General features: G+C 33.8%; 4 protein-coding genes across 5 annotated transcripts; 2 read left to right on the top strand and 2 right to left on the bottom strand.

Annotated features, from left to right (window-relative positions):
* Nucleotides 1-5100: 5100 nt before the first annotated feature.
* PM20D2 (peptidase M20 domain containing 2) lies at nt 5101-32504 on the bottom strand. Its single transcript, XM_051997383.1, has 7 exons — nt 28962-32504; nt 25385-25533; nt 20974-21116; nt 17165-17319; nt 15654-15789; nt 9058-9165; nt 5101-8445 (listed from the first exon to the last, which is right to left on the bottom strand). Exons 1-7 carry the CDS (start codon nt 29412-29414, stop codon nt 8255-8257), a joined length of 1335 nt encoding a protein of 444 aa, XP_051853343.1. The 5' UTR covers nt 29415-32504; the 3' UTR covers nt 5101-8254.
* A 40772-nt stretch (nt 32505-73276) lies between these two features.
* SRSF12 (serine and arginine rich splicing factor 12) lies at nt 73277-87705 on the top strand. Its single transcript, XM_051997392.1, has 5 exons — nt 73277-73551; nt 78972-79078; nt 80429-80530; nt 80699-80837; nt 85502-87705. The coding sequence occupies exons 1-5, from the start codon at nt 73487-73489 to the stop codon at nt 85833-85835; spliced, it is 747 nt and encodes a 248-aa protein (XP_051853352.1). The 5' UTR covers nt 73277-73486; the 3' UTR covers nt 85836-87705.
* Nucleotides 87706-103559: 15854 nt separating this feature from the next.
* PNRC1 (proline rich nuclear receptor coactivator 1) lies at nt 103560-108264 on the bottom strand. Its single transcript, XM_051997388.1, has 2 exons — nt 107447-108264; nt 103560-104655 (listed from the first exon to the last, which is right to left on the bottom strand). Exons 1-2 carry the CDS (start codon nt 107990-107992, stop codon nt 104212-104214), a joined length of 990 nt encoding a protein of 329 aa, XP_051853348.1. The 5' UTR covers nt 107993-108264; the 3' UTR covers nt 103560-104211.
* Nucleotides 108265-206735: 98471 nt separating this feature from the next.
* On the top strand, nt 206736-527168 carry RNGTT (RNA guanylyltransferase and 5'-phosphatase). Of its 2 annotated transcripts, none has more exons than XM_051997381.1 (16): nt 206736-208462; nt 211379-211488; nt 213356-213459; nt 213565-213653; nt 218417-218492; nt 222232-222472; nt 231972-232081; nt 233246-233347; nt 275082-275217; nt 289755-289826; nt 310645-310809; nt 343698-343766; nt 379726-379826; nt 413198-413244; nt 459454-459520; nt 520862-520957. In XM_051997381.1, the coding sequence occupies exons 1-16, from the start codon at nt 208399-208401 to the stop codon at nt 520863-520865; spliced, it is 1557 nt and encodes a 518-aa protein (XP_051853341.1). In that variant the 5' UTR covers nt 206736-208398; the 3' UTR covers nt 520866-520957. The 2 variants fall into 2 exon arrangements, with proteins under 2 accessions (XP_051853341.1, XP_051853340.1); XM_051997380.1 differs by lacking the exon at nt 413198-413244 and adding an exon at nt 524465-527168 and having other exon boundaries at nt 208062-208462; nt 520862-520985.
* The last annotated feature ends 23112 nt before the right edge of the window (nt 527169-550280 follow it).

The raw sequence follows: 550280 nt of genomic DNA, 5'->3' as shown, positions 1-550280 counted from the left end.
AGTCTTGTTTCTGATAAATTTTTTGTGTGTTACCCTTGGTTAATCATAACCACATACACAGACATCTATCTATCTATCATCTATCTATAGTCTGACATATATACACACAAAAATATGTGTATGTTTTTATACACACACGTACTAGACTTAAGTCTTCAAGAAAAGAGAGTCAAACTCTTCATTCAAATTATGTTGTCTGTATGCTCTGTTAAGTCCTTTTCAGTTGTGTCCAATTCTCTAACCCCATTTGGAATTTCCTTGACAAAAATTTAGTTTGCCATTTTCTTTTCCAGGTCATTTTACAAATGAAGAAACTGAGGCAAACAGAGTTAAGTGATTTGCCCATGATCATAGCTGGATTTGAGCTCAGGAAAAAGTCTTCCTCATTCCAGGCTCAGAATTCTATTCGTTGTGCCACCCAGCTGATACTTTCCATGCTAGTCAAAAGGACACATTTAGAAAGCACCTGAAATTAATTCACAAAGTCAAAAAATAAGGTTAGAAATCTCATATTGTATTTAAAAGGTGGAGGGGAGGGAATTGCAAATTTAAACAGAATCAGATCCTCTAAAGTTATCTATGCAGTGATTATTCACTTTTAAAAGGCAGTCACTATTTTAAATAGTCTTCAGCCATGCGTACAGGTAATGACTATATGATTTCACAGAAGTATTGTTTTTTACACCTAGAGTAAGATAATTTCAGAAGAATCACAGCAGAAACTAATACAGTAAACCCAATGGCATAGCTGGAATATACCATATAGTGTTTTGGTTAATCAAATACCCTGATTAATAGACACATAGCAATAACTACAATATAAGGCTATAAGCTCTTTGTCAGTAGGGATTGTTTCACTGTACTGTATTTATATTCCTCCTCCCACCCCTAACTCTTCCCTTTAATAGACGCTGGAACATAGGAGACTATGCTGAGTGATCAAAGAGTGAACAATATTTAAAGACATAATAAAATATAATTTGACACATAAACTATTCTGAACATAATTTAATCTCTCCTTAAGGGTTTAGAAAGCACTTGAGAATTAGCATTTAGGTGGCACAGTGGATAGAGTGCAAAATCAGGAAAACTTGAGTTCAAATCTGATCTCAGATAGATGTGTGATCTTAGGCACGTCATTTAATTTTTGATTTTCTCACTTTCCTCATCTGTAAAATGGGGATAATAGCCCCTAGTTCCCAGGGTGCTTGTGAAGATCAAGAGCTATTTGCAAAGTGTATACATTAGCACAATGCTAATTTTATTTTTGTTCAGTGGTGTCCTATTGTTCATGATCCCATTAGGTATTTCCTTGATAAAGAAACTGGAGTGGTTTGCCATTTCCTTCTTCAGCTCTTTATTTTTTTTTTAGAGTAATGATTTTTTTAAATTATAACTTTTTATATACAAAACATATGCATGGATAATTTTTCAACAATGACCCTTGCAAAAATTTGTTTCATCTTTTTCCCCTCCTTCCCTCCATCCCCTCCCCTAGATGGCAGGTAGTCCCACACATGTTAAATATGTTAAAGCGAATGTTAAATATTATGTGTGTGTGTGTATATATATATATATATATATATATATATATATATATATATATATGCATGCGCACACACATATTTATACAGTTTTGTTGCACAAGAAAGATTGGATTTAGAAAAAAGATACAAGTTTCTTCTGAGAAGAAAAAAACAAAAAAATGCAAACAAACAATAACAGAAAAAGTTGAAATGTTATGTTGTGGTCCATATTCATTTCCCAGAGTTCTTTCTCTGGATGTATCTGGTTCTGTTCATTACAGATCAATTGGAACTGATTTGGATCCTTTCATTGTTGAAGAGAGTCATGTCCATCAGAATTGATCATCATTTAATATTGTTGTTGAAGTGTATAATAATCTCCTGGTCTTGCTCATTTCACTTAGCATCAGTTCATGTAAGTCTCTCCAGTCCTCTCTGTATTCATCCTGCTGGTCATTTCTTATAGAACAATAATATTCCATAACATTCATATACCACAATTTATTCAGCCATTCTCCAGTTGATGAGCATCCCTTCAATTTCCAGTTTCTAGCCACTACGAAAAGGGCTGCCACAAACATTTTTGTACATATGAGTCCCTTTCTCTTCTTTAAGATCTTTTTGGGATATGAGTCCAGTAGTAGTAACACTGCTAGATCAAAGGGTATGCACAGTTTGATAACTTTTTGAGCATAGTTCCAAATTACTCTTCAGAATGGCTGGATGTATTCACAACTCCACCAACAATGTATCAGTGTCCCAATTTTCCTACATCCTCTCCAACATTCTGCATTATCTTTTCCTGTCATCTTAGCCAGTCTGACAGGTGAATAAGTGACAATCTCAGAATTGTCTTAATTTGCATTTCTCTGATCAACAATGATTTGGAGCACCTTTTCATATGACTAGAAAGTTTCAATTTCATCATCTGAGAATGGTCTGTTCATATCCTTTGATCATTTATCAATTGGAGAATGGCTTGATTTCTTATAAATTAGTCAATTGTCTATATATTTCGGAGATGAGGCCTTTATTAGAACTTTTAGCTGTAAAAATATTTTCCCAGTTTATAGTTTCCCTTCTAATCTTGTCTGCATTAGTTTTATTTGTACAAAAGCTTTTAACTTAACATAATCGAAATTATCTATTTTGTGGTCAATAATGATCTCTAGTTCTTTTTTGGTCACAAATTCCTTCCTCCTCCATGGGTCTGAGAGGTAAACTATTCTATTCTTCTAATTTATTTATAATCTTATTCTTTATACCTAGATCATGAACTCATTTCGTTCTTATCTTGGTGTATGGTGTTAAATATGGGTCAATGCTTAGTTCCTGCCATACTAACTACCAGTTTTCCCAGCAATTTTTGTCAAAGAATGAATTCTTATTCCAAAAGCCAGGGTCTTTGAGTTTGCCAAACACTAGATTGCTATAGTTATTGACTATTTTGTCCTGCAAACCTAACCTATTCCACTGATTCTCCAGCTCTTTATTAATGAACTAAGCTATTCCCAGTGCCACCTCGCTGTCCACCTGGCACATAGTAAGCACTATTTATTCGCTGTTAAGAACATCACATCATTAGACCTGGAGATGGGAGCATTTAAATTAACTGAATGTCAAGTTTTGCACCAGCTTTTGCTCTATTTACCTTTTGGTTTCTCCAGGAGTAATAGAATCTTCCATTCATAGAATGTTCAAGTTGTATTAATCTCTATGTGAAGAATGTGGCAGTTACAGGCAGGCAACTGGCAGATTCTCATATAAAAAAGAAATTTCTTGCAGTATTGAACTTAACTTTCCAAAGTCATAATGGTAAGAATTATGATTTTGTCTACAACAGTATTCCTGAACTTAAATTTCATTTTCTGTTCAAGCTCTCTAATTTTAATTTGGATAAAAATAACCAGTTTCCACTAACCTCATAAGCCTAAGCATTATTGAATTACTCAAGTTGAGTCTCTACTTTTACTTAAGTGCAGCTGAAGTCAAATAAAAAGCAACCTACTGATAAAATGCTAAATCCTCTTCCAGGATCACATGCGAATACATACAATCATATAAAATGGACTAAATGCACACCATTTGTATACTTGGGCCCATAAAACAAAGAGACTGGACAACAATAACTGCTGTGTTTTATTTGGCAGCTAGATAATGCTGCAACAGTTTCTCTTGGCTGAGTACTGAAAGTAGAAAAAGACTCCAAATCTCCATCAAACACAATTCGTCCTTTATCCAAAAAGAAAATGCTTCTCGCTCTTTCATAACCCATAAGAATAACATTCATGGGTTTTTTTGTTGTTGTTTCTAAAATCTGTGTTCATTTTAAGAAAAGTGGCTGCTGTTGATTAAGTGAATTGTCAAAGGATGAGCTTAGTTTTTATCCTTAGATTGAGAAAGAAAACACGAGCACAAGCTTTCAATAGAAGAACACGAACAGTTTCCTTTTCCTTATAAAGCATTTATTGGGCTATTCATATTCCCAAGGGAATCTTTGTTGCCTACTAAATAAGAAATGTTTTGTAACTTACCTCCATTTAAAAATTCAACATTGTGTTTGTATTACTATAACTTCAATCTAATCTCAAATTAGGAGGACATATTTTTATTTTAAAAAATATATAACTGTTAAAAGGAATAATACTGATTTTTGAAAATGAAAGAATTTGGTCCAGCATGATTCTATTCTCTCTTCCCAAATTTTCTGAAAACATGATATTCATGTTCTCTGAATGATGGTTTAGAAATAAGTCATCAGATTTCATAATGGTGAAATTTAAAATTGACATAAACCATACTTCCTATCATCAAAAAATATGTATATACATATAAAATATGTATATTACATATACATATAAAATATGTATATTATATATACATATATTCACTTACCCTTTGTATTTATTGACAATACCATAACAAAGAATATTCTAATGAAAAGAAAGGCATCTGCTATGATTAGCATATATTCTTAAGAAATGTTCTAAATACTCCTTTGCAAAAAACCTCATCAAAGATTCTCAAGTTCCACGTATAATTTGATGACTAAATTTACAAAATTAAATTACCTGAAAAGTAATACATTTCTGAATATACCTCTCCCACTATTAACTACCAGGCCAGAGTACTATGTCCCTCTCAAAGGTCAACCTTTTCTTAATTTTTTTGGTGATGCAATTGAGGTTAAGTGACTTGCCCAGGGTCACAAAACTAATAAATATTAAGTGTCTGAAGCTAGATTTGAACTCAGGCCCTTCTGACTTCAGGGTTGGTATTCTATTCACTGTACCATCTAGCTGCCCCTGGTAGGACAATCTTTAATAATTTTTATTTTACCTCATTAGCCTTATGAAAGACTGACTAGCTAGTCATAGACTAGCAATGATTCAATTCCTTTCTAAACGATTCTACACATCAGGCTCTAAGATAATTCTTTAAATGATCATGGATATGTTTCAAGTAAGCAAAAATGTTTTCCTCAAAAGTTTATATACTGGGACTGGACAATAATTCTAAAAATAACAAAAGTTCCCCCAATCAAACACATTAAAAGAATTCACACATTTTAACATTTTTATTTCATTAGAATTTTATTTAAAACTTCCAGTCAGTGACCTCTAAAATACCAGAACACAGGCCAATTAGTGTAAATATGCAATAAAAATTTACCACTGTTAAATTGCCAAAAAAAAAAAAAAAAAGGATTATCAGTAATTAACACTCTTTTTTGTGGATTATACATAAATACCATGGTTTGAATTCATTGACAGGAGGAAGACAAACACACATTATCATTACAGGTTCCAAAATCAATAATCCCACCACATATCTTAGTTTGTTTTTTTCCCCAAAAGACATTAAGTCTAAATAATTTAACCTAACTCAAAATTCATGCTAAACAGAAGTTTATTTTTGTACTTCCTGAGGGGAAAAAGTACCTTAAACCAAAAGACTGTACAAAGTTATGATTAATTCAAGTTGCAATGAAAACAGTTTTAGCCTATATAAATATGTGTGCCTTCCACATAGACTTGAAAGAGAATAAAACTAAATTTCTTTTAAAATTATGTAATGCAAAATTTACCACTAATTCATTTAACTTTCCCCTCAAATTTTGACTAAAATTTGTATAGGATGAAAAGTAAATGTTAAAAATCTCTTCACCCACTCACTTTAGAGATAATGACCCATAAATAATTTACTATTTCTCTTTTCCAAAAAGTATATGTTGCTATAGCCACAAAATTTGTAATCAGGGCCTAATAATTTATCTTATAATCTCCAGTGTTATTTCATTCCCTTGGTTTAAAAATGAGGAAGTTACAAAAGGCAGAACTGCAAAGAGCCAAATAAGGCTTGATGTCAGGAAAAACCACCTAACAATCAGAGTGATCCAAAAGTGGAACAGGCTGCTTTCCCTTGGAAGTCTTTAAGAAAAGACTAGATAACTACTTTTTGGAAATGTTATATAGTGAGGATTCTTTTCAGGTGTACATTGTACTATATCACCCTTTTCAGTCCTTTTAAAATCAAATTGAGATTCGGTAATAGTCTTTCAGCAAGTATTTATCAAATGTATAAGTCACTGTGATATAAAAACAGAAACAAGTCACATTCCAGCTACAAAGAGCTTACAGTCTTATAGAAGAAAGAATATATTAGCAAAATTATTTTATTGTACATATTTTTCAATCTTCTTCCACAACAAGGATTGTTACCACTTTACAGATAAAAATGTCAAATGACTTGTCCATGGTGACAAGTTAGAAGGACATGAATACAAGACTCTCCTGACTTGAAGTTATTACAGTATGTAAAATAAGGCATTTAATATATGTTCTCTAGATCTATTAGAAATGATTTTTTTTTCAAGTCATGTCAGGCAAACTAATTTAGAAAAGGCATTTAATTTTCCTCCTTCAAAAAAAAAAAATGCACATACAATTCAGTCAAAAAGCAGGGGGAAAAATTGATCAAAAATGGCCTGAAATATGACCTAAAATAAATAAATCTTCTATTCCCCTTATTCATTTTCCCCTAAAAATAATACTCACAGATTATTTAATTTTTACTTTCCTCTGTCCCCTAAAATGGCAAACCATAAAATTAAAGACTAACTATTTACCAAGGGAAATAAGGTTGAAGATTGGTTTGAAAAATCTGAGGATTCTGGCTTGACTCTTAGGATGAAAGGAACTATGGCACAAAAAACAAATTCCAAAGAAATTAGCTTTCAGCATGGGGGATTCTGCTTGCTAATTTCAAATTAGGTGACAAAGATGAGTTACAGTCATGCTTATGCCTATAAACTAGAACATGAAGCTCTTGGTTGTACTTTCTTTCCACATGGAAAAATGGAATTTCAATTCCACATGGGATCTGGCTCAAAGTAATCTGTCATAGGAGATGCTTTCTTTTTAAGGAAGGTGGTAGGAACAAAATCAAGAAGGAAATGAGGTGTTCTAGAATACCATTGATGCCTGAATTCCCTCTAAGTACACTGACTATGCCAATAAATTTGCTCTGCATACCCAAAGCCTTGTATTTTCAAAGGTTTCGATGTCCACACCTAAATATAAATATGTTATAATTACTATCTGCTGTTAAATACCCAGGTAGGAGAAAATGGGGAAGAAAGTTCTACAAGCCATTATACAGAAAGATTTTTTTTTTTGCCCTGAGAAAATGTAAGGTCATGAAAAACAATGGTATGACTAGAGATCGAAGGGAAATCCCAAAATAAAATCTGAGTAAGGAAAAGTGGATTGTAAAATAGGAACCACAGTTCCCATAAGGGATGATGAAGATAGGATCCTTCAATGGTGAGTACAAGCTTGACTACCTCTTATTTTAACCTCACTCAAAAGTTTCCATCTCAGTTGATAGGAAAATATCCAGCTGTATAATAAAAATCAATGGGTAAATATGCTTTTATTGATGTCTATTGTGAAAAGAAAGAGACATGTAATTCTCAAGTACTAGCCTCAGAAACCATAAACCTATAAAAGATCTTTTCATGGAAAACTTTAAATTCGGGGATGGAGAACGGACAATAGAACTTCTAGAGCTAGAAAAAATCGTGAGCAGCCCTCCTTCAGTTCTCTCCTTTTGTAAAGAAAAGAAATAGAAAGATTAAGAGATTTGACTATACAAGTCAAATATCCTTTTTTACTGATTCCATTTCAGATAAAATATTACTATCATTATACTAGATTACCAAAGACTAATAATTCATAAAATTTATAGCACATACAAGCAGCTCCATTTCCTCTCACTTCTTTTAAAAATACTCACACAGTATTAATATACATCAGATATCACTAAATAAGCCAATAAAAGGCTATTCACATATTTAAATTTTTTCTTCACAGTATATATTTTTTACTAGTTTATACCTACAGCTTCCAAAAGCATGTTAATTCTATTATATTCTTTTCAACATTCATCTTTGCAGTACCACATATATAGATCTACCTATTTGTGTTGGAAAAATAAGTTCTGGGACTACTATATTCCAATTATGTCAATTTCTAGTACATTTAAACTCTCTTGAAATACAGATCTTTGTAAATTTATTTTAGATTACATGATTTAGATTACATTAACATTTCGTTTAGATTACATTCCCCTCTTACTGTGTCACACAATTTCAAAGTACCAGAAATTTGATCCTAGAGGGGGGAAAAAGCAATCCTGTCCTACCTCATTGATGAAAGAACTCATTGTTAACGTGATTCACAAGTTGTGCTGAGGTCTTGGTTTTGATCTGTAGTATTCAGAAACTCTTCTTCTTGAAGGCTCAGTCTAAAGTCCTCTCTAACTTTTTCCAGCAAACCTGGCTTGAAAACCACATCTAGTGCCGTCATAGCCAGAGCCTTAGCAGTACGTAAAGTGTAGAATTGTGCTTCTTGGGATCCTATAGGGTGGAAGGACCAACAAACATTAAAGTGCCAACTATGTGCCTGGCACTGGGGTCATAAAGACATGGATATATCCAAATATATATAGAACAAATGAGAAAAATAAAACATTTCCAGCCTCACTGAAAATTAAATTAAAACCAACTTGACTATGAAGGAATACTTCATGAATTTGACAGTTAATGCTCAATTACTTCCCTACTCTCCATTCATAACTAGTTCCAAGAATTTTAATTATAACATAATTATACTACAAAGACAAATTTGCTTTCAGCTAGGTAGTCCAATGGACAGAGAGCTGAACTTGGAGTCAGAAAAATCTGATTCAAATTTGGCCTCATAAATAACTTTATGAGCTTTACTAGCTGTGTGATCACAGGCAAGTTCTCTGTCCATCTTAGTCTCCTCATCTGTAAAATGAAAATAAAATAGCAACTACCTCCCAAGATTGTGGCGAGGAGCAAATGAAATAATTTCTATAAAAGACTGTACAAATCATAAAATGTTATATAAATGCTGGCTGTCAAATGCCAGTAATTCTCTCCCTTCACTTCACTCCACCAGATAATATATTCATTCCAAAGTCTATTCACATCAGCAACTCTTACCTGCAGCTGCAGTATATTGCTCAGTATGATTCAGTGCATCAGAACCAATATAAAAATAAGGGTGAATTCCAGGTACCACAAAAGTAACATTTCCAAAGTCAGTGGAACCTTGAAGCATATAAAATAAAAGAGATGTATTCAGTTAAGTGTTTGAGTTATTAAATTATAATAAAAAACTCAGTTTTCAAGTTCGGACATGAAAAAGTATGGTAAAAGCAAAATATATTCATAGTGGCATATTTTTCAAAGACAAATGTTAAACTTAGTGGTGGGAAAAGTAAAGTATATTGGAATATAAAATGAAAACTATTATCACTTGACCTAGGTATTCCTAAATGCTGATCCCCAGAACCATACCCCAGTTCTGTAACATAATGCAAAGTATAGTTATTAGGCAAAAACATAGTAAGGCACGTAGATGTGTGACTATCAGATGTTTTTTATATTTCTGGGTCGATCATTTTTATTAAAAAGTAGTACTAGTTATTATCCACTTCCATCAGAATACATCCTCATACAATATCGTTGTCGAAGTGTATAATGATCTCCTGGTTCTGCTCATCTCACTTAGCATCAGTCCATGTAGGTCTCTCACAAATGGATCAGATACTCAAAATCTGTTTGTAAACTAGTTTGGTATTTTGGAACTCAAGACATACTTTCCCCATGAAAATTATGTTTTGATATAACAAATAGAGCTATGCAGAAGTGGAATGGGCTGCTTCTGGAGTAATCTCCCTCTGAAAAGAGGTCAAGTAAAGGTTCCAGAAATATTTTGGGGGGAGATGAGGAAAGAATACTACTTAGGTATGGATTGGATAAGATGATCTGAGAAGACTGTCTAAATTCCATAAGCAATAATAATAATAAATCAGATGAGTCTCAGCCTCTATTTGCTTATTTTTCATTGTATTTTCAATCCCTCGCAATGCCTTCATTTGCCTACTTTCCACTATACTCTCAATTCCCAGTTACCTTTCCTTAACTGTAAGATTAGCAGTGCTTTCACATACTGCCAAGCCCAATCACCTCCTCTCAGTGTATAATGACTCAGTTGGCTACTCCCCTTCCTCAAAGATAATGTCTCTCCACCTTAGCTTTTATGAAGATTCTCTCGTGGCTCTCTTCCATGTCTGACTGTTCTCTTTTAGTCTCCTTTAAAGAATCATCATCCTTGATGAAATTGAAACTATTACCACTCACATGAAAGAGTATTCCAAATCATTATTGATCAGAGAAATGCAAATTAAGACAACTCTGAGATATCACTACACACCTGTCAGATTGGCTAAGATGACAGGAAAAAATAATGATGAATGTTGGAGGGGATGTGGGAAAACGGGGACACTGATGCATTGTTGGTGGAGTTGTGAACAAATCCAACCATTCTGGAGAGCAATCTGGAATTATGCCCAAAAAATTATCAAACTGTGCATACCCTTTGATCCAGCACTGTTTCTATTGGGCTTATATCCCAAAGAGGTGCTAAAGAAGGGAAAGGGACCTGTATGTGCCAAAATGTTTGTAGCAGCCCTATTTGTAGTGGCTAGAAACTGGAAAATGAATGGATGCCCATCAATTGGAGAATGGCTGGGTAAATTGTGGTATATGAATGTTATGGAATATTATTGCTCTGTAAGGAATGACCAGCAGGATGAATACAGAGAGGCTTGGAGAGACCTACATGGACTGATGCTAAGTGAGATGAGCAGAACCAGGAGATCATTATACACTTCGACAACGATATTGTATGAGGATGTATTCTGATGGAAGTGGATTTCTATGACAAAGAGACCTAACTGAGTTTCAATGGATAAATGATGGACAGAGACAGCTACACCCAGAGAAGGAACACTGGGAAACGAATGTGAACTATTTGCATTTTTGATTTTCTTCCCGAGTTATTTTTACCTTCTGAATCCAATTCTCCCTGTGCAACAGGAGAACTGTTCGGTTCTGCAAATATGTATTATATCTAGGATATACTGCAACATACTTAACATATATAGGACTGCTTGCCATCTTGGGGGGGGTGGGGGGTGGAGGGAGGGAAGGGAAAAAACGAAACATAAGTGAGTGCAAGGGATAATGTTGTAAAAAATTACCCTGGCATGGATTCTGTCAATACAAAGTTATTATTAAATAAAATAAAATTTAAATTAAAAAAAAAAAAAAAAAGAATCATCATCCTGGCTTTGCCTACTACCTATGAATATATGCCTCTTCTCTATCTGTGTGTGTGTGTGTGTGTGTGTGTGTGTGTGTGTGTGAGAGAGAGAGAGAGAGAGAGAGAGAGAGAGAGAGACAGAGACAGAGAGAGAGCGAGACAGAGACAGAGACAAAGACAAACATGGAAACAGAATGACAGAGAGACAGAGACAAAGAGAGAAAGAGATAAAGACAGAGAGAGACAGAGACAAAGACAGAAGCAGAGGAAGACAGAGACAGAGAGACAAAACAGAGACAGAGAGAAAAGATAAGACACAGAGAGGAAGAAGGAAAAAGAGAGGGGAAAAAAGAAAGAGAGGAAAGGAGGGAGAGGGAAAGAGAAACAGAGAGACAGACAGATACTGTCTCCATTGATATTAACTTTAGCTCTATGTATTCAATCATCTTCATGCAGATGACCCCTAAATCTAGAGTTTTAGTCTTCAATTGTACTCCCACATTACCATCTATCAGCTAAACATTTACGTCTGAATATTCCATGGGTATCTCAAACACAACATATCCAAAAGAGAACTCATGCCCTCCTCCAAACCCATTAATCCTCTAAACATCCTATTTCTATTGAAATCACCAGCACCTGTCTAGTCAGTCATGTCTGACTCATCTCACCTCCCATATTCTTTGACTTGACAATTCCACCAACAGCAGCATGGCATGGGTGATTAGTGTGCTTCAGAATCAGGAAAACCTGGGCTCAACTGTCACCTCTTCTACTTACTCATGAGTAGCCCAGGAAAAGCTGTTTAACCTCACTCTATGAGCCTGTGGGTTCATTTGTTTCAAAAAAAAAAAGATACATGCAGACATTGGGGGAGATGTACTTAATAGATTTGATGACCTCAGAGGTTTCTTCCAGATCTAAATCTATGACTTAGGATTTTATATCCATCACTCTGGTCCACTCACCTTTTAGGCCCTCATCACTTGGCCTGGACTATTGCAATAGCCCCACCCAACTCCCAAGTTGTTTTCTAAATTGTTTCCAGTCTTTCTTCTTTGTTCCAAACTCCACAGAAATATCAAAGTGACATTCCTGAAACACAGACCTGACTAGGTCACATGGACTTAAATCTTCAGTGGCTCCCTACTGATTCTACGAAAAATAGAAAAACTTTTCATAATCTGGCTTTCCAGACTTATTCCCATTTATCCCCCTTAATGTCTTCCAGTAAAAATAGCCAACTAGCTATTCCTCATACATGACATTTCATCACCTGCATCCAATGCCTTTACACAACTCATTCCCTCTAAAATAGAATCTTCACTCACCTCTACTTCTCAGTGCCCAAATTTCTTTAAAGGAAAATGTTCAGGTAACATCTACATCAAGTTTTTTCTAATGTCCCCTAGCTGTTATTGCATTAGAGAGAAAAAAAGAGAAAGATAAAACACAGGAAGAGGGAAAAAGAGAGAAGAAAAAAAGAGAGAAAGGAGGAGAAAAGGAAGGAGGGGGGGAAGAGAGAGGAGGGAAGAGGGAAAGAAAGAGGGAGAGATGCATTAGAGCTTGAGAGCTCTACTTTGTGATGCAAGAGCATCATGCTCCAAAGGACTAAGAATGTGGATTCCCGCAGTCAAGAACAACCATCTGTGACTTCCTGGAAAAGCTTCTAATTTGTGAAAAGCTAGGGCAGGAGAAAAAGATAAAGACCAATAACAGGGATTCCAGCCTTGTATAAGGGAAGGAAAGGTGCAGAATGGGGGGGGGGGGGGGGGAGGGGGAAGAGAAAGAAGAGCTAAAGGAAGAAGCACAAGGCTTATAGTGAGTGAGAAACTTCAGTGAGATAAGGTTTGAACTTGGAAGAGAAGATGTCACATATTTGGAATAAGAAGAATGGGTCCCAGTTCAACTTTATTATCAATTAATCCAATGACCATAAATCACTTTTAAAGGGATAAAATGGATAGTTGATTGAGACAGGCCATCTTAAAAAAAAACAAAACCCAAACTACTAAAAAGCCTTAGATTTTTGTCCAATAGTCAAAAAAATCAATCAAAATTTATCATATAATCTGACCAATACAGGCAAGAAACCAGTGAAAATAGTTCATTGAAACTTAGAATTTCACTGACAAAGGTCTGTAACTAGAAGCCAAATATCTAGATACAGAAACAGATTTACTGCAGAATCTTTGTTTGAAGTAGAATAAAGGTTATGAAAAGGCTTTTGCTTTCATGTGATTGTAAAGCCATAAAGCACAATAAAAATGTCAGGATCCTATGATGTCTACTAGTTATTTTTTCTCCCTCAAATGAAAAACTGGGGAAAAGTGAGGAAGACAATTAGATTTACAAGTTTTTTGTTTTGTGTTTATTTTTGTTTCCAGTATATCACTAGAAATCCCTGAGAATTTCTGGCCTAACTTGCCAGACCATCCAGCTTTTATTTGCATGTTCCCTTGCTTACTCCTCACTCCTACCCAGCTGATTCCTATTCTTCTTCAAAGATCACTTGAAGTCTAACATCCCCCAAGAAAAAATAAATAATAATCATGACCTTGTGGACCTGTACTCTTTCTCATAACAATAGTACACAGTATGTGTATTACTTCCTGGCACTTACTATATAATTCAGCCTTTTTAGCACTTAGAGCACTTTTTAGAACTTAGTATATAACATATAATCATTATGAAGTCTATATAAAAAGAAACAAGAGAAAATGGGAAGAATAAAAAACCTACTTCCAGAAAAATTCAAAATCCTAATAAATATTCACCTTCATATTTCACAAAATTGCTATATTAATAAGTGGTACTAAGCAATATGGTAACATGTGATTTTCAGAAAGAATAATTTTAAAAAACAACAATCTAGGAAACAGAAAAAAATAACTTCTATGTAAAGATAACAGCTAAGATCATTTTACTGTTTAGGTTTCAAGGTCTTTCCTAACTCTGTATCTTTTCTAAACCCTAAAAATTAAATCCAGGTTTAAGCTTATACCACACACTATGTTTTAAGTAACTTTTTCCTCTTAATAATGTTATGCTAATTATGGTAGAAAAATTTTAAAGCAACTTCAAAGTATCTCTATATTTTTGAAAACCTGTGCTAAGTGTTATCCCCTAGCAACAAAACAATACAAATATCATCAATTCCCTATACAACTAAGTAAGTATTTATTGCCCTGGAAATGACCCTGCTTGTTTATAAAGAAGGATTAAGAACTTGTTAAAAGAGTTTTCCTTTCCTTTTTTAAGTAGTTTACAATGACAGGAATTAAAAAGAAGATTTAGAGATCATCTAGTTCTATCTTGTCACTTGAAAATTAGTTAAATCAAATGTCCCCAATGTAATTATCTGGAATTTTGTTAAAAGCCAAGTATATCGCTACTTCTAAAAATCAAATGAACTCTCTTTGACATTCTGTATTTGCCTTAACTTCAAGAAATTAACTTTAACTTAAGGTTAATTAACTTTAACTTCAATTTTTCAAATATCTAAGAGGAAAACATTCCCTTCCGTTAACAATTCATATCTTTCTGAACTCTGGGAGATGACTAAGAACCATTACATTGAATTCCCAATTCCTATATTTTAGCCTGCCTGCATTTTGGATTTCCTTCACAGGCTAATTGTACACTATTTCAAAGTCCGATTCTTTTTGTATAGCAAAATAATGGTTTGGTCATGTATACTTAATGTGTATCTCATTTATACTTTAATATATTTAACATCTACTGGTCATCCTGCCATCTGGGGAGGAGAGGGAGGAAGGAGAGGAAAATTTGGAACAAAAGATTTGGCAATTGTCAATGTTGTAAAATTACCCATACATATAACTTGTAAATAAAAAGCTATAAAATAAAAATAAAAACAAAACAAAACAAAAACAAAAACAAAACAAAACAAAAAAAAAAAAACAATTCATACCTTTCTATTTCCCAATATGCAGGAGGTAAGCTCTGGTAATAGAGAGCAGGCCTTAAGAGTCAGCAACACTTGACTCTTACCACCTCAAAAAAAAAGGTCCTTTAACCCAGAGGTCCAAAAGGATCTTTATCCTTGAACAAGTCATTTTAAAAAGTTTTTTTCTTTTTTTGCTGAGGCAATTGGGGCTAAGTGACTTGTCCAGGGTCACACAACTAGGAAGTGTTAAGTGTCTGAGGCCAGATTTAAACTCAGGTCCTCCTGACTCCAGGACTGGTGCTCTATCTACTGTGCCACCTAGCTATTCCCACTTTAAAAACTTAATCAGGGAACTGAGTTATTAAGATGAGTTGTAAAACAGTTATCTCTCTACATTTGTAGAGAAGTTTTCTCAAAAGGAGCATACACAGATGACAGGCCCAAACCAAAAGAGAGGGAGAGGAGGTAAAGACCTTTGTTAATAGCTAAATAATATATATATACACCCTTTAGAATTACCTGATAAGCCATTTGACACAGAATCTCCTGAAATAAATTCTATTCCCAGCTTCTTTCCATTTTCCATGTAAGCTTTCCAGAGGCTCTTGTTAGGAAGGACATTATAGTAGTCATGCCCTGCACCTTTTAATTCCACCTAATGAAAAGATGGTTATTAAGCACAATTTGATAAAAAGACAAAAACAGAATTGGAAAAATTTTTTCAAATCAATAAAGTTATGAGCATTTCTATTTCCAATAAACTATAAGCATCTGAGGGAAGCAGCTATGATCTTAATTATACCATATAACCTATATCCAGGATTTTGTCTCCTGCTTTGAGAACATTCAAGTATAAATACATAACTTGTCATAAAGCTGTCCCTTAGGGTTCAGACCATGGGTTCATATTTATATGTACTTACTTTTCTCATTCTTCTTAACAGTTTCCGAGGGATTTAATTTAATTAGATAATTTAATCTATCTTCCTAGTTAACCAAGTCTCTTAATTTCTTTCTTGTTGACTATCTTAACAAACAGTTTTTATTTGCATGTTCCCTTGCTTACATTGCCCTCCTTACTCTACTCTATCCAGCTGAGTCCTATTCTTCTTCAAAAACCATTTGAACATCCCCCAAGAAAAAGTAAACAACAATCATGGTCTCATAGACCTGTATTCTTCCTCATAACTATAGTACACAGTGTGTATATTACTTCTTAGCACTTAATATATAATTTAGATAACATTTCCTCCCAATTAGGCTGTAAATTCAAGATTATTGTAGTACTTAGTACAGTACCAGCATATGTATATACTGCTCAAAAAATATTTGTTGATTTGATTGATGTCAGAAATAAAATCTCCTTCTATAGAAAAAAAGGCAGATCCTTCCCCTCCCCCCATTATCTTTTTCTAAGGTCCTGATGTTTACTATATTGCATCATGTATGTAATTTTTTTATCCCATGCTTTTTTTCCCCCCTCTCTAAATCAGGCTTTGCCAATGACTTGTTTCCTCAAATAGGAATTTTACTACATAGCACATATAAAAAGGCAAGTTATATGTTTCTAAGGATAATAATAACTAATAAATAAAACTAATTTTTGTAGTTATCCTAATTGTACTATTTGATAGTCCCAAAACATCTCTCAATAACTAAGTTTTCCCTACCACTTATACTTGTTCCTAATCATGGCAAATGAGCAGCTCAGAGTCAACTAGCATAGAATATTTAAGCCTTTTTGAAATATAAACTATTTTAGCCAACTGAGAAAATATTTCTCTTTCCTATGGTTATAATATTCTTTGAAATTGAAAAAGAAAAATTCATAATAAGGATAAAATCAAGATGAAAATAATCACATAATTATATTAATGGAATCAGATAATCTGATTGTTCTCTCCATTTGTCTCTCAAATTTTTTAAAAATTTAAAATGTAGAGAAAAACCAAATCAAGGTCCTTCCCCCTCCAAACCCTTCTGATTAACATTTCTGATTAACAAATGGATTAGCTCTTAATACTTCTTACTGTGCATCCTGTAGCCAAAGCAGCAGCTTTAAAGCAATCTTCTGCTTTTTTGGTCAAAATTGGAAGCTCTTTCACTGAGGGTGTACGCAAATAATAGATTAATTCAGAGTATGAGGGGATGATATTAGGTTTCACACCACCATGTTTAATTATACCTAAAAAAAAAGTCAGGGTATTAGAGTAAAGCAAAATAAAAAGTTGCTGAAAGCAATAAGTTAAGTTATAACAGGACTAAAAAGCTTTTCTACCAATGTTCATATAAAAAGAAAGATTTAAAGTTATTAGCAACATAGTAACCCCATTTGCAAAGGATTTTGAAGACTATACATATATTACTTTATATTTATTTATTTATGTAATATATAATATTTTTATATATTATATATGTAATATATAATATATAATATAATATAAAGTACATATTTATACTTTAATTGTGATATTTTCCAGCCAATCAGAAATAGCTGAGTATAAGTCCAAATCTTCCTATGAACCACAGAAGGAGTTTATATAATATAGGATCAACTTTAAAAATCATTTGTTCTTTAATTCTAGTGAACCTTGGAGATATAATTAGTTATATGTAACTTACTGTAAGTCTATGTGAAGTTGGTGAAAATTTTATACTATTTACTCTGGATTTAGCAAAATTTTACTGCAACAAGACCAGGCACATCAACAATCAGAATGCTGGAAATGGAAAGTAATTTAGGTCATCTGATATAAACTCTTCACCATATCAATGAAGAGAAATGCAGAGGGACTTGTCCAAGATCACAGCTCCATAAAGAGTTGAGGCATGAACCTAGTTTTTCTGGCCCCAAATTACATGCTTTAAGGTCTCAAACAGCAATAAAATTTTAGTGAGGATGTGAAGAGATGATAATTATTTCAAAACCTCAGAGTGCAGTGATTATGTGAAAGTGACCAATACTGCCCACTTAGAAAACTTCACAATAAATTATTCTAAGCAATGACAGTTAGCAAGACAAAAGAAATATCAGGTATTCAGTAACCATAATTAGGCAGCATGCAATTATTAAGTACTTAGTATGTGCTAGTCACTGTGCTTTCACATATTCTATTTGTTATTCTCTGTGATATGTATCTTTTTGGATACAGTAGGAAATTTTCCCTCTAACTTAAATTCATTCACAAGCTGGTTCTAACCCACTCTTCTCTGGAATATTCTCCGAAATTCACCTTCACATATTTAATGATCTAGCACCACTGGCTCTTCTTGCTGCTCCTTCATGCATGACACCTCTCCTATTGTCCCTGTGTCTCTGCACAGAATGACTCCTGGACCTTGGATGCATTCCCTCCTCAGCTCAAATGCTCAAAATCTTTCGTTATCCTCAAATTTCAGTCCAAGTGACAAGGCTTTCCTGAGCCTCCAACTTCCTAGTGCCATGATGGCTACATATATTTATATATTGCTTCCCTTGCATACATTTATATCCTGCCTCCTCTGAGTAAGTTTACAAATATTTATATACCATCTCCCCTGAGAAATACTAAGTTTCTTGAGGTCAGGGCCCATTTCATTTTTGTCTTTATATCTTTAGGACCTAGCAAGTGCCTAGCAAGAAGTGGGAGCTTTAAAAATGATTATTTACCATCTCTCTTCCTCTACTTTCAGTTTAAATCTCTATAAGACCATAAACACATTATCTTACTAACCCTTTTTAGGTTAATTCTATATTTGGCCATTCCATCTTCCTGGTTCAAAAATCCAAATTCTTTTTTCAGGAGCCATATCTCCTAAATCAGTTGTTCATCTATTTCCCTCCTCCCCAAATTGCTGATGCCTTCCTGTGAGGCCCCTTATATCAATCAATAATAGTGATTTTAAAATATTAACTCTATCTTTGGTCTTTAAGTTATTGCTGGAATTTTTAAAGACCTTAAATATGCTTCCTCAAAGAATCTATCTCTATCCTCTATGAGAAAATTCCATATCCTACTATATAGCTCCAAGGTTTCTTCCCAGTTCTCCTTTTCCCATTTGGATATACTCCAACCTATTACAGGTGAGAGTTCCCCTCTGTCTCCTTCAGATTTGATTTTGACCTTTTGGCTCATGCTAATTATTATCCATATTTCATGTATTTGGGTACAGATATCTATAGCCATGGATTGGGTTTGTCTTTTTATTTTTCCTAAGAAAAATCTGATTTCCTCTCCAAACTGGGAGATGAGAAATTGATCCTCCAGCCTTTTTAATTTCTTCAACAAGGAGGCCAATTGGAATTTTATATAGCCCTTACTTGAATTTGGCACTAGCAGAAACACAAACAACTCTGCAGCTCACAAAAAAAATTTTTTTTTTTCCTGGAGGAAATCATTTAATCTTCTGGCTTACTGCGGTTTACGTGTTTGTTTCAGCTCTGCCAAAGATTTTAGAATAAGGGTTCATTCTCTCTCTCTAAGAAGGAGCTAGACAGCCCAGTGGATAGAGTACTGGGCCTAGAGTCAGAAAGACCAGAGTTCAAACTCATTCTCAAACATTTACTAGCTGTGTGATCCTCAGGAAGTCACTCAACCTTGTTTGCCTCAGTTTCCTTATCTGTCAAATGAGCTGGAAAAGGAAATGGCAAACCACTCCAGTATAACCCCAAATGGGATCACAAAGTCAGACATAACTGAAAACAACTGAACAACAAAGCTTTCTCTACTGACCCAGTTCTGGGATTTCATCCATATAGGAGGTTCCCATAGAACTCCTTCCCACTAGAGGAGGTTCTCATGGAAGTCCTACTAGTGCAGATCTCCTCCACAATTTACAGATTTAGAGAGCTGTCTTGGACACTGAATTTCTTTGGCTTTCTAGCCACAATTAGTAGATTACAGTCAGAACTCCAAAGCAAATAAAAGCTATAGTTCTGTTAAAAGATCTTTAAAAGGAGAAATTCAGCTTCTGACCACCACATACATATTATCTTCGCTTTTTGCTCATCTGTTTCACTAAATTTGGTCTCTATGATTGACCATATCAAATTAGAGATTAGATTAGACTGAGATTAGAGGTCTTCAGAGGGCCTCTCATTTTATAGATGAGAATGAGACAAGGGATGACCACAATGGGTGCAAGAGTCAGAGATGGAATTTAAAAACCAAATTCTCTGACTGAATAATTAATATTCTACTTTTTTCCTTTCCTCTCATCTTCAAGACATTATGCAATACTTCTGTGATACTTAGGAGGCAACTATTACCCATTTTTAAAAAAGGGAAAAGGTAGGGTTTCTCATAATTGGCAAACAAAAATTGATGGCAACTTATACACTCATCTTGACTGACAAAAATATTGTTTCCCTTAAACATTACTGCATACAGATAAAAACTAAACCACAGAAAGGTAAATAATATGAAAAGAAACAATGCTATCCAAACTAATAGTAATAATCAGCATTTACATAGCACTTTACAATTTGCAAGGTACTTTACAAAAATTAAATTTTATTGTCACAATCACACTGGAGATAGGTGCCATTATTATATCTATTTTACAGTTGAGGAACCTGAGGCAGATAGACGTTAAAGGACTTGCCAAGGGATACACTGCTAGTAAGTATCTGGAGCTGTATTTAAATTCAGAAACAATGGTTTTTTCAAAAAATTTAAAACCAGCCCATATCAATCTCTCATTGCGTGTATTTCTGAAAATAAATTAATGCTGAAAAGAACTTTTATTTTACCAACACTCAAATTAATAAACATTTAGAGAAATTAATCTTATTAAAATGTTAATTTCCAACAAAGTATAAGTACTACTCCCTGCATAAAAGAAGTATTGACATGCTCACCATGAACTCTCCAGGAGGGTTTCATTTGCTGTCTTAAAACTGACAGATTGTTGTATGCAAGAACAGCAGCATCTAATGCATTCAGACCTTCCCAAGGATAAGCAGCAGCATGAGAAGCTTTTCCATAATATTTCACAGTCACACTAGGGGAAAGTATCACTTGTTAATTATTTTCTTTATATGTAATGAAATTTAAAAAATCCAAAGTAGTTATTTTGGGAAATACCTTAGTATTGTTACTTAATAAATTCACAAATGCTATAATCCTCCGTGAGTATAAAGCGCAGAGAACCTATACTGGTAGAGGGAATTCCCTTACTTGAAGTTTCCTTTTCTCAATGAAGTCACAAGAACAAGTCCTAATCCTATAAATATCTAGAATATTACACATGAATTCTACAACTTTGTTGTAAAGGGCTGGGGAACAAGTTAAGGAAGTGGGCCATAAATCAATTAAGAGGCAATGAAAATTTGTGATGAAGAACCAAAAGCTGAATGTTATATATAATCAGGAAGTGGGCACATTTTGTAAGAATAGAGGGAATGGACGTCAGAAAAACCTCACTCATATCTGAAACTACAGGGGAATCAAAAGTATAGGTGGAGAGGAAAAAAGAACTACAATCTAAAGTGAGGACCTTTGATCGTTTCGTGGATAACTAGGGAATAGCTGAAAAGATTATGGTATACAGATGCAAAGGAATATTCTTTCACCTTAAGAAATTATAAAAGAGGTGATTTCAGAGACCCAGTCATAAGGACTGAGGCAATTAAGTAAAAACATGAAAACAATTTATATAGATACAATAGTAACATTATAAAGAGGAACAACTCTGAAGCACTTGAAAACTCTGAACAAAGCAATAACCAAAGAATGCATGAGGAAGCCCATTACGGAACTCTGAAAAAGGTGACAGTGCAGCCAGATTCTTAAACATGACGATGGTGTGGATTTGTTTTGCTTGATTACTTTTATTTATTATAAGAATATTTCCCTCTCTTTTTCTCAGTTAATTGGGGAAAGGGGAGAACATTAGAAATGCCAAAAAATAAAAAGGGCCATTGAAACTTTTTTTGGAATGCACAGAGAGAACAAAGTTTTTAAAATAATATATGAAACTTAATACTTTTCATAATGCAAGTAATGTCAAAAAGAGACTCGTGGTTTTACATAAATTACTCTTTTTGTGTTTTGCTAAGTATGAAAATGCTCTTTTTTGGTGTTTGAGTCCTGAATAAAAAAAATTAAATTTAAAAAGGGAACACACTACTTAAGTATTCTACTGTAGAAATGACTGTTAGAACATTTTTCTTTCCATTTTCATGCTACAATGATTGTCAGTAAATAGTTGATGTTTAAGAGATGTAATTTATAAATTGAATCCATTAAAATTGCTCCTGAAATTCAAAACTTCTACCAATCTTAACCATGAATTTCTCATTCCTTTTCAACATTAACATAATTATGAAAAAAACTAGTTCATCTCATATTTTATGAAAATTTTTCAACCATACCAATTGAGACAATTTTTTTTTCAGAAATAATACCTTGAAACATTACAAATTACTTATCCCACTTCTAAATGTTCTCTTACTAAGATGGGTTGTTTAGATACTATCAGAATAAAAAGGTTTTGGCAAAGAAATGCAACCATGCTGCCTGTATACTTAGACAAATTCATTTTTTACAAATTTTTAAGGGAAATTATTTTCAAACACCAAATGTGTCCAATTATATATACACACACACACACACATATATATGTATATGTATAAGACATTTAGATGTATCATTATTTTTCGCCAACATGCCTAAAGATGACATAGCTCAAGATTTTTAAGCATTTGTGTAAGCACACTATTTAAAGCTATTTCAACTGGTATCAAATTATTAGGGAAGTATTAGATTTAATCAATGAAACAGACTAAATGTCTGAATCTTTAGAAATTTCACATCATTTCTCGATTGTTTCCAAACATACCCTTAGCAAAAAAAAGCCTCTAAGTACATACTTTTTATTATGGTAGTATAAAGCAGCAACTATAAAGGCTGTGTATTCTTCAATCTTTCTGTCTTCCAATTCTAGCACAATGTTCATGAATAATGACTGAATAACAGAGTAAATTTATCCTCTCATTATCCCCTTGAAACTGAAAAACACTTGTCAAGACATTTATTTGGAAGGACATTAAAAAAAAAAAAATCACCAAAACCTTCCAGGGAAAATGTTCTAATATCAGTTCTACAGATTAACTCTCAAAATCAATGATAAAAACACCACAAATATAAATAAGAAAAAAAATACACTAGAAGCAATTTTATTTTAGCAGTAATTTTTAAAATGAAAAAGCACTAATCATCTTTGCGCTGGTGAAGGGCTCATGCTAGAGTGAGATTAGGATGGAGCTTTTCAACATGAATGTATCAAATGGAAGAGCTCAGCATTTAACAATACATTAATGCCAACTTTATTACAAAGGACATTTGAAAATGACACTAATAAATAAGAACCAATTATTATAATCTTTCAAGGTTAATCCTTGCTAATGATAGGAATTAGAGTATCTTCCTGAACAGAAATTGTACATGTTTTAAATTTAGATGTGTAACTGATGATTTGCCCAGAATAATCTTTTTTCAATTTTACTTTTTATTTTTGAACACTTCACTGTAGATGAAGCATAGATGGCATAGAAGCAGTCTGATTCAGCGTAAAATGCACTAATTTTGGGTTAAGGGAATGCTTAATAATCTAGCTCTCCATTTCATTTTCTGTGTGATATATGCCAAGTCTTTTAATCAATCTGCACCTTAGTTCCTTTCTCCATAGAGTAACGAAGTTGGATTAAATAACCTCTGACCTCCCTACCAATATATAACACTATGCTTTGTAAAGAGTTCATATTTTCTGTATTACATAGGGAAATCCAGAGAAATTATTTTTAGATGTTTGTACAAGATTGATGGTTTTCCAGAAAGTAAATACACTACTTATTATCTAACTTTTTTTATTTTTCTTTCTAAGACCTAAACAGACTTACATGAACTGATTATTATTTAATTTAAAATAAACTAACAATGGAAAATGTTTTTGTCTCAGGGCTCCTATAGTTTTAGACCTTTGCATTTTAATACTTATGGAAGCCTTCTTATAAAAGAAGCTTAGTTTTTTTTTTTTTAAAGGTAAACCAAATGCCCTTCGTTGTCAAACACACAATGAAAAGTATTAAATATAGATTCAGAAAATCTCCTATTGCTTAAACATATGCTGAATTATTTCTTTGATATAAAGTGCCTACTGTTTGTAAACTTCCCCACAAAGGACTTTCCTCTGGTGCTTCTTTGTGGCTTGGAGGTGATTGTGGCTTCCTAAATGCTCTGCCAGTAAAATAAACGTTCTGGACCTTTCTTTAAATATAGCCCCAACAACAAACAATCGGGTTTCAAAGGACTTACCTAGCTGAAGAAAGATGCTCACCACTAACAAGATCCACTTGATGGATCTTTGGCTATAGCAACCCACAAAATAAAGATTAAAATACAAACTGTCTGGTATATCTTTCTACTATAGTGACAGTGGCAGAAAATGGTACATGAGATGGAAAAACTTCAGTTCTTAGACTGATCATACATTTTAATTTAGTTGTTGGTATTTGAAAAATGGTCATTTATCATCAAGTGGACATATTGGCAGAGTACCAGAATTGTATGAATAAATGAAACTATAAAACAAGAAAGTGGAGTTAAATAGAAAGATGGATCAGACATTGTTCTTAGAGAGGAAAATATAGGGTCTGGCCAAAAAAAGACCAAAATAAGTTAAAAAGCACCTTTGTTAAATACTTGACCTACTTTAACTTCACAGCAGACAGTGCTGAGAAGTGCATGATGGATATGAGTAGACTCACACAAATACAAAAAGCTACAAGGAAAAGCTGGAGTAAAAAAAAAATGTTATTAGAAAAATGTGTGCTCAGAACAGATGGGGTAGTAAATTAGCACAAGATGAGGAAAAGCTTGGAAAATTAGTCTGTATGGTTTATTGTATGTCACAAACCAGAAAGGCTCCCAGCTCAATGGGTGGACCTCTTTCAGCAAGTTTAGGGGAGAATACGAATAAAAACTGAACAAAGTGAGGCAAGGCCTGATCACTAGAGAGAATGCCCACCAAAAATGAGATCTCTGATCTATTAAGAGTTATGTGTAAGGGAACAAGGATACAAAAAAAAAAAAAATTTTAATATAAACAGAGATTCACAGAGGCTTGCTGGCCTGCATGTGTACACATACTGCCCTCTCCAGGAGAAAACATAAAATAGAGAAAATATGAACATTTTGAAATTCCAGTTTTGCGATCTAAATATTAGTTTCAACGAAGAAACATCTATTTTCTTCATCTTCTTTACTTACTCATGCTCAGCCACATCAGGTAGGTAAGCAGCATTTTCTTGTGATGGATGAGCCATAAAAACAGCATCAAGATTTTTAAAAGCTCCAGCTTCAATTAAGTCAATTTTGCCACCTCCATCTTCTTCTGCAGGAGTACCCAGGACAGTGATCTAGAAAAGACACAGGGATCAGAGAAGCCCAAATATTTATCCACCAAATATACAGGTTCCTAGTTCACAATTCATTCAGAAACTACTTCATTGTTTGTCTTCAAACTATAAGACTAGCTTTTAACATGCAACTGTGAGTAACTTTTGATATTTAAAAATTCACACTTTAATTTATATTGCAATACAAAAGATCTCACAAGAAAACCAATTTGATGAGAAATATCAGAAATTTTCTGTCTGAAATGCTTATGATGAAAAGAGAACTAAAGCCATTTGGTTACTCAAGGTACTCTGTAAATCAAGTAGTCTTTAAAGCCTTTATTGCAACTTTTTTTGACTAAATGTTAGATATGTAGGAATAAGAATTTGCCCTGTGACTTCATAGGTATAGAGAATTCCTGCATGAAGAAAAACTCTTCCCCAGTGCAGGTCAGTACCTTATCTTCAACTTAACTATGTGGCCTAGAGCAGTGATGGCAAACTCAAATAGAAAAACAGAAAAGATCCCAGAGGACTGCATATTGACTTAGAAAACCACAGATTTAACATCTAAATTCCATTGTATTTTTTTTACTTTTTTTTCTGAGACAATTGGGGTTAAGTGACTTACCCAGGGTCACACAGTTAGGAAGTATTACATGTCTGAGGACAAATTTGAACTCAGGTCCTCCTGACTTCAGGCCTGGTGCTTTATCCATTGCACCACCTATCTACCCTTTTTTACTTATTTTGTTAAACATAGTCCTAACTACATTTTCATCTGAAGGGGTTGTTTTAGGTTCTGGCCTAATTTGGCACTTCTGGTCTAGAGCAATATAGTAGGTTAACTAACTTATCCAGGGTCACAAGGGCAGAATATGTCAGAGACAATTTGTAGTTTAGCATTAACAAGCTAATTATTTGCAAAGCGCTTCATAATTATTTATTAGTTAGTCCTCACAACAACCCTGTGAGGTAGGTGACAAAGTACCATTTTACAGAGAAAGAGAGGCCCAAGAAGTAGAGTGATTTGCCTAAAGGGACATAAAAAGACTAAGGCAATGCTAAATTAAAATTCAACTCACAAGACTTCTACTCTTATGCTATCTCATTAAGAACTTTCAAGATAGATTATTTTTAGAAGTACAATAAACAATCTCAAATACCACAGTTAGAAATGACCAATTACACAAACTTACTAATTCGTTTCCACCAGTTCAATCAGGCAGATTTATTGGTCACCAAACACCTAATTAAACAAAAAAGAACTTTACAGAATAAACATTTTACTTTAATACTTTCTCAAAAACATACAATTTTAAACAATCAGAATAAATGTCAGTGAATAATGGGGCTCCTTAAGTTCTAAAATCATTCAATCAACAAATATTTATTAGGTTGCTAGAGATACAAAGATGAAAAATGACAAGACTCTTAATCTCAAAAAAGTAAATGTAATGAATTTGAAATATATGTGTGCATGTTTGTATATATTACTATGTAAGAGATATGCTATTAATTTTTTTAAATTGACAGTTATTACTATTTGAGAACTACATGGTTCCTATAAATTATGCAAATATCATGTACCCCCTTTAAATGATCATTACCTCTGTTTTAATCCCCCAAAGCCCATCAGCTACCTTGTATTCAACTATTCTTATGTAGGTGATTTCCAGATCTATATAACCTACCCTTTCTCCTAAGCTCCAGTTCCTTATGAAGTATCCTTTGGACATCTGGCTTTAAGATCCCACTGACACCTCTACCAGGTCTAATACTGAGTTCAAAGTCTTCCTGAACACCTACTCTCCCTTCTGTTTTTCCTAATGCATTTGTATTGGCTACCCACATACCTGGAATGCTCATTCTTTCCTTTACTTCCTCCTAAGAATCCTTGACTTCCTTTGAAACTATTAACATCTCAACTTCTGCAAGAGGTCTTGTCAACCAGGATTCTTCTTCCCAGAATTTTCACTTGAAGATTACCTTCCATTTCCATCTTGTACAGATTATTTGTATATTGTTTTTACTATTAGAATGGGACTTCCTTGAGAGGAAGGACAATGTTTTTACCATTCTATATATCCCAAGAACTTACCACCTGGCACATCGTAAGAGCTAAATAACTATGTGCTCCATTCTTATTGTAGAACTTCTAATATGTTTGATTTGACAGTCTGGTCTTTTCTTGTATTGATAAAGGGAAAAGAGAAAAAGGTTGATCACATTCCATAACAATCAACCCTTCTCAAATGGACAAAGAGTTAAAAAAAGAAAGAAAGAAAGAAAATAAAAAATACAAGGGAAAATAGCCTTAAAAAAAAAAAATAAAACTTTCATATTCTCCTTAATCAAAATAAGACTGATTCAATTTTTAGCCCAAAGATGAAGAATAATTATTCATATATACTAAAGAAATAAGCCTCTTTTAATAATATTTTCTTAAATCTATTGAAAAATTTTCTGTTTAAAATGTGAAGGGGTTTTTCTAATACATGAAGACAAAAAATTTTAAAAACTTAAAGCCTGAATTGAACTATATTTAAAATGCTTCCTTATTATTACAAAAACATAGTCTATGAAGACTATAAAGTATAAGGACAAAGAAAAATCTCTCCAGTATTAGAAAGGTAGATGTCTAAAAAGATCAACAGCAGCCCACTGAGGATTACCCCTAGTGATTTGGTAGCCACAGTAAATCAAAATACAGCATCCCCGTTTATCTGCTTTACACTAACTACTTCCTTGTAAAACCCTTCGGATGATGGACTACCCCTGCAAGTAAATAAACATAGACACACACAAAAAATGTCTTTAGAACCCACACCCTCAATTCTGTTATTCAAAATAGTGGATGATATTCGAGTTTTGGGGTCCAAATACAAATCATGACTAAGAATACATGCCTAGAGAGAAAAAAAAAGCCCACAAACCAAGCCTAAATCAAAAAACACGAAGGGAGCCTTCAGTGAGGGTCGGGAAGGATAACACCACCCTTTTAAAGGATAGGAAGAGACACAGAAGCCCCCATTCCCGGTTCCCATTTAAATTTATTATTCTAACAAGATATTAAGCTTTGCTGTTTCTGTGCTACTGAAAGGCTGCAAGCTGCTAGCACCCTCTAAATTTTCCACCCTGGGATGAAGCTGGGATGAGTATTTGGGTGCAATCTATCCCAAACAGTTATCTGATGAGTTTTAATGGACTAGTTAGATCTATCTACATCTGGTATGGGAAGCGCCTTCTAAGATTCAGAGTACCACAAGTGATGGAGACGAGTTTTAAATGGAACAATACAGTGTCAATCCTGTGATACAATGAATCGGATGCGGGCCAAGGAGAGAGGCTGGCGTCCTACTCTTCCCCCACTCCCTCCAGGAAAATCACGGTGCCGTGCATACCGGGGCTGGTGTAGGACAATAACCCCAGCCCAGGCCCGGTCTCACCTTCACCGGCGGACAGCTCGGGTGGCTCTCGAGCGCCCCCTTTAGACCCAGGGCGGCCGCAGCGCCCACCTCGGCTATCAGGTTGTGGCCGCAGGCGTGCCCGATGCCAGGCAGCGCGTCATATTCGCAAAGAAAGCCCAAGTGAAGCGGCGCGGAGCTCCCGGACCCCGCGGCGGGAGACTCCCATTCCGCCCGGAAAGCCGTGTCCAGCTTGTAATGCGGCTGCACCGCCCACAAGGAGGCGGCCGAAGACTCCTGCTCGAAGAAGCGGGTCAGGGCGCCGTGGGCCCGGTACTCCTGGTAGGCGAGCTCGGGCTCGCTCCAGATCGCCTGGCTTAGGGCCCCCAGCCGTTCGGCCGCCTCGTCGATGCACTCGGCGGCGCGGCGTTGCAGCAGCTCCAGCTCCGAAACGGCGTTGCCGCTCCCTTCGGCCAGCTCCTCGCCCGGTCTCATAGCGGTCAACACCTCGCCCAACGGGGTAGAGGAAGGGATCCCTAAGAAAGTAAACTCCACTACACAACCCGCAGATTTCGCCGGGAGCTCCCGCTAGCCTCTTCTTCAACAGCCGATGGGTCCCGCCTCTACTCCGCCCCCAGGCTAGCTCTTTCCCAATCACAGCCGTTCTTCATTTCTCCCTCTCTCCTACATCCGCCCTCCGGTTGGGCCTACTGGAAAATGTAGTCAGCTGCCTTCGCTTCCTTGGGGCTTGAAACTATAAAAAGCTCACCTCCTGTCTTTGTTTTAGTCTCCCCACTGAACTGTGGATTCTAAGTACAGAAAAACCCCTCCGTTATTCGAATACAAAGAATCCAGGATTGTCGGGAAGAGTCTCCGCAAATGAAAGCAGTGAGGGAACCTCGAGTTCTTGTGATCAACTAAAAGGGACTCTAAAGCTTCCATGGGTAGATTTCAAAGGTCTGTGAATTTGGATGGGGAGAAAACGACACCTTTATTTTCATGAACTTATAACTGAAATTTAGCTCTCCTTTCAGTTGTTTAAAAATATGATTCTGAGGAGTCCAAAGATTCATGATAAAATCAACTTATCTGCCTCCTCATAGAAAGCTGATACTCAATATCAATATCTACGGTTATTAAATGCCTACCAGGTGCCCCGCACTCTACTAACCATTGAGGATACCCCCTCTCCAAGAAAAAGGCAAAAGACAGTCCCTGTCTTCTAGGAGTTTACAATCTAACGAATGACTGACTCGGTGTGGATTTGAGAGTTTTTTGAGGGGAGGGATATAGTCAATTCAGAAATTTGTTTAATTTAAATATGCATATATGTATGAAGGGTTTTGTTTTTCCCACTTTCTCATCGGAGAAATGAGGGTTGAGTGGAAAAGAAGGAAAGTGTTATTGAAAATAAAATGTAAATTTTTTTTGAAAAAGGGAGTCCATAAACTTCACCAGACTGCCAAAGGGGTCCATTTTGCACAAAAAGTCTAAGAAGTCAATTTAGAGGCTTTCTTCTCTGAGTAGGCCCTGGCATGTTGGCGATTGTTAAATTGTTAAATTTTTTCTATATACTGAAAACAGGTAGCACACAGATATTTTGGTATTACATGCTGAAACCATTAGTGATTGAGAAAACTGCCCCATAACAATTGGGCTGTGAAGCTAAGAACCGATAAGGGGGAAATATCCCATAAATACAAGTAAGTATGAACCAAAAGAGAAGTACAGAAAAAGTGCTATGAGAAATTTGAGGCAGGAGATGTAATTTCATTCTGGAAGGACTGGGGAGATAGAAAAGAGGATTGATACCATGGAAAAAGTATCATGGGTCTAAAGCATATCAGTTTGGCTTCTAATGGATAACTCAACAAATAAGGATGGCATATATGAATCATAGTATAGTTGGCTAGAACATAAAATACTTAACGGGAAATAGTATGTGATGGGAATTCAAGGCAGCTTGCTTTCTCCCTAAGGTCAAAATTCCCCAATTCATTCTAAGAGTATATCTCTAAATCTCCTGACTTTGTCCTTGAAGTATTTTTCCAGCTCTTCCCAGACTTTGTCCTTCTCTCTCCAATTCCTCCTTGATCTTAAACTTCATGAATTCTTCCCTTCTTCCTGATGTTATTTCCCCAATTGTTCTGGTAATCTCCCCAACTCTCCTAGTTTTCTGTCTCTTCCTTCTTCTGTCTATAAAAATCATCCCTTCCCAAATGATGACACAAAATCATACTTGGATTTTGTCTAAGACTTTTATTTCTTCATAAATTTATCTTTTGGCAGGAAGAAAATCTCTGTGATTCTTCACAATTTTTGCACCTCATCACTGCTCTCCTGAATCTCATCATGAGACTATATCATTGTGTAATAAAGCTATACAAGTATACTAGGACTAGTATTGTCATTATCAGTCATTTTACTCATGTCTGACTCTGCTGGAACTCATTTAAGGATTTTCTTGGCAAAGATACTGGAGTAATTTGACATTTCCTTCTCTAGTTCATTTTATAGATGAGAAAACTGAGGTAAAAAAGGTTAAATGACTTGCCAGGGTCACACAGTTAGTGTCTAATGCCAGATTTGAATTCAGGAAGATGAATCTTTGAGAAAGAGCACTGGTTATCCAGTCAGAAGATCTAAGTTCAAATTTCACTATTAATGTGTACTCCTTATATGACCTTGGTCAGGTTATTTAACCTCCTTTGACCTCAGTTTCCTCATCTGTAAAATGAGTAGATTGGATTAGATGGGCTTTTGAAATACCTTCCAGCTCTAGCTCTTTGATTCTATGATCCAATGAACTAAATACAACTGTGAATATAGGAAAAACTGAGTCATACTCCAGTCCCACCCACCTAGTAAGTTATATTAAGATCAAGATGTGGATGTATGAGAAAGAACTCTATAAACTGTAAAACTGCCATAACCTGTGCTTCAGTTTTATAGGAAAGCTGAGAGTAAAAGAACTAGATCAGAAGGAGAAAAGAGTAGATTGATTTTGAGAGGCAGTGAAAAAAGGCAAGATCATAGAGGAAACTGAAATGGTTGCCCTTCTAAAACTTGATATGATTAATGGACTAAACAAACATAATTATTTTATTGTAGTATTATATTTTATTATTGTCCCAAGTTATGAAAAATGTTTTGAGAATTGTCTAAATGATCCTGGTTACAGATACTGTATCCAGTATTTGGAGACAAAAACAGTTTCTGGGTGAGAGGTTAACAGCTCCTCTTAACCTGATGAGACTCTAACCTTGGAGGAACCCGGGATGATCCTCACTATGGGGAGAAAAGAGTGAGACAGAGAGGATTCTGCTGACAGCAAGTGTTATTAATTCTAATCTTTCATCATGTAGTCTTACCCCATGTTTAGTAACTGTAGTATCTTGTTTTTGTTAGGTCAATTATTCATATCCTCTTTTATCTGACATTAGGACTATATAGACACCTTATTCCTCTCCCTTCATAATTAATTTAATAAAGAAAAAATTCATTCAAACTTTTAATTTCTAAGAATCAACACAAATATTATCCAAGATCTACTGTATTTCAAATGATTTCTCTCAATACCATGTTTTCCTCCTTTTAAGGATATGAAGAGCTTTTGAAAAGCTATGTAACATCATTGTGATGTCCAAAGTTATCTTTCCCAACAGACACAAAACTCAGATCATATCTATCTATATTACTTGAGTAAAGCATACATTTAACTTAAAATAAGGTAAAAAATACCAAAACTAGAAGATTTAAATTAAAAAGTCTTCAGGTGATTTTTTTACTGGAAAATGATTAAAAGTTTGGATAACAAAAGGTCTCTCAGATATAATTTGTTTTGTGCACTAATAACTTTAATTGGAATCTTATGACTACTATTCAGTTTTAGATTTAACTGATGCTGAACTACAGTAATGTGATATACACAGCTGGTGCCTACATTATAAAATTGGCATAAAATTACCCAATGAGATAGTCAAGATTCTAACATCCTTGTTTTCTACATAGAGAAGCACAGTGCTTATTGGTAATGTAATACCTATGGATGATATAACTTTTATATATATCAAAGGATTCCATCAAACAATATTAACTACAAATTTCTTCCTCAACTAAACATTCAACTTAAAAACAATTTTGTTGGTGGTGTTCATTTGTGGCCGACTCTTCATGATCTCTTTTGGTAGTTTGCTTGGCAAAGATACTAGAATAAATTTCCATTTCCTCTCCAGGTATTTTTACAGATGAGGAAACTGAGGCAAATGGGGTTGAATGACTTGCCCAGGGTCTATTAAATGTCTGGGGCCAGATTTGAATTCTAAAAGAGGTGTCTTCCTGACTCTAGGCCCTGAACTATCCACTGTCACCTAGCTGCCAATTTAAAAGCAATAGAACCCAATAAAATTCTCCTAGATCTGCTAAGAGTAACTCTTGGCTCTTTATCTGTGTCTGTGGGATGACAAAGTCAGAATCCTCCCTTCCTCCACAAAAAAAAAAAAAAATCAGTAGGCTAGAATAGTAGAAAAATAATGGGTTGAATATAATAAAGATGCAATTCAATAGGAATAAATACAAAGTCATATATATGGATTTTTTAAACAAATTTCATAAGGCATGGCTAGACAATGATCAATAAATGATGTGGGGAAATGAAAGCTCAATATCAAATCAACATGTGTTGCATGGTAGCCAAAAAATGAATGTGATGTTAAGATCATTAAGAGAAACTTTTGAATCCAATCTTATCTCTCCAAAACCTCATAGCAGTAACTACTACCCAGCTGTAACTACTATGTAGTAACTACTAAAAAGTTAACTCTGAATTCTAAAAACTCAGATCTCAAGCTTTACATTATCTAAAAGACTAAACTAAATTCAGTTTGAATGATTTTTTTGCTTTTTTGCTTACTTTTTAATCTTTTAAAGATGATCTTCTAATAGAATCTATGCCCAATCATCAAATATTTATTAAATGCCTAATGCCAGGCACTGTGGCTAAATGCTAGACTTTATGGAGGGATTATTCACTAAATCACCCACTAACTTATCCCCCCCACAATGACTACACCAAACTTTTTTTCCTCCTCCAGTCCCATTGTGGTCATCTATTCATTCTCAGCAAATGAGTTAATTGCTATTTTACTAAAAAGATTACAGTAATCCAATGGATTGCATCTTTTCCTTCTTTTTCAGCTTCCTTAATACTTTTCCTCCTCACTATCTTGCTTATTTTCTCCAACTTGGTTCCTTCCTTTCATCTTACAAACATGTTCAGGTATACATATGTCCCACCCTCTTAAAACAGCAAAAATACTTCTTATTTTCTCCAACGTGGTTCCTTCCTTTCATCTTACAAACATATTCAGGCATACATATGTCCCACCCTCTTAAAACAGCAAAAATACTTCTCTTGAAACTGCCATGCCTTCAAATTATTACGTATCTCTTCACTGATAAGCTTCTAACTCAGGAGAAAATGTGGTCTAGTGGGAAGTGTGTTGGACATAATATTAAAAGACTTTGGCTTGAAGCCTGGTCTTGTACATCAGCTCTATGACCTGGACAGCTCATTTTTGTGTCACTGGGCTTCGGTTTCCTTATCTGTATGAAAGGACTACAGTAATCTCCAAAGTTGCTTTTAGCTCTAAGACAAAGCATAGTGTAGATTCATGATCACTATATCCTCAAACCCTTTCAATTTGGCTTCCATACCCACTATTGTTCAGTCATTTCATAAACTTTGTGACACTGTTTGTTATTGTTGTTGTTGCTGGTTTTTGTTTTGGCAAATTAGATTGGTCTGCCATTTCCTTCTCTTGCTCATTTTAAAGATTAGGAAATCAAGGCAAACAGAACTAAGTGATTTGGCCAGGGTTACACAGCTAGTACATGTCAAACTGAATTTGAACTCAGGTTCTTCTGACTCTAGGACCAACATTCTATCTACTGTACCACCTAGTACTTATTGCTATATATCTTCTCAGAAAACATCCTTTTGTTAAAGCTAATTGAGGTTAACTGATAAGTTGATAGTGAGGTGCTCATAATTGACAAAGATACTGAAGAAATAACTGGAAATTGATATTGGGGAGAATAAATTAGAATGGAGTTCTAATGGAAAGCTGTCAGTGGAATAAACTGGGCTACCTATAGCCATATGAAAGGGGAAAAAAGTCCAAATAACTATTAATGAAATAAATAACAAAGAAAACAACAAAAAAAGGACAATTATAAGTGTTGAAGGAGTTGTAGGGAAGCAGACACATCGATTCATTGTTGATAGACCTGTGAATATATACAACTATTCTGAAAAACAATTTGGAATTATAAACAAAAAGTTACTAAATAGTTCATGCTCTTTGATCCAGCTATACACTATTAGGCTTTTATCCAAAAGAAAGGAAAATATCTTTTACAGGGGGAAGGGGAGAGGAGAAGAGCGAAGAGGGCAGCATTGTGGTATCCAAAAATAAATGAATAAATAAAACCCAACTGGAGACTTAAAAGACTAAGTTGAGAATGACTGAATAAGTTGTGAAATATAAATGTGATAGAATATTATTTTGCTATAAGAAATGAAAAACTAGATAATGTTAAAAGACATGGAATAATATGTAAACTAATGCAAAAAGAAGCAGAACCAGAAGAACAATTTATATTATAATACCAATGTTTGAAAAATGGACAGAACTGAGAATTTTATAAATGGATGAAGAATGAAATTACCAGAGCCAGGAGCACAATTACAATAACAATTACAATAACACTAGAAAAAAACAAATACTTTAACAGTTATAAGAACTATGATCAACACAATTATCTCTCATGATTCTAGAGGAACAATGATAAAACATCCTATCCATGATAGAGAATGGATGAATCACACATGCACACACTGCATAAGGCCACACATTTTTATATGAGAGAATTTGTTTTGATTATACATATTTTTTCTTCTTTTTTTGCTTAGGGAGCATAATTGAGAGGGAAATAAAATAGATTTATGTTAATTTTTTAAATATAGAAGTGTATGTATGCTACAGATGTGGAATATTGCATACACTTGCCCATTAGTTGGAGAATGGATGAATAAGTTATGGTATGTGAATGTTATGGAATATTATTGTTCTATAAAAAACAATTAGCAGGAGAATTTCAGAGAGGCCTGAAGAGACTTACATGAACTGATGATAACTGAAGTGAGTAGAATCAGGAGAACATTGTACACAGCAATAGCAAGATTATATGATCAATTCTGATAGATGGTGGCTCTTTTCAACAACTAAGTGTTTCAGGCCAATTTCAATGATCTTGTGATAAAGAGAGCCATCTGCCCCCAGAAGGAGGGTTTTGGTTCTGAGTGTGGATCATAACATAGTTCTGAAAGAAACCAGGCTTGTTAGCTTGCATTTTGTTTTCTTTCTCATTTTTTCCCTTTTTGATCTAATTTTTCTTGTGTACCATGATAATTGTGGAAATGTGTATAGAAGAATTGTACATGTTTAACATATTGGATTACTTGCTGTCTAGAGAAGGGGATGGGGGAAAAGGGATGAAAAAAATTTTGAACACAAGGTTTTGCAAAAGTGAATGTTGAATATTATGTATGTATTTTGCAAATAAACAGCTTTAATCAAAAGAAATGTTTAAAAGGAATATTATATACACTTTCAGATGAGGTCACTGTATTATTAGTTTTATTTAACTGTTTTTGTTACAAAAGAGTTTGTTACAAACTTTGTTCCACAAAGTGGAAGTAATTGTAATGTTTGTAACATAAAAACAAAACATCAATAAAACTTTTTTTAAAGGAAAAAAAGTAATTTAGTTTGGGAAACTGCACATTCATAGGTTAAACTAATTGCATGTGGGTTTCTTTCCTTCCCCACAGTTATTTATCTGAAACTTACTTTATTAACTTTCACTTAAATCACTTCAGACAAATAGGATCAGATGCTCTGCTCTCAGTATCAGTTCCTGGAAATCAAGTTCCCAGAAAAAAAAAAAAAAAAAAAAACAAACTTCACTTTCTGACTCACCATCTTGATGAGGGAGGCTGCTACAAAACCCCATTTTTTGAATGTTTTCCAAAGCTTAAAATAAGCCTGGTTTTTTAGGGTTTTTTGATGAGTTTATTTCTACAATCATGATCAACTAAATTCAATTCAGTGCAACAAGTATCTACTATGTAGCAGGTATTGTGCCAGGGGAATTTAAAGACAAGAATGAAACTGTTACTGCTCTCAGTTGCTTATCACTGCAAAGAGGAAACAAAATATACAAATTAAATTATTAAAAAGTAATTCTGATGGAGGGGGGATAAGGAAAAACTTCAGGTAGAAGATGGTACTTGGGCTGTGCCTTGAAAGGATCTGGGCATCACTCTAAGTGAAGATGAGAAGGTAAGATTTTCCAGGATTAGGGGGACAACCTGTAATTTGCTCTTCTCCAAGTGTAGTATAAAATGTTAGGGTTTGGATCCTGCCCCAAACTAATTGTGTGATCCTGGGCAAAAATCTCTTGGCATCAGTTTATCTGTTCAATAGTGATCATAATAAAGTACCTATTATGTGCCAGATACAGGGCTAAGCACTAGGGATACAAAGAAAGGCAAAAAAGAGTCCCAGCTCTCAAGGAACTTGTGATTTATTGTGGGAAACAAGAAGCAAATACATATAGACAAACAAGCTATGTACATTATAAACAGGAAATAATTAACAGAGGGAAGTCACTAGAAGAGGGGTAGAAAAAGTTATATATAGGAAGTGGGATTTTAGTTGGGACTTGAGAGAAGCCTAATAACACCTACCTCACAGGATGATTTTGAAGAACAAATGAGATAATATAAAGCACTTAACCCTCTAAATAAAAGTTAGCTATTATCATCATAGCATTAGGATGTTTTTATAATTAGCTCTTATGTGCAGGTGGTATATAGCTCAACACACTCTAAACTAGAAATTATCCCTCCATGATTAAATGATTATTTCCTCTAATTAATGCAACTACAGTGTCATGAAATACAATAATCTTAAGGTAGGAGGGTCCTTGAATTGGTTCTCACCTGCCTCTCTAGATCTCCATGTTAAAGTTTAATATAAATATATATATATATATATAAGACCATATATGTATATATAATTTTAATCATTTAGTTGTGATATCTATCATTAAGTTATCACAAGAACCCCCATATATTCCAATAATTTTGGTGATGTTTATTGGAGTTGAAAGCAGGAATAAGTGGGATAGATAATATACAGGTTTTTATGCAACAAAAAGTTTGAGAACCATTCATTGATTCACTGCTCTCTTAAATTAAGCACTAGGTTTAGAATAACAAAGCTCCAGGGCAAAATTTACTTTTAAATGTAAAGAATAGCACAGTCTGTTATTACACAGGAGCAAAAAAGATATCCTCAAACAGTCTGCACTTTGATGCAATTTACATTTTCAGATGACCCCATCTTGCACATAGTAGGCTCTTAATAAAAGTATATTAAATTGAAATTGAATTAAAGCTGGTTATGAAATAGGAGATCCAAATAGTCACATCTTACTTGATCATACCTCAAAGAAATATATATTATAATCTCAAAAGAATCTTAAAGATCTGTTATATTATGTAATTCAGGAGATTTTTAACCTTTTTTTTTTGTCTCCTAGCAGTCTTGTAAACCTCATAAACTCATCAGAACAATATTTTCAAATGCATAAAACAAACCTTATAAACTCATCAGAATAATATTTTCAAATGCATAAAATGAAAAAAATAAAATAAGAAACTAATTATATTGAAATTCAGTTATAAAAATAATTAAACTAGAAAAATTTCAAATGTGGGCCTGGTTTAAATGGCTATATTAAACTTCTAGAATCCTTAGAGTACATAGGACTTTTAGAATTTATCAGGACAATGTGACCTCAATTAGACACTCAGTTTAAAAATGTTAACTCTTTTTGTTCTTGCTTTTATTGAGAAAAGTCTGTGCTTCTGACATCACTTCTGATCAGTAAGGCCTTACTTTTAAAGTGTTCTTGAAAAGTTATAAACAATACTTGGCTAAGACATTACATGTGCCTGAACTCACAGCCATTCTTTTTTTTTTCCTATATGTTTGCCAGTTGGTCAACAGTCAGTAAGCATTTATTAAGTGCTTACTATATGCTAATTTCCCATAACTCCCTCCAAAACTATCATCTTTTGCCATCTTTGCAACTTGGAATTTCTATTTTAATGCAGGAAGAAAACACATACAAGAAAACTGAAGTTTGTTTTTTTAGGATAAATTGGCCTTCACATATATTGAAGGTTTAAGGCCTTCATTGTCTCAGATATATGAGCTTGAGGTAGGATTCAAATTCAGGTTTTTCTAGACTCCAAGTTCAGAATTCTCTTCATGAATCTTTTAGCATTCCCATAATTCATCTTCTCCACTCCTTTGGAACTAATGAATCCTGTCAAAATCATATTTATTGTGTCTACTGTAAGTCCATACTCTCTCACTGTAAGTAGATCCTCATTGCTAAATGGAAATGTGTAGAACCAAGGATGACATACACTTAAGGATATTGGGAGCTATAGAACTTTCATTCCAATGGTTACAATGAGTGCAGAATAGTTTACACTGCCACCATCCTTGTTTGGGGCCCTTATCTCCTTTATCAGGACTATTATCATAAACCTCTAGTCTGGCTTCCTATTTTCAGTCTCTCCCTTTTACAATCCAACACAACTGCCAAGTGATTATCCAAAAGCACAGGTCTGACCATATCACTCCTTACTGGAAAACCTCTGGTATTCCTTATTCTTTTTAGAATATTAAAAAATGATAACTGCTCCTACTATATACAGCATTTATACAGCCTAGGGGATTTGAAGTGGGTCTTCTGTGTTAAGTATCATTAAAAGCTAAATTTTAAAGGAAGCTATGGATCTCAAGGTAGGAGTGAGGAAGATTTAAACTTTGCTTCTATCACTCCTTTTCTTGAATTATGCTTATCTGTAACATTACTCCCCACTCTATTTAGTCTTTCATTCCCAACAGAAAGTAAACTCCTTGAGGACAGGAACTGTTCCATTTTTGTCTTTTTGTCTTTAGCACCTAACAAAGTGCCTTGCCATGGATAAATAAGTTCACTTACCTTAACAGTATACTTTCCAGGAATATACATATTGATAATGAGGTAGTTCATGTATTGCCAGATCTAGCTCAATGTTTGGGAGGCTCCAAAGGAAAGTGTGAGAAAGGAGAGTATTTGAGGAAAGATATTCAACTACCAAGCTGAAGATCTACAAAGCCATTGTGTTGTATTTCTGTGTAACCTGGACAGTATACTACTGCCATGCTAGGACTGAATCTCTTCCATTTGAATTGTCTTAGGAAGATTCTGAAAATCACTTAGCAGGATAAGATACCAGACATTGAGGACCTTTCTCAAACTAAACTGCCAAGCATTCAAACTCTATTTAGAGATTGCAACTCTGGGATAATCATATTGTTCGAATGTCAAATGTATGCTTGTCAAAAAGACTATTTTATGCAGAATTCACACAAGGTAGGCATTCACAAAATAGTCAGAAAAAGTGATACAAGGACATTTTCAAGGTCTCTCAACTTCAGAATTGACTATATGACATGGGAGACACTGGCACAGAACCACACTGCAGAGTGTGCCCTTATTAGAGAAGATACTGTGCTCTATGAGTGAAATGAGAATTGAATTAGCTCAGAAGAAATGTGAGAAGTGTAAAGCTAGAAAATCCACCCCACATGTTCAGAGGGACTATTTGTGTCCAACCTGTGGCAGACTATTCTGAGCTGCTATTGGTGTGATCAGCCACAGTGGGACACACTGTAACTTGACTCTAACATAGTGGTATATTTTGATCTTCTTTGAGAATGAAGGACAACAACCAAAAAAATAAACACTAGTTAAATAAAATTGAATTGTCTGTCACATGGGAGAGAGATTAGATTTGTCTTGCTTAGCTCCAGAAGAAAAAAACTGGGAAGAATGAGTCAAAGCCAGGAGACAGATTTTAGGTTAAATGTAAGAAAAACTTGAATATAATTAGAATTGTCCAGAAATGATGGCCACTTGTTAGAAATAATTGTACATAGAGTATATGTTAGTATATAAAGGAATAGATGAATCCTTTGTGATTCCATGATCCATATAATTCCCTTCTATGTCTAAAAGTGCCAGGTTATGATGTCTTTTAATATTTATGTTTTGATATTTTATGGTTTGTATATTTTAATAAATGTTTCTGTCTTTTAAGAAGGCACTAATTAGAACAGAATAGACAAACCATGCACTGCAATATGCGATTATAGTAATTTTGTTTGACAAAGTTGAAGATTTAAACTTTTAGGATAAGAACTCACTATTTAAAAAAAATTGTTGGGAAAAACAGTGGAAAGCAGTATAATAGAAACTAGGTGTACATTTCTAGTCTTATGAAAAAATGCTCTAAATTACTATTGTTCAAAGAAAGTCAAATTAAGACAACTCTGAAATATCACTATATATACACCTCTCAGATTGGCTAAGATGACAGGAAAAGATAATGATGAATGTTGGAGAGGATGTAGAAAAACTGGGACATTACTACATTGTTGATGAAATTGGGAATTGATCCAAGCATTCTGGAGAGCAATCTGGAATTATGCCCAAAAGGCTATCAAACTGTACATAGTCTTTAACCCAGCAGTATCTCTACTGGACCTGTATCCCAAAGAGATCATAAAAAGGGGGAAAAGGACCCACATATGCAAAAATATTTGTAGCAACTCTTTTTTCCTGGAAACTAAGTGGAGGCCCATCAATTGGGGAATGGCTGAATAAGTTATGGTACAAGAATGTTATAGAATATTATTTTTCTATAAGAAACGATCAGCAAGATGATTTCAAAAGACCCTGGAGAGACTTACATGATAAGTAAAGTGAGTAGAACTAAGAGAACATTGTACATAGCAACAACAAAGTTATGTGATGATAGATTCTGATGGAAGTGGTTCTTTCCAACAGCAAAGTGATTTATGCTAGTTCCAATGGTCTTGTGATAAGAGTCATCTGTACCCAGAGAGAGGACTGTGGGGACTGAGTATGGATCACAAAATACTATTTTCACTTTTTGCTGTTGTTTGCTTGCATTTTATTTTCTTTCTCGTTTTTTCTTTTTTGATCTGATTTTTCTTGTGCAGCATGATAATTGTGTAAATATGTACAGAAGAATTGCACATGTTTAACATATATTGGATTACTTGCTGTCAAGGGGAGATGGTGGGAGGAATGGAAGAAGAAATAACATTTGGAACGAGGTTTTCCAAGGATGAATGTTGAAAACTATTTATGCATATATTTTGAAAACAAAAAGCTTTATTTAAAAAAATTAAGAAACTAGGTATAAAGCAATATCTTACACTATTTACCAAGGTCAAAATGGATACATGACCTAGCTATAAAGGGAGATATTATAAGAAAATTCGAATGTGAAATACATTACCTATCAGATTCATGGATTGACAACTTTATGAATAATAAGAGGTGGAAAGTATTGGGAGATATAAAATGGATAATTTTAATTACTTTTAAAGTGTTTATATAAATAAAATCAGTATAAACAAAATTAGAATGAAAGCAGAAAACTGAGAGGGAGAAGAGATCTTTCTAGAAAGTTTCTCAAATAAAGATCTCATATCTCAAATATTTAAAGAATTCAGTCAAATTTGTAAAAACACAAGTCATTCCTCAATTGATAAATGGTTAAATGATATGAACAGGCATGTTTTTTTCAGTGAAAACTATGTATAATAATATGAAAAAATGCTCTAATTTATTATTAATTAGGAAAATGCATATTAAAATAATTTTGAAATATCTCACACCCATTAAATTGGCTAAAATTGTGTGATTCAGAAGTGGTACCGGGTCACCATTTAATAAAAAAAGCTGGAGAGATCTCTAGAGGCAACGCAAAGTTTATTATACATTCTCACGAGAAGGGCGTCCCACCCATCGAGCAGACAATCAAAGGGAGGAAGCATCGTAGGGGGCAGGTCAACACTTTTAATACCTAAAGCAAATTCCCCTCCCACCACTGACCCTCATCCTTATTGGCTGAGGATCTTACATTCTAAACTTGAGAACTATCCAAGAAATTGAACTTGACCAATAAGTACATAGTTTCCCATATTTGACTGAAATAGGGAAACATTGATGTCGTGGGAGGATAGCAGGAAGGGGACTTAAGTATGCCCTTGACTCAATGCTGAAAGTCCTTCAGGCCTACTCAAACTCTGAAGTAGATGAAGCCTTACTCGATTTTCACAACTGTCTTGAAAGATCTCGCCTCATCTCATTCAAAATGAAGGCAGGAGAACATAACAAATGTTGGAAGAAATGTGGAAAAATTGGGATACTAATACACTATCTGTGGACTTGTAATCTGATCCAACTATTTTGGAGAGGAATTTGGAATTATGATCAAAGCGTTATTAAACTGTGTAATATCTAGCAGTACCATTATATGGTCTGTTTCCCAAGGTAATTAGGGAAAAAAGAAAAGATCTATATCCTTTTGTGGTAGCTCTCTTTAAGGTGGCAAAGAATTGGAAACAGGGATTATTTGTCAATTGGGGAATAGCTAAACAAGTTGGGGTTATATTATTGTGATGTAATATTACTGTGCTACAAGAAATAATGAACTGCTTGATTTTAGAAAAACAAGACTTGCATTAAATAATGAAGTGTGAAATGAACAGAACCAAGAAAATATTATATACAGTAATGTGTGGGTCAGAAACCATAAATAAAACAACTGGATAGATCTCTAGAAGCAAAGCAGTTTATTTACATTCTCGAGAATGAGCATCCCACCAATCGAGCAGACAATCGAAGGGAGGAGGCACCGTAGGGGGTAGGGTCAGCGCTTTTATCCCTAACGCAAATTCCCCCTCCCACCACTGACCCTCATCCTTATTGGCTGAGGATCTTACATTCTAAACGCAAGAACTATCCAAGAAATTGAACTTGACCAACAAGTACATAGTTGCCCATATTTGGCTGAAATAGGGAGGATAACAAGAAGGGGATGTAAGTATGCCCTTAGGGGGCTAACAGGGAGGGGATAGCAGGAAGAGACTTTAAGTATGTCCTTAAGATAGCAGGGAGGAGACACTTTAAATATGCCCTTGACTTAAAGTCCTTCAGGCCTACTCAAACTTTGAAATAGATGAAGCCTTACTCGATTTTCACAACTGTCTTGAAAGATTTCATTTTATCTCGTTCAGTAACAGTAAAATTGTTTGAAGAACAACTGTGAAAAAGCCAGAAGACTTTAGAATCATTGACAGATTGTTAGAACAATAGCACTCTAAGATCAGAGGACCACAGGATTACTGCTATATTTAGGATTACTACTATATTTTCCCTAGATGCTGTACCCTCTTCAGTATTGTTTTATATATATTTATATATCTCTGTCAAATAATGGCCTTCTCTATTGTGGGGTGAGAAGGGAAGAAGACAGTTTGGAACTTAAAATTTCACAAAAAAAAATTAAAAATATAAAAAAGATACTAATATCCTCTATCAGTTTTGTTTGATTTCTCTGATATTGCTCATGTGGGTAAGATTCCTTTCTAGATTCCCACCCCCTCCTAGTTAATAATGTAAATTACCCTTTAACTCAGAAATCCTGGTCCCTTTGAATTCCAAAAGAAGATCCAGACCTGTCCCAGCCCCACCTGGATCTGAGCCAACTTTGGGACTACAGCCAAAAGCCACTCTAGCTAAATCTCCCATTACAAAAGGGAGACACTAGAACCCCCTCTTTGCAGAGATTCCAAACATCTGCCCTCTTTATCTCTACCTTCTCCTATCTCCTTACTTCCAAACTCAATAATAAACCTCTTTTATCAATCTAGCTCTCCGGCCAATAAATGTTTTTATTGGGGACTCACACAGCTACTAGATCTCATTTACCGCCCTATCCTTACGCCGAATCCAAGGGGGTTGCAGGGGAGCTTTGCTTGACCTCCTGTACCCCAAACCTGCCACTAGACCTCAACTAAACCCTAATTTTATCTAGGTACCCCAAATCTAGACCTCAACATTGCCATCTAATCACCTGTAGCAAGTGAAAGATGAAATGACTGAGGAAAAAAAGGTTTAGACTTTCTAGCATATACCAATAATAATTAATAAATTTTGTATTAGAGCTCATCTGCCTGACCTTTCTGTTTCATCTCTTTCTTTTTTCTAATTCTTTCCTTCATCTCTCTGTAAACTGGCTACAATAAGGAATGAGGCTCCTATTTCTAATGTTTATTTATTTATTATATAATGTTGTCTTTAAATTTAGAAAACAAATAAATTGACCATTTAATATTTTTCTTCTTTAAAACAATTAAACTTAGATTGCTTAAATTTTAGGGCTTTTAAAAAATCTTCATCAAAAGCCTTTGATTTTTGTCAGTGATGCTCAATAGAAAAGGCTTTTCTACCTCTAGCTTAGAAAATAACCAAATATCATACTTTGGGACATAAGTAATATGAGAAATTGGCACTTATTTGGTTTCCACAATTGTGAAAAATAAATTGGAGAATGAAACTTAAATTAGAAAACTGAAACCCACAAGGACATTAAAGAATAATCAGGAATGGAGGTTTAGATTTGAATTCAGGCCCCAGGACTTGTCCCTTCCTCTCCTCAGGTAATCTTCCTCCATAAGAATGAAGAATATGAGCTCCTTGGGCTCTCCCTCGGAGAGGAACTGACTATATAAGAAAAGGGAGTTTCCCTCTTGGACAAGGAAGGGTTGGAAGAGTGGAGAGGGGACCAACTGTAGGAGTTCAAAGAACCAAAGGAAGAAATGCGCTGATCACATTTTGCTTAAAATTGAGTGTATTACATACCTTATGAGAAAGAATAATAACTTAGAAAAGATCTTGATTGGCCAAGATTCAGAACGAAGAAGTAGGGGTAACTAAACCCCATAAAAATTTTTGACCTCGCTTCTATAGGTGTGTTCCCATTCCACAGAATTGGGATAGGCACATCCATTCTTGCAAGGATTAAAATAAATCTTTTCTGCATTCTCAGTGAGTCAGTAACTTCATTTGTAAAAAGTACTGATCCATTTGAAAAGATAGCAAATGGTTGCAGGTAATTTAAAATATAATCATCCTTCCTCCAGCAAGCATTCACCTTTGCCCCCACATCCTACCCTATCCCAGTATCCTCCAGTCTCAGCTAGATTTTTAACATAAAAGGAAATAATTCACATATAAAATTGCACAAACTTATCACAAATATGATTTGTTATTTTACTTCCACTTGGAATTTATATTACAAAACTCTTTAAGTACAGTTTAAGTATAGCTCAGTAGTTATCAATGTTTTTTGTTCAATGAACTCCCTTCAACAATGAACTGTGAACCTTCAGGATAATTTAATAGATCACTGGTAATATGCTTTTAGGTGCAAACATGCACATGCTTGTTGTCATAGAAGAAAAATATATTTGTAACATAAGAGGGTAATTAGTGTTTAAGGTGCCATTATAGAATTTTTAGTGTGTAAAAAGCTATTAAAATTTTTTTAAAAAGAATTTTTAGTGTGAACACCTTGGGCCATTGTTGTGAAGCATTAAACAGGATCTGCTGGTATAGTTCCTGCCTCATTTCCTTTTAAGATTTTTATCACTTTTCTCATTCCATGTGTGGTTCTTACATTGTTTATCAGAGACATCATAGTCATCTTTCCTTTTCCCAGATGGTTCAGCAACTAGCTATTGTTTCTCTGGCCCAACTCCAGTGGTATTCTCTCAGGACTCCAACCTATTAAACCAGCTTTAAATTCCAAATCACAGCTATCCACAAAGATATAGATCAGTGTGTGGCAAAATGATAAGACTCTCCATACTTTCTTAGTGTGGCCCTGTATGGTGGTCAAGTATAGGCTCTGACAAAGCAGTCCAGTGCATGTTTTTTCCCATCCAGGGCAATAAAATAATGGCATTCCCATTGCTTTCAGCTCTGGGTCTTTCCTCTCATTCCTCTGTTTCCATTCACCAATTTTCAATTTCATGAGGAAACCGAAAAATGGGAAGGAAAGAGCCAGCCACATAAACCTAAAGGTTACATCTGCTTAAAGAGGGCTAATATTTATCTAAAAGGAGAAATTTTTTGAGGACTTTTCAGGTATCATAAAAGATATTTAGATTTATGAAAGTCTCCCCAAATTCTGAAACCAACATTACCTTATCAGCCACTGAGTTACTGTCTGGAATTTAAAATGGGAGTTATATTTGAAAGATTGTTTCATCAGTATAGAAATCCAACATATCCTTTCAAATCTGTCCAATTCTTTCCAATAGATTTCCAAAATCCAATTCATTAGGATGGAGACCATCTTCTTTTGGTATTTTCACAATAGTGATATAAACAACTCACAAAGATTTACTAAGCACATCATTTTTCTGATCATCTAGGTTTGCAACCTCAGAATCACTGTCAATTCTTCCCTCTCTTCCATTTTCCATAAACAATCAAAACTAAGTTTTGTTATTTCACATTTCTGACATCTACTTCTTTCAGGACCACTAGAACAGTTCAAACTCTCATCACCTCTCCTGGACTATTGCAGTAACCTAACTGTATTTCTCTACTTTGTCTTTTTCTTCAATTTATACTTCTCAAAGTTCTCAAAATGATACTTCATTAGCTTATGACCATGTTATTTACCTGCTCAAAAATCTTCTATGACTCCCTGATGCTTCTAAGGTGAAGTACAGACTACTCATCATGACATTTAAAGCCCTCTACAATCTAGTCCCAATCTACTTCTCTGGCATATTTCACATTCAAGATACCTTTGTTCTTGCCAGAACTGGTCTATTTGCTGTTCTCCAAACTTTACAATCTATCTCCTAAACTCTATGTCTTTGCAATGTCCCCAACACCTTTCTTAACGCTATCTGTTAAAAATTCCTTAACAATCTTGGCTCAAGGCAAAATTAATTGCAGTAGATTATGTATTGCTAAATAGAAGGGAGGAGAGAAAAATCTGAAGCCTTGTACTTTCCTAAATGGAATACTTATAATTATAGTCACTACATTAGTATTAGCCATGACACATGGCTTCTAAGAGAAATTCACTTTTCTATAAAAATTATTTTTCAACATTTATAGTGCTACTAGGCCAGTAGATTGTAATAGGCTGCTAAATTTCAAGAAGAACTTGATAATATGCATAAAATGACAATACATAATGATAATATATTATCAATAAGCGATATTACAAATAACAATGTGCATTAGGAGGAAATAAGGAAATTAAAGTACTCCTAAATAACTAATTTTTCATTTGCTTTAGTCTTATCAAGAATTTTAATTTTTAAGGATCAGTGGAAAAAAATGATATAATAGCATTTTAACTAGTAAAGAAATAGTTAATGGTTAAGGAAGTTAAACTTTTTTTAAAAGATAAAATTAGCTCTGTCACCTCTAATCTCAGTCTATTTACAATAAATGCTAAATAATTACTCTGTGAAATCATAGTAAAGTTGGATTTGTGTGTTGCTCAATATCATTCATGATAGCTGCTAATCCAAGAGAATTTGATCTTCAATTACCACAACAAACTTGACCTACTTTAAAGTAGATTCTAATTTGGAACTCAAAAGTATGCCTGTTATAGTCTGTCACACAAAGTACCTTTTGTGTCTCTCTTTTAATATATTTTATTGTTAAACATATGAATAATCTTAAAACTGTAGAAATTGAATCTTCACAATCCCTAGAGACCCTATAGTAACTCAATAGGTACTTGTTGACTGAAGAACTAACCTTAGTTCATTGGCACAGCAATGAGTGATTGAGTTCATGAGAATATCAATAGCAGTTAGTCATACAGAGTATGAAACCAATGAATTTATAGCTATTATGGAATAGTGTGATTCTGAAATACTGGGAATTTATAACAGAACTACTTGATAGATGTGAACATTTAAAGAATCTTGATGGTTTAGAATTCCCTTACACTCTGGAGCAGACCCTTACTATTTTTCTAAATTAGTGCAATAGCCCACAGGTGGATCTGTCTCTACTCCAATACTTCTTCCATGCAGCCACAATCCAAGGCTGTAAATATCAGGTTAACCCCTCTCTCCTGGATCTCTCTCTGATGTAAAGACAACAGCTGTAAAATGTTAGACTAATTGCCTTCTCAGCTTCTGGATCTTAGTTGCAAATCCTTTGAAAGTTCCCTGCCTCATTGACCACATTTAACACCGTACACCAAGATAAGGTCAAAATGGGTTCATGTCCTAGGCATAAAGAATGAGATTATAAATAAATTGGAAGAGCATAGGATAGTTTATCTCTCAGACCTGTGGAAGAGGAAGGAATTTATGACCAAAGAAGAACTAGAGATCATTATTGATCACAAAATAGAAAAATTTGATATCAAATTGAAAAGTTTTTCTACAAACAAAACTAATGCAGACAAGATTAGAAGGGGAGCAATAAACTGGGAAAACATTTTTACAGTCAAAGGTTCTGATAAAGGCCTCATTTCCAAAATATATAGAGAATTGACTCTAATTTATAAGAAATCAAGCCATTCTCTAATTGATAAATGGTCAAAAGATATGAACAGACAATTCTCAGATGAAGAAATTGAAACTATTTCTAGCCATATGAAAAGATGCTCCAAGTTATTATTAATCAGAGAAATGCAAATTAAGACAACTCTGAGATACCACTATCCACCTGTCAAATTGGCTAGAATGACAGGGAAAGATAATGTGAAATGTTAGAGGGGATGTGGGAAAACAGGGACACTAATACATTGTTGATGGAATTGTGAATATATCCAGCCATTCTGGAGAGCAATTTGGAACTATGCTCAAAAAAATTACCAAACTGTGCATACCCTTTGATCCAGCAGTGTTACTACTGGGCTTATATCCCAAAGAGATTTTTAAGAAGGGTAAAGGACCTGTATATGCAAGAATGTTTGTGGCAGCCCTCTTTATAGTGGCCAGAAATTGGAAACTGAGTGGATGCCCATCAATTGGAGAATGGCTAAATAAATTGTGGTATATGAATATTATGGAATATTAATGTTTGGTAAGAAATGACTAACAGGATGATTTCAATAAGGCCTGGAGAGACTTACATGAACTAATGCTGAGTGAAATGAGCAGGATCAGGAGATCATTATATACTTAAACAACAATACTATATGATGATCAATTCTGATGGATGTGGCCATCTCTAGCAATGAGATGAACCAAATCAGTTCCAATAGAGCAGTAATGAAGTGAACCAGCTACACGCAATGAAAGAACTCTGGGAGATAACTATGAACCCCTACATAGAATTCCCAATCCCTCTATTTTTGTCTGCCTGCATTTTTGATTTCCTTCACAGGCTAATAGTACAATATTTCCAAGTCCAATTCTTTTTGTACAGCAAAATAACTGTTTGGACATGTATACTCATATTGTATTTAATTTATACTTTAACATATTTAACACGTATTGGTCAACCTGCCACCTCAGGGAGGGGATGGAGGGAAGGAGGGGAAAAATTGGAACAAAAGGTTTGGCAATTGTCAATGCTGTAAAATTACCCATGCATATAACTTGGAAATAAAAAGCTGTAATTAAAAAAAAAAAAAAAAAAGTTCCCTGCCTCAGTTCCTCGAGGCCAAATGATTTTTGAACATGAGTTCCATTCGGTTGACTAGCCTAAAACTCTCCACCTTAAAAGATTAAAAACCAATTTCTATCTTGCCTCAGTTTCTCTGGCATTATAGTACTTACTCAATAAACACTATAACACCTATAATATACCAAGCACTGTGTTAAGCTAGGCATACAAAAAGGTAAGAGAACAGTCCTAGTCCTCAAGGAACTTAAAATCTAATGGGGGAGATGAAAAGCAAACAGATGTATAAACAAAATTCATACAAATAGGAAGTTAAAAAGGAGGAGGGCACTAGAATTAAGAGGGGTCTTCCTGAAAATGTGATTTTAGCTGGAACTTAAAGGAAGCCAAGAAAGCCAGTGGGGGTCACTAAAAGTGGCACAAAGCAGTGGATATGCAGTCAGGAAGATCTGAGTTCAGATCTGGCATCAGGCAGATACTATCTGTCTGGGCAAGTTACTTAATTCTGTTTGCCTCAGTTTCCTCATCTGTAAAATGACCTAGAGAAGGACATGTCAAACTACTACATTATTTTGTCAAGAGAATCCCAAATGGTATCATGAAGAGTTGTATATGATTAAAATAACAACTACAATATAAGCTAGTATTTACAGCCTTGGATTGTGCCTCAGTTCCTATCAGGCAAGGGAGTAAGACCATTCTTGAATAGATAAGGACTATAATTTATGTTTTTAGGCAGGAGGCAAGATAACAATTCTATTCCAGGGTAGTTTTGGACAAGGATGGAGTCAGTGGTGGGCACCTGGATAGTGTTTTTCTTTTTTATCTTTCATTGTGTCACAATGGTACGTAGAACTCAATTTCCAGTCTTAATGGCAAGGAGTAGTGAGGCAGCACCCAATATATCCACTCACTCTGGCAAGCATTCAAATCCTTGAATCATCTTAGAGGATCTCAGCATCATGATTTTGACTGACCCTACCTGGAAATGGATAAGTCCAACAAGACGAGAAAAGATGCAAGGTCCTATGGCAAGGGCAAGGAGAAGGAAAAACAATGGTGGACAATCTGAAGAGTCCCCTGACTCTGCTCCAGTTGGCTGGACTCAAGATTTTTTTTTTTTGCTGAGGCAATTGGAGTTAAGTGACTGACTTCCCCAGGGTCACACAGCTAGGATTTAGGACGCTTTAAGTTTCTGAGACCCAGATTTGAACTCAGGTCTTCCTGACTTCAGGGCTGGTGCTCTATCCACTGCATGGACTCAAGATTCTTATAGACAAGAATCAGACTCTCCCTGATAACCCCAGAGTTATTAACATCATTTCTTATTTAGGGCAGCACAGAAGCCTCCCTAATCCAAGAATAGCATGTCAGGTCCTCTGCAGTTCTGGAGCACCATATCAGCCAGGAAATCCAGTTTTAGATGGACAATTCAATATGAATTAGGTCTACAGTCATTTGTGCACTTCACTCAGTATCTGCTTGTAGAGATAGCAGTGGTGCTCAAAGCACTTGTGCTGGCCAATCCTCACCCATCTAGGAGGAGAAGGAAGAGTCCAAGGGGGAAAGGTGAGACCTGAAATGGCTCCTCCTGGAAGAACAGACAGGCTAGGGAACACTGCTACTAGGATACAGAAAGTATCCGGATTACTGAGCAGGGTGTAGGAGTATGCATATTTAGACCATCAACCGCAGGCAAACCATGAACCTTCAGGGGCCCAATACTAAACTGCAACATCCTTAAAGGATGATGAAATATTAATTTAAGAATATAGGGTAAAGGACTGAGGAGGAATCAGAAAGATCGTGGAGGCAGTCACAAGACTGGTGCCTGTACCTTAGAGATTTTCAAGGATGATTTTTAGTTGTTTCCAAGAACAGGTAGATTGAGAAGTGGTTCCAGGAACTGAGTCTGCCAAGGTAATTCCAACAAAATAAGGAGGTTCTAAATTAAAGCAGAGCCAGCAATCACAGTCCAACTAGGTTACAAATAATAAACCAAGCAAGGAGTAAAGATGAAAAAGGACTGCTGGGAGAGCTTCCAATTTGAACTGTTGGGTTAGGAGGGGCAGTAGTGCCTGGGGCAAAGTAAACAGGAATTAGGGATGGTATGGACTGAATGGGGTTAGGTAGGAGCAAGGTTATAGGCAGGATTACTATGGTGGCCAGAGAGATATCCATAACCTGGTGCCTAAGGTTTAACTTTTGTCAAATCTACTTTCCACCTCTCCCTAGACTGCTATCCTTTCAATCTAATTTCTAGGTGAGTTGTCAGATGAAAGTGTTTCTCCCATTCTTTCAAGTGTTTGGGGGAAAATTCACCAGCTTTCCTGGTCCCTTATATCTATTATCCTTCCCTTTTTATTTTATCAAAGGAATCATCCAAGGGGAAGTAAATAGGGCTCCAAATGCCATCTCACATATAAATCCTGAAAGTGAATCAAAGTTCCTATACATAACACACTAGTACAGTAGGGGTTTTCTACTCTGGAACTTATCTAAAGATTCCTCAAAAATTACATATTCTGAAGGAAACATTGTGTTCAATTAGATAATGCAGATACATATTATCATCATCCTTTACAGCAACTGTTACCCAAATTTTAACCCAATTTTTTCATCCTAAATCTTAAACATATTGTAATAGGGGACCCACTAAGAATTTGATAGTCATTCATCAACCAGTTCTCCCAAATCAATGGGGCTCAAAGTCCAGTAAGGTGTGACAGTCTTATCTTCTAAAACTGATTCATGCTGAGAATGGGCACAGAACTGAATCATCCTACAGGATCCCATTTTCAGGAGTGGTGTGCTGGAACTTACTGAAGCAACTAATGGGTTGAGCTAAGTCCCTGTAGCTGGTCAATAGAGTTGTAACTTGATCAAAATCTAGAATAAAAAACCAAATCTAACAAATAAAGGTTAGAATAGTCTCAGGTAGAAAGAGTGGTTCACAAGAACTGCTACAAGATGTGGAGAGGCCAATATAGATTGACTAGCAGCTTCCCATATAAGGAAATATATTTGTCTCACAGGACAGACAAATGTTAAAGATGGGTCAGCTGAAGTCCCAATAAACAAATTAGCAGTTAGATCTCACAGACATTTGTGTCAATTGTCCTTTCATTATTTTAGAAACCTGTAAGGACCTGATTATCTACAGACACAAATACCTAGTAATTCATAGATGACTAGGCTAAATACTCATTTGCCTAATTATTTAGGATACAATGACCACATATAATCAGACTGGAAACAGCAATGTATTAAATAATTGAATTGTACTAATAGTTCCTATTTGTTCTGATTATAGAAATCAGCTAAAGGAGGAAAAAGCAAGGATATGGCTAAAACATAATATAATCAAAGCTGATTCTTCAGCATATACATAACACAGGTTAAAGTATCCTTAATTCAGTTTTACTTCAAGTTATTGTCCCAGTAACTTTTCAAATGGTGCTGTGGAAAGCAATTTGGAACTATGCTCAAAAAATTATCAAACTATACGTACCCTTTAATCCAACAGTGTTTCTACTGGGCTTATATCCCAAAGAGATCTTAAAGGAGGGAAAGGAACCCATATATGCAAAAATGTTTATGGCAGCTTTTTTTATAGTGGCCAGAAACTGGAAACTGAATGGATCAGTTGGAGAATGGCTGAATAAATTATGGTATATGAATGTTATGGAATATTATTGTTCTGTAAGAAAGGACCATCAGGATGATTTCAGAGAGGCCTGGAGAGACTTACATGAACTGATGCTAAGTGAAATGAGCAGAACCAGGAGATCATTATATATGGCAACAAGAAGACTATCCGATGATCAATTCTGATGGATGTGGCTCTCTTCAACAATGAGATCATTCAAACCAGTTCCAATTGTTTAGTAATGAAGAGAGCCATCTATACCCAGAGAGAGGACTGTGACAACTGAGTATGGAGTACAATATAGCATTCTCACTCTTTCTGTTGTTGTTTCCTTGCATTTGGTTTTCTTAGTTTTTTTTTCCTTCTTTATCTGATTTTTCTTGTGCACACATATTGGATTTAACATATATTGTAAAATATTTAACATATATTGGACTACCTACCATCTAGGGGAGGAGTAAGGGGAAGGAAGGAAAAATTTGGAATAGAAGGCAATGCAAGGATCAATGCTGAAAAATTACCCCAGGCATATGATTTGTAAATAAAAAGCTTTAATAAATTTAAAAAAAAAAAAAAAACAACTTTTCAGACAGTGGAGCACTGGCTTGTCAGAAGGTGGAGCACTGGCTTGATCTACCAGACAGTCATATCTGGATTTAAAACTCCCAAATTATATCAGCTACAATTCCAAGAGATTTCACCTCCAATAACAAATCTCATCAATCAAAGCTTCAGATGAATCTGGCTCTCAAGGGCCACATATAACAATAAGAGATTCATCCCAGAAAGTTCATAGCTTATCTTTCATATCTAAATAGATGGTTTTTAAGTTCAACATTACACAAATCACTTTGCTTTAGAATGCCCAATACACAGAAAAATTCTAAATTGCATATTGTCTATAGCAAGAACATATTCAAAGGGACAAAGGCAAAAACTATTATTCTCAGAATCTCTTTAAATAGTGGGTACAACTTTAAGATTACCTAGTACAATCAATTAAAACTCATGCAGAATACAGAGTATCTGAATCTCACATAAAGGAACTTCATCAGAATTAACATTAATAACTTCCTCATTTAAAAAAAAAGTATTAATTCACCTTTCTCCAATTAAGGATTCCTTATAAACTTTTGGAAATATTAATAACAGGTATAACAATGTCTACATAAAACAAAAATATCCCAAAAACAATTGTGCATACCCTATCAGATCAGGTTAAAATTCTGCTCTAGATATTTCAAGAAAGCTATAGAGCACATTTGGTATCATATTCATTAAACAAGGAGACCATTATACACTTATATAAATATTAAATAATTTGCTGAAGACAAATGGAGACCTTGGTAGGAAAAAAAAAATCACTTTCAGAGAACTTGTGGAATCTTATGAAAAAATGACCTTGCCTTGAAGTAGCCATAGACTTGGGGGGGAAAAAACATTCAATAATTAACACCTGTATAAGTAGGCTGTTCCTTTAAATAAAAAAATGCTCTCTGCAACAGAGAGCCATCTGAGTTTGTCTTCACTTCTAAAAACTCAGCCATAAAAGATGGATTCCAAGTTGAAACACCATTCCCTTTCTCCTTCCCCCACTCCACTTCTCCTTATAATTATTTTAACTTTTTGGGTGGCAAATCCTTCTTAGGATTTAGCCAGTCAATGTGTTTTCTTTCTGCAAACAAATGGCAACTTCCTTCCATGAAGGGATTTATCCCTCCTTTTTTTTTCAATCTACTTCTCTCCCCTTTTCCAATTTGCTTTCTCTCCCCCCATCCTGATTCCTTCCTAATACTGTCTCTCCCCTTCTCCAATATGCTGTCCTTCTCTTTCTTTCCAACAAATTTCATCTTTCTCTATTCTCTCTGATTACAACATATTGTTTCCCTCTCTCCAACAATAATATCAAATAAATAATCTTTAATATTTTTTAGATTTCAATATTATAATAACCTCTACTTATCAATTTCACAATTTTCAACAAATGATAGCCAAATCAACATGACATAACCTATCAAAAAATGGATAGGAATCTCGTGTAATTTACAATAATTTCAAATTTTAACATACACACTAGTTAAAATTATTTAAACAAAATTACTAGTTTTCCATGTGATATTCTAAATAGATATTTCATTCAAACTGTCGATTGTTTCTGCAAATCAATCCCTCTTGTCTCATATATGTAATGTCACCATTTTTCTCCTTTCCTTTGTTTTCTTTTCCTTCAAAAGTTTTAAGATTCACAATATAGTTAACAGCTAAATAACTCCTTAAAGCTTAAACACATGTCTAGCAGAGCTGACAAAAATTTTAAAACATAACTTATGTTTACAATTCAATATATATTTTAGAAGGTAACATACTTCATCTAATTAGGGGATATATGACCTCTTCAGGTAAGTTATCAGAACTTTGTTTTTAACAAGCTATTTTTAAAACACATCAAATCAAATACTGCTGCAAATTTCCAGTAGTAATGTTTCAATATTGGAACAAATTCCTAAGATCTTATACCCAGAATAAATAGATTTAGCATGCACAAGTTAACAGTAATTATCTCCCACAATTTCAGAATCACAATACCACTTTAAATAAAAAAAAAAAAAAAACTAAGCCCCCAAAATTCAACAGACCAATAAGCCATATCCTTTTTTCCCCATTTAAGTAAATTTCCCTAAATTTTAATTAAGTGTTGCAAACTGAATTACCATTTGGTTACACACACACACACACACACACACACACACACACACACATTTAAACTGGCTCTCAGAAGTCTGAGCAGGCTCAGAAATTTGATTGGATAAGGAGGCTATTTTACAATTGAGTTTTTTTTTTCTTCAAAGCAATTGATATCAGGTTCTTTTGTTCTCTCTCCCTTACCTCCCCCCATTCAGAGCTGCAACCTGATCCAGATGAGGTTTTATTAACTCTTTTTTTCTAGGTTTTGGAAAAAAACTGTTTTTCTGTCCAATTTTTAAAGCAGCCAAACTTTCTCTGTTTTTCCCAAAAATTAGTGCAAACAGGTTACAATTAAGTTCAATAAAGAAATTAACATTCATAAAGCATTTTGTTTTATGTTAATTGTCTTGAAATGATCAGTTGCCAAATTCCTCAATCATTGTTCTTAAAACTTAATAGCTCTTTAAATCAACACAACAGACAGAAAAGTCACAAACAGATCACACAGATACAACATTTAACAAATACAAAGTAGGGGCACACTCTAATAGCTCAAGAGTGCCATGAGAGGAGTTTTCAGGTCTCTCCCTTCCAGAAATCCAAATTGATCATTTTCAAAGATTAACCAGGCTTCCAAACTCCAGTCTGGTGTCTTCCCTGCCTTCATAGAGAGTGCCCAGATATATTTTTCTGTGTTTTATATAGACCAAAAAACATACCCAGAACTAAATTGTGCCTAATGGCACCCAGATTTTGGCCAAATTGTGCTTAGAAAGCACCCAGATTTGTGCCCAAAGGCACCCAGACCAAATAGTGCCACATGGTGTCCCATTGGTCCTTCCCAGATTTGTATGGCTTGTCAGCCAAACATTTTCTGGGGACCCAGATTTGCTAGCAATCAGACTAGACAGAAAACTTACCCTGCAGGGGTTTCAAACCAGATTTTCCACTTAGGCCAAATAAAGGTGTCGGCAAAGAGTCCTTGCTGGGCTGGACATGGTCCCCCCATGGGGCTCTGGAAGAAACCAGAGGCCGGCTCCCCTAAAAATTCAAAACCAGCCGGCTCAAGGCTGCCTGCTGAGGCCTGCTGTTCTCTAATCTCTAATCTTGTTCTCAGAAGTCATATTTCACTGGTGCCTCCACATGAAATGCCAGAGAAACTGAGGCGAAACAGAAATTGGTTTTTAATCTTTCAATGTGGAGAGTTTTAGGCTAGTCAATTGAATGGAACTCATGTTCAAAAATCATTCTACTTTGAGGAACTGAGCCAGGGAACTTTGAAAAGGTTTTCAACCAGGATCCAGAAGCTGAGAAGATAATTAGTCTATCATTTTACAGCTGTAAGTGAGTGTGTGTGTGTATGTGAGAGAGAGAGAGAGAGAAAGAGAGAGAGAGAGAGAGAGAGAGAGAGAGAGAGACACAGAGAGAGAGAGAGAGAGAGAGAGAGAGAGAGCTGGGAAAGATAAATTAACCTAGTATTTACAGCCTTGGATTGTGGTTCAGTTCCTGTCAGGCAAGGAGTAGGACCATTCTTGGATAGATAGGGACTATAACTTAGGTTTTTAGGCAGGAGGCAAGATAATTATATTTCAGGGTAGTTTTGGACAAAGATGGAGTCAGAACGACTGGCCTCTGGATATTGTTTTTCTTTTCTATGCTTCATTGTGTCACAATGGTAGGTAAAACTCAATTTATAGTCTTAATGTCAAGGAAGGGGGGGAGGGACCAGCGCCCAACAATACAATAGAAATGGTACTGGATTTAGAGCTGGAAGTACCTTAAAGATTATCTAGTTCAAACCTCTTAATAGGATGGAGACAAAGCTAAAATCACAAAGCAACTATGAGTCATGGCAAGATATTAGAAGCCCTGTTTTCCAGAACTAAGGCCCAGCAAGCAAGCTGGACCCTGAGTTTAGCATAACAGCAATCCTTTGCACTCATCTTCAAGAACTAATGGTCTCTGAGTACAGCTTAACATCACTAGACCTAGACACGAAGCCTTAGTTTTTGTCACTATACAACTTTGCCTCACTGTTGCTGTTGTGTCTCACCATTGTTGCTATACTACCTAGTTTGACTTTTTTTTAGCCAGAAGTATATAAATTAAGGTTTCGCTTCACTGCTTTTGGTATCTTCACTAGGGATGTCTATCTGCCTCCTTGCTTGCAAACCCTTTCTCTCACTTTGAAATTTAACTTGTTTCCTGACTCTCTTCTGTAAACTGCTCTGTTTGGCTCCAGCTATTCACAGGCTAGTACAGCTGATGATTTTTATGTAAATCCATTTACTCTGACAATTATTAGAGATTCATAAATATTTAAGTCTAGTATCTAATTTTTGCTATAGAGGCAATATGACAGAGTTTTGATCTTGATGCCAAGAAGATTTGAGTTTATATTCCATGAGTCTTCCTGACGAAAGGCCCAAATCTGACATACTAGGTCCTTAATAAATGCTCTTTGATTTATTGTTAGGTGTCCCTTATACACATGCCTATTTTCAAAGATATATCATAGTCAAAAAATTGATCACTTGGTTAGAAGCTTTTCCAAACTTTACTCAAACCTTTCCAAAATGGTAAGCCATGAGAGAGTTTATGCTCTATCTGCTTAGTCTCAATAAGAATTCAGAGTTACCTTCATGCTACAACATGACAGGAGAGGATATTTTTCTGGAGGATATTCATGCTCATGAAAGCAAAATGTCAATACTTAACTATTGAAGGCCTGATACAATTTTTGTTGTTATAACTACAGTTTCGTTGAATCTTTAAAGTTTTATTCAGAAATGCTGCCTTGGGGGTTTCAAAGGTGTGTTTACTCACCTAGGCACTTATTCTTGCAAGAATGTAAAATAAATCTTTCCTGCATTCAAAAAAAAAAGTTTTATTCACCTGTCAAAAAATAGATCCAAAAATTTGGGTAGGTTTTTAACAAAGAGAATAATGTTGATGTCAGAATAAGTCCTGACTTGTAAAAATATTTAACTAAAACAAAAATTAGCATATTTCTTCACTTTTTGCATGATGGAAATATGTTTATTAATACAGATGAATTTAACATTAAACAAAATAATTATGATTATGATGTAGAACAACTTTTAAAATATAAATATTATAAAATATTGTAAAGGGCCGAAACTCTTGAGTTGATGCACTGAGGTTGGACAACAGAGCACTTAAAGCTAATTACCAATTGGACAATACTCTATAAGCATATGCTTGGAAAATGGCCCTTCCCACTATTCTGTGCTGGGATGGTATATACAGAGAATTGTAGGAGGGACTAGGGGGTGGAGTAAGGCTAGCCAGAGTCACTTTTTGGGCGGGAGACAAAGAGAAGAGATCGTGGAGATCCTGCGTCCATCCAATTCCCTTCTACCCCTAAAGACTAAGAATAAAGTCCAAGGACTTTTGCTTATCCTGACTCCGGCTGATTCTGAGGTATCTAGGGTGCTAACTTGGTCTTCACATTTGGTGTCCAACGTGTAGACCAAGGACCCTAATTTCACTGAAGAAGTCCCTGGTGACCAGGAAATAGTGTGAGTATTTTAATAGACAAACAGGGAACTTACTTTGTTAAGGGCTAAACTAGTAATCTTTTCTAGTTGAAATGAGGCAGATATTAGGAAAAAATTCTCCTCTAGCCTCAGCCCCACCCCCACCCCTGTCCCAAGCGGGGCGCTATAGAAAGCATACTTAAATTAATCAAGGGACAAGGCTTAATTATAACTTAGTTGCAGATCACTAGACTCTTGGGTACATTAGAACGCACGTCCTCTTGGTTCTTAAAGGAAGAAGATATAGGGCCAGATCACTGGAAACTAGTAGAAGATCAACTATGTGAATACTACAAAGGTAAAGGTCCTGGTTCAATTTCCAAGGCCTTAAAGAATCCTGCAAGTTATAGAAAAAAGAAAAATTTTCAGAACAGCCAGATGAGGAAGTGTGAGGAAAAAGAGGAAGACAAAGAACAGAATAATAGCGATATCACCAGAGGGCATGAGAAGTTAAGTGAGGATGAAGGGCATGGTGAAGGGCGCGGTGATTCTCTCTTTTACAAGGCAGCTTCAACCACGCCTGAACTGGTTCTTGACATGTGCCCATCAACTTCACCTTCCTGGATGGAGGGAAGAGAAGTAGTGGGAGGGGCAGTGATATCACCAGCACCTCCCACCCGCCCCCAGCAATCACCCACTCCTATGACTAGATTGCAAAAGGCACTACTTAAAGCCACAGAAGAAGGGCAGGATTTAGCTTATTTGAAAATAGTAATGTATCCTGTAATTCAACAGTTTAACTCTTTAGGTCAAGAAAGCAGAAGATATGCTCCTTTTAATATAGAAATCCTCAAAGACCTGAAAAAAGCTTGCACTCTTGATAGGTCTACATCAGCTTATGTTAAGATGTTATTACAGAATTTGGCTTATGAGGTCTTAACCCATAGGGACTGGAAATCTATAGCAAGGACATGCTTAGAACCTGGACAAAACTTGTTGTGGCTTTCTGAATATAGTGAGCTCTGTAGGATACAAACCCAACAAAATAGTCATAGTGGAGTTAATCCTCCAATCACCTATGGCCAATTAACAGATGTAGGTTCTTATGCAGAAATTTCAGTACAGATTAATTATTCCATAGCAGCATATGAGCAAATTGCTTCTGCTGCTGCTATCAAAGCGTGGGCTTTTCTCCCAAGTAAAAACGAGGGTGAAACCTTCACAAAAATTGCACAAGAGACAAATGAACCTTTTGCTGACTTTGTGGGACGTTTGCAGACAGCTGTCATACGAACTAATGGTGAAAATGCAGTAATAGATAATTATAATAAGGCAACTTGCTAAAGAAAATGCTAATGAGGTTTGTAGAAGAATTATACTAGGACTACGCAAGGATGCTCCTTTAGAGAAGATCATAAGACGCTGTGCCATAGTGAGCACAAATACCTTTTATAGCCAGGCTATGATGCAGACTCCCCAAGATCCAAACATGGGAAGACAGTGTCCCTTTTGGCAAGGGCCTTCCAGAGAGACTCGTCAATGCTTTCAAGGTGGTAAAGTAGGGCATCTGAAAGCTCAATGTTGGCATAGAGACAGAGTGAGAAAACAGGGTGGGAGTACAAGACTCAATATCTTATGTCCAAAATGCAATAGAGGCTTCCATTGGGCATCAGAATGTAGACTGATTCAGGGAAATAGGATGAGGAGCCCAGCCCCAGGGCCCAAGACAAAATATACTTGGGGCATGATGGCAGCCGATGCTATACCCAGAGAGTACCTAGAAGTTCCGTATCCAGACATGACTAATCAGCCAGGAAGCAACCTGATTGGAGAAAGGGATTACGATTGGGGAGAATAGAGTTGTATGCAGTTAGGACAACTGAGATACCCTCTAGAGAGGTGAAATCTGTTCCTTTCCAGCCTATGGATCCCTTGCTTCCAGGCACAGTAGGCTTGACCATTTCATCTCCTGAGAGTACTTATAAAACAATGTCCATCCAAACACTGATGTGGGAAACTAGGGAATGTGTAAATAATATCCCAGTCACTAATACAGGTAGACAATATGTGACTTATCAACCAGGAGAAGTAGTAGCATCAGGTTTGCTGATACAGAATCCTAATAAGCAATCTGATGATAGTCACCCAGATTCTGACTCCAAGCAACAAAATCCAGGAATATACTAGACAGCAGCTGTGACAGCCGACTGACCTATGCTCACTATCTATATAAATGGCATATCATTAGAAGGATTGAAAGACACTGGTGCAGATCGTACAATCATTAGAGATGACAATTGGCCCAGTCACTGGCCAAAGATTAAGGCAGACATCTACATGTCTGTTGTAGAAGGATCAATAGTAGCTGAAGTTAATCCCTTTGAGATGGACTTTTAAAGGTGAAACAGTTTTAATCTTTTTATACTTGAAAAAATCCCCATCAATCTGTGGGGAAGAGACATTTTACAACAATTAGGATTAAAAATGAGTACTTCGGTTTTTTAGGCAGGCTGTTCTGATCCAATGGAAAACTGATACACCAATATAGATAGAACAGTGGCCCTTAAGTAGCAATAAAATTCAGGCCTTATTAGATATAGTACAGGAACAGTTTGACCAAGGACACTTACAACCTTCTCTAAGTCCTTGGAATTCCCCAGTATTTGTTGTAAGAAAGAAATCTGGAAAATGGAGGATATTGACTGATTTAAGAAAGGCAAATGAACAGATGGAAACTATGGGAACTCTTCAGCCTGGACTTCCATCTCCTACTCAGTTGCCTAGAGAATGGCCTCTTTGGGTTATAGACATTAAGGACTGTTTCTATTCTTAGATAATCGGATATGAAAAGATTTGCCTTTTCAGTGCCCAGCGTTAACTTAGCTGAGCCTTATAAAAGATATGAATGTACAGTTTTGCCACAGGGAATGAAAAACAGCCCTACTATGTGTCAAATGTATGTTGCTACTGCTCTTACTCCAGCAACAAAAGCATTTCCAAAAGTAATGTTGTTCCATTACATGGATGATATATTGGGATGTGCACCTGAGGAACAAATGTTAGAAACATGTCTTACAAAAGACCATAGAAACACCAAGGAACTACAAATTGTACATAGCTCCAGAAAAAAATTCAAAGACATTCTCCTTTTCAATATTTAGGATATGAAGTATACCCTAAGGTGCTTACAATACAAAAACTTTCCTTAAGAACAGAGAAGCTAAACACCTTAAATGACTTTCAGAAATTGATAGGAGATACCCAATGGATGTGTCCAGTGTTAGGCTTGACTAGCTATAAATTGCAACCATTACATGATATTGCAAGGGGAGACAGTGCTTTAAACTCACCACATCAGCTTACAAATTAAGTTCAAGAGGCTTTTTGAACTGGCTTTATCCAATGTGGTTGAAAGAGTCACTCAAAAAGCCTTGGAAATATCAGTTTTTGCTACACAAGTGGTACCCATAACAGTCCATCAAGGAGACAGTGTTATAGAATGGGTGAACCTCCCAGCATAACCAGAACAAAGCCTTACTCCTTACCCAATGCTTAAGGCTAGAATTTTATTAAAGGCCATTAAGCAAGCAGTACAATTATCTGGGATAAAACCTGACAAGATATACACCTTTTATACTAATGAACAAATTAATGTATGCTGTGAAACCATGCCAGAGTGGCAAATTTTATTAGCCATGGCTCCAAATTTTACACACGGGTCTCCATTAAAGATAACCAGACTATTACATAATTGGCGATGGATTCTTGAAAAAAAAGTTTCTAAAGTTCCTCTTACAGATGCATCCAAACATAATATTTGCGCTGTATACTCTTGTGACTTCACTATAGAGTAATCAGAACCCTTTTCAGTCCACTCAGCAGAATGCAATCATTCTAGCTCTTACTTATTATCCAGGAGATATAAATATATGATTCAGCCTATTCAGTAGGTGTGGTACAAAGAATTGCCCCAGCCCAAATAAAATTTGTAGCCTCTAATATATATCAGCTCTTTAAGGAACTTCAAGAGCAAGTGAGAAAGCATCCAGGTAAGATTTATATCTTGCATGTCCATTCTCATAGTGGACTTCCAGGTTCTATTTTTGATGGTAATTCAAAGGCAAATAGCCTTCTTACCATGTTGGCCAATACTTTATTTCAGTAAGCTCAAGAATCTCATTTTAAATATCATCAGGCTGCTCCAGATTTATGTTTGCAATTTGAGATAACAAGAGAGGAAGCTAGGAGCATAATAAAAGTCTATACAGCTTGCATTCCTTTCCACGCTCCTACACTCCCTCCAGGGAAGAACCCTCATGGTTTGAGATCCAATGAAATTTGGCAAATGGATGTGACCCATTATAAATCTTTTGGTCGTCTATCTTTTATCCACGTTGTAGTAGACACTTTTTCAGGATTCACTTTTGCAATACCAGCAGCAAAAGAGACAGTCTGAGTGATCACTGAATTCCTTATACATGCATTTGCAGTTATGGGTGTGCCACAAGCAATAAAAACAGACAATGACCTGCATATACTTCTAAACATTTTGCACACTTTTGTGCACGGTATAAGATTTTATACACCACTGGCATACCTTTTAATCCCCAAGGACAGGCAATAGTAGAGAGGAGACACAAAGACATTAAGACACTCCTCCAAAAACAAAAGAAAGGGGGAGCCATAGGTAACCCTAGAGAACTTCTAAATCTAGCTCTTTATACTATTAACTTCTTGATTTTTGACAAAGATGCACTGGCTCCGGCAGACAGGTTTTATAACCCACTGGAAGGGCAGTGTCCAGTGCGAGTAGCTCCACTATCTTTAGATAATCGCCAGGTGATGTGGAGAGACCCAGAAAGTGGTGAATTGAAGGGACCAGATAGGCTAACTGCTTGGGAGAGAAGGTTTGCTTGTATCTCCACAGATGGAGAAGGAATCAGTTAAGTGCCAACGAGCCTTATTCACCTTGTCCTTGAAATGAAGCAGAAGACCCAAGAAACATCAGGTGGTTCCATTGCTGATTGTGCTTACCACTGAGGGAGACTGGCAGTTACGGCGTTTGACACATGAACATCAAAAACTGTTGGACTTCCAAACCCTCAGGAATCATTGGAATCCCTGAGATATGAAAAGATTGTTGTGGGACTTGAAAACCCTCAGGAGTTATTGGATTTTCTGAGAAATAAGACTGTTGCAAGACTTCAAAATCTGTTGGAATCATTGGATTCCCTAACACATAAAAAGACTGTTGTAGAACTTCAAAAACTTCCAGGGATCATTGAATTCCCTGACACGTGAAGCAATGGACAATAGATTGGTTTTGGACTATCTCTTGGCTGCTGGAGGAGTATGTGTGATTGTTGTTTATATACCCTCCTTTTAGTACTTCTGGAAATCTTTTACAACTCCATGTTGATTCATACTCTTATATCACTACTTGTATGTACAATTCATGTTTGTTGCACCACATTGAGCCTGCATTGGCTGTGGGGACAGTCATCACTAATAGCCTGTGCGTTTTTGCTGTGTGCTTGTGTAATATCTCCCATACTGATGGGTTTGTGCATACCTGTTTCTAATAAGACCCTTCAGCCCAGAAACTCGCTAGCAACCCCCACTTCCCTTTGGTGCTTTTCATCTCCCTTCCTGAGATGTCAAGGAGAGCATGATTATCTCCTTTTTAGTGCTTTCACCTCCCTTCCTGAAATGTCAAGGAGAGCATGATTATCTCCTTTTTAGTGCTTTCACCTCCCTTCCTGAGAAGTCAGGGAGGATGTGATCAACTCCTTTTGGGGGTTCTTACCTCCCTGAGAAGTCAGGGATGATGTGACCACCTGTATTCTAAAACAAGAGAAAGCAGGAGATGTAAAGGGCTGAAACTCTTGAGTTGATGCACTGAGGTGGGACAACTGAGCACTTAAGGCTAATTATTGATTGGACAATACTCTATTAGCATATGCTTGGAAAATGGCTCTTCCTACTATTCTATACTAGCTCGATAATTGGTGTATGCAGAGAATTGTAGGAAGGATTAGGGGGTGAAGTAAGACTAACCAAAGTCACTTTTTGAGCAGGAGACAAAGAGGAGAGGTCGTGGAGATCCTGTGTCTATCCAATTCATTTCTACCCCTAAAGACCAAGAATAAAGACCAAAGACTTTTGCTTATCCTGACTCCAGCTGATTCTAAGATATCCAGAGTGCTAACTCAGTCTTCACAAAATATGAAAAATGTTTAATTCATTCTTATTAATTCATTTCAAACTCATTCTTACACACACTTTGGCTAGAATCTTCTTAAATCAATTGATATAATTTAAGATACACTAATAGTCTTCTTGCTGATTCAACCATTCTGGAGAAAATTGGGAACTATGCCCAAAGATATCAAACTGTGTATACTAGGTCTATAACCTAAAGAGATCATTAAAAAAGGGAAAAGGACCCACATATGCAAAAATGTTTGTAGCAGCCCTTTTGGTAGTGGCAAGATACTACAAACTGAGTGGATACCCATCAGTTGGGGAATGGCTGAATAAGTTATAGTATATGAATATAATGGAATATTATGTTCTATAAGAAATCATCAGCAGGATGATTTCAGAAAGGCCTGGAGAGTCATATATGAATATACTCAGTGGGCTACTAATTGAATAAAATCAAAAGAACATCTTACACAGCAACAACAAGATTATATGATGATTAACTGTGATGGACTTGGCTCTTTTCAACAATACTGAACATTTCAACAAGTAGTTCCAATAGACTTGTGATGCAAAGAGCCATGGGAACTGAATGTGGATCACAACATAGTATTTTCATCTTTTTTATTGTTTGCTTGTTTTCTCTTATTTTATTCCTTTTTGATCTGATTTTTCTTGTGCAGCATGATAAATGTGGAAATATGTTTAAAAGAATTGCACGTATTTAACTTGGAGAGGAGGAAGATGGGAATGGAGGAAGAAAAATAAGAACACAATATTTTACAAGAGTGAATGTTGAACATCCAGCCATTCTGGAGAGCAATTTGGAACTATGCTCAAAAAGTTATCCAACTGTGGATACACTTTGATCCACTTTGATCTACTGGGCTTATACCCCAAAGAGATACTAAAGAAGGGAAAGGGACCTGTATGTGCCAAAATGTTTGTGGCAGCCCTGTTTGTAGTGGCTAGAAGCTAGAAAATGAATAGATGCCCATCAATTGGAGAATGGTTGAGTACATTGTGGTATATGGATATTATGGAATATTACTGTTCTGTAAGGAATGACCAGCAGGATGAATACAGAGAGGACTGGCGAGACTTAACATGATATGATGCCAAGTGAAATGAGCAGAACCAGGAGATCATTATATACCTCAACAACGATACTATTTGAGGATGTATTCTGATGGAAGTGGATCTTTTTGATAAAGAGAGCTAATTCAGTTTCAATTGATCAAGGATGGACAGAAGCAACTATACCCAAAGAAAGAACACTGGGAAATGAATAAAAATTGCTTGCATTTGTGTTTTTCTTCCCAGGTTATTTATACCTTCTGAATCCAATTCTCCCTGTGCAACAAGAGAACTGTTCGGTTCTGCACACATATATTGTATCTAGGATATACTGTAACCTATTCAACATGTAAAGGACTGCTTACCATCTGGGGGAGGGAGTGAAGGAAAGGAGGGGGAAAATCGGAACAGAAGTGAGTGCAAGGGATAATGCTGTAAAAAATTACCCTGGCATGGGTTCTGTCAATAAAAAGTTATTTAAAAAAAATAATAAATCCAATTCACTTGAAAAAAAAAATAAGGTAGGAAAGAATGGGATTTTCAAAAGATGCTTACAAATCAGGGAATTAATGAGCAAGAATGTTATTGTTTTACAAGATATGATAAATAGAAACAGAAAAATTTAAACAATGATAATATAGAAAGAACTAAAATATCTGAACAGCACAACGGCCAATCACAATCCCAGAGAAATACTTATGAAGCATGCTATCCAGTTCCTGATAGAGAGAGGTACATAGTTCAGAATGTATCATCTAGTTGGAGATGTGGTCTACATGAACATTTTATTTTGCTTAACTATATGTGTTCATAACAGAAATTGTGTTCCCTTTTGCTTTTCTCTACTGAAGAGTGGGATAGCAATTGAGAATAAAAATATTTGTCATAGGAACAAATAAAACAATCTTTCTTTTTAAAATATTATAGGACAAGAGAGAAGGAGCTTATTCTATTATCATAGTACTATCACAGTACTTCTATCATTTAAGTACTGCTGAAGTTGATACTGCACTTATAATGAATTTTTTTAGTTATATGATAAAGCCTGTAATTTTTTTTTCATGTTTTGCTTTTCCTGATAGTTTAAATATTAAAAAAATATGAATCTGGTATTTTAAAGAAGTTGTAAGGAAAAATAAATGGATACTTTACTCAAAAAAAAAAAGGAGTGAATGTTGAAAATTATCTTTGCATGTTATTTTGAAAAATAAAAAGTTATTATTATTTTTAAAAGTCTTCCTGGATTCATAATATTATAGCATCAGTGCCTCCCGGCTTTCCTCGGCACTTAGAAAGTCTATTTTTTCAACTGGTCCTTTTCTTAACTATTAAAACCAATGAACCAACCAACAACCTTTCCCCTGGGTGTACCATCACTTCTTAGTTCCTAACTCTCCTTCCTTCTTCTACAGGAGAAAGCACTAAAGATACAGAATAGTACTTAGGAAGCATCCATCCATATGGAGGTTTTGTAAAACCATTAGTGACTTCTCCCTTCCAAAATAATAAGGGGGTGTTTTTCTATATTACTTTTTAAGAGGAAACATTCTTTCTTCCTTTCTGGTTTCTAACTAATTTCAGAGTTATGACTAGCAATTTTCATGCCTGGGTCATAAAGCACAAAACTCATCCTCAAAGGCAGTTGAGAATTTTACCACAATACCTGAGAGACGCCCAAGACACAGGATTGTTTAGGAAAGAGACCCTCAAGATTTTGGAAAGCCAGTATAGGAAAGGACTTGGGGATGAAAATGGTAAGAGGCAGGATAAGGTCAGAGCAGACAGTATTTTACCAGGAGTTTAGCTGCTGAATGTAAGTACCATCAGTACTCAGAAAATGTAGCTCTCCAGGTAAATTATCTCTCCTCCTCAAATTTATGTAGCTTTTACAAAATGAGAATTGGATTCAGTTTTACTACAAGAGAGGTACAGCACCATCTGGTGGGTAGTTCACAGCAACGGATTACTTTCAAACTTTCCTGATTTCAATAATAGTATTTACTCCAAGTATTTTTTCCAACACAAATTTCAGTGAAACACAAAAATATGTCACTACAACAGAATTTCTTATGAGTCCTAGTTCTCTGATTGCTTACATAATAAGATAAATAAATTATATCCTTTCTAACCTTTGATTAAATAGCAGAGTATTCTTATAAGGACAGACTTCTATTTCAGATCTGAAAATTACTATTTTGTAATTAGATTACAAAAACTACATAAAATCTATAAAAATATACACTATAAACCTGATTTAGAAAGACAACTACTTCTGTCCAATAATTTAACAGTCTATCCGATCAATCAACAAGTATGTTATAAACTTTGGGAATAAGAAGAGAAAAATAAAACAGTTCTTGCCCTTCTATCCAAAAAAAAAAAAAAAAATGCTGTTCAGTTGGACACAGAATTCTTCTTGCCTGAATTTGGGGTTTTCTTAGCAAAGATATTGGAGTGGTTTGCTATTTTCTTCTCTAACTTATTTTACAGAGGAGGAAACTGAGGCAAACAGGATTAAGTGACTTGCCCAGGGTCACACAGTAAATGTCTGTGACCAAATGTGAACTCAGATCCTCCTGACTCCAGGCCCAGTGCTCTATTTACTATACCACTTAATAGTCTAAGCCATGTGCATAAATGACTACAAAAATATAAAGGACATAAATGCAGAGGCATTTGACAAGAGGGAGGGAGGCATTAGTAAGATTATTACTATTAGTAATTAAGAGGGAATAAGGAAGGTGATAAAAGACTTTTACATAGGAGCAAGTCCATCAGCTGAGTTTTGAGAGTCTAGAGGTTCTAAGAAGTGGAACTGAGAAGAAATTATATTCCTAAGTATGGAGCATAACATCCTTCAAAGAGGTATTGAGAGGAGAATAGTGTTATGTATTAAGAACAGCAAGGAGGCCATTTGGCAGGATTGTAGAATGAAAGCTTGTCATGTGTAATAAGCATGGAAAAGAGAATAAAGTCATGTTGTAAAGAGCTTTAAATGTCAAATGTTTGATCCTAAGGCTAACTGTTGTTCATTCTTTGTTTTCAAAGAGGTTCAGTGACATCACTGGTAATGTCTTGACTTGGATGTGAATTGAATTTAAGTGAGGTAGAGTTGTACAAAATTGTTGATCTCACTCTCTTCGAGTCATTCCAGTGGCAACAAATGTCAAAATTAGTGGCTATGGCCCGAGATGCAATTGATGACGCTGGAGTCTTTGATGTCTAACCAAATTCTAAGTGTTCAGCCATGTGTTCATAGTCACTGACCAAACTGTTCTAATTGGCTCATTTTACCAGGGGAAGTCTTTACATGCCTAAAGTAGACATCCCTTTCATTGACAGGTTTTGAAACCTGTCAATTACTCGCAATCTGCTCACTCAAACAAGTTTTACTGAGGTATGGTTCCTGTAAATGCTTCAACTTCTTAGAACTACAGATGAGAATTGATGTGTAGGTAGTCACTAAGGATAGGTGAGCAGCCTTGGAAAAAGCCTGGCAAGCTCTCATACCAGAAGTGCTATTCCTCCCTTAATACCATAGGGGTAATCACTGGACTCTATTGAAAAGACTGATTAGTATCTTAGGAATATCATTTTGGCAGCTATGTGAAAGATGAATTGGAAAGCAAAGAGAAGGAAAGATAATGTATGTAGAAAGGTCAATTAGGAAGCAATATTGCAATAATCCAGGGACAGCATAATAAGGGGCTGAACTAGATGGAGTGATCTGAGTAGAGACAAATTTAAGAAATAAGAAAGGAAACGAGAAGACTAGTTTAGGGGCATTAATGAAAATTAAGAGTTTGGTATGAATATTAACAACAAAATCAGAAGATATAATTATTATCAGAGATAAATATACTTATTAAAATTTAATATAAAAGTCAATTGCTTTTAGAAATGATATCTACAGAGGCAACTTTTGACATTTCAAACTGTTTTCAATTAAAACAGACATAAAGCCTATTTATTTTTGAGAAATAGAACAATATAGCAATTTCTAAATGAGAAATTACTCAGTTGAAATAGAAATGTCTAGATCATTCTTCACAATACACTCAAATTAAATATTCTCTCTCTTAGGGGAGAAATTAAGAAGCATTAAATACAATTATCCCGTCATAAAAGCTTTTATTGGATGAGACCAAATAAGTAGTCATATACATAAAAGTATATTTTGAAAGATAGCGAAACTGCATAAAACATTAACTAGTAAAGAAAATGGGTTTATCAGACAAGAACAAAATCTTTTCAGTGATATGCTCATTGGAAATAAATGTGGTCCATTAGAAGGAATATTAACTCTTCCAAATCATTAATCTACCATTTTAGTGTATTAAAGTAGTACCTCAGTTTAATTTCAGGAGGAGATAATACCAACATGAAAATTTCCAATTCCTGGTTTATCTGTGATGTTGGATGTGGATGAATAATTTCTTTGAATCTCCCTCCAGAAGCTTGGCTTTGGTGGTTGCCCAACGATGACAGTTTCCTAACCCTGTCAAAAATATTCTCCCAACGAGCCAAACCAAAACTACTACTTCATTGCCTGCTCATTTCTGCTGCTTCAAGCTCACTGTCAAGATATAGCCAGCAATGAATGCCGATTCTAATTTTCATAAAATGTCCCGACCAAGGTAAATTTCTTCCCCAAAGTTCCCAACTCACACCCAAGAAGTAGTAACAACTCAGTCTTAAGCATTATTCGTAAAATTCTCCAGAGCCCCCAAATCTCACTTAAAACAAATTTAGTCAAAACCTGAATCTGCATTTTACATGTTTTCCTTATTATTTAAGCCCATTTCCACATATATCCGACGTGGAAAACAAGGATGTTTGCCACTCATAAAAATTCTTATCTACTTGACCATTAAAGGGAAAATAAAGTTCCTTTATCTCAACACTCTTCTTGCTCTCTCTCTCTCAGAGTCACTTGTTAAACCCCCACAACATACACCCTGGTCCCTTCCACAATCTATGACTAAAAGGGATTTCCCAGGGGATAGCGTTGACGCCTTTTTTTTTCACACGAAGAGACGGGATGAAGCAGACCTGGGGGCAGGACAAGAACTGAAATGCAGGTCGCCTTCACCCTAACTTCCATTTCGTAAATTATTCCCTCCTTTGATTACAAAAGCCTTCTGTTTAGGTTTTCCATTCGACGAGATTAGTAATTTCATCGCTTCAGGGAACTCCCACCAGGAACAGGATCAGCATCTGCTCAGCCCGGGGTGCAGGGGTTAAGCGACTGGCTGGGGTCACACAGCTGCGTGAATGGAACGGACCAGCTCCCTACTCATCTCAATAACTATCTCTCAGATAAATAAACAGAACACCTCCACCACCCTGCAAATCAAATAGTATGCGGGAGGTCACCAGGACTACGGCCAGAGCCGACCGTACAATACCACCTGGTAGGCAGCGAAAAGAGCGCGGGTTCCCAGGCCGCCCCCGACCTCAATCTGACGTCTCACGGGTGCGCGCTCGCAACCCGACGCTCTCCTTTTCCCCATCCTTTTAGGTCGACGTTTCCCAGGCGCGCGCGCGCAATTCGACGCTCGTCCCCGCCACGCCCCCCTCCCCCCACCTCCCGGGCTCTGAGCTCTCAGGCCTTCACTGCACCTCCCCCTCACGCTTCTCCACCAGCTCTTTGCAGCGCGAGCCGAACAGGTGTAGCTGTTAGAGAGGCCTGGGGTTCCCAGGAGGGAGGGTGGGAGACAGTCACTCAATTAAGCCGAACAAGAGGAAGAACAGACGGCATCATGTCTCGCTACACTAGGCCCCCCAATACCTCCCTGTTCGTCAGGAACGTTGCGGATGCCACTAGGTGAGTGAGGGGCGGCTCTGGGAGATGGTGGGAGTGAGATGGTGATGGTGGGCCGAGGTCGTAGAAGAGGAAGATGGGACCCGCACCTTCCTTACCACTCCCCCTCCTCTTTTCCCCCCTCCCCCGCCCCCAATCTTTAGGCCCCTCCTCTAGCGAACTGCTTGCTGAAACGAGGCCCCCTTCGGGCTAGGGCCCGGAGCAGCCTCGGGGCCTCCCAGGCCGCGGTGTGAGGCTTCTGGGTCCGCGTCCTTCTCAGCCCCTCCTTGGTACTCCCGAACTCTCAATGGTTTAAAAAGACTCGTTTCGCTCCGAGACTTAGTGGCTTAGGCGGAGTCTCTGGGGTCTGACCGGATCCACTGTCTGCATCTCCCCGCATCCTGAGCGCTCGAGCCCGCCCCTTCCAATCCTACCCCAACCCCCACTCTGCAACCTGGCAACGAGGCTGGATTCTTTCCTTTACCCCCGCCCCCCGCTGCGAGGGATACTGCACCCCAGGCCGCTGTACCCCCTCCTTACTATAGTCTCCCTTCGGCACCCCATTTCTTTCCCCCAGCAGGCCAGGCCAGGGAAGAAGGCAGTCTCTTTAACAGTCGTATTTCTTTAAACTCCCTTTAAACTGATAGTTTTCTTTTTCCTGGATTTGCAAGTTTCGGTTCTGATGTTACCCTTGATGAAATGGAAAGTTTTAACCTGTTAGATGAGAAGGACCGCAGGAATGAGTTATTGCTTTCTGGGAGTACTGATTTAATGCTGGAAGGGACTTTGATAGGTCATTAAGCCCTCATTTTATGTTTAAAAAGTAAGGCTCAGAAAGCTGAAGAGTTTTATCCAAGATAGTGTAAATGGCAGAGCTAAGAAGTAAACCTAGAATCCAAGTGCTTCAGGTTTTCCTCTTTGTAACATTGTCCTCACACATTACTCTTCCTCTATGTTTCTAATCCTGCCGTGGTGATATGTAATTATATACCTTTTTGTATTAATGAATCACTTCAATGAAAATAACATCATTCCATCACCTTTCTTTGAACTTATCCATAAAGTGTAATCGAGTTATAGTATGGATTTGAATATAGGGAAGGTCAAATCATGTCCCTATAACATGGGTACATATAATAAAAAATAGATACAAACAAACAATATAGGGTATTATTGTCTTGACACGTTTTATAAAGGGGTTCCACTCCACCAAGCTCATAATTTTAATATCCAAAATAAAAGAATTAGTTTAGATTGAAAGAATATAGGCATTTATTTCTAGTAGTTGAAAAAAAAACTAAGTGAGGCCTAATTTGGTATAATTCAGGTATTATAACTTGGTTGATGATCCAAAATTCAAGATTGCAACTATACCCTGTGGTGGCATTGGGTCCTAATTCCTTTATTACCCTTATCTGAGTTATGTGATTCCTTCACAGCAACTGAGTTTTTTTTTTTCTTTATGATGAGTTGAAGGAAAGGGGATATCTTTGAAATTTCCTTATTTTATCTATAATTTAATAGGAATAAAATGGAAGATCTGTTCACTTATATGTTCACCTTAGAGATTAGGCTTGGTTGATTAGCATATATCTGACAGTTTTCTACTTTCCTTGAAGTTAGGATATAATAATATGAGCACAGCCTGACTGCAGTTGAACTTGTTGGTCATCTACTTTTTGAAACTTTCTTTCCTTGACTTCATGACATGCTTTCCTGGTTTTCTTTCTGTCCCACTGATTGTTCTCTCCCTCTCTTTTGAGTATTTTTTCTTTATCTTATTTTCCATTATTACAATGGCCTTCTGCCCTTCCTTTATAAAGCAACTTCATCTTTCAATTCTTATACTGCACCTCCCCTGGGTGTTCCTTTGAGCTCTGTCCTCAACTCAGTAATTCTCAAAAATTCTCAATTCAACTATCCAGCATTCAACTGTATCTCCAGAATCAGCATCTCTCTCCTCTGATTGATCTTACATTTCCAGCTATAGGCAGGATCAGCTAATATGCCAGGTACTGTGCTAAGCACTGAGGTACAAAGAAAAGCAAAATGAGATCCCTGCTTTTGAGGACCTCTTCTCAATTTAACAAATTACAATAATAAAATTTTAAGCATATTCAAAACACAATTTATCCTCTTTATCTCTAAATTTTCTGGTAACACTGTTCCTCCAATTTCCCAAGCTTTAATGTTTCTTTGCTTTCTCCTTTACATATTGTTTCTCAACAAATATTGCCATTTCTTTCTCTGAAATGTTTCTTAAAATCATATTTTCCTCTCATTTCTTACCCCAGTCCAAACCTCCAGTTTGGTTACTACAAAAATGGATTTGGTTTCTCTGTTTCTAGTATTTTTTTCTGGCTATTTTTCATTCTGTTCTTTGGAAAGCACTCTGCAAACCATAAAATTCTACATAAATGTTAACTGTTGTTGAGTTGTTTCAGTTAAGGTATTGGGTTTTTTGTTTGTTTATTTGTTTTTGGCAGAAATACTGGAATGTTTTGCCATTTCTTTCTCCAGCTCATTTTATAGCTGTTAACCATTAGCTATTATTAAAACACCATTTTTAAAGTCAGATTTCTTCATTCACAAACTAAAAAGTTGCTCTTTGTAGGGCTTTTAAGGGCTACTATAATTAAGTACTTGCTATCTATCCAATTTATTTCTCTTTGTTCCCCAGCAAAAACCTTCTACTAAGAACACTTTCTTCATCTTCCCAAATACGCTGTTTATTTTCACTTTTGCTCATACTATTTCTTACATTATATTCACCTAAATTTCACTTCTAATTACCATCTTGACTAAATGTGTTCTTCGAAGTTCATCTCCAAAAATGCTTCTTGTCCTACTTCCACCCATAATAAACTCCATATTACTATTGTGCAAATCAGTAAAGGGAAGTAACTTCTACTTTTCTCTCTATCCCCACAGGATCCCACAATCCCAAAATGAACTAAAAAAAAAAAAAAATTGGTTGTCACTTAGAGAATAATACTTTTTGCTTTATTATATAGCTAAGTATTTTAATATGAAATATAACCACATATAAATCTTGAAATTCTCAATTTGATAACCTTTAATTAGGAATATGTTGCATTTTGTGAATTGAGTATAATACTTGGCATCTAAAAACAAGATAAATTTTAATAACCTCAAGCATTCTCTTTCTCTCTAAAATCTTTAACCTCCTGATAACTATTTCTTTTTCTAATGCCTTCATATATGCCCGGGTCTTCCTAGTTTTTTTTTTTTTTTTTTTAAACCTTGAATAAATCTTATTATCCCTTCAAGCTATTGACCTATATTTCTTCCCTTTCACAGACAAATCCCATTGAAAAAACCTCATGGACTGTTCCTCAACTCTTTGCAGTTTTGGCTTCTACTCTAAATCACACTCAATTGAAACTTCTCTTTCCAAATTGTCAGTTATCTCTTAATTGCCAAATTTGATGGTCTTTTCTGTATCATTTCTCAGAATATCTGTTGCACTTGATATAGTTGATCATGTTCCTGTGTATTCTCTTTTCGTTGTACTACTTTTTCCTCATCCTCTTTTAATCTCCGACTCTTCAATCTTCTTTGCTGGTTCATCATTCATATCACACCTCCTGACCATGAGTTTCCCCAGTAGACCCTGTTGTCTATACTACTTTATTGATATCTTCATGAGCTCTCCTGGATTTCTTTATGATTGCTAGGCCTGACTTACAAGTCTGATTATCTAGTGTGAAGTCTCTACCCTGTCATTCCCTTATCACCAGATGCCTATTACATATTTTATAATGGATGTCCCATAGACATCTCAAATTCAACATGTCCCAAATATGACTCAATACTTTCTTTTCTCTACTTTTCCAAATTTACAGCTTCTTTGGAAGGTATTCCCATATTTTCAATTATCCATTTTATAACTTCAGTATTATCTTTTACTTTCTGTTTTACCATACTTACCTAATTAGTTGCCAAATTTTGCTTTCTCTCTGTAATCTTGCTTGCATCCACCCTTCTCTCTACTTGAGTAGCTATTGCCTTATTTTAAACCTTAATATCTTTTTTCTAAATTATAACAATAGCTTTATAATTGGTCTCTACTTCAAGTATCTCTTCTCTGTATTCCATCCTGAACACTGTTGTCAAAATAAATTTCTTTAAGGAAAGATTGACTATATCACTCCCTATTCAGTCATCTACTATGGCTTCCAGTTACTGCTAGGATAAAATATAAACTCTTCAATTTAGCTTTTAAATCTCTTCACAACCTGGCACACACTTTTCATTCTCATCTTTTCTTCCTCATTCACTCTGTAATATACCCAAACTGGCCTTTCTGTTCCTCACACACATTACTCCATTTTTCATTCTTAATGCCATTCATTTTCACTAGCCATTCATCCATTCCTTTATTCATCCCTGTCTCATAGATTCCTTCTTTTCCTAATGAATCAGCTTAAGCACCTTTTTTTTCTATATGAATCTTTTCCTGATTCTCTCCTATCTACTCTCTCAAATGACTTTGTATTTATTCACTTTGTGTGTGTGTGTGTGTGTATATATATATATGCTATATATACTTATATATGTGCTTGGCTGCCTGCCCCATTAGAATGTAAACTTTTGAGGAGAGATTTTTTATTCTTTGTACTTATAGTCTACTTAGCACAGTGTCTAATCATAACAGGTACTTAATAATGCTTGTTGATTAAGATAAATCTGGCTTATTACAGCTAGGCAAATGGATATGAATGACAATATTAATTAAATGGTGAAAATATTGATTTATATAAATAATTGGCTATTAGACAATCTTTTGCATGATGGGAAGAACATTTTAACATATACATGATTTAGAAAGTGTGCTTTCCTTCTAAAACGGAGGTTCCTAACCTTTTTTGTATCATGGACCCTTTTGGCAGATTGATAAAATCTTTGGACCCATTCTTAGAATAATGTTTTTAAAATCATAAAATATGTAGAGTTACAGAGAAAAATAACCAATTGTATTGAAATGCAACCTATAGAAAGACTGAAATTTCATGCAGTCTAACTGTGGGTCTAAGAACAATAGTAATTTTTAAGTAAAGATCAGCATAAAGATAGCAGATTCAAGATAGCAGCAGCAACTGTAATGTGATATGAAACTTTATATGATTTCTGTTAGTGACAGTCACAGGTACCTCTAATGTTAGTCTGTTTTGTTGTCTGATTTCATAATTAAAGGAAATACTAAATTTCAATTAGAAATTAATGAAAATAAAGAAGTAACCTTTTTTCCCCATCTAAGTTAAAGTACCTCCCGAAATCTATCCACAGGGATCCGTGGACCCCAGGTTAAGGACTCTTGTTCTAGAAGGATCAATACAAGTGTTACAACTGGATTTCTGTAAACAAACTGCTGTAACACAGTTATATTCCTATTTCTTTGCCTTATTTCTAAAATACTTCAGGCCTGAGGACTTGCGACGTGAATTTGGTCGATATGGCCCTATAGTAGACGTATACATTCCACTTGACTTCTACACTCGCCGCCCAAGAGGATTTGCTTACGTACAATATCCTTTATTTCACTCTGTGTGTGTATTGGTACATGTGTCTGCGTGTAAACATATGTCTATGTCTACACGTAGACATATATGTATTCAAGGGAAATTTTGACAAGATTAATATGTCCTAACTAAATGTATTTATTTCTTTATCTCAGAAAATCTAAAGCAGTCCACAGTAGCTGGCAAGCACCCCAAAGTTTGAATCAACCTGTTAGATAGAGTCCAAGCATAAACCAAGCAGGCAAGCCAAAAGACACCTTAAAGTTCAAGCATCAAGGAATAAAGAGGGAGGGTGGAAACAGATAAAAAGAAAACTGGAAGAGGGGAAGTCTTTATCAAGCAAAAGACAAAGCCAGCACCAAGTTGAGGCTTCGGCTTTCCTACATTTACTCAGAATTCCAGATTCAAAGCCAAGTCTGATTTGGTTGGTTCTGCAGCACTTATAAAGTCCATCTTGCAAGCCCAAAAGAGTAAAGGTCAAGGTTCAAGATCAAGTGACATTGAGGTAATTGCCAAAGTCTCTTTTTTGTATCATCTTTCTTTAGCTTTTGCTGCTCTCTGATATTTGATTAAATCAATGGATGATCTCCTAAAATTTACTTATTTGATAATTTTTCTACATTCCATTATAATTAAATGGATTGGTATTGCATAGTATAAATAGATAAGGGAATTAATTTACTGTTAGTATTATAAATTCTTCAAAATATAATTTAGGCTGTGTGTGTTTCTTTTATGTTTCCTGTATATTAACATATAAAAGTATACTTAAAGAGACAGACACAAGGATAAATGTTAGATCGTTAGATCAAATTAATTTTCATATAAAGTATATGTTTGCCTGCTTTGTCTGTGTGAAAATGTTATTATTATAGAAAGTAATTGCTCCCAAAATCCATAATCAAAGGCTTTTTATGATTGTAATTTCTGAATAAGATCTATCATATTTTGGTTTTTTATTTTAAAAAAAACCCTGATGGATTCTTTATAAGGCTGAGACCTAAAAATTCATCTTATGATACTAATCGGTATTGAAATATATTTTTCCCAAATAGCAAATTCTTAGTTGCCCATACTCGCTGAAACTACATTGATTCATATAAGCGATACTCAAACATTATTTTATTAATATAGTTAAAAATTGATTTCTCATCTTCCTATTTACATTGTCTTGAAAATCACAGGACTCTGCCGTTTCCATGGTAAAGACATAAATAATATTTGGCTGATATACTTCTAAAGTAATGAGCTTAATATTTTACTTGGTATTTCCTTTTCATTTGGCATGTGAAAATTATTTTAAAAATTATTTCATTGTATACTTTGATGTTCAAAGTGTCCTTAACAGCTAGTCATATTTGAAGATGTCCGTGATGCAGAAGATGCTCTTTATAACCTCAATAGAAAGTGGGTATGTGGTCGTCAAATTGAAATACAGTTTGCACAAGGTGATCGCAAAAGTAAGTGTAGATAAACATATAGTTTACTTGCTATGCAAAATTATAGTTTCAGGAATAATAGATTTTTTTGCTTAAAATTCTTTCATTGATTAATTAGACAAGTTAAATAGTTATTATTTAAGTTTTTTAGTGTTGAATTATTTTACAGTGATGTTCTTCAAATTCTAGCACCAGGCCAAATGAAATCAAAAGAACGCCACCCTTGTTCTCCAAGTGAACATCGACGATCAAGGAGTCACAGCAGAAGGACTCGAAGTAGAAGTTCTTCATGGGGAAGAAGCAGAAGACGATCTGATAGCCTTAAAGAGTATGTAAGGTGTAAATAGTATTAGAAGGCACCATCTTGCTATGGGGTGGAACATGGTATTTTAGACATAAATGAAATATAAGAATTTAAATATATAAAAAGTTTGAAGGCATGCTACATTAGTCATTCATTTTTAGTTTTATTAACAGAGTGACTTTAGAAGAAAGGACAATAAATATGCTGATATATCTGATTCATGCATAAAATAAACATATAATTAAACCTTATTGACTGATATACACATATTAAGTGCTTAGAAAACATTTGTTAATTTGAGATTTAACATAAACCTTTTAACATAGGTAGAGGAGAAAAGGAGCATTTTTCACAAAGTGGAATTTAAGCTGAATCTCAAAAAAAGCAAGGAGACAAAAGAGAAAGGGTAAAGCACTTTAGCGAAGACAGTTAAGATAAGGAGTTTTAGATGGACCACCAACAAGAAAACTTGATACAGGTCTTCTGAATCATAAAGTACAAGGAAGGGAACGAAATACAAGACTGGAAAAATAGAGAAGGGCCGAATTGTAAGGAGTTTTAAAATAAAAATGAAGGATTTTATATTTGACCCTAAAGATAATTGGAATAAGAGTTTATTGACTAGAAAAAAATTACATGGTCATAGCTGGACAATTTAAAGGAAGGTCACTTGGGCAGCTAAATAGAGGATGGACTTGAGGCAGGAAGACCCATCAGAAAGGTATTGCCAGAGTCTAGGTGTGATAAGTGATTGCATCCGAGGGATTGCTGTGTGAGTGGAGTAAAGGGGACACATGGGAGAGATACAAGACTTGGTAACAGGTTATGGGTTAAGAGAGGAAATAAAAAATGACACTAAGGTTCTGAGCTTGGGTGACTGGGAGAATGGTGATGTCATGACTGATTGGGAAATTAGGAAGAAAAGAGAATTTGAGGGAAAGACAGTGAGTTTGGTTTTGGGCATATTAAATTTGAGATGCCTCCAATGGGACATCCCAATAGAGATGTACACAGTAGACACTTATTTAGTGGTATTATAGAGCTCAGGAGAGAGTTTAGGATTACATATAGAGAACTGGGATTCATTTGCAGAGAGGTGATAATTGAACCCATTGGAGTTGAGATCATCAGGGGATATATAGAGGGAAAAGAAAAGAGAACCCAAGACAGATTCAAAGAGTACATCTTGTTAGTGGGCCTGATCAACATCAGTTGACTTCAACAGTGATTTCAAACTCAACTAGAAAAGGTGCCTTTGAATAATACAAAAGGAGCCCTGCAGGCCACCTATTAACTTAGAAGATCTCTCTATAAGATTAAGTTCTATTGTATTTTTGTTTGTCAATATTTGCATTTTGTTTGACACTTTACACCTAGAAGAAGATCAAAGAGACTGAAAAGGAATGGAGAGAAGGAGAGGAATGTCACAAAAATCTGGAGAAAGGAGTGATTAATAGTGTTGGACCTTGCAGAGGGGTTAAGAGAGATAAAGATTGAAAAAGAGGCTATTCTAATTAAGAATATTAATGGAAATTAAGAGGTCATTGATGATTTTGGGGAGAGTAGTTTCAGCCTGTTAAAGATGTTAGAAACTAGTTTGCAGATTTAGCGCTAAATTAGAAACATTGATTCTAGACAACCTTTTCCAAGAGTTAAGCCATAAAAGAAAAGAAAGGAGAATTTTAGGGCAGCAGCTATTAGTAATGACAGAATCCCCTGTCCCCTCAAGGAACTTACATTCTAATTGGGGAAGAAGATACAGGATAAATACAAAGTAGATGGGAGATAGAAGGAAATGGTACTAATAGCTGTTCAACAAGGTTTCCTGGAGGAGTTGGCACTCCTGAATCTTAAAGGAAGGCAGGGATTCCAGGAGTTAGAAGTTAAAAAGAATTTAGACATATTTAAAAATAATAAAACATTTCAGAATATGTTGATCTCTAATAACTCATCAGTATCACAGTTTCATAGTTAGAAGGAATCTCAGTGACCATCTATATCCAAAAAAATAATCTGTGCTATAACGTACCTGGAAAATCATCACCCAGCTTCTGCTTAAAAATCTCATTACTATAACACAAAAGTTATTTGTGAAAGAAAACTAGTTAAAAATTAATATACAAGTATTCCATTCAAAGGATTAAAGTATTAGAAAACATAAAATCTATAGTACTGTGCTTTAGAAGATAGACGTAATTCTTTTGAATGGCAAGTAGTTTGCATCATGGATAAAGCACTGGACCCAGAGCCAGGAAGATCTGAGTTCAAATTTGACCTCAGGTATTTATCAGCTATATAACTGAACAAGTCACTTAACTGTTGCCTTCCTCGGTTTCCTCTTCTGTAAAACATGGAAGAAGAGGAGGGGTTTAAAGTGGCCTACATTGTGCCCAAGCACAGTGCTCTTGGCTAAGTGTTTTACAGATATTATCTCATTTCATGGAATAATAGTGACTGTCTCCCAGGCTGGTCTTTGAGGATAAAATGAGATAATTTTTGTAAAGTGTTGTGCAAGCCTTAAAGTACTACATAATGCCAGTCATTATTATTGTTGTTGCTGTTATTAGTATTATGAAAGGGTTAATGATAATTTATCAATATTTTGCTAACAAGGAATTTGTTCTTGGTAAAATATCCTTTGAAGTAATTTATTTAGTGAATTTGTAAAGCAAAAAATAACAAGATTGTATATACTAGCTGTTGTACTATTTATTCCCAGTAACTGCCTTGAATATATTATTTGTATTATTTTTCCATTTGTATGTAGAATTCTGTGGTTTATTCTTCTGTCAGTGAGTGGCATTCATATTTGTTTTCAAGCCCTTTGAGAAAAGGCAGGTGGAGCAGTGGATAGAGTACTGGATCTGGCATCAGGAACACCTGAATTCAAATCTGTCCTCAAACTCTTACTAGCTGTGTGACACTGGGAAAATCACTTAGTCTGCCTCAGTTTCCTCATCCGTAAAATGGACATAATAACAGTACATACTTCTGAGGGTTATTGTGAGGATCAAATGAGATATTTACTAAGCACTATATAAATATTCAGCTGCTATTATGTTGGCCAAGTAGTATTTCCAAGTATAATAGCATTTAAGTTTTCTGTCTCTGTAGTTGTAGGATAAATAAAATAATGTTCCAAACTTTTTAAAGAATTTTACCAGCAACATTCCCTATACAACTTTGCTCCTAGAGACAAATATTGATTGTGTATTACCCTATTCTCGAGATAAAAACACAATCAAGATACACAAGAATAACACAGGACTTTTACTTATTTCTATAATAAGGTCTTTGTTACCACAAGAATGCAAAACACTATACAGAATTAGTTGTTCATAAATTAAAATTAATTATTTGGGTATGTATATATGTGTATGTATGTATGCTACTAAGGATGATATAAAGAGAATAGAGGAAGCATCACCAGGCTATGGCCATAACCTGATATTAGGAGAGATCTGTCTTTGATTTTGTAGTGATGCAACAGTCCAATCTGTGTAGTATGACCATTTATTGCACTTCTTTGCCCTATTTAAAAAAAAAAAAAACAATAAAACTAAGAAGGCATGACCCATCTTGATTCATAGTAAGAATATCCTTATGTGAAGAAAGTTTTTCCACTAGCCCCTAAAATAATCTGTGTGATTTCGGTTTCATTAGTATATACATAAACATCTAGTTTTGTAGCATTGAACATTTCCTAAAAAAAACAAATTCAAACATTGATTTTATTGAAATACAAAAAGGAAGACTAGTGTCAAATATGCTTATTTCTGCTGTCACTAGTGACTTTATCTTTTCAGGGAGTTGTTTCTAGCATTTCAAATTACTATGATACACCTCTATAAAAAATAACATTTAGTAGCTTAATGGAGATATAACTGTTTGTTGTTTTTCAGATTTGGTAAAGCTTTGGATACTTTGTTTTTCTTATAAAATGAGTTAAAGTACTTTGCAAAATGCAGAATACTCTAGGATATAAGCTGTTGTTTGTGTCATGCAACATTTTTATAATCCCTAGACTTGATACAAAAAGCATGCTTGATGAATTTCCTCTTTTTGTGTCCTAAAATCTTAAACTTTTCCAAAGTTGTTGGGACCTCATTTAATTAATAAATATCAAACTAAGCTGTCAAAAAAGGGAAAGGAGCAGTTAAGAATGTAGCAATTCATATTTTGCTAATTATAATTATAGCATTGACTTTAATAATATTACTTTCCTCCTAATGGATATTAAGTCTAGCACATGACTGGAGAAAATAATCTGTCCCAATTTTATGTGGACTCATAGAGTTAGAAGATTCTTCATCCACTTGCCATTGGACATGACCACATCTAAGTTGTTCCATATTAATAAAAATCTGCCTTGAAGATCCTCTAAAACTATGAAGATTCTGTTTGTTTATTTTATTAAATCCTATTATCAGAAAACTTAACATAAAAATTTCATGCTACCACTTAATCCTGTTAATATCTTTGTTCTGTCCATATTTGCTAGGGAGAAATTTTTTTGATCATTGCTTATGTTATAATAACCCTTTGTCATCTTAAAAATATAAATTGCCAATTAGCTTTTCAAAAGTCTTGATATTTAGAGAATTATTATGAGACCATGAAAATGTTATTTCATAGCCTAATCATTTTTTCTTGTAAAATATGTACACTAATATTTTGGATATTTGCAGGTCTCGTCGTAGGGGACTTTCTTATAGCCGATCTAAATCTCGATCTAACTCATTAACAAGGCATTCTACCTCAGGAAGGAAATCAAGATCCCCTAGAAGAAATTCTAGTTCTAGACGACGGTCAAGATCTGAGTCCTTACAAAAAAGGACCACATCTGTGGGAAAATCACAATCAAGTTCACCTCAGAGGCAGACCACTTCAGGGGCAAAATCAAGATCAGATGGAAGACATTTTGATTCACTAGCAAGATCCCCATCAAAATCTCCCCAAAGACACACTAATTCTGAAACTAAAGCACAGTCTCGGAGCTATCATCATAAAAACAATTGGTGAAACAGCAGCAGAAGATCTCTACACATACTTAGACTTTCATTATGAGACAGAACTTTTGTTAAATAAAAATTCTTCATAGCTATAATGTGGGCCAATATTATTTTTGGCATATACCAGTAGTAAAATATATATTGCTTTGGGTTATTAGATTTGGCCTCAACAACACTGCAGATATTATAAATAATGTTATGTTTAGTTTTGTGCTAAATGAGATTTCCTTATTGTAGTCAGGAAGACCTGAGTTAAAATCTGGCCTCACATACTTAATTAGCTATGTGACCCTGGGCAAGTCACTTAACCTGTCTGCCTCAGTTTCTTCATCTGTAAAATGGGGATAATAATTACCTACCTTCTCAGTTGTGGTGAGGATAAAATGATATATTTGTAAAGTGCTTTGCAAACTTTAAAGCACTACATAAATGCTAGCTATTATTGTTATCAATTTCATAATCTTACATACAAACCCAGTTGTTTGTTTCCTTTCCATTTCAATGTGCCTAATTTTTCAAATAACACTTTCACATGTGTGGTAAGAGTAAATTTTCAAAGGAAATAAGTGAAATAGAAGTAATTTATAAACTTATTTCATATATTCTATATTATTACCTTAAATTAAAATGCTACATATTGGTATAGCACTTTTACCTTTTCAAACTGCTTTTGCAAACTTACTTTAAGACTTCACAGAGCTATTACTTATTGATGTGGATATACATTTCATTGATGCAGATTGTAATACTTGAAACCTTGATACACTATTTGTTAGATACTGTGACCCTAAAGTTTTGGAACCTGATGATATATCTTTTGGGCATCAATGTCTCCAAATTTAATCAAGCCAGGCTTGAGATAACAGATTACCAGGGCCATACTCAAAATTTTTAGTTTGATAAGATCCACTAGATCATGTGTTTCATTGTTGTAATGTTTCCACCCCAGTGTTTTAATCTTAATACCAATTTCTGGTGAATGCCTCATTTTACAAAATATAAGATAGTTTTTGCTATTCTTGTTAGCAGTATTCACAAGGCCAAGAATTCAAAAGGAAGTATTTTTTCTTGAACTCCAAGGTAACCTTATCAAAGAAGATTGAATAAATATTGGTAGGATAAAATAGATTAATTGGCATTAAAATGACATTCAGTTCTATACAAACTTGAAATATAACTTTGTATTTCAGGAGGGATCAGATCTGATTGGCATATGGAACTTCCACTGAGGAAACTACTAATACAGATCAGCACTTGACTCTGCAACTTGCAGTCAGAATTTCTTGGGTACTGAGACATTAGGTGACTTTTCTATAATCATGCAGCTAGTATGTGGGGGACTTGTGTCTCTGGTCTTTGTTTCCTGAGGCCAATTCGATCCACTATGCCATGCTGCCTCATTATATAACAGCATGTTGAATTTAAAAATATAAAAAATGACTTTTACAAAAAAATTGAAGTATTTTGAAAATATTGTGCTATCTCCATTTTCCCAATAATTAATTTTGTTTATATGCTTTGCTTTTGCAGTTAATAAAATCAAGGGCTTTTCTAAAAAGTACTTTTAATTTACATTTTACATATGCTATCTTGGTAGTATTATTTATGATAATTTATTTTTAAATATCAGCAAGCATTAAATACCTACTATGTACCAGGCTTTTGGGATAAAAAAACAAAAATGAAAGCCCTCTGCTCTGAAGGAGCTTAAATTCTTTCAAGTATAGTACCATAATGATGTATTTATATAGCTCTGCTTGTGTGCTATGTTAAATTGCATTCTTAAACCTTTGCGAACAAAGTTAAGTATTTTTTTGCCTCGTATGCCAGTCTATGCTTTACAAAATTCTTTTTAATAAATTACATTTTTTTTTAGCAAATAGTATTCTTCTGTTCATTTTATTTTAAATAAAAATTCCTTTTTTCTTAGAGCTTTGTGTATTTTCAGAAACTTTCAGCTTTATAAAAACTGAAATGGACAAATATTGATTCACAAATTCTGTCTGAAATATCTAGCATAATTATAGCAAGATTTATTTACTATTTAGGACATAATACATTTTAGAAGTGAATATTTGATCAGTAGCTTCTTGTTCAATAATTCAGTTCTACCCAACTCATTGTGACCCCAGGGAGCATAGTATGCCAGACACTTCTGTTGTCCACTATCTTGTCCAAGATTATGTTTCCATTATTACACTACCCATTTCATCCTCTGCCATCTTTTTTTCCTTTTGTCTTTAATATTTCCTAAGATTAGAATCTTCAAGTGAATCCTGTCTTCTCATTATGTAGCCAAAATATTTAATAGCAATGAAATATAATTAAGAACTAATGATAACTCAAATACTTTATTAAGATTTTGAATAGTACCATTTTCTAAAATCTTAGTTTTAAATATGAGCCAAATAATACATAATTTTCATCTAATAATAAGTAGCCATATTTACCTTTGAGTAAACAAAGTAACCTTAAGCAGTTTTTCCCATTGCCTATCCTGTTGGTAACAAATCTCTGTGTCTTGGTTTTTATAATTGATAACCCTGTGAAAAGCATTTGTTTTTCTAGAAAAAGAAAAGATTTGTCTTGATAAGACAGAAAGGGAGAAGAGCAGAACAAAGAAAGGTAAAAAGAGGAAGAAAAAGTTGATGCCAACCAGTTGTGAATTGTGACAACCAGCATTAATAGATTTGATGGTCTTAGGCAAAAAATTGACAAGTGTGCTCCAGTCCCTTAGACAGTTACCTACTGGTTGGTTGATAACTGTTCTGGAGTTCCTGTTAACTTCAAAGCAATTTTTTTTCATAGTGCCCTAGTCAGGGATTACTTTAAATGGAAGCAGATATTTTAATTTTAATTGCTTTGCACCTTAGAAATCTGCTAATTTCTATAAAGTTAACATTTTTTGTGTGGCAGCTGCTATAATTGAGTAATAAATGAAAAAGTTATATGTGGTACCATATTTAATTGAGCAAACATTTAATAAGGGCATTTTATTTGCCAGGCACTGCATTAAGTGCTGAAAATATGAGAGGATATACATAAATACAGCAAAGAAATTTTATTTCTAGATTTTTTAGTTTTGTGACAATCTCCCTTCCCTCTTTCTAAAAATTGAGACTCTCTTAAAAATACTTTAGTTAAAGATCTTAAATATGATTCAGTTAACTTTTTGAGGTTATTAAGGAACAAAAGCTTCACAAAAGAGAACCACTAATAAGAGGCATCCCTCTTTCTCTACGGGGCTTCAGATCTGAAAATCTGTTTATTTTGCAACAGTAAAGAAATAGTTATGCAATTTTGTATGAGGGCCTAGAATATAACCTTGTTACTAGGCTAATATTTTTATTTGGGAGAGTCTTTAGCCTCTTAAATCCATGACAAATATGTTAATCATATAGCAAGAAACATTTAAAAATATGGTACTTGATTTTTTTTAGCTAAACTACATATCCCAACTACATTCTTCCAAAAATTTTCCTTAAAACAGATAATGGAATGCTTATGCCATTTTGTAGAAAATACTTTAAAAAAACCCAAACCAATAAACTCTGTTCTACCCCAGTGCCATATTTATTCCCTTCTAGCAAAGATAGTTTGGAATACTACTACCTTTAAGCTACTATTGATTCAGGAGAGGTGATGATTGATACTGCTAGTACCAAAATATGACTAGGTATTTGGTAAAATATTGTTATGTTAAAAGGTAAGAGAATGATCAGGAAATTGAATCTGTGATTATTAGTGTAACAAAATATATTTTGGAACTTTTGACACTTCTTCATAAATATTTGTCTTTGGTGTTGATTCACATCTCCAGTTAACATAATACTAGTTAACATGGCATAAGAAATATGTATAAAGATATTTCTAAAAATCTACAAAAATGGGATTAGAATACTTTTAATTAAATTAGACATTCAGGATCTGTTTCTTTTTATCCGAAATGACAATAACAACATTTATATAGCATTTGTAAGATTTGCAAAAACACTTTACAAATAACTCATTTGATTTCATAGTAACCCAGGGATATGGATGCTATTATCCCTATATTATAGATGAGGAAACTGAGGTAGACAGAACTTAAGTAATTTACAAAGAGTAACATAGCTAGTAATACCTGAGACAAGATTTGTATTCTGCTCTTCCTGACTACAGGTTCAATGCTCTTATTTGCTGCACTATCTCTTAGCATCTCTTCACTTTTAATGTATGAAAGATGACAAGAGAAAATTGGTTTACATAGGATATCCAGACCAACAGTATTGTTTTAAGGAAATTATGTACCAGGGAATTTGGATTTTGTTCAAAAAAAGGGTTATCTGAATTTCTTAAGATACTGCATAATTATGAATAATCTATTTCATGGGAGATGCCTATCATTTCTAGCTAGTTAGTGAGCTTTTAAAATGCCATGTGCTATATAAATGTTAAGTATATATTAAAACTTAATATTTTGGTGTGTGAACTGATAATACCCCAAACCCTTAGATTTTACTATCTCGTAAAGGGTAATTCTTGTTATGTATGAGGATAGTTTCTGGCTTCATACTTTGAGAGACAACCAGGAGTGAAATTCAAAACCAATTCTCTTTAAAGGAGACTGTCCTATCAATAATGATATAGTTCTTATTCCCAGAAACTGATGAAAATTCAATAATATTTTATCTAGTGCTACAGTCTTATAGAATGTAATAGGCATAGAGGGGGAAGTAATATTCTTTTGGCTTCTTATAAATTTTTGTACAACTAGGTATGTACCTTTTGGAAATAGCAATATGGATAAAATAACTACATGGATGAAATTCTTGACCACTTGATACTTGAAATTTTAAACATTGCTTTCAAAGGCAATTGAGAGTTGTTTTTATAGCAGTCTATTGTATTAAAAATTATTACAATCCCCAGTATACTTATAATTTAGTCAAATTGAGTTATGTGAAATAGTATTTAAGATTTTTGTATATATGTCTGTGTGATTATGTATACATAAAATATTTACAAGCCCAAGTTGAACTGTTTGAGCATTGTGCAATATGTTCATTTTAAAATGGAGCACTTAGTAATTTGGTATATTGACCCACATGGCATTGAAGAATAGAAGAATGCTCTTCCTTTTCTTCCTTGCAGAGATGAACTATAGGTATAGAGCACTGCATATGCTGTCAGAATTTGTCCAGATGTTAATTTTGCTGAATTTCTTCTCCCCTCCCCTTTTTTATTCTTTGTTAAAAGGGATGGTTCTCTGAGTGGGGGAGAAACATATTGAAAAGTGAAGGTCATTTAAAATGTCAATAAAAATGAATTTTAAAAGGTAATTTGGGTACTCCTCCAGTCCTTGTAAACAGGAAATGTCCTATTTTTTTGTTTGTTTGTTTTGCAGAGTACTTCCTAATTTGAATGAATAACTTGGGGAAAAAAAAGGCATTTATTAAAATGGGAAAGTAATGTGGAGAAGAGAGAAAGCACTATGTTAATTGTTAGACATACAAATAGAAAACTCAAAAAAACTCAGACTCTATTTGAGGAAGATAGCACACATAGGATGATCTAGCTGCAGGGTGAATGGAAAAGTTAAGATACTGTAGTGTATATCATCATGTGTCCCACAAAAGTGGAGAGCTTGGAGGGGACAGATCCATTACCATTGAATCTAAGGTTTGGAGTAGAGTAAGGATTATAGATTCCCTCTGGCAGGGATAGAAATGGAAAGAGTCAGTGTCCAGGTAGGAGCAGGGAACTGGAAAGGCACATTGGCAGGAAGGTTTGGGAGAGGTCAGGTGGTCTGAAGAGAAGGAAGGCATGGACTCAAAACTTTTTAAGAGCTGACTAATGCACTATTGGTGGCATTGTGAATTCCAATCATTCTGAAAAAGAAACTGTGGAATTATTCAGAGACAGTTTAAAAACCTATACTCTTTGACTAATAGTATCAAAAAAAGAAATGATCCATAAATGTCACAATATTTATTGTGGCACTTTTTGCGATAGCAAAAAACTTGGAAGCAAAATAGGCATCAAACCAATGAGGAATACTTAAAAACAATTGGTGGTAAAAGATAATGCAGTATTCTTTGTAAGAAATAATATGATGAATGCAGAAAAGCATGTGAAAACAAACTGATGCAGAGGAATGTAAGCAGAAACTAGAAAAATAAACTTTATTACAATAATATAAATGCAAACAATAGCAAAATAATTGAGATGGCATGGTATGAAATTACAGTATCCAAACTTGTTTCCAAAGAAATAGAAGCATTTCTCTTCTTTGCTGAGGTGAGAGACTATGGGCATAGAACAATCCAGGAATGTCAGACATTTTTCATTTCATTGGTTTTGCTGACCTATTTTTCCCCTCTCTTTGTAATAAGGAATGATTCTTTGGGAGAAGTGAGAAGACAGAAGTTGATACTAAATAAATTTTTTATTGAATTTTTTTGAGTGCTAACTAGAACATGAATGAAGGGCGGGGGGAGTATTAATGACATTAAAGGCTAATATAAAAACTGCCTAAGTTCTTTTTAGTCACTGATTTTTAAAATCAATGTTTTTAAGACAATTTTGACATCAGTATTTTAGATTTTAAAGTAAAATTTTGATTTAAATTTGATATAATTTGATATAATGACCTTCTATGTTAGTATTGAATGTTGCAATTTTCATATAAGGCTAAAAATATTTAGTATCAAAAGGGATTATGTAGTTCATATTTCCCATTTCCCCCTCAAAAGACTCAATTTTGAAGACTCAAAAAAGCTCATTCCTGAACCTATTAAGTAGAAAAAATTTTAAATTTTTTAATTCCAATTTTTTATTTATTAAATGTAAAGAATGTTCTTATATTGAACTAGTTACTTGCTTGTCAGGAATTAAATATAACTGCAATTCTTTGAGGCTTTTATTGACATCTACACTTGTATGTATTTTGACCAATTAAAAATAGTCTTATTTCAACAAACATTAGTTATTTTAGTCTTAAGGGAACTTCAGTAATTTAAAAGTGAACAGCATTGCTTATATTCATAATTTCCAATACAACTCAAAAAAAAAAAAAAGTGTATTTAGCACTTTAAAGTTTTCAAAGAACTTTACCCATGCTATCCCATTTGATCCTCACAACAACCCTGTGAGGTAGGTGCTATTCACATTTTACAAATGTGTAAATTGAGGTGGTGAGAGGTTAAGTGACTTGCCCAGGGTCACACAGTTCTCATGTCTAAGGCAGAATTCAAACTCAAGTGTTCCTGACTTCAGCTCCCAACACTATCCATTATACTACTGAGCTTCCAATTTAACCTCTATATAGAAACTTGCATTTTCCCTTATTGCTATAAATTTGACATCATTCTTGAAACAAACCTTACAAATGTCTGCTATATATAAATATTTCAAGGTAAAAGGTCTTATCATCCCACCTGCTCACTGGGCAGCAACATCCAAATTTTCTGATGTAGGAAATTGTCTGACTTAACCTCTTCCCACTTTTCACTTTTCTTCCCATAGTGTGTGACTGCATATGCCATGATTTCTTTTTTGCCTTGTATATATCACTGCTTACCACTGTAACTTATACCTCTCCCAGTCTTACATTCAGAAAAATCTTTTAACTCCCTTATTTATATCTTCTAACTTGTATGGGAGGAGAAGGAGAGAGAGAAAGGAGAAAGCCATACATTGCAAAATGATGTAAAGATTTTTAAAAAGTCATTATCATCAATCTCTAATGCACTTAAAAACATAAGTCCTCTTATAATCTCTACAAATCTCAATATAGTTCTAAAATAATTAGATCTGCTTTTCCTCAAGTACTGATATTTAAGATAATTACACTATTATATATGCATATAATTGCATTGTTTTTAATTACTATTATCACATTACTGTCTTCTACCTTGCATTAAAATTAACCTTCAAAATATTAAAAAAAAAAATGTAGGTTGCTATATCATTAACTTATTTGAAAACAGCTAAAAATGGAAACTTTTTACCAATTAAAAGTCAATAAGAATGATTTATAATTAGCATGTGTTAGCCTATCCCAGTAAGCAAACCCTCCCAGGATTTGCGTCAGACTATACTTTTGTTAGTTCCTCTCAAACACAATTATGTGTTCTTAAAATAAAACTATCTTGTTTTTAAAACAACTTGTTTTTATTATACTGTGAATAGTATATCATAGAATCATGGGTGTATAGGATTTTAAAATAGCAAATATGAACCATAGATGATGAGTTAACATATGAAAAAACTCAATTTTTATAGGAGCTAGATCTCTGATTTTGTTGATGTATTTCCCAGATGAAGAAACTCCTTATACTAATTTGTCTGTATCTTCTCTTCAAGTTAAAAATCTTAAGAGAGTTGTTTAAACTCTGAGAAATTGTGATTTCCTCAGGGTCACAAAGCTCCTTGTGTCAGAGGGAGAGCCCAAATCTAAGCCTTTTTGATTTCAAGACCAGCTCTATCCATTGTATCATTTTAACTCTAATCCAGGGTACACATACATTAGTGAGTGCTAATAAATCAACCTCTAATTTGAGGATTTTGCATATAACAGCAGCTGAGTGCAATGTGTCAAAATCAGTTTTTACAATTTCATTTCACATAACAAAAATTTGACAAACTGCAATGTTAGATATAATTTATTTGAGTTTTCTGGTTAACTGAATGAGGGTCAACCAGAAAACCTATTTTAGTCCTTTGGTGAAGCAAACAAAGCCTCTTCTACTTCCCTCTAGCCCACTCTTTTTGAAATAAGAAAATACTTTAATTTTAAAATATTTAAAGATTTTTAAGAGAGTAAAAGATTAAGAAAAAAGCTACAGTTTTGGAAAATGAACTATGTGGTAATATTGGTACTTTTTAACTTACTTAAGGCCATTGTTTTTCTACAAGCCCTGAAGACATTAGGGAAAAGTTTCCCTGATTACTTCAACAAATGGAAATATCTCTTAGCTTCATCTTGAATATAATAGAAAGGAGACCTCTTGAAAGAAGTGATCCAAGTGGGATTGAATAGAGTTAGAAAAATGATTCTCTAAAGCTATGCCAAAAGTTAATATCCTGCATGATGAAGCAAACTGTTAAATTGTTACTTCTGGATCCTTTGCTCAGTCACGACTGTGAAATACTTTTTGTTCAAGAATAAATTATGTCTTCTAAATGGCATATTAGAGAAATGTCCAGTGGTATGAGAAAATCCTGTCAGTTTGGACATCTCTCATTGTAAGCAGAAGAATGCTTAGATTTAGAATAAGATTAATACAAATATTCTGGTAGGCTTATTCTTGCAACAGAGTACAGTATTACTTCATACTTTTTATTTTCACAAATGTATGTCTTTTTCTGCCTTAATGGACATAATTTCTTTGTTGAATACTGCATCAGAATCATTATTCACATAAATTATTCTTGGCTCAGTAGATGTAGATGATGTTGATTAGGTTGAATGTGCACTAAAAGTTGAAAGATTTCCACTTCTCATCTTTAAGTCCTGAATATGATTTTTTAAAATCTAAAACTAGAAGGGGGTTAGGAAAGTAGACGGAGGGATATGACAACTTGAGGGTTTGAGTTACTTTATTTCCATTTAATTATAGAATCTAAGAGCTGGAAAAAAGTTTAAAAGATTCTTTAAGCCATTTGTTCCATAGAAGAGGAAATTTTTAAATGGTGATTGAATGATTGGTTCTACATCATGCAATTAGTTAGTGTTAGATGTAGAACCCAGGACTCATGACTTCTAGTCCAATGCTGTTTTTACTACAGTGCAGACTTACACATGCAAAGAATATCTCTGGCATCTCCTCACATAGATGAAGTTGAGAAGACTGCTTTCAGGAGAATCATATTGATATATGCTGGAAGTACCTTGGAGAGATGTTGGAACATGTGTTGATATTTTTTTAACTCATTCCCGTCTACTAATCATGTGTTAATGGCAGTCTTTTGGACTGGCTTCAGCTCTCTTCAAAAATCCAGCTCCAAAGCCATTTTTTTCCTCCTCTTGGCTCTTCTGCTGCTAGTTGAATTTTTTGCTGAGAAAACCTGGTGAGAGAATTTTATAAGAGCACCTGGGCACTCCCCTTCACCAGAGACTCTTCCACTTCCTGAGACTGATATGTGGCCCTGTGGGAAAATAGGACTTGGTTTTTGGTGTCTGCATTTGTTCTTTTCATCAGTGAAAATGCTGGAAAATTCTGAGCTAGTGAATTCCAAAGAATTAGGACAGTGGGCATCCCAGTGTCTCAGAATTGAGTTTTGTAGCTAGCTAAGTACTTAATGCCTGGAGAGTAAGGGGTTTCCTTTGAGACCTAGCTCAGCAGTGAATGAGGACTCATTCAGGTAGAGATTCTGCATTTGGATGTGGACTTGGTGGAACCAATGTTGTGCAGAAATGGTGCTAAGTCCACTCTCTCCAGAAATCAAGATTGTATAAAGGTGTATGTGAGTGATATGTCTATTTTTATTCTTGTTTATATCTTTCAATGCCTCATTGTGAAAGCTAACTGATGCCAAGTGGTTCAATGAAGTTGTACTTACTGTAACTAGCTATGAAGAAGGAAACAGCTAGTGGGGAATAAGCAAATAGTTTTAGAGAAGAGGTATTCCTAAACCCTTCAAGGTGACCCCTAGAACCTTGTGGGCAAATATAGTAGGCCTGAATCTGGAAGAACAAGGTCAGAATATACTCATTGGACTACACTTAATATGATACTACTTGAAGTACATTGACAGATGATCTTTTGTTAATGGATGCATTCAATTGATGTGAAAGTTCAATTTGTATGTTGAAAACCACTAGAGGGCATCAAAACTTATTTTCATTTTCATTTTTTCCCTCCAAATCTGGTTTCTATAGGAACTTGGAACACAAATGACAGGTTAGAAAGGGCATTCAGGCTCATCTAATTCAATCATCTCATTTTACAAAATAAGAAAGTGAAGCCCAGAGAGGTGAAGTGATGTGCCTTAGATCACACAAGTATTTAGTAGGAAAGCTAGTGGCTGAATGCCAAGTCCAAATCCAGTGCTCTTTCTACTATGCCACTTCAATACTGTTTAATTTGGGTGTGATTATGTTATTATATTAGATTTTAAAAGATACTTTAGACAATTATTGGTAACAATGTATTAGAAACTTGATTTTATGGAAATCTGCTCTGGAACAGTTTGTGGAAAATAGCTAGTTATTTGACAAAAATCCCACAATAGTATCCTTTCCTACTAAAGAAAAGCTGAATTCTAGTCTTTGCTCTTCCATTTTCTTGTTATTACTCAAAAGTATAGTCGTGTCACTTCTCTATCCCCCGTTTATCCATTTGTAAAATAGTATTCTTCTTACTAATGAATTATTTCAAAGTTGCAACTTTATCTTCTGAGTTAATTACTATTTAAACATTTCCCTTATATAATCTCATCTGAACCCAACTCAAATAAAAAGAATGCCTCTTTATAAGTAATCCATCATATTTCTACCAATCTTCCCATCCCATTTATTTTTATAGATGCTTAGTAAAATTAAAAACTATAATATATATGAACTTGAAATGCTTTATCTCCTATGAAAAGAGAAGCTAGCTTTAAATTTGTACAAACAATTGTGTACTAATGAAATTTGTTAATATAAATTACCATAATAGAAAGTGAATTTTAAAAAATCTTCAAGAAGAAATGAAAAACTAATTTCAATGGCTTTAATAAATAGAACCTTTCTTAACCAAACTGATAAAACTGTGTACACTTATACTTCCACTTACTTTTCCCTGCTCTATTCTTTAACTCTCTTCAATATTTAGAATTTAGCCTTCATCACTTATCTGAAATGTAACTCTCCAAAGTAGCCAATGATAGTTTAATTATCACACCTGAGGGTTTTTTCTTAGTCTTCATCCTTCATGACCTCTCTGTTGGATTTGCCTGTCTTGATCATCTGCCCCTCCTGGATAGTCTTCCTCTCTGGCTTGACACTACTGTCTCTTCATTTTCCCTTATCAGTTTGCTCCTTTTCGGTTTCCTTTTCTGTTTCATTATCCCTATTAGACCATATAATATGGTGCTCCCCAAGGCTCTGTCTGTCCTACACTTATTTCTCTACACTTTCTCTTGGTGACTTCATTAACTGCCATGGATTTAAATGTCATTTCTTTGCCAATGACTGGTCTCCTTCCCTATCAGACATTTCAAAATGGATGTCCCAGAGACATCTCAAATTTAATATTTAAAAGAGAGTTCTCTTTATTATCTGCCCTCCCTCTTCCCCAACTCCTTTCTCTTCCAAATTTCGCTATTTCTGTTGGAGATTTTTCTAGTCTCCCACATTCATAACCTCATCATTAGCTTTGACTCTTCACTCTCAAAACCTCACCCTACATGTCTCATTCAATTACCAAATCTTGCCATTTCTACCCTCAGAACATCCCTCTCACTGGACATCTCTCCCCTCTCACAGCTCTTCTCACATGCCCTAATCCTTTTACCCAGATTGTGAAAATGGCCTTCTAATTGGTTTCCCTGTTTCAAGTACATTGTTACATTTGTTGTTAGGTCATTTCAATTGAGTCTGATTCTTTGTGACCCCTTCTTCAGCTCATTTGGCAAATGAGGAAATTGAAGCAAACAAGGTGAAATAATTTGTCTAAGGTCACACCCTAGTAAGTGTCTAAGGCTAAATTTGAACTTGGGTCATCCTGACTCTAGGCCCCCTGCACCATTTAGTTGCCCTTCCTTTCAAAGTAATTTTACTTAAGCAAAGACCAGTCCATACCACTCCCTTACTCAACTCTAGAGCTCTCTATTGCCTCTAGGATAAAATACAAACTCTATTTAGCTTTTTAAAACTTTTACCACTTGACCTCTTATCTGTCCATTCTTATTGGACATTACTTTCCTGTTGTCAAACCAGCCAATTTTTCCTCTTTATTCCTTGTATATGACATTCTTAATTTCCATCTCAGTGACTTTCCCATTGGCCATTTATTCATGCCTAGCATGTACTTTCTCATTTCTGGCTCATAAAATTGCTTTCTTCCAACAAAATGTATTCCCAGTACTGCCTTCTATATTATGAACCCTTTCCTAGAGCCCTTCAATTCCTGTGCCTTCCCTACTTATATTTAACTACTTTGCATTTATGTTTTCATTCTATTTTATTCTGTATATATGTGTATTTGTATCCCCTATTAGAATGTAAGCTTCTTTTGAGGAATGATTTTTATCTATTTTTGTGTTTGTATCCCCACTTATTACAAAGTAGAACAAAGTTGATTTTTACTTCTCAGACTGATTATCTTACATAAACTTATCAAGTAGTCCAACTCTCATTTTAAAGCACTATAGTTTTCTAGGAAACTTTAGTTCACTGATAGGAATATCAGAGGACACCACCTAGGTAATTAACCCAATGTAATTTTAGCAAGCTTTAGCCCCGAAATCATAATTTGAACCTTGAAAAGTTCAAACAACTGTAAAACATATTTAGGAATAATAACGTTGAAAAGGCCTGGGAAGTGATTTTTCCTCACAAGATTTTGTCTTTATTTTTTAAGCTAAAAGTACATAAAATATTCATTAAGTTTAGTCTTCTACCTCTGAAAGCAGGAAATAAAAGTGAATTTTCTCAACTCTTCCCTTCCCCCCAAAAAAAAGATTTTGTCTTTAAAATTGTTTAAACGTACTTTGTTACTATAGTTTTTGCTACTTAAAAAAAAATAAGTTATACAAAGTAAAAAAAAAAAAATTTAAGATTTAAACAAAGGTTGAGTATGGTGGCATATACCTGCATTGTCTGCTACTGAGAATAGGCTGAGGTTGAAAGATCTTTACTGCAAGGCTTAATAAACCAGGTGTCTGCACTAAATTGGGCATCAGTATAGTTAGGACCCTAGGAAAAGAAGAGGCTGTTCCAGAATGTCTTAGAGAAGTAAACTATGCAAGTCTGCCATATGAAGATTAAAACTCCCAGGTGGCTTGCAAATGACCTCTGTACTTCAAATGTGGGTCTTTAGGGAGTCTTGTCTCAAAAAAAAAAAAAAAAAAATTAAATTAAAGCAATCTTTTACATAAAATGTTCTCACTAGGTTACCTATCATTTCTAAGCTTTTCAATGCTAAATTTAATTTCTGACTTGCTACTATGACAGTCTTTCTGAAAATAGCAATATGGAGTTTTTGGAGAACCTGTTTTCAGAGGTAAATATGATTTATGGGAGAGAATGCTAGGACATCCAGTCAGGAGACCTGAATTCTAGTTCTGACTGCCATACACAACTTCTCTAGGTCTGTTCCTTTTATCTGTAAACTGAAAAGGGCCTATTTCTTCAATGGAATGATCCCTAAAATTTCTATAATGATCTGAAGTATGGCAAATTCTAAAGAATTACAAAAGCTAAGTGGTATATTCTAAGGAGAAGCAAAGCAGAACTAAGTAAATAAGCCTAGATATTTGTGAGGCCTAAATTTAAATGTATTGGGTTTTCTTTTGAAAATGCAACTAAACTACTTAGGATTAAATTGGGTATATCATATGATGACCTAAGGAAGTAGGCATGATTTGCCTGGACAAAACTCATGTGAGACACAAAAGTTATGTTTTAATGATCTGTCAGGCTTCAGAAGGTAGATCTATGAGCAATGGTGGAATCACTCACTCACCATGTCTTTAACAAGTACCTGTTCTATACCAGGCACTATGCTAGAGTCTAGAAATTGAAGTGGAGCAGTTCTGAGCTCTATATAAGGAAAAAGTTTCGAACAATTAGCATGGTCCAAAAATTGAATGGATTGCACCAATCAAGCAGTAGGTTGTCCCACAGATTGCTCCTGGGAGATTGTATAAGTCAGGTAAAGATAGAATTTGATAGTGTGTGAGATTTCTTCCAACTGTCCCTTTTGTGATGGTTATTCACACCACAATGCAAAATACTTGGATCTAAGTGCTTTCCTTCTTTTGGGCTATTTTGTTGAAATTTTTAGTTTGCAGAGAATAATTTTTGAGTGTAGTATTTAATATATATTGAACTTTTGAACAAATATAGAATTATAGTTTTAAACCTAAAAATCAGTAGTCCAATCTGGGATCTACATTAAAGAGATGAGATTGAATTGTTTAAATGCAAATAGCTATTCTATGGCATATTCAAGAATTGGAGACCTAAGTTTTCCAATAGCCCTATAGCATAAATATTTGTAAACGGGAGCCTCAAAAGTATCAAAAGCTATCTTTGTGTGGTGAAGATTGAAACACATGCAAATGCAGATGAAATCTTATAACCTATTAATGACCAGACAAATTATATATAGGATACCTGTAAGAAAAATGCTCTTTAAATTTAAAACCTTTTGCCTTGTCTCATTTGCCCTGGTTCTTTGGCCCTTCCAGTCAGAATAACTTGAATGTCTTCTACATTTTCCCCTCTTTCATTTCCAAAATTTACTGAAGATAAACGAAGCATATTATGAGGTATAAGGTTTCATGTTCAAGAAAGAGCAATAGTTTGGGGGGGGGGGGGGTCAGGAACCTTGAGTTCAAATTCCTGCAGTGTTGTGACCTTCAGCAAGTCACTGCCTTTTTTGAGTGTTTTTCAGGCATATAGAATCACAAGGTTAGACTATATAATCTCTCAGGTCCTATGAGTTGGCTTTCATGTACTTGTTTAAGAATACTTGGAGTACCATATTGGCTTAATATAGGTCATGGCAGCAAAATATTGTTATTATACATGATACATGAAAAATGCCATTTCTTGGACACATTTTTATATGAACCAGATTTGGGGCAAGTGGATAGGATACAACCCTAATTCAGACTAAAGTATTCTTAGATATCTAATTTTTATGCTCTAAGGAAAACTATAGAATGCACTTGTATTTTTAAACATCTTAAAAGCTCAGTGTTTCAAAATCTTGTATAATATACTAGATTATGTATCAGAACCAACAGTTCGAATTTTTTAAAAAAAGAATTCTTTATTTTTGACTTAATATATCTCTTGGACCCTCTTTAAAGAAGAGATCTAATTAAACATAATCTGAAACTTGTACCTTAGATCTTAGTGCTTTATTTTCAGCTGAGTTTCCTTACTTGAAAAATAGAAACTTTATATGCTTAATTAGTAAGTGAATAAATTGCTTTGGTTTCCTAGTAAATATGCTATTAGTGATAAGTAACTTGAATACGATCTATGTAGAAAAAGTTAACTAAATTAATATAGATCATTTAAGCCAAGGCAAATGTGAACTCAATTAAGCAGCTCTAATTTACTAAAAAGTATTATTGATGGTAGCTATGTATATGACATGCTGCATTTAAGTCATATAAGTATATACAAAACTATCCTACTTTTTTAAAACTTCATAGATATTGATAAGAGTATATAACTCTAATTTCCTTCTACTTCAGATTTTGAGTTTACTTTAGTGACCAAGGTCATCTTTCAGTCCTTTTATCAGTCTCCATCATTTTACTCCTTATCACTAGCCTAAGGCTGGCAGACATATGCAAACATAGTCTCAGTAAAGTGAAACAAAATCTTATTCATATCATAGGAAAAAGAGTGGAAATAATGAATTTCAAGGCATTGTAAATTCTGAATTCACCACACATTAGGTTTTTAAAATTTTAGCCTGCAAATACCTTTTTCTCCTTTAAAAAAAAAAAGGCCTTCAATTACTGTTTTTAAAGGATTAAACACTATTCTTTAGTATAATACCACTATTTCAGTATCAGGAGAGAACTGTGACATATTCAAAGAATTATTAGAATACCTGGGTAAAGCCCAGTTTCCTGGTTTCAATGAGTTTCTCATTCTATAAATGGGAATAAGGATGTAATTTTCAGTCACAAGCTGGTTTAAGATTTCTAATATTAAGACTCTCAAAGGGTCAGTCTTTGTAAATAATAAGAACCTATACAAAATGCTATAGAATGTTCAGGAATTATGATCAAACCAAACTATTTTTGGAAAAAAATTAAGCCTTATTTTCTAAATCATTATATCTACTGCTAACTTTGTTGAAAATCTTTTGTAATAAATGCCTCTTTAGCATTCATCAATATATTTTTAAAATAACTATTTTTTAAAGAATGATATCCTCTAAGAAATAAATTTTAACAAGTCCAAATATTTGCATTGTATTTTGTGAATTCAAGAACGATCACTTTCAACTAAAGTCCACACAAGATCAAGTATAAATGTACTATATATTACTCACCACTCTAAAGAGTGAAACATTTTAAAACATATGTTAATGACCAAAATAAAATGGCTACATTAGTATGTACATAAGATACTACCTAATATGTTTTATCTTTACCTTGTTGGTTGTGGTTATAAATTATAGGAAGATTAAGTCCTCCTTGCTCAAGAAGTTTCAGATTCTTTGAACTGATGTGGAATTCTAAACAGGGTTACTTCCTAAGAAATATGTAGTTTCTCAAATCAATTGCCCTCTACTCATACCTTTTACCCTAAATCCAGATCCTTTCTCTACCTCACCCCAACCCCCAAAACTTTCAGAGTAGATTGAAAAAGGTCATGTCATTTGCATGTTTCAACTATAAATTGCTATTTCAAATACAGATCTAGCCAAAATTAAATAGTCTAGTTTGAAAAGAATCCACAACCCCACCCACATTTTTGTCCTCCCCTTCCCCTCCCTTCTCTCACCCCTGCCTCCCAAACCAGCCCCACACATTCAAGGATAGAAAGCATTCAAACAGAAAGACACAAGACTTGTTTAAAGGGGAGGCCAAATTATTATTTTAAAATTTGAATACAACCAATTTTTCTGGCATTAAAGCAAGTTAGAAATGCTTTAAAATAACTGGATCTTGACCAAACACAAAGTTAACCTTGGTAAAAGTGGAAACGATAGTTTTACCAGTATTTGTGATCAGAAAGCGGAAATCTATTTTAGAGCAACACATAAACCTCATGTTTACAATGATTGTGCCACAGAGTTAAAATTTCAGTAGTGCATTTAGTAAATTGTTCACATTTAGATCTTCACTTTGAAATGAGATAACTGTTTCTCCTTGAAAAGTTCTCAGAATACCTTGTGCAAATGCATCAGTCATCCATGTGCCTTAGCACACATTAAACTTTTCCATTTTATATATACAAAACACCTACCATTTAAGGCAGTGCAAAATACTTTCATAACAAAACTATAATGTACCTCTCAGGATATGAACAATATACACATATTACATGGTATACAGTATTTACAAAATATAAAATACAAGTTTGAATGACATTTTTAAAACTGTCTTTTGCACTTCTGGTCACAAGGCAAATATCAATTTCTGTACTGATTTTTTTTTAAGTATCCAGAACCTTGAAAAACTTATTTTTTTTTGTTTTGTACATAGTTTGAATCTGGAGACTAAGCTTGAACTTTTAAGAGAGTTTTCAAATGAACTGCCATCAGCTCCCTATTTTGGCTGGAATTTTCAAAAGTGCTCCCCATCCAATGACTTGGAGGTTTTGGAAGGACGCTAGGAGAAGGTGGATCACTAAACTTTGCCCCAGCATAATTTTCCTTTTGGCTCACTTCAGTTTGAAAAGCTGATTTCTTCAGATTCATGTTTTTGATGTTCTCAGTATTTTTAAAAGGCTTTTTCTCCTGCTTCTGAATGGTTTCCGATGCTACAGAATCCTGCCAAAAGTTATTTTCATTTCTTTTTGCAGAGCTGATCTTGGTTAGTGGTATGTTACATTTGCTTTTCTGTCTGTTAATCTTTGGTTGTTCACACAAATGTATACTGTGAACAAGTTGGCCAGGGGGAATGATAATCTTCTCAGACTTTCCCATCTTTGATTTAAAAACCTACAAAGACAAAGAACATAAAATGAATCTTATTCCAGTCTTAAGATATTCTCATTTCATTTAAATATGTACCTTTTGTTACTATCTTTGGACCTTGTTAAAAATAGGCTTCCTCATCTCAATTCTGTATAGGACAATATACCTAGCTTGGCCATGATTAGTGGCTCACAGCAGAATTGTTTAACCTAGGTTCTAATGAATTGATTTTCAAACTTTTGGCAACTCTATTTTCATATAATCGATGTCCTTAGTGATCCTGATGGAGGACAGTTTCAGGGTTCACCCCCCATTAGATTTTACCAGATTGCCAACAGGGTCCACAACATAGAGACTTCTTTTTTTAAAAAAGTAGAATATTGTGAGTGCAACTAAGTATTCCAAGTAAGTTCATTTGCATGAATTATATATTAGAGTAGAAAGATCTGGAATACAGATTCCAGCCTCAACCACTAGTTAGACTGATGTGATGGCAAATCACTTCATGTCTCCATGGTCTTAGTATGCTCATTTGACAGCACAACTACATTAAATCCCTTTTAGAGCATTTTTTCAACGGACACTGGCACTTCTTGACGACAGAGTTATCAAGAAGAGCAAATTTGTTAATACCTCATATATTAAAGATGAGGAAACTGAGGCCCAGGCAGATCAAAGTACTGGCCAAGATAACCGAAGTCTTAACTCAACCTCACATTTCATTCAAAATCAATTGTTCTTCAGGCAATTTAACTTTATTTGTGCCCCGCAAAGGCATGATAGAGAAGCAATGCTGTAACTATCCAAGTTGCTGGGAGATAAAAAGAAGTCAAATAATCACCTATATAATAATGTGATGTATAGGACACATTTTTTTTTTTTTTGCAATAGGCAAAAAGGTTAATTTCTAGTGAAAACTACTATAGAAAAATATACTAATTTGTAGAGAATATCAGCCCTATCTTTCAGGGGCACACAAATATTTATCAATATGACTACAGAAAAGCCCCTATAAATCCTAAAATCATGCCTCATTTTTCTCCATGTCATAGTCTTTATTATTTTTGTGTTGTTTTTTTTTTTTTTTAACTTTGGCCAATCTTTTGGCCAGTTCTCTTCTCCTTTCTACAATGTACTTCAATGTACTTGCCTTCCTCTATTATAAGGCATTCTTAATTGGGGCACAAAGTAGTTTGTCAACATTTGTAGAAAATGTTCAGGATTACTAAATACTTAAAATTAGAGGTACTGTGTCAGGGATTAGAAAGATAGGCTGCTCCCCACAATAGATTTACAAGGTTTAAGGAAACGAAACAATATCTCGTCTTTTCCTCATTAGAAATCGACATTTGCAATGCTTTGTTCCACTCCAGTTCATTTGTTTCAAGCTCAAATCAAATCCGTTTATCTCCTTCAGGTAAAAAAACAAAACTGTCCAACTCTTAAATTTTGTCGCCTACCTCAGTTCAAGTTATAAGTTATTTGAACATAAGACTTCGCACACAAAGATATTAACGACTTTAAATGAACGTGTTTGTGGTGCAGTGGATTTCAAGTCAGAGCGATCAGCATTCAAATGCGGTTTATCATTCACTACCTATGTGACCTTGGGCAAGTCACAGACCAAGGGAGATGTTTGGTCTAGGTGACCCCTTTAAAGTCCCCTTCCCGCTCTTAAGACTAAATGAATGATTAATCTAAGCCAAATTTTATCTTATTTCCGGACAAAACAAGGCTTAAAAAAAAAAAAAAATCAATCAGCCAATCACTCTTCCCACGATCTCCGTGTGTCTCCTTCAAAAAGCAAAAATTCTAGTTAACCTATTCTACACATTGCCTTTCTAAGCAATTCTTTAGGAAAAAAAAGTCTTGATCCAAAGGGTAAGAATTCCTAAGGAAGAGGATCTCCTGAGGGAGACTGCCGAAACAATTAACAAACTATTGCCAGCAGCTCGCTATACTTAAAAAGAGACGCCTTCCAAATTATTCTGTGGAAGATGCCAATTAAGTATCATTGTAGGTTAACAGTTTCAAAACGGGATACACACTATTAAAAAAAAAAAAAAAAGTCTAGAGCTGCAAATGGGGTGAATGTTCCTAGCCTGGCAGAAGCAAAAGAAGTGTGTGGGGGGGAGGGAGAGGGAGAGATACAAAAGAAACGAAACAAAAAAAAACCCTAATCCAGAAAAAGGGGGGGAAGGAAACCGACGTGAACGCGCCGCTCCGACCAGTACGCGCGCCCCCGCCAAAGCCGAGGGTTTGGAAACCGAAACGGAGTGGTTCCCCCCCCTTCTTCATGAGCCACCGAGCGCCCCGCACGTAGAGCGCACGCCCCTCCCGCGACCGCCGCGCGCTGATGTAATTCTCTCTCCCTCCGCCTTTCCCCAGCTACCCAGGCCCCCTTTTCTCCACCTCCCTACGCGTGCCCGGAACACCGAAAGCCCCTGGAACAACGCCAGCCGCCAGCCTTCTAAATCGGGGCTGTTGCTGGGGCAGAGCGGCTTCGCTCATTGGCTAGTTCTCATGAACCAATCAGAGATGCAGGCGCCTCTTCTGCTCCCTCCTTTCTTACTCTCCCCTCCCCCCTTTAAGCTAAAACCAAAGCAGGCGTCACGGAAACTTCCCTCCCGAGTAAACACAGATCTTCCCCCCTCCCCCCCGCTCCCCTCATTTCTCCTCCACCTCCCTTAGCTCCCAGCCCGGGCCCCTCACCACACAAGGTCGGGGGAGGGGGGAAGGGAATTAGGCCCGGCAGCCTGCAGCCCCGGAGCTCTCAGTACCCCCCATCCTGATGGCCCGACACCGCCCCACTTACTTCCTTTCTGGTCGGTTGCGCGGGGCTGGCCGCAGCAGTGCCGGACATGAGACTCCCCGGGGTGGCAGCAGAGCTCGGCTCTTCAGCCCGGGCTCCAGGAGCAGGGCCCGGGGGTGCGGCAGCGGCAGGCGCAGGGATCGGGGGCCCCTGGGCTCTACTCGGGCTGCCCCCACCTTCGAGACTCGGCCGGTGCTGCTGGTACTGATGATAGCGGCTGGGGAGCTGTCCCGCCGGGCTGGGCCGGACCTTCTTCTTTCTTCGCTTCTTAGGGGCTGCCCGGGGGTTGCAGATTCCCGGGGGCGCCGGAGGAGGCGGCGGGGGCGCCGGAGTGGGCGGCTGTGGGGTCCGGCAGCGACTGTCACCTAGAAAGTGGAGGAGGAGGTTGGGGGGCAGAGTCCGAGGATCCGGGAGCCGGGGGAATGGAGGCGGTGGGACCGCGGTCATCATGGGGAAGTGTCCGAAGTAAGCCCGGGGGGCGAAGCCCAGCGGAGCCAGGCGGCAGCCCAGGATAAGCGGCTCCCGCTGCGGGACTGAGGCGACCGTCATGGAGCTGGCAGGTGGAGAACGGTTAGGCGATTGAGAAAAAAGTAGGAGGGAAAGGCAGAAGAGAGTGGTCGCAGGATAATGGGAGGCAACTGCTGCTCTAGTGATAGCTACGAGAGTGCGGAAAGAGTGCGGAGCATTGCTAGGGAAGGGACAGCCTTTCGGGGGGCGGTGGTGGCGGCAACGGCGGCGCAGCAACAAATAGCCCCGACTTCAGCCCGGAGTGTTGTTATCAGAAACCACGCCCTGTGTCCGCCCTCTCGGAGCTAGACAGCCAAACCGAATTCGGTGGATGGGGCCACGCCCCCTACCGCCTCGCCTCCTCCTGCCTCCCGCCACTCCTCCGCCCCTTCAGGAAGAGACACAAACAACAGCCGCCCTGCTGCAGCCCTAGCACAAAGAGCACTTACTGCGCAGGCGCCTCGGCTAGGCTCCCTCCGCTCCCCGGAACAATGAAGTTCCACGTCAGCTTCCAACCTTCCTTGTCCTGGTTTAGCGCAGCTGATTTACCCTGCATATGGAGACCCCACACTTGGTTTGAGGCAAGATAAAGCAAAGTGGAAGAGCCACTCAGAATAGTTCTGGCTCTGTCACTAACCTTGGCAAAATAGCTGTCCTATGGCAGCTATGCCTTGCAAATCAGACTTTGTTCTAACAGTTTACCTGCAGATATTTCAAAGAGCTTTGTAAGATGTTCTTTTGCAACAAGCCTATGTGGATAGCTTATCCGCTTAAGAAATAATGTAGCCATAAGAAGTTTTGCCTAGAGTCAGAATAGCTCACTATGATACTGGAAAGCAGGGAGAAAATTTAGGGAAATTTGAATGACGTTAGCACCTTAACTAAAAAGGTTTTCTACCAGCGTCCAGCAAAAGGGAATTGGGATTTTCTTTGCCCTTCACAGCTGAGGTGTTGAACTGAAACTTAGCCGAAATCTAGTGTATTTATAGACAAAGTAACTTCCAAAGAAAGGCTTTTCCACCCCCGTGCAGCCTTCAAGTTCAGGGACATTTAATTGAACCCCATTCAGAGTGGGGAATACAAAAGAAATGCAAAGCATTAGTCCAGCCTTTAAAGGACTAATTGAATGAAAGGACGAACATTTCAACTCCCTTCTTTGGAAAAGAATCGAGATTCAGAGCACTGGTTTTGTAGTCTAGGGGACATTTACTTACCTCGCTTAGTCTATTGCAAATAGACTTCCAATTTCCTTTCTCTTCCCACTCCAGTCCATCCTCCACACAGCTGCCGCAGTGATTTTCCAAAGGCGTAGTAGGTCTGTTATGTCACCTTAGTATTCAATAAACTCCAGTGATTCTTATTACTTTCAGTTCCAAACATAAAACCCTTTGTTTTGAGTTTTAAGGTCTTCACAAACGGTCCCCTTCTGACCTTTTCAGTCTTATATTCTAATAATTTTCTCCAAACACTATCATTCAGCCATGCAGGCCTTTTAGCTCTTATGCAGGACATTCCCCCATCTCTGAGCCTTTGCATTGGCTGTTACACATGCCTGGAAAGTTCTTCCAAGCTTTTAGAATCCTTAGCTTTCTTTTCCTTTAAGGTGTTTTATTCCCTCTTCATATTATATGTAACCGATTTAACAAATTATAATAGTTCTCCATTAAAATGTAAATTTCTTTAAGAAAAGAAATGTCATTTTTCTTTGTGGCAGGGGCTAAGGTTTGACGCAGTTGATGAGGTCCGGCCTAGCTAGCTCGGGCCTTAAGTGAGCCTTGGGTTCTTAAATAGGTCTTTTGTTCAAGAGGATTTTCTATTGCAGTCCCACATCTGGTGGGGGGGAAGGAGGGAGGAGAGAAGGAGGAGAGGGATCTAGAAACTCAACTAGAAAGCCAAATTATATCAAATCCCAGAGGTATTTCTCTTATAAAAGATCTGCTCATACTGTAGATCTTTGTTAACTCCTTTTCAAGTTAATTTGATATAGGGCACTCTCTCCCACTTCATAGGTTTTCTCTTCCTCTGGTTAATTGTAAACTAGCCTGTTATGAGGTACTCCTACTTCATAGCATCTTTCTCCTTGTTACAGTTTTTAGGGTGCTAAATTACTTTTAGGATTAGCCTGACAGTCAATGGTGTAATCACTTTCCCCTGCTAACCCTCTTTTGGGGTTAGTCTGCTAAACTTCTCTATGGGTTTAACCCATCTTGGCAAACTTCTATTAAGTTTTCCCTTTAATGGCTTCTTTCTCCTAATTGTGATTCCACTGGGAAACTTATGCTTTTCTCTTTGTTAATTGTTAAAACCCCTTTCCTTGCTAACTCTTGTGTGCTATTCATATTATAAAATAGCAAAAATTTAAGTAATCTGTAATGGATGTCTTGCTCCCTGTCTCAAACTTTTATATAATATTCTTTTACAATTATGCTCTCCCAAATCTATTGCAAAGAAATGCCTGTTGATTGCGTGGTTGATTAATAGGTTGGGATAGAAGCTCTGAGATAAATACTTGTGTAACCTTGGTCAATACTGGACTGTGTTTTCTTATCTGTAAAAATGAAGAATCTAGACTAGTTGATTTCAGAAATCCTTTCCAGTTCTAAATTTATGCTCCTATGTATGATCCCTTCACCATACTGAAACTGTTGGCTTCCTTAATGACATTAGAATCCTGTTGTCTTCTCCATTCCAAACATCCTACTATCACATAAGGATTTATGAAGTCCTTGAAAACAACTTTCTGAATCTACTACTTCATCTTGTAATTACTCCCTCCAGGTCTTCTAATCCTTGCTGGGTGCTGGATGCTTGGAGACAAGAATCCCATTCAGCCAACTAGTCCAAACTCTCCACTATTAAAATATTAAAAACCTAATCTCTGTTTTGCCTCATTTTCTCCAGCATTACATCTTATGTAAATTTGTTTGAAATACCCCCCCTCCATCTCCTAGAGTTTTAGTTATTTCACTTCTAATTATGAGTAATTTAACATCTCTTTATGAATGAAGGTTTTAAAGCAATGTTCTTAGGATCATAGATTTGCAATCGGAAGGGACCTTAGAAGCGATTTAATCCAGCTCCTTAATTTTACTGAGAGCCAGAGGTGGAATGGCTTCAGTGAGTGGCTTGATGGAAAGGAACAAAAGATCCCAAGCAAGTGCATCAGGGTACAAAATCACATTTTAAAATATTGTGAAATTATCACATGCAAACATATAATGTAATGGATTTTGTTTCTGTGCCTGCTACTATAAAGGATATTACAATCAACCTAGCTGAGGAATCAGGGCATATGTATGATGTTAACTTTCAATTAGACAAACATTTACACTGTGACCAAACCAACATCATCTGGTACCATTCATGCTGGAAAAACTTACAAAGCAAGACCAAGGGAACAGTTTGGATTTTAGACTGAAAGAGGACAGACACAATCACTGATAAGGAGAGCTCAAAGTAAACCTTTTTTTAATCCAAATTTGATTTTTGAGATAATGATCATTAATCACAAATCAAATATGACTCAACCCTGTAAATTCTCCAGAGCAATTCCACAATTATATTATCTGTACTTAATCCCAACTTTCCCTTATGCCATTATTTGAATTTTTTTCTTTTTTAATTCTATGATCATTTTATTTATCTAAAACATTGTTCCAAATGAATCTATAAGACTTCATGAGACTTCCATGGATCAATGATACAAAAAAAAAAGTTAAGAAGCCCTGCTCTTAAAGGAACTTTCTTAAGTTCCATATACTGACAGATGTTATTTCAAATTTCAAAAGCATACCCATATAACAATTATATCACTGATAGATTATTTCTCCTTTACAACCACTTTGCGACTAAGGTAAAGAAAACTGAATGATTCTTATTTTATGTCTATGGAAACAGAGTTAGAGAATTCAAATGAAGCAAAACAGAGTAGGCAGTTCCTTTCCATGTAGAAATCAAGCATATATCAAGTGTCATACTAGATGGTGGTAGGTAATAGGAACACAAGGGAAAAAAATGAAATTTGCTTCCATCAAGAAGCTTACTTTACATCAGGAAAAATATACCAATGAACCCCCATTCCAAATGTATTTATGTATAAATACCAAAAAATATAAAGTATATGAGGATGCAGATGATCATACAAGAACAAGTGAGTCTGGGTAGAATTGTAAAAAGGAGTAATATATCAAAAGTTTGGAGAGGTGGGCTACAATCAGATGTGAAGACTTTAGCTCTCAGAGGAATTTGCATTTTATCCTAGCAATAATAAGGAGATACTGAACCTTTCAGATACGAGTGACAAGAAAAGATCTGTGCTTTAAGAATGTCAACAACTATATACATATTGAATCCCACATGGAGAGGAAAAAAGACAAAATAGGGACACCAATTGGAAGTCTACTACTAGGGTAGGCTAACTTTAGTAGCTATATGAGTGGAAATGAAATGAATATAATATACTGTAAAATTAAAATCAATACGTCTCAGAAATGAATTGGATACGGGGAGTGTGGGAAATGGAAGTGTCAAAGATGATTCTAGGGATTTGAATCAGGGTGATTAGATAACTTTAGAGAAATAGGGTAGCTGGAAAAAGAAGTGAGTTTGGAGGAAGGACATACTTTGGCTACATTGTTTAAATAGACTATGGTACTACTGGTTGTAAATATCAATTGCAAATAAGGAATGGGTAATATGATACCAAAGCTGGATATATAGATCTGGGAGTCATTGGCATAGAGACAATAATTGAATTGGCAGGAACTGATGGGATCATCAAAAAATGATTGTAGAATAAGAAAAGAAGACACAGGACAGAAAGGAAAGCTATAGCCACAGTTAAGGGGGCAGAACATTGATGAGGGACAACCATAAATAAAAGACAAAACTGAAAGCAGTTCCATGAAAACCACAAGGAAAATGAGATAAGGTGGTCAGTAGTGTCAAATACTGCAGAAAGATCAAGAAAAATTGAAGAAACACCTCCCCCACTCCAGTTGGCAATTGAAAATCTGTAGGATAAGAAACCTCCAAAATTCAGTTCCCTCAAGGGAGAAAAACTATCTTCTATGGGTGCCTTAGTCCTATACCATCTTAGAAATTTAATGGGAAGGTTTCTTCAATTTAAAATCTATTGTTTCTTGTAGAAGTAATACCTATGCTCTTTTCTGTTTCACCAAATAATCTGATAAGAACAACTCTTCAGTCCTTTTGTGACCATGAGCAGAAACTTAAGCTTTATCTCCAAAACCCTGTCTAGAACCAGAATCTAGAGTTTAGTGCACACTCCATGTGTAGCATCTTCTACTATCTTGGGATGAGATAAATGAAGTGCTTCACATCAAGTATAAATTTACTCAGGTAAGATCAATCACAGAAATTTACAGACTCAGATACTCAGATTTTGGGAGGATGGAAGAGTGTGTGTGTGTGTGTGTGTGTGTGTGTGTAAAAGAGAGAGAGAGAGAGAGAGAGAGAGAGAGAGAGAGAGAGAGAGAGAGAGAGAGCAAGAGCAGAGAGAACAGAGAAAATACATTGTTCCATTATTATTCTGTCATGGTCTCATTTGCTTTCAGATTCCTCTAACTAATGAAATATTGACAGCATTTAAATCTCACACAAATTCAAACTGTTGGTTCCTCTTGAAATCATAGATCCTACTGCTTCCCAACCAATATACTACTTTGGTGCATCTCAAAGACTACCAAGACAACACTCACCCTTGAGTTTCCTTGCCACTTTTTTGGGGAGAGGTGTAGCTAATGCAAGATTTCTTTTTTATTGAAAGGCATATTTGGTTTTTTAAAAAATCAATATTTTTTTATTTTTCCAAATACATGCAAAGATAGTTTCACCTTTGTAAAACTTTTTGTTCCAGATTTTTCTCCCTTACCTTCCCCTTCCCCCCCTGCTGCTCCAAGACAGCAAGCAATCTGATGCAGGTTAAATATGTACAATTCTTCTAAACATATTTCCATATTTATCATGCTGCACAAAAAAAAAAGATATCAAAAGGGAAAAAAATGCAAGAAAGTTTTCATTATTTTTGGAAACATTCCTAGCATAGGGATTTGGGGCTAGACTGAATAGATATTCTGTTGATTCGTAACATAAAACTTCCACAAAGCAGAGAAAGACTAAGTAAATTTAGACTAAAAGAATTCAAGAATCAGCTCATCCTAGAGTAGTCCCTGTAGGGGAAGACCGGGAATTGGGTCTCTTTACTCCTTTCTCAAATATTTGAGGAAAGTCTTCCCCAAAGGGGAATGGAATTGAGGATGGTGACTAGAGAGAAAATCATACCTGTAGGAAAGATTTGAGACCACACAACCAAGTACACAAACATAGAACCAGATGAGAGGGGGTTTCCTGCTCTTTCCTTTAGGTCCCCTGCTCAATACATCATCTTTTATACCAGACACTGCTAGAACAAACATACAAACTGCAATTAGAAAGTGTCAGATATTTTCAGAGACAGTGCAGTTTAGTAGATGGAGCATTTAGAGAACTAGGTTTTCATTGTAGCTCTTCCACTAAGCAGATATGTAATATTGGGCAAATCATTTCAAATCTCTGTCTCACATTTAATCTTTAAGACCCCTTTCAGCTTTAGTGTTCTATGAATTTACATTTTATTTACTGAAAATGTTTTCCAGCTGTTAGCAGCAACATATTATTCATCTAATATTAGTTAAATCTTCCATTCAAGGCAAGTCAACATTTTTTATTAAACACCTGTTAAAGTCAACAACTTTATTAAACCTGAACTAAGGTAGCTGTATTAGAGGAGAGCTGGTATCCAATGAGAGATGTTATGGATGTAGAAATGATGGATGTAGATAAGATTGGACTTGTAGAGTGAGGAAAAGTGAGAAATCAAAGATAATGCTGAAGTTATCAATTTGGGAAATTGGAAGAATGATGATACATTCAACATAAAAAGGGAAGTTTGGATTAGATGATCAAGGTTTGAGGTAAAAAAAAAAATAAGTTCAGTTTTGAGCCTATTGGATTTGAAATGTCTTTAGTATATCGAGTTTGAATTATCCAATGATAATTGATGATTTGGGAATGATATTCAAGAGACTTGGCTAAATATATAGATCTGTGAATCATCAACATAGAGGTAATAATGAAATCCATGAGAACTGATGAACTTATCAAGAGAAAGAGTATAAATGGAGCAAAGAAGAGGCTTAAGACAGAATCCTTGGGAACATCTACAGTAAGAGAAAATGTAGATGATGAGCCAAAAAAATGAGACTGAGAAGGAGCAAACTGTCAAGAAAAGAACTGGGGGATAGTAGTATCACAAAAATCCAGAGAGGCCAGAGTATACAGGAATAGAAGATTGGTCAAGAGTATCAAATGCAACAGATAGATTGGGAAGGATGATATCTTTTAGAGAAGGTGGTTTCAGTTGTATTATTAGATTAAAAATCACACTATAAAGGGTTGAAGAGTGAGTGGGAATAGCAAAAGTGGAATGAGTGTAGACAGCTTTTTCAGTTTTTGCTAACAAAAGTAAGAGAGATATAGAATGATAGCTTGAGGGAATGGCAGGGTCTAGTAAAAGATTGTGTGTGTGTGTGTGTGTGTGTGTGTGTGTGTGTGTGTATGAGTGTGTGTGTGTTTTAACAGGAGAGAGAAAACTTGGGTATATTTGAAAGTAATAAGGAAAACCAGTAGAAAGGAAAAGATTGAAGATTTGAGGGAGGGAGGGAAGACAATGATTAAGGATGGCTATGATAGCTCATATTTATAGTTTTAAGATTTGCAAAATGCTTTACATACATGATCTCATTCAATCTTTACCACAGCTCTGAGAGATAAATACTATTTTTATCCTCATTTTAAATATGGAGAAACTAAAACCCAAGTTCACATAAAAACATGACATTCACTATACCATAAGGAATTGGTGTAGGTGAATACTTTGTCCTATTGTTTTACCAATGTTGGAAGCTAGATAAGGTTTGGGTTTTTTTTTTTTTGGGGGGGGGGTTCTAGTTATATGCCCCTTAATTAGGATTTTAAGATGCATTTACGATTTGCCTGAGGCAGATTGGTACATAATCTTTTTTTATTAGTATTGTATGATACATGATACATTGATGATACAACATGATACATTAGTTTTATTAGTCCTAAATTTCATCACCTGTAAAATGGGGATATTAATAGCACTTACTCCCACGGATTGTAGGGACATTAAAAACAGCTAACATTTAAATAGAGCTTTAAGATTTGCTAGGTGCTTTAGTCAAGCAGTCAATAAACATTTATTAAGAGTCTATTATATAGGGGGCAACTACATGACACAGAGAATAGAGCACAGACCTTGGAGACAGGAGGACCTGAGTTCAAAATAGACAGCAGACATTTAACACTTCCTAGTTGTGTGATTTATGGAAAGTCACTTAATCCCAATTGCCTCATTAAAAAAAAAAAGATTGTTATGTGCCAGGCACTGTGTTCAAGAAAGTTTGAGGCTTCTAGGAGTTTACCATATAATGGGAAAAGATAGTATACAAAATGAAACAAAATGAGGGGCAGCTGCCACAGGGTACCCAGAGTTGGGGCATGAAGTTCATGGAGTAAGAACCAAGGCAAAAAAGCTGATGGTAAATGAAAAGTTCTGCTGGTAGAAAGTTCTGAGCCCTCTATAAAGGATGACTTAGGATTTCTTCCTCTACCTTTTTAGTTCGTGTCCTTCCTACTCAAAGCGGACCAAAATTACATCACTACATTGGAGTCAATGTACAATGTACCCAACTGTGACTGATCAGAACAATACAGATGGGGCACAAATTGTCCATTTGGAATGGAAATGTCTTTACATTTGTGCAGCTCACATTTCTTTTGAGCTTTTGATTCATTTCTTTTGATTCAGTGTTGTTTATGTAGCATAGTGCCTTCTTTGATGTGGAGATGCCATGTCTCCCATGTCTCACAATCGATTTCAAAGTTCTTCAGAAAGACCTCAAGAGTATGCTTGTATCACTTCTTCTGACCTCTGTGTGAACACTTCCCTTGTGTGAATTCTCCATGAAATAGTCTTTCAGGTAAATATATATTTGAATTCAACATGGCCAGTCCATTGGAATTGGGCTCTCTGCAGCAGAGTTTGAATATGTGGCAGTTCAACTTGAGAAAGTACCTCAGTGTCTGGTAAATTCTTTTGCCAGGAGATTTTCAGAATTTTCCAAAGACAATTCAAATGTTTTGTCTCCTGGTATGGCACTGGTATCCAGTCAGGTTTCAAATGCACACAACAATAAAATCAGCTCAATAGCTCTGGAGGCCTTCAGCTTGATAGGCAGCCTAATATCTCTTCTTTACTATACTTTTCTTTAGAGTTTCCCAAACACTGAGTAAACTTAGGCAATGCATATATCAATCTCATCATCAATGTGTACATCTAGAAAGTATATTGCCAAGGTAAGTGAACTTATCCACTGCATTCAAATTTTCATTGATTGTAACTGATGGCTCCATGTATTAATGATGTGATGCTGGCTGATGGAAAAACTGTTTTCTTGATGATGTCTTGATGGCTGAAATTAGCATAAGTCTCAGACAATCTATCCATATTTGGGGCACTTCAGCCTCAGAGACTGCACTGAGTGCAAAATCATTTTTGAATAAAAAGTCATGCACCAATTCTTCCTCCACTTTAGTTTTGACTTGTAGCTTTTTCAATTTAAATGATTTACTGTCAGTGTAATAAGGCCATTTTTGTCTTTGAGCTCAACACTGATGAAAACATCAAGCTAAAAAGCATGGAAGCAAGTTCACAGCCTTGTTTCACTCCATTGGTGACTGGGAAAGCACAAGTGTATTGTCCATTGTCTAGGACCCACGCAAGTATCCCATTGTGAAACTGATATATAATACTGATGACCTTCTGCAAGTGACCAAATTTTACCATAATTTTCCCAAAGCTCTCACAATTGATAGTATCAAAGGCCTTAGATCAATGAACATTGTGTTCAAACTTGTGTTGTGCTCCTGACATTTCATATCAGCCATTCCTCTGCCCCTTCTAAAGTCATATTGGCTCTTGGGTAGATGACCCTCCTTCAGATGAAGGATCAGCCAGATGACTTTGGTAAGAAGCTTTCTGGCAATGACTAAGAAAGAGTCTCCTCTGTGATAGTTACAAGACAACATAACCTCCTCTTACCATATAACTCAAAAGATTTTAGTTAGCTTTTGGAAGGACAGTAGATCTCTTGCCTTATAAATTTCTGCTGAAATAGAATTAGCATCAGGCACTTTGCATTCAAATAACAACCCTGGTGAAAAGGGAGACTGGTAAATGAAGGCCTGCTTACCAAAATCAGAACTGGATACTTGTTTTATTGGGAATGGTTGCCAAAATGAAGAATACCATGAAGCTGGCATAAATTTCACAATCAAATCTAATCTTGTCAATAAGCTTGTATATTTCCTTTTTTTTAAATCATAGCTTTTTATTTTCCAAAATTCAATGTTCACCCTTGTAAAACCTTGTGTTCTATATTTTTCTCCCTCCCTCCCCACTTCTTTCCTGCCCTAGACAGCAAGGAATCCAAAAGAGGTTAAACATGTGCAATTCTTCTAAACATATTTCCACATTTATCATGCTGCGCAAGAAAAATCAAATCAAAAAGGAAAAAAAGAACAAAGAAACCCCTATAAATATATATATTTCCTAAAAGAAATGAATGACAGCAATGCAATTGCCACTTGTAGGAAAGTGCTACAACAACATCAGTCAGTATGCTTCCACCATAATGAGCCCTGATGAAGAAAAAGAAAAATTGTATAAAAACCTGGAGACTTTCATCAACAATGTGCCAAAAGAGGATAAGCTCTACCATCTAGCCCTTCTGTCAGAGGAGAGAGACAGCTGAGAAGATGTGAAGTATTAACACAAGATCAAGCTTCATGCTGATGAAATTTCAGGTGTGGTTTACAAATATTATGTCATTGGATCCTCACAACAACCTTAGTAGGTAGGTGCTACTATTATACCCATTGTATAGATGAAGAACCTGAAGTTAACCTGAAAGAGGTTAACAGAGTAGACAGAATAAAAGAGATTGCCTAAGATCACATAGTTAGAAATTATCTCAAGTCATATTTGAACTCAGGTCTCTCTGATTCCAAGTCCTGTATCTACTGAGCCCTAGCCGCTTGAGATATGACATATTTTTGTAAAGCATTTAGTAATCCTTAAAGTGTTATATAAATCTTAGTTATTGCTATTATTAATTATTAAGCAACCATTTTTGAAGAATATACTTAGGGCTCTGCTAAGGCCCAAGGAGCTTAAATTTTACTGGTTGAAATATAATAAAATAAATACAAAGTAATTTCAGGAAGTGGAAAATATTAATTGACTATGGGGGTGTGGGGTGAGGACAGAGGTATGGGAAGTAGAAATTGAGCTATGCCTTAAAGAGAACTGAGATTCCAAGAGGCAAAGGAAGAACAAACCAGGTTTGAAGGACTGGCTGGAGGAAAGGTATAAAATGTTGTTAAGTGGAGATCAAGTAAGCCAATTTGACTAGAGAGAACATGGAGTAGACCTGAGAGAAAGTAGTGTAAAATCAAGCTAGAAAGATAGAAGGTAGCAGGAAATTGAAGGATTTAAGTGATAAGAAGTATGATGAATGTCTGAACTAGGGAGATCCTTGTGAATGGAACAAAGGAACATGCTTGAGATACTCGGTAGAGACAGAATAAAGAATGGAGAGTGTTTGGCATAAAAATATTGAGGAAGAGAGTAAATGACTTTTAGGTTTCTGGGAAAAGTAACAAGTTCCCTTTTGGACATGCATTTGAGATTGCCTTGACCCATGAGATCAATGGTCATGTCCAGCAGATACTTGCTAAACTAAACATTTTGAGGAACTATCTTTTACTGATATTTATCTTAAAAAACAAAACAAAACAACAACAACAAAAAAGTTCTTTTTTTCTAGAAATTGTCTTGTCATTTTCCCAGGGCTGCCTGGAACTCACATAGGTTGTTGTTTCTGTTAGTATGATGTGGTTTCACAATGAGGAAGCAATTTACATATGAATAATATTTTTACCTGGCCTTCCATTTCCTCTTTAAAACTTGACCCTCTTCATAAGTTCCTCCTTTCAGTTTATGGCAACAATTTTCTAAGTCACCCAGCCTTTAACAATTTTGAATCTTCTTGGATACTTTCTTCTCCCATATTCCAAATATCTAATCAGTTATAAAATCCTTTTAATTCTATTTTTAAAATCACATATATGTATCAATTCAATTAAGATCAATAGTTATTTAGTATCTCTAATGTGTAAGTCACTATGGTAGGCACTCAAGTATAGAAAGATGAAAAAGAACACTGTCCCTGTCCTCAAGGAACGTAAATGTGAATAGGAGAGAGAAGGCATGCATAAAATAGCATGAAATAAAGTACCCTGACAAGGACAAAAAAGAAACTGAGGCAAAGTATTACAAAAAATCTGAATTAGCAGAAATCACTTTGATCTTTAGGTTTCAGAGAAGGCTTCAGGTAACAAATGAATTGGATCTTGAAGGAAGGATAGAATTTCAAAAGATGCTGATGTGTCCAGTATATCTGTTGCAACCTATGCAAATTCACAAAACTGGTGAAGAGGGGACCCCGAAACTCTGAAAATCCTTAAAGGAAAAAATCTTCAATTCTGCCTCAGTGAGAGACCCCACCCTAAAGGACAAACAGTTTCATCTTTGTTTATCTGGGTGGGGTCGGCTCAGTCCTGAAACTCATTGAATTCAATTCAAATTCTAGCCCTCACTGAAACCCAGTGAGGAGCCAACTTGAGACTTCACCCATAGGCCCCCTTTAGCTAAATCTCTTATTATAAAAAGAGCCAAACTAAAATCCTCTCTTTGCAGAGTTTCCAAACATACCAGCTCCATGCTTGACATCCCAAGGAACCTCTGCCCACTGGAATACTCTTTTCTAGTGCCATCCTTTCTTTATCCTCACCTATTTCCTTAATCAGACTTTATGTTTCCAATCCCCATGATAAACCTCTTTTATCAATCTAGATTTTCGAGTTTGTAAATTCCTTTACAAGAAGCCTCTGTGCCACCAGAAGAGAGTCCCCCAAACTCCCTACCCTTGCGCCGAATCCAAAGGAGTTACAGGGGAGCTGCATTTGATTCTCTGAACCCTAAACCTGCCACTAGACCTCATTTAACTCCCTGACTACCAGAAATCCCCATTTCATTTGGGTTCCCTAAATCCAAACCTCATTAGTGGTAGAGAGCAGGGTGAAATAGGAAACATCTAATAGTAAGGTTTATTTAATTGCTTTTTTACATTCTGAATTTTAAAAATACCAAATGAAACAAATAGTTGCATACTCACAGTAAAACAGAAAAAGAGGTTTGCACATGAAATTGTGAATTTCTATTATATACAACTTGTTTTCTTTTTAAGTATATAATAAAATCGACATGTAACTTACAAAGCTCTCTTGCTTTGTCCTATTCCACTTTCCATTAGAGACAGCTTTGTTTCAACTCCATAACATCTGGCCCCCTCCAGGGCAAGCAGATCACCAAAAATCACATCACCATGCAGACTGACTCAGCTTTTCAATATTCAACACATTTTCATTTCCTTTAGTTACCTCTCTCTTAGGGGTGGAGGGTAAAGCAATAAACACTTTCTGAATCTTTCTTTCTAAAACTTCTGAAGTTTTTCTTAGAAAGCTCTGAATTACATATTGCACAATATGACTAATATGTATATATTTTAAAAGATTGTACATGTATAACCCATATCAGGTTGCTTGCTCTTGTGGGGAGGGGGGAGATAAAGGAAGGGAAAAAAATATGGTAACTCCATTTTTCATTTTCTGCTTGATTTTGAATAGGAATACCATGGTCCATGTAGGATACCCCTGGTAATCTCCTCCTTTTCTCACTTTTAGCTTCCTTTTGTGTATTGTTTTCCCCCTTACAAGGAGATGTAAATTACTGAAGGGCAGAAATTATCTTTTTAAAATTTGTATCCCTAGTGTTTAGAATGCCTGGCATAAAGTTGGTACTTTTCAATGAATTGCTTGATTTATATTCCTTTTGTTCTGCCTTCAATTCTCTTCTGTGAATTAAAAAAAATGCTTCAATGAGCCTCCTTTCCCCCTCTGTTTTTTTCCTATTTGAACAATCCTATTCCTAATACCCCCTCTTTTCCAACTTCTTCCTGCTCATTGAAGAAAAAAATAAAGCTTTTTTAACAGATATGCAGTCAAGTCAAACAAATCCCTACCTTTTGTAATACAGTTAGCCTATATACAAGTTGAGTCAAATAAAACAAGACTTGAAACATAGGTTATAGATTAAAGAGTATATTTTATTTTGTAGACAATGAGGAGCCAATAAATAAATGGCTAAATAAACCAATAAGAGATAAATATGGCTAGGCCCACACATTCGGAAGATCATTTAGCAAGCATATAAAGAATTAGAAAAGGGACAGCCTCAATGTAGGAAGGTCAATTATTGCAACAGTTCAAGTGAGGTATGACAGCCTGAGCAAGGCTTGTGGCCAAATAGATTTAGAGAAACAGATGAGAGTGTTCTTGCAAAGGAAGAATGGATATCTCTTGGCAAGTGATTGGATAGAGTGAGAGTGAGGAAAAGAATGGTTATACTATCAATAGAAATAGAATTATATTTCAGGGAGTCTGATTTATTTTATTTTTCTCCCTGATCTATTCTCCAGATCAGTTGTTTTACTGATGAGAAGTTTCACTTTCTCTCTCTCTCTCTCTCTCTCTCTCTCTCTCTCTCTCTCTCTCTCTCTCTCTCTCTCTCTTTTTTTTTTTTTTTTTTTTTTTTTTTTTTGTTCTTTTGATTTTGTTTCTTTCTGGAACTCTTTTAGTGCTGGAGATGTTTTGACATTTTTCATTGAAAAAGGAGTGTTTTTTTTTTTAATTCCATTATCTTCTTCTGAATATGAATTTATATTTTTGCTATCTCTATATTAACTATTTATGGTTGGGTTCTTTCTCCTTTGCTTACTCATTTTTATTTTATTTTTTATTTATTTTATTTTATATTTATTTTATTTTATTTTTTGGGGGGGGCAACTATTGGTATAATCAAGTTGCAGTTTTGAAATATGGGGAATGACAACCCAAGTCTTGGGTTCTTCTTACTGTTATTTTCTGAAGTCTGTCTTGGGGCCCCAGCTTGGATTTATCTCTCTACTCTTATGCCATGACTAGAGCCTCCAGTCACACTGTCTTAAAAATGATCTTGCCTTCTGCTTCTGCCATAAATCACTTCTACACTGACTAGGTGTGTGCTAGCTCTTTCTCCCTACAGCTGTCCTGTCCATCCTGCAATTGAAACCAGAGCAGACTCTTCTGCAAGTACCTACAGAGAAAAGAGTTCCTGCATGTCACTTTTACACTGACCATTTGGTGCTAGCTCTTTCTCTGAAGTCTCTGTGTTTGGCTTCCCTGACAGTGGAAATTCCTTCAATCTTTTACTCAGTAGTCAGACATCTCCATCTATAAAATGAACATTTCTAAGACTGAGACTGCCTCTTAACTCAACAGGGCTTATAGTTTGTTGATTTTCACAGAACTGGCCTGAAGATGTTTGCCCTTCACTTAGAACAAACTTCTGTACCTGGAGATCCATCTTTTCTGGGTCTTCTCAAATTTTCTTAGGAAAATAATCTGTTTTATCCTGTGTTTATTTCTGCTGCCGCTAGGCAATGTTCTGTCTTTTTTTGTGGAGGAAATTTGGAGAGCCAAAAGTTTTCTGACTTACTCTGTTATCTTTCCAAAATCCTCTGCCTCTATTCTTGACTGTGCACATTTATCACATTACAGAACACAGAGATATTCCTTTCATTTCCTAATTTCCCATAGTCGGCATATATATAGAAATATCCTTTGTTCTAGTATCTCTTTCTATTTCAGTTTGTCTGGCTTTACAAACATTTCTTTCTTCTCTGTATAGACAAGTTAGAAAGCTACATAAAAGATCATCACAGAGTACTTAGAATCCGGGGGAAGGTAAGTTAGGAACACCTGGAGAGACATCCTATGGATTGTTCTCTGATAGGTTTTATAGATTAACCTGGAAAATTTTCTAGGATTTGTTTATTTTACAGATGCACAGAATTTTAGTCTTGGAAGAAACCTCAGCTGTCATCCACTCTAACTCATACAAGAAAAACAATCTATGACATATTCAATAAATTATCATCTACCCATTTCTTAAAGACCCTCAAATGAGGGAGAACACATTCTATCCTGAGGCAGTACATTTCATTTTTAGGCATTCTTAGGAAGTTTTTCCTTACCCCAAGACCAAATTTTCCCTTTTTGAAATTTCTTGTCCTAACTCCTAAGTTTGACCTGTGAGGCTAATTAATTAGTCAATCAGTTAGTTTATTAGCCAACAAGCATTTAAGTATTTACTATGTCCCCGACATGGACCTAAACTGACAATATAAATATAAACAAAAAGAAAAATAGTTCCTATCCTCAAGGAGTTTATATTCTAATGGGGATTGTTGTTGTTCAGTCACTTCCAACTCTTTGGATCCCATTTGGGGTTTTCTTGACAAGGTACTAGAGTGATTTGCTGTTTCCTTCTCCAGCTCATTTTATAGATGAGGGAACTGAGGCAAACAGGATTAACTGAATTGTCCAGGGTCAAAAGGCTAGCAAGTATCTGAGGCTTAATTTGAACTCAAGTCTTTCCAACTCCAGGCCTGTATCTCTATTCATTGCAGAGCTGCCTTCTAATGAGGAACTACGATAAATAAAAGTAAACTGAAAACTGTGGATGAGGAAGGAAGGGAAGGATATTAGAAAAATAAATCTGGAATGTAACATTGATGAGAAATGAAGAGATGACTGGCCTGGATGCCCTTCTTATAGGGAAATTTTGGAAGGAGCTGTAAAGTCAGAGGTAGGAGTTGCAGGGGTTTTCTGGGGCATGGTGGGGAAGCCAGACACACTGCAGCTTGGTGCTTCTTCCATGTGATAGAACTTCAGTGTCTGAACATAATTATCAGATCCCTCCAAGTGATTTTTATTTTTGTTTTTCCTTAGAAGTTTATCTCTAGTTTTTTCTTTTCTTTTTATCTCTAGTTTTTTCCAGGGCAGCTAAGTGTCAGAGTAGAGAGAGCACTGGGCTTAGAATCAGTCTTATCTTCATATAAGTTCAAATATGGCTCAGACACTTACTCGTTTTATGACTCTGAGTAAATGACTTAATTCTGTTTGCCTCAGTTCCTCATTTGTAAAATGAGCTAGAGAAGGAAGCCAAAACACTCCTGTATCTTTGCCAAAACCAAAAAACAAAAAAAACCCTTCAAAAAACCCATGGAGTCTCAAAGAATTTAACAGCACTTTTTTTATTGGATTCTCATTTGAAAATAAACTTAAAACCATTTATGATCTTAGTTGTTTCCCTATAAACTTTTTATAAATATCTTAATTCAAATATGGCTCCTAAACTGAGCACAATACTCTAGAAATGATCTAATCAGACTACACAGCATTATGACTTCTTTAACCCTGCATACTATGCCTTTCAAAGTATCCTAATATCACTTTAGCTCTCTTTGCTGCCAAACACAGTTTTAATCCTGGATAAAGTTTAATTCCAGAATGATAAATTCATGTAATATGTTCTCATACTAATAAAAGAATATAATAATACAGCTTCTGGTCAAGTAGTTTGAGGAGTTGTCCCTCAAATGAGGGAAAAAACGGGATATTCAGAAGAATCCCATAAAAAGACTACTTCAATAATTTTTCTCACATCTATATGGAACAGATTCAATATTCAGAAATGACACACAGAATCACTGCTATGGCTTTATTATGTCTTTCATAAGGACTCTTATAAGTGGCCAGCTAATAGTAACCAGACTTGGAAAAGTGGAGGATGATAATAAACCCGTCTGGGAGTCTGAGAAATGGTAAGATAGAAAGAGAAATGTCATGGAAGGCAAGAGAGGAAAGATTATTATGGTATCAAGACTCCAGACCTGTCTTATTTGGTTGTATTTCTAGGGAACTTGACCTTACTACAAAAACATATGAGTAAACTATATATTTCAGTACCTCAAAACCATGGGAAATTGCTTCCTCTTGAAAACTTCACTGCCACAGGCAGAACAATGGGAAAGCACCTGTTCAGTTTGCAATAATGAAATGACCTATTCAAATGTTACTTGTTCCCAGAATGTTCCAGTCACAGCTCAGTCACTATACTCTCTTAAGTCATCTTGATAAGCTTTTGTTCAGTCTTTAAACTTTGTATGCCTTCATTTATCTTGTCAAATACTTTCATTTGGTTTCTTTTTGTAGTTCTTTCTTAAAAGAGTATTAAACTATTTATTCCTGTAAAATTTTGGAGAGAAACTTCCATGTTTGAAATGCTTCCTGCTTTATTGCTGTAAATAATAAAAAACTTTCTTAGTCCAACAAGAAAATGTAGAGAACTAAATCAATTCTTCAACTGAAGAAGAGAGAAGGGTCAATAGTGCTACAGAAAAATTAAATATGGTGAAGGTTGGAACACACACACACACACACACACACTTTGAATAAAAATCCCAGTTCATGGATGCCTTGGACAGGGCAGTTTCATTCAGTTTACTGGTGGGAACTGAAGTCAGAGTTAAGTGGTTCAGGAGATAGTGGAGTAGAATAAGAATGAAAACCAAATGTTTTTTTCCTGTAAATTCAATAGTGGGATGAAGAAAGAAATAGGATGATACATGTGCAAAAATGTTTGTGGCAGCCCTTTTCATAGTGGCAAGAAACTGGAAAGTAAGTGGATGCCCATCAATTGGAGAATGGCTGAATAAGTTATAGTATATGAATGCTATGGAATATTATTGAGTATTATTGTTTTATAAGAAACGATCAGTAGGATGATTTTAGAGAGTCCTAAAGAGATATACATGAACTGATGCTAAGTGAAATGAACAGAACCAGGAGATCATTATACACAGTCAATATGATACAATTTTATATTGTATACATATTATATTTATTATGTAATTATATAATATTACATATTATATATATTATGTATATTATATTATTATTATTATATGTCATACAATATTATGCAATGATCAGTTCTGATGAAGGTGACTTTCCAATAATGAGATGATTGATGTCAGTTCCAATGATCTTGTGATGAAGAGAACATCTATTCCCAGAGAGAGGAGTGTGGGAACTGAATTCGGATCACAACATAATATTCTCATTCTTTTTGTTGTTGTTCACTTGCATTTTGTTTTCTTACTCATTTTCTTTCCTTTTTGATCTTGTGCAACACAAGAATTGTATAAATATGTTTACACATATTGGATTTAACATATAGTTTAACATATATAACATATATTGGATTGCTTGCCATCTAGGGGAAGGGATGGGGAGAAGGACGGGAAAATATGAAACACAAGGATATGCAAGGATAAATGTTGAAAAATTATCCACATATGTTTTGAAAATAGAAAGCTTAAAAAAAAAGGAAATAGGGTGATAACTTGAGGAGGTTTTGTTTTTAAATAGAGGAACCTAAACTTATTTATAGGCAAAGGGCAAGGAACCAATAGAAAGGGACTGAAAAAGAGAAGAAAGAATTGATGTGCAAAAACAGTGACAATGTAGGGGATATTAAAGAATTATAAATTTAGAGATTTTAACTTTTTTTGGCATCTTGGACCTTTTTGACAATCTGGTGGAGATTATAAGCCCCTTCACAAAATGATTTAAGTACATAAAATAAAACTTATAGAATAATAAAGAAAATCAATTATATTAGAAATATATTTATATAAATAAAGATAAAGATTTACATTTGTATAAATATATGTACAGTTTTCTTGATATAGTTCATTGACCCCAGGCTAAGAGCTCTGACTAATCCAGCTCCTTAATTTTATACATTAGAAGAGTGAACTGATTTATATAACGTCACACATGTAGGAAGTAGTAGAACCTAAATTTGGGTCCAAGGCTTCTATTTCTGTGATAAAGTAGTAGAAGTGTGGAAAAAGCAGATAATGGAGGTGACCCAGAATTTGAGATTAGAGAAGGAGTAATATGAAGACTAGGGGGCAAAGAATTCTGTTGAAATAACTAACTGTCGGGTAAAAATATAAAAGGAAGTAAAAATAGAAGGTCGATAGATCAAAAAGGATGGGAAGGATCAAAAGACCTGAGGTAATTAAGGTTAAGGGATAAGGGATAAGTAATGTCCAGGAGTTGTGGTCAGATAGAGAAATGTCAGAATTCCAGATTATGGATACTTGTGAATATCAGTGACATCAAAGGTGTGACCATCCTTAGGTATGTCAAAGGTGGGATGAGGTCGCTGGTCACTTGAGTTTAGGAGGTTCCCTGATTGGGAAATCAGGGAGTTAGAGATGCCAATATATATACTGAAGTTTCTGAAGATAAAACAGGAGCTGTATTGAAGAGATAGACCATGAATCAGGTACTGAATTCTTTGAAAAGGAGGAAGAATGACATGACTAGGAATCTGGTAGATAACTATTCCTATGGTCAGGGTACAGTGATAAATCTGTTTGGAATGACTCTCAAAAGAAGAAAGCTTGTTAAGTAATGGGGGAAAGGTCTTGAAGGAGCAGTGAGCAACAAACCAGCAATACTACTTCTCTTCTTAGACCTGAATGTTGTGGGCTTGAAAGGTGAATTTGGTACTAGACAGGATTGCCAGGGAGGAATGGTCTTTGGGAAGAGCCATTTGCCATGAATTCAGGTAGATGGAAGGGCAATAAGAGAAAGAGGTTTAGTAGAAGGTCAGTTTGCCAAAAGTAGAGTGGGGCTTTAGGAGACATAATGGAAGGGAAGGATAGCACTGGCCAAAGGCACGGGAAGAGATGGGCTGAGGTAGATATAGATGAGGGAACAGGGAGTGGTGAGAGTTTGGAAAAGGAGTTTTTGGCTATACTGCCTTCAACTATGAATCACAGAAGTTCAGAGAGGAGGGGGAGAGGACATGTTAGCCAAGGAAGAAGAGAGAGTCATATACTTTTTTTTTTTTCAGATTGTTAAAGTCTTTTTTTAAAATATAACTTTTTTATTCAAGTTTTTTTTTTTTATTTTTAAAACATATGCAAGGATACTTTTTCAACATTGACCCTTGAAAAATCTTATGCTCCCATTTTCTTCCCCTTTCTTCTACCTCCTTTCCTATTGGCATGTAATCCAATATATGTTAACATGGTAAAAATATATCATATACTTTTCAGTAAGTATCAGTTCCAAGGCCTCCACGTAGGATGCTGTTTTGATTTTTTGATTAGAAAGAGGAGATGAAAGTAATTGGGAAAATGTAAGGGAAGGGGGAGGATCAGGTCCTGGATCTGTCATAACCCTACAGCTCTATCTCATACTATTCTCTTCCGAGTACTCTATGCTCCTGCCAAGCTCATAGTCCCAGTACACATCCCACATACATATCCTTCAATTTTCTGACCCGTAGACCTTTTTCAAATAGTTTCCTATGCTTAGAATCTTTTTTACTTCCTTGTTGTCTTTTTTTCCCTTTTAACCCATGCTTGTACTTCTTTTGAAAGCTCTGAAGATCTATTTATCTTTTAAACCTCACTTCTATGCAACTTTCTTGATTTCTCCAAGAATGATTCCTTCCCACCTCATTTAGCAGTTCACCCATCTTTAATGTACTTAATATTAATTATTTTTCATCATTCGATTCAATTTTGTTAAATAAATAAGAATTTATTGAACATTTACTATGTCCAAAACCTTGAGGTAGGCTCTAAAGATACAAAAAGAAAAGGGAAAAAAGATCTTCTGCTATAAATCAATTTATGTTCTTTTCAGGACAGGGAAAGCACTAAACTCAAGAGTAGGGGAAATCATGAAAGGTCTTCTGCAGAAGATGGGACCTAAACTGAACCATGAAGGCACACAGTGATTCTAAGAGATAAAGGTGCAGAACACACACACTCCAAGCAAGATGGGAAACCTGGCAATCAATGTGGAAAATGCACTGTTACATGAATAGCACATGGATTAATTCAAATGAAACATAGATTTTATAGGAATAATGTGAAGTAAATCTAAATAAGTATTCTGGAGTCAATCTATAAATGAGCATAACATGCTTTGTGAAGAGTTTCTGAGACAAAATAAAGAACAATTTGTTAATAACATAATGGGATTCCAGGAGGCATTGAAGATTCTTGAGTGGAAGAATGGTATAATCAGACCTATGCTTTGGGCAAATTATTTTGTCAGCTACATGATAGATGGAGTGGAGAGCAGAGAAGATGAAAACAGGGAAGTCAATCAGGAAACACTGAGGTGGCCCAGTGCAAGGAGTGATAGACCTGTTTTTTGGGAGGCCTGAATTTAAATCTGGCATTAGAAGTTTACTAGCTGTGTGACTCTGGGAAAGTCATTTGACTGACTGCCTTCATCTATAAAATAAGGATAATAATAATACCTATTTCCTAGAGTTGTTGTGAGGTTCAAATGAAATGCTTAGAAAGCATTTTGTAAACCTTAAATCATCATATAAATGCTAGCTATTATATTTTAGCTGAAAGATAGCAGGGACCATGGTATTCTGGATGGAAAGTGTACCAGATTTAGAGTTAGAGGATTTGGGCTAAAAGTCCATTTCTTTTAATTACTACCTGTATAACTTTGAGCAAGTCACTTTAACCTCTCCAAAATCTGGGTTTTCATCTGTAAAATGAAGAAGTTGGATTTTCTGACTTCTAACATCCCTTCCAGGTCTAAATCTATGATTCTATATATGTATATTCTAACTAATATTTATATCACTCCCATGCAAATACAGTGTCCATTTTTAATTAAGCACTTATATATACAATAGTTAAAGTAAATAGTAGGCACTAAAATACATATGTAGAACTAAATTAAATCTTTCTTTAGTGGATTTGTGATCCTATTATATAGATATGTCCATTATTGTAATCCAAACTCATTCCCTTCTTCTGCTTCATAGTATTTTCACCATTGGTTTTTCTCTAGATTTCTTAACATTCTATGGATAACAATAGCACACAGAGCTATTCTTTTATTCTTCTTTTCTTGATTCATATTAGAAGAATCTTATAGATCTTATAACTGTTACAAGTTATAACTTTGTAGAACTTATAAACTTTTAACTTTGGCTGCAGTATATCTTGTCAGACTATCTGATAACCCATATTTTTTTCTTTGAAAACAGAAATGCAAATTTGTTAAGCATATAATTAAAATATTAAAGTCTTAACAGAGTATATGGAGAGTTAATTTTGGAGGCAGGATGACATGGGTTCAAATTCTACCTCTGACTGTCACCAATGATATACTATATAATTTTTGAGTGCTCTAAGTCAAAGCAGGCAAACCTGGGGCTTTTGGGCAGCTTGGGTCAGCAAAACCCCAAGTACAGCTGGGAGATTCAAATGTAATTGGAAAATTTTTTTAAACAAAAATGCAACACAACAGAGATAGTGTTAATTTCTATTTTTCTAAGTCAATATGAGTCTGACATCATTGAACTAGATGAAATATAAGTCTATAAAGTGCAGAGAAAGTGCTAACCTGCATGAGCAGAGGGAATTTCTTCCTCATACCAGAGGAAATTTGGTATTTCCCTATATCATCAAAATGACAGGTTTAGTCCCTTTTTCCTATTAGTCATATTGGGAAAATTTGGGCTCACAATGCACATCATTGCTAATCAAAATAATCAAAATAATTAGCTCAATCAAACACTTGTTTTGCATTAGGAGCTCAACTTTAACAATTCCAAGTAGGAAATCATACCCATAAGACTCAAGTAGAGAAGATGCATACACAGAAAGAAGGGAGACAAATAGGGTTAGGGTTATAAGGTGTAGAAAACACACATGCAAGCATGATTAGACAGAAATGTGGCAACTTGCAGTGAAAATGCCTCAGGGAAGATATTGTTCAGTGGTATTGGGGTTTCCTGGCAGAAATATTAGAAAACTAGTGGTTTGACATTTCCTCCTCCAGCTCATTTCACATATGAGGAAACTGAGGCAGATAGGGTTAGGTGACTTCCTCAGGATCACACAGTATCTGAGGTCAGCTTTGAATTTAGTCTTCCTGATTCCAGACCACTGCTCTAACTACTGTGCTACTTAATTTCCCTCAGGCAAAATAGGACAGAGCAATAAAGACATTCCCCAGTATCCCCAAACACTATTGAATTTTTTTTTGTTGGGCTTTTGGGTAGATACAAAAAGTACACGTTTTTCTGAGTCTCTTAGATCTCTTTTGAAAATGGAAGACTGCATGTAATAGTATGATCAACTCTGAACGACTTAGTTATTCTCAGCAATATAATGATCCAAGACAGTTACAAAGGACTCATGATGAAAAATATTCTCCTTTTCCAGAAAAGGAACTTATAATCTGAAAATGGACTGAAACATACTTATAAAACTTTTATTATTTTTTTAAATCTTTTTTTCTTTTATCATTCTTTTTTTTTTTTTTTTTTTGATCTGTGTTTTCTTTTGCAACTTAGCTAATAAGGGAATGTTTTCCGTGACTGAACATGTATAACCTACATCAAATTGCTTGCCTTCTCAAGGAGAGAAGGGAGAGAATATGTAACTCAAAATGTTTTTTAGAAAGAATGCTAAAAATTTTTGTTTACATGTAATTGAAAAAAAAATAAATGTCAAGAAAAATGAAAGACCTCAGAAGAAAGAAGGAAATAGGGGGAGTACCTTTTGAGCCCCTCTCTAAGCAAAAGAGAAAAAAAAAGTAGGGGGGCATCCTCACACAGATAAAAATGTCCTTTCCCAAAGAAGCAGCAGATACAATTAGAAAAACAAGGGAATCAAAACAAAGCAACAGCAAAAACAAACCTACCTTGCCTCTATATAGCCTTCTGTATGGGGTGTGTGTGCATGAGTGTGTGTGTGTGTGTGTGTGTGTGTGTGTGTGTGTGTGTATGTGTGTGTGTGTGTGTGTGTGTTTGTATTTCAAACTGTAGGATATAGTGATATCTTTGTCCCCACTTACTTTCTTAGAATAGTGAAGCCTGTAGGAGTATTCTTTATTCTTGCTTATCTCATTCTTGTTCAGTCTGCCTGGCTTTGCAAAAACATTTGTTCCTTCTCTGCATGTTCAAGTTAGATAGCTGCACAAAAGATCATTTGAGGGGAAGTACTTTGGTATCTTCTTCAAGGACCATCCTAATTTACTGTAGAACTCAGTGGGGGAGAGGAACACCTGCAGGGCTTTGCTGGAGAATGTGTTCTGCCAAGTTTTTGGTCTGGGAATTAGTGCCTGAGAAAAATTAAACTTGCATAGTTTTTCTGACTTGTAAAAAATTGCTTTAATTCTGGGAAAAGTTTGGTTTTAGAGTTTTCAATTCATACAATATATCTTCATACTAACTAAGGAGAAATAACAGTAATGGCTGTGGTCAGTCAAATTTGGGGAGGGACTGTTGAAAAAAGAAAAAAAAAATCTAAAGATTAGGCATTAATTTCATAGTGCTCCTTCTCAAAGCTTTCCCAATTTTTTCATATGTTCACCTGGAACAGATTCAGTATTCAGGATGGGGCAATCAGAACTTGTATCATGGACTTAGTAGGTTTTTCAGGAAAGGGCAGTAAACCCCATAGGAGGAGATTTCTCCACTTAAAATAACTGCCGAATGTATAAAATTTTGCAGAATCTACCTTCAAAGACACATACATACATACACACATAACAGGCAGGGAAACAGACAACTGGGGGAAAAAAATTCTGCAGCAAATATCTGATAAAGATTGAATTTCCAAGATTTGCAAGGAAGGAACTAATTCAAACTTATAAGACTAAAAGCTATTCCCCAAATGATAAAAGGAAAAGGTCAAAGGATAAGAACAGATAGTTTTCATAGACAGAAATGTAAGCTATGAACATCCAAATGAAAAATTCTCCAGAATCAGTGATAATTATAGAAATGCACATTGAAATAATTCTGTTTGGCAAAATTGACAAAATAGGAAAATAACAAATGTTAGGGAGGCTGCAGAAAAAATACACCCAATAATGCACTATTTGTGGAAGGCTAGCCACTCTGGAAAGCAAATTGGAACTGTGCCTCAAAAATTACTAAACAGTGTTTACCCACTGACTTAAAGAAAGTACTACCAGATCTATATCCCAAAGAGATCCAAAAAGGAGGAAAAGGACCCATATATGCAAAAATATTTCTAGCAACTTTTTTTTGTTTGGCAAAGAATGGGGAACTAAAGTGGTTACTATAATTTGGGGAATGGATGAACCAATTTTAAGATATGAATGTAATAGGATATTATTGTGCTCTCAGAAATGACAAACGGGGATGGATTCAAAGAAACTTGGGAAGAATCGCATGAATTGACAAGGAGTAAAATAAACAGAACCAAGAGAACAATGTGTGTGATATAATATTTTAAAGACAGACATCTTTGAAAGACTTAAAAACTTTGATCGGGGTAATGATTAACCAAAATTCCAGTGGATTGGTAATGCTATATACCTTGATGTATGTTACCTACTTCCTGACAGAGAAGTGATAGACTCAAATTGAAGAATGATACATTGGACATGACCATTGTGGGAATTTGTTTTGCTTGGTTATACATATTTGTCAAATGAGTTTTTTCTTTGTTTCTTTCAGTGGGGAGATTTCTATAGGAGGGAGAATATTTAAGCTAATTTAAGAATTAAAATTTTAAAATATAATAGATGTGTTCATATGAAGTATCTGGGCGTTTGCGCTGGTCCACTTTCTACTGATTGTTTTCTATCATAATCAAAATAATTATTAATAATTAATTTAATTAATTAATTAATAACAAATAAAATAAAATTTAAATTTAAAAAATGTTCAGAGGAGAAATGAGTCCTTTTACTCATTTTTTTGATTGCTTTATTGCTCTTTATATTTTTAAATTTAATTACATTTGCTTCTTTTCTGACTATAAGGAAGCCACATAAAAATGCCCACCTAATAGCTATTTGACTGATGATATGTGATTTCATTGATATGCTAATCCCTTTAGTGATACAGATCAAACCATCAGTGTCCTCTTTTTTTATCTTTCCATATATCCTCTGCTCAGAAAAGTTTTGATAAAAACAAGAGACTGTATGGTATTATAGTTAATTGTCAAGATATTTAGCTAGATACTAGAATTCTGTTAAAAAAAAAAAAAACTCAGGCATTCTGGGAACTCTCAAAGCATTGTCAGTTTGATAAACTGTTCTATGCAGAGTGGTTGAAAAATTAAGACAACTTGCTAGTCTGCAAAATAGCTCTGTGATTTTGGGAAAGTTGCTTTAGCTCTCACTAATTTTATTTGTTTGTTTTAGCATTAGCTTAGAGGGGCAGTTTCCACATCTGGGAGTTTCTGGTACCAAGAAAATCCCAGATCCAGTGTGAGCCCTTATATCCTGCTCTAATATTACACTTGATGGCAGTGAACTTCTGACACACAGCAGTTGTGAGTAACAACTGTTTAAGTCAACTTTTGGACTTGCATTCATTAACATAAAAACACAACATACCTTCTGCAAGACATTTCCTTTTGAAAAACATTCATTAAAAAGTTTGTCATAGATTTAGAATTTTAAGAGATCTTGTTCAATAACAAGATTCTTGATTTTAAACATAGTTTTCCATGATGATGACGTATTGGAAATTTAAAATCACTCATCTGTCAAAAGAGGACAAGCTTTTCTTAAAATGAACATTTTAGAGCACAGCTTGAACTAGAAACAAATCCATTGAAAAAGAAGTAGGTCACTGCCTGTATATTTCCGGTATGAGTTAACACACCCCAGAATCGAAAATGCACAGATTGCCCAAGATTCCTGGAATTTGCACAACACTCCAGAAATCCCTTACTTGCAACATTTTTCTTTAGAGAGACTACGTCTTGGGGGTTCCTGTTGAAATACAGCATATGCTTACTCTGTGCTATTTTTTCTCATTTTCTCTTTACTAGTGAATTATTTGGCTTGGTTCTAAAGTAGGGAAGGAAGAAGCACTTTTAATCAGGAAATAGTAAGAGGCTATTTACTTTTGCTGACTTGGGAAGCTGAGTAAGACCTTGGCTATCAATCAGCTCGTTGCTTGTTTTCACAAATGGATTGGCACGTCTGCACTGTGACGTCAGCCCTCATTTAAATGCTTCAATATTCTGGCTTCCGTGGACTTTGGAAAGTCCTAAAACTAGACATGATAATATTAGACTCAGTAATGTGTGTCATTTTACTGAGTTAAGACCTTTTTGGCTGGATTATTTTGAAATCATCTTTTATTGAAAAGACTAATCATTGCTCATAACAGCATTTTGTTTTAATTAATCTTTTCTCATCAAGAACGCTTCTGTAAATTCTTTATTTTTGGAGGGAACATCACTGAAGGCTGCTAGCATACATAGTCCCTGTGATATGTTGGAAGAATTGATGGAGGCAGCTCTAATGTCAGCACTTTGTTAGGTCAGATTCTATTGGTAGGTGAAATGAGACATTGATAAGTCATTGAATAGTTTGCATAAAAGTTTACTTTGTCCTAACATAGCAAGGATTATCAACAAGGATAAATAGCTCTGAGTAACAGCTTTAGTAGACAGTTCAGTTTCATAGAAACATGTCTAAACATCAGATTATTAGGGGACAGCAATTTTCATTGTCTCAGGCACCCAAGAAATCTGAGAAGCTTAGTATGACTGGGACTTTTAAATGCTCTTACATGACCAAGAAGCCCTATCACCTATTCCATTTTTGTCTTTTTTTTGGCGGGGTGAACTAATCCCCAAGGATACAAGGGGAAGAATCTAGGTTTTTTCATATTGTACTGGGGAAGAGGAAGAAACTATATTAAAGACTTAGAATTCTGTCTTGGATTCTTACTAGCTACATGACATTAAACATAAGACCTGTCTGTGTCTTAGATTCCTTATCTAATAATAATTACAATAATAATATCTAGTGATTATTTTGTGTCAAGCACTGTGAAGAGTTTAAAAAATATTATCTTATTCAGGGGTCCTCAAACCACGGCCAATGGGCCAGATGCAGCAGCTGAGGATGTTTATCCCCCTCACCCAGGGCTATGAAGTTTGTTCATTTAAAGGCCCACAAAACAAAGTTTTTGTTTTTACTATAGTCCGGCCTTCCAACAGTCTGAGGGACAGTGAACTGGACCTCTATTTAAAAAGTTTGAGGACCCCTGATTTATATGATTTCACAATAAACCTGGAAGGTAGGCGCTATATTATTTCAATTTTACTGATGAAGAACCTAAGACTAGATGAGGTTCCTCAGTTCAGGGTCCAATAACTAAGAAGTGTCTGAGGTTAAATTTGAATTCAGGACTCCCTGCCACCTGTCCCGGAACTGTGTCCACTGTACCATATCTCACTATTAATAGCACCTACCTCACAGACTTGTGAGGATAAATGAAATGAAGCATTGTGTTAATGTTAGAGCTCAATATTATCTCATTCTTTTCATCTTTTTCAATGGAATCGAGATAGAAATGATTCTAGGTCAAGTTGCTAAACTGCTATTATTCTTTTATATTTAATGTTCTGTTGGCTATTGTACAGGTGGATATAAATGATTGTTATTTGTGATTTGTAATGTAAGCTCATCTTGTAATGCCGGAGAAACTGAGGCAGGAGAGAGATTAGAGAGTTTTTAATATTTTATTAATGGGAGAGTAAGATTGACTGGACAGGACTCTCGTCTCAGATTATCCAGTCAGACAGAGATAAGTATACTGGGACCAAGGAATCCATATTGGTCCCAGGGCTGGAGGACCCAAAGAATCCAGCGTCCAGCATACAGCTGCCAGACGCCATTCTCCAACCATGAATGAAGGAACAACAACTTCTTAAATACCTTTTTGGAGACAAAGAAGAGAAAGGGAGGGAAAGTTTTTTTTATCAGGGAGGGGAAGCCATAAAACCTAAAAATTCCAGAGACAAAGAAGTAAAGATATCATGGGTTAATCTTGGAATATTCTAAAGGAATATTGTAAATCCATAAAAGAGTCAGAAGATCTACTCTTTTATCTTGCTAATTCATAACCCGAGAGCGAATAATCCTTAGTTTTACTGGGTCAGAGACAGAACAGTTAAGGAAACTGAGACAGGGAAACTGAGTCAGGACAGTTAAAGAGAACTGTGGCATAACAATCTTTGATAGGTTCACTGAAAGTATATTTGGGACAATTCCAGTAGAAGAAAAGGTCTGCAAGATAAGAATGATGCATACTTTATCTTATTCCCAAATGATTTTGACTTCTTTCTCTATATCTGTATTTTGTATGTAGTTTGGAGATTATTAAGTATGATAACATCTATTAAAAATGTTGTCCTTAAATTTTTATGGATCAATGTTTTTCCATGACATTATGAACAAAAGTTATGTTTATGATAATGATCCAATTAGAGTATCTAAGTATCCTTTAATTCTCAAGGATATTTTGAGATCTATCTTGTAAATGTGGGGATTTGTCAATGGTTAATTTGTGAAGGGGCATAATTGTCTTTTTTTTTGGTAATCAGTAGGTACAAAATTTTTTCAACTTGTGATAATTACACAATTTCTACTATTCCTTTCCTAATATTTATTGATCTGGGTTCCTTAAGAATGATCTTGCAGCAACAATGCAGTCCTATATCAGTATCATAAAACTATTTCTATAAACAAATTGTTATGCCACAGTTTTCTTTAACTGTCCTGACTCCGTTTCCCTGTCTCAGTTACCTTAACTGTTCTGTCTCTGACCCAGTAAAACTAAGGAGTGTTCGCTCTTGGGTTGTAAATTAGCAAGATAAAAGAGTAGCTCTCCTGACTCTTTTATGGATTTACAATATTCCTTTAGAATATTCCAAGACCAACCCATGATATCTTTACTTCTTTGTCTCTGGAATTTTTAGGTTTTATGGCTTCCCCTCCCTGATAAAAAAACTTTCCCTCCCTTTCTCTTCTTTGTCTCCAAAAATGTATTTAAGAAGTTGTTGTTCCTCCATTCATTGCTGGAGAATGGCGTCTGGCAGCTGTATGCTGGACGCTGAATTCTTTGGGTCCTCCAGCCCTGGGACCAATATGGATTCCTTGGTCCCAGTATACTTATCTCTGTCTGACTGGATAATCTGAGACATGAGTCCTGTCCAGTCAATCTTACTCTCCCATTAATAAAATATTAAAAACTCTCTAATCTCTCTCCTGCCTCAGTTTCTCCGGCATTACAAAATCAGTATCACTTAATCATTTGTTTTGTTGTCAACATATTTTTGAGTTCATATTTGAGTTCATCCAAGGAATGTCTTGTGATTCCTCTTGATTTTAGCCTTTCATAGGTTTTGTCTGGAGGTTAAACCATCTCAGATTACAATCGACATAGTCAGTGGTATACATCCATCATTAGCTCTTACTATTGCTGTGAGAACTAATGTGTCTTCATTCCACCAGTATTTATGTAAGTTTTAAACCAGTTTATCATGTACTCTGAGAACATCAATCACTTTCTGCTTTTTGGATGAGCAAGTAAATATTAATTTTTCTATCACAGTCTTGGAATGATGGGCTCTTTATTTCCTTATCAGATTAGATAAATGATGATTATCCTGTGGTGATCTTGATCACTTTGGGTTGGTTTGAAAAAGATTATCAGTTGAGATAGGGAAGGGCATGAACCCGTGTTTGGGAGTGGAGGAAGTATAGAGTCGGAGCTCTAGAATCAACAAGGTAAAACAAGGACAAAAATAGAAAAGAGTGTCAAAGGTCAGGACTAAATAATCTGTGTAGAAGTAAGAGTACTTCCTTCTTTCCTGATTGTCATATTCATATGTGTTATATGTGAGAAAAGAAGCCACAGACTAATCAGTGATTAATAGAGTCATAACTAACATGGGAATAGCAGGACTTTGCCCTAGGGTATTAAACTTCTGAGGAGAAACCATTACCTGAGCACTGAATTCCCCATGGCTTGACTCATATTTTCATTGAAATGAATCACCCAATCCCTGCCTGTATCCCAATTTCCCATTGCTGTGACTCCCCTGTTTGGAGTCATCTCCTTTCTCTTAAGGTTAATAGACAGTCTCTACTGGCTATCTCCTTAATCTCTACTCTTTGTGTCCCCTCTTCCCCCCTCACTGAGCTTCTTGCCTTTAGAAAAAAAATCTCTGTCATCCTTACTGATTAACTGATTAACCACAATTCCAGAGGACTCATGATAAGAAATGCTAACCACCTCCTGATAGAGAGGTGATAGACTGGGAGGCAGACTGAGACATAATATTTCTGGGGGAGGGAGATTGAACATGGTTAATGTAGAAATTTATTTTGCTTGACTATGTATATTGCTTAAAAGGTTTTTTTTTTTTTTAATGGAAAGAGGAGGTGGGAAGAAGAGAAAAATATTTTTGTTAATTAAAAAAATAAAATTAAATTTAAAAAAAATCTTGATTCTCCATTAAACGTCTCCTGATTTAATTATAGTCTCAAAGTTGGAAGAGGTCATTTAGTTCAACCCAATTAGAATCAGAATCCTCAACATCTCCAATTACAAAGGTAATCCAGCCTTTGTTTAAAGCCTTTCAAGTGAGGAGGAACTGTTCTCCAAGATAGCTCATTTCACTTTGAGACAGCTTCAACTATTATGAAATTTTCACTTAACTCAAGTCTAAATCCACAACTCCCACCTATTGCTTTTAGTTCTGCCTTCTGGGGCAATTAGAACTAGTCTAAGGCATCTATCATTCTGTCTCTGCCACAAAGTAGCTGAGCAAATTACTTCAGCTCCCTCAGCCACTATACTTTTAAAATAAAGTGACGTGGTACAAATTGAGGCACCATTGCATTTGCAGTCAGAGAATTAGTGGTCATCTTAAGGCTATCCCTGTCCCAAATTATTCCTAGTGATAGCAGAGGGTGAAGGGTGGGAGACAGAGAGGGTATAATCTCCTTCTCCCAGTCTGATTGGCCAAGGTCAGCTCTTTGCTGATCCACAGGAAGACATTAAGTCTTTGTGTAATAACTCTGGGAGAAGCAAAATGAGTCCCAGCCCCTGGGATCTGAAACTGAGAGGCTGTTACTTCAGGGATATTTTACACTAATGGATAAGAAACTCTGTCTCTCAGTAAGGTGGGTGGGGAAGTTCCTGAGTCTCCCACTCAACTGAGACTTTCTGCAGTAGAGCCCATCATATTTCTCAACAATTAAATTCACCAAGAGAATTGGATGAGGTTCACATCAGATTACCAGCCTGAGTTGTTTCAATCTCTACTCACTAGAATTTCGTGATTGCTGTTTGTGACTCTGCCTTCCCTTTCCTCCTCCCTTTTTCCCTAGGATATCTGCCAGCTCAGTGCCTGACAACCACCTCTCTATGTACTCCCTGCCTATAGTTCATAGACATGAGTCATATGATTCAGAACTTGAAGTTGCCTTAGGTATTTTATCTCTCTAACACAGGGATTCTTAATCTTTTTTGTATTGTGGCTCCCTTTGGTAGTCATATACTCTGAAGTATATAGATTCTTTAGAATAATGTATTTAAATCCATAAATTATAAGACCTAGGATTACAAAGAAAACCCAATTGTATTCAAATACAGTTATCCAAATTTTTTTTAAAACTCAAGTTTATGGACCTCTTTTAAAACCTTTGATCTAGTCCAACACTTTTAAAAGTGTTAATTTCATTTTTATTTAAATTTTTTGCTGATCTTTATTTTTTCTACCAGTTACTCCCCCCCCCCCCACTCCCTTTTCTCATAGAAATCTCCCTTGAAATAAATAAAAATACTTAAGTCAAAGAAACCATTGCAGCAGTCATTCACCTCTCTACCATGAAGAAGGAAGTATACTTCTTTTTTGGTCTTCTGGAACTAATGTTGATGATTGTTTTTTAAATTTTTGCTAGGTTGTAAGCTCTATAAGAATGTATTTCATTTAATATTTATTCATCTCTTTTCTATGTAGGTTTTTAGATCAAGAAAGGGACTTAGAAAACATCTGGTCAAACTTGATCATTGTTTGCCCTTTGGGAGGTTGATCATTAACAATTGAGCCAATCAGCCCTCTTTGCAGTGGCCAGAAACTGGAAACTGAGTGGATGCCCATCAATTGGAGAATGGCTGAATAAATTGTGGTATATGAATATTATGGAATATTATTTTTCTGTAAGAAATGACCAGCAGGATGATTTCAGAAAGGCCTGGAGAAACTTACATGAACTGATGCTGAGTGAAATGAGCAGGACCAGGAGATCATTATATACTTTAACAACAATACTAGATGATGATCAATTCTGATGGATGTGGCCCTCTTCAACAATGAGATGAACCAAATCAGTTCCAATGGAGCAGTAATGAACTGAACCAGCTACACCCAGCGAAAGAACTCTGGGAGATGACTATGAACCACTACATAGAATTCCCAATCCCTCTATTTTTGTCTGCCTGCATTTTTGATTTTCTTCACAGGCTAATTGTACAATATTTCAAAGTCCGACTCTTCTTATACAGCAAAATAATTGTATGGACATGTATACATATATTGTATTTAACTTATACTTTAACATATTTAACATGTATTGGTCAACCTGCCATGGGGGGAAGGGGTGGGGGGAAGGGAGGGAAAAAGTTGGAACAAAAGGTTTTGCAACTGTCCATGCTAAAATATTACCCATGCATATATCTTGTAAATAAAAAGCTATAATAATAAAAAAAAAAAATTAAGCCAATCAGGAAAGGCCTCCCAAAGGGTAAACAATGATAAAGTTTGATCAGATGTTTTCTAAGTCCCTTTCTTGATCTAAAATATCACTTGAGACAAATTTTATCCTTTTAGGTGGAGGTGTCAATTTCTCTAGATTTCAGTTTTTCTTCTGTAAAATGAGGGGATTGGACTCTATGATCTCTGAACTTCCTTACAATTTTAGATCTATGATCTTAGTGATCTATGCTCTAGGCACAGGGGGCAGACAACCTGTGCAAGGGCTAATCTGTGCAAGATAGGAGATGGAATGCTGAAGATGGGGAAGAGCAAAGCCAGCTAGATTAGTGCAAGGTGAAGTGTGAATGAAGAAAAATGTGCTTGCAGGAGAAAAATAGACTATGAAAGAATTTAAATGTCAGAAGAAATTTTGATGTGAGAAAATACTCTTTAAAAGTGGATACTAGTTAGCAAGTACATAACAGCCAGCACTTAATAAATGCTTATTGAATTGAATTTCCTTGGGGCAGATCCATGGATCCTTTCCCCTTCTGATCCTTAAAGAGACAGTGCTGTCAGTCAGCAGACTCTTCACCGTCTCCCATTAAACATTTGTGGGTGCCACACTACAGAGATAAAATGTTAAAGTAAGAAGAACCTTGGTCTAATTCAATTATAAATAAATAAAGTACTTACTATGTTACTATATAGAGGTAAATCTGACAGTATTATGAGAGGGATGTGTAGAGAGAACCAAATGAGATTACTGAATAGTCTGAATGTGAAACTTTCTAGAGGAGAGAAAATTATAGAACAATATTTACAGTAATAATTTGGCAATTAACAACTCCCTATTATAACCCAACAATTAAAATTGACTTTAAATTTGGTAGCATTTAGGATTTTCCTCTCTAGCAAAAACATTAACAGCTAATGAACAAATAAATAATTCCTTTTGGTACAGAGAACAGGAATGAATGAAATAAGTGATTTTAGGATTAAAGCAGAGGGTTGGTCTTATAAAAGCCATGTATCAATGGAATAGAGTTGGTCAGTGAAAAGACCTAATCTTCTAACCTTGAAAATTCCATCTTCATTTCTCTGACCCTTAAAAGTTCCCTTATTTTCTTCCTTTCTTTTAAAAAAAATTTAAACCAGATTGGCATTTATCCAAATTTATGTTAATTAGAGATCATCAGTACTATTGACTAAATGCAACACTCTTCTCTATTTGCTTTCCAGCATGCTTATCTGGTTAAGTTTGGTGCCAATTTTTTTTTCATTAATTTCTAATGTTCTTTCCATATAATCACAGAACTCTTCAATTTCTCTCTGTCTCTTTTCTTTCTCTTTCTCTCTCTCATCAATCTTTTAAGTTAGATATGATTTTGGGATTAAAACTTTTTTTTTTGGTGAAATGACCCTTAGAAAATAACCTTCCCTCTTAAAAAAAAATCTGTTAGCTGTCTTTACATTTAGCTGCAAACTCTAAATTTTTGGGTTCCATTTATGATGAGAATGCCAATGTAGATATCACTCATTTCTTCTAATAGTGTGTTAACTTGTTGGTCTTAGACAAAAATCTTAAATAATTAAATTTCTTATAGCTAATAGATAAATTATTGTATGTAGATAGAATAAGAATGCTGATTCTGAGCATTTTGCCCTCTTTTCTACAACTTTCCCACTATTAAAGTAGAAGGGGGCTATGTAGGATGAGGAGACATCTAATACGAATAGAGATAAGTACTTCTGGGCTGGTCATAAAGCAACAATCCATACATTTTGTTACTAGCAGTTATGCATAATAAATTTGTGCATGTAATGCTAAGGTTAAAATAAAACTTTTCAGCTTCACCTAGTTCCTTCCCCCTTTCCTCTTAGTGCGGAGCTACCAAGAGCATAATGGGAATGGTAGAATTGGGAGGAATCTCTCACTTCAATTCTTCACAACTTTGTGATCTTGCTGAATGGAGTCTCTAAAATATTTGGAGGAGATGAACTTTGATAATAAGGATTTGACAGTCCAATAGAATTTTCTAGGTAAAAGAGTTGGTCCCAGATACTTATAATTAGTTCAAAAAGAAAATAAGTAAAAGATAAAAGAATAAAGTTAATTTTAGTTTGAGTATTCTGCTGGCTAAGTTTCATAATTCATAGTCTTATGCTATACACTAAAAGAATTTTATTCTTCTCTTGCCTGAGAGAGATTTACTAGCTGCAGCATCCCAACAGATGGTAGCATAGAGCAGCAGACAGCCCCGAAGAGGATGAATAACAGAAAAATAGAGATGACATCATTAGAGAACATGGCCAGGTATACGTATTGGTGATATGCACCTTGTACATTCAGGTCCTTCAAGCATTTACCCTGGTCACACGTTCTCCTTATATATGCTTTTCCCCACTAGTGGTTAACCTGCGGGACAATAGACTTGTTATATGAGGAAAAGAGTGACAAAAATCTTTTCTTGTTACTTAATTTGTCATGACAATTGAATAAATGTATTTTGTTTTGAACAAATGATTTCTCTGGTCTTATAAAATTAAATACATCATTGAGAGTTGATGGACTATGAGTCTTAGTGGCTGTTGATGGTTCATAAGGAACTTTGAATCTGGGGGGTTCAGATACAAGGAGGACCTTGTATAATTGTAGTAGGGGCCCATAAAACTTGGTCTGTTGTAATACATTCTTAAAATGCCTGTGTTCCAGGGTTCTGTATTCTTCACTGTTCATAAAATACATAAGGATTTGTCTGTTAGTTAGGATTTTTAAAATTGCAAATGCTATTTTAGCAAATGAATTGATATTGCTTAGTAGAAATGTGTCAAGGGATAATTAAGTCCTTAGAACATAACCTCTGCTATCCTTTCCCCAAAAAGAACATGTTTCAAAATCACTCCCCCTTAATACTTGTTTGGCTAGTTAAATAGCAAAAACTCCCTAGGATACTTTGTTTTCTGCTTCCCTTTGCAATTTACTGCAATTTCACTACCTTGCCTTATATCCCTAAACTGTTAGGAATAATTTAAGCTCTTTCCAAGACTGGGATAATGCTCATCTCAACCTAAATGAAGTAGATTTTTTTAGCACCATAGTTCTTATAAAGATTTCTATAGCCTAAGCAGAAATAAATGTAATAAGGGATTGGCCAATAAGACCCAGTCCTGAAAGCATGCAAAATATGCTCAGCCTGGTAACAACCCATGTGGATGTTTTTAAGCATGTGTATTGGAGGAACATCTCTCTGATTCAGAGCATGCACAGGTATTCTCTGATTCTTTTCTCTTGGCTTATTGTATGGCTAAAAGAAGAAATTCTCTCCCTGGCAGCTTTTAAGCAAGGAGGAAAAAATATTGTGTTATCCCAAATGGGGAGAAAACTAGCTTTAACAGAAACGTCAGGCACTGATACAGCTTCATTATTTCCCCACTAAACTACTATATGATTATTAATGTATGGTATATATATATATATATATATATATATATATATATATATATATATATGTATATATATATATATATATATATGTTTCTTTTATCTCTATTTTTTTTAAATCTTTGGTTAATGATTACTAGAGATGGTTGAAATAGGTTATGACCTTATGAGCTTTAAAAGGCTATAATAACCAGACAGAGATCCAGCAACTAAAATAAACAACCATCTTCCAGGAGCCATAGTAGTTAAACCCCCTGAGGAGCCAGAATTGAGTCCAAAAATGGATCAGATACCTGACAGCCAAGACATATTGGACTGAAAGCAAGAAACTGGCTTGTCTACTGATTATCCTACAATCTGAAGGGAACATGGTGGGAGAAGTGTTGGTGGTCACCATTTTAAGTGTTTCATAGTGGCTAGAATGCTGAAGTTGAAGATCTTCATGAATTCAGATATGACTTGGACACTTACTAGCTGTGTGACCTGGGACAAGTGATTTAACCCCGTTTGCCTCAGTTTCTTCATCTATAAAATGGGCTGGAGATGGAAATAACAAATCTTTCTGGAATCTTTGCCAAGAAATCCCCAAATGGGGTTACAAAGAGGTGGACATGACTGAAATGACTAAAGACCACTATTCTCCATAGGAACAGAAGTGGTAGAAGAGAGTGGGCTCCCAATTTGGGAAGTTTATGTACTTCCATATCTTCTCAGTAAGTATATATTTGTAAAAGTTAATTGGTATTAATTGGCCTATTGACATTTAGGAGTTGTTGACCAGTTATTTGATATAGTGGGCATGTTAAGTGATTAATTGATATTGGGGACAAAACACTGGAAAGGGGCTTCTGAGTGATTGTATTAGAGAAGACAACCCTTATATCTCTGAGAGGAGTAGCCAGCCTTACTCTGGAACTCAATTTGTTAATTTTAATGTAGTTAGAAGAGAGATCTAGAGGAAAGTATGACTTGTTTTTTGCTCAGGATCTGGAAATAATTATACTTTTGGAAAAAATTTAAAAACTAAAAAAATCTAAGTAAAGATACACAAAAGAATCAAAAAATAAATAAATCTTCCACCAAAACTACCAAACCTAAACTATATTTTCATATTGATAAGAATTAGACCTTTGATTTCATTGCCATTGAGAATTCCTGGATAAAGAGATTCACTTTACTAATGTGAGTTAGCATCTTCTCTGCAACTTATGGTCTTAAATAACTGCTTGAAATACTGAGAGGTCAAATAACTTGACCAGGGTCACAACCAGACTTGAACTCAAGTCCTCCTGATTCTGAAATTGGCTCTCTGTTCTCTATGCCCTGCTACCTCTAATAGCAATGGAGAGCCATTAAAAACAGACTCGAAGAATATCTTCTCAACTGTATCCTTTCCTAGCTTTTATTGGTTATAGAGAATACATTTTCATAAACCTGAATGAGGATTGTTTTATGCATTTGGCTTGTTTCTTTTTATCTCTCTATGTGATGATTATTTTGCTAAGAAATTGCACTAAATATAAGAAATATCATCAATGAGAGAAATCAAATTATTATTTTTTCCTTTATTGCCTTTTCCATTAATTTTTGTGAATCTTCCAAAGTAAACTTGACTCATTTATAAAAAAAAAAAAAAAAAAAAAAGAATAAGGCACTAAAAAAGTGCTATCTAGATATTTTCCTTTGTCATCTGTCTCAAGGATTTCCACTCTTTCCTCCTCTATTTGTCTTCTGACGACCATCTCCAAGGCTGGCCTTCGGGTAGCAGAAACAGACTGTTGCCAGGGCAGCACTTGAAGGCTTTCCAGGCTAATAGAAACTGCTAGAGTTTACACTTCCTGGCACAGTCTTTTAGAAAGAGCCCAGGGTCACCTCCATATCATGATGCAGCACTGAATTCGTACTTTGGTGGAAGTCCCTTTTCTATGGATTGCTGAAAATGTCAGCAACCAAATTTTGACAAGGCTATTTTAAGGAAATACTCGTTTTAATGAATATAAATTTTTAATATTTATAAATTATTGGGCAGAGCACAAACTGGATTTTAAAAGGCTTAATTATAATATTTAGGTGTAAATACAAGTTTTAAAAAATTATCCTTTGTGGAATAACTCATTGATCAACTTTGGCACTTTATCAGCTCTGTGCCTTCCAATTCTGAAGGATTTTGTTGGTGAGTCATTAAGTAGGAATCCATATCTGTAATAAATCTTAGTAGAACCCGATGTTCCCTTTAAAATGGATTGTTTCTAGGTGGCTAAATCAGGGAACATTATCAAAACAATAGATTTTGTTGTGGGCTAAAACTGGTGGTTTTGAAGGGAGAAAAATGTTCTCAGTCATGCTGAAAGTAAAAAAGTTGAAATTGAGATTGCTGGCAGATTTACTCTGAAGGATATTGTCATTTTATCTGATCTCTTTGGTAATTTCCGCTGCATTATTCTTGTTTCATATTTATGTAGCACACACATTGTACCATATCAACAATATTTATTTTTGATTGCAAGCCCTTTGTGCCGAAGAGGCCATTGTATACTTATTGCCCTCAGGCAATAGTTTAGAACTCATTTTTCTTTCTTTGTGGTTCTGATGTTCAAGGTTTGAGCAGAACAACTGTGGGTCTCCAAGGATTGCAGTAAACACAAAATGGGAAGAGTATCATCAGAATAGGTCACCAGAGGCCAGAGAGCAACAAAACAGAAGTCAAACAAATGTTAAGACTCAGTGACCAGAAAGTGAAAAAATTGGGAGAACAGAGACAATATATAGTAGGAAATAAAACAGATGTGTCTTTATTAAGTATATAGTAATTAAAAGATCAGAAACTGAATGTTTATTGGAATATTTTATGAACACTGTTAATTTAATAAGTAGTCACCCAGATTTGAAAACTCAGAGAAAACCTGATTTCTTTTTCCTTCATCTGCCATTACTAATCAGTTGCCAAGTCTGAACAATTCTACCTTCTCCCCTCTCATATACAATCCTACTTATAGGCACACTTCACTTCTTCCCTGAACTATTATAATAACATAATAATTTATTTCCCCACCTTTAGTGTCTTCCTATTTCTTTCTATTCCTTCCTTCGTACAGGTGACAAAATAATTTTAAAGTAAAAATTTTAAAAATTTTAAAGGGGCATTTTATAATGCCCCTACTCCAAAACTTCCAGTGATTTCCTATTACCTCTTTGATAAAATGCCTACTTTTAGTCTGGCATTCAGGACTCTCCATGGTCTTGTCTAACCTCTGTGCATTGGATAAGGTATCCACTAAATCTAGGATATACTTCCTCTTCATCTATGCCGATTAGAATAAAGAGCGCCCTTAAAGACTTTGTCAGCTTGTCACTGTCTCTCTATGGTCTCTGCTCCTTTCAGCTTAAAATTTCCTATTTTGTCTGGATATCTTCTTTGCTCCCATCATGTCCTACCTTGTATTATAGTCATGTAAGCACATATTGTATTTTTTTTCTCCTGGTAGAATATGTGCTTCTCGAGGACAGGGAGAAAAATGATTTTTTCTCTACCCACAGCATTTTTCATGTTACTTTGTATATCTTGCATATACTGGGTGCTTTGTTGAATTGAATTAAATCATAAATTACATTTATTGAACCAGATTGAGTTAGTGTGGGAGATATGTTCAAGAAGTAAGTTTGTCATTTTTGAGAGGTAAATTAACTTTTTCAAACTGCTAGGATACTACTTAAGCATTTTGGGGAGTTTTATTAACTCTTTTGAGTCACTAAGGTATCGTTAAGGATCCTAAATATAGAGTAAATTTTCATTTTAGAGGTGAGGAAATTGAAATATTGAGAGAGAACCAGACAAATTTTGCAAATCATGAAGTATTGTATAAATGAAACAGTGGCTACGTTCAGGGCAGTATGCTTAGGCCTAGACTCATTTCTGGTCATTCCCTTCATAAAATACATGCTCAACCAGAGGCTTTTGGTGGGTCAATGTCCCAAATGAGGACTGTCCACTAAACAGTAAAAGCTATCCATTCAGTAGAGTTTAAAAGGAGAGAAGAACATCTTCTCTTGTTCTTCTTCTCTTTTCTGCATGGGGCTTGGGATTCAGATAGTTCTGTCAGTGGTAGGGGGATGAGACCAGAACATTCTCTGGTTTGTCGGTAGACATGTATCTTAAGGTACAATACCTGTCCAATGGTTTCACTAGGTGTTACATGCTTTGATATTTTAAATGTCATTTAAGAGTCATAGGTTATATATCAGATTGCTTGTTGTCTTGGGGAGGAGGGAGTTGAGGGAGAAAAATTTGGAATGCAAAGTTTTACATGTTGAAAACTATCTTAACATGTATTTAGAAAAATAAAATACTATTTTTAAAAGTCAGGTTACAATTTTGTGTTTTAATCTTTGAAAATACATGCTTGAGTGTTTTGTGTCTTAAGAATTTCTTTTATAGTGAAATAAATAAATAACTTCCTTCTGCCTGATCTATATTATATATCTATTACCTTTCTAGACGGGACCTTGAAAATCCCTTTTGTGAATATATGAGCCATACATAAGCTTTAAGTGATTTCCTCCAGAATGAAATTGTCCAAAACAACAAGGAGCAAAAGCTTTGACTCTCTTTAAGAAACAGGCACTCCCAGGACTGATTGATGTCTCTGTAAGTTCAGGCCTAGGGCCTCTTAGTGAAAGTATGTCCTGTAGCCACTCCCCATACCAAGTAGGAATTTATATAAAAGTCAGAAAAAAAGCTGGTGGGCACTTGTAAGGTCATACTCATTCATAGTAAGTAACCTGGTCCTAAATCAAACCCAGATCTTCTAACTCCATATCTATTCTCTTTCTATCATTCTACAATGAAAAAAAAAAAAATAGAAATAAGAAATAAGCTTTTAGAATGGGGAATGAAATAGCCATGTTTCCACTGGTTTTTCACTTATCCAAGTTCAAAAGCTAAATATGACTACCATACTTTTCTTTTGGTTTTTAGTTCTTTGTTCATGAATGCTTTTCTTTTTTTTTGCTGAGGAAATTGGAATTAACTGATTTGCACCAGTCACACAAACAGGAAGGGTTGTGTCTGTCACTAGATTTGAACTCAAGTCCCCCTGACTTCAGGGTGAGTGCTCTGTGCTACCTAGCTGCCCCTTATGAATGCTGTTAAAGGAGGAAACAAATGTTCGCTAAGTATCCTGCAGTCTGCTAAATTCAACAAATATTTTTTTCAATAGCCATTATGTGTAAGACGTGCTAGTCGGCACTCAAGGGAAAGAAAGATAAGTGGCTCTGTTCTAAGAGAAAGAGGAATCATACTGGTTTTGCTTGCTCTTGGGAGGGGGTATGAAGAAGGAGAAGGAAAGAGAGGAACCTTTGGATTGTGTTGTAAGGAAAAATTTCCTGAGAATTAGAATGAAAGCAAAGTGGAATGAGGAGTTTTTATGGAGGTCTTTATATAGATTCTGAATGTCCATTTGAGGATACTGTAAGGGAGATTCCTGTTTAGATGCTAATTGGACTAGGTCACCTCTGAAATCCCTTCCAGCTCTGCGATTCTGTGATTCTAAGTTTCCCATTGATAGAGGTTAGGGGGAATTATAAGCAATATCTTGTTGACTGGGTTGCAAATTGTAATTATAAGGTATGTGGATTAATGCTTGTGAATAATACATGTGTTGTGATTATTATTAGAATTACCAATTAGAATGCCATTTTTGGGATGGAGGGGAGTAGAAAAAAGGAAGAAAAAATCTTGGATCTTGAAATAAATGAAAATCTTCAGTATTCAGAAGTCTAAAGAGATAACTTACAGTTCCTCTGAGATTTCAAGGCTCCTAGATAGAATTTTATGTCATTTTCCATACCAACCACCTTTCTATCCCAAAGGAGCTATGATCTCTAATTCTGTGATATGAAATAACCAGTTCACATCAGATTGCATAACATAAAAATATGAACAAAATATGGATTTCAGTATTAAAATGTGGATTGGTTTATAGTGAAATCTGCTAAGAAAAGAAAAAAAAAGTGATATTCCTGATGAGTAAAAATCACCTTTGCTGCATAATTTTAATTAGCTGTTTCTAATTTTTTATTTCAGAACAATGAAAACTACAATAGACCTGCAGGCTTATATTCAGGGAACAATTATCAGAACATTTTATTTCATTTCTCAGCTTCAATAAGATATATTGATTAGATACTTATTTTTTTGTGGTGCTGAAAACTGCACCAGACAGTGTAGGATGGTATCTATAAGAAACAGAAGAGTTTTTGTGTATAATCTTATAATCTAGTTAAAGAAACCAAATACATAACACATGAAACATCTTCAGAATAACCACAAAGCAAACATAATCACAAGATAATAGGGTACACAATGAATTAATAGATCCTGAGTGAACACAGTGTCCTCACTGCTCTGGGGATACAGGCTACAGGTGGAGGTCACTAAATACGTAATTCATGATGATGCTGGTTTTGGTTTGCAAGGAAACAGTGACAGGTGCTAGAAGAGCTGATTCCCAGAAAGCAGCTGATTGGTCCGAGGGCTATTTCTAGGCAGCCCATAGCAAGAAGATTGCCTTGCTTCCCTTGGTTACAGCAGTCTACCGAAGTGAGCATTTAATAACAGGGCTTACAGGCTTGACCAGAATTGCAATTCCCCTCTCCCTGCCCCCATTCCCCACCGCTCCCTCAACTAAAAAAGCTTACTGAAGAAATTACTGATATTTTAATAACAAATAATAGACGGGTTTAAATTTTTGCTTGAGCCATCCTCTCTCATTAAATCTCCCTATTATTATTGTGTGACTTTTTCTATAAAGTACAATTGTTTTTCCTGTTGATGATTTTTCTAATTTTATTCTCTTATTTCAATACTTCAAAAATCTATGATATTATCATTTGACCTAATAATATTTCCCCATAGTGCAGATTTCTTCCCCATCCCACTTTTGCTTCATTGATTTTTGAGAACCTAGGGAAACCTAACAAAACTTAGAACAAAATTAAACAAAAACAAATGTTTCAAGATACAAAAAGGAAAGATAATTAGATAAGAAACTGTGTATTCATGTATAGTTTAAAAATTATATATGTATTGCTTCGCAATAGTAGCAAATTGTTCTATTTGTGTCTTTTTATTGTGTCTTTCTATGTCTTTTTTCTTCTGTGCATTTAAAAACAGCTTTTATTAATGTTCTTTTTAAATGTCTATTATGTTACCTACCACAACATTCTTCTTCTTCCCCCATTTAGTAGAAGTTTTTCCCTGTAAAAAATACACACACATACACACATGTATATAGTCAAACAAAATAAATGAATGTTTCCTGTGTCTGAGAATATGGGTTTCATTTTGTATTTCTTGTCCATCACCTCTCTGCTATAAGGCAGGAGCTATGCAGCACCACTGGTTTTTTAAAATCTCAGTTGGGGGCAGCTAGATGGCACAAGAAATAGAACACCAGCAATGAAGTCGGGAGGACCTGAATTAACACTTAGTAGCTGTGGGATCCTGGGCAAGTCACTTAACCCCAATTGCCTCTCTTCCTCTAAAAAAGGAACAAACAAAAAAAAATCTCATTTGATAGTGTTTTGTTTAGAGTTCTGATATTTTTCCAAGTTCTTTCCCTGTCACTGTGCTCACCATTGACATAGTTCTGATCTTGTTAATTTTGCCCTATATTAGTTCAGAAAAGTTTTTTTTTCACATTTTTTTCTCTGTATGTGTCATATTTATTATTTCTTATGGTACAATGATTCTATCACTTTCAGCATTTCACAATATGTTCATTTATTTCTCAAATGATGAACATCTATTTTGTTTACTTTTTTGCTACTAAAGAAAATGCTGTTATAAATATTTTTGTGTGGCAATCCTTTACTTCTGTCCCTGACTTATTTGACATTTATAGCTAATAGAAATATTATTAGGTCAAATGGTATTTAGAGCTTGATAACTTTTTTGGGTATAGTTCCAACTGTTTTTCAAAAGTATTAGACCACTTCTCAGTTTTACCAAAAATTCATTAATATTCCCATTTTCCCACAATACTTCCAATAATTGCATTTTCCCTTTTTGTGTCATCTTTGTCATTATGAGAGGCATGACATAGAATCTTGGAGTTATTTCAACTTATATTTTTCTTATAGTTAGTGACACAGCATTTTCCATATTGTTGTTGATATTTCATTTCTTCATTTAAGAACTGCCTACTCATATCTTTTTAATACTTATCTGCTGGAAAATTATTCCTATTCACATACGTTTGTGTCAGTTCTCTATATATCTTGGAGGGCTTTATTGGAGATTCTAGCTATGAAAATTTTTTTCCCAATTATTTCCCTTCTGATTCTAACTGGAGTGATTTTGCTTGTGTAGAAGCTTTTCTTATTGTTGCTGTTTTTCACACAGCTAGGAAGTGTAAAGTGTCTGAGATCAAATTTGAATTCAGGTTCTCCTGACTTCAGGGCTGGTGCTCTATCCACTGAACCACCTAGCTGCCCTTAGCTTTTTATTTTCAAAATACATGCAAAGATAGTTTTCAACATTGAAACTCCATGTTCCAAAATTTTCTCCTTCCCTTTCCTACTTCCTCCCCTAGAAAGCAAACAAATCAATATATATTAAACATGTGCAATTCTTCTATACATATTTCCACACTTATCATGCTGCACAAGAAAAATCACATCAAAAAGGAAAAAAATGAGAAAGAAAAAGAAGCAAGTAAACAACAACAAAAATGGTGAAAATGCTATTCTGGGATCCACATTCAGTCCCCATGGTCCTCTCTCTGGATGGCTCTCTCCATCACAAATCTATTGGAATTTCTGAGTCACCTCATTGCTGAAAAGAGCCACGTCCATCACAGTTGATCATCACATAATCTTGTTGCTGTGTTTAATGGTCTCTTGATTCTACTCACTTCACTGAGAATCAGTTCATGTAAGTCTCTCCAGGCATTTCTGAAATCATCCTGTTGGTCATTTCTTGCAGAACAATAATATTCCATAACATTCATATACCATAACTTATTCAGCCATTCCCCAATTGATGGTCATCCAGTCAGTTTCCAATTCCTTTGTGCAGAAGCTTTTCAATTTTACTTAGTCAGAATTGTACAATGAATTTTTATAGCATCTAAGAATATTCTCTTTTTCCATAGTTGCACAAAATTATCTCTTTTTTTTTTTTTTTTGGAAATGATAGTGTTTTTTATATTTGAGTCATGTAGCTCTTTGAAGCTTATGTGATATGTTTTGCAAAATGTTTGACTATACCTAATCTCTTCTAAATTGTTTTCCAATTTGTCCAATAGTTTTCAATTCATTTACATTTTCTCATTCCTTGTTATTGTCATCCAGGTCCTGTCATAAATCCTTCTGTACTCAATGAGCTAAAGGCTATTTAGGAATCTGGATTCTTTATAATTTTTTTAGGTACCAATGTAGCATGCAGAAAGACCATACCTTGCTCTAATTGGTTCACCTTTTCTGATAATACATTTCATAAATATCTTTTATGTTACTTGTCTCTAAGTAATGACTGGTAATATACTATAGCTTACTTAGACTTACTATGCATAGGCATCTTTCTATTGTCCTTGGGGAACCTACAAATTTGATTCTTTAGATGTATGTGTTTCAATGACTTACATACATAAATCATCACCAGGAAAAAAATTCTGGTATTCAAAAAAATCAGTGTTTTTGTTTGAGAAGAGCTTCAGATAATTCAATTCTTTTTTTTAAAGGTATTTACATTTTTTTTCTCAATAGTATTTTATTTTTCAAATACATGCAAAGATAGTTTTCAACATTAATTTTTATAAGATTTTGTGTTCCAACTTTTTTCTCCCTCCCTACTTTACTTCTCCCTTCCCCATGACAGCAACAATCTGATATACATTGTCTATATACAATCCTTTTAAACATATTTCCATATTTATCATGTTGTATAAGAAAATAATCATACCAAAAGGGAAAAAAATCCACAAGAAAGAAAAAAGCAAATAAAAAATTGGTGAAAAGACTATGCTTCTATTCATATTCAGCTTCCACAGTTTTTTCTCTGGATGTGGATAGCATTTTCTATCTCTATCCTATTGGAATTTTCTTAGATCGTTGCATTGCTGAGAAGAGCCAAATCTATCACAGTTGATTATCATACAGTTTTGCTGTTACATGCACAGTTAATTCTGCTCACTTCATTTAGCATCAGTTCATATAAGTCTTTCCAGGCTTTTCTGAAATCAGTTTGCTCATCATTTCTTTTTATTGAGTTTCTGAAATGTAATCTAGTTCATTCTCTTCTTGCTATTCATTTCTGGGTCTACTTCATTATTCATCTATAATAGAAAAGATATATTGAGAGACTAATCAATCCAGCTGTATGCTACAGATGAGGGTTTTTTTAAATGAGATTTATGTTTTTGTTTCTATTGTAGATTGTTAGGTCACTCTTTTTTCAGTGGTCATATATCTCACTGAGAAAGTATTGTAGTTTCTTGGAGTCTGAAGAAAAAAGTACAATGTCCTTAAGAAGATCTAGAACCCTTCACCATCTCTAGAAAATTTCTCTTCCATTTAGATAAAAAATATAAATACATATTTTAATTTCATTAATTATTTCCTAATTACAGTTAAAATTTTCTTAACATTCATTTTTTAAAATTTGAGTTCCAAATTTTCTTTCTTCCTTTTGCTCCTCCCCTACCCCTTGAGAAGGAAAGCAATATGATATTAATTACACATGTGAAGTCATGCAAAACATATTTTCATATCAGGCATGTTACAAAAGAAAATATTAAAAAGAACAAAAAAGTGAAAACAAGAATGCTTCACTCTTCACTCAGAAGTTATCATCCTCTGGAGATGAATAGCATTTTTCATCATAGGTGTTTTGAGATTGTCTTGGAACATTCTCTTGATCAGAGTAGCTAAACTTTTCACAATATTGCTTTTACTGTATATAATGTTCTACTGATTCTGTTTACTTTACTTTGCATCAGGGCATATAAGACTTCCCATAATTTTCTGATCATATCCTGCTTGTCATTTCTTCTTCTTTTTTACATTTTAAACTTAAATATAAAATAAGAAAAAAAAAACTAGTAGGTATACTGCCATGTATACAACATGAGAGAACTCAAAATCTAAAGCAATGAATTTCAATTTCAAGGAAGTCTATATAATAAATATTATACATTATATTCAGAGCTGTTCATTTTGTCTTTGCTTCTTTGTAAGTTTTCTTTTGTTCTCTGCTGTGCATTTTATACTTTATATTTATATATTTATACTTTATATGTATATTTTATACTTTATATATAATATACTTTATATATGTGTATACATGCACACATATATAAATACCAACATATATATACATATAAATGCATATACATTTATGCACATATATGTAAGACCATACAATGCTTATTTTCACTTATCCTTTGTTTCTTTAAAGCATCTTCCTTCAAAAGATTAAATCTTTCCATATTTTTCTAAATTAATCAGCTCATCATTCCTTATATACCTTATATACGTCTAGTTTTTTTATAACCTAATAATTATGATAATAATAATGTTTTTTAATAATCTAAAACAATATTGCTTAATTGGCTGAAATACAGTGTAGTTCTATACAAAGATAAGGTCAAAATGGGTTCATGATTTAGATATAAAGGGTGATACTATAAGGAAATTAGGAGAAAAAGGGATAGCCTAACATCTCGGATATGTGAAGAAGGAAAGAATTTATGGTCAAAGAAGAAATAAGAACATTATGCGAAATGGATAATTTTGAGTTTATTAAATTAAAAAGGTTTTGTACAAAGAAAACCAATTCAGCTGAGCTTAGAAAGGTAGCAGTAAACTGGAAAAAAAATTTTTACATCCAAGGGCTCTGATAAAGGCCTCATTGCTAAAATATATAGAGAACTGACTCAAATTTATAAGTATACAAGCCATTCTCCAACTGATAAATGATCAAAGGTTATGAACAGACAATTTTCAGATGAAGAAATTAAAGCCATTTCTAATCATATAAAAAATGCTCTAAATCACTATTGATTAAAAAAGCAAATTAGGACAATTCTGAGGTACCCTTCATACTTCTCAGATTTGCTAAGATGAGAAGAAAATATAAAGATAAATATTGGGGCAGCTATATGGTGCAGTGGATAGAGCACTGACCATGGAGTCAAGAGGATCTGGCTTCTGATGCTTACTAGTTGTGTGACCTTGGAGAAGTCACTTAAACCCAAATGCCTTAAAAAACAAAGAAATAAAAAAATACTCTCCTCAAAGAGATAAATGTTGGAGGGGATGTGGTAAAACTGGGGCATTAAAACTGGGACTTGTGAACTGATCCAATTTGGAGAGTAATTTGGAACCCTATCCAAAGTACTATCAAATTGTGCATACCCTTTGATTCGGCAGTGTCTTTACTGGGTCTATATCTTAAAGAGATCATAAAGGAGGGAAAGGAATCATATGTGCAAAAATGTTTGCGGCAGCCCTTTTCGTAGGGGCAAGGAACTGGAAATTGAGTGGATATTCACAAACTGGGAAATGATTTAATAAGTTATGATTATATTAATGTAATGGAATATTATTATTCTATAAGAAACAATCAGCAAGATGAGTTTAGAAAGACCTGGAGAGATGTGCATGAACTGATGCTAAGTGAAGTGAATAGAACCAAGAAAACATTGTATATAGCAACAAGACTATGTGATGATCAACTGTAATGGACTTGGCTCTTTTCAGCAATGAGGTGATTCAGGCCAATTCCAATAGACTTGTGATGGAGAAAGCCATCTGCATCCAGAAAATAAATTATGGACACTGAATGTGGAACACAACATATATTTTCATCTTTTTTGTTGTTGTTTGCTTGTTTTTTTTTTTTCTTTCTCACTTTTTTCTCCTTTTGATCTGATTTTTCTTGTACAGCATAATAAATGTGGAAATATATATAGAAGAATTATTCATGTTTAACCTACATTGGATTATTTATTATCTAGTGGAGAAGGATAAGGGAAAGGGAAGGAGAAAAATGTGGAACACAAGGTTTTGCAAGGGTGAATGTTGGAAACCATCTTTGCATGTATTTTGAAAATAAAAAGGTATTTAAAAAAATAAATATAGTGTAGTTTCCCTATTTTTCTCTTTCTATTTTAGCTTTAAGTTTGAGATCCTGATTACTAAACCTGCTCTTTTTACATAATAAATTCTACTCCTGATCTTTATTTTATGTATCTCTTCTTTTAAAAACATTTTCTGAAAGCAATATATTGTTGAGTTCAAATTTTTAATCTACTGTTTCCATTTTTATGGGTGAATTCAACCAAGTCATTTTCTAAGCTATAATTATTTTCCTTTTTCCTTTTTTCCTCACTATTCTTCTTTCCCTATTCCTGTCACTTCTGACCTCTACTTAACATCTATCTGCTACAGTGTCCTCTTATTACTTAACCTACTCCTCCCCCCACAAGAAAACCTCCCTTATCCTCTCTTCCTATCCTATCCCCTTGCCCTCGTTTCTATTTGAATTTAGAAGACTTTTACACACTTCAACATATATATGCTGTCCCCTTTTTGTCCCATTTCTGTTGATCTACATAGCCTTCTGTATCCTCCTCCCTTATCTTAGTCCCTCACTCTATTTCTTTCTGAATTTAAAGAATTTTATACACACACACGCATGTATGTATATATACATACTAGAATTGGACAAAGGAAAGCTAATGATGGTCAAAGATACAAATAATAAAAACAAAATCAAAAGAACAAAAAAGGGAAGAGAATGCAAAACATCTTATCAGAAAAACAATGGATCTAAAAACATATCAAGGAGAAATAACATAAGAATAGTTGAGCTGCCTTCTCCTACTAACTCCTTTTGTATCTATTTTTCTTTTTTTGGTCTCATTTGTTTGAAATACTTGTTCCTTGTTAACTTTCCCTGTATAGATATACAGGACAGCTATGGATAGAGCACCAGTTCTGGAGTTCAAATCTGGCCTCAGATACTTAATACTTCCTAGTTGTGTGACTCTGGACAAGTCATTTAATTCCAATTGTCTCACCAATAATAATAATAATTTTCACTATATATATTTATATATGTATGTTAATACACACATATATGAATTATCCCATCATTCTCAGTTTAGTTCAAGTTTTTCTTTCAAACTACCCAAATAAAAATGAAAGTTACAAAAAACCTGATATTTTCACATAAAAAACAGGTATTTGTTACAAAAAACAGTGGAACTTAAGGAAAAATTCAACATATAACATCCAGATGAAATATAAAGTAAACATTAAGTACCAATTACAAGTGACTCAATAAGGTCAAATAATTTATTTTTTTGCTCTACCCCTTCCCCTATATGGCAAGCAATCCAATATATATTATACATATTAAAATATATGTTAAATCCAATATATAAAATGTATTTATACAATTATCTTGCTGCATAAGAAAAAACAGATCAAAAAGGAAAGAAAATGAGCAAGGAAACAAAATGCAAGCACATCACAACAAAAAGAATGAGAATGTTATGTTGTGATCCACAACACTCCTCTCTCTGGATGTAGATGGCTCTCTTCCCCACAAGATCTTTGGAACTAGCCTCAATCATCTCATTGTTGGAAAGAGTCTTATTCATCAAAATTGATCATTGTATAATATTGCTTTTGCAATGTATAATGATCTCCTGGTTCTGCTCATTTCACTTAGCATCAGTTCATGTAAGTCTTTCCAGGCCTCTCTAAAATCATCCTGCTGATCATTTCTTATATAACAATAATATTCCAAAATATTCATATACCATAACTTATTCAGCCATTCTCCAACTGATAGGCATCCACTCAGTTTCCAGTTTCTTGTCACTATAAAAAGGGCTGCCACATACATTTTTGCACATGTGGGTCCCTAAGAAAATAATTTCTTAAAAATCAGAATTGTACAAGTGGAACTAATGACTCCATGAAACATCAAAATGGAATAAAACAAAAGCAAAAAAGTAAGAAAAAAAAAAGAAAAAAGAAAGAAAGAAAATTTGAAATTTCTCATTGTAAAAAACAACTAACCTAGAAAATAGATCTAGGAGAGATAATATAAGATTTATTGGAGTGCCTGAAATGCACTGAAATGCATGATTAAAAAAAAAAAACAAACCTGTACAACAATTTTTCAAGAAATTATCAAACACCCTTATATATTAGAAACAGAGGGCAAAATAGAAATTGGAAGAATCCACCGAGCATCATGTTAAAGAGATCCCAGAATGAAAACTGCCAGAAACATCAAAATCAAATTCTGAAGTTCACAGATCATGGAGAAAGTATTGCAAGAAGGCAAAAAGAAACAATTCAAATATCATGGAGCTACAATAAGAATTACACAGGATTTGGAAACTTCCACATTAAAGAATCAGAAGGCTTGGAATATGATATGCAAAGGAGTTAGGATTGCAACTAAGAATCACCTGTCCAGAAAAAAATTGATATAATCTTTCAAGGGAGAAAAAGATATTTAATGAAATAGAGGACTTTCAAGCATTTAAAATTAAAAAGCCAAAGCTGAATTTAAAAAAATCTGATCTCCAAATATGAAATTCAAGAGAAACATAAAAAGATAAAAAAGAAACAAGAAAAAGAAAACATAAGAAATTCAATAAGGCTAAACTGTTTCTGTTTCTATATGTCTTGACTCTTGGCAACTTTATTAATATAAGAACAATTAGAAGGAGCATATGGAGATAGAGAATGTGAATATAAGGTGACTTTGATGGGATGATATCCCCCAAATAAATAAAAGAATGACAAAGAAAACTGCACTAGAAGAAGAAGGGAGGGAGATTGAATGGGGTAAATAATTCCACATTAAAAAAGAAGCATGAAAGAACTATTATAATTGAGGGGAAGATAGGTGGGTGATGGCAAAGGTTAAAAGTTGATCATATAAAAATTGGCTCAAACAGGCAATAACAAACAAACTCACTTGGATATAGAAACCTATCTTATTCTATAAGGAAGTTAAAAAAAAAAGATGGGGAAAATAGAAGGTGGAAAAGTTACTGATTAAAGGAAGAGTATATCAAGAAAGGTGGTGATTATAAGGAAAACACTTGTAAGGAGAGAAAGACTAGATAAGAGAAAGGAGGATAAACAAGCAAAGAATAGCTTGAAGGGAAATACATAATTATCATAATTTTACAAATAGGTTGAACTTATCCATAAAATGGAAGCAGAAAGCAGAATGGAACAAAAATGAGAATCCTATAATATATTCTTTACAAGAAACACATTTGAAGCAGAGAGATACACAAAGGGTAAAAATAAGGGACTGTTACAGAATCTATTATATTTTAGCTGAAGCAAAGAAAGCAAGGGTAGCAATTATGGTCTCAGAAAGCAAAAATATAAGTAGTTCTAATTAAAAGAGATAAAGAAGAAAACTATATAATGCTAAAAGGTATCAAGACAATGAAATCATATCAATACTAAACATATATATACCACATCATATAGCATTTAAATATATAAAGGTTAGTTGAATGAGGTACAGAAGGAAATAGATAATAAAATTATATTAGTGGGGGATTTCAACTTTCCCCTCTCAGAATTAGATAATCTAATTTAAAAATAAACAAAAAGTTAAGGAGGTAAATAAAATTCTGGAAAAGTTAGATATTTAGATAACTAGAGGAAATTGAATGAGAATAGAAAGAAATATATTTTTTTTCCCTTCTCAGCAATACATGACATCTATACAAAAATTGACTATGTATTAGGATATAAAAACCCCACAACTAAATGTAGAAAAGGCAGAAATATTAATGAATATTTTTCAGATCATAATGCAATAATACTTACATTCAGTAATGGACAATGGAAGGAGATTAAAAGTTAGAAATTAAATAATCTAATCCTAAAAAAACCCCAAAGGGATCAAAGAACAAATCACAGAAACAATTGGTAATTTCATTAAGGAAAATGAAAACAATGAGACAACATACCCAAATTTATGGGATGCAGGCAAAGGAGAGATTAATAAAATTGAAAGTAAGGTAATCATTGAACTAATAAAGCTGAGCTACAATAATAAAATAAACTATTGGCTAATTTGATGGAAAAATAGGAAAGAAGAAAACCAAATCACTAGTATCAAAAATAAAAGGGCTGAATTTACCACCAATGAAGAGAAAATTAAGACAATTGTTAGGAAGTATTTTGCCCAATTATATGCCAACAAATTTGACACTTTAAATAAAATGGATTAATATCTACAAAAATATAAATTTTCCTGATTAACAGAAGAAGAAATGAAATACTTAATCCCATTTTAGAAAAAAAGAAATGGAACAAAGCATCAATAAACTTCCTAAGAAAAAATCTCCAGGAACAGATGGATTCACAAGTGAATTCAACCAAACATTTAAAAAATAACTAATCCCAATACTATGGAAACTATTTGGAAAAATAGGCAAAGAAGTCCTGCCAAATTCTTTTTATGATATACATATGGCGCTGATAATCAAATCAAGGAGATCTAAAACAGAGAAAGAAAATTGTAGAGCAATTTCTCTAATGAATATTGATGCAAAAAAATTTAAATAAAATACTAGCAAAGAAATTGCAACAGTATGTCACAAGGATCATATACTACGAACAGATGAAATTTATACCAGGAATGCAGGACTAGTTCAATATTAGGAAAACCATTAGCATAATTTAATTTACCATATCAGTTACAAAGCCAACAGAAATCCTATGGTTATCTCAATAGATGCAGAAAAAGCCTTTAATAAAATACAGTGCCCATTCTAATTAAAAATACTAGAGAGCACAGAAATAAATGGAGCTTACTTTACTATATTTAACTATAACCACTAGTAGGCATTATCTGTAATGGGGGAAAACTAGAAACTTTCCTAATACAATCAGAGGTGAAGCAAGAATGCCTGTTATCAACTCTCTTATTTAATATTATACTAGGTATGCTGTAGCAATCAGAGAAGAAAAACATAGGAATTAAAATAGGCAACGAAGAAACAAAACTATCACTCTTTGTAAATGATATGATCTCATACTTAGAAAACCCACCACAAAAAGTACTTGAAATTATTAACAACTTTAGCAAAGTTTCAGGATTCAAAATTAACTCATGTAAATCATTAGTATTCTACATATTATCAACAAAGATAGAGCTAGAGATAGAGAAATTCCATTTAAAATAACTAGATAATATATACGTAAGAGGCAACATGCTAACACAAATTCAGGAACCTATGCGAACACAACTATAAAACACTTTTCACACAAATAAAGTCAGATCTAAACATTGAAAAAATATTAATTACTCATTGCTATGCTGAGCCAATATAATAAAAATGACAATTCTACCAAAATTAATATATTTATTTAGTACCACATTAAACAATCAAAAAATTATTTTGTAGAGCTAGAAAAAATAATAAAATTCAACTGGAAGAACAAAAGTGTAAAGATCTCAAGGAAATCAATGAAAAAAATATGAAAGAAGATGATCTAGCCATACCTGATCTCAAACCATCAAAACAATCTGCTACTGGCTAAGAAATAGAGTGGTAAATTAGTGGAATAGATTAGATACAAATTACATTATAGTAATTAACCATAGTAATATAGTATATATATAGTATATAAAGATCCAAGCTTTGGAACAACAACTCATTATTTAACAATCAATGCTGTGAAAACTAGAAAACAGGAACTAGATTTAGAGCAACATTTCATACTGTATAGCAAAATAAGGTCAAAATGGATGCATGATTTATGCAATAAGGATGATACCATAAGCAAATTAAGAGAGTATGGAATAACATATGTCAGATTTATGGATAAGAGAAGAATTTAGGACCAAACAAGATATAGATAAGGTTACAAAGTATCAAGTCAATAATTCTGATCATATAAAATTAAAGTTTTTTTTGCACAAATAAAATTGAGACAACTAAAAGTATAAGCAAAGCAGAAATCTGGGGAATTTTTTTTCTTGCCACAAGTATCTCTGATGAAGCCATCATTTCTTAAATATATTGAGAATGAAGTCCAATTTATAAAAATACAATTCATTGTCCCAGTTGATAAATGGCCAAAAGATATGAAAAGGCAGTTTTCAGGAAAAAAAAAAAACAATGAAACCCCAAAATACTGATAATTGATATGAAAAATATATTCTAAATCATTATTGATCAAAGAAATGCAAATTAAAACAACTCTGAGATACTTCCTTATGCCTATTAAAGTGGATAATATGATTGAAAAAAAAAAAGAAAATGTTGGATGTTAGAGGAGATTTGGGAAAACTGGGATTCTAATGCATTGTTGGTGGAGTTGTGAACTGATCTACTGATTCTGGATAACAATTTGGAACTATGACCAAAGGGCTATAAAAGTGTGTATACCCTTTGATCTGGAAATACCAAGTATATATCTCAAAGACATCCAAAAAAGGAAATTGTGCGAAAACATTTATAGCATCTCTTTTTGTGGTGGCTAAGAATTGAACAAATCAAAGGAATGACTATCAATTGTGAAATAGCTAAAGAAACAGGAATTGTAATATTTACAATGGAATTATTATTGTGCTGTAAGATATATAAAAATATCTTGCAAACATTAATTCTACCGATGTTACTTGATGTGAGATTCTCATCAAAAAAGTGTTGAACTGACAGACTACTGGAGGAAACAAATCATATCAATATTGTCATTCTATATTATTGTTCTGTAAGAAATGACCAGCAGGATGAATACAGAGAGTCTTAGAGAGACTTACATGATATGTAAGATATGATTTCAGAAAAATTTGGAAAGACTTAAATGAACTGATTTATAGAGAAGTGAATAGAACCAGGAAAACATTGTACACAGTAATAGCAATATTGTTTGATAAAAAATTGTAAATGACAACTATTCTCAGCAAAACAATCATCTAAGGAAATCCCAAAGAACTAATAAAGAACTATACCATCTACCTCCTGAGAAAGAACTGATATTGATTTAAGATAGACTGAAACATGCTATATTTCACTTTCTTTCATTTTTAAATTTTATTTGAGTCTTCTCGTACAAAATGACTAATATGGAAATGTTTTAGATAATTACATATGCATAAACTATATCTGATTGGTACCATTCTAGAGAGGAGGGAGAGGAGAAAGAAAAGGAAGAATAGAATCTGAAACTGAAAGTTTTAAATAAAAATGTTTTTAAAAATGTAAAAATATTTGTTGAATTTATTTGAATTTGTGGTATAATTACTTTTGTTTTTAGTCTCTATTGACCTCTAAATGACATGGAGATGAATTATTTTCTTGGTGAGACTATTTTTGGCCTCTTTTGGTTTTTAATCTCATTGTGGCAATTATTTTATATAGATTAAACTTCTGTAAGAAACAGTGATAATTAGGGTAAATATCTTTTACTTTATTTATTTTCCATTATTAGGGTCAATAATTTATTTAAATAGATCAGATTGGAATTATTTAATTGTGCACAGTTTATTTTTCTTCTATTTTAGTTTGATTTTGACCTTTGCTCTAACTAGTCAATGACTTGAGTGCAGAGATGACTGAGTCAGAAATCATTCCTGCACTGTTCAGACTAATAATTTATTGTCCATTAAGACATAGCTAATTTCATTTAGTTTATAAAATGTTGTTTGGTACTTGTCATTTCTGATATCTTCCTAGATTCTTCTGGAAGAAAGTATTCATGATATATGAATAGTATGATTCTATATACACTTGAAGCTTTGACCTCTTTTGTTTCTTAATCTTAAACTATATTTTCCAAAGTAGTTTTTACCTGTTACTATAGGACCAACCCACTAAGTACAGGTTAGTTCAATACCATTTGTTTGAATAATAGGTAATGAATTATTTGGCCATAGCAACCCATCAAATAAAGAAAACTATAAAATCCTCAGTCCTTTCTTTGCCTTATGCTTCTGTAGTTACAGTCATGGTAGAGTGAATAAAATGGGAATAGAGGATGATAAGAAATGCAAACATTAATCCTACTACTGTTATTTGATGTGAGATTCTCATCAAAAAAGTGTTGAACTGACAGACTACTGGAGGAAACAAATCATGTCAATAGTGTCATTCTTTATTATTGTTCTGTAAGAAATGACCAGCAGGATGAATACAGAGAGGCTTGGAGAGACTTACATGAACTAATGCTAAGTGAAATGAGCAGAACCAGGAGATCATTATATACTTCAACAATGATACTGTATGGGGATGTATTCTGATGGAAGTGGATTTCTTCGACAAAGAGAAGATCCAATTCAGTTCCAACTGATCAATGATGGACAGAAGCAGCTACACCCAAAGAAAGAACACTGGGAAATGAATATAAACTGCTTGCATTTTTATTTTTCTTCCTGGGTTATTTATACTGTCTGAATCCAATTCTCCCTGTGCAATAGAACTGTTCGGTTCTACACACATATATTGTATCTAGGATACACTGTGACATATTTAACATGTATAGGACTGCTTTCCATCTGGGAGAGGAGGTGAAGGGAGGGAGAGGAAAAGTCGGAACAGAAGTGAGTGCAAGGAATAATGTTGTAAAGAAAATTTTTTCAAAATAAAAAAAGCTTAAAAAAATTGTCATTCTTGTTACAAATTGAATATTATAGTTTCAGTTTACTGGTTCTTGGAGAGGTTGGTAGAGTTACTTTCACTGTATATCCAAAGGTAACAATAAACATCTTTTCAAGGGATATTTGGTCACATTGCTTTTCAAGGCACATGGTGAATATTAATCAAAACTTTTATGAAGATAATTGCAGCTCATATACACACAATGCATGTGTGTATTTCAGAGGATGAGAAGGCAGAGGAAATTCTATGAAAAAGATTAATAAGACCCTCCAGACTGAGTCAACATATACTTTAACATTCAGTGACTAAATTGTAAGGGTGAGCACAGAGAAAATTATAATGGAAAATAAAATTTTGGGGAAAATCAATATAGTGGAGTGAAAGTAAATATTTTTGTCTATTTCTCCCCATATATCTCTTCTACAACAACCTAGAAAAAGTGCCAGACTGAATTCTAATTAGGAAAACCAAAAAAAAATCACAATGAACCTTTTTCCCCCCAGACCAGAGCAGTTTAGGAAGACAAAGAAGTCTGTGGACAATAGCATAAGGGATTGACTAGGCTTGCAACCCAGTGGTAGTGGCAAAGCATATTGGATCAGGAGCATTCCAGTATCCAAGGAAAGAGCACCAGGCAGAAAGAACTCTGATCCAAATTAATGTTGGAATAGGAATCTAACATCTCTGTCATTCATTACTCAAATGCAGGTCACTTATCCTGGATGGAAAGATAAGCTGTGACTAATTGGGAAGGGGTCTTTTTGAATACTGAGGACAAAACAAATTCCAAAAACTTATCTGTGTGGCTCTGAGTCCAGAAGAAGAGGATACTGACCTAGTTCTAACCTGTAACCCACCATATAAGTCTTCAGTGGAAAAATCAGTCCAAGACTAAACTAAAAGGGAATCAAAAGTTCAGTTATTCTGAACTTACAAAATTTTCCAGTGGGTTGAGTAAAAGTTACTGAAGTCCAGTAAATAGTCTATTGAAATTCAATTACATAGAGAAAAAAAACAAACAGACCCAAAGCTGGATCAGAAATTTGTAGAGATAAGAACAGGAAATAATAAGGAGGGTGGTTTCAAGGAAAAAAAAAGGCAAGATCTATGTTAACTAATGCAAAATGAAGCGAGAACTGGGAGATCATTGTGTATAGTAACAGTAATGTTGCAATGATGATCATATGTGGAAAGACTTGTCTACTCTGATCAATATGATGATCCAAGAAAATTACAAAGGTTCAAGATGAAAATAAGCTATTTCCAGAGAGAAAACTGATGAACTATGAGTGTAAATTGAAGTATAATTTTCTCATTTTCTTTCTTTTTCTTTTTCTTTTTTTTTTTTGTGATATGGCTAATATGAATAAATGTTTTACATGATAATGTTGAGGTCTAGATTTGGGGTACCTAAATGAAATTAGGGTTAAGGTCTAGTGGCAGGTTTGGGGTACAGATTTGGCACAAGGGGGTCTAGTAGCGGCGCGTGTTCCCAATAAAAGCATTTATTGGCCCGGAGAGCTACATTGATAAAAGAGAGGTTTATTATTGGATAAGAAAAGTTAAAGTATAGGCGAAGGTACAGATAAGGAGGGCACTGGACAGAGGGTCCAGTGGACAGAGGGTCCTCACATGGTAGCCATGTTTGGAATCTCTGCAAAGAGAGGTTCCCAGCATGGCTTTTTTATAATAAGAAACTTAGCTCAAGGGGCTTTTAGGTGTAGCCCCAAAGTTGACTCAGATCCGGGTGGGGCTAGGACAGGTCCGGATCTTCTATTGGAATTCAAAGGCACCAGGATTTGTGAGTTAAAGGGCAATTTACATTATTAACTAGGAGAGGATGGGAATCTAGAAAGGAATCTTTCCCACATCAATTTCACATATATAATTGATTTATTGTTTGCCTGTTCAGTGGATAGTGAAGAGATGAGAGGAAGAGAATCTGGAAGTCAAAATTTAAAAAGAAAAGAAAGTTAAAAATATATATATATTTTAGAAGTATTCAACTTTGAAAAATTTAGTAACTTTGATCAACACAATGACCAATCATAATCCAAAGGATTCATGCTATATACAACTTATATATCTCAATAAAGAGAACCAAAGAGACTCAGAGTGCAGACTGAAGCATAATTTCTTTCTTTTTCTTGCTTTTATTTTGGAAGGGAAGAAGTTCACTGTTAACATGGAAATGTATTTTGCATGTCTATACATAGTTGTAATGGGTTTCCCCCCCTCTTTTTCAATGAGTGAGGTAGTGGAGGGAGAGGAAAATAAATTGAAACTAAAAATAAAATTGAATTAAAAATAAAAGCAATGCAAACAGGAAAAAAAGCTCAGAATTTGGGATTAATATGTCAAAAATTCAAAGTCTTTTCAATCCTTGAATAGTTACCTTTTTTCAATGAAAATATAGAGTATGGATTATTTTCAACACCTCAGAATATTTTTAGTGTGCATAGTATTTTTTTTAAGGTATTTGAATTAATACTATTTTGATAAAAGAAATATTCTTTACCCAACAGGAGAATATTTCTTTCATCAAAGTAGTATCAATTCTATCCAATAGGAGGTTACATTCTAAAAATACACACACACACACACACACACACACACACACACACATACACACACACATATGTATATAGACTTAGATAATCTCAAGGATTTTCATCCCGTTCAACAGTGACCACACTCTCAGGTAACAAAAGGATCTGTTAACAAATAAGTTGATAGAGATCATAAATACATAGAAATAGTACTGACTGTATCTGAATTGATTTTCATTTGCCACTACTTCATGTGAAAACAATTATCAAATAACTCATAAAACCAGGGGCAGAGACATCTCAGAACTTAATTGGCCTGAGCAACTTTCTTTTGCATACCGGGGCAAAGTTCTCAGAGCACAATTGTAGTACAAATTATAGGCTCAATGCTTAAGAAAAGGAACAAATTCTATGGAGTAGAAGCCTACCATCTTGGCTATTACCATCAAAAGGGTAGCAGACTTTGTGAAGATTAAACTTGTCAATTGTCTCTGCTGGTGCCATGGGCCCTACTTCCTCAGTAACTCTATCTACTGAAGACCTAGAAAACAACTATTTGTTCTGTTACAGTCCTTGACACCATCAAGTAATTCAATGGATATGATTTAATCAATGGAAATGATTCTTAGAAATAGATATTATAATCTACCTTGCCACTGCCTTTTAAAGACCACTGGACCAGTCCATCTGATTTGCAACTGAAACTTACTCTATGTATTATCTCTTTGTATTAGAATATGAACTTCTTGAGAACAGAGACTGGCTTGCTTTTTTAAAAATTAGTATTTCTAATTAGCATAGTGCTTTGCTCATAGAAAGAACTTTAATGCTTTTTTAACTCATTTGTTAAGCTGGGACATGCTTTCTTCTCTTATAATGGTTTCCAGGATTCTTTAATAATAGTTAACATTTACAAAGTACTTTGGTGTTTGCATATTGCTTTTCATGTATTATTTCATTTAAGCCTCACAGTTTCTTGAGATAGATGTTCCTATTTTTTTATTGTTGTTTTTATTCAATTTTATTTTCAGTTCCAAATTCTTTCATTTCTTCCCAGTCCTTCTGTCACCCCTAACAAGGTGAAGTAAAACAAAATCTAAAAGCAAAAGAAATTCTCATGTTAGCCATGTTTAAAAAAAAAGAAAGAGTAGAAAAAAAATAAGTTATGTCTCATTATGTGCTTTGAGTTTATCAGCTATCTGGAGGTGAATAGCACATTTTATCAAGAATGTTAGGTGCTATTATTGTCCTCATTTTACACATGAAGGAACTGAGACCCAAAGATATTAAATAATTTGATTATGATTGCATAGCTAATAAAAATATATGATTATTTCTTCTTTTACAAGTCTGAGTTTGTGTATCTCACTGATATTTTTTTGCCAATTGGGTGGGGCCCTAGAAAAACTTATTATGCCCTTTCCTGCAAGAGTATATACTCCAGATGGAGGAGTCTTGCTTGTCTGTATTTGTCTCTTGGGAAGGAACTAAGGAATCATTTTAGGCTGGTCAGATCACAAAAGGTAGACAACTCGTGATGAAACCTAAAATCAGACTCTTTTATAATAGACTGATTTTGTGTATCTGAGGCTCCCCCTATCGACACTTTCAAAAAATAACATGGGGGAAGAGAAGAGGATACAATTCTTTTACAATTACTGTTTAAAGTGGGAGATGAGGCAGATGTCTTGCATAATCCATCTCCTTGCTCTTTTCTCTTTTTTCAAAACAGAACTAGAAGGATTTAGAAAACCTCATGTTATAGATATTTTATAAGAAACATCTTGATTTTCAAGCTTTTCATCAGAGCTCATTCCTTATTAGTATACTGATTCATGTGATAGAGAAAAAGGATTAGGACTTAGCCATTGATGTATGCTCCATCCCCAAAAGAGAACTTTTCTTGTACAGGAACATATAAGGCTCTAATTTTGAACTTTCCATAGTAATGAACTATTTACTTACTAATTCTCCAGACAATACACTGACCAATCTCATTATGGACTCACTCGTTCATCTATTATCTAATCTCATTCTACATGGCCAGCATGCTCTTTTACCACAAACATCATTTCTCTTTCTCTGCTCCAAGGTCACTCCTGTAAGGTTGGTCTCCAACATTATCAGGTGAGGTTGTCTGACTTTCTTATGCACCCAACTCCCCTCCTTTTAGCACTCAAAGCTCCCAGTGATTATTTGTTATCAGGCAGAGGAAACCATCCTTCTTAATGGGTACATAACAAGCAAATAATTAAAGGATGTGAACAAAAAGTTTTTTAAAAAGACATGAAAATGTAGGCAGTCTACAATAGTTGCCTCCAGTTTCTCTCTTCTCACTTTCTTCTTAACTCCTTACAAATTGATTCTCAAACTTTTCATTCCATTGAAACTGTTCTCTACAAAGTTACCAATGCTCTCTTTATTGTCAGATACAATGGGTTTTTCTCAGCTTTCATTCTCCTTGACCTCTCTACAGCCTTTGTTACTGTTGATCACTCACTCTTCCTTGATATTCTCCTTTCTGGGTTTTCAGAACAATATTCTTTCCTGGTTCTCCTCCTGTTTGCTACTTCTTTGTCTCCTTTTGTAATGCTGGAGAAACTGAGGCAGGAGAGAGATTAGAGAGTTTTAATATTTTTATTAATGGGAGAGTAAGATTGACTGGACAGGACTCTCGTCTCAGATTATCCAGTCAGACAAAGATAAAGATATACTGGGACCAAGGAATTCATATTGGTCCCAGGGCTGGAGGAGTCCAGCATACAACTGCCAGACGCCATACTCCAGCAATGAATGGAGGAACCCCAACTTCTTAAATACCTTTTTGGAGACAAAGAAGAGAAAGGGAGGGAAAGTTTTTATCAGGGAGGGGAAGCCATAAAACCCTAAAAAAAATCCGATGACAAAGAAGTAAAGATATCGTGGGTTATCTTGGACTATTATCAGGGATATTGTAAATTCTTGAGGACACAAAACAGTCAGGAATCTACTCTCTTATCTTGCTAATTTATAAGAGATTGAGACAGAACAGTCAAGGAAACTGAGGCAGGGAAACTGAGTCAGGACAGTTAAAAAGAACTGTGGCATAACACTTTGCTAGCTCTCCTTTCAGATCACATCCTTTCACCACCTTAAGGTTCTGTTCAGATCTCTCTCCTTCCCCTTTATACTAATCTCTTTATACATAGAGCTTCACTTGGTGATCTTAGCAGCTCTTATGGATTTACTTACAATCTGTATGCTGATGATATTTATATCTATGTACGTTGCTTCAAACTTACTGCTGAGCTCCAGTCTTACATATTATACTGTCTTTAAGACATCTGGAACCAGATATCCACTATAAATTTTAAACTCAGTATATCCCAAACTGAATTCATTAACTTCATCCCTAAACTCTTCTTCACCCTTACCTTCTATATTACTATAGTGGGAATACTCTCCTCCCAGTCCTTCAGGCTAACAATTTAAGAATTACCCTGAATCCTTTGTCTACTTTCTGTTTTCTTAATAACTAGTTATACATTTTTGGAGGAATATCACAAAAGTTCCCTGATAGTCAATTTGCTTATTTACAAAATCAAAGTTGAACAAAAAATTGTTCTCTTTCAAATCCAAAAAAACTATTTCTTCCCATCTAAAAATCAACACTGTTGAAGATATAGATTTAGAACTGGAAAGGATCCTTATCTTATTTTCTTTAAAAAAAAATAGCTTTTTATTTTTCAAAATATATGCAAAGATAGTTTTCCATATTCAGCCTTGCAAAACCTTATGTTTCTTATTTTTCTCCCTCTCTTCCCAGCATCCCCTCCTAGACACAAGTAGTCCAATAGAGGTTAAACATGTGCAATTCTTCTAAACATATTTCCACATTTACTGTGTTGCACAAGAAAAATCAGATCAAAAAGGAAAAAAATGAAAAAAAAAAGCAAGTAAACAACAATAAAAGTGAAAATATCATGTGTTCCACAATCAGTCCCCATAGTCCTCTCTCTGGATGCATTACATTCATATTTCCTAACTTATTCAGCCATTTCCCATCTGAAGGGGATCCACTCAATTTCTAGTTTCTTGTCACTACAAAAAAGGCTGCTACAAACATTTTTTTGCACATGTGGGTCCTTTTCAGATCTCTGGTCAGATCTCTGATTTAGGAAGATCAATTGAACAGGTGGAGAGAAAATAGAGGCAGGGAATGACAGCTTATAACAGCCTGTATTGGATATTCATATCTTTGGATTTAGGATTGAGTATGCTTTATGACAGCCAATAAGTATACCCTAATAGAGCAGTTAAATCTATGACTGTAGATGAACCATCCCACTATATTATGTAAAATCATTTCTTAGATTTAAAAGAATCATAAATTCCAGGCTTTAAAAAGAAAAATTAATGCCTAGTTGAAGTGATCTCCTTTAAAAAATCCAGAACCTTTTGATGCAGAGATATCATCTAATCAATTTTTGAAGTATTATATTGAAATAGGGTAACAGGGAAATTGGAGGAAGATTCTCTTGCATCTGCTAAAACTACTGAAAGTAATCAATAGGAATTCTAGGACAAACATATTCTTATAGCATCTAGTTCTGTTTCTATATACTTTCACTAAGCAGCAAAACAGAAAGATAGTCTTATCATTACTTGCTTCCTCATAGCAGGAATATCTAAAGAAATCTTTTTTTGGTATTATCTCTTTCTAGTTCAGTTTGTCAGGCCTTGAAAATAGTTGTTACTTTTCTGTACATACAAGTTAAGATACCTACATATTTGAAGAGAAAGTATTTTGGTATTTTTTTTTATCTATAGTTTTTATATTTATTTATTATTTTATTTTATTATATTTGGTATGTTTTTTTTAAATGCTTTTAAAAAACTTTTACATTTTATTTTTAATTTATCTTTCAATCTCATTTATTTATTTATTTGTTCATTTGTTTGTTTATTTATTTGTTTGCTTGTTTATTTTGCATAGGCAATTGGGGTTAAGTAACTTGCCTAGGGTCACACAGCTGGGAAGTTTTAAGTGTTTGAGGTCACATTTGAACTCAAGTCCTCCTGACTTCAGAGCTGGTGTTCTAGCCACTGTGCCACCTAGTATTTAGTAAAGTAGTAGTAAAGTATTTTGCCCCTAAATACTTTAAAAAAGTATTTTATATTTTGATTTTCAGAAGATATGCATTGATAATTTTTCAACATCAACTCTTGCAAAACCTTATGTTCCAATTTTACCCCCCTTTTCTCCACCCTTCCCCTAGATGGCGTATAATCCAATAAATGTTAAACACTGTAAAAATATATGTTAAATCCAATAGATGCATACATATTTATACAATTATCTTGCTGCACAAAAAATCAAATAAAAAAGGAAAAAAATGAAAAATAAAATAAAATGCAAGCAAACAACAACAAAAAGAGTGAGAATGCTATGTTGTGATAAATACTCAGTTCCCACAATCCTCTATAAGGGTATAGATGGCTCTCTTCATCACAAGGTCATTGTAACTGGTCTGAATCATCTCATTGTTGAAAAGTTCCACGTCCATCATCATTCTTAACCATATCACAAACTGTGAGTTCCAGTTTCTTCATTTGGCAAAAAGAAGTTTGACTATATCAAACTCTTGACCTAGAGATAGACAAGTGGTTCTCAAAATTCCTGAGTTTGTGAAATCTGAGTAAAATGTAATTGGGCAATGTTCAACAAATAAATTTACAAACAGAATAAAACAAAAAGAATTGATCATCAAATTATCTTGCTGTTGCTATGTACAATGATCTCCTGGTTCTTCTCATTTCATTTAGCATCAGTTCATGTAAGTCTCTACAAGCCTCTCTGAAATCATCTTCCTGATTGTTTCTTACAGAACAATAATATTCCATAACATTCATATACCATAACTTATTCAGCCATTTTCCAACTGATGTCCAGCCACTCAGTTTCCAGTTTCTTGCCACTACAAAAACGGGTGTCATAAACATTTTTTGCACATATGAGTCCCTTTCCATCTTAAGATCTCTTTGGGATATAGGCCCAGTAGACACACTGCTGCATCAAAGGATATGCATAGTTTTATAGCTCTTTGGGCAGAGTATTTAGTATCTTTTTCAAGGACCATCCTAAATTACTCTGAGGAGTGGGGGGTGATGAACACTTGCAGGGACATTCTGCAGATTTATACTGCCAAGTTTTGGTCTATGTATTACAGGTTGAACTTGCATAGTTTTTCTAGCTTATTTTCTTTTAATATTGTTTTAATCTGGAGGCAAATTTGGTTTAGTTCATGTAATGGGTCTTTATTCAACCCAAGGATTATGCTATTCATTCCTATGGTCATCCAAAGGGAAAATTTCTTTTTTATAGAAAGGAAAATAATGAGATCTTCATAAAAGTCTAGCTACCAGATACTCTAGCTTAATCCATTGTTCCCATGTGTTGAGCTGGATCAAATTCAGATGTGTTGAACTGAGCCACATCAGTTCTTCATTATGTCTATTAGGAACATGTTTTAAGAAAACAGCCTACTAATAAATGTCATCATTGGACAATTCTTTCAGTAACATAAAGTGGAATCAAGCCCTGGGGCAGCACCTTTGCAGACATATAGACTTGAACAACACCTATTCAGCCTTATAATGTGCAGAGCTTGTTAGCTGCTAGAGGGAGATACAGAGATAAGATAATAATAACAAGATTTGCTATTCAACAAAATCTGCTGGGAAATATGGAAAGTAGACTCACAGAAATTAGTTTTATAACAATATTTCACACCACATATCACACTAAGTTCTAGATGGATATAATACCTAACTGTAAAAAGGTAATATTACAAATTACAGGAACAGGAAAATTGATGTCTTTCCAAAACTACAGAAGAGGAAGATTTCTTGACTAAACAAGAGTTCTTAACCAAAAAAGGTGTTGAATAACAAGTTCTGTTTAAGGATCACAGGAGATAAAATAGAAAATTTTGATAACATAAAGTTGAAAAGGTCTGCCCTCACCCCCAAATAAAATGCAAATAACACTAGAAAAAAATTTTAATAATTAAAATTTTTTTGAATAATTAAAATTTAATAATTTAGAGCCATCATTTCCCAATGACTCTATTTGAATTTTATTGCCTTCTGGTATTATCTTCATTCACATTGTAATTATAATGGGGGGGGACTGGCTCCAGTGAACTTGATCTTTATCAATACACATACTATTATCTGCTTGCATAAGCTTTCCTTGATCTTTGAAGTATGATGCTAAGACATTCTATAACTTATTCTGATCCACTAATTATTTGGGAAAGAGATAGACCTTTGATTAGCTGGAATGAGGGTACTTCTAAAAATAGCACAAGGAGAGCCCCTTTTTCTTTCCTGCCTGGTTGTGGTTTGAGCAAATAATTTGTGTGTGTGGGAGAAGGACTTCTAGTCCTCTATTTTTGAGAGATATAGATTATTGATGATGGAATAAATTAGGTTGTGACCTTAGGAACTTCAAAAGGTCAGGAGAAAGAGTTGTCTGGAAACCAGATTTTAGGCCAGAATTTGTGGTTTACAAGCCTGTTTTAGGACCTACAGCCAAGATGTTGAGTCTTATAGGTGAGTGTCTTTTCCTATTAGATATGTCCAATCTGGAAATGAACTTGCTGGAAGAAATACTGTTATGTCCTCAATAAAATTATTATGGCCACTCCCCCTTTCCTTGCCATTAGGACTGGGAGAAATGAGTCCGGAAAAACCTTGAAGCTCTGACTACTTTACATACCATTGTGCCATAAACTCCAGGTGCATTATCTCAATCCTTGCTGGGATAATTCCCTTTTCTTTTGAGTATTGCTGGTTGTCTCCTGTCCTTGACCTTCTTATCTTGACCTCTATCCTGTCAGAATTAAGTTGTGATCCTTTCCTGGAATTATGGCTTGTCCATCCTCCCAGCATCCTCACCCCCATCTCCTCCTTCTCTAATTAGCAAAAACCCTATATAAATTACCTATCTCAGTTCCTCAGTGTCAAATGATTTTGAACAGTTCCGCTCTGTCAGCTAGTTTAAACTCTCCACATTAAAAGATCAAAAACCAATCTCTGTCTTGCCTCAGTTTCTCTGGCATTACAATAGTTTTTAGAAATGACTTTAAGTTTGAGCTTGCTCTCCATAGGAACTGAAATGGTATAGGGGATAATGTATCCCTAAGAACCCAGGGAGAGGATAATATTTTTTCTTCTGTTCTGTTCTGTATTTGTTATGCCACAGTTCTCTTTAACTGTCCTGACTCAGTTTCCCTGTCTCAGTTTCCTTAACTATTCTGTCTCTGACCCAGTAAAACTAAGGATTATTCGCTCTCGGGTTATGAATTAGCAAGATAAAAGAGTAGATCTCCTGACTCTTTTATGGATTTACAATATCCCTTAAAATATTCCAAGATAACCCACGATATCTTTACTTCTTTGTCTCCGGATTTTTTAAGGTTTTATGGCTTCCCCTCCCTGATAAAAACTTTCCCTCCCTTTCTCTTCTTTGTCTCCAAAAAGGTATTTAAGAAGTTGTTGTTCCTCCATTCATGGCTGGAGAATGGCGTCTGGCAGCTGGATGCTGGACGCTGGATTCTTTGGGTCCTCCAGCCCTGGGACCAATATGGATTCCTTAGTCCCAGTGTACTTATCTCTGTCTGACTGGATAATCTGAGACGAGAGTCCTGTCCAGTCAATCTTACTCTCCCATTAATAAAATATTAAAAACTCTCTAATCTCTCTCCTGCCTCAGTTTCTCCGGCATTACAATTTGGAGGCCCCAGCGAGATAATAGAAACTGAGAACTGGATTAAAGATTAGAGACCTCTCGGTCTCCACCTAGGCCTGAGGGGGGCTCAGGACCTGGGTCTGTTCCTTGAGAAAAAACCACCACTCTGGCTACCCCAGAACCTCCTAGGAAAAGGAAGCAGTTCTTCAGCCTCAGTCCGGCCTACAGTGGACAACGAAATCGATTTGGCATTTGATTTGGCATTCGGGAGAGTAAGTCTGTCTGGGTACCTTTTGGGGTACCATCTGGTTCTGGTTCTGGTCTGTTCTGTTGCTAGCAACCTGTGGTCTCAGAATAAATACTGACGGGTTTAAAAATTCTGAGACGGGTATTTTCTGGGACGCTGGAAAATATCCTCTGGGTATGTGTTATATGTTTGTTTAATGTTGTAACTATGTAGTCTGTGTGATATATATTCTATGTTCTGTGTGGTTTGTTTGTCTGTTATGTTGTTGGTTGGAAAATTTAAGAACAACGTTGCAACTGTGCTTAGTAAATTGGAGCTCCATGTTTGTCTGTGTGTGTGTGTGTGTGTTAAAAGTTAGTAAGCTTGTAAGAGATAAGAATTCAGCTTCTGTGTTGCAGGCTTAGAAAATATCAAGAAGTTTGAAAAATCTTTCTCTCTCTGTCTCTGGCTGACTGCAGCAGCCTGTGAGAAAAAGGGAGAAAAGGGAGAGAAAGGAAGAAAAAAAGGAAAAGAAAAAAAAATAGATTGAAAGGGATTTGAAAGTTCAGAAAGTTAAAATATATATATAGAAGAGCAGGTGCTAACATTTAAAGGAAAGACGTTTGAATGGAATATCTAGGCATTCTCTGTGAAGGCAGAGTAAAGCACTAAATGGGCTTGGAAGTTCACAGAAGCCCCTTTGGATTCTGGAATGGGAAAAGGGAATTCAAGGTGAAACATACTTCTCTCTGGGGGTGGAGGTCCTGGAAAAAGCCCCTAGACTGTTTTTGCTGATTTAAAAGCTTTGTTAAGTTTTAAGACAATGATTAAGAAACTTGGGAATTGGTTGTTTGAAAATTTGCTTATGATTTTAAAACTTTTAACCTGTTGTACTAATTTTGTAAACACATGGAATTTAGCTATTTTAAACGGACAGAAAAGGTTTTTTTTCCCCTTGAAACAAAGCCTACTAGAGTAAAGAGCAATAAAATTCAAGCTTAGCCTGTCCTGGGCAATAAAAAGCTCTGGAGATAAGATGCTAATAGCTGTTAGAAGAAATGTGGTAGAAGAAAAAACTTTTAAAAACAGCTGTATTAGTTTGATTCAGTTTGTTACCTTTTGAAATATATTGAGTTATTTGTTAACATAAGTTATACTTTAAATTCCAGTTCTGCTGGACAGTGTGGGTTTTGTGGAGGTTTGGGTTATTCACTATAGTGTGAATCTTACAGGTTTTTGAAGGAAAAAGGAAAGAGGAATACAGGTGATTTAGGAAGGACTAATTTGTAGGGGAAATTAGAGGTTTGCATGGTTTTAGGAAGGTGAAAGACTTTTGGGAGTAGGTGAAGAGGTGGGGGAAGGAGTCACCCACCCCCACTGCCTTCTGCTACTTTACCAAAGGAGCATCTGGGAAGGAAAGTTCTTTAAGGAGATTGTTTAAGTATGTAGTCAGGGGGAAAGAGAAAGTTGGAAATCGGTGGATTTGGGAAGAAACCTGATCTTGGGAAACTGATGGGCTAAATCTTGAAAAGGATCCCCATGTAGAAAATTGAGTGGGGAACCTGAGGGAAGTTTTTTCTAGAGGGTCAGGAGTGGGGGAAGGATGGCCATATGGAATCCTCTCCTCCCCTCATCCCCCTGAGTATGTTCCTGCCGTTTTTTTTTTCTTAACTGATTACAGCCAGTGTAGCAAACTGTGATTTTTAAGGACATGCTTACTTTTAGATTAATTGATTGAATATTTGTTTCTTCATAAAGGTTTTCTTGGTTAAGAGATATGGTCATAAATGTGATCCATACTTTGGTTCGAGTATTTCTAAAAGTTTAATTGCTATGTTAAAAAAACCTTGAATTCTTTTATGTGGAATTGGGTGTTTTGTATAAATTTAAATTGATTGTATTGGGTCATCCTGAGGTTATTTAAAGGGCCTCTGAACATAATAGTTTTTTTTCTTTGTCCTTTTGAAAATGTTTCTGTTATGGACAATATGCAATTTGGGATGTTTTTCTATGTATTGGGTATTTTAAAAGCAAAATGATTTGTATGTATAATCACTCATGTAACATCTACTTAGATATGATAATTGTTCTAAGTTGTGAACTTACTGAGGTGAAATTTCTTTCTGTTATTACTGTAAAGTTATGATAAATCTTTGTTTAAGATTTATCAGAAATTTGATTAATGACATCTGTTATTGGAGGTAAAAGTTTTTGGGCTTAGAATTAATTAGTTAATGCTATTTGGGAGTTTTAAAGCTCCACCCTCTGACAATTACTGGGACAATTGATAAGCAGTTAAAATTCGACTGCTTATGCTATTATGTTCTTGCATTTTTTTTCCTTTTGTAACTGATCTCTCTGATCAGAGCAATGGTACATAGAAGCTGTTAATGCAATTCAGTTATGTCATGCCTTGCTATTTTCAGTCTGGTCATATGTAGTCATTGTATCCTAAATGCTTGGGCAACTAAGTATTTCGCCTGGTCATCCATCTGTTACTAGATATTTGTGTTTTGTTCCTTTAAGGTTTCTACATGATAAGTGGACAATTAACAGGGGTCTGTAAGACTGCAGGGTTTCTACATGATAAGTGGACAATTAACAGGGGTCTGTAAGACTGCAGCCGTTTGCCTGGCCTGTAAAGCAAACTCATCTCTTCACATAGGAAACTGCTGGCCAATTTATTTTGGCCTCCTCATGTTTTGCAACAGTCTGGTGAACTGAGTCTTTCTATCTGAGACTGATCTAATCTTTATGTGTTAGATTTGTGTTTTTGTTCTAGATTTTGGTCAAATTATAGATATTGACTTGTTTCTGGAACCTGGATCAGCTTGGATCAGCTTTGATTGTCAGCATGATGCATCCACTCTGCATGGAATGAGCCTCCTATCACTTCACAGCCTGAAGCAGCAGTTTTAAATGAGACCATGGACTGGACCCTGCATTTGGTGTACTTTGGACTGATATGAGGGACTTTGGGAATGGTTGATGACTGACTGTTAAACCTTACCTGGATCATCTATTACTGTGTGTTTAAGATTTGGGATGGGATTTGTTAAAACTGTGTAATTATTGCTGTTATGTTTGAGGGCTTTTTAGGAAATGCTACTGTATTAGTCTGTTATGTATAGGGATTTTGATTTGCTCTTGGGATTTATATGGGGAATGGTCATTTGATAATTCCTTTCCATGAGAAAAAAAAGGGGAGGTAGAGATAGAACATTGGGGAAACTGGTATATTTTTTTCAAAATACCTGAAAGAATGGGAACCCTTAGCTCCTAATTCACTTTGCCTTAAGCACTTTTGCCCCACCCCCTGTCTCACTAGTTCAGATTGAATTTGGATGTTTTAGTTTTAGAATCCCTTATTTTGTTAAAATTGCCCTGGTAGACTCAGTTTTGGGGATTATTTTTTAGAAAAGTTTTACAAATCAGACACCTGTTGTGACACTGGCAGTCTCTCTGATCTGTTTTTCCATTCCTGTAACCCCAGTTCATTAAGTATTTCAGCATTTCAAAGGACCTTGAAGTTTGGCTTGAGGCACCTAAAAAGTTTGGAGTTTGCCTGTCTTGATGGTCTAACTGCATAATCTTCTCAGAAATCTGTATTCTAGTAGCAGCCCTGCTTGTTTCTCTGGGTGGGGATGGGTGGAGCTACTACAAGCCTCATCCTTCCCCCATGGAGAGGGCTGCCTCTCTGAATGGGCCTTGGACCCTGCTGCTTTGTAAGCAGAGACTGAGTTAAGTGCACAAATGACCACAGACCTAACTGTCCATCTCAAACTGGATTCTCTGGCTGAGATGGTGCTCCAGAACTGGAAAGGACCTGACATGCTTGCAACAAGGGAGCCTTTGTACAGCTGTTAACTCTGGGGTTATCAGGGAGAGACTTGCTCTTGCCATATGAGTCCTTACATTTTTTCTAGTTTTATTTTTGCTCGTTTGCTTTACATAGGGTGGGTCAAAGACCTCCTGGATACCTAGAGGAAGGTGCTAAGATTCAAAGATTTGAATATTTAGGAGAAAGAGTGTGGAATGTTATGCCACAGTTCTCTTTAACTGTCCTGACTCAGTTTCCCTGTCTCAGTTTCCTTAACTGTTCTGTCTCTGACCCAGTAAAACTAAGGATTATTCGCTCTCGGGTTATAAATTAGCAAGATAAAAGAGTAGATCTCCTGACTCTTTTATGGATTTACAATATCCCTTAAAATATTCCAAGATAACCCACGATATCTTTACTTCTTTGTCTCCGGATTTTTTAGGGTTTTATGGCTTCCCCTCCCTGATAAAAACTTTCCCTCCCTTTCTCTTCTTTGTCTCCAAAAAGGTATTTAAGAAGTTGGGGTTCTTCCATTCATTGCTGGAGAATGGCGTCTGGCAGCTGGATGCTGGACGCTGGATTCTTTGGGTCCTCCAGCCCTGGGACCAATATGGATTCCTTGGTCCCAGTGTACTTATCTCTGTCTGACTGGATAATCTGAGACGAGAGTCCTGTCTAGTCAATCTTACTCTCCCATTAATAAAATATTAAAAACTCTCTAATCTCTCTCCTGCCTCAGTTTCTCCGGCATTACATATTGACTCAGCAAAATATCTATTTGTAAAAGCTCTGACGCTAATTGGTTGAATGAAAATGGAATACTATTGGTGACTGATTTTTTTTTTTTGGTCAAAACACAAAATATCATTTTTTTATTAAAGGTTTTTATTTTCAAAACATATGCATGGATAATTTTTCAACATTAATTGTTGCAAAACCCTGTGTTCCATTTTTCCTTCCCCTTCCCTCATCCCCTCTCCTAGATGGCAAGTAATCCAATATAAATTAAACATGGTAAAATATATGCTAAATCCAATATATGCAAACATATTTATACAATTATCTTGTTCATGAAAAATCAGGTCAAATAGTAAAAAAAAAAATAAGAAAGAAAATAAAAATGCAAGCAAACAACAATAAAAAGAGTGAAAATGCTATATTGTGAACCATGCTCAGTCTCCACAGTCCTCTCTCTGGCTGTAGATGGCTCTCTTTATCACAGGATCATTGGAAATGGTCTGAATCATTTCACTGTTGAAGAGAGCCTCATCTATCAGAATTGATCATTGTATAATCTTGCTGTTGCTGTGGACAATGATCTCCTGGTTCTGCTCATTTCACTCAGCATCACTTTAGTGTAAGTCCCTCTAAGCCTCTCTGAAATCATCTTGCTGATCATTTCTTACCGAACAATAATATTCCATAATATTCATATACCACAATTTATTCAGCCATTCTCCAATTGATGGGCATCCACTCAGTTTCCAGTTTCTGGCCATTACAAAGAGGGCTGCCACAAACATTCTTGCACATACAGGTCCCTTTCCCTTCTTTAAGATCTCTTTGGGATATAAGCCCAGAAGTAACACTGCTGGGCCAAAGGGTATACACTGTCTGATAACTCTTTGCACATACATAGTTCCAAATTGCTCTCCAGAATGGTTGGATTCATTCACAACTCCACTAGTGACTGATATTGTGGAGAACATATTGCAATGAGGGTTAGAACTGATGATTATGAGAAAAAAAACATGCCCTTTCTTTAGAAGTATCCCTCAAACCATGAGTTGGATATATAATCTGGCTCATCAATCTGAGTATTTAAATTGAAGATAAAGATGCCTTTGATCTTATAAAGACTATGTCATCTTTGTGTATATTGTTTCTTTAGTGATGGGTATATAATTTGATTTCAATTTTGTGCTATAATATATTATGATATATATGAGACTTTACTATCATTGATCTTTGGGTATAAAATTCAGCAGCTCAATTAAAGCATATGAAAAATGAAACTTTTCTTATATCATTTCAAATTAGCATTTATATGTATATGTACATCCATATACATTTAAAAATTATTAGTCATAAAAGACAAATCATGGAGGAAGATAAACAATTATATTCATCACATCCACTCTATTGTCAAAAGCTGTAATATCTAGAATGTTGGAGGGGATGCGGGAAAACGGGGACACTGATGCATTGTTGGTGGAGTTGTGAACGAATCCAGCCATTCTGGAGAGCGATCTGGAATTATGCCCAAAAAGTTATCAAACTGTGCATATCCTTTGATCCAGCAGTGTTTCTACTGGGCTTATACCCCAAAGAGATACTAAAAAAGGGAAGGGGACCTGTATGTGCCAAAATGTTTGTAGCAGCCCTGTTTGTAGTGGCTAGAAACTGGAAAATGAATGGATGCCCATCAATTGGAGAATGGCTGGGTAAATTGTGGTATATGAATGTTATGGAATATTATTGCTCTGTAAGGAATGACCAGCAGGATGAATACAGAGAGGCTTGGAGAGACCTACATGGACTGATGCTAAGTGAGATGAGCAGAACCAGGAGATCATTATACACTTCGACAACGATATTGTATGAGGATGTATTCTGATGGAAGTGGATTTCTCTGACAAAGAGACTTAACTGAGTTTCATTGGAGAAATGATGGACAGAAACAGCTACACCTAAAGAAGGAACACTGGGAAACGAATGTGAACTATTTGATTTTTGATTTTCTTCACGAGTTATTTTTACCTTCTGAATTCAATTCTCCCTGTGCAACAAGAGAACTGTTCGGTTCTGCAAATATGTATTGTATCTAGGATATACTGCAACATATTTAACATATATAGGACTGCTTGCCATCCTGGGGGGGGGGGAGAAGGGAGGGAGGGGAAAAAACGAAACATAAGTGATTGCAAGGGATAATGTCGTGTAAAAATTATCCTGGCATGGATTCTGTCGATACAAAGTTTTTATTAAATAAAATAAAATTAAAAAAAAATAAAAATAAAAGAAAAGCTGTAATATCTAGCTTCAATTTGGGTAGACAAGGCCTCTCTTATCTCCTCATTTAAATGCATTTGATCAGCAGATTTATAAGATATAGTTGACTTGAGGGATTTTAAGCACCATGTTTGAAAGGCCCTGAGTATACATAGTTAGGATCTTTTATCCCTCACTAGGATTTTTTATGCTCTTTCATCAGGGAGGCTAGGATCAAATTTCATGGGAGGAAGTGACATTAGGGAAGTGAGGGAAGCAGAAAAACACTGTTTCTATCACACACATATCATCTCCAAATGTCATGCAGTATCCAACCGCTCATTTCATCCCCCATGTTGTTCCTTCTCACCTCACTTCTGACGAGGTCCTGAGTGTAGAACAGAGAGAAAGTAAAGAATTGACCTCTGAGGCAAGCAGGGAGAAGGCACTGATAGAGAGCACTTTAGCTTCATGATCCCACCCTGGAGAGAGGTCTTCAGTCTGAAATCCAACTTATCAAACCCCCTGAGACACCATTCCTGGTGTCTATTGTATCCCTTCATTTTGTCTGTACCTATTCCCCCAAATAAATCTACCTGTTGCCAAGAAAATGGCCATTGTGAATTCTTCACATGACTGAATTCCAACTTTTGGTGCCTACCATCATCTGATGTCTACATCACCCACATCATTTTGGTGCTCAAACTACATTGCTTCCACCTCCACAATTTCCTGAATTTTTTAAAAATTCGGGTTAAATTCCACCAAGAGGACTTTATTACTCTGCTTCTTTCCCCTTCTTCCCATTTCCTCTGAGATTACTTTTTATCTACTATAGGTATGTGTAGTTAATAATAGCTAACATTTTTGCGTAGTAAGTGATGAGGATCTTGAGAACAGCTTATTCTCTCCTTTTTCCAGGAAATGCTTAAAACACTTATCCTGGGAACTTGGTTTCCCAGACTTTCTTATTATTATAGTTAAAGCAACCAGATTGTGCCAGGCTTGCCCTAAGTAGCATTGCTGAAATACCTATGATGGGGACCCAGGCATTCCCAGACTGTCTTTTTAGTATTTTGTTAGTAGTCTAAACATTTCAATATTCATCTTTGTTCCTGCCTTTACTTCCCTTTCCTGAGAAACTCCCAAAATTGTATTTCCCCTATAAAAGATATGCCTATGATAAAAATCTTTTCTGAGTCTTTTCCAAGATTAAACCTACTATGAGGTTCCCTCTCCCTCATAGTGTCTTTTCTTTAATATCTTTTTTCTTAATATAGCTAACTCTGCAAATCTGGTCTCAGATGCTTAATACTTCCTAGCTGTATGACCCTGGGCAAATCACTTAACTCTAATTACCTCAGCAAAATAAACAAATAAATAAATAAATAAATGAAATATATATATATATATATATGGAGAGAGAGAGAGAACTATTAGTGCATATTCAGGCTTCATGGCATATTCCTTTAATGGATTTTTCCAAATTCCTTTCCTTGATAATCCTATTGCTTCCCAAATCTATTTCATGTTTACCACATAACTAAAGAAATGAAAATTCTTCATTTTATCTGTAACCTCTTCTTCTAAATAAGCCTAACTTTTGGCAAAGAGAATGGCCTTTGTGAATTTATCATATGTTTATTTCAAACTAGGACCTCATTAGTAGGTTATATTATTGATATATGTGGGTTCTAGCACCAAGATTACATAAGGTGATATAGACACCAGATGATGGTGGACACCAAAAGTTGGGGTACAGTCATGTGAAGAATGACATCATTGTGAATGGAGTGAACTGTGAAAGCTGTCTCACAAGATGGAGACACTGTTATAAAAATGGAGTGAAGGTCAGCTGTACCCGAGGGTCAGGATTTTTCCTCCAGAAATCACGTGGTTTTATAAGTAATGGGACCTTTTCTTTGTGAGATCAAGTTGGAGCCACCTTGGCATTGAAACTCCCACATAAGGTAATTCAGTAATCCTAAAGATGTGGTTGGGTTGACAGTTTTCCTCCTTTATGACTTAAAATGTGAGCTCATTGGTCCTGACTAATTAGGGCAAAGATCCAGCTTATAGTGAATGTTAGCCCAGGCCCTTATATAATTCTTGTCTGTTAACTGGGCTCACCTCTCCTTGTCTAACTGCTTGTGGGGAGGGAGACACCCTTTCTCAAGAGATTATAATAAAATTCCTTTCTGTTTTTACCTTGAAAAAATCTCCTTAATTTATTTGATTTGTTGAGCCGGTGGTCTTTGCCCCACAGATTTGGTCCTCTTCAACACCCCAGTAGTTTAAGAGAACTAATTAAGGAGCAATGAGGGTCTTTATGGGGGAATATTCCCTGGTGTGATTAAAATAAAAATAAAAAAAAAACCAGCAAAAGAAATAATAGGTATATAATAAATAATTACTAAATAGAAAAAACTCTAAAGAGTCACTCTTGAGAGCAAAACATAAGAGCATCTTTTGGGAAAAGTGAAAAATCACACAGGGAACAGCATCCTTGCAACTGGTCTACTAGTAGAAAGGGAGTAACAGAGAAAATAAGAAAACAGGAGACAGAAGCGTGCCAAACCATATGTGGGCAGCTATATCCAGAGAGAAATTTGTGTTTGGGGGATTGTAAATGTCTAGAATTGAATTGGTATTACATAAGATGCTGCTATAAATATTTTGGTGCATATGGCACTTTTGTTCAATAGAAAGGGTTATTTTTCTTAAATTTGTGTACACACACATATATACATATATTTCTTAAAAAAAAAAAAAAAAACAGACATTTATTATCTCTTTCAGTCTCCCTTACCCTCTACTTCATAACAAACATGTGTAATCCAGCAAAAAAAAAAAAAATACATATGGGTCATGTCCAAAAATATGTCTCATTCTAATTTGTAGTCTGTCAGTCTTTAAGAAGGAGCTATCTATATCCCAAACTGGATCCTACACTTCTGATAGGTGAGAGTAGGCCATATCTAAACTTCCCAAGACCCACCAGGGTGTACTCCTGACATCTTCATGCGATAAGGATCTAATGGTAGTGGAGAGATGTAAGATGGGGAATTCCCTCTGGTCAGTGCAGAGGTCCATCGTGGAAGAATTCGGGAACCCGAAAAGTCTGTATGGCAGAAAAAGAAAGTTTATTGTTCACTAAGAAGGAGCTCGTTTAGCGGGCAAATTTCTAATGAGGAATTTGGCCAAGGTATGTTTAACAAACCCCCCTTTTATGAGCAAAATGTTGGTCTGGGCTTGGAGCTGTCTGGGCTAATCAATAAAGAACCATCAGACAGAGATCTCCAATTGAATAAAATCATTTTGAAGGCTTTTCCCCAGAGTCTGGGAATTCCCTGAAGGGGATCCCTGCCACCCTGAAAAGATCAATGGAGAGTGATTTGACCAAGATCTCCCACTAAATGAGATTGCTTAACTTGGGGAGGACCTTGTCTGGGAAGGTATGCTTTTTCCCATGGGAAAGTCTGAGACCTTGAATCTAGTTTTCAGGGTTCATCCCCCTCAATGCAATGCCAATGAGAGGTTTCTATCTCTTGTTCTGGAAATAGTAGCCAAATCAACATTATCATTCTATTTTTTTTTTTTTTTACATTTAGTTTTTATTTATTTTTTCTCAATTACATGGAAACAAACATTTTTTAAACATTCATTAAAATTTGTTTTGGAGTTCCATAATCTCTCTCTTTTTTTCTTTCTTTCGCCCCTCTTCCTGCATATTACCAATCTTGGAAAGTTGTGACAATCAAATGTCATTATTTCTGTGATTTCTCAGATGAAAATACCCTTTCTTGGCCACCACTCCCTTATGTATGTGGTCTCTCTCATTTTTATTGTAAAATTCTTGAAGGTAGAGACTAATGTATTTATTATATTTGTATCTTCAGTGATATGTCACATTGTCACATAAGTATTTAATAAATATTTTTTCATTGTATGCAATTCACTACATATACATTCATTTCCATCCTTTGTCAACTCTGCCAATTTACTGAGTGTGAGGTGAAACCCAAATCATTTTGATTTGCATTTTTTTTATTTCTAGGGATTTGGATCAATTTTTCATATGGTTGTTTAATTCATAGTTTGCAATTTTTCTTTGGAGAATTGTTCATATCCTTTCACCATTGGGAACTGGCCTTATATATTTGTTAGTTCACAATTTATCTTAAATATGAGGTCTTCATAATAGATATTTGTAGTAAAGATTTAGTTCCCAATTAACCAATCAACTTTCAAAAGAAATTGAGTCAAATTATCTGTAAACAGTAAAATAGCAGAATACAAAATAAACCTACCAAAAAAAAATAGTTTTTCTATGTAGTAAACAAAATCCAGGAGGAAATAATAGGAAATTTCATTCAAAATATCAAAAAATGTACTGGACATCATTCTATCAAATGGACATCATTTGATAGATGTCTGGCATCTATCTATTAAAGTATCCAAGATCTGAATAGATATAATATCTAGATTCCTTAAGGAAATAAACAACAACTTATAGAAGGATAGTCAATGCTCATCACTGGGCCAAAACAATATAATTAAAAATGATAAATCTATCTAAATTAATGTACAGTTTGAGTGCTATTCCAATTAAAACTATCAGAGCTAGACAAAATAACAAAGTTAAGCTAAACAAAATAGCAAAATTCATCTTGAGAAAAAAAGATTTAAAATCTCAAAAGAAATAAAGTAGGAATGAAAGGAAAAGACATTTTAGTATAAAGCAGTAATCACTGGGATAAACTGAATGAAGAACTCTCATGGAAATGTGGCTTAGAACTATGCCCTAATTGTAACTTGAAACTTTTCAATAACAAGTTGAGCTATAGCTAAAAAGCTGTACATCTTTGATTGTCTAGGATGACCATTTCCTCTTCTGTTCCCCTCACCTCTTAATTAGCATTTAAGAACTTATTTTAAAGGCAATGACTTTGGGAATTCAGGTAACATAATTCTCTCATCCAAGAATATCTGCTGTATAGCAGTTCCCTAGGGGATTTTAAATAAAGACTTTGTTATTTACTATTATTCTTTTGTTTCTGGGATAGATTTCAGAGTTTAGAATGTTAGCCTGAACTCCCCCAGACAACAGTAGAAAAGGTTAGGAGTAGGGTGGGGTGAAGTTTCTGGCCTATAAATCTTATGTTTTGCAGTTTATGCTTTGCACTCTTCTACTGACACCCTTCTCGAATCGCCCTTTCTCTTGAGAGCATAATAAATTCCTTTTTGCTTTTTTTTTTTTTTTTTTAACCTCAGAGTCTCTGATTTTTAATTTGGGTAAGGGTCATTGTCCCACACATCATTAAAACTATATCACTTTCATTTCCACATCTATTTCTTCCTATTCCTATAACTAGTTAGCTATAACTTTTAATAATGAATTTTAAAGAGGGAAAAAAAAAATCAAAATCAACTAACAAATTAATTGAGTCTGATAGTATGTGCAACAATCTTTAGTCCCCACTTCCACAGGAAGGAAACACATTTTCTCAATTATTTTTGAGAGCTCATAGGATTTTTATTTATTTTTCAACGGTTATGTTTTGTATGTTATTTTCCCAAGGATTCCCTTTTCCTCATAAAATTTACTTTCTTTAATATTATGAATTCTGTTTTGGTAGGGGAAGTTGGTGCCATTATTATGAGCTGGTTTTTTTTCTCTAGAGTCTAAGCTCATATATGAGCGATAAACTAAATAAAAAAATAAAAAATTCCCCAAAGAATTCTATTGACCCATTCCTAGGCATGTTTGTACATGTAAGTGCTTCATTTGACTAATTTATTTAAATTGCTGATATAGGTTAAGCCCTGATATAATCCTGATTCTCTACCTCCATCTAGTGACCAATATTATACTTTTCAGCAGCAGAGGAAAAAAAAGAATTTTGATTTTACATTTTTATTTTAACTACCCCAACTTCCTAAATAATTAAAAGGAAATTATTTGGTTTGTAGATTATTTTAGACTCAGATTGTTCTCTTATCATTTTATATATTTGTTTAGCTTTAAGATCCTTAAGGAGAGTAGATTAGGGGAGTTGATGATGAAATTGAGGAGTTGCCCCAAACAACCTAATGAAAATCATAGGACTTAGGCCTATATTTTTATTCCCCTATCAAACTAAAGTGCCAGATTTATGGCATCCAGGGAATTCCTAGTGACCAGCTGACAGAAGAATTAATACCTTTTTCTTCTGAACTACAAAAGTAAGGTTATCTTATTTTTTTGGGCTCTCAGCTACTGAGATCTTACTTTTTGCCATTTTCCTGGCTTCATCTTCCCAAATTCAGGATGTTGAGGTCTAGATTTGTGGTACCTAAATGAGATTAGGGTTTAGTTGAGGTCTAGTGGCAGGTTTGGGGTACAGGGAGTCAAGCAAAGATCCCCTGCAACCCCCTTGGATTCGACGCAAGGATATGGCGGTAATTGGGGTCTAGTAGCGGCCCAAATCCCCAATAAAAGCATTTATTGGCCGGAGAGCTAGATTGATAAGGTTTATTATTGGGTTTGGAAGTAAGGAGATAGGACAGAGGGTCCAATGGACAGAGGGTACTCACATGGCTACCATGTTTGGAGTCTCTGCAAAGAGGGGGGGGGTCCCAGTGTCTCCCTTTTATAATGGGAGATTTAGCTCGAGGGGCTTTTGGGTATAGCCCCAAATCGGGGTGGGGCTAGGACAGGTCTGGATCTTCTATTAGAATTCTAAGGAACCAGGATTTGTGAGTTAAAGGGTAATTTACATTATTAACTAAGAGAGAGTGGGAATCTAGAAAGGAATCTTTCCCACATCAAGGGGGTAGAATTTCTTTCCCCATCAACTCTCTCCTACACTATTACCATCAGAGAAGAAATGGCTATTTGAAGCTATTGCTTTAATTGCCATTGACAATGGGAAATTTGTTCTTGTAATCCACCTGAGAAAGGAGTTCAGGACTGAATTCCAACCTCCTTTGTAGGGATAAAAGTAAGAGAGAATTTTGAGCTTTCCAGGCAGTGTAATCTTACAATCTAGTCTTCTGGTACAGAAGGGAGATTGCCTGACTTTTAATGGCTGTAAGATTTGCTTTGTAGATAATTTCAGTTTCTTTAAGAAGAATTTTTAAAATTAATTTCGAATTTAAAGAACAAAAAAAGAACATTCTATTTATGCCTCACAACATAAAGGGGACTTAATATAAAACCATACAAAGTTGTAAAATGAATTTCCATTTTACACATTTTACTTTTTTATTATTTATTATCTTTTATTATTAAGTATTATGCATCATTTCAAAGCTACTCTGCTTTTCTATACTTCCTTCTAAATTTTCTTTTTTCTCTGTTGTGCATTTAAAAATTTTTTTCTCCCTCCTGAACGAGATAAGGTGAGATCTTTCAAGACAGTTGTGAAAATCGAGTAAGGCTTCATCTATTTCAAAGTTTGAGTAGGCCTGAAAGACTTTAAGCATTAAGTCAAGGGCATACTTAAAGTGTCTCCTCCCTGCTATTCTCCTAAGGGCATACTTAAAGTCTCCTCCCTGTTATCCCCCTAAGGGCATACTTAAGCCCCCTTCTTGTTATCTTTCCTATTTCAGCCAAATATGGGCAACTATGTACTTATTGATCAAGTTCAGCCAAATATGGGCAACTATGTACTTATTGGTCAAGTTCAATTTCTTGGGCAGTTCCCGTGTTTAGAATATAAGATCCTCAGCCAATAAGGATGAGGGTCAGTGGTGGGAGGGGAATTTGCGTTAGGGATTAAAAGCGTCAACCCTGCCCCCTACAGTGCTTCCTCCCTTCGATTGTTCTATGTGTTGGAACCCGATTCTCGCAAGAAGTATATTGCTTTGCTTCTAGAGATCTCTCCAGTTTTTTTTTTTTTTTAATCATTTCTGACCCACACACTTCCTCCCCACTCTGCTCTAGAGAAAGTTACCATTACACAAAAATATATGTGTGCATGCAAGCAAATATATATGTATATAAAAATATATATGTGTATATCCATATATATATATGAAGATAAATGGCATTTTCCTTTACAGGACTTTTGTAGTTGATTTGAGTATTTGCAATACTAAAAATGACTTTGTCTTTCAAAATTGTTCTTAGAACTATAGTGTTGTTTTTGTGTATAATATTCTCTTCATTATTTCATGCAAGTCTTTCAGTGTTTTTTTAAAAAATCAATTCATAATTTCTTATAATACAATAGTGTTCCATCAAAATCATATGCTACAACTTGCTTATCTATTTTCCCAGTTGATGAGCATCTCCTCAATTTCCAGTTTCTTGCCACCACAAAGAGAGTTGCTTTAAATATTTTAGAACATATAAATTCTTTTCCTTTCCCCTAATCATCTTGGGAAACATATCTAATACTGGTATTACTAGGTCAAAATTTTATAATTCTACTTTTCAAATGGTTAGATCAGTTCACAGTTTTACCAATAATGAATTAATTTTTAGATTTTTCCACATCACCTCCAACAATTGTCATTTCCCCCTTCTATCATTTTAGCCAATCTGATAAGTATACAATGATATTTTGAGCAAACACATTTGCTTGTGTTTCTCTAATAAATAATGATTTAGAACATTCTTATATGTTCTATATATAGATATATATATATCTATATATACTTAGTCACGTAAGGATGTTCTAAATCATTATTTATTTGTATATATATCATATATGTATATGTACATTATGTATATATGTATATATACATATGTGTGTGTATATATATAGTTTTGTTCATAGAAAAACTGCATGATCAGTTCCAATGATCTTGTGATGAAGAGAGCCATCTATACCAAAAGAGAGGACTGTGGGAACCCAGTGAGGCTCATAACATAGCATTTTCACTCTTTTTGTTGTTGTTTGCTGCATTTTGTTTTCTTTCTCATTTTTTTCCCTTTTTGACCTGACTTTTCTTGTGCAGCAAGATTATTGTATAAATATGTATATATATATATATTGAATTTAACATATATTTTAACAAGTATAACATATTTTGCATTACTTGCCATCTAGGGGAGGGATGGGGGGAAGGAGGGGAAAATTTGGAACACAAGGTTTTGTAAGGGTCAATGTTGAAAAATTATCCATGCATATGTTTTTAAAATAAAAAGTGTTAATAAAAAAAGAGAGGAAAAAAAAAAAAGAAAAAAAGAAAAACTGCCTGATCATATCCTTTGACTATTTATCAATTAGAGAGATAATTTAATTTTCAAGATTTTCTGAGTTCTAGAGTTCTCTGCATTGGGCCACACACACATATATATATACACATATACACACACATATATATTTTTCCCTAATGAGTTCTGCCTTTTGGAGAAGGAAGAAGAAAGTCCATGTGGTTTTGAGCAGTGTTCAACTTACGGAGCAAAGCCAATGAGTATCTTAAAAACCACAGGGGATGAGAAAGAGTTTGCTTATTCAGCAAGCTCCAAAGCATATTTATATTTCTGGGAAGAAACTAACCACAGGAGAAATCTTGGAGAGACAGGTATGGTACTGAGAGGGAAAGGGGTTCATCAAAATAACAGATAAGTTATAAGTCCAAGTTCAATTCTCTTGGGAGTTAGATAGCATAGCTGATAGGCTATTTGAGTACTTTGTGCTTTAATGTTCAGAAGCTCTTATGAGTCCTTTGTAAGTATGTTATATATTTTCTATGAGGTGAAACAAAGGCTGTTTCCTACTTCATAATTATAATATATGTTGTATATGATTTGGAATTCCCTGTACATGGTTATGGCTAAGTTATCTCTTAGTGACTTAATCTGGGGAGAGGGAAATAATGAGCAAAAGGAAGAGAGACTGACTCTTTTCAGTCAAGCTGATAGAATGGGATCTTATTATATGTGATCCAACAGTTGTTGGAGAGTTTTGAGTCATAAATTACTGGCACATTACTAACTGATAGTATTTACTGAATAAGTATGGAAGGTTATGGTCAAGGACAGGAATTCTCTAGCACAGTGTATAATGAGAGTACCATAGATACCATGTTTTCTTGGAGAGGGACAAATGTCATGACTGAGAAACTGAAGCAACAAAGTTCTGAGCATGTTGCATTTATTAGCAAGGCTTTTTGGAGAATTTACAGAACTTTCTTACAGTCAACAGAGAACTAGGATAAATTACAAAATTTCAAGTAACATGGATTTTATTGATTGGTTGTTGGTTGGTGCAGAGGGTGCTAACCACAAGTTCTATCAGTTTGCTACAAGATAGGCTAACATATCTGGGACATCTTGAACAAGGACAAGAATAGAGAAATTGGAAATAAGTTAGAAACAGGGAATCTATTTTGGGGATAATGGGGAAATGGAAAAATTGTATAATCTCTTAGTAAACATTCCCTTCCTTTAATGGGTTAGACATTGCAAAAGCTTATTGATTAATTGGCTATTAATTTAGCATGATGCAGAAATTTGTGATTTTCTACAAGCCCAAATGAGGAATTAATCATATTTTTAAAAAGAGGAAGTTTGACTCACATGGAAAAGAGGAAATCTTACAAAACAAAGGAGTAAGGAAGTAGAGTAAGGAAGCTAGATTCTAACAAATTACTAATACAAGCTAGTTATGTTTAATGATTTAATGATTCATAGCAGGCCTCAGCTAAAAATTAGTTCTGAATGCAATTTCCAATTGATTGAACACAATTGCCAATTCACATTTCACACAAAAGAGGTACCAAGTCTTTTTGGCGAGGTCTTCTTAGTGAAACAAGGTTTCTTTGTGTGTAAGAATATGGGAAGAATGTAAAGTGAATGATAAAGAGGAATTTGTCAACAATAAGAGAGGGTGTTCCATAGGGCCCACTGGAATGAGAAGTCAGAAGAAAATATAGAATAGAAGTGTAATGTTAAGTATTTGTGGATGAGAGGAGAGGGAGAGAGAGAGAAATTAGACAGACTTTTTCAACTCATTAGATGTTGACTTTGAGTTATAGGGATTTAAGAGAACTTGATAAGGGAATTTGCTTAGAGAGTAACCAGCTAACTAACTGATAGATGTTTTCAGCTAAGTTCAGAGTCACTGCAGGTATACAATTGATTCTGATACCTAGGGGTCCAGGATTTCTTAAAGTTTTAAAATACTAAGGATAAAGGAAGACTGAAATATGATTAAGTCCATTCATATTTATTCCACAGCTTTCTTAGCGTGAGGTGGTATGAGGGTTTATGTGTGTGTATGTATGTGGGTGTGTGTTTGTGTGTGCATGTATGAAAGTATAAAGGAAAAAAGGAAAAGTGGGGAGGGAGGAGAGGGATACTTATGAGATAGCTTACTTAATAAAAGCAAAGATTCTCCATGCATCTGGTATGCTGAGGTTTAAGATCTGTAATGGCTTTTGTTCTATTTTAAGCTTTAGGAAAGCAGTATAGTATACTGGAAGGGGTTTGGAGTCGGGGATCTGAGTTTGAATCTCAGCTTTGCATTTTATTATCTGTGTGACCTTTTACATTGTTGAACTTCAGTTTTCTGGTCTGTAGAATTGGCCAATATTCCAGCCATCACCAATGTGAGTGGTTTGTGAGCCCCAAAAGAAACATGCTGTCTCTTTTACTACCTTAGTGCCTGGAGATATAGGATGGGTTCAGGGAAGACTAATACCTCAGTTGTGAGGGCTACCATGCTCTTTTTATGGCTGCTTTCCATCTTTGGTATCTACCTGATTCACACAATTCTCACCTGTGACTCCAAGAAGCTATAGCATGCACAGCAACCACACCTCAGTAAACCATTTTGGCACATGGTCTAAACCAGGTGGATGATAACCAAGAGGTCTCAAACCCATTGGTGAGCTGAGGTGTATTTATCCCAAGTATGCGAAGACTTCCGCTGGTAGAACAGGTAGATGAGAACAATTTGTTTCAATGGCCATGAAAGTAGTTGAAACAGGCACTGTGGAGTACTTAGAGCTTAGTTAGACATCAAAGACACACAGGTCATTAACTACATCTTGAGCCATCACCAATTGTCTTGACTGTCCTTCCACTGATTAGTGATGAGTCTGGACAGGGAATGAGACCAATGACTTCATGTACCTGTCTCATTTAAATCCAATTTATGCACAAATCAAAAAAACATCATTCATATAATTTCTACCTATCTCAAAGTTTCAAGGTAATAGGTAAGTGATGAAGCAGCAGTTGTAGGATACATTGGTTGCTATGGTCATAATTCTACACATAGACAGCACAGGCCACAGGGTCTTTTCACTGGAAGCAGCAGTGGGATTTAGCAGCCCTGGGGGTGTCTGAACAACCTTTTAAGAATCATATTGCTCATCTCCTGGTGTGAGAAAGGGGTTAGAAAAGGTGATCTAAAAACTGTCTGCTTATTGAACCATGGCTTGATTTCTGTGGCATGTGGGGATACCACAGAAAGACACAAAAATGTATAAAAACTTCTGCAAAGGTGATTCCACTTACCATCAGTATATGGAATAATACATGCTTATAGATAACAAAATTTAGGAGATCTGAAAGATGAATAGCTCTTAACAGGAGAGAACTCAGTAAGTATTGCGTTCAAATAGTAGCCCCTCAGTGAAACAAGTTTGGCAAATGAAGGCCAGCTTACTGAAGTCGGAGCTAGATACATGATTTTTTGGAGTAGCCACAGTGAAGAAGAATGCTGTGAAGCTGGTGGAGGTTTGCAAACAAAACTAATCTAGTCAACAAGCTTATAAGCCTACAAAAAGAATGAACGACAGGCTCATGACAATATGATTGCTATTTGCAGGAAAATGCATCACCACTATCACCACCACTAGTATTTAAGCTCCCACCATGATGAACTCTGATAAGGTCAAAGAAAAAAAAAATTATGAAGACCTGGATACCCTCATCATCAATGTGCCAAAAGAGGACAAGCTTATAATTTTGAGTGACTTTATTGCTAGTGCCTTAGGCTCAGACTACCAGACACGGCAGGGAATTCTTGGAAGGAATGGAGTAGGAAAGAGCAACAGCAGTAGTCACTTATTACTCCCGACTTGCAAATCTCATGCCTTTCTCATCAGGTGCAATAAAACTTTGGGATACTTCCTTGTAGCAAACATTGGCATTTCCTAGATTGTGTGATTGTAAGGAGAAAAGAAAGGATATTTCAGAATGAGAAAAGCAATGTGTATACAGGGTAATCATAGAGTTATCTTCTCTAAGCTAAATATTCACATTCAACAAAAGCAGTGGCCCTAAGGCAAAATGATTACCAGAAGAATTCATGTCAACAGATTAGAGCAAGCAGGAACAGTTGCTAATTTGGAGGGAAAGCTGAGCTATATACAGTTGCTAACAGTAGAGCAGAAAAGGAATAGGCAGATTTCAGAAGTTTGGTGTGCAACGCTACATTTCCTCATCTGGGTCAGAACACTTGCAAACATCAAGAATGGTTTCACAAAAATGGAAAATTCAGGAGCTGCTAAATGAAAAATGAGAACTTCACAGGATGTACTCTCAGGTTAATTCATTCATCTCTAAGAAGGTAACATTTAATTCCATGAAAAGTAAAGTTCAAGTGAAGCTTAGAGAGATGGAAGATTCTTGGCTCAATAAGAAGACAGATGAAATTAGTTTTATGCTATTAGTAACAATTCAAAGCATTTTTATGATGCATTGAAGACTATTTACAAGCCAAAGATCTATGATGTATTTCAACTACTCAGTGTTGGTAAATGTACATCCATTAGGGATAAGGACATGATCCTAGAGATGGATTGAATACTTCCATAGTATTCTCGACAGACCATCATCAATCAGTGCTGAAGGCAGTGACTATTTACCTCAGGTTGAGATCATTCCTTCCCTAACTGAAGTTCCACTAAAGAAGAGATTGTGAATGCCATTGGGTTTCTGTCAAGTGGGAAAGCATCTGGTGCTGATTCTCTTCAGATGAGATTAAAGAGGGGATGGTAGTGCCCATTGTTCACACAAAAGCTGGCAGAAATTTTCTGGGTTACATGCCAAGAAGAGGTTATCTCCCAGAAATTCAAGGGTGCCTTTATTGTCCTGGAACAGTCACAGGATGAGGGTGGAGGGGAGTTTCTTTCTTAGTCATTGCTGGCAAGATTCTTGCCAGAGTTCTCCTTAACAGAATGATCTTTCACCTGGTAGATGGTCATCTATCTGACAGCCAGTGTGTCTTCAGAAAGGACTGAGGAACAGCCCATATGGTGTTTGCTGATGACTGCACTCAATGCAACCTCTGAAGCTGAGATGCAGCAAAGTTTTGATTCTTTGTTGCTTATGCTACTTTTCGCCCAACACTAAGAAAACGCAGTGCTCCAGCAGTCAGAAGCATACCACCTAAATGTGGAACTACATCAAATGTAGAAGTTTTGACTATCATGGATAAATTCACTTATCTTGGCAGTATATTTTCCAGAGATGTACACATTGATAATGAGGTTGATACATGTATTACCAGAGCTAACTCAGTGTTTGGGAGGCTCAGAGGGGTGTGGGAAAAAAAGGGTTATTACACCAATTATCAAAATAAAGGTCTATGCCTGTGCATGCCAGGAAACCAAATTGCTTCCATTTCAATTGTCTTAGAAAGATTCTGAAGATCACCTGGCAGGATGAGATACCAGGCAGTGAGGTCCTTTCTTGAACTAAATTGTCAATATTCAAACTCTGTTGCAGAGAGTGCAACTCCAATGGACTGACCACATTGTTTGAATGCCAAATGTATGCTTGTCAGAAAAAGATTATTTAATGTTAAACATACACAGGGCAAATACTCACAAAGTAGTCAGAAAAGACGAAACTCAAAATTTCTCTTAAGAATTTTAGAATTGATTGCATGATTTTTGTTTTTCTTCCCGGGTTATTTTTACCTTCTGAATCCAATTCTTCCTGTGCAATAAGAGAACCGTTCACTTCTGCACACATATATTGTATCTAGGATATACTGTGACATATTTAACATGTATAGGACTGCTTGCCATTTTGGGGAGAGGGTGGAGGGAGGGAGGGGAAAAGTCGGAACAGAAGTGAGTGCATGGGATACTATTGTAAAAAATTACCCAGGCATGGGTTCTGTCAATAAAAAGCTATAATTATTTAAAAAAAAAAAAAAAAGGAAGTAGAGGAAGATGAACTGGAAAAAAAAAAAGAATTGATTGCATGACATGGGAGACACTGGCACGGAACTGCCCAGCATGGCATGTTCTTATCAAAGAAGGTGCTCTATGAGCAAAGCAAAATTAAAATAACGTAAAAGAAATGTGAGATACAAAAATGTAGAGAATCCATCCTAAATATTCATATGAACTATTTGTGTCTGATCTGTGGTAGAGCATTCTAAATTCATATTAATCTAATTAGCCATAGTTGAACATAACATAATTTGATTCTAACATAGTGATGTCATTTTGACTCTCTTTGAGAGCAAAGGGCAACAACAAACCAAACAGCCAGACTAGGTAAAATGGGCTCAATTAAAAGTTGTTCGTTTTGTTGTTCAGTTGTGTCTGACTCTTCATTGATTCTTTTTGGGATTTTGTTGACAAAGATACTAGAGTAGTTTGCTATTTCCTTCTCCAGTTCACTGTACAGATGAGTAAACTGAAGCAAACTGGGTTAACTTGCCCAGGGTCACACAATTGGTAAGTGTCTGAACCTAGATTTGAACTAAGGAAGATGAGTCTTTCTGAGTCCAGGACCAGGACTCTACTTATTGTACCAGCTAGATATTCACTTCACCAACTTCCTTTTTCGATGCTTAGGCTGAGATGAAGCTGCTGGATTAATCTATAGCTAGACTGAATCTTACTTTGATATTCAGGCCTATGTATCTTCACAGGAGTAAGTTCATAAACTCTGGTTTTGGATCATTCACAAAATTATCTGGTTTAGTTCATCTCCTACCAAAAAACTGTACCATTCATTCAGTCACATAGTGACATGTATGTGGAGTAAAGAGACTAAGGTCTCTCTCCCCAGTTTGAGGTTTACAATATTTTTTCCTTTATCCCTACAGGAAAGAGAAAACATTTCTTGTTAAATAAAACATTATTTATTTATTTACTTGTAGTTAATTAAGAGACATTTCCTCATTGTGTAGTAACTGGACAGGAAACCCTCATAGAATAGCAGCATTTATTCTGAATCAGGACAGGGCCACTCCATTGTGTACCATTACTCCCTTTCAGAAGTATGTTCACAACCATTTCCAATGGTTACAGGTCTACTTACTTTGGGGACTAGCCTGGTGGCACATGTAGACATATGGAGTCTCTGTGCATACAAAAATAAAGCAATTACACTTGATAGTTTCCAAGGTCCCTTCCAGTTCAAGATTCATGATCCTATGACTAAACCTATGATACTGGATTTTGTGAGAAAGAAGGGTTAGAGGGAACGGAGTTTGCTTTCTTCTTATCTCCTGCAGCAATAGAGACTTACATCACAAACATGTATCTTCAAGAGACATGCTTAGCTAAGCTGTCCCTTGGCTATCTTTTGCCTCTGTCTACTGGTTATCTTCCTTAAACATATCAGTGATTATTGATCCCAAGGATGGACATTTTTAGCCTTCATGGCTATCTCCTGGATACAAGAATTCTTGAATTGGGTGCTAGCAAGTCAAGTAACGTGACAGTGAAATATTCATTTAGTAGTGCCAAAAATGATCTGTGTGTGTGTGTGTGTGTGTGTGTGTGTATAAGCAATGTAAATAATGAGACATTTGACGTGTTTTCTTTATTTCTTTTTGTGCTCTTAGGTCTTTTGCATCTTAGGCATTAATACCTTTACTAGAAAGAACTCTGTTTTTACATTTTGTGGAGACCTGTACAGGAATCATACTTAAACTTTATTTCAACGATTTTCATATAATTTTACTTTGGAGACGTGTCAGAGCCAGAGAAAGAAACTTCAATTCTCTCCTTGTTCTCTTCCTCACTTCCCTTAGTCCATGAATACTAGTTCATGAAAGTCCAGAGATCCTTTTTTTACTTGGAAAAGCTGGACTGTGGATGATACTTGTATTTTGTCTTTGGATTCTCTGAATACTGACCAGTGATTAGTGACCTGACAATGGACATTTTTAAGCATTGATTACCAATGATTTATTAATTGCTAAGACCAGTGGAATTTTCTCAGTTTTCATCTTTCTTTACCTCTCTATAGCTTTTGATGGTGCTATTTTTCTTTCCATATATCCTCCATGATACATTTTTCTCTTCTATTGGCTTTCTTGATCCTATTGTCTCTTGTTTTTTCTCTTACCTATATGAATACTTCTCAGTTTCCTTTTTAGTGTCCTCCTTCTTCCGTTCATTTATTATAGGTGGTTCCCAAGGGTCTATTCTGGGCCCTCATATCTTTTTTTTAATATGTTCTCTCTCCTTGTGATCTTATCTGTTTCCATGATTCTAATTATCTCTAGGTAGATGGCTTCGAAATTTCCATATTTACCTCTTACCTCTCTACTGAGCCCAACCTGGATCTTCATCTAAGTGTCCCATTAGGATTTATTTTCTTCTTTTTAAAAAAATATATTTATTTATTTAAAACTTAAATACAAAATAGAAAAAGACAGAAAAAATGTCATGTGCCTAGCAAAACATAGAAGATTCAAAATATGTAACAATTAATTTCCATTTCAAGAAAGCATATTACTTTAGTCTTCCTCTCCCCCACATATACATTATCTATATTTATATTTATATGCAAATACACCTACATAATACATACACAAAATATATATACACATACACACACATAACAGCTAAAACAATATTAATATGGCTTGACATAATGTAGATTTCTGTTGATTGAATCTGTTTGACTTTGAGATCAATGATTACTACCCCTACTTTTTTTTTCCGCTAATAAATTATTTTGCTGATCATTATTATTTTGTTTGTGCATATCTCTTATTTCCTATCCCTGCAATTCTTCTACTTTGCTTCTATCCTTAAACTTGCCTTGCTATTATTTAACCTCCCTGCTATCCACTACCACCCCTTGGATCCTTCCCTTATATTCTCCATCTCATTAGCATTTCAAAATCAATATGCCCAAACCAATTAAATATTTTTCCCTTTCACCCACCTCCTCCAAACTCTCCCCTTTCTCTAGATGGCATTTTCATGTTAGCAACTATTTCTGTTTCTTCACCTATCACATCCTATTAGTTGCCTTATCTTGTTAATTCCTTCTCTGAGCATCCAGTTTCTACTTCTACTCATACTATAACCACATTATTTAAGGGACTCCTTATCAACACCTCTTTCCAGGACTATGGTCATTGCCTCTTAATTGGGTTTCTATCTCAAGTTACTCCTCTCTTCAATCCATCTTCTACACAGTTGCCAAAATGACATTCTTAAAGCATGGACCAGATTACTCTGTTTCTAAGCTTCAGCGGCTCCCTATTACCTCAGGGTCAAAGACAAATTCCTCTATTTAAAGTTTAAAAGTCTCCACAGTTGGGCTGCAACTTACCTTTCTAGATTTGTTATAGATTATTGCTTTTCATGCACTTTGTTCCAGATAAATTGGCCATATTTGTGTTTGGTTGTGAGCAACATCCTATTTCCTATTTCTGTGCTTTTGCATGAGCTATATTTCATGCCTGGAATGTATCCCCTCAATTCTAATATTTAGAATCTGCAGTTGCCTTCCAAATTTAGCTCAAATAACACCTAAAAAAGAGTCTTGTTCTGATATTTCCTCCTATATAATCCTTCCCACCAATAATTTTGTATTTAACATATGTATTTTGTACTTACTTATATATGCTATTTCTCCTAATAAAATGTAAATATATGTATATGTACATCCTTACATGTATAAGGAAGTTCCTTAATTTGCATGTCATGGTATCACCTCCTTGATGTCATGGTCCTCTTAAAGAACAAAGGACATAACAACAACAAAGGTAGGAACTACTTTGTTTTCCTTTGCATCCTCTATTCCTAGCATAATGTCTGGCATGGTATAGTCCCTTAGTAGAAGTTCGTTGATTGCTGAGTGAACCATGAATCTATCAGTCTTCCTTACTGAGGTTATCAGTGGATTGTTGTTAAGGATTTTCTTTCATATGATTATTTCAAATTTATTGTGGTACAAGATGAAGGAACTCACTCAAAGTTCAACTTCTTTGTCCTTTTCTGTCATAAAGGTATGTATGCAGAGTACAGTGTATAGAGAACATACTCTTTTTAGCTCATCTAGGTCGCTCAGATAAAAAGTCAAATAACATTAACAATAGTCTAGTCAGAAGAGCTTTGAATTTGAAGTTAGAGTATAAGGTGCTGAATCCTGCCTTTACATTTACTACATTTGCTTGGACAACTCCTTTTACTTCTCACTTTCTTCAGCTTATTTATCAATAAAATGGGGGAGCAAACTAGACATCCTCTAAGTTTCTTTCCAGTGCTCTAGCCTAAGATGATAATAGTGAGATCAACCATGGAACTTAAAATTTTCTATGTTAATTGTTATTCCCATGATGTTCATATCAAAAAAATACTTTGGATTGTTGGCTACACAAATTTTTGTGACTGCTAACTCGTGAGGGAGAAAATATCTGAAGGAGGCACTTAAGAATTTTAGGTATGCTCAAATGAATTTTAAATTGCTTTTGAGGAGACTTCTTGAAGCTAGCATTGTAAAGGAAGAAGTTAAAGCTCCATGAGCAAAGATATTGGCAATTCATTCCTCTTTCCTATAACATGAGTCCATTTATTTTCAGTTGGAATATTTTAAAATAGTTGGTACAAAAAGTTAGATTTTTTTTTTTTTTTAATATATACATGGTTTATAGGGTATACAATGAAACAGCCAGCAGGCCCAGAGGAAGAAGTTATTCTTTGATCACCCATTCTCATACCTACCTGGTCTCCCTACCAGAACAGGTAAATATTTATAATGACTATTTTTTAACTATATACTTGATGTATGGTTGAGATTCTGCTTCCTTTCCTTATTCCTCCATTTAGAAGTTTTACTTCTCAATGTGCTGGGACACATCTCTCTTGCAGACTTCAGTTTTTCCAGGTAAAAGGGATCCCTTGATTGTCTGCAATTTAACAAAATGGAGGGGGGTGGTTCAGAGGTCTCCATCCTTATACTGACTTGTCTCAGAGTGAGAAGGCTAAAAGAACAAAAAATCATGACTATGACATCGTGAAAGGCAGAATTGAAAGACAGACTTCTCTAGGAAAAGAATGTAGAAGATTCTGCATATTGTGTTCCAAGAAGCCTTTGGCATCTTTCCAGGTAGACCAGGTTAGGATCTAGGTTGAATTATTGCTGCTATAGTTGTTGCTTCATTTGCAAGTTCTCTCTTCTAAGGACAAAGGGTCAAGAAGGAGTTGTTTATAATCTGCTAGCCTGCTCTAGAGAATGTATACATTTTCTGGGCACATGAAAAGTATCTTCAGCTTCAGGTTCAAGTCCTTCTCCAGCTCCTCTTGGGTTGTCTACTAGACCTGCCCTTGGGGAGCAGCTCATCCTAGAGTACCAAGTCCCACTCAGAGGCAGATTCCTGAACCTAAAAAGTTCTTTTTTCACAGTTGATGTGGTTCTAGTGGTAGAGAATTGAGATGTAAGAATCCCCTCTGATCAGTGCAAAGGTTCGACCTGAAAGAATTCACTAACCCAAAAGTCTGAATGACAAAAGGGATTTTTATTGGTGCTGAGAAACCAGCTTTTCTAGGAAGATAGACTCCTCAGTGGCAAGGTCCTGTCAAAGAAACAACAAAGGTTATCAGTGAGAAGAGGGTATCTTCACAAAAGGCAAGAGTCTTGGCCACCCCCAAAGATCAGTAGAGGATGATTTGACCAAGATCTCCAGTTGAATGACGCTGCTTAACTTGGAAAAGGCTTATCTGGGAATCCCAGACTTTTAGGAGTCTGAGAAGCCGAATCTAGTTTCAGGGTTCACTTCCGTCAAAGTGACTTGCAAAGGCTGAACAAATCAAATCAAGATTCATACCTATAACTTTTACCTCAAAAATAACCAACCTTCCCTCCATTTAGCACTTTGGTTCGGGCATCAATTCTTTTCTAGCTCTCTGTTAAGCATTCAAAGTCTTTCATAACTTAGCTTCCTCTATCTTTTCAAGTTTTACTCCCCAAATCAGTGATTCTGGCTGTTCTAGAAACAAGACATCTCTTGGCACTGGATGTTCTCCAAGACTGGAATGCTCTCCTTGCTCTACTCTGACTACTGACCTCTCTAAAATCCCACTGTTTTGAGAAAGGCCTTCTTTAATCCGGTTTAATTTAGATGTTTTACTTCTTCTTTCCTGTTTATTCCAGATATAGTTTACTTTGTATATATCTGTTAGCATTTTGTCTCCCCCTTTAGATAATAAGTTCCTTCAGGGCAAAGACAGCTCTTTGCAATAGTTAGCCGTTGTGTTGATTAGATTATCGATTTGACAGATTTGCTAGCTTTCCCTCCTAAGAATATCCGAAAGGCAAGGTTTGTCTTAGGGTCTGACCCACTGAAGGAGTTTAACAAATATTGGCTAATTCAATCCAGAACCTAGGACTTCATTCCTTTCCATTTTCTTTTAAGAACCAGATGCACGTGGCCGATAGAGCAAGGAGGGAAAGGGGAGGAGGAGGAGAGATAAGGGAAAGGGAAGAATGGGAGGAGGGTGGGAAGAATGGGAGGAGGGTGGGAAGAAGAAAGAACTAGAGGGGGACGGAATCGGAGCTGCAACAGGAGGAGTAAGAACGTTCTTAAATGAAGCTCAGATTCGGCCTCCGCCTTCGCCGCCCCTTTCCCGCCCTGAGGACTCCAGACCCACCCCTCAATGCTCATTTCTCTCCGCCCTCACGCCCACCCAATCCTTGTCTTTAACTCTTCCTTCTCCAGTGCAGTTCGACTTTCCTTTCTGACCTCGGAAAGGAAAGCCAGCTGGCCGGAAGGGGACGGAGGAAAGGGGGCGGGGCGGAGGGTCGGCGGAAGTTGCGATGCATTGTGGTTGCGCCGGCTGTTGTGGAGTGCTGTCTGAATGAAAGTGGCGCCGGGAAGCGACTGGACGTTGGGCTAAGGGGGCAGTGCGTTGGCGGCAGCAGCTCTCAGAGCAGCAGCCTTCTCACTAGTGGCGGCGAGTAGCGTTTGGGACCTGCCGCTCTCCCCTCTCACGTGTGGGGTGGAGAGGCTGTTCAGGGCGAAGGGTCCGACGGGGGCTCAGCTCCGGGCCCGGGGGGTGCAGCGGCCCCGGCCGCCCTGCCGCCGTGTCCGGGGCCATGGCGCACAACAAGATCCCGCCGCGTTGGCTGCACTGCCCGCGCCGAGGCCAGCCCGTGGCAGGTAACGAACGTGCCGCCCCTGCAGGGGGGCGCGGGCGGCCGGGGAGGGTCCTTGTTCGGGCTGCCGGGGTTGATGGTATGCCTTTTTCAGCTCTTTGGCTTGGTAGGTTTCCGGGCTATGTCACCGGTGGGAACTTGGGCGGTCCGAGTGCATGGCTTCTGTCTCTGAGTGCCCTGGACGGATGATGGGGGTGATTTTTACTTGTATTGTATCTATATTTATTTTGTGAAGTAGACGAATTCTTGCACTTTAGCTTCCCACCCCACCACTCCTGAAGCCGTTTAAGAGCTTCTGCTAAACAGGAGTCCTTAAGTCCCTTGGAACTTGGCCCAGTCTGTCACGCATTCTTCCCTCCTTCCCCCATTGTATATACTCTTTCCTTTCTGGATTTTCGTATCCCTGCACTTTCTGGCACATATCTAGTTCCAGAGATGGGATTTGAACCCAGATCTTTCTTAGTCTGTAGCTCTGCACTTTATCCACAACAACTCTGTCATTTCCCTAACCCTCTACCATCCTCCTCTCCCTTCTCTTCTTAGAACACTCCCATTACAGAGTTGTCAGGCAGAATGCATCAACATGTCAGTCACATCAATCTTACAGAAACCGTAAGCCTCAGTCTGCATCTAGTTTGCCACCTCATCGTTAAGATATAGGAGTCATGCATGCTGTATTATCAGTCCTCTAGTCTTCATTAATTACTGTGGTATAGAGTCTTTTGTGTCTTTTTACTTTATATTATTGGGATCATAGTGTAATTTATTCTACTGATTTGGGCTACTTTGCTCTGAATCAGAACTTGCAAAAAAGTCTTGCCAGATTTTTCTGAATTTTTCATCTGTTTAATATCTTAAGGCACTGTAAATACTCCATTTGATTCATATACCACACTTCAACTATAACCATGAACACCTGTTTTATTTTTCATTCTTTGCTTTAAAAAAAAAAAAAAAAGGGCTGCTATAAACCATGTCTGTGTATGAGATCTTTTCCTTTGGCATTCTTGGGAGTTAATGTCAAGTAGTATCACTGGATTAAAGGATTTGTTCAGTTTACTGGTATTTTTAAAAGTATAATTTCTAATTCTGTTCCAGAATGGGCCAGTGCACTGTTTCGCCATCAGTTCGTTAAACATTTCATGACAGCCTTCTGAAATTAGTATTTTCTTTTATCTTTTACTCTGAAGGATGGAGCAACGATTATTTTATATATATAGTATCCCTGAGTAGCACAAATTCTGTTATATACTATATACTTGTATACATGTTGGTAGAAAGTAAGTAGAGTGTAAAATGATAGATACTGTTTCATTTATTGTCTGCATTGCTAAGGCTTAGCATGATGCCTTGCTGTAAAGGATACCTAATGAGTTTGTTGATTGAATGGAATCTAAAGATTAGAGAGAACCAGTGTTTCATACTTAATATTTGCATTGAAAATTCAAATCAATGAGCATTTATTAAGCACATCTTCTGTGGGCCAGTCACTGTATAAAACCCTGGGGATACAAAGGAAGAGAAAAGAATTAAGAATTTATATAACTCATACTATACATGGGCATTGTGGTAAGCGTTTTACAAATGCTATCTTATTTTAATGCTAATTTATTGATTATGTAAACATTCAAAGATGGCTTTTTTTATTTCATTTTGCTATTTAAAAAACCCTCTTTACTGATTTCTTTTGATTTTGTATTAAATTACCCTCTGAATATATCCTTGCTTTCTTCCCTGTGAGTAAACCATTCTTTATAAGGACTTTCTTTTCTTTCTTTCTTTCTTTCTTTCTTTCTTTCTTTTTTTTTTTTTGATTATGGCTTTTAACTAGTCTAATAAATTTTCTTTCTTTCTTTTTTTTAATAACTTTTTATTGATAGAACCCATGCCAGGGTAATTTTTTACAGCATTATTCCTTGCATTCACTTCTGTTCCGATTTTTCCCCTCCCTCCCTCCACCCTGTGCCCCAGATGGCAAGCAGGTTGAATAGGTTACAGTATATTCTAGATACAATATATGTGTGCAGAACTGAACAGTTTTCTTGTTGCATAGGGAGAATTGAATTCAGAAGGTATAAATAATCCGGGAAGAAAAACAAAAATGCAAGCAGTTTATATTCATTTCCCAGTGTTCTTTCTTTGGGTGTAGCTGCTTCTGTTCATCTTTGATCAATTGAAACTGAATTAGCTCTCTTTATTGAAGAGATCCACTTCCATCAGAATACATCCTCAAACAGTATCATTGTTGAGGTATATAATGATCTCCTGGTTCTGCTCATTTCACTTAGCATCAGTTCATATAAGTCTCGCCAGTCCTCTCTGTATTCATCCCGATGCTCTAACAACAACTTTCTAATAAGAAGGTGGGGGAAGAAGGGTATATGGTAGTGGAATTAAAGCTGTTCAGAAAAACCAACCAGCATATCAATCATATCTAAAAACAAATGCAATATTCCACATTCTTAGTCTCTCCTATAGTGGAGAGAAGTTTGTTTTCTCAACTTTTTTTCTGGGATCAAGTTTGATTATTGTAATGATGTAGAATTCAGTTTTGTTTTATTAGTATTATTTATATTCTAAAAGAAACATTATTTAGGGTGAAAAATTTTGTTTACAAGTACCTTTTACTTTGTCTTGTAGAGTAATGACATCGATTTAGATACAGATAAGGATCCTGGTTAAATGTATATTGACTTAGAAAACCACCTATCAACACTGTTAATGTTCTGTTGTATTTTTATTTATTATGTTAAATTATTTCTAATTTTTAATCTATTTCAGCTGTATTAGGAGAATTATGGGCCACATGTGACAGTATTTGAAACCTATTTTAGAAGACATTGAAAGACTACTAAGCCAATTTGGAGTCTTAATGTTTAATTAATAAATATTTATTAAGCATCTATTTTACTTTGTTTAGGGAAATTCTTACCTCTGAAGACTATGTTAGGACCAAGATATGATAGCCAAGTTGCTGAAGAGAATCGCTTCCATCCTAGTATGCTCTCTAACTATCTGAAGAGCCTAAAGGTAAAAGAAAAATTTTGATATAAATATAGGTAACAGTTTGTTGCCCTTCTCTATTTATATTAGTTTTAAGAATGGAATAAACTTTATTGATATATTTTTTTTTTTATCTACACTGATTTTGAAATAACTCTAATATCCTTTACTTAAGTAAGGGCTACTTAAATAGGGGCTGAGGCTAGGATTTTATTTGTATACAGAACTGGCTGAGGTAATTTCCTTTAGTGAGAGGTCAGGGTCTTTTGTTCAGTTTACACTTTTATTGCTTGGGTGAGTGAGAGGTTGAGTGACTTATTCTGCTTCACATAGCCCAGCCAATATATGTCAGAGACAGGATTAGAAACCAGTTTATCTTGGTTTCAAGGCCAGCTTTCTTGCCCCTGTTTCACACTGCTTATCTTGTATAATTGACTAGATTCAATTTACACTTAAAGATATTTTAAAATTATGTGTCTCACAGGGGTTATCTGCAGCTCTTATCTAGCTAGAGTTGGGATCTTTTGCTTTTTGTACCCAATTTATGAGGCAGCTATGTGGAATAGTAGAGAAAGTATTTAGACTTGGAGTTAGGAAGACCTGAGTATGAATCATACCTTAGACTAGCTGTGTGACCCTGAGTAAGTCACTTAACGTCTCTAGCTCCAGTTTCTTCATCTATAAAATAGGAATACTAATAGCACTTATCTTATAGGGTTGTAGTATAGTGAGATCACATGTAAAATATTTTGCCAATGGATTTAACGGATTACATGCATGATAGTTATATCACTTCAATTGCTATCATAATTCCTATTGATTGTGTTATAAAAGGGATAAGTCTTAAATTAACTCTACAAATATTTATTCAGTGTATTATTTATTACTAAGTGCATTTATTTGTTAATTGCATTTTATATACAAAGTAATTCCCAAAAGAAGAGAGAAGTGGAATATTTTTTATCAATTTTTATTATTTGAGATATTTTAGCTAAGAATGGTGGCTGACCTTATGTGTTTGTAAGTATATTGTGAAAAATGGTTAGAAAGTATGGTAGGAAAATAAATTTTTTTTCATATTAATCCCCAGCTTTGTCATGTCTGACACCACAATGAAATTTATTTATTTAATTGCTTAGTTTCGATTAAATTTTAAAAAATAATCATTCCTGTTTTTTAAGACTATTAACTAAAGGTTTATTCTATTCCAAAAAAGTATAATCATAATTAGGCATATTTACTGGAGAAAGAAAATATCCATGGTTTTTTCTTTGATAGTGAGTGACTAGATTGCTCTTAATAACCAGATGCTGGTAGTATTATTTAATTCCTTGTTAATTCCACTCTTATAGGTTGTTTAAATGCTGGGATAAGTGATAAATACATTAAAAAATGGTGGTGTTATTCTTTTTTGATCCTAAATGTACCCAGCAGCTAATCAGCTGTGTCTTACCTATCCATGTTTTCTGCTTAGGCTCTCAGCCTTCTGCTCCTTAGAGTAGTAAAATAACATGGTAAGCATGGATTTTTTTTCCAGATATAAGTCTGAGATTTGTGTTTTCATTTATAGGTATAGTTGTTCAGCTATGTCTGATTTTTCAAAACCTCATTGACCATAGCATACCAATTCTGTCCATAGGCTTTTCTTGTTAAAGATACTAAGGTGGTTTGCTATTTCCTTCTCCAGTGGATTAAGGCAAACAGAGTTTTAATTGATTTACCTAGGATCATAGTGTCTGAGGTCAAATCTGAACTCAGGTCTTCCTGACTCCAGGCCTAGCACTGCATCCACAGAGCTACCTATTTCTTTCTTAATAGGTGTAAGTCCCAAATCTTTTGACAAATGAAAAACAACTGTTTAATGAATTGTAACAATATGTTTTTCCTTTTTTAGGTTAAAATGGGTCTTTTAGTAGATTTGACAAATACTACAAGATTTTATGACAGAAATGACATTGAAAAAGAAGGGATCAAATATATAAAGCTTCAGTGTAAAGGGTAGGTCAGTGTTAACGTATCATTTTTTTTCCCCAAGTTAATATGGTTGTAATGAATTTTAAAATCTTTTACTTTTTTCCCAAACTTTTTTTCTTGTGTTACTAGCCATGGGGAATGCCCTACAGCTGAGAACACAGATACTTTCATTCGTCTATGTGAGCGTTTTAATGAGAAGAATCCTCCTGAACTTATAGGTATGATTGAAAAACTTGTTTACACTTCTCTGTAATCTTGCATTATGTGATAATGTTTCTCTCTTTATCTGTCTTTTTCTACAAGATAATTTGTTGGCTTGACTGTGTGACTTGTTTCTGTCTACTATAATTTTTTTGTTTTTGTTGGACCTGTGTTTTTTTTTTTTTTTTTTTTTTCCTATATAGGGAACTCCCAGTGAGGAAACACTCTCTACCCTATCACGGTCAAATAATTCAGTATCAGAAAGGGCACCTTATAGAGCACTAACTATATGAGATTTGCCTTTTAAAATACCTAGTTCACTTTAGGAATACTTTATATAAAAACATTCATTTTTGTGGCTCATAAGCTTTCTTTATATCTGATGATCAGTTATTGTTTTAGGTTTAGTGATAATATTTTAACTTACTGTGAAATTTTTAACTGAGAATTTACCAGTGTAGCTCTTTAACCTCATGTCAGGAATAATTAGCATTTCTAGTTTTTCTTAGTTTAGAGATGCTCAGTCTCTGTATAAATGGCTATTTAATTCAAGTATTTGATTAAAATAACAAGTTGAATAAATATTGGCATTTATAGGACTTAGTATTTTGTTAGTCACATACAGTAAATGAAGTCTATTTTATATTTGTACAACATAATCAATAAATGATGTTGCATCCATGTTTTGGAAAAAGCAGAACAAATCTAATCCCTTTTTTGTATAACAGTACTTAAGATATTTCAGGACAACCGTCATTTTCCCTTAAACTTCTCCAGAATAAATATCCATAGTTCCTTTAACTGATCATTACATCTCATGAAATTGAGTCTTTCAAATCCTTTTATTAAGGTCAGACTTCGCAATGCCCTTTCTAGAATATGGTACACTAGCATGGAATATAATATTCCAAATATGGACTGACCACTAGCACTATTGCTTCCTTAGTCCTGGACAATTGCATCACACTGTTTATGCTGAGCTTGCAAAATCACTAAAATCTCCATCTCTTTTTTAGATAAGCTGTTATCTAGTCACACCTTTCCCATGTTATCACTACAAAGTTGGTTTCTTTGAACTCACATGCAAGACTACCCTTTATCTGTAATAAATTTTACCTTATTTAGTTTGGCCTAATATGCTAGCCTGATAGTGCCTTTTTGAATGCAAGATTCTCATGTAGTAGGTCAGTTACTTCTCGATACTCTGGGTTATCAGCAAGTTAGGTAAGCAGTCCATCTCTATGCCTGATAGGTTGAAAAGGTTTAAGCAAAGAACTATAAGAGATAGATTGGAGGAAGCATGTGCTAGATAAGCTGTCACTTCAACTACTACTTCCCCTTACTTTTTGGTGGGGAATAGTGCAGGTTCTTGAACCTAAGCACCTTGGGAATAGAAGTACCTCTCAGACTCTAGGCCCTTTCCAACCACTTGTAGCCAAGTAATCACCATGGAGAAAGGCCCACCTCTCTTGTCTCTCCCTCCCTCCTTCCATATTAATTATGAATATTTGCCAAAAATGGGCATGAACTCTGGCAGTGACAGTATCCCTAAATCACCAGTTCTGCTTCAAGTTCAGTCCCTGAAACCATCATTCCTGAAAGAAGCCTCTGTGGAGATGTGACCTGGCAATTGTTTTTTCAGTTTCCAGAGCCTTACTTTCCCAGAAGCCACTGTTTTTGAAAAGCTGGAAAAGAAAGTTCTTAATCACCATAGGCCTTGACTTTTTTTTTTTTTTTAATATATTTTATTTTATTTTATAATAACTTTATATTGACAGAATCCATGCCGGATAATTTTTTTTTACATTATCCCTTGCACTCACTTCTGTTCCGATTTTTCCCCTCCCTCCCTCCACCCTCTCCCCTAGATGGCAAGCAGTCCTATATATGTTAGATATGTTGCAGTATATCCTAGATACAATATATGTTTGCAGAACCGAACAGTTCTCTTGTTGCACAGGGAGAATTGGATTCAGAAGGTAAAAATAACCTTGGGAGAAAAACAAAAATGGAAGTAGTCCACATTCATTTTCCTGTGTTCTTTCTCTGGATGTAGCTGGTTCTGTTCATCATTGATCAATTGGAACTGAATTGGATCTTCTTATTGCCAAAGATATAAGAATTTATCCTCATATAGTATTGTTGTTGAAGTGTATAATGATCTCCTGGTTCTGCTCATTTCACTTAGCATCAGTTCATGTATGTCTCTACAAGCTACTCTGTATTCATCCTGCTTGTCATTTCTTGCAGAACAATAATATTCTATAACATTCATATACCACAATTTATTTTAGCCGTTCTCCAATTGAGGGTATCCATTCAATTTCCAGTTTCTAGCTACTACAAAAAAGACTGCCACAAACATTTTCAGCAATATTGTTTTAAGAACAACTTTAAATGACTAAGTCATTTTGACTACTAAAGTATTTTATGTATTAAAAAAGTACTTATATTTTATACAATGAAATAGTTATAAACTATCAGTAATATCTGAAAGATGTGAGTAATGGGAAATGCCCAAGGTCCAAAGGACAAATTTTGTCAATTTTCAAAAAAGAAAAAGGAAAAGAATCCATAAATTTTAGTATACCAATGAGTTGTCTTTAATATCTACTGGTTTATTGTTGTAATTGTTAAATTTACCAACTAATTGTGAGGCAAATGTTACAGTAAAAATGATACTAAATTGAGTGTGAGTTCCCTCATCTATTCTACTTATTAGCTGAATGACAATGCATAAATCAGTTAACCTCTCTAACCCTTCCTTCATCTATAAAATGGGCCCAATAATACCTACTGAATGTATAATATTTTGCAGCTTTCCTCCCCCCTGCCATGATTTAATTTATATTGGGAACTCACAGTAAGGAAATTCAGCACTGTCCTACATAGTAGTGAAAAACATTACTTAATTGGAAACAAACTAAATATTTCACATGTAAAAAAAAAATTTACATGAAATGCTTTGATTCTGTACTTTTAGAACAGGGGTAGGGAACCTTTCTTCTGCCAAGGGCCATTTGGATATTTATAACATCATTTGCATGTCATACAAAATTATTGACATAGAGGTGCTGGAAGGTTGTTTTTAGCTTTTAGCTCATCATCACCTGAGGTTGAGGTTGCCTTAGCAAATGATTTCAAGGCCTTTATATGGGCCTCAAGCTGAACATTTCCCAATCCTGTTTTGGAAGAAGCAAGCCAGTTTTTATTTTTTTTTCCCCTCAAAAGTATTTTATTTTTCCAAATACATGTAAATACAGTTTTCAGCATTCATTTTTATAAGACTTTTGTGTTTCAAAATTTTTCTTCCTCCCTTTCCCTTTCCCCAAGACAGTAAGCAATCTGATATAGGTTAAATATATGCTATCTTTTTAAATACATATTTCCATATTTGGTCATATTGCACAAGAAAAATCAGACCAAAAAGGGAAAAAAAACCACAAGAAAACAAATGAACAAACAAAAAAAGATGAAAATACATGCTTCAATCCACATTTGATCTTCATAGTTCTCTCTCTGGATGCAGATGGCATTTTCCATCGTAAGTCTATTGCGATTGGCTTGAATCATATTATTGCTGAGAAGAGCCAAGTTCATTGAAGTTGATCATCACATAATCTTGCTCTTATTGTGCACAGTATTCTCTTGATTTTGCTCCTTTTACTCAAATCAGTTTATGGAAGTCCTTCCAGGCTTTTCTGAAATCAGTCTGTCTATCATTTCTTATAGAATAATAATATTCCATTACTTTCATATACCATAACTTTATTCAACCATTCCCCACTTGATGGGCATCCACTCAATTTCCATTTCCTTGCCACTATAAAAAAAAAGCTACTACAAACATTTTTGCATTTGTGGCTTCTTTTCCTTTTCTTATGAAAGGGAATGTATCTTTGGGGATACAGATCTAGTAGTAAGACTGTTAGATCAAAGGGTATGCACAGTTTGATAGTCTTTTGACTATAATTCCAAATTCCTCTGCAGAATGGTGGATCAGTTCACAACTCTGTGCATTAGGTTCCCAATTTTCCCACATCCCTTCCATCATGTATCATCTTTTTCTGTCATTTTAGGTAATCTGAGAGGTATAGAGTGGTATCACAGAATTGTTTTAATTTGCATTTCTCTTATAAACAATGATTTAGAACATTTTAAAAATATGATTAGAAATAGCTTTAATTTTTCTATCTGAAAATTGTTCATATTTTTTGACCATTTATCAATTGGAGAGTGACTTGTATTCTTTTAAATTTAAATTTGAGTCATTTTAGAAATGAAGCCATTGTCAGAAATACTTTATCAGAAAAGATTGTTTCCCAGCTTTCTGCTTCCTTTCTAATCTTGGCTGCATTGGTTTTGTTTGTACAAAATTTTTTTAATTTATTGTAATCAAAATAATTCATTTTGCATTTCATAATGTTCTCTTTGGCCATAAATTCCTTTTTTCTCCAAAGATCTGAGAGATAGGTCATCTCAGCAAGTGAGTTTTTAGAAGAAATAAGGGTACAATGTTGCTTTGGATTATATTCTTATATCTATCTTAAAAAAGTGGTCTTTCGGAAGAGTGGGAGAGCTTGTGAATGGTTATATGAATTGATCTTACTCTACTGACACTGCACCAGGAACTGAATTCTTTTACTTTTTTTTTTTTTTTTTTTTTGACAAAAGAACTATTGAACTTGTATTTGTTATGGACTGAGATTTTTAAATGGAAAATTGGAACTCTAAATCACCTTGTTTATTTTTTAAAACCAGAGCTGTTTTTGTTTTCTAGGTGTTCACTGTACTCATGGTTTCAATAGAACTGGTTTTCTCATATGTGCCTTCTTGGTTGAGAAGATGGATTGGAGGTAAATTTTCACATTCTAAATGGGAAAGAGATGTTTTATAATATAGAAAATTTTTGATGGTGTATTTTTATATTTATTTTGCCAAGGTCTTCAATTCTTGGTAAATTTTGAATGAAGTTCTTTTAGTTTCAGGCTCTGTCAATTTTTAGGATTCGTAATATGGTATATTAAAAATTTAAATTCTAATGTTTCTGATATATCATCTTTCACTTGCTTTTAAATACTTCAGAATATCCTTGATTCTTTAGTTTGGGCAGTGCAGAGGATAACCTCTCTGTACTTGGGTCATCTTTGTGAATTGCTTTGTCCAAAAAAAATTAAATATCTGATCTTCTTATGATTAGCTTCTCAGAACTTATTTAGGCTTATCTTTAGGGGATAAATACTTCTGTTGCCAGATCTGTAAGTTGAAACCTAATTTGGTAGGAATTATTAGAACTTGTGCTCTTCTTTGAGATTCTTCTTGAATTTGTTTATCTTCAGAGAACTTAGATCATTACCACTCTATTTCAAGGCATCAGAGAACTTCATTGGAGACAAATTACTTATATATTTTTAGTTTTTCAGGTGTATTCTTTTAGTATATTTTATAATTTTAAGTTGATCTGGAAGATTATAATCACCTCTTCATAACAGCTGGAAACCATTTAGCATGAGAATAATAATGATTGCTTACCTTGTATAATATATTAGATTTTTAAAGTATTTTCCTCCACAACCATCCTGTTAGCGAGGTAGTTTTCCATTTTGTAGAAGAAACTGAATTTTAAAACTTGCCACTGTCAATTGTAAATAGCATATCTGCAACTTGCATGCAGGCCATCTAACTAGGTCTGTGATTCTATATTGTCTTTGTCCTGAAGTCATTTAGAAATGAATGGAGGGGAGAATGCTAGGGCAAGAGTTTTTTTTTTTTTTTTAAACAAAATTTTGTAGAGTACCTACTATGTATAAAGCACCATGTTAGCTCTTGGCATAGTCAAATCTCAATTAATTGTAATTCTTGGAAAATTTGGTAACATAAGTGAATTTTTCTGTTAGAGAATTCACCTACTTCTTAAGCCTTTAATTGAAGTACAGATACTTTTTGATATTTGTTTAACTTGTAATTGTTTAGTTTACAATCATTTGGACATGGTTTTTGAGTGCATTAAGGAGGAGGTGGGAGAATTTGAGGCCTCCACTTTAGAGAGCTAGATTTAATCTTGACAACAGAAGTAATTTTATAGAGCTATATTTTTCTTAGTCATTATTCTCCTTTTTTGTTGAATGACTAGTAATCACTGTAGACCTAAGTATAGCAATTATATATTACTTTTCACTTTGCACATATATGTTTTCATAGTATGTCATCTACCTCTGCAAACAACTGTTTGTATATAGGATTGATTCCAAGCACAATTCAAGTTGGCAAAGACTTTATTGTTTACAGCTGCTTTCTATTGCTTTCCCTCCTTTCCACATTTCCCATTCCCCTTAGAGATGAAAAGAAATCGAAACTTCTTTCTGCACTTGGTCCTTGATAGGGTCCTTGACAGTGGGTCAGTAGAGTTGGTGAATATTAAATAAAGAAGAATCCCAGAGATAAGTGATAAGGTGGAGCTGCTGTTTATGAGGGGATGAGAATAAAAGTAGAGAGAGGAAGGAGGACATGTGTATGTGTGTATATATATATATATATATATATGTGTGTGTGTGTGTGTGTGTATTTGTTGAGAGAGAATCGGGAAACGTCTTTATCCAGGATATATTCTTGTGCGTATTGAAGGAGAGGTAAGATTTATAAGTTACTGTAATCAAGGATCTTTTGAACTATAGGAGAACATGTGGAACCTCAGGGTGTAGGAGGTAACATTGACCAGTTCATATGAGCCTTAGAGAAAACAGGACATTGAAATCAGTGACTGGGAGAGCAGCATGTTTAGAATAAAAAGAAATGATGATGATAGCTTATATTTCCATAGTGCTTTATGACTTATAGAATGATATTTTTCATAGCAGTCTTGTGAAATAGATAGTACTATTTTATGCATTGTTATTAAGAAGAGGAAGTTCAGGAGTCACTCAGGAGACTTGCCCAAGGTCACATAGCTAGTAAGTAGAATGTGAATCCAAGCCTTTAGAAGCCAAGTTGTTTTCAGAACTGCTAAATTGATAGAAAACTTCTAATGTGTTAGCATTCATTGGAGTGCTTCATGCTTAGGATCCTAGATTAGTCATAGAATGAAAATTTTTTTTATGGTTCCTGTCAACCTTTGAGAAAGCTAGAGAAAATTTCCCATTTTCAACATCTGCTTCAGAAAAAACTCAAACTCAAGCAATCAGGTCACTGTGCAAATGGATTTTAATGTAAAATATATAATTTAAGATACTTTGCTCCATTCCCTTGTCCTCTTCTCAGATAAATGGAGTTCTTTTTTTTCCCCACTATCTACAAAGTTAGTGGCTGAGCTGTTATCACTTATTTATCATTTAGTTTAATTAGTTTTAGACTTCTGTAGGATAGAATTGTTAAAGTTCTTTTCTGAAATGCATCTGGGGTAAGGGTGTAACATCTCTGCATCAGTACCTGTTAATAAGAAGTGAGCTTATTGCCACAGATATGTTGATGGGGAGATTATCAAGCAACATTTTTGTTCTTTTTTTTTTGTTGTTGTTGTTTTCTTTCCAATAGAATTCTCTCCTTCCAAATATATAGAAAGATAGATTTTAACATTAATTTTTGTAAGATTTTATATTCCAAATTTTTCTTCTTCTCTCCCTCACCTGCCCATTTCCCAAGAGAGTAAGAAATCTGATATAGGATAAACATATATGATCCTTTTAAAAATTATTTCCATATTTGTCGTATTGTACAAGAAAAATCAGACCAAAAGAGAAAAAAACTAAAAAAAGAAAAAGCAAACAAAAAATGTGAAAATATTATGCTTTGATCGACATTGTCTCCATAGTTCTTTCTCTGTATGCCATTGACATTTTCCATTCTATCACCTCATTGTTGAAAAAAGCCAAGTCTGTACAGTTGATCAGCACATAATCTTGCTCTTACTGTGTGCAATATTTTTGGTTTTGCTCACTTCACTCAATATCAGTTTGTGTAAGTCTTTCCAAGTCTTTTCTGAAATCAGCCTGTTTGTTCATCATTTCTTATAGAATAATAATATTCCTTTACATTCATGTGCCATAACTTATTCAGCCATTCCCTACTTGATGGGTATCTACTTAATTCCAGTTCCTTACTACCACAAAAAGAACTGCTACAAACATTTTTGTACATGTGAGTCCTTTTTACTTTTTTATCATCTCTTTGGGATCCAGTATGGATGTTACTGGATCAAAAGGTATTCAAACTATATTTTCTCAAGATATATTATCCTTCTAGATTAAATTGATCTCTATCCCCTTAAATTTGTTGTGGAACTTTTCCAGGATGTTTCTTTTTTACTTACTTTATTCTTGTTAGAATAATTTTTGTTTGTATACTTAATTCTTCATTAGATCAGTGCCTATATCATATCTTTGTATGTCCAGAATTCAGAGCAATATCTTGCACTTAGGTATTACTGTTGCTAGATAGGGATCATTTAACAACTTTATAATTCAAAAAAGAGTTATTTTGAAGAAATATTTACCTTATTCCCTCTTGGCACCCCTCTTCTCCTCATACTTCCTAAGTTAATATATTAGAAATTTTAGGATATCTTTTCCAGAAATAATTTGGTTTCATGTTTTTCTTTAGTATTGAAGCAGCAGTTGCTACTTTTGCTCAGGCCAGACCACCAGGAATCTATAAGGGTGATTATTTGAAAGAACTTTTTCGACGTTATGGGGATGTAGAAGAAGCACCTCCCCCACCTTTATTGCCAGAGTGGTGTTTTGAGGAAGAAGAAGAGGAAGATGAAGAAGAGGATGGAAAAAAGGAATCAGAACCTGGATCAAGTACTTCCTTTGTTAAAAGGAGAAAAGAACGCTTAAAATTGGTAATGTTTTCTAGAAATATTTTGGTTGCTTTTTTTGTCTTTTATTCCCTACAAGTTTCTTAGGAGTTAAGAAAATGATAAATTATTAAGTTTCTTTGAAACTGAGGTAACTTCATAGAGACTAATTAGGTAAACATGTAATTTCACTCATTTAGTCTTTGTTCTTTATGCCTCATAGAATTTCAGAGAATATTGCTAGATATACAAGTTTCATGATTGAAAGCTGCCCCTGTTGGAAATAGGTAATTTTGAAAGGGACTTTAGAAACCATACAATTCAACCTTTTACCTTATTCAGAAATTTTTTGCAGTGGAACTGAATTTTAGTGGTGTTAATTTATTTTGACTTCAATTCTTTGATTTAAAAAAGAAATTCTTAGATCTCTGATGTAAAGTAATATAACATAGTTAAGTTTTTTTGTACTGTGCTTGTGCTTTTCTATTGATACTTGTACAACTTAATGTCTTAGAGGATTGTTTGGACAGTTCAGAGGTTCGTTGAGCCAGGCATTCTTGTCTCCAAGACCAGCCCTCTAATCTCTCTGTGTGTAATAGACTTGGGAAAACTTTAAACTTTAAAATTTAAAGTTCAGTGTATTATTACTTAGATCTCTTTAGAAAAGTGAACAGTGATTCCTATATAGTCTCATTTTTTATGGATGGTCTTTCACTATTCCCTTTTGTAGTTTCTCTCTAGTAATCTATAAACCTTCAATATTAACAACAACTACCACGTAAAGGCAGTCACATTAAGAAGGCAGTAATGAGACTGAAGACAGCTAGATGGACCAGTGAATGAAGTGCTAGGTTTGATTTGAAGGGTCATAAAGAGTCTGACATAACTGATAAATATAAGTATAAAAGTTAAGGGCAGCTAGCTAGGTAGTGCAGTGAATAGAGAACTGGGCCTAGAGTCAGGAAGACTTGAGTTCAAATCAGGATTTAGATACTTACTAGGTATATGTGATTCTGGGCAAGTCACTAACTTTTTTTGCCTCAGTTTCCTTATCTATAAAATAAGCTGAAAAAATTAAATGGGATTACAAAGAGTTAGACATGCAGTCTACAGTCACACTGTAGAACAACAACAAAAATGAGTCTGAGATAATCTATATCAGAAAAGCATCTCTATTTTGGCTTCTTACTTTTTCCTATCCATCCTGAAAGTTTAATCTCTGCATTTCCTATCTCTTAATACTGTTTATCTGTATAGTTAAAAATAATTGTTTTAATTAATAGATAACTTTACTAATATAGTGGTTTACTTAATTTTTTTTTTTTTAACCCTGTACATTTAGCAATATTGTTTGGTCTTTTCCTGTCTCTAATAGTTCTCCCTGCTGGACTCAAACATTAGCTCCCCATTTAAAAAGCATCAAACGAAAAGTAAGAAGTGCCACATTTCAGTGCTGTTGATATGGGAAAATTGCTGATTATATTATTGATGTGTATGTATATATTGTACATATATATAATTTGCATGTGTTTTCTTATTTATATTGATAAGGTCAAGATAGAATATTAAAAATATTAAAATGGCAATGAACTTAGTGGGGATGATAAAAGTGAGGGATTGGTTAGTATTAACTTAGTAATGTAATGAGAAAAAAAAAGTATATATATAAAATTTTGCAAGGAAATTGAGGTTAAGTTACTGCCTCAGAGTCACGTAGCTAGTGTTATGTGAATGAGGTTATATTTGAACTCAGGACCTCCTGACACCAAATCCAGCTCTTTATCCACTGTACTATTTAGCTGCCCTGAGATTAGTTTTTAATACCTATATCAAATAATTCTTTGATTCTTGCCTGTTGTCTCTTTAGAAACATTATTCTAAGAACATAAACTTTAAATTTAGTTATTTTTTTTCAAGGAGTATATTTACAAAGTTTTTTAAATACTTGCAAAGATAGTTTTCAACATTCACTCTTGTAAAACCTTGTTTTCCAATTAAAAAAAATTAATTATAACTGGAAGTTTACTGAGAATTTAAAATGTTTTTGAGTTATAGTAATTTTATTATTATAGGAAAATCCCATTTTAATATGCTTATCTTTCTTTGGAATTATACAGATGATTGGCCAAATCACATTTTCCTAAAACAGGAAGTGCATTGTATAACATAAAAGAATAATAAAATTAAGTTTCATATTATCCATATTCCTTGATAACAATATTATAAAAGAAATCCAGTGTGTTAAACATAAAAATAACTTCAGCAATGAAGACATAACATTTAAAATTCATTATTGCTATTTTCTATTGGAGTAAATGACTTTACTCTTTTTAACTTTTGAAAAGGAATTTTTAAATCCTCTGTCAGCCAGAATGTCTTTAATATGTTAAGATTTCTACTATAAAGTCCATGATCTTAAGTTTATTTATACTTAAAAAAAGATCTCTAATTGCAATGTCCTAAAAGTCCATAAGAGGGGGTAGTACACAAAGAAAGTATTAATAACTTCCACAAATAGCTTCAAAAAAAATCTTTCCATCATCCAGAGCAGTGGTAAGTTTTCATTTTCCTTGTTGGAAATGAGGAAAAGGCATCATTTTTGAGAATGTGCTTATTATCTAAAGATGAAATTTTTTTTATCATTATCATGTACATGATCACAAGTTATTGGCAATATTTGCTCACTTTTATGATGTAAAGAATTCTGTTTGCCTACCTTTCATCATTTCAAACAAGTCTAAATTCTCTCAGTTCCTTATGTTCATTCTCTCTGTATAATTATGTTCTACATTAATATTTCGAGTTTATTAATGTATTCCCTGTTGACAGATGAGTTACCTACTGTGCTTTCTGGTTTTTGCTTTCACAAAAAAGTGCTTCTGTGAACATTTTCTGTATTTATAGGGCTTTTATCATTTTTGACCTTTTTGAGTGTAGGACAGAGGGATTACTAGGTCAAAGGAAAGAGTAATAGTGACTTTTCTCAAAGAGTTCTGTAGAATGGCTGCACAATTTCACAGCTCTATCATTAATTTAACCTCAGTTAATGAGGTTGTATTTTCATTACTCCTTTAGTGTTAACTATTTCTGTCTTGTATCTTTCTTACCAACTTCCTAGATTTGAGGTTTGAAATGTCAGAATTTTTCAAAATTTACTTTTCTTTAATTATGAATAGTTTGGTTAGATTTTGGTAATTTATAGTTTTTTGTTTCATATCCTTTGATTCAATTCTCTTTTGACATCTTGAAAATCAGAGATATTTGATGCAAGGATTTTTTTCTCCCCTTACTCAACAGTTTATCATATTATATCTCTGAAATGATTTTGTTTGTAAAAGGCTTTTAAATTTTATGTAATAAAAAACATTTTATACTTTACAAGTTTTCTTATTCCATGCTTGCTTAAGAATTTTTCCCTAGCGAAAAGTTGTGAAAGACATTTTTCTACTCTCTATTCCATAATTTAAAAAAAAATGATCTTTTAATTTCAGATCATGTATCCATTGGGAACTTACTGTTGCATGTGGGGTAAGATGTTAGTCCAAGACTAAAAGTCGGCAAAAAAACTTGAAATTTTTCCTTCTTGCAGAATTGTGATGTAGTTCCTGTTCCTGGGTTTATTGAACTTAGGGTATTAAGTGAAATTGTTGTAAGGCCTTTTTTCTCAAGTTTGTTTCTCTATCTAGGTATTATTATCTACTGTTATTTATATTTGGAGTAAAAAGTCTTGTTTTAAATTCTGGCTTTGCAACTTACTATCAGTAGGACTTTAAGCAAGTCATTTGACTTTTAAGATTTATTTCTTTTTCCATAAAATGAATTATTTGGGATAGATGGCTTCTGAGGTCCTTCCAACTCTAAATCTGTGATGCCATAATCTTAAAGTAAGGAAAGATTACTTCTATACTGTTTTAAATGGAATTTGAACTCGTCTCCTGATTACATAATCTCATACTCCTACTGTGCTATACTTCCTATTTTACTTTTTAGTAATATTTAGAATAGATGCAAAAATACTGTGTGTCTAAAAAAGTAGATATTTTATTTTAGGATGGATAATTTATTTAGAAGTTTTTAAGTTTTGCATTTGGAAAGAACTAGTAATATAAAGATGAATTGGGATTTCTTGAAGCTGAGTAGCTCTAAACCAAGTAAAAGAGGAAAGACATTGAGGAAAATGAGATAAGAAAACAAAAGTGAATTAAATACTTGCTGATAGAACTTTTGAAGAGGGATCTTACTTATAAAAATAATAAATTGTGCTCTTCTTATGTTCTTAATATAAAAAACAATTTACATTTGCAGTCATTTTTGCTTAAAATGAATTTTTATGTACATCTAATTAGTTTATTTCTGCCTTTTTATTCTAGTCATGTATACGTTTCTTCTGAGTACTGCTTTCTTTACTTGTATTACTTTGTAGGCTTTCCCATTCATTATTTTTTATCATTTTTAATGGTATAACTTTATTTACTATAGTATAGTTTATTCAGCTTCTTATCATCTGTTGAACTTTTAGATGGTTTCCAATTCCGTATGCTTCTAAATCATTCTTGTGTTTTTATAAATGTATACTTGAACAATTTTTTTTCTTCATAATTGCACCATTAAGGTATGGTGTCAGTGGTATTTTTCAATCAAAACATGATTATTTTTATGACTCTCTGAAAGACCTAAGTTTGTTGATTCTTAAATTGATAAGATATTCTTTATCTGCCTTATTATATCACCACCCTTGTATATGACCTTCATGCCTAGTCCTGAAATCCCCAGAGCTAATTGGGAATATTTGCTTTGTTAGATAGATTTTGGGGAATTTCTCCTAGGTTGAGATTGAGAAGCAGTCATATCTTTGAATATGAGTAGTACCCTTTTTTCTTTAAGATATAGTGACCAGGGAGCAATTTGAAGCTAAAAAATCATTTTCCCTAGATTAATAGTTTTTGGGGGGGGTGTGTGTGTATGTATAGAAAATGTTCAAATACTGTTCCAGACACTAGCACATAGGCCATAGGCAAGTAACTTGACCTTATTGAAACTTGAGTGTCCTCATCTGTAAAAATGTGGACAATGATACTTGTACTATTTACTTCACAGGGTTTAATTCAATTCAATAAACATTTATCACCTACAATTTAGGGAATGAATTTAGTCTGGCATTCATTATTTGAAGAGCAGCTAATCCTATGGCTTCAGTCTCCGGTTCTTCAAGCAGGAATCAAAGTCTGTTTTGGATAAGAATGGGCATGATTCTAGAGCTATGTATTAATGCCTCTTTGCAAACTGCATTTAGACAAAACCCCCACGGACATACAGATAATCTATAGGGACATCTACTTTATACTTGATCAAGGATCTTAAGTCTTTCAAAGTTGTTTATCTTTATAATATTGCTGTATAAGTTGTTCTGGTTTGGGCTCACTTTACTCTGTATTAACTCATACAAAACTTTTCAGGTTTCTCTGATTCTTTTAGTATTTCATTATATTCATATGTTTTAATTCTTCAATCACTCTGTCAGTTGATATGTATTCCCTTAGTTTTTCCTTGTTCTTTGCCATCCTTAAAATTGCTGATACAAATTTTTGTACATAGGATTTCTTTTCCTCTTTTATCTTGGAATTGCAGATTAAAGGGTTTACACAATTTGATAAATTTGGGGCATAGTTCCAAACTATGTTCCAAATAGGTTACCAGCATTGTATCAATATATTTTTTCTTTCAGCCCTGCTAACATCTCTTTATTTTCCTTTTTTGTCATCTTTACTAACGTCAAAATTGTATTAATTTGCATTTCTTTATTAGTGATTTAGAACATTTTTTTCTTATAATTGTTATTAGCTTGGATTTCTTCCTTGTGAATTGCTTGTTCATTTATTTTGACAGTACCATTTGAGGAATAAAGACCTTAACTCTTTTTTTTCCCCTGAATTTATTTTCTTTAAGTTGAGTTTATTATACTATTATTAGTATATTGTATAATATATCTTATAGGGTATAATACTTCCTTATCAAATATAGATTTAGAAGGCATAGCTTTAGCCCAGCAGGGTTTTTGTCATCTTTACTTTAAGAGCTTGTTCTTCATTATTGGTCAGAATCAAGATCAGAATAGTTGTACCCCATGTTACTTTAATCCTCTAAAAGATCCAAGTAAATATTACCTCTTGTCTCTCTATTTTTAAGCAGAAAGAGATTTATGGTAGCTGCTCATAGAGTTGAAGCTTCTTTCAAAACTGTATCATCTTTGCCAGATTTGTGTTTTGTATTAGTAATTCACTCACTTTTTTTCACTTAGTTGCCTTTTTTTTTATATTGTAAAAACTATTCTATTTCTCCCTTTTTTGGTCCTAGTCTAAATGCCCTCTATCATATCTTTTCCTCTTAAGTTTGTGGATTTTTAGATGGATTAGTTTCTTGATGTGTAATGTTACCCTACCTCTTTTAAATAATGTGTTCCTTTCAGTGAGGTATGTCCTTCCATTTTTTAAATTCTCATCATAATATTTACCATTTCATATTAAAATTTCTTATTTAGCCAGTGATTTCTTAAGCCTTTCAAGACATTTTTACATAGTTCACTGTTTATTACTCTTAATTTATGTATTGTCATTGGTATATATAAATATATTGTATAATTTCTATTTCTTATTGTTTCTCGTGGGTTACTGAGTAATTTTTTTTTTTTTTTCATTATCATAGCTGTTGTTCCCTAATATGTGGTTTAGTATTTGTATCTGGACATTTTTACTTCATTTTTTTTTTTTTTTAAACATTAAAATATCAATCCCTAAGCAAATTTTTTTTCCTAGTCTTTGTTAATTATACATAATCCTTGATCAAATGCCTTTCATTTCTTTTAGGCCTTAGTTCAAAAAGTCAAATTCTGGTCTTCAACACCATCTTTTTAGCCAATTGTTCTCTTCTAATGTCCTTTCCTTTAATTTGCATCAGTGTGAATGCCATCTTTATCCCTAAATCTTACAGTATCCTTCCCAGAACATCATAATTCTTTTGGGGATCTTTCCAGGTTCCTTCTCATTCTTTCAAGAATCACCAGTGGTGGCTTAGAAGTAGCCATCGTGTTTGAAAAGTCTTGACTTTCTGTTACGTCCTGCACATAGACTTTGGAAACATAACAGGGAAAAATAACCAATTAATTTCAGTAGTAATCCAAGGAAAGAAGCTTAGATATAACACAAAACACATGAAATTTGATAATTAAAAAATTAGGTATAAAAGGGAGAACCTGGTATCAATGAAGACCCCTGTCATTAGGAAAAATGGAACAAAATAAATTGGTAACAAAGATTAACATTGAAAATGTGATGAAAGGTTTGAATTAAGAAATGGAATCAATGGAAAAATTAGAAGGCTGAAATCAGTAGAATAAGCTGAAAAAAAAAATCAGAGAAATTCACTCCAAAAATGCCTTGAAAAGTTTATAAGCAGACTAGAAGAAATAAATCAATAGACATTTATTAAGCACCTAATATGTGCCAAGATGCTATGCTATATGCTAGAGCTGCAAACACAAAAATAAACTGTTCTCTGCCCTCAAAGAACTTTTTATTCTAATGGGTAAAACCACATACATATATATGAATACAAGAAACAAAGATACCAGATATGTTTAGAGGATTCTTTCAGTTTTTGGGATTAGGGGAGGGTGGGTGGATCAGCAAGGACTTCATATAGAAGAGGAAATCTAATGATGTTTTGATTCCCTAAAAAATGAAAAGAAAATGCTTAATCATTTTTTAGGAGATCCCTTGAAATTTCTTGGAATGAGCACTGTCAGAGAACTATCAGTTTGATAAAATTCCCTGGGCACTTTTAGAGTTCGGTGTCCAAAGGTATTGTCATTCATTTTAGAACTTTATTAATAATGAGATCTTAGAAGTGATTAAGAAGAAAAAAAAAATCATTTATCAAATGTTAACTGATATCCCATTTGGAATGTGCTGATTATTCACTGCTCATGAGATAATAGAGAAACGTGATATTTTTAGGTTGGGGAATGTATAGAAAAGTAATGTAATATAATACTAATTAGACTACATAAGAATTGATGAATTTAAAGAATTCAAAAAACTATAAGAAGACATGAAATAATAAAGAAAAGCAGAACCAAAAGAATAACATACACATTAATTACAATTACACATTAACCATTTAGATTAAAATGTATCAGTGACAATAGATAAAATACATATATGAATATTAGATAAACTAAAAAAAAAAGATAAAACCAAAAAAGACGTGTTAAAATTTATATACATTTTTTGAGATATCGTAAAGAATTTAGTAAATGTCAGAAATTCATAAACCCTAATATAATCATTTAAAGTTTCTCTCTTTTGTTCTATCTTTCATGTATATTTATATTATTATGTTTTTGTTTATTTGAATAACTGTACATGTATAAGGAAATGTAAATAAAATGTATGTTTAAAAAGTTGCAACTCTTAACATTTGTATCTTTGACTAATAAATTACAAGGGAGATGGCTTTTTTTTTCCCCTATGGTATTTTGATCTTTTCTATCATGAGCATAGGCAAAGTTGTTGAGTGGTCTAATTTGTATAAACAGTGGTTGAGAGTTAGGAAGTAATAGCCAGAGCATACATAGAGGACTCTGTCGGCACTTGGCAGGGAGGTACACAGATATTATTTATGAGTGTATTTTCTTCCCCTTGGTAATGATGTAAACATTGCAAAGAGATTGATGATTGATTTTTATGAACCTCTTTTTAAAAAAATTTCCCTGATTTAATTTAAAGCTAATTTTGTTTCATGGTTGTTTTTTTTTAAATTAATGCCAACTTGCTTATTGGATTACAGTAGCTTAACTGTAGCATAAATATGGACTTTTCCTTTTAGTATCTAGATTCCAGGAGCTTTCAGTATTTGTATGATATTAGAGGATTTTCTGTCTACTTTATTACTATGACATAATATTCTTGGTATAGAACATATTGACATTTTTTTCAATTGATAAACTGCTTTAAAGTGTTTTCTGCTATTATGCCAAGTGACCTTGGCTTAATTACTTAACATGTTTGTTATTGGTATGTTGCACTTTACAAAATGTATAGCAGTGCTCTAGGAATACTTTGAATACAGCCAAACAATTAGGGCCAAAGAATCCATAGGAGTGATCACAATATTTGGATTCAGATTAAGTTATTTTAATTCAAGCTACATATTTCATTAGACTATAACTAGATAACTATATTTTACATAATCATAACTTTAATATTACAGATTTAAATACATGTAACCATTTAGGGGATTCATTCTTTGCTAAAACTTAAGTTATATTTGTGACAAAACACAAATATAAAAATACATTTATTCTTTATAATTTACATGTAAAAGTTAAAGGATATGGAAGTACAATTCTAAAGAAAAGAGTAGAGCAGGACAGATCAGATTCAGGAATGTAGTCAAAATTTGGACAAAATTATCTGTCAATGATTTTATTATCTTAATGAATCTGTGTTTTAAATTTTAATTATTTTTTTCTCTCTTTTAATTAAAGGGTGCCATTTTCTTGGAAGGTGTGACAGTTAAAGGTGTAACCCAAGTAACAACTCAACCAAAGTTAGGAGAGATACAGCAAAAGTGTCATCATTTCTGTGGCTGGGAAGGGTAATGAACATTTTAAGCATTTTCCCTTGTTTTTCTGCAGCACTTATTAATGGGAGTATTTTTTTTTTTTTTAATAATTGAAGTTTACATTTTTATTTAGAGCACTTAAAAAGAAATTAAATGAGAATATTGTTATCACATTATTTGCTATCCAAAGTTTGTCTTTTAGGCAAAATGAAAAGAATAACCATAACAAAAGCAAAATCTTTTTCATCTGTAGGGCAAAATCAAAGAAGTTAATATTGTAACTTGGTGCCTAGTACTAATAGTTTATTGCCTGTTCCCACTATACTAATTTGGGCATCTGAAAGTACTAAATTTGTCATTTTCTTTCATGGGGAGGGGGGAATTAATGGACATACATTCTTTTATATAACCAGAAGTCTGGGTTTATCATCTTCAAATATGTCTCATTTATCTCACCTTTAAAATTATTGCTGATTAAATTGATTGTATCTGAAAAATGAATCAGGACTGATGTCAGTGACAGATAATTATAGTACTAGTTATTGAAGTGGATTTGCTCTTTGTTAAAACTTAAGCATAAAAAAAAAAAAAAAAACCAAAAAAAAACTTAAGCATATGGTTCCTGAGTTTATCTTAAGAGCTCTTGTCATTGTTTGTAGATATCAACAATATTAACTACAAATAATTGTCACTAAAAGATGAAAATGACAGAGCAAGTAGCATTTATTTTTCATACTCTGTGCAGTCTTGCTAGTACACTTTAATTTTGGCTTTCACTACACCTGTTTCACTACTTCTGGGCATCTTTTGAACAGAGACTTTCAAAATCTATTGTTTTTGCCAGAATGGCTATATGTGATATAAACCTGGGATCTGGAATGAAATTGATTATTATTTCTAATGTAAGCCAGTATCTGAATTTTTTCTAAGTAGGAATATTCTTTAACAAAACTGTTTTAATAGCTAGTTCTCAAATATTAGTGTTTCTATTACTCTTTTAATTTTGTTAACACCAATTTGGAACTCTAGATTATTTGTATTATAAAATCCCAAACAGGATAAACTATTGTCATGTTATTCTCATAGCAGAGTTAATACATTAGGAAAAAAAAAAGGGAATCAAGCAAGGTCGATTTAAGAAATTCATTGTTTTGAACAAATACCTACCATAAAATGATAATTATTTTCTTCTTTTAGGTCTGGATTCCCTGGAGCACAGCCTGTTTCCATGGACAAGCAGAATATTAAATTGCTAGAGCAGAATCCATATAAAGTAAGCTGGAAAGCAGATGGTACTAGGTATGTTTGACTTCTAAAATAATTTGTACAAATCACCCTAATGCTCAAAGACAATTACATTGTTGTTAGGGAAAGTTTACACCCTTGAGAGTGTGAATTTATGTACCAGAAACATGTTTCAGGTCTCTTAAAAATATTTAATTTCTTTTGTGATAATTTATTCTGTCATTATGGAATCATGCCTTCAGAACTTTTTGTTTCCATTATTCATCAATTTGATTTAATCCTACATGGTATGTAAATTTTGTCAGTCTCCTGCATTTATTGAACTTTTGATTGTTTAAGGCTTTCTGTTTAACGTTAAACAATTTTTCAGCATGCCTAAAGGTTAAATGATTTCTTCTTAAGGTTGATTTAATTTTAATTGATGATTACTGAGTATGATCAAAGATTGCTATGTGTTGTCAGTTTTATTATCTAAAAAATAATGACCTTTCTTGAATGGTAGCCCTTTTTTTCTTCCTTTTTATATTTGCATACTATACTTTTAATCCTTTGCTAGGTTGTATCTCCTTGTATAAATACTCTTTGAAGAGTTATTTTGTTATTGCTAATGATTGACTTCAGTGGAGCTTAATGCCTCATTTACTACTATTCTTTACTGATTTTGTGTTTTTTCATTTTGGTAGTTTTTTATTCAGCTTTATATGAATTAGAATTATTCTTCTGATAGAGAGTGAAAGGATTTGCGTTTTTAGGTATTACATAACTTTTTCTCCTTGCTTTTTCATGGCTAAATAAGAAAAAAATGTTACTTTAAAAATGTGGGAGGTGTATTTTTTTTTTTTTTTGTTTTCTTGAGTGCTTATTTTGTAGATTGTTGCCGATTTCTTATTTTGTGCCATTTTGTTTTTTTAAAATATTTTGAATGTTTTATTTAGGTGATAAGTAAACACATCACTTCTGTCATTTAGTCTAGGTAACTTGAGACCCTTGAGATTTAGATGGTAGGTATGGAAAAATAGAGCAGGAGAATATGTGGATTTTCAATTTGGCATCATAAAGATAAACTTTTTATTTAAATGTCCCTTTTTTCCATCTTCTTTTAAGTGAACTCTATATTTTTTATTATGATAGATGATTGTTATGTTAGGGTTTATATAAAGACATTTTCCTCTTTTGGAAAAATAAAAAGTATAACTTTTTTTGCCACTCTTAGAATGGGTTGTAAATTGTAAAAAGAAGTCTTTGGGGCAAAGTTGAAATTGAGGAGTAGGAGAGGAAGCAAAATTGACATCAGAATAATAGATGTTTGTTTGAATGATCTGGGGTTAATCTGACCAAGGCCTGGAAATAATAATTGTGACTTCAGTGAGAATTTAAATGTGTTTCTCTAGTGGGTTACAAAATCTTTGTAAGATTTAGTAAGTACCATAAAAGTATTATCAATATAGGAATTAAAAAGAAAACACAATAATAATCACATTGATTCAGTCCCATGAATAGGTTGAATTCTGGAATTCTCTGCCCTCCAAAATAAAATTTATACCAAACTTGGGATAGAAAAAATCTTTATATTTTTTTTTTGAAAATAAACTTTTTAGAATAAAACTTTACAAAAATTTTATCAGCTTTAATTTTAGAATTTTTTTGTTTAATTATTAACTGAATACTTTTGATTTCCAAAATTAGAGTAGTAGATTTATAAACTATTAGAAGTAGAAAGGATTTGTGTCATATATCCAAATGTGGTGGAATAATAACAGATTGTGATCAGTTAGGGGAATTTCACAGTTTATAAACATGGGAGTGGAGCATAATAGATGAAAATAAGATCAAGATAATGATGATCTGTGTATATAGTTGATATTAGGTGGAGTAGATCATGGAAAATGACTAAGTTGTGAAACTGGAAGGTAAGGCTGTTTTGGGAAGTAACAATATTTGTGTTAAAGTTCCCTGAATATGAGGGCAAGAGTTGGGGAAGAGAGACTGTGAGTTGGGCACTGAACTCATTAAGGAAAGAAGATGAATGTCTTGAAGTTAGTAGAGAACAGTTACTAGAATTTTGATTAGGTGATAGATAATGGATAGATAATGGATAATCAAAGGAGAAATGATTGATGGAGGTAGAGGACAAATGAGACCACAGTGACAAATTTTACAATTGGAAGGAATTCCAGCAACTATCTAGTAGTCCACACGATAATCTAAAAAGAATTCAGTTCCCATTATGACAGATCTTGAAAGTGTCACATAACCTTTGCTTGAAGACTTTCAAAGTGAGAGAACCTACAACCTCCTGAAGCAGTCTGTTCCCTCTTGGGATTATGCTCAAATTGTTAGGGAGTTTTTACTTACATCAGGGCTAAATTAGCTAGTATTTTAGGTTTATTCTGTTTTTTTTTTTTTTTTTTGTTTTATTTTTAAATGATTAACTACTCATATAGATTTTAGAGATAAGAAGGATTTCATTTATAAAGGCTTCAGTACTACTCTGTATTTTTCTGGCAGCTAGACATCATGGGATAGTAGAAAGCATGTTGCATTTGGAATTAGAGCTGGGTTCAAATTTCAGTTCTTCCACTTATTACCTTGTTCAAGTAAATTTACCTTCAAACCTTGGTCTCTATCTGTAAAATCAGAAGATATGATATATGATTTCTATCATCTAAATCAGTGTTTCTTAAACCTTTTTTATGTAATGGTCCCCTTTGTCAGTCTAGTGATTCTTTGGATCTCTTTCCAGAATAATGTTTTTCAGTACATAAAATACATAGTGTTACAAAGGAGACCAATTATTCTGTGATGTGATTATTAAGATATTTTGAAAAAGTTCCTGGACTACAGCTTTTAAGTAGTCCTGTTCTAAATCTAGTTTCTATGAACTCTGTTTATCTTTTCTGCTTCCCAGAGGGTTCTAGCCCAATACCCAACTCTATTCCATATTTATAAGTTCCCAGATGAGACCAAGATAGATAACTCTAGACATTGTCATTATTAAGCGAATAATTATGGAGCTTAATGATTAATCTCACACAACCCTTCCCCTCTTTCCTTCTATTACTGTGTGTGTGTGTGTGTGTGTGTGTGTGTGTGTGTGTGTACACATATATATGTAAAATACTTGGATTATATAATAACTTTAATTATAGCTTTATATTTTTGAAATAATTCGGAGAACTGGGATTTCATTGGTGTTTGTCCTTTTCCATGATTTAACGTGATGGCTATCCAGAATTTTGTGGCTGAAAAATTATCTTATACCAAACTCATAAAGAGCTTCTCTGAATATAGCCAGGCCAATTCTTGGACAAAAGATGTGAAGCTCATTTAATGGTTTCATATTTAAAGCCTTTTCCTTCTTGGTCTAGGTCCTACTGAAGCTTATGATGTACTGGTGTAGCTTTTAAGAACTCAGGGTCACCTCATAATGATGAGGCACTGAAGTGGCATTGTAATGGAAGAGAAGAGTGTATCTCATATCCTATGTTACGTAATAGCATATATGTATATATGAGAATAATGCATATGGATTATATTGCAAAGTGATAAACAAAATGATCAGTAAATTTTACTTAAGCTGTTTTTCATAGATTCTTTTACAACTTTTTTGGTAACATACAGACCTTTAAACTTTGTTAATTTATATTTTAATTTTTTCTATTTTTGTAATCCTGAAAATAAGCTTTGACTATAGAATATTTCTTTTATTTCCATATTAATTGTTAAGTTTATAAAATGTAAGCCTATCTGCACATATTTTCCTTAGCATATAAAAAATCAGAAGATTATAAGTTCATAGGATCTTATATCACCAGCTTTTCTCCTGGTGGATATTATTACATTAATTTAACCATGCCTCTTTTGACAAATTTAAATGTGCTTAGTGAGTCAAGCAGAAGGCAAAATAGCCTAATCATTTATACAAAAGTTTACTCTGAATGGAATTGTACTACCAGAGTGATAAATGAACTAAATTTTAATCAATAGTAAAGAAAATATTTCAGACTTTTTACAAGACAGAAAACAATGATTTTTTTTTGTAATCTATATCATTAAATTTAATATTTTAATTCAATAATAAAAAGTGTTCTAAAGAACTGAGAAGAAGGAAACTAAATACATTAAAGAAGGAGGAGTTTAAAAAACTGAAATTTGGTAATCAAATAAATAGATTTTTAGAAGTCTAATATTAAATGAAAAAAATATTGTTATCCTGAGTGCTGAACTTTAGAAGTGCCATTAGATTCCAAAAAGGTGGATGAATTCTTAGACTGTTAGTGCGATCAGTTAGATCTGAAAAAATGTTTAACTGATGGAGTCTTCACATATATAGCATGAAATAAACTTTTCTTTTGGAGGAAGTATAATAGACATATATGAATTTAGAAGTCAGAGCTATAGTAGTTATCACAAATGAATAATTCAGTAAGTGGATATTATTGTACAGTTACTGTAGGAAGAAAGTTTTTCCTTAGCTTGTTACTACTTTATGTCCTAAAGATTGATTTGAATCCTAGCCTAAGTTTAATAGAATAGAAAATGGACAAGTATCAGGTCTATATTAATTATTAAAATAATGGTAATTGTTTAGATTTCTAAACTGCTCTCATTCCTCTTAAAGATTTTTTGCTATATTTGCAAAATGAAAAAAAAATCCTATTTTTAAAATATGAATGTGTGTGTTTGTGTATGTGTATGTATATAGGTGTATATTTCTTTTACTCTAAGAATTTAAGAAGATTTTTTTCCTTCAGTAACTTTGCCCTTTATAAAGGTGGAAGTTGAAATTAGAAATTCTTGCTAGAAAATGTTTGGCAATCTAGTATTTCAAGGACTTTGACAAATGGCCTTATTTTGATTTTTATCATGTTGTAAGTATAGATATGACACAAAGATCTAAGATACAAAAGAATGATTACAAACAATGTCTGTTATTCTAACTTTAATATTTATTGTTTTTGCAAAATTAAAAATGGCAGCAGTAGACTTTGGGAGATTAGTAGGCATCTACTTTTAATAAGTTTTATACTTAAATTGATTAAAATGATAAAAACTTAAAAATGTATTTACTGTCAGAAAAAGGAATAAATGATATGATGGGATGCCTATTATACATATGTCCTTCATAAAAAGAATACAAGTGAATTCAATATATTTAGCATCTTTAATTTTCAGTTTTAATATTTTGTGATTTATATAAGGCTTTGAGTTGAATATTGACCACTTTCATATCATTGAGAAAAATTAAATATATTTGATTTATAGAATGACAGCTTGTGAGTTTAGGAAAAGAGTTGGGGAATTAAAATCAAGAATAACTAATTTTCTAAGGAAAAACCTGAAGTTCAGGTATAAAATGTTGTTGGGATTTTGAAAGCTCATACAGCTTGGTCTGTGAATCATTATTAATTTTGAACTAAACTTCTTTCTATACTAGAATTCTGGTCCCTTTTTATTCTTATTGCAATCATTAGGAAGGGGAAAAAAGCTGTGTTGTTAGAGAAAGGTGTTTCATTCTCTTGCCCTTAATTGGAACTCTTCTTTTTTGTAAATGTGTTGTAAATGTGCTCACCCCTATACTTGCTCCTTCACCCCCAAAAAAGCTTTCAGAGGCTAGACTATTCAACAATTTTCAGTCAGAATTTAGATAGCCTATTATGCTAGATTTAGGAAAAGCAATAGAATTTAAAAGTTAAAAATATATTATGTGTGTTTTGAAGGTGAGAGGGGGGAGATTAGACAGAATTAATGGTACAAAAGTGTCACTTGTCTTAATGAGTTCAGTGAAATTGAACTTGACCTTCATAAATATCTTAATAGGGAAAGAAGTACATGAGGAGAGGTATGAACAATTAGTAGTGAATAGAAACTGTATCACTATAATTGATAGTATATGAGAGATGACTTGTGAAATATGAACATATACATGTATTTTAGGGTTTTTAAAAAATTAATGATGTATGTATACTTTAAATGTGCATAATAAATATAACATGCATTATAAATTTTAAATACAGATAAGCAGATTTTGAACATGGTTTATCTAAATCTTTGAGAAATAGCCATAACAGATTGAATAATTAGGAATTTCAGGGTCATAATAAAAATTATAAAGCACAACTTAAAAGATTACATTTCTGTAGATTATTACTTAATAGAATGAACTTTAAAATATTTAATAGGGCAGTCAATAGTAATTAAAGTTAGTAAATTAGACTATCATAAATATGTTAATAGTGGAGGAGGGTTATTTTAAAAGAATTTTAATGTGTTTAGAGTTAAAATAAGCCTATTAGTCCTGTAATCTTTCACTTGATTGTATCTATCAGTGATAAAGATATGGATTATTGCTTGCTAAAACCTGCCTGTTTCCTTCTAATACTCTTATCAAAGATGGTACATCCAAGCATATAGCCTTTTTTCATAAAAATCTTGTGTAGTTGGGAAAGTTGGCATCTAGGTTAGTAGTTGTTAGTATTCTTTCATTTACCTGTTTGGGTTGTAATAATATTTTAGTGCCTTTTGTATTCTCCTCTCTTGATTCCCTAAAACCTTCACAGTTGGGTCACCACAAGCATGAATCTATACATTTTCACATTGGGACTAGTTTAGCCATATTTCTTATATTTTTTCCCTTTAGTGCTTCCCCCCCCCTCCCTTTTTTTTTTAGTGCCATTTTAACGTTCTCTATAAGTATATCTAGTTCTGTTTGTCAAATTCTTTTAACAGTATTTTGTATTGCCAAAGTATATTACTGTCAGGAGATATAGTTCTGAGTCCAAATGGAAAAGGGAAACACTTGTCATATGCTCCAGTTTTCAGGTGAAATCATGGAGATTTCATTAAACTATGAAACATTGTAGAGCTTCCCATATGAATGGGATGGGAGGAAAAACAATTCATGGAAAAGTATTTATTAAGTGTTTACCATGTACAAAGTACTATTATAAGTGCTGGGGATACAAATAGAAAAATCAGACAGTATTCTGAAAAGCCTCACATTCTAATTGGAATGTATAGGAGAATTCAGCTTTAGATAGCTGGATGAAAAGGCTTGGTGGCCACTAGGGCATAGTGACAGGACAGATGGCATTCCTGGGGGAGTCTAGGAACACAGCAACAGAATAGATGACAAAATCTGGTGATGACCTATAGTAATCTTATATTTTACTAGAAGAAATATATTTGGTGACTGATTCTGTGTTCATCTAAGCACTGTGAATGCTTATGTTTCCCTCCCAGGCAGGAACTTTGAAAGATGCAGAGGGGCTTGGGCTCCCTAATACCAGGTGGATTGAGAAAAGTTAGGGCCATAGTAGGAAAGGGATGTTTGATTGATTCTACCTACCAGTAATTGGTGGTGAGATCTGGGTAGGTGAGGGTTGGATTAGACTGAGGCATTTGGGGAAAGGGACCTCTTAAGTCTGATTGATTCTATTCTCTAGGACCCAGTGGTGGAATATGGTATATTTAATCACTCAAAAGAGGTTGTTCTAAACTTTCTTTCTACCTTTATAGTTTTCTGTTTTTTTTATATCAAAATACTACACATCTGGTTATGTAGTGGTTGTAAGTCATGGAACAATACCATCTCTGAAGATTAAAAATGAATATTACTCAGAGGTCAGTGGGGAAATTCACAGTGGTTGTGAGTAATTTACACAATATCTTATGAAGAAGGAAGTATGAGGGGATGATATGTGAAGTAAAGATGTTAGCAGAGAAATATGAGCAAAGATAGAAAATCTTTTGGTCACATAGAAATACTGGATAAATAATTCATATGTTCCAGAAGTAGGCTCGTGATATTGAGAGAACAAGAGCCTGTTATATTTAGTGAATCCTTTGGTGAATTTAGAGATGGACATGGAAAGGAGTTGTACTGAAATGGACCAATTGCAATCTGTATCAGTAGAAGAAATATATCAGTTACCCTATGGCCCTAGTTGAATATTTGAGAATTGAAAAGAAATGAAATTACTGTAATCTAGGTCAAGGGTTCTTAACTTAGTCCTTGAACTTGTCTGGGGAAAAAAAGTTACAATTTACTGAATTTAACTGAAATTTGCCATTTTTTTCACCCAATAACTTATTCAACAAACATTATTCTGAAAAGGAATTCATTGGATTCACCAGACCGCCAGAGGGCCTGGTTCATGATGCACACATGATTAAGAAATTGATGACTTAGATAATGTTTGGAAGTACGGACAGTATGGCATGAATAGAATTTTGGGTTTGATGTCAGGAGAACCTTATTCTGAAACTTAATAGCTATGAAACCCACAGCAAGTCATCATCTCTGATCTATCCCTTTTCTGTGAGAATTCTCCAGGGCTCTGTCTTGGGCCATTTTTTCCTTTTTTAAAAGAAGATTTTGATGATCTTTTGGTGATTTAATCAGTTTTCATGGGTTCAGTATAATCTGTGCAGATGACTACCAAATCTACATATTCCAACCCTATCTCCTAACCCTAGTCCTTTTTCACAATTGCCTGCTGGACATCTCCAGCTGAATTTTTCAGAATCATCTTACTTTCAACATTTCCACACGGGACTTTGTATTCACACTTCTCTTCCAGACTTTCTATGTCTATTCTTTTCCTATATTTTTTCCTGAATCCTTAAATACTCACTTGCCTTCATTATATATCTAGTCTGTTCTCAAATATTATTGCTTCTGCCTCCACAACATTGCTGTTATAAGATGATCCCTTCTTTCCACTTGGGCCTACCACCCTAGATTATACCTCCATCATCTCTTGTCTGGACTATTACAGTAGTTTACTAATTGGTCTCCCTGTCTTCACTCTCCTTTACAATCTATCCTTGTCAGATAGACAAGCTGTCAAATTGATATTCCTCAAGTAAGGCTAAACATATTGATATATTCTTTTGCTTAAGAGCTTTGCACTACTTATTGCTATCTGAATAAAATTCCATTACTTGCCTTTTAAGGCTTTTCCCAATCTATCTCTTATCTTTTTTATATTGATTTCATTCTATGCTTTCTTATGTATTCTGCCTTCCTTCCAAGTATGTTTTTCCTATACAACATTTCAGGTATCATCTCTTTTCATCTCATTCCTTTGCCTAGGCCCTCCCATCTGGAATGCTTTCTCTCTGTGCCTTTGTCTCTTTGAATTCAGTTTCCTCCAAGACTTAGCTTATAACCTCTTTATCAATCTGGTTTTTAGTGTATTCTCCCATGTCCAAATTGCCTTGGCTTTGTATGTATTTTGTATCATTTATGTACATATTGTTTTCAATCAGTGTAATATAAGCTCCATGAGAGCTTATATTTTGTCTTTTTATTTTTGTCTTTGTATCTCTGACTTTACATAATACTTAATACAGAGAAGGTTGTTAATAATAAGCACTTACTGTTGAATTGAATTAAATATACCTCCTTGTACTTTAGGCATTTCCCTTGGGGATGTGTTCTAGGTACTAATAGGAAGTTCCCAGCACTGATAAAATTGCAGGTCTCTTCCATTCAGATATAATGTGTGGAAAAGTCGTGCTGTTTTATGAGTCTTGATGAGATATTTACTGAATATGAATGAAAGAATGTGAAGGAAGTGTAGTAAAGACCTAGTAATCGAGAAAGAGGAACTATATATTTTTTACTTATTGATGAAATTCTATTCTACTGTTAGTAATTTTTTTTTAGAATTTTATGCAGAATTCTTTTGTATTCTGTTGGTCTGTATTTGTGTTTTATTCTTGTTTCTTCAGATTGCATATTGAAAATTCCTAAGAACATTATAAGGAAAAACAAACATTTCTGTTATGTTCTTACTAAATTCTTTTACAAATTGCTCATGTAGTACTTTTCTTTAGAAATTACTTGAATGTGGAAGTCTTAATTCTTTTGACCTGTATTTAGATTCCTCAGGCCAAATCTCTAGAAAAGCAAAATGATGTATTTTTAAGCCAAGTGATTGAGTACCTTTTTTGTTGAAGTAAAAGAAGTGTGGCATTCTTCTGACATCAGTCTTAGAACCAATCTTATTTTATGTCTTCATAAGTGAACTAGAGAAGGAAGATAATTGTATTTTATTAATCTTTTCTATGTGAATGAAAAAAAAGAATGGAAAAGCATTTATTAAATATTTATTGTGTGCCAAATACTATGCTAAGTACCCAGGATATAAACACAAGAAGGTAGACAGTTTGCTTTTTAGGAGCTTATATTCTATTAGAAAAAGAGAAAACATAGTGGTGAGTTGAAAATCAAGGAGGATTTTCATCAGCTGTTGAAAACTTGTTTGCATTTTTCTGGTAGCCAGTGATTATCCCCTAGCAAGTATCCCAAGAAAGAATTTCCCCTTAACTTAATGATAATTTTCTTACTCTAGCATATTTCTGATAATACATGTTGGTGTTTATTATCTTGATCCTGTGTCAACTGGTATATTACTTTTTTTTTTTTCCTGAGACAGTTGGGGTTAACTGACTTGCCCAGGGTCACATAGCCAGAAAGTGTTACGTGTCTGAGGCCAGATTTGAACTTAGGTCTTCCTCATTTTAGGGCTGGTGCTCTATCTACTACACCAACTAGCTGCCCTGGTATATTACTTTTTGTAAATTATTTTGTGTATTATTTTATCAGAAAACTTTTGAAATTTATTTTATGATTAGGACCAATATTTTCCCTGTGAAAAAAATTTTCATTTTTGGTAGTGAAGCTTCAGTTAGAGAAAATAGGGTTTAAGTAGATTATCACATTTATTAGGGATTTTTTATATTTATATATTCAAGAATATGTTTAATACATAAGTTGAAGAGGGGTCCAAATATAGTCTGGAGAAGGAAATAAATCCCCTTTAAGTTGATGATCACTTAGGTGAAGTAGTTTGAGGTGGACTAATTACTGACGATAACTTAGATAAAAAGCACTTGGACAACTAATAATCAAAGTAAGATACTTTGATACTAAGTTAAGTATATGTGTGTATAAAAATGTATATATATGTGTATATATATAAAATTTTGTGTATATATGTGTATATATAGTTGTGTATGTATATCTGTTGGTTAATGAAAAGGTATACCTAGATAAATGATCAAAGGATTTGAAGAAGCAATTCTTAAAGAAAAACTTTTTCCGTGCACAAAAATACTCCTGTGAGCTGCATTTAGCTTCTCTGCTGCTCATGCTCCAAATTGTTAATAAATTGTGAAATGCAAATTAAAACAATTTTGAGGAAAAAAGAAAAATGACAAATTTTAAAGAGTAACAGAAAATCAGGCACAGTAATGCATTATTGATAGAGCATTATGGGAAGTAGTTGGGAATTGTGTTTGAAAATTACTAAACCACGCATATGACCTAGAATACTACACTAAATGTATGTCCCCCCAAAAGAGGAATTGGATCCTTATGTACAAAAACAGAACTCTTTGTTGTGGCAAAAAATTGAAAGTTAAGGAGCTGCTTATTAATTAGTGAATAGCTGAATAAATTATGATATATAATTATGGCATAAGAAATACTGAAAAGGTATATATGAAATGATGCAGAGTAAAGAGAACCAGGAGTATACAGTAAAAAAAAAAAATGTAAAGACAAACAACTTTAAAGCCTTTAAAATTTGAATTCATTCAGTGAATAGCCATGATTTCCAAGGATTGAAGATGAAACAAGCTTCTGACCTTTGACGTAAATTCAAGAAACAGATTGAAGCATATGTTCTTTTTGTTTTTGTTCTGGGCCTGTGATTTCATTTGGTAATATAGAAACTACCTTTACGTATTGAAATTAGCAATGGATAACTAATTTATAATTTTATAATGCTGCCTGAAGCACTGAGAGTTTTAAGTAACTTGTCCAAGGTTATACATCAATTTAGTATTTGAGATCAGATTCGATAACTCTTGCTTCTTCTCATCCCAAGAAAAATCAATACTATTCATATATGTAAAACCCACATATCCTACTTGTATATTTAAAGCTTGTTCTTTGTTTTTGGGATTTTAAATAATGTATTGGTAGTACCCATTAAGCAATTGAAAATCACTTGGAAAAGAAGAGTAAGTGAATCTAAAATTATGTTAATAGAAATATAAGATTATTATTATTATTTTTAACAAATAATATTTATACTTCTTTGTTAAATACTTAATTTGTTACAAAAGATGAAGCTCACTTGTATTTTGTTTGTTTTTTTGTTTTTTAATGCATGCAGTTCATTCTAAGAACACAGCAAAGAATTGAAGTTTTTCTTAGTTTAGCCACCTGGCAACTGTAGTCATTCTGTTTCACCAGTAGATGTCATTCCCATATTAGTTTAAGAAAGTGATTCTTGAGAAATTTTCATGTTTGACTACTAAATAATCTCAGAAGTTCCCATTTAAAGTACTATGATTCTGGTTTTTTTTTTTTTGGTAGCCATTTTTCTTTATGTAGCAATTGTGATAATAAAGGAATGTAGTTGATTTTAAACAGGATACTAGAATTTATTTATCCCATTGAGTTGCCCTTCAAGTAATCATTGTGGGAGGCTATTCTTAATTTTCTGAAAACATTGGATCTTTAAGTCTTTCCCTTCCCCACTCTGCCCCTCTCCCCCCTTCTGTGGTTTGGTAGATTTAGTTGGACATGTTTTTATTTCCCCTGTTCTCTTTTAGCTTATAGACTTTTAAATTAGAATTGTAGGACATGAAGCAATACATTCATATTGTTCTGAATGTATTGCTCTGTTGTATGCACTCCATTCTTGCTCAGGGACTGGACATTCCTGTCTAATGTAAGCCATAATCCTGAAATTCAAATACTATTCTTTCATGCCATTTTAGCTAGCTATTCACTTCCCTAATCTATCTTTTTTCTTCTGCCTTTCTTGCCTTTAGTTGGAAACAGTAGTGAATAGTTCATCACCTGAATTCTGTAGTCTTCATTTTCTTGCTCAATACTTCATTATCTTGAATAAGGTTAAAGATTTAAATGTTTCTAGGTTTCACTCTTGTTGTGTTCAGGTGAATCACCACGAGTGGACAGTCCTGGTAATTTGTTTATATTATCCCTCTTTGTCATGGATATACTATATGCCTTTTGAAGACAATATACCTCCCTATTATCAGATCTATGAATTGCTGCCTTAGAACCACTAACTCTCCTCAGTAGTTTCCTAATTAGTCTTTCTGATTTTTGTCTTTCCCCTCAATCTATCCTGCCTCAAAATTGTCTTTTAGCCCCAAGTATCTGGTGGTTATTAAAATGATAGAATCATGAATTTCAAGCTGGAAAGGACCTGAGAACTATAGTTAAAACTCTCTCATTTTATTGCTGAGGAAACTAAGAATTAGAAGGCAAATTACTTTCTTAGGGTCATATTGATACTAAATGTCAAAGGCAAAATTTGAACTCGGATCTTCCAACTTTAGAACTAGTATTCTTTCCACTGTCCCAAAGATCGTTGGCCATCTTTTTTATGTTCTTTTAAATATTCTGTCATCTAGCGTTTTCTTCTCTGCCTAATAATAAAAAAATGAAATTCCATTTCTTTTAAAAAAGGAATACTTCATTGTCTCAGATAACTTGAAGAATGAAGGAGGAATTCCTTAAATTCCTTTTCCTTTTCTAGAAGGCACACAAAATTCTACTGGCTCTGGTATAATTTTATGCAAATGTATGCAAAATTTCTCTCCTTCACATAATTATTTATCCTTGTGCATTTATTACTCACCTCCTAAGTACTTCTTTAATAACTTTTTATTCTTTTATCATCTCTTTATTCCTTTACCTTTTTTCCTAACTTCAAATAACTTGATAGTCACATCCAACTTCCTTTTCCTTCAGTTGCTGACTTGTGTCACCAATCCTTTTATTGATTCCCCACCTCCCAACTCCCCAAACACATATCCCCCTTGCTTTACAAATTACCTCTTACTTTTCCATGTGGTCATCTCTTTAGGTTCTTTCTCAATATTTTTTCCTCTTTCAGATTGAGTCCTCTCCTTCACTTTTCCTTATATCCTCCAAAGCTTTCTACCCTGAATTCTGTTTCTGGTTTTCTTCTTCCCTGATTCAGTCTCTGGTCTTCTTTATTTTGTGTCCTTTTTATTTTTGAGTTAAAAAAAAAAAAGCAATTTCATGATAAAAGGATGACTAATCATTAAAGATTTTGAAAGGCATGTGTTTGTAGTCTCTGAAAGTAGTTTCTCCATTAGACTGTAAGGCTTTTGAGAGCAGGAACTATTTGTTTTTGTCTCTCCTCATATATGTAGTGCTTAATATAATTCCTGGTATACTGTAGCTCTTTAATAAATTCTTGTTGGGTTACTAAGAGATGTTTCATGTAAAGACAGCATTTTGGAATCACATTATTTAACATGTTCTTACATTTTAGGCATTATCTTATTTATAAAGGGAAAAAAACCATTTCCTTTTAAAATAATTTTGTACCAGGCTATTTATATGCCTATTGATGGTGAGCAGATCAAAGGCAGAAAATTCCATAACAGCAAATATGACAGTGTCAGTATAGAAGTAAACTATTAAGAGACTTTGAGATTAAAATCAAATAATGACTTTGATATTGGGTTTATTTGTTTTATTTTTCATATAGGGAAATGCATGTATTAGAAGTTGTCAGTAAGAATTTCCTTATATTTCATTTGAACTATTATATCTCTTAAAAGATATTATTTTCTTTTATTTAAGACATTATTTTCATGGACAATTTAATTTCATTTTATTATTCATAATCATTTACTCTTCCTCAAAGCTAATTAATTTTATATGTAAAATGTAAATGAAAAATCATTGTGTAAAATTTCATTTTCAAACAAAAATATAAGTTTCTTTAAAAAAGTAGCTAGATACTAGTTTCATTTTATAGAAGAATTACTGATAAGAGTCTAAGTCCATTGGAGAAATCAGAATTGTACTTTGGTTTGGGTTTTGTTTCGTGTGTGTGTGTGTGTGTGTGTGTGTGTGTGTGTGTGTGTATGTGCTTATATGTATACTATATGTATTTATTAAATAAGTTAGTAAATGAATACCTGTATGTATAAAGCAGATAAATTAAGATCCGAGATATGATAGTTGTTTTCAAATATTTAGAGGGTTATAATATGAAAAAGGGTTTAGTCTTTATCAGACTGGTCCCAAATCCATAACCAGGAGCAAATAAGTTGCAAAAAGGTTAATTTAAGTTTGGTATAAAGAAAATAATTTTTTAAACAAAATTTTTTTTCCAAAGTGAAAATAATTGGCTTGTAAAGGTTAAATCCCTTTCTGTAAGTCTTCTGGGAAAAAAATGAATGATTGCATGTTGTGTATATTGTAGAAGAGATTGTTTTTTCAGATAGGTTGGATTAGATACCTACTATATTCTCTTATAATTCTGAAATTGTTATTCTATCTTTCTGACTAGCTGGTTGAGTCTGTAGACCAAAATTTGTTCTTGAACTTAAAGTTAATATACTACTGTTCCACCTTACCAAGGACTTATATGAAAGTCCTTTTGAGAATACAGAAACCAGTGAACAGAACCCTTCCCATACTTACTAAGTGGGAATAGTAAAACTTTGGCTTTTTTGAATAATGTGGCCCAGTCTATATATTTTTTTAAAATGTTATTGTTAGGGAGATTGTTAGGAAGATTATGTAAGATGGGAGGCTTTTTAGGATGTTTGAGAAGGATGTTGTTCAAGATCTTATGCTTAATTCAAGCACCTTTCCACATAAAGCCTAAGACATAGAAAGGTTAAAGGATTTTTGGTAGAATCATTTTTGTCAGTATGTGTCAATCATAACCTGAACCCAGGTCTTCTTTACTACTCTGTTTTGTTTTATCACATTTCTTCTGATATAAGCATCATAATGTTGAAGAAAGGACACTAAAATGAGAATCAGGAAACAGTTCTGTTCTGGTCCTTGCTCTCTCTCCATCTAGCTTTGTGATCTTTGTCAAGTCACCAAATTTAACAGGGTTTCTACAGCTGTAAATGAAGGTTGGGTTAGGAATTTGTAAGGGTTCTTCCAACACTAAAATTTTATTATTATTTGGTTTCATCCCTTCAGATAGGACTAAAAAAAATCCACTCAAATGGATTCTGCTGAAAGTAATAGAGAGTATACTTATCTCAATTGCTCACAAATTTGAGTTACTTATTGTGTTCCTAATGGCACAAGATATAGTTTGCTTTTTGTTTGTACTTCACTAAGAATTATTTTGGAGACATCTAAAAAACCTCTTTAATATTCTTCTCAGTAGGTAAGATTTTTCTAGTCTGGTGTCTTGTTACCTTATCCACACTATTCCTGTCTGAACATTCAGCTCAACTCATTAGAATAAACATCTGCTACAAATGTTATTAATGAGATAGATATCAAGGGATCCAGGCAAGCCACTAACCACCTGGGCTAATTGCATTTCTCAATACCAAAACCATAGAGCAGCAAATATAGAAGCTGCCTGAACATATTATAATAATTATTTTATTCATATAGCAATTGCATTTCTACAGCATAACCTTTCACAAGTCACTGAATGCATTTGTTAAAAGTTCATATATCTTTTTCTGTTACTTTGAACATACACTGCTCACCCTTTTAGAACAAAGCCACAGGGCATAATTTTTCATAATGGGAAAATTTTCAATTTGCCTTTCAGATTTACACTATACATCTAGCAATATTAGCGTAAACCCCCTTCCATAGTACCAGGGGCTTGACAGCAACAGTTAATATTAAATGCAAAAATTCCATGGAATTTATAGTTCAGAGCTGTTCAGATTTTAAGAGTCACTCAAGCAATTTAAGACAACAAACTCTTTAAATGAGAATTTCCTGTTTGAGATAAATAAGCAACATGTTTTTCTCATCTGAAAATGAGAACTGATAGTATTAAACATTTTTACTGAATGTGGAAAAATACTTCAGGGATGTTTTAAAGACATAGACCATGTCTTATATTTTGTATGTCCCATAGTAGAGTATGTTGAATAAATACTGAAGAACAACAACAGCTATAACAGCAGCAGCAGCAGCAACAATAAATCTAGCATTTATAAAAGCCCTTTCAGGTTTGTGAATGCTTTTCAAATATCACTTTATTTTATCCTCACACCCCAATTTTATAATATGATGTATATAGAGTGACTTGGCTAGTGATAGTCAGCAATTATTTGAACTCAAGTCAGTAAGACTCCAGGTTTAGCGATCCACTGTGCCATCTAGTTGCCTAATTTAGCCACATGTGTTCATTAACTACTTTCCATCCCAGAAAAATCATAAACTTCAGTTTTTGAAACAGATGTGTTTAGAAAACATCCAATTGACTTTCAGTAAGCAGATTATTGTTTTAATAATGATTTCTAGTGCCTGATATAGTGACTGGCCCAAAACAAATGCAAAATAAATGCTAATTGATAACTTGATTGCCAGGTTGCCATCAGAGTGATGAATTTTTCAGGTATAGCTATTCTAAAGGATCTTCCACTAAATCAGTATATTCAAACTAACAGAATCCAGTATTTTAATAAGAATGTTATTTTAAATGCTTTAGTGGAATTTATGAGAGGGCATGCAATTTGTAATTCTCATGGAGTTAAGAGACTCATTTTAACCATTTTTGTTTGTTTGTTTGTTTTTTTTGCTGAGGTAATTGGGGTTAAGTGGCTTGCCCAGGGTCACACAGCTAGGAAGTGTTAAGTGTCTGAAACCACATTTGAACTCAGGTCTTCCTGACTATCAACTGTGCTACCTAAATGCCCCTTAATGTTAAAAAAAAATTTTTTTTAATAGCTTTTTATTTTTAAAATAGATAGATAGTTTTCAACATTCACCCTTGCAAAACCTTGTATTCCAAAATTTTCTCCCTCCCTTCCTTCCACCTCTCTCTCCTAGACAGCAAGTAATCAAATATATTAAACTTGCTCAATTCTTCTATACATGTTTCCACACTTATCATGCTGCACAAGAAAAATCAGTCAAAAAGGAGGGGGAAAAAGCAATCAAACAACAACAAGAAAAATGAAAATATTGTGTTGTGAATCACATTCAGTACCCATGGAGCTCTTTGAATGCAGATGGCTGTCTTTATCACAAGCCTTTTGGGATTGGCCTGAATCACTTTATTGTTGAAAAGAGCAGTGTCCATAGAAGCTGATCATCACATAATGTTGTTGCCATTGTGTACAATGTTCTCTTGGTTCTACTCATTCATGTTCATTTAACATCAGTTCATTTAAGTCCCTCCAGGCCTTTCTGAAGTCATTTTGCTGATTGTTTCTTATAGAATAATAATATTCTTCCACAATATGCACATACCATAACTTATTCAACCATTCCCCAACTGGTGGAATCCACTCACTTTCCAGTTACTTGCCATTATAAAAAGGGCTGCTACAGACATTTTTGCATATTCTCTTCCCTTTTTTATGATTTGTTTGGGATACAGACTCAGTAGTGGCACTTCTGGGTGAAAGGGTATGCACAGTTGGGTAGCCCTTTGGGCAGAATTCCAAATTCCTCTTCAGAATGGCTAGATCATTTCACAGTTCCCCCAACAATGTATTAATGTCCCAGTTTTCTCACATCCCCACCAACATTTATCATTATCTTTTCTTGTCATCTTAGCCAATCTGAGAGGCATAGTGTTGGTATTGTCATACCTCAGAGTTGTCTTAATTTGCATTTTTCTAATCAGTAGTGTCTTATAGCATTTAGATTCTAACCTTATGTCAGAAACTTACAAGCTATGAAACCAGGGGCAAGCTAAAGATTTCTCATCTGTAAAATAAGGAGAATAGTGGTACAGCCTGTCCCACAGGATTGTTATAAGGATCCAATGAGATAAATGTTTGTAAACTCAAACCTTAAAGTACTAAACATTTACACTATTATTCTTATTTTAAAAGTAATATAAGAATTTAATTTAAATGGTTATATAGGATCTTCTTTTATAAAGAGTACAAGGCATTTATAATGCTAAAGATCATATCCTTCTTTAGGACCCTTATAAATTCAGGCTGACCTTCCTCTTCCATTTATTTAGATATTCTACTATAATAGTCTTTGCAAATTGCTGTCAGTATAAAATTTATCAGCCATCAATCAATTTAGTGATTAGTCTGTCTCTATGAACCTTAGACAATGTCATATATCATGTGATCTGTTATAAGACCTATGCCCGATTTTTTTCAAACTTGCTGGTTGTATAAAGTTTCTACTTTCTTGATATCTTTGTAACAGACTTACCTCTATGCTATGATGGGAGTGTCCAAGGAGAACTTCTTTGGTGGGTAGGTCGGGGCAGGATTTAGAACGGTAATGAAAAATTTGATCATTTGGAAGTTAACAAGTATATACTTGACCTTCAAATTGTCTTACAAGGCCCAGAGCTTCTACAGACTCTGTATCTTCTATTTTGTAGACATATATTTCATATCATAAACTTTACTCTTATTCTTAGATTTCTATTTCTTAGAAACTTGTTCTCTCAAATGAAAAAAGCGAAGTAGTATTAGTCTCCTTAGTTCCTACCTTCTGGCTTTCCGTTTAGAAGATCAGTATTAGGAGGACTAAATCACATAATCAGATTAGGATAGATATTTTGGGTGCTCATGCCTGGTTTTAAATTGCTCGATGTACCTCTGTTTAGGATAATGAGTGATGATATTCATTGCTTCTTTTTCTTGTTAGAACTTATATTTTGTTAATTAGTAGTAACAAAATTTGTTGATTTACATACCCATCTGGCTACCCAGAATGAAATGGGAGGAGACTAGATCTCTTCATCATTGTTGTTGCATATGTTAGACATTGGTCCAGCAACAAATTAGTGGTGCGAAGTGGGTCAATTCCTTGAAGAGTAGTATCTGCATGTCACTGCATGCTGTTCTCTGTAGAGTATGCTTGCAGAACTCAGAATGCAGGAAACTGAGTGTTGGGTGCAACTATGCTGAATAGAGCTGCCATATCAGCAGTAGTGGGGCCATACTTGAGGACTGCTGATTCTGCCTCATTCTTTGTACTGTTGAATAATATTTATAGTCTTGCAATGAAGTGTTAGTTTCTGGCACCTCATAATTCAAACTTGAATACTGATTACTTGGTTTATCAGGTAAATAAAAAACAAATTAAATATGTTGCTTACTATCCCAAATTCATCAGCAGATGGTTTTATTTAACTATTAGAGATAGGTATAATCTCTTAAAATGAGGCATGGATAAAGAAACCTAATATAGAATTTAGGATGGAAAAGTTAATTACAGTTATTATCATTTTGAAACATCATAGAGTTTGAAATTTACTTTCTTTCCCATAAACATTTTTTTACCTGGGGTTCTTTTTGTAGCTAAAATGGTGAACATGCTGAAGTGGCATTTTTTTCTATGATTCTTGTACTGTATCTCTATACCTTATGCTTTTGTACCCTAACTATGACTTAAGTAAGGAATATCTGGGCTCATGTTTATAAAAAGGAGGGAAGGAAGAAGTCAGAGGAAAAAAATGGTCAAATCCAGCATTTCTGCTGAATGTTTTTTTTTTTTCCCTTGCTGAGGCAATTGGGGTTAACTGACTTGGCCAGGATCACAGATCTAAAAAGTGTTGTGTCTCAGGCCAGATTTGAACTCAGGACTTCAGGGCCGGTGCTCTATCCACTGTACCATCTAGCTGCCCCATTTCTGATGAATCTTGGTAAAAATAGATTTGAAATTATAGTATTATTTAAGGCTTTCAAATAGATTTGAAATTATAGTCATGTTTAAGGCTTTCAGTATGGATATTACTCAGTTTGAAATTAATTCAATGAAGTTATTTGTAAAATTATATCTAAAGTTTCTTTGAAATTTAATATTTTGAATAAGTACTGTATTTCTCACTGTGATATTTATTATTGAATCTGTTCTGTACTGTGAGTTGAGAAACTTCTGGCTAAGGGCTAATATATCAGTTGAAATAAAATAAGACCATCATAATGTTCTTGTTAAAGATCTCTTGTGAACTTTTTTTATTGGGGGGGGGGACACTGATGCATGCCTATTCTTGTACTCTACTCAGATTCCAGATTTAGTGAAAATTATAAAAGGGACAGCTCTAGTTTTTACATATTGTGTTAATGATTATTCTAAAGAACAATCATAGCTACTTCCCTAGAATTCAGTGTTGCATCCAGTTTTACATAGATTAAAATAAAATTATGCATAAAATTATTTACTATGTCAAGGACAAATGTAAAATGAAGTATTTCCCTAGATATGGAATGCCCTCTTCTCATAGATTGAATATCTTTAAATTTTAGTACTTCTATTTTTTTGGGGGGGGGAAGAATATGTACTTTTTGTGGGGGAGGGATGAGGCACTGACTTGCTCATGGTCACACATCTGGGAAGTGTTAAGTGCTGAGGCCAGATTTAAACTCAAGTCTCCTGATTCCAGGGTCTGTGTTCCATCCATTGCACCCATCTAACTTCTCCTTTGTATCATTAATGCAAACCATCTTAAATGCTACCATATTTCATCATAGAGATGAATATGAGTAAAGAAGGAAATGGTTTTTGTATAATACTGGAATTACTATATAAATGTAGATTATTCAAATTTTATAATTTTAATTTGTATATTCATTAAAGAAATCTGATAACCTATTGAATTCATGTCATTAGTGTAAATGAGTGCTACTCTGTTATGCTTGGAGGGTTGATAAAGGCACAAGATAATCCTATTATGGGAATAGCTAATTAATTTTAGAACAACCAATTAAAATAACAAAAAATCTTCTGATGTGTAGAACTGGTTCATATGATTCTTTATAAGCATTTAAAAAAACTCTCTAGTTTGTGCTGTGAATAATAATAGTAATAATAATGTATTTAGGTATTATGAAAGCTTTTAGTAGAACAAATTATATTGATTTAAGTGATATGCTTTAAAATGTGTATCTATATGTTATCTTTGGGTTTTACTAGTAGTTGTGACTTTTTTAGATTTAAATTTGCTATCTAAAAATTAATATTCTGGGCAGCTGGATGGCACAGTAAATAGAGCATTGTCTCTGGAATTAGGAGAGACTGGAGTTCAAATCTGGCCTTAGATACTTAACACTTCTTAGGTTTGTGATCCTGGAAATCATTTAACTCCAATTACCTCACAAAAATTAATAATATCTAGAAATTAATATTCTTATAATAAATATGGCCATTTAGTGTTTAGATGTGATAGTATGAACTATACATCATCACATATTTCATTTTAAAATGCAAAATGGCAGTTTGTCAGTTTTTAAAATTTATTTATGCTGAAAGCTAATACGAGAACATTTGTTTAAAAAAAGTTCATAAAGAAGTCATAGAGGGGCAGCTAGGTGGCGCAGTGGATAGAGCACCAGCTGTGGAGTCAGGAAGGGCTGAATTAAAATCTGGCCTCAGATACTTAATACTTCCTAGCTATGTGACTCTGGCTGGGCAAGTCATTTAACCCCAATTGTCTCAAAAAAAAAAAAAAATCTGAAGATTCTGCTAATTTTTTTGTATGAAATCCTTCATCTTGGAACATTTTGAATCCTCTCTCTTAGCACAGTGCTTTGCACATAGATTTTAAACAAATATTTGTTGAATGTGAATTGAGTTACATAATTCATTAAATGGGTGAACTGAATATTCATCGAAGAAAATAGTATGCCTTGTTGGTCAACCAAAATAGTAATTATATGTGTCTGATATTATAAGTTCACTAGGTGGTAGCAGAGTGCCATCTCTAATTCAGGTTAATTTTGTTAAGAGTAATAGAAGTCTTAATGGTACCCCACCCATTATGCATCTAAAATTCCAGACTTATCTGTTATTGCATATGTTGGTCAAGACTAGGCAAGGATTAAAGGGGAAATAAACAACAATAATGAAATATTGAAACTGTTGACAGATTTGATTATGACTTTGAATATTGTAGATGAATTAATGGAATGTCTTTTTAAAAAGATTTCATCTCTTTTAAAGGCCCTGGCATTTAAGTGCTTGTTTTGCTTGTTTGAGGAAAGTGAGATTTTCCTATATTGTAACCCAGAAAGTGAAAATATTTGTCACAGAGTAATAAGAGTTTCTTTCAGGGTGTCTGAAGATTTTTTTATTGCCTGGTTTTTGGTATTGAGAAGCAAAGGATCCTGATAGAAATCCTTATTCAGAAATAGACCTTTCCTTTATTAGAATGTATGTAGAACAGAGAAGTTACTTTTTTTGAGCTCTAAAATTTTCATATAGCTGCTTATTTCCTCTTCAAATGTACTGATATTTTGGACAAAAGTTAGGGAAAATAAAACTAGTGACTGGATTTATTTGGCTATTTTGGGTTACTATAATATTTTATTATATCATTTGCCCAGTTTTTGTAACCCCCTTGGTTGATGGACATTTACAAATCTTTTTTCAAATCTTTTCTACCAAAAAAAAAATGCTATTCTAAATACTGTGATGCATATAGGGTTTTCATTTTGTCTTTGATTTTCATGGGATATATGCCTAGGGATATTTACCAAAGAGTGTGGATATTTAATAATTTTCTTCACATAATTTCCGATTATTTTCTAGAATGGTTGAATCAATTCACAGCTCTCTCAACGATACTTTAGCTTTCTTGTCTTTCCATCAAAGTAGTTGTAATTAGTTTATATACAATTTGTGTTCTGCCCTACCTCATTTGTCAAGTGTCTTTCTGTATTTCCCTTTATGATTAATATTTATCATTTTTATGTTGGTATAATATTACCAAGGAAAACTTGTGTGGGAGAAGTAGTGTAAGGGACATCATCAGAGAGGTATTGTGACAGTTTTGTTAAAGTTAGGGATAGATTGTGGAAAACTTGCCTGACTTGTTGATTTACCCACAGCAGTAGGAAGGCTCCTAGTGTGTTTGGTGAACTACTTGAAAATGTTATGTGTGTGATACTACAATTGTTTGTTGAAGTTTTAAAAAACAGCAAAATTTCCAGTGGTTATGAGAGTGATTGAAGTAGTATTTTGGTAGTATATTTGACAATTTTTTTTAAATTCTGTAATTTTTGTTCCTATCAGTAATTCTAACTTTAATTATTATTGTTATTTTGACTTGGGGCAAGACTTTCTACATTTGATTTTAGTTTTATGACATTTATAGTACTAAAAGCAAAATAGCAATATAGTTTCTGCATTATATACAATAGCAATTACATGTGTTGTGTATTCATATTTTCCCTTGTTACTAAATCTCATAAAGCTGCTTCAGAACATGGAAATATTTTAGGCTAGGGATTTATTTTTAGTGTTATTGTGTTTAGAAAATATGTTACTAAACAGATTGAGAGATATACCAATTGAATTTCTTCAATTCTGATTTTGAATTATTATTTGCTATTTCTAAATCTAAATACCAAAGGTATTTAGGTAATTAAATAGCTATCTAATACCTCTTGTCATTAATGATTGGTGTCAGGAATTGTAATAAGTTTGAATAAATGCTTAGTGATTGTTTAATCTACATATGGGAACCACCAAAGAAACTTTAAACTAGTTTTATAGTATTGATAAAAGGAATCTTTGAGACCTTTCAGTTCAACTTCCTCATTTTACAGATGAAAAAACTGAGGCACTAAGAGATTAAGTAACTTGCTCAAGTATACACATATGGATACCTGAGAGAGGATTCAAATTCAGGTTTTCCCAACCTTAAGTTCAGTGCTCTATCTACACTATGCCACCTTTCTATTTCTTCTTTTGCTATAAATATGGAATACATTGTTTTGTTATTTTTAAAAAATATATATATTTATTGATTATTCCCCTGTTTAACAGAAAAAGGGGAAGATTGCGTTTGGAAATTAAGTACTTTGTGTATGTGTATGTTTGCATATTTTTTTGTGAACATATCAACAAATATGAACATTTATATAAAGAACAGAACACAAAGATTGTAATCAGTAACAATAATTATAGTAATATTAGTTCAAAATTTATTTATCACTTATTACAGGCACTGTGCTAAGCACTTTACAAATATCTCATTTATTTCTCACAATTAGCCTCTAGGTTTTCCTATTTTACAGTTAACTGATTTGATCAGGGTGGCCATATTTGAATTCAAATCTTTCCTACTTTGGACTCAGCACTCTACTACACTAATTTGCTGGAAATGAAGAACTCAGTACAGAAATGTTGTATTGTGTACAAAATATACACAATGCAGTAAATCATGTATCTTAGCAGAATGGAAATCAGGATAGAGAATTCTGAAAATTTTTATATAAATAATTAGAATCAGGTGAAATATAGTATAAGACAGAATGATAGAAGATTTAGTGGAAATGGAAAAAAAATTCGGAAAACAATTCTTAAAATAAGGAAGGAAACAATACAAATAAACTTGTTTGTTTTCTCAGACAAATAAAGGAAACTTAAAATTTATTGGGGTTCCAGAGAATAATATTAAAGAAGAAAAGACTCATACTCTATTGAAGTTGTATAGAAAACTTTCTAGGAGATATAAAATAAAACATTTTGAAGATGAAGTTCATTATAATTTTAACAAAGAAAAATTGAGAATTCAACTTACCTGGGCAGTCCTGTCAAAATTTGAAACAGTTATAAAGAAAACATTATTCAGGAGTAAGACACCACTTCATAGAATGCATATTAAGATTTTTCAATAAAATACAAAAACAGATGCTACCTTGTCACCACTTTTGTGATGTTAGGGAAATCACTTAATCTTATTAGGCCTAAATTTCTCTAAATTCAAATTTAAATGATTTGATAAAGTTCTAGCTTTCAACTTTTTAGATTTAAGATTGAATAAACTAGGGCTTATCATATATTAAGATTAGAAAAAAAAATCAGTTTCCCAAGAAATCTAATGATGAATAAATAGCAAAATAGTTAGACAAACATTTAAAAAATCACCATTTTATGGATTAAAAATATCTACACTTCAGAGGAAAAAATGTCGGGAGTTAAATGCTTTTTGGTTTGTAACAAAAAATTTACTGGTATAATGTAAGAGCTTTACCAGGTGATAAAATAGTCACAATATCACATTGATTGAATTCCTGAATGATACAACTAAAAGAAATAGAAATGTGTAATTGTAAGAGCTGTGAAGCAGAGGGGAAAAAAATAGTTATTGATGGATTCATTGAGTTTAAAAATTATGATTAGTAATAAATATAGTAAATCTTATAAGTGTTCTTTTATTTAGTTTGATTTAGGGATTAAGTTTTTGGTTTTGGGAAAAGCAACGAACTTGCTGGTTTTAAATACACACACACACACACACACACACACACACATACACACACACCATTTTACTAGCTTGTTGTTCATTGTTCAGTTGCTTTAGTTGTGTCTAATTCTTTGGGACCCTATTTGAGATTTTGTTGGCCAAGATACTAGAGTGATTTGTCATTTCCTTCTACATTTCCTTTTATAGACAGACTAGAAGAAAGTAAGCAAACAGGATTAAGTGATTTGCCCAGGATCAAAAAACTATTAAGTATATGTGAGACCACATTTTGAACTCTGGAAGATGTGTTTTCTTGATTCTAGGTCTGGCCCTCTATTCTCTGTGACATCTAACTGCTCCAACTAGCTATCAATAACCTGATTTGGTTCAGATCCTATTTCAGACATTTATTCTTTGTCTAACTCTGGGGAGATCACTTAATCTCTTTGTGCCTCTTTTGATTCATATGTAAAATGAAAGATTCAGATCACTTAATCTCTTTGTGCCTCTTTTGATTCATATGTAAAATGAAAGATTCAGACTTTTAGCTCTCCATGGTGCCTTTCAGTTTTAACTCTATTACATTGTAATCTAATTTCCATTTTTCAATAAATACGTAATATCACTGATATGATTGCCCATTCATTGGTACCTATTCCATCCCATTTGCATAGTCTTCTTTGATTCTTTAGATTTTTCACATGGTCACTGTATTCCCTCAAAGTGCTAGAGGCCTCCTTACTTTAGAGCAGGGGTCCTTAAACTTAATGCAGGGTCTGAAATTTGGTTTGTTTCTTTTCTATCATAATTTTAGTTCAATATAATTAGTTTCCCTTATAATCCTATGCATTTCATTTTATTCATTTAAAGACATTATACTCACTAACTTACCAAAAGTGTCCATTACACAAAACATGGTTAAGTCATTTTACTTTTTAAGCATTTCTTTGAAATAGTAAGACTGTTTGGTATTTAATTTGTATCATCACTTCATTATCTTATAGAACATGATAAAATATTTTTAAAAGGAAATTTTTCTTTTAAGAAGCAGTAGAAAATGAGAAATTAATATTAGATCTTGAAATCCCTTAATGTGTGGAATATAAGTGACATTCAAAATATGATCATAAGATTAAAAAGGTGAAGACCTGAATGGTAGAGTCATTAGAGACATTTTGATATGAGGACAAAAGCATCAGATTTCAAGTAAAAAGATTGCAATTTGAATTTTGGCTCTGCTACTTACTTACTGGAAAGCTTTAGGTTTTTGCTGCTCAGTTTCTTTATCCATTAAATGAGGGAACATGTGACCATGGGCAAGTCACTTAACTTGTTTTAGCCTCAATAGTTTTCTCATTTATAAACTATAAAATGACTATTGAGAACATAAATATGATAACATACAAAAAGGTCTTTGCAACCTTGAAGTACTCTGTAAATGCTAAACATTATTATGAAAAAACAGACTGATTCAAGGTTTCAGAGCACTTAATATACTTATGAAGCATATTTTCCATTTTTATTTTTGGTAGAAGAGAAGACTTGCACATAAAAAGGTTTATGTAACATACCTATGATCATATCTTTTAATTATTAGAGGCAGAATTCAAATCTAATGTCTCCCTTGGCTTGAAGCCTAGGTCTGTTTTCATTATACTAAGCTGCCTCTCTGAAATATAGTCATAGAGTGTAATACAATAAAAATGGAAGGAAATAATGATATATTACCAAAAAGTGCAAGTCTGTTATGTTAAGATTGGACTGGACCCATGTCAACTTTAGATCTCTGATCCAATAATCTAACATGGAAACTAAAAATATTACAGAGTATTGCATAAGTTCAAAATGAAATTAACAAAATTTCAGATTAGCTTAACAGTACAGTTAATGTTTGACAAATCTATGGTATGTAGCCAGTGTCGTATGAAGTTCCATAGTATTGAATCTAGTTTTGAATTCTGGAATCCCCTAACTTTGTTTTTTTTTTTTTTTTTTTTTTTTTTTTAAATAACTTTTTATTGACAGAACCCATGCCAAGATAATTTTTTACAGCATTATCCCTTGCACTCACTTCTATTCCGATTTTTCCCCTCCTTCCCTCCACCTCCCTCCCCCAGATGGCAAGCAGTCCTTTACATGTTGAGTAGGTTACAGTATATCCTAGATACAATATATGTGTGCAGAGCCGAATAGTTTTCTTGTTGCACAGGGAGAATTGGATTCAGAAGGTATAAATAACCTGGGAAGAAAAACAAAAATGCAAGCAGTTTATATTCATTTCCCAGTGTTCTTTCTTTGGGTGTAGCTGCTTCTGTTCATCCTTGATCAATTGAAACTGAATTTGCTCTCTTTATCGAAGAGATCCACTTCTATCAGAATACATCCTCACATACAGTATCGTTGTTGAGGTATATAATGATTCATATCTTTTGATCATTTATCAATTGGGGAATGGCTCTTGTGTTTTTTTTTTTTGTTTGTTTGTTTTTTTTTAATAAGTTTGACTCAATGCCCTATACCTTTGAGAAATGAATGCCTTCATTAGAGAAACTTGCTTCAAAATTATTTTCGTAATTACTAACTGTATTTCCTAACTTTTATTCTATTTTCTCTTTTACTCTATCTTTCCCTTCTATTACCCTCCCCCCCTTCAGGGTATCCCCTTCTCTTCTTTCCTGCAAAGTAAGAGATTTTTATACCCATATTGAGTGTTTCTGTCATTTCCTTTTTGAGCCAATTATGATGAAAATAAGGATTGCATATTCCCTCTCCCTTCCCTTTTCCTTCTTCCCCTACACTTTCTTGATTGTTTTGTGGCAGGTAACCTATACCATTCCACTTTTCCCTTTCATTTTCTCCCAGTTCATTCCTCTGTCATTTTTAATTGAAATTTAAAAAAAGATATTATCCCTTCATTTTCAATTCACATCTGTGCCCTTAGTCTTATATATGCTCCTTTTAACTACCATAATAATGTAAAATTTCTCATGCGTTACAAGTATCATTCCATATAGGAATGTAAATAAGTACATTTTGTTAAGTCCCTTATTATGTCCCTTTCCTGATTACTTACTAATATTTCTCTTGAGTCCTGTTTTTGAAAATCAAATTTTCTATTCGCTTCTGGTCTTTTCATCATGAGTACTTGAAAATCCTTTACATCATTTAATGTTCACTTGCCCCCTGAAAGATTATACACAATTTTGTTGGGTATGTAATTCTTGGTTATAATCCTAGCTCCATTGCTCTCTGGAATATCATATTCCAAGTCCTCTGATCCTTTATTATTGAAGTTGCTAAGTCTTATTCTGATTATGGCTCCATTGTTTCTGAATACTTGCAATAATTTTCCTTGATCTGGGAATTGCAGAATTTGATTATATTACTCCTGGAAGTTTTCATCTTGGGGTCTCTTTCAGGAGGTGCTCAGGGTATTCTTTCATTTTCTTTTTTATCTTCTGGTTTTAGACTATCAGGACACTTTTCCCAGATAATTTCTTGAAAGATGATGTCTTAAGAGACTCTTTTTTTTATTATGATTTTCAAATAGAAAAATAATTTTAAAATGATTTCTCCTGGATCTGTTTTCCACGTTATTTTTGTTTTTCCAATGAGATATTTCGTACTGTTTTCTATTTTTTTTATACTTTTGGGTTTTTTTTAAAATTGTATCATGATTTCTCACAAAGTTATTAGCTTCTATTTGTTCAATTCTAATTTAAGGGATTATTTTCCTCAGTGAGTTTTTATATCTCCTTTGGCCAGTTTTGCTTTTTAAGGAATTTTTCTACTTATTAGCTTTTTGTAATAACTTTTGCATCACTCTCATTTCTCTTCTCAACACTTTATCTCTTTTACTTGATTTTTCAAGGTCTCTTTTGATCTTTTCCATGGCCTGAGCCCAATTCTTATTTTTCTTGGAGGCTTTAGATGTAAGAGCTTTGAGTTTATCATCCTTTGAATGTGCATTTTGATCTTCCTTATCACCATAGTAGCTTTCTATGGTCAGATTCTTTGTTCTTTGCTCATTTTCCCAGCCCAATGCTCATCTTTTAATTCTTTATTAAAGTAGGCCTTTGTTTCCAAGAGAAATGGTGTAGTGTTCTTTGCTTCAGGGGTTTTTGTAACTCTTTTTAGATATCCTTCTAAGTACCCACTTCTACCTATATCTGATATGGGCAAAGCAACAGAGTCCTCCTGCAATACCATAAAAAAAGCCCCTGCAATCTCTCTCTGACCAACCTTTTGGCCCTCACCTCTGTGTTGAGATCTGCAGAAGCTACTGCTGTCACTGTGGTTGTTGTGGTTGTGGTTGCTGTTACTAATTTCTGCCTCTGCCACAGTGCTGCTGCTTCATCTGTTGATTCGGTGGCTCTCAAAGCCCACTCCTGGTTTTCTGGGGTTCTCTCATACCCTACTGTTGCCCTTCGAAATCTTCCTTGGTGTCTATGGGCTGAAGATCACTGCCATTGGCATGACCTGGAAGGTCATGAGCTGCTCCTGGCTTCCTAGGGCCCAGTCTTACTGAGATTGCACTTTAGACCCATCCCAAAGCAAGAGACCCCTCATGTTGAACTTCCAAGTCGCCTTTGGTTTGAAAATTGTTCCACTCTGTCTTTTTGTGGGTTCTGATGCTCTAAAATTTATTTAGAGTCATCATTTAATTTGGAGAGTATTTGGAGAGGTTTGGTGGAGAGCTTAGGTGAGTTCCTGCCTTTACTCTACCATTTTGGCTCTGCCTCTTTTGAATATTTTTATACTTAAAGAAAACAAGTATGATATCAAATTTTCTCTGAACCAACTATGATTTTTGGGCTTCAGAAATGTCTAGAAAAGAGCAATATCATTAATAATTTTGGAGAACTGTTAATGAGGTGTTGAGGAGTCGGATGCTAAGATATTTTAATGTTATCTTATGGCTTGTAAGACATTGGTTATGAAAATTTATAGCCAATCATGTGTTGATGTATCTCCAAAAATTGTAAGTTGTCCAACACTCTCATGATGAACTTGGCACATAGAGCATCACCATGTCTCTACTTAAAATCTTTTTATTTTTGTGTGATCCCCAGAACCAAAATGAGACACTGGATGCATAATATCAATGGAAGAAAATAGATCAAATTAATCTTACTTTTTGTCAGCTACTCAGTTAATAAACATTTGTTGAATTTCTCATATGTGGCAGGCACACTGTGATACGTACTGGAAACACAAAGAAAGGTAAAACACATTCCCTTCTCTCAAGGAACTCATAATCTAATGGGGGAGACAACATAGAAATAACTGTGCAAATAGGAAAAATTGGAAGAATTAATTGGTATTGGTAAAGATTTCCTTCAGAAGGTAATAGACTTGAAGGAATCCAGGGAAAGCAAGAGATTGAGATGAGATGGAATAGAGTTCCAGGTCACTTTCTAGTAAAAATTCCCAGAATCAGATGATGAACCACAAGGAGGATGGTGTCACCATATCACAGAAGATATGGTGAATGGGAAGGATGTAAGATGTCAGAAGATTAGAAACGTGGAGGTGAGGACACTTGTGGCAGAGAAACTACCTGGTAAACTATCAGTAGTCTAGGCATAAAGTGATAAAGACTTGTACCAAAGTAGTGACAGTATAACAGGAGAGACAAGGGCACATGTAGAGATGTGATGAAGGTAAAATCATAATAGGCCTTAGCTAAAGATCAGATATGGTGGGTGAGAGTAAGGAGTTTAGGATGGCATATAGATTGTGAACTTAGATGATTGGAAGGGTGATGGTACTTTAGACCTTAATATAAGAGTCTATGAAGAAGGGAGAATTTGGGGCAGGAAGATAATGAATACATTTTCTTTTTTTTTTCCCCTCTATTATTTTTTATTTTTATTATTATTATAACTTTTTATTGACAGAACCCATACCTGGGTAATTTTTTACAACATTATCCCTTGCACTCGACTTCTGTTCCGACTTTTCCCCTCACTCCCTTCACCCCCTCCCCCAGATGGCAAGCAGTCCTATACATGTTAAATATGTCACAGTATATCCTAGATACAATATATGTGTGCAGAACCGAACAGTTCTCTTATTGCACAGGAAGAATTGGATTCAGAAGGTAAAAATAACCTGGGAAGAAAAACAAAAATGCAAACAGTTTACATTCATTTCCCAGTGTTCTTTCTTTGGGTGTAGCTGCTTCTGTCCATCATTGTTCAGTTGAAACTGAGTTAGATCTCTTTGTCAAAGAAATCCACTTCCATCAGAATACATCCTCACATACAGTATCGTTGTTGAAGTATATAATCATCTGCTGGTTCTGCTCATTTCACTTAGCATCAGTTCATGTAAGTCTCGCCAGTCCTCTCTGTATTCATCCTGCTGGTCATTCCTTACAGAACAATAATATTCCATAACATTCATATACCACAATTTACCCAACCATTCTCCAGTTGATGGGCATCCATTCATTTTCCAGTTTCTAGCCACTACAAACAGGGCTGCTACAAATATTTTGGCACAAACAGGTCCCTTTCCCTTCTTTAGTATTTCTTTGGGAATATAAGCCCAGAAGTAACACTGCTGGATCAAAGGGTATGCACAGTTTGATAACTTTTTGGGCATAATTCCAGATTGTTCTCCAGAATGGTTGGATTTGTTCACAACTCCACCAACAATGCATCAGTGTCCCAGTTTTCCCGCATCCCCTCCAACATTCATCATTATTTTTTCCTGTCATCTTAGCCAATCTGACAGGTGGGTAGTGGTATTTCAGAGTTGTCTTAATTTGCATTTCTGTGATCAATAGTGATTTGGAACACTATTTTAAATTAAAAAAAAATTTATGGATTGTCATGCCCAAAAAGATTTATTACCAGGTGGTCAACTTAGTGATGTATCTCTATATAAATTAGAAAAAGATATAGTCTGTTACTAGTACCACATTCCAAGTTTTTTCAATATGATACCATACTGCCACATCTTATTCTTTTATTATTATAGCCTTTGAGGATCTGATATTACCTCTATGCCATGTTGAACCATTTCCTTGAAGATATTTAGGACATGTACTGTTCTTTCCTTTAGTCTGAAAAGTGAGATTTGCTATATGCCTTTCTCTAAGGTGTCAACATTTTTTTTCCTCATTTAATTAGTTTTAAATTTAATTAGTTCCTTATTTAATTAGTTTTAAAAATCATTTTTCCTATTTTATATCTGTTTTTCCTGAGTTTTATTTATGTTTATTGGTGGGAATTTTCTGTGAGAATGCATAAAATATTTTTGTTGGATATACAAAAACTTTGCCTTAATCTGCATTGAATAAATTATATCGTATCTATTGTAGATAATATTATATGCATTGCTGTAGAAAACTTGTGATTTTTTTCTTCTTTATATACAGTATTAACGTAAGATCATAGATTTAGAGCTGGAAGAGACTTTAGAAATCAGTACCTGTTTTATAGATGAAAAAACCGAGAACCCTGGGAAGGGAAATATTTTGGTAGTAATTAATGGAACTGCCCCTTCAAATCCAAGTCTTTTAATTTAGAATCTAGCATTCTTTCCATTTTATTGTATTGCATCTTGGGTGATAGTCCTGTGAGGGCAATATCTGAGTCTTTGCATATCCTTTAGAATCTGGCATAATGCTCTGTACTTAGGAGGTGTTTGCTGAATAAAGGGAGAAATGAGTAATGATTAATCATAAAATATCACTGTAATTCACAAAATATTTTTCATACAAACCTGTGAATTTGGTAGCCCTGTTTTAAAGTTGAGAAAATTGAGACTGAATAGTTAATTTATATGTATAAAATTGCATAGCTAGTAGTAGGTAAATAATAACAATGTGTTAAAAAAATTAACCTGTTTTATAGTTCTAGAACCTTTCAAAGAAAATGTTGGTTTTTCCTGTTTGGTAAGAATAAAATTTATTAGAATAAGATTTTTGAATGTTCCATATATTAGCAGAAAATTGTTGTTAAATTTAATATCTAGTGTAATGAGTCATTACTTGTATAATGTGGGATGCAGTTGTCATTGAAGGCAATTATCTACAGAATTAGTGAATATCCTTTAATGTGTAAAATAGTTGCCTTTTCTATGCTCTTATTTTGTGCTTTTAGATATTCTAAAATAATGAAGAAATGTTTTCATATATTCCTGTACATTCTTTCTTCAACATGAAATAGCTCATCACTTATCAAAAAATTCATATAACAAAGAGGGAGGAGAGGTCTGCAGTGATTAGAGATTAGACAAAATCAGAATGCAGAAATTGTTTTGTTCAAAGTCTGAAAAATGTATTTGGTTTTTTTTTTTTTTTAATTTTTTTTTAAATTTTTATTTTAAATTTTTATTTAATAATTACTTTATAGTGACAGAATCCATGCCAGGGTAATTTTTTTTTTTTTTTTACAACATTATCCTTTGCACTCGTTTCTGTTCCAATTTTTTTCCCCTCCCTCCCTCCACCCCCTCCCCTAGATGGCAAGCAGTCCTTTATATGTTGGATATGTTGCAGTATATCCTAGATACAATATATGTTTGCAGAACTGAACAGTTCTCTTGTTGCATAGGGAGAATTGGATTCAGAAGGTATAAATAACCCGGGAAGAAAAACAAAAATGCAGATAGTTCACATTCGTTTCCCAGTGTTCTTTCTTTGGGTGTAGCTGCTTTTGTCCGTCATTTATCAATTGAAACTGAGTTAGGTCTCTTTGTCAAAGAAATCCACTTCCATCAAAATATGTCCTCATACATTATCATTGTTGAAGTGTATACTGATCTGGTTCTGCTCATTTCACTTAGCATCAGTTCATGTAAGTCTCTCCAGTCCTCTCTGTATTCATCCTGCTGGTCATTTCTTACAGAACAATAATATTCCATAACATTCATATACCACAATTTACCCAGCCATTCTCCAATTGATGGGCATCCATTCATTTTCCAGTTTCTAGCCACTACAAATAGGGCTGCTACAAACATTTTGGCACATACAGGTCCTTTTCCCTTCTTTAGTATTTCTTTGGGATATAAGCCCAATAGAAACACTGCTGGATCAAAGGGTATGCACAATTTGATAATTTTTTGGGCATAATTCCAGATTGCTCTCCAGAATGGTTGGATTCGTCCACAACTCCACTAACAATGCATTAGTGTCCCAGGTTTCCCGCATCCCCTCCAACATTCATCATTATTTTTTCCTGTCATCTTAGCCAATCTGACAGGTGTGTAGTGGTATCTCAGAGTTGTCTTAATTTGCATTTCTCTGATCAATAATGATTTGGAACACTCTTTCATATGAGTGGTAATAGTTTCAATTTCATCCTCTGAAAATTGTCTGTTCATATCCTTTGACCATTTATCAATTGGAGAATTGAAAAATGTATTTGTAAAAGAACGTTTGGTTGATAGGTTGTTGACTTTGTATTCTAAGAGGACCAAAATGACATAACTATGTTGAGGTCATGAGAACAATGCTTCTGACTGGCTAATCAAATCCATATAAGCATTTGTTTATTAATGCTACTGTGTACCAAGCATTGTGCTAAGTGTGGGGGAGGAAGGAGTTGGAAAGGAAGAAAGAGGATAAAAAAGCAAAAAAACAGAAGTGATACTTAATAGTTGATTTCTCTTAGTTTCTGTCAGTTCAAAATTCTTTTGTCTATAATGCTTATTTTCTTTCTTTCTTTCTTTTTTTTTAATAGCTTTTAATTTACAAGTTATATGCATGGGTAATTTTACAGCATTGACAATTGCCAAACCTTTTGTTCCAATTTTTCCCCTCCTCTTCCCATCCCCTCCCCTAGATGGCAGGATGACCAATACATGTTAAATATATTAAAGTATAAATTAAATCCAAAATAAGTATACACGAACTGTTATTTTTCTGTACAAAAAGAATTGGACTCTGAAATATCGTACAATTAGCCTGTGAAGGAAATCCAAAATGCAGGCAGGCAAAATATAAGGATTGGGAATTCAATGTAATGGTTCTGGTCATCTCCCAGAGTTCTTTTGCTGGGTGTAACTGGTTCAGTTCATTACTGCTCCATTGGAACTGATTTAGTTCATCTCATTGCTGAAGATGGCCAGATCCATCAGAATTGATCATCATATAGTATTGTTGTTGAAGTATACAATGATCTCCTGGCCCTACTCATTTCACTCAGCATCAGTTCATGTAAGTCTCTCCAGCCTTTCTGAAATCATCCTGTTGGTCATTTCTTGCTGAACAATAATATTCCATAATATTCATATACCACAATTTATTTAACCATTCTCCAATTGATGGGCATCTACTCAGTTTCCAGTTTCTGGCCACTACAAAGAGGGCTGCCACAAATTACAATAACTTATTTTCTATTAATTGATAAAGTATTGTGTAATTTCGATAAATTGTTGTCATGTCTATTAATGTGTCAGTGAAAATATTTTATTTCAGAAATTATACTCTCATCAAGTTAGTTCATGGAGTAGAATAAAGTACAGTACTTCAGTGTGTTCTAAATTTTGTTATTATTAATTAGTACTTTTGTTACTTTTGTGAAATTTCCTTATGTAGGTTCCAAGAGTAATCCTTTTTATTTTGAATTCTTCTAAGTAGCAAATTACATATTGATTTTAGCATAATTTTATTTCAGATATTTCTGTCATTGTGCTTGTTTGTTACTTTTCACTGATAATATTGATACTTGATTTAAGAATGATGAGAACTAACAAATATTGTAAGCATAAACCAAGTTATGATTTTATTGGTTTTGTCTTTTAATCTGTATAATTAAAATTTTATTTGAGGAAAAAGTCATTTTATTTGGTTTATGTCTACTTTCTAATTTTATATATCATTTAGAAAATGTACTTATTCTCATTTATCAAATTATTTAATGATGTTTTATCATGGTCAATTTAATGATATATTATGGTTTTTTATTTCTTTGAAAGACCTACTACAAATATTATACGATATCTTCAAGCAGGTTAAAAATTATTTTCTGAGAGCATAATATTTTAATTGCAGTTTAGTTTTAATTTTGGACCTTGCTATCAGTAAATTAGGTGTTTTACATTTGATAGAAGTAAAAATCATAAAAAGGCAAAAAGTAATTGGCAGAAGTAAAACTTAAATTTGATATTGTATTTAGCTTTCATGAAAGTAAAGGATTTGAGTATAGGTACGTAAAGTCATGTGTCATTTGTAGTTTGTTCACATGGAAAATCACAAGAGTATAACATCATAGATATTCTATCATAGAATTTCATGAAATATCATAATAATTAAGAGTAATAAAATTTATTGGTGCTTAGAGTAATGTACCCTGTGGTCTTGTGCTTATAGGGAAGCGCAGTATCATTATAAGCTCCTGTGCTTACAGGAAAGCAAGTACTGATCATTCAGATCAGTAACATTGAAATATTTCTTCAGGAGACACAAAATTGTTTAATTGTTTATAGAGACTCAGTTTGTCTCATGAACCACTTTAATTATAATTTTGCCACCTTTGCTATATCAATTGTTATGATCCACGTTTTCATCACAACAAAAATAAGGGAACAGTAGACTGGACAGTGAATTAGATTTTGTGTAGATATTTAAACATTTGCCCATTTCTGTTATTTAATTGTTGTTGATATCTGATTTTGGGTCTCTAAAAGTCATTGTTGGAAAAGAGGTACTGTTAAGAGTGCAAAGAAGTAAACTAAATTGAGACGATGTAGTGTTTCCAGATTGCAAGGCCAAGAGGCTTTTATGGTTTAAAGCAAATTTTTAACTCCTCTGCTAAATGTTTTATTACTAAAAAACCTTACTGTTTAAAAATTCTATAAATAAACACAGAAAAAAATCCCCTAATTCCATGATGATTTCTCTCTCTCTTTCTTGTTTCTTACTTTTTCAAACTTGGTTGACTCCTGGGCTAACGGTGTTGAATCTGTGGAGAAAAGAGGTGGTCCATGCTAGAGATTTTAGTATATAGTTTGGGCAGGAAAACATGTGGAATGATCATTAGATGGAGAATTATTTCATTTAACGCAAGAATTTTATTTCAGTACACTGAATGTAGTTCGGGATACTATGCAAGTGTAGTTTGTAGACAGCACATAGTCCCTGTTTTTAGCTCTCCTGGAGTTCATGCAGTCCACTAGGTGGAATAAAACACAAGCACAGCTCTCTGTAATATGCAGTATTGCAAAACTATATAGCATATATGGGCTATGGGATAAAAACCTTTCCATCATGGAAAATCAGAGTCTGTGAGTTATTGCATTAAATTTGGATTTTAAAGGATGGTTAAATTTTTTTTTTTTTTACTTGTCATTATATAACAAAAAAGATGAAAGTACCGTGCTTTGATCCATATATGGTTCTCCCTCTGGATGCATTTGACTCTTTCCATCACAAGTCTATTGGATTTGCTTTGAATCACTACATTGTTGAGAAGAGCCAAGTCATCACATTTGATCATGACATAATCTTGTTATTACTGTGTACAGTACTGTGTACTGGTTCTGCATCAATTCATGTAGATCTTTTTAGGCTTTTCTGAAATCAGTCTGCTCATCATTTTTTAATAGAACAATAATATTCCATTATATCCATATACCATAACTTATTCAGCCATTTCCCACTCAATATCCACTCACTGGGCATCCACTTAATATCCAGAGAGAAAGATTTTCTAAGTTTTCAGTGGAATAACTTGAGACGTTGTAATAATACTATCTAGCATTTCTACTGGAATAATGTAAATAATATTTGGTATATACATTTTCAAAATATATTGTAGGTTGAATACATTACAAATTACAAATACTTCCTAGAACACCAATTTTTAATGTAATAGGATTTTTTTTGTCAAAGGAGTTATTATTAAGTGAATACAAAATTTCTCAGCTGCATCCTCTTGGGTTACTGCAGCTGAAGGTACAAGGTCATTTTTGATTTTCTTCAGAGAATATCTTGATACTGGAGATTGGAATAATCAACACTCAGTAAACATTTATTAATGCTTAATAACCTGCTATCTGCTAGACACTGTTAAGTATGGGATATAAATCCTACCCCCTCCCTCTGCCAAAAAAAAAAAAAAAAAAAAAGATAGTCCCTTTTGTCAAACAACTTTCAAGACAATACAGAGAAAAGTGAAGAAGGTGAATACCAGATGGATAAGAGCATGGTAGAGAAGTCACAGATGACCATAATAGTGCAGCTGGGTGAGAAATGAAGAGAATATGAGCTCAGCTCCCTACTTAAATAGAGATTTTGAGCTTCATAGCCACATCCTTCACTCAGAAGGTAGTTAGTTATGAGGTGGAGTACCAAGGTTAAAGAGATCTTTCCAGATGATGGTTTTCCCCCAAAAAAACTTCCTGGAGCATGGTAGAGAAGTCAGATATTCCAGAGTACTGCAGCCAGAAAAGAAATCAAAACTCATTCTCAGCTGGGCTCCCTTCTTAAATGGAGATTTTGTAGTTCATGACAATAGCTTTCAATCAAAATAGAAATTCCTTCTCTTTTCTATCCTGTTTTTTCACTCTTTAGTCTTTGCACTTTAGTTGCAGAACTGAAATTAGTTGCAGAACAGTCAGTAGACATAGTAAAAGGGAAATGTGGTGTTTTAAAATGTCAGGGTACCTTTTGTTTCAAAGAAAGACCTGGCAGTTTCTCCGCAAGACAATTCCTAAATACTATGTCCTTTGTGACTCTGGTTTTAAAAGCATCTCTGTCACCTCATCTAAATAGAAGGATTACTTTTCTATATGAATATTAAAATTAGGTCATTTAATGTCTTGCAAGGATATAGTTGGTCATTTTTTGTCCACGTGTATCTAAGCTTGTATGTCTTAAAAAAAAAAACAACACAACACTTGGTATTGGCTAAAATAACATCAGTTTTGTGTTAAAAAAATATTGATATGACTCTTCAGAAGTAGTTTTTAGTAGTTATTTAGCAAAACAAATTATTGCTGTAAATTTTAAGATAATCCGAATTAATGTCATAGAAGAAATTTGATGTTGAGGATAAAATGAAATTCCTACAACTCATTTAAAAAAAATCTATTCTAGATTTTAAAAGATTGTGTTTGAAAGTTAAATTATGTTCTTGAAAAATATTATCTTTTCCACTGATATAATTTGTAGGTTCATTATTTTTATATTACTTTAACCCGTCTGTGTTAAAAATTTAATCCAGTTAAATCTGTTGGTTTAATCTAAACATCTTTTATTTTTAAATTTTCCTTATTTTTATAAATTTGACAAGCATCAACAATTACAATTATTTTATTTAAAAAGAACAGAAAAAAGAATTGTATGTAAAGCTATCAATGTGTTGTTATTTACAACTTCTTTTTTAATGCCATACTTGTAATACTGAAACACTTGTCAGTGTTTTCTTCTGAACTATTTTCTTGTGTTTATGATGTTCTTTTTTTGCCTTTAAAAAATCATTCACATAACTCTTATTCTGAAATAAAAAATTAAAGCTGTTGCTTATGAGTGTAATCATGCAAAACAAATCCACCTATTAGCTTGCATGCCAAAATACTTCTGAAAATGTATACCTCCTTCAGCATCTCTAGTTGATCACACTGCAAAGGGATGCAAAGCATGGTTCATTATCAATTTTCTGGATTTCTAGTTAGTTCTTGCATTGATTAGAGTTCTTGAGTCTTTCAAACTTATTTTCCCTTTCAGTATTATATAGTTGTGTCAGATATCATTCTTTGTCCTCACTTCACTTTGTTTTAATTGATATAAATTCTCAAATTTCTCTGAATCTCTTTAATAATTTCTTTTTGTTTTACAATGATAAACCATTATATTTATGTACCATAATCTGTTCAATTCATCCCCAAATTGCTAGGTGCCCAGTTTATTTTCAGTTCTTTGTGTACCAAAAATGTTTCTATAAATATATATTTTGTACATATGGATCCTTTCCCACTTTAGTTGATTTCTCTGGAAGCATGTGCTTAGTAGTAGCAGAATTACTAGATTAAAGAATATATACATCTTAAATACTTGCATTTTTTTCCCTCCCAAAATAGTCCATTAATTTGTAGATCTACAACATTACATTAATCTCTCTGTCCTTCTCCAGCCCCTCTGATAGCTGTCATTTTTTTTTTTAATCTTCTTTGCCAGTCTGATAAGTACAACTTAAGAGTTATTTTAATTTGTGTTTCTTTAATTAGTGACTTGGAACATTTTTTTCAGATGGTTGTTAGTACCTTTTTTTCCCCTTTGAAATCTGCCAGCCTCTGTGTGTGCATGTCTGTCTAGTGATCCATCTGTCAAACTCGTTTGACCAATTGTCTATCAAGGAATGGCTCTTAGATTTCTATGTTTATAGAAATTCTCAAAAACTATTGGATAGCAGACCTGTATCAGAGGAATTTATTGCTAAGATTTTTAAAATTAACTTTTCTTTTCTTAATTCTATGTTCATTACTAAGCAAAAAATGTCTTTTTAAAATCTCGGTCATTGTGATTCCAGGTATGTTATAATAGAATGTTATTAACATCTTGTGTAGTGGTTTTTTAAGGTAAAGTGTAACACTTCTCAAATAATTTTTACTACTTCATTTTTCAGGTATATGATGTTGATTGATGGCACAAATGAAGTTTTTATGATAGATAGAGACAATTCAGTCTTTCATGTGTCAAATTTGGAATTCCCCTTCCGTAAAGATCTTCGCATTCATTTGTCTAACACACTTTTGGATGGGGTAAGTTATACTTAACATTTCCTTTGAAATACTGCTGATTTTCTTAATTTGTATCTTAGTAGTCAGTGGTAGTCATAATAATGTGTAATAATTAAAAAGATGACATACAGAAGAACTTAAGATTTGCTAAAATCATTTCTAGGATACACATACTTTGAGCATTAGTGATGGTCATTTAAGAGGGAGCTGATGACTTAATATTTGAAAATACAGGTATTGAATTAGGACGTGGTACTTGAGCTATGTAAACAATATGTACATAAACAATATACACACTTAGTAGCCAATATCCAATAGATAAGTGACCAAGAACAAACAGTTCTCAAAAGAATTGCAGATTCTTAACCATATGAAAGAAGGCTGAAGGCTTCAAAATCACTAACAAGAGAAATGCTAATCTAAGCAGTCTTGACCTTATACTCAGCAAACTGACAAAGATGGAAATAATCAGTGTTGGAGAGATTGTGGGGAAAATAAGCACACTAGTGCAGTGATGTTAAATTCATATAGAAATGGATCTTTGCAGGTTAGATATGAATGTAAAAAGCTACAAATTAACATTTAAATATATATAGTATTTTTTGTTGTTAAACATTTATCAATTACATTTTAATCTAATTCAGACTGTATTTTTGAGTTTGACCCCTTGTGTACCTAGTGCATTGTTAGAACAGTGAATTAAAAAGTTAGAAAAATCGTCACAGGATATTTTCTTGACTTCCCAATGATAAGATTTAGATTTAGGGAACCAAAATGAGATTAAGGTTTCTGGTGTTCAGGGAGTTAAATGATAAAGGCTAGAGGCAGGTTTGGGGTTCAGGGAATCAAATGGAGAGGTTGGCTCCTCTGCACCCCTTTGGGATTTGGTGCAAGGGTAGGGAATTTTGGGGAATCCCCTTCTGACGATGCAGGGATTTTCTGTAAAGGAATTTACAGATCTGAAAACCTAGATTGATAAAAGAGGCTTATTATGGGGATTGGAAGTAAGGTTAGAAATCCTGACAGAGAGGCATAAAGTCTGGTTAGGGAAATAGGTGAGGGCAAAGAGAGGATAGCACTGGAAAAGAATATTCCAGTGGACAGAGGCTCCTTGGCATTGTAAGCATGGCATAGCTGGCATATTTGGAACCCCTGCAAAGAGAGGATTTTAGTTTGGCTTTTTTATATTGAGTGTTCTAGTGGGAGCTAAAGAGAAAAATTGTATACTGTAAAATTAATGTTTGAATTAAATTACAATAAATGAAAGTAAAGCTGTTCTGGACTATGATTTCTTTTTCTGTAATTTAAAAGTAATACAAAGAATTTTAAATATGTCCAATTAAAAGTAATGCAAAATCATGAAATTTGTTTTGCTTCTTGAGAAAATTTTTTTATTGTGTATGAGAATGAAAAGTTCAAATTATTATTCAATTCCCTTTTGTAATATGTGTGGCTGAATGTTTTACCTATATTTTCCATTATCTTATATACGATCAGCTAATAAGCTGGCAAAAGGAATTTATACCTGGAATAAAAGTTACTGTTATGCCATTTTTAATACATTACTAATTATTACTAAGGAAAGATTTTGAAAATTTTCTGAATAGTTGCTAAACTAATTTAATTTACTAAACTTATTGTCAATAGTTGTAATTAACAAACAAATGTCTGTCAGAAACATGATTTTAAATAGATAATAAATGCTACCAAATTGATTATATGCTTTAATAAGCATTGTAGAAAGAAGGGGTAATTGCCATCTACAGATAATTAAAAATTAATTTTTATTATTAATTTTAAACTACTACTCTAGCTCTCATCCCAAATATGAACAAATCATCTCTTTGTCAGAATTGCTAAGAAATATTACTTAATTAACAAATATTTTTCTGAGTTAGAACTTGTGATAGTCCCTGAAAATACAGATTAAATCGAGCAATGTGAGTTCCATATTCACATCTAATCTTGGACTTTTTTGCTTTTTAGCTTGTGAATACTAGTGAGGATTTAGAAATGAAGGACAATGTGTTTGTAACAGAAGAAATACAATGCCAATCATAGAGGTGTGGGTGAGAGATGAGGGACACATGATATTTGAAGGGGGAGTAGATACCAAGCTGTATTCTCAATAGAATCCTCATGTTGTTGTTTGTTATCATTTTCACAGGACTAGTGACATTTTGTGTAATGTTTTGGCTTACTTGTGATTTGGATTTAGGTGTGGCAGAATTGCTCAGTCATCATTCTCTTTTTCATCAGCAGATGTCAGTTATATATTTTTGATTCATTAGTCATGCGATAATCAAATTGACAAGTAGGAGAAAGGTGTAGTAAAGATAGAGAGCTGGCCTAAACCTTGAAGACACAGTGGATTCAAATCTTGTCTGTAATCTATGTTTTAAGATACACATGATGTTAACATGTGGTTTTCTAAGTTAATATATTGGGTGCAGGGAATACAATTTAATGGAATAAGGTGCTCCTTCTTTTTGAGTTTGATACTATTGCACTGAACAATTTTTAAAACATAAATTTTGGACAAGGTGATAAATCTTCACTGGTAGAGAAAGTTTCTTCTTTCTTATACTAATAGAATTGTAGGACCTAACTATCCACATTGATTAGTGGAAACATCAGATTTTTTTGCTAGTCCTCTTTCTATCTTGTTCTTTGACACTTTTCTTCTTTTATTTCTTAATGTTTTAACTTGCTTTGCTTCACTGATTTATTTTGTGTGGTTTGGTACAGTTATGAGTTTACCATAGAACATCCCTTTTTCACAGCTTAGCTTACTCTTTCTATTATTCTGGCAGGTAGATGGCTGTATCTAAGGTTTCACTTAATTGTCTTTTTGAGAAAAATGCATTTAACTCATCATAATTTAAAAGGGACTTACATATTATTGACCATAAATGAATTTTTTTCCTAATAAGAGAACACAAAGTCCATTTTTACATTTTTTATTTTTGCTGCCTTATTAACATAAGGCTTGAGTTTATTAGCATATATGATGATAACAAGGAAAAAGAGATTGGGATTCAAGTGGGCAAATAACCCTGTAAAAATTACATAATTAAAATATATATTTTTGAATGATCTTTAGAGTCATTCTTGCTTTTTCATCATTTAATAAACATGTATTATGTCCCTATTATGTGCCCATCACTGTGCTAAACACTGGGGATACAAAGAAAGGCAAAAGATTGTTCATGTCTTTAAAGGAGTTCACAATTGGAGAAGATTACACATGAAAAGAAGCTGAAAAGTGGAGGAAAGGTGGAAGGAGGATATCTACGGTGGGGCATGATAAAGTGCTGCAGCAGGTACCTGGGCTCTCTCCTTTAATAAAGGAGCTAGGAGGAGCTCTCCAAATGTTCATTCTTTCAGTCAGAAGGGAATGAGGGGTCCAGGGACAAGGGATATTAAGAAGGTATAAGTTTCAAAATTAATGTGATCTTGTAGAAATAGTTTCTGGACCCAGTGATGAAGTCCAGGAGACTGGATGGAGAAATGATGAAATGATTGCCCTCAGTCTTCTGGAAGGAGTATCCACCCCTCCCAGATCTTCTCTCCTCATTCTCCTTTAATCCCCTTCAGTGGGAATGAATAAAGGGCCCTCTAGGGACAAGGAGCTAAGGGGGTATGAATTTTAGAATTGTTGTGATCCTATATGAGAAAAATTTCTGGAGACTATGACAAATCTAGGAGAATTAGCTAGGTTGGAAGTGATATTCAGACATTTCTTTATTTCTAAATCATGGATAGATTGAGAGTTGTCTGGCTTCATGCCGGAATTAGTTAATAAAGTATTTATTATTATTTTTTTAATTTAAATTTTATTTTATTTAATAATAACTTTGTATTGACAGAATCCATGCCAGGGTAATTTTTTACAACATTATCCCTTGCACTCGCTTATGATTCGTTTTTTCCCCTCCTTCCTTCCACCCCCCTCCCCCCCCCAAGATGGCAAGCAGTCCTATATATGTTAAATATGTCACAGTATATCCTAGATACAATACATATTTGCAGAACCGAACAGTTCTCCTGTTGCACAGGGAGAATTGGATTCAGAAGGTAAAAATAACTCGGGAAGAAAATCAAAAATGCAAATAGTTCACATTCGTTTCCCAGTGTTCCTTCTTTGGGTGTAGCTGTTTCTGTCCATCATTTATCCATTGAAACTCAGTTAGGTCTCTTTGTCATAGAAATCCACTTCCATCAGAATACATCCTCATACAATATCGTTGTTGAAGTGTATAATGATCTCCTGGTTCTGCTCATCTCACTTAGCATGGGTCGATGTAGGTCTCTCCAAGCCTCTCTGTATTCATCCTGCTGGTCATTCCTTACAGAGCAATAATATTCCATAACATTCATATACCACAATTTACCCAGCCATTCTCCAATTGATGGGCATCCATTCATTTTCCAGTTTCTACCCACTACAAACAGAGCTGCTACAAACATTTTGGCACATACAGGTCCCTTTCCCTTTTTTAGTATCTCTTTGGGGTATAAGCCCAATAGAAACACTGCTGGATCAAAGGGTATGCACAGTTTGATAACTTTTTGAGCATAGTTCCAAATTGCTCTCCAGAATGGTTGGATTCGTTCACAACTCCACCAACAATGCATCAGTGTCCCCGTTTTCCTGCATCCTCTCCAACATTCATCATTATTTTTTCCTGTCATCTTAGCCAATCTGACAGGTGTGTAGTGATATCTCAGAGTTGTCTTAATTTGCATTTCTCTGATCAATGGTGATTTGGAACACTCTTTCATGTAAGTGGTAATAGTTTCAATTTCATCATCTGAAAATTGTCTGTTCATATCTTTTGACCATTTATCAATTGGAGAATGGCTTGATTTTTTATAAATTTGAGTCAGTTCTCTATATATTTTGGAAATGAGGCCTTTATCAGAACCTTTAATTGTAAAGATGTTTTCCCAGTTTGTTGCTTCCCTTCTAATCTTGTTTGCTTTAGTTTTATTTGTACAAAGGCTTTTTAATTTGATATAATCAAAATTTTCTATTTTGTGATCAGTAATGGTCTCTAGTTCATCTTTGGTCACAAATTTCTTTCTCCTCCACAAGTCTGAGAGATAAACTATCCTATGTTCCTCCAATTTATTTATAATCTCGTTCTTTATGCCTAGGTCATGGACCCATTTTGATCTTATCTTGGTATATGGTGTTAAGTGTGGGTCCATGCCTAATTTCTGCCATACTAATTTCCAGTTATCCCAGCAGTTTTTATCAAATAATGAAATCTTATCCCAAAAGTTAGAATCTTTGGGTTTGTCAAACACTAGATTGCTATAGTTGACTATTCTGTCATGTGAACTTAACCTTTTCCACTGATCAACTAATCTATTTCTTAGCCAGTACCAAATGGTTTTGGTGACTGCTGCTTTATAATATAATTTTAGATCAGGTACAGCTAGACCACCTTCATTTGATTTTTTTTTTCATTAATTTCCTTGAGATTCTCGACTTTTTATTGTTCCATATGAATTTTGTTGTTATTTTTTCTAAATCATTAAAATATTTTCTTGGAAGTCTGATTGGTATAGCACTAAATAAATAGATTAGTTTAGGGAGTATTGTCATCTTTATTATATTTGCTCGGCCTATCCAAGAGCACTTAATATTTTTCCAATTATTTAAGTCTGACTAATAAAGTATTTATTAAGGATCCTACTATACTAGGTACACAAAAGTTCTTGCTTTGAGGAGCTTGTTCTGCTGTGAGAGAACAACATATTTGTGCTCATGTATTTGTACAAAATAAATACAAGGTAAAAAAAAAATTTAAGGGAAGGTACTAGCATGCAACCTTCTACATGTATATTGTGGTCCCCTTTTATCCTGCCTTTTCCAGCAGATATACCATTCTATTATTCCCACTCTGTCACTAATCTCTCTCCCTGTTTACTGGCTGAATCTTTGCTGCTTACAAACATATCTATGTCTTTCCTATCCATCACTCAATCTGTACATCCTCTCTGTTATAACTACATTTCTTTCCCTTTTTCTTTTTCTTTCCTTTATATCTATGTTTTCAAAATAATATATCCTTTCATTTACTTTCCTCTACTTCTTATTACTTTGCAGTCTGGCTTCTGACCTCGCCATTCAGTTAAAATTTCTCTTTTTAAAGGTAGCAATAAGCTCCTAATTGCCAAATTTAAAGGCTCCTTCTCAATCTTTATTTTTCTTTATCTCTCTTTTAACAGTACTGATCATTGCCTTCTCTTTGATACTGTCTTCTTTCTCAGATTTTTGTTTTCATTTAATAGTATTTTTTCTCCAATTATATGTAAGATAGTTTCACCATTCTTTTTTTAAAAATAATAGCTTTTTATTTTCAAAATTCATACAAAGATAATCTTCAACATTAACCTTTGCAAAACCTTGTGTTCCAAGTTTTTGGTCCTCCCTTCCCTTTCCCCCCATAGACAAGTAATCCAATATGTGTTAAACATGTGCAAATCTTTTACACATATTTCCACATTTAATATGCTGCACCAGAAAAATCAGATCAAAAAAGGAAAATAAATGAGAAAGAAAACAAGGAAACAAATAACAACAGAAAGGTGAAAATACTATTTTGTGATCCATATTCAGCTGCCACAGTTCTCTTTATGGATGCAAATGGCTCTCTCCATCACAAGTCTATTAGAATTGCCTTGAATCACTTCATTGTTGAAAAGAACCACATCCATCAGAGTTGATGATCACATAATCTTGTTGCTGTGTACAATGTTCTCTTGCTTCTACCTGTAATAGATGGAAGCTCGAGTTGATGTACTGAGGTCCCAAGCATGTGAGGCTAACTAGTAATTGGACCATACTCTATTAATATATGTTTGGAGAAAGAATGGCCCTGCCCACTCTTTGTGCAAGTTCTGATGTATTGTATAGGAAATGATGTAGGGATGACTTTGGAGGGGTGGAGAGTGAGGCAGAGAGACTGTTGGCCAGGTTCTTGTCGTGGCTGCTCACATCTCTATCCATAGTGATCTCCCTTCACCTCCACAAAGAATAAAGATTGAAGATTTTCCCTTAACCTGAATTCCTGATTCTGGCTGATTTTAAAATATGCGGTCATCACATCTACTTACTTAACATCAGTTCATATAATCAACATTCATTTTTGTAAGCTTCTGAGTTCTAGTTTTTCTCCCCTTCTCTTCTCCCTCCCCTAAGACAGCAAGCAATCTTACATTATTTATACATATAAAATCATTTTAAACATATTTCCATATTATTCATTAATTGATTTCCATTTAGTCTCCACAGTTCTTTCTTTAGTTGTAGATGACATTTTTCATCACAGGCCTAGCAGATATATCTTAGGTTTTTTCTGAGAAGAGCTACATTTATTATAATTGATCATTACAGTGTTACTGTTACCATGTACAATATTCTCCTAGTTCTGTTCACTTTACTCAGTATACGTTCATATAAGTCTGCTTATAAGACTGCTTGAGATTTCTTATAGAAAAGTAATATCCATTACATTTATATTCCATACTTATTCAATGATGGGCATCCACTCAGTTTCTCTTTCCTTGCCACCACAAAATAGAGATGCTACAAACATTTTTGTACATGTGTTCTTTTCCCTCTTTTATGATCTCTTTGGGATACAGACCCAGCAGTGGCACTGCTGCATCAAAGGTGTACAGAGGTTGGATAGTCCTTTTAGGCATAGTACCAAATTGCTCTCCAGAATGGCTTGATTAGTTTACAACTCCTCCAACAATGCATTAGTGTCCCAGTTTTTCTATACCCTGTCCAACATTTATCATTATCTTCTCTTGTCATTTTAGCTAATATGATAAGTGTGCGGTGGTACCTCAGATTTGTTTTAATTTACATTAATCAGGAGTCATTTAGAGCATTTTTCATATGACTATAGATGATTTTAATCTCTTCACTTTAAAATTGTTCATATCCTTTGACCATTTATCAGTTGGGCAATAACTAGTATTCTTATAAATTTGAATCAGTTCTCTACATATTTTAGTAATGAGGCCTTTATCAGAACCATTGGTTTTCTTCTAAAAGACTTTCCTGATCCACCTTCATGCTAGTACATTGACAGTTAATTCTGTATCTATCTTATTTTATATATACTTGTTTTATGTTGTCTCCAGATTTAGAATGTGGCTGCCTTGAGGGAAGAAATTGTTTTGCCTTTTTTGTATACCCAGGATTTAGCATGGTTCCCGGCATATACTAAGGGCTTAGTAATTGATTGTTGACTTATTAGCATCTGGGAAGGATTTTTCATCTAAAAGGGGGCTTTGAGTTGAATTTTGAAGGAAACAAGTTACTCTAAAAAGTTAAATGTGAGGAAGCAGACTGAAATCATGAAAACTCAGAGGAGACAGATTTCAGAAGGAATGGCTGGTTAGTAGTATCATAATGCTTCAGAGAGGCCAGTAATATCAAGAAATAACAATATTCCATGACATTTGGCAATTAAGAGATTGTTAGTAACTTCTGAAAAAGCAGTTTCATTTGAGTTATAAAGTTTGTAGACAGATCACAAAAGATTGAGAAATGAGTGAAAGAAGAGGTGGAGGAATGAATATGAACTTTTTAGGGAGGAGACAACAATGCCTTTAATAGGGTGGTATTCTTTAGTGAGGGTTTTATTTTATTTTTTAAATGAGAAGACTTGGATGTTAACCAATAAATACAGAGAGCAAAGATTAGAGAACGGAGTGATATGAAGGAAATTTGAAGAAGATTTTTAATAATGGTGTGTTTTGTCCATATCCATTTTCTTGAATCAGAAATTTAATTGCTGTATCCATTTCTCCCCCTTTTAGATAAAACAGTATTCTGTATTCTTCCATTTATCTTCTAATTCCTTTCGGTGACTTATTTTCATTTGCAGTTTGTTTTTGTAAAATTTCATATTCAAAAATTACTTAAACTACTTAATTGTCTGGCTGTCAGCTCTTTGCTTAGAAGCTTTTATTATATTCTCATACTCTGCCAAATCATGTTTCTCTAACCCCTGAAGATGTAGAAAATGGATGATTTACAGTGCAGCACAAATTCATTTGAAATCCTTTGATGGAAGTTTAATTTAGCTTAAACTCATGATGTTCAGAGTGAACATTTAATAGGTAACCCAGAAAGTTGGAATCTTGGATTCTAATGCATATCATATCTGTATAACATATTATAATGGTCTTATAATATGTAGTACATATTGTTCATTTTCATTACTTTGTTTATTGCTCTGCCACCAGATTTGATAATGCAACCCTTTTGTATTTTAACCTATGTGAAATAAATGATTTTTAATTTTTTTTAACTTAGTATCAGTAAGCCAATTTTTTAGTAGTGGAAAGAAACTGCAGTTCAGAACCAGAAGAGCTAGGTTCTAGTTCTAGATATAGTACTTACTAACTTTGTGGTAAAAGAAGGTAGGTGATGCAGTCAATAGTGTACTGGCTTGGAGTCAGGAAGATTGGATTTCAAATATGGCCTCAGACACAATTGTTTGACTCTGGGCACTCCATTTAATCCTGTTTGTGTCTGTTTCCTCATCTGTAAAAGGAGTTGAAGAAGGAAATGGCAAACCACGCTAGTATTTTTGCCAAGAAAACCCGAAATGGAATGATGAAGACTTGGAGATGTCAGAAACTACTGAACAATAATATAATTGAAAAATTTGGGGAGTTTTATGAAGTGACTTTTTGCTCCTATATCAAATATACATTTGGAACTTATTTTGATCTATGATATCAGATGTTAGAATATTCCTAATTTTTTATGTTTGCTTTCTATCTTTTCCAAGAATTTTTGTCAAATACTAAGTCATTTTCCCAGTTGTTGAGGTCTTTGGGTTGACAATTTTAATTTACTTTTCTTTGTGTTCTTAATCTGTTCCACTGAATGATCTTTCAGTTTTTAAAATACCTTATAATTCTGACGATTACTGCTTTATAGTATATATTTGATCCTCATAAGCCGCTTCTCACTTTTTTTTTCATTATTTCCCCTGAGATTCTTCACTTCTTGTTCAACCAGTTGGATTTTATTATTATTTTTTTCAGCTCTGCAAAGAAATCCGTTTGTAGTTTAAATGACATAGCATTGAATAGAAAAATTAATTTAGGTAACATTGTTATTTTATTAATTTTATTATTTTAATGGCCAATCCATGAACAATTAATATTTCTCCAATCATTTAGTTTTTTGTCAATAGCCTGAACCATAGTTCTTCAAGCCAATCAAATTTCTTTTTTTTTTTTTTCCATATAACATTTTTTTAATCAAAGGAATCTTTCCATAATGTTTCACCTGCCCCTCCCCTCATTGAGAAAGAAAGAAAGAAAGAAAGAAAGAAAAACAGGCTCCTGGCTAAAAACATATAATCAAACCAAATATTGACCCTATCCTCTCTGTCTTCCAATCCTCTCTCTATGTATGTATTTGTATATGTTGTGTCTCATTTGTATTCTGAGTTCATCAGTTATTTATCTGAAGATAGGTAGCAGATTTCAAAATGTGGCCCTTGGAATTGATTGGTCATTTCATTGATCAGAGTTCCTAAGTATTTCAAAACTGATTTCACAATATTGTTTCTAATGTATATTTTACATTATATAACCTACATATACCATTCTGGTTCTCCTCACTGCATTTTGCACCAGTTTGTTTATGCCTTCTCAGATGGTTTTTTTTATTATTATTATTATTATTATTTTTTAGAAACTGTTCTCTTTATCATTTCTTATAGCACAATAGCTCTTTACCAATTAGAAAATTGGTAAATATTTTTTAGTTGTGAACGTTTTTCTATATATAGGTCTGACAAATAATTTCTTCCTTGCTTCTCTAATTATGATTTCAGCCTTTATACCTAAGTCGTACTCATTTGTAGATCTTCTTCATATATGGTGTGCAATGTTGTTCCCTACCTAGTTTCTCCAAATTCCTTTCCATTCTTTCCCAAGACTTTTTATTGAATAGTGAGTACTTATTCTAATAGATGGGATCTTTGGATTTATCAAGAACTAGGCATGGTTCTTCTGTATGTTGTGTATCTAATTTTTTCAACTGATTAAATCTTGCTATTACTTAAATAATAGCAAATTATTTGGATGATGCTTGCTTTCTAATATAGTTGAAGAGAAGTTAAAGAGTTAAATATGATTAGTCTACCTTCTTTCTTATTCTGTCTCTCATTTCTCTTGAGATTTTTGATATTTTGTTCCTCTAGAACAAATTGATTATTTTTTCAAGTTTTTCTGCCCCTACTTTTCATTTTTTAGTTTGATTGGTACTGAGTAAATAAATTAATTTAGGTAGTATTTTTAATTTTATCAATGACTCAGCCTACATAAGAAAAATCAGTATTTCTACAATTATTTAGAGTTACATTTATATAAAGAATCTTTCGAAGTCATTCATATAGTTTTTGTGTTTGTCTTGGCAAGTTGTCTCCCAAGTTTTTTTATATCTTCTTAATTATCTTAATTGAAGTTATCTTAAATGAAGAATATAGTTGGTATTATGTAGAAATACTACATTTGTATGTCTGTAGAAATATAGCTATGTAGAAAACTGCATAGAAAATTATGTAGAAATAATGTAAAAAATTGGGATTTTTAAATATTTTGCGACTTTGCTGACATTGTTAAATTGTTTCAATTTCTTATTTATTCTCTAGGGTTCTCTAGTAAACCATTGTACTTTGGCAAAAAAAAAAAAAAAATCCTCTTTTCCTATAATTATTTCTTCAGTTTCTCTTTCTCTTATAAAATCTTAAGAACAGTTTATTAAATGCCTTTTATGGGGAAAAAAGCCTAACTTCCCATAAGGTAATGTGGTTTTGAGAACTTGGGATGTTATTCCTGTTGCACCTAGCCTGTCTATTGAGATCTTCCACAGTATTCTAACAATATTTTTATATATTTTTTTGAATGGATAGTGGAGTTTATAGCTATTTCTTTTAGGATTCCTTGATAATTTCTCCCTCTGATCCATTTTTAGAACTTTACTGGGTCATTTGTGGATAAATCTAGACTTCCTTCAAGTCCCAGTTAAAATCCCACAAGAAAACTAATCTTTCTTATATTATAATTTTGTGGTAGATGGAGCTTAATTGTCTTATTATGTTTTTTTTTATTTATAGTCTTAGAATGGATTTTGAGAGAAATCTTATGTGTTCAAAATAACACATGCATATTTAATTTTCTTTTAGACATGTTAACTTTGGAAAATTGAAAGGATAGCCATATAGAGAAGACCAGCAGGAAACTGGCAGTTTGGGACTAGGATACAGAAGAAAAAATTGGATATATATGAATAATTTAATTGACTTGATGAGAATTAGTGAATAGACAGAGAAGAGAAGAGAAGAAGGTCCAGGACAAAGTCTTATTGGGTATCTTTGCATAATGGGGACACTTGGAAGCGTTTGGATAGGCAGAAAACCAAGAGGGAACATTGTCATGAAAACCAAGGGTAGGAGATCCTGAAGGAGGTATATAGAAGATGGAGAAAGAATAATTATAATAGAGGTCTTACGATTTAGTTGGTAAAAGATTGTTTGTCATGTTGTAGGAAGCATTTTTGGAGAGTGGTCATAATAGGAAGCCATATTTACAAAGTGGGTAAAAGGTGGACATGAGAACAACAAATGAAGGGAACCCTTTTAAGGATTTAGTTGTACAAGAGAACTGTTCGGTTCTGCACACATATATTGTATCTAGGATATACTGTAACTTATTTAACATATAAAGGACTGCTTGCCATCTGGGGGAGGGGGTAGAGGGAGGTAAGGGGAAAATCAGAACAGAAGTGAGTACAAGGGATAATGCTATAAAAAATTACCCTGGCATGGGTTCTGTCAATAAAAAAGTTTAAAAAAAAAAAAAAAGGATTTAGTTGTAGAAAAAAAGGAGAAATATAGACTAGCTTGAGAGTTTGAAATGATCAAGACTTGAACAAGTTTGTAAGTAGGAATGCTCTAGGTGATAAGGATTTAAGATGAGAAAAAAGGGATTTTCAAAGGGCAAACTTCTAGAGAAGGGATGAGATCAAAATACAAATAGGAAGTTTATTTTGGCAAGGAAAAAGGCTACTGCTTTCTTAGGATTTAGGAAAAAAGAGAACATGGAGAAAGATTTTAATGTATGGAGTAGCTTAGGAAAGGTATTTATTTCTCAGTAAATTAGAAAGTAGAAGAAAGAAGTGGCATAGGGAGCAGTAACAGTAGGAATATTTGGAAGGAATTGAGATTACATTGTTGAATAAGAATAGTTTTATGAGGAGGTAGTCTTAGAAAAAAGACACAAAGCTAGGAAATTATGGAGAGAGGAATTTCAAGTTTCTGGATCACTAAAGTATCACAATCATAACTGATGATGGATTAGAGATAGGATCTTTCCTATGTATGGCTGAGATAGAGTGAAAATGTTGGTCATGGGAATTGAGAAGACTGATGCTGAACTAGCATGAGAACAAGGATTTGGGTTGAGAGGGAAGATTGTGAATAAGGTAACGAATGTCTTGAGAAAAGAAGGAAAATGACTAGAAAGCTGATTGAACATAGCAATAAAAATCTGAATATAATTGGTTTGAATTTCAAAAGAGAAGATCCTGTGATGGTGATAAAAAGAAAAGGGGGCAAGACTTCTTAAATTTATTCCACTCATGTCCCCTTTTTTCCTGAGAAATTTCTATGTGTATATAAGTATATAAAGGTCTGTAAATCAAACATTCAGTTACAATATCCCATATGAGATAGGGAACCACAGTTTAATTAGCTGGGGTCTCAAGAAAAGAGTATATCTTATTTTCCTCCTAACCCAGGGTGTTTTAGATGATGACATGAGAAAGAAGGCTCAACCATTACTAAAGAGAGTGGAATGTGAATATCTTTCTTCATGAGGGAGTTAGGTTTTGATAGCACACGAAGTTAGAAAAAGTTTGAAGGGAAGATATCAAAGATAAAGGGGACTTAGCACAGTACATTGGAGGGTTCTACAGGGACATGAAACTAGGAGATGACAGAATGGAATATGGACTGTGGAAGTGTGGACAAGAATGATAGTTTGGGGAGAATTAAGATTTGAAAAAAGATTTTCTCCTAGAATATGTGAACTGAATCACAGGTATAAGGGAGTTTAACTGCTTTTGAATGGATAAGGAATGCTTGATCAAGCCACTACCATCCTGTGATGCTAAGTCAGAACTTTGGAAAAAACAATGTAAAATTGGATTAGTCAGGTATTGTACATTTGATGAAAATCTCACTGGCATTGTTTTTTAATTGTTTGAACTTATTATTTATACATAAGACATAAGACAAAAATAAGACATAATATTTTATCTGTAACAAAAAAATGATAGAATTAAATTTCTCAAAATTTTTTTTGAAATTTAAATGTTTTTTCTTTTATCTAATGATAATAGAGGTATGATACGCTTGATATTTGATGTGATGATTGTCATTATCCTAATACATTAAAAATAGACATGAATTATTTTTATAAATACATTTTTTTTCTCTTTAAAGGAAATGATTGTTGACAAAGTAAATGGACAGGTCGTTCCTCGGTACTTGATATATGACATAATTAAATTTAATGTAAGTATCTTTAAAAACTTCTATACTGGTTTTGTTTTAAAAGTTAAGATGTTCTAAAATTATCAATATAATTTAAATTGGAAAATATTTTTTGTAAATAATTGAGCTGAGGAAACTGTTAGTATTTCTCAGAAGTTATGTTAGATGAAACTTGGAACCAAGTTTTTTCTTTTTAAAACAATGTTCTTGAAGAAATACAGAGATAATTGTATTTTTCTTTTTTTTTTTTTTAAATTTTTAATAGCTTTTTATTTACAAGTTATATGCATGGGCAATTTTACAGCATTGATAATTGCCAAACCTTTTGTTCCAATTTTTCCCCTTCCTCCCCCTACCCCCTCTTTTAGATGGCCGGATGACCAATACATGTTAAATATATTAAAGTATAAATTAAATACAAAATAAGTGTACATGTCCAAACTGTTACTTTGCTGTACAAAAAGAATCAGACTCTGAAATATTGTGCAATTAGCCTGTGAAGGAATTCAAAAATGCAGACAGGCAAAAATATAGGGATTGGGAATTCAATGTAATGGTTCTTGTCATTTCCCAGAGTTCTTTCGCTGGGTGTAGCTGGTTCAGTTCATTACTTCTCCTTTGGAACTGATTTGGTTCATCTCATTGCTGAAGATGACCAGGTCCATCAGAATTGATCATTATATAGTATTGTTGTTGAAGTATATAATGATCTCCTGGCCCTGCTCATTTCACTCAGCATCAGTTCGTGTAAGTCTCTCCAGGCCTTTCTGAAATCATCCTGTTGGTCATTTCTTACCAAACAATAATATTCATATACCACTATTTATTCAGCCATTTTCCAATTGATGGACATCTACTCAGTTTCCGGTTTCTGGTCACTACAAAGAAGGCTGCCGCAAACATTCTTGCACATACAGGTCCCTTTCCCTTCTTTAAGATCTCTTTGGGATATAAGCCCAGAAGTAATACTGCTGGATCAAAGGGGATATGCACAGTTTGATAACTTTTTGAGCATAGTTCCAAATTGCTCTCCAGAATGGCTGGATATGTTCACAGTTCCACCAACATTAGTGTCTCTGTTTTCCTACATCCCCTCCAACATTCCGCATTATCTTTCCCTGTCATTCTAGCCAGTCTGACAGGTATGTAGTGGTATCTCAGAGTTGTCTTAATTTGCATTTCTCTGATTAATAATGACTTGGAGCATCTTTTCACATGGCTAGAAATAGTTTCAATTTCTTCGTCTGAGAAATGTCTGTTTATATCCTTTGACCATTTATCAATTGGAGAATGGCTTGATTTCTTATAAATTAGAGTCAGTTTTCTATATATTTTGGAAATAAGGCCTTTATCAGAACCTTTGACTATAAAAATGTTTTCCCAGTTTATTGCTTCCCTTCTAATCTTGTCTGCATTAGTGATAATTGTATTTTTCTAATACTTTCAAATAGTCTTATATTCTAGTTAATATATGACTTTCCCAGAAATTTAATATTCTTAGTTTCATATTAGAAAAAATAAGAACAAAAGAGTGAGAATACTTAATTTCTATTTGCCTTTTCAGGATATTGTGCCTGTATAATAAGATTTTAACTTAAATGTGTTAAGTCCATTATTATTTTGAGTAGACCTTTGATTTCAATACTTATGGAAATTCCAGTGAGGAAACCCCTTCTTCTAGTATAGATTGACACCTGTTCTGCAACATATTTGAGGAAGTATTCTGGGTCATTGAGAAGTTAACTGACTTTTTCTTAGTTTCAGAGTCAATATATGCAGAAATAACAGTCTTGAGTCCAGCATATTCTGATTAAATGCTGGTTCTCTGTTATCACAAGACTTTTCAATACCAAGAATAGTAAAGAGCTTAGTAAAGAATTCTTCCAAATTCCACTTTTTATAATTTAAAAATAAAAATATAAATAGTTGACCAGAGTAATTATTACTCCAGTGGCTTTGCTGCAAAAGGAAAAAACCCCAACAAAACAACATGAGAATTAGCCTGCTTTTGATTATTATTCAAATGACCTGAATTTGGTTGTGCTTTTTTCCCGTTATTTTATTTTTGAGATATTGGTACTATTATCATTACATTTAATTAGAGAGAAAATTTTGAAATTTATACCAGAATATACTGTTTAGCAGTGTCAGTAGTAAAGCCTTGAATAAATGAATAAACTGTCAAAAATTAAATAAAAGCTTTTGATTTAATCATTTTTTATTTAATCAATGAAAATGCCTATAGTAGTCATGGTTCTGAACTAATTGTTAAATGGCCTTTGGTGAGCTTAGTCCTATGTACTTGATAGTTGTACAATAAATATTTTTATTTAAATTGAGTAAAGAACAGCCTTACAAAGAACTTTTTAATATTTTAAAGATTTTTCCCCCCAAATTCTTTCCCTTACCCCCCCACCCTTTGAAAAAGTAAGAAATATAGTATGAATTCCACTTCTGAAATAATGTAAAACATATTTTTGCTTTAGCCATGTTGACCCCAAAAAAGGGTGATTTTTTTTTTTTTTTTTTGGTTGTTGAAGCAATTGACTTGCCCAAGGTTACATAGCTAGGTTGTGTTAAGTGTCTGAGACCAGATTTGAACTCGGGTCCTCCTGACTTCAGGGCTGATTCTCTATCCACTTAGCTACCCAGCTGCCCCCCAAAAAGGTAATTTTAAAAAGAGAAAGAAATATGCTTCAGTCTGCTTTCAAAGTTCATCAGTTTTCTTTCTGGAGGTGGAAAACATTTTTATTATAATTTCTTTGAGATTTTTAAGTATCACTGAATTGATCAGCATAGCCAAGTCTTTCACTTTATTTTGTATGATAGTTTTGTTACTGTGTACAGTGTTCTCCTAGTTCTGCTTATTTAATTTTTCATCAATTCACATAAATCTTCCCAGGTTGTTCTAAAACCATGTCCTTCCTCATTTCTCACATCAAAATTGTATTCCATCAAAGTCATACACTTCACTGTACTTAATTGTTCCCTAATTGATTACTACCCTTTCAATTTCTAGCTCTTTGCTACAACAAAAAAGGAGCTGCTATAAATATATTTGTGCATTTATGTCCTTTTATTTTTTCTTTGATCTCTTTAAGATGTAAATTTAGGACTGCTATTACTGGGTCGAAGACTATGAGCATTTTTATAGCTCTTTGGACGAAATAAAAAAAATTCTTACAGTTCCATCAACAGTGGGGTAGTGTATGTACTTTTGCACATCAAAGATTATCCTTTCCTATATTTGTCATTTTCCTTTTATGTTGTCTTAGCCAATTTGAGCTTACTTATAGGAAGTGGTATCACAATTTTTTTAGTTTTAATTTATCTAATTATTAGTGATTTAGAGCATTATTTCTTATAAGTATTGATAGCTTTGATATCTTCCTGTGAAAACTGCCTCTTCATGTCCTTTGACCATTCACAAATTGGGGAATGGCTCCTATTTTATAAGTCTGGCTCATTTCTCTCTATATATGTTTTTGAAAATTGAGACCTTTATCAGGGATACTTGTAAATTCTTTTCTCTCCCTTGTGTTGCTTTTCTTCTAATTGTGACTGTGTTGATTTTGTTTGGTTAAAGAGTTTAATTTAATTTTAATTAAAATTATCCATTTTACTTCCACAAGCATATCTGTCTCTTGTTTGGTCATTAACTCTTTTCCTAGCCATCAATCTGACGGGTAATTTTTTTCTTTGCTCCCTTAATTTCTTCATAGTATCACTCTTTTTGTCTAAATAATATTCCCATTTTGAACTTATGTTGGTATATATTATAAGAAGCTGGTCTGTGCCTACTTTCTATTACTTTCCAATTTTCCTGATAATTTTTTGTCACATCTTGATTTCTTGTTCCAAGAGCTGGGACCTTTGAATTCATCAAACACTAAGCTATTATGTTAATTTGCTTCTATATATTGTGTACCTAATCTATTCCAATTAACCAACCAATTTCTTATGCAGTATTAAATTATTTTGATGATTGCCACGTTGTAATATAGTTTAATATCTGGTATTTCTGAATCCCTTTCCTTAATATTTTTTCCTGTTTATTTCCTTGATAGTTAACCTTTTATTTGTCCAGAAGAATTTTATGATTTTCTATAGCTCTATAAAGTAATTCTTTGGTAGTTTGATTGTTATGGCACTGAATAAATTAATAACTTTAGTTATTGTCTAATAACTAGTTACACATTGTCTCTGCCTCACCATGTGTAATTAGTATTTCTCCAATTATTTAGCTTTGTCTTTATTTGTGAAAAGAGTGTTTGATAATTGTGTTCCTATTGTTCCTATAGCAAGTAAAATAGACATATTTCATCATGTCTATTTTATTTATATTGTTTATTATATTATACATATTATTTATTTTATTCATCCACTTATTCACTTTTTTATAACAGTATTTAAAGTTTCCCCCCAGGTACACATCAAGAAAATTTTTAGCATTCTTTCCCTTTCTATCTCCTTCTCCTTCCCCCGATCCTGTCTCTGTCTCTCTGTTTCTCTTTCTTCTTTTCTCTCTTGTCTCTCCGTGAATGTCTCTCTACCTGTCTCTCCCCCTCTTTTTCTCCTTTTCTCCCTTCCCCCCCCCCCCCCCCCCCATAAGAGTTTGAGTCCCATATTTTTATCTTCCCTTTCTTCTTTTCCTTCTTACTTGTTATGGGCCAGAACTCTGAATTTGAAGTAAAGGATTCTTACAAGGTGCTAAATCAGTGGAATTGATAGAGACAATGGTTATCTAGTTTAGCATGGTTCAGTATGATTGATTTAATCTTAAAAAAAATAATAGTTTCCTAATGACATAATGATTGGTTTATACTCAGTGTAGAGCATATAAACTAGGAGCCTTAGCCAGGATTCATTCAGAGAGATTCAGAGGGCAGAGAAGACAGAAGGGAGCTCAAGCTCTTGGAACCAAGGAGAGAGTTGGCCTTTAAGAAAGCTAAGCGGGACCCAAGAAAGGAGACAAAACTTTGAAAGAGATAATAAAGGATTTGGACTTTAACCCCTGGCTACACTTGTGATAATTACTCTCCTGAAAAGAAGGCTGCTCCCAGAGACCCAAGAAAACTGAACCAAGAGAACATTACACTTACAAATATGATAGGCAGTTTGATATACTAATTCATACATGTGTTCTCATCTATAACTTATTTCCATATTAGTCATAGCTGTTAAAAAAGAAACATCAAAAGAAAAAAAGATCTACAAAAAAGAATAAAATGAGAAAAATATACTTCAATCTGCATTAAGAATCCTTTATCAGGATATGCATAGCATTTTCTTTCATTAGTCCTTTGCACTTGGATTATTGTGTTGCTAAAAGGAGCCTATTGGAATCTTTACAAACTGCTAACTCATTAGAATTGACAGATTATTGATCTGCTTTTACAAGAAGATGTTTTGGGCCAGAACCTGAAACAAGGTACTAAGTAGAACTAATTGATACAACGCTTGTGTTTGCACCTTTACTCATTAGAGTTCACATGTTTGGGAAATTTCAGGGTTTAGTATGAGATATCTGAATTCACACCTCCCTTGAAGCTCTTAGGGCCAGAGAGCACTATGGGAGAAAACCTATAATCCCATTCTCTCAGAAGAGTCATATATAAGCCAATGAAGAGTGATTCATTCCAGAATATTTTCCACTTGGCTGGCTGGTGGCGGAAGGAGTTTTTCAGAGGAAGAAGCTATGAGTCTAGAGTTCAGCGGAAGATTGGGAAGGCTCTCTCAGAGGCACAACCAGATTCATCTTCATCTCACACCACTGTGGTGGCTGGGCTCTTGCACTTCCCCCACTGAGACCAAGCTGGTCTGAAAGACTCGCCAGAAAGCTAGCCGAGCCCCAAGTGAAGGAAACAAGATGTTCATTCCATCTTTGTGCTGGCTGGAGGCAGAAGAAAGCAAAGGCAGAGGCTGAAGGACAAAACTTTTGGATTTGGAGATATTTGGAGGGAGCTCTTGGAACCAAGCAGAGAGAGAGGCCTCAACTAACCAGAGAGAACTATTCTACTTATTTTAAAAGAAAAAAAATCACCACATTTTGGCGCCCTGAACGTGGGACTGATTCAGATCCTGATCCAGTGGAAAAGCTTCTGATCCTGACCCAGTGGAAAAGACTCTTCAACTCAGAAATTAGGGTGAGTGTAACAAAGAAATTTTGTTAAAAGAGTTAAAGTAGAATTTCAGCTAAGATGGGACAGATGTTTAGAAAACAGCCTTCTGTTTCTGTTCAAGGAAAATGTTTAGAGATCATTGTCAAAGTTATGGAAAGCCAAGGTTTAATAATAATTTTACAGCAGATCACTCAACTTTTACAAACTGTAAAGCACATATGTCCTTGTTTCTCTCTGGAAAAGGAATTAGATCTAAACGAGTGGAAATTGGTAGGAGAGGATCTTTGTCAATTCTATAATAAAAATGGGCCTAACTCAATTTCCAAAGACATACTTAATACATATAATTGAATATAACTAGCTTTAGGAAATTTTAAAAGTATTAAAATAAGGAAAAAGAAGAAACAGCAGCATCGAGAGGTGCCAACTATACTAGGTTAAAAAGGAGCAAGAATCAGATAACAATGGAGTTAAGTACAATTCTGAGTGTGATACTTTACAGCAGGAGGAATTAGATCATTCCACATCTCATGACCCTCCTGCCTCAATTAACCTTTCCTGGGTGGAAGAAGGGGGAGGGAGAGAGGCAGAAACACAATCAGCGTCTCCTGTAAAGCAGAATATGACAAGATTAGAAGAGGCATTAATTAAAGCAAAAAATGAAGGAGAAGATATATCTGATTTTATAAATGCATATCCTGTGATTGAAGAGCTTGACTCCTCAAGTCAAAAAGGGAGAAGATACACTCCTTTTAATTTGGAAAAAATTAAAGATTTGAAAAAGGGTTGCACTCTTTATGGGGCTACATCCTCTTACGTGAAGATGTTACTAGATAATTTTTCTTATGAAATCTTAACCCCGAATGACTGGAAATCCATAGCTAAGACATGTCTAGAACCGGGACAAAGTTTATTGTGGTTTTCGGAGTTTCATGAATTATGTAGGATTCAAGCCCAGTGCAATAGACAAACAGGAACTATTGGACAAATCACTTTTGACCAACTAGCTGGTGAAGGTCAGTATAGAGAGAATTCAGAACAGATTTATTATCCTATAACAGTGTATGAGCAAATTTCTAAGGCTACAATAAAAGCTTGGAATTCTCTCCCTGGAGAGAAAGATGGAAATAAAGCTTTTACAAAAATAGAGCAAGGTCCCAATGAGCCTTTTGCAGATTTTGTGGGATGTTTGCTAACAGCTACAATAAGAACCATTGGAGATAATGCTGCCACAGAAATAATGACTAGACATTTGGCTAAGGAAAATGCCAATGAGGTTTGCAAGAGAATTATATGGGGGCTAGACAAAAATGCTCTTTTAGAGGAGATCATAAGATGCTGTGCCACAATGGGTACAAATGCTTATTATGCCCAAACTATGATGAACATGGAAAGACAAGGTCCTTCTTGGCAAAGGAATTCTACAGAAACTTGTCGATGTTTTCAGTGTGGAAAAGTTGGACATTTGAGAGCTCAATGTAGATACAGAGGTACAATGAGAAGACAGGGTGAGAGAAAAAAACCCAAAACCCCATGTCCAAAATGTAATCGAGGCTTTCACTGGGCCTCTGAATGTGGGATGACCCAGAGAAATGAGAGGCAGGACCCACCTCCAAAGTATCAATCAAAAGATAGGTGGGGCATGATAGCAGCTGAGGTTACACCCAGAGAAACTTTAGAAATTCAGGACTCTGATGTCATCAACCAACAAAAAAGCAATCAGGATTACAGTTGGGGAGAATATAGATTTTTTAATCCAACTGGGCAGTGTTCAGTGCAAACAGCTCCAATGTAATTACCAGATGATGAGAAGAAATCCCAAATTTGGTAAATAGAAGGGAGTGAGATAGGTTAACTGCTTGGGGAAGAGGATCTGCTTATATTTCCACAGGTGGAGAAGGAATCAGATGGCTGACAATGAGACTGTCAAAAGAACTTTAAAATCTTCAGCTTTCAGTTCCTGAAAAACCAGCAACAATCATTGGATTTCCTGAGATGAAATAGGAAAAGAGAAAAACTTCAAAACAAAAGAGATTTAAGAAGCATCTGACACTGAAAGAGCATGGGTGACAATGAGACTGTTAAAAGGACTTTTAAAAATCTTCAGGAATCATTGGATTTCCTAACACAAGATGAGACTGTTTTAATTCTTGAAAAACCAGCAAGAATCATTGAGTTCCTTGAGATGAAAAATTGTGGATGAGACTTTTTGCAGTACTTCAGAGCTTACAGGAATTATTGGATTCCTGGCACATGAACTAATGGACAATGGAATCCTTTTGGACTATTTCTAGGACTTATGGACATGTGAAAATTCTCAGGTTGATTCATGTTATTTGTTACATTACTACTAGCCTGTGTTATATTGCTACGTGCTTATGTATTTTATGTAGTTGCAGAATCATTGGATTTCTTGAGATGAAAAATTGTTGATGAGACTATTGCAGTACTTAAATTTTCATGGTGATTCATGTTAGTTGTTACATTATTACTAGCCTGTAGTTATATTGCTGTGTGCTTATGTAAATTATGTGTAATGCCTCCCATATTGATGGATTTATGTATACATGTATATCTGTTTCAAGTTCTGGCCCATATTGATGGATTTATGTGTACCTGTTTCAAGTGAGCCCCTTCAGAAACCCGCTAATCTGATTTGATTTCCTATTTCCTTTGGTGTTTTCATTTCCCTTCCTGAGGTGTCAGGGAAGGCGTGATCTCCCAGAGTTCTTTAGCTGATTGTAGCTGGTTCAGTTCATTACTGCTCTGTTGGAACTGATTTGGTTCATCTCATTGTTGAAAAGGCCCATGTCCATCAGAATTGATCATCATATAGTATTGTTATTGAAGTATATAATGATCTTTTGTTCCTGCTCATTTCACTCAGCATCAGTTCATGTAAGTCTCTTCAGGCCTTTCTGAAACCATCCTTCTGATCATTTCTTACAGAACAATAATATTCCATAATATTCATATACCACAATTTATTCAGCCATTCTCCAATTGATGGGCATCCACTCAGTTTCCAGTTTCTGGCCACTACAAAGAGGGCTACCACAAACATTCTTGCACATACAGGTCCCTTTACCTTCTTTAAAATCTCTTTGGGATATAAGCCCAGTAGTAACACTTGGATCAAAGGGTATGCACAGTTTGATAAGCTTTTTGAACATAGTTCCAAATTGCTCTCCAGAATGGCTGGATGTATTTACAATTCCACCAACAATGTATCAGTGTCCCAGTTTTCCCACATCCCCTCCAACATTCTGCATTATCTTTCCCTGTCATCAATTTTACCTGTCAGATTTATTGGCATATGATTAGACAAAGTTATTTTCTAATAATTGCTTTTTAAAAAAAAAAGAATAGCAATTTTGCTCTCAAAGTAAAAGCAAAAATAGGCCAAATTAAAAAGAAACACATTTGAAATGAAGAAATACCCACAGTGTAAAAATAAGTGGCTAGAGCAGAATCTGTTATATTTCTTTTTTTTTTTATAGCTTTTTATTTACAAGATATATGCAGACAGTTGCAAATCCTTTTGTTCCAATTTTTTTCCCTCCTTCCCCCCTCCCCCTTCCCCCAGATGGCAGGTTGACCAATACATGTTAAATATGTTAAAATATAAGTTAAATGCAATATATGTATACATGTCCCAACAGTTATTTTGCTGTATAAAAAGAGTCGGACTTTGAAATAGTGTACAATTAGTCTGTGAAGGAAATAAAAAAGACAAGCGGACAAAAATAGAGGGATTGGGAATAACATCTATGCAGTATCAGGTAAACAGCCAGAACCTGTAGACTCTGGCACAAGTAACTGAGGCAGTATTCTTTCCACTTTGGGAGAAGAGATTAAATGTAAAAGGGGGGGGAGAGGAATGAACCAAAAAAAAAAATCTTACCAAAGAAATTTATTATCATAATAAGACCAAGACAGAAAGTCAGAAGACAATAATGTCAAAACACCTATAGGCAAGATCCCAAAGAAAAGGAAGTGGTCTCAAGTCCAGAAAGAACACATGGAAGAGCTTAAAAATCATGTAAGAAAGGCAAAAAATCCCCTACTAGTATAGCTTTGCTATCTATTTTTTCTTTCAACTCACTTATCTTCTCCTCTAGGAATTTGGATGCTATACCATTTGTTGTTTAGTATTGATATTACTACATTATTTATGCGACCCCTTAGCAAGAAGCAGTTTCCTTCCAATCTGACAGGTGTGTAGTGGTATCTCAGAGTTGTCTTAATTTGCATTTGTCTAGAATCTGTTATATTTCAACTAATGTGAAAAAGGCAGGGGTAATAATAATATCCTCAGACAAATCGAAACCAAAAATTAATCCAATTAAAAAATATAAGCAGGGAAATTACATCTTGCTTTAAAAAATGCATTGATAATGAAGTATTATCAATACTAAACATATGCACCAAATGACATAGCCTCAATTCTTAAAGGAAAAGTTAAATGAATTATAGGAAGAAATAGAGAATTAAATTATACCAATGGGTGAATTTACCTTTTCTCCCTCAGAGATAGATAAATGATAGATAAATCTAGCCATGAAATAAATAAGATAGACTTGAAATGAAATGTGGGAAATTAATAGATATGATAAAATTCTGGGAAAAATTGAATGAGAATAGATAAGGAATAAACTTTTTTTTAAACTGTACGTAATGCCTTCACAAAAATTGTTCATTATCAAGTTCAGAAATGTTAAATGTATTCTCTTTAGACCATAATGCAATAAAAATTACATCCAATCAACAGTCATGAAAGCAAAGGTGAAAAGTTAATTAGAAACAAAATATCTACTTCTAAAGAATAAGTGGATCAATAACAAGTCATAGAAACGATCAGTTATTTCATTAAAGAGAATGACAACAATAAGATAATATACAAAAATTTATGGGATGCAGCCAAAGTAGTAGTTCGGGAAAATCTTATATCTCTAAAGGTATAGATCGGTAAAAGTGAAAGAGTAGTGAATTAATTGGCCTGCAACTAAAAAAACAACTAAAAAAAGAACAAATTACAAATCTTTAAATACCAAATTAGAATTTCTAAAAATATGAGGTGAGATTAAGAAAATTGGAAAAAAAAACATTGAACTAGTAATTATGAGCTGATTTTATGGGGAAAAAAGTCATTGATGTATTTAATTAAAGAAAAAACCTTGAAATTTCCAGTATCAAAAATGAAAAGGATGAATATACCACCAAAGAAGATGGAATTAAAGCAATTATTAGGAGTTATTTAATCCAGTTATAGGCCAGTTAAACTGACCATCTAAGTGAAATTTTTTTTACAAAACCATAAACTGCCTAGATTAACCGAAGCACAAATAGAATAGCTCTGTCTTAGAAAAAGAAAATAAACTAGACATCAGTGAGTTCTCTAAGAAAAAAATTCTCAATACTAGGTAGATTTACAAGTGAATTCTATCAAACATATAAGGAATAATTTTCTCAATAGTATATAAGCTTTTGAAAAAAATTGGTACAAAAGGAGTCCTATCAAATCTCCTTTTTGACACACTACTGTGCCAGTATATAAACCTGGAAGAACAAAAACAAAATCTCTCAATTTCCTTGATGAATATTGATGTCAATTTAAAAAAATAATAAAATACAAGGACATTACAGCAATATAACACTGTTGTGTCTTTCTAGAGCTCCCAAGTTGGAGTGCCAAAATAAACCATTCAGAGTAGCTCTCTAGAGGATCTCGGCACCAGCCTGAGTCCTTGGTCTTAGTGGAAGAGTGATGAGGCGAGACTCGTGTATGGTGAAAATATGGAGTCCATATATTCCAAATTCTCTCAGCCTTATATACTGTGAACAGATGGGTTCATACCAGAATTGATTCAATATTAGGAAAAGTCCAGTGTTAAGGAAAATTTCAGCATAATTGAGTATGTCATTAGCAAAAACAACAAAAATCATGATTATCTTAGTAGATGCAAAAAACCCCAAACACCTTTGACAAAATAAATCTTTATTAAAAACATAAGAAAACATAGGAACAAATGGACCCTTTCTTAAATGATTAGTAGTATCAAATCTAAAATTAGGAGCAAGAATAATTTGTAATAGGGATAAATTAAAAGGTTTCATAGTAAGATTAGGGGTGAAGAAAAGATGTCCATTATCAGTACTATTTTTACTACTGTATTAAAAATTAATGGTATTTAACTACCATTAAAAATGGTACGGTGTGTGTGTGTGTGTGTGTGTGTGTGTGTGTGTGTGTGTGTGTGTGTGTGTGTATGCATATATATGTAAATGTATGTATGTATAGGCCAGGAAAAGAAATTGAAGGAATAAAAATAGACAATGAGGAAACAAAGCTGTCACTCTTTTCAGCTAACATGATGGTATACTTAGAGAACCCAAGAGAATTTCCTAGAAAAACTTGTTTAAACAATTAATAGTTTTGGTAAATTTTTAGAATTTAAAATCAAACTACATAAATTATCAGTATTTCTATATACTATCAACAGATCCTAGCTGGAAGAGATAAAAAGAGAAATTCTATTTAAAATAATAGAAAACAATATAAAATATTTGGGAGTCTTAACTGCCAAACAAACTCAGGGACTGTATGAGTACAGTTACAAAACATGTTTTACATAAAATAAGACAGATCTAAACAATTGGACAAATATTAATTGCTCATGTATGGGCCAAACCAATATGATAAAAATGATTATTCTACCTAGGTTAATTTACTTATTCATTGTCATATCAGTCACTCTACCAAAATTATTTTGTAAAAGTAGAAAGAATCATAACAAAATTCATCTGGAAGAACAAAAGATAAAAAATATTAAGGGAATCCATGGGGAAAAAAAAGTGAAGGTAGATTGCCTAGCAGTACTTGGTTTCAAAGTACATTACAAAGCAATAATCATGAAAACAATCTAGTCTTGGCTAAGAAGTAGAGTTAGTGGAATAGATTAGGTACACCATACAAAACAGCAATTGACTATAGTAAAAGTGTTTGAGAAATCCACTAATCCACACTTTTAGGATAAGTACTCATTATTTGAGAAAACTGGTGGAAAGCCGTTTGGCAGAAACTAGGTATAGACTAACATGTAAAATACCAAGATGAGGTCAAAATGGGGACATGATTTAAACATAAATTATGAAAGTATGAAAAAATGTATCTGACAAATATGTGGACAAGAGAGAAGTTTTTGAACAAACCAGAGATAAAGATGATTACAGGAAATAAAATGGAAAATTTTGATTACATGAAGTAAGCAAACCGCTTTTACATAAAACTAATGTAGCCAATAATAAGAAAAAATGTATAGCAAATATGTTTGATTAAGGTCTCATATCTCAAATATATAGGGCACTGAAGCAGATTTATAAAAATTAGTCATTCCCCAGTTAAGTGGTTAAAGGATATGAATAAACAACTTTCAGAAAGCAAATCAAAATTATCAATAGTCACAACAATTCTCTAAAACAACTACTGATTAGAAAATGCAAATTAAAATAATTTTGAGATACTACTTTATACCTATCAACTTGACTAACTTAGAAGGAAAGGATAATGACAAATAATTAAAGGTTTATGAGAGGGAAAAGAGGGATAGTAATTGCTATCTGAATTGTGAATTTCTGAATAACAATTTTAAACTATGCCCAAAGATTATAAAATTGTGCAGAGAAAAGGAAACAGTTCCTATATAGAAAATAATATTTATAGCAGCTCTTTGTGTATTGGCAAGATAGTGGATATTGGGGGATGCTCATCAAAATTGGGAAATAATTGAACAGGTTGTGGTGCATGATTTTGATGGAATACTATTGTACTAAAAGAAATGATGATTAGAATAGTTTCAGAAAAGCCTGAGGAGATCTATATTAGTTCATGCAAAGTGAAATAAGCAAAACTAGAAGATCATTATACACTGTAATAATAGTATTGTAGAGTTGATTCAATTGTGAAAGACTTAGATATTCTGATGAAAACAAACAAGATGCTTGAAAGCAAACAAAAATGCTATCTAGCTCCACCTCTGTTACAAATTGCCAAAGACTAATATGGAAATATCTTTTGGTTTATATCACATGCATATTTGATGTCAAATTGCTTGTCTTAAGGAGATGAGAGGGGGAAAATTAGTAACAAAATTTTTGGATCTACGCTAAGAATTAAAATTAATAGTAAAAATTTTATATGTAATTTGGAAATATTTAGTGAAATAAATAAGATATATTAAAAGAAAAAATATTTTAACTCTTAAACAATCTTACAATTGTAATTAATTGTAATCTAATTATAGATTCTTGTTGAATTTGTATATAACTCCACTTTTCTTTTTGACTCTGCTTTTAGCTGTTTTTGAGTCATTCTTTTTGGGTTGATGTGTTGGAATCTTTACAAACTGCTAACTCATTAGAGTTGATGTTTTGGGCCAGAACCTGAAACAAGTTACTAAGTAGAACTAATTGATACAATGCTTATGTTCATACCTTTACTCATTGGAGTTCACAAGTATGGGAGATTCACAAAGTAAACTTTGTAACTTTGTGAATTCACACCTCTTTTGAAGCTCTTAGGACCAGAGAGCACTCTGGGAAGAAACCCATAATCCCTCTCTCTCGTATCCCACAATTCCTCTCTCTTGTATCCCAAATTCCTCTCTCTTATATATGATACAGACAGAGGCTCTCAGACAGACTTCAGCCAAATTACATGAAGAGAAGAGCATCAAGTCAGAAGAAGCCAGGAGTCAGAGTTGAGCTGAAGATTGAGAAGGCTCTCTCAGAGGCACAACCAGATTCATCTTCATCTCACACCACTGTGGTGGCTGGGCTCCTGCACTTCCCCCACTGAGACCAAGCTAGTCTGAAAGACTCGCCAGAAAACTAGCCGAACCCCAAGTGAAGGAGACAAGAGATTCATTCCATCTTTGTGCTGGCTGGAGGTTGAAGAAAGCAGAGGCAGAGGTTGAAGGACAAAACCTTTGGATTTGGCGACATTCGGAGGGAGCTCTTGGAACCAAGCAGAGAGATAGGCCTCTTAAGCTAACCGGGCTATATTGGAGACAATAAAAGATCTGAACTTTTATCACCTGGCTGCGTTTTGGGTGATTATTTACTCTTAATTGAAATTAAGGTTGCCTCCAGAAAACTTCCTCGAGAAAACTGCTCTCTCTCCCAGAGAGAACCATCTACATATTATTATTTTAAAGAAGAAAAAGAACACAACAGATTTTGGTCTATGTTTGGGTATTGAGCTTTTCTGTTGCTATCACAGACCTTCAAAGTAATAAGGTTTTTTTTTTTTTTTTTTTTTTTTTCTCATGCTTACCTTCTTGACTTTGGAAATTATATTGGTGCTTGGCTTTGCATATTTTTGGAGGGGATATCTAGCCTGAGTTTCTGTCTTTTTTCTGTCCTGTTGCTGCTTTGGTAGCACAACCTGGGGATTTCAAGTTTTCATTTCTCTCAATGTAATATGATCTGGGAATAAGTCTGTTAATTGCTGTCCTGATCTGAATTATAAGAACCTGACACATATTGGGGTCTTTTGGCTTGTTCTTGCTCAGGAGTTTCAGTAGATTATTGTTGGACTTGGTGATTGTTAGTCCTATGGTATATTTTATAGGTTCAGAGTAACTACATTGTCTACTTTGCTTTGCTCTAGGATTCCCTCTCTGGTTATTCCATCATAGACTGAAAACTAGAAGTGATCTCCCTCTTTGGTCTTGGTTTCTTGATAGTAAGACTTGCTAAACTTTGCTCAATACAAAACTAGGATTATTCTTTTGCATCTTGGATTTGTGACCTGGAAATGGGTAATGGGTGACAGAGCTGCCAGATGGCACTTATTCTTGTACCCAGTGCTAATTCAGCGATCCCTTGATATATCTTTCTTCCCTGGTGCTTCTGGCTTCAGTTATTTGCTCTCGCTAATCCTTGACATCAGTGTCCTCAGATCTCTTTTTTTTTGTTTAGATTTCCCTGGGCTACAAAAATGATTCACTGTGACTTTTTCTTAGCTTTCCTGATAATAATTCATCCTGGTGTTATTTTTAGATTGTTGTAGAGAAACATAGGAAAAAGCTAAGCTCTGCTTCTCCCTTACCAATATTGACTACAACCCCCCTCCCCCCCCCCCCATTTTATTTTATATACATAAGGAAATTGGGATCCAGGGAGATAAAAATCATTTGCTCTTAGAATTCATGCTAGATCTTCTGATATAGAATCAGGATAATCAAATCCTACCTTATTATACATTTTCAACTGTATGACACTAGTCACATCTCTTAATTGCTCTGTGCCTTAATTTCCCTATCTGTAAAATAATGTACTTGTGGAACCTATTTTCCAGGTTTATTGTGAGAATAACATCTTGGAAAAATTTACAGTGCTATAAAAATGCTAGCTATTTTGAGGCAGCAAGGTGGCAAAGGTGAGACAACATAGACCTTGGAGTTACTAAAAATTGACTTCAGATTCAGCTGTAGAAACTTACTAGCTGTGTGACACCGAGCAAGTCTTTAAGCTTTTCTATTTCTCAGTTTCTTTATCTGTAAAATGGTGTTAAGTTTATATGTGAAATTTTACATATATAATCCTTCATCTAATCTCCATCTGTATAGTTTGAAATCTTTGATGTGTTTGCTCCAGTTAGTTGTTATTTAGTATATTGTATGAATGATTTCCATAATTTTCCCCAATTACATTTAAAAATAATTTTAAATATATTTTTTTAAATTTTGAATTCTGAATTGTCTTCTTTCTTTCTTCTTCCCTCCTCACTAAATCAGTAAGCAATTTGATATAGGTTATACATATGTAATCATGTAAAACATTTCCATTTTAAAAATATTTTTCCCTAAGTATTTGCAAAAATAATTTTTACCATTTGTTTTTGAAAATTTTGAGTTCTGGGGAGCTTTTGGGAAGACTGACTTGCCTACTGACTGAATAGACTGGTAAATTTCAACCTCTCCTAATTTCACCTACAAATAGAACAGATTTGCACCTCAGGGCAACCATAGGACTGGTGAAAAATCAAGATCTGGGGCAGAACAGAGGTTCTCCTGGTACAACCCATAAAACCTGAGAAGATCTAGAAAGAAAAATGAATCTGCAAAGAACGAACCCCACCACTGAAACATATTATGGAAACAGGGAAGACCGGGATTCATTTTCAGAGGAGGACATTTAGTTAAAACACACACACGCGCACGCACACACACACACATCAAAAAAAAAAAAACAAAACCCTTCTACTTCAAAGAGTAATGTGAAATGGCTCCCCACCTAAAGAGAATTTATATAGAATTCAAAAAAAGAATTTTAAAATCAAATGAGAGACATTGAGGAAAAATTAAAAAAAAAATAATAAAAATTAACCAGCTAAAAAAAGAGGGACCGAGTCGCAAAGGTTAAAATATTGCTTTGAAAATTACAATTGGGCAAGAGAAAGCCAGTGAAGCTATAAAAGACCAAGAAATAACAAAACAGATTATAAAGAAGGAGAAAATAGAACAGAATGTGAAACATAAGGAAAAATGACAGATCTATAAAATCTATCAAGAAGAGAAAATATAAAGATAATTGGACTGCCAGAAAGTTGTGACCAAAAAGAGAACCTTGACACAGTAATATAGGAAATAATCTAAGAAATTGTCCTGGACTAATAGAATATGAGGGGAAAGTAGAAATAGGAAAAAAAAAATCCACTCCTCATTACCATACCACCTGTGTAGAAAACACACAGGAATAATATTGCCAAAATTTGAAACTCTGAGATCAAAGAGAAAATTTTGGAAGAAACAAACAAAAAAGAGATTGATATATGCTGGAGATACAAATAGAATTGTACAAGACTTAGGAGCAGCGACAATAAAAGACTACGGGTCCTGGAATCATATCTACTGACAATCAAAAGAACTAGGCCCACTTCCGAAAATATCATATCCAGCACAATTATGTATAATCTTGAATGAGAAGAAATGGATATTCAATGAACTTGCAATTTTCAGTATTTTCTATCACGCAAACCCAAACTTAACAGAAAATTTAACATATAAGAGCCCATGTCAAAGATCAGTTTTCAGAACTCAACATGGACTAACTTTTTTTTTTAATTTTTAATTTTGACAATTTTATTTATTTGTTTACATTAAATGGATTTTTCTATTAAAGCTATTTTCAAAACATATGCATGGATAATTTTTCAACATTGACTCTAGCTTGCATAGCCTTATGTTCCAAAATTTCCCCTTCTTCCCTCTGCCTTTTCCTCTAGATGGCAAGCAATCCAATATATATTATACATTTTAAAATATATATTAAACCCAATATATGTAAACATATTTATACAATTCTCTTGTTGCACAAGAAAAATCAGATCAAAAAGGAAAGAAAACGATTAAGAAAACAAAATGCAAGCAAACAACAACAAAAAGAACGAGACTGTTATGTTGTGATCCACATTCACTTCCCACAGTTCTCTCTGATGTAGATAGCTCTCTTCCTCACAAGATCGACAAACTCTTTAATCATGGAGAAATTGTTTTTTTTCTACATGGGAAATGTAAACTATATGTTTAAGATTCACATCAACAATAGGGTAACTCAAAAGAAAGATGAAAGAATTAAGATAAAAATAGTACAAATGAGGTACAGAAGAAGACACAGAGGCATGGATTCATAGCCATCACTACATATATACCATGAAGGGTTTAGTACACTCCAAAATTTATAAAGGAAGAAGAGGGGAAGGAATGGGTAGATGGGGAAGCAAAGAGCAAGGGAAGAAGACAAGGGAAGAATTTTTGGGTGGAGGGAGGTTAAGTAAGTTATGGAGGAGAATTTAAAGAGTCAACAGGGATAAGAAAGATATGTGTGTATGTGAGAGATGTGTATGTTTATATATGGATACATAAATATATCTTTTTTGACTTAGGGCTTGTGGGGGAGAGAAAAATATAAAGCAAATAAGCTAAGTAGCAGAGAACCAAAGAACAATTTACAAGGAAGTAAAGAAAAAATGGATATTCATGAATATAATTTCTTGTACTAATATATATATTTGTTTAATCTGGTAATTTGCTGTTATATATTTTGAATTCTCCCTGATGTTCTCCTGGGCACATGAATCAATTTTCTCTTTTGTTTTGCTTTATTTTGTTTTGCATTCTTCTTACTGTTTTTCAAACAAAATAAATTAAAAAAAATTTTTTTTGAGTTCCAAATTCAATGAATGTTTACTTTGAACATATTCTGTAAATTTCCTGAAGACTTCTTGAACATGTGATTGAAAAAAGGAGAAGATATGACTTGTGAGTCAAACCATTTGTACAATCATGGTGCCTGTTTATTAGTTCATATTTCTATTAAAATCTTTTTTCCAGGGCAGCTAGGTGGTGCAGTGGATAGAGCACCAACCCTGAAGTCAGGAGGACCCGAGTTCAAAACTGGTCTCAGACACAACACTTCATAGCTATGTGACCCTGGGCAAATCACTTAACTTCAATTGCCTCAGGAAAAATCTTCCCCTTCTTCCCTCCCCCCTCCCCCCCCCCATTTCAAGGCAAAAACTTAGTCTTTCTGAGCTTGATATTGTTTTTCTTTCTTTCTTTTTCTTTTTTTTTTTTTTTTTTAAATGAAGTTCACTAAATTTTTGTGCAATAAATCAGAGTGCTGAGAATAAGAATAATTCTTAGAAAAAATATTTGGGTTTCCATAAATTTAATAATAGGAATAAACAGATCACCTGTTCAATTCATTTAACAGATATTTATTAAATGACTACTTGATCCAAAGTCCCATCTTTTTTAATATCAGTATTCTTCTGGTGAAGTTTAAATATGTCATATAACATTATAGTATCTGAAGACTTAAAGTTAAGGGTCACTCATTGTGTTGTATGTTAATGGAGTTGGCTCTTTTGGCATTCTGTGCCATTATTAACAGTTGTTAATAGTTTATAATTTTTTTTATAAATGGTTTGTTCGTAACCTTTGTCCACTTATCTGTTGGGAAATGCTTTTTGATCTTATATATTTCTATTAGCTGCTTACATGTTGGTTATTAGATCTTTATTATTTGGTCCACAGATTCTCCTCCTCCATTGATCCTGTAGTGATAACTTTGTTCATTAAGATATTTTAAATTTCATGTTTTGAAAATTACCTATTTCATCATTTTTAATCTCCTCTATCCCTAGTGTAAGAACTCACTATTTAGATATTGCTGTGAAATGAACTTCACCTTCTAATTTTTGTGGCATATCTATGGCCATTTAAATCTGTCTATTGATAATCAAGTGACATGAGCTTTTTTTGTGCTAACACACTCTCTTTTTTTTTTTCCAAAACATTTTTGAGCTTTCATAAAAATTGATTTCTCAGTCATTTAACCATTATTGCTTCTAATGTGGATTTATGCTGTGTAGAGATTTTTAAATTAGTTATTTTAAGTTATTTTTGTTTTTAAAATAGAGCACACTGGGCACTGATGTGATGATTCCACTATTATTCATTAAAAGATTAGACCAGTATAGTATCCATGGCAAATATTTCATTATTTATGTGTTTTCTCTCTTCTCAATTTCATAATTTTTTTTTATTTTGTAGTTTTTAAAAAAAATATTTTTTGGTAATTATTCTGTTAACATATTTGGAAATAATGAAATTTAAGTAATTGTTTCATTTTGATTCTCTTTCTCTCAGGCACAGCCAGTTGGAAATTGTGATTTCAACACTCGATTGCAGTGTATTGAAAAAGAAATAATAAATCCTCGGCATGAAAAAATGAAGAATGGACTCATTGACAAAACACAAGAACCATTCAGTGTTAGGCATAAGCCATTTTTTGACATCTCTACTTCAAGAAAGGTAAATGTCACTGTGAAGAATCTTTTGTTTTATTGATTAGCATACCAGAAATGAGGTAGGGTTTTCCTTTCTGTTTATTACTTATTAATCATTGTGAAAGGAACTAGAATTGTCCTGCAAAGGCAAGTATGTCAGTTTTCTTTCTTTTTTTTTTTTTTAAATTGTGCACCTTGGTCTTTCTGGACAACTGCTTTTTTCATTTCAAAGCCTGGCATATCTCGTGGTTTGATTAAAGAGTATTCTTGCTAAAGAAAATGGATAGAATAAATTTTCAGGTCATTCCCCTAGTCAAGCACCTACATTTTTTAGCATATTCTATCATTCTGAAGCTATTGTTTAGGAATTGGTTTCAATTATTTCTGTTATATTGTTTAACATTACAATTTGCTATTTTATTTTACTTTGTTTTATTTTTCTTTATGTTTTGATCAAAAATATTTCCTAAAGGTATAATATGTTTTTCTTCATTCTTTCCACTAACCCATTTCCCTTCTTACTTAAATTACTATTTAGCCTCATGTGCTTGAGACCTCAGTGCATCAACTCAAGCCTCAGCCCATTACACTTTGTGGTGAATATATAGCATATATATCATGGTGAAGGTCAAGTAAGATAATATTTGTAAAACGTTTAGTACAATGCTTGGCAAATAGTGGAGAATATATAAATGCTTGTTCTCTCCCTCTGTTTTTAGCAGTAAGAGTTGCTTACTCGTTTTTATTTTCCTGAACTAAGACTTTGTTTTAAAGTTAGTCTGTTCTCATGTCTGCATTTGTAGATAGGATGATGCATTACTGCTTGGTCTTGATTTGTATTATCTGAGCTTGCTTTTGTGAATACTGGCAGGTTTCAGGTTCACCCATCTTTTCCAGATAATAGAGATTTGCATTTTCTAAGGTCCTCAGAGTCAGATCAGAATGTTGCAAACTTTCAGATACCATAAGACACATGTACTTAGTACTGCCCTCCTGTGAGCTTTAATGACTTCCTATTCCTAGAATGAGCACACCATAACTTCAGGGTCCACGTGTTCATAGCTTGCTTCTGGTTTACAGGCTACAGCTTCCATGCAATATAGCACAGTACTCCTGGCTTCACATTTGTTTTTGTGGTTGAATATCTTCTCTGATGCTCACAGATTTTTGGCTGTGTCTTTGTGTGGAATTGTGGTGTCTAAAAGCCTTTACTATAAGTTCTCCTTAGATCATTGCTCAATCTGGAGTTCTTTTTGAATCCTTATTTAAATCATTATTGAATCCTTATAAATGGTTGCCACTGTTTATATCACCATCTTAGCCAAAACCAAATTTGCTAACAATCTATAGATATTGAGTTGGTAAATATTCATAGGAAGTCATCATCTTTCCTCATCTTTTTAAATTTAAGACCCTTTTGATCAAATTTGCCAGTCATTTGACAAGTACCTTCTTAGCAACTTTTTAGGCATATTCCATGCCTGGGCAAGAATCTATCCTCATTATGCTTTATGTTGTATTTAAGTAATCCAAATTGCTTGATCAGATTTCAACATCTCCAATTGTTCATTTACCCAGTCACTTTGTCTCCTTTCCATCTCTTATCTTTACTGGGTCGTAGTAAGGCAAACAGCCTATGTATCATAGGTCTGTATGTATTTGGCAATACATTTTAGAGGCTATTTTTTTTTTTCCTTAATATTACTGGTGCTCACACAAAGTACCACCTTGGGGGAAAAAATCCAAAAGATTGAATCTAAAGAACTTGCCAAGAAACAGATTAATACACTTAAGTCAAACATTCAAGCTTGTGTAGTACATTTGAGTCACATATATGTATCTTAAAAATACAGAATTTAATTTCAAAAGGGCTAGTCTGTATAATTTTTTTTAGAGTTCATTTCATCATGTCTTTCCTATTAGCAGTAAATTTGTATATTTTGTGCTATTGGTTTAATAAAATCTTAAGAAATTATTGTTTGCTTTGAACACACATGTATACATATATTATATATACAACACACATTGTGTTTCTCTATATGTATGTAAATATGCACATACGTAAAATGAAAAAGTGGGGTTAAATTCACATTTCACAGAGAACTCTGAATCAGATCTATAAGGATTCAATGTGTATAGTTTTATGGAGAAAATGAGGGTACCTCTAGGCTATTGAAAGGAAAGTATTTTTAAAAAGGGAAGGGTGAAATGTGAAAGTGTGATGAAAACAAGATGAAGGTGGGGAACAATAACAAGACTGTTAATTGTCAAAGGGCTTTTGTTGGGGAGCAGTGAGGTAAAAACATTTTCAAAAATCTTTCTCTCCTATTGCTACCAAACCTCTCAGGATTGTCATATAAATATCATCTGGGCCTCATTCTCTGTAATTTTATACTTTAGCAGTAATAAATCATGGAGAGGCTCTTCTGAATCAGATTCTTTATTGCATGATCCTAAATATATGGTTTCATTTTTGGATTTTGCTTTGAGTATTCAATTAATATTAATTAGTGTTTTTATTGATCTTTTGCTACCCTTATCTTTTCCACTTAATTTTAAAATCCTTAAGAAATTTGCTATATTACAATAGCATATTCATGTAAATTGACTGCCACCACTCATCTCATTATGTTGTGTGTGTATACAGATCTAATGTGGTATAAATTGTATACATGTATACACACATATATGAGATTAGACATTAACAGTGTATCAAGAGAAATTTTTTTCCTTGTATGTTTTAATGCAATTACAGGCAGGTGAAATTTGTGTTAAATGATAGACTTGTTGAGATCACCATAAAGTACCATACAATCTAATTGAATTGATACTTATGTAAAGAAAATAATAATATAGAGGTGTTAATACAAAACTAGAGATAATGTATTAGGTATGAGGCAAATTAGGGCCTAATGTGCAGAATATTGTTCTTGGAGTCAGGAAGAATCATCTTCCTAAGTTCAAATATGACTTCATACTTATTAGACACTTTTTCCCTCAGTTTTTTTCAGGTGTAAAATGAACTGGAGAAAGAAATGCCAAACCATTTCAGTCTCTTTGCCAACAAAAGTCCAAATAGGGTCATAAAGAGTCAGACTAAATGAATAAACAATAATAAACTTCTGTATGCCCTCAGGAGAACTATTTTTTATCCTTGAATAACTTGAAATGTAGTACAACTGATTTGTAAATGGTTAATCAAGAACTATTAACCTTTGGATTAATATAATGGTTATTAAAAATTTCATCTTGACTTCTCTAACAAACATAAATGCCAGTTAACATTGCCATCCCTTTCTAAATAGTGTGAATTCATAAAAAGCACTCATTTCATTTTAGTCCAGAAAATGAGAGACAAATTTGTTGAATGTGTTCATGTACAGCAGTCTAATGCCACATGGTAGTGCTTTTCTTGTTTCATATTGATCATTATTTGCTAAGAATATTTTACATTTTACATTTACATTATGACTTTCTCCAAGAATTTAAACCATGTTTACATTTTATTTTTGTTATCTTTCATTGTCTTAACATAGCTATATGTAGGTTAGGGTACCAAAGGCCCAGTATGAATAAACATTTGGCTCAAGAAGATATTAAAAAAAAAAAAAACACACTAAGTTTATTAAGAGGAGAATGCCTAGAAAATAAAAAAAACAGGGAAGATGGACTCAGGACAAAGCTGTTAGGGTTCTAGATAGTTAGTTGCCCTACTTCAGCCTTAGAGGAAATGGGGCAGCTTTTGTCTAAATCAGGTTTTATATGGTTCTTTTCTAGATTTACCAGGGTCATGGAAAAGGGCATTGGAGAGAGGAATCTAGACTTAGAGGATAAAGAGATTTCATGCTATTGGAGGGAAGGAAGAATCTTGAGAAATTGGCATCTAGTTGATATTCAGAAGGTCACAAGAGTGCTTTAGTCTGTGTCTTACTCTTTCTCAGCATTTTTTGGTTTGTTTGTCGTTCCCTCCCTCCTCCCTTTTTCATTTAGCAAGGTGAGAAGACTATTTGTGTCATTGCATTCGTATTTTGAAAAAACAGAAGCAGTTCTTCAGAACTGTAATAGGGCCGCAAACTTTTTGTTTTTTTTTGTAGGGCATATACTTTGTACTTCAGTATATTTACTATTGGTACCATCTTTTTTCATCTTATATTATTTACAAAATTCAGAAGCAAGCTAACACCCTGCAGAAATGGTAAGAACGTGGAATGCTTATGTTATTATGTGTGGCAGTTTCTTTGAAACAATGTCATTACTCACATAGTTACACCTCCCAATTATGTGGCTAATATAAGAGATGACACAGCTGCTTTCAATGGTTCCTAGATTGGTGTTTTTAGAGTTTGGGAATCAAAAGTCAGAAATAGTACGTATGCATTTATAAGAGTTGAAGAAACTTTTCTATTTAACATATATATTATACTGTACATTTTTCTAAACTACATGTAAACTAGTTATACTTATATAAATTTATACATATTTTAAAAATATGTTCATGTATATTTATAAATTTACATTTACAGAAACATCATTTATGAATATCCTAATGATGACTTTATACAATCTGAAATGTACTAGTGGTGTTCTAGTAATGACTGATATAAACAATAATTTACTTTCCCTTTCCTTGGCTTTCCTTTTTTTTTTTTTTTTTTTTTTTTGCTGAGGCAGTTGGGGTTAAGTGACTTGCCCGGGGTCACACAGCTAGGAAGTGTTAAGTGTCTGAGATAAAATTTGAACTCAGGTCCTCCTGACTTCAGGGCTGGTACTTTATCCACTGCGCCACTTAGTTGCCCCCGGCTTTCCTTTTTCTTAAGGATAAATTGTGAAGAACCTTTTTCACCCAGCATATTTTATTTATTTCATTAAATTTTTTTTCAAATGCATGTAAATTTTTTAATACTTTTTTTTTTTTAATCTTTGAGTTCCAAATTCTTTCCCTTCCTGCTCCATTTCTTCCCTCCTTGAGAAAGCAAGCAATTTGGTAGTGATTATATTCATGAAGTCATGCAAACATTTCTACATTATCTATATTGGCAAAATAAAAAAAACAAAAACAACAAAAAACTTTTAAAAAGGAAGAAAAATTAAGAAAGTATTTTTAAAAGTATGCTTCAGTTTTCATTCAGATTCCATCAATTCTTTGGAGCTGTAGGAGGATAAAGACAATAAAATTTTACTAATGGAGGTCCTACATTTTCCTCTCTCAGACCTAGATAAATCTAACCATAGAATAAACAACTTATTTACTCCTACAACTTATTTAACTTTTTCTTTCATAATTTGAATGCTAGGGGCAATTAGTTGGTATAGTGGATAGGGCACCAGTCCTGAAGTCAGGAGGATCTGACTTCAAATTTTAACTTAGACTCTTAGCACTGCCTAGCTGTGTGACCCTGGGCAAGTCACTTAACCCCAACTACCGTAGCGCCACCCCCCCCCCCCAAAAAAAAAAAAAAAAAAGAATTTGGATGCTATTCAAATTCATACATTTATTTATGTTTAGTATTAATAGTACTTAATTGTTTGTGATACCTTTTAGGAAATTGTGGTTTCCCTACTTATTATCTCTTTTGATTAGGTCTGATTTTGCTTTTGCTCTCTCTAAGATTATGCTTGCTATCCCTGATTTTTTTTTTTTTTAAACTTCACCTGAAACATATTAGATTCCACTCTAGCCTTGTGTTTTTATTTTGTGTTCAAATGCATTTCTTGTAAACTAACATATTTTTGGAATAAGTTTTTTTTATCCCTTCTGCTATCTGCTTCCAATTTATAGATGAGTTTATTTTCCCACTGAAAGATTATATTCAGTTTTGCTGGATAGGTGATTCTTAGTTGTGATCCTATCTCTTTTGTTTTTTGAAGTATCATTCCAAGCCCTCTGATCCTTTAATGTTAAAGTTGCTAAATATTCTGTGATCCAGACACTATGGCTCCATGATCTTTGAATTTTTTTTTTTTTTGACTGCTTAATATTTTTTCTTTGACCCCTTGGGAGCTCTGGAATTTGGCTATAATATTTCTAGGAATCTTTATTTTGGCATATCTTTTCAGAAGTGATCAGTAGATTGTTTGTATTTTACTGTTTGTTTTAATTATACCAAAACAGTTTTCTTTGATAATTTCTTCAAATGTTATTTCTAGATTCTTTTTGATCTTGATTTTCAGGAAGTTCAATAATTCTTAAAGAATCTTTACTTGACTTCTTTTCCAGGCTAGTTGTTTTTCCAACAAGATAGTTCACATTAAAAAAATTTTTTTTCATTCTTTTGATCTGTTTTATTGTTTCTTGTTATCTCATGGAGTCATTAGTTTCTAGTTGCCCTATATTAATTTTTAAGGAATTAATTTCTTAAGAGTTTTTGTACCTCTTTTTTTTATTTAACTAAGTATTTTTTAAAGGAGATCTTTTCTTCAGTGAATCTAGTTATTCTACTTGACAAGTTTTTTTTTTTTTTTTTTTTAAAGAATTCTTCATAGGATTGTTGTGCCTCCTCTACTAATTTTTTAGGCTATTATTTTCTCAGGTATTTTTTATGCCTCTTTTACCAAAGCTAGTGACCCTCTATAGTATTTTATTTTTCTAGTTACACATAAAGATTTGTTCCTTGGTAATTAAAAAAAATTTTTTTTAAATTTTATTTTTTAACTTTTAATTTATTTTTAAATTTTACTTTTTTCCAATTATATATAAAAATAGTTTTCAACATTCATTTTTCTAAGATTTTGAGTTGCAAATTTTTTCTTCTTGACTTCCTTATTTCCCTACTCCATAAGACAGCAAGCAATCTGATATGGGTTATACAAGTACAGTCATTTTCAAAAATATTTCCACATTAGTATTTCATTGTTTTCTTGTATCAGTTTCATTTCTTTTCCCAATTTTTCTTTTACCACTCTTACTTGGTTTTTAGAATTTCTTTTGAGCTCTTCTAACAAATCATGTTGGTCTTGTGTATAATTCACCTTTTCTTTTGAGGCTTTGCTTGTAAATGTTTTCATATTGTTGTCTTTTTCATTTGCCTTTTTATCTTTCCTGTCCCCATAGTAACATATAATCAGGTTCTTCTTGTTTTTGTTTGCTCAGTTTTGCAGCCTATTTTTTGACTTTTGACCTAATGATAAAGTTGGGTTTTGCTCCTGGAAGGGCATTGTTCCAAGTTTAAGTTTTTTGTGGAGCTGTTTTCAGTGCTAATTCTGGTGATCTGTAAGTTTTCAGTGCTTCCAAGGTAGTATAAGGAGAGGTGTGGTCACTGCTTTACTGTTCTGTGCTCTGGGTTACCCAGGAAAGGAGTTTGTTCCCCTGTAGGCACAAGTGTTATTCTTCCTTTTGGTCTTGGAAATATAATTTGCCTCTGCTGTCCTAAGGTGCAAATACTAGTGCTCTTCTTTGTCCTATACCTGTGACTTGGTATACAGTATATATACAGTTGTATAGGGACAATGAAAATAAGTTTGTAACCACAGTGGCAGCAAAAGGTCCACTTTAATCTTTTTTTGACTGTTGGTGAAACCCCATACTAGTTGTGACCTAAGAGCTCAGAAAGGTGCTCCTGTTGTTTCAGTAGCCTCTGGGGACTGCTGCTGGTATTGCTGTGGCAGGGCAGTGCATTGCACTCTGGGATTAACTGCCTCTACAGCTGACCTTTTAAGTTATCTTCTACAAGAAAATTGTTTCATCCTGACCTTTTGTTTGCTCTGCTCCTCTAGAACTTAATTTGACGTGTTAAAAGATGTTTGGAGGGGAATGTTGGGAGAATTCAGGTGAGTTCTGCCTCTACTCCATTATTCTGGTCTGTGGGGAAACTTTGGCAAAAATTATTATGTGTCTACTTCTTAAAAGGTTATGAGGGTGATTTGTAGCGTTCAGCTTATATAAAACAATAATTACAAATAATACTAATATGAAAATCTTGTTAAAAGGTCAGAAAAATAGATGATTTTGGATGGATTGGTATCAGTTGTATTTTGACTTTAGCTTGTAATTCTTTGCAATTAAGGGAAAAAGCATATTGAGTTGTATAGCTTTAATTGACTTGTTAAACTTATCTTGCTAAATGTATTCTTGAAAATAAATTCACAGAGAAATTTATTATGTGAATTTATAACAGGAATTTATCTGCTGAAAGTATTATTTTCCTCCTCAAATTGTCACAAAATTTATAGAGGTAACTGTCATGGGTAGGCAGTGGTAGAGAAAAAGGAAAAATCCAGACAAATGTCACTAGGACAATTTGAGGAGAGAAACTTACTGTGTGCCTCTATTTGAGTGACCTTCAACTTTAATTTAATTCTTCAGAATTTGGTATTTCATAACTTGCATAGTATTAATCACAATAAATTTATGGGTGAATTTTCTGTTTCATTCTAGAAATACCAATATTATGTGTTTTTGTTTAAACAGACATTAGGTATCAGATCAGAAGAAAAAGGACTTGATATTCTGTTAATGAAAATTTTAGAAGTCTGATTTCTATTTTCATATAAGTAGACATAAATTTTGTATCTTCTCAGGCTCTTAAATCAAGACCCCAGAGTTTTTTGTTATAAAACATAGTTACAATTTTAGCATAGATGATTTTAATGGCAAGTGTTACCAGTCAGTTGCTCACCTAAAAAACATCTTGATGTGGCCCCTGTTGAAACTTTATTTTGAGTTGGAATATATCCTACTGAGTTCACCAGATTAAAAAAAAAAAAAAAAGTTCCTGGGGAGGAGTCTTGCAAGATGTCAGAGTAGGTTGGTAAATTTCAGGCTTTCCCAATTTCTCCCACAAATAGAACAGATTTGTGACTCAGGCTGAACATAGACTCAAGAAAACTCTAGAAGACTTGGGACAGAACTGGGATCCTGCTGATACCACTTGAGAAGATCTGAAGAAAGATCCTGGGCTGGGGATTAATCTGTTTTAAGTGCAAACACTTCAAGCCTATCTACACAGAAACATCAAGCCGGACCCTTTAGGCTATCTGGGTGTGACTGAATCTTCAGCAGAAATCACAGAGAATTTGATCTTTGGGACTGTTACTAGAGTTGGGTTTTGAGTCAGGGAAGTCTGGGTGAACTTCAACTGATTAAGAATGAGGCGCTCAGCTGTGCTGTTGAGATAACAGATAGGAACCAGCACCCAGGTGAATGCAGAGGTAGCAGGGAAAGGGTACTGTTGACAGTGGTGACAGGGGTTCCTGGTCAGATGGGAGATGAAGGGAAACTTGAGGGACCATCTCCCCACCCCATGATTAGAGATGCTTACACTAATATCTCTTATTAAAAAAAAAAAATAAACCAGCACCAGCAAAGAAGAATGAACCCCTCCCCTCCCCCCATCGAAACATATTATGGAATATAGGGAAGATAAAGACTCATCTTCAGAGCAGGACACTTAGGTAAACAAAACAAAACAAAAAAAAACTTCTACTCCAAAAAGTGATGTGAAATGGCTCAAACCGGAGAAAAAGAATTAAAGCCCGCCTTCCTGAAATTAAGTGAGCTTGTTGTAGAACAGTTGTCAGAACGAACTCGTCTATGTAGCAAAATAGTGAGATGTTTTTACAATAGGGGTGAAAAGCCTATCGAACTTAATGATAGCTGGTTGTCCAAAAAACGAATTTTAGTTAAAGAGAGTTAAATTCCTGCCTAGAGAGAATTTATAGAAGAACTCAAAAAAGAATTCAAAAGTCAAATGAAAGACATTGAGGAAAAACTAAAGAAAAAAATTAAAACTATCCAAGAAAAAACAAGAAATTTATTGAAAAAAAATTAGCCAACTAGAAAAAGAGGTACAGATCTCAAAGATGAGAATAATGCTTTGAAAATTAGAATTTAGGCAAGGGGAAGCCATTGAAGCTATGACAGACCAAGAAATAACAAAACAGATTATAAAGAATGAGAAAATAGAACAGAATGTGAAACATAAGAAAAATGACTGCTCTATAGAACAGATCAAGAAGAGAAAATACAAGAATAATTAGACTTCCAGAAAGTTGTGACCAAAAAGAGAATCTTGACACAATAATATAAGAAATAATCTAAGAAAATTGTCCTTGACTAATAGAACATGAGGAGAAAGTAAAAATAGAAAAAAAAATCCACTAATCATGACCTGTGTGGAAAACACACAGAAGTATTATTGCCAAATTTTGAAACCCCCAGATCAAGGAGAAAATTTTGGAATAAACAAGAAAAAAATTTATCTAACTGTTAGAATTGTATAAGCCTTGTGAGCAGTTATAATAAAAGACTACAGGTCATGGAATCATATCTACCAACAATCAAAAGAACTAGGCCTACAGCCAAAAATATCACATCAAGAAAAATTAACTATAATCTTTGATGAGAAAAAAATGGACATTCAATGAACTTGCAGACTTTCAGGACTTTCTATCACTCAAACCCAAACTTAACAGAAAATTTAACATATAAAAGACAATATCAAAGATCAATTTTAAGGAACTCAACATGGACAAATTCATTAAACAAGGAGAGTTTGTAGGTGGAAAACATATACTATGTGTTTAATATTCACATCAAAAATAGAGTAGCTTAAAAGAAAAGTTGATAGAGTTAAGGTAAAAGTAGTAATTATGTTATACAAATGAGATGCAGGAAGAATAGACACAGAGGCATTGGAGGGGAGAGGAGGGCTCATAGTTCTGAAAACCTACTCACATCCAGAATGGGTCCAGCACTACATATATACCATGAAGGGTATAGCACCCTCCAAAATTTAAAGAAATAAGGGGGCTATGTAGGGATGGGTGGGAAGAAGACAAGGGAGGGATCTGTGAGTGGAGGAGGTTAAATAAAGCAAACAATTTAATTAAAGAAGCAGCAAGGATAGGAAAGATGTGTGTGTGTGTTTGTGTGTGTGTGTATGGCTGTGAGTGTGTGTATATATCTGTTTATCTATATATGTATATATAAATATATCTTTTCTTAAATGTAGCTTGCTTAGGAGTGGTGGGAGAAATGAAAGAAGGGGGGAATTAATATGATGAGCAGCAGAGAACCAAAGAACAATTTGCAAGGAAGTAAAGAAAAAATTGTTATTCATGAATGTAATTTCTTCTACATATATATATATATGTTTCTCCTCTCCCCTCTTAATTTGGTAATTTGTTGTTATATATTTTGAATCCTTTCTGATGTTGTTCTGGGCACATGAAAATGTTCTCTTGTTTTGCTTTATTTTATTTTGTACTTCTTTTGTTTTCCTTTTTTTAGTTTCAAATTTAAAAAAAGAAAAAGGAAAAAATAATGTTCCTGAGTAGCAGAATCATTTGACTGCTAGTGCTACTAAATAATGCTTATATAAAAGCAAAGGGTCTTGTGTCAAATATCATTTGAGATTTATTATAATTGAAGTTAAGCTGCTTTCTTAAAATAATTAGCTAACACTTTTAACTACTGAATTAATCTTTGAATAGGAAATAATAAAACCATATCATCAATATAGAATATCTTTCTGTTTATAACAGTTGTTGAATGTTTCTAATTAATAGCAGCTTTATCTACGTATTTTTAAGTTTATTAAAAGAATGTGTACAGTAAACTTGGACTTTATACAAACCAGGTTGAGAAAGAAAAATATTGCCTCTATTCTAAGGATATATAACTTTTTTGAGTCAGATTCCTTTTGTAGTTTAGTGAAACCTATGGATTTTTTCTTGGGGAAATATTTTTAAATGCACAAAATGAAATATAGGACTTCCAAAGAAACTAGTTATTGAAACACAGTTATCAAAATATTAAAAAACCATAAAGGTTCATGGACACTGTTAAGAATTTTAACTATTCTTTGTCTGCCTTATTCAGACAAAATGGTTGGTAGTGGTGGTGACGATGTAAATTTTTGAAGCATATCTAGAGAAAAATGATATTGCAGAGTTTACTAATTGGTGTTCTCACATTAATGCAAGTTCAGGTTATACTTCATGAATGGGTTGACATTCCTAAGGGAAGTGATTCTTAACCTTTTTTTGTGTGTCATAGGTCCATTTGGTAGTCTGATGAAGTCTAAGGACTTCTATTGAGAATGTTTTTAAATGCTTACATAGGATTACAAAGGAAACTAATAATCTTGAATTATGATCATCACAATAGTTTAAAACATGTGTGATACAGGTTTTAGTAAAGTAGTAAGTGTCCTTTTTCTACTTTTTAAAACTATCCATAATATTTCCTAACAGACTTCATAAAATATTTGTAAAGATTGAAATGTTTAATTTAAAAAATGTTTTTTGTTGTGTTTGCAGTTTCTGTACTTCCTGAAGTAGTATATATTAAGCATTTACTATGTGTTTAGCATTGGGAGCTCAAATACTAGTAAAAAGAAAGGCAGTTCCTACTGTCAAGGAGTTTATATTCTAAGGGGAATAGACGGATGGAGAAGGAATCCCTTTCTTCATAAGAAGTAGATGGGAGGTAATGGAACAAGTCCTTACTACAACCTGGAAAAGAATGACACTTGTCTGACCCTGGTGCTCTCCTTAAGTGGAGGTTCTGGAAGGAGCCAACCTGTCTTCAGGAAAGGCCTCAAGGATGGAGAGTACATTCCTGTGATAATTCCAGGGTTGGAATGAGGTTTCAAGAAAAGTAATATGTATTCTCTTTATAGATAAATTCTTTTTTAATGTATTAAATAATAATATATTTAAATATATGCAAATTAAAGTTAAATTTTATGTTTTAAAGAATTAGCTGTTGATTTACCAGTCTGTCCTTCATTATTTGACCACCATTTTCTTGGAATTCTGCTATTTGCATTTTTTTCCTGCCTATATAAGGATATGAAGGAGGGGAAATTTTTTTTTCCCCTAGGAATCAAACAAGGATGGTTTAACTATTGCTCCTGCTGGTTTATTTGATAATATCCTCTTCTATTCATTAGTAGAATAGCTCAGAGTATTAAGTAAAAGATTTGTTTGATTGTAACATTTGGTAAAGGTTGGAAAAAACATTGCCTGTTGGATTTTATGCCAAATTATTGCTGATGTATTAGTCTCAGGATGCAGAATTTAAAATTTAGCAAAATAAATTTCATGTGGTATAGTTCTCTGTGTCAGAGGAAATACAGGTTGGTGTCAATTGCCAATATGTGAGTGTCAGCAGTTTTCTTTAAAAATCTGGATTAGATATGTTGAATGACTGTGAGATTTCATTATAAGACAAAAAGTTATCCACTTATGTAAAATTGTCTACCTGCTATTTTCTTATTGAAATATGTTTGTGTATCTATGCATATTATAAGTTACTTCTACTTATGAATATTTTCTTTCTCCTTCCTCCCCCCCACATTTAAGATTTGATGGTTTCCTTATATCTGTAATTTTAGATTTTCATTTTTTCCATGTTCCTTTTGGTTAGATATTTCTTTCCCCTATACCTTTCATTACGCTACATAGAGAAAAAGGGAGAAAAATCTATTTTGCAAAATAGACATTGAGATCTTAATATATTATTATAGTCCAGTAACTAGTTGACAGAGTATTGCTGAGGGGATGGTTATGATTCTTATCTTTGCCACCGGGTCTAGTAAAATAGTGATATTTGTAAGAGGTAATAAGATTATAAATCAATTTCTCATAGCAGTAAAAATCATTTCCATGAGTGATGTCATTTTTGTGTGTGTGTTGAGAAATAAACAAAGGGAATATAAGAAAAATGCCTCACAAATTTTTTGTGTTAATTTGTTTAAAAAAAAAAGTTTTTTTTCATTATAGAGAAATTCTTTAAAATGTGTCTAGATTTTAAGACTTAATATCTAATAACATAACTTTTAAGCATTCTTCATATCATACAATTTGACCCTTAAAATATAGACTCAAAGAGTAATTATTTATCTATTACAGGATCATAAATCTCAGAATTGAAAGCAATATGAAAGAATTAATCTAACTTATATCTGGAAAAAATATTTTCTTTAATATTTTCTTGTGGCTATTTATCCTTAGTTTGAGAATGAGAGTGATGAGACACATAATCTCCAAAGTATACATTTTGATTAATGATGAAATGTTATAAAGCTTTTCCTTACATATTGTTGAATATGTTTTCAATTTTAATATAAATGTTCTTTCAGTTTTTATATTTGATATAGTCTTCATTTATAGCTTTTATGAGCTAATTTTCTTTACTAGTCTTAGTTATATCACCTATAAAAATTATTTTTATCAATATATTTTGTTTTTAGTAAATTATTAAAAATGTTTTAAGTGTCTGTTATATGCTAGATATTGTGCTACATCCTAGGGACCCAAAGTTGGGGTGGGGGGAGACAGTTCTTACTCCCAAAAAGTTTTTATAATCCAGTGGGAAAAGACAATGCACAACCATCCATCCATTCATATTTACTTGTCTTAAATTCCTATATATTTTTAACATCTGATTCAAATTTCTAGCTTCTTTTCTTTTTCAGTTGAGTATGTTTTGGACACAACTTCATATATATATGTACATATGTGTTATGGGCCAGAACTCTAGTACTTGAAATAAGGATTCTTATGAGGTACTAAGTCAGTGGAATTGATGAGACAATGGTTATTTAGTTTAGCATGGTGATTAATGGTTCTCTAGTTCAGTACATATATTTAGTACTTAATATAGTTCGACAAGATTCATATCTATGATAATGCAATTAGAATAGAGCATGTAAAGCTGGGACAGATTCAGAGTCAGAGCCAGAGAAGACAGAAGGCTGGAGGCTGAAGACTGAAGCACAAGTCCTCAGACTCAGAGACAGATTCATTCACTTCATCTCACACCACCATGGTGTCTGGCCTCCTGCACTTCCCCCACTGAGACCAAGGCTGGTCTGAAAGGCTCTCAAGAGCTGGACCTTAGGCAAGGAAACTAGATTGTGAAGGAGATAATAAAGGATTTGGACTTTAACATCTGGTGGTGATTACTTTGCTGAAAAGAAGGTTGCTCCAGAGACTTCCAGAAAACCAACCAGAACACTACACATATATATAATATACTTCATTTCTGGACTACAAGATGGATAAAATGAAATTCCTAAAGTGGATACTTAAGTATATCCTCACATTTCAGATGGTCATATTATGCCACAGTGTTCTCTTTTTATGCCTTCTGTTTTCAAGTCATACATTGATTATGAAGAACTGAGGAATATGCTTTTGTCATATTTATATTTTTTATTTTGATCCTTTAATTATTGCTATTACCTAGGAGCTTTCTTTCTGCTAATACTTTATTACATTGCTCAGAGAGAATGGTATTAGTAACATCAGTAGTCAGTGAAATGTAAAGAGGTATTCTTTGGAAGATCTATTAGAGAACTTGAATTATAATGAAATATAACATATAGTATGTAACACATCTCTATAACATATAATATATGCCAACTAGGTGACACAGTAGATAGTACACTGGGCCTGGAATCAGGAAGACTCAGCTTCCTGAGTTCAAATTTGGCCTCAGATACTTCCTAGCCCCGTTACTCTGAGGAAGTCACTTAATCCTGTTTGTCTCACTTTCTTTAGCTGTAAAATGAGCTGGAGAAGGAAATGACAAACAACTCCAGTATCTCCAAGAAAACTCTAAATAGTTATATATTTCTCTGACTGAACAACATAATATATAGAGAGAACTTTATATATATATATATATGTGTGTGTGTGTGTGTGTGTGTGTGTATAGAGAGAGAGAGAGAGAAAATCTGTTGAAGTATGTAATTACATAATCAAGTTCTTGCTCTTATTTGTACCTGTTTTTGTTATCTTGTGTTTTATTTCATTGTTTATTCTTTTAGACTTAGCCTTTTATTATTCATATTATTTTTGGCGGCAGTGGCGGTTATGGGAATAACAACAATATAGTTTTGGTAATTATTGTACTTCCTCCTCCTCCTCCTCTGCTTCTCCCCTAACTTTCTTTTTAAAAGGAGGAAACACACACACATACACACACACACACACACACACACACACACACACACACACACACACACACACAGAGACAGCTCTCCCCTCCTCAATTAGATGAATATATAGGAAAGTGAATATTCAGGGTAAAAGATTATTTATGTGGGAAAAGATTTGATTCAAGTAAAGGTATTTTTTTTTTCTTCATCATGAGTCCTTTGGATTTGTTTTGATTTAGTCCTTTGGATTCTATTGACTAGTAGTCAAATCTTTAATAATTGATTATTGTTATACCATTGCTGTTACTGGGAAGGATGATCTGGCTGTTCTCACTTCACATTGCACTAATTAACATGGCTCTTTTCAATTTTTTTTTTTTTTTACCACCCCCCACCTCCTTATCATTTCTTATATACATAGTAGCATTCCCTTACAATCATAACTTGTTTAGGCATTCACCAGTTGATTAGTACCCCCTTGGTTTCCAGTTCTTTGCCACCAGTAAAAGAGGTGCTATAAATATTTTTGTAACTATAAGTCCTTTTCCCTATTTTTTTGATCTCTTTAGATCTAATATGGTTGTATTGTTGAATAAATGGACATTCAGTTTTAAAGTTCCAGGAATGATTGGACAGGCCAGTGGTTTATTATTTTTTTCTATTTTTTTCTGAGGCAATTGGGGTTATAAGTGACTTGCCCAGAATCACACACCTAGGAAATGTTAAGTTTCTGAGACCAGATTTGAACTCAGGTCCTCCTGACTTCAGTTGTACTTGAGTAGTACTTCAGAGTGGTTTTACTTTTCATTTCTCTGATTAATAGTGATTTAAAACCTTTTTTTTCCCCCATAAGATTATAAAGAGCTTTGGTTTCTTATTCTGAAAAATACTTGTTCATATTCCTTGATACTTTATCAATTGGGGAATGGCTCTTATTTTTATAAATTTTGTTCACTTTCATATATATTTGAAGAAGGAAGCCTAAAGTTGCTGTAAATTTTTTTGATATTGCTTCATTGTCTATTGTACTTTTTTTTGGTCTTCCAACACATAGTTGAGTTGCCTATATATATCTTGTTAACATGTTCTTATCTCTTTTAAGTAAGTCTATTTTTGCTTTTTTATTTGAGATCATGATTTTTTATTTTCAATTTCTGTTTCACTGTCTCTGTTCTAAAATATCAGGGCAGTTTTTCCTGATAATTTCTTAAAGTATGATGTCTAGGCTTTTTTTTTTTATTATGACTTTTACAAGTTCATTAATTCTAAAATTATCTATCCATAAACTGTTTTCTAGGTCAGTTATTTTTCCAGTGAGATCACATTTTCTTCTATTTTTTCATTCTTTTGATTCTTTTTTTCTTGATGTCTTATGTAGTTATTACCTTCCATTTGCTCAATTCTAATTTTTAAGGAATTTTTTTTTCAGTGAACTTTTGTTATCTTTTTTTCTACTTAGTCCATTCTAATTTTTAAGGAGTTAATTCCTTTGGTGAATTTTTGTGTCTCTTTCACCAGTAAGCCAGTTGTAGTTTTTAATGTTATTTTTCAGGGTGTGTGTATATGTGTATATGTGTGTGTGTGTGTGTGTGTGTGTGTGTGTGTGTGTGTGTGTGTGTCTTCCTCTCTTACCAAATTATTTTTCTTTACATCACTTCCATTTATTTGTCCTATTTTCCCTCTATTACTTAGTTTTATTTAATTGTTCCAGGAATTCTTGTTGGACTTGAGTCCATTTAGGTTTTTTTTTTTGGGGGGGGGGAGACTTTGCTTGTAAATGTTTTCATATTATTGTCTTTTGAGATTGTCTTGCTCTTCCCTATCACCTTAGTAGCTTTTAATGGTCAAGGGTTTTTTTTGTTGTTGTTGTTTCCTTATTTTTCTAGACTATTTCTTGACTTTTAACTTTATATTATAGTTGAGCTCTATTCATCTGGGGTTGGAAAGGCACTATCCTAAGCTTCAGGTTTTTTTGTGCTGCTGTTTTCAGTACTAGTTCTGGGTGGGGTCTACAGGTTTTCAGTGTTTTAAACATGGTATAATCAGGGAAAAGGTGTGGTGACTACTTTCTAGATCTGTACTCAGGATTTTACCTAAGAAGGAGCTCTATCAGACTCTCCTGCAGCTGTAAGCTCTAATGCCCCTCTTAGCTGTGGAGTTGTGCCTAGGGTCCCACTCTTCTGCACCAACACATACTAGTGTTCCTCTCTTCCTTAGAACTGTTACCAGTGTTCCTACTCCCTTTTAACAGAACACAAGTACTCTTCTCTACCCTGCAACTGTAACCCAGAACTGCTTATGGACAGAATTACCAGTGAATGACAGCTATATCCAGTTTTGGGAAAAGATCCTCTGTTATCTCTTTCTCTTCAGTCTTTGGGTTGATAGTTTTCAAAGCTACTCCTTTTGTCTGGGCTGTTTTCAAGATCTCACTGTTGGTGCTGTCATCATTGCATTTGTGTATGCCAGACAAAGTTTTCACCTTGGTGTCACAGATTTGTCCTGTTAGCCTTAATTTTTTTAGGCTGAAAAAATGTCTTATTCTGACTCTTAATTTGTGCTTTTATTTTTTTAGTTATGTTAATATTGTTAAAATTTTCAAAACTAAAACTTCAATGTAGGGACTTGGCACCTTCATTTTATCCCTGTATTTGTTGGAAAAGCTTCCAGTATATGTCCGCAGTGTACATTATGCTCATTTTTGGTTTTAGCTTTGATTTTGACTTTTTGTGACTGCAACATAATCCTTATCTGTTATTCCTTATAGCTTTCTTTTTAAGCACAAGTGAGTATTGTACTTTGTTAAAGCCTTTTTTATGCACTACTGGAGTTAATTATGTGGCTTTAGATGTTTTCATTTTAATATGATTAATACTATTTTGATTATTTTCATAATGTTGAGCCATCTTTGTGTGTCTATTGTGAATTTAATTTTGTCATGTTGAATGTTTTTTTAAATTTATGAACTACTAATCTCTTTGATAGGACTTTATTCAAAACTTTTGAATCCTCATTCCTTAAATTTTCCTGTCTCTCTTTTTGACCCCTTTCTCTTTGATGGCTGTTTCCCTGGGGGTTGGATTTTAAAGCTATTTCATTTTCCTCTAGTACTTGGCAATTAATATGGTATCTGTCTTGGTCTCTGGCCACAGTTGACATTTAGGGAACAAATTGGACCCATCTGGTTGTCATTCCCCATTGCTCCTGGCAGGCCTGGTGGATGCTCAGCCTCAGTTCCATCTGTTCCTCAGTTTTCTGTATTATAGCACATTATGCTACCACAATATAGTCCCAGTCAGAGAATGCTTCTAGTCCCAGTCAGAGAATGCTTCTGGTTTTCTGTAACATAGAGAGTTGCAGGGTCAGGGTTAAGTTATTCTCTAAGATGTTATTTGGCTAAGCTTTCTAGAATATGGTCATTGATGGGGGAGAGGCCGCTGAGTAAGTTAAGGACAAGGATTAGTTTTTTCCCTTATTTTAACATGTTCTTAATCCATTTGACTTTTTCATATTTTAGGTCCTAGAAATAGCTGCAATTGCCATCTCCTGTATGTAATTCCTATTTTGAAGAGATTTAAGAGGTTGTCAGAGTTAGAAAATATATTGTCTTCCATGTTATTAGGTCATGTGCTAGTCTCATGTATTATCTAGCGTCACTCTTGACAGATCCACCACTCTAGCAATTTATCAGACCTGTGAGATCTTTCAGAAAGTTTTAAAATTACAAATTCATATCCCAGTCAATTAAACGATTACAAGTGAAACTTTCATGAAACTATTGAAAATTTATTAAAAATCCAGATGATTTGATGTCTACTCTTTTACCTTTCTCTAATCTTCTAATTGAACCTGGAAAAAAGTAATTATGAAAATTGTGATTCTGAAGAAGAATGCTTCCTAGTTCAAAGAGATTTTCCTGCTCATCCCACTTTAAAAGTTCTTCTCTGCCTTGCAATTAAATGTTCTCAAATTAAGATGTCTTTCTTACATATAAAAACATTTGAAAACAGGTAATTTAGGAAGAACTGTTTTCTGGGGCAGGGAGAGATTGACAGAAATAATTTACTTCCTTGATTATGTAATATAGATGTATTGTAAAATTAAGCTTTAAGACAGCACAATATGTTTTTTTTTTTATTTTGACACATTGGCCTTGATATACAAAACAAATCTAATTTTCCCATCCACATTTTGTCCAGTTTATTCTTTAATTGATTAATATTGCATATATTATGATGATTATGAAATTAGGTTTAGTGAAGGTGTTGAGTACTTGGAAATAGTAAGTTTTAAAATGGAGGATAATATCAAAACCAAAATATTTTGGAAAATTGTAACTAATTTAGAAATTATTTAAGAAAAAACAGACATGTAAAAATAAAAAAATTAAGTTGTGCAGTTTTGGCTAGGATATAAAATAATCGGAAAGCCATGTTGGGGTAATAAAATATTCATTAAAAAATCTAATATTTTGACTAATATTAAAAGAGACTCATTTTTCCTTTCCAAGTGAATCAGTGTATTTTGCCCAGTCAGGCCTAGAAAGAACTACTGTCTTAGATCACTGTTAAAACAATTCATTTTTTAGTCTTTTGCAATCAGATATTTTTACATATCAGTTCAACAAACACTGATTAAGTGCCTACTCTTTGTAAGGTACTATGCTAGATATTTAAGACACACAGAGAAACAGTCCCACCTTCATTTGGGACTACCTAATGCCATTGTAATCATTATGATGCCTGTATTATGAGGCCAAACCCCACCAGTGACATCACAAATGCCTCCATGAAAAGCATAGGTGAGCTGAAAAAGGGTTGAATGGACCTGAAGTAGCAACTAGTAGCCGATTGAAGAGATGAAGCTTCTTCTGCAGTTGATAGGCTTGTTCTGAAGGAACATACCTCTTCAGATGGCGCGTTGCTGATCTCTTGTGAGACGAAGATAAGTTATTCCTAAGGGTTATGATCTGCTACAGGAAATAGGTTAATTGATCTCTTTTCATTGATGTAGTATCTATGTATGCCAATATATGTCTTATGTCACATATACATATTATGTATTATCTACTATGTTAGTGTGATAAAGATATGCATGTACTAAATATTTTTTGTAATCTTAATATTTATGTTTTAATAATATTTGATTAATCTATATATTCTTATATAATAGAGAATAATAAAGATATGCTCTATATACATAAATATTCATAGTACCTAATGTGTAGATGATATGCTTATATGCTACATATATGAATGTTCTGTATGCATGTATGTCTTATGTTTGCTCCATCACAGGAAGATTCTGAGAAAGGCAGATGCAAAAGGAATCCTTTTGGGATCTAACTTGAAATATTTAGGAAAACATAGCCCCATTTATCTGGAAGATAGAGATTGTGAAGGGGAATGTGAAATAAAACTGGAAAAATAGGTAGGAAATTATTGGTAGAAGACCTTTAAATGTCAGGCTGAGGATTTTATGTTTTATCAAGTAGAAAATGATGAGCCTTTAGAAATTTGAGAATAGGATTGATATGTCTTAAACTTATTCCTTAAAATGAGTTTTAAAAAGTCTTATGTGGAGAGTAGATTTGGAGAGAAATTTAAGTTACAACAATAGTCTTAAGAGATGTTGAGGGACTTTCTATGAGAATGGCTATGTAAACATTTTTCAGAACTGCGATTCAGAACAAGCTTGACAGAAACAAATATATTAAATTAAACTAAAATATCTTCTTAGAGAAATCCAAAGTAGAATACCACCCAGCTTGAAAATTTAATCTTTTGCATTTTTAAACTTAAAATTTATAAGATTCAAAACAAGTACAAAATTCCATATTCAATATTAGACAAAGGTACAAAGTATAAGTAACCATTTTTGATTCATCGAAAACCGAAACATTAATGCCAAACTTTTCACTTTCTTTTAAGCCACTTTTTCTTTTTTTTTTTTTAATTGAAGCTTTTTATTTCAAAACCTGAAAGAATAATTTTTCACTTTTTCTAAAGATTTCACCTGTTCAAAGATAAACTCAAAGCTGAACTAGAGACACTTCTGTTAATTGAATTAAAATACATTCTTGCTTTTACTTATTGTTTAGGGAAAATTCTTTCCTGAGGTGATGGTATATTCCCTTCATCATTTTTGTTACCATAAAACAAGCTACCACAAATATTTTTGTATATCCTTAAGGTGTGTTTGATTTAGAGCATATCCTTTCCTTAATCTCCTTTCCCTTTTGTCTTTGCTTTCCTTGTTGAGTGAAATGCTTTCGTGTGCCATTCTTAGAATCGGTCTTCCTGTGATGGAGTCCCATCACTGTGCTTAAGAGCTGTATTTGCTCTTTCTCCCCTAAAATGATGATATATTATACTTATCTATATACATATGTCTTATTGCCACCAATGTGAATTTCTGTACCTCACTGTGCTTAATTGAATTCATAATTTGTGAAATTATGAAATGGGGATAGGCATTGGTTCTTTGAATATCAAACACTAAATTACTATAGTCATTGACTATTTTGTCTTGTGAACCTAACCAACTGATTAAGTACTTTATTTCATAGCCAGTACCAAATGGTTTCATGATCACTGCTTCATAAAGTTTTTAGGGCTAATACAGCTAGGCCATTTTCTTTTACATTTTTTTTCCCAATAATTACCTTGAAATTCTTGACCTTTTATTATTCCAGATGAATTTTATTATTTTTTCTAACTGTGTTAAATAATTTTTTGGCAGTTTGATTTTCATGGCATTAAATAAGTAGATTAAGTAGAATAATCATTTTTAGTATATTTGTTTCGCCTACTCATGAGCACTTGATAGTCTTCCTTCCATTTGTTTAGATTTAACTTTGTGTGAAAAGTGTTTTGTAATTGTGTTCATATAGTTCCTGGCTTTGTCTTGGCAGGTAGACTCCCAAATATTTTATATCTACTGGTATAAAAATATTGTAATAAATATAAATATATGTATTTATATAAACAAATACTGTTATAAAAATATTTTAAATGGGATTTTTGTCTCTTGTTACTGGACTTTGGTAATATACAGAAATGCAACTTTGCTAAAGTTATTGTTTTTAGTAGTTTTTTAGTTGATTCTCTAGAATTCTGTCATTATACATCAGGTAATCTGCAGTGATGATTTTGTTTCCTCTCTGTCTACTCTTAATTCCTTCATTTTTTTTTTTCTTCTCTTACTGCTAAAGCTAACATTTTTAGTGCAATTTTGAATAGTAAAAAATACTATTATTTAGATAATGGGAACCCTCATTTCACCCCTGATCTTATTGGGAATGTTTCTTGTTTATTCCTATTAGATGTAATGCTTGCTCATGGTTTTAGATAGATGTTACTTATTATGTTGAGGAAAACTCTATTCCTAAGCTCATTAGTGTTTTTAATATGAATGGGTGTTGTTAAATGCTTTTTCTGCATCATTTAGATAATCATATGATTTCTGTAAGTTTGATTATTGATACAGTCAATTATGCTGAGAGTTTTCATGATACTGAACCAGCTCTGCATTTCTAGTATAAATTCTACTTGGTCATAGTGTATTATCCAAGAAACAAGTTGCTGTAATCTCTTTACTAATATTTTAAGTTTTTTGCATCATTATTTATTAGGGAAAATGGTTTATAATTTTCTTTCTCTATTTTGATCTTACTTGGTTTAGTTCTCAGCACCTTATCTATGTCATAAAAGGAATTTGGTGGGACTTCTCTTCCCCAATTTTTCTGAATAGTTTATATATTTGCTCTTTAAATAATTGGTAGAATTCACTTATAAATCCATCTAGTCCTGGAGGTTTTTTTCTTAGAGAGTTCGTTAGTGATTTGTTGAATTTTTTTTCCTAAAATGAGACTTAAGTAATTTAATTATTTCTCATCTGTTAGTCTAGGCAATCTGTATTTTTATAAATATTCTTCTTTTAACTTAGATTAGAAGATTTATTGGTATACAATTGGATAAAATAACTCCTAATTATTGCTTTAATTTGCTTTTCATTAGTGGTAAATTTACCGTTTTAATTTTTTATACTGGTAATTTTTTTTTCCTTTTTCTAATCAAATTAACCAAGGTTTATCTATTTTATTGGGTTTTGTTTATTAGTTCAATAATTTTCTTACTTTCAGTTTTCTTAATCTCTTTGATTTTCACAATTTTGAATTTGGTTTTTAATTGGGGGGGTTAATTTGTTCTTTTTCTAGCTTTATTAATTGCATGTCCAATTCATTATTGATTGTTTCCATGATTTGTTGTTTCACACACTAATTCTTTAGCATTAGATTTGTTAGTTTGCAATTATTATTTAGACTATTTTTTCATGGCCCTTTATTACACATAATTTTTATTGCATCATGAATTGATAAGGATGCATTTACTATTTCTTCTTTCTATATGATTATGAAGTTTTTATTCTCTAATACATGGTCAGTTTTTGTGTAGAAACTATGCGCTACTGAGAAAAAGGTATATTCCTTTTTATCCCCATTCAGTTTTCTCTATCATACCTAACTTTTTAAAAATTCTATTCACCACCTTACCTTCTTTCTTGTTTATTTTATGGTTAGATTTATCTGGTTTTGGAAGAGAGAACCCCCACCAGTATAGTTTTGCTGTCTATTTCTTTTTGCAGTTCACTTAATTTCTCTAAGAATTTGGATGCTAAACCATTTGGTGTATATGTATTTAGTAGTGATATTTCTTCATTATCTATGATACCCTTTAGCAAGATGTAGTTTCCTTAATCTTTTAAATAGATCTGTTTTTTTTGTTTGTTTGTTTTGCTTTTGCTTGTTCTGAGATTAGGATCCACTACTCCTTCTTTTATTATTATTATTATTAATATTATTATAGCTTTTTATTTACAAGACATATGGATAGGTAATTTTTCAGCATTGACCCTTGCAAAAATCTTCTGTTCCAGGTTTTCCCCTCTTTCCCCTCACTTCCTCCCCTAGATGGCAGATAGACAAATACATGCTAAATATGTTAAAGTATATGTTAAATGCATATGTATACATACTTATAAGTTATCTTGCTGAACAAGAATTGGATTTAGAAATAAGGTAAAAATAACCTGAGAAGGAAAACAAAAATGCAAGCAGACAATAACAGGAGGAGTGGAAATGCTATGTTCTGGTCCACACTCATTTCCCATAGTTCTTTCACTGACAACCTTTCTTTTTTACGTCAGCTGAAGTGTAATAAATTCTGCTTCAGCCTTGTACCTTTGCTATGTATGTGTATCTCTGCTTCAAATGGATTTCTTGTGAGCTAGAAATTGTAGGATTCTGGTTTTTAATCCAGTCTGTCATCTGCTTCTGTTTCATGGCAGAATTTATCCCATTTCCATTTACAATTAAGATTACTGATTCTGCTATTCTCCAATTGATGGACATCTACTCATTTTCCAATTCTTTGCTATCACAAAAAGCACTGCAAGAAATATTTTTGCACACGTGGAACCTTTTCCCTCCTTTATGATTGTCTTGGAATACAGATCCAGTATGGCACTGGTGTGGGTCAAAAGGTATGAACAATTTGATAGCCCTTTGAGCATAGTTTGATTGATCTTCAGAATATTGGATCATTTCACAATTCCACCAACAATGCATTTGTGCCCCAGTTTTTTCCATATTTCCTCCAGCATATATCATTATCTTTCCCTGTCATCTTAGCCAGTCTGAGAGGTGTGAGGTGAAACCTCAACAGTTGTTTTTATTTGCATTTCTCTAATCAGTAGTGATTTGGAGCATTTTTTCACATGATTGTAGATGACTTTGATTTCTTCATCTGAAAATTGTCTTTTCATATCCTTCGACCATTTATCAATTGGGAAATGACTTGTATTATAAGTTTGACACAGTTCTTTATATATTTTGGAAATTAGGCTTTTATCCTAAACACTGTCTGTAAAGATTCTTTCCCAGCTTTGTATTTCCCCTTTAATTTTGTTTCTGTTGGTTTTGTTTGTGCAAACCCTTTTTAATTTGATGTAATCAAAGTTGTCCATTTTAACTTTCATAATAATGTTCTCTAGTTCTTCTTTGGTTATAAATTCCTTCCTTTTCCAAAGATCTGATAGGTAAATTATCCCTTGCTCTCCTATTTTGTTTATGTCATCATCCTTTATAATCAAATCATGTACTCATTTTGACCTTATTTTGATATTTCAATTAATTTTACTAATTCTGCATTTCCTGCCATCCTATTTTGCTGAAGTTATACTTTTCTCTCTCCTTTCACTCTTTCCCTTCTCACCAGTATATTGCTTATGACACCACCTCTCTTATTCTGTCCATGGTTTTTTTTTCATCCCCTCCTTTTATTTCTGCCTTCTGTTTTATTAACCTCCTATTTTTTTTCCCTTTCCCCTCCTACTACCCTATAGGTGTGACAAGTTTCTGTATCAAACTATGTATGTTATTCCCTCTTTGAGCCAATCCTGATGATATTAAGGTTCAAACAATGCTCATCTCTCCTCCTTTCTTTGGGGTTTACATTATTGTAGGATTATAATTATATTAATTGTGGTGGCTCTCACATAGATTGGAGTTGTTGTCAATCAATATTGGAAGCCAGAGATGTCCTGTGGTTCTTGATCTATTACAGACAGGTTCTTGCTTTATGTAAATTTGCATCATGCAGATTCGACCTGTTTTGAATGCTGGTGGTTCTAAATTTGGCTTTTTTTGCTTGGGGAAGAGGAATTGTTGGTACAGTATAGTAAGGATGTGCCACAATTTTAGTTTTAGGAGCCTACTTCATAATTTGATCAATATGAAAGAGAAATTGGTGTTACAAGATTTAAAAAATTGTTCTGCTTTTATTACAATATGTTCAAGTGATTTTCATTCAGTTATATGCAGTTCTTTTATGCTTAAATTATATTTTATCCAAAGGTTTGTGTGTGTGTTCAAAGCTTAATTTATATGTTTTTCTTTGAATGTAATGAAGAAATTTTGTATATAGCTTTCCTTTTTCTTTAAATGTTATAATTAAAAATAAGATTTCATGTAATCAGTCTAATGACCACTTTAGTGTGTTGTCTGCTAGATTTCCTAAAATTATCCAAGCAATTACCATTTAAAATATTTTCTAATTTTTATAGAAACTACAATTTTACTAGAATTGATGAGTTTTTGCAAATTACTAAGTATTCATCAATAGTATACCCATTTTAACATAGTGAAGCAAGAACTGAGTGACTTGGTTGGTAATGAGAAATGAAGCCTTTCACCTCATGATTCTTGATTCAAATATTTTCTAACTATGTAGAAATTAGAAAATCATTGACCACTTGACAGCTGTTTAGTGACATGTGTAGTTTATGAAATTATTGGCTTTGGTTCAGTTTTTAGTGGGCAGGTGTTCTATTCACATTTTTTATCCATGACCTAATTGTAAAACAACCATATATACAGATTTAGATGGGTTCAGAGAAGCCTCTCTGGTCCCATTTGGTTTATTATTATTTTTTAAAGGATCTTATAATCCAAAATGCTGGAAGAAGTCATTTTAGTCTAGGATTAAGGTATATTCAAGGGTTTTTGTGGAATAGCTCTTATTTTTGTTTGCTGTCCTAATGTTACTTATAGACAAATTGAGATTTTGTTTTTCTTACTGAGGAAGCATATGGACTTTTGGTTCATTTAAATTTACTTTATAATCAATAAACATTTACTATTAGAATTTTGATTTTAAAAAATATTTAGGCAAAAAGAATAATATATTTGTTTATTTATTCATCCTAACTTCCTTTAGTTGAATCACTGAAAGTACTGTTAACACCTGCACATTTGAACCAAGAGGAAAATGGGCTTTAAAATTGCCTCTCAAATTTTTATTGGTCATTTTTAAACTTTCCAAGTAGTCTTTAAAAGTTGTTAAGTTTGAAAAGCTAATCAGATTCTTATTAGAGGTAATTAGACAATGACTTATTTCTGATTTATGAAGATATAATTCTACCTGATTATTTAATTGCTATTAAATAATCAAACAAGACAAAACAAAAAAACATCAAATTTTCCCCTGATATTTTGAAACTCAATATGGTACTTAATTTTAAAATTATTCAAGTGCATCTCCCATCAAATTCATATTTAGTCCGAAAGATATTAGACAGTAATGCAACATCATGAAAAACATGTTAGTTCTTATGTCAAGAAGACTTGGGATCAAATTCTACCTTTTATGCTTATTAGTTCTGCATCCTCTGAGTTTCCATTTCCTCATCTGTAAAATGAAGGAGTTGGTACTTGTTGTAAAATCCAACTATTATAATATTTCTGACTAAATATGAATTTGGTGGGATGCATTTTTTACCCCATTACTCTTTCCTAAGCTACCACATACTAAGATAGTGTAGAACTTTGCCGTTTCTTTTTCCAGTTCATTGGATGCGGAATTGGACATTTATAGTAAGCTATTCTGTAACTATTGCAAACTCAACATATACAAAACAGAAATCAGATTTTCCACTTCACCCTCAAACTTACTTCTTAATCTTCTTTATATTACTATTTCTTTGAAGGGAATTGAACATCTTTGTAATCACCAGAGTTTACTAACTTAGTCATCTTTCAACTCTTTTCACTCTCACCCATTACTATATTTTTCATATGTTGTTTACTTTTGGTGCCCAGAAGGCATTTAATTTTTGGTTTTATAAGTGTGTTTGGTAAATAGCAAACTATTAATAAATGTGTATTAAATACAATTAAATTATTTTTGTTACTTATTTTTTCTGGCAAATTTAGACATATCTTAATTTTAAATGATCCATTTGATTAATCTATTTGTCAAATACCAAATTTATTTATAGAGGTAGCATGGCATAACTGAAAGTACATTTAACAATTACCCCTTTTGGCCATGTCCAAAAACAAGTCTCATTCTGCATAGTAACTTTCATCTCTTAGGAGGTGGATAATAAACATTTCTTACCAACAATCTTAAAGAATTGTGATTACTCAATTTATGGAGATAAAAGTTCTTAAATATTTCAGATTTTTTTTTAAACAAGGTGATTGGTGTCCTCCTAGTGCTGCTCAATGCAACTCTGTATCATTTCATATATATATGTCTTAATATCTTTGGATTATGAACCCATTTGTGGTTTTTTAAAACTCTAATTTTGCTTTCCTCATTTTGTTTTTCACTTGAATCTTTTTTCACTTGTTTATTTTTATTTGGAGTATTCAGCTTAGTTACTGCAATATCTTTGTTTTCTTTTTGTATTTCTATTGTATTTTGTTATTGTTGTTGTTGTAGTTTAGTCATTTTGGTTATAGTGGACTCTCCATTATCTTATTTGGGATTTTCTTGACTAAGATATTGTAGTACCTTGCCTTTTTTTCCCCCAGTTAATTTTACAGATGAGGAACTGAGGCAAACAGGGTTAAGTGATTTGCCAGGGTTACACAGCTGGTAAGTGTTTGGGGCCAATTTTGAGTTCTGGTGTTCCTACTCCAGCCCTGTGCTCTATCCAATGTATTTTTCCTGAATTCTTTTACTCCTTTTAAATTTTTTTTATCCTTTATTTCTTTTATTATTTTTTATTTCTTTCTAGGTTTTCTTCTTTGGGAATATTTCATTCTCTCTCTTTTTGTCAGTTTTTCTTTTAAAAATCTGGCCATTTAATCCTTGTAGGTTCAGATCAATCATACTGAACCATGCTAAATTAGATAATTATTGTCGCTATCAATTCTACTGTCTTGGTACCTTGTAAGAATCCTAACATGGGATAATGGGTACCATTTGACTAAGAGATTTTCAGAATGTGAGAGGTTAAGGAAGATTAAGATTCACAGACAATTAAGTTTGAGCAGAAGCCTTAAACAAAGAAAGAATTGGGGGAAGAGAGGACTAAGAAAGCACTGGTGGATTCAGCAATCCGAAAGAATCTTGTGGTTTTGAGAAAATCACCAATTTAAGATAATAGCTGATCCAGTCCAAACTACTTTGGGTCAGTAACTTGACTTGAGCAAGCTGTTCCTGTTTAATAGGTGATTGAATATTAAACACCACACCCCATCAGAGGAATTTCCCACCATTTTAGAATATGAAATGTATGATAGGGGGGCATATTTTATGCCTATTTTGGAGAAACATGTAATGAGCATATCAGAAAGACTATAACCTAAAAGAAATTGATCAAACCATTCTCTGAAGGGTGGAGCTGTGTCACACTACCAACTATAAAGGTTCTCCCACTTCTTTGTTCAATGTTCCCTCTTCCCGAAAACGAGCAGGGCCTGTTTCTGGCCAGAAATGTTCAGACGATTCTTTAACATTGTTCTTTAGTAAATTTTCCTTTGATACTTGACTTTGTGTTGAATGTATTTCTAACATTCCTAAACCTTCTGCTCTTCCATACTGCCCCTTTACTTTTGGAGGAGCTTCTGTCTTACCAGACCCCCAGATTTACAACCTAGATGGTATCCTTGACTTCTTCACTCTCTCATTTCATACTGTCAGTCATTTGCTAAGTCAGTTTGTATTTATACCTTCTTCTAACACATGCCCTTGTCCTGTTTATTGGATATCAATCTATTTATTGGATACCAATCAGTTTATTCTCTTTTCAGCTGTCTAATTCATCTTATTGAAACACAGAAAATTTCATCCTTGTAATAATTAACTCTACTGATTTTACCTCAGGCATCAAATATAAAATGCTCATTTTTTCTTTTAAAACTTTTCCTAACTTGACTCTTTTCCTGTCTTTACAATTATTTTTTTAAACATATTACTTGTCCTTATAGCTTGTATAATCCATTGATACTACTCTCCTTGCTGATCCTCTCATAAGATACATGATATCCTGACTTCCCCACAAGATTATACTCTTTAGGACTTCTCCATCATGTCCCCAGGAATCTCATGTTTACATCAGCCTTGTTACTCATACCTCATCAATATTTTCTAACCTTGGTACTTTCTTGATTAGAGAATGGGGCAGTAGTGAGTTCCTCTTAAAAACTCCATTTAAGGAAGGTATCCAAACTAGTTAACTCTTCACTTCCCACCCAGCTGCACTTTTTTGGAATTATCCATTATGCTCTTGGCATTGAGTATTTTACCTTTCCTGCTTTTCAGGTTCCTTTTGTATGTTGTCTTTCCCCATTAGATTGCAAGGTTCTTGAAGGCAGAGATGTCTATTTTATATTTCTGTCCTTGGGATTTAACAATTTCTTAATGTTTATTTATTGACAGTATATTTTGCTACCTGTCATGTCTTGCACTTTCTCCTTCCTTATCTAGCTTCTTGTCTTTCCTGGCTTCTTTCACATCTTTGCTGAAGTCCTACCTTTGGCAAGAAGGCTTTCTTAATCCCTCTTACTCTTAGTGTCTTCCCTCTTTGATTATAATTTGTTTTCCCCTTATGTCTCTCCCTGTTTCTCTGAGCTCTTAAATATTGATCATTCCTTATGGATCAGTAACATTTCATTATAGTCAGAAATTGGTTATCTTTTCTCCAAATGATGGACACCTCCTTTATTTCAAATTCTTTACTATTAAAAAAAAAGTGCTGCAGTGAATATTTTAGTTTAGGTTTCTGCTAAAGCCCCACTTTCTACAAGAAGCCCTTCTTCATTTTGATGCCTTCCCTTTGAAATTTTCTTCAATTTTTCTTATATATGTCTTATTTATACCTAGTTGTTTGCATTTTGTATCTCCTACTAGTCTGTGAACTCGAGTGGGAACTTTTTTTGCTCTTTCTTTATGCACTAAAGTACCTTGAACTTAATATTTACTTTAATGAATGCTCTTTGACTTGTTGACATCACAGGTGAGGTCTTGACTTCCATATTGAGCTTTTTATACTGCAGTTCTCTTCTTTTTATAATAGCTTTCAGTTACAGGATTCAGTACTAATGACTGATTTAGCACTCATTCTACTATAATTCATTTGTATTATTCAAAGATAAAAATCCATATTCTTGACATTTGAAATGCTTCAAAGACTTCATTTTGTTTGGTTTTCTCACTCTCACTCCTTTCTCTCTGTTCACTACCAGGTATCTTCTCTATAACATGTTATCTTTGTTATCTTTATATATATAATGGAGCTGAACCTGGTTAGGAAAATCTGAGGAAAAAAAAAATCCTGCTCCAAATGCTAGCTGAGTGACCATGGACATGTGACTTAACTTTTCTATACCTCACTCTAGTTATGTGTAGAATGAGAAGACTGAGTTTTATGATTTACAAGGTTCTAGTTCTGAATTTATGGTATTTGATGCAAAGATTCTCCCCCCACCCCCAAATCAATGGTTTTACTTCTTACAATTTCTGCATTGATTTTTTTTTTTTGCACAAAAGCTTTTTATTTTATTTTTGAATTGTTTATTTTGTTTGCTTTTGATTATCTTTGTACATTTTTTAGTTAAAAATTTTTCTTCTTGCAGTTTTGAAAGTTTGATTTCTGTGAAACAGTAGGCTACTTACTTTCAGTTGTTATGTCTTTTAATCAGTTACCAAATAATTGTTCTTTTGGTACAGACATAAGATTTTATTTTAGGGGCTGAAAGGGAATGCCAGAGGAAACTTCCATCATTACTCAAATCATTGCCTGCTTTGCAATTTAAAGTGACTTGCACTCATTGTCATATTGCTATTCAAAGGCTGGCCTTGATTTTCCTAATGCTGAAGCCTTTTGTTTATCTATTACTCCCCTTGGTGGTTTTTAAAAATTTTTTTACCCAAATTATTGCTTGATGAAATAATTTGTCTAGTAATGTACCTTTTTTTCATTAATTTGCTTGAAATGTTTGAGGGGGGCCTAGGAAAGCACACTTTTCTTCAAATGAATTTATTATTTTGTATTAGTTATATATTATTTTCTGCTAATTTGATATATGCTAAGTACCTGTCAATTTTATTGTATTGTTTATTGAATCTAGTCATATTGTTTGTTTTTTCTTAGGATTAGCAAAGTAATATAATCAAACTTAGTTTTTAATTTTTATGTTTGTCAAGAATACTTGCTTTTTTTTTTTTTTAAACAGCTTCTTGAAGGAAGTTTTGCTAGAGAAGTCAGTCATGAAGTAGATGGACTTATCTTTCAGCCTATAGGGGTAAGTTGAAATATATATATATTATTAAAGTGTTTGCTTTTCTCTTAATTTTTTAAGACTAATAGTTCACAATACCATATAATCATTTTTGCTTTGTGGTAAAAATTATTGTGAGTAGAACTTATTCTCTAAACCAGGGGTCCTCAAACTACGGCCGCGGGCCAGATGTGGCAGCTGAGGACGATTATCCCCCTCACCCAGGGCTATGAAGTTTCTTTATTTAAAGGCCCTCAAAACAAAGTTTTTGTTTTTATTATAGTCCAGCCCTCCAACAGTCTGAAAGACAGTGAACTAGCCCCCTATTTAAAAAGTTTGAGGACCCCTGCTCTAAAAAATTATTTGAAGGTACTTTGACTTTTAAGGCTTGCTTTTTTAGTGAAGAAATATCCTTATAAAACATAACAAAGCCATAAGGTTGGGCTAGTTTGTTTTCTGCTGATATATTGTATTCCATTTGGTACTGACCCTGTCTTTCACAGTCCTCTGCTTTCTCTCTCTTCTCCATGCCATGACTTATTTAATTCTGCTTACGGGTCAGGTATAGCAAACTCCCATCTGGTTTTATTATATACCAGAGGTTCTTAACCTTTTTTGTGTCAATGGACAGACCTCTTGGGCAGTTTGGTGAAATCTATATATCCCTTATCAGAATAATGTTCCTAAATGTATTAAATAAAATACTTGGGATTATAGGTGGAATAATCATCTATACTAAAATACAATTTAATAAGAAAAAAAATGCTTATGTACATTAAGAATAGACTGAAGTCACTTTCGAGCCTGGTCCTGAAATTTTTTCATCTGGATCATTGCTCTTATATGCCATTTGTATTTTATTTAAGCATATTTAAAATATGTATTTATTGTAGAATTAGTAAGACTATAATCAGTATAACATGATATGATATGTGAGTTAACTGAGTTAAGTATTCACTGTTTCACTATTTCAAATATATGTGATTTATAAGTATATTAGTATTTCTTTTTATCAATGTAGATTTTATTCCCACAGTCTTCATGAATGTCTGTACCAAAAATTCTTCAGTTAGTAGCTAGATATCTAGTGATGGTTCTCTCCAGTTAACTACAGATTCTCAATGCAAAACAAAGAGTGCTTGGACTATACTGGAAATTTAAACTGCCTGCACTGTTGCACTGTGCTTGTATTCGGTTATATTTACATCATCAAAATATTAATTGGAGTGAGGTGAATTCCCTTTAGAAATGGAGACGAGAACTCACCCATGATTTCAAAGATCCTAGGAATTTCAGCATGTTGATTTTAATGCACTTGTTCATGATTACAGTGTTAATATATATTTGAGGCAGCATTTTGAAACCATTTTAATGTCTATTTCTAACTCCAAACGTATCCATTCATTATGCTTGAGCTAACTTTGCTTTCTTTACTAAATAAGGAAGAGAATCCTATATTTCCAAACCAGGAAAGAGTTTTTTTTTTGTGGATTGAAAAAATGGATTGTCAGAATGGCTTTTTAAATTTTTCTTTGTCATGAAATTTTTAAAAATGAAATTTTAGTGTAGCTACTCCCAAGTTTTCCATGTGGCAGTTTTACAAGGCAACACAGTATTTATAAATTTTTCACAAGAGAGAAATACTTCCTTCCTTTTCTCCCATTTCACATAAATCTAGTGGCTGGTGCTTTAATGTGAAGGATTCATTAGCATACATTTATAACTGTTTTAAGTATTTTTTTTCCTTTCCAATTTTCCTGTATTCCCTTGAGTTGAAATTTAGCAAACCTTCAGAAGAGTAATTTTATAATTCTTATCTCAATCTGAGTTTACCTTTCCATGGTTTACAAACTAAATTGCATCATATTAAATTGAGTAAGGATTGAGTTGATAATAAACTCCATGAAGTAATATGAATTACTTAGTGGTTACCTTTACTGTCTCATTAGTGTACTCCTATGCTTTCTCCTGAGTCATTTTTAAGGTGCACAGTGATTGGAAATAGAGAAGGCTGCGTGAAATATAGTCACCTGAAAGATTGTTATTTTCAGTGAATTTAAATATATATTGGCTCCAAATTTAATTTTCTGTCGCAAATAGTGTTTTCCTTTACGTGTGTGTGTGTGTGTGTGTGTGTGTGTGTGTGTGTGTATAAATCTATATAGCTGATAGAAAAAAAAAAGAATAGCTAGCTGATCTATTACTTACATGAGATACTCATTTTAGGTGATTCATTTTTGCATTAATGTGTCTGGATAGAAATGCTTTCAATGAAGTAATTTATATAGCAGTACAAAGGAAGATCCCTTTTAGAATCCTTTGTTATTAATTTTTACATTCTGGAAAATCAGCATTATAATGTGAAAAATGATGAAGTGTGTCACTTTATAAATAGCTGTATCCTCAAGTGGACTTCTACTGAATATTGGTGTATGGTATAGATATTCAGTTAGCAAGATTAAGTGATAGTAATATTTCCTTCAAATATTATGGATATTTAATTAAATAAATTGAAAACCTCAATAGGCTTTTATTATACTTAAAATTGGTAGTTTAAGGCTGATGCTATCATAGAAATTATGAAATAGAGTATGCACTTTCAGATGGACACTATATTGTTTTACTTAGATATTTTTTGTTACAAGAAATCTTTCATGGAATTGGGGTAGTTTATAAATGTTTGTAATATAAAAACAATGCATAGTGATAAAACTTTGAATTTAAAAAAAGAGAGAGAAAAAAAGAAGTGAGGCTCAAGCTTAATCATATTTATATATGCTAGAGCCTCCTTGGGAATGAGATTTTCAAATTAAATTCTGATAGTTGGATAGAAATTAATCTAGTTCCTTCTCCAGATCATGTTTCCATGAAGTTGATGATGATATTTAGTGTTATGCTGCACATATTTTTCTCCTTTAAATATATGATGTTTTAGAAATGTACATTTTTTTTTTTGGGCTGTGGAAAGATCCAGGCTGAATCAGCTGTAGAAGGTGCAGATTCTGCTAATACTAATTTTCTACATCTTCATGTCATATTCAAGAGAAATTATTACTTGTTAGTCGTGTTTATTATTAAGCACCTATGTTGTTCCAGGCACTGCTCTATTTGCTAGGAATAAAAAGAGATGTAAAAGATAGTTCCTGCTCTCAAGGAGCTCACAGTCTAACAATGGAGACATATAACTATGTACAAACAAGCTATAGAAAAATTGGAAATAATCAACAGAAGGAAGGCATTAGAATTAAAAGGGATCAGGATAGGTTATTTGCATAAGATGGGATTTCAGCTAGGACTTAAGTGAATCCAGGAAGCAGAGATGAGAAGGGAGAAAATCCTAAGTATGAGATAACCAGTGAAAATATTTGGCGTTGAGAGAGAGAGCATGGAGGCTAATGTTACTGGATGAAAGACTAAATCAAAAATTCTTAACTGAGAGATTGTAAGAAAGAGCCACAGAAAGCTTGAGGAGAGGAATAAAAAAAGTTTTAAGAGAGTCATTGTTGTGAATGGGATAAAACCTGCAATAGTGAGGGCCAAGTTGGGGTTATATATGGCTTAAATTTGGAGGGGATTCAGTAACAGTTTTGTCATTCTCCTCTGTCATTGAGCAGCATGTGTGTAGGAGTGAATACAAAATTGACAAGACATTGTGAGATAGCTTCACGTGAAATTTACCAAATGTTTCATGACATAACTCTTTACCTTTCATTTTCTGAATAGTCTTTATTTCATGCCTTTATGGCTCTCATATCCATATATTCTCTGAGTGATGCTACTTCTTGATTTTTTTTTTTTTCTTTACTGGATAAGAAGTAGGTGCTAATTGCCTTCTTAACTTCTCAGTTTTCGTGAAATATTCTCTGTTCCACTTAGTGATATTTTCTTTTTTGGGGGGGTGGGTGGAGATATACTCCTTTCTAAACGGATTCTTGCTTGCCTCGAACCTTTCATATTTTGTTTTCTGCTGTTTAAATAAAGATGGCAAATATATATCTTTTTTTAATTTAATTTTGAAAGAATTTGAATTTGAAATATTTCTTCCCAGAAAGAATTTGAAAAAATTCTTCCCAGTTATTTTCACACCATGTCTACTTGCATATAGTACCCCTCTCAGTGTTTTCAGTTCTTTCTGCTTGTTGTATTGTCTTCTCCCATTATAATATGAGGAATAGTTTTGCTTGCTTGTATTTCATCTTCTTAGCACTGTGCCTGGCATATAGTAAGCACTAAATAGAAGCTCTTTCATGAGATCTTATATATCGATTTGAAAAATCCCTCAAAAGCCATCTAGTTTGTTCTCATTTTCTTGATGAGCTAACAATAGTTAACAGGAAAGTGAGAACCAAGGAAACCAATTTAGAGGTCATTCCAGTTACGAGGCAGTCCCATGGGACAAATGTAGAAGTGGAATGATAAGACTTGACAACTGATTGGATATGTAAGATGATGGATATTGAGGAATCAGGAATTGATGCTGAGATTGTAAACCTTTATGGTTCACAGTAAAGTGGTACCTTCAACAGAGAAGACATAGCATGATATTGGACAGACTGCTTTTAAAATATCTGTGGGAAATCCATTTTGAAATGGCCAATGTATGAATCTTTCATATAGGCCCATGGTGAACCTCTTCAGGTTGACAGGTTCTGCAGTTAGTATTTTAATTCCATACCCTTTATTTTGTCATGAGGCATTAAGGGTAGTAAGTAACTTGGTCAGTAATTTGATGGGTAATTAGTTGGTTCTTGTTGACTTGAATGATAATTTTCAGCAAATGTAAATAAAACTAAATATATATCTGGACTAAAGGATTTTTTTTAAATTGCCATTAGAAACAATCTAAGTGGAATTAATTAGGGTTTTTTTTTTCAAGCTGTAAGCATTCTTTAATTAAAAAAATTTTTTAACATGTTTCAAAATAGTTCTGCCTGTCTTTGGCTCCCTGTGAACTCCCTTCTGCTCTCTTCTGTTCATTTTAACAGGAGAATCACTGATGTTCTTTTCTTCAGCTTCTTTTGTCATCATTGGCACTTAATCTCATCACTTAAACTCTCAGTTCTCTTGTAGCTAAAAATAAAGCAAATGTAATTTCCTTCATAACAAATAGGCCTAATTAAATAAAAACAAATTCATGTGATAGCCAAAAATATTTCATTCTACTCCTTGAATCCATCACAAGGCACTTGGGTTTCATAGGTCCTCTGGAAATGTAGTTGATCAGAATTCTTCCTTCTTTCACATTTTTTTTTTCTTTTACATTTTATGTATTGTATAGATTACTTATTTCACTCAGCATCATTTTATAAGACTAAATATTCTTAAAATAATTTCAGAAGAGTGACAAACAATTTGTTGGAGCTTTGACTCATCACCATTGGCAGTAAGGACAGTTTTGCATTATTTTTAATGGAAATTGAAATGACAGACATGGAATTATGTTAAATTTCTGGAATAATTTTTCTACTTAATATTTACATTTTTGTTGGTAAAGTATTTTAAAACAAAATAGCTATAATTAAGTGACCCAATTTAAGAGGAATTCTGAATATTTGTAACCTTTTTCTTTTTATAGGATAGGAAGGAGTAAAGAAAGGAAGGAAGAAAAAAGGGAACAAGGAAGGATAAAATATAGATTAAATACTTTTTTTGCCTAGCACAGTCCTAAGTGCTAGAGATACTAATACAAATTGGAAAAAAAAGAGACCATGCCTTCAGGGAATACATGATATAATTAGGAAAGATAACACATAAAAGAAAGCTGAATAGTAGTGTTGATAGAGAAATAAAGGTGTTAAATATGAGGGCATGAATTTGAATTCCAGCTAAAATCTGGAAAATGAGCCTGGAGAAAGCAAGCCAGTTTGGTCCTCTCAAAAAAAATTGGAAACTCCTGTAAAAGGGAAACTTGATCCTTGCAGAGGGATTATAGGCTGAGGGAAGTACAAAGTTGAGCATGAGAAGAGAGGAGACATGGTTTTTTGAAGGCCAGAGAACAAAATAATTATAGGAGTCACAGAACAAAAAGTACTTTTTTTTTTTTTAGACTTATACAAAGGCTGAATTATTTTTCTTTAGTCTTTTATTGATTTTCTGCTTGATTCTCTTGATTGGATAAAATTGATGAAATGTGTTGGTTTCAATGAATTCCTGCTGACCTCCAAGCTATGTGTATAAACTAAACACAAGGTATTGTTGAGTAAGCTCAGTAAATCTTCCTTGGCTTAGAGGGTCCATATCTTGAAGTTGCTATTGCCATCTTGTCCTTAGCTATCTTTTCACCCATAATTCCAGAGTGCATTTGCAGTAACCTTACACAGAAGGCCCAGTGAAACCCTAACTTTGTTATCTCTGACTTCTGTTTATTGGATTTTTTTCCCTCCAGAAAAGTTATATTTTTATTGTAATGGGAGACTTTAGTAACATTTTTGCCAATTATTTAAAATAAACAGAAATTAACTTTGGATTAACCTGGAAACAGCAGACAAAATTCATAGAATTTTTTTTCAAATCTGCACCATTCCTGGTATTCCCAGATGTTGGTAATTATAATAGAGCAGCACAGTAATTGCCCAATTACTGATCCTCCTTGCCTCTGCAACCTGTGGATTATTTATTTGATAATAATGTATGGTAGAGTTGTGGGGTTTTTTAGATTTGAAGTCAGGAATAATTGCTAATAGTTTCTGCTCCAAAGTGGAAAGGGTTGCTCTGATAGGTGTTGAATTCTTCTGTACCAGAGACCTTCAGGTAATAACTCTATGAAATCTTGCCAGTGTTGTATCTGAAAAATTGGTCAGTTGTGGTTTAGACCTTACATCCTTTTACTTCTTAGAATTTGTGATTCATTTGTTTTTAAAAGTAAGAATAATTTCACCTTAATTTTAACTATTTAATTATTCATAAATTTTTAAGATTGTGGACTATAAAAGTCTAATCTGTAAACATTTAGAGTAACAAATGTGTTTCATTATACTACTGGCACTTGAAGGAACAAAAGATAAGAAAATATGTACATACCTGAGAGTTTAAAGGTAGATTTATTTAAAGAGATGGGGATAGAAGAGAGGAGTCTCATGATGTTTTGTTGTAAATATGCTATTCAATTAATTGATTAATATCCCCATTAATAATCAGTTTTTAGCTGATGTAGCAATTTGAAGTAATTTTTCTTTGGGAATTGTAACAAGGTTGTTAACTTTAAAACATATCTCTAAGATATATTGTTATTGAATTAGTATTTTTCTCTATGATGGTCTTTGCATTATTTGCTTTATCACCACAAAAACTGAAGGGTTCTGCATAAGTCTATGAGCCATTTTATGTTTTCTTTGCTTTATATGATATAATTATCAAACAATTCATCAATAATGAAATTAGCGTACTGGTATTGAACCAGTAGTTAGCTAAGTAAGTTAATGAGATAATAGACATAGGCTATTTAGACCATCCCTAAAGCTTTCTTAGTTTGTATTTCATTAGCATTGCCTCTTGGACTCCAAGATTACTTTTAGTCTATGTTGAATTAGAGAAGGAGAGGGAGAGGGAAATGGAGACATAGAGGGTGGATGTATGTATTAAAGACAGTATCCCTATTTCATTTAGACTGGAAGTTTAGCAGCCATTCATGAGATTGATTCCAATATTATCTGTTATGGAAGAACCTGTTCTATTTTTCAGACATGTACTTCCTTAGCCTATTGCTCCAGGGAATTACAATATTAGTGTCAGACTTACTGTGGATACTCGATCATCTTTTAACCTTATTGAAACTTAGAAATGCTTAGCGAGGATGCTGCCGTAGAGATGACTGTCATTAGACACAAATAGAGGAGGGGGGAGGAGGGGAAGGGGGGAGAGAGAGAGAAAGAGAGAGAGAGAGAGAGAGAAAGAAAGAAAATTATTCTCTATATATTTTCCCTGGTGCAGATTATATCTTTCTTAATATATCCTTTATGGTTAATTTTCATAATTTATAATTGACAAAATAACTTATTTTCTCAAAGTTGTTTTTAAAACAATACTGATATTATTCTTGCCTCTTAGTTCTGCTCATTTCATGGAAAAAAAAAATCCCAGAATATTTTTACCCACCCCCCCAAAAAAATTGGTTGAAAAAAATAACAGTAATTACTTGGCAATATGGTTACTTTTTTCATCTCTGTGCAAGCTTTGAGATTATTCTACATATATATCAAGAACTTCTTTGATTGAAAGTATAAAGACGAGAACAAGCTAGTTTTTGCGAATATAATTCTACAGAAGTCCAACATCTGTGGAATGTAATAAATGGGAAATTTTTTTTTCCTTAAGGAAATTGAAGTTAAGTGATTTGCTCAGAATCACACAGCTAGGAAGTGTTAAATGTCTGAGACCAAATGTGAACTCAGCTCCTCCCGACTTCACAGTTGATGCTCTATCTACTGTGCCATCTAGCTAGCTGCCCAGGGGAAAAATTTTTTTTTAAAGCATCATATGCTGCTTTAGATCAGGAGCTATCTGGTAGGGAAAATAATCTCTTTTCCTTTTTAACCAAAAAAAAAAGCATCTAATAATTGCACAAGAATGATATGAAGAGACCATGAGATGACTTTGTAGGGGGAAGAAATATTCCCTTCCATTTTTTTGGAAGCATGAGTGTTAAGGCAAATCATTTAATGTGGACCTTGAAGAAGGCAATCTCTGATGTTCATAACCTAAATTATTTCGATTTATTGTGGTTTATCTTTAAATGTCCTATAAATCCATTTATTTCAATAGAACATGTACTCTTCATGACTAGGGATTCATTTTTCTTTATATCCCTATCATTTTTGTACATTATAGATACTTAACAAATGTTTATTGAATTGAGTCTCACCATTATTACTGATTTCAATGAGATTTGCTTACAGGGCATATATTAAACGTTTTCTTTAAATTCATTCTTGTATTTTGAACATGCTTTGTTTTTGATTAATTAATTCCTTGGCATAGAAGCCTCTCATGTGATTGCCATATTCACAGATGGTTATAGTTGTGTATCATTAAAAATTATATATCTAAAAAACTAAGTTGAGACAAATTGCATTCCTAAATACACCTAGAATGAAAAACCTGTGAAGTACAGATATGTATAGTCATTTGAAGCAAAAAGTTTGTGTAGAATTTAGGTGATAATATGATTTACTTAATGAATGTTCTCCATGAAATCTTTAAAAACCAACATTTGCAAGGGAGTCTTTTACAGCAGTTGCTTGTGATTATAAACCTATATGTTGTGTTTATTTACAAGTTACTATTTTGCAGGAAAGTTTGTGGCTCTTGATATAGATGTTCAGGGAAATTAATTATTCATTTTTTAAAAAATTAAACAAAATCTCTGCCAATTGAATTACATGATTTCACATTTGATCTGGCAATTTTCTGTATATGCTTCAACATTTTATATAGATGATAAAAAAGTCCTTTTTAAAAAAATTACTAAATTTTCTGAGTATCTTTATCAAGAGCCACAAACATTCTTGCAATATAGTAGCTTACAAATTAATGCAGCATATAAATTTTTAATAGTACATAGTTGTGGTAATTATACATTTTGTTCTGTATTTTGGCAATTTTTTTAAAAGGGGGACTTTTTAATCATCTTTGTAAAAAGTTGAAAACAATCTGCAGAAATTACATTCCTAGATTGTAAAATCAACTATATTAATTCACAGTTGGTGATAAGTTTTTTAAATTAAAAAAATATATACAGTTTGTAGGTTACATAATAATCGGGAGGACAGAAAGAAGGATGAGTTTTCCTTAGAGTTCTCTCTTCTTACTTCATCTTTGCCTCACTTCCTCCAAATAATTTTTCCCACTATTTTCTCCTTACTCCAAAGTGATTAATTTTCTAAAGTGTCAGTTCTATCATATCACCCCCATATTCAACTGTAATGTTCTCTTCTCTAAAATATAATCGTTCTCTGGGAGCAGATGGGGGGGGCTTCTGGGAGCACCCTTAGTTTCTATTCAGTTCAATAATCACCTCAAATGCAGCCAGCTGTTAAAGTCCAGCTCCTTTATTTTCTCTTTCCTTCACTTGGGTCTCGGTTAGCTTTCTGGAGGCCTTCCAGATCTTAGTTTCAGTGTTCTCCACAGGACAGCCTGCCACCTGCCTGCCACCTCTTCTCTGTCTTCCTTTGTTCTGCTCAACTGAATCCTGGCTTCTCAATCTCCCAGAGTGCTCTTTGGCCCTGAGAGCTTCTTGCTTATATGCTGCACACTGAGTATACTCCAATCATTACATCACTAGGAAACCATTATTTGTTGCAGGATTAAATCAATGCTAAATTAGATTTAACCATTGTCTCCTCAATTCCACTGACTTAGCACCTTGTAAGAATTCTAACACTCAGTAAATTCCATGGCTCTGTCTCCTCTCTCCCCCTACCCCCTTTCCACTCTTCTTATAACTTATACCCTTTTCCCTGCACTGATATTCTGATATTCAATGACATTGGCCTCATTGTTGTCCCACAAATATGATCCTCCTTTTCTTGGCTGTGGACATTTTCTTTAGTTATACCCTGTATTTGCATGTTCTTCTTCATTGATTCCTTCAAGTCCCAGCTAAGATTTTATCTTCTATAGTAACTCTTTCCCACACGTTCTTAACATTTTTGTCTTCTCTCTGATATTAATTTCCTATTTGCCTATATAAAGATTATTTGTACATATTTGTGTCCTTGTCTCCTCCATTAGATTGTGAGACTTCTTGAGAAGAAGGGGAAGATCAGACTATCTTTTGCCTTTCTTTTCTCAGAGAGCCTGGCACTTAAATACTTATTGACAAGAGTGATTTCTACTTCACATGAAGTGCCAAGGGAAACTCTTGTACATGTATGTACACATGATCTGATTATTTCCAATTTTCTTCCTATCTAATATCTAGTCCCTATTGCTTACAAACATGCTCTTTATCCTCCATCCTCAAAAAATCCTCACTTCATACATCTCTGCTATCCAATCCCTTTTCTCTCCTCCCTTTTGTGGCTAAATTTCTTGAAAGGGCAGTCTATGATAGGTACCAGGACTTGTTCTCTTCTTAACTTTCTACAATCTGACTTTCAAAACTACTCTCTGACGTTACTATTGATTTCTTACTTGACAATCTTAATTGGCATCCTTTTCTCAATTTTCATCTTTCTGGATTCTTCTGCACCCTTCAACACTATCATCTTTTCCTTGATATTCCCTTCTCTGTTTTCAGTCCTACTCTAATTATATTCATCTCCTCTCTGAAAATGTATTTTCGTTTTCCTTTTCTGGATTTTTATCTTGTCACATCTACTTATCTTGATTTCTCTTTTATTTTTCTAAAATGTTTTACATAGTGATCTCATTAGCTTCCTTGGATTTAGTTGTCATCTCTGCTCCTTATCACCTCTTGGAGCAAATTTAAAATCCCCTACCTTTCAAAGCTCTTATTAACCCTCCCCCTCTACCTCCCATTTTCTAGTTTTCTTTTACACTTTACATTCCTGCCACATATTCTGTGATCCAATGACATTGGCCTCCTTGGTGTTTCTCTTATATGATATTGCATCTTTTAATGCTGGGCATTTTCATTGACTGCTCCATTCTTGAAATTCCTCTCCTCCGGGTCTCTGTCTTTTGGCTTCCCTGGCTTCCTTCAAGTCCTAGATAAAATCCCATCATCTTCTACACTAAACTTTTTCTAGCCTCTTAATTCTAAGACTTTTCTTCTGATTATCTCTAATTTATTTTATATATAGCTTGCCTTTTTTTTTTTCCTCATTGTTTTTCATATGTAGTTTCCCTACTAACCCCTATTCTCAATATATACCTTGAAAGGGTGTACCTTCCCCCCTCCCCGCTGAGGCAGTTGGGTTTAAGTGACTTGCCCAGGATCACACAGCTAGGAAGTATTAAGTGTCTGAGTCCAGATTTGTACTCAGGTCCTCCTGACTTTGGGGCTGGTGCTCTCTCCACCGAGGCACCTAGTTGCCCCAAAAGGGTGTACTTTTTATATTTCTTTGAATGGAGAACTTAATTTTGATTATATATGTGTTTAATATGTTTACTAATTGACTGACTATAGCATTTCCCTGATCTAGTCTAATAATTCTGTCCAAAAAAAAAATGCTATGTTAGATTGTATAATCTGGATTCATCTAATGCCCATTAGATTCTAAGCTTTTGATATAGCTTTTTATAGAGCTTGGTAACTCATATGCTTAATAAATGAACTTTTGTTAATTGAATGTAATTAAATTCTTAATCCTTATTATATTCTTACATATCTTTACCCATCCTGAGTGATAATGATTATTAGTTCCATTTCTAAAGACTTAATAACCTACTTAAGGTCCTCTGTTATAAGTTTAATTTTTTCTCAAAATTTATTGAGACCATCCACTACTCTTAGTTACCTTAAGCTACTAATCTGATATTCATATTTCTTCCCGGTTCCTCAAATACAAAGCAGATATGAGGAACTCCAGGGATACTTGATCGCTTCCTTGGTGAGTTAGTGTCCAAATCATGGAAAAGGGCTTTGCTTAGCTGAAACTGCCCTGAATACTTAATCTTGTTGAATATCCTCTTGTTATGACTAAGTTGATTTTTTTTTTTTTTTTTTTTTTGGTAAATTGTAGAATGGTCTACAGGTATCTCATTTTGTTTTTATATTGAATTGATTAATAGTAATTGAGTCTAGAATTGCCAATATCACCTGAAGTATATGATTTTCTAAATTTTTCAGTTCCTGATCCCACTTTACAATTTCAGAACACTTTTTTGTCTCTGATCTTTTTGAATCCAATCAATTGGACATTTTTCAAAATCAGTCACTCCTCAATCATTTAATAAATTCTTTGTTTTGGGCACTGTGTTCAATGTAGAATGATCTTCTGCTTCTGCTCATTTTACTTAGCATCAGTTCATATAAGTCTCTCCAAGCCTCTCTGAAATCATCCTGCTGGTCGTTTTTTACAGAACAATAATATTCCATAACATTCATATACCACAATTTATTTAGCCTTTCTCAAACTGATGGGCATCCACTCAGTTTCCAGTTTCTTGCCCTACCACAAAAATGGCTGTCACAAACATTTTTGCACATGTGGGTTTCTTTCCCTCTTTTAAGATCTCTTTGGGATATAAGCCCAGCAGAAACACTGCTGGGTTAAAGGGTATGTACAATTTGATAACTCTGAGCATAGTTCTAAATTGTTTTACAGAATGGTTGGATCTTTTCACAGTTCCATCAAATGTATCTGTGTGCTAGTTTTCCCACATCCCCTTCAACATTGATCCTTATCGTTTCCTGTCTTTTAGCTAATCTGATAGGTGTGTAGTGGTATCTGAGTTGTCTTAATTTGCATTTCTCTGATTAATAGTGATTTAGAGCATCTTTTCATATGACTACAAATAGTTTTAACCTCTTAACTTGAAAATTGTCTGTTCATATTCTTTGACCATTTATCAGTTGGGGGAATGACTTGAATTCTTATAAATTTGGGTCAATTCTCTATATATTTTAGAAATGAGGCCTTTATCAGAACCTTTGAATTTAAAAATGTTTTCCCAATTTATTGCTTCCCTTCTAATCTTATCTGCATTAATTTTATTTGTACAAAAACTTTTCAATTTGATATAATCAACATTTTCTATTTTGTGATCAATAATGATTTGTAGTTCTTCTTTGGTCACAAAGTCCTTCCTCCACAGATCTGAGAGGTAAACTATCGTATGTTTTTCAGATTTGTCTATAATGTCATTCTTTATCACTTTATCCAGATAAATCTATTATCATGAGCCTGTTTTGACCTTATCTTGGTATATGGTGTTAGGTTTGGGTCAATGCCTAGTTTCTGCCATACTACTTTCCAGTTTTCCCAGCAATTTTTGTCAAATAGTGAATTCTTATCCCCAAAGATCTTTGGTTTTGTCAAACATTAGGTTATTTTAGTCATTGACTGTTTTGTCCTGTGAACCTAATCTTTTCCCCTGATCAACTGCTCTATTTCTTAGCCAGTACCAAATGGTTTTGATGACCACTGCTTTATAATATAATTTTAGATCTGGTACAGGTAGGCCACCTTCATTCGATTTTTTTTTTTCATTAATTCTCTTGAAATTCTTGACTTTTTGTTCTTCCAGATGAATTTTGTTGTTATTTTTTTCTAGGTCAGTAAAATGGTTTCTTGGGAGTTTGATTGGTATAGCAGTAAATAAATAGATTAGGTACTATTGTGATCTTTAGTATATTTGCTCAATCTATCCAGGAGCACTTGATATTTTTCCAATTGTTTAGATCTGAACCTTATTGGCCACAATGTTCCTTGGAGTTTTAATTTTGGGGTCTCTTTTAGGAGGTGTTGGGTGAATTCTTTCAGTGACTGTTTTACCTTCTGATTCTGTGACATCCGGGCAGTTCTTTTTGATGATTTCTTGAAAAGTAGTGTCTACATCCAGCCATTCTGGAGAGCAGTTTGGAACTATGCTCAAAAAGTTATCAAACTGTGCATACCCTTTGATCCAGCAGTGTTTCTACTGGGCTTATACCCCAAAGAGATACAAAAGAAGGGAAAGGGACCTGTATGTGCCAAAATGTTTGTGGCAGCCCAGTTTGTAGTGGCTAGAAGCTGGAAAATGAATGGATGCCCATCAATTGGAGAATGGTTGAGTAAATTGTGGTATATGAACGTTATGAAATATTATTGTTCTGTAAAGAATGACCAGCAGAATGAATACAGAGAGGACTGGCAAGATTTACATAAACTGATGCTAAGTGAAATGAGCAGAACCAGGAGATGATTATATACCTCAACAATGATACTGTTTGAGGATGTATTCTGATGGAAGTGGATCTCTTCAACAAAGAGATCTAACTCAGTTTCAATTGATCAAAGATGGACAGAAGCAGCTACACCCAAAGAAAGAACACTGGGAAATGAATATAAACTGCTTGCATTTTTGTTTTTCTTCCCGGGTTATTTATACCTTATGAATCCAATTCTCCCTGTGCAACAAGAAAACTGTTCGGTTCTGCACACATATATTGTATCTAGGATATACTGTAACCTATGCAGCATGTAAAGGACTGCTGCCATCTGGGGGAGGGGGTGGAGGGAGGGAGGGGAAAAATTGGAACAGAAGTAAGTGCAAGGGATAATGCTGTAAAAAATTACCCTGGCATGGATTCTATCAATAAAAAGTTACTTAAAATAAAAAAAAAGAAAAGTAGTGTCTAGACTCTTTTTTTTCATCATAGTTTTCAGTTAGTCCAGCAATCCTTAGATTGTCTTTCCTAGATAGATATTCCAAGTCAGTTGTTTTCCCAATTAGGTATTTTACATTTTTTTCTATTTTTGGGGGAGGGGGTTTGCTTGACTGATTCTTGTTGTGTCATTGAGTCATTCATTTCCATTTGTTCAGTTATGATTTTTAGTGAATTATTTTCTTCATTTACTTTTTTTAAACTTCTTTTTGTATTTGTCCATTTGAATTTTTAAATGAGTTGTTTGGTTCTATGGAATTTTTTTTCCATTTCACAAATTCTGTTTTTTTAAGGAGTTATTTTATTTTTTCATTTTACAAATTATGTTTTTTGAGGAGTTATTTTCTTTTTCTGTTTCATAAATTCTGTTTTTCTGGGAGTTTAATCTATCTATCTATCTATCTATCTATCTATCTATCTATCTATATTTTTTTTGTTTTGAGTGCTGTCTCTCTCCTCCTCCACATCTCTTCTCCCTGCATTGCTAGGGCTTAGAACAGTGCTTGACACATAGTTGTCCTTTGATACAGTGCTTTTACATTCATTTATTCATTTTTGTTGCTGTTTTCATTTACAGTGTTAATCATTATACATATTGGTTTCCTCATTGGACTTTGTAATATCAGTTCATGAAATTCTGTGGGATTTTTTTGGAAACTCATTTGTGATTTCTTGTTTCATAAGTCATACCACTACATTTATAAATCATATTTTGTTCTGCCACTCTGTGATCTGTGGATACTGTCTTTTGGTTTTGTAACATTGATGGCTTTCTTTCTATTGATTCATTCATTTGTGGACATGTATATGTTATTTATTTAATATTAAAACTATTGAATACAGTGATCAGAAGTCTTTTTGTTGTACTTTAATCACAAGTTAGTATATCCGTTTTATATTTTGAAAAAATTCTAACAAGTCCTTTGAAATTATTTTTTAAAGGACAAATATAAATGTAAAAATACATTTCTCCTTGTAATAGTATTGAATTTGTATTTTGTTAATATTTGCCTTTAAAAATATTTCAATATTTACTTTATTCAGAAAAAGTTATGTTTGGTGTTTCTAAACTCTGCTAATAAATCTTGATCTTTTAAAATGTTCAGGAGTATAAGACAAAGAAAAAACAGTTAGTAATTTTGTCTTGTGTTCTCCCTTCTCATCTTCTTCCCAATACACCTTTTAATATTTTTTAATTGGTTGGGGTGGGTAGGTAGTCAACACAAATGTATTTTGAGCTGTGTATATGAGATCAAGGATAAAATAAAAGTCTTGGAATTGTTTTTGAAAATTAGGAAAAAAGTAGCATCTTGTAATTTATTTTACTAGATAGGACAACAAAATAATTATTTAAAGACTGAAGGATCTCCTGTGAAAGACTTGTGTGTTTTAAAATACTTATTAGTTTCATGATTTTCTCTAAAATAATTTTCAGTTTGTCTTGAAATTTAGAGGCTGTAGTGGTTGGAATATGAAAATTTTAAAATATTAATTTTTAATTAAATCTTTACTACAGTCACCTATATTGAATGTTATAGATTACAAATGAAAATTAGAATTAAACTAATACCTATTTTCATGTATGTGGAGAATTAGAGAAGTTTATTGCCATTGCAAGGATGATGTTACCATGGTGAACGTTTCTGTTTCCATGACATTTGCTTGCATATTTTGATAGGTCTTCAACTGAAGTCAGAGTCTATTTCCTGGTAGATTAGGAAAAGTGTTATTCCATCTCTTCCCAAAATAAGTTGGTTTTTCATTACAAAAATATATTAATTTCCAAAGGTGGTAATGCCAAGAAAAAAAAATGGTGTATTTTTAATACATTAGTAATATACTTCAACTATGACCCTTACCAGCCTGGTATATGTTGGAATCCTTACAAACTGCTAACTAATTAGAGTTGATCTAATCTTACAAGAAGATTTTGTCCAGAACCTGAAACAAGGTACTAAGTAGAACTAATTAGTACAATGCTTGTGTTTACACCTTTGTGTTCACACCTCCCTTAAAGCTCTTTGGGCCAGAGAGCACTATGGGAGAAAACCCATAATCCCATTCTCTCAGAAGATTCACATATAAGGCCAATGAGGAGAGAGAGCTATTCCAGAATACATTTTCCACTTCGCTGGCTGGTCACAGAGGAGAGTTCAGCTGGACTGGAGAGGAGCGACTCTAGTGCAGACAGAGAGCACTTTGACAGATTTCAGCGGAATTACGCCAGAAGCCCTCTCTCCGAGGCAAGGCAGAATATATTCCACTTGGCTGGCTGGTGGCAGACGAAGAGTTTTCAGAGGATAAAGCTACGAGTGGAGAGTTCAGTGGACAACCAGATTCATCTTCATCTCACACCACTGTAATTGGTGGCTGGGCTCCTGCACTTCCCCCACTGAAACCAAGCTGGTCTGAAAGACTCACCAGAAAGCTAGCCGAGCCCCAAGTGAAGGAGACAAGAGATTCATTCCATCTCTGTGCTGGTTGGAGGCTAAAGGACAAAACCCTTGGATTTGGAGACATTCGGAGGGCTCTCAGCTAAACCGGCTGTGTATTGAGAAAAACAAGAACTCCAACATTTGAACTCCCAACAGGTATATTTTAAATTTTTTTTTGTTTGGGAGAGGAAAAGAGGAAGAGGAACATTTTCCAGTTTACCTTTGTTCTTTTTGTTGTTACCCTTTTTATCCATAGATATGAACTCAAATTCATTTTGCAAATGCAAATTTCATTTGCAAATGAATTTTGTTAATAAAATGTCAACTAACCAGCACAAGTAGCTAGTTTATAATCGATTATTCTTCACTATCTAAATGTGTAATATTATAATATAATTAAAAACAGTTGCTAATAGTAGGATTAGTATTGATAGGGAGAGAGAGAAGGAAAAAATTTTAAACAGTGACTTGAAAAAAATGAAAACTACTAGGTCGTTGTGGTGAAAGTACAAAGTATAAAATCTTTGTTTTCTAATTACTGAGAAAAATACATTCTATATATGTATTTCATAAATATTTCCCTTTTCCTATTGTCAGTTTTTATAATCAGGATTATAGCAACACATTTAAGGTGCATTTAAGGTTTTAAATGTTTATTATTTAGTAGTTTATGGATATTTATTTATACCTTCTTTGTGAAAGAAAGATAAGAATTATTATCAAGACTTAAATTTGAATAGATTATATACTAAGATAGTTTTCTCCATCTTCTCTTTTTCTTTGCTACATTTCTTTCTTCCATAATAATTGCCCAAGCCAAATGTTTTTATTAATTCATTTTTTTTTTTAGAGAGATTCATTATTTTAGAGGAAAATAGAACATAGGGCAGGTAGGTAATACAGTAGATAGAGCTGTAGGCCTGGAGTCAGGAAATCTTAATTTCCTGAGTTGAAATCTTATCTCAGATATGTACTGTGTGACCCTAAGCAAGTCATTTAACCTTGTGTGCCTTAGTTTCTTCACTGTAAAATTATCTGGAGAAGGAAATAGCAAACTACTCCAGTTATTTTGTCAAGAAAACCCTAAATGCAGTAATGAAAAGTTAGATATAACTGAAAAAATGATTGAATATAGGACACTGTGAATGAATAATAGCAGTTCTGAAATTTTGAAGAGGGATATTTTGTCATTGAAATGAAATAATGACTATAATAGTTCTAGTCACTGATAAAACTTTCCTATTATTAGTTATATATTGAAATATATTGCATTATGATTGGAAAGCTATATTCTTTTCCCTTCAATTTCTAAGCCTTTTTCATCAAGGTTTTGTCTTTATATTCCTATTGTCATTGGCAGACCTTATTATTTGCCTAAACTATTTTAATTTTCACCTGATTTCCTTTTCTCCAGTGTATCATTTTTTCCCATCTTTTATACACTATAAGAAGATTACTTCCATGAATAAAAAAAAAAAATCACATATGCTCCCATTTCCCCACCCTCAAACAGCCCCACCCTAAGACCTCCTTGGCAAAGCAGATCAGTTTCCCCACCTGGTGACCTGGAATAGTTCTTTTATTTAAAATAATCTTTGAGACTTGATAGACTTAGGGGATTAAAAACTTTTGAGTTTCACATTGTTTATTTAGGTTGTGCAGAAGGAGTTTTAGTTTTTCTCTGATGCTTGACTTGTGGAACATCATAAGTAAATCCAAGGCTGTAGAGCTGTTCTCAGCTGAATCAGTGAGGTATCCTTCCTAAATATCTTTTAATTGCCTTCAGTAGCTATCGCTACATAAAAGCTCCTGTTGTCTGATTTCTTTCCAGTCTCAAACCTAAACTATCAAGATACAGTTTTGGATAGTCCTAACCTGAAAGAGCATCCATATAGTAATCCTAAAATTTTTTTCAGAGAACCACATGACTTGAGAGTTGGTAGTCATGGCCATTCAGAGAATTCCATGCTATAACATATTCAATAAGAAATTTGTGTCCTTCCCTAAATTATCCAAAGGAGACCCATACAATACTCAGACAGCAGGGGTCCTCAAACTTTTAAAATAGGGGGCCAGTTCACTGTCCCTCAGACTGTTGGAGGGCCGGACTATAGTAAAAACAAAAACTGTTTTGTGTGCCTTTAAATAAAGAAACTTCATAGCCCTGGGTGAGGGGGATAAACGTCCTCAGCTGCCGCATCTGGCCTACTGGCCGGAGTTTGAGGACCCCTGCCTCAGAAGACTTTTCTAGTTCTCTCAGAATTATGTGACTAAGAAAGAGATGTAGGTAAGAGTGATGATCAAGTGGAGACTTCTTGACCAATAAGTTATAATGTACTTATTAAGGTGGAACACAGCACAATGAAAATACAAATCTGGAATTGTCTGCAACTCATTTAGCTAGTCAGAATAAATATAGAGCTGAATAGCATTCTAGGCATAGAATACAGTCAGTGATTAGCATTTATATAATACCTTAAGTTTGCTAGGCAGTTTATAACAATCCTGGGATATAGAGGCTGTTATTATTGCACCTGTTTTACAGATGAGAAAACTGACACAGAGTTAAGTTGAATTGTCCAGGTTAACTTAGCTATTAAGTAACTGAGGCAAGATTCGAATTAAGATTTTCCTTATTTCATGTTAGCTCTCATTTCCTGTACTAGCTCTCAAATTAGGAGAATAAGAAAGAAAGCACTATTTGCAAATCTGGATAATTAAAAGTTAATGAATAAATGACAGTTAAGTAAGTTACAGAAGGTAAAGTAAACAACTTCAATTTTGCAAAACTCTTTAGTTTTATATAAACAAAAACAGTTAAATTTGGAGGGAAACCAGCAAATAGGGGAAATCTTTATAAGAAGTTTTTCTAATTAAAGATTCTTATCTAAGCTATATAAAGAATTGATTTAAAAGTTATAAGAGCAACAATTATCATCCAGTAGATAAATGGTTTAAAAAAAAAAAAAGTAGTTCTTCAAGGACGAAATTCTAGCTATTGAGCCATATGGATGAAATGCTCTAAGCTTGATGAGAGAAATGTACATTAAAGTAGTTCTAAGACTTATCACATTAGCAAAGATAACAAAGAAAATTACTATTATTGGAGTAGATACAGGGGGGAAAACAGGTTCAGTTATTCATTGTTGGTGGACTTGTAAATTGGTATAGCCATTAGGAAGGCATTTTGGAACTATAACTCAAAAAGTCACTTAATTCTTCTCTCCCTCTTCTAGACACACTATTTCTAGGCCTTGTTTCCAAAAAGAGGAAAAGGGCCCATATGTTCCAAAATATTCATAACGGTTCTTTCTCTGTTTTGGTTTTTTTTTTTAAAACTAATGTTGGTACCCATTTATTGGTAAATAGTTAAACAAATTATGGTAGAAGAATGTAATGGAATATTATGGTACCATAAGAAATGATAAAAGGGATGATGTCAGAAAAATCTGTGAATACTTTTGAGTCTGCAGTATGAAGTAACTAGTATAGGGAGAGCAATTATATGAAAACATTTTAGAGAAAACTCTGAAATGATTGAGAAATCTGTTTCTTAACTAACATTATTCCAGAGGCCTGATGAGGAAGCATGTTACTCATCTTCCAATAAAGAAATGTTGGATATGAGATAATAAATGAGACATACATTTTGGGAGATGACCAATATGGGAATTTTTAAATTTATTTTGCTTTATATTTTTTCTAAGTGTTTCTTTTAGGTTTTCTTGAGTCAGAAGAAAAAGGGATTAGAATAAGGAAGAGGGGGAAAAAATAAAAGAGTTATCAGTGCTTTTTAAAGAAATTCCCTAAAGAGAATATAAGGAAGGCCAGAAAGCATCACAGAGAAGCAGGATAAATTTTAAATATGTGTATTTTATGCATTTGTTATATAATATTTTTAAAAGCCAAAACTCTCAGACATTTACAGTTTCACGTAAAATCAGTTTTTATTTATTTATTTATTTTTCTGTTTCTCCTCTGTATGTTTGTCTGTTCTTCCTGCCCATTTCTTTTTTTCTCTGTAAGAACCCAGTTTGTTTTGTATTTATGAAGTTCACCAAGGACATATCAAAATGGCTAATTTGCATACTATGATATCATATTCATTTCTTAACATTATGCATAGATTTCCTTATTGGCAGTTCCTTATAATAATAAAAACACTTTCCAAAACTTTATAGCTTTAAAAATGATGAACTACACAAATATATATCCTGTATTTTATCTTAATAAATTTTTTTGGTATAGCTCATTAAAACAGAAACCATATGAAATTTTCTTATTTTGATTTAATAAATTCTACATTGACCTCAGTCCAGGACAGGAGAGTGCTTTCCTAGTTGCACATATATGCCTTAATTTATGCAGTCAATTTGTATTTCAGTATTTCAATAATCTTCTATTTCATATTGTTCTTGCAAATTATTCTAGAATTAGTCAACTGGACTTGTACTAGTTTCCATTCACTAGGCTGTAATAGTTTTTACTTATCTTGCACGTGGACCATAACCTGGATGTCTGATGAATTTAAGATCCTATTCCATGTCTTGCTGTGACAAAGTTTTCCAGTATCATATTGAGCACTTTTTCTGTTCTTGCACTTTGTATTTACTGCCACATTTCTCCTTATCTCCACTGCATCTGTTTTCTTTGGATTTATATTGTATTTTAAATTTATTCAGTTTTCTGTACCAGTTTTAGTATGGTAAATTATTGTGTGTGTGTGTGTGTATCTATGTATAATATTTTATAGTGTGGTCCCATTAAAATCAATGAAACTAATAACAGGAAAGCCCCTCAGCAAGTGATAATAAATTATATTTATATATATATATATATATATATATTCATTACAATAAACTACATTTATGGGCCTTTATAATAATTAAAATATTATGTTGCTTGTCACTTATCCTTTCATCTGGATGCCCTCTTTTGCTAAGAAATTTTTTCCTATGAAGATTATAATACTAGTACTTATGAATGGCATTTATTCAACTTATTATAATCAGCTCAGCTGTAAAAAGAAAGTAATATCATCTCAACAGGGAAAGTTAAATGCCTGAATGTCTTCAGAATGCTTTCCCTTCTAATATTATTTCCCATGTTCCCTGCAAATATTGCATATGTACTTGATTATGTGTGATGACCGCGTGTTTAAAATCAGCCGGAGTCAGAAATTCAGGTTAGGGGAAAATTGTTGATCTTTATTCTTAGTGGAAGTGAAGAAGAAGAATCAAAGGTGAAGGGGGATTAGCAATATGAGCAGCTGTGTCAAGACGCCAGCCAGCAGTCTCTCTTTCCGCTTCCTTCTGCGCCCCCTCCCCCCCCAAAAAAAAAAAAATCGTCATTTCCTATACAGCACATCAGGACTTGCACAAAGAGTGAGCGGGGCCATTCTTTCTCCAAGCATATATATTAATAGAGTATGGTCCAATTACTATTTAGCCTCACGTACTTGGGACCTCAGTGCATCAACTTGAGCCTCAGCCCATTACAATTATGTATATTTCATTACTCAATTGTAACATAAGCTAATTTAAGGATATGAAATATTTCTCTCCCTTCACTCTTCTGACACTTTTAAAATCTCTAGCATTTAGAAAAACAACTGGAATACAGTAAATTATTTACAATGTTTGTTGATTGGTAACTTTTCTACTGGTATATAAAGGAAACACATGAAACTCTATAGAGTTTATAAGATGGGCTATTATTGATTTGAAAATGCTAGCAAAATCAATGCATGCATGAAAAATGGTTGTATTCTTAGGTTTTGAGATTTTTAATGTATTCAAGAGATATTGTGTAGCACCTGCATTTTAGCAAATAAAGTGCTATATTTGAAATCAGGATGTGGAATTGAATTACTGTTCTGTTTAATGTGTGACCTTGGGTCAAACAAATATTCTTTTCATTCATCCCCCCAACTTGTTTTTCTAATTCCCTTTGGGCTACCTCCTTTAAGAAGTCAAATTACAATCTATGTCTTCAATTATTTTCCTCTTAGCTTCTTCTTAGCTCTCTACAGAGCTGCTTCTGATCTCAGTGAGTCAAACTTCCCTCTCTTAAGCTGACAATAATAGCTTTTTTTTTGGGGGGGGGGCATTCAGGTTTAAATGACTTGCCCAGGATCACACAGCCAAGTAAGTATCAAGCGTCTGAGAAGCTGGATTTAAACTTAGATTCACTTGATATCGGGGCCAGTGCTGTATCTACTGCCCCGTCTAGCTACCCTAATAATATTTTAATCGCTAAATGCATTGTTTGTTTGTTTGGTTTTTTTTTATATTCCTCTTGATCTTTCTATAGCTTTTGACACTGTCAATCATCCTTTTCTTCTTCATCATCTTTTTCTCTAGGTTTCTGTTATATTCTATCTTGGTTCCTCCTATCTGATAATTCCTCCTTCCCCTTTGTCAGGTCTTTATCCAAGATGTTGCAATTAAATGTGGTTGTCCTCCAAGACTCTGTCCTGGACTCATTTTTATTCTATACCCATACATGGTAATCTCATCAACTTCCATGGGATCAGTTATTATATACTGTTAATTTCAAAATATACATATATATGTGTGTATGTATGTGTGTGTGAATGTATAGATAGTCTTAATCTCTCTACTGACATCCAGCATTATATCTCCAACTGCCTATTACAATTTTGAACAGGATTTTGACTTTTTAAAAATTATTATCATTAGTTTCCAGTTATCCCAATCCTAACTTTTAAGGATTTATTTTTTTTTCTGTCAGATTTTCTATCTCTTTTACCATTTCAGTGTTTTAAAGTGTTATTTTCCTCAGCATTTTTTGTGCCTCTTTTACAAAGCTATTGACTTTTTCATAAATTTGTTGCATCTCATTCTCCCTCCCCCGCTCCCAATTTTTTTTTTCTTCTATCTCATTTGATTTTTAAACTCCATTTTAAGCTCTTCTAGGAATTCTTTTTGATTTTGTATTCAATTCTGTTTTTTCTTTTTTCTTTTGAGGCTTTGTAGCTATTTTGAAATTGTTGTGTCACCATAGTAACTTTAGCTTAAATTCTTTTTTGTTGTTTCCGTATTTTTCTACCCTGTTTCTTGACTTTGAACTGTATGTTAAAGTTGGACTATGCTCCCAGGATGTTATTGTTTAAAGCTTTATATTTTTTGTTTCTCTTTTCCGAGCTAATTCTTTCAGCATTTAGCCTTTCTGTGTTTTTAAGGTGGTGGGATCTAAGGAAAAGTATAGCACTGCTCTCTTGGTCTGTGCTCTGGTCTTTATCCAGGAACAGACTCCAATTACCTCTAGCCACAATTCTAGTATCCTTTGTTGCCCCTAGAATGTGACCAGATGCCCTAATTTCCTGCAGCTACAATGCTGCTTTCTGTCTTGGATTGAGACTAAGATCCTTACTTGTTAGTGACCACAACCACTTTTCTTTTCTCTGAAACAGTGATCAGGGACTCTGTTCCCCTGCTTTGGCATAATGCTCCTCTTTGTCTTGGGACTGTGACCTGGTACTAGTTAAAATCCAATTCAAATTGGATCCTTAATCCATTACTAGGAGACAGGCCCCTGCACTTTCTTTCTCCTCAGTTTTTCAACCCTTTTAACATCTGTGTGTTGAGAACTCCTGAAGCTAGTGCTACTTTTGATGCAGCCTCTTACAAGGCTGCTGCTGGCACAGCAGAACAGCCTTAATTTTACTTAAGGCCAGCCTCCAGGTGGGATAGACCTTTCTTATTGAGCTCTCAAGTTTTCTTGGTGTGGAAAATTGTTTCATTTGGCTTTTTGTTGGTTCTACAACTCCAAAAATTGACAAGAAATATTGTTAAAAATATTTTTGGACAGGAATTTGGTAGAATTCTGATGTGTTCCTGCTTCTACTTTGCCATCTTGGCTTCATCCCCTTAATATAGTAAATTTTGTGACTTAGCTGTTTTTCATTCTTAGCAAGGTCATTCTCAGTCATTTTTCCTGAATATTATTATCATCACATAAGCCTTCTCACTTCTTTTAAAGACCTATGCTTTGCATTTATTCAACCCAAGTGATCTGAAACATAATTTGTAAAATGTTCACCAGTCTTCCTGTAATTTCTCTGGTTCTTTTCTCCTTGTCACCTGACTGCATTATTTTATTATCAGATGGAAATGAATAGCTCATATGATAATACATTGATAATTGTTGTCAGTCATTTGTCCTTCCCCCACTGAAGTTTTGAAATTGAAATTTTACTTGGTATAACCAGATTAATTCTTAAAGAACTAAGAGAGAGAGGACAGAGACAGGGACAGAGTGAGAGTGTGTGTTAAATATAGCTGTGGCAATTATTTTAATCTAGGTACGTGATGAAAATTTAATGTAATTAAAACTCATTACTCTATAATTATACATTGAACATGTATCTTAAAGAAATGTTTGTCCTCTTGTTTATAGTTCATCTAGAGTCTATATTTTAAATCTGATGACTCATAAATATTTATTTTTAAAAGGCTTAAGATACTAATTATTGTATGGTATCCTAAGTCTCTTTATTGATAGCATATTTTATAGAAATGTATAAAATTCACTTGAATGAATAAAAAGATACAAATATCAATATAAATATGTTTTGAGGATCACATAATAAATAATACTGATTTTGGTGACTTTCAGGAATGTTCAATTTCAAAGACCTCACTTGTGTGTTATGGTATATTTAATTCAACTCAATGGTGAATTAAATTCAGTATTAAAAGTAAATTTGTATGGAACTAACATTAATATTATGGTTTTCTTTCAGAATAAATTCCTTCAAAAAATTAGAATGAAATGAGTATTTCTATCTTAACGATATTTCATGTGGTGTACTAAAAACTAATTTTTTGGAAAAATTGATATTTTTATTATAAAATTAATTCTTTGAAGCACAGAATTATGATCTTTTTAGATTAAAGAATCAAATCAATTATCTTCCTGTATCTGGAGAAAAAGAAGTCTATGAACCATTACAGTAATAACATTTTCTTTAGATTTTTATGCTAGCTGGAAGGTTGATACTGGTTCATATGGTTTTTGTTTTCATTTTTAACATTTTTCTTATTATTTAAATTTTGTGATTATATCTTTTCATGGAAGATACATTAGTAAGACAAGTGATAATTGATCGATAATTTTTACTTCAGCTTTAAATCTGTTTCTCTCTCTTTGCTGTATTTTAATGTATTGAGAATGCTGCATAACATCTTAAATGTGAATCTGAAAGTGCTTTCTTCCTGTTAATCAGTTTTGGATTCATGAGTCATTGTAAATCTGCAGTTTGTCCAATATTTGTGCATTGCTTATCAGCTCAATTTAAATTAATTTTATTATATTTTACAGCAAAGTTATATTGCATTTAAAAATATAAAAATAAACAACAAAACAACTCCACATATTTAACTTAACGGAATACAGAAACAGATGAATATGCTGGATTCAGCCCTGGTACCATTATTTGTAGGACCCTTCCCTCCCTATTGTGAAGGAGAAACTTTAAAGAGAAATCAATTTTTTTTTTTAATCATCATATAGTAACTAGCAGGATTATATATTCTTTACATTTCAGTCATTTATATAATTGAAGATGTGTTCTGCTGTTGATAAATCATCTATGAAAACCTATCTATTACTTTTTCATATTTTAATGTCTCAAAATACATGTGTAATTTTATAAGATTTCTATGCACTTGAAGAATTAGCCATATTTATCAGTAGTTGCTATTATCTTCTCAATTGCTTTAAAAAAAATAACATTCTTAACCTAATTTGTAAAAAGAAGGAGAGAGAGAGCCAGAGATATAGAGACATCATGGCTTAGTGGATAGAAGAATGTCTTGGAATCAAGAAGTCCTGGGTTTATTACCTGCCTCTGGGACCTCCTATGATAACTGGCCTTGAGCCAGTATCTAATCTGATAATATTTTAGTGCCCTCAGACAGACTTCTAAGACTACCAATTGATGATCTTCTTTGGTGAAGAGAGTTTTCAATTTAGGGAATCCTTCACACTCTTGAAATCATTGTGTTAACCTCACTTCTTTCTCTTCAGATCTATTTAGTAAGGTGGGTAGACCATTGCTCTACTAGGTGAAATAGTCTTTGATTTTCCAGAAAGTTGTTTATTTTGTCCTTTGCTGCTCATTCCTCTAATCAGGGTAGTTGAAAATCTCATGTAATAAATACATAGCCTATCCTCTCTAGACAGCAACCAACTAGAACTCAGTAACTGTAGAGTTTATGAAATGCTAAGCAGGCTACCGTGGCCTGACTCTAAGAAGAGAGGAGGGAAAGGGGGGAAAAAGCAATTCTTTAGAGGTCAGTCACTTTCATGGTAATAGGAAAGGTTCACTTTAGTATTAAAATCCTGAAATAGAGTAAAAGAGAGGCAACAACCTATATTTGTAGTTTTAGTAGCCAGAATTCAGAATGGTCTAAGAGATAAAATCACCACTGTTACCTATATCTCTAAACTGGACTCAGATAGCTCTGCTCTTGGGTCCTAACTCTAACCCAAGCTGCCTTTTGTGATCGTTGACAAGTGATTCAACCTCATTGAACTTCAGTTTTTCTTTTTCTTTTTCCTTTTTTTTTCTTTCTTTCTTTCTTTCTTTCTTTCTTTTTTTTTTTTTTTTTTGATTTCTTCTCTCTCTCTCTCTCTTTTTTTTAATATTTTATTTTATTTTATAATAACTTTATATTGACAGAATCCATGCCAGGGTAATTTTTTTTACAACATTATCCCTTGCACTCGTTTCTGTTCCGATTTTTCCCCTCCCTCTCCCCACCCCCTCGACTAGATGGCAAGCAGTCCTATATATGTTAGATATGTTGCAGTATATCCTAGATACAATATATGTTTGCAGAACCGCACAGTTCTCTTGTTGCACAGGGAGAATTGGATTCAGAAGGTAAAAACAACTCGGAAAGAAAAACAAAAATGCAAATAGTTCACATTCGTTTCCCAGTGTTCTTTCTTTGGGTGTAGCTGCTTCTGTCCATCATTTATTAATTGAAATTGAGTCTTTGTCAAAGAAATCCACTTCCATCAGAATACATCCTCATACAATATCGTTGTCGAAGTGTAAAGTGATCTCCTGGTTCTGCTCATTTCACTTAGCATCAGTTCATGTAAGTCTCTCCAAGCCTCTCGGTATTCATCCTGCTGGTCATTTCTTACAGAACAATAATATTCCATAACATTCATATACCACAATTTACCCAGGCATTCTCCAATTGATGGGCATCCATTCAATTTCCAGTTTCTAGCCACTATAAACAGGGCTGCCACAAACATTTTGGCACATACAGGTCCCTTTCCCTTCTTTAGTATTTCTTTGGGGAATATAAGCCCAATAGAAACACTGCTGGATCAAAGGGTATGCACAATTTGGTAACTTTTGGGGCATAATTCCAGATTGCTCTCCAGAATGGTTGGATTCGTTCACAGTTCCACCAACAATGCATCAGTGTCCCAGTTTTCCCGCATCCCCTCCAACATTCATCATTATTTTTTCCTGTCATCTTAGCCAATCTGACAGGTGTGTAGTGGTATCTCAGAGTTGTCTTAATTTGCATTTCTCTGATCAATAATGATTTGGAACACTCTTTCATATGAGTGGTAATAGTTTCAATTTCATCCTCTGAAAATTGTCTGTTCATATTCTTTGACCATTTATCAATTGGAGAATGGCTTGATTTCTTATAAATTTGAGTCAGTTCTCTATATATTTTAGAAATGAGGCCTTTATCAGAACCTTTAACTGTGAAGATGTTTTCCCAGTTTGTTGCTTCCCTTCTAATCTTGTTTGCATTAGTTTTATTTGTACAAAGGCTTTTCAATTTGATATAATCAAAATTTTCTGTTTTGTGATCGGTAATAATCTCTAGTTCATCTTTGGTCACAAATTTCTTTCTCCTCCACAAGTCTGAGAGATAAACTATCCTATGTTCCTCCAATTTATTTATAATCTCGTTCTTTATGCCTAAGTCATGGACCCATTTTGATCTTATCTTGGTATATGGTGTTAAGTGTGGGTCCATGCCTAATTTCTGCCATACTAATTTCTAATTTCCAGTTATCCCAGCAGTTTTTATCGAATAATGAATTCTTATCCCAAAAGTTAGGATCTTTGGGTTTGTCAAACACTAGATAGCTGTAGTTGACTATTCTGTCTTGTGAACCTAACCTTTTCCACTGATCAACTAATCTATTTCTTAGCCAATACCAAATGGTTTTGGTGACTGCTGCTTTATAATATAATTTTAGATCAGGTACAGCTAGGCTACCTTCATTTGATATTTTTTTCATTAATTCCCTTGAGAGTCTCGACTTTTTATTGTTCCATATGAATTTTGTTGTTATTTTTTCCAGACCATTAAAATATTTTCTTGGAAGTCTGATTGGTATAGCACTAAATAAATAGATTAGTTTAGGGAGTATTGTCATCTTTATTATATTCGCTCGGCCTATCCAAGAGCACTTAATATTTTTCCAATTATTTAAGTCTGCCTTTATTTGTGTGGAAACTTTTTTGTAATTTTGTTCATATAATTCCTGACTTTCCTTTGGTAGATATATTCCCAAATATTTTATGCTATCAACAGTTATTCTGAATGGAATTTCTCTTTGTGAACTTCAGTTTTTCTCAGTGAAAGGCAGATAGATGACAGTAGTTAGGGTACTGAGCTTTTAGAGTTAGAAAGAACTGAGTTTCAGACTCAGCCTCAGATATTTAATAGATTTGTGACCACTTAACAGCTATCTATCTGTTTCCATAATTGTAAAATGAGATCAAAGGAAAGTTGTTAAAGTTAGTGAATTGTTCTGAGGAAAAGATCCTTATCTCAAGGAATGAAAAAATTAGATTAAAAATTTGCCCAGTTTAAATTTTTTCTTTTTTTTTTTTTTAAAGGTCAGCATCATGCAAACATATAGTAAAAGTATTTGAGAGACATTTTTGTTGGAATAATGACTAGCCAGAAAATTATATAAAACAATTCTATTCTTCAGAAGTCTGGAGAAAAATGAAGACATTATCATTAAAAAACTGTTTATTGTAATATAAGGTTTTTTTGGAGGGTACATTTTGTCTATTACTGTTTGCCTCCCTTCTCATTCTCTTTTTCTCTGCCCACCACATAAATCTTTCTTTACTCTTTTGAGCAAATAAAAAATAATAAAACCCTTAATACCTAGCTGGATTTCCACATTGACCATGTGTGAAGATAATATGCTTCATTTTTTAAAAGTTCATTACTTTTCTGTCAAGAGATTCAGGAGACGAGTGACTTTTTTCATCTTCATCCTTTTGAACTCATAGTTTATCTTTGCATTGATCCGGGTTTTAAAGTTTTTTAAAGTTGTTTTTCTCTCTAAAGTTATTACTAAATAAAATGGACCCACACTTAACACCGTATATCAAGATAAGATCGAAATGGGTCCATGATTTAGGCATAAAGAACGAGATTGTAAATAAATTAGAGGAGCCTAGGATAGTTTTATCTCTCAGACTTGTGGAGGAGGAAGAAATTTGTGACCAGAGATGAACTAGAGACCATTACTAATCACAAAATAGAAAATTTTGATTACATCAAATTAAAAAGCCTTTGTACAAACAAAACTAATGCAAACAAGATTAGAAGGGAAGCAACTGGGAAAACATCTTCACAGTTAAAGTTTCTGATAAAGTCTTCATTTCCAAAATATATAGAGAATTGACTCTAATTTATGAGAAATCAAGCCATTCTCCAATCGATAAATGGTCAAAGGATATGAACAGACAATTCTCAGATGATGAAATTGAAACTGTTACCACTCATATGAAAGTGTTCCAAATCATTATTGATAAGAGAAATGCAAATTAAGACAACCCTGAGATACCACTACACACCTGTCAAATTGACTAAGATGACAGGAAAAAATAATGATGAATGTTGGAGGGGATGCGGGAAAACTGGGACACTAATGCATTGTTGGTGGAGTTGTGAACGAATCCAACCATTCTGGAGAGCAATCTGGAATTATGCCCCAAAAGTTATCAAACTGTGCATACCCTTTGATCCAGCAGTGCTACTACTGGGCTTATACCCCAAAGAGATACTAAAGAAGGGAAAGGGATCTGTGTGTGCCAAAATGTTTGTGGCAGCCCTGTTTGTAGTGGCTAGAAACTGGAAAATGAATGGATGCCCATCAATTGGAGAATGGTTGGATAAATTGTGGTATATGAATGTTATGGAATATTATTGTTCTGTAAGAAATGACCAGCAGGATGAATACAGAGAGGCTTGGAGAAACTTACATGAACTGATGCTAAGTGAAATGAGCAGAACCAGGAGATCATTATGTACTTCAACAATGATACTGTATGTGAGGATGTATTCTGATGGAAGTGGATTTTTTTGACAAAGAGAAGATCTAACTCAATTTCAATTGATAAATGATGGATAGAAACAGCTACACACAAAGAAAGAACACTGGGAAATGAGTGTAAACTATTTGCATTTTTGTTTTTCTTCCCGGGTTATTTCTACCTTCTGAATCCAATTCTCCCTGTGCAAAAAGAGAACTGGTTCTGCACACATATATTGTATCTAGGATATACTGTGACATATTCAACATATATAGGACTGCTTACCATCTGGGGGAGGGGATGGAGAGAGGGAGGCGGAAAATTGGAACAGAAGTGAGTACAAGGGGTAATGCTATAAAAAATTACCCTGGCATGGGTTAAATAAAAAGTTATTTAAAAATGAAATAAAATAAAATAGTTCTGATCATTTTGCTTTGCCCCCAGTTCATTCAAGTCTTCTCAGTTTCTTTTGAAACTGTTTATCTCATCATTTCTTGTAATACAATAATATTCCGTGACATTCACATACCACGATTGTTTAGTTACTCTAATAGAATATCCTCTTAATTTCCAGTTGTTTTTTTTTCTACCTTGAAAAAGTCCTAGGGAAATTATGTTTTGGTCCTTTTCCTCTTTCATTTTTTTGGTAGCTTGAGCTTATTAGTGGTATAATTAAATCAAAGGATATATGATTTTGGTAACTTTTTAGGAATTGCTCAAGTTTGCTTTCCAGAATGGTTGTGCTCATTCACAGCTCCACCTACTTTCTTTTTCATAGCTCCTCTGGCACTTTCCATTTCTTTTTTCTGTTATCCTTAGATAGGTTGGAGATGGAATCTCAAAGTTGCATTAACTCTCTAATAATTTCTCTAATAATTTCATTTTTAACAGTCCTGTGCTTCCAGTTTTTCTTTCATAGGTAGATACATAAAGACAAGAAAATTATATGATACATTATAAATGATGCAGGTATAAATATATCATCAGTACTCTTAAAAGCAGAAATTAGTCTTTTTTGTATTTACTGTAGCTATTTTCTTGTGATATTTAAGATCTGCTGTCCATTTATAGTTGATTAGGTCAAAATTTTTTCTCAGGCAAAAATGGAGGTTGTGCAAATCTCAGGTGTAATAGAATGTAATGTTGAAAATAATTTGTTTTATTTTATTAATAATTTTTGTTGATGTTGTTTTCATGTCTTTGAACAACTGAATTGTGACATTTTTGAGATATTTACTTAATTTCAATAAAAATTGTTAAAAAACCTAAAATTTTCAGAATGAACTGGAAAACTACTTTTCTAAAAAAAAATTTGTCATTCCTCATTATACCAGATAAATGTTATTTAATAATATTTTTCTTAAAACAATATAAGTATCTATAATTTTTCACTGTAGGGTATTCCAAGTATGCATTACCGCCATCAAATCTTATGGCGACCTAGCTAAATTCTCCAGACGTGTCTGAGGCAAGGGTCACTTGACTGGGATCATTCAACAGGCAGTTATAAAGCAGGATTTGGGCTCCTGTCTTCTTTTTTTTTTTTTTTTTTTAAACTCATTAGAGAGTCAAACCAACACTATTCATTGTGCCACATTGCCACTATTGTAACATTTTCTTAATGTTTACAAACAGGTATCATACTACCTGGCATTTTTTAGGTAATACTTACTAGTTGAGGGCAAATATATTGAAGCTTACTAATTGGACTCTGTTATTTGTATTAATCCAATTTTAAGAAAACAAAAAAATAAAAAATTAGATAAATTCCTATTTTTAAGAACTTGAGGCTTTTATCACATTCAGAATCCAGAGAAAGGATAATTGTGAAAGATTGCATTATTTCTTTAAATATGATACCAAAAAGAAATGCTGTTGATTCACTATCAACAGGAGAAGGAAATAAAAAATAGAGTTCAGAAGGAGAAGGTTGTTAATGAACATTCTGATTAAAAAAAATTATGCTTTGATTTGTTTTTCCTGTAGTTACTGATGTCATGTGTTTTCTCTATGCTTCTTTATGGTAAATGTATTCATTTAGGTGTAATGGTACCAGCAGTGTGCCTGAAATAGAAGTTCCTGTAATAGAAAATAGTGTATAAATAAGCATAAAATTTGTAGAATAGAAGAGAAAGGGAATCAAGATTGCAAACTGTTTTACCCATACTGATGCTTTGTGCCTGATGAATCCATAAAAATGCCAGTAGAACATGGTTTTATGTTCTCCGAAAACCGTGAAAATAAACATTTTGTGCATCAACTTTATTCCCCAACAGAGGTATATAATTAATTTCATGTAGATGACTTTAATATGCTTTATTGATGAGTGAAAATCAACATATAGATTTGTTATTTTTGATAAATTTTACTTCTTCATAGTGATAATGAAGCATCATTTTACTTTGTTATTCATTATTTGGTACAAATATTCTCTTATTTTTAACAAATAAGGTGGAAAATACATTTCCAGTCTTGTTTAGAGGATATGTTGTAAGTCCCAGTCTTTCTATGGTTTTCTAAATCAATTCTCATTTCCTACACCACAAGCAAAATTCCATTTTGGATTCAAATAGCACCTTCCTTCATAGGATTGTTGAGGTTAATTTTAGTATTTATAATAGTCAAAATGAGTTGGTGGTTCTTGTTCTCCTCCTCCTTTTAATAGAGTGGTAGTAAAAATAATCCTGGAAGAGGAATCAGAAGACTTAGATCAAATCTAGATTCTGTTGTTTACTCTGTCACTGTGATGAATAGATCACAATCTCAAACTCTATTTCATATATAAATGGAGGTTATAAGACACTGATTATTTCAGTGTAAAGAAGGCTCTTTATGTTACAAAGTATTATGTAAATGTGAACTCATAGTGTATAAGGACCATCTGATAGAGTGGAAAAAATAATAAGCTTAGCTAGAAGCAGAAAATTTAAATCTTAGATTTCATTCACTACATAAAAACATCATGAATTAGTGAATACATGTTGAATGTGTGAATGCATCATGATTAAGTGAATAAATGTATGAATGAATAAACATACAGTGGAATTAAAAAGGTAGATTTAAAGATTTTTAGTTTTATCAGGGGAAAGTATTTTTATTAGTCTAGCTTATTGAAATCTAATCTGCCTTTGATGTTTGAGTACTGAAGCTCACTTGGTGGTTCTGTGGATGGTAGTAATAATGATCACAATTTTCAAAGTTAGGGCCACATTTTACAGAAAAAATTTCCTATGTATTTTGAATCTTCAAGTGGAATTATGGTGATATCATTGTGAAGACTTCATGATAAGCATTTTAAAATTGTTTTGATTGAATATTTACAAATATAATGAAATATCAAGAGAAATAACACACGTTCACGTGATTATTGTGAAATCTCTGAAAAACTCTAAACTGCTTTACTATTTAACTAAATTTAACATTTAACAAAGATAATGCTAGGAGTAGAAATGTATAATCTTAATTTCTCAAATTCAATTGAAGAGTATAAAAAATAATAATAAATAATATTGAACTACTAGTTACCCATCTTTTGACCACAGCTTCTTTTTGACGATCATTTTTAGTCTCAAGTTCTTCTATTTTGTTGTGGAGTATGTTCTGGGTCCTTCATTGCTTGAGTAAATACGATAAACAGTATCAAAAGAAGATATTTGAGAATATTTTTTCTAGGTATTTAAAAATAGTTTGTGGAAGGAACAGCTAGGTGATGCAGTAGATAGAGCACTAACCCTGAAATCAGTTTAAATCTGGTCTCAAGACACTTAATATTATTAGCTGTGTGATCCTGGGCAAGTCACTTAACACCAACTGCCTCAGCCAAAAAATATATAAGTTTGTGGGTACCTTTCAGTTGATTTTTTTATTATCTCAAAATAGTTGATCCAATTGCAAGCATTCTTTTTTTTTTTTAATTCACTTTAGAAATACAAACCTGGTCGGTGTGATGATATTTTGAAATGGAAACCTCCCAGTCTGAATTCTGTCGATTTTCGCCTAAAAATAACAAGAATGGGAGGAGAAGGGTAAGTGCATTCTTTTCTCTATTGTCATGTTAAATAAAATGTTTTTAATTAACTTTTGTCAGTGTACTAGTTAAAATCTCTTTTAAATGGCTACCAATATGGTCTCTGTAACATACTTTTATTTTATTAAGATTATTTTTTCAGGAAAAAGTAATACATATATTATATATTGAAAAATTACACCAGGTATAGACCCATCTCGGATATGAGGCATAGTAGAAAAAAAAATGGGACCTTTATTGAAACCAATAAGATATTTAAAGTCTATTTAATTTTTATTGGCAGAATTTCTTTATACACACACACACACACACACGTATGTATGTGTGTGTGTTATAATATATTTAATATTTCAAATTTTATAACATTTCTGTTTAGACAATCTTCACTTTTGTAATAATTGTATTTATGATTTATTATTTAATGCTTTGGGGTAATTGTTTCCTAGACATAATCTGCTTTTGCCTTTTCAAAGGTTTATTAAAAAATTTAGGATTTAATAACCAAAATAAAACTTGTTAAATTGCATCAAAGTGGCTTTTGTGTTATGCCACACTTAAAAAAAAAGCTATTAAACTTTTTAAATGTCATACGTATAATTTAGCTAATTGACTTTCAAGGGACCTAAAGTCATGTTCTTTATAGATTATATTCTAATATTTGTTTCTTTGCCCTTTTTTGCCATGGATTTGAAAAGAGACTACCCATTTTTCTCAGAATATGAGACCAAGTTCTCCACCTTGATTACCCTTGCAATTTTTCCTGGATTGTACCTAGAGTAAATGCTATTCATTTCTCCATTTTCTCATTCTGATCCTCTTATTCTTATAGTGGAATTTTGATATTTTACCATTGAATTTTGATATTTTAAATTTGTCTAAATGAGCTATTTGCATTAAAAATGCAAACTCAATAACCCTAGCTATTTAATCTGTTACATCATCTATGAATTTTTTAGAAATGAATTATGGATGTTACACACATTAATAAGGCACATTCAAAATAGTCATTTTGTTTTAACTTCTGTTTATGGCAATAATAAAGAATACAAGTTTTGAAAATTATGTCTTTAATATGAATTATGTCTTCGTTTTATATGAGCAGTCTGTTTTTTTCAAGTAAAAAATATTATCTAGCTAAAGAATATTATATATGATATAATGATTTTCATTAAATGGGTAGATTTTTGCTATAATATGAACCTAGTGTTTAATAGAAATTTAAAATCTTAGAGATATCTATCTAAAAGAGTATAAAAGAAAAACAGGCTATGCTTTATAGCACGGGTCCTCAAACTTTTTAAATAGGGGACCAGTTCACTGTCCCTCAGACTGTTGGAGGGCCAGATTATAGTAAAAACAAAAACTTTGTTTTGTGGGCCTTTAAATAAAGAAACTTCACTACATACATATATTGTATCTAGGATATACTGTAACCTATTCAACATGTAAAGGACTGCTTGCCATCTGGGGGAGGGGGTGGAGGGAAGGAGGGGAAAAATCGGAACAGAAGTGAGTGCAAGGAATAATGCTGTAAAAAATTACCCTGGCATGGTTTCTATCAAGAAAAGTTATTTAAAAAAAAAAAAAAGAAACTCCATATCCCTGGGTGAGGGGGATAAAGGTCCTCAGCTGCCTCATCTAGCCCACAGGCTGCTTTATAGTCACATAGAAACTATGTCACATGACCCAATTAACTTGGAGTAGCTATATTAAAAACCAGAGAATTTGTTCATTTGTTTGCTTAATTATATTTCCAAAGGCTTCTACTGAGCAAAGAATGAAATAGGGTTCCAAAAAAGGTATAATATAAAAACCATTTAAAAAAAAATATAGGTAGTTATTGATCTGATTTTTTTTGTGTGCAACAAGATTATTATATAAATATGGATACATATATTGGATTTAACTTATATTTTAACATGTTTCATATATATATTTAACATATATATCACTTGCTATCTAAGAGAAGAGGTGGGGGGAAAGGGGAAAATTTGGAACACAAGGTTTGTTAGGGTCAGTGTTGAAAAATAATCCATGCTTATGCTTTGAAAATAAAAAATTTTGGGGCACCTAAGTTGCGCAGTGGATAGAGCACCAGCCCTGAAGTCTGTCCTCAGACTTCCTAGCTCTGTGACTCTGGGCAAATCACTTAACTCCAGTTGCCTCAGCAAAAAAAAAAAAAAAAAAAAAAAAAAAAAAAAAAAAAAAAGAAAGAAAGAAAGAAAAAATGAAAACATGGGGGGAAAAAAGAAAATATAGGTGGAATTTTAAAAAAGTATATTGTTTGGGCCTTTCAATAGATAATTTTGAGTCTTATTGAATGCTATGACAAAATGGTTATGAATCAGATTCCTGTTAGATTAAAATATAATACAAGTAAAAAATCATTTCTATGAAATTGAATACTTAGCTTCCTATTAACAATTCAAAGGCTGACATTTGAAATTTCTTTTTCTTTCCTTTAAAGATATAATTTCTGAAAAATAAAACATTGACAGTGCATTGATAATCAGTACCTGCTAAATATTTTTGCAGTTTATATAATTTTGAATTTACAAGTAAGTACAGATAGTCTCAGTGAATTAAAACAAACTTAAAATATGAAATCAGTTTTTTTTTCTCTTTAATTTATTTCTGGTAATAATTCAAAACTAAGGTCATGTAAGTTGTGTGCCTTCAGGATGTTATAGACTGATTACAATGGGGCAAAGTAAACTAATAGCATTAATTAATTTTAAATAGACCACCAAAAAACAACTTCTTTAAGGGGAAAAAAAATTCTAGCTCTGTCAAAATTTTCCAAAGAGTTTCACTTTACGTGTTCAGTCAGTAAACACTCATTTGTTAAACAAATACCATATGCTGTTCACTGTTCTATGGGCTAGAGTTACAAAGAAAGACAGAATAGCACCAATCTCAGATACCTCACAAAATCTAATTGGGGAGTCTACCTGAAAAGAACTACGGACATCCAAAATATGGGTGTCATTGTGAGTGTATACACTGGAAAGAATCCAGGGAAGCTAAGAAGCAGAGGAGAGGAAGGAGAGCATTTCAAGTTTGAGGAAATGGAAGTGCTGTGTGTGAGGAACAGTAAGAACATCAGTGTCATTGAAATGTAATGGACATGATGGGAAATGAAGTGCTAAAATACAAGTAAGTTCAGAAGAAGCCTGGTTGTGAAAGGTGTTAAAGCTAAACGGTAGATTTTTTTTTCATTTGATTCTGGAGGAAATAGGCATTTATTGAGTGATGTTCAGTTTCTTATAAAAGGTAGGAGGATGGCATGGTCCCCCTCAGACTTTTGGAAAATCAATCTGGCAGCTGATTAAGAGGATAGGCTGGAGTGGGGATCGACTTGAGAGAGGAAGACCAGGTGTATGTTAAGTAAAAGGCTTTCTATTAAAAGTTACTTTGGCTTTCTTCACAATTTTCAAATGCATAATATATGGCAGAAGTATGAATTTGATACCTATTTTATTCAGTGCAACAATGCTAGGCCCTTGAGATATAAAAGCAATAATGAACTAGTCTCTAGGCTTGGGTAGTTTATATGGAATAATAGGATTACATATTTAAACTGGAAGGGACTTTAAAAAGCCATCTAGTCTAACCTTCTTTTAGAGACAAAGAAACTAAGACGCAGAGAAGTTATTTTGATTGAGTCAAGGTCACAAAGCTGGTAAGTGACTGAGGCAGGATTTGAACCTTGGTACTCTTATTTTAGATCTGCTGCTATTTTCATTGTATCACAGTGGTTACCATTTGGGATTCCTGGAACTCCCTCTGTCTTTATCTCTGCCTCCTAGCCTTTTTGACTTCTTTCTGATCCCAAATAAAACACTCCTTTCTGCAAAAAGTCATTCCTAATCCTCCTTAATCTTAGTGTCTTCCCTCTGATATTGTCTTCAATTTATTTTGTATGTATCTTGTTTGTTCATAGTTGTTTTTGTGTTATCTCCCTTAGACTGAGTTCCTTTGGAGCTTGGACTGTTTTTGACTTCATTGCCTGTGTAGTATATATACTTTTTTGAGTATATCTTTGTATAGTGCCTGGCACATACTAAGTATTTAATAAATACTTGTTGACTTGCCTTGATAAAATAACAGGTTCATAGGCAAATAAATGCAAAATATATTCAAAATACAAAATAAGTAAGAGGTGGTAGAAAGCACAAATCTTTTATAAAGGGTTATGGAGGCAATCAGGAAAGGCCCTGGGTAAGAAGTAACATACATCAGAATGAGCCTTGAAGGAAGCAAGATGTGGAGATCAGAAGAAGATCATTCTAGAATTGAGGACTAACCTATATAAAAGAACAGGAGACAAAAAATAGTAAATCATGTGTAGGGAACAAAAAATAAGCTAGATACCCTGGAATATAAAATGCATGTGAAGGCAGAGGTGGGGAATAATATGAAATCAATCTAGAAAGATAGGTTGGAGTTAGATTGTGAAGTATTTTAAATGCCAGTCAGAGGAGTTTGTATTTTATACTAAGGATATGCCTCTATTGGAGCTTCTGGCACTTTCATATATATATTTTTAAAAATAACAATTTTGGGGGTTTTGGGAGTGTGGATTGGAAATAAAAAGACAATTAGGAAGTTACTGCAATAGTTTTGGAGTTCTCCTCTACGTAATGTTGGCTCTGTGAGTGAGCAAGTGGATTGACATATTCAGGTAGAACTGACATGACATCAAATGACTGGATATAGGAGAGGCAGAGAAGAATGAAGAGTCAGGGTTATAGTGGTGGTGGTGGTCTTGACAGAAATAAGAATTAATGATTAGTGATGGGTTTAGTGGAGGGTTAATGAATTCTGTTCTTAATGTTAAGTTTGAGATGTGTGTGTGTGTGTGTGTGTGTGTGTGTGTGTGTGTGTGTGTGTGTAAGAAAATTTAAAGTTGAACTTAAAAATACCATTGTTTTGGAAAACTCATGTACAACATAACCATAACTATTTCTCTTTTATTTTTCATTTTCCCAAATACTTCTTGTACTGTAGTGGTAGAATTTAGAACTTGAAGGAAACTTAGCATTTATCTGGTCCAACCACTCCTGAAGAAACTGGGGTTCAGAATGATTAAATGGCCTGGTAAAGTTAAGAAGAACTAGGATTTAGAGTCAAATTTTTAAATTTTAAATCATATTCTTTTTCCACTGTACTATGCTGCTACACTTGATCATATCACTCTACATTGATTCCATAATATGTGGTATTCATGTAAATAATAGAAGCTTTTGGTTATATGCTTTCTTATTATTACCCTATTGTATGCATTTTTTCATGTGGTGCTTCCTCAACAAGGTTGTAAGCTCTAAAAAGTGGGGAGAATTGTGTCTTACACAAATTTTTTCCATGCAGAGTTTGAATATATTTTTATGTAATGCTTTCAGTGATGTGAGATGGCTTATGTTAATTCTAAGTAGCTATAATAAATATTTGCATAAGTGTGATCTGCTTATGAAAAACGTTTTGAGAGCTATAAAATTGTAATCTGGTATAACATCTAACTTTGGCATTTGATTGTATCCTTACATGTCATGAGATTTCCTTATTTTTATGGCTCACAGTGGCGTTACTCTTTAATACACACATTCTATAACAAAAAATTCAATATAAGTGGTTTTTATTCTTATAATTTACGTAATTCTTACAATAGTTACTACATCATAAATTTATCATCTACCATTCTTTTCATAAACAGAAGGAACGCAAGCTATAATTGAGTTCTTTATAGTTATTGTTGTTTGGCTTGGCCTTCAAGTGGCAGTTACTTTTTAAGACCTGTCATCTTTTCACCTTCTATGTCAGGCAGCCCACCACTAAATACACCTCCTATGTCTCAAACTACCCATCAAAAATAAATATTAAGATCCAGAAGTGAATAGGAAAAAATGTGCTAGGCATGATGTGTGGTACATGAGATGTATGTGTGCAATTATGTATTGTTAGGTTCAGAGTACTTTTTTTACTTGTTATTTCACTATAGAAAAAGGCTAAGTTCAGATTCTTTTTCACCCTGTTATCTTACAAACCAGAAATATAATTTCAGCATAATGCCTTCATTCTTAATAAAATTGTATTACAACTAAGTTATTTATATGTTCTGCAGTTTAATGCAGTGATTTTATTCCCTTAAATAGTATATGTGTTTCTCTAAAGTGTTAATTATTTGTTGTGGAACTTGTGACCAGACTGACAGCCTTGTAGATAAAGTATGAAGAAAGGCAGTATAAATTGGATTCAATTTAAAAAACTCAACTTTGAAAGGTCATAATTTCCACAAGATGTCACTGTCTCTCAAGAAATTCTTGGTATCATTTAAATTTTTTATTTGTAATTTTAATATGCTGCAGATGTTTTCATCTAACCTTTTCAGGGACTGCTAAGTTCATGTGAAGAAAAATAAAATTAAAAACCAGGGTATTAACAGACCTTCCCAAGTGAGCCTGTATTTATTTATTCATAGGGATTTTTGTTTTTATGTAACTTTGGCAAAGTCTGTGCTCTTACGGCTGAATAGAAAAAGTAATGGATGCTTTAGATGATCATTTATTGTAATGCTTTCATTGATATAGTGTGAACCCTTAGTATTGGAAAGTCATTTAACTAAATGGTGGTTATTTTTCTTTCTATGTTTGGTGTAAATTTCCTTCTGGTTTATTTCTGGTTGCAGCTACTGTGGTTAGTTGAAATTTTTAAGTGATTCCCTGTAGCCATAACACTTAAAGTTTTGATATGCTTTCTGACAGGTTTTTTTTTTTTTCTTTTTACCAATGAATCAATACACACTTATTGAGGACCTAATATGATGATAACAAGATCTGACATCTATATAGTTCTTAAAAAGTATGAAGTACTTTATGTTACATTATCTCATTTGATCCTGTCAGCTTTGTGAGGTATGTGTTATAGGCATTATATCCATTTTAAAGATAATGAAACTAAGTCTTAGATTAAAAGATTTAAGAGGTTATCAAAATTACCCAAATAGTAACCTTAATAGAAACCCTTTTTGTAAAGAAAAGATTCCTGATTCCATATTGTGGACTCTTTCCTACTGCATTGTATTGTTGCTTTTTATATGCAAGACATTTGAGATACAAGCTGGAGTTTTAAGCCCTAATTTCAAGAAAGAAATGTTCTCTGAGGGGGCAGCTAGGTAGTACAATGGATAAGCACCAGCCCTGAAGTCAGGAATATCTGAGTTCAAATTTGACCTCAGACACTTAACACTTCCTAGCTGTGTGACTCTGGGCAAGTCACTTAACCCTAATTGCCTCAACAACAACAAAAAAGAAATTTTGGGGAGGGGGATAGAGGGAGGAAAAATGTTTTTTGTTTATACCAGACTATAAACTTTTACGTGAGGAACTTAAAGTTTTTGAACAGATTTAAAATGCTACCTTGACACTTATAGATCAGTAAAGAAGAAGCACAATATTAATATAGAAGGATGTGGGGGAATTGTGGAATTACTTAGAATCATAGTGATGTGGGTCTAGTGGTAGAGAATTGATGTGAAAATCCCCTTTGGTTGGAGATGCAGGTCCAATGTGAAAGAATTCACGAACCCGAAAAGTCTGAATGGCAAAAGGGATTTTTATTGGCACTGAGAAGCCAGTTTTGCCAGGAAGACAGACTCCTCAGTGGCAAGAAGTCCTGTCAGAGAAATAACAAAGATTATCACTGAGAAGAGAATGTCTTTACAGTGGACAAGAGTCCTGGTAAACAGCTGTGCCAAGAAGAGAGGTCCCTTGGCAAAGCATAATCCTACTTCGTACTTCTGCACAGATTTGGGATTCAAAATTGTCTTTTTATTGGCAGTTTAAGGCTTGGTTCCAGTTGGAAAGAGTGCCCTCCAGGCCTAGATACTTATCTTGGAGTTTTAAGCTACTCAATAGACCCAGTTCTCCAACTGAATAAAATTATATTGAAGGCTTTTTCCCAGACTGGAATTTCTTGAAAAGATCAGGCTACCCACAAAAAAGATCAACGGAGGGTGATTTGACCAAGATCTCCAATTGAATGAAGCCACTTAATTTTTCCGGAAACATAAGCTTTCTCAGACTTTTCAGAGTCTTGAGATTCCGAATCTCCTTCTTTTACAGTTCAAAAGGGACAGTTTCAGGGTTCACCCCCCTCAAGAGCATTTGCAGTTATTATTTTTTCCTTGTCAATAAAGTGACAAGGTTTTTGTTTTGTATTTGGGTGGTTTGTGTTGTGTTTTTTTTTTTTTTTTTTTTTTTTGAGACTAGTTATCCTTAGCTAATATAAATTTAAAAGTACAACAGTGAGTCCAATTCCAAAATTCATCAGTGTGGAACTTGCTAATTTTCCTAATGAGGCCTCTTCAGCCCCTTCTTAGGTTCTCTAGTGTCTTTCTGCTTTTGGAAGCCTCACCATATTAGTGCCAGACATTATGAGTACTGTCTGATCCTCCTTATCTCTACTACAACTGTTAGTAGAGGCTCTCAACCTCTGAGCCTTGTCAGCAGTAGTAATTACAAATATGTATCACTTATGTCCAGTTTAAGAAAGTTTCTAAAAGAAGCATTTTGAAGACCACCTTTCAAATCTCCATGCTGTGTTTAGTAGGAGATATACATAAAGAAGATTAAGAGAACTTCTTGATCAACTTGATGAATTTACAGGGTGGTGAGCTTGAAGCTTAACATTAAAAACAAAACTAAGATCATAGCAACTGATTCTATTACTTTCTGGCAAATAGGGGAGAAGAAATGGAACAGTGTCAGATTTTATGATTTTGAGCTTGAAAGTCACAGAAGATGACAGTTGCAGCTATGAAATTAAAAGACTCTTGCTCTTTGGAACAAAAACCATGGCAAATCTTGACAATATAATAAAAAGCAGAGTCATTACCTTGCTGACAAAAGATGTATATAGTCAAATATATGGTTTTCCTAATAGTATTGTATGACTGTGAGAGTTGCATTCTAAGGAAAGTTGAGTACGACAGAATCTATACTTTTGAAATGTAGTGCTAGGGAAGACTTGGACAGCAAAGAGATCAAATCAATATTTAAAGAAAATTCAGACTATTCAGTGGAAGGATAAATATTGAAGCTGAAACTTAAATAACTTTGCCACATGATGAGAAGACAGATTCATTGAGATGGACCCTGATGTTGGGAAAGATTAAAAATAAAAGAAGGTGAGGGCAGATGATGGAGATGAATAGATAGTGTCATGGAAGCAATGAACATGAACCTGGACATACTTTAGGAGATAGTAAAGGATAGATGGGTCATTCTGTGGTCAATGAGGGTCACAAAAAGTTGAATACCACTGAACAAATAAACAACAGAATCTTCTCGTGAAGGATATGGACATACTCATTGACACACCACTGAAGACTGGTTTCATTGATGGAGTGATCTGTGGTATGAATTGGTAAAATATAGACTGAAAAGAAATCACAACTTTGCACTGGCCTATAAAAAGGATCCCTTTTTGTTAGAAATCTTACAGGATTGCTAAGTCATTGGAATTAATAGAGACAATAATTATCTAATTTAGCATGGTACTTAACACTTCTCTAATTCACTAATGAATTTAGTACTTATTAGAGTTTACACCTTTCACACCTTTAAGAGAGCATATATAAGCTAGGAGCCTCAATCAGAATGGATTCTGGGAGATTCAGAAGCCAGGATTCAGTCCAGGAGATTCACAAATCTAAGAGACAAATCTAAGCCCACTCTCAGAAGTAGAGTCATATTCATTCCATATTCCACCTTTGTGCTGGCTGGGGATTTGGAGAGAGCTAGAGGCTGAAGCTGGCAGAGGCAAAGGACTAGTGGCAGGAACCAAGGAGAGAGACAGGCTTCTAAGAAAGCTAACCAGGCCCAAGGAAGGAGACAATATTTGAAAGAGAAAATAAAAGATCTGGACTTTAACAGCTGGCTGCATTTGAGGTGATTATTACTTTGAACCGAAACAAAGGCTTCTTCCAAAAGCCCCCCAAGAAACCTGCTCTCAGAGAACATTTCATTTGAGAGAACATTACACCTTTTGGTCTTTTGCCCCCTTTATTATGAAGAGATTCCGAGAGCACAGATGGCATGTGTGTGGGAGATAATGTAAGAATTTTTTAATAGTGGTCTCTGTTTAAAATCTCTCTCCCACCTTCCCCCAACCCTGTCCCTCATCCTCCCTCCCCCCCCAAAAAAAAAAAAATACACCAAAAAACACCCAGCTAGATCCTATATGTGTTTGCTCATGTGGCACAAGAGAATTCCTGCGCAATGTCAAGCTTCTGGACAATGTTGAATTCCTGGCTTCTGTTGAAACTCAGGGTAGTTTCATAATGGTTGTTGAAAGGAAAACTACATTGCTAAGTGGCTAGTTGAAAATTGGAATTCTTGGGCGGTAGCAGCCTGGAGATTTGCCTTTCTAGTATTAATGGCTTTTGGATATGAATTTCTACAGGCAGAGGAAGTTTTTAGAGCCTTGCTGTGGTGGTTTCTGGGAGATGAAATCCTGAGCAGATGATATTTTTCTTCATGCTTGGGGACAATATTGGACTATCAAGGACCGTGAACCAGCTGCATCTGAGAGCATAGGATAAATTATTCTGTGTTGGGAGTTTGGAGACTGAATAGTGGCAGAAGGGGCAGTGAGTGGCAGCTATTTGTGGTAAACACGGTGGTGGAGATAAACCTTTTGAATGAGGGAAGACAAATAGGCAGTTGACCTATTTGACAATACTAATATCAATAGTGGCAAACTAAGAAAGGGCAGAGAATAAGCACATATTATACACCCACAGTGTACCAAACACTGTGTTAAGCACAAACACAAAAAGACTGGAGCAAAGAAAGGTTGATTGACTTTCCAGGCTCTCATGGCCATTAAGTATCAGAGGTTAGATTTGAACTCATATCTTTCTGATTCCAGACCTGGCCTTCTATCTATTCTTATCTACTGCCTTTCCAAAGTAAAGACTTAGGAAACTAAAGATTGAGGTGTAGGAACCTGTGGGACTGTACTTGAACCTAGAGAGCTGCAGCCTGTGTGGGGTTACTTCCAGAACTCATTGTTACAGCTAAATTCTGTGTTCAGAGGACATAATGGGATAGAGATTACTAATTTTCTATTTGGAAGAATACTAATCTAACTATGAAGTATTCCTATTGCCTTTTCACATCCTCTCTCCCTCTACCCTTGGGCAGGGCAGAAACTGATTCCTTGTTCTGTTTAAAGTTGCTTTTAAAATTTCTCTTTTAAGTAGTTTGAATTTCTTTTGTTAGGTAGAGAAATCTCATTGATCTAATTGTTCTGTGTGTTCATTTTGTGAATAAAAAGAGAATCAATGCCAATGAAACAGTGTTTGAGTATTAATATAAAATACTGAAGAGCCAAAATTTGAGCCCTAGTTCAGCAAAAGTGCTTGAGAATTATGCACACTGAAAGATAATTTTGATGTTTTCATGATTATTTTTTGATGAGCTTTCAAAAGGCCAAACTATACTGGGTACTAGGGCTTCCCCTCCTTTCTCCACCTTTCTTTGTTCTTGTAAAAAAAAACAAAAACAAAAACAAAAACAAGCAGCCCTAAGGTGATTCTAGAGAGTAGGTGCTTTATGATATGGTTTCTTTGTTCCTTCTTGTGGCTCTATGGCTAGGTCTTGCCAGTAATAACCACATTCAAAAGGGGGGGTATCGGAGGAGGGAAATGAGTACTTTTGAGGTTTTACCTTCTATCTCACGACTATTCTTAGGCACAAAATGCTGTAATATTAAACACAAATTTGAGTATTGGGGTATGTGGTCTTTTATTAAGAGAAAGGGAGTTTTCTGAACTACTTGGAGTGATGAGATCTTGTACTTTTCTTCCTCCGGAGTTGGATTAAGCAAGAGCCCTAGATTTTGTTGTCTATTGCACTGAGCTATAGACATGGGCAAGGTGGGTTATCCCTTTGTCAGTCTTTTTTGCTTTTCTTCCAGAGGAATTCGAAAAAATAGGGTGATACTATTTGGAGAGAACAGCTAATTTAATAGTGCCAGACCTGGAGTCAGGAAAACCTGAATTCAAATTTGGTCTTAGACATTAACAATGTGTAACCTGGACAAATCATTTAACCCTGTTTACTTTAGTTTCCTCTTATCTAAAATATGCTGGAGTAGGAAATGGCAAACCGTTTTGCTATCTTTGTTAAGAAATGTCCAGCTAGAATCATAAAGAATCAGACATGACTGAGAGGACTGCAAAACAACCCAAAATATGTCTGAAACACTGTGAAAACTGGGATGATTTTGGAGGAGAATTTTATGAATTGTCATTGGTCTTTGTAAGACTTTATTTTTTTAATATCTTTTGCATTGTCAATCCATAAAATTAATATGATTTTGTACTACATTTAGAAAAGCATATTATGGGGTAGCTAGTTGGTATAGTGGATAGAGCAATATCCCTGAAGTGAGGAGGACCTGAATTCAAATGTGATCTCAGACACTTAATACTTCCTGGCTGTGTGATCCTGTTTAAGTTACTTAACTCCAGTTACCTCTGCAAAAAAAAGAAAGAAAGAAAGAAAAACATATTATCCAGGACTACAGAGATGGCAGTCCTCCTGTACTCTGCCCTGGTCAGACCATAAGCAAAACTTACTCAATTTTGGAAGCTATATTGCATAAAGAATGGTTGGTAGGTAGATAGATAGAGACATCTATAAAGAAATAGCTGTCTATATAACAGCAAGTAGAATTTTGAAAGACCTAGATATGTGAATGGGCCCAAGGACCTGAAGAACTGAAGGAACTAAACTTGGAGAAGACTTGGTGGGAAGAAGTAGAAATGTGAATTCAATAGCTGACTTTAAATATTTGAAGTGCTGTGATGTGATAGGATGATGAGATTTATTCTTGTTTTCTGAGGACAGACCTAAGACTAATGAGTGGATATTTTAAAGCAGTAAGCTCAGCTTTGATGCAAAGAAAATACTGCTAACAGATACAGTCATCTGAAAGCAAGATGGACTGCCTATTGATAGAGCAGGTTCTTTTTCATTAGAGGTCTTTGGACAAAACTTATTTACCAAATGGTTATAATTGTAATAGGGATTATTGTTTTAACTTGGACTACTTATCTTTTAAGGACTCTTCCAACTATGAGATCTTGATTTTCACTAAAAATGAAACCAGAATACACAAAGACATTGCAGTTAAATGTAATTGTAATAATAATAACAATGAATACTGACATTGATATAGCCCTTTAAAGTTTGCCCTGCATACATTAATTCATTTGAATCTCACAAAGAATCTTATTCCTGTGAGGAAATTTCTAAAGCAAAGGCTCAGATTTGTACATAGTCTAAAATACAGGTCTTCCTGATTCCTGATCTGTCATAGTACTATATTTTACTTCTTTTCCAGTAAGGTTCACATATACTCCTCAGAGAAGCAAATGAAGGAGTCCAAGGGGATATCTAAAAACAGCAAGAACCATCATTTCTTATACTATCTCATTTTTTATTGTTCCTGAATAATATTTACAAAAAGACTACCATGGAAATAATTATAGCATCTGTAGTAGATAAGTAGTCAGGTAATAATACTTTCATAAAACCTTCCACATCAGATCCACTTGGTAGTTTCATTGCTAATATGGATAAGAAAAAGAAAGATGAAAAATAATTTGGGAAATGTTCTTTGTTTGAAAAAAAAGAAGACAAAGGTTTTATGGAAACCTTATTCCTAAATTTTATGAATTTTTTCAAGAAGAGAATTCAGATTCCAGACCTTGCAAAATGCCAGTACACAAAAATGTATGTGTATGAAATTTAATTGATTATATTTCAAAAGACAGGTCATCAATATCCTGAAACATGCCTGCGTGTGTGTGTGCATGTGTGAATCAAAATTGTTCACATTCCCAAAGGCAGATATTGGTTACCACTGTCTTTTTGAGTCACCTATTTGTTTATTGCCAAAATACTTTTTAGAACAAAGATAAAAATTAAAGTTAGAAGAAAGAATAAAAATGAGAGGTAATTGTGTGCAGTTGGGGCAATGCTAATCTGACCTATCTAAATCAGTTTTTAATATTAAAAAATTTAGAGTAGATAAACAGATATATTATCCACGTTATTACTATTTACTAAAAACTTTATTTTGATATATTGATCAGCACAGTGTTAAATCTAGATATTAATTTGAAAAATATTGGCAACTTTATCATATCAGCTCAAGTTGGGGTGAACATTGAATACTAGGTCATTGTTTGATTTTTTTTTGAGAAGGGGAGGATCTTTATATGCTTATTGTTAACTGTATAAGTTCTTATCCATATCTTATGCTTATTGTTAACTGTATAAGTTCTTATTCATATCTTGATAGGTTAATTCCCAGATATTTAATACATTTTTGTTCCTTTTAAAATTATATTTCTCTATCATTTTCCCCTTGGAATTTATTATTAACAAAAAATGATAATGAATTTTTGGGAGTCTGTTATATTTTACATGATCTTACTGGTTTAGTCTTTTAATTAATATTTTTGTTAAATATCCTAGTTTTATTTTGAAAATTTTATGATAGCCTTTAAGATCATTAGAGTGAATCGTTGGGAAATCACTGACCTGGTTTCCTATAAAATACACACACACACACACACACACACACACACACACACACACACACATTTGGCTTAAATTTGTACTTAGAGACTGACATTGTAGTCCATTCTCTTTCTCTTTTATTCTTGGACTATAGTAATGTTTCCTGATCTCTTTAGGCCACTTTTTTTTTTTTTCTCATTGGTAACATTGGGATATGTAATCTCTAATCTTTTACCATTCAAAGATTCTGTATGTATGTGCATTTGAAGAGAATCACTCCTGCAACACATCGGTTCTTATTAGATTAATTCTTTAATATGAGTAATTCAATATACATTGAATACTAGGTCATTGTTTGATTTTTTTTTTGAGAAGGGGAGGATCTTTATATGCTTATTGTTAACTGTATAAGTTCTTATCCATATCTTATGCTTATTGTTAACTGTATAAGTTCTTATTCATATCTTGATAGGTTAATTCCCAGATATTTAATACATTTTTGTTCCTTTTAAAATTATATTTCTCTGTCATTTTCCCCTTGGAATTTATTATTAACAAAAAATGATAATGAATTTTTGGGAGTCTGTTATATTTTACATGATCTTACTGGTTTAGTCTTTTAATTAATATTTTTGTTAAATATCCTAGTTTTATTTTGAAAATTTTATGATAGCCTTTAAGATCATTAGAGTGAATCGTTGGGAAATCACTGACCTGGTTTCCTATAAAATACACACACACACACACACACACACACACACACACACACACATTTGGCTTAAATTTGTACTTAGAGACTGACATTGTAGTCCATTCTCTTTCTCTTTTATTCTTGGACTATAGTAATGTTTCCTGATCTCTTTAGGCCACTTTTTTTTTTTTTTCTCATTGGTAACATTGGGATATGTAATCTCTAATCTTTTACCATTCAAAAATTCTGTATGTATGTGCATTTGAAGAGAATCACTCCTGCAACACATCGGTTCTTATTAGATTAATTCTTTAATATGAGATGAAACAAAAATATTCACTAAAAATTAATGAGACATTCAAACTTTGTTCTTAAAATTGCATAATTATTTTTATATCCTATTAAATGCAGTAAAAATTTCAGTTAGAATTTTTAAACTGAATAACTCCTTTAAGTTGATATTTGCAGCATTTGATCACTTTATATTAGTGACTACTTGTTTATTTGCAAACACTTCAAATTGAAATGGTGATTTTTAAACAAAAAGAGTCAAAAAAGAAATGAGCTCTTAGGTTCTCTATTTCTCAGTAACATCATAAGTTTACTTAGAGGTAAAGAGACATATCCATTAAGAAATAGCAGTATTTATTTCTTTCACTTCCACAGTCTGTTCTTTAGCACTTGACAGTTTCAATATGCAAATATGGTAATTTATTGATTGTGTAAAAGTAAAAAGAGCTAAGTCACATCTTTGTCAGTACTTTCCTTTCATCTCTGGAAAATAAACTCATATTCAGCATTGGATCTCAAGGGAAAACAAAATAAAACTCTCATTTATTTATGTTTGCAAATCAGAAAAATTATTTCAGTATTTCCCAATTCAGTACAAGAAGAAAAACCAAGAAAAGTAAGAATAACCTAAATCTAAGAGAGGGTTGTGACACAATGTATAAATTTGTTTTGTTTTGTTTTTTAAAAATAGTATCTCAGATTTTTAGTGTCTGCAACTGCTTTTTGTCTTTGCTTCTGAAGGCATTACACTTAATTTCAGTCCTCATACCTCAATGAATATTAGCTATTGTGTTTCTCCTTTATGTTGGCAAAAGTCAAAAATGTATAATATTTTCTTGGATTAACTTTATAGATGTTATTATTTTATGTAGTTAGCTCTGTTTTCTAGTTTTCATCAGCTTGAATTGTTAACAATCACTTTTTCATTTTTAATATCTAATGATAATTGACAACCTTGAGCCATTCAAATCAAAATGCTGAAATGTCACCTGAATTATCAAAATAAAACTAATTTGCATATAATGGTTTTTAGTAATATTACATTTATTTTATTACAGTCTTATAATTCTTTGATAATGCAGTTTGTGTGTCTTGGTACGAACAAAAAACCCTCAAATCTCCATTACCTTTAATCGACAGTCATGTTTTTGTTTTTTTGACCACCTGATAACATAATTTATATATAATATATGAATATGGTATAGCATATGATTTATACATAAGAGAACTTTAATGAACACAATGATCATATTGTAATACAAGGTATAAATCATTAAAGGAATGTAAAATACATTATTTGTAAATTGCAAGAATGAAAACTGAGTTAATTAATAAAGCCAAATCTCTATACTCTTTTTATTTTATTTGTTTATTTTATTAATCATTATAATAAAAATTTTACAAGAAAAAAAGGCAATTGAGAAAAGCCAACACATCCACCATTTGATAATTAAGGGATAGGAATAGGTAGTTTTCAGAGGAGGAAATCAAAGCTATCAGTAATCCTATAAAATCTCCAAAATACTGATAATGAGAAAAATGCAAATTAAAACACCTCTGATTGCTAAGATGATAGAAAAGGAAATTAAATGTTGAAGGGGATGCAGAAAAATAGGTACACACCAAAGCACTGTTGGCAGAGGTATGAACTAACCCAGGCATTTCAAAAAGCAATTTAGAACTCTGTCATTACTAGATCTATGGCCTCAAAGAGATCAAAGAAAAGGAAAAGGATCCATATGTACAAAAATATTTTAAGCAGTTCTTTTTGTAGCAACAAAAAAATTGCATACTGAGGAGATGCCCATCAAATGATGAATGGTTGAACAAATTATGGAATATGAATGTGATGAGATATAATTTATTTCAGGAATAAAAAAAAAACACAGCCTTGGAAAACTCATGTAAATTATTTAAAAGTAATGTGAGTACAATTTGGAGAACGGTTTATACAATAACAGCAATATTGTTTTAAAAAAAAAAAAAAAAAAAAGGTTGAAAGACTTGATTACTCTAAGTCAACACAATGACCCATCACAGTTCAAAAGCTTTCATGATGAAAAATAGTCCACTTCCACCCAGAGAACCGATGGATTCAGACTGAAGCATTTTTTTTTTCTTTTTCTTTTTTGTATGTGTGTATATAAGGAGACATATCCCAAGAGGATATTTTGCATTACTTCATATTTGTAACAGGTTTTGCATTTCTTGCTTTTTCAGTTGGGGGAGGGGGAGAGAAAAAATTTGGAACTTAAAGGCAAATTTAAAAAAGAAAAAAGAAAAGTAGCACATAAACTATTTCTAACAGCAAATATAGTATTTCACTTCTATTGCCTCTTCTTCAAAGAAAAATGAGAAAAGTACATTTACTTCTAATACTTTTCTGTTGCCCCCCCAAAAAAAGTGCCTATGATCTTTCTGTCCTTGACTTCTTTGCCAGTATAAACCTAGCAGTGATACTAGACTTTCTTCAAATTGATATTTTAGTCACTTTTTTTTTTTTTTTTTAAGAATTCCAAATTGTTTTCTCAGACGTTTGGATCAATTTACAGCTTCATCAACAGTGTATTCCAATTTCTTCAATGATGTTTAGAAAATAAATTTTAAAATTAAATTTATTTGTTAGTCTTGATCTTTCATGATCAATCAAAAAAAATTATCAGTACTAATGAAATAATGTTTGGGATCAGTGAGATTATATAAACCTGCAATACCTACATTTGCATAATGCTCTAGCCAACCTAAATTCCCTTTGGAAATCTGAATTCTGGGTTTCCCAATGGCACCATCTGCCTCAAAAGAAAAAAAAAATCCTCTAAAGATATAGAGCTAGAAATGGCAGTGGAAGGGAGAGGAAATGTTCTCCCTTACTTAGGTCATCAGAGAAAGGAAATTATTTATTTTCCCTAGTTCTAAGGGCAGTTTCAACTTTTGGGGTTTATAGGATACTTAAAAGGTGGTATCCAGATAAATGCATATCTTTATTTCACCAGGAGTCAGGAGACCTAGTTCTAATAACCGCCTCTTCTTAATAAGTAGCTATTTTGACTCATGCTACTTTGTTTCTCTGGATTTTATTGTCCTCATCTTAAAAATGAGAATGTTATACTAGATTTTTCTCATAAATTGCCTTTCCAGCGCTAAACTCTTATGAAAAACTGTGTTTTTTCCCCTTATATTATCTCAGAGGTGGCACATTGGAGTATTTATAGCTACATCATTTTTAAATTTTATTTTTCTGATATAGTTAAACCAGAGAGATTACTTGGGATATATTCAGTATTCACGTTACTGTTTTTAACTAAAAACTTAGGTTGTTATGGAAGTTGTATTCATTATTCTCTTAATTATATTAGTATTTTTAATGCTCCAGAGTGATAATTTAACAGGGTGTCATTCTGAAGGTAAGATGGATCTTGAACACTTGAGGTACTCAAAAGTCCTAAGGCATTTTTGGATCTATCCCTTTTTTTGTCAAATGGAGGTTGGGTTGGTTTTTCTAAAAGCCTTCTTTTCTTTTTTTTTCAGTATGTATATGTATATGTGTATATATATATATATATATATATATATATATTAATAGCTTTTTATTTACAAGTTATATGCATGGGTAATTTTACAGCATTGACAACTGCTAAACCTTTTGTTCCAATTTTTCCCCTCCTTCCCCCCACCCCCACTCCCTACATGGCAGGATGACCAATACATGTTAAATATATTAAAGTATAAATTAAATACAAAATAAGTATACATGTTATTTTGCTGTACAAAAAGAATCGAACTCTGAAATATTGTACAGTTAAGTTAGCCTGTGAAAGAACTCAAAAATGCAGGCGGGCAAAAATATAGGGATTGGGAATTCGATGTAATGGTTCTTAGTCATCTCTGAGTTCTTTCACTGGGTATAGCTGGTTCAATTCATTCCTGCTCCATTAGAACTGAATTGGTTCATCATATTGCTGAAGATGGCCAGGTCCATCAGAATTGATCATCATATAGTATTGTTGTTGAAGTATATAATAATCTCCTGGCCCTGCTCATTTCACTCAGCATCAGTTCGTATAAGTCTCTCCAGGCCTTTCTGAAATCATCCTGTTGGTCATTTCTTACTGAAGAATAATATTCCATATTATTCATATACCACAATTTATTCAGCCATTCTCCAACTGATGGGCATCTACTCAGTTTCCAATTTCTGGCCACTACAAAGAGGGTTGCCACAAACATTCTTGCACATACAGATCCCTTTCCCTTCTTTAAGATCTCTTTGGAATATAAGCCAGTAGTAACACTGCTGGATCAAAGGAAAGCCTTTTTTCTTGTAAAATTTTTGTTATAAGATACATTTCCCTTGGTGGAGAAGAAATATATTCAGAAATGGAAGTAACATTAAAAAAGATAAAAATAAAAAAATAATTTCTCTTCATCAGTTCTCTAATAACTTAGCAATATAATACTAATGAATGATTTTGAGCTGTATAAAAATATTTTTATATATTCTTTCAAAGTCCTGACTAAATTCTTTGTGAGTAATTTTGTTTGTTTTTTTTTTTGGGGGGGGGAAGGGGGAGGAAAGCCAAATTCTTTTGTTAGGTAAGTGGCTTTAAACCACAGATCATGTGACCTGACTTGAAAGTCACAAAGAAGTGCAGTGTGAACTTTACTCAATAAGCTGTGAAAATCAGTTGAAAACTCATGAGGAAATTACTAACATCTGCATACATAAGAAACAAACATATCTGGCAGTATTAAAAAATATGACTTTGAGAGGGGACAGACTAGAGGTAGGTGAAATATATTTTAGAGGGGCAACTAGATGGTACAGTGGATCGAGCCCCAGCCCTGAAATCAGGATATCCTGATTTCAAATGCTGCCTCAGATACAGATACTTCCTAACTGTATGACCTTGGGCAAGTCACTTAACTCCAATTACCTCAGCAAAAAAAAAAAAAAAGAAAGAAATTTATTTTAGAGGCCATGGGATGTCAATGAGTGCTTAATTTGGTTTCAGCAATTATTAAGTAGCTACTATGTGTGTGGAATACATCTTAATCGAGATGCAGAACAAAAAAAGGAAAAAGTCCTTTTCTTCAAGGATTTATATTTTCCTGGAGAAAAAAACAACTACATTAATATTATACATATGTATACATACATACATACACACACACACACACACACACACACACACACACAAAATTACATTAATACTATACACAACACACAGTGACTTTGTGGAACACTAACAACCAGGAGGAGGAGGAAAAGTTTTTTGAAAGAGATGGCAGGGTTGTTAGGAAGAAAGCACTCTATAAAATGAAGTACTATCTATGTAAATTTGAATTATTATAATTATTATATTTTATAATATTCTCATTCCATCCTTGTCCAAAGTTTTCATTTGACTTACCACTTTATGTCTATTAAACAGGGAATATTTGTTAGTGTGGGCAGAGAACTTAACAATAGACATACTTGTGCCTTTTGAAAACTTTTAATTTTGTATATAGCAACTTTTCATTTATCCATTTTTCACATTATAAATTTTCAGTTAACAGCTATTTTTATTTTTTCTCACTTCTCTGCACCTACTAGGAAAAATAGAAAAACAGTTATAACAAATATGCAGTCAAGTAAAACAAATTCTCATTTTTTGCTTGTACTACAAATTATCCATTTTCAGTTATTATTGATATTGAGGATAACATAAATAAATAAAACCTCTCTTCATACCATTTGAAGTTCTATAAAGACTATTATTTGTCATAGTCTGTGACCAGAATAGAAAGGATTTTCAGTTTGCTTAATCTAATGAAATCTCCCCTTCCCCAAACTTGAAACAACACATGAAAAAGTTAATAAGAAACTGTTTTGTCAAAATATCGAGCACTATAATACATAGGAATAATTAAAATTTATGTAACATTAATCAAATTATATGACTGATTACATTTTAAAACAAAAACATGTTAGTTGCTATGTGCCTTTGAATTATAGTTTTCATCATATTCGTAGAAGTTGAAATCTGCTTCTTCATTTTCCTAAATATTTTTAACTTCATTTCTTCCCAATAAGTGACATAATTTCTTTCAAACTGGTTTCTATTTCATTTTTTTAAATAACTTTTTATTGATAGAACCCATGCCAGGGTAATTTTTTACAGCATTATCCCTTGCATTCACTTCTGTTCCGATTTTTCCCCTCCCTCCCTCCACTCCCTCCCCCAGATGGCAAGCAGTCCTTTACATGTTGAATAGGTTACAGTATATCCTAGATACAATATATGTGTGCAGAACCGAACAGTTTTCTTGTTGCACAGGGAGAATTGAATTCAGAAGGTGTAAATAACCCGGGAAGAAAAGCAAAAATGCAAGCAGTTTATATTCATTTCCCAGTGTTCTTTCTTGGGTATAGCTGCTTCTGTCCATCTTTGATCAATTGAAACTGAGTTAGATCTCTTTGTTGAAGAGATCCACTTCCATCAGAATACATCCTCAAACAGTATCGTTGTTGAGGTATATAATGATCTCCTGGTTCTGCTCATTTCACTTAGCATCAGTTCATGTAAGTCTCTCTAGGCCTTTCTGAAATCATCCTGCTGGTCATTTCTTATAGAACAACAATATTCTGTAACATTCATATACTACAGTTTACCCAACCATTCTCCAATTGATGGGCATCCATTCATTTTTCAGTTTCTAGCCACTACAAACAGGGCTGCCACAAACATTTTGGCACATACAGGACCTTTCCCTTCTTTAGTATTTTTTTGGGATATAAGCCCAGTAGTAGCACTGCTGGATCAAAGGGTATGCACAGTTTGATAACTTTTTGAGCATAGTTCAAATTGCTCTCCAGAATGGTTGGATGTATTCACAATTCCAACAATGTATCAGTGTCCCAGTTTTCCCATATCCCCTCCAACATTCTGCATTATCTTTCCCTGTCATTCTAGCCAATCTGACATGTGTGTAGTGGTATTTCAGGGTTGTCTTAATTTGCATTTCTCTGATTAATAATGACTTGGAACATCTTTTCATATGGCTAAAAATAGTTTCAATTTCTTCGTCTGAGAATTGTCTGTTCATAAACTTTGACCATTTATCAATTGGAGAATGGCTTGATTTTTTATAAATTAGAGTCAACTCGCTTTATATTTTGGAAATGAGACCTTTATCAGAACTTTTATCAGACTGTAAAAATGTTTTCCCAGTTTGTTGCTTCCCTTTTAATTGTGTCTGCATTAGATTTGTTTGTACAAAATTTTCAATTTGGCATAATCAGAATTTTCTGTTTTGTGATCATTAAATGATCTCTAGTTCTTCTTTGGTCATAAATTCCTGGAAGAGGAAGTTTGCTACATGCAGCTAACTATTCCCTCTTCGATATTATCTTAATCCCCTTCCCCCATCTCTATTTTCCATGTGTTTGATGTTTCTATAGGATTTCTAGAGGAAATTCTTGAGTTCAATTTTTTTTTTCCATTTCCTGTAAGAGTGTTGAGAATCATCTGATATGTTACACTCTTTCTACTTCTGCCATGTTTGTATGATCTTCTCATGCACCCTGTATAGAAAAAGTAGTGATTTCTACCCTCTACTTTCTTCATTCTACATTAATATATGTCTCCTTTCTCTTTCAACTTTCAGATGAGAATCATTCTACTCTTAGATCCTTTGAAGACATTAAGATTGTTAAGGAATATTTGTTTCCTCTTCCTCTATTAGAATGTTAGTAGTATATCATCATTCTATTATTTCTGATTCCTTATATAAAATTTTATCTTTTTTAGGTTTGTCTAGATTCTTGTGATTATCTTTTATGGTTCTCTTCAAGTCTATTTTTTTCTCCAGAAAAACTCAGAAATTCCTTTATTCCATTACACACCCATTTTCCCCAACTTATAGTTGGTTTTTCAGGATAGATTATTATGGATTATAAGGCTATCTGTTTTACCTGTTTAACCTGGTGTAATATTATATTCCAATACCTCTCAGTTTTACTATAGGCTACAAGGTCTTTTTGATACCAACTGGTTATTTCCCTGGTCCATGAACTTCTTTGTAGGTTCTGGAAATATTTTTTTCTTTGATAATGGGAGCTTTGAATTTTGGATTCCTTTTATATTCTAATAACTTTCAACAGTTTGTTTTTATGAGTTTTTGAAATGTACTTTTTCTTTTAATCTATATTCATTTTAGTTCTCCCAGAATTTTTATTTATTTAGTTTTAGCGCTAGCTTCATTTTTTCTAAATATTCATGTAGTTTCTATGGGAAATATATATCTTTTACTTGTGTGAGTCTGTCCCTTCATTTATTAATATGAATTAATATATTCATTTATTATAGAGTTATTCCTGTTTAGGAATCTCTAGATTTATGGTAATTTTTGTTGTTGATATTTTCTTTGTTTTATTGGCCTCTTGCGCTTTAGTTCTTGAATTGTGAATGTGTTTCTTCCTCCTGCTGCCCTTTTGGATGAAGTTTTTGGCCCTGCTTTGTTTTACCTTGAGTCCCCCTGGGTTTCTGCACTGACTTGGCATTAGGATTTTCTGAACCTTTGAGATTCAGCATACTGGTTCTTCAGGAATCTTTCAGGCATCTCAGGACAAGGACTGAAGTTCAGATCTAATGGCTCTGCTACTGTTGTGCTGAAATAGATGCAGAATAAGACCTAACAGGAATTTGATGTGGGGATTTATTATTGATGTGTGGTTCTAGTAGTAGAGAATTGGGGTGGAGAATCCCCTCTGGTCAGTGCACAGGTCCAATGTAAAAGAATTTGCAAACCCGAAAAGTCTGAATGGCAAAAGGGATTTTTATTGGTACTGAGAAGCCAGCTTTGCTAGCAAGACAGACTCCTCAGTGGCAAGGGCCTGTTAGAGAAATAAAGGACTTCACTGAGAAGAGGATTATCTTCCCAGCAGGCAAGAATTCTGGCAGGCAGCTGTGCCAAGAAGAGAGGTCCCTTGCCAAAACATGATCCTACTTTGGACTTCTGCAGAGATTTGGAGTTCAAAATTGTCTTTTTATTGGCGGTCTGGGGCTGGGTTTATGTGAGAGTCAATGCCCCCAGGTCTAGATACTTACCTTGGAGTTTCAAACCACTCAATAGGAATATCAGGCCCAGATCTCCAACTGAATAAAATAATTTTGAAGGCTTTTTCCCAGAGCCTAGAATTTCCTGAAGAGCATCCTGGCCACTCCCAAAAGATCATTGGAAGGTGATTTGACCAAGATCTCCAATTAAATGAAGCACTTACTTCCCAGAGGCGGACCTGAGACTCTGAATCTCAAAAGAGACACAGTTTCAATGTTCACCTCCATCATTATTATTGAAATATTAATACACAAGCTTGGCTACAAGGATCTAGGCAAGTCTAAATGGAGGGAGCAAGAACTGAGAGGAGGAAGAAGGGTTCTTATCACCAAAAGCCATAGTTGTACAGAAGCAAAAAGTCAGCCCTTAGTTCCTTATCTGGAGATTATCAGAATGCTCTTAGGTCTGGTGCTGCCCTAGATGTTCCCAGGAGATAATAAAGGAGGGGACTGTCTCATGCTGTCACTTCCCTTTCCTCCCCAAACCAATTACCTGAAATTCATCACTGTGAATGAGTACCTCAGTGTCTCCTTAGTTACCTTTTACAGAATTGGAAGACAGCATTTAATTCCTTCCTTTTTAGAAGGCTCATAACCATCTAGGTAACTTCATTTTCCCTAAGTTTCCTTCCATGTAACACCACTTCCTCATGGACCCTCCCCCACATTTCAGCTTTCTTTTGTATGTTTTCTTCCCCCATTAAATTCTAAGCTTCTTGAGATCAGGTACTATAACTTACCTTTCTTTATATCCTTGGCACTTGACAATAGACCTGGCACATAGTAGAAACTTAATAAATGTTTATATATTGAATTAAATGCTAGGGTATATGTATGAGAGGTGGGCTCATCTGTTTACTACATACTCAATTTACAAATAAAATGTATAGTGTGTTTTTTTTTTTTTTTTGTTTTGTTTTGTTTTGTTTTTAAAGTATTTCTATCAGTACCACTCCTTCCCCAACACTTTCTTAAATGTTAAAAGTCAAAGTAGAACTATCTGTATTTAATGGAGAGACTTGGTGGTTGGTGCTCAGAAATTCTGGGTGATTTGGAATTCTGAAATTTTTTTGGAGGATAGGGGAAACCGATATCCCCTTCCTCCCTTCCTCCCTCCTTCCCTCCCTCTCTCTGTCTTCCCCCTTCACCCCTGTCTTCCCCCTCCCCCATCTTTCTCTCTCTCTCTCTCACTCACTCACTCACATTTTATCTCCTCATTAAGACTTTCTCATTCAAAGAACAGGTTTGTATCATTTTTTCTCTTTTTTAAAAATCTCTTTTGTTATTTATCTATTTTGTGTTTTTTTTTTTTTTTTGTCTACTTCTATGGTACCTAATGTTCAATACATCAACATTTTGAGTTGAAAACTTCCATTTCCTAATAGCTTAAGGGCTCATTTTTAAGTGATTGATGATTTAAGTGATGATGAAGTGACAATATGAAATATTTGAAGGTCACATCCTAAAATTCTTTCATCCAGTTTAAACTTAAGTGACATGAGAAGCAACAATTAGATTTAAATTGATTGTGTATGCATTTGTGTTTAACATTACCATTGGTCCCAAGCCATTAATATTTTGTTGGACATTTGTAAATAAAAAGAATTAGATTATTTTACAAATTTTAGAGTTACTCTAAAGCTTAGAATTTGAATTAACAAATTTTAATTGGCACTTTTTTGTTTATTACTTATACTTCAATATTTCTATGAGTCTTTAATTTCTTTAATGTGAATAATCTTTCCAGGAACACAGATAGCCTTTTTGTGCCTTAGATCTTATTAGTTGATCTAGCCAAAGTTCATGGAGTAATTTAGGGAGTGATTTTATCAGTACTTCAGGGTTTCTTTGTCAATTCCACCTAGTTACTCAGGAGCTTATCAGTATGGACTTGAATCTAGGTTCACTTTCATACCATAATGGTCTTTATTCTGTGAAAGTCAGAACTACAGTTAAAAAACTTTTGGGACAACCTAGGTGGCACAGTGGATAGAGCACCAGCCCTGAAGTCAGGAGGACCTAAGTTCAAATTTGAAATCTGTCTTCAGACACTTAACACTTCCTAGCTATGTGACCCTGGGCAAGTCACTTAACCCCAATTGCCTCAGCAAAAAAAAAAAAAAAAAAAAAAGGTAAATTTTAAATTCCTCTCCCTATTAAATAAATGAACATTTTATTGATCTTCATTTCTTAATGATTTTTTTACTCATTCTTAAAATATGTCCATAATTAAATTTTGACAGATGCTATCAGATAGCAATTCCAAGGTGTTTTGTGTGTGTGTGTGTTTTTTTTTTAAAGGAAAAAAATTTATGTCAAACTTAAGTTTTCTTAGCTTAGCTACATAGAGCATGTGTTGGTTAACCAGCACATGCTGTATTTTTCACACTAGTTGCATAGGGAAAATATGTCCTTATCCCTAAGGTGCGAAATTTGAACTGCCAGAATCTTGAACATCTTTAACATTTTAAACGTCTGCTTCGTTCTGCTCATATGAGATCAGATAAAAATCTGTTCCCATTTACACATTGAAAATAGATGCGAAAAGTAAGTTATCTTGTCTGTTTATGTTCATATGTTCACACACACACATATATACTAATCTTTAGCTATTAAATTAGAATTCTCATATACCTAATTTCAATTCATCAAGAACTTCCTATTTTTGATCACATTAAACTCAGTGTCTTCTTTCCAACCATACTCATCTTTCTTGTTTCACTGACCCATGCATAATAAATACAACTTCCTCTCAGCCTCAAGAATTTCCTTGAATGGAACAGTGATGTCATTTTTGTCAAGTGCTTTATTGGTTCTCAGCAATACTGTCTTTGCACCATAATTTAATGAGCCAATGGTGTGGTTTTTTTTACGGGAAAAATGTTAAAACATTAATTGAATAAAAACAAAATTATCGTGGAAAGAAAAAGAAGCAGTTCTCAGAATTGTATTAATCTGTGGCCATTTTATCAAACCCTTAGTAGTTACTGTTTCAGTCTAGACTGACTTGGAGTAAATGAAAATAGCAGCCATTTCTGTTTTGGCTGGAAACCCTGAGGGTCTTGCCTCCCAGAGTTATTTATTCATTTATTTTTTATTTTTTGGACCAGAAGAAAGAGAACATTCTTTGCTTCAATTCTAGCCTTAATCACTGAAGAGATGTGGCCTCAGTCAAATTGAGACCTGTTGAAGACCTTAGCTTAAAAAGGCTTAGGTCTCCTAATGCATCCAGGCCCATCTATATATTGATCTATATTTTGCCACTGGACCCAGGTGGCTCTTTGGGGGGAAAGAGAGGCAACTGACTTTCCACAGCCTCCCTCACTTAAATCCAATTCACTTAAATCCAAATCCTTTCATGGCATCACCTCCTTGATGTCATGGTCCTTTTCAAGAATGAATGACAAACAACAATCCCTTCTGAATCCATCCTAGGTTGAAGTTGGTTTTTCGAAGTCCAGTAGACAGGAATTCTCCTACTATCTTTCCTAACATATACCTAAAACAAATTTATTTTCCCCAAAGTTTTGCCTATAAACTTTAGTCCTATTTCTTTGCCTACTCTGTGCCTTTTCAGAGATAGACATTACTCATCCAAAGCTATTTCCAAAAATTAATTTTTAGTATGGTAGTTTATTGTCATTTTATGATGAGTAGGTTAACTTCTCAGGCATTTTACTATAGATATCTCATTTGACCTCAGAATGATCCTATGAAATAAATTGTGTTTATTGAGAACAAGGATTGTATTTTACCTCTTTTTGAATTCCTAGCACTTTAGCACTGTGCCTAGAACATAATAAATAGGTACTTAATGGTTATTGACTGGTTGCAAATATTATTCCCCCTCTAATGCTTTATTTCATTTTAAACACATTTTTAAACTCTTAAAAAAAAAAAACAAAAGAACTTTTGCTTTCTATCTTCAAGGAATTCTATTTAAATTTATGTCCCTGCTGTGCTTTTTTTTTTGAGGCTTTGCTTATAGACATTTTGAAATAATTTTCACCTTTTGGATTTGTGTTATGAGCGTCCCTGCTACCACAATAGCTTTTCATAGTGGGATTTTTTTCCCCCTCATTTTTCAAGTCTACTTTCTGACCTCATACTTTATCTTAAAGCCAAGCTTTGTGTATTTCTTGAGAAAAAATCTGACCTGTTCCTGGTGCTGCTTCTATTTTGTTTGAATGTTGTGTAATTTTAGGCTCTTGTGAGGACAAATACCGACTGGTTGAGGGACCTTCAAGTTTTCTGTACTACGTTGGCCTTGGTCTTCACATGAGATTGAGCTACTATGAATTTACTCCTCTATGAATACACTACCAAGAACTTGCAGGCACTTTTCAGCCAATAATGCCTTCTCTTGTCCTAGGTCACCTTACTCTGCCTTGGATTTGGGACTTAGTATTGGGGAAAAAACAACAAACCACTTGTTTTCATACCCTGTGGTGTTCCAGTAAGGGTCTGGCATCTTTTATTGCCTTAATGCACAGTGTCTTCTTTGACTGGAGTGCTCCACTATGACCCTATCCTCCTAGCCAGACCTGCGTTTGATATTTGTTTCTCTTGGTCTGTCTGGGCTGAAAAAGTGACTTACTTTGGGAATTTCTTGGATTTCCCTGTTAAAACAGAGTTGTTCATTTTCTAGATGGGTTTGGAGCTTTTGGGATAGGGTAGCCTATTGTACTTTATTCTGCTCTTCCACCATCAAGTGCTACTATAAATATTTGATATGTATTAGATGTCTTATTTCCTTTATTCTTTGAGGTTTATGCCCATTAATGGCCTTGCTGGATTGAAGAGTCTGAGTAATTTAGTCCATTGTTTTGCATAATTCCAAATTAATATTTCTGTTAAATTAATTCATTTTTTACTATGCTTATTGTCCCATAGCTATTGCAGCATTGATTATTCCTGGGTTTTGTTTTCTTTGTTTTGTTTAGTTTTTTTTGCTAACTTGATGAATAGGAGATGAACCCTAAGAATTGTTTTAATTTGTATTTCTTATTAGTAATTTAGAGCATGTTTTCACATAATCATTTGCAGATTGTAGTTCTTGTAGAAACTGTTTAAACCCTTTAATTACTTAACTATTTGGTAGTGCTTTTTATAGATTTATTTATTTCAATTATCTATGTAACCTGCATATTATATTTTTATCAATATTTCACAAAATATTTTTCCATTTGATATTTTTATATCTTTATTGTTTTTTATTCAAAAGCTTTTTGATTTTAAGTAATTGACAACTTGAAATTGACAACATGAAAAACAAGATAGAGAGCTAGACATTTTCTCTGATTCCATGATTTCAAACATTTCAGAAATAGAAATTATGTATCAAGTGTAATGCTGGAGAAACTGAGGCAAGATACAAATTAGAAAGTTTTTAATATTTTATTTGAAAGGGAGAGATTTACTGGGACCAAATGGAACCATGGTTTGGTCCCAGGGATGAATGAGACTATCGTCTCCAAGAATCCAGCATCTAGCCGCTAATGTGAGTTCTCAATGACATATATATATATATATGCACATGGCTTCAAGTTACCAGGGGATAGACCAAGGCAGGGATGGAGTCAGAGAACAGAGAGCGGGAACAGACTATCAATCCAGTTATGATAGGGTAGGGGTAGGCACTGGACATTCTCATAAGTTGGGATCAAGAAGAATAATGACAGAATGGGAGGAGGCACCTGACAATCTGATAAGTAGGAAAGGTCTGGGGTCATAATGTCTAAGATACAAGGTCTTTCTCCTTATCTGGATCATGATAATTAGGGGGGAGGAGTGGTGTTGCAGGATTGAGCAGAACAATTAGAAACTGAGGCACAAAAGTTCAGGGAAAGCAAGGCAAGACAATTTAGGGAAACAGAATCAGAACAATTAGGGAAACTGAATCAGTACAATAAAAGGGAACTGTGGCACAGCACAAGGACAAAGTATCTTCAACTGTTTTCATGAGCTACAACACCCAGAATCTAAAAGAAGATTTTTAAAAAACCACTACAATTTCAAATCACATGAAATGACATGTACTGACCCTGAGTTCAAGTCCTTGAAGACCCAAGGACTTGACACAGACTTAGAACAAAACCTAGTCCTTCCCCCAGTACCTCCTCCCTCTTTCTAGGGCTAAGAAGACTTCTTTTATTTGGGAAAAATTTCCTGGGCCTTGATAATTTCCTGCTTTTTTTTTTAATGCTACTTTATTTTGTTTTCAAATTAGAATTTTTATCTTCTTTCTCTGTAAACACTATAGTATGTCTTTTCACTTATTTTAATTCAATAAACAATAAATAAACAAGTGAATGAATAAAACATTTCTACCAGGCTATTCCTCTCACCCTCAAACTTCCCATTCCCTCCCTTCTGTTTGTGATTCAAACTCTTAAAAGTTAAATTTTCAAGAGATAAAAACAATCTCTATACTTCTCTTCACTGAAGGGACTTGAGGAATAGTCAATATCACTGCTTGTAAGACAGTAAGTCCAGTCCCGCCTCTCTGATGAATGGTAGACTCCCCAAAACACACACCTAAGTCCTAGCATCAGCTTCAGTTTTTCTCTAGAAGAGGTGGCCATATATTCTTGACTGCCAGAGTCCTAAAAATCCTCCTCATGAGACTCTGAATCTATCGAAAGGTGTGCTCCTTTCAGTTTTCCATGAATGGAAGATACAAGCAGTCTTCTCCATCTCTCTCTAGACAGAGACTGCCTTCACTTGGCTTGGGCTGTTGGCTCAATTAAATAAACCACCTTGCACTGTATGGGAAATCTCTTCTCTTCATCCTTACTGCAGAAAGGCTGAATGGATGGGTGAAATATAGAAAAGAAAATTATTGTAACACAGAAGGGTGGTTTTCTGCCACCTTAAAATTTTGGGGCTCCAAGAGAACAAATTTGAGTGTTGGAAAGGTTCATACTAGAAGCCTGTACTTTGAAAAAGCTGGCATTCAAAAACTTTCTTGCAAAAAAACACAGCTTTCAATTTGTGTGAGTTTAAATGGGGAATCTGATTCTAAAATTATATAAGAGAATTGTATGAGATAATCACAATTAACTGATGCAAGCTAAAATTGAATTTATCTGGGCATAAAATCTTAGGAATATGTGTGCATTAATTTTTAATATTGAAATATTACTACTGGAAATTTAAATCTGTATTTGGTTTACTTTTAAGCTAAAAATTTGCTATTAAAGTTCTCTGATAACTTACTCAAAGAGGTTATATGTTTGTATCTCCTTTAATTAGATGAGATATATTTAAGGTGTTATGTTGTGTTCTAAATTGTATGTTATATATTTAAGGTGTTATGTTGCTTTCTAAATTGTATGTTACGCAGTTTGTAAAAATTGTATGAGTTATGTTTGTTTTAAAATTCTATCAACTCTCTTGGTCATGTGGTATTAGTTTTGTGAAATTTTGTCTAAAATTATTTAGCTATCACCTATGTTCTGAAATGGATCTTTTTAAAACCTAAAACTGGTATAACTACTGTGAATAGGAAGTATGTGTGTGGGAATCCTAGAACCATTCTTGCTAACAAGATCATAAACCCTAGGAAAATAACTCTATTTTAAAGGTGAAATTCTCTTACACAGCTGAAATAGTTTTGAAATCTCTTCACTTTTAAATTTCTGAAAATTCTTGATTAGGATTTTTGGAAGTTAATCTGAAATTGAATATTAAAAACTGTATGCTAATTATGTGCATAATTTCATGGTTTTATTTTAGTTCAGTAGGCCTTGACATGTGAGGGCATAATCTATCCTTCCCCCCTCACTGGGTATGTCCAGGAAATGGTTGTTGCTTAGTCCTGACTTGAGCCATTCACAGAGGGGAGGAAGTATCAAAGAACATAGCCCACAGAAGCCTTTAGGATAGTTGGGATGGGCAGGTAGGAACAAAAAGCTTATTCCCTTCTTGGGAGTCTTTGCCAACTATCCTTGATTTGTGTAAGCTTGCCAATTTTTTTAGATCCATCAGTATTGGCAAGGTCATCAGCCCTGAAAATACGTTTGTTTGGGTTATATAGTTCCCAAACAAGGAATGTGTTAAATGAGAATCTATAAGCTTGCTTATTATATAAAAATGATTTCAAATGACTGGTCTTTGCATTAGAATTATTTGAAACTTAAGAAGAAGAAGAAAAGAAAAATATGTGAATGATGTTGTTAAATTTCTCATGCATGTGAGCCTGGGTAAAATTTTATTGATTATTGCAATTTTATGACAGTAAAAATAATGTATCTGGTCCTAAGCTGTAATTAGTAGAATTTTCTATTTGTGATAAAAACTCTTGCAACTGTAACTGATAATTGTTTGAGTTTTGAATTTGGGTATGACTGTCTTATGGATCATTAAGTCAATAACCCACCATTCAAGAGAAATACTATAAATTACTCAGAGGAATGCCATCCTGAACTGTTAGAGGTCAACATCTATATCTGGGCAAGAGCTGGGAGGGCAACTTTGGCCTTTGCTTAAGGTGGTCGAACCCTTCTGACTAAGTTTCTCAGTGTGTTCCTCTGAACAGGAATGTTTCCCACCTGGTTATTCCTGAGTCTGGATATGGGATGAAATTGCAATTGCATGTGTGGTACTAATTTGTGGTCTTCAGTTCTTAAGTCAAACAGCTAAGGATGCTTTCTCCTGTTATAATCATGTTCCTGGTTTTTCTCTCTTACAGCAATATTCTATATTCAGAGCAAATGGTCAGCCATGAGCAAAATGCAAGTATGTAAGGTCTTGCTGTTTTCTGTCTGAAAATATGTAGTCATTAGGTAAATGACTTTTCCATCATGGGTACATGAATATTTGGCCTAATCAATCTGCCTGTTATTAGGGATATATCTTACTAGAAATTTGTATAAGATCTTTAAATCTTTCAAAATATAAACATATTTATCCATTTGATTCAACTGTTTGTGAGACTCAGCTGCTATTCTCATGCCATGTGACTGAAGCAGAGTCTTTAAAGCAGAGACTAAAGTGCAGTCTTCTTAAAAGATGTAATGTATTCTGTGTTATGTCCATACAAAAAGTCAATTTTATTTAAGCTGATGGGGAAATAACATCTGTATGTCCTATGTGTCCTGTGACACAAACATGTTTTCTTATAACTTATTTGATATGTGTAGATTAAGCCATAGGAAATTGGCTTGCTGATAGGCTGCTGGCCAATCTATATTAGCCTCTCCCAGTTCATCCTACAACAGATCCCAACAATGTGAGGATATACTCTTCCCCTCTGGATGGTTTTAAACATTCTCAGCCAACTTCTAATTCTAGAAACAAGCCAGTGGAAACTTCTCTTAAGCTTATACGCCAGGCTCCGAAAAAGGCCCTTCAGTCTCATAAAATCTATTTTCACTGGTTATAAGCTAGGAGAAACTATTAAGCAGGATTTATCAGACATGCCCAAGGTCTGATATTTTGTGCTCAAATGACTCCTTTAAGTGCCATTGAACTTGCCTCTTCTAAAACCTGTTCAAAGGAGGGATACTTGGCTAGGAAAAGACTGGCAGAGGGGCTTTATACATATGCCTCATGTAGAAGTTTGGGCTAATCTCTGCATCTCAAAGTCCTGCTTTTTGACAGGGGATTATTCTCAGATCCCTGTTATGGAAGGGTTGAATCCTTCAATTAGTAGGATCTCCTTTTCTGAAAATTGCTTGGAAATCTTGGCTATTCTCTTTTCATGGCACCCCACAATTGGTAACCCACTTCTGTGATATCCCAACCTTAAGTGGATCTTTTGTTCTTAAATAGGCTTTTGTTAAAAGGATTTTTGGTAGAGATCTCTGTAAACTGAGATTTCTCTGGAGACTGCATACTGTTCCCTCTTTTAATTGTTACTTCTGGATTTTCTTTATTAACTGGGGTACAAGGTTTCCCATAGCAGATGACATCTCCTCCCTCATGCCATGTGGTGTCTCTCCTCTCACTTCCCACCATGTCTCTATTCTTTCTCTTTCTTACAGCTAACTAATTATGCTAAATTCCTCTATAGATTTAGCCTGCTAGCTAAGGGCATACTCCAGCCTCATAGGATATTCCCTTTCTCCTGGTTAATTGTAAGTTCCACTGAGGAACTTTTTTTCCTGTCATTAATTGTTAAAACTCCTTTCCTTGCTAACTATGTGTTCTCCCAATTCTATTTCATATTTATCACTCCTAGTGTCTATTGCCTTCCCTTTGTCAATTACCCCCTCTCTTAAATAAACCTACCATTTACCAAAGAGAATGTTTGTTGTGAATTCTTCACATGACTGAACCCCAATATTTGATGCCTATAATCTCATTTGGAACCAGCAATTGCTTTCCTAAATCATATCAATTTGATCTCTGTCTTAGTTTCCTCAACTATAAAATGGAGTCTTAATAAAGCTTATCTTAAAGCTTACCACAGTACCTGACATATAGCAGACGTTTAATAAATGTATTAATTTTTCCCTCATTCCTGATTGTGAAGTTCAGTATTGACCCTTGCTCTTTCCTTGGTCATTTGGAAAAATTTGCCTCAATCTGTTCCCTGAGTGTAAACCTTTTCACTCTGGAGTTCCAGGATCACCAGTTCTTCTTCTGAAGCAGGATTAGGGTTCTCTCAAAACATCAAATTACTGCTTATAATATTTATTTTAAAATTCTCATCTCTTTTTATGAAATATCTTTCTTTTCCTGAGGCACATTCTTCAGTGGCATCTGCTTTTAATATTGAAAAAAGGATTTGCCCTTTGCTTTTTCAGTCTCTGCTTTTCCCTCTTCCTCCATTCTGAAGACTATAGGAGTCATTGTCCCTTCATTGTTAGCCTTTGATTTGGTTATACCACTTTTATTTTCTTCTACCCTCCTCTTCTCCTGCCTTCTACAACCTCAATTCTGTAATTTAATCTTACCGAAAAAACCAAAAAAACCAAAAAAACACATTGATTTCCCTATAGTTAAGGTATTGTGAAATTTAGTCCATGATGTTTCAGCATGTTTCGCTACATTGTATTTGTTTTCTGCTTTCATTTTTGTCTCCTCATATTTAGAAAGTAATCTCTTAATAGTCTCGTTGTTTTATTTTTGTTTTCATCCTGGAATACTTCATTTATCTCTCTTGTATGCCTGTTGTCTGGGATGTTTGATAAGCAGTTTTTTCAGTTGTGTCCTTTCCAGAAATGATTTTTATGTCTCTCTTTAAATTTAACTTGTCTTTTTTTTTTTTTCTTCCCCTGTTTATGTTTATACTTATATATTAGGTCACACTTGAGCTATATTTTCAGCTCCCTTATTTCTTTGGAACATATTCCATTTAGTCCCACTCTTTCTGGTGGGTTTAGAATGGTTCTTAATATAATTCAAATTTCCTTTTCTTTGTTTTTTCTTAATCTTTTGCAGAATTTGTTGTTTATTAGTGAAAATGTGAAATTTAACCTCTCTGTGTTTTGGAGTTTGTAGTCTAAATTTATTTTGTGGAGACTATCTCAGAATTCTTTGGATTAGTACTTTTTGTTTTATTTCTTTTATTGTGGTATTCAGGTTTTGACTTGTTCGTTCTTTTGAGGGAACTACAGTCATTAATTTGCCTCTACTTATTCTGTCTGTGAGATCAAAATATAATCCATATTTAAAGACCATGCTTTTCAAAAATAGTATTGCTTTTGGGTCTTTTTCTTCCAGGTTGTTCTTCACTTCTGTGTATTTGTATTCCCAATTATTTTTCCTGTCTTTTTTCCTTAGTGACATTTATCATTCTGAATTAAAATTTTCTGTTCCATTCAAATTGTTTCTGTTATACAAGAAAAATTCTTTAATAATTTGTATTTCTCTTTTAAGTCATTTAGTTACAACCTTATATGCTTACATTCTGTCTTGCATATTCACAGTGTCCTTTGCCATATGAAGTATTGAGTTATTTTGCTTTACTCCAATACTTACTCATAGATGGCAGAACTCCTTTTCCTGATCTGGAAATGATTTCCTCTTCTTTTCCTAGTATCTTTCCTGTTGGTTTATCTGTTACTGTTCATGGTCTTTGAGTTTTCTTCCTTCTCTGTTTTTAGTTTCAGTCCTTTGTCTTTATTTTCCTTTCTCCATTTCTACTTTGATGCTTTTCCTGAGAACTGGATCACAAAGCTGTCTCAACCTCCCCCCTCACTAGACAATTCACAATTCAGCAGCCTAAGTGGAAGTAACTTCTGTGCAAAACAAATTGTCCCCTGTTGGATTCTGAGCTTTTCTTGTCAGGCTTAGTATAGTCACTACCCCACTCTCTACATGTCTTACCCCAATTTTCTCTATTCTAAAGTTCTCTGGCCATGTTTTTGACTATGGAGCATCATTGTTCTTTGCGAGACAATTACAGACCAACCAAATTTCTTTCCCTTAGATCTCTGAGGCACTGACAGGTTGAATGAAATGAAAGATTGGAGTTTAGAGCTAAGTTTTGTTGCAAGTTCTCCACAGTCATGCTGCCAAGGATACAGTGATTTGTTTGCTGGGGGAGGGAGTGGAGTTTGCCAAGGTTTGCATGATAGATAGAAGTTAGGGATTAGCCTTCTCTGCTATTGTTTCATTGAATTTTTGCTGTGTTTGGCTTCTAGGTGACTTAGTCTGTAGACATAGTGGTTATTTCTTTATCTTCTTCTCTTCAAAAGTCCTTTGCTACTTATGAATTTGGACAGGTTATTTAATCTCTCTTGCTTGATAGTATTTTTCAAAGATGATGACTGCTATTTCTTGTCTCTGATATTCTTTCTTTATGTGACATAGAAGATTTGGAAATGAAGCAAACTTTAGACATTGTAATTTTTATTATTCCTCATAACAGCAATAGCATATCCTCCTATACTAGATTAATATTTTTATTTTGTAATTAGCAATGAGGAAGATTAATTGGTTTCTTTACCTTTAACAGCTACATTTAGAACATATTTTCTTAATGATAAATTTACTATTATAATAACAACAACAAAAATCCTACAAATAAATACTATACTTGGGGAATGAGAGTTGTATTGTTATTGGAGTTTTCTGATTATGCAATATAGTTGGGAGAGAAGAAATGTTGAATTGGAAATTAGAAAAGAAATCTTGTCCCTGCTCTGCTAGCTAGAAATTGTTACTGCAGTTCATTTTAACAAACACATATTATGCACTTGTTATGGACAAAAGTACTGTAAGACTTCAGTTCCCAGATGCATTGTATTAAATGATTTCACTACATGAAGGGTTCATCACCTTTTTTGTGTGTGCCATATATTCTTTTCAGTCTGGCACTATTATTATTCTAATTTTGCAGATGAGAAAGAGGAAGAAAAAGGCTAAATGACTTGTACAGGGTCTCTCAGTTAATATTTGAATCAAAATTTACACATAAGTGTTTCTGATATTAGATTCAGCATTATCATCTTTTGCTGTACCTAGCTATCTCTCAAGTATATTAACAAACTTATGCATCCATAATTTATAATCCATGATAAAAAAATTCCTTCTATCCTAATTTTATCCACTGATTACTTAACCTTGATTAAGCAACATTCAACAAATATTTATTAAATACCATGTACAGTATTCTGTACTAGCAGTCACTGGGGAAAGATATGATGATAAAATAATCATTAGTGTGGGACCTTGTATGAGAAATTTTGAGAGTTAATTTCATTGGTTTCTCTTTGCATCTGTCCCTAAGAATTCTAACTTAGATAATGTCTTTCATATTATAGTATCTACTATATAGAGTATTTTACTTACACACACACACACACACACACACACACAGAAAACCATACTACATTTCCCTTAGAAGGCTTTACTTGTTCATTCATTTTTCTGCAATTTCTCATTTAACTAGTTTAATGGTACAAACTTTGTAGACAAGAACTACATTGGCAATGTATTTCTTTATATTTATGTATTTAACAACATGCTTGAAATTATGACAGGGATAAGGAAATAAAGGATTATCACTTACATAGAGAGGGAGTAGTGAATTCTCATAAGGTTTTCAAAAGGGTTTAGTTCTAAATTTGCTTGATATAAGGGAAAGTGTGCTAACCTTGCATGTGGGTACATAGACTTGAGCTTTTGTTCACTGCCAGTCAATATTTGCTTGATCCTTGGCAAATTTTTTAGCTTCTTTGAGCCAAGACTTTATAAGCTAAATATTAATACTTGTACTGTGTGCCTCACTACATCATTGTGAGGAAAACATTTTGTAAATTATAGTGTCTTATAAATGTAAACTATTGTTGCTGCTGCTGTTGCTGCTACTTTTATTATATAATATGGAAATTGTGGATGTTGATTTCCAAAAAGATTCTTTGTAGGTTTCCAATATGGTGGTGTATTTTTGTTTGTTTGTTTCATGATTAATGATCTAATAATCTTTTATTTTTTTTCCAAAGCTTAGTCACTTTGTATTTTTATGACAATTTTTTTCAAATATTAATTATTCCAAAAGCATCCTTGTAAAATAGTTCATATTTTTATCTCCATTTTACAGATGAGAAAACTGAGAAAAAATAGTTTATGGTTTATCCAAAGGCATTTTGTGAATTGGGATTAGAAAAGAAACAATAACATTGTGATTAGAACTCTGAATTTTTTCACTACAATCCTGTGCTTAGTCCACTGAACCATGCTGATAACCAAATTAAATTTATAAATCTTTTAGAATGAGAGCAAAGGGGAAAGAGCAATTTATCCAGATGCCAATTAGCACCTTAGTATCAGACATGGTCTGTGACTATCTAATTTTTCAGTCTAATGCATCAAGAATGTTTAAATCATTTTGATCATTTCCCATATCCAGAATAATAAAAGCTTATAATTCTGTTCAACTAATTGAGAAGTATTTTCTCTTTAATATAAGTATATTTTATTTTTTCAGACTTAATTTGTGTGGAAAGTGTTTTGTAGTTTTGCTCATAAAGTTTCTGATTTTCCCTTGGCAGATGGATTCCTAAATATTTTATACAATCAGTAGTTACTTTAAATGGAATTTCTTTTTGTAACTCTAACTGTTGGGTTTTGTTAGTGATATATAAGAATGCTGATGACTTATGTGGGTTTATTTTATACCCTGCAACTTTGCTGAAGGTGTGGATTGTTTCTAATAACTTTTTAGTAGAGTCTCTGGGATTCTCTAAGTATACCATCATGTCATCAGCAAAGAGTGATAATTTGGTTTCCTCATTGCCTATTCTTATTCCTTTAATCTCTTTTTCAACTCTTATTGCCAAAGCTAGTATTTCTAATACAATATTAAATAGTAACGGTGATAGTGGGCAACCTTGTTTCACTCCTGATCTTATTGGGAATGGTTGTAGTTTGTCCCTGTTACATATGATGCTTACTGTTGGTTTTAAATAGATGCTACTGATTATTTTAAGGAAAAGTCCATTTATTCCTATACTCTCAAGAGTTTTTAATAGGAATGGATGTTGGATTTTATCAAATGCTTTTTCTGCATCTATTGAGATGATCATATGGTTTTTGTTAATTTGATTATTAATATGGCTGATTATACTGATAGTTTTCCTAATATTGAACCAGCCCTGCATTCCTGGTATAAATCCTACTTGATCGTGGTGTATTATCCTGGGGATGATTTTCTGTAGTCTTTTTGCTATTATCTTAAATAAGATAATATTAGCATCAATATTCATTAGGGAGATTGGTCTATAATTTTCTTTCTCTTTTTTCAACCTACCTGGTTTAGGTATAGTATATTTTATTTTTGTATCTTTGTCCATAGTAGGCGCATAACATGTGTTTGTTAAAATGAATAGAAGTGACACTTCAAACTGTCAAAGACCAGAAGACTTGTTTGCTAATTTCCAATCCATTGTTTCTTCTCTCCCAATTATGATATATATAAGTATATATGTATTATGCATAAAATTCCATTAATGAGAAAAATTTAATAATTATATAGTACTTTTCATGATCATATATAAATATTTTACAGATAAATGAACAAGAAATATTGAGAAGGGAAACATAATCTTGTCACCCAAAATTTGACTTTCCAATATATCATTTACAAAATGTTTTCCTATTATGTATAAATGTGAATTATTGAAGAAATCTTGAGGATATTGTAGCGTTGTTGGTTTTAGACGTGGAAGATAGGGACTTTAGAGGTCTCTATCTTCTTTTTTCATTTTATAGATCTTTCATTTGACAAATTAGGACACTTGAATTATCAGATCAGTGAATTAACTTTTTTTGTTTTTTTTTGGTTGAGGTACTGTGCTAATTTTTGTTAATTACAGAGACCAAAATAAAACAAGCTCTGTTCTTTAAGAACTTACATTCTATTTAGGGAATATGATATATACACAGAAAAATAATCTTATATTATAATGCCATTGCATAATTACTTATCAAATAATTTGTAACTTTTTAACTTTCTTCTACTAGCATGCTTTTATTCCATATTAGCTTTGTGAATTAGATGCAGATATTTATATCAAATATAGATTTGTCTCATTTAGAAATCTTTAAATTTCTAAATAGTTGGCTATAAACTATTTTCTATGAACCTTTCTTTATTTGATATAACTTTTTTCTTTTCTTACATTATAATGGAAATATTTTTGACTCCAAGTTCATTTCACTTCAGCAGTCACTTATTAGGTGCTTGAGTGAGGTGCTATATTTCTAGAACTACAAAAACAAAAATAAAATAGTTCCTCTGCTTAAGCAGCGTAGATTCTTGAAAGGAAAACTTCTGGACATATGTGAGTATACAAAATACATAAAAATTAAATAAAAAGTAATTTATTTTGGTTGGAAGAACAGTGACAGTGAAAAGGATCTGGAAGGGTGTTGTATTCCTGTATAAAGTACTTGAGCTGAGGGAAACTAGGGTTTCTGAGAGGCATTGGTGGGAAGAAAGTATATTTTTAGATATGGAGAGGTAGGAAGGTTCGAAGGAATAGGGATAGAATATTGTATATGAAAAACAGCTTGGCTAGATCTTAGAATGTTAGATGAGGAATAATGTATAATAAACTTAGTAGAAAAGTAGAATGAAGCATATTGTGAAAGTTATTAAATATGCCTTTCACAAAGGAATTTTTATTTTTGTGGTTCATTCAGTAGAGAGCCACTGGTTGTGTTGTATAGGGGAATGATTTGGTCAGATTTATACTTCAGGAAGTTTTTTTTTTAGTAACTCTGTAGAGGATTGATAGGAGAAATGAGGCAATTTAATTGGAAAGTTGTTGCAATAGTCCAAGGAAGAAGTATGAGCAAAAGTAATGGTAATGTCAGTGAAAAGTAGGGGACAGAATAGAGAGAAATTGTGAATGTAGTTGCAACACAATAAGGCAACTGAGTGAATATGGAATGAGGAAGAGTGAAGATTAGAGGATAATTCAAGGCTACAGACCTGATCAATTTTGAGGATAGTAGGCTTCTTGACAGAAAATGGGAAAATAATAATAGTGGTAGATTTTTCAGTAAAGATAGTGATTCTGTTTCAAATATACAAACTTTGAGGTATCTATTGAATATATAATTTGATATTTTCAATAGGTAGTAGAGTGTATGAAATCCAAGAATTTCTATAGGAATGTTTATTGAATCCATGGGAGCTGGTAAAATCACTGAATGAGAAAGTATATAGATAGAAGAAGGAGCCAACTACATCTTGGGGTTCTCCCATATTGGGGGCAGATTATGGATAATGAATCAACAAAAGTAATTGAGAAGGAACATTAAGCAAGTGGAAGGAAAACTAGGAGAGCATAGTGTCCAGAAAAACAGAGGGGAGAGTATACAAAGAAAAAAGTGTCTAGTAGAGTCAAATGCTACAAAAGATAAAGATGATGCTCAAGAAAAGAATACTTTAGGAAAAAAATACCAATTGCAATGGGGGAGAGGGTACCTTCTTTCTTCTGTCCGATTTATATACTTTTATTACAAGAAAATGTATTTTGTGAAATTTGGCTAATAATTGCATGTCAAGTGGTGGTTGAGTTTTCCAAAACGTATTTAATGGAACCCTGGTATTTTTATGGACAGATGATCAAAATCATTGGCATATTTAGCAAATACAAAATTGGCCTTTATTCTTATGAAAGTGCAAAAAAAATTTTAAATTATGATATTCAAGGAAATTATTTTAATACCTTGTCTCTAACATACATTCTTTCTTCTCTTTGTAACTGGTTGGTTGTTCCCAATCCAATTTACAACTCTGTCAGAAAGTGTGTGATCTAAGTGTTGCTACTTTGAAAATGAAAAAGTTATGGTTTTTGTTTTTCTGCCATACTATTTCCAAATTTTTAGTTTGAACTTTTAATGTGGAGAAATGACTACAAGTTGTCCTACATTATAATCTACCTTATTATTGATTCAATCAAAACAGTTTTTTAAAAAAAATTTTATTTTTAAAACTTTTTTTTTTTCAAAACATATACATGGATAATTTTTCAACATTGACCCTTACATAGCCTTATGTTTCAGATTTTCCCCTCCTTCATCCCCTCCCCTAGATAGCAAGTAATCTAATATATGTTATGCATGTTAAAATATATGTTAAATTCAATATGTGTAAACATATTTATACCATTCTCTTGCTGCACAAGAAAAATCAGATCAAAAAGAAAAGTAAATGAGTAAGAAAACAAAATGCAAGCAAACAACAACAAAAAGAGTGAGAATGTTATGTTGTGATCCACATTCAATTCCCACCGTCCTCCCTCTAGGTATAGATGGCTGTCTTCATTACAAGATCATTAGACGGCATCAGTCATCTCATTGTTGGAAAGAGTCTTGTTCATTAGAATTCATCATCTTATAATATGCTGTTGCCGTGTACAATGATCTCCTGGTTCTGCTCATTTTACTTAGCATCAGTTTATGCAAGTTTCTTCAGCCCTCTCTAAATCATCCTCCTGATTGTTTCTTAGAGAACAATAATATTCCATAGCATTCATATACCATAACTTATTCAGCCATTCTCCAACTGATGGGCATCCACTCGGTTTCTAGTTTCTTGCCACTACAAAAAGGACTGTCACAAACATTTTTGCACATGTTGGATCCCTTTCCCTCCTTTAAGGCCTCTTTGGGATATAAACTCAATAGAAACACTGCTAGATCAAAGAGTATGCACAGTTTGATAACTTTTCAACACAAATTTATTAAACCTATTGTTGGCACACCACTATGCTTCTTGCTGTGCCAGATGCAAAGTATAGGTATCATAGATTAAACTAGTAAACCCAATGAGAGAAAGATCAAAATACTTTTATATCTCCCCTAGCATTTAGCATTGTGTTTTGTATTAGGTTCTTAATTTTTTTTTAATTTACATGGGAGCTAAAGTTTCTAAATATATAAATGCTATTAATAAGCAGCTAAATCTTTGTAATTCCATTGTTCAAACATTTAAGAAGTTAAATTAAAAAAATATATTATATACTAAAAGAGGAAAGCTACTTAAAAGCTAAAAAGCTACCTAAAAGCTGTAAGCTAGAAAGAATAAATAAATAGTTGAAAGCTTCTTTTTAGGTGATCATTTAAAAGGAAAAATTAATGTGGTACAAGTAATACTAAGACATAGTAGTGATAATTCAAATATTAATTTCAAACCAGAAATAATTAGCTAATATTTATTGAATGGAATTATTCTTGATCATACTATTGACCTGAGTCCTTGATAGTCTTAGAGTTGTTATTTTTATCTTGATTTCCAAAGAGAAAATATTGCTATATTTTAAACTTTACCATTTAGTTCTACAGCTGTTGTTTTTGTTCAGCTTAGATTTTTCATGTCAGACAGCCAGAGTGCAATGGATTTATTATTCCATGGAAGTATGTCCTTTCAGGGATCAATTATTTCCTAGAACTCTGTTTACTGGCAGCAATGAACAGATTGTACTTATGATTTTCATGTAGTTAGAAAGCAACTTTAAGCAAGAAAAGGCTATTAAATATCATGTATAGAAAAGATCTTTAGGACAATTAGAACTCAATGTTTGTGGAATAAAGTAGTCTTCCTAATAAATTATACTTTCTATTGATAGTTTCATATATCTATAATTTTTCTTTTATTTTGTTTAGAAAACTATACCTAATTTTATAGGTATAGTTTTATTTAAAAAAACAAAACAAAACTATACCATGCTTATTTTTATTTCAGAACTTCTTATGATTTTAGATTCCTAAAAACATTTTTAATAATCTTAATTCATTTACATTTTCTGTTTATTCTGATAAACAAAATCTTATTACTTTTACCTTGCCAATTTCAAATTCTTTGGGATAAAGACAGAGGTTTGAAGCTCACCTTTGCCGTATTTATTACTTTCTCATCCCCAAAATGACTCGATGAGGTGAAATAGGCACCAACAATTGATTGTAAAAAGGACATTATATAAAAATAACATAAGAGCTATTAAGTTTACAACATAAAGAAATTATGTCCTAGGCATCCATCACAGATAGTCATAAAGGAGTTTTATTTATTATATGAATTAACATAGGAGTAAACAGGGAAAGATTTTAACAATTAATCAGGGGAAAGACAAGTTCCTTAGTGGAACTCACAATTAACCAGAAGGAAGCTGACATTAATGGAATATTCTTTGAAGTGGCAGTATGCCACTGACAGGCAAGCTAAATCCATAGAGGAGTTTAGCAGACTAACACTAAAAAGGGGTTAGCAAGGAAAGGGGATCACATTTTTGTTGATTTGCGGGCTAACCCTAAAAGAGATTTATAGCTAAAAGAGTTAGCTCTAACAAGGAGAAAGACAGCAGGAGGTAATAGGGGTTAAGGTGAGGGAAAAGAAAGAAGCCATATATGCTAATCCAAAAATAGATTTAGCAAAGATCTACACTTTGGACAGATGTTTTATAGGAAAATATAAAGGAGGAAAGGGGGAGAGAGATTGGCATCATAACTAGGCTTTCAGATTAGATATGTTAAGGTAGGATTTCTAAAGATCCCCATTTGGGGGTGGGGCTGTAATCAAATGTCCACTTGAACAAAAGATCTACATATAAAAAGGCTCACTTAAAGTTAAGATGATCTCATCAATGCCCTTTCTGCTTGTCTTGGGAAGCATTATATTTCCACCAGCTTTGTGTTGTTTTGTATCACCAAAACCTCCAAAATTTACCATTTTCTTTGTTACCTCTAATACTGTGCTACATATGAGATGAGAACTGAGACTTGTTTAATTAATATTTTTGTTCATTTTTAGTAATTTGTAGCAAGCTTTCATGTGGTTGATAACTTGTAGTCTTTTGAAGACTGCCTTGGGATACTTACCTATTGTGTTATAAACTCCTTGACTTTGGAACTATTTTTTTTGTGGGTGTTTTTTTTTTTTTTTTTTTTTTTTTTTGCTTTTCTATTGGTTTAGCATATAATGATCTGTGCTCTATAAATGCTTATTGACTATTTACTGTTGAATATGTTTTGTTCTTATATTTTACATTTATCACCTTGTACTCTTTTCACCTTGTACTAGTGAAATCACTATTCTTGATTCAAACTTACTGTATCTCTCTTGGATTATTGAACTAATCTCAAAATTGTCTTTCTGCGAAAATATCTCTCTATTCCATCTTTCACATAGGTACCAAATGGTATTCCTAATGCACTAATCTGGTCATAACTTTCCCTACTAAATAAGATTCTTAATGATTCCTTATTAGCTCTAATATAAGATATAGATGCTTCTGTTTGCCATCTAAAGCCTTTTACAACCTGGATCCAATTTATATTTTTAACCTTATTATTTTTACATATTCATCATTATTATTTACACACATTTCTTAATAAATTTTCAAGCAACATTTTATTGTCTGTCCATGTAATGTTATTGTAATCTCAGGAAAAATGTTGATACAGGCTGTTCCCCATGATGAGGTTCGGCACAGGGCAGAGAGTTGTGGGAACTCCTTCTGGTTATCACAGAGGTTTTTTGTGAAGAAATCCATGAACTGATAACTCTAATCATTTAGAAAATGATTCCTAGCCTTTGCTAGGAAGACTGACTTTCTCAGCGGCAAGGTAAAGTTCCTAGCAGAGAAATCCTGACAGAGAGGTAAAAAGGGATATAGTGTCTTGTAAGGGAAATAGGTGAGAGAGATAAAGAGGGGTTAATGCTGAAAAAAGAATATCTTCTTAGCAGGCAGGGGGTCCTTGCAGGAGACTATGCCAAGGAAAGAGAGGAGTTCCTTGACAAAGCATTGTATGTTTTGGCCCTCTACAAGATCCTGTTAGGGAAATGAAGGCTGACACTGAGAAGAGGTCTCTCTTTATTCCTCTTTTGCTCCTCAAAATTATTTTGTAATTTGGGTGTATATTAGTTATATGTATATATAGTACCCCCATAGAATATAAACTCTTTGAGCGAATGGGAGCTACTTCATTTTTGTCTTAATATCTCCAGTGCTGATGTGAACTCTAAACTAGTTTATTCTGTCTTCTTGACAACAAATGCTAAAAACAAGCCTTTCTTGTTCCTATTATCAATCATAATTGAATACAAAAAAAGGTCAGTTTTTCCAGACTGTCTTACTAGCATAGTTAAAAGAGTCATGATGTGAACCCTAAAGCAGAAGCTTGGAACTCTTAATCAGCTCACCCAGCCTCCATTGTTAGTAATCCTAATCTATCCATCCTGTTGTTTCCAATCTCTGAGATTGTCTTCATTAGCAAGAGTTTAGGGCTTGGTCAGCCACATCTGGCTCCTCTTTGATCCTTTCCTAACCTTTCCCCAACTCCTCCCACACTCATCTCCTTATTCCCTAGGTTCACATGTTCCTCCTACCCTCTGAAACTTTCCTGAAGCAAGTTGCTTAATCCTTATGATTCTCCCTTGCCTACTAGTTCAGCCCTTGGGCTATTTCGCATAAAAAATGGCAACTCTTTGTAAACTTGTGATAAATATCGGACTTGATTGTTTCATGTCCTGAATCATTATGCTCTCCTGAATCTGTTTCATATTCTCACTTTACTATTTATCATGTTGTTTGGATCTTAATAGACTCTTAATATATACATGTTAATTATAATATTTGAGATGCTTGAGTCCTTTACCAGATAAAATGGTGTATTGTTCCTAATTAGCTACTTACCTTCCAATTCTAAAATCAGTTTCTTCATGGAAAAAATTTTATTTGAATCTTATATAATTGAAATTATTAATTTTAATCTATTCTCTTTGGTTAAGTAATCTCTCCTAACCAAGCTACTACTACCTTCTTCCAATTTTTGGTGATTTTTAAAAATATGACCTTTAATTGCTAGATCACATACCCATCTAAAGCTTATTACAATATAAGATATCAGTCTAATTTCTACTATTTACTTTCCACTTTTGTCAAATAGGCAATCTTTAGCTCAGTAATTGGCTATTCTGTTTGATTGCTTTGGACTTGCTTCCTTAGTGTACTATGAGCAGTTGTACTCTTTTAAAATCATGATCAAAAATGACGGACATAAGCAGCTACTCCCACTGGGAAACGAATGTGAACTATCTGCATTTTAGTTTTTCTTCCCGGGTTATTTATACTTTCTGAATCCAATTCTCCCTGTGCAACAAGAGAACTGTTCGGTTCTGCAAACATATATTGTATCTAGGATATACTGCAACATATCCAACATATAAAGGACTGCTTGCCATCTAGGGGAGGGGGTGGAGGGAGGGAGGGGGAAAAAAAAATCGGAAAAGAAACAAGTGCAAGGAATAATGTTGTCAATATAAAGTAATCATTAATTAAAAAAAAAAAATTAAAAAAAAATTCATGATCAAGGGGGAGCTAGATGGCACAATTGGATAGAACACAGACCTGAAGTCAGGAGGACCCAAGTTGAAATCTAGCCTTAGACTCATAATACTTCTAGTTGTGTAACCTTGAGGAAGTCACTTAACCTTAAATGTCTCACAAATAAATAAAATAAAGTTTTAAAAAAATCAATGCCAAATAAAGAATAATGATTAAAATTGTTATATATAATGAGATAAAATTGTTATCTCAAAGTCATAACTTTGAGATTTGGTAGTGCTAATTTCTTTTGATCCCTATATTTGTTTACTTTGTTTTCCTTGTAATTTTTGACCTATTCCTCTAGATTATAATTTTTTTTTCTTTTACTATTTATGATCCATATTTTTAATGTTAGGAAAATGTAGAAGATTTCAGGATGTGAATTTTTGGGGTACAGGTAAGATTTCCTTTTCTCATTAGTAAATGATTCTCTTGATTAGTAGAAGTTCATTACTGCCCTTCTGACATCTTAAAAAAAGTGTTTCCTTTGAAATTAAAGTTCTTTAACTTGGTAACATTTCTGGGTGAGGCATAATTGAAATTCTTCTCTGACTGTGGGTCTAGATCAGTAATTTAACTTCTTTTCTTATGGTCTCCTGAAATATGAGATTAAACTCTTTGTTTCAATATAGTTTTTCTGAAAGGCCTCATTTTCTCACATTATTTTGCCTTTGTCTTGTCTTATATACAGGTTCATTGCCATGTTTCATAGAGAATTAAAATTTCATAATTATGTTTTTTCTTTTATTTTGTTCTAATGTTTACTGTTAATTCCTACATTGTTGTCTTTCCTTGGCCATTCTATTTTTCAATATTCACCACTTTAATAAAACTATTCTTCTAGTCTAAAGTGGCAGGCACAGTATCTACAATGCTGGACCTAGAGTTGGGAGAATCCAAATTCAAATCTAGCCTTAGACACTACCTTTGTGCCATTGGGCAAATCATATAACCTTGTTTACCTCAGTTTCTTCATCTATAAAATTAGGTGGAGAAGACAATGGCAAACTACTCCACTATCTCTCTGCCAAGAAAATACCAAGTGGAATCAGAAAGAGTTGAGCATGATTAATGACTAACAACAGTCTAAATCTTCAGCTATCACACTTAACTTTTTAATGTCTTCTTTAATAATATTTCAAGAGAGAATTCTAGGATGATGGGTGGAATGGATCAGAAAATCCCAAGTTCTCTAGATCTTCCCACAAATAAGACAAAAATACCACCTCAGGGTAAACATAGAGCTGTAAAAAGTAAATGAATTGAGGCAGAATAGACCATCAGAAAAGCTCCAAGAAAAATTCCAAGACACTGAGGTATGGCCAGTATGACGAATAAACAGTTTCCCTGAAATAGCAGCTAGCAAGCTCTTGGACTAGCTGGGTTAGGGGGGTGACCTTAGCCCTAGTCACAGGAATTTTTACCTCCCAGACAATGAAAGTTCAATTCGAGTTGGGAGAAGAGTGTGGGAACCTTCGCTGAAAAGAGGTCCAGATATGCTGCTGACACGTGGCCCTGGTCAAGAAGGAATCAGCATAACCCTGTTAAGTATAGAAATTGTGGTTGCTGCTGGCCTCTAAAACTTAGAGAGCAGAGTTTTTGGTTTAAAAGTCTTATAAATTCAGAAAGAAATGTGCAGATAAGGGGAGGGGGGAGAGAGGTTAAGGGAGGGATCCTTGGGAAGGTGGGTAGGTAGGTTAAAGAAGATAAAGGAAGGATTTTTGGAGGGAGAAAAGGTTAAGTAATAGTAAGGCAAGGTATTATGTAGAATTAAAGCAGAAAAGTCAGGAGGGATAGAGGAAGAGATAACACATAAACATAAAAATCAGGGGTAGAATTTATTAAGTTAAAAAATGGGGATAGTAATTATGATCTCAGAAGTTAAAGCTAAAATAGATTTAATCAAAAAGAAAAAATAGGTAAAATTGCACTATATGTCAGTCATATTAATCAGTATTATTTTATACTATTTGAAATAATTAGACAGTATAAGGTTGGAATATTGCTGTTGATGTGAATTCTAAATCAGTCATTTCTGTTCCCCTTGTCAGAAAATTCTAAAGGTCAGTTTTCCCAGACTGTCTTGTTAGTGTATAATGATGTTAAACCTACTATCTTAAGTCAGCTCATCTGGCCTCCATTATTAGCAACTCTCATTCATCCAATCTGTCTCTAATCTTTGAGACTGTGACAAGTTCCTACCCTCCACCTCACTCCTTGATCCCTCCCTGTCCTCTCCCCAACTCCTTCTACATTCCTCCCTTTACTTCCCAGACCCTGGCCCTACTTCTACCTCTCCCCTGAAATTTTAAAGGTTCTTGAAATAGGAAGGAGAAGTGTAAGTTGGTGGAGTTAGAAAAATATGGAAAGGCATATATTTAGGAAGGAAGATATTTCCTATCTACAAATAAACAGAGAACAAACAAGTATAATGTGGTCTTACATATTACACAGATGTGTATGAATGTATGTGTGTATATGTAAATGACTATAGATATCTGTGTATATGTGTAGTCCTGTCCGTGATTTTTAAAAAATCAACTATAGAAGTGCATGATGGGGCAATCATAACTAGATAGCAAGTCTTATGAAAAATCATTGTGGGGGAGGATTAGTGAAGAGTAATCTCAGAGTAAGTCAATACTGTGATGTTATCTCTAAATCTTACATTAAAAGACATGTATATAATAGTGCATTGAATAAGGACTTTTATGATCCCATTGTATTGTCCTTTGATTCAATATTTTTTAAATTATTATTATCTTGCTCATCTAAAGGTACTGTTTTTTTAAGAAGTTCTTTAACCATCTGGTAACCATCTGGTAGTTGAAGGGATGCTGAGAGGACTGAATGACATCTGTCATACAGTATTTGAAGAATTGTCATATAGAAAAAGAAAAAAAGTTTATTTTTTATTTGGTCCAGCATACAACTAAAAATACTGGGATAAAGTTGTATGGAGTGAAATTTTTGATTTTCCCCAGGAAATGTAAGATCAGAAAAGGAAGTGGAAATGAGTCTTATGCTGAATAGAAACAGAAACAAATAGACACCTTGAGTATTTCACTGAAAGTCATGTAATATGGAAAAACCTTTATAGAGAAGCTTTCTAGTATATCAAAAGATATATGAGAATAAGGTCAAGAAACTTTCATAGAATGAAAAAGCATGGATAAGATTGTGCTTTACCGTGTTGGAGGAAGTATTTGTATTGATGAAATTATAGATCCATTGAAGTCTAAACTTCCTCACAATTATAGCTGTTTAAAAGTGTAATTGTCTACCCTAGAAGGTAGTGTTTCCTTTTATTAGAGGTCTTTATACATAACCACTTCTCAGAGATAATAGTTGAGATTTCTTCCCAGGTATAGATTGGATTAAATGACTTCTGAGCTTCCTTTCAAATCAGAAATATTCTGATGCAATGATTCTCTGAAACAGGGTAAGAAGCAAAATTGGAAATTCTTGTTATAAGCCTCTATAATTCTCTTTTGTAACATAAAGCAGTTGTTGTACTAGTTTATATTCTAGACTTCTTCTACATGCAAAATGTAGGGTTTCTATAATAACTATTTTAGGGAAGGAATATGAGGATTCTCCTATGTTTAGGCAAAATGTAATTGAATCATTTCAAATGGACTATCATAAGTTCATAAATTTAGATTTGAAGGGATCTGCAAGATCATTTTACTACCTCCTTCATTTTATAGATGAAAGCCTAAAAAGGAAGTGACTAATCTAAATCACACAGCACATGAGTTAGAGTTGAAGTTCAAATTCATATCCCCTTATACTGTAATGCTGGAGAAATTGAGACAAGATAGAGATTAGAAAGTTTTTAATATTTTATTTGAAAGGGAGAGATTTACTGGGATCAAATGGATCCATGGTTTGGTCCCAGGACTGAATGAGACTATTTTCTCCAAGAATCCAACATCAATGTGAGTTCTCAGTGACACACACACACACACACACACACACACACACACACACACCCCTCAGCTACAGGGATAAACTGAGGCAGGGGTGGAATCAGAGCACTGAGAGTGGGAACAGAACTATCAATCTGGTTCTGACAGGGTGGGAGGAAGCAGGGAGCATTCTGATAAATTGGGATTACAGAATAGGGAGAGGCACCAGACATTCTAAGATATAAGATCTTTATCCTATCAAACATTCTGATGATGTCATGATTAGGAGGGAGAACTGGTGTTCCAGGATTGAAGACAGTAAAAGGGAACTGTGGCACACCATTCTACACTCTTTCTCTTCTGAATATTCAAATCATTGAATTATCTTTCTCTAGATACCTGGAAGGTCTTAGCACCATAATTTTCACTAATCCTATGTGAAACCAAAATAAAACTAGAAAAATGCAAGGACCAGAGGTAATCAGCAGTACAAAGGCTCCCTGTTGCTAGCATGTCAAGTCTTCTGTAGTTCTGGAGCATCTCAGCCAGAGAATCCAGTTTGAGATGGACAGTTCACTATGAATTAAGTCTGTGGCCATTTTTGCATTTAATTCAGTCTCTGCTTATGGAGCAGCAGGACTCGAGACAGTTGTGCTGCCCATTTAGAAGGGCAACCCAATCCACGGGAGAAGGGTGAGACTTGGAGTAGCTCCACCTGTCCCCATCCAGAGGAACAAACAGGGCTGCAGAAAGATCCAGATTTCTGAGCAGAGTGTTAAGAGTATGCAATTAGACCAGCCCTTTGAGAGTGCTGAAATACTAATTAAGTAACTGGGATTACAGGAGTGGAGAAACAGATCAGGGAGACTGCCAATCCCAAGACAGGAGTCTGATTTCTGGTTGTTTCTAAAAAATAATCCCCCAAAACTGAGTCTGTCAGGGCAATTCCAACAGAATAAGGGATTTCAAAGTTAAAGCATAACCAGCAAATCATAGTCCAATAAATTTAAGCAAGGGGTAAAAAGCAAAAAGGACTGTTTAAAGGATTTCCAATTCAATCTGAACTAGCGAGATGGGTTTGGGGCAGAAGTACCTAAGGCAAAGTGAATAGGAACTAGGAGTTCCCATTATTTCAGTTATTTTGAGAAAAATACACCAGTTCCCTCAATTTCCTATCTTTCCCTCCTTTTTGTTTTCTCACGGAAAGGAATTATCAGATAATCATCCCACATGCTAATCCCAAGAGTGAATCAAAATTCTTATACATAACAGACTAGTACAGTAAGTTTCCTAAAAATCCCTCAAATATAAAGCAATAGTTACACAATTTTTAACAGTTTCCACCCCAAATCTTAAAATACACAGTAATAGATGACTCAACCAGTCATTCATCAACCATTCCCAAATTCCCCATATCAGTCCAAAGTACACTAGGAGCAGGGACCATGGTCTCATTCAAAAACTGCTTCACGCTGAGAATGGACAGAGATGCTCAGTGGTGTGGCATGTTGGCAATCAAAGCTGGTCTAGGTCCCAGAAGCAAGTCAATATCTATAATTTGACCAAAATCTAAAACAAAAAAAGACAAATCTAACAAATAAAAGTTAGGACACTCTGAGAGAGAAAGACTGGTCCACAAGGACTACTACAAGGTGTGGGGAGGCCAAAATAGATTGGCCAGCAGCTTATGAAGTTTTCTTCACAGGACAGGTAAATGGCTATCAGCTATATTCCCAATAAATAAAACAGCAATTATGTTTCTCAGACCACTGTTAATTGTCCTTTAAAAACATTTTTGAATGTCATAGATACAATATTCAATAATTATAGATGACCAGGTTAAATATTTGCCCATTTAAGATATAATGATTACATATAACCAGATTGGAAACAGCAAGGTATGACAGATCATAATGTTTATTGCATTAACAGTTTCTATTGACCATTGCTCTGATCATAGAAATCAATCACAGGAGGAAAAAATTCAGGGACATAACTATAACAATATAAGCAATCAAACCTGATCCCTAAGCTCATACAAGATAAATAGCCACTTTAACCCAGTTTCACTCCAGATAATTGTCCTAGTGGATATTTAAAACTCCCAAATACTAACTATAAGCCCAAGAAATTTTACCTCCAATAACAAATCCCATTAACCAAAGTTTCAGATAAATCCTGAAACAGGTATTTACCATAACCTTATATTTATAACAGAATTTGTCTCAGTAAGTAGACAGTTTCATAAGTGAACATTATACATTCAAATCATTTTGCTTTAAAATACCCAATACATAGACAAATATCCCAAATTGCATATTGTCCATAACAGAAACATTTTCAAAAGGACAAAGAAAAAAACTATTATTTTCAGAGACACTTTAATTGACCTCAGAATAACTCAATACAGTCAATTAAAACTTACATAGAAAATCCTATCCTAATACCACATAAGAGAATCTGAAAGATTCTTTAAAATATCAATTAAACTTTTAGAAGTAGCCCTACCAAATTATGTATCACATTTATGACCATATTCCTTCACCAAGGAAATCATTATGTATCAAAAGAAACAGATATTCAGTCAATTAACTTGTTTGCTCCTTTAGGTGGCTACAACTTGATAAAAAAAGGCTGGAATAACACTTAGTTGGGGGGAAGGGTTTAGGACAGGATTCTACTTGGCCACCCCCCCCCCCCCACTCCACTTTCAAAGAGGTAGGGGGGAGAGAAGGCAAACTAAACTGTACCCTTGGACAAAAGATTCTTTCCCATTTCCCACTCAATTACCCCTACACAGAAATCCTTCCATTAAAAACTTTCCTGTCTTTCTTTTCCTTAAACAATTCCCAACCTTACAACCTTTCTAACTAGACTCTCCATTGCTAAAGTAGCAGAAAGCAGTGAGGGGTGAGGGGAGTGGAGGAGTATGTTTAATCTTCACCTTTGAAGACAAAAGATCTCCTTTCTCCCTAACCCACCCAACCTTTTTCCACATGCAAATTTTCCTTCTCCTAAATCAACTTCAAAACTATTAAGATTCACAATACAGTAGATTGCTAAATGACTCCATAAAACCAACATGTTCATCAGAGCTTTAAAGCATAATTTATAATGGTAACAAATTACCCAAAGTATTTCAGAAGGTAACATACTTTACCTAATTAGAGGCACAGGACCCCTTTTTTTAAAAAGTTAACAATTTAATAATTAATAAGCCATTTTAAGAAAAAATCTTATACTCAAAGATAACCAAATCTAGCCAGCTAGGCAACAGTAGAATTATTTCCCACAATTTAAAAAATGCCTACTTTTTTTTTTTTCCAGGTTTCAAAACAATTAGTATAAACTCCTTTGTCTCCCAGAGGCATTATCTATTCAGCCCAGCCCAGCCCAAGCTAAGCCTGGATTTTAAACTGCTTCCAGGAAAAACTCAACTGCCAGTTTTAAATAGCTAAGATTTTTCTGTTCTTTTTACTTACAAATTAGTACAACCAGTTAAAAAGTTTAAAACCACAAGCAATTTTTATACTAAGCACAGTTGCAATATTGAAATAACCAATTCTTAATCATTGTTCTTAAGCCTTTAGCAGAACTCTTTAACCAACAAAACAGACAAGTCACACAGAACACAGACATAATCTACACAATTACAACATTAAACACATGTAACCAGAGAGTGCCCCAAAAGGTGCTCAGAGTCAGATCAGACCAGATGTGTCTTAGAAGATACCCAAACCAGAGGGGATCATCCAGCATCCTGGAATGATAGGCTTCTCAGAATTTAATGCCCATCGGCATTTTATTATTCTGAGAATTTATAAACTAAACCAGACAGAAGAGGTAAACAGATCAGATTATGTCCTAAGACATCCAGACTAGTGGCCGAAATGGAGTATCCACCATCGGACATGGTTGTGGCTGAAAACTGCTCTCTTTCCCGAGACTCTGGAGAAATCCAGAGGGCTAGCCTCTCCAGGCCAAGAATCCAGATCTTCAAGCACACCAAGGCAGAGACCCGAAGGTCTCTAATCTCTAATCCTGCTTTCATTTTCTACTATCTTGCTGGGGCTTCCAATATGTAATGCAGGAGAAACTGAGTCAAGATAGAGATTAGAAAATTTAAAATTTTTTTTATTTGAAAGGGAGAGATTTACTGGGATCAAATGGATCCATGGTTTGGTCCCAGGATTGAATGAGACTATTTTTTCCAAGAATCCAGCATCAATGTGAGTTTTCAGTGACACACACACACACACACACACACACACACACACACACACACCCCTCACACACCCCTCAGCTACAGGGGTAAACTGAGGCAGGGGTGGAGTCAGAGCACTGAGAGTGGGAACAGTCCTATCAGTTTGGTTCTGACAGGGTAGGGGGAAGCAGGGGACATTCTGATAAATTGGGATTACAGAATAGGGAGAGGCACCAGACATTCTAAGATATAAGATCTATAGCCTATCAAACATTCTGATGTGTCATGATTAGGAGGGAGAGAGCTGGTGTTGCAGAATTGAGCATTACAATTAGGAACTGAGGCAGGACAATTAGGGAAATTGAGTCAGGACAATAAAAGGGAACTTTGACACAACAATACCAAATTCAATGTTTTTGTCTTTATCAGTAGCTAAGCAGCTGGGTGGTACAGTGCATAAGATGTTAGACACAGTAAGGGTTGAGTCAAAATCCTGCCTCAAATTTTTAATAACTTTTCTTCTCCCAATATTAGTCTCCTTGTCTGTGAAATAGGAATAATAAAAGCACCCACCTCATAGGAGTGTTGTGAAGATAAATGGTAAAGCACTTTGCAAACATTAAAGCATCATATAAGTGCTAGCTATACATATTATGTTGCATAATAATCTATATTATACACTTTTAATTGTTATTACTAACTACGTGGTATATGTTTCTTCTTTAATTTTTTCATAGCCACCTCAAATTCAGATGTATAGAGCAGAAATCATTATATTTCCCCAGAATGAACTTTTTATACAACTTCTGTCTTGTTGAAGATAGCATTATTTTATCTCCCAAATAACCTAAATTTATAAGTTTGATTCTGCCCTATCATTCACCTTCATCATATTATCCCTCCCATTGTTATAATCCTCTGTTCAACTGGTTGACAAGTCTTATTGACGCTTTGTTCAGAGGATGAATGACAATTTCTTTGTGTTGATCATTCTAGTGTTTTAATAATCATACTTAAGGAAGTTGTTTTTTCGATCCAACATAAATTCTTTGTGTTCTTGTTTAATTTTGTTTTCTTATGTTATTATCTCGGTGGATCTCTTTCATATGTGCATTTGTGCAATATGCAATACTTTTCTATTCTGCAGTCTCCCCTCCTATTAGAAGTATCTTGTTTTAGGTACTTGTTTCCAAAGATTTACATGGATCTAATTTTCATAAATGACACTAAGAGGGCAAAGTGGCATAGTAGATAAAGTACTAGATTTATAGTCAGAACTTGAGTTTAAAATTTGTTTCTAGTACTGTATGATTATAGGAAAGTCACTTAGCTTCTCTCAACTTCAGTTTTGTTATTTATAAAATGGAGCTAATAAATGTCTGGGGTATCTACCTATTTCAAGATGATGTTGTGAGATTCAAGTATGATTTATATGCTGCATGTTCCTAAAGTCTTAGAGTCTTAGTGGAGTTTTAAACTATTAAACCTCAGAACTGTTGTAATTCTTTTTTTTTTTTTTATAGCAAATCCTGTATATATAGCAGTTTGCAAATTTGAAAGAGATATAGAGAACTCAGCTAATACATTTCACAGCTGTTTTTGTGTAAATTCTCTTTTAGTTACTTAAATTTTTGTTCATCTTCAACTGATCCAAATATTTAACTTTTTATATTTCAAAGAGAGATTTCCCTTGTTTTTCTCAGATAGTTGTAAGTTAACAGTGACTTAAATGTCTTGAAGGAATTTCAAGGCATTCACACCTTCAGAGTACAGTTTTCTGACAAGGGCAGGATATAGAAATAATAACATCTTATTTTTTGTTGTACTTTCCTCTTAATTCCTATCTTCAGTTATTCTGGGTTTTCATGAGTTACATAAAATTCCTAAAATTTTATTTTCTGTTCTTATCACAGATCATATAAAATGGACATTTTATATTACATATATATATATCTAGTACAACAATCGCTTTATGTTACAAAAGAGAATATAAAATGGATTGTACTTAATTAAGCATTATATATAGCTGTCCATTTTTAATATATAGATTCAGCACGTAACTTTCAAAGCTCTTCTGCTTATCTATATCTGACCTATTCTCTTCTATACATTTAAAAAAAAAAAATTTAATAGAGCTCCTTTCCTTTTCTTTTTTTTTTCCCCTCTCTCTTTCACATATCTCCCTGTTGAAAAACAAAGATAACCAAAGCCCTGATGACAAATATATGTCATTAAGCAAAGCAAAGCCCCCTGTATAATATCTGAAAATGTGTCATTTCTACATTACTTTTCAGTCAGGATAATGGAAACCATCCTTCATTATCAGTATGTATACAATTCTTACTGTACTGTACTTTCTTTTTTTGTTCAACCTCAGTCACATTTATCTTTGTCTTCATTTTCTATATGTCTTTTGAAAAATTTGAGTTTATCAATATATCCTCTCTATAAACATACTAATATCTTTAGGCAGTTGTTTTTTTCTTTATTTTAAGAAAAAAAATTTGCTTCTGACATCAGAATATTTTTCTTCAGAGTTTCACATTGGGCTATTATTATATTCATTCCACTTATCCTTTTTCTGACCTCTTGGTAATCTGTTCTTAGAAAATCTTGAGCACACATTATACTATGCCTGATTTTTAAAAAAATCTTTCCCTATCTTTCCTCCTACAAATTATCATGAAGTTGTCCCCAAGGTTCCTGTCATTTTAAAAGTGCGGCCTTGTTTGTCAAAATCAGGTCAGTGACATATAAAATACTTTGCAAATCTTAAAGCACTATGTAAATATTAGCTATTACTGTTGTAAATTCTTTTTGCCTTTTGTTCAACCTTTTGTATTATAATCATTAATCTAAATCACTGCATTTGGATAGTTGAAGTTTCCCACATTTCCAATTTTTTGCTTTTATGCCAGATTTGTGATTTATCAAGCTTTTCATTTAATTCTTTTAGTGTAGCTGAAGTGTAGTGAACACCAACAAGAATTGCCAGTTTTTTTAACCTACTGGCACAAATGCTTTCTACCATTTTTTTTTTTCTTTTAAGACTCTAAAATCCCTCACAGGAGGGCGATACAAAGACAGAGAAACAGAGAGAAAGTATTAGTATTTTTTTGTTCTATTTCTTTATAAGTATTTAGCCTAGTATTGAAATAGGCTTTTAGCATGACATTGTAAGTATGTGATCCATTCTATTAAGCCCATCTAACATCCCCACAAATATGAAGATTTTATTTTATTATTAAATTAAAAATAACAATCATTAATTCCTCAATGTAGATATTCCAATTACAGCCCTTCTACATTTTATGGTTTTTGTCCAAATCCTCCTAGACATCCTCCAGAATATTCATGAATGGATGAATGAAAAAGTATTTTAAAATATTTCTATAAAGTACTATAATAAATGTCAGGGATACAAATACAAAAGTAAAGATACTCCCTGTCCCCAAAGAGCCTACAATCTCAGGAAAGAGAAAAGTAGTAAAGAAGAAAGTATAGGAAAAAAAAAAAAAGAAGAAAGTATAGGAGAAAGTATTCATAAAGGAGTATTTCATTAATAGAAAATTATAGAAATGGTAAGTGAAGACAAAAAATTTAGATTGGCTCATCCTTTCTAGTATTGATTTCGATTACCACTTCAAGATTAAAAAGAGGTAAGGCAACTGACAGTAGAGGAGATGGGAAGTAATATGACATTTGATTGGATGAAAAACATATCTTCCTATGGCTAACGTGGTGATTAAATTAACAAGAATTTTTTGAATGCTTGCTTTGTTTAAGATACTTTGCTAGGCCCTAGAAATAGGAAGAAATCAAGTAGTCTCTGTGCTCAAGAACCTATGGAGAGATGGGGGAGTGGAAGAAAAGAAGAGCAACATGAACATAGATGAATAAATATAAAATGATTGAAGGTGGTAATAGGCTGAGTATTAAGGGACCAGCAATGACCTCAGGTAGGGCAGGACACTTAACACCAAGGAGTTCTGGTAGTCAAAAATGAAAAGGGAGAACATCTCATGGAGAGGCACAGGCTAAACCTCATGAGGACTACCTGAGAGACAATAGGCAAAACCTCTTATGATGGCATAGGTCCAGGTTATTTCATGCCACATAGAGATATTTGTATTTAGTAGTGCTAGGCAAATGATCTCAGTATCTATCCCCCAAGAGAAAGTGGAACGTATTTTGAGAGGTTACAATACAGATGACTACAACCAACCTAGAATTAGGGATGGGATCTGTGATGTCAGCAAATTATTGCCTATAGGCTAAATGTGGCGATCTATTTTTTGTACATCTCTCAAACTAAGAATGGTTTTTGAATTTTAAAAAATGCAATAAAGTTATATTCAAATGGAAAGAGATCCCTATAGGCCTCATGTTGACTTAGAAAACCTTAAATTAACGTGTGTGTGTGTGTGTGTGTGTGTGTGTGTGTGTATATAATTTTTTTTTTAAGTTTCCCAATTTTATATTAATTTGATTCTGCCACTTAGGCGCTTTGATGGAATTTGTGTATTGGGGGGGGGGGTGCCGGTCAAGGAGTTTAGCAGTTAAATGTTAAATGATTTGCCTATGGTAATATAGTTATTATTTTTCAAAGTCAGGACTTGAACATAGGTTGGTTTACTGGTCTTCAAGGCTTCTTCTTTACTACAACACATTGTCTCTCATAACCAACACATTGGACAGTATTCATCTAAATGTGTGTTCTTTAAAATAGGATTCGATGTTCTCAATTTAGCTCTCCCATTGCACAAAACATTTTTGGACTTTTCTTTTGGAATCATTCTCAGAGCTAGCTTATCAGTCATATTCTAAAATCAGCCTCACAAATTCAGTCACCCCTCATTTTAGACTAAAATAATATCACCCAACTAGATGACCAATTTTATTCATAGCAATTGCCTCAGAAGGTGACTCACTGATTTATAAAAACCTAATACATCTTTGAAAAATAAAATGTTGCTACTATTCAGAATATCCAAAGGACAAATTGTAGCCTCCTAAGAGTAGTACATTGAAGGAGCAAATACTTATTTCAATACATAAAATTTTATGTTTGCTAAAATGTTAATCATATTGCAATTTAGTCATACCACATATTTTCCATTCTTATCTGGTAACAGATTCTTTATAAATGGTGTTTATAATAGCTGGGTTCTCAAGAACTACAGATTTCTCTATACTTTTAACATTCATTAGTACTTTTTAAAAGAGTAGTTCAAAGGTGGTAACAATTTTTTAAAAATAATTATAACTTTTTATTGACAGAACCCATGCCTGGGTAATTTTTTTACAACATTATCCCTTGCACTCACTTCTGTTTCGACTTTTCCCCTCCTTCCACTCCCCCCTCCCCCAGATGTCAAGCAGTCCTATACATATTAAATATGTTATAGTATATCCTAGATACAATATATGTGTGCAGAACCGAACTATAATATCCTATAGTAGTTAATGATAATTTATGATAATACAGTTTACAGTAGTGAATGGCAGTTTGTAGCCTTGAGTTGAGCTTAATTACTGTTTACATATGTTTTAGTACCTAGTTCTCTTGTTGCACAGGAAGAATTGGGAAGAAAAACAAAAATGAAAATAATTTACATTCATTTCCCAGTGTTCTTTGGGTGTAGCTGCTTCTGTCCTGTCCATCACTGATCAATTGAAACTGAGTTAGATCTTCTCTTTGTTGAAGAAATCCACTTTCATCAGAATATATCCTCATACAGTATCATTGTTGAAGTATATAATGATCTCCTGGTTCTGCTCATTTCACTCAACATCAGTTCATCTAAGTCTCTCCAAGCCTCTCTGTATTCATCCTACTGGTCACATCTTACAGAGCAATAATATTCCATAACATTCATATACCACAATTTATCCAACCATTCTCCAATTGATGAGCATCCATTCTTCAGTATCTCTTTGGAGTAAAAGCCCAGTAGTAGCACTGCTGGATCAAAGGGCACGCACAGTTTGATAACTTTTTGGGCATAATTCCAGATTGCTCTCCAGAATGGTTGGATCCGTTCACAATTCTACCAATAATGCATCAGTGTCCCAGTTTTCCTGCATCCCCTCCAACATTCATCATTATTTTTTCCTGTCATCTTAGCCAATCTGACAGGTGTGTAGTGGTATCTTAGAGTTGTCTTAATTTGCATTTCTCTGATCAATAGTGATTTGGAACACTCATATGAATGGAACTAGTTTCAATTTCATCATCTGAAAATTGGTCTGTTCATATAAAGATGGTAACAATTTAAAAAGACATTTTAATCATTATGTTACCATAACAATGCTCCTTGATTTTGAATTACCAGAACTCCTGAAATGAAATCATCTGTATGAGCCTATAGAATGAAGCTTTGTTTTGTTTCTAAACTAGTATAGGACCATTATACAAGGCCTATGCCAATCTTCACCTCCATCCCCTAACTCTTATGTGACAATTCGTTTTGTTTCTTTAAAATTTTTACATTGTAATTCAGTGATCGCTTGATAACCAACAGCCCCAAATTATGTGCTTTACTTTATCTTCGTCATGCCACATCTGAAGTAGTGTTTTCAGTTGTGAGAGCCACATTTTAGGAAAGATATTGAAGAATTGGAGTGTTATGACAATGTTTCTTTTTATGTTGTATCTTTATCAATAACCAATAACTTTAAACTTCTATTTTATTGTCATATTTCATTTAAAGTGCTGCAAAAACTCTACAATGCATCATAGGTACATTTGGGACTTATAAACAACATCGCATATTAAGTAAGAGAGAACCTAGCAGTATGATGTACATATATTGAATTCTATTAATAATGAGTAAATAGAATCTGATTTGCATTTCTCTTCAAGCTATCTTCTTCTAGAAGTTGCCACATTCACAACATCTAAAGCAAGAGTTCTTAATCTTTTTTTGTGTCATAGAGCCCGAGGATAGGTTAATGAAACTTTTGGCCTTCTACTCAGAATCATGTTTTTAAATATAATAAAATAAACCTAGAATTAAAAAGAAAAACATTATATTGAAGTACAGTTATGGGAATTTATTTATTTTTTTAATTCAACAGCAATTTAAAACCTCTTTTTTAGAGTATCCCTTGTAATGAAATGAATGAATCTGTTGACATTTTACTAAATACTTAAGAGTTAGCAAAATTTCCCTTCTGGGGGCCTTATTTTATTGCCTTTTAAATATAAAGAATTGTTTTGCTTATCATTTTAAGAATTATTTTTATAAATTATCCACATTCTATCCTTTTTAAATAGTGCAAGTCAATAGTATTTTTCTTTACTTTAGGGTGTAATAACAAGCTCTCATGAAAAACTGGATGAATATATTTATCAATTTCTACCTCACTATCTATCAACATATACACTTCAATAATAGTGACTTCTGCCTCCTTGATATATGTTGTGAAATAATGCCATTTTGCTTTTACCAGTATAAGGGATTTCTGTAATACTCCCTCTGAATTATATGTATTGATAGGTAATTTTCTGCTGTTTCATTCTTCTTGTTAAGCCTAGTATTTTGATGTTGTGATAAAAATTTATACCTGCTTCCACCTTGAAAAATAAATTGTAAATATGTATCTACTTTCTTACAACAATTAAGAAATAATTCTATTATTAGAGAAAAATATGTAGATTTTCTTGCTTTTGCTTTACATAAAATGAGTTAGTTACTTATATTAATTATTATATCCATGTCAGTTGCCAACTTCATATTTTGGAATTAGCAGATTTATTATTTTTCTTCTTTATTGTATTGAAAAAACAAGTGGCAGAGATATTAAGGTACTTAATAGTCATATTGGAATTTCTTTTTTAATCCACGTGTAAATAACACCATGAAAAAGATTTCTTTGAAAAGAAATATACTGCTATGCTTGCATTGTATATGTGCACTCCCTACCCCTAAAAATAGCACCAATGAGATACTATACTTTAAGTTTTTATATAGTCATAGTATTAGAAGAGTACAAAGAAGGATGCACCTTTTGAAATAAAGGATACATGGAAAAAGTGGATTAAAAAAACCCTGAAAATTCAGCATAACAAAAACCAGCTACCAGATGTTATCATCACATGTCCTGTTTGATACCAGTACCAGGGAGAAAACTATTCATATCAAAGAAGAGTTAGGAATTAGGGTGGATGAGATAGTGATACTGAACGATAGAGAAAAGGCAGAACTAGTTAAATCTGATGCTTTTGTCTTTCCCAAGGAGAATTATTCTTGAGCTGGAAAGGATAGAAAGTAACTGTCTCAATGGGAGTTGAAAATGCAGATGAGAAAGCTTGGTAACTTGATGATTTCAAGTCACTAGGTCTAGATGACCTACTTGGTTCTTAAAAGTCAGGCAAATACAAATGTCCTAATTTTCAAAAAAGAATTATGAATGGAGTTTACAAACTATAGGCCAGCTTAGCTTCATCAAGCACAGGTCAAACCAGTTTAACCTCATTTCTTTCTTTCTTTTTTTCTTTTTTCCTTTTTTTGACAAGCTCATTAGTCTAGACTATTAAATAAGGGAAATATAACTAATTTACCTTGATTTTGGAAAAAGCTAAGACATTTTCTCATCCTGTCCTTTTTGACAAGATAAATAAATGTGAACTAGATAATAATATATTTAAGTGAATTTGGAATTCACAAATAGATCCAAAGAGAAGTCTTTAGAAGAGTACTTTAGGAAGCAGTCCTTGGCCCTATGTTGTTCATTATTTTTATCAGCGACCACAGATTTTGTCAAGATAAGGCAGCTAACTAGTTTGATGAACAATGCTACAAAAATTTTTGACAGGCTGTATCATTGAATTAGTTTTAATAAAAATTCAGAAGAAAAAAAAAAGTTAACTCCTACATCCTGGGAGTCAGAAATCGAAACTCTCAGAATACAATTGACTAAGACATGACTAAACAACTTTTGTGAAGGGATCGGGGATATTTTGCTCATTATGAGGTAATAATAAAACCTAACAACCAAAATAACTAATATGACTTACATTGACTTAAGAGAGATAGTGTCCACAATGCAGGGAGATGTTAGAGCAAATTCCCTAGTCATACTAATATCCCTAATATTGACTTTACTTCTAGGAGACAATTTTGGCAAGGCCTTTTTATAGGGGAAGGCAACCAAAATAACAAGAGATTAAGAGACTATTCTAGTCACCATATGATTGGAAGAATTACAAGTACATTGGTTAGCATGACAAAAAGATTTGAGTTTGGTGGACTTGGTGAGTATCTTCAAGTCATATGAAAAGGGATCAGACATGTTCAGCTTGTTCCTAAAAAAGCCCCCAAATAAGAGCAACATATAGAAATTGCAGGGAGACAGATTTTCTCTCCTTGTCATGTAAAGCTTCCTGACAGTTGTTTTGGGAAAGAAAGAGTAGTATCATGCCTCTCACAAGAAGTCTCCAGACAAAGGCTCTGTGATCAGTTCTTGAGAATATCATGAAAGGCATTTTAAGGTCAATTTTATTTTAGACTAATTAACTTCTCTGGTTTTTGTCCACTCTCCTAATTCCATCATACACATAACCATATAGCATAGTAATTGCTAATATATTTAGCAACCATTCAGAATTTCTTGTTGTCTTTTTCTTTTTTTTTTCAACTGTATTTAGGAAGAATGGTAGATGCCAATTAAGTCTTCTTTTTTTCCCCTGAGAATGTCCCAGAATCTTGAATACTTTAACAGTTGCTGAACTTATCTTTTGATCTTTTCTAAATGATGCTTCAGTAAAACTGGTTGTCATATTTGTTCAAAACCATTTATTCGTTTCCTTTTTTACACTGAAGTAGAAATATCTCAACTCTACTGCTGAACATTTTATTTGTAGAACTCTTTAAATTTCACTAAGATTGGATAGGAATTAATGTTACTTGGAATATATTATTCTGAGTGTCAGTTGTGGTTTAGTTTTGCTTATCAAAATCTTTAACTTCAAAGGAATATCCATGTATATTTGTTTGTCTTCCTCTTGCATGGATTTAGAATTAGCATATTTCTTAACAAATATCTATTGAACACCTACTATGTGAAGAACAATCTTGCCAGACTCTGGACCATTAATTTTCCATTTAAAAGGGGGTATATTTTTCTTTATTCTTTTCTGTCCTATTTGTAAAAATTTTAATATGTGAAACACTACAATGATTAGGGACTGAAAAAGCCTAGAGCAGGCACTAGCATAAGATCAAATCCCAGGGGATCCCTGAACTATTACAGAATATGTGAAAGTGTGCCATTTGGGGGTAGCTAGATGGCGCACTGGTTAGAGCACCAGCCCTGAAGTCAGGAGGACCTGAGCTCAAATCTGGCCTCAGGCACTTAAAACTTCCTGGCTGTGTGACCCTGAGCAAGTTGCTTACCCCAATTGCCTGAGAGAGGGAGAGGGAGAAGGAGAAAAATAGAAAATGTGCCATTTGATAACTCAAGTCCAAATCAGAGGGGTTGCTGGGTGGGGAGAGAGGAGGGGGGATTTACACAAAATAGTCATAGAGAAGAACAAAGCCATTAGCATTTCCTAGCTATGATATTGAGCACACTGACTATGTGACTTTCCAGGAATGGAGCAGGATTTTAGTTATATCATTCAACTCAAGGTAGAAGCCTGTAATGGAATAATCAAGGCAGGAATCTGAGACCAAAGGGGAATGAATATACGCTTCAGTAACTCTCAATCTCTAAAGCCTCACAACAGCATAATACTGGCTGAATCCAGAAGTAGTCTACTGAAATGCCCTAAGAGGGACAAGCTGACAGGCCCAAACCTGGATCAAGAGCTTGTGGAGTGGAAAACCAGGATCACTGAGAGCACTGAAAACTTGTAGGCCCACAACTTAAGTGTGAAAATAGAAGAATAATACAAAAGAACAGAATTTTAGGTCACTCATCATAGCCCAATATTAAAATAAAGTCCAAAGTTAAGAAATAGGCTAGAAGAATGATCAAATAAGCAAAACAAATAAAAAAGGATCCTACCATAATTAGCTGTTATTGCAGCAAGGAAGCTCAGGCTAGAAACCCCTAAGAATAATTAGAATCTCCAAACCAAGCCTCAAAGGAAAAATGAAGCTTGGACCATAAGTCCAAGCAGAATTCCCAGAAGAATTAAAGCAAGAGTTTTTTAATAAAGGACCAGGAAATTATTTTTAAAAACAAAATGAAAGCAATAAAAGAAAAATAGGGGAGAATGAGAGGTATGAATGAAAAATGAAGAGAATCAATAACTTGGAACAATAAGTATAAAACTTTTCCCTAAGAAAATAATTCCTTGAAAATTAGAATTGATCAAATAAAAACTAATAACGAGAAATTAAGAAATATTAAAGAAAAGACAAAATATAAATGTAAAATACCTCATAATAAAAACAAATGATCTACTAAACAGACCAAAGAAATATGATTTAAGAATCATTGGACTACTTGAAAACCACGAGTCCCTTCCCCCCTTCCAAAATTTAAATTTAAAATCAAGAATAATTTACCCAAGAAAATTGAATCTCATCTTATAGAAGGAAAAAAAAAAACAGTATTAATGAACTAGAGGATTTCTAGACATTCCTGATGAAAAGGCTAGAGTTATGTAGAAACTTCGACATATAAACAAAAGAATCTAGAGAAGCATTAAAAAGTAACCATAAGTGAGTAATCACAAAGAAGTAAACAAGGTTAAAGTGTTTATATTTTATACAATAATAAAAATATTATTAGAAGAGATAAGTTGTTTTATTGAGCTAAATGTCAAAACATAGTGTCGTCTTATTAAACACCAAAAAAAACTGGATTACCCAAATAGCCGGAATAGACAGTAATCTTTAACGTTTGAATGACATATATTCTAAATGTTATCTTGAGTATGAAACTTTATGGTAAATTATCTGTAATAAAAATTTTGGCATAAGTATGTGAATTAAGATCATCTGAAAGTAGAAGCTTGGTAATTTTTTCTTCCTTAACATTTATAAATAACCACTCTTTTTCTTCTTTCTCTTTACTTTTGCTTGCTTTCTTAGGAGGGAAAAACCATGTTAGGGAGGGAATCTTAGAAGTGGTAATGAATGGAAAAACAGACTATAACTGAAGAAACTAGACAAATCTTACTTTAGAAGATTTATATGAATCTTCTCTATACAGCATAGTATATACATGTACATGTATGTGTGTATATGTATACATATGTAAATACACATGTACACATACAGCTCACATTTATATATTTATTTAAATTTGTACATTTTAAATGTTTCTGAGTACCATAATTTTAAGAAAGGTGTTGATAATCAGGTAATGTTTAGAAGAGGACAGCCAAGATATCTTGCACAGTGAAGGGCCTTGAATCTTTGTCATGGTAATTACTTAAAAATACTGGAAATGTTTAATCTGGAGGAGAGAAAACTCAAAGACGACATGATGGAAGTTTGCAAGAGGCCAGTTTAATATTGGTGTCAAGAAAAGTTTCTAATCAAAACTGTCAGAAGTAGAATAGGTGCCTAGAGAGGTGCTGGGCTCCACTTCCATGGACATTTTCAAGCAGAGGTGAGATGGCTGCTTTTTGGATATGTGATAGAAATAGTTCTTTTCATTTATACATTGGATTATATATCTGTTGAATTCCCTTCTAAACCTTAAATTCTGTGAACTCTTTGTTTCTCAATCCCTCTAATTGTTTCTTGTTCATTTCCTACTTCAGAATTGCTGTAGACACTAGTGTGTTTTTTTTCCCCCTTAAAAAGAGATTATTTACTTTAGGCCTAGTCTTGGTAAAATGGGATGATGATGATTATGACAATGACATTCTGGCATTTATGTAGTGCTTCTAAGTTTTATGTAGAACTTCATATAAGTTACTTTATTTTTCTTTACAAGAGCCCTGTGAAATAGATGCTGTTATTTTTGCAGATGAAAAAATGGAAACTTAGAATTCAATTCAGGTTCATACACCCAATAAGTATATGACTCAGGATTTGAACCCAGGCCTTGTTCCTAGTACAATACTCTAAACTCTGTAGTGTGATGCCTTTCATACTGGCAAGATATGATGTCATCTATTGAGAATGAGGTGTTGGGTATGTGATTTTATGATGAGAGGCCTTGAACAATCTAATGGAAAACTTTCTCTAGAAGAAATATTTGGAAAAATCACCAACACAGATTGAAACCTATATATAACCTATAAACTTACTTGAGGCTCAAAGAGATTGTGACCTACTATTATTCATCAGTATTAAGTACCAAAGGGGATTTTGAACCACAGTTTGAGAAGATCTTTGAATTATAGATTTACATCTGAAAGAGACCTTATTAGAGGGCATCTACTTCAATTCCTTCATTTGATAAATGAGGAAATTAATATTCAAGAGGTTGTGCTATTTCCCAATCCAGCATTTAGTCCACTGCTCCTTCTTCCTCATAGACGTCAATAAGAGACAAATATAAAATCTTTTATAAGGAAATGAAGCTTTAGAATGAGTTTTTAATTTTTTTGAAGTTTATTATGTTCCTAATTTTTATTAGAAAATAAAGTATAATTTGTTTTTTAAATTTATTTATTATGTCATTTGATTCTATTTCCTATCCTCCTTGACTTTGTCTGAAAACCTATTTAAATTGTATGGAAAAGGGATAGATTTAATATGACTATTTTTTCATGCTTTTATTGAAAAAGACTCAAAGATATCAGTAATGTGCTTCCAGAAGTCACTAAATAGAATCGATCAAAGAATACTTTGTTTTTATTCACTAACTGCAATTCCATTCTTTAGAAATTTTTTTTCGTATTGAGGAATAAACGAAGACTTTATCTCTACATATCTCTACGAAATGAAAATTTAGAATTGTTGTTTAAATTCCATTTGTAATTTTGTATCATGGATATTGAGGCAATTTGAACATATTACATAGCTATTCCTAATATCAAAAGAAGGCTCCTCACTTATTTACCTTATACCTCCTTATTACTTACTGCTCATTTGCTTTAAAATCTGAAATTAAAATTTTAATGTTTGGAACAGATTATAGTTTAATTACTGCATGTAAATCATTTCACATTTTGTCAATTTTAAATGAATTTGTCTAGACAGAAAATAGAGATAAAAATAATTAAGCCAAAAAATTAAAGCGAACTAACATGCTAGTCAGTTTGTTTTAGATTTAAGGTCATTATTAATATGTTATAATTAGTCCACAGATTTTTTTTAGACTAAACCTCTCAAATGAAAACACAAATTGAATTAAGATATTCATTCTGATATTGTGAATTAAATAATTGTGCAACATCTTTAAAGATATGGCCAATGTATGTCATTCTCTGTGAACAAAAGAATGTCTTCAAGTGAATCATATAACCAGGTTTTTTATGAATTGTTTCTAAATGATCTGAATCTGAATTGTGGTATTATGAATAGAAGTATAAAGTCAATAAGAAGTGATTTTTTAAAAATTCAGGTTAGCCAATATTTACTTGGCAATAAAAAAAATGTAAAATTCTCTGATATTTTACACATTAAGGAAAGATTGCATATGAACTTTATACTACATAGTATTTAAACTTATATTAATAGCTAATTAAGAGCTAATGTTATGAAAATTACATGAACGAGATACTTTGGCCATTGATTTCATTTTGATTTTTATAACCCATGTGTCACTCAGAGTTTCATTCTATAGAGTTCTAATGCTATACACAAAAGGTCTAGTTTAAATTGCTCTTAAAAAAAAAAGCAGATATGAAGTAATCCTACATTTCTTTTTAATAAAGAATATAAGACTCTAATGCATTTTTCTTTTTGATTGATCATAGCTATTATTGAAACAGCAAGTAACATGTGACTTAGTACTGTAATTTAGTTTGAAAAAAATGAGTTCTGAATTATATCTAGGCTGAGAAGTTTCTCTGTCTCCATTCTCTAGAATATCTTTTTGTGCTTTTTTTTATGAACTACTTCTTAACATAATGATATCTTTTCCCATTGGAAATGGAAGTGTAAACACTGACCCAAATGAAAAGTGAAGGATAATTTTTGTATTCCTTATCCCCCCAATAAGGGAGACAAAACCTAGGTTATAGAATGTTTTGTAAATTCTCTTCTCACAGGAAAGTAGTTTTTTGTCTGATTTTTAAAGTATCATTTTCTCATTCTTGATGTTATATATAGAAAACTTTTTTTGTAGAATAAAATCATAAAAATGAGAGCAATAAAAGGAAGATTTTTAAAAAAATCATTCTACCTGAAAATGTGCCAGGGTGTCAGGGTTGGGTCATGCCCAAAGGGATGAGAATTCATGAATATGATTATTTCAGATTTAATATTAATATCAACATCATCCCCACTATTTAGTTTGTTGAAAATAAAGAAAAAATAATTCTTGGGATCATGAAGTATAAATTATAAATAGATCTTTATGTGTTTAGTGATTTTATAGTTTAAAAAAAATCTAATTTTTAGCCTATTCTGCCTCATGCTTGAAACCATACTGACACAACCAATAATAAATCAACTTTTCATTTTGAATTACTCTTGCTCTAGTTCAGAACTATTTGTAGTCATATTTCCTGTGACTGTTAGCTATAGACAAATGGTTTTTTTAAAAACTTGGGACATCAGATGTCTACTATTAATATAGGACATTTTCTTTTCTCAGTTTTTTATATTAAGCCATTGTTCTCATTCATTTTTTAAATTCTATATGTTTCCTGTTACATTTATTCCAAAGAATGTATTCCCTAATAACTCTGACTGCTTGAAGATATACTGCATTTAATCATACTAAGGAGTAATCCCTTAATCTATAATTCTAGCGATAATTTAATGGAAGAGAGATGGAAATTTTTGGAAGTTACAAATCTATTTGCTTACCTATATTAATCTCCAAAAACCCGGTTTATGATAATACATTAAGGATTGTAAGTACTGTTAGATTGAACAGTAGTGTTCCTGTATGTTGACAGATTTTCCCTGCTTCAAAAAGAGCATTGAATTTTAATTTAAAACCCTTTAATTATGTTGTAAGAATACCCTGCACTAAATTTAAGTATTTAATTGATATCATCATTTAACAACATATATTTAATAGATCTAGAACAATAAGTCACAGTGATAGTTTTTTAAAAAATAATTTAAAATAGAATATTTCAACTAGAAATACCCTACAATGTTCATAGCATATTTTTTGTTAACCATATGTCTTGTATCATGTAAATACTACCTTTATCTGGCCATTATAAGTCCTGAAATAATTCTCAGGCTCATTACCTTTTAATGCACGCTGTGGAAAAATGAACAAAGACATTTTGAGAGACAAAGTTATAATCCCTCAGAAATGTTTTCTGTCAGCCTAGAAGACTGTCTTTAATGGAATGCTATATATGTCCTATCCTGATTCTTTTCAACATTGTAATGAATTACTTGTATGGCACTTAATATTTCATTTCAATAAATTGGTGATCTCAACATATAAGTATACCCTCCAGTGGTGAAGTTTTCAATGTAGCCACATCTTGTCACCCATGAATGTTGCAAGCTAGGCATTTTTGCATTTTGTGGATTCTAATGTAATAATGTTCAGGCTGTAAATCTATTATTCCTTGTTTTCAGTACATGATCAGACCACTTTCTTTTTTCAGTTACACATTTTACTGAATATTATTTTTCTACCTCTTTTTGTGAATACATCATCTTTCTCCATTACGCTCAGTCACCTGTAGTTTTTATTTTTCAGAGATTTTGATGTCCTGAAATCCAAAATCATATAATATCACTGGGAAACTATTTTTTGTTTATTAAAAAAGATAGGCTTTTTAATTTAATTTTTTAAAATAAAGCTTGATTTTATTAAAAAATATTGTACAAAAGAAGTTTAAAATTATTGCACAGTTCCCTAAAGGCAGCCTAATTTTTCTTATCAACTCTGATGCTAACTTATTGTAAAGCTGCATTATTTGACTCAAGCATGCATACCAACTACATACCATCATTTGAATGCTAGGAATTTTTTATCCTAAATGCTTTTCTGCATGGATCATTAGATTGATCTTTTTAAAAAAGTAACCATGAATTCCATTAAAAAGGCAATATTCAAAAGATTGATAATAATAATATTAGCTAACACATATCACATGTTAAGATTTACAAGGTGTTAAGTGTATGCTGACACATTTGAACCTCCCAACAATTAGCTCCATTTTACAGATAGGAAACTTAGACACAGAGAAATTGACTTACTTAGGATCACATAGCTACCTAAGTCTCTAAGTCAGGATTTGAATTTGAGTCTTCTTGACTCCAACAGTTACACTGAACCATCTATCTGTTTCTGATACTCAGGAGATATCCACAAATGATTTACTGATACAGTCAGGAATGTCCACAAATAGGAGCATGCAAAAAAATCTCACTTTTTATACTAAATAGTTTTCTACAGTAGATCCTGGCTTTGTGGTTTTTCTGAAAGATACATCAAATACAAGAGTCTACTGTATTTTTAATTAATATTTTTATTGTTTATTAGCTTTTCTTAAGCATTTGCTTCAATAGAATAAAAAATGCACAGATGGCATCCTTATTTGTAGATAACACAAAGCTAGGAGTAACTAGCACATACAACAGAATTAGTATGTAAAATTTTTCTTAAGGCTGAAATAGTGAGTTGAAACAAATAACATGAAATTAAATAAAGACAAATGTGAATCTCAACCTTAATAACAACAGCCAAAAAACTAATATGTTCTTAGTTTGAAATAATAGAAATATACTGCACAGAACTTTATAATGTTTTGCTCATTATACACTTGTAATACTGTATCCATCTCTTGAGTGCCACATTTTCAAAGATAAACTGGAGCATATTCAGAAGAGGGTAGCATAGAGGTTGATGGGATTTAAAACCAGAATCTGTGAGTATAAATTGAAAGAATTGACAATATTTGACCTATAGTAAAGGAAACTTACATGTATGTGGTAGCCTAAAAATATTTGATGGGCTATCATGTGTCCATGTGTGCTTAGTACCAGAGGGTTATGCTAGGAGTTGCAATTGGAAAAAAGATTTAAGTATAAATAAAAACTTTTTGACAATGAAAATGAAATGGGAGATCTGAGAGAAGGTTACCCATTTCTGGAAGTCTTTATATTTATCAGGAGCATTATAAATGGATTGACTAGATAAATTTTGTGGTTCCTGCTAATTATATACTTCTATTATTCTATGTATTTTCTCTTAAAAGTTTTAAATTTTTAGAATTCAAGTAACTATTTAATTGAATCCAAATTCCAGAATCTTTCATCAGACTGCAGAGAAGTTGGGGTAAAAGGAGACAGTATTGGAGAAATGGGGCCTAGAAGATAGCATAATTAGATGGGTTTAGACTGAACAAATGACCAAATCCAAAAGGAGTGTTGTCATTAATCGTTCAATGCCAGCATGAAAAAATAACAGCCAGCATTTCTGTGACATTCAAAGTGCTTTGCAGAGGTCTCATTTATTTTTTTTTAATAGTAACCCAGAGCAATATTATTCCTGTTTTTACAGATGAACAAACTGAAATAGATAGAAGCTAATTGATTTGTCCACAGTCATACCTCTGGTGATTTTTGGAAGCTGGATTTGGCGCAAGTTTTCTTGACTCTTAGTCCTACATTTTATCCTCTGTGCCATCTAGTTTCTTTATAATTAGACTGGGGCCAATAAAGTGTCCCAAGCAATCTATGCTTGGCCCTATACTTAGTCCTGTGCCCTTTAATATTTTTTTGAGTAACTTAGATGAAGGTATAGATGGAATTCTTAGCAGATTTATTGGTGCTATAAAACTAGGAAAGATTAATTTTATAATAGATAATTATAATAATAATAACAACAATGATGATAGTATTGGCCACATTTGTATAGCACTTTAAGATTTGTTTGCTGCTTTACTCATTATCTAATTCATTCCCCACACTAAATCTGTGATCTAAGCATTATTATTATCCCCTTTTACAGATAAGGAAAATGAGGGATAGAGAGGTTATTGTGCCTACAGTTAGTTGTATTAGAGATAGGATTTGAATCAAGACCAAGTAACAAGTATGGCACTTACTATTTTTGGAAAATAATTCTAAAAATAATTTGATGTTGGAAGTGGAAGCTAAATCTCTTAATATGAAAATCAGATTCACAAATACAAAATGTGAAGAGGAATAATTTATTTGAAAACTATCTGGGCCATTTTAGTGGATTTCAAAATCAATTTGAAGAGCTAATTGTATTTTTTTAAATAACTTTTTATTGATAGAACCCATGCCAGGGTAATTTTTTTTTTACAGCATTATCCCTTGCATTCACTTCCGTTCTGATTTTTCTCTTCCCTCCATCCCCTCCCCTAGATGGCAAGCAGTCCTTTACATGTTGAATAGGTTACAGTATATCCTAGATACAATATATGTGTGCAGAACTGAACAGTTTTCTTGTTGCACAGGGAGAATTGAATTCAGAAAGTAGAAATAACCCGGTAAGAAAAACAAAAATGCAAGCAGTTTATATTCATTTCCCAGTGTTTTTCTTTGGGTGTAGCTGCTTCTGTCTATCTTTGATCTGAATTAACTCTCTTTATCGAAGAAATCCATTTCCATCAGAATATATCCTCAAACAGTATCGTTGTTGAGGTATATAATGATTTCCTGGTTCTGCTCGTTTCACTTAGCATCAGTTCATGTAAGTCTCGCCAATCCTCTCTGTATTCATCCTGCTGGTCATTTCTTACAGAACAATAATATTCCATAACATTCATATACCACAGTTTACTCAACCATTCTCCAATTGATGGGCATCCTTTCATTTTCCAGCTTCTAGCCTCTACAAACAGGGCTGCCACAAACATTTTGGCACATCCAGGTCCCTTTCCTTTCTTTAGTATCTCTTTGGGGTATAAGCCCAGTAGAAATACTGCTGGATCAAAGGGTATGCACAGTTTGATAACTTTTTGAGCATAGTTCCAAATTGAAGAGCTAATTGTAAATGGAAGCTAAGAAAAGTAATGTTGATTATGTGCAACATGAAAAAAGTCATGGCTTCCAAGAATAAGGAGATAATAGTTCTACTACTGTAGTCTACTGTATCTTGTTTTATTCCAATTAAATTTGCAGAATTTGTAGAATTGTTTTCAATTCTGCAAAGTATATGATTGTTATTGATTGATAAGCTGGAGAATGTCCAAAAAAAGACAGAAAGATAATAGTCCTTAAATTCATGCTTTATGATGATCAGTTGAAGGAACTTGCAGAATTGAGCCTTGAGGAAAAAAACAAACAAACAGGCAGGAAAGGATCTTATGAAACCTTGAATCCATTATCACTGAGAAGAAGGATTAGAAATTCCTAATACTTAGAGCTATCCAAAAAACGAAATTGGTTGCCTTAGGAAATGGTAGATTTTCTCCTTTCACCCCCATTGAAAGTTTTCAAGCAAAAACTGGGTGACTATTAATTAGGAGTATTGTGTGGCATTTTCTTTTTAGGTATAAGGTGCACTACGTGAATACTGAGTTCCTTTCAAATTCTTAAATTTTATAATTCTTTTCTTTTACATGATTCTGCTTCTTCGAGAATTTTACAACAATCATTAGTACTGTAAAAAAGAGGTTCCACCACGTATACAGTGATATAGACCACATTTACTATAGTCTCATTATCTCTCCCTCTCTTTGTAAGTCTCCCTTTTCAACTTTGGTTGAAATTTAATTACCCAAGTTGATTTATAAACCTGATCTTAAACAAACTGGTCCTTATTTTCTACTGAAGACCATTTTTAAAGACAAATTGTATTTTTTTCTTGATGAAAAGCTTTCCTGCTTTATTTTTTTCAAGAATATTTTGTTTTCTCCCAGTTCCATCTGCTTCAGTTTTTTTCATCTGTAAAAATGATGATAATAATAGTATCTATTGCCCTAGGTTGTTAAGAGGATAAATTGAAACATTTGTAATCCATATTAGTCATTTTGTTCCAAAAAACCCCCAAAATCTCAGAAAGAAGGAAGACAGAGAAACAGACTTTGCTTTAGGATGTATTCAGATAATATCAGTTCTTTCTCTGAAAGCAGATAATGAATTATCATGAGTTTTTTGGGATTGTCTTATATCATTCTACTGTAAGGAAAATCTAAAACATACACAATTCTTAATAGTACAAAATTGCTTTTTCTGGGTACAATGTTCTGGTTCTGTTCACTTTGCATCACTTCATTTAAGTCTTTTCAAGCTTTTCTGAAATCTTTCTGCATGTCATATTGGATAGCACAATATTATTCTCTTACAATCATCTGCCATAGTTTGTCCAGTCATTCCCCAATTGCTACGTATCCCTTTGATTTCCATTTCTTAGCCACCACAAAAAAAGGGGTACTGTGGGGTTTTTTTTTTTTTTGTGGTGGCAGGGAATGGAAATTGAATGAATGCCTAATAATTGAGGGATGGGTGAATAAGTTATGATATTTGAATGTAATGGAATAATATTGTTCTATGAAAAATGATGAACAGGCTCATTTTAGAAAAACCTGGAAAAACTTACATGAACTGATGCTGAGTGAAGTGAACAAAACCAGAATAACATTGTTCATAGTACCAGCAAGATTGTGTGATAATCAACTTTGATTTAGTAGTTCTCATGAATACAGTGATTTAAGACAATTCCAATAGGCTTGTGTTAAAGGTACAGAAATTCTAACTTTCACTTGGTATAGAAGCAAGTGTTCCTCTGAGTCAGAAAAAAGAGGATAAAAGGAATAGGTAAAATTGCTTTAAAAATGAGAAGAGGGAGGCATAGAAGAGAAGAATTGAGAAAATTCCATCTTTTAATCTCATAGTATTGTACCCATTTGTTCACATCAGTAATTGACGAAAGAATTGTAAGAATTGGAATTACAACCAAAGAAAGTCTAGAAATTTTTTTAATATTTTAAGTCATATAAACTTTTTAGTTGTAGAGTCTTTCAAATTTGGTTGTCTAGGTTAGAATTTTTTTTTTTTTAAAATAAACAAAGCAGGATTTTTAAAAGTACATAGATGATTTTGTTTTCCTTTTTCTATGATTTCATTATTCTTTTCATATTCTTCATTATATAACATATGAGTTTTATCTGACTAAATTCAACTCCATTGCAGAGAGCACAACTCCATTGCTCTGGCCACATTGTTTGAATGCCAAATGTATTAATTTACAGAGAACTTATATAGGGCAAGTGCTCACAAAGTGGTAAAAAAAAATGTGATCTAAAGACATTCTCAAGATTGCCATTGAACTGGTTATATGACATAGGAAACACTGGCACAGGATCATCCAGCATGGCATGTCCTCATCAGAGAAGGTGTGTTCTATGAGTGAAGCAGAATTTGAATTAGTTCAGAAGAAACGTGAAATATGTAAGGTTAGAGAATCTACCCCAAATGTTCATAGAAACTATTTGTATCTGATCTTAAGCAGAGCATTCCAAGCTCATATTAGTCTGATCAGTGACAGTTGGATACTTATAACTTGATTCTAACATAGTGGTGTCATTTTGGTCCTCTTTGAAAATGAAGAACCACAACCAATCAACAAAGAAAGATAGCCAAACAAGATTATGAAAGCAGGATCCAGCAGTTACTTGTTTGGTTACTTGTTTACATAGGAAATCAAAGAAAGGAAAGATTCAAAGATTACAAATATTTAACAATATTAACAATATTTTAACAAATTGTCTCTATTAGGATTGTACATATTTCTTTAATATTAGTAATTTTAAGAAAATTCTGTATTTAAAAATTCTTTTTACTCTTCTGGAATATTTCTTTACTAGAATATCTTATTTTTTAGTTAAAGTATACTATATTTAGGTTTTATTTCTAGCAGATGTTTTCTTTACTATTTTATTCTGAAATAACAATGATTCTTTTTCTAATTTTATCATGACATTAAAATTCCATCGATATTAGTTGTATTAAAGTACCTGTCCTTTTCAGAAATGTTGATAAGAAAATAATTATTTTTTAAATTGTAGGCTGCTTCCCCAGAATGTTGGCCTTCTTTATGTTGGAGGTTATGAAAGACCATTTGCACAAATTAAGGTATGATTTTTATTTTTCTTAATGGTTTCTTAGGCTTTTTAGAAGATATAATTTAGCTTTCCCCCCAATCAGACAAGTATTTAAAAAGTACCACAATAGCATGTTCTATAAAAGTATTGTGAAGAATGATGAATCTTTTGCTTATCTAAAAGGCATGTATGTTTTAACAAAATAAAAACTTTTTAGTGTTTTGAGCATTGTTATACATGCAATTGAAAACAGTTATAATTAGCTCATGGTTTTTAAAATACTAGGTAATATTCTTAAATTCTCTGGCCCTGAAATGATGGAATGGTTGTACTTTAATTACTTTGATAAAATAAGTAAACATGTATTTAATAAAATAATATAAGAAAATAACAAGTAAAAAGAAAACATTAGAAGAAGTTAAAAAAAATACCCTTTGATATTTATTGTGTCACCAGCAGAATATTTTTATGAAAAATGTAAAATTTTTCCCAGAAATGTTTGGTATTGTTAAAAGAATGCAATCTAGCAAACTTTCTTCCTCCTATTTAATTGTAAACCTCAACTCATCTTTTTTCACTATCAGTTCAATATTTGTATGTATGTGCATGCCTGTGTGTATGTGTGATATATTTTCACATACTGATAAACAAGCTCTATAGGTATGCTTCCTTCATCTTTTTTTCTTGTGAGGATACTTATGCTTTTTTTTTTTTTTTTTTTTTAAATGATTACAGTTCTCATTAGACAACTCCACATTATTCTGGGGATTGGTGCCAATAACCATGGTGACAACAAATATTATCTGCAAAGTGGGACAGTTGTATAAAACTTTATATTCCCTCTCATTGACTTATTCTTTACACTGAATCTCATTCATGTTCATAGAAAAGATCTTTAAGGGAGCATATCTCTTTTATACTTCACTTGATGTTAAGGTTCAGAGGACCAAGAATCTTAAATAACTATGATATATATAGGAGCTAGCTTATTAAAACATTTTGAGTTTTTAAGACAATGTTTTGCTTGATCATATGACATATGCTTTTTAAAAAAATCATCAAAAATAAACAGTGAGATTTTGTATTCTTTGCATTTAAATTTTTTATGGTAAAAGTTTTGTTTTACTAAGTAATATTTGAAAAAGCCTCCCTATTCCTTTCTAATATCTTCCTTAAGAATGCCTTTGATGAATGTTTTGATGAAAAATTATAAAGATTAGAAAGGAAGACTTATCCAAAACTGAAAAAAATGCATATAGTAAGTAAACTCGAGGCAAAGAGACAAAGCTATCAAAGAAATTTTAACTCATTATCTTTTCTATAAAACCTACCCATCTCATAAACTTCCCGGTATTAAGAATAGAACAGAAGATGAAAAACCACTAAATTTTTCTAGTCATCCAACTTCATAAGCTTGGAATTATTCTCTGCTCCTCTCATCATATCAAATAAATTGCCAAGTTTTATCTGTTTTGCCTCCCCCCCAAATTTTCCATTATATCTCTTTTTTTCTACATGGCCACTATCTCGGTTAAAGCCTTATGACATCTTTTCTGGATGATTATAATAATCAATTAATATGGTCTCCCTACAAAATACAAAATGAAATGGTAAGGAATGAAATACAATTTAGGATATATAGTGGAAAATTTCTCTCGAGAACTATAAGTCCTAAAAATTAACAGAAATCAGCAATGCAATTTGACAAATATTAAAGCGAAATCACAGAATTGAAAAATTAAAAGAACATTTAAAAATCATATTACCAAAAAAAGACCACAAACAATTGAACTTGAAAGCAAGCCAAAGAAAAATACTATAAGAATTTATTGAACTATCTGAAAATCTTAAACGAAAAAGAAATCCTTGTTTGTCAAGAAATTATAAATGAAAAGTATTCAAAACCCTTAGAACTTGAATACAAATTGAGAGTAGAAAGAATACATATTATCATTTCCAGAAAGAAACACTAAAATAAAAATACCCAATTATATCCTAGCTAAAATATGGAGCTTCTAGGTCAAATTAAAAAAAAAAAATACTATAAGCAATCAAAAAGAAAGAATTTAATTACCAAGGAGTCACAGTAAGGATCACGTAAGATTTAGTAGCTACTGAAGTAAAGGGGAGAAGAGTTGTCAGAAAGAGGAACAGAAAGGAGGAGGAATCAAATGGAAAGGAGGTTAAAGATAGCACAAGAAGAATGAGAAGAGATATCATGGAACCTTAACAAGGTGTTTTATCGATTAATCACAGATGTAAAGTGGAGTAAAGAGAAGACAGAATAGAAGGGGACTGGATAAAGGCAAATATATAATTAGCGATCATAACTGTCAGTGTGAATGAGATTGATAAACTCACATTTTAAGTCACAAAATATTAAGTAACCAGGCACTGTGCTAATTGTTGAGAAAACTAAAAAACAAAGATAGTTTCTCACCTCTAGGTGTTTATGTTTTAATGGGAGAAGAAAAGGTATGGGGAGTAGGGAGGAAGGTAACATGGTAGCAAGGCTTAAAGATTCAAAAAGGATAGCTGGGAGGAATGAAGGGTGACTGACCTAAAACTTCCTTAATGGAGGTTTCTAGAGGAACTCACCAGTAGAAGGGGTAAACTAGAGCAGAAGGATTCCCCAGGATAAAAAAGCTACAGGACACCAGGAAAAAGATATCTTCTAGGGTAAGAAAATAGCTAAAATAAATGTAGAAAATCGGAATAATGCTGGGAGAAGATCCATAAAAGGGAAGTGTTTAAAATGAATTAGAAACAGAATTCAACAATGTGTTATTTATGAGAAACACTCTTGAAATATAAAGATTCGAAGAAATAAAACAAGAGACTGGATCAAAATCTATTTTCCTTCAGCTGAACTAAAAAAATCAGGGCTACCAATCATGATTTCAAATAAAGCTGTTGTAAATATAGATACAGTAATAAGAGATAAGCAGAGTATGCTTAAAGGCTTCATAGATAACATATCAGTACATAATAGGCATCTATATATTTGAAGAAAAATTGAGTTTAGGAAGGGATGGAAAGAGAAATAGATTATTAAACTATAGTACTGTGGCAATGCCTCTTTCAGACTTAGGGAAATCTAACCAAAAGACAAACAAAGAAGTTAGGACCTGGAGAAAATTTTAGAAAAAACAGAATAAAAACATTTGCAATTATTAAATGGCAAAAGAAAGTATTTAGCTGTACATGACCTTTATCCAACTCTCCCCTCTCCCCCAAATGACCCTATTATAATATTAGGGCTTAGAAAACTCAATAAAAAGTGGAAAAGTAGAAATAATAAATATATCATGTACTGATTGTCAAGGACCAAGGAGTCACAGTAAGGGGGATTTAGTAGCCACTGCAATAAAGGGGAGAAGAGTTGTCAGAAAGAGGAACAGGAAGGAGGAATCTCAAATGGAAAGGAAGAAAGTTAAAAACTTTCAGTCAAAGAGAGCACAAGGAGAATGAGAAGAGATGTCATGGAACATGACTTTTAAATTATATTTTACAGGGCAATTAAAATTATATTCAATAAAGAATCATTGAGAAAAGAAAGTACTAGAAATCTAAATATGATTCTTAGTAATATCTGTGTCAACAAATTATGACAAATGGAAAATTTCTTCAAAAATCACAGTAATGAGATAACATATGAAAATGTATAGAATATAACTGAATTAATTCTTAGGAGAAAAAGGTTTACTCAATGAATTGGTAGACAAATAAATCCCCAACTAAGCTGCAAAAAAGAAATTTTGAAAATCAAAGAAGACATTAACAAAACTGAATATAAAACCATGAATTTACTAAATACTGGAACTTTTTTGAAAAAAAAAAACTAACAAAATAGATACTATAATTTAAGAAAGGAAAGCCAAGTATTTTAATATCAAAAATGAAAAAAAAAAAGAAAATAGAAGAAAAATCAAATATGCTATTTAAGCTCTATTTTGGAATGTGCTAAACTTAAATCAAACGCAATATAATTATAAGTCAGATTAAATACAGAGAAAATGTTGTGACCTAAATATCTAGCATAGAATCATTAACATTATATAACTATTCATAATCTGAAGTGAGATAGTTACCATTATAGTTTTATATAGATAAGAATTAATTAAACTCAAAGGAAAATTGTCCTTTTATGGAAATTCCTTGATAGGTTTAAAATGATTCATAATACTATTTTAATTTCTTTTCTCATATATATGTTAGAACTACTGATGTTCATTATTCTTTGAAATAATTTTTGAATAAGAATTATAGTACAAACAAAAGAAGGTTTGAAGTATATTATGAGATGTTTATAAAATATTGTCAGTGAAGGCACCAAGATCAGAAGGATAGTTAGAACAAAACATTTTATTTAGGTTCAAGATTTTACATTTCAATCTTCATATGCTTCTGGGAAGAAAAAAAAAAGCTGTCAAAATACTGGGTTTCTCTATTACAAAATGATAATGAATCTTGGTGCGGGGAGTGGGGAGAAGTCTTTCATTTTCTGTTAATGACAAATTTCATTTTGTCTTTTATATCATAAATAGGCAGCTTAATAAAGATTAATTATTTATATTATAAAACAGTTTATATTTTAATAAGTTAATTAATATTCCTCCTATATGAGAGGTGCCCACCATCTATCACAGAATTTCATGAGATAACCCTCATGAACTATTATTAGCATGATAAAATTTCTCTACATGCCCAAATCTGGAGAAAGCATATCATCATATGATGTGTTATTGACACTAGATAGTATAACTTTAAAAGTATATAAATATGGATTATGAAATATAAGCCACTTTTCCTCCTCTAGAGGGTTACATGGGTAATCAAAGCAATTTGTGTGTGGAAACACATCAATGTAAGGAAATTTTCAGAACTATGAATTTTCAGAATGAAAAATAACATAGCCCCACAAATTGTCCTTCAGTAAATAAGAACTGGTCTAAACTTTAGGGATAAAATACATAAATAAAATCAGCCAATGTGAATGAGTTTTCATTTTGTTGAGCATAGGAGGAAAGTGTGTATATATATAAATATATGCAAAATAAACATAAGATAATTTTGATCAAGAAAACAACAGCTTGGGGTATTGGATTCGTGTATAAGATGACTATTGGGCTAAGTTATACAGGAGACAAGGAATTCTAAAAGGAGGTGAAAGGGGAGTCAATATAGATAGAAGTGCAAAGAAACAAAGATGAGAGATGGAGTGTTGTGCGTGATGCATAGCAATAAGACTGAATTTGGATTGGTATTGGGCTGTAAAGGGCTTCAAAAGCCAAAGGGACATGTTTATATTTGATTCTAAGCCAGTATAAAACCTTTGGGGGTTTATTGAGCAGAGGAGAGACATGATCAGAACTACATTTTAGGAAAATCTCTTGGGCATCTTTTTGGAGAGTAGATAAGAGAGGAAAGAAATTTGAAGCAGGGTAACTGAGTAAGGTAGGAAGCTCTTGTAGTAGTTTAGGAGAGAGACAATATGCACCTAAACTAGAGCAGTGATGGGGTCAGGAAAAAAATGGGATGTTGTGGACAAGATTTGTTGAATATATTGGTTGAATATATTGAGTTGAGAGGAATGCCAAAGAAATGAACTTCTCTTTGATACTCACTAATTCTTTGTTTGTTTTCTTTTTTATGACACTTTCCTCAATCCCCTGTTTTATATTTATCTCTAGTAAATTTCAACAAATTAAGTCCTTTCCTAGCTGTGTTATAGGGCCAGTTTTTACAATTAAAAAATGGTATTTTTAACTTGCTAGCCATATAGAAACAGGCTACAGCTTGCCAATCCCTTTTCTAATCTATCAAAATATTTTAGAATCTGTACACTTTTCCATCATTTTAACTATGCTTTCCCAGCTATGTGTCATCTGAAAATTTAGTAAGTGGTGCAATTTATGCTTTTAAATTAATAATGAAAATGTTGATAAATCACTAAGTATTTATTAAATGATTATGAGGCAACTCGGTAGCTCAGTAAATAGAACACTGGGCCTGGTGTCAAGACCTAAGTTCAAATCTAACCTCAGACACTCACTAGTTCTGTGATTCTGGGCCAGTCACTTAACTTCTATTTGCTTTAATCTACTGAGGAAAAAAATGGCATACCACTCCAGTATCTTTGCCAAGAAAACCCCAAATGGGATCACTAAGTATTAGACATGATTGAACAACAAAAAATGTTTATTTATTATATGCTAGGCATAGGGCGCTTCACTGTAAATGTCTTTCCAAGTCATCATAAAACCATTAATATTTGCTCTTTGAGTCCAGCCATTTAGTAGTTCTTAATTCCATCTAATTGTATCAAGATCATATCTAATATGCCAAGTAATACTTCATAAAATGCTTAAACTATATTTACAATATTTCCATGACATACCAATTTAGTAAAAAATGGATCTCATATATTGTTTTTAAAAATTTTTAATAGTATTTTATTTTTTTCAAATATTGTAATGCCGGAGAAACTGAGCAAGATAGAGATTAAAGAGTATTAAATAATTTATTTAATGGGAGAGATTTACTGGGACCAATGGATCCCTGGTTTGGTCCCAGGGCTGAATGAGACTATCATTCCAAGAATCCAACAGTGAATATCAGATACAAGATTCTTTTATAGAGTAACAAGAACAATGACATAATGGGGGAGGTACCTGGATGGGGGGATGACCTAATGTGGGGGGGAGGTACCTAGGATGATAATAATGGGAGGTACTGGAGAGGCTCCTGATATTCTAATGTCTAAAATGGATAAAGACCTTTATCCCATCAAACATTATGAGGGAATGATTATAGCCTAAGGTCTAAGATATAAGACCTTTATCCTAACATTAAGAGGGAATGGTTATAACCTGAGGCAGAGTAACTGATTAGGACAATTAGGGAAACTGGGTCAGGACATTAAAAGAGAACTGTAGCACAACATTACATGTAAAAATAATTTTCAACATTCATTGTTGCAAAACCTTGTGTTGCAAATTTTTCTCTCTCCCTCCTCCTACCCCATCCCCATAAGACAGCAAACATTATGATACAGATTAAACATGAGCAATTCTAATAAACATATTTCCATCATCACATGACCAGTTTTTTATGAAGCATGTTATTTTTTCCTAATCATCTTTTCCATTTCTGGATGCTTAGAAATCATCTAATAATCCATTCTAGACTTGCCACAGGAATCAAAATCAAGTTGTTTTATAGTTTTCAGACTAGTGTCTTTTTTTTTGATATTTATCATCTCCCATTCCTTTCAGTTAAAAAAAAATAATAACGCCAACAATTACTTAGCAATTATTTGTTTGACTTTTAAAGCCCTTCATGAATGAGCCCCTTCTTACCTTTCCAATACTCTTAAAACCAGATTCCTGTCCTTGTACTCTGATCTGATAAGAATGTCCTCTTTGTTGTTCCTCGCACACAAGACTACATCACCTGACTTAGTAATTTTCACTGGCTGTCCGGAAGATTGACATATTCTTTCCCATCTTTGCCTTCAAACTTCCCTGAATTCCTTCAAGAATCAGCTAACGTCCCAGTTTCTATAGAGTCCTTTCCAAATTCTCTTTATTCATAGTTCTTTCCCTCAGAATAACCCTTTTTTACCCCACATATGTTATAGTAAATAGGTATTTGTATAGTCTCTCCCCATTCCAGATTGCTTCTTGAATCAGCTCTAGTAAGCACTTCCTACTGGAAGTCTTTTCCAGTCCCTTTAATTGTTACTCTTTTATTCTTTCCTCAAATGATCACTTGTATTTTTTTTTTTTAACCTTTTTTTTATTTCCTGTATCTTCCAGCAGATTATAAAATCCTAGAGAGTAAAGATTTAATTTCGTTCTTTATTTGCATTCTCAGTTCCTAGCACAGTGCTTCAAACATAGTAAAATAATGCCGGAGAAACTGAGGCAAGATAGAGATTAGAGAGTTTGTAATATTTTATTTGGATTTCTGAGAGGGAGAGATTTTCTGGGGCCAAAAGGATCCATTTTTTGGTCTTACGCTGAATCAGATTTTCGACTCAAAGGAATCCAGCAGCCAATGTGAGGCTTCCATGAATTATACATACACATGGCTCTAAGCTACCAGTGTTGTGCCATAGTTTCCCTTTAATGTCCTGACCCAGTTTCCCTAGTTGTCCTGTTTAGTTACTCTGTCTCAGGTTATAACCATTCCCTCTTAATGTTTGATGGGATAAAGATCGTTATCCATTTTAGACATCATTAGAATATCAGGAGCCTCTCTGGTATCTCCTCCCATTAGGTCATCCCCTTCCAGGTACCTCCTGCATCATGTCATTGTTCTTGTTACCCTATAAAAGAATCTTGTATCCCTTGCACTCATTTCTGTTCCCACTTTTCCCTTCCCTTCCTCCATTCCCTCCCCTAGATGGCAAGCAGTCTTATACATATTAAATATGTTATAGTATATACAATATATGTGTGCAGAACCGAACAGTTCTCTTGTTGGACAGGGAGAATTGGATTCAGAAGGTAAAAATAACCTGGGAAGAAAAACAAAAATGCAAACAGTTTACATTCATTTCCTAGTGTTCCTTCTCTGGGTGTAGCTGCTTCTATCCATCATTGATCAATTGGAACTGAGTTTAGATCTCTTTGTCGAAGAAATCCACTTCCATCAGAATACATCCTCATACAGTATCGTTGTTGAAGTATATAATGATCTCCTAGTTCTGTTCATTTCACTTAGCATCAGTTCATGTAAGTCTCTCCAAGCCCTCTCTGCTTGTCATTTCTTACAGAACAATAATATTCCATAACATTCATATACCACAATTTACCCAGCCATTCTCCAATTGATGGGCATCTATTCATTTTCCAGTTTCTAGCCACTACAAACAGGGCTGCCACAAACATTTTGGCACATACAGGTCCCTTTCCTTTCTTTAGTATCTCTTTGGGGTATAAGCCCAGTAGAAATACTGCTGGATCAAAGAGTATGCACAGTTTGATAACTTTTTGGGCATAATTCCAGATTTATGCTCCTGCTCTTAAGGACAACAGGAGATTCTCTTGGCTCAGTGCAAACCTTCCCCCTCTGCCATAATATGTACCCTTTTGCACCACAGATAAACACAAACTTCAACTCAGACCCCCTACAGACAACACTCTGTTCGCCCTATGACAGGGATATTACTATATCTCCTCCTCCTCTTAGGCCCCTAGGGCTTGCTTTTCAATCAGCCTCCTCCTTAGTTAATAACTCCCTGGAACATCTTAAGGCCTAAGGACATCCCCAGATAAGGAACTTAAGGTTGGCTTTTTGCTTCTTTACAACTATTGCTTATGGCAATAAGGACCTTCCCCCTCAAAATTCTTTGCTCCTTATAAGCGCAACTCTCCCTCTCGCCTGCTAGATCTGGGACTTGAATCCTCTCGCAGCTGTATGGCAGTAAATCTCCACATCAAATTCCTGTCTTGGCATAACAGTATCCAGAATGGTTCAAATTCATGGCATCCTACATCTGCAAAATACTAAGTGGAGATATTCTTTCATATCTCTTCCTTGGGACTAAACTTATTCTTTGGAATTTTGCAACATTCATTTTAGGATAGTTTGGAGAGACTGAACTTTCCTTTTACAATGTTCTAGTCATTTTCCATTATTTTCTTGGTTTTGCTTACTTGAATTTCAACAGTTCAAATAAGTCTTTTCATGTTTCTCTGTATTCATCATATTTGTCATTTCTTGTAATATTGTGTTCATGTAGCATCATTTGTTTAGACATTCCTCCCATTCATTAGATATTCTCCTTTTCTCCATTCTTTTTGTAGCTCAGTTGTTGTTTTTCAATCACATTGAACTCTTTGTGATTCTATTTGAGGTTTTCTTGACAAGGATACTATAGTGTTTGCCATTTCCTTCTTCAGCTCATTTTACAAGTGAAGAAAGTACGCTAAATAGGATTAATTGACTTGTCTAGGATCACACAGCTATTAAATGTCTAAGGCCAGGCTGAACTCAGAAAAATGAGTCTTCCAGATTCTAAGCCCCGCATCATGTCACATAGCTAGCTGCCTGTCTTCCATTCTTTACTACCATCAAAAAAAGTGGCATCATAAATATTTTGATATATGTGGAACCTTAAAAATTACCTTCTTATGGTTAAAATGTGACTAGCAGTAAAAATTCCTGGATCAATAGGTATAAACATTTCATCCACTTTTTTTTTCCCCAAAACAAAAGCAGCATATTTTATCTAGCCATCAGTAACAAGACCTAAATTACAATGTCACATGGATGAGGTCACAATTATTATAACCATCAGATCAGTCTTAGGAAATCCATTCAATTCAGCTGAATGAATGAGTTTCTTTTTTCTTTTTTCTTTTTTTTTTTCATAGTTATAACTCTTAATTGACAGAACCCATGCCTGGGTAATTTTTTACAACATTATTCCTTGAACTCACTTCTGTTCCGATTCCTCCCCCCCGCCGCCTCCACCTCCTCCCCCAAATGGCAAGCAGTCCTATACATGTTAAATATATTACAGTAATTAATAATTCTGTATTTCATCCACGTGTTTTGTATCATTTCAAGAAACGTCCATCAGAAAAACCCTGAAGTTTTATATCACACCCAACAAATTGGCCAAGATTACAAAAGTTAGTAACAAAAATATTGGAATAGTTGTAAAAGATAAATATACTAATGTATTATTGATAGAGCTGTGAATTAATACATAATTATTAATGATTTGAAGACTTCTTTCACACTGTTGTTAATAGTTTGCGTTTCTTCATTTTGTCAGTGTATAATATTTCACAGTTTATGTATTGGGAGTATTTTGATATTTTGCTGGGCATTTTGCAGGGCACCTAATAGGAGCAATTTGGCTATCACTTATATGAAATGCCCACCATTGCCATATATTCTAGTCCAGAGGTGTCAAAGTTGGCCAGAAACATTAACATGTAGTCTTCAGGGATCTGTTTCTATTTGAATTTGATACCACTGCTCTAGTCCATTGATAAGAACTTAAGGAGAGATAGATGTATTAGTGCCATTAGATATAAATAACTTGGCTAAAAAATTGAAAAAACTTGAGGAATAGAGGTAATATATCATTGGTTGATGCCTCTCAAAAATCATTAACAGGAATAGACACAGGCTCTTAAGAAATTTAATATGCCCTTATTGTGAAATATTTGCCTTAGAGCAATAATAGGAACTTCACTCATTTTATATAACACAGTTGATATCAAAGGATGAATAACTGAGTTTCCTATATTATTTCACTGTAGGTTTTGTAGAGATTAAAGAGGTAGGCATAAAATGACAGTTTTATATAAGGTACAGTGGAAAGATGGTTGACTGAAAAAGGAAGGATACAAAGAAAATAAAGAAGAGAGAATTTGAGAGGATAAGTAGAGAGACAGAGCCTTAAAAACTGCAGTGTAAACTAATTTTATACATATTTCCTAAACAAAATCTTTATACTTTATTTTAATTAATTAGTTTGGCTAAATTAATTAATAATTAATTAGTAATTAATAAATTAATTTAATTCAATATAATTTCATTTTTTTAGAATTTTGTTTTTCCTGTTTGAGATTTTATGTACTTTCCATCTCTTTGCATCTTTTGTTTGTTATGTAATAAGGATAGAAAAAGAGGGTATGGTTGTTTCATTTAGTGGTTGGACTACATTAATTCAAAAGTCCTTTATAATTCTGAGATTTTATGATGCTTGGAATAGAGTGGAAGAAATAGAATAGAAGGAAAGAATTTTTGAGGAAAACTAAGATAAGAATGGAATTTGACTTGGTAAACCACCTTTAAGGTAGCTTGGGTAATGTTGGGAATACCTAGAATGAAGAATATATGTTTGAATTCTGACTGACACACTAGCTGTAGGGCAAATCATTTGATTTGTTTCCTCAGGATTAGTTTCCTTATCTGTAAAATAGAAAAAAATGACATTATCTACCTCATAGGATTGTTCTGAGCATCAAATAAAATAGTTAGCTATATGTATCTAATAAATAATTACATTAACATTCAAACAACTCCTACATTTATCTCTAATTTCTACACTGAACTCCAGACTCACAGCACCATTTGTATAGTGGGTATCTCTACCTGGATATCCAGGATTTAAAACTAAACGTGTTAAAAACTGAATTCAGCATCTTTCCCTCTAAATTCATGTCTTCTTCCAACTTCTTTATTTCTGTTTATTTAATTTTAGGTTTTTTTTTTTTAAGTGTATTTCTTTTTAATACATATTGCTTAATGAATCATGTTAGGAGAGAAAAATCAGAACAAAAGGGAAAAACCATGACAGAGGTTAAAAAAAAAACAAACATAAAAAAGAAGTGAACATAGCATGTGTTGATTTACATTCAGTCTCCTTAGTTCTTTTTCTGGATGCAGAAGACATTTTCTGTCCAAAGTCTATTGGGATTGCTTTGGATCATTGAACCAAGTCTTTCATAGTTGATCATCGCACATTTTTGTTACTATGTACGATGTATTCCTAGTTTTGCTTGTTTCGCTCAGCATCAGTTCTGTGAACTGATATAAATCTTTCCAAATCTTTCTAAAATCAGCTTGTTCATTATTTTTTATAGAACAGTAACATTCCATTATCTTCATGTACTACAACTTGTTCAGCCATTCTCCAATTGATGGACATGTACTCATTTTCCAATTCTTTGCTACCACAAAAAGAGTACCACAACATTTTTGTACGTGTGGGTCCTTTTCCCTTCTTTATGATAAATTTGATATAGTTCTTTATATAGTTTAGAAATGAGACCTTTATCAGAACATTGGCTGTGAAGATTTTTTCCCCAGTTTTATACTTTCCTTTTATCTTGTTTCTATTGGTTTTGTTTGTGCAAAACCTTTTTAATTTAAGTAATTAAAGTTGTCCATTTTGCTCTCTATATAATATTCTCTAGTTCTTCTTTGGTCATTAATTCCTTCTTTCTCCAAAGATCTCTTTCTGGTAATAACATTATCATCTTGCCAGATATCTGGGTTTGAAACCTTAGAATAATCTTTTTTTTTTTTTTTAACATAATTGGGATGTTCAGATAAAATCATTCTAAATTTCTTATTTTCTGTAATCAATTACTAGAGTTTATCGATTCCATCCATCCCCACCACATCTATGACATCCTTCCCCTTCGCTAACCTCACACTATTACTACCATTACCATTGTTTAGACACGGGTTTCTTAACTTAGCTTCTATGGTTCCATGAATTCCTAAAACATATTTGCTTAGGTATAACTGGTTTCCTCTGTGTAGTTTATGATTTAATAACATACTAGAAGTCTTAACAAACTGTGAAAGAAGTCCATCACATACACTGCTCTCATATATTAAAAACCATAGTTTAGACCCTCATTAAGTGTCATCTACAACTCTTTTAAGTTTCCTAATTGGTTTTCCTCATTGCCCTCTCTTTTCTACTTCATTCATCTTCCACATAAATGAAAAAAAAAATCCTTAAGACTTAAGTTAGACTATATCACTCCTTTCCCTGCTTCTGCCCATATTCCACGCAAAAACATCCATCTTTTAGTCTTGCTTCAGAAGAAACTTTTCAGCCTTTTTTTTTTTTCCTTCAGTAATTTATTTTCCAATACATGTAAGGATAATTTTTAGCATTCATTTTTAAAAGACTTTGTACACCAAATTCTTCTCCCTTCCTTCTTTACTATCCCCCAAGACAGCAAGAAATCTGATATAGGTTAAATATGTGCATTCATTTTATTTTTTTTATTATAGTTTTTTATTTAATATATATATATATATTCATGCATGGGTAATTTTTCAGCATTGACAATTGGAAAACCTTCTGTTCCAATTTTTCCCCTCCTTACCCCCACCCCTCCCCCAGATGGCAGGTTGACCAATACATGTTAAATATGTTAAAGTATAAGTTAAATATAATATATGTATACATGTCTATAAAGTTATTTTGCTGTACAAAAAGAATCGGACTTTGAAATGGTGTACAATTAACCTGTGAAGGAAATCAAAAAATGCAGATGGACAAAAATAGAGGGATTGAAAATTCTCTGTAATGGTTCATAGTCATCTCCCAGAGTTCTTTCGTTGGGTTTCTGTGCATTCATTTTAAACATATTTCCATACTTGTCATGTTGTGCAGGAAAAATCAGACTACAAGGGGAAAAAAAAAAAAAAAAAACCATGAGAAAGAAAATAAAAAAAGGTGAAAATACTATGCTTTGATCCACGTTCAGTCTCTATAGTTCTCCCTCTGGATACAAATGACATTTTCCATTCTCAAATCTTTTGGAATTCCCTTCAATCACCTCACTATTAGGAAGAGCCAAGCCCATTACAGTTGATCATCACATAATCTTGTTATTTGTGCAATATTTGACACAATGTCTTACCTTCATGTAATTATGATATTGTGAGGGGAAAAAATATGACTTCTATGTAGGGAATCTCTTCAGCTTACTCAGATCACTACTCTGTGACTTGACAATTGAGTCCCAAGTCTTTCCCAGAACCATGAAGATTGTAAGTTATAAATCATTTAGACCTAAAAAGCATGCTTATCAAATTTGTGTAACACATAGTTGTGGAGGATAGCTAACATGCTGAATGACACAATGTAAAGAATATGGAGTAAAACTTGATAAAGTGAAATTAATTAGGAATAAATGTAAAGTCTTAAAATAGCAATGTAAAGTCTTAAAATAGCATTAACATTGACCACTTATGTGAAGACTTGGCTTCAAAGCAATAGATAGGAAGAGATCTTGAGGTTTTGGTGGATTGAAAGTTCAGATGAGTCAGAAAAAAAGTTAATACTAATGTGATCTTGGACTACATTAAAAGAGGCATAAATTCTAAAATTAGGTATATTCTGCAGTACTGCCCTGTTCTGACCACTTCTGACACATTTAGCTCTGTTCCCTACATATACTTAAGTACTCAAATGATCTAGGTTCTCATCAGTTTGGAAGTTCCAAGATATCAAGATAGATGAGAACTTGTGAATGCTAACCATCCTTCCACTTGCCTGTATCCTCCTCCTAGCTTGCCACTGAAGTCTCTCCTGCAGTATTTCTCCTCATGATTCAAAGGTGCTAGTAGAAGAACCCATACATATTATAGATACTTGAATATAATAGATACTTAGTGTTTATTCAATTATATTAAAATAATTATTGGGAGAAAGGGAAAATATATTATTATATGTGAAATTATATGATAACATTATAAATAATAAGAAATAATTATATTATATATTATAATGTATTATTATATGTTATTATGTGTGTGTGTGTGTGTGTGTGCGCGTGTGTGTAAAATGTCTTGTTATTTTCCTTAGTTGCTAACAACATACTTTAGGATGCTTGCTACTTTCTTAGAGGTGGGAATTTAAACAAAAATATCCATGAAATCCTTGTGGTATTTGCTAATACATTACATAGCAGTGAAAGGATACTTACTGAGGGGAATACTCTATTACTATCACTTTGCATTTTTAGTCTAGGGCTTTAAAAGCAGAATTATTGCCACTACAATGTGACTGATATCATCATCAGTTAAATTCTTGCTAATCTTCATATGGCAAAGTAATATATTAAGGACAGTTATAAACTAATTCATTTTCCTATTTAATATTTGACTTTATTCATGTTTTAAAGATATGATTTAATAGCATACTCAAATAAAAGCATTTTAAAATGTAAATTTCTCATAGAATTATGTTTGGATATTTTTGTGTTTGTTTAAATGTAATTCAGTACCTTTTTTCTGATCTAGGGATTTGATTGGAAATCATTTTTTTAATAGTATATTATTAGAATTTTATCTGTAATGAGCTTTGAGAGTACTTAGCTATGGGGAATTTTCCACTATGTCACTAAAATATAGTATTTCTTGCTCAAAAGAGACCATCTGATTTAGTTGAAACTTCACTGATTGTTGTTAGAAAAATCCTTAAAAGTGGTCTCTTATGGTAAATTAAACACTAGTAATAATATATATTATTCCCAATATTTTTATAAGGTCATTTTTTAAGAATAAATTTAAAAGTGTGTTAACAATAAATATTTGCTTATCAATCAGAATACAAGTTTACCCATCTCTCCTGTTCCTACTCTTCTTGTTGTCCCTCTTTCTTCTCCCTCCAACTCCATGGGTGTGTTAAGTCCACTGATACACTGAAGTATAAGTGCAGTATTTGTTTAGGAGACAAAGTACATGCACATATGAATGCCATTTCTCCTTTCTTAGCAATACTTTACTTTTTTTAAAAGAGAAACGAGCAATGCGTTACACTATTGGTGGGAATATTATTTTCAATTTGGTAAACTCCTTGATTATCATCAGCTCCCTAAATTATGAGCATTCCAGAAGGGACTGATGATTGTTTAAATATAGTAAATCATGAATAAAGCTGCTTTAGCCAAGGTGTTTGTTCCTACTATTGTTTCTAGCCTAGACTAACTATCTAGAATTTGTATTTTCTTTCCTACATAATAGAAAAAAACTATTCTTTTTTTTGGGGTGGGGGGGTGGGGGAACTTTTCCAGGAACAGAAAAGAGTGCTTCAGTTGTCTTACTTGTCCAGATCTAGTTTCAAGAAAGCCTTCAGAAATATAGCAAAAAGACACTCCAAATTTACTCTTGCCATGATTTCAGGCTTTTGGAGCAAACCATCAGAATAGTGTCCATTCCTCTGTGCTGCCAGTTGTGAGAATCACATCATCATTATTTGGAAAGTCCCATGAGAGAGATATCTAATTTCTGTTTTTCCCCAGAGCAATAGAAGTAGTAAATAAGTACTCTCTGGATAATTCAAGTCTGTAAACATTGCCAGAATTTATTGTATAAAAGATGCAAATGGTAACTCCTTGAGCACCTTCACAGTTTATACTACTGCTTTAGTAATGACAGTCTCTAGCAGGGGGAAGGAATGAGAAATAGAATCTCAGAATGTGGAAATTAGAGAGAACTTTAAGAAATATTTCATTAAAGGCTCTCATTTCATAGATGAGAACACTAAGGGCCAGAGAAGATAGGCTGTAGTTTCCCATGTCACATATTTATTGACAAAGATGGTGTCAGTAATGCAGAAAAATGATAAATCAGACATTTCTTCTTTAGTGAAGAATAGAAGTGAAAATATTTTATTTATTTTTTTCCTTTTTTTAAATTATCACTTTTTATTGACAAAACATACGCATGGGTAATTTTTCAACATTGACCCTTGCAAAAATGTATGTTCTAACTTTTTCTCTCCTTCCCTCCACCCCCTCTCCTAGATGGCAGGTAGTCCCATACATGTTAAATATGTTAAAATATATTTTAAATACAATATATGTATACATATTTATACAGTTGTCTTGCTATACAAGAAAAATTAGATTTAAAAAGAAGGTAAAAATAACCTGGGAAGAAAAACAAAAAGGCAATCAAACAATAACAGAAAGAGGGTAAATGCTATATTGTGGTCCACACTCACTTCCCAATGTTCTTTTGCTGGGTGTAGCTGGTTCTCTTCATTACTGATCAATTGGAACTGATTTGAATCCTCTCATTAATGAAGATAGTCACTTCCATCAGAATTGATCCTCATATAGTATTATTATTGAAGTGTATAATGATCTAGTTCTGCTCATTTCACTTAGCATCAGTTCATGTAAATCTCTCCAGGCCTCTCTGTATTCATCCTGCTGGTCATTTCTTGTAGAACAATAATATTCCATAACATTCATATACCACAATTTACCCAGCCACTTTCCAATTGATGGGCATCCATTCAATTTCCAGTTTCTAGCCACTACAAAAAGGGCTGCCACAAACATGTTTACACATATAGGCTCCCTTTCCCTTCTTTAATATTTCTTTGGGATATAAGCCCAGTACTAATCGTGCTGAATCAGAGGGTATGCACAGTTTGACAACTTTTTGAGAATAGTTCCAAATTGCTCTTCAGAATGGTTGGATTTGTTCACAACTCCATCAACAATGCATCAGTGTATCAGTTTCCCCATATTCCCTCTAACATCAGTTATTATCTTTTCCTGTCATTTTAGCCAATTTGAGAGGTGTGTAGTGGTATCTCAGTTGTCTTAATTTGCATTTCTTTGATCAATAATGATATAGAGCATCTTTTCATATGGCTAGAAATAGTTTCAGTTTCTTCATCTGAAAATTGTCTGTTCATATCCTTAGACCATTTATCGGTTGGAGAGTGGCTTGATTTCTTACAAATTTGAGTTAATTCTCTATATATTTTGGAAATGAGATTTTTATCAGAACCTTTAACTATAAAGATGTTTTCCCAGTTTATTGCTTCCCTTCTAATTTTGTTAGCATTAGTTTTGTTTGTAAGAAAGCTTTTTAACTTGATATAATCAAAATTTTCTATTTTGTGATCAAATGTGTTCTTCTTTGGTCACAAATTCCTTCCTCCTCCACAGGACTGAGAGGTAAACTAATCCTATATTCATCTAATTTATCATTCTTTATGCCTAGATCATGAACCTATTTTGATCTTATCTTGGTGTACATTGTTAAGTGTGGGTCAGTTTCTGCCATACTAATTTCCAATTTTCCCAGCAGTTTTTGTCAAATAGCACATTTTTATCCCAAAAGTTTGGGTTTATCAAACACTAGTTATTGACTATTTTGTCCTGTGAACCTAACCTATTCCACTGATCAACTGGTCTATTTTTTGGCCAATACCAAATGGTTTTGATGAATGCTGCTTTATAATATAGTTTTTGATCAAGTACAGCTAGGCCACTTCATTTGATTTTTTTTTTTCAGTAGTTTCCTTGAAATTCTTGACCTTTTGTTCTTCCAGATGAATTTTGTTAATTTTTTCTAGGTCAGTAAAATAGATTCTTGGGAGTGTGATTGGTATAACACTAAATAAATAGATTAGTTTAGGTAATATTGTCATATTTATTATATTCTGTCGACCTATCCTAGAGCACTTAATATTTTTCCAGTTGTTTAGATTTTGACTTTATTTGTGTGGAAAGTGTTTTGTGGTTTTGCCTCCTATAGTTTCTTTGGCACATAGATTCCCAAATATTTTATACTATCGACAGTTATTTTAAATGGAATTTCTCTTTGTATCTCTTGCTGTTGGATTTTATTAGTGATGTATAAAAATGCTGAGGATTTATGTGGATTTATTTTGTATATCATCATAGCATCTACAAAGAGTGATAATTTGGTATGCTCATTACCTACTCTTAATTCCTTTAATCTCTTTTTCATCTCTTATTGCCAAAGCTAGAATTTCTAACACAATATTGAATAGTAATGGTGATAGTGGGCAACATTGTTTCACGCCAGATTTTATTGGAAGTGGAAGTGAAAATATTTTAAAATAAACATAATAGCTCAAAATACTTAGCTAGCATGTTAATATTTTAATAACGATTTAAACAACATTGAGGCAGCCATACTTAGTTTCTTTCAAATTAAAAAATGCCATTCTTATACATTGCAAATAAACCAGTATGATATAGTAGAAAAAAGCACTGGCTCTGCAATAATATTGAAATTCTCCTCTAAACTTTTCTTCTGTTATTAACTATATCACTTAAGTTCCCTTGAATTAATTTTTTTTTATATTTAAAATAATAAGTTTGGACTCTATGGGATCCGAGATTCTTTCCAATTCTAGATCAGTCTTCCTTGTGATCTTAAAAGTTACTTTGCATTTTAAAAAATTTTAGATTTTGATATAATTATATAACTTTTAGCAATAGTTGAAATCTCTACTTCTGCTATGAAGCTAACATTATTACTATATCCTAAATTTATCATCAGTTTATAGGTTAAGTACCAAAGAGTATATTATCTTTCCTACTACTTATCTTTATGTTTATCTCCACTTTTTTTTTTAGTTTCCAAGTTCTGTCTATGAGAATTTATATTTGGCACAATTGACTAATACTTTTGCCTATTTATTTAGATGTTTGTTTAATTTCTCAAATTAAAGAGTCAATAATATGACAATATTTATATGCATTTCTAGTGTATTGGTGTGCTTAAAATATTTAGGGTTTCTGTTATTTAAACTGAATACCTAGGAAAATAGACCAGAAAATCACCTATTTTTGATAAATGCTCTAGTACTCAGAAAAAATATATCCAAAGATTTTAGTTTATCTCCTAAAATTATAGCATATAATTTTTGATTTTAGAATATCTTAGGCTTATTTTATTTACTTTAATGTTAATAATAATGGAAAAATAAGTTTTGATAATAGGTGCATACATGGCTGAATTGGCTATCTCTTAGTTAAGATTAAAGTCTGATCATTACAGAAATATTTTCAATGTTTCAATAATTTATAAAGCATTAAGCACCCACTATACAAAAAAAATTATGCCACATACCAGGAAAGATATTAAATTTCAGTAAAATGGATTCAGTCTGAAAAGATAAGACAGATACAAGGTAGTAATAATACACAAAACTACATGACATGTTTATTAGGCAATCATAAAAATGCTACATGAGCTCCTAAAAAGATAAGGTGGGTTTATTACCCAACGGGGGGCTTAAATAAGTTTCACATAGAAGGTGACATTCAAATTGGGCTGGTAAATGGGGGAAAATAAGTACAAAATTAAATTAAAAAAACTATATTCAGTTGTTTATTAACAGATTCCAGTATTTCAAATTCTTAACCCCATTTACTTTTCAAGTCTAGGCTCCATTAAATTAGACAGTAGTAAATTAGCATAACATAAAGAGTATTTTTTGTTGAAGAAAACAGGCTGAGAAACATAAAATGAAACAAAAGAACAGTTAAATTTAGTATACCTTTAAGCTGCATGATCATTTACTATGATCATGTTATTTAGTATGTATAGCTGGTAAAAAACATCTTTTTCCTCTGTATTTTGACTTAAATGGTCTTTTAACATGAAATACAAAAATGTTTCTTTCCTTATCCTTAAAAATAAAATTATGAAAATTCCTTCATGAAATCACTTATTTTTAATCCTAAAAATCAGAATTTATGCTAAACTTGTACATATCTAGCACATACTAGTTAAAACTATTTAATTTCACTTTCTTAACATTGTTCACATCTGTTTCTGAAAGCCCTGTTTTGTAAAGTTGGTCAATATTCAAATATTTACATAATAGAAACGAAGAAACTTAGACATGTAAAGTAAAACGCCTTAGCTGAAACCATACAGAAATTTGGTTGAAGAGGAAACATTAGCATGCACAAGTAATAAGATTAGTTGAATTAAAAGAGGGAAAGGAAACTTAAAATCTCAAATCTCATATGCCACATCTCTTAATTAGTGATTTATTTAGATTTGTCTACAACAGAACAAAAATTTTTAAGAGTTATTGTTCTCGGAGTGTAAATTTAATATAAAAAAGGCCTCTGATTTTAGTTTGTCACACAGCTGTTAAATGTATGTGTTTATACATAAAAATATATGTCTTTATGCACCCATCCCCACACACTAATACAATACCTCTTCATATAATTATGAAGTATTTTCAATTATATTCTCCCGGGTCTCAGCTTCAAGATTTCTGTATTCGAGTGTGCCATCATTTTTATTTGCCAGCTGCTTCTGCTCTAGTTGATCTGACAGGATCATTATTATTTATTTTCTTTTTATTAAAACCATTTTCATGAGATCATAGATTAGAGCTGGAATATGTTAAGAAGGTCATCTACTCCAAAGTATTCTTATGTATAAAACATCTTGAATTTTTATCAAACAATCATTTTTCAGCATCCAAGACATTGTAGAAAAAGAAAGATGGTGTCATTCATTCCTTGAATCATTCATCAGAGGTAACCTTTACTTATTCCATAAAGGGCAAGCTATCAGGAATCAGATATATGCTGCAATCATCTGTGCTTTTTTTTTTAAAGAAAGATTCATTCGATTTTGAAAAATGAAACATGTTTTTACTTTCTTTGTTACTGTTGTTTTTCTGTGAGATATTTATTGTTGGATATAATGACAAGTTAAAATCCTTATATTTTGAGTTCTGAAGTTATGTTATAAACATGGCTGAAATGAACAAAATTTGGTGTTTTCAAGATCAGTATATATATTAGAGGCATTCTGATAAGTCAGGGCTGATTTTGCTGCAAAAAATAAGCAATAGCAGTAGAGTTGCAGTGAGAAGGAACAGATGTTTAAGTTTCAGGCTGAGTAGATTAGTTGCAAAGCACAAGAGTAATATGAGGTTGTAAGGCAGTGACCGTATCAGCAGGGAGATATTTTGATGAAGTGTTTAGCATGGGATTTTTATGGGATGCAAGTACTTGATGTCACTAAGTTATGATTCTTAAAATGAAGTGTTATCATATAGTGGAATAGAGAAATCAGAAAAAACAAACTGCAACCAATATACACATACATACATATAACTATATAATACACATATACTAACTATGCAGACACATATGTATGTATAAATATCCATATACACATATGTTTTCTGTGATGACTACAATCTGTTTAGGAAGTGACCTATGCTTATATTTTCTATTATGAATTATTAGTCATTCTTATCTATGGCAGCTAATGTTGATGATTTTCAAATTATTTTACTATATTGAATGATGCTTCACTAAATGTTACTTGTGTCACACACATTTGTGAGAGTCATTGGTCATGGGTTTGGAATTCTGCTTTCTTTGCTGAAACCTAGCTTGACCAAAGTGTTCATATATTATTTTCTGAACTTTTTACCCTACACTTTGCTTCTATTAATATTACAGTGATGCTTCATTCTTTATTTTGTATTGTATTTCTGCATACCTTTAATCTTTTTCTTTTATGTTGATTTCTGCTCTTCACAAGGAAAGAAATCAAAATTGGTCTGTGAGCACCATGTATATTGATTTCATTTAATTAATAAAAGAGAAAATAATGAAAGGCCTTGCTTGGAAGGAAAATTTTCAAGATGTTTTTATTCTGAATTCTTATGTTTTTCATTCTAATTATCCCACTTCTGAATGTTATTACTAGCCTCCTAAAAAAGGGTGTGTGTTTCCCACCTGCATCCATTTTCCTCTCCAGCTAAATCCAAATGCCATGACAATTGTCATTTTCTATGCTTGCCCTTAGGACTATATTATTTCCCTCTTGAAAACCTTACGCATTCTCCCACCATAGAGTTAGATTTCTCTCTTTGGTTTTCAAAGTCCCTCATCAATTTATTTCCTTACTGCGCTTTTAAAAAAATCTCTTGTTTTATAATGACTAGCTCTTAAATGATTATGTCCAATCTAATTTCCTGCCTAATATACAAGGCCATCAAATTACTACATCTTTCCCACCTCTCTGCTAATGTCACTAATTTCTCAAATTCTTATTCCTCATTAGTTAAATAATACATTGGCAAGAAATACATCCATTGTCCAAAGGCCATATCATATCAATGAAAAGGCCAAGGTCTTTACACAAACTATTTTGATTTACTCATTTAAACCTTACTTGGGAAAAATAAGAATAAGCTGGATTTCATGACTTAAATATCACATTAGACGTTGAACACTTAAATTTTGGTCCTGCCACTGATAACTTTTTCTTTCCTTTTTTTTAAAGTTTTTAACATAGCATTTATCTTGTCTGCCTCGATCCCTCTGTCTATGGGGAGAAAAAAAAAATGTTATAATCTGTGTATAAATATTTGCTCATTGACCGTTAATACTTTTTTGGGAATTTGGAGAATATATAAAATTTTCAAGAGAGAAGTAATATGGTCCTAAAGGCGAGTATAGAAAATAACAGCTAATACTTTTAGGAATTTGGGATAGTGATCCAGTTCTTTCTTTCCTAATGTTAACAATGTTTTGTTTTTGTTTTTTTAAACTGATTTTGCTCCAAAAAGAATGTTAAATTTAAAGCAGAAGACGACTTTGTGACTCAGGTCTGCTATTTATTAGCTATATGACAAAGGACGTGTCACTTTACCTCTGTGAGAATCTCTTTCCTCATTTGTAAAAAGAGATATGGGTTATACTGTATAACTCATAGGATCATATCATAGTGCTTTTGTACACTATTAAAGTAGTTTGTAAATTTGAGAAGTTTAAGGTTAATTTAGAATAAAGAATCCATAGTGAAAAAATTCCTTCCACCAAGTAATTGTTCAGTAATTTATAATCTTGGAGAACAGCCTAAGGCACAAAAAGGGTAAGATTAACATAGCCAGAATGTCTCAGAGGTGGCATTTGAAATCAGGTTTTCCTGATGCTCTGATCTACTCCCTATTTATTTTGTCATTCTGCCTCTTAAAAAAAAAATTGATGGTAGTGGTATTATTGGTGACTTTATAGATATAGGGAGCTCCAAATTCAGAAGTTCTCTATACTGATGCACATCAGGAAACTTTATTTAACTTATAGATTTGCTTGAAATATTGAGAAGTTAAATTACTTTTTCTCTGTCACATTCTCAGCCTTTGTCAGAGTGGTGCTTGTATCTGACTTTCTAACTTTGGAAACAGGTGTCTACTAACTGATAATACTGCCCCTTATCATCATTTTCATTATACTTAAATTCCTGGGCGAGATCCAGAGAGCTGGATTTAAAAGTTTAGGAAATCCTACCCTGGTTAGCCAATTGATGATGGTGATTATAGGAATGATAGATTCCTTCTCCACAGGAGTTGCTAACTTAAGATTAACTTCTTAAATTTGGGATCGAGAAGGAGTCACATAACTGAACATAGGGGGGTCTCAAAAAATTTGGCAACAATAAAAGGTTTTTGAATGCTCTATGTCCTGCAATATCAATTATTCCACCAAAATTTAATTCTTTATGTAAAAGTAAATATATCTATCTCATTAATATGCAGATTTACTTTTATCTCTAATAAATGGTGAAATTATATAAATAGCAAAGAATTGTTTCATAATAAATTTCTTAATGACTTATTATCAGTAAATATTTGATTTGTGTGACTATTTTATATCTGTATCCCATTATACCTGTATACCCAGAGTCATGTAAAAATTTCTTGGACAAAAAAGGATTGTGAATGGAAAAAGTTTTAAGAATCCCTGATCTAAAATATTCTGGACTCTTGAGTTATGTTTTCCATCATCTGAAAAGCCTTAGTGTTCTAGGCGATTTAACATTTCCGGTACAAGCTTTTCTTTCTGTCTGGGTATCTTATTGCTTCAGTTATTCTGGCTTGTATAGCAATATTTCCTTCTTTCATTTTTATAAAATAATCTGCAAACAGAAATGGTCATTGTAAATGCCCAGTGATCTCTTCTACCTGATCTAAGATTCATTAAATATCCTATAAAAGTGATATATTTTTTATTCCAATTACAGTTTCCATAATGAAACTTTGTCAAGAGTTTATTTTTAATTATAATTACAATGCTTAAATGTTAAATGTCCCATTCTGGTCTCAGCTCTAGAAAGCTAGTTTCTATTATGTGTTCTTTTTATCACGAAATCAGAGTTTGAATTCTTTAATTATACTAGGAAGCTAAATTCTCATAATTAAATTATACTGTATAATTAACTAGACTTGGTTAAAGAAAATAATGCATTTATAGACTATAAATATTGAAGACTAATTGACCTGTAGCTTATGGAAAACAGAATTATATTATAATATTGTCTTTTGTGTGCTACATACATTTGTTGTTCTGTTGTTTTTTTCTTCTCCAATCCTTTAGGTTTTCTTGGCAAAAATACTAGAGTTAATGGGTTTCAAGGGTTTTACTCTTCCTATTATGGGACCACCAAAATGATGGGGTATGGAATGCAGAGGCGCCGCGTTCCCCCCCCCCCCCCCCCCCATGTCTCTCTGCCTCACTCTTAAACTGAGATTTACAATCTGGAATTCCTCTTTTATCAGTAGGTCAAACCATTGTGCTAGTTTTGCAAAGCAATGCTTATTTTTAATTATCTTGCGTATGTGCTTTGCTTGTTTTGAAGTCATAATAGGCATATACTGCAGCTTCTGGATGAGCATTTTAAGGAATATTTGTCATAGTTTTAATTTAAGTTGAAAGTTTCCAAGAGAACTATAAATATAATAGCTTAATGTCACTCAACTGTGGAATTTGGAGCTGGAAGGGACCTCCTCCTTTTAGAAGGGTGTAGATTGAGACATTAGAGAAGTGAAGTGACTTATAAGTAGCAACAAAATATCACCTTGATTTTCTTCTTAAGAGAAAATACTGTCTTTTCAGAAGAGATGATATTAAACTCATCTGTGAAGAAATGATGGTTTACTATATCTACTGATTAGAAGTCTAATGTAGACATAAACTTAGAACCAATTACACTTGCCTGTATTTAGAAGAAAAACTTGAATGTGCACCCTATTTGTACATTTTACGAAATTTACTAAGCTACTGATTATTTAAGGATCTTTCTGCCAAAAACTTTATAAAAGCGATTTTGTGGTGAACTTCCCAATTCTAGGAGTAAGACAGAATCTTCCCACCCATTTACTTTCTTAATTAGATAGAGCATTGAATTTGTTACAGCAAATACATCCATTGACTTGAAGATCATATTTCCAAAATAAAAAAAGAGATTAATGGATTTCTCAGTTAATGGTAGACTAATGGAAAAAAAATTTCAGAAATTTCATGGTAAGGATCTTTGCTATAGCTTTTAATCTCCACAAACATATGGCTTGCATGTGATATGAGATATAAATTAATTTTCCAGCTTTTGAAAAAATGGCTCCTAAGACTACCATATATATATGTGTGTGTGTGTATGTGTATATATATATGTGATAATCATTTCAAAAAGTAATTAGCTTGCCATAAATGAGATTTCCCGTGAGAAAATCGCTCATGCTATGTTATGTAACTAATAGAAAAATTTAGCAGTCTAACCTAGATTAAAAAGATACCATGTCCAAGAATCATGGAACTCTTTAATTTAGCTCTCTTTGGTTTCTGTCTTTAAAATGTAATAATATTTCACTTGAATCTGATTCTAGTAAAGTGTGGTACATTTTTGTGAGAGATATTATCCTTGTCTTGATATGATATAGGATTGGGTTGTTTTTTTTTGTTTTGTTTTGTTTTACAATGAATACATTTTTGCTTTTCTATTTTTTAAAATTTTCATGCTCATTAAGTTTAGAATTCCTTTATAAGTAGATCTGTTATGGTATATTGGAGCTACTTAGTCAGTTAGTTGAGAAGCATGTATTCATTGTGGAGGTCAAAGAACTGAAAGGAACTTGGTCAAATCTAGTCAGTGAGAATCTAAGTATAAAGAATTTATTAAATGCTTAATGTGTGTGTGTGGGGGCATTATGTTAAGCCCTGGATATTAAAAAAAAAAAAAAAACCAAAACAGATCCTACCCTCACCGGGGTCCTCAAACTACAGCCTGCGAGCCAGATGCGGCAGCTGAGGACGTTTATTTCCCCTCACCCAGGGCTATGAAGTTTCTTTATTTAAAGGTCCACAAAACAAAGTTTTTGTTTTTACTATAGTCCGGCCCTCCAAAAGTCTGAGGGACAGTGAACTGGGCCCCTATTTAAAAAGTTTGAGGGCCCCTGCTCAAGAAGCTTATCTAACGAGGGAACCTTCCTCCTTCCTTTCCTCCCTCCCTTCCTTCCTTCCTTCCTTCCTTCCTTCCTTCCTTTCTTCCTTCCTTTTCCTTCCTCTTTCTTCCTTTTCCTTTCTCTTCCTTCCTCTTCCTTCCTTTTTTTTGCTGAGGCAGTTGGGGTTAAGTGACTTGCCCAGGATCAGGAAGCTAAGAAGTGTTAAATGTCCGCGGTCAGATTTCAAATTTGAACCTGGGTCCTCCTGACTTCAGGACTGGTTCTCTACCCACTGTGCTACCTAGCTGTCCCAGGAATCTTTCTCGCTACACTGGAGTCATTCTAGATAATTGTACCTTGTAATGTCTTCAATTTAATTATTTTACTCCTAAAATTCATGCCTTTATTATCTTCAGCTATTTTTTTCTTCTTTAATATGGAAAATATGAAAGGATAAATTTAGCATAAAAATTTCAAACCACTAAACATGTTTTTTTATTTAAAAAAATCTTTGTATATGTGTATTTAAGAAGTATCTACCTTTACTCACTGTAGCTTGTTGTCCTATATAATTTCTGATTTGGTTTAAGAGTTTAGGAGATTATAATCCCCAATAATATTAGTCTTAAAGCTGAATCTTGAAGCTTTATTACTTAGAGTAATGTGGAATAGCCACATTCACTTAATTGAAATTAATGGAAAATAGGATGAATATAACCAAACGAATTATACTCGCCAAGCACTGTGATATTTCCCTTTATGGTGCTGAATAAATACCAGCATTCAGCAGAGTAACACAGAAGTAAATACTGTACAAAAGTAGTCAATGCATCAGTCAGTTGACAAGCATTTTTTGAGTATTATCTTCTAGATATTGTATTAGAATAAGATATAGGTATAAAAGTGAAACTGTCCCTACTACAAAGGAGCTTATATATTTACTAATCTTAAAGCTGAATCTCATTTCAGCCTTATTTCCTGAAGTAATGTTGGAACATTAAATTTATGCTTTAAGAGTATCACTTTGTTAGTTGTGTGGAGTTTAGATTGGAGTAGAAGCTACTAAAGGCAAGGATATCCATTTGGAAACTGTTGAAAGTAGGCTGGAAAAGTAGAGATGAACCATTAACTAACAATTTTGTTGTTGTTATTGTTAGAAATTGTTGCATTCAGCTGGAAAGGTAGGATTGAACTATTAAATAACAATTCCTTTTTTTGTCTATTTTAAGAACCAAAATTGTAAGAAATTGTACTGAAACAAATAATACATGTGCGTATATATATATATATCTCATACACATAAACTGAAACAGAACATATGTGTATAAGTGCATACATAATACATTTCTATTCAGTTTAATTTAAAATTAATTTATTATGAAGTACCTGTTTTGAGCTTAGAGCATTGATAGACCTGGAAAGAGAGAGAATTTACATAGAACACCATCAGAAAGAATACTAACACCCTTGGATATATTCTCTAGTGGTTAGAGATACTGGGCATACTTTTACTATGCCTTTTTTTTTTCTAAAATATTTTATGAAAATAGTATGATTATTTTCTCCTAAGTAATTACTTTACCATTTGAAATTAGATCTTCTATTTTAGCACCTTGTGTCAATAATTATGGTGCTATGTCCAAGACTTATGGCTTAAAGTCAGAATTAGGATAAACTTGAGAAAATATATATTCTTTTTTATCAATAAGCTTGTATAAGTAAACACTGAGAAAAGTAACATCTGAAGTTTTCCTTTTTAAAAACCAGATATTTTTCATTTTCTCATGTGAAGACAACTTCATGCAATAGTAAGATGTTGCTCAAGTGCTGCCACTGTTACCTTAAAAAAGATACTTAATATTTCTTGCCTTAATTTCCTTTTCTGTAAAAAGATAATAAATGAATTGCTAGTCAAGAAGATGCTATCTGAGAATGTATATATACAATCTTGAGAAAAGCATTTAACTCCTCTAAGATTCATATTCTTTATTTGTAAAAAGATGAAAGTGAGCTTCTAATTAAGAAAGCAGTATCTGAGAATTAGAGGTAAATTTCTAGAATATGACTTAAAATATAGATATGCAGAGCACCTGGATATGGATGAAATGCACCTCTCAAAGACTTGGTAAAATTATATTTGCCTTGCAAATCTTATCAGAAGGATGTTAAATGGAATAGAGAGGGGGAGGAAGCTAAATACCCTAGAAAGTAGCTACTGTATAAGGAGAATAGCATTTGAAATGTTCAGAAGTACATTGGGAACAAAATTTAGAAAAGAGCTAGTTAAAATATCTAGGTATTGAGAAGTCTATAGGCGTCCACAAATTATGGATAACAAACCAAGTGAACTGGACACCTTAATGCAAAGGAATAAATTGGCCATCATAAATCACTGAGATTTGGAAGTTTAAGAGCCATGACTAGACTATGATTCTGAAATGGGTACTTTATTTTTAAAAAGATAAAAGATTAGATAATGGCAGGTGGTGAGGAGGAAGGATTGAGGGAGTAATATATGAAATGAAAACAAAAAACCAACATTATAGAGAACATTTGGGTGAAGATCAGTGTAGGCAGAAACAGAAGTGATATGGTCATTGGAATACCTGGTTCCAAATACTGCTTTTTATGTTTGGGATGTGTGATGTTAGACAAATCATTTAACCTCCCTGGGCCTCAGTTACTGATGAGTTACAAATGCATAAGATGAAGGAGTAAGACCTTCTTAAATTGTTCCAACTTTAGATTTATGATTCTCCAGAAATAAGGACTAGATTTTTGTGATTTCACTAGAATTAGGAACTCCTGTTAGTTAACATTTAGTAAGTGCCTGCTATGGACCAGAAACTATGCTAAGTGTTCTCTTACAGAGAAAGGTTAAAGATTCTCCTTGCTCTTAACGAATTTCCAGTCTAATCTTAACAAGGTGGGGGGTGAGGGGGAAGGGGGAGTTAGAATATGCCAACAACTATGTACAGACAAGATATGTCAGATAAATAGGAAATAATCAATACAGAGAAGACATTAATATTAAGAATTTTTGTAAAGACTTAGTATAGAAGATTTGATTTCAGCTGAAACCTGAAGCCGGAGGCAAAAATGAAGAGGGAAAGCATTCTAGACAGTGAGGACAGATAGAAAAAATTAACTAGAGTTGAAAGGTGAAGTATCTTGTTCAAGGAATAACCAGAAGATCTGTAGATGATAGGGAGTCACTAAAGTTTAATGAGTAGTAAGGGAGTGACTGGTCAGAATTGTGCTTTAACAGCATCACTAGATTGACTAGAGTATAGACTAGAGTCGGGAGATGCTTGTTACAGAGAGACCAACTAGTAGACTACTGCAGTAGTTTAAGCATGAAATAATAAGATCCTCCATCAAGGTTAGTGGTCATATTAGAATAGAGAAGGTAGCGTAGAGGAGAAATGTTATGACAGATCTGGGCAATAAATCAGATAGGAAGTGAGGGATAGAAAATGACACTTAGATTTTAAGTTTGGATAACTGAAAGGATGATGGTGATGTCTTGAGCAATAATAAGGAATTTTGGAAGGAGGGATAGATGTAAAATTGGAGATTAACTGAGAGATTAGGGCTGAATGAGCAAATTTTTACAATCAGTAGTAAGGATAATAAATTGAATTCTTGGGAGCTGATGCATTTACAAAGGAAAATAATATAGAAAGAAAGAGAAGGTCCAAAGTAAAACCTTAAGGATATCATTGTTAGCATATGTGACTTGGATGTGACTCCATCAAAGGAGACTGAGGATTAGTCAGATAGATAGGAAGAGAACCGGGAGAGAATATCAGAAAAAACTAAAGAGAAGAGAGAATCAAGAAAAGGGTGGTCAACAATGGCTGAAGAGAGGTCAGGAAGTATAGTGATTGAGAAAAAAGACATTAGACTCACAAATTAAGAGAGTGTTATTAACTTTGGAGATAATTATGGCTAAGTAATGAGATTAGAAACCAAGCTCCATAAAATTAAGGAGAGAGGCATCTATTATGGACTGCTTTTCAACAAGATTATTCACAAAATGGAGGAGACATATGGACAGTAAGTGTATGTGGGGGAGGATGGATGAATAAAATGAGGTGTTTCTGAGGATAGGGAGACATTGGACATGTTTGTATACAGTAGGAAGCAGCCAATAGACAGGGACAGATTGAAAGTATGTGATAGTGGGGATGTTAGAGAGTATAATCTGCTGGAGAAGATGAAATGTAGTGGGATCACTTCATTTAAATAGGTTGATATTGGCAAGAAGGACCGTTTTTTGAGGGAGGAAAAGTGAAGGAGAGAATAACATAAAGTATCTGAGATATGTGAGAGGAGGAAGGAAGAAGAGGAAACTTTCAGCAAATGGCCTCAGTTTTTTTCCAGTACATTATGAAAAAAGGTTCTCATTTGAGTGGGTGGGGAATTGTGTTAGGGTCTGGATGGGAAGTGAGCAATGGAAAATCATTTTTTATTGTATATCTATATCTTTATCTTTGAAATATTGTGTTCCATGCTCTCTGATCTTTTAAAATAATAATTGCTAAATCTTGCATGATCCTGTGATTCCTCACTGCTTAAATCATTTATTTTTGATTGCTTGCAATATTTTTTTCTTTGCCCTAGAAGCTTGGGGGAAGAGGTGAAGGAGGGAAGCATAAGAAAAGAAGGTGGGGGAGAGAGGGAGAGATATCATAAGCCTGAGAGATATCATAAGCCTGAGTTTTCATTTGGGTGATTTTTTTCAGGAAGTGATTGATAGATTCTTTCTATTTGTCATTTTCCCCTTTTGGCACAGTTTCTTTCACAATTTTTTGAAATATGATATTCAAACTCCTCTTTGATCATAGCTTTCAAGTAGTATATATGATAATTCTGAAATTATCTCTGTTTGATTTGTTTTCCAGGTCAGTTATATTAAATGGGAGGATTTTCTAATTTCCTCATTATTTTGAGTTTATTTTAGTATTTCTTGTCTCATGGAATCATTTATTTCTGTGTGCTCTGTTCTACATTTTAGGAAGTCTGTTACACACATAACTCTTCTATCTCTTGTCTAAAATTCTTAAATCTTTTCCCAAATCTCTCTTCCATAACTCCCATTTTATTGGGTGCTATGGAGAAGAGATGTGAGACGTTTCTTTCTTCCATCCTTCTCATTTTGCTTATAATATTTTTAATAACTCTTATATAATTTCTTCCGGAAATTCTAAACAAATTTGTGGATAAGGTAATATTTTTCTTTAAGATTTTACTCATAGATATTTTGGAGTTGTCCTCTTCTGAGTGTGTCCTGAGCATTCCTAGCATCAATATAGCCCTCTATCTTTTTCATTCTTAGGAATCAGAACAAACATATGGAGGCCCTATTTATTTATTTTTAAAAAAAAATTTATTAAAGCTTTTTATTTTCAAAACATATGCATGGATAATTTTTCAACATTAGCCCTTGCAAAACCTTGCATTCCAGTTTCTTCCCCCATTCTTTCCCCTAGATTGCAACTAACCCAGTATGTGTTAAATATGATAAAAATATATGTTAAATCCAATATATGCATACATATTTATACAATTATCTTGCTGCACAAGAAAAATCAAATTAAAAAGGAAAAAATGAGAAAGAAAATAAAATGTAAGCAAATAACAAAAAAAAGTGTGAAAAGCAGCTACACCCAGAGAAAGAACACTGGGAAATGAATATAAACTGCTTGCATTTTTGTTTTTCTTCCCGGGTTATTTATACCTTCTGAATTCAATTCTCCCTGTGCAACAAGAAAACTGTTCGGTTCTGCACACATATGTTGTATCTAGGATATACTGCAACCCATTCAACATGTAAAGGACTGCTTGCCATCTGGGGGAAGGGGTGGAGGGAGGGAGGGGAAAAATTGGAACAGAAGTGAATGCAAGGGATAATGCTGTAAAAAATTATCCTGGCATGCATTCTATCAATAAAAAGTTATTAAAAAATTTAAAAAAAAGTGTGAAAATGCTGTATTGTGCCTGGAAGTTTATCCCCCTTCAAGGGTTGAGATCATGGTTTCTTGGGCCCTGCTGCTTACCTGGAGATCAAGTCTCCAATCCCCATTCCTCTTGGGATCATGTTAGGAGCAACAGTACTGAAGTTTCTTTTCTCACTTTTGAGGCCAACTCCAGTTTACCTCCTTTTCTAGGGATCAGGATTATACCATCAGTCCTTAGAGTTGCTGAGTTGTACTTCTTTCTATTGTTCTATTTTGTGTTCTCCACATAGTTTTTTCTTTTTTATTCTTTTTTATTTTTTCACTTGAAATATTGTCATTATTGTGTATATAGTTTCCAACCTTTTTCTGCTTACTTCAATTTGCATTCATTCTTGTTTCCTATGCCTTCCCAGCATCTTTCATATTCATTGTTTCTTATAATACCATATTAATTCTTACAGGAGAACATATTCCTTTACCTTTATATATCATAACTTGTTTAGCCATTCCTCAGTCGATAAACATTTTTGCTACTACATAAAATGCTGTAATAAATATTTGGTGTATATGCCTTTGTCTTTGGCATTTGTCTTTCTATCTTTGACCTTCTTGGTGTATATGCCTAATGTTGAGATTTGGATATAGATATTTTAGTCATTTTCTTAACATGATTCCAAATTGTTTTCCAGAATTAGTCAATTTACTTTCTGCTCTTAAATTAATCAATAGATGTTTACTAAGTACTATGGGGCAGACTCTTGCTAAGTGCCAGGGATACCAAAAGAGACAAAAGACCTCACAGTCAAATAGGGGAGACAGCAACCAAAGAAATATTACAAACAAGCTATTTCCAGAATAACTAAGAAATAAGGAAGGCACCAGAATTAAGAGGGGTTAAAAATAGCTTCTTGTAAAAGATGGAATTTTAGTGACAGTATATTAGTATGCCTAATATTTATTTCCCATCTTTTGTCATTTTTGTCAATTTTCTGAATGATAACCCATCTAACCTTGGACAATTAACTTAACTTTTATGGATCTCAGTTTCCTTATCTATCAAGGAGAGACTTAGACTGAGATATCCTTTAAATTACATCCTAATGCTAAATCGGTGCTCCTGAGCCATTTAAGATTGTTTGTATATTAAATTTTCCTACATTGCTTGTTCCTTTCTAGTTCTTAGAATTGTCCTTTTCTTTATTCATTAGAGACTGTAGACTATAGATGCTCAGATAAGGTCACTGTGTTCTTTGGTTTGATGAATTGTGGTTTTTTTTTTTGTTACCAAGAATTATATAGGAAGGAGAGGATTACAGAGTTATAGACATGATGTAAAAAAATAAAACTTTCTGTCCTTTTTTTTGCCTTTCCTTACTGCCATAGAAGTAGTCTGATATAGATTATACATGTACAGTCATTTTAAACACATTTCCAACATCATGTTGTGAAAGAAAAATGAGAAAAGGGAAAAACGACAAGAAAGAAAAAGCAAACCTTCCTCCCTCCCCCCAAAAAAAGATGAAAATAGTATGCCTCAATCCATATTCAATCTCCATAGTTATTTCTCTGATTGCAGATGATATTTTCTATCCCAAGTCTATTGGAATTGTCTTGGAATACGTGGAAGAGCTGTTGGAATACATGGGAGCCACCTGACAGTGGCTGCTGGAGATCCAACTCAGAATGGATCTCCTCTTATGAGAAGATGATATAAGGAGACTGAGAGGCCCTTGCGTTGTCTGACCTCTCTCCTCTTCCCTCTTCCTTCAGTTTATCTTGTTCCCAGTCCACAGCACCTGTGTCAGCAAAGGCTGCCCTGCAATTCCTTCAGATGCTATGATCCACAGCTGTGGAGGCTCTCAGATTTGTCTCTTAACAGTTCACTGTATTGCTAAGAAAAGCTTATGAGTCTGTCATGATTGATCATTACTTTTGTTGTGTACAGTGTTCTCCTGTTTCTGCTTACTTTAACATCAATTTATGTAAGATCTTCCAGGTTTTTTGAAATCATCCTGCTCATCTTTCTCTCTTTTATAATCTCTTTGGGATATAAACCCCTAAGTGCATGTCACCTCTTTTTACTTCTGGAAGTGCCACTCTTTTTAGTCTTTTTTGCTTCCCACCATACTGTTTCTGATTTTTTTCCAAAGAAATGAGAAAGCAAGATTGTGTATAAGATTGTGTATATATCTCGAGGAGTATCTTAAGAGGGCTCTTTTATAAAGCAAAACATATGGGCTTCGTGACTTTAGTTTGAACCTCTCCTATGATTTCTTATGAATTCTTAACTTTTTTTCCAGATGTTTAAAATTTTCAAATGTTTGAGCTCCAGATAAGTTTGGCATTTACTTTGTTAATTAATATATACTTATTTGAATGGGCAAAAAGACCTGGAGGTTTACATTTTTTCGTTTGTTTTCAAGTGAGGACAGTCAACTAACCTTGCACCACAATTTAATTCTTTGTGTACTATTTGATACCATTTAGAATTCATTTTCTTCACCAATGGGACATTTTTTTATCTCTGGTTTTTCTTGTGTCATAGCAACGAGAATCTCTTTGATAAAGGCCTATGTACTTGAGGTAATGGAATTTCTTATTTTAAGCCCATGTCTGTCTAATATCATTTTTCTATCTCCATAGTGTTTACTGCTTTTTCCATTTTCTCTTGCCTATTAAATATTTACCAGGGCTTCATCTTTTTATTTGTATTTTATGATGTTTCATCAGGTTTTATTTCTTGCACAGTATAATACTATGTTGTAGATGGATTTAGTACAAGGTCCTATGATACATTTCTTTTTATTAGCTGATATTTTCAAGAACTCTCAGATTTAAATTAGAATGCATTAGTGTACAGTTTTGTAGCTTCTGTTAAATCATTAATAGAAAACTAAAATTTAAGACTGTTGAACTAACCCTTTGTATGTACAAGGCAGATATTAGGTATTAGAAAATTTATCCTCTCTTATGTGGCCTATCAGTCCTTTAGGGATTCTTTGTAAATATTCAGATCAAAGGCAGTTTGAACTAATTTTGTTAGTTAGATTTCTTTTTTAAAAAAGTTTTATTTTTTTACATCATGTCCATAATTCTATAATCCTCTCCTTCCTATATAATTCTTAGTAACAAAAAACAAAACAAAACAATTCATCAAACCAAAGAACACAGTGACCTTATCTGAGCATCTTATAGTCTACAGTCTCTAATGAATAAAGAAATAATTCTTTTCTTTGGTGGCTTTGAATGTGTATCACAATATTATAGTATTTCTATATATTGTTCTTTTAATTCTATATTCTCTTTTTTTCTTCATTTTATTCAGAACTTCCTCTAATTTCTTGTTTTCTCTTATGTAGATTACCCAGTGGTTAGAACACTCACCTAGAAAACCTGGAAGCAAATCCAGGATTATACACTTATTAGTTTTGGGATCCTGGACAAGTCACTTAATCCTTTGTCAGTCTCATTTTCTTTCCTCTACTACAAAGTGGGAATAATAATAGCATCTCTTTCCCAGGATTGTTATGAGGAAAGAATGTGATATTCATAAAGCTGTTAGCATAGTTGCTAACACATAATAGTGTCTTGATAATGCTTGTTCCCCCTCCTCTGCCATTAGAATGTAAGCTTATTTGAAGGAAGAGGCTGTCTTATTTGATAGTATTTTGTATTCCCAGTACTTGGCACAACGGCAGGTACATACTGTTTAATAAATATTTCCTAAAATTAATTTTTACATTTCCATAAGTTTCTTATGCCCATCATTTCTCTGTAGTGTGTTACTATTTATTATGCAAGAAGTCCTAAAAATCTTAGTGTAGTTTTAAGCTTTGATTGCTTAAATGGCTTTAAGCAATCTGTAGAGCTCAATTTGTTCAGCTTTTCACCAATTAATGAATTACCATTTTGTTTCCAGTCTATTGCTATTTCAAAAATATGTCAGAATATTTTGATTTATGTGGGGCTTTTCTATCATTGACCACCTTGATGACCATATGAAGTAGCTATTTAATAACTTTCTTGTTAGCTTGATTCTTGAGAAATATACTTTTCTGATGTTGTTTCATCTACAGATTTCGCAAGAAAACTAAAGAATGTCCTTTAAATTTGTTGTTTCAAATAATACATGAGAAATTTGAAATAAAGATAAGCTAGTTTTTAGAGTAAGATAGAAATCCTAGAGTATAATTCAAATTTGTAAGACTTCTTTTTCCCTTCTCCCATTCAAAAGAAGAATGGCTATGAAAAGTTAATGTTTGTAAAGACCTAGACCAGTGGGGCTGCCGTGAAAGCATTTCTTACTAAAATTTGCATGTTTGTAATGTATATTATCTGGTCCTCATTCTCATAATTGAATAGTTGATACAAAAGAGAATGGTGTATTTATCTTTTTTCTTTCCATGAACAGTGTTGGTAAATGTTGGGTAGATGAATAATTATCTTTCATACTTTGACTAGCAGAAAATTATTGGTTAGTGAATATGGTACAGTAGGTTGCCTTAATTTGTTTTTCTTTGTTTACCATCTGCTAGAGATTTGTTGGGTTTAGGGATTTTTTTTTGAAGGTCAAGGAAAGAATGATTCATCCACAATCTATACTGCCTGCTTTAGAATATAAATTCATCAAAGTCCTTTTCTATTTGGTTTTAATAGCATATCAAATATATGCAAATATTTAATAACCTTATATGAATCCTTTGTGAAGTAAATTTAGGGGGATTTGAATTACAGACTCGGCTTTACCTGTACAGACTTTATCTTATTCTCATAGTAAATGTTCCAAATCTTTTCTTCTTAGTCTTAATAGTACTTCTGATCCTACCTACTGACACACCATATAACAGATAATTTTGGCTCCTATCTCAACTGAGATAGTTGAAGTTATCACATAGGTACATACTGAATTCTTGTCTTTCATTCCTCAAAATTCATAATATAGTCTTTCTTCATTCACAGTAGTTTCAGAAAGATAGTTCCTCAAGTGTTCTTATTTGTAAATTTGGATCATAATGTCTAATATATCTAGAGAGTTTTGTGAGAAAAATATAATCATGTATATAGCATATTTTGTAACTCTTAAAACATTTTATAAATATCAGTTATTTTTAAAAGTTAATATTTTAAAGTTAATGACACACTTGATCTCATTTCTTCCTTCATTGTCTTGTTGCAGAAATCATTACTTCAATTGAATCTTCAATTCAATTATGTATCTTCAATCCAATAAACAATATCAATATCATTAATCAGTGATGATGATAATAAGGTATTCATGGATATTAATAAGTAAGATCTAATTTCCATTACTCTATCATGAATTTCTCCACTTCAGTTACCTCCAGTTTTGATGTTTCACACAATGGTGTTCCATAATTCATAACTTTGTTGAATCACCAGAAGCTACTTCAGTATTCTGATGAATCTATAATTCATTCATGTGGATTTTTCCCTCTATTGATTACTGGGTCTAGAATCTGGAAGACCTGATTTCAAATCTGAACTGTAGATACTTAATAGTTTTGTGAGTAGGCAAATCACTTAGGCTCTGTTTGCCTCAGTTCCCTTAGCCTAAAGAGTGAAGGATAATAATAGTACATATCTTACAAGTACTTCGTTGTGAGTATCAAGTAAGATAATTTGTAAAAAGTGCTTAGTAATAAAAAAACACATAGTAGATGCTAGATACATACATATTCTTATCCCTGCTGCCCATAGGTCCTCTTGTTTTATAATGCTTCTCTACTTATCATGTACTTTAAAAATGTTTGCATAATTTCTTAAATGCATTTTAGTTAGCCTACTTTTCTGTTTTGGTTCTGAACAACTCATTATCTATCTGTAATATAATACAACTTCCAAAGATGAAATTTGTTTCTGATTTTGTTGTCTCCAAAAGTTTTTAAAGGAAGTGATGACTATGGTTTGACTTACTTGGTACATGCCATTTTGTGGGGAGCCTTATTTCTTCAGCTGCTTAATCAAAATTTATGGATCAGTAGTTCCTGATGTTTTCTTGGTTAATTTATTTTGGGTGATGCTATCTGTGCTGTGCTTTTTTTTTTTTTTTCCCTGTTCTTTGATACCTGAGTGACCTTAAAATTATGACACTTCCAAAATTAATAGTGTACTGTATTTTACAAATCTAATTGCTTTTTGTGACTTCATCTTTTTTTAAAAGTGCTTTTTTTAACCTCCTTGTAATTTAACATATCTGTAGATACCAAATAAGAATTGCCCTCTCAATAGTGGTGATAATAGTTTGCTCTAGGATCTCTACTATAGCTGGGGGAGTGGGTGGTTTGATTTTGGTTTGTTTTTTGCTGCTATCTATTGTCCTTCAAATTTATTCTACAAAGTCTTTGGGTCAGAGAATTAACTTATTCTCATGCCAAGTATTCTGTGAAATTGCTTTCACTTACATAGACTTCTGATTGTGTGTATGTGTGTGTGTGGGGGTGCACGCATGCACATTCAATATTACTAAAATAATTTTTTGGCATTTTCTTCAATGTCTTCAGTTTTCTCAAACTTAGTACTCCAGGCTGTCATGTTTCTCTACTTGTCATGGAAATTGCATGTTGGCTTTCTTACCTTTTTTGACTATTTATTTTAAAACAACTTTAAAGCTTCTAGGAAATAGTGACAAATCAGAATTAATATTATTACTTTTATCCATTTCCCATTTTTTTCCAGTCAGCATCTTAAATTACTAACAAATTTATTGACAATGTAAAGACTTTTTGATTCTTAGCTCCATCTGCCACTTTTTCAGCTGTTTTGCCAATCTTCCTATAAAAGTAAAAGATAGGACACATGGGGCTAAAGAGAATTTTATATTTTTCTTTGTTCTGTAGCTTACTGCGGCCAAAAATATTATGTAGATATCTAATCTTGTGTGTTGATATTCTGTGACGTTAGCTAAACTGATCCTTAGTAAGATGCTTTTCTAAGACTTGTCTTGAAGCCTTTCCAGCTTGATAGAATTTATCACAATTTGTGTTCAATGGGCATAACCTTTGACAATTCTGTATGACCTTCATGCCATGGTAAATCTTTAACCCTTGTGAAGTTTTAGTTGCATTATTTGTGGTTTTCAAGAATGATAATGATGATCTATTTTTCAGTGATATAGTAGGCCATGAGGACTACTGTAAACTTCTTTTTCCTCCTAAAAAAGCTTTTAAAGTTCCAAAACCTCTCTTCCTTCCACACGTAAGGGGAAGGCAAGAAAACAGAAATATATATAACTATGCAAAACAAATGTCCACATTAGCCATCCTTCACCCATAAAGGGCAAAAAAAAATTTTTTTAACGTCTCATTCTATACTTTTGAGTCCATCATTTCTCTGTTTGGAAATGAATATCATATTTCATAATGAGTACTCTGGAATTATGGTGGAATTGGTTAGAGTTGCTAAGTTGCTATTACTGTGTACATGATTCTGCTCAGTTCTCTCTCTTTTTTAAAATATATAATTTCATACAGGTTTTCTCAAGTTTTTTCCCCCTAGAACCCCAGGTATTATTTTTCAAATTGTGCTTCTTGCCACAACTATCATTTTCCCCCAAATTGAGATAGAGATAAAAGAAAGAAAATAAACTAGCAAGGAAGTAGTGAAACTTTCCATAGTACTGAAGCAGGTTGTGGTCCCTTTAAGAAACTGTATTTCCTATTGATCTGTGATCCCTTTCAAAGTCTCAACCATTCCTGGGGAAGGCATATCCTCTCCAGATAACTTATCTTTCCAGGATGCCAGGGCCTTTGATTCAATTAGAAATTCTGGTCAAAAAGCACCTCTTTTTGTTGTTAATTCCAATAGGAGATCCGGGCTGTCCCAGCCCCTCTGGGTCTGACCTGCTTGGGCTGTCCCAGCCCCCACTGGGTGTCTGACCTGCTTGGACTGTTCAGGCCCCCTACTAAGACCCAATATAACAGCTTCCTTCAATGAAGGTCTTTTGCTAATGAACCCAGATAGCTCACTCAGCTATCAGGACCCTCCTGTCCACTGAGAACTGCATTCTCTCAGTGCAAAACTCCATTTTCCAATAGATGTACCACTATAGAAGTCGGTCTTTTAGTAAACTGATTTCTGTCCAACAATAAACTTTAATTTTGCAACTAATAATTTGGGAATGAGTGAATTCTTTCCCTCCTAGAGCCTGCGGTCGATTTAAAGGGGATTCTTAACAACTCTCTTATAGCCACTAACCTCTAGACCACCAGGAATCTAGGCCACTCAAACAGCAGTACTTCAGAGTTGTATCAGCCACTATTTAAGAGGCATAAAATTCTTGTCTAGCCTTGATCACTGAATGGGCATTGGCTTAGTCAAACTGAGATCTGTTAGACATTAGCTTAAAAAGGCCAAGGTCTTCATTAAGTTGAGGACCTTCTTTAGTCATCCTGATCTGTATCTTGCCATTGGGTCCAGATGACTCTGGAGGAAAAAGTGAAGCCAGTAACTTTGTACAGCCCTCCCTTACTTAAATCTAATTCATTTGTATGCCATGGAGCCATTTACCTGATGTTATGATCCTCTTTGAGAATAAAATACATAACAACAAGAGCCACAGAAATCAGAAGATCGTAACTTGCTGCTTGAATATATTTTTAATTGTTCTTTGTTAGTTGATCTGATTTATTTATTTGTTGTGCATTCTACTGTATTTAGTTTGGTTCTCCTATGAGCTATACACATATATTCTATAGATGTAACTATATTATCTTATTTAAATTACTTATCTGCTTTGTGTCTCAGTTCATTTCTAAGAGGAGGAAGTTAGAATTCTGTGATCTCTATATCAAAGATATTTGTTTTAAAAAATGAAGTTAATCATATTATATCTTGGATTTATAGTAGCATAGATATATTCCTGGAGAGGGGAAATATTGCTCTAAACTGAAGAATGTTGAATATCCCAGACAAGTGTTATGTCACATATGTAAGAGAAAAAAATGTTCTTTTCACCAAGAACATAGTACTTCAGATATATATCTCCAAATTCAGGTGATTTTCTATTAGTGTCACTCCATATCTTGTTGAACAAACGAACAAATGAATGAATGCTTAGGGTTATGGACTAAGAACTGTAGTCAGAATAGAAACATAAAACAAAGACCATTCCTATCTTGAAAGAACTTATATTCTAATAAAGTTTTAGAAAATCATGAGAATGGCAAATGGAGCTGCTCATAGGAGAGTTAACTGACAGATAGCTGTGAAGATATTGATTTGGTTACAGTTCCCAGAGGAAGAAGTATAAAGGAGGCAAAGGATAGAGAAGCATGTATACAAATGGCAAAAATACAGTGTCTGGGCGTGGTTTGAATGGCTTGGATAGGCTAGATAAGAGTAGATCACGTGAGTTTTTATTCTCACACTCATCAGTTTGTCTATCCGTTTCAAAGCAAAAAGGCTTAAGTTGCCCCAGAGAATCACTGGATGTAAGTCTCTGGAGGACATAGATGTACCTTTATATAATGCCATTACCATTTTAATAGATATCCTTTTGGCACAAAAATTAAGAAATTACCATAGGAGAAATATCATTAAGATTATTCCCAGAAAAACATATCCACAGGTTTGCATATAAGAAAAGCTTTCCCTTTTTAAGTGAATTGTCAATATTAATACTCTTGCTCTGTGACCTATGCACCAAGCTGTATTTCCTAAGTGAGGTACCACTGAATTTAGCAGATATTTTCCCCAATACATAGGCAACAAGGAGTCGTCGGAACCTGATAAAGATATTCTAGTCTTAAAATTCTTCTAGTACTTAAAAAAAAATTTCATAATAATCAAATCTTAAACCCATTAATTGACAGTATTTGGTTCATAAGTTTAAATTTTTATAAATTAGATTTTGCTATGGGAAGAAAGGAAACAAAAATTTTTAAATCACCTAGACTGTGCCATGCACTATGCTGGGTACTTTATAAGTCTCTCATTTAATTCTCAAAACAGTCCTTAATCCCATTTTATAGTTGAGAAAACTAAGTCAGGCAGAGATCATATGACTTTGCCAGAGTCACACAGCTAGTAATTATCTGAGGACAAATTCATATTTATATCTTCTTTACTCTAAACCCAAATGCTATATCCACTGTGCCACCTAGACATTCACCTATTTAAATGTTGACCTAGAACTTGATATGTTTAGTTACACCGACCTAATGTTCCTAACAACATCATACCTGAGTTCATAGGAACATAGATTTAAAGCAGGAAAGAAACTAAGAGATTATCTAATCCAAGACCCTCATTTTATAGATGAAGAAATTAAGCCACAGAAATATTAAATAACTTGACCAAGATTACATATACAATAAGTGGCAGATCTTGCATTTGAATGTAGTATTCTTTGTCTCCAAAGTCATATCTTCCAAATTAAAGTTTTTTAAGGGCAACACCAGCCCTGAAGTCAGGAGGACCCGAGTTCAAATTTGGCCTCAGATACTTAACACTTACTAGCTTTGTGACCTGAGCAAGTCACTTAATCCCAATTGCTTTAGGGGAAAAAAAAAAAGTTCTCCAAATAGAAAATCTCTCAACATTTAGCTATTTCAGATATGCAGAAACAGAAAATGTGGGGCCATCAGAAAGATAGGGTAGGTAACAAATCCATCTGAAGCTATTGTGAAGCAGTTCTGTTGACATATGAATACATTTCATATGATTATCATAAAATTGTGGCCTGGAAATGGAACAGCCATGGTGCTGCATTTTGAGCTTCACGTTTATAATAAGCTGTAATAAAGTAAACACTTTAAATGCATATAAGAATAGACTTTACTTACAATCACAAATGTATGTTCAATTGAAATGCTTTTGAAGCTCAATTTAACAAAGCAAACAAATTTCCTAGCAGTATTAACATAATTGTTCTCACTGTTGGGTTTTGATTTCTGAAAAGTTCTTTAAGCAAAAAATGAGCCGTTAAGAAACAGAATAGTAAAAGAAATATATATATAAGAATGAACTGCTTTTGGATATTTTAGACATTAATTAGGTACAAGTTTCACTGTGCCATTGCCCTGAGTTTAAGAAATCACTCGCAGCTCTAATAATGCAGAGTTTATTATATTTTCATGGGTTATTTTCTATAAAATATAGCTACTTTACACACTTTGGTACAAAGGCTCACGGCTGGACACACTACATGTAATTGATTCTCTGCCAGTGAAACTAGAAATTCCATATTATTGGTCATTAAAATAAAGAGCTATTTTTCATTTCTGAAGATAGAAAGAACTGACTAGAATGTCCTGTTTATACCGGGTTGGAGAAACAGATCATCTTGTAAATAAAGTGACAAGGGAGCTGAGTAAGTAGATTAATGAAAGGATTTGGAGAATCTTTTGTACATTTAATATTCTGTAAACAAAAATAGAAGTTGTAGATACAACAGGAACTATAGTGGCAGGGTAAAGCTGTAGTAATTTGTGTGCTCATCACAGAAAGATATCATTAGGTGATCCACCGGTGTTTTCCACAGCAGCTAAGATGTAGCAAAGGAGCAGGTGATATAATGTTCCCTGCACATTCCAACAACCTGCAATGTCTTCCACTTGCTGAAAAAACCAATACAGGTATCTATTATATATTATTATATTAATGTGTTGTAGCCATGAGTAGCAGGTTTGATGATGGCATAACAGTAAGCAGCAGCCAGAACAGTGGGGGTTCAGGGTAGCAGGTGCACATGGCTAAAAGTTGTGAGAAACACAGCATGGCATTGGTAGCAAGAACATTATGCTGAAAACCACACATCGATTTCAAATAGTTTTGAAGCATAAATGACTTAGTTAAAATAAGAGTAAAGCACAGAAGCATATCTTATTAGAAGACTGACAATTTAAAACATTGCTTCTTGCTTAGCATACTATCTCCCTGATACATCATTAATTATAGTAAGTACTAACAAAGCCTTTTTTAGATGCCTTTGTTGAAGATGGAACTATGCAAATTGTAAAGCCCTCAAATATTATAGGACATACTTAAGAAGACTATACTTACTTCACTCCAGCAATCTAAATAAGTAAAACCAAGTGGATGAATACTGTCAAACATTCGGATGGTCATTTCATTCAGGTAGTCCGTCAGGATGTTTTTTTAAGACTGAAAATGTATTCCTAATCAATTAATTATAAACAAGAAAATTTTAAGCATCAGGTTCTGTATTAGTGATACAAAGACAAAAAACCCTGCTTCCCTCATTGAATTTTTATTCCATTGGAGAGATAAACATGTTTACAGAAGTATATGCAAAAATTGATAGAAAATAAGTTATTGTGCAGTATACCATGTGAGCCTGGAAAATGCCAGTGTGGACTATCATCAACATTCTCTGCAGTTGGCATGGGGAAACCTAAGAAGAGGGTAACTTCAGGAAGGGCTGTTTTGAGATGTCTGGAAAATTGGCATTAGGTCATGAGACTTGGTTCCAAACTTGAAGGTGATAAAAGAAACATTAACAACTAGGGAGATTTGAAAAGACCCCATGAGAATTTTTGTATCCCCCTAGCATAATCCCTTGCATTTAGTAGATACTTAATAAATGCATGTTGGTTGACTGATCAATTGATTTAAAAAATCAGAAAACTCAGTTAAGGTTTTTAAAGAAAATATGTGTTCTATAAGATGCAGTATTATATTTGAGAAAAAGTGAGAGAGTCAGTTGTGAGTTTATATGTCCATAGAAAAAAGAGAACAGGCTGGATTGTGTTAGGGAAATTTAAAGGGATATCAGGAATCCTAGACTTTTGCCATTTAAAAAAAAATACCAGCCTTGTTCTTGACTTTGATACATACAATACTATAACTTCTGATGAATTATAGAATCACAGAATTTTAGAATCGATTTCACTTGACTTCTAATCTAGCCCATACTCTAAAAACAAATCTTCCTACAGTATAAATGGCAAGTAGTTATTTAACCTTTGTTTGAAGACTGCTTTTAAATAGGTGTAATTATTAGGGATTTTTCTTTCTATTAAGCCTAAATTTGCCTCTTCCAATTTCTAATCTCTGCCTGTTGGGATCAAGAATAAGTATAATCCCTCTTCCATGTGATAGACCTTTGGATCATTGGAGATAGATGAAATGCCTTTTCTGAGTCTTCTCCAAGCTAAATCCTTCAGTTGCTTCAACTGATGTCTTGTGAACTTAAAGCCGATTATCATGCTGGTTATCTTTCTATATTTTATTCTATTAACTAATTATGCTTCCTAAAATGTGATGCCCAGGAATGAACACAGTATTACAAATGTCTACTTATTCTAGGAAGTTGTGATTCTCTTAATATAATTTAAGATCATTGTAGCCTTATCAATCAGCCCCCCTTAAAACTATTAGTTTCCTGTACAACTTACAGTCTTCTCAGACTCTCAACTTAGAAAAATAAGAAAAGCCCAAGTGAGGAAGAGTTTTAAAATTCAAACAGAGGATTTTATATTGATCCAAGATGATTTAAGGAGTCATTGGAGTTTATTGAATAGAGGAGGTAAAATAGTCAGATCTTTACTTTAGGAAGATCAGTTTTATAACTGAATGGAGAATGGACTGGAGTATGGAGAGACTTGAGGCAGGCATACCAATCCATAGGCTGTTGCAAAAGTCTAGGCATAACATGGTACCAGTGTGAGAAGAAAGAATGGAACACATAGAAGAGATAGTGGAAAAGGTGGAATCAACAAGATTTATCTACAAATTAGATATGGGAAGGTTAAGAGAAAAGAACTGACAGTTTCATCTAGGATTCCAGCCTGATTGCATTGGAGGATGATGGTACCTTGACAATAATAGGGAAGTTATAAAGAGGGGAAGTTTTAAGGAAAAGAAAAATTCAGTTTTAGGCATGTTGAGTTTAAGATGTCTACGATACATCCAGTTTGAGATGACCAATCAGTAAGCAGCTGGAGATAAGGACTAGAGGTCAAGGCTGGAGAAATAGATCTGAGAATCATCCAAGTGAAATAGTATAGAAGAAAAAAAGAGAGTTCAGGACAAACCCTTGGGGGACATTCATTGAGTATGGAATGGTCAGTCAGGTGGAAGGAGAATGGGTAGAGAGCAATGTCATGAAAACCTAGAAGAAGAGAATTAAAGAGAAGAGGAAGATTGACTGTGCTAGCATGTAGATTTTTTAATGAATTGCCTGTAGGTAAAAAGTTTAATACTATAGTGAATTTAAAAAAAAAAAAAAAAGATAGATACTCGATACCACAAAGAATAATTTTAGTTAAGTATTGGTTACTGTCAGAGGTGGGTGGACCATTTATCAAAGGCAAAATGACAAATATCCTGCATGAATTCATTTGCATTGAGTATGATGGATAACATCATAGAACATGCCAAATGCCAGATGAGTCTGTCATCTTATTTAGAACTATTTAAAAGGAATAAATTGCTCTGTTGGATATGCATATTGAAATTTTTGCCTGCTTTCCATGTTAATGTTAGATTGTAAAACTTCCCCCTTGGTATTAATGTTCACATTATCCCTAACAATGTAGAGAATCTGTGATCTATTTATTATTCCTCTCATGCTGAGGATTGAACAGTGAGTCAATGTGTTTGTATTTCAAAGTTTGCTTTTCAATTTAGAAACCTCCTAAGTTACCTTAAATTTGAAGGGCAGCCTTTTTTCACAAGTAGTTTTTAAAGAAGTGATGTCCATAAAATGATGATTAGTTAACTTTAAGTCAGTTTCCTATTTGGGTTTTAAATAAGACAAAGGCTTTGCAGCTGTGAAATGCAGATAGGCCTGTTCAGCCTATTTTAAAATTAACCTATTGTAAGTCCTTAATGATGGAGAAGTTCTGCAATTTGGAATAATTGGTAGTTTGTACTCAAGGGAAGCCTGCTACTAGAATAGTAAATAGCAGAGATATTCCAGGTCAGAATGAGGTACTTTGGCTGAGTTATGTGAAAAAACTTCTTTGGTGTTTGCCCATATATAATGTTGAGCTAATTCAAGATTATATACTCTTCTGACTTGCATTACATTCACTTCTACAGTACATAGCAATTCTCAGTATTACCTGTTTAAGCTATTATTTATCTCTCCATGGGATAAGATTACCCATATTGTAGACCACTTCAATTTTGGTAATACTTTAAAAATTGGATTGCAGTCTCCTAAGAGAAGAAAGCAGTCTGGATATTGACCTGCCAAATAAGGAGAATTATGAGGAACCCCTTAGTCTGCATCTTATGGACAAGTAGCCATTGCAAGACATAATATGGGCAAGGTCAAAGCCCTGGACATGACTGAGCCACTAAGACCATATAGTTGATTAAAATGAGTGGAAATATGACCCAATTTTCCCCCTCCCTGTCTCGGTTGTAGTAGAAGCTATCAAATATTTGTTCATTTAGTTGCTCCTAATTTAGAAATTTTAATAATTTGACTAGTGAGTTTATCTTTTTATTATCTAGAATGAGAGCTTTGCCATGCAAATTAATAATGTACAGAAGGTTTTTAGTCTGTTTAGTAGCTTTGCTATAATGTTATCCTCAGTAACCATGCTTTGTTTTTACTTTATAAGACACTGAATTATGAGTATCAGGATCTCATCTTGTAATTTAGTTTATATGGTTCAAAGCAGTCACATAGCTTCAAAATTAATCTGCTTAGTGGCAAATGATGTTCCAGTGAAGTTTTGAAATATTTTAGCATGGTCACATGCAAATGGATGCTTACTGTAATAAATTACTTATATTGAGTTTTCTTTTTTTAATTTTTTTTTAAAGCTGTTAAAGTGATGTTGCTTTAAAGCTATTCTCTAATTCAGATGAATGTTCCCCCATACTAGCAAGAATTAGTGAAGTTTTACAATATTCAGGACCAGAAGACTAGCTATATAACATTTATCTTTGTAGCTGTTTTTGGACAGGTGGTAACTAATCTAGTCCTAATCTCTTTATAACTGCCATATTATCTACTCCCTGGTGGACTTCTCTATCATTTTCTATCAGCATCTCAAACACAAAATGTCTAAAAAATCCCAGACTTTGCTATTTCATGTAACATTTATATATTAATAGGAGTAAAGCAAAAAATAAAATAACAAAAAAATCCACTATTATTATTCCTCAGCTTTTCATTGCTATGCAAAATTATAAACTTCTTGGGTTAGGGGTTGAGGGTAAATAAAAGGGAGTTTAATTTTGTTGATTGTGTTCTGTCTACCAGGGATTCTAATCTGAAATTGAAAATTTAAAAGTATTTTGATAAGTATATTCCAATATAATTAGTTTCCTTTGTAATTCTATTTATTTTATGTATTCAAAAACATTCTGAAAAAAAAGGCCATAGTTTTCAACAGGCTACCAAAAGTCCACTACACAAAAAAATGTTAAGAATCTCTAAACTTTGAGATCTCCTTTATCTTTATATCTCCAGAAGTTAAAAGCTAATCCATGACTGCACTTTGAGAAATAATTAAAGTAGACTCTACTTTTTAAATGTATAAAAATTGTTATGCCTTACTGTGAATTTCACTTGGAGAAGCTAAAACTTTTCTCTGCTTAATATTGAGATAAACAAAACCAAATTTTTATTGCTTTTCTTTTACTTGGTTGCTCGAATGAATGAAAATAGGATTGAGAAGTTTACAGACCACACCTTTCCTGGAGGAGAGGCTTCCTGCTGGTGTGTTTCTAACTTAGCACTTAGAGAGACGTATTATTTACACATAGCTGCTTCATGAAGGTGACACAAATATAAGGAAACTGTCAGACACATAAGCCTGATAAGTGCATTTGAAAGCAATAGCTCATATGTTTATCATATCAGACAAAAAAGTGAATTAATGTAGCTTTTATTGGCTCTGCTATAGTGTGAGTAGTGTTGTTGAATGATTATTGATTCTATAATTCAGTAACATTTAAAATTAATATTTAGACCTTGGAAATTATAATCATAAAGAAAGCTTTTCATTGAGAGTTCAAGGGCTTACTTGATTTTACTCCTGATGATTCAATTAGCTAGTTATGTGACCTTAATAAGTCACTTGGCTTCTCAAGGCTTCTGTTTTTTTGTCTTCAATGAGAAGGAAGGGTTAGGTGACTTCTAGGGCCTTTTTCAGTTCTAAAATCTGTGCTTTCAGTTTTTTTCTGCCTCTATGTTCTTTCAAGTTTCTTCAACCCTGGAATTCTGTGATTTGTGATTCTTTTATGTTCTTACTTTTCATTCATTCAATGACTGGCTGTTAGATGCCTTTTGTTTAAGATACATTGTTTTAGTTGATAGAGGATATACAAAGATGGCCTATCCTCATAGAAATTTCACTTGGGAGGGGAGGGGAAGGCGGTACAGCGAAGGGAAAAGGAGAACAGTGCAACATATGCTCAACTATTTCGTAACTACATAGCTATTGTAAATATTGAGTAAAATACAGCAAGAACATTAGAATGGGGGAGAGACATTGAGGGGGGAAGGGGAATTCACTCTGAAAACCAAGGAAATAGCATTTCTTACTCTTGAGATCAGGGAAGCCTTTGAAAAGACAATATTTAGCCCTTGAAGGAGTAAAAAAGATTTTAGCAGGTAGAGATGGGAAAGGACATGTAGGGAAAAATATAAGCAAAAGTAGAAAAATGCTAGATATATGTTAGCTTTGATGAGTTATCTGATCATATGTGGAAAAGAGAGGTAAAAAATTGGACTATTGGAATATTTCAAGTAGGCCATTATGAGGTTACCTACTAATATAATGCCATTATGGCTAGAGAGAATGAAATAGATAAAAGTGATCTATCCTTAGTACTATTTTCTTTAGCATTCCTGTTACCTTCCAAAAAAGTTACAACTTTGCTTAGCATTCAACTCCTTCACAATCTGGCACCACCCTATGTTTTCATCTTTATTATAACTATCTTTCATGCACTGTCTGCTTCAACCATATTAACTGCTGCCAGCTTTACCTCATTCTTTGCAGTCCACTCAGTGCCTGTGTTCATAATGTTCCTTGTTCCCTATTCCTCATATGCTTTCCTTTTCAGCTTTTTACCTATTGAAATGAATCAAGGTTGATTCTTTAAATCTCAACTTGTCACCTTCTAATTCTTTCATTTTGCAATTCACCAAAAAATTATTTTACTCTGCTGGATGTTATATTTCTTAGCCTTCTATGAGACTGTAAGCTACAACAGGGCATGGGCTATGTTTTATTTAAGGCCTGTGTCTCCTCCAGTGTTCTACAAATTGTGGGCACCGGATTAATATTTTGTAAAACTATGGATTCTATTCATGTATTGCATCATTCCTTCTGCCTTCATTCCTATTTACTAGAAAACAAATATATTTGTATAAAAACAAGATTTTTATTTAAATTCATCTACACTTTACTCTTAGCTCTTCTTTTTGGTATACTACAAAGAAAATTGCATTATCAAAAATGGAATTGTATATTCAATTCAGACATACCATACATCATTAAAATGTATTTAGGAACAAAAAAACCCATATTAATTGTAAACAAAATCAGCTTTAATGAAATCTCTTATATAACATCTTTTAAGAGCCAATGACTCTTTAAAGTAAATTACATTGTCTTTATTTTAATGTTGCTTTAAATAAAAAAATTTTATTATTGATTGATTCATTCTCTTAAAAATATATTAAGTGCTTTCCATTTGTAAAACTTATGAGACACAGGGTTTGTTCCAATCACTAGGTAAGGCTAGAATCTTAATTTTTTTTTATTTAATTTAATTTTTATTTAATAATTACTTTATATTGACACTCGTTTCTGTTCCGATTTTTTTTTCCCTCCCTCCCTCCACCCCCCTCCCCTAGATGGCAAGTAGTCCTTTATATGTTGGATATGTTGCAGTATATCCTAGATACAATATATGTTTGCAGAACCGAACAGTTCTCTTGTTGCATAGGGAGAATTGGATTCAGAAGGTATAAATAACCCGGGAAGAAAAACAAAAATGCAGATAGTTCACATTCGTTTCCCAGTGTTCTTTCTTTGGGTGTAGCTGCTTTTGTCTGTCATTTATCAATTGAAACTCAGGTCTCTTTGTCAAAGAAATCCACTTCCATCAAAATATGTCTTCATACAATATCGTTGTCGAAGTGTATAATGATCTCCTGGTTCTGCTCATTTCACTTAGCATCAGTTCATGTAAGTCTCGCCAGTCCTCTCTGTTAGAATCTTAAATTTAACAAAAAATAACATTTTCTTTTTTGAATATGTCTTCCCCTACAACCAATTCTGACAGTGTGTGCAATGTTCCATACCTATAACACTTCATCTCTGCAAGGAAGAGAGGAAAATGCATTTTTATAGTCCTTAGAAATTTTAGGAAGGGAAGATTCTGGGAAGATTGACAGAGTAGGATAGAAAATTCCAAGCTATTCAGATTTCCTCCGCAAACAAAACAAAATTGACCCTCAGAACAAAAATAGACTGGTGAAAAACAAGCACAAAAGACCTGGGGCAGAACAGGGGTCCTCCTGGGACAACTCAAGACCACTCTGGTTTAACTTTTGTGAAACCTAAACTCCTCTAGGCTAGCAGCTTGGTAGAAACAACAATGGGAAGTCCTGGAACTACCTGGATTTGGAGGGAATTACACAGTAATTTTCGCCTCCTAGGAGTGTATGGAGTTGGTGGGGTCTAAGTCTGGAAAGACTAAGGGAACCTGGCCTAATTAGTAATGCTGGACCCAGCTCACATAAATAATTCATTTGGACCCTTACTCTTTTCCAGTCAGTATTAATCAGTTTGATACAATCATATCAAAGTGCTTATGTAAGGCCCCAGAGTTGTAGATTCTAAGTTCACTTTCTTAATTATATATAGGAAGTTAACTAAAAGCTCTCCTCCCTTGTTTAACTTGTCACAGTCTTCCCAACATGGTGTAGTGGCATTCCATGGTACATGGAAAGTCACACAAATATTTTTGATCTCTGGACCAATAGCACCAGTTTGTCTAATAGGAGCAGATGACCACATTATGACCACATAGGCCATTTATTACGATAGTGTGTACCATATCCTCCTGCCCAAATTAAGGAGAAGCCAAAATTAAGTGTCTACCTAATAGGGAGATATTCCTTGCTTCACCCAACTTGTGATCCTGCTGACATATTGCTTATTTTAGCTTATGCATCACATGTTAGTCAATGGAGCTATTCTGTATTTGGTGTAGTTGTTTCAGAATGACAAGACATCTAGCCCTATTATAAAAATAGGGTCTTGGAAGGAAGAGGCATCTCATATCATGAGGAAAATGTGAGGTCCACTTCATTAGAGGGGAACCATGCACTCTTTAATAAAATGCCACAGACTTAGACCTCTGCCTCTATCTCTCTCATTGTAGGTAGGATAATTTTAATCCCCACAATGTTGAGATACAGGTACTAGGTGAGAAGGGACCAGCACACCCATTGAGTGCAGGAGCAGAGAGACAAGAACGCTGCTGGCTTCTGGCACTTAATTCAGAATGGAGTTCTTATTTTGTGGTTCTAGCTCAGAGGGGAGAGCTAAAGTGAAGTCAGAGGCACCAACCCTCTTTTCCTGCCATCCCAGGACTAGATAGGGTTACATTAATAAGTTCTCATTGCAAAGAAGAAAGAACCAACCATAGAAAGTTATTGTGGGAATAGAGAAGTCCAGGGTTCATCTTCAGAGAAAAGCAAAGTTTAAAAAAAAAAAAAAAAAGCCTCTTCTTTTCTAAAGAGTAACATTAAATGACTATCCACCCAGAAAGAATTCATATAAAAAAATCAAAAAAAGACTTTAAAAACCAAATGAGAGAGATTGAGGAAGAAAAAGGAACCAAAGTCTTATAGAAGAAAGTAATTCTTTGAAAATTAGAATTGGGCAAGTGGAAGCCAGTAAAGCTATAAGACCATAAATTAATAAAACAAAATATAAAGGATGAAAAAAAATAGAAGAGAATGTGAAATGTCTTTTAAGAAAAATGACAGATATGAAGAAGAGATCAAAGAAGAGAAAACATAAGGATAAAACTATGACCAAAAAAACTCCTACAACTTTGATACAAGAAATAATCAAAGAAAATTGTCTGGAAGTGATAGAATAAGAGGAGAAAGTAAAAACAGAAAAAAAGTTCACCAATCACCACCTTAAAGAGAATCCTAAAAGGAAAACACATACACAAACATTATTGCTAAATTTTGAAATCCCTAGATCAAAAAGAAAGTTTTTTTTAAAATTTGTTTATTATAGCTTTTTATTTACAAGACATATGCATGGATAATTTTTCAGCATTGACCCTTGCAAAACCTTCTGTTCCAACCTTTCCCTTCCTTCCCCCCACCCCTCCCCTAGATGGCAGGTAGACCAATATATGTTAAATATGTTAAAGTATGTGTTAAATGCAATATATGTATACATATTTATACAGTTAACTTGCTGCACAAGAAAAATCAGATTTAGAAATAAGGTAAAAATAACCTGAAAAGGAAAAAAAATGCCAATGGACAATAACTGTTGAACAATTGGAACTGATTTGGTTCATCTCATTGTTGAAGAAAGCCACATCCATCAGAATTAATCATCATATAGTATTGTTGTTGAAGTGTATAATGATCTCCTGGGTTCTGCTCATTTCACTCAACATCAGTTCTGCACTCCAGGCTTTTCTGAAATCATCCTGTTGGTCATTTCTTACAGAACAATAATATTCCATAACATTCATATACCACAATTTATTCAGCCATTCTCCAATTGATGGGCATCCATTCAATTTTCAGTCTCTAGCCACTACAAAAAAGGGCTGCCACAAACCTTTTTGCACATATGGGTTCCTTTCCCTTCTTTAAGATCTCTTTGGGATATAAGCCCAGTAGAAACACTGCTGGATCAAAGAAAGAGTAAGCACAGTTTGATAAACTTTTTGAGCATGGTTCCAAATTGTTCCTCAGAATAGTTGGATGCATTCACAATTCCACCAACAATATAGCAGTGTCCCAGTTTTCCCACATGCCCTCCAACATTCATCATTATCTTTTCCTGTCATCCTAGCCAATCTGAGAGGTGTGCAATGGTATCTCAGAGTGGTCTTAATTTGCATTTCTTTGATCAATAATGATTTGGAGCATCTTTCAAAAAGAAAGTTTTACAAGAAACAAACAAAACAATCAAAGCAATTCAAATATGCTAGAGCTACAGTGTATGAAGATGAAAGGAGGAAAAAAAGAATAAAATAAGAAGTGCTCAGCAAAGTACAAAAGAATAACCTTACAAGGAAGCAAAGATGGACAGTCATAAACATAATGTCTTTTGTTATTGAGTATCTTTTCTTGACATTGTTACATATTTTGAATCTTCTCTGATATTCTTCTGGGCACATGACAAGATGTCTATCTATTGCCTCTTTTTGCATTCCTAGCATTTAGCACACTGTCGTTTCATAAATGTGTATTGACTGATTGACATTATTCTTTCTCTCTATCACACACACATTCTCTCTCTTTCTCTCTCGCATATAAATCAATATATACAAAGGAAGCTACATACAGAATACATATGAGATAATTAACAAGGAAGTCACTGAATTTTAAAAGGTTAGGGGAAAGGCTTCTTGTTGAAGATGGGATTTTAGTTGAGATTTAAAGGAAGCCAAGGGAGGTCAATAGTTGGAGTGGAGGGGAGAGAGCATTCCAGAAATAGGAGATAGTCAGAGAAAATGCTAGAGCTGAGAGATGGAATATCTTGTGGAACAGCCAGAAGGCCATTTTCTCTAGGTTAAAGTTATCTGTTGGTAAATAAGATGTAAGAAGAAGTAGACATAGGTGGGAGAGGGCTAGTTTATAAAAGTCTTTGAATGCCAAACACAATATTTTGTATTTGTCCCTGGAAGCAATAAGAAGTCACTTAAGTTTGTTGAGTAGAAGGATGATATGATCAAACTTGTATTTTAGGGAATATGAGTTTTAGTGACTGAATAGAGAATGGATTGGTGTGGGGAAAGACAAGGGCAAGCAGAACTCATCAGCACAAAATTGCTACAGGGCTGAATTGATGAGGGCCTGCACCAGAGTGATGATGGTGTCAGAGGAAAGAAAGGATCCTATAGAAGAGATGTTGCAAAAGTGTAATCAATAGGCTTTGGCAAGAGTTTGTGTATAGTGGGTCATGAAATAGTGAGGAATCCAGGATAACTTCTGGCTTGTGATCCTGAAGGAACTAAGAGAATGATATTGACCTCTATATCTATAGTCATAGAAAAAGTAGGAGGGGAGGAAAGACATACTGTTTTTGGACATACTGAGTTTAACATGTTTATTGGAAATCCTGTTTGAGATGACTCAAAAGCAGTTTGAGATGTGAGGATTGGTGGTCAGCAGAAAGCTTGGGGCAGGTAAGATAATAGAATTGAGAAATACCAAAGCAAGATAATTCTCTGCTATCTCACATTTTAATAGAAGGAAGATGGCATATGTAGGGGAAAAGTTGGCCTGTGAAAAGTATTTGGTTTGAGAATTCATAAGAATGGTGATTAGAACAATAGGACATTAATATTCCCTTTCTCAAATTAATAGTAGTATTGATCTGAAAGCAAAAAGTGAGGGGGATTGGAGTGTATTTGTGCATGTAGAGTGGAAAGTGCCCCAGGTGAAGAAACATGTTGGATTTGAACTAGTTAGTTATAAACTACCATTCCACCATTCAGGAAATTACAGCCCCAGAATAGCACTTCAGTGGAATCAGCAATACAATGGCTGAAAATGGTGGGATAAAGTATGCCTTAGGAAAATCAATTAAAGGAATTGGGGATCTTTATCTTAAAAGAAAAACTCTGGATAGAGTTATAATAATAGTCTTCAAGTATTTAAAGGGCTATCATGTGGAAGAGGAAATTGACCTGAGAGGATTTATCTAGAAGTATCAGATGGAAGTAGCAAGAGACATGATTAAGAAAAAATTCTAAACTGGAGTTACATAAAAATGGAATGGTTGGTTGTTGTGCTCTGTTCTTTAAGAAGACCAAAATGACATCATTATGTTGGAGTCAGGGTACAGTATATCTGACTGTTCAGATCAGACCACTGTAAATCAGAAGACTCTACCACAGATAGGCACAGATAATTCATGGGAACACTGGAGAGATGTCTCTAAATTTGTGCCTCACATTTTTTTTTTGAGCTACTACAATTCAGAGCACCTTCTTTGATGCAGGCATGCCATGCTGGGTGGTCCTTTGGCAATGTATCCCATGTCTCACAATCAATTCCAGAGTTGTTCATAGAGACCTTGAAAATATCCTTCTTTTGCTTCTTCTGACCACCATGTTAGCATCTGCTTTGTGTGACCTTCTCTGTAAAATAGTCTTTTAGACAAACATACATTTGGCATTTGAACAATGTTGCCACCCCATTAGAGTTGTGCTTCTTTTTGTAGAGTTCAAATGTTTGGCAGTTTAACTCCAAAGAGGATCTCAATGTCCAGTATGTCTATTTTGCCAGATGACTTACTAAAGGTATAATGCTTTCTTCCCCACTGAAAGGTGTAAATTCAGTTTTTAAAAAATGTTGTAGAATAGGAATTCCAGCCTGTGTCATACATACTTTGCAAGAATATGAGTAGCTTGTGAGTAGATATAGGGAATAGTTGGTAAATAACTATGCTATTTAAATATTAATAAAAAAATTGTAGGTTGTATAAAGTATTTGTTATACTTTGAGAAGCAAGTCTTCGGAATCCCATTTGGAAATTCTTGGCAAAGATACTAATGTGATTTGTCATTACCTTGTGTAGGCTATTTTATAGATTAGGAAATGGAAACAAACAGGATTAAGTGACTTGCCCAGGATCACTCACTTAGTAAGACCAAATTTGAACACATCCTGATTCCAGGATTGGTGCTCTAACTACTGTTCCATCTAACTGTCCCTTAAATATATTCACAAGTCTCTTAATTCCACTTCTAATAATTTATTTCTCTGAATCAGGATTCCTGGTCCCATTCTTAAATCTAAAAGAAGAAATTTTTTTGATGAAAATGATATGTAAGCATCTTTTCAAAAAAAAAATTGATAATTACAATTTAACAAGAAACTAAATCAAGAATCTCAATAATTTGACTATGTTTTGATAAACATTTAACATTTTTATGATACTGAAATGATATATAAGAAATAAATAAAAGTTTTCTTTATGGAAAATTAATCCATTAATTTTATTTTTATATACACATATATGGTAAACTATAGAATTTATTTTCTTTCATGTTGAATAGGCCATGAGAAGATTTAATGAAAGCCAAAAATACAAGAAGAGAAAAAAAAAACAATGTCTATTTTAGGATGTGTTTTTGATTATGTGGATTACACTCAAAGTAAACTCAAAGTTTAGAGAAACTTCCAACCTGAAATTTTGATTTGTGTTCTGTGGTACTTTGGGAACTTTGTTCTCAAGTAATTTAAACATTTGCTAATCCTTGCTATCAGGTTTGTTTAGCACAAGGAAATTTGATTCCAGCCCATGCCTAGATTTTAGTAAAAATTTTCATGTATGTTGTTACATTATGTCTTCATTTAATCCCAAGATATAGGGGAAAGCAAATATCATTGTGTGGTGATTGTTCTTATGATATAGAAATATCATAGTAGCTGTATTGAGATATATACATACATACATATATGCACACACATAAAATCTACTTTATTGATTATAATATTGTATCATTTTCTTCTCACCTTTCCTTCCATCAGTGGAAAGATGAAATAGTTTAAAATAATTAGTGACAAATGAGAATATTTTGAAACTAAAATTAATTTTATACTCAATCTTCACTATTCTCTTAATTTGGTTCTTACAAACTTTCCTCAGTTTCTACCAATTAAGGCATATTATTTGATCTGTTAAGGTCATTTATACTACCTAACTCACGGGGCACCATACCCCCCTGAATTGCCTTCTGCTTAGAATAATGAACATCAATTGGGATCAGTAAAAGAGAATAATCTGTCATTTTGGGATATAAAAATGTATCTGGGTCAGTGGAGTGGCAGGTGTTTGCATTCTGGAAAGCTCTGTCTCCTAGATTGCTATTGCATGACCAAGTGAGTACACAGAGAGTTAATGTTGCTTAATTGCAGCAGTCAGATAGAGCAACACATAATTTATAGCTATTCTGAGACTGGGAACACTAGAATGATAAACTATGTAATAAAAACTTGTAGAGATTTCTAGTTAGTAAAAGTACAAAGGATATTTTTTGTTAGATATCTTTTTCACCAGCTATTGATTTTTGTTGAAGGCATATGATATAATTTTCTTGATGTTTTATGGAAGCATCCTACCTTTCCAAAGTTTTTTTTTTCTTTTATTGATAGTTGTGATAGCTTTAAAAAGACCAAAATGAAAAATTTTGCCTCATTTCCTCAGTCTGAGATATAATAGATTTTATCTGTACTCAATAGATCTGGGGTCCAAATCTTTTGTCCCCCTACTGTCTTTATGGTTTTGGACAAATCAGTTAACTTTTCTAGGCCTCAGTTTCCTCATCTAAGAATTTTTCCATCTTTAATTTCTGTGTTCCAATAATTGCAGATGCCTAATCCAAAAAAAAAAAAAAATTGTTACCTTATACACATTGTATATCTAAAGAACTAGCGAGTTGCAAAGTAAATAAAAGGATAAATCAATCGTATTTACTGAATGGGTAAAACAGAAATCTATTACCTGGCTGACAAACTCTAATCTTCATTTTCCCTTTGAAGTGAATGAGAATGTAAGTCAATCCAGTGTTAGTTAGGCAGTTTAAGTAACCTTAATAATTCAAATAATATGCCTCATTTAGTAGAAACTAAGAGAAGTTTATAAAGATCAAATTAAAATGGTGAGTATAGAATATAAGGTTAATTTTGTTTCAAAATACTCTCTTGTTTGTCACTGTATATGCGTATCCAATTAATAAATCCATGGATTGAGAGTCTTTAAAGTTTCTTCCTTACATATTCCTAGTTACTAATTAAAACTCTGAATTGCTGTGGGCACAGAGATGGGATCATTTGAAAGAATGTTTATGATGCTAAATGATTTCAGTCTACCAAATTGTGAAAGTAAAGTGTTACCCATGTAAGTTAAAAATAGAATTAAATTATTACCACGAGTGGCATTTGGTTTGAAGTTGAGAAGTAAGCTCAGGTTTCTGTTTATGAAAAGCTTCCTAGGGGTTTAGTGAAATATTTTTCAAAAAATTTTAAGTCTCTATGGATACTTGGTGGCTTTACTGGTATATGATGTGATCCATCATGGATAAATTATCTATGATAGAAAGTCAAAATGCAACAGAATTAGAGTTAACTCAATTTAAAAATTAATACAAATTCTTAAGAGGAGTGGTCAGCTTAGGAAATAAATGTTTGGTTAATCATCTGTTTAACAAAAGATTAATAATGACATAAATTGTTTTGCTTGTTTTTCTTTTTTTTAATTGGAAAAGGGAATTCCTCAGCCTTTGAAATGTGACTTTGAGGGTGGAGGTCTTTCTAAAAGGTTGTTGAAACTCAAGAAAGTGCCTTCCTTTCTTAAACTGCCAGTGACGCAGATACAATGGAAGGGGTTTGTCCCCATGGTAACATATTTGCATTTGGCAAACCAGAAGTGGCTGGTTTTTGCTTGGTGGTATAATTGCTATATATTGACAGCAGATTTCAAAACTATTTATAAAATGTCGGGTAGATGAGCATATGTACAAGGGGGATGCACATATCACATCACTCGGCTTGATTAGACATTTATGATGACAGAGAATTAGGCATGGATTACTGAGGTGTTTTTGGCATTTCTTAATGTGTCTGTCATAGAGTGAAGTTACAAAGGTTTTCAAGTGACTTAAAGCATTTCTCTCAATTCTCTTTTTAAACTAGGTGACAAAAGAACTAAAACAATATGACAACAAAATTATAGAATGCAAATTTGAGAACAACAGCTGGGTCTTCATGAGACAAAGAACAGACAAAAGCTTTCCAAATGCTTATAACACTGCCATGGGTAAGTACAGTATGGTAGGTAAACTGACCACATGACTATAGTTTGAGAACCAAGAATGTAATTATTTCTTTGTCTTTATTTATTAGGATTGAGAGATTATCAGATTTAATTCTGATTGTATTGAGGACATCTCACTATAGATCTGTTTAGAAACTTTTAATTGTACTAGGTGATTTGTCCTCATCCTTCCTGGACTACATTAACTTGAGCTGATGCACTTAGGAAAGACGCTTTGGCAGGATAACAAACTATACACGTTGAATTTGTTGAACAAAAAAAGCCATGGTAATTTCAGCTCTATTCAAAACAGCCAAAAGCATTGTTTGCCAGATGGGAAAGGACAAAATTAGGGGAAAATGTAATTTCAAGCTCCTAAAATAGTTTTACAAACAATGGAGAACAAAGTAAATGAAGGCCATAAAAATGCTGTCCTTTTACTATTGTGAGAGCTTTAAATTTTTCAGATAAAACTTGATTGTTTTTGGAGTTCAGAAAAGTAGATATCTTTTAAATGTGCAGACAGGGATTAATTGAAGTTTTTAAGGTAAATTTCTGTTCCTAAGAGTTGTTATTTTCAACTTTAGTTTTAGGGCTCTCATAAAATCTGTGTTTTACATACTATCCTCAACTTTTAATACTGACAATCACTGTTTAGAGTGAAGACTTATAATGAAAAACCATAAAGGTGTTGATGACCGTGATTGTAATTAGCTTATGACGAAAAATGGGTAAAGTAGCTTTTATGATTTATAGAATCATTTAGTATACTATTCAGTTTACCTTTTTAAAAGATGCTTTAGTAAATCAGTTGTGAAATGCATATTTTTACCCTCATTTTCACCCATTAAACTGCCGATGTTTTCAATGTTAATGTAGTTAAAATATATTAAGTGTTTTTAAAAAAATGATTTCCATTATGTTATATTAAGGCTGATGAAGCAAAGAAAGGGTCTCATAAGTCTGTGAACTTATGAGATTAATAAATTGCCTTCAAGAACTAGGGAGCCACATTGCAGAACCCAGGACGCTAAATGAACCTTTCCCTTTTTCTTCCTTGCCAGGTTACTATGGGAAATCTTTTCACTTGAGTGAACTGATATTTCCTGGGAGGCCTAAGACTTTACTCTTCTTAGAGGGCAGTATTGCCATTTATCCAAGAGAGCAGCCTTCTTACTAAAATATCTTACAGATAAAGCAGAATTAGGGGCCATAAAAGCTAATTATAAACAAGTATTTTGCTTTTAAAAATAAAGATTTGCTTTAAGGTTGCTCAAAATTAGGCCACCTAAGGGGATAACTATTGTGTGACTACATTTATTATAAAAGAGAATATAAGCTTCTAGAGGATAAGGACTTTTTCTATTTGTTTTCTCTTTCCCACAGCTTAATAGTTCCTTTTGCATATTATTAACAGTAGTTAATAATCAATACTTATATAAAATAATACTTGTTGGATTAAATCCATATATTAAAAGAAGAATTTTTCTAAAGTGTTATTATTAGAAATTATCTGATGTGATCTCTGGCTAGGATCAGAGTTGATTTGGAAAACAGGGATATATTAAGCCAGTCACTTTCTTATTTGAGGAGGAAAATGTGAATACTAGTTTGCATAACACATACTTTTATAGTCTTTTATAAAGCAAAGCATAAATTTCTTTTATGAATACTACCATTGAATTTATACACAAAAAAGAAAATGTTTATTCTTTTAGTAATTTAGTTTATTATTAAAGTGATCATATTGTATATAGCTAGATGTCATTAAAAACAATCACATTGGCGTTGGGTATGTGTGTGTGTGCGTGTGTGTATATGTATGTATGAACTCACCATAGAGAATAACTCTGCTGATTTTTACTACTTCTGTTACCATGTGCCAGTTGCTTAGATTATCCTAACCTCAGTTTCCTCTGAAATCCCTTTCAACTCTAGATCATTTGATTTAATGCACTTCTTCAGCATGCTCTTTTATGTTAAATAGCTTGTTCTTATTCAGTCATGTCTTTTTTTCATGGCAAAGATATTGTATATTTGTCATTTCCCTCTCAATGGAGTAAGACAAACAAAAGGTAAGGAATTTGCTCAGGGTCACACAGCTATAGTAAATGTCTGAGGTCACATTTGAACTCAGATCTTTCAGGCTCCAGGCATCTATGCACAAATTATGGGGTATTAATTTAGTTGTGGTGTATAGTAACTGCCAACATTTACATAACACTTACTCTGTGCCAGCCACTGGAATATTATAGTAAAAGACAAACATGAAGAATTTAGAGAAGCGCATGAAAAGACTCATACTACTGATGTAGCATGAAATAATCAGAACTAGGAAAACAATACATACCGTGACAACAATGCAAATGTAAAGAACAATAACATTCTTTTCCAGATATATTCCTCCTTCCTACCAACTAGTCATTCCTTATAACTAGGATTTTTTAAAAGCAAAAACCAAGCAGTTCAGTAAAGCTAAATCAACACATCCATTGTGTCTGACAGAATGTGATATATTTCTCATGAATAGAACCTCTTTTATGAAAATAAGGGAGAAGAATCCATTTTTCTTTAACTTCTCTGGGGCCAAACCTGTTTGTAATAATTATACAGCATTCAGTTTTATGTTATTGTTCTTTACAATTACATTGTTGTCATTGTTTGTATGTTTTCCTGGTTCTGATTATTTCACTCTATCAATAGTATGAGTCTTTTCATGCTTTTCTGAATTCTTCCTATTTGTCTTTTATTTCAATATCACAATGCCTGGCACATAGTAAGTACTATGTAAATGTTAGCAGCCACTACTACTATTGCAACAACTACTGCTACCACCATCACTACTAAATTAATATTTCATAATTTTTTAATCATTTCCCAATTGATAAGCATCTCCCTTCCCTATTTCACAAAAAGGGTTGCTTTAGATAGTTTGGCATATATTGACTTCCTCAGTGTACATGCCTAATAATGTTATCTCCGGGTCAAAAAACATGAAAGTTTTAGTCATTTGGGGGTGACGGTTGAGAGCTTAATTCCAAATTCTATCCAGAATGAGTGGACAATTTCACAATTCATGCTTATTGTCCTATATTTCCTATGACATTTGTATATCTCAAGGGTCCAAAGTAGCTTCTATGGGATTGTCACGTAGCACATTGTAAAAATTCAATTAAGTGTTTGTTAAATAATAAATAATTACTTCTAAGAAAAAACAAGAGTGATAATTTTTCAATTTAATATAAGTTCTCAAATTAAGAGTTAACATCACTTCATTTCATTGAGACAAAGCTTGCTTTAAAAAAAAAAAAAGGTATCAAGATGGGTAGGAAAGCTAATTTGTTTTGGAATGTATTGTCCATGTCTTCTGAAATATAAGTTCCTAGGCCCTTTGTTTTACACTTTTCTCAAATACTCCACTATGATGAATTGGCTTAATTAGGCCTAAAATGAGCTGCTTTTCTTTTCTTTTTTGTCCCTAGCTGTATGTAACAGCATCTCAAACCCAGTCACCAAGGAAATCCTCTTTGAGTTCATTGACAGATGTATGACAGCCTCTCAAGGACAAGTGCGCAAGCATCATCTGGACCCAGACACAGAACTCATGCCTCCTCCACCTCCTAAAAAGCCACGTCCTGGGATCTAATTTCAGAATTTAGAAAGAATAAGTGGGGAAAAAAAACCAAAAGACCTGATATTGCTTTACAGTTTTGTAGCCAGAGAAACTTAAAAAAAAATCGTGAACTATACATTTTAGAGGAAAGAGGAAGAAATAACAACAAAAATCAGTATTGTAGCTATCCTGTAAATATTTGATGCATTTTCTCCAGTGCTACAGTACATCATGGACTTGAACGTTTTCTTTTTACTTGATAAACACAAGCTTACCTTGTAAAATCTGAAGTTTGAAATATCCAAAGGTTTAGAAAAGATTAGAATCAGTGGAATGAGGCCTTGTTTATATATGGATATCTTTCACCTTTAATTTATAATGTTACTAATCTGGAACTGTGAGTACAGGAAACACTGAATTTTTAGGGACTATCTTTCGAAAGTAGTTAAGTTACAAATTTTTTCCTTTTTCTAAGTGGTAGAGTTAGATTTGTTTATCATAGATTTCCTACATTTCAGAGATTGATGTGTTTAAAAAATAGTAGAATTGTTCAAGTATAATACTAGTAAAATGAGTTTTTCTCATTTTAATGCTATCTTTTTGTGGGAAGAAAATATTAAAAACAAAAATGGAAACTTTATTGTTGTAATTACCATCCTTTCTAAAGGAAATCTATTAGGTATTTTTATCTGCTTCTGTTATTTGAACTCTCATATCTTATGTATAGAATGCCAATTTTAGTTTTGCTTTTCTAAGTTTCCTCATAGAAAAGGTGCACACATTAAATCACTGTATGTAGCTCTCTCATAAGAGACTATTTCTAATGAAAGGACTACTTCAGTTTAATCTTCCACAGTGATGACAATGCATTGTACATGACATTAAAACACAACTCACTGTGATATGCAAGAGTGATAACCAATACAAATTATCTCGTGTTAATTCCCCTGAACAAAATAGCAAAGGAATGCCAGGTGACTTCTCTGATTAGGCACTGTCAGTGGAATAGAATACTGTCATGGAAAAACTGTTTCCCATTGCCATAAAAATACAGAGGCAAACAGTAGATACTTATTGAAACTAAACATCAAGAAAACCAGAATATTTATTTTCATAACCAGTGTTGGCTGTTCTATACCAGTGACATTATTTTTGTGATACCAAATGATCCTGGTAACAAGAAAATTGATGGATGTTTGTACTTGGGACAGGTCATTGAACCTTCTTCCACATTCTGATTGAAGAGCTTTGTTTTGATTTGTATGTAGAGTAACACAATTAATAACCAGTATATTTTAAGGAGTGTAGATTTTAAAGGTTCTCCGTACATGTATTAAGATCTTCACAGACCATATTTTATATGTGCATTACTGTTCAAGGGATAATATATGTTTCTCAATATATACCTACATATGAAGAATCTAAATGCATTATTTGGTCTGATTACCTGACAGGATTTTATCTGCCAGGATTCAGTTATTACTAAAAATACATTTCTAGTCATCTGGATTTTAATGTTTATAAACAAAATTTTCTCTTATATTGATTTTTCTATACAAAACACCAGGGTCATGTTTCATGAAGATGTTTTTGTTCTACCATGTTGTATGATATATACTGTGGGTTCATCCCAATTGCTATTTTCATGTTTCTTTCCTAGGGAGTTTGTGTATATTAGGACACTGAAAAGGTTAAATTAGCTGCTTATTGAAGTGACAGATGTGAAGAGGGAAATGCTCATGTTTCCATAGCATCTTTTATACAAAGTAAAATGTGGGGAATTTCCTATGCAAGGTTACAAAATTGGTTTAAACCATGCTAATAAGCCTTATACAGATTTGATGCAAAAATCCTATGCAACTCTGAAAGGTACTCCATACATTATTGAGAGCAGTGACTTCCTTTTGTCTAGCTTATAGGTTTCTTATCAGACTACATAAAAATATAGCCCTTGTATGAAGAAAATTTATAATTTACTTTTGTCAATTATCTTTAATGTAGTTAAAATGTCTATGATAATTGTAACTTTTAAAGGAGTTATGTGAAAAGAACGTCTCCCCTTTAATACATCCAGATATTTTCTCTCTTTGTCTATATGCATTTCAGTCAAACTTTTCTTAATTTATCCTGCCTTTTTTTTTTTTTAAACTGCAGTGCAGTATAATAGTCTGTCTTCCAGTTCTATCCTGTTTAGTTCCTGAGTGCATTCACTACTGCCCTCTACATCTTTAAAAGCATTCTAAAAGTAAACTAGAAAATTAAATTTCCAATGAAAAACCTAAAGCCAGACTTTAGGACAGCCGAAAGGAAGAGCTGACTACTCTTTCCATCTCATGCCACTTTATACCACAAACATTCTGAGACTAATCTTGTGGACAAGATTAAGATACTCTTCAGCTCCTAAAAACAGAATGTGAAGCCCTCTGATTTGTGGCTTAAAAAAAGGTGTGTAATAACTGTCAATTTTTACATATATCATTTATTTTCAATTAAGTGCTCAGAAAATGTTAGGAAAATTTCTCCTAAAATTGTGTTTCAAAGAGTATTTTAATAAAGCAAGTGGTTTAAAATAATGGAAGCTCACTCGCTTTGTCATACTGGTGAGCATTTGTTAGCACCTTGATGTCTGGAGGTGATTTTTCTTCCCACTCATCCCCATTGCTGGCAATGGGTTGTGCTGTTACCAGCCACATTCTGGCTTTTCAGACACCAGAGATTATTTGCCCATGTAGGCCAGAGAGCCCACACATGTCCTCCCTAAGAACCACAGCCTTTGATGACAGGAAAAAATTATGAAAGTTCCTCTTTGCTACTATTAGAAAAAAATGGAGCAGGGAAAAGCAGACAATTTTATGATGCATTAAGCATTTATGTTCATTTGTTATCATCTTAGCATTCTACTGTATGAAAAAGAAGAACTCTGTTACATGTTATTTTTTTAAGGCATTTGAATTTTGACAAAATACTTAGCAATAAATAATCTGGAATGATAAAATTATGGAGTATCAAAAAATTCATCTTGTGTTGACTGCATTTTTGTATCTTTATGTTTTTCATCTTTAAGCCCCTATATAGTGAACTATATGATGGTCTGAAAATTAACTTTCCCCCAAATTGAAAAAAAAAATCCATGGCCCTAGGAGTTAATAGTATGGAAAGAGGTTTTACCCCAAAGAGTGCTCCTGGTCCCCATGAGTTATCCACCCTCTGATAATGAGGATTTGATTATAAATTTACATCCCTCTACTTGGGAGCAGAAGGAATGGTCTGAACCTTTGATTTCATCTGTGTTCTGAGGAATTCTAAATGTGGAGATTCCTTTTAACAACAAAGATTTCTACTCTTTGAGAAATGCTTCAACACTAGGATATTCCATGACTTAAGGTGATATAAATCATCATGAACTCAGGTAGTCCTTGATTTATAGACCTGCTTTCCATCTACCATACTATTTTACCAGCCTCTTATTTGTAAAGAAACTATTTTGAAGCCACATAATAACTTTGTAGCCATATTATGAATCACATTCATGAGAAAACTGAAAGAATGCCAGATATCTGAATGTCTGGAAACATCATTAGGAACCAGGGTAGGAGGTTTAAGGGAGTTTCTTGTTGGCCAGCTCTTGGAATCAATATAGAGCAATCCTCATAACAAAAAGCATGAAAACTTTTTTTTTTTTCCTGAGGCAATTGGGATTAAGTGACCCAGGGTCACACAGCCAGGAAATGTTAAGGGTCTGAGGACAGATTTGAACTCAGGTCCTCCTGACTTCAGGGCTGCCCCTATATACCACTAGCTGCCCCCTGAAAACCAATCATTCTAGTGCACTAAATGCCTATAAATAAAAAGTGTTATTAGAGCATCTCTTAAAGTAGCTCACTTGACAAGAGTTAGCCAGGATATGTTCTTTGATAAATCATTTCCAAAAGCCAGATATAGAGCAATTATAACAGTTCTAGTAGTAGTACTAGCTATTGCATTACTAGTTTGAGCATTAACCTGTTTAATTTGTGTCAATAAAGCATAATAATGATGATGATAGGATTTATGCAGTGCTTCTATTACATTTTAACCTGAAAACACTCCTGGAAGGTAGGTTCTATTTATTAGCTCTATTTTACAAATGAAGAAAGAGTAAAAGGTTAAGTGATATACTCTGGATCACACAGCTAGTAAATAATCTAAGTTCAGATTTGAACTCGGTCTTACTGACTCCAAGTCAGTCACTCTATCCATTGTACCACTTAGCACAGTACAATTTGATACCACCAAGATACCATAAAAATTAGTAAGACAGCTGAACAATTAATTATGCCTATGTGATGTGCAGAGCATTGTGACATAGGATTTAGAAGTCTTGTGCTCAAGAAACTAATATGAGTGATCACTGGTGATTTACCATCTCTGCTTAGACAGGAACAAAAGATAATATTACTTAATTGGAAAATATAAACTCCTTAAAGGTACAGCGTATCCTTTTCTGTTCATTGTTGTAGCCCCACAATTCAACAAACATTGTGGTTATGTGGAAAGAATTGTTCTAAGAGGATCAAGTCGAATGATGAAAATTTACCAAAAGATTTTTCAGTCTTGCTAAGAGAGAGTAGAACCTGAAAACAGATGTTCTACTGAACACAATAGACTAGAAGAAATCCAAGAAAGATGCAGATGATCAGCTCCAGGGCAATTCAAAGAAGAAAGTAATATTTTGGTAAGGCTAGGGATTAGCTCTTGGAAAACTTCCCAGAAGTGACATCTGAACTTAGTTTTAGAAGAAAAGGAAAAAAATATATATCAAATATAAGGAGAACATGTGTTTCAGGCATTAAAAATAGCCTGCATGCACACTTCTCAGATTGGCTAAGATGACAGGAAAAAATAATAGCAAATGTTGGAGGGGATGTAGGAAAACTGGGACACTGATGCATTGTTGGTGGAATTGTGAATATATCCAGCCATTCTGAAGAACAATTTGAAACTATGCTTAAAAAGTTATCAAATTGTGCATACCCTTTGATCCAGCAATGTTTCTACTGGGCTTATATCTAAAGAGATCTTAAAGAAGGGAAAGGGATCTGTATGTGCAAAAATGTTTGTGGCAGCCCTTTTTGTCGTGGCCAGAAACTGGAAACTGAGTGGATGCCCATCAGCTGGGAAATGGCTGAATAAATTGTGGTATATGAGTGTTATGGAATATTATTGTTCTATAAGAGATGACCTGCAGGATGATTTCAGAAAGGCCTGGAGAGACTTACATGAACTGATGCTGAGTGAAATGAGCAGGACCAGGAGATCATTATACATACCAACAACAATGCTATATGAAGAGCAAATCTGATGGATATGACTCTCTTCAACAATGAGAGGATCCAAATCAGTTCCAATTGATCAGTAATGAACACAACCAGCTAAATCCAGAGAAAAAATACTGGGAAATGAGAGTGGACCACAACATAGCATTTATGCTCTCTGTTATTGTTTACTTGCATTTTTATTTTTCTTCACAGGTTGTTTTTGCCTTCTTTCTAAATCTGATGTTTCTTGTGCAGCAAGATAATTGTATAAGAATATATACAATTATACACACACACACAGTTAAAAAAAAATAGCCTGCATGGGATGCGCAGGTGTTAAAAAAATAAAAAGGTAAGTTCAATGCAGATAACAATAGTCCAATGGTTGGAACCCAATATGTGAATGAAAGTAATGTGAACTAGGACTACAAGGGGTATTTGGAGCCAGATTATAGAAAGCATTCAAAGTTAAGCTACTTGAGTTTGTATATGATGAAAGGCTATATAAGAGGTGACCCTTAAAACTTGGAGGATTCTAATAGGAATAGATTGTAGTGCGATCCAGACATCACTGCTCCAGGAGGGAGTCTTTTACAGATACAGATTGGAAATGAAATTCTGAATCCTTGGGATAGAAAATTCCCATTATGAAATAAATCCAGAAATCTAAAAGGATTAAAATGGTAAACTGAGTAGGATTAGTTTCCCTAGAGGTATCATCAGTAAACTACTGAAGATTTTCAGTGAAGGGAATGTGTGTGATCATTGGCACTTGGCAATTGATTATGTTGTTTAAAAAAAAGAAAACAAAGACATTTTAGGTCTTAATGACTGAGAATATAGTAAAGCTGGGAGGAGGAACAGCTTTAGGAGATGTTTAATTTTGGACATGCTGAATTTGATATGCCAGTGTAACTTTCAAGTAGAAATGTCAAAGGGGGAATTTGAGATTCAGAGCTGCATTTCAGGATCTTTCTGTAGATTAATTAATCAGGAAGCATTTATGAAGTACCTACAGTGCTCTCACCTAGAGTGTATCTTGAAAAAAGAAAAAGTCCAGGAGGGATCCTTGCAGGAAAGCTTCTCTTAGGGCATAGGGGGAGGAACTGAATTGAATTGAAGGGAGTCCATGAAGCAACAGGCATATAAAGAGGAAGAAAACTAGGAGAAAGCAGAACCATTTAAAAACAAAATGTAGAGTCTCTAAAAGGAGGAGGTGATCAATAGTATCAGTCTCTCATTTTATAGAAATGCCAAGGAATCAATCAACAAATATTTAGCACCTACTCAGTTCTTCATCTGTAAAATGAACTAGAGAAAGAAATTGCAAACCACTTCAGTATCAACAAGAAAACCCCAAATGGGATCATGGAGAGTTGGACACGACTGAAACTAACAACAAAAATGTCATGCATTGTGCTAGATGCTGGGAAAATGAATTCAAGAAAAACTGTAATTTAGTAATTAAAGTAATTGGTGACTTTTAAGAGTAGTTTCTGTAAAGTTGTAGGGTATGAAACTAGATTGTGGGAATTGAGAAGTAAATAAGTATGAAGTGAAGGCTACTATTTCTGGGAACTCAACAGTGAAAGGATGGAAAGGATAATAGCTTGAGGGGGATGGCAGGTTTAAAGGGAAGGGATTTTTTTTTTCTAATAGGGGAGATTTGACATTATAAGCATCAAGGGAAGGATCTAATCAGGGAAGAAGAGATGGGAAGGGAATAAAAAGGAATAATAAAGGGATAAAGGAAATAATTGACTGGACAAGCTCTCAAGGAGTCCTGATAGGATTAAGGCCACAAATGCCTTGACAAAAAAAATCACTTGAGCCTCAAGCAATGAAGACCAATGAAGATACACAGATTTCTGAAACGGATGTGCTGGAGCCAATCATTAAAGTTTCATTGTGAACATTTATACACCTTAGTAATAAGATAACACTACAAATCAGGGCTTTATTAAGTTCCTTTTTTGGTTGATTGTTTAAGGTGATGAAAAAAATTTCAATAATTCAGATTAAGCTTAAAAGTGTGTCTTGTACTACTGGGTTTATATTCTAAATAGAGATTAAAGAAGGAAAAGGGACCTGTATGTGCAAAAACGTTTTTGGCAGCCCTTCTCATAGTGGCTAGAAACTGGAAATTGAATGGATGCTTATCAATTGGAGAATGGCTGAGTAAATTATGGTATATGAATCTTATGGAATATTATTGTTCTGTAAGAAATGACCAGCAGGATGACAAGCAGAGATGCTTGGAGAGATTTACATGAATTGATGCTAAGTGAAATGAGCAGGGACAGGAGATCATTATACACTTCAATAACAATACTATATGAGGATCAATTCTGATGGAAGTGGCTATCTTCAGCAATGAGAGGATTCAATCCAGTTCCAACTGATCAATAATGAACAGAACCAGCTACACCCAGAGAAAGAACACTGGGAAATGAGTGTGGACCACAACATAGCATTTACATTCTTTATTTGCTTGCATTTTTGTTTTTCTTTCCAGGTTATTTTTACCTTTCTAAATCCAATTGTTTATGTGCAACAAGAGAACTGTATAAATATGTACACATATATTGTATTTAAGATATTCTTTAACATGTATGAGACTGCCTGCCATCTAGGGGAGGGGGTAGAGGGAAGGAAGGGTAAAGTTGGAACAGAAGTGTTTGCAAGGTCAATGTTGAGAAATTACCCATGCATATGTTCTGTCAATAAAAAGCTATAACAATAATTTTAAAAATTTGTCTTGTGTACATTAAGAGAAAAAATTGTAAACATTTCACTATATACCCTTGGTTATAAGGAAGAGGATAATGAGCTTCTATCAGATAGCCTGAGTCTTTTTAATAAGGAGGCAGGCATATCTATTAAGAGAAACGGTTTGTCTCTGTTCTGTGCTTCCTCTGAGAAGTGTGGTAGCTGTGCATGGTCCAAAGGTCCAAATTCGTAAGCATCCAAATTAAGGACAAAAGCAAGTGTGATATAAGTGTGAAGGTTTATTTATTCGCAAGATAAATGCAAAAACAAAAACTCACAATCATGTCATTTTTCAGGAAGAAGAAACAGGCCCAGAAAGGCTATGACAGTCTTAACATCACATAATTGGCAGAAAAAGACTAGATATTGAGTCCTCTGATTGCCAGGCTAGTGTTCCTTCTACATAACACTTCGTTTACACAGAATATATGCTCGATCAATCTTGACATAAGGGACCCAGTCCTTGCTGAAGGCTTGTGGGTACAATCAGGAGCCTTCGGATTTAAATGCTGATGCAATCTGAATTGAAAGAGTAAGTAGAAGAGAAACTAGGGCACTGTGTGGAAGTAAGAAAGGAGTTGCCTACACCAGCCAGCAGGAAGTAAACCTGACTGATCTGGGCAGGCATGATGCTATAGGCATGTTTCTGATATTCATGCTGTACATTTGCAAAGCAACCTTTGGGTTTTAATCTGACTTCCCTAGGTATCTTCTTTATTAAAACAACATACTAACTAGCAAACGTCAATATTGTCTTTTGGCCTTTTAAAATCAATTAATGTAATTTTCATATGTACATTAATTTAATGTACATTTGTTTAGTATGGGCTAATCTTTCTAGGATTCTGATCACTGCTGGATAAGCTGACCTTTGAGAATGCAGACCTAGAGAGCTCTGAATTCCCAGGAGTCCAGAGAAGGAACAACAAACCAAAGGGTTTTCTATAAGGGTAATTTCCTATGCTACAAAACTGAGAGGGGATTAATCTCAAATGTACAGCTCCAAACCATCAGATTTGGAATTCATTATATAATTCTGAGGGCATTATATTTACCTTACTCATTAAGTTGAACTTACACAGGCTAAGTAATAAAGTGAGCAGGTGCTGGATCCTAAATCAGGAAGAGCTGGGTTGAAATCCATTCTCAAACATTTACTAGCTGTGTGATCCTGAATAAGTCACTTAACATTTCTTATAGTTAATTTCTCCATCTGTAAAATATGGCTTATGATAGGACCTACATCCAAAAGTTACTGTGTGGATTAAATGAGATAATAGGCACAATGTTTTGCAAACCTTAAAATAGTAGACATTAATATTATTAAGAGACCCATTTCTAGTTCTTGAGTTTCCATTCAACATAATCACATAATATCAAGAAGCAGAACTGGGAGAATTTTGTGGAACATCTTAGGACTACAAACCCAACTATATAGGATCAAGAGAAAGAAGGAAAGGAGGGAGGGAGGGAAGGAAAGGAGGAAGGAAGGAAGGAAAGAAGGAAGAAAGGAAGAAAGGAAGAGAAAAAGAAAGAAAAGAAGGAAGAAAAAAAAGTTCCTCCCCTCATGGAGGTTACTTTTCTCTCTTTTGTTTTTTTTTGCAAATAAATGACAATTTTATTTATACTTTGTTAAATTTTGTACATTTATATCTTTTTTTTTTTAATCTCAGAAACATTTCCTTTACTTCAAAAGAAATTCTTTTTTTAACCATATGCATGGGTAATTTTTCAACATTGACCCTTGCAAAACTTTTTGTTCCAAATTTTCCCCTCCTTCCCCTCCCTCCCTTAATTGGCAGGTAGTCCAATACATGTTAAATATGTTAAAATATATGTTAAATATCTTATGTTTTTCTAATTTGTTTATAATATTCTTTATGTCTAGATCATGAACCTATTTTGACCTTATCTTGGTATACAGTGTTAGGTATGGGTCAATGCCTAGTTTCTGTCTTTCTAATTTCCAATTTTCCCAGCAGTTTTTGAATAAGAATTCAAATAGTGAATTCTTATCCCCAAAGCCTGGAGCCTTTGGGTTTGTCAAACACTAGATTGTTATAGTCATTGATTATTTTGTTCTGTGAACCTAACCTATTTCTCTGTTTCTTAGCCAGTACCAAATTGTTTTGATGACTACTGCTTTATAATACAGTTTTAGATCTGGTATAGCTAGGCCACCTTCATTTGCTTTCCCCCCCCCACTAATTCTCTTGAAATTCTTGACTTTTTGTTCCTCCAGATGAATTTTGTTATTTTTTCTAGGTCAGCAAAATAATTTCTTGGATGTTTCATTGGTATTAGCCCTAAATAAATAATTAGTTTAGGTAGTATTGTCATCTTTATTATATTTGCTTAATCTATCCGTGAGAACTTGATATTTTTCCAATTGTTTAGAGCTGCCTTTATTGCTGTGAAAAGTGTTTTGTAGTTTTGCTCATATAGTAACTGAGTCTCCCTTGGCAGATAAATTCCCCAATATTTTATACTATCAATAGTTATTTTAAATGGAATTTCTCTTTGTATCTCTTGCTGTTAGATTTTGTTAGTGATGTATAAAAATACTGATGATTTATGTGGATTTATTTTGTATCCTGCAACTTTACTAAAATTGTGGATTACTTCTAATAGTTTTTTAGTTGATTCTCTAGGGTTCTGTAAATATACCATCATATCATCTCTGCAAAAAGCGATAATTTGGTTTCCTCATTACCTACTCTAATTCCTTTAATCTCTTTTTCTTTACTTATTGCCAAAGCTAGCATTTCTAATACAATGTTGAATAGTAATGGTGATAGTGGGCAACCTTTTTTCACCCCTGATCTTACTGGGAATGGTTCCAGTTTATCCCCATTACATATGATGCTTGCTGATAGTTTTAAATAGATGCTACTGACTGTTTTGGGGAAAAGTCCATTTATTCCTATACTGTATAGTGTCTTTAATAGGAGTGGGTGTTGGATTTTATCAAATGCTTTTTCTGCATCAATTGAGATAATCATATGGTTTTTGTTAATGTGGTTATTGATATAGTCAATTATGCTGATAGTTTTTTTAAAATATTAAACCAGCCCTGCATTCCTGGTATATATCTTACTTGGTCATGGTGTATTATATTGGGGATGATTTTTTTGTAATCTCTGCCAATATTTTATTTTAAAATTTTTGCATCAATATGCATTAGGGAGATTGGTCTATAATTTTCTTTCTCTGTTTTCATCCTACCTGGTTTAGGTATCATTACCATGTCTGTGTCATAAATAGAATTTGGTAGGAGTCCTTCATTCCCTATTTTTTCAAATAGTTTTTATAATATTGAGTTAATTGTTCTTTAAATGTTTGGTAGAAGTCACATGTAAATCCATCTGGTGCTGGGGATTTTTTCTTAGAGAGTTGGTTAATAGCTTGTTCTATTTCTTTTTCTAAAATGGGGCTATTTAAGTAATTTATTTTCTCTTCTGTTAATCTGGGAAATTTATATTTTTGTAGATATTTGTAGAGTATAGGCTAGCTCCCTGGAGGGCTTCAGGGTCAGCCAGACGTAGGCAAAGTGCCATGAGGCTTGCCAAAGATCTCTTTTCGATTCTGGAGTCTAGAATCTCCCCTTTCTCCTCCTCATCCTGCTGCCAAGTCACTTTGGCCTCTCACCCCACCCTCTAATCCTTGTCTATAATTATCTTAACACCAAACATTCAGCCAGCATCAACTGTGAGAAGAGCCATTTATCCAAACATATGTTAATAGAGTCATTGTTTCACATCGAATAGGTAATTAGCCTTAAGTGCTCTGTTGTCTGATTCAAGTACACCTATTCAGAGTTTTAGCCCTCTACAGATATTCCTCCATTTCACTTAGGTTGTCAGATTTATTCCATAAAGTTGGGCAAAGTAACTCTTAATTATTGCTCTAATTTCCTCTTCATTGGTGGATAGTTCTCCCTTTTCATTTTTGAGACTAACAATTTTGATTTTCCTCTTTCCTTTTTCTAATCAAATTAACTAAAAGTTTATTTGTTTTGTTGGTTTTTTTCATAAAACCAACTCTTAGTTTATTTATTAATTCAATAGTTTTTTTTACTTTCAATTTTGTTGATCTCTCCTTTTATTTTTAGAATTTCAAGTTTGGTATTTGATTGGGGAGTTTTAATTTGTTATTTTTCTAGCTTTTTTAGTTGCAAGTCAATTCATTGATCTTCTCTTTATTTTATGCAAGTAAGTATCTAGAGATATAAAATTTCCCCTTATTATTGCTTTGGCGGCATCCCACAAATTTTGGTATGTTGTCTCATTATTGTCATTCTCTTGGCTGAAATTGATTGTGTCTATGATTTGCTGTTTCCACCATTCATTCTTTAGAATGAGATTATTTAGTTTCCAATTATTTTTTGGTCTATTTTCCCTTGGCCTTTTATTGAATGTAACTTTTGTTGCATCATGATCTGAAAAAAAAAATGCATTTACTATTTTTGCCTTTCAGCATTTAATTTTGAGGTCTTTACATCCTAAGATATTTTTGTATAGGTTCTATGAACTGCCGAGAAGAAAGTGTACTTTCTGTCTCCATTCAATTTTCTCAAAAGATCTATCATACCTAACTTTTCTAGTATTCTATTTACCTCTTTAACTTCTTTCTTATTTGTTTTGTGGCTTGATTTATCTAGTCCTGACAGTGCAAGTTTGAGATCTCCCACTATTATAGTTTTGTGTCTATTTCTTCTTGCAACTCTCTTAACTTCTCCTTTAGGAATTTAGATCTTACATTGCTTGGTACATATATATTTAATACTAATATTGCTTCATTATCTATGGTATCCTTCAGCAAGATATAGTTTCCTTCCTTATCTCTTTTAATTAGCTCAATTTTTGCTTTTGCTTGATCTGGGATCAGGATGGCTATCCCTCCTTTTTTTTTTTTACTTTACCTGAAGCATAATTGGTTCTGCTACAGCCTTTTACCTTTACTCTGTATGTATCGCTCTGTTTTAAATGAATTTCTTTTAAACAACATATTGTAGTAGTCTGGCTTTTAATCCCAGTCTGCTCTTTGCTTCCATTTTTGGGAGAGTTCACCCCATTCACATTTTTGATTAAAATTACTAATTCTGTATTTCTTGCCATCTTATTAACACCAAATTATACTCTTTTCTTTCCTTTTCCCCTCTCCCTCTTCCTCTTCTTCCTCCTCCTCAGTATTTTACTTATGAGCACTACTTGCCTCAAGCAGTTCTCCTCCTTTAGAGACCCTCCCCTTTCCTTATACCTTTCCCCTACTATTTCTATTTTTTTAATAATGTGAGAAAAGTTTCTCAGTGAAACCAAATATATTTAATATTCTTTCTTTGAGCCAAATCTGATGAGAACAAGATTCACACAATGTTCATCACCCTCTTTTCTTTCCCTCAATTATAGTAGGTTTTCTTTGTCTCTTCCTAAGATGTAATTTCCTTCATTTTACCTCCACTTTCCTCTTTTTTTTCAGTACATTCCCCTTTCCACCTCTAGTTTCTTTTTTATATTATAACAGTAAAACCAGATTATACACGCACTCTCTATGTATACCCATAACAGAAATATTGTTCTCAAGAGTTCATTTCTTTTTACCTTTTTATGCTTCTCTTGAGTTCTATATTTGGAGGTCAAATTTTTTGTTTAGCTCTGGTCTTTTCATCAGAAATAAATGGAATTCACCTGTTTCATTGACTGTCCATCTTCTTCCTTGAAAGAAAATGCTCAGTTTAGCAGAATAATTTATTCTTGGCTGCATTCCAAGTTCCTTTGCCTTTTGGAATATAAGATTCCAGGTCCTTCAATCCTTTAAAGTGGAAGCTGCTAAGTCCTGAGTAATCCTTATTGTGGCTCCTTGGTATTTGAATTGTTCCTTTCTGGCTGCTGGTAATATTTTTGCCTTCGTTCGATAGTTCTGAAAGTTAGCCATGACATTCCTTGGGGTTTTAATTTTTAATTTTGGGGTCTCGTTCAGGAGATGTTTGTTGAATTCTTTCAATGACTGTTTTACCTTCTGATTTTATGATGTCCAGGCAGTTCTCTTTGATCATTTCCTAAAAAAATAGTGTCTAGGCTCTTTTTTTCATCATAGTTTTCAGTTAGTCCAATAATCCTTAGATTGTCTCTCCTAGATCTATTTTCCAGGTCAGTTGTTTTCCCAATTAGGTATTTTTTTTTTTTTTTGGTGTTGCTTAACTGATTCTTGTTGTCTCATTGAGTCATTCATTTCCATTTGTTCAGTTCTGATTTTTAATGAATTATTTTCTTTATTTACTCTTTTTACTTTTTGTATTTGTCCAATTAAATTTTTAAATGAGTTGTTTTGTTCTATGGAATTTTTTTCCATTTCACAAATTCCATTTTTTCTGGGAGTTAATTTTCTTTTTCCATTTTATCAAATCTATCTTTTAATGAGTTATATGTCTTTTCCAAACCCTCTTGCAATTTCCTTTCCCCACTTTTCTTATAGCTCTCCTTTAAGATCCTTTTAAATTTCTTCTAGGAGAGCCTTATGTGATGAGGATTAGGTTTTATCATCCTTTGGCGCTTTATCTGGAGACGATCTGCTTTTAGTTTTCTCAGGGTTTGGAATCTGTTCTTCTCTTTCACCATAAAAACTGTCTATTGTCAGAATTCTCTTTGCTTTTTTGCTCCTTTTGAAAAAAAATAATGTCTGCTTTTAGGGCAAGGGTGCTTTCCCAAGCTTCCTCTACAGACAGCAGCTTCCTTTATAAGCAGGCTGCATGCTGAGTCAATGCTAACTTACTCCTAGTGCTGGGTGGGCGTGGCTGAGTCCTATGAGATTCTGGTATTTTGGGGTTCACTATTGATCTTTTGTGTTTGTGTTGGATGTTTTATAACTTCTCTGCTGATCTATTGGCTTGGAATCAGGGCAGGGTGGCCAATACTGTGGGAGAGTCCTCCCCATAGATTCTTCGCCACTCAGGGACTGCACTTCCCTGCAGAGTCCACACTGCCCCAGGACACTACACTGGCTACGCTGGCTGCGCTGGAGTCTCTGCCCAGCTGCTTGTGGTGACTGCTTCCCTCTTGTTTCCAATTGAAACAGACATTTTTTGGTGATCTTCAAAATTATCTCCTGCTGGTAATTTGTTGCACTCCCAACATTTGTGGATTCTGCTAGTCCAGAGCTAATTGAGAAGCTGGATTTGCTAATTGGTCTGAGGGTTATAGCAGAAGGTCAGAAAGAAATGTGTGTTCTCTCCAACATCTTGGCTCCACCCCTGGAAGTCCAAGCTTGCTTTTCAAACCAGAAATCTACAAGTAGGTACAAGTAAATATAGCTAGATGGTGCAGTGGATACAGCAGAGCTTGGAGTCAGTGAGACCTGAGTTCAATCCTAATTCAACCACTTACTATCTGTGTGACCCTGCACAAGTCACTTAACCTTGTTTGCTTCAGTTTCCTCATCTGTCGATTGAGCTGGAGATAAAAAAGGCAAACAACTCCAATATCTTTGCCAGGAAAACCTTATAGGGGTCACAAAGAGTCAAACATGACTGAAAAGACTAACCAAGAATAACAAAATATAGAATATATGTAATGTTCTGGTTAGCTTTCTGGAGGGCCTTTGGACCAGCCTTAGTCTCAGCAGAATAATCACCTCAAGAATAATCAGGAATAAAGTCCAAAGTCTTTATTATCTCCTTCATAGTCTGAATCTTTCACGTGGAGCCGGGCTAGCTTTCTGTGAGACCTCTGAATGGGTCTTGGTTTCAATGAAGGAATACAGGAAGCAGGAGAGCCACCAGGAGTGCTGGTCAAGTCTTCTCTGTCTTTGGCTAAGTTTGTCCCCAGTTTATATTCTCTATAACAATTACCTCATTACAGTATACTGAGTACAAACCAATCATCATATCACTAAGGAATCATTATTTGTTTTAAGATTAAATCAATCATACTGAACTAGAGAATTATTAATCACCATGCTAAACTAGTTAACCATTGTCTCTTCATCACTGAGTTAACACCTTTCTCCAGACTTCTGGCCCATTACATCTCCCGCTTTTATTTTAGAACATAGATGATCATGCCCTTCCTGACTTCTCAGGGAGGTAAGAACACCAAAAAGGAGGTGATCACACCCTCCCTGACTTCTCAGGAAGGGAGATGAACACACCAAAGGGAAATGAGAAGTCAAATCAGATTTTGTTAGCGGGTTTCTGAAGGGTCTCACTTGAAACAGATATACATAAATCCATCAACATGGGGAAGTATTACACAAGCACATAGTCATGTAACATAGTGATATAACAAACAACATGAATCAACTTGAGGAATTGTACATGTCTATAAATCCTAGAAATAGTCCAAAACCAATCTATTGTCCATTATTTCATGTGTTAGGAAATCTAATGATTCCTACAAATTTTGAAGTCCTGCAATAGTCTTATCATGTGTCAGGGAAGCCAATGATTCCTGCAAGTTTTGAAGTCCTATAGTAGTCTCATCAAGTTGGTTAGGGAATCCAATGATTCCTGCAGATTTTGAGGTACTGTATCAGTCTTATCATGTATCAGGGAATCCAATGATTCCTGCTGGTTTTAAAATTCTGCAATAGTCTTATCAATAATTTTTGATGTTCATGAATCAATTTCCATACACATTGGGTTAAGAGTCATGCTTTTTCAGTGGAACCCACCCGATATTTCTTGTCTTCTCCTTTGTTTCGACGTTTTTCTGTTTTTCTCTCTCCAATAGATAAGGCAAATGTGGCTTGTTGGCACCCATCTGATTCCTTCTCCATCTTTAGATATATAAGCAGTTAACCTATCTGGTCCCTTCCATTCATCACTTTCTGGGTCTCTTCTTATCATCTGATTGTTATCTTGGAACTGCTCACACTGGACATTGTCCTTCTGTTGGGTTATAAAACCTGTATTCTCCCCAATTGTAATCCCTTTCTCCCAATTGATTACTTTTTGGCTGATTGATCAAGTTGGAGTATTGAACTGCTAAAGACTCTCTGGGTGTAACCTTGGCTGTCATCATGCCCCAAGTGTTTTTTGCCTGGAACCTGGAGCTGGGCTCTGCCTCTCATTTCCCCAAATCAATCTATATTCTGATGTCCACTGGGGCCCTGGAGCTGGACTTCGCTTTCTGTTTTCCTGAGTCAATCTACATTCTGATGCTCAATGGAAGCCTTTGTTGCATTTTGGACATGAGGTTTTGTGTCTTGTAGTCTCACCATGTCCTCTCACTCTATCTCTATGCCTACATTGAGCTTTAAGATGCCCTACTTTACCACACTGAAAGCATCGATGAGTCTCTCTAGGAGTCCCTTGCCAAAAGGGACCCTGTCTTCCCATGTTCTGCATCGTAGCCTGGGTGTAAAAGGCATTTGTATGAATTATTAGCTTAATTATGCACTCTACACACTTCCCTTGGGGTAGGGAAGGCTCTTTTCTAAGCATTTGTCCCATTTCAGTTGAAATACCAGTTTATCCCTTACCAAAGTTTCCTACTTGTCTATTTTTGTACTCTATTTGAGTCATGGCGACTTCTCCACTGAACTCAAGATCGTGTCAGTCAGATTGCTGAGTGTAAATCCTTAAGTCCACATTCAGGCGCCAAAATGTAATATTCTGGTTAGCTTTTTGCAGGGCTTTTGGACCAGTCTTGGTTTCAGCAGAAAAATCACCTCAAGAATAGTCAGAAATAAAATCCAAAGTCTTTATTATCTTTTTTTACAATCTGTGTCCTTCACCTGGGGTCAGGCTAGCTTTCTGGGTGACCCCCAAATGGGTCTTGGTTTCAATGGAGAAATGAAGTAGGCAGGAGAGCCACCAGGATGGTAGCCAAAACTTTCTGTCTCTGGCTGAGTATATCCCCAGTTTATATATTCTATTACAATTACCTCATTACAGTATACTGAGTATAAACCAATCATCCTATCACTAGGGAACCATTATTTGTATAAATTAAATACAATGTAAGTATACATGTCTTAACAGTTATTTTGCTGTACAGAAAGAATCAGACTTTGAAATAGTGTACCATTAGCCTGTGAAGGAAATCAAAAATGCAGGCAGACAAAAACATAAGGATTGGGAATTCTATGTAATAGTTCATAGTCATCTCCCAGAGTTCTTTTGCTGGGTGTAGCTGGTTCAGTTCATTACTGCTCCATTGGAACTGATTTGGTTCATCTCATTGCTGGAGATGGCCACGTCCATCAGAATTGATCCTCACATAGTATTGTTGTTGAAGTATATAATGATCTCCTGGTTCTGCTCATTTCACTCAGCATCAGTTCATGTAAGTCTCGCCAAGCCTCTCTCTGTATTCATCCTGCTGGTCATTTCTTACAGAACAATAATATTCCATAATATTCATATACCATAACTTATTTAGCCATTCCCCAACTGATGGGCATCCATTCAGTTTCCAGTTTCTAGCCACTACAAACAGGGCTGCCACAAACATTCCTGCACATACAGGTCCCTTTCCCTTCTTTAAGATTTCTTTGGGATATAAGCCCAGTAGTAACATTGCTGGATCAAAGGGTATGTACAGTTTGATAACTTTTTGAGCATCATTCCAAATTGCTCTCCAGAATGGTTGGATGTAGAATGAAGAATGTTATGAAGCAGCATAAGTACAGTATGAATAGTGAAGACTATAGGAAATTGACAGGACAGGTCACAGTATCCAATATTCAAACTCTGGTTTCCACTTTGCTGTATTGATCTGACGTACACTTCTTTGTGTACTTCACATGGAATGGAAGTTAGGTCTCTCAGCTAGACTTCTTTGCATTCATCTGTTCCAGAGTTAATGTTCAAAAGAGATAAGAGGTTATGATGGAATCTTGGGACTTTCTTAAAAATACCACCTAAGTTTGATTTATGTTTTGTGCTCCTAGTCTAAAATGACTTTATAAATTTTCAGAATCATGTTCAGCATTTTAAAATTACTCCCATTTCCTGTTTTAAAAAAGTTGTAAATTACATTAAAATCTTTTTAAGTGAACAAACTCACTTGTTCTAAATTTGCCAGTCTCCCTTGTATAATATTTAAGTAGTACAGGTGGAAAAGAAGTATAATTTGGGTGGTTAAAGAGTGGTCCTTGAAGTCAGAATTCCTGGCTTTAAATCCTTTTTCTGATAAATACTAGCTGCATGCTAGCCAGCATTACTTAATTTCTCTATGCCCCAAGTAATTCTTTAAGAAGATTAGATAAGTTGCAGGTCTACCTCAGTGAAGTGAATTTTTATACTGTTTATTAAAAATATGCTGCAAAGTTAAAAAGGACTCAGGAATGTATGAAGTTGGTTTACTTATTGTTCTTGCAAGAGGGAATGATGAAATTAACATACTACTTGATCCTCCTATTACATGTTCTTCCTTGATATGTTCCCCCTCCCTCATCATATAATCTATCTTCAAAATTGGTGAAAAACTCCTCCTTTGAGGAGAAGTTAATATTACTTAATATTAACTCATTAAGCATGCACACTCACTACATGTTTTAAAGATAATTATTATAAGTTTATCAGTTTGGTGGCTCAATATCTTGTTTTGTACAACTAACTCCGCCAGCTGATGGGACCTTTAAGTCCTTGCCCCATATGGAAAAAATAACTTTATAGGTTGCTCACAATATTGTATACTATGAGTTCTTTATACCAGTGAAAAAAGTATAAGCTCAGGTTACATATATATACATATATATGCCACTTACCACATTTTATTTATAATAACAGAAAATATTTTCATTGGAATTTTTTTCTATTGCTTTCTGATTTCATATTAAGAAAACTTGGGTATCAAGGTAACTTTAGTAGCTAACAGTTTTGTGAAAGTATTTGGATTTTCTGAGTTGACTGCTCATCATGATCAAACATGTGAGTATGAAATGACCAGTGGTCAAGATGAAACAGAAGCTTTACAAAGGTCAAAAATTAATTTCATAATTGAATACATGTAAATTGGCAGATTGGAATAGAATCTGTCGATTGTCAGCAATAAATGAAACATCAGAGATTTTCTAACTCATGTCTTTCATTCTCCTCCTGCATGCGTCTAGAAGGAAATAGGAGGAGGAAGGTTAAAGGAATTGTACCAACTTACAGAGCTAATTAATAGCAAAACTAGACCTGAAATCCAGATTTCCTATTTCTAAACCCAATGTTATTTATACTACACATATCCTACCACTCAGAGGATAGTCAAGCTGTGGGGGTTTTTTTATTACTGTATTTCCACAAAGTAGATGGAAAGTACTGCTGCCTCTTCAGATTTTATGTCACTGTGAACAAATTACTTTTCTTCAGTAAGCCTCAGTTTCCCCATATGTAATATAGTAGGGACTTGGAAAAGAAAGTTTTTAAAAGAATCAATCCAGTGTTGTTTTCTTTAATTTATTCTTACTTCACCATGAAATTCAGACCCATGACCTAGGAGGAATATCTGGTGTAATGGATCACTCAGGCCTGAGTGTTAAGATAATCAATTCCTTAAATAAAAACATATTGACTCCCAAATAAAAGCAGCCTTAAGAGAGCTTAGTAGTGAGAGCAGTTAGGTGGTATAGTGAATAGAATGTCAATCCTGGAGTCAAGAAGAATCTGAGTTCAAATTTGGCCTTCCTAGCTATGTTACTGTGGGTAAATGACTTAACCCTGTTTGCCTCAGTTTCCTCCTATGGAAAATGAGCTGGAGAAAGAAATGGCACTACTCCAATATCTTTGACAAAAATCCTTCTAAAAGGGATCACTAAAACTCAAGACTGAAAATGATTCTACAACAACAAAAGCAGCCTGCAAGGAAACAAGACCTGCTCACAAGAGTCTCAGAAGCCCCTTGCTCAATCCATGAAATCCTATATACTATTCCTTGCTCAAAGGACTCCTGGCACCATAGGATTCACTAAAGGATTGTCACAATGCTACTAACCAAAACTTTGTTCTCATAAAAGGCTGCACTGAACTCAAAATGGCACTGAGCTGTCTTTGGGTTGTGTGCCAAAATTGCCTTTAGGAATAGCACATCAGAAAGGATATGTGATTTTTTCTACCGTCCCATAACTCAGACAGAAAAAAAAAAAAATTAACATATTTGAGTGCAGTTTGAATGAAGCTTGAAATGAAGAAAAAAGGAGAGGGAAAAGAAATCAGCTGTGGGTCTGAATCAACTTTTAAAAAGCTTTATCCCAAAGGTATGGTGGTTGATAAAGGAGAGAATCTTTTTGCTGAAAGTGATATAAAAACAGGGTTAAAGTGGGAATACCGCTTTAATTCTGTGCATTTCCTCATGTGAACTATATGGTAATTCTATGGTATAGAATGAGGTTGGTTTTATGAATGATCTTTATACATTTCCACCATATTATAAAGATCTATTACAGTGAAGAGTTTTTTTTGGATGGGGGTGAAGGTGATTTTGGGACTGACTCTGCAATTTCTCTAAATGAGAAAACTCCCTCTATTAATACAAATCTACACTTGTTATGCTGCAACTAGTAGCTTAGAGAAAAAGAAAGAACATGAGCATTTATTAAGCACTTAGTATGTGCTAGCACTGTGCTAAGTGCTTTACAAGAATTATTTACAAGTGTCTTTACAATACCAGCCTTGGGAAGAAGGTGCTATTATTATTATTTCTGTTTTACAGTGGAAGAAATTGAGGCAAATAGAAGTTAAGGTAACTTGTCCTTTATCTTTCCAAATCTCCATTTTGGAAACTCCAATTCTTTCTCTTCCAGTCCCCACTGAGGGGCTGTTCAAATAAACAGAAAAATTTAGCACTGGAAGGGACTTCTGAGGCCATCTAATCTAATTCCCTCATTGCAAGATAAGTCCAGAGACATTTGGTGATTTCCCCTCCCCTCCCTTGGGGGATATAAATAAAAAACTTAAAGTAGGATTTGAATCCAGGTCCCCAGATTCCATAAAGTGCTTTTTTTATTTTCATCTGGTTTACCATATCACCTCTTTAATATACTTTGACATATTAAAAATATATCAGGGAAGGGATTTTTCTTCCAAGTTGAAAACAACAAGTATCAATGAAATCTATGATTTTAATAGCAAATCCAGGAGAAATTTTGCATAAATCATAGCAATAAAATTTGCCTTTCAATGTCTTTAACTATTTGCTTATATCAATCATCCTTCAGGCTGATTCTGTCATTCATAGAAATTGGACAAGAGAAGGACTTTTGGCCCAAACTGGCCTCAAGGATAGCAAGAAGATGCTGAGAATTCTAACTCTAATGATGAATGAGGTGCTAAAGCACTAATTTGGGAAAGTGGGAGTCATGGTTCCCTAGGAGCGCTATAGCATAATTTCAAAAAGTATGTGATCAGAAGGTCTATCCTTCTTGACAAAGGTGGAGGAGGAAAGATCCCCATCCTTCATCTGTGCAAACTCTTCAAAGCAGGGAGTGGCACTAGGAGAGAAAACCTAAATTTGTAGCACAAGCTTCCTGAAGCAAGCAGAAGTGAATCCTGATTATCTTGACTTTTTGATCTTAATTGGCTCTTTTGTTCTTTAAGGGACTTATATTAATTACAGCTCCAGCTCAGGAGGAGGTTTCTGGTTGAATTTTTTAGCTGAATTCTTTGCTCTGACAAAATTATCATCATAACTCCACAGTTACATTTGATTAGAAATGCCAACCCTCTAAGGTTATTTTCCCTTTATAAAAACCTTATCTGTAGTACCCCCTTTCCTTGCTAAAAAAAAACCCTTATGGATTTAAACAGCTATTAGAAGTGTAATAAAATCTTTGGCCCTTGATTTGGAGAAGGTCTAAGCCTACAAATTCTTTTGAACTACCTTGCTAAATCAGTTGCTAACTCCAATATACTCCCCAACCCCAACATCCCCACAAATAGCCAGTTACAGGGCATGTCTCCAACATAAGCACACTCACTCTTTTCCCATTACTGGCCTCACATTCTCCTACTCTTGTCTCCTTCCATTGCTATGAAAACTCTCAAATTTTGGACTCAGAGCAGCCTTAAACTTAATCAACTTTGACATCCAGAGCAGCAGCACATGCTCCATAAGAAAAATGTACCTCCCCCCTCATAGTATATCTACCCTCTCCATACCATACCATAGTATAACCTACTCTCTCATCACTTGGTCATTTCAAGATGCTCCTCAGAGGACAGGCTCTGTACACTAAGGCAGAGACTGGTGAGTAAAAGTTCAACTTCCCCTTTCCCTTTTTTACTTTGGGTAGGATAAAATGAGTTTATTTGCACAGGAAGAATAAACATGGATGGTTTGCGACATGCATTACAGATTTCATTACATTATTTTTTTCAATTTGATATTTCTGTCTAAACAAAGACTAAAAAAAAAGCATTTCCACTGACAAAGCAGAATACCAAAAGAGGATTGTATGTGAAATTGTAAATCATTTCACCCTGCTTGCTTTTACAATGCGAGCGCACACACACACACACACACACACACACACACACACACACACAGACACTCACTTCACACCTTTCTTTCAAAAATGTCTTCCTTGTCTGTGGTTCCCTTTGAAATTCCTTTAACTGTTCATTTTTCAAAATGTTTTAAGGGGTCAAAGGGAGGGCACTGCTTATTTAAAAGGCTAACTCTTGCTTTTTATATAAGAACATATGTAAACATAGAAAGCAAGAAATTCTGGGCATCAGGGCTGAAGCATAGCATATAGCAGACCTACCTTACTATTTTGTATAACTTTCATAGGATCTTAAGAGTTAGAAGGGATCTCAGAGATCATTCATTCCATCCCAAATCATAAATCTCTTCTTCCATTTTGCATCCATTTTGTCTTAGGATGCAAAATTATGGCATTATTCCCACATTCAAAGGGCTTGTTCCATTTTTAGAGAATTCTTAGGGAGTTTTTCTTTAGGTTCAATCAAAATTTGTCTTCTTAATTTCTACCCATTCCTCCTAGTACTGGCCTCTGGGTCTTCACAGAACAAATCTTAATTGCTTTTTCACATAACAAACATTTAAATATTAAATATAACTGTCAACTTCCCTGTCCTCAACACCTTCCCTCCTCTTCCCCCCATCTCCAGAATTTAGCCTGGAGAATTAACTTGGGCTCACTGTACTATTCATATTATCTTTGGACTTTTCTTTTTGGGTCTCTGGGATGTTATTGGATAAAAGAAAGGAGTTACTAAGGTATGCAATAATGACTCCTCAAACTTTTAGGACAGTTCAGCAGGCTAAACTCTCAGTCCTTTCTACCTATTCATTACACAAGTTCTTCAATGCTCAATTTGGTTTTTACTTTTTACATAATTAAGTTTGCTAAAAAATGTCTTTCATGGCTCATCTGGTATAAAAACAGTCAACTTATTAAAATAATTTCTTTGTGTTTTCCTCCTCATCCAAGTGTAAGTTTATTCTCACCCCCCCTCCCCTTTTGTCTTTTTTAGAAGACAGATTTAATATGTTACCGTGGTGCAGAAAATCAATGCTGGAAATCAATGGTAATTTTTCAGGCTGTTTAAACTTATTCACATGGATGACTAAGCCTGCTGCTGATGTTAGAAAAAGAATATAGTTTGGTTATATATTCCAGTTTGTAGCACCTCTACTGGATGCAACTGGACAATCTTTCTGTGAAGAATATAGCAGTTCACCTTGGTGTTTTGGAGTTCATAAATATCAGATACCCCCTGTACTATGAGGGACACTATTGTTGGGGAAGGAAGATATATGTAAAAAAAAAAAAAAACAATTATGGAATATGTCAAAGCTAGACATAAGCAAGTGTGATCTTTTATGGGACTGTTTATCAGTGTCATCTGAAGAAGCCATTCATGTCTTCACCCTCTCTTCTTACTCTGAGTGCTTTCCAAAACTCTCTCTCCCCACTCTTACTCTGGAAATCATCTCACCCCTTCCAATTCTCCATTATGAAAACTCTCTAATCTTCTTTCTTCTTATCCCCACTGCTGGGGCTGGCCAAACCTCACTGTCCCATTCTCACAGTAGGAGGCATCCAACTGTCTTTCTTTTCTCCCCATATTGTGGAAACTATCTGGCCAGTATCTACCCCCTCCTTCTTCCCACCAAGGAAGCTGTCCTTTTTCTTTTCTTTTCTTTTCCTTTCTTTTTAAGGTGGTGACTTTTTTAAAGTGGAGAAGCTGCTTGTCTATTGAGAATGAGAATTATATCTTAAAGTTTACAATGCCAATCTTAGTTTCATTTTTATTTGGTTTAATTTGACAGTCCATTTCCTTAGTAATAGTAACCTGTACATTTCCTTTCCTTCTCCCACACTCTATCTCATGTGTGTGTGTGTGTGTGTGTATATATATATATATATATATATATATATATATATATATATGCTATATATCTCAAGTATATATATATATATATATATATACACACATATATATATATATATATAAATAAAATTTCTCACATTTCCAGTGAAGGGGAAGCTCTGAGTTAGAAAATGTTTCTTCTAGTCAAATATCATAGCATCATAGGGTTTCAGGATAGAGAGGACCTTAGAGATCATCTAATTCAACCCCATCATTTTAGAGAAGTGGAAGCAGAGGCCTAGTGAGACAAAATGATTTCCCTTTCCTTTATTTTTTTCCTTTCTCCTTTCCTT

Source organism: Antechinus flavipes, chromosome 4 (genome assembly GCF_016432865.1).
Source record: "Antechinus flavipes isolate AdamAnt ecotype Samford, QLD, Australia chromosome 4, AdamAnt_v2, whole genome shotgun sequence".
NCBI lineage: Eukaryota > Metazoa > Chordata > Mammalia > Dasyuromorphia > Dasyuridae > Antechinus > Antechinus flavipes.
This window is presented reverse-complemented; position numbering and strand designations above follow the sequence as displayed.

Excerpts from the sequence above, each read along its gene's own strand:
- PM20D2 (XM_051997383.1), bottom strand. The coding sequence starts at position 29,414 with ATGAGACCGGGCGAGGAGCTGGCCGAAGGGAGCGGCAACGCCGTTTCG. Across the intron at positions 21,117-25,384 it reads CCTGATGTGGCTGAGCATGA|TGTGACTGTGAAATATTATG; the intron begins GTAAGTAAAGAA and ends ACTTTCCCCTAG. Across the intron at positions 9,166-15,653 it reads TGTGTCAAATGGCTTATCAG|GTTCCACTGACTTTGGAAAT; the intron begins GTAATTCTAAAG and ends ATATGCTTCAAG.
- SRSF12 (XM_051997392.1), top strand. The coding sequence starts at position 73,487 with ATGTCTCGCTACACTAGGCCCCCCAATACCTCCCTGTTCGTCAGGAAC. Across the intron at positions 73,552-78,971 it reads AACGTTGCGGATGCCACTAG|GCCTGAGGACTTGCGACGTG; the intron begins GTGAGTGAGGGG and ends AAAATACTTCAG. Across the intron at positions 80,838-85,501 it reads CGATCTGATAGCCTTAAAGA|GTCTCGTCGTAGGGGACTTT; the intron begins GTATGTAAGGTG and ends GGATATTTGCAG.
- PNRC1 (XM_051997388.1), bottom strand. The coding sequence starts at position 107,992 with ATGACGGTCGCCTCAGTCCCGCAGCGGGAGCCGCTTATCCTGGGCTGC. Across the intron at positions 104,656-107,446 it reads CGCAACCGACCAGAAAGGAA|GTTTTTAAATCAAAGATGGG; the intron begins GTAAGTGGGGCG and ends TTGTCTTTGTAG.
- RNGTT (XM_051997380.1), top strand. The coding sequence starts at position 208,399 with ATGGCGCACAACAAGATCCCGCCGCGTTGGCTGCACTGCCCGCGCCGA. Across the intron at positions 222,473-231,971 it reads GAAAAGAACGCTTAAAATTG|GGTGCCATTTTCTTGGAAGG; the intron begins GTAATGTTTTCT and ends TTTTAATTAAAG. Across the intron at positions 232,082-233,245 it reads CATTTCTGTGGCTGGGAAGG|GTCTGGATTCCCTGGAGCAC; the intron begins GTAATGAACATT and ends TTCTTCTTTTAG.